This window comes from Pantherophis guttatus, chromosome 2 (genome assembly GCF_059756535.1).
Source record: "Pantherophis guttatus breed Tessera chromosome 2, ASM5975653v1, whole genome shotgun sequence".
NCBI classification, from domain to species: Eukaryota; Metazoa; Chordata; class Lepidosauria; order Squamata; family Colubridae; genus Pantherophis; species Pantherophis guttatus.
In genome coordinates, this window is record NC_142064.1 from 288800734 (window position 1) to 289269270 (window position 468537).

Sequence of the window (468537 nt, forward strand, 5' to 3'; positions counted from 1 at the left end):
TTTCATTTTCATCCTCACTATTATGGTTCAAATGTAAACCTCTCAACACAACTGAAAGAAGAGTGGTGGGAAAAAAGATAAATTTGGGACTTTTTCTTTAAGGACATTAACAAGGTTGAGGATCTCATGATAAAAAGAACAAGTTTCTGATACTTCCGGAGAAGAAAAAGATTTTACTCCATGAAGATAAGCTGGTAGGAATTACTTAACTGGAATCAGGATGCATTTTTCTCTGCTTGATATGTGCAACTGAAGGAAAAGTTTAACTCAAAATTCATGTATTTTTTAAACATATATATATAATGCTTAAATAACTCTTAAATTAGGCAAAAGCTATTGACAATATTCGAGAGTACCTTTATTAAGAGAAAGTTAAAGAAAATGATGTAACAGTTTAAAGAAAAAGATTAAAAAGGATGTTTATAAAATAATATATATATATTTATATATAATATATATATAATATATATATATATAATATATATAAAGTGTTTTCCTATCGAGACACTTGGTCTACCCCAGTATGTGGGAGGGAGCGTACTGCATCCTTTTCGCCTTTCAGCTCCAATCCAGGAGCCTTAAAGCATGTATGTTAAAGTCAAAAAATAAGATGTATTAGAAAGTTTTGGATTTTAAAAAAAGAAAAGAAAAAAGTGCTTTGTTTCTTTGTTTTTAAAAAGTTTAGTACTTTGAGGGAAATAAAATGGTGACAGTTCACAAAGACTACTAGGTGCAAATAGAAATATATACTATTTCCATAGCAAGGAAGATAAAGCAGGAATGATGAAATAGAATACTTTATTTAAAGAGGAAGATGTTGTTGTTTTTTTTGCTTTAATTTATATGCCACCCTTCTCTGGAGACTCAGGGCGGCTTACAATGCGTTAAGCAATAGCCTTCATACTTTTGTATAATTATACAAAGTCCGTTTATTGCCCCCACAATCTGGGTCCTCATTTTACCTACCTTTGAAAGGATGGAAGGCTGAGTCAACCTTGAGCCTGATGAGATTTGAACTTGCAGTAATTGCAAGCAGCAGATGTTAATAACAGCGCTTTAGTCCACTGTACTACCAGGCTCTGTACTCTGTGTTCTTATTTGGATATCACTTCTGGAATTTGTGCTTGGTGAAGAAAAAAAATAAAATTTTATTCTTGGTTTTGTTGATTAGAAAGATTTGGTGTTATAGAAATGGCTAGTTATATATTAATATGTAAAAGCAAAAGGTAGAGGTTGGAGTGGGTTATCTTGTACTGTGATAGGAAGAGTTGGAAGTCAATGCCCCCCTTTTCTTTCTTTTTCTCTTCCCCCTTCCCGTCCCCTTTCCTTCCCTTAATTTCCTATTTCCTTCTCTTTTTGTATTTTATACAATAAAAAGTATTAAATTTGATAAGTGAAGAAAGTACATCTGTCAGGGTTCCAAGTAATACACCCTTAGCAAACAGAATTCCGAGGCAAGCAGGTTCCTCAAAGAACAAGTTTATTGGATATTGGCAGAGACTGGTGAAAACCAACTCTAAAGGTCCCCAAGGTTTTCACCTAATTAAAAGTTAAAGTTTTCCCCCTTTTCCAAAACAATCAGTCACATGATCCAATCAAGATGCTATCCGGTTGCTTGGAAACTTCACTCGTCTGCTCTTCAGCCACTTATGAAAATGTCCTTGGTTCTCCGGGGAAACTATTTTGTTTTGGCTACAAAACCCCAGCTATCTCTATTCCCTTCTCCCTATCCACTGGGGCAACACTGAAGCCTCCAAGATGGTCTCAGTCCGGCCAGCTTCAGAGTTGACATCTTTTGGGGACAGATCATTTGTGCTAAGATATATAATAGCGTCAACATCACAGTCTCTTCGTTGCATTAAAAATTACTATACTAATAGACTAAATTGTTTGGATGGCCTTGTGGGGGGGAGGGGCATATTTCCTGCTGGGTTGATGCTATTTTTTAAATATGGCTTATTAAAGGTTATGTGTCAAACTGGAGGAAAAAAAAAGAAATACATTCGCTCCATTTTTTCAGTTGGATTTTAACCACTTTTCCATCATTTTAGCTTCTTTGTTTTGCTCACTGTAGCTAACGCTTTGCATGTCATTGTCAACTCAAAATGTGATTGAATCTTTTCACATCAATGGAGTCTTGAGCTCTTCTTATTTTGCTTTTTTATTTTCTTTTTTCCTTTTTATTTATGGTCTAATTATATATCCCTATCTTAAATTCTCTCAAGGGCTTCAGCTTCCTAGTCAAATTTGTTGAGGCGAATTTCCTACTCAATCCCTATGTAAAATGGTTTTTCCCTCATCATAGCTTAGCTTTATCTTCCTTTTTCACGATCTTCCGTTCCTCGTTTTGTAATTTCACCTTTTCTCCAGTCAGAGATGAAACACCATTTCCCCCTCTATTTCTCAATTAAGGAGCCTCATGAGGTAAAATTTCTGGAATATCCATGGGTTTCAGCTTTTCCTAGTATTTTGGAACTGGTTTTTCTTTTTCTTCAGAGTCTTTCCGCAGGAACAAGAGACGGGTGACCTGGGGTGTTCATCAGAAGAGGCTGGAGGGGTCTCTGCCCTTTCTGGTCCCTCCTTTGCTGTGAGGCTGAGCGAATGATTTCAAAAGGGCACCTGTATGTATTGAATTCAAGAAATAAAAAACAAATGCATTAAAATCATTTTCCTGATTGTGGCTTTCCTGCCTGTGTCCCACCTTCCTCCACTTAAGACTGGACTTCACAACAACCTCAAGACACAAGCTGTGTTTCCCAGAGACCCTCCTGGATTTGACCCTTTTGAAGCCTCCTCCAATCTGCCCAGCTTTCAGGGTGGCTGTTCTTGAGGGAAGCAAGTTCAAATCCTCCAGAGAGATTTTTCTCCATCTCCACAGATGGTTCCTTGACAGGAAAGGAGAGGAAGATGGAGGAATTGCTGCCTCTGGAAAGCACAAAACTTTTCTTGGGCAGGGAGGAATTGTAAGGGGTTTCTCCCCCTACCCATCACCCCTGCCCTCTCCGTTCTCCTCAGGCGCGCTCCTGTTTCCCGCCCTTTCTACAATCCTGGCACTTTGCGCCAAATCCACCAGGGGGCGCCCTCGGCTAGGAGAAGTTAACGTCAGGCGGTTCCACATTAGTCCCCTGGAGGACGAACGTCACAGCTGCCTTTCCAGAGGGGACGGCGACGGGAGTGACCTCACGAACACTTGCCTGTCTAGGACCTTGCGCTCCCTCTCCTTAACCCCTGGGACTCCGCCAGAGGCTGCGGGAGAGTCTGGGGGGGGGGAGGAGATCCAGACGTGCACCGGGTGAGTTGGGGGGCTCTTCCCGGGCAAAGGGAGGCGGAGGAGGGAGAGACCCACGCCCGGCCCTCCTCCGGCTTCCACCGCGGCTCCCATGCTCCCCAGCCGTCCTCTACATGTGAAGAGCCTGAATGTGGGGAGGGGAGAGTCAGCCTTGCGGAGGCCCACCAGGAAAGGAGAGAAGCCGGGCGAGGAGGAGGTAGGATTCGCACCAGGCTCCCCGAGGGCCCCATCCTGTCTCCAGAGGGGGAGAGAAGTGGGGTGGCCTCTCCAGCTGCCTCCTTCCCAGCCCTGCTCTGGGGGACCTTAGCCCTGCGTTGGGATGAGCCGCTTGGGACTCCTGGAAGGTTGGGTGAAGGTTGCTCAGTGGCTGAATTCCACTTTCTAAGTTTGGTTTTCTTCCCATCTCAGATACAGAAGCTCGAAGCCATTTGAAATCTTTGCAAGCCATAATTTTCTCTTGGGGGAAAAAAGAGCTGAATAATCGAGGATCAGTCCTGCAGCACCAGAAATGGTCCCGTGAAGGAAAAGGCATCTGGAGATCCACCAGAGTCCTTGGACCTATTTGGAGTTGCTCTGCAGGACAGAGAAAGGATGGAGACACAACCTTTTGGAAAGGAGGGAGCCGGAAAAGGCCCTTCAGCTGCTCAGCCTGAGAAGGGGGGGAAGCTCTGGACAAGGACTGGGCAGAAGATCCTGGAGGAGGAAACCATCCTCCCTTCACAAGTTCAGCCCTGGAACTTCAGGAGCCCCCAGTACCAGGAGGCTGAGGGTCCCCGAATATTTTGCAGCCAACTCCATGGCTTTTGTAGGCAATGGCTGAGACCAGAAAAACACACCAAAGCCCAGATGCTGGACCTGGTTGTTCTGGAGCAGTTCCTGGCCCTTCTGCCTCCAGAGATGGAGGGCTGGGTGCGGGAGTGTGGAGCAGAGACCAGCTCCCAGGCGGTGGCTCTGGCTGAAGGCTTCCTCCTGAGCCAGGCGGAGGAGCAGAAGGAGCAGGTCGAGTTGCAGGTGAAACACTTTAGGGAGCCCAAAAGGGAATAAAAGAATGTTTTTGAATACTTCACCCCTCTCTCCCAAACGTCTCTGAGATTCATAATATGTTGTGATGTCCCACCAATTCTTGTAGGACATTGTTCCATGTTTTTCTCACTCAGCCTCACTATTGGGGAATTTGAGGTTGTGTTCCGAATAGGAATCCATATTCATATTTATTTCATGTGATGTACATTGATTCTGCTTCTTTTTTCCTTCCTCCTATTTGAAGTGCTGCACTGTGAAGATCAGAGATCCTGAGCGAAATAAGAATCCATTAAATCAGAAGGTATTTTCTAGGAGGATCCCTTGGGAAGACCCAAGTCAGGACACCTCAGGAGGTAATCCAAGCTCCTCCGATTTCCCAGAGAGATCCCATCTGTCTTACCTTTTTTCTCTTATTTTGTTAAATATGCATTTTGAAATTATTTATTCCTTACAGAGAAACAAAGCATGAAGTTTTCTGGTTTTTACGATGGAGCTCAAACTGTGATTGAATCTCCAAATCAAGTAAGAAAGGGAAATATTATTAGATTTGTATTCTCCTTTCCTTCAGGAAGTGAAGCGGGTGTGCAGAGTGCTCTCTTCTTCTATTTCCCTCCCTTGTTTGGACTGGATTATTTTTGTGTTCTTCTGCGACATGGACACCATAATAGCAGGTTCAAGTTGCTATCAGCCAGCATAACTTCTTCTATAGACCATTACTGGGACACAATGGTTTGTCATTTCTACTCTCAGTTTCTGTTTAGGAAATGTTTTTTTAAAGACCATATAGCTGCTTCTGGTTATCTTCTTTTGCTAGGTACTCCTCCAACTATGTTTTTACAAGAAGTAATTTTTAACAAGTCCTTCAAGAAATAGGAATAAACATATCACAGTGGTGGTAACTGCTAGAGAACCATTCTTTTTCTAATTCTTTGACTTGGAATTCTGCAAGGCTAATGAAAAATAACTAAATACTCAAATTGTCACATTACCATATTAAAAAATAAAGCAGAATTTTAATATCCAAAGGGAATGGCCACATAGAGCATGTAATCACGATACTTTGGGCTATAAAATAATTTCCAATCCTCTGATTTGATCCTGGATTAGGAGATGAAACATTCCCGCTTTGCAATGGCCTTCGCAAAAGACCTTCGCAAGAATTTTCTTTTGTTTTCTCCCATTCAGCCAGCGGCTCAAACTACTAGATCAATAAATGATAGTGTGAAACACTGCCATTTAAGTTTGTGCATATAATTGCTTTGGAAATTTGGGAACAATGGAGCAGAATAACAGATTGGTAGGGATCTTGGAGGCCTTCTAGTCCAACCTCCTGCTCAGATAGGAAGCCCTGTAACATTTCAGATAAATGGGTGTCCAATTTCTTCTCAAACTCCTCCTGAGTTGAAGCATCCACAACTTCTGGAAGCAAGTCACTCCACTAATTAATTGTTTTCACTGTCAGGAAATTTCTCTTTCAGTTGTAGATTAGTTCTCTCCTTGAATAGTTTCCATACATTGCTTCTTGTCCTGCCTTCAGGTCTTTTGGAGAATAGGTTGGCTTCCTCTTTCTGGCAGCCCCTGAGATATTGGAACACTGCTATTATGTCATTTCTAGTCCTTATTTTCATTAAACTAGACATACCCGATTCCAGCAACCGTTCTTAATATGTTTTAGCCTCAAGGACCCTAATCATTTTGGTTGCTCTTCTCTGTACTCCATCTCGCAACCAAAACTGGATGCAATATTCCAAGTGTGATCTTACCAAGGCTAACACTTCATGCAATCTTGATTCTGTCTCTCTTAATGCAGCCTATGATAGGGTTGGAGGTTTTTTGGCAACTGTAGCATACTGCTGACTCATGTTTAAGTGATTGTCCACTAGGACTCCAAGATCCCAGTTGTATTTTCTACTGTTCAGTCAGGTATCACCTATTCTATGCCTGTGCATTTACTTTTACTTTCCTAAATAAAGAACCTTGCATTTCTCATAGTTGATTCCCATTTTGTTAGATGGGGCCCAATCTGTCGATCCTGTTGATCAGTCGAACAACATCTATATCTGGAGCTTTTCTTCTGGAGTGTTGTTATTCCTGCCAATTTGGTCTTGTGTGCAAATTGGATGAGTTCCCCTTCTATCCTCTTGTCTAAATGATTGATGAAGATGATCAGATCTTGCAAATCCTCCTGTTCTGTTCTTTTTTCCATGTTCAGGAGACTCTTGTGTCCTTCGAGGAGGTGGCTGTGTATTTCTCTGAGGAGGAATGGTCTCAGCTGGATCCTGACCAAAAAGCCCTGCATTCAGAAGTAATGCTTGAAAATCATAAGAACGTGGTCTCTCTGGGTAAGAGTTTTCTAGTCCCCAATCAGAGAGTTTAAGAAGACAGATTATAGTTAGTTTTTTTTATTAAAAAATCACTAATCAGATATCGTCTCCTGGGAGGGTGAAAAGAATGAGGTGTGCTTTTATGTGTCATCTGGAACCTCCTCATGTAAGGGGAATGTGTTGTCATTTATGTTCTGAAATCTCCCAAAATTGTGTGAGAACAGAACTTTCAAGTTCAGGCTATGGAAGAGCATTCTCCCAATCTAATTCAAGAACGAAGGCATCCTAGGGTATAGGTAATGCCCAAGTTACCACAGTTCACTTAGAGACCATTTGAAGTTATGATCTGCCCCCTCCAAAAACTTGAGAGCCAGTGCCGAATTACAAATGTTGCAGCACTACAGCCGTCCATACTTATGAATGACGGCTGAGGCACTGCAACATTCGCCCTACGTACTCCCCCACCCCACCCTGCTGAGACTTACCCTGCGACGATGTTACGAGCCATTGGTTCCTTTGCCTGCTTTGGTACATTTGCAGAAAATATAGGCTACAGTAGTGAGAGATCACGTGAGTTCAGTAGCATGAAATCTCATGCTACTGATCTCATATGATCTCACACTAAAGTACGTTCTCTGCTAACTGAGACCTGTACCAGATCTGGCCAAAGAGCCCTTGCAAGCTGATGAGACTTTGGGGCAGTGAAATAGCCTTTCTTGAAGCCTTCCAAACTTTTCAATCTCTGTGCGAAGAGCGTTTACAAGCCAATGGGAGGCTTCAAGCAAAGGATTTTGCCCCAAAGTCTCATCACTAGAATCGAGGAATGGGCTGAGTGGGGGGTCAGGCCCATCAGACACATGCCACAAGGAAGCTGCTTCAAGGTCCTTGGATGTTTCCCCTGAATATTTGTTAACTCAAAACTGGCTTTGAGTGACATTTGCATACATATAGATAATTGTAAAAAAAAAAAAAGAGAGATTTTCTAGATATTTTCAAAGCTTTCATGATTCATGAATATAGAAATCATCATGTCTATATCACACCGTTGTAAGCATGCAAACATACAACCGAATAGAATTTTGGAAAAATTCAGAAGAAAATTTGTTGGCTTTCTACAGTTTGATCTTTTTCTCTAACTTTGTTACCATTTTCATTTCTCTTTTCTTTTGAAGGCAATAAGAGGCAGGAGAATCTAGATTCCTATGAACTGTTCCAAGTGATCAATGCTAAGGATGGAACGGAGAACTTTGGAATTCGAATGGAATTAGAAACCAATGAGAGAAACCAGTCAAATAATTGGAATCAGGAAAGCTCATCTTCCACTGATGCTCCTATGCAAGACTTTCTTGTCCAACAAGAGAAAATAAGGAAAAAATATATTGGGGAAAGTGTGAAGCTAATCAAAGATAAATTACATGTAAACAAACACCATTTAACGCAAAACAAAGGAGAAGATGCTATAAGACACAACGGACAAAATTACAACGAGATATTCATTCTTTGTCTTGGAAATAAGTTCCTTACAACTCAAAAAGTGATTCACACAAAAAAGGATCCTTATAAACGTTTGGAATCTGGAAAACATTTTAGAACAAGTGGGCAACTTACGTCCCATGAAAGGATTCACACTGGGGGGAAACAGTGTTCAGAAGCACCTGTAGCCCATGCAACCCAGTCTCTCCAGGCAGCAGGAGAGAAACCCTATAAATGCATGGAGTGTGGGAAAACCTTTATTCATAGCAATGGACTTAGAAACCACAAAATGATCCACACAGGAGAGAAACCATATAAATGCATGGAGTGTGGGAAGACCTTTGCTCTGAGTAATAGACTTGCTGTGCACAAAAAGATCCACACAGGTGAAAAGCCATTTAAATGTATGGAGTGCGGGAAAACGTTTACTCAAAGTGGTCATCTTATTTCCCATATGATGATCCACACAGGGGAAAAGCCATTTAAATGCATGGATTGTGGAAAGACCTTTGCTCACAGAGGTAATCTTATTTCCCATCAGGTGATCCACACAGGAGAGAAACCATATGAATGCATGAGTTGTGGAAAGACTTTTGCTCGTAGCAGTGATCTTAGAAACCACGAAAAGATCCACACAGGAGAAAAGCCATTTAAATGCATGGAGTGCGGAAAGACCTTTGCTCAAAGAGATAATCTTATTTGCCATAATATTATCCACACAGGAGAGAAGCCCTGTAAATGTATGGAGTGTGGGAAAACCTTTACTCGTAGCTATGAACTTACTATCCACAAAAAGAAACACACGGGAGAGAAACCATATACATGCATGCAGTGCGGGAAAACCTTTACTCGTAGCTATGAACTTACTATCCACAAAAAGAGACACACGGGAGAGAAACCATATAAATGCATGCAGTGCGGGAAAACCTTTATTCGTAGCTATGAACTAACTATCCACAAAAAGAGACACACGGGAGAGAAACCATATAAATGCATGCAGTGCGGGAAAACCTTTACTCGTAGCAATGAACTTACTATCCACAAAAAGACCCACACAGGGGAAAAACCATTTAAATGCATGGAGTGTGGGAAAGCCTTTACTCAAAGCAATGGACTTAGAAACCACAAAACAATCCATACAGGAGAGAAACCATATAAATGCATGGAGTGTGGAAAGACCTTTGTTTACAACAGTAGTCTTACTAACCACAAAAAGATCCACACCGATGAAAAATCATTTAAATGCATGGAGTGTGGGAAAACCTTTGCTCATAGCAATGGACTTAGAAACCACAAAAAGATCCACACAGGGGGGAAACCATTTAAATGCATGGAGTGTGGGAAAGCATTTACTAAAAAAGGTCATCTTATTTCCCATAAGATGATCCACACAGGAGAGAAACCATATAAATGCATGGTGTGTGGAAAGACCTTTGTTCAACGGGGTCATCTTATTTCCCATAAGATTATCCACACAGGGGAGAAACCATATCAATGCATGCAGTGTGGTAAAAAGTTTACTCGTAGCTATGAACTTACTATCCATGAAAAGAGACACATGGGAGAGAAACCATATAAATGCATGCAGTGTGGGAAAACCTTTACTCGTAGCAATGAACTTACTATCCACAAAAAGATCCACACAGGAGAGAAACCATATAAATGCATGGAGTGTGGGAAAACATTTACTCATAGCAGTGTGCTTAGAAGCCACAAAAAGATTCATACTGGAGAGAAACCATATAAATGTATGGAATGTGGAAAGACCTTTGCTCTGAGCAGTAGACTTACTATCCACAAAATGATCCACACAGGGGAAAAGCCATTTAAATGCATGGAGTGTGGAAAGACCTTTGCTCAGAATGGTAATCTATCTTCTCATAAAAGGATCCACACACGGGAGAAAGTATATAGCAATTCCACTTCAGACTCACATACCACTCCACAAAGCTTTATAGCAGCCTTTGAGCAGTTTACAAAATCAGGATATTGTCCCCAGAAATCTGGGTCCTCCTTTTACTGACCTGAGAAACATTAAAAGATTGAATGAACCATGAGCCGGTCAGATCGAACTCAGTTTTTCCTCCATTTTGGAACTGGTTTTCTTTTTTCTTTTTTCATTCAGAGTTTTTTCGGGGGCACAAGAGACTGGTCACCTGTAGTGTTCATCAGAAGAGATTGGAGAGGTCTAAGCCCTTTCTGCTTCCCTCCTTCAATTTGAGGCTGTGAATAATTTGAATAGGGCACCCTGTATGTATTGAATTCAAGAAATAAAAAACAAATGCATAAAAATCATTTTCCAGATTGTGGCTTCCCTGCCTGTGTCCCATCTTCCCCCACTTAACACTGGAGTTCGCAACAACCGCAAGACACAAGCTTGTTTCCCAGAGAGCCTATTCCCCCATCCCACCCTGCTGGGTCTTAATGTGCGATGATGTTGCCAGCTATCAGTTCCTTTGCCTGCTTTGGTCCATTTGCAGAAAATGGAGGGCTAAAGTTGTGAGAAATACATGAGATCTCGCGCTACTGATCTCATGTGATCTCATACTATAGTACATTAGGTCTCTGTTCTCTGCTAACCAAAGCCTACATGAGATCCAGGGCAAAATGTTTTGCAAACAAAGGGAAGGCCTCTTTGTTTTCAAAGACTTTTGCCCTGTATCTTGTGCAGTCCTCAGTTCCTAAAGAACAGGCCTAAAATACTGCAGTGCGAGATCACACAAGATCAGCAGCCTGAGATCTTGCACTACTAGTCTCACATGATCTTGCACTAAACTAGTTTCGGTCTCTGTTCTCTGCAAGGAAAAAAATCTAGAATGGACAGAAACCATATAAATGCATGGAGTGTGGAAAGACCTTTGCTCTGAGCAGTAGACTTACTATTCATAAAAGTTTACTATTTTTTTGTAGTACACGCCGCAGAGAAGCTGCTCCAAGGTACACCAGGGAAGGAGCTTGTTTCAAAATAGTTTCAGGTCTCAGGTCTCTGCTCAAATTAACCTACCCCAATAAAACTTAATTTTTCTCCTAATTCCTTCTTGGAGGTTTCCCCTGATTATTCCTTAACTCAAAACTGACTGGAGATCGCTCATGAGAATGTTTTTATTATTTTGTTTAATAGAGCACAAGTTGTACAAGATGACCAAGTTTTGTTTCTCTCAACAAAATATTGCTGGAGATATTATGTCTCAAAGTTGCTGAAACCTCAGAGTCATACTGTCGAAGACTGTGGTATGGGGTCATACAAATTACTGTATCTCCACAAGTATTGCATCGGCAAACATAACACTTTACCAATGTTCATTGGGAACATGTGTGCATGTTCACACCAAATTTCATCAAAATCTGTGAGCTGGGAGCCCCAGACCCCTTAACATGGAATGACCCAGGGGCTTTAATTGGATGGAAGTCTAGAAAACAAACTACTGTTACCATTTCTACTGCGGAGGCAGAATTTATTGCTCTATTCTGAACTATCTGAACTTTGTTCAGAAGTAACTTGGTATGTACAGCTGTTAAAGGATTTAAACTTAGTCAATGAAGCTGTAACAGTGTTTGAAGATGTTCAGATTTGCTTGCTTCACTGTTCTTCAGAAGACAATTTAGCAGATGTAATGACCAAGCCATTGGATGGAATGCACCATGGGAAGAATATTATGGTTTTATGTCTATTCCAGTCATAAAGGGAGGAGTGTCAGTGTATAAAGAATTTATACAAGGGCAATGATGGCCAATGGGAACTGTTTTTTGACTGAGACACAGAATTTGCTGTGAGAGCCATGTGAGCCGGCTTTATTCTGGGTGAGGTTTAGCTATTCTGTGTTCAGAGTTTGTTCTTTCTACCATGTTGCAAGAACTGCATAGGTATTGTTTGCTTGTATCATATTTTTATATTTTTGTAGATAAAGGAGTTTTTCTATATTATGAATCCTGCTCAATTCTTTGAATGTGTGCTGGGTGAAGCAACAATTACTAACAACATGCATAAAATTCTCTTTGTTGCATTAAAAATTACTAACACACTAAAGTGTTTGGATGGCCTTGGGGGGGGTGGTATATTTCAGCTCCTGCTGGGTTGAAACTGTTTTTCTAAATACAGACTATTAAACTTTCTGTGTCACACTGCAGAAAAAAAGAAATAGATACATACAAATCAGATTACTTCCATTCTTTTAAAAGGGATTTTAACTACTTTCCCATCGTTTTAAATTCTTTGTTTTGCTCTATAACCACTTTGTCTTTTTTTTTGAAAAGTTTTTTCAGTTTTTTTTATATACCTAATATAAAATGTACATTTTCTTATAATTAATCATATATTTTCCTTAAAGAAAGCATTAAAATAAGATATTTTAATTACTTTTGGAGTTGCTCTTCTACCTTTTCTTTGTGTGTCATTGTTGACTCCAAATGTGGTTGAATATTTTCATTTTCTCTTTTCATTTATGGTCTAATGATATATCCCTCCCTTAAATTCTCCAAAGGTCTTAAGCTTCCTAGTCACATTCATTGAGGCAAATTTCCTACTCAATCCCTAAGTAAAATTGTTTTCCCCCCATCATAGTTTACATTGAAATTCCTTTTCCACCATCTTCATCTCCTGTCAGAGATGAAATGCCATTTCTCCCTCTTCCTTTCTCAATTGAAGAGCCTCGTTATGAGGTAAAATTTTCGGACTATCCAGAGATTTCAAGTTTTTCTCCATTTTGGAACTGGTTTTCTTTTTTCGTTTTGTTCAGGGTCGCCACGTCGGACAGGGAGCCACCGAGAGGGCCCTTTCCTCCTACTCCCATGCCCATCATCCTTGCCCCTCTCCCTTCCCCTCAGACGCGCTCCTCTTTCCCGCCCTTTCTAGAAACCTGGCAGTTTGCGCCAAATCCACCAGGGGGCGACTTCCACAAAGACAAGGGAAGTCCAGGCGCTTCCCCATTGGTCCACTGGAGGGCGAACGTCACAGCTGCCTTTCCAGAGGTGGCTGCGAATGACATTACAAACGCTTGCCGCTCTAGGACGCCGCACTCGCTCTCCTTAACCCCTTGGGCTCGGCAGCAGGTGGAGATGCTGCAGGAGAGTCTGGCGGGGGGAGATGCGGACATGCCCCGGGTGAGGAGATGGGCTCTTCCCGGGTCCCATGTTCCCCAGCCACCCTCTCCATGTAGGGGGAAGCGGAAAAAGCGGGGATGCCATGAAGCTGGGATCGGGGCTCCCTCCCCGCCCCCTGTCTGGGGAAGAGACCGAGTGGGGGAGGGTCGGGTCGGCCTTGTGGATGCCCAGCAGGAGAGGAGAGAAGCCTGGCGAGGAGGCAGGATTCGCACCAGGTTCCCTGTCTCCGGAGGGGGAGAGAAGCGGGGCGGCCTTTCCAGCCGCCTCCTTCCCGGCCCTGGGCTGTGATGAACCGCTTTGGAGTCCTGGCAGGTTGGGTGAAGGTTGTTCAGTGGCTGAATTCCACTTTCTAATTCTTAATATTTATTTTCCTTTCCATCTCAGATACAGAAACTGGAAGCCGTTTGAAATCTTTGCAAGCCAAAATTTTCTCCCGGAATAAAAAAAGAGCGGAATCCCTTGGAAGGATCAGTCCTGCGGCACCAGAAATGGTCCCGTGAAGGAAAAGGCATCTGGAGACCCACCAGAGTCCTTGGAGCCATTTGGAGCTGCTCTGCAGGACAGAGAAAGGATGGAGACACAACCTTTTGGAAAGGAGGGAACCGGAAAAGGCCCTTCAGCTGCTCAGCCTGGGAACTGTGGGGAGATCTGGACAAGGACTGGGCAGGAGATCCTGAAGGAGGAAACCATCCTCCCTTCAGAAGTTCAGCCCTGGAATTTCATGCAATACCAGGAGGCTGAAGGTCCCCGAGGACTTTGCAGCCGACTCCATCACCTTTGCCATCAGTGGTTGAAGCCAGAAAGACATACAAAGGCACAGATGCTAGACCTAGTTGTTCTGGAGCAACTCCTGTTCCTTCTGCCCCCAGAGATGGGGAGCTGGGTGCAGGAGTGTGGAGCAGAGACCAGCTCCCAGGCAGTGGCCCTGGCTGAAGGCTTCCTCCTGAGCCAGGTGGAGGAGCAGAAGGAGCAGGTCGAATTGCAGGTGAGACATTTTAGGGAGCCCAGAAGGGAATAAAGAATGTGTTTGAATGCTTCACCCCTCCTTCCCAAACTTCTCTGACATTCATATTATGTGATGATGTCCCACCAATTCTTGTAGGATATTGTTCCATTGTTTTCTCACTCAACATCACTGATGGATATTGGGGGCTTTGAGGTTGCATTTTGAATATAAGAATCCACTATATGTCATGTGATGTACATTAATTTTGCTTCATTTTTCCTTCCTCCTATTGGAAGTGCTTCACTGTGGAGATCAGAGATCTTGATGGAAAGAAGAATCCATCAAATCCCCCTCAGGAGCTATTTTTTAGGAGGATCCCTTGGGAAGATCCAAGTTGGAACACTTCAGGAGGTAATTGGAGATCTTCTGATTACCCATCTATCTTACCTGTGTTCCCTCTTTTCTATAGAATACCTCCTTCTATTTTGTTAATTATGCATCTTGAAATTGTTTTATCTTTACAGAGAAACAAAGAATGAAGTTTTCTAGTTTTTATGACGGAGATCAAACAGCGATTGAACCTCCAAATCAAGTAAGAAAGGGAAAAGTTATTAGATTTGTATTCTCCCTTCAGGAAGTGAAGCAGGTGTGCAGAGGGCTTTCTCCTTCTATTTTCCCCCCTTGTTTGGCCTGGGTTATTTTTGTGTTCTTCCACAACGTGGACATCACAATAGCAGATGCAAGTTGCTATCAGCCAGCATAACCAGCCAGCTCTGGTTATCTTGTTCTGCTAGGTACTCTTCCAACTATGAGTTTACAAGAAGTAATTTTTTAACAAGTCCTTCAAGAATTAGTAATAAACGTATCACAGTGGCAAGAACTGCTAGAGACCCATTCTTTTTATAACTCATTGACTTGGAATTATGCAAGGCTAATGAAAAATAAATAAATACATTGCCACATTACCATTTTTGAAAAGCCTTATTTATAACCTCTAGTTCAAAAATAAGAAAATCATATTAAAAAATAAAGCAGAGTATTAAATTCCAAAGGGAGTGGCCATGTTGAACATGTAATCATGGTACTTTAGGCTACAAGATAATTTCCAATCCTTTGATTTGAGCCTTGTTTAGGAGATCAAAGATTCCCGCTTCGAAAGACAGAAATGACTTTCGTGGGGAATTTTTTCTTCTTCGTTTTCTTCCATTCAGCCAATGGCTCAGACTACTAGATCAATCAATGATAGACAGAGTGATAGATCAGTTGATCCAGAAGTGGGACTACTTTACTGAAAGGCACTGAAGGTTTTGCAGAATCAGTAAAGAAGTTGGATGACACTTCCCCAAATATTTCTTCAGTCGAAGAAATTTCGAGAATTGTCCATTTTCTCACCTAAAAATAGGACTTGTGTGTCGCACAGCCATTTAAGTTAGTGCATATTTTTCCTTTGGGAATTTGGGAACAATAGACCAGAATATCAGAATTGGTAGGGATCTTGGAGGTCTTCTGTCCAACCCCCTGCTCAGACAGGAAGCTTTATAACATTTCAGATTTCTTCATAAACATTTCCAATGTTGGAACACCCACAATTTCTGGAGGCAAGTCATTCCACTGATTAATTGTTCTCACTGTCAGGAAATTCCTGTTTAGTTGTAGGTTGGTTCTCTCATTGAATAATTTCCATCAATTGCTTCTTGGAAGAGTGCTATCATGTCACCCCCCTGATCCTTCTTTTCATTAAACTAGACATACCCAATTCCAGCAACTATATAATGAACTGTTGCTGGAATTGGTGCTGGAGACTAAAACATATAATATTTTGGCCTCCAGTCCACTAATAATTTTTGTTGCTCTTCTCTGCACTCTTTCTAGAGTCTCAATATCTTTTTTTACATTTGGCAACCAAAACTGGATACAATATTCCAAATGTGGTCTTACCAAGGCATTATAAAGTGGTACTAATGTGGGATCTTGATTCTATCCCCCTCTTAATGCAGCCTATGATTCTGTTGGGGGTTTTTTGGCAACTGTAGTTACACTGCTGGCTCATGTTTAAGTGATTGTCCACTAGGACTCCAAGTTCCCTGTTGCACTTTTTACTGTTGAGCCTGGTATCAGCTATTCTGTGCCTGTGCATTTGGTTTTTCTTTCCTAAATGTAGAACCCTACATTTCTCACTGTTGATTTCATTTTGCTAGATGGGGCCCAATCTGTCGATCCTTCTATACCTCGAGCTTCTGGACTGTTGGTATTCCTGTCAATTTGGTCATGTCTGCAAATTCGATGAGTTCCCCTTCTATCCTCTTGTCTAAATCATTGATGAAGATGAATGGATCTTGCGAATCCTCCTATTCTGTTTTTTTTTCCCCGTGTTCAGGAGGGTTTTGTGTCCTTTGAGGAGGTGGCTGTGTCTTTCTCTGAGGAGGAATGGTCTCAGCTGGATCCTGACCAAAAAGCGCTGCATTCGGAAGTCATGCTTGAAAACCATAGGAACGTGGTCTCTCTGGGTAAGCGTTTTCTAGTCCCCAATCAGAGTTCAAAAAGACAGATTATAATTAGTTTTTTATTTAAAAAAGTTACTAATCCGATATCATCTCCTGTGAGGAAGAAGGAAAGGATCTGGCCTTCTCGTACTCCAAAGAAGGAAGAAGTCAACGTCATTTTGCTTACATGCTTTCTGTGCCATTTCCTATCTGTATTTTTCCATTTCTTATCTGAGGCTGAGAAGAATGGGGTGTGCTTTTATGTGTCCTCTGGAGGTCATGTGAGAGGAATGTGTTTTCATTTGTCCTCTGAAACCTCCCCAAATTGTGTGAGGACAGAACTTTCACGCTCAGGCCGTGGAAAAGCATTCTCCATCAGTAGTGGGATTCAAAATCTTTAACAATCGGTTCTGTGGGCGTGGCTTGGTCGTCATGTGACTGGCTGGGCCTGTCTGAGTGGTCATGTGACTGGGTGGGCATGGCCAACTTGACGTCACTCACGTCAAAGGGTGCCTTGCCTGGCCTCTCCTCGCCTCAAAACCCTAAATGAGATACATTTTCCCTGTCTATTTATTTACTACTACTGAACATCCAAAATACACTATTTAATCCTATGTATATGTGCCATATGTGTACATACATATTACATAGTATCTTGTGTGTATAGGCACACAAAAAGATACATTATCTACTATATATACTGTATGTGTATGTACAAACACACACACACAGCTCTTCTAAAACTATACACATTCAACCTCACTGCGTTTGGAAAAACACCCAGAGTCCACTTTCTGCCACACATTTAACTATAACTTGTGTACATTAGAACATTACACACGCCTTCAGATTTACTTCCCTAGCCTGCACATGCCTGTTAGATGTCATGGATTGAGTATAATGTAGCAAAACTCACTTAACAATGCTCTTGCTTAGCAACCAAAATTTTGGGTTCAATTGTGGTCATAAGTGAAGGACTATCTCTGCCTTCCTCTGCATGGCAGCCTTGTCCTAGTAAACTACTTCCCTTTTCTGGCAATTTTCCTCTCTTGTTAGGGGCACCAAAATAATCCAGATGATATAAAGTCTCCTACTGGAGCAGGGAGTTGGACTAGATGGCCTCCAAGATCCCTTCTAACCCTGCTATTCTATGATTCTGTAAGGATCTCCTGCTGGAACAGGAGGTTGGACCAGATAGAACAGTAGTGGCGAACCTTTTTCTCATTCGGTGCCGGAAGTGTGTGTGTGCGTGCGCAACCATGTGTTCCAGCACCCATAATGCAATGCAAACCCCTACCACATGCGCATGCGCACACGCCCCTCCGTGCTCCCCCTGCACATCCCCCCCCCCACACATTTGCTTTGCTACCTCTGTGCTCTGTTTTGGGCCTGGAACATCATTATTCCGAGGCAGGGCTGTTTGGCCCAACCGATTCTTGCTGTGTCTGTACGCGGTGGGCTTTCTGGTGAGCTGGCGAGACTGCGCGGTTACCTCAGTGGCTTGTAAAGCTTGGGCTGAGCCTCTGGGCTGCCAGGTCCGGAGCTGGCAGCAGCTTCTTCCTATCACTCAGCCCTTGCCTTGGGGTGACTTTTTCGGCATTCAGCCCTGAAGGGTAGTGGAGTCTTCCACTCTGCATGTGCTCAGAGGCAGTCTGCAGTCCTCTGGATCCAAGTCTTGGCGTTGGAAGAAAAGCAAATTTCCGAAAGGAGCAGATTGCGAGGAGGAGGAGGAGGAGGAGGCGAGGATGGGCAGGCCGGGCTTCCCTGTCTCCCCACCTGAGCGGGCTTCTGGCATAGCCCTAGACCTCCAGGGGGAGGGAGGGAAGCCCTGGCCTGCTGCTCCTGCTGCCGCCACCCACTTGCCCCGGCAACAGCGGTTCTCATGCTGCCCCTTCTCCGGCAGCACCAGGAGCAGCTGGTGGGGCAGAGAGGGCAGTGGCAGGCTGCGGCGTCAGGCCGTTCTCACCGGCTAAGAAACCGGCCATTACTATCGGGCTTATTCAACCCAAGACACGCACACAAACGCACACACGCTCTTCGCTTCCAATCAAACCTACACCAGCGGAGAAGGGGCCAGCATGCACATGGCAGCCAGAAAAGAAGTCGCAGCAACAGAAGCTGAGATGTTTGCAGTGGTCATAAAAACTTAATTAAGCTGCCTTAAGCAGTTCAGTGCGTTTTGCCCCATTTCCCTGGAGGCAGGTAATGGGAGCTTGGAAGCAGCTGAATTTGGAGGATCAAAAAGAAAATTCAAAAAGAAAATAAAAGAGACTGAAAAAAAAAAAAAATCCCCTCAAAAGGCTGCAAAACGGGCAGTGAGGGAGAAGACATCCAAGCAGGCTGTGACATTGGGGAGGGAAAGAATGAGAGATGGGAAAAGCTGAACTTCTTGTAGCCTTCTTCCAGCTTTATGCTGAGCTTACTTGCAGCTGGGACCGGGACGGGATCTTCCCCCGCCCCCCACAAGGTGAGCTGTGGCTGTGAGGGATGGGGAGGGGTGAGGCTTCAGTTGATTTCCCAAACTGAACATAAGGTTAACTGGCTGAATCCCACCACTGCCTACACCATTTCTAACAGATGTCTGGTTTTCTTGAAAGCTTCCAGTGATGAAGCTTCCAAAAATTCTGAAGGCAAGCTGTTTCATGGGTTGATTGGTCTCACAGTCAGAAAATGTGAAAGAAGCAGTTCAGTATTGTTGTATGTGCCCTGTGAAAGCTTGTTAGATTTCAATCTGGATTTATTCAACCTTGGAGCAGATTTTCCCATGGGCAATGCAACAGGGGTAGGAGAGGGGGTCACGCAGTCCCTGTACATGTGAGACAGAGCAACTTACCAAAATTAGGCAAGCAGCCAAGGCAGGCAACAGTGACAAACAGGGAGGGAGACAAATGGGCGACGGAGGCAAATGGGGGCAGCGGAGACAAACAAGGGTGAGGCAAATGGGGGCAGTGGAGAGAGAGAGAAACGGCAACTGAGGCAAATGGGGATGACGGAGGCAAACGAGGAGAGAGACAAATGTGGCGACAGTGGCAAACAGGGCAATAGTGGCAAGCGGGGCGACGGAGGCAAACGGGGAGGGAGACAAATGAGGGTGACTGAGGCAAACGGGGAGGGAGACAAATGTGGTGACAGTGGCAAATGGGGCAATGGTGACAAGCGGGGCGACGGAGGCAAACGGGGAGGGAGACAAATGAGGGCGACTGAGGCAAATGGGGAGGGAGACAAATGGGGCCAATAGAGGCAAATGGGGACAGCGGAGGCAAATGGGGAGGGAGGCAAACGGGGAGGGAGGCAAATGGGGGCAGCGGAGACAAACGGGTGAGACAAATGGGGGCAGTGGAGAGAGAGACAAACGGCAACTGAGGCAAATGGGGATGACGGAGGCAAACGGGGAGGGAGACAAATGTGGCGACAGTGGCAAATGGGGCAATGGTGGCAAGCGGGGCGACGGAGGCAAACGGGGAGGGAGACAAATGAGGGCGACTGAGGCAAATAGGGAGGGAGACAAATGGGGCCAATAGAGGCAAATGGGGACAGCGGAGGCAAACGGGGAGGGAGACAAATGAGGGCGACTGAGGCAAATAGGGAGGGAGACAAATGGGGCCAATAGAGGCAAATGGGGACAGCGGAGGCAAACGGGGAGGGAGGCAAATGGAGGCAGTGGAAACAAACGGGGCAACGGAGGCAAATGGGGGCAGCAGAAGTAAACGGGGAGGGAGACAAATGAGGGCGACAGGCAAGTGGGGAGGGAGACATGGGCCACTGAGGCCAAATGGGGCGACGGAGGCAAATTGGGAGGGAGACATCCCCCAAGTAGTTAAGACCCAGTTCCAAAATTATGACCACAGGCTAAATGCTTTGCAAATAGAGGGAAGGCCTCTTCGTTTTCAAAGACTTTTGCCCTGCTGTAAAGTTGGACTCTCTTGTGCAGTCCTCAATTCATAAAGAACACAAGTCTAAAGTATTGCAGTGCAAGATCACGTGAGATGAGTACCCTGAGGTCTTGCACTACTGGTCTTGTGTGATCTCGCACTAAAGTAGTTTAGGCCTCCATTCTCTTATGAACAGAAGGCTGTACCAGATCCGACCATAAAGTCCTTGCAAGCCAATGAGACTTTGGTGCAGCAAAATAACCATTCTTGAAGCCTCCCATCCTTTCCAGTCTCAGCATGAAGAGCATTTACAAGCCAATGGGAGGCTTCAAGCAAGGATTTAGCTTCAAAATCTCACCACCTGTCAGACACACATCATGGAGCAGCTGCTCCAAGGTACACCGGGGAAGAAGGAGCTTGTTTCAAAATTGTTTCGTTTCTCACAGGTCCCTGCTGTAATTTTTTGTACATCAAGAGCATATGCACCAAGACAAATTCCTTGTGTGTCCAATCACACTTGGCCAATAAAGAATTCTATTTTATTCGATTTGATTTGATTTGATTCGATTCTAATTAACCCACCCCAATAAATTTTAAGTTTTCCCCTAATTCCTCCTTGGAGGTTTTCCCTGATTATTCCTTAACTCAAAACTGACTTTGAGTGAGATTTGCATATAAATAGATTATTGTAAGGAAAGAGATGTTTTCTAGATATTTTCAAAGCTTTCATGACTCATGAATATAGAAATCATCGTGTCTATGTCACACCACTGTAAGCATGCAAACATACAACCTAATGGAATTTCAGAAAAATTCAGAAGGAAATTCACTTGACTTTCTACTGTTTGATCTTTTTCTCTAACCTTATCATTTTTATTTCTCTTTTGCTTTGAAGGTAATAATGGGCAGGAGAATCAGGATTCCTGGGAACCGTTCCAAGTGATCGATGCTAAAGATGGAATGGAGAAGTTTGGATTTCAAATGGAATTAGAAAACCATGAGTGGAACCAGTCAAATAATTGGTATCAGGAAAGCTCATCTTCCACTGATGCTTTGATGCAAGACTTTCTTGCCCAACAAGAGAAAATAAGGGAAAACTATATTGGGGAAAGTATGAAGCTAATCAAAGCTAAATTACATGTAAATGAACACTATTTAAGCCAAAACAAAGCAGAAGATGCTATAAGAAGACACAACGGACAAAATTACAATGGAACATTCTTTCTTTCTCTTGGAAATAACTTCCTTACATCTCAAAAAGTGATTGACACAAAAGAGAAGCCTTACAAATGTTTGGAATGTGGAAAATGTTTTAGAACAAATGGGCAACTTACTTCCCATGAAAGAATTCATACTGGGGAGAAGCCATACAAATGCAGAGAGTGTGGCAACAGGTTCAGAAGATGTAGTAATCTTATTTCCCATAAAAGGATCCACTCAGGAGAGAAACCCTATAAATGCATGGAGTGTGGAAAGACCTTTGCTCAGAGCATTGGACTTAGAAGCCACAAAATGATCCACACAGGAGAGAAACCATATAAATGCATGGAATGTGGAAAGACCTTTGCTCTGAACAGTAGACTTACTATCCACAAAAAGATCCACACGGGGGAAAAGCCATTTAAATGCATGGAGTGTGGAAAGACTTTTGCTCAAAGATGTCATCTTATTTCCCACAAAAGGGTCCACTCAGGAGAGAAACCATATAAATGCATGGAGTGTGGGAAAACCTTTACTCATAGCAGTGGACTTACTATCCACAAAAGGCTCCACACAGGAGAGAGACCATATAAGTGCATGGAGTGTGGAAAGACCTTTGCTCAACATAGATATCTTGCTTCCCATAAGATGATCCACACAGGAGAGAAACCATATAAATGCATGGAGTGTGGGAAAACCTTTACTCATAGCAATTCACTTGCTATCCACAAAAGGCTCCACACAGGAGAGAAACCATATAAATGTATGGAGTGTGGAAAGGCTTTTGCTCTGAACAGTACACTTACTATCCACAAAAAGATCCACACAGGAGAAAAGCCGTATCAATGCATGGAGTGTGGGAAAACCTTTACTCATAGCAGTGGACTTACTATCCACAAAAGGCTCCACACAGGAGAGAAACCATATAAATGCATGGAGTGTGGAAAGACCTTTGCTCAACGCAGTTATCTTGCTTCCCATACAATGATCCACACAGCAGATAAACCATTTAAATGCATGGAGTGTGGAAAGTCCTTTGCTCAAAGAGGTCATCTTATTTCCCATAAAATGATCCACACAGGGGAGAAGCCGTATAAATGCACACAGTGTGGAAAGACTTTTACTCGTAGAAGTGTTCTTACTATCCACAGAAAGCTCCACACAGAAGACAAACCATATAAATGCATGGAGTGTGGAAAGACCTTTGTTTTGAGTAGTAGGCTTAGTATCCACAAAAAGATCCACACAGGGGAGAAACCATATAAATGCATGAATTGTGGAAAGGCATATGCTCGGAGCTATGATCTTACTTCCCATAACAAAATCCACACAGGAGAGAAGCCATATAAATGCATGGAATGTGGAAAGAGCTTTGCTCGGAATCATAGCCTTACTTGTCATAAAAGGATCCATGCTCGGGAGAAACTATATAGCAGTAGCCATTCCACTTAAACTTATATACCACTCCAAACTGCTGTACAGCATTCTCTGAGCAGTTGTTCTGTCCCCGCCTCACACACGCACCCCCACAGACGGCCAAGAGTTAATAAGCCAACACACGAAAGATTCTTCGATGACAAAGTTGGCAGCAACCCAATGGCTGGCTGCCAATAATCTTTACTTACAAGGAAGGAGTTTCCCCTTTGTTCGGAACACCAAAACAAAATCACAATAACAAAGAGATTAGTCCGAATTCAGTCCGATAAGTCAGGCAAAGTTCCAGCAACACAGAGAGGATGAGTTATTTCCAGTTTTTGCTCGTCATAGAGCTTGAACGGCCACCACACCCCCTTTTATACCCTGTGGGATGTGGTCCAGTGACTCAGCCTAATCCCTGAAACGCCTCTTTCTCTGCTGCGCGCGCTTATCTCTGCGACGCTGTCGAGGGTCCAGCCAAGACTCATCTTCCTCATTACTGTCCGCCTGTGGCTGCGTGGACGTGCTTGGCCCCGGGCCTATCTTTTGGCCTTCGGTGTCCTCTGGAGGCATTGCCAGAGAGGAAGGTCCTGGAGAGGGAGGCCTTGCCAACTCCTCTCCTTCACTCTCGGAGTCCTCTCCTGCTGATAATCCAGGCTCAGGGAACGGAGCCACAACAGCAGTTTATAAAGTCAGCAAATGGTCAAAACCTGGCTCAAAAACAGTAGCTGTGAGTGGGACCTTGGATTTTGGTTTGGCTAGTCTAGAGAAAAGAAGGATTAGGAGTGACATGATAGCAATATTCCAGTATTTGAGAGGCTGCCACAAAAGAGGAGGGGATCAATTTTTTTTCCAAAGCACCAGAGGGCAAGACACGAAACGATGGAAACTAATAATGGAGAGAAGCAACCTGGAATTTCCTTACAGTGAGGACAATTGGGCAGAAGCTGGCAGGTGGGCACCCCCCACCTGCTCCAGGAGGGAAGGCAGGCTTCGCGCTGTCTGGCTTAGCCATCCAGGTGGAGATGGGCACCGCAGCAGGTGGGATGGAGGCAGGAGGGATGTGCGAGCGGGCTCGGTGGAGCCACTTAGCAGGGAGGGAGACTCCTGCCCATTTGGTTTGCTTCAGCATGGGGTGGGAACACAGAAGGCAGAGGAAATCCATGCCTCGGTGTTCCATCATCAAAGACTCCTTTGCATCCCAGAATTTGATCCTGCACTCTCTCTCTTTCTCTCCTCCCTCCCTCCTTCTTTCTCCTTCCGTCCTTCCTTCCTTCCTTCCTTCCTTCCTTCCTTCCTTCCTTCCTTCTCTCTGATTCTGATTCTCTAGCACCTCATTTCTTGCTGGGTTTTGCGGGTGCTTCTCCCAGCCCTTTTTGGTGTGCACAGTACCAACAAAGGCCGGAAGAAGCGCCTGCGAGATCCAGCAAGAGATAAGGCAAGTGCAGGGGTGCTTTGCTCCTGCTCTGGAATATGGAGCGAGTCTCCATCCCCTGCCGTCGACCTTACCTTCTCAGGCCAGGAGAGGAGTGACTGGGAGGGGAGGGTGAGGGGCAGAGCCAGCCAGTGGTGGGATCACCTGACAGCCACAGCAGAGGGACAAAAGAGCCGCATGCAGCTCTGGAACTGCAGGCTGCCGACACCCGAGCTAGATGAATCTCGGAAACGGAGATACTAGATGGCTTTTCCCAGCCAGTTGATTGAGAACCTGCTAGAGAGGTTGAAACAGATGAGCATTGAGAGCATAGGATAACCATGCAGATCTGAAGCACCCAGAGTGATCCTGAACTGGCCTACTTTGACATTCCCACCAGTTTCAGTTGCAGTGACTCAGTTGGCTAGCCCTCCCCCAGTGCTGTCGGCAGTCTTGCCTGGATCCACAGCAAAGCCCACTGCCCTTTCATCAGTTAGTGACCCACCTGGCCACCCACACCACCTAGCAAGGACCCCCACCATGGGCATATTACCCTGGGGCCAGCTGGGTCCTGGGGCAATGGACTTCATCTTGGGCATTGCCGCAGCCTGCTCCCCCTCCCCAATCTGCCCTTCCATCAATGAAGGCCACCTTCGAAGGGACCCAAACAAGCAGGGGTGGACCCACGTAGACGATCATGGTGCAGACTACCTCAGCGTCTAAACCATGGTCTGGGCCATAACAACAAACTTGAAGGGGAATGCAGCAGACTGGGCCACCCAACTCCATGATGAAGCCATGTCAGAAATTTCAGAGCTGCTTTCAGTTCAGAGCTACTTTCGATGGAACCCCAGGGAAGCTGGTGTACTTTCTGAACTGGATCTGGTCCCATCTCTACTGTTATAGGGCTCAATACCAATCGGATCAGGAAATAATCTTAGCGAAAACTCGCTCGGCAAGCTGTTGAGGTTCCTCCCCCACCTTCAAAAGGGAAAGAAGCTCCAGCTCTGAAACCCTCTCCAGGCACCACCAGAAAGAGCAGCAAGGCCAGTGAAGAGGATCCGATGGTAAATGAAGCCATCTGCCCCTTTGCCATAAAGTTCCGAACAGTGGTACCCAGAATGGGCCCAGGGGAACATAGAAGCTGTCATAGACATTGGGTGTACTAGGTGCCTAATTAGTCTCCCCACTGTCCAGAAGACAGGTCTAGTTTTCTGAACACTTTGCCCTTTGATAGGTGACTTAGCATGTCTTTTATTAGGGGGAGAGGGTAGGTATTCTCCACGCACATGGCGTTAATTCCATGGGAATTCACACAGACTCTAATTTCCTCCCCCCATCCTTTTTTTTGATGGGGGAGGAGGAAATTACTGCACTGGGGCCGCCACTTTAGATTTGGCGGGCTGAATGAAACCCCTTGGCAAATTGGTGTTGATGTACTTCCTCAATTTGTCCATCTCTCTAGGGATCATGGAATACGTCTTGATTTTTGGCACTTAGCTCTTGGCACAAATTCTATTGCTCAGTGGGTGGAGCGGGGAGGGGGGAAAGGGGGAAGATATTGTGCTCGCTGAATGCATCTGCCAGGAACCTGTACTCTTTGGGCACCTGGGGGAAGCCAGGTGGGCCATCCGCAGCGGCTGCTACCCTCTCTCCCCAACCAGGCCTGATTGGGGGCTGAAGTGGTTGAGCTTTGCCTTGAGGGAACAGTGATAGTGGACAGATGCCTATTTTTAGCTTCCAGTAGCCATCTTCCCACGTTATGGCTGGACCCCATTTGTCCAGCCAAGCAAGGCCTAGGATGACCAACTCTTTCATCTTTGGGGCTACCACGAAGTGTATAGGTTTCCACTGGGGTCCCATCTCCACTCTCACAAGCTCAGTGACTACAGTGGCTCGGGCTTTGACTATTAACGTCCCATCAACTTCCTCGAAGCATATTGGGCGCCCCAGTTCTAGAAGGGAGTTCCTAAACTCCATAGGATTGACTCAAGGGCTTAACTCGGCGTTTCATCTGAGTACTAACGGAGCCGTGGAACACGCAAATGCCATGGTGGAGCAGTATCTGAGATGCTATGTGGACTATCAACAAAACAACTGGGCGGACTTGCTGCCTTTCCTGGAGGTGGCTTACAATAACACAGTGCACAGTAGCACCGACTGATTCCCCTTCCAAACGGCTAGGGGTATGGACTTTGTCCCCATGCCCAGGCTGCCTCAAGAGCTGCCATCATCCATGACCCTGGCAGAGTGAATGGAATTGTTAAGGCTGGGTTGGGAGAATATAAAGTGAGCCCTGGCTGAGGTGGCAAAACACAAGCAGATAAGCACTGATCCTTCCATCCCCCCTTCCGGGTGGGAGATCATGTATACCTATCAACAAAATACATTAAGCTAAAATTGCCTAGCAAGAAACGGGGGCCTAAGTTTCTAGGGCCATTCTCAATAGTGAAAGAAAGTAACTCAGTGACAGTACAACTTAGTCTCCCACACCTGCTAGGGAAAGTGCATACAGTTTTCCATTGCAGCTTGTAAAAGCCGGTAGTTAACTCACAGCTAACACTGAGGAACAGGGGAGCTCCTTAACTGGTTATGGTACAGGATGAGACCCATTATAAGGTTAAGAAAATATTGGGCTTAAGGTTACACTGGGGTTGCTTGCAATATTTAGTCCACTGGAAGGGATATCCTTTGAGGCTACGTAAGTGAAGAGCTGGGATGTAAAAGCATAGAATAGAATAGAATTTTTTTTATTGGCCAAGTGTGATTGGACACACAAGGAATTTGTCTTGGTGCATAAGCTCTCAGTGTACATAAAAGAAAAGATACATTCATCAAGCATCATAAGGTACAAACTTAAGAATATCATAGGGTACAAATAAGCAATCAAATCATTAGGAAACAGTCAATATAAATCGTAAGTATACAAGCAACAAAGCTACAGTCATAAGTGGAAGGAGATGGGTGATGGGAATGATGAGAAGATTAATAGTAGTGCAGACTTAGTAAGTAGTTTGACTGTTGAGGGAATTATTTGTTTAGCAGTGATGGTGTTTGGGAAAAAACTTCTTGTGTCTAGTTGTTCTGGTGTGCAGTGCTTTATAGCATCGTTTTGACGTTAGGAGTTGAAACAGTTTATGTCCAGGATGCGAGGGGTCTGTAAATACTTTCACAGCCCTCTTTTTGACTCATGCAGGTCCTCAATGGAAGGCAGGTTGGTAGCAATTGTTTTTTCTGCAGTGCTAATTATCCTCTGAAGTCTGTGTGTCTTGTTGGATTGCAGAATCAAGCCAAACCATAGAAGTGCAGATGACAGAATCAATAATTCCTCGGTAGAACTGTATCAGCAACCCCTTGGGTAGTTTGAGCTTCCTGAGTTGGCGCAGAAAGAACATTCTTTGGTGTGCTTTTTTGATGTTAGGTGTCCATTTTAGGTCTTGAGATATGATAGAACCTAGAAATTTGAAGGTCTCTTCTGTTGATACTGTGTTGTCTAGTATTGTAAGAGGTGGAAGTATGGAAGGGTTTCTCCTAAAGTCTACCACCATTTCTACAGTTTTGAGTGTGTTCAGTTCCAGATTGTTCTGGTCGCACCACAAGGCTAGTTGTTCAACCCCCCCCCGTCTGTATGCGGAGTCATCATTGTCTTGAATGAGACTGATCACTGTTGTGTCATCTGCAAACTTCAGTAGTTTAACAGATGGATCATTAGGGATGCAGTCATTGGTATATAGAGAGAAGAGAAGTGGGGAGCGCTCACAGCCTCGGGGGGGGGGGGCTGTGCTATAATTGTACAGGTATCTGATGTGATTCTTTTTAGCTTGATTGCTGCTTCCTGTTCGTTAGGAAGCTTATGATCCACTTACAGGTGTGTTCAGGTACCTCTAGCTGGTTTAGCTTAGTTAGAAGCAGGATGGATAAAAATCAATGATTTTTTAAAATTTTTTATTTAAATCAGATTTTTTTGATTATCAAATTTAAATTTTAATAAAATGCTTTTGAAGTAAAAATCTATCTAAAGATACTCTTCTATTTAAGATACATTAATAATTTAGTTTATTCAGCATGAAATGGAGCTTAGTTATGTAGCATGAGGCTGTATATTCTGTAATATTGGGACTGTCGGCGAATCAACAGCAGGTCAGAGGAGGAGCCGCTGCGGGACAGAGATGACAGTTGTTCTTTAAAAATTATGATTTAAATCAAGTTGATTTAAATCAAGCCCTTTTACTAGTGATTTATGTCATGATTTAAATCGTGATTTAAACCGACTTGATTTAAATCAAATCCACCCTGGTTAGAAGAGAGTCAGGAATGATGGTTTGAATGCTGAACTAGTCTACAAAGAGGACCCTTGTGTAGGTCTTTGGAGATTCAAGTTGTTCTAGGATGTAGTGCAGAGCCATATTAACAGCATCATCTGTTGATCTATTTGCTCAGTATGCAAATTGCAAGGGGTCTAATAGCGGATCCGTGATGGTTTTCAAGTGGGACAGCACTAGCCTTTCAAAGGTTTTCATGGCTACAGATGTTAGAGCAATTGGTCTGTAGTCATTCAGTTCCTTGATGGTGGGCTTCTTCGGCACTGGGATGATAGTAGAGAGTTTGAAGCAAGAAGGAATATAGCACATGTCTAGCGATTTATTGAAGATTCGGGTGAAGATGGGGGCCAATTGGTCAGCACAGACTTTTAGCAAGAAGGAGTTATCTTGTCTGGGCCTGGAGCTTTTCCTGGCTTTTGTCTGTGAAATAGGTCTTGTACTTCCTTTTCTGCGATCACTAGGGGTTGTGAACCCAATGGGATGGGGTCATATAGGTTAGTAAAACAATTCCATGAGAAATTCCCTAGCAAGCCAAAGGAGACCCTGTGAGGGGGGGGGGAGAGGTGGTTAGGAACAGCATTATTAACTCCTATCACTTATCTCGTTTCAGGATGTCCTCATCTGCTGAGTGGGGGCAGCCTGTCATCCCTGGAGCCATCTTTAATGGGAGTCTTCAGGGCTATCATAGCGGTGGCTGGGCAAGCTTTGGGAACGGGAAGGAGGAAGTAGAGATAGTGTGGGGTGTGTAATCAGAACATTCTTTTCCTTGGGAGTCAAGGACATCTTGGCAGCACCTGGGGAGGCATTTCTGGAAGTTAACTGAAGTTGGGACAGTGACCGGATTGGGCCATGGGTGCCAATATGTGCTTGGCGGGGAAGGAACTTTGATTTTTACTTTGGGGTGGGGAAAACGCGGGGCTTTCAGATTCGGGTTTTCCCCAGATGTGCCAAAATGATCTCTAATAAATTTGTACTTTGAGGAAGATGCCTGCCTCGGAGTGTTGATTGTGTTGGGGGTGTTACTTGGAACTCTGACAGAAGGCACTTTACTAATGCATTGGGGGGGGAATAGGTATTGGGGCTGATTCATTTAACAGGATCCACTTAACAAATTCGTGTACAAATGTGATTGGCAGGCTCCATTCCATTTGTGACTCTAGGATTCTTATTCTTTCTTTCTTTCTTTCTTTCTTTCTTTCTTTCTTTCTTTCTTTCTTTCTTTCTTTCTTTCTTTCTTTCTTTATTCTTTATTCAAATTTCTATACCGCCCTTCTCCTTTCGGACTCAGGGCGGTGAACAGCCAAAAAATAAAACATTTTATATACAAAAGTTAAAATAAATTTAAAATAATTAAATAAATTTGGCCCATTAATTTAAAACATTCCAATTAAAAGCCATATCAAAATTATTAAAACCAATCATAAAATCAGGACAGCCCGGCTAACTGAAAAAAATAGGTTTTGAGAGCCCGACGAAAAGTCCGGAGGTCTGGGATCACTCGTATCTCTGGGGGTAGATTGTTCCAGAGGGTGGGTGCTACCACAGAGAAGGCTCTCCCCCTGGGGGTCGCCAGCCGACATTGCCTGGCCAACGGCACCCTGAGGAGGCCCTCTCTGTGGGAGCGAACTGGCCGGTGGGAGGCAATTGGTGGCAGGAGGCGGTCCCGTAGATACCCCGGCCCTAAGCCATGGAGCGCTTTAAAGGTGATCACCAGCACCTTGAAGCGCACCCGGAAGTCCACCGGGAGCCAATGTAGCTTGCGTAGGAGAGGAGTTACATGGGAGTGCCCTGTCACTCCCATAATCCCCTGCGCGGCCGCATTCTGCACCAGTTGGAGCCTCCGGGTGCACCCCAAGGGGAGCCCCATGTAGAGAGCATTACAATAGTCCAGACGAGATTCCCTATATATTGCAATTTCACAAAAATTGAGAAGGAAGTTCACTTGACTTTCTACACTTTGATCTTTTTCCCTAACCTGGTTATCGTTTTCATTTCCCTTTCCTTTGGAGGCTACAATGGGCGGGCAAATAAAGATTCTGAAGAGCCATTCCAAGTGACCCAGCGTGAAGACAGAATAAAGAAACGTACAGTAAAAATGGAAAAAGAAAATTATGAGAGAAAGCAGTCAAATAATTGGAGTTGGGAGAGTTCATCATCCACTGATCCTTCAGTGCAAGACCTTCTTGTCCAGCAAAGGAAAATAAGAAAGAAATATATTGGGAAAATGTAAAGCTAAATGTAAAGCTAATCAAAGCTAAATTGCTTGTAAATGAATTGTCTAACATCCCAGCCTTAGAGTCTTTCCCCTGTGCAAGTGGGTTTAGGATGAGGAGAAATTTGCCTAATTTTTACTTCAGAGTTATGATACCTTTCCAGTTTGATGATCTGTTAGCTGATAAATATGTATTAGAGGCTTTTGTAAACTTTTAATTAAGATCAGCCAAAATTATTAGTCAGGCTTTTCCCTACTTTTAGTAACATCTCTAACACCCACCCCGGATCATCCCAATGATGCCCTTGAAGTGATGTCCTGGTGCCTGGAGGCCGTGCGGATCTGGATGGGAAGAAACAGACTCAGACTCAACCCATCCAAGACCGAGTGGCTGTGGTTTCCGACATCCCAATATAGTCAGTTGGTGCCATCACTGACTATTGGGGGCGAGTCGTTGGCCCCCATGGATAGGGCTCGCAACTTGGGTGTCCTCCTGGACTCACGGCTGTCCTTAGAAGAGCATTTGACAACTGTGGCCGGGAGGACTTTTTATCAAGTCCGCCTGATTCGCCAGTTGCGTCCCTTTCTGGATTGGGACTCGTTACGTACGGTCACTCATGCCCTCGTCACCTCACGCCTGGACTACTGTAATGCTCTCTACATGGGGCTCCCCTTGAGGAGCACCCAGAGGCTCCACCTGGTCCAGAATGCGGCCGCGCGGGTGGTCATGGGAGCGATGTGGCGCTCCCATGTGACTCCCCTCCTGCGCGAGCTGCACTGGCTCCCGGTAGTCTTCCGGGTGCGCTTCAAGGTCTTGGTTACCACCTTTAAAGCGCTCCATGGCTTAGGACTAGGGTACTTATGGGACCACCTTCTGCCACCAGTAGCCTCTCACCGACCAGTACGCTCCCATAGAGAGGGGCTCCTCAGGGTGCCATCGGCCAAACAGTGTTGACTGGCAGTCCCCAGGCGGAGAGCCTTCTCTGTGGGGGCACCCGCCATCTGGAATGAGCTCCCCCCGGAGATACGGAGGATCCCAGATTTACGCACTTTCCGCTGCGCCCTCAAAACATTTTTATTTCAGCAGGCTGGTCTGGCTTGACTCTCCCTTTTTAAATTGGCTTTTAAGTTTTATATAAATTGGGTATTTTAAATTCATCTTGGGCCTAAAGTATTTAATATATTTTAAAATGGTTTTTTAATTTTTGTATGATGTATTTTATCTTGTGGCTGTTCACCCCTCTGCGTCCTTTGGGAGTAGGGTAGTATGTTGCATTTGTTTCCTGGAGGCTGGAGATGAGTGAAAGGAAAACATCCACGGATAGCAGAATCAACAGCAGAATCAACAGCAACTTTATTGAGCATCAGACATACTTTATATAGTTTCTAAGTTTCTTAGTTCTCACCTACTATGCATGTTACTTTATTATTGGTTAACAAATCTCCAAGGCACAATAATTGGTTAGTAATTACATCATTGGTTTTCATGAGAATATGGATGTATTCACACACAATGAAAGATACAATGAAAGCGGCAAATGTTGCAGGTTATACACTGTTTCACCCTGTGTCCTTGTACATGCTAGAAACACTGCTCAAAGATGAGAACTGCTGACGTTTGCAATTTCGTGTAACTGCATTTTCCAAAACCATACAGGTGAGCATTGTAATAACCCTACATTTCCTCGCTTTTTATTTTAATGAAGGAAAACGAGATTTATCAAGAGCACGCAATTGAATCACATTCAAAGTAGGTTGAGGTGACTTACGAAACATTGCAAAAAATGTAGGAATACATTGCATACAACAACAAAAAAAGTATAAGTAATGCAATTACAATTACACCATAGAAAAACAATTGTTTTAACCAAGCAATATCAGGTAACCAATTAGTTAGTCAAGCAAAAGGAGAAAATTCTTCATGTACATTATTTTGTATAGAAGCTTGTAAATTAACTAATTCATCTTCAATAGTCTTATTAAGTGAATGGAAATGTACAGCACATTGACCAACCAATGTACAAAATCCACCTTGACGAGCTAACAAATAGTCTATAGCAAAACGTTGTTGAATCAAATCTTGATTTAGTTCTTCAATTTCATTCTGCAAATCAGGAATAATTGCAGCAATAGCATTAATAGATTTCCTCAATCGACATGTTAGTCCCAGAATAGAATGTCTATTTCCTTGAGCCATTATTCCTGGATATGATCCCAAAGTAATAGTTCCAGTTATAGTTCCAGCTAAAGCACGTCCAAAAGTAGGCAATGAAGAAAGTTGAGTATCAATAATAACTTCATCAGAACATGTTGGTCCCAAGGCTGCACATCTCCTTTGAGTTGACAATCTATCAGAAACATCTATTTGTACAGGTAAAGACAAATATCCAATTGCAGCACATTGGTAGTTCTGAGGGTGTACATTTGTTGCATATTTATCAAAGAAAAACCACATAGCAGGATCTTTTAATTGCCATCCAGCACAGATTGATCCACTTGATCCTATATCAGAAACTTCAGTAGCTTGAAAAATAGGAAAATCATCAGGATACATATCAGGTATAAGATTATGACCCTGTGATGTTTCATTAAGATTACCCCATAACCAATATTTCTGAATACAATAACTATAATTCCCTACTTTGTCTAAAATACATTTAGCTTTCGAGTGATCAGACCATTTATTAAGCCAATTATGATGAGCATAACAACAAAAACATAAACCTCTAGTAAATTGATTAATATGAAGATACTTCCATTTAACTAAATTTAATTCATGTGGAGGAGTAGAAAATAACCAAGAAGAAGAAATATGTTGAAGTTGCGAAACAATAAAACATGAGATGAGTGAAAGGAAAACATCCACAGATAGCAGAAGAATTAATGAGATTAGGAATAAAAGCAACTTGACCAAGAGCCATAGGAGGTTCATAATATAAAGTTACATTACTACCATGAATCAAAAACATACATTGAGCATGACGAATCCAAAGATTAACACTAAGGGGAAAATCAAGAATTGCCTCAGAGTTAGCAGAAACTAGAGAGAGAAAACAAAAGAAAAAACAACACATAAGAAAGGACTTGTTGAATCGTTGTTGAACTTCAAATTGGTCCCAAGTCAAGAGTGGAGGATGTTGTGACTTGAGAGTTTTCATTCGTTTTTCCATGGTAAGGACGAACACAGCGGCCTGGAATCCACACAGCTTGTTTCGTTTGCAGATCTTCAATTGCAGCGTAACCATGACCCCAGGTTATAAGTTTAGTAGGTCCACGCCAGGCAGGATCAGGAAGTTGACGATAGAGTACTAAAGGTCGTGAAACAGGATCCTGAATATGAAAATGTAAATTGACTGGAATTTCTGAAAAGGAATCTAAAGATGTTAAATAATTCCATGTAAACGGTATACGGTATACCGTATACGGTATATAGTAAACGGTATACGGTATAGGTCCATGTAAACGGTATACGGTATAGGGCGGTATACAAATTAAAACAAATAAATAAATAAAATAAACAGAGCAATTGAAATCAAATTTTGAATCTTTCGCAAATTGAATGGACCAGATTCAGTTTTTATTAATTTAGTTAATGTAGCTTTGAATGTACGATGAGCTCGCTTAATGATAGCTTGCCCTTGAGAGTTGTAAGGAATTCCATGTATTAATTGAATGTTCCATTGTTGACAAAAAGAAGTAAATTCCTTACTAGTATATGGTGAACCATTGTCTGTTTTCAATTGAATTGGTCGGCCCATGACAGAAAAAGCAGAAAGACAGTGAGACATTGCATCAGAAGTGCGTTCATGTCTGGAGGCAGTGACCCATAAAAAGTGAGAATATGTGTCAATGATTGCATGTAAATAAGTGTATGGCTTAAAAGTAGCAAATTGTGTGACATCCATTTGCCAAATTTGGTTGGCTTTTGTTCCCCAAGGATTTACTCCCATAGGAAAAGGAACAGCAAATTGTTGACAAGAAGTACATCCTCGAGCAATATCACGAGCCTGGGAAATAGGAACAGAAAATTGTTTAGCCAAAGATTTAGCATTTTGATGAAAATATGAATGACTAGCAACAGGATCAGAAAAAAGAGTTGTGACATCTTTTAGAGTTTCATCAGCTTGTCGATTTCCTTCTGTCAAAGAATTTTGAAAAGGAGTGTGGCTCCTAATGTGCTCAACATATAAAGGAAAGACACGTTCTTCCAAAACATGTTTTAGAGATAAAAATAAAGACAAAAGATTGACATCAAGAGAAACAGAACAATAAGCATAAGGAAGAGATTGCATTGCAAGAAATACATATTTTGTATCAACAATCAAGTTAAGAGGCTGATCAGAAAATAATCTTAAAGCCAAAAATAACAGCTGCCAACTCAGAACGTTAGGCAGATGTCTGAGTGGAAGTGAATTTAGAAAACCATTGTTGACCATCTGTCCAAACCACAACACCACGAGTAGGTGATCCATCTGTGAATACTGTTAAAGCTTCATGAATAGGAGAATGAGTAAAAATAGAAGAAAATGAAAGATTTAATGTATTTGTAATAACTATTCTAGGATCTTTAGGTAAAGAATATTGAATATCACCAAGATATTGAGAAAAAGCAATTTGATATGAGTCAGAAACAGTCATTAAATGTTCATGTTCAAGTTTAGTACGAGTGAAAGCAATACCATCCAAATCATGACCTATTAATTGCAAAGATCTTTGTCGTGCTTTCATGATCAATTCTTCTAAAGCTTGTTGATAAGGAAAAATATTTCTAGGAGGAGAAGCAGACAAATTCAACCATTCATGAATATGAATCACTTTTTCATCTAAAAGAGAATAAAGACAACCAGTAGGTAGTGGTGAAGTAGGAAGAATTGCTAACCATAATTTAGTAGCTATAGAGACAATTCTATCAACATATCTCAGTTTAAGTTTATTTAGAATGTCCTGGAGACATTTCTTTTGCAAAGTGGTAAGAGACACCAGATCCTCAGGATGCTTAGAACCTTTTAACAAGGAAAAGAGAGGTAACATTTCTCCTGTAGAAATTTGAAAATATGGACGAGCCCAATTAATTATGCCTAAGAGTTTTTGCCATTGAACCAAGATATATGAAGATTGCACTTTAAGTTCAGGTAAGATAGGAATGGAAGAAGATTGTAAAACTTTAAACCCCAAATATGAATAAGGTTCAGTGCGTTGTATTTTTTCAGGAGCGATGTAAAGCCCTCTGCTGGCTACAACGGTAGTTAATGCTTGTAGTACTTGTTCTTCATCAAAATCTGGACCTGCTATTAAAATATCATCCATGTAGTGATAAACTAAAAAAAGAAGAAAATTGAGCACGAAAAGGTTGCAAAGCTTGATCCACAAAATATTGACGAATAGTAGGAGAATTGAGCATACCTTGTGGTAGAACAGACCAATGATATCGTTGTGTAGGTTGACTATTATTTAAAACAGGCACAGTGAAAGCAAATTTTTCTTTATCCTGCGACTGTAAAGGAATGGTGAAAAAACAATCTTTCAAATCTGCAACTAATAATTTATAAGATCGTGGGATTGAATTAGGATTAGGAAGACCACATTGTAAAGGCCCCATCGGTTGAATGCATTCATTTATTCTTCTAAGATCAGATAAAAAACGCCATTTTCCACTTTTCTTTTTTATAACAAACACAGGAGTGTTCCAGGGACTAGTGGAAGGTTCAATACGGCCAGCAGTCAATTGTTCCTGTACTAAAGAATGAAGAGCAATCAATTTTTCAGAAGATAAAAGCCATTCTCAATCCAAATAGGTGTAGAACAAAGCCATTTAAGAGGAAGTGCCATCCTCTAAAATCAAATGAGCATTAAGAAGAGAAAGAAGATCCCTGCCCCAAATATTAGTATGAATATCTAAAATGTAAAGATGTAAAGATACAGACTTACCAGCAGAAGTTGTGATGGCAATGGGATGAATGCTTTGCCAAGCAGTTGTAGACCCACCAATGCCCCACAAGGAATTAACATCACGTTTAGGCCATTGCACAGGCCACTGTAAAAGGGAGATGACAGTAACATCGGCACCTGTATCTAATAGACCTTGAAAAGATTGTTTATTAATATATAAAGTAAGAAGTGGTCTAAAAGAATTAATAGACTGAAGAAGTCCTATAGAATTAAGAGTTGAACCAAATCCAGAATTACCACGTTGTCCAGTACCTGGATTAGGTACCCTATAAGGAAGGAAAAGAAGTTGTGCAACAGAAGATCCTTTAGGAAGAAATTTTTAAAAAAAAACAAATTTATTTATATGCCGCCCTTCTCCGGAAACTCAAGGCGGCTTACAATGCGTTAAGCAATAGCCTTCATACTTTTGCATATTTATACAAAGTCAGCTTATTGCCCCCACAAACTGGGTCCTCAATTTACCTACCTTAGAAAGGATGGAAGGCTGAGTCAACCTTGAGCCTGGGGAGATTCGAACTAGCAGTAATTGCAGGCAGCTGAATGTTAATAACAGTGCTTTAGTCTGCTGCGCCACCAGGCTCAAATTGTGGAATATTTACTCAAATTTGCATAAGAATCACTCCAGTGTAATCAGAATCAAATAACTCCTGGAACTCCAAAACATCCTAATTTATGAGCAGAAAAACGTGGTAAAATAATACCAACTAATCCAGAAGGGAGAGGACCAGTGTATTGAGAAGAAACAAGTTTAACTTCTAAAGGAAATTTAAAATCCAAATCTTCTTGAGTAATTAAATCGATCCCAGCGCTACCTGTTGTGGCTAAGGATGCACAAGAGAGGGAGGAGGAGGAAGGGGGAGAAGATTTACGGGAAAGGCACGCTTTTGTTTCTGGGTGGGTGCCACACCCACTTGCAACTTTCCCGAACGAAAACGACACTGATTAGCCCAATGAAAACCTTTCTTACAAATAGGACATTTCTTTGTAGGACGATCGCCACCAGTAGATGGCGTTGAACGACAATCTTTCTGGAAATGACCTACTTTTCCACATTTGAAACAATTCCCCACAGGCCTTGTTCCTTTCTGAATTGCAGCAGCTAATAAACGCATGTTATATGATTGAGATCCAATATCCTGGCAAACACGTAACATGTCTGCTAAAGTATATTGATTTGTAGCTTTTAAAGGTCGGAGAGCACGTTTACAGTCTACATTAGCATTTTCAATAGCCAATTGACGCAGTAATTCTGCTGCTGCTTCCTGGTTATCCAATTGTCGATGTAAAGCTTTTGAAAGTCTTTCTACAAAATCAGCATAAGGCTCAGTTGCTCCCTGGTGTATGTTAGAAAAACTAATTTTAGGCTCACCAGCTTGTGGAACTTTTAAAAAAGCTCTAAAGGCACACTCAGAAACTACAGCTAATGTAGCAGGAGGAAGAACAAGCTGTGTAGGAATAGTTGCAAATTGACCTGATCCAAATAACTGTTCTACTGTGTAAGCACCACCACCCCTTAAAGCAGCTGCATGAGAATGATGCAAATATTCACTTTCCCAAACCACATATTGCATCGGAGTTAAAATCATGCGAAACAATTGCTTCCAATCTTGAGGTACCATAGTATACCCGTTCTTAATTCCCTCTAAAAGACCTCTAGTAAAATTTCCAGTAACTCCATAATCAGAAATAGCCTTCTTTAACTCCCGTAAAATTTGAAATGGCAAACCTTCTGGTCCAGCTTGTGGTCCTTGTTGATATTGCCCTGGACATACTGATAACAATTCAGCTAACTCTTCCCCAGAAATAGCAACATCCGTCTTACAATTTTCCACCATCTTTTGAAAAGAAGACTTTGGAACAATATTAGGAGGAGACTTTGGTTCAATGTCAGAAGAAGCAGAAGGAGCAGAAGGTATTAATACAGGCACAGAAGGAATTATTATAGCCTTAGAATCAGGAGACAAAACTTCCTTTTCAGACAGCGGAGGACATATCACATTAGTAGTATGTTGAAGAGAGGGAGGTGTTAAAAGAGAAGAAACCTTCTCTTCCTTCTGACCAAACATTTCTATAGCATGTCTACATAGCTGCCAAGCATGCAAAATATCTACCTCTGGACTTATCTTAGAATGCAAAACCTTGCCAACTTTTTCCCAATCTGACAATTTTAAAGAACCCCTATCAGGATAGAATGAACAAGTTAAGGCAATTTCTCGTACCAGCCGATAAAGAGCCTTCTGTGAGACAGACAATTCAGACTTCTTAAGAAGATACACCAAATCATCAACATGCTTCCGTTGCCCTTGAGAAAGCGAAGGTCCCATACTTACAGAAACCTTTAAAGAGATAAGGTTGAGAAGCCCAAAGGCTGACAACGCGTCTGTCCTTGCCGGACGAAGTATGAGTCCCTGTTCCAGGCGCCAAATGTTGCATTTGTTTCCCGGAAGCTGGAGATGAGTGAAAGGAAAACATCCACGGATAGCAGAATCAACAGCAGAATCAACAGCAACTTTATTGAGCATCAGACATACTTTATATAGTTTCTAAGTTTCTTAGTTCTCACCTACTATGCGTGTTACTTTATTATTGGTTAACAAATCTCCAAGGCACAATAATTGGTTAGTAATTACATCATTGGTTTTCATGAGAATATGCATGTATTCACACACAATGAAAGATACAACGAAAGCGGCAAATGTTGCAGGTTATACACTGTTTCACCCTGTGTCCTTGTACAGGCTAGAAACACTGCTCAAAGATGAGAATTGCTGACGTTTGCAATTTCGTGTAACTGCATTTTCCAAAACCATACAGATGAGCATTGTAATAACCCTACAGCAGTATATAAATAAAATAAAATAAAATAAAATAAAATAATAAAATAAAATAAAATAAAATAAACACTTTTCTGCACAAGTGTGAAGGGTTAACTGCAATGGCTGAGAACAGGTGTCTAAGAAACCTCGCAAAGTAGCCCTTGCAAAAATCAAGGAAAGTGACCTGATAGCTTGAGCAGCGGTTAGAGGCGTCCAGAGAAGGCCTGGAGGTAAACAAAGTTTATTATTAGAGAGCTCACCAGCTGGGAACTCTGGGACATGCACTCCAATGACTCTGGAACGCTTCTGGTGGAAAAGAGTACTCAGCCTGGATGAATGGGAAAGGGAGTGACCTTATAGTCATCTGAAGGTCATCTACCGTCTGGAATGAGCTCCCCCCAGAGATACAGAGGATTCCGGATCTGCGCACCTTCCGCCGCGCTGTGAAGACTTTTTTATTCCATCAAGCGGGCTTGGCCTAATCTCCTCCCTCTTTTAATATGTAAATTTTAATCTGTTTTTAAATTATTGGGGTGTTTTAATCTGTCTGGGCCAAAATGATTTAATTTGATTTTATCTGGTTTTAAATTTTGTGTATTTATGTATTTTATTGCTTGGCTGTTCGCCGCCCTGAGTCCTTCGGGAGTAGGGCGGTATACAAATCAAATAAACTCAAATAAACTAAACTAAGGCAGCCAAAATATTTGGTCTACAGTGGTTGTGTTTACAGGACAACATTTCCATAGTTAGCCAGAGTCATTTTAACTCACAGGCTATACAGGAGTGATAATATGGTCAGCTGGTCTGTCATTCACACAGTGTACTTAGATTGATCACTGAATCAACTAACCAAACTGTTATGGAATGAAGGGACGAAACAACATTCCTGGTCAGACAGAGACAGAATTTATTTGCAAAAGTTCAGTGCATTTTGATTCTCGCAAAACTGAACAAAGGATGTTCTGATTCCATGGTTTTTATACATTTCTAAGACAAAGGATTCAATGATCTCATACACTTTCCCTATATGGTCACATAAATTTGTTAATTACATTATACTTTACCATCCGTTTCCCCATATATGGTTAATCATTGCTTTCTAGTTTACAACTTTTCCTTAGGTGCTCTCAGTTGCTAATGGGAGAGTTACTACTGTCCTTGGGTAAATTTATTGGATTAAGTAACTCTTTGTAACATATAGGTCTTTGTGTCATTCACAGTGAGGTCACTCAGATGTTTTTCCATATGGCAGTCCTTTCTGTGACATCTAGGTCTCAGAAGATATATTACCACTTAAAGGGGTTTAACTGTTTGTTAATGTAATTTCCAACAAGCACTTTCCTCTCTTATAATAATGTGAATAGAGAGGGTCTCTCAGAGTTCATGTATCCAAGCACGTCTTCCCCTTATAATAATGTGAATAGAAAGGGTCCCCCAGAGCCCATATATCTGACTCTGTATGATTCCTGTTTTATTCACATTATTTCTTTTATGTACATTATTCTTTATTTGCTATTTACCTCAAAACAAGCTAGGTTCCCCTTGTACAACTCACTAAATCCTTCAAAAATATCAAGATTGAGACTAATCAAGTTTAAAACATGGTAAGAATGATAGGATTAAGCAAAATGCATGAACGCAGCTTCTGCCAAGGTAAATAGTAGGAAAGGTAAATAGAACCCACCCCTGCTGCAGAGTGCTCCTGGGGGCTGGGGAGGGCAAAAACGCAATGCATGGCGGATTCCGGAGGCCAAAAACGGCCCAGTTTTTTGCAAAAACGCGGGTGTTTTTGCCCTCCCCAGCCACAGGAGCACTCTGCAGGCTCCCAAAGCATCTGCACACCCTGTTGTTGTGAAAAACGGGCCCATTTTTCACAAAAACGGGACGCGGGGGCGGGGCTTTGGGAGGCCAAAAATGATTATATTCGGTGTATTCTGCTGCGCCACCAAGAGCCTTGGTGTCGCAGCAGATTAAAGTGGTGTTAAGTGATACCAGCTGCCTGCAATTACTGCAAATTCGAATCTCACCAGGCTCAAGGTTGACTCAGCCTTCCATCCTTTCGAGGTAGGTAAAACAAGGACCCAGATTGTGGGGGCAATAAGCTGACTTTGTATAAAAAAAAACACCGCTGGGGGGGGGCGAAAGCCCTACTAAGCAGGTATATACAAAAGTATGGAGGCTATTGCTTAAACGCATTGTAAGCCGCCCTGAGTCTCCGGAGAAGGGCGGCATATAAATTGAACCAATAAATATAAGATGCACCAACATTTCCACCCCCTTTGGGGGGGGAAGTGTGTCTTATACTCCGAAAAGTATGGTAGTTAATGTAGTATTACTTGGCAGCTACCAAGTAATTGGTTGCATTGTCTGAGTGTGCGACTCATGTACTTTTCTAAACAATCAGAAAATTATTTCAAAAAGTGTGGAAAGAGCTTCAGGATGAAAATTTCCTCTCTCACAAAAGCGGGCAAAATGACCCAAAGCCCCTGAAATGCAGGAGCAAAAGATTTTTCAAGCTTTAGGGCCATATTTTGCTTTCCTATGGTGAGCTAAAGACGAGGACAAAGTATACATTGGACCAGTGGTGAAATCCAATTTTTTTTACTACCAGTTCTGTGGGTGTGGCTTGGTGGGTGTGGTGTGGCTTGGTGGGCGTGGCAGGGGAAGGATACTGCAAAATCTCCATTCCCACCCCACTCTGGGGCCAGCCAGAGGTGATATTTGCCGGTTCTCTGAACCGCTCAAAATTTCCACTGCCGATTCTCTGAACTGCTCAAAATTTCCGCTACCAGTTCTCCAGAACCTGTCAGAACCTGCTGGATTTCACCCTGGTCCTAAGGCTTGATTTCACCCAGTCTATATGTGTACTTTTGGTTTTTCTTGTCCATAAAGGGGAAGGGTTTCATCTGAATTCCCCATAAAAATCCGCTCAGGATGCACTTGATTCTATTTGTCCATATCTCATCTTGAAGAACTTTCTCTGAATCTTGAATTCTCAAGACCCTGCTTTGGCTTTAGAGAGTAACTGAGGCTACTTGGAGGTATTTCTGTGTGCTCAGGGGAGGGGTGAAATGCTCCCGGTTCGGACCGGATCGCCCAATCTGATAGAAATGGAGGCGGGTGGTTCAGAGAACCGGTAGCAAAAATCCCTGCCCCTCCCCATTGTCTAGCTGAGTCACGCAATCATCAGAGGCTTTTTTAAAAAATTTTTAAAAGCTTTTTTTCTACAGCCTCTGGCTGAAAAAATGCTTTTTAAAGTAAAAAAAAATGATTGCGCGGCTTTGTTGCAGGAAAAGAAACGGGACCAGGCCAAGCTCTTCAATGCAGGAAAGAGTTTATTGTGCACGGTTCAAACAGCCCAAAGGCAAACAAAAGTTTGAACACCGAGGGATCCTTCATGACTGTCACTGCGTTCTTTTATTTACCAGCTGAGCTCATCATTTCTGGACTGTCAGACCTTCCGTAGCTTGCCAACTTCTTATCAGTAAGCTACGTGTATCCGCATTCTTTCACTTGCTTCACACTCTTTTTTTCCTTTTTGTTCTCTTGCCAGAAGGTACCGGGTGCTGAGAAAAGCAGCTGGCACGAACTATATTCAAAATGTAACAATTACTTTTTCTTAGTTAGTGAGATGTTTTATTTTCTTTTTACCAATAAAAGAGTTTTATTAGAGAATACTTCTTCGGGTTTTATTTCAGAATATTGCAACTTGGAGAAAGCCACGGTCCATCCTCTAATTAATCAGGGTGATTGTCCCAGAGCCAAAAATGGGATTAATCAAAACCCTGACAATGACAAGTATTTATACAATCCAATTGCATATGCATATCAGGGAGCATTACATTTAAGACGTAAGAACTAACCTCCATCAGTTTGCAAGGATCAAAGAGGAGAGGAAATAATAAACACCCACTAACACATTCATGTTCTCTGGTCAGTGTCTCAAGACAATACATAAGAAGATAAGGGACTGAAAGACACCTCAAGGGTAATAAAGGAAGCAGCATTTGTTATCTGGGGATATACATGACATTTAGGGTACAGTAAACAGTGAGTAACAGGATGCATTTGTTTTGGGTCATTTTACCCTTTTACAGATAAGTACCTCCGTCAAATACCTTCGTCAATCCAGCAACCTTTTATCGGCACGGAAGAGGAATTTCAGCCTTGGCCAAAGTTTTAGGACATTAATATTCGAAGTTTAGCCAATATCAGAATTTGGTCTGCCTCAGCTTAGCTGGGATCATCAGAGGCTTTTAAAAGTATTTTTTTACAAAAATGGCTTTAAAAGAAAAAAAAAGTTAGCCATGCCCACTCAGTCATATTACACCCCCCCCACCAGGCCACACCCACAGAACCTGTAGTAACAAATTTTACATTTCACCACTGGTCTCAAGAGTCACCCGAGTAGTGCAAATGTGTGTGGAGTATGTTTTCTGCCCTGTGTCCCTTCACTACTGAAGATAGGCACAGGTTTTTGGGAATGAGTCTGTGTTATCTGCATCAACATACCCCCCCCCCCAAAAAAAATTACTACAAGACGGAACCATGAGCAATAGCTGGAATTAATCAGGGAGAAAACCAATCTAGGACTAAGGAAGATTTCCTGACTGAGATGAGATGGAAATAAGGTAAATAAGAGAAGATAAAAGGTGAATAAAAGAAATAATCATTCCAAGTCAGGTATATAAAGTCAGATCAAATCCTATGAACTCTAAGCAACCTTTGAATGAACTCATCTATTCACTTAAGGATACGTGCTGGCTAAAGGCAGCTGGACTTCCTTATTAGTAAAATATATCTTCTGATGAGGCTCAACTGTCATCCAGCAGAAAAGTTAAGAGTGGAGTTTCGTGAATAGAACTAAGTAATTAGTTCATGGATGTCCCCATAATCACTTGACCTATGGCCCTGTGTCAAACCCTCTGATTCTATACATCTTCTTAACAGAATCAAATGTGAACATCTGGACGGATACAGGGGATGAAAAAGGTTATTTATTGTTTAAAAGTATAGTCATAATTTCTGCATTTAAACATTACAGCACTTAAAGAACAGTTGTAAAACATAAAGTGATGGGTTAGTTAAAGTTGTAATGGTTTAATCATGGAGTAGTGAAAATGTGTAGCCAAAATAATTGTATTAAGTAGTAGGTAATAGTTTGATAATTAGTAAAGTGTAATGTAAGTGAAATGTATTTTTAATGTAACCATATATGGAAGCCGGAAAAGGCTCATGGAACTCTTTGTCTTGAAAACATATTTAAGTAATAGAATAATGACCAGTCTTTGTTCAGGTTGCAACAATCAAACATAGCCCTGAATCTTGCGCAAATAAACAGATCTGTTTGACCCAGGAATGTGCTTCAGCTCCTTATTTCTACAACAGAGAGACTAATTAATCAATGGGATGATTGCAGAGGTGGGTTTCAGGAGGTTCTGACCAGTTCTGGAGAACCGGTAGTGAAAATTCTGACTGGCCCCGCCCCCGTCTATTCTCTGCCTCCCAAGTCCCAGCTGATCGGAAGGAAATGGAGATTTTACAGTATCCTTCCCCTGCCATGCCCACCAAGCCATGCCACGCCCACCAAGCCACACCCATCAGAACCGGTAGTAAAAAAATTTGAAACCCATCACTGGATGATTGTCTCCAGAAGTTGTGGGTGCTTCATTATTGGAGGTTTTTAATAGGAAGTTGGACAGTAGCCAGACACGCAATAGAGAATATAAGTATAGAACAAAGACAGGGTGTAATTACATATAAAGAAATTCTTAATACAGAGAGAGGTATATTGAAGTTAAAGCCCTTGAGGGTATTAAAGGAAGAAAGGGTAATTCAAACTTGGTTTCAGTATGTACTGTTGTAGAAAGAGAGGACTGAACAACATTCCTAGGTCAGCCAGAGACAGTTTATTGCGCAGTTTCAGAACCAGATTTGTATCTGCAATTCTGAACCAAGAAAAGCTCTGATACAACTGCTTTTATACATTTCCAAGACAAAGGATTTCGGTGAGCACAGCAGTTTTCCATATATGGTTAACATACATTTGTTACATGATAATTGACACTTTCTAATTATTAAATTCCTTCATCATTTTCTAGTTCATAAGATTATGTTTAGCCAAACAACACTCCTTAGTCCTGTGTCCGCTGATGCGTAGATTTATGGCTTGCCTTTGATAATGAGTAACTTTTTGTTTCTTATGGATGTCCTTGCATCCTTGACAGCTAGGCCCCTCAGAAGATATATATATTACCAAGATGGAATTTAGCTGACAGTGTAATCTCTAAACAAGCACTTTTCTTTCTTATAATAATGTGAATAGAGAGGGTCCTCCAGTGTTCATATAGCTGACCCTATACCATTCACCTCATTCACATTAGTACAATTACAAGCCAGATGGAGAAAAGACCAGAACATTGGTATTACACAAAGTGAGGAAAATTTGGTAAAACAAATTAGAGACCAGAGTCAAATGCATATAAAAAGGTTGTATAATATATTGATAGAATTAGACTCGGAAACAGAATTAGTTAAGGATTGTATGATAAAATGGGCACAAAACTTTGAACAACCAATAATGATGGAAACATGGAAAAAAATATGGGTAAGAAATGTAAAATTTACACAAGCGCAAAACCTGAGAGAAAACGTTTACAAAATATTTTACAGATGGCATTTAGATCCCCAAAAGTTAGCTTGTATGTATCTGAATTTACAATCTAAATGTTGGGGATGTGACTGTGATGATGCTACTTATTTTCATGTATGGTGGACTTATAAAAAGGTTAAAGCATTTTGGATAAAAATTTCATGGATTATTCAAAATATTTTTAAAAAGAGGATAAAGTTTACTCCACAGTTGTTTTTGTTCGGTATAATCACGGATTGTACGGTTATAGAGACTAACTTGATCCTGAACCTAATAACTGTAGCAAGATTGTTGGTGGCGCAGTATTGGAAGAAGGAAGATTTGCCTACTATTCAAGAATGGGCACTAAAAGTAGCAAACTTAGCAGAGATGGCAAAAATTTCAGCGTATTTGAAGGACTATTCAAATGAGAAATACATGAGGGAATGGAGAAGATGGATAGATTATATTCAAAGTAAATATCGGACTAAAAAATTTCAGATAGCTTATGAATAAATAGAAAGATGTTACTGTGTAATTAAATTAAGTTTGGTAAACAGAGAGTTAAAGCATTAGAGGGATGTAAGAGGCTATAGTTAATTAGACTATGTTAGATTATGATTGTTGAATGTTATACCCTGTATTTTGCTCCGGGAAGTAGGGAGGGTGGAGGGTGGAGGGTGGGAAGGGGAGAGTTGGGGAGGGGGGAGGGAAGGGGGAGATATATAGGTAAACTTTTTAAAAACTTTTCAATAAAAAAAAGAGGAAGTTGGACAACCATTTGTCAGAAAGGGGTTGGACGAGAAGACCTCTAAAGTCCCATCCAACTCTGATAATTCTGTTTTTGGTGTGTATGTGTAAAAAAACTTCAGTGATATTCCTTTGCATTTTAATTTGGATGTATCCTAAATAATGCATTTGAGGGCATTCTTGCCAAAGGAACAATCCTAGGAAATTTTACTTACATCATGTGTGTAATCTTTGGAACTCCTTGCTACTGCAGAAGAGATGATTAATTACTTTGTGCTCAATTTCTTTCCCTTGGAGCCAAGGAGGGGAAGGAGCAACTTTAAGACTTGTGGACGTCAACTCCCAGAATTCCTTAGCCAACTTTGCTGGCTGAGGAATTCTGGGAGTTTGTTAGGCATATGACTATTATCTAACTTGTTGGGTTGGCAATATATAAACCATCAACGTATGTTTGCATTGTATTGTATTGTATAGCTTTAAGACTGCTGTATTGCATCATACTGTGTCCTGATGTTGCCAATGTCCTTAAGAGGGAGCTAGAAACATGGCTTGTTCTCTTTGTTGCTGTATATTCATTTCCGGATGTATACATGACTACTATATATGGGTATGACATGCCCACTTTCTTGGTCCTGCCAGGGAAGCCCAACAAAGATGAGATGTCACGTATATAATGAGCGGGGACTTAATCCCATCAGTCCTCTCATTCAACGTAGGCATTGAGAGCAGGCTCTTAACCCCATCAGTCTGCTTTACTATAAATAATATAACCATTCAACGTTGATAGGCTATATTTCCGTGTTTTGCTACTTTTGAAAAGTATATAAGCGCTTGTTTTTCCATCAGAGGGGGTTCAGATGTGGCTACGGCTCTATTGCTCTGAACCTTTTGCGCAAATAAATAACAACTCCTTTCGATTCCGAGGTCTGAGTCTCATTATTCCTGCAACATTTTTTTTTTCATAGTTAAAAAAAACTTTTACCACTCTTCCAGGAAGAAAGGCATTCACTGCCCCGTTTCCCCACCCACCCAACCTTTTCTAACCGGCACGTGTGAGACCAAGAAGGAGGCATGAAAAGTTGAAGGTAAGAAATCAGTTATTCGTGCAAAATTTTGTTTTCAAATTTGTCTGTGCGTCTGTAATTCTTTATTTTTGCTAACTCACCCGCTCTGCATTGGTTTCTGGTCTCTTAACTACTCTTCCGATCCTCGATTTGATTCGTTTTTTTCTTCTTCTTCTTTTTTAATTTGATTTATATGCCGCCCTTCTCCGGAGACTCAGGGCGGCTTACAATGCGTTAAGCAATAGCCTTCATACTTTTGTAAATTTATACAAAGTCAGCTTATTGCCCCCACAAACTGGGTCCTCATTTCACCTACCTTAGAAAGGATGGAAGGCTGAGTCAACCTTGAGCCTTGGAGAGATTCGAACCAGCAGTAATTGCAGGCAGCTGTGTTAATAACAGGGTGCTTAGACCACTGTACTATCAAGGCTATTTCTTGACTTTTGGATTCTAATTCCTCTCTACTTTCTAATGCAAATCTCATTCTGCCTTTGAAATTGTATCTGAGTAGGAAAAGGAGGGGGGGGGTTACCGGTTTATTTATGTTCTTTTAACCATTTTTATTTATTATTTATTTATTTATTTATTTATTTATTATTGCGATTTATATGCCCCCTTTCTCCCTAGGGACTCAAGGCGGCTTACAAAATGACAAATTCCAATACAAATCACAATGAAAAAAATTAAAATCAATAACCCTATTAAAACAGTTTAAAATTATAATGGTGTATCCCCAAACGGATCAGTTGAGTTTATTCAAATTTATATTCCGCCCTTCTCCTAGTGGACTCAGGGCAGTGCACAGCCAGAACTAAAACACATATCAATACAAAATTTAAAATTATTAAAAGAATTAAATAATTTTAAATAATTTAAATAATAATTTATTATTAATTTATTAATAATTATTTTAAATAATTGAAATAATTGAAATAATTTAAATTAAATAATTTTCCCCTGCTTACAACGTTTGCCTGAGAAGGGAGGGGCACTGTGGCATCGGATCTCTTCTTTCCCTCAAAATACTTTTTTTTTTAAAAAAAGTACTACAAGATGGAACCATGAGCAATAGCTGGAATTAACCAGGGAGAAAACTAATCTAGGACTAAGGAAGATTTCCTGACCGTTGAGACTAATTAATCAATGGGATGATTGTCTCCAGAAGGCGTGGGTGCTTCATTACTGGAGGTTTTTAAGAGGATATTGGACAAACATATCTCAGAAGGTTGTTGGACGAGAAGACTGCTAAGGTCCCAGCCAACTCTGATATTCTGTTTCTGGGGTGTGTGTGTGTAAAACTTCAGTGATTTTCCTTTGCATTTTAATTTGGATTTATCCTAAACAATGCATTTGAGGGCATTCTTGTCAAAGGGACAATCCTAGGAAATTTTATTTACAGCATGTGTTTTTGGAACTCCTTGCTACTACTGCAGAAGAGATGATTAATTACTTTATACCAGTGGTGAAATCCAAATTTTTTTACTACCGGTTCTGTGGGCATGGCTTGGTGGCCATGGCTTGGTGGGCGTGACAGGGGAAGAATACTGCAAAATCTCCATTCCCTCCCCACTCTGGGGCCAGTCAGAGGTAGTATTTGCTGGTTCTCGGAACTACTCAAAATTTCCGCTACCGGTTCTCCAGAACCTATCAGAACCGGCTGGATTTTACCCCTGGAGAAAACCAATCTAGGACTAAGGAAGATTTCCTGACTGTTGAGATTAATTAATCAATGGGATAGTTGCCTCCAGAATGTATGGGTGCTTCATTATTGGAGGTTTTTAAGAGGAAATTGGACAAACATTTCTCAGAAAGGGGTCGGACGAGAAGACCTCTAATGCAGAGGTGAAATGCTCCCAGTTTGGACCGGCTTGGGCGAGTAGGTATCGGAGATTGAGGCTAGTTCGCCGAACTGGGAGCAATGGCCGGCTGGCTGTGCCCCCGAACCGGTCCATGGCCCGCAGTCCTGCCATGCTTTCCTGCCTTCCATGCTGCCTTCCTGGCGTCCCGATGGCCAGCTTGCAAAGGCAGGCAAGCAGAGGTCCACGTGGAAGGCAGGCAAGCATGGCAGGGCCGCGGGAAGGAGCTAGCAATTTACTGCCCCCCCCAAGCAGCGGCTTCACTGCTCAGCCCCGACAAGCTATGCATCCATAGCAATGATTTTGTTCGCTGCGGTGGTGCTTCGGGAGGGCAGGTGGACATATTCATTATAGTTGTCAGCTGACAGCCGCTTCCTGAGATCCACGTTGGAGGCCGTTCGTGCCGGCAAACCAGCGCTGCCTTTTTGCCTGCGCTGTTGTTTCCGCTCGAGGTTTGCCTTATTGAGGGAGGGGGGAGAAAGACGGGAATGCTCTTTGCAGAGGCGGCAGCTCCTCCTCCCCCTACCAGCCTCACTGTAAATCTCAGGGTTTGCCTTACTGGGGGTGGGGGGCGGTGGGGTGGGGGAGGTGGAGAAAGGTCCTGGTGGGAGGGATGTCTGTGGTGCCAGTGACTGCAGCCACGCTCCGGAAAAGCCCCGTTGGAGTGCCGATCAGCCATGTGCAAGGTGGTGGCCAGCGCAAGAGAAACAGGATGCCAGACGCTCAGTTCTGCAGACCCACGGAGCCGGGGCGAGGGGTTTGCCCACATACGTTTTTTTTTTTAATTTGATTTATATGCCGCCCTTCTCCGGAGACTCAGGACGGCTGACAATGCGTTAAGCAATAGCCTTCATACTTTTGTATATTTATAGAAAGTCAGCTTATTGCCTGCACAAACTAGGTCCTCATTTAACCTACCTTAGAAAGGATGGAAAGGCTGAGTCAACCTTGAGCCTGGTAAGATTCGAACCTGCAGAAATTGCAGGCAGCTGTGTTAATTACAGGGTGCATTAAACCACTGTACTACCAAGGCTCTGTCTCTGTTTGCCGGCATCACTGCCTCTTTGCTGGCAAAAATGGCCTTCCGCCACTGCCTCTTTGCCGGCAAAATTATGTAGGCAAGCCCTGCGCCCCGCTAGCGCAGACCATGCTGGAAATTGCCTGACCGGCTCCAACGGGGCTTCAGAGTGCGGCTGCAGTCACTGGCACCACGGACGTTCCCCCTCCCCGGACCTTTCTCCCCCCATAAGGCAAATCCCGAGATTTATGGTGAGGCTGGCAGGGGGAGCCGCTTCTGCAAAGAGGATTCCTCCTCAACCAGGACTTTTTCTTCCCCACTCCCCTTGTAAGGCAAACCCCAGTTTTACAGGGAGGCTGGCAGGGGTAAAGTGAATAATATAATAAGGTGAATAAGGTGAATGGGAATAATGTGAATAAAGTAGGAATCATACAGGGTCAGTTAAAGGACAGCCCTCTCTATTCACATTATTATAAGGGAGAAATGTGCTTGTCTGGAGATTATATCAGCAAAGTCCCATTATTGGTAATATATCTTCTGATGAGGCCTAGCTGTCACGGAAGGACAGTCATATGGAAAACATCTGAGGGGCATCACTGTCAAAGACACAAAGACATGTATGTTACAAAGAGTTAATTATTACCTAAGGACAGCAATAAAATCTCCCGTATTAGTAATTACAGAACTAAGGAAGGTTGTCTAGCTAAAGATAATCTTATAAATTAGAAACTAATGGTTTAGTAATTAGGAAATGTCAATTATCATATAACAAGTGTATGTTAACCATATATGGAAAATGCATGAGCTCACCAAACCCTTTGTCTTGGAAACAGGTATAAACAGGTTGTATCAGAGCTTTCAGGGGTTCAGAATTTCAGATACAAATCTGGCTCTGAACCTGCGCAATAAACTGTATCTGGCTGACTCAGGAATGTTTTTCAGTCTTTCATTCCATAACAGGGGGGAGCCACTTCTGCAAAGAGGATTCCTCCTCAACCAGGACTTTTTCTTCCCCACCCCCCTTGTAAGGCAAACCCCAAGTTTTACGGGGAGGCTGGCAGGGACTTGTTTTGCAGTTGTGTCCCTGAGTCAACGCCGGGGTGTATGTCTCCTTCGGTCGCGGAGAAGCCAGTTAGGTTTGGATCGTGGAATGCTGAAAAGTTAACCCTTGACTCTCCCTGGAGCCCCGAGGTATAGCAGCTGCCTGCTCCTTCCTCTCTACCTCTCGCCTGCCCTCAGCCCCGCACCAAAGTTTGGGAAGCATGGGGAAAGTTTGTGCACTGCGCTCCGGGCACGAAAGCAAGCTGTTGCCAGCTCCATGCTCCTCCGGCAGACGCTTCTTCCCTGGAGAAGGGATGGCAGCATACAGCAGTGAGGCAGACCAAATTCTGATAGTTGCTAACCTTCAAATATTAAAGGCCTAAAACTTTGGCCAAGGTTGACTTTCCTCTTCCATGCCAATAAAAGGTTGCTGGATTGACGAAGGTATTTGACAAAGGTACTTATCTGTAAAAACAAAACAAATGCATCCTATTATTCACTGTTTATTGCACTCCAAATGTCATGTATATCCCCAGATAACAAATGCTGCTTCCTTTATTACCCTTGAGGCATCTTTCAGTCCCTTATCTTCTTATGTTTTGTCTTGAGACACTGACCAGAGAACATGAATGTGTTAGTGGGTGTTTATTATTTCCTCTCCTCTTTGATCCTTGCAAACTGATGGAGGTTAGTTCTTACGTGTTAAATGTAATGCTCCCTGATATGCATATGCAATTGGATTGTATAAATACTTGTCATGAAGGACCCCTCGGGGTTCAAACTTTTGTTTGCCTTTGGGCTGTTTGAACCGTGCACAATAAACTCTTTCCTGCATTGAAGGGCTTGGCCTGGTCCCGTTTCTTTTCCTGCAACAGCAGAAGTGCTCTTGTTGTAGAATGATGGGACCAAACAACATTCCTTGGTCAGCCAGAGTCAGTTTATTTGCGCAGTTTCAGAACCAGATTTGTATCTGCCATTCTGAACAAGGAAAGAGTTCTGATATAACTGCTTTTATACATATCCAAGACAAAGGATTCTGCTGGCACAGCAGTTTTCCATATATGGTTAACATACATCCGTTACATGACAATTGACACTTTTTTAATTACCAAATTCCTACATTAATTTATAGTACATGAAGATAATTTTACCTAAACATCCTCCTTAGTTCTGCATCCACTGATGCATAGATTTATGGCTTCCTTTGATAATAATTAACTTTTGTTTCAAAAGGATGTCCTTGAATTCTTGCCAATCAGGCCCTTTAGAACAGTGGTTCTCAACCTTCCTAATGCCGCGACCCTTTAATATACTTCCTCATGTTGTGGTGACCCCCAACCAGGGGTGGGTTCTAAATTTTTTTACTACCGGTTCTGTGGGCGTGGTTTGGAGGTCATGTGACTGGGTGGGCGTGGCTATGTGTATAGGGACTACTCAGAGGGCTGAAAAAAGTCATTTCTGACAGGTCCTCGCACTTTTGACTGGTCCTCACACTTATGACCATCCTCACATTTATGCCCGTGCAGCATTCTTAACAACCATGTCACTCATTTCACAACTGCTTCTCTTCACCATGGTGACAACATAGGGCAAAAAACGCAAAATGTGAGGACAGTCGTAAGTTTGAGGACTGGTCAAAAGTGCGAGGACCAGTCAAAAATAACTTTTTCAGCCCTCTGAGTAGTCCATATGCACAAAAGGACTACCCAGAGGGCTGAAAAAAGTCATTTCTGACAGGTCCTCGCACTTTTGACTGGTCCTCACACTTATGACCATCCTCACATTTATGCCCGTGCAGCATTCTCAACAACCGTGTCACTCATTTCACAACTGCTTCTCTTCACCATGATGACAAGATAGGGCAAAAATGTAAAATGTGAGGACAGTCGTAAGTTCGAGGACTGGTCAAAAGTGTGAGGACCAGTCAAAAATAACTTTTTCAGCCCTCTGAGTAGTCCATATGCATAAAAGGATACAGCAATAGAGAGAGATGAAGGAAGGGAAGGGAAATTAGAGTAGGAGTGAGGGTAAGAGAGGAAGAAAGAGAGGAGGAGAAGGAGAAAGGAAGAAGTAGGAAGGAGAAGAAGAGGGTGGGGGGAAGAGAAAGTAAGAAGGAAAGAAAAGAGAGAGGTGGTAGGTTTGAGGAGAAAGATTGCTGTACAATAAAAAAGATGAAAGGGAAGAAAGCCAACCCCAAACAAATATAAAGATGTTAAGATAAAGAATGAATTGTTAAACTTTAAAGAATAAAAGAGAACAAATATGAATAAATAGCAATAATTAGAAACACACATACAAACATACAATGTATTTTCTTTGAACAGAATATTTGGCTGGTTCACAAATTTAAACAGTGTTTAGTCATTTCAATTAAATTTACAATTTCTATATTTCCTTTTTGCCATATTTATTCCTCATCTATTTTTTTAAAAAAACAATATTACCCTTCATCCTCATCTCTAATCTTAATCAAATTCAATTTTTCCCTTCTATTCTATATTATACCCCGTCCCATTGTCATCTATTTTTATATCCATCCTCACATTGGTTAATTATGTAATTATGTAATACAGTTGTTTAATACAAATTCAACATTTTAATATAAATCAATTAGTTATATAACTATCTTTTTTGTATATTAATCAATATGAACATGAATATTCCAATTATTTCCATGCAATCCAATTTCTTACAAATCAATTAATTATATTTACCAATAATAATAAACCAAATAATTTCCCCCATATATTCCTCCAAACCACAACTTAAGCATTTCTGCTTTCAACACAATATACAATTAATAGTATCTCAATTATTACAATTCCCTAGTTAAATAGAGCTTTTTTTCTTTTGTGTTTTAAAATCTTGAACTCTCCTCTTTTGCCCTAAATTTCCCATTGTTTGCAGTTTTGCACCTACCTTTTTTGGTGAGGAAAAAGAAAAAGAAAAAGAAATCTCTCTCTGCCTCATTTTGTCACGTTGCAGCAAAGACTCTGCTTTACTTTCGCTTTCGCTTTTCAGCATAGCTAGGGGAAAAAAAATCTGCTCCAGGAACTCTTTGCAGAGCCCTGCGCAAAACAGCTGAGAGCAAATCAGCTGAGAGTGGGGAAGCCGAGCTAATCAACTTGTGCTAATTAACCTATGTGGAAGCTGTAAGGGGCTGTTTTTTCTATTCTTGCACGCATCGATCTACTCATTTGTTTTCTTTTAACACTGATCACCTGTAGGGCGGCCCTTTGAAGCCCCGCGGCAAGAGTTTAAACAGTTTTTTTCCCTCTAGCCATCAGCTGGGACTCAGGAGGCAGCCGGGACTCAGGAGGCAGAATGAAAAATCGGGACTTTTTTAAAACGCCGCGGGACGCAAGACAAATTGCTAAAAATCGGGACTGTCCCGCCAAAAGCGGGACGTCTGGTCACCTTAGACTCAAACCTCAAGTTCACACTTATTCAAGCATTAAGGTACCACAAACAAACTGCTGGAAACTTAGGTACTTCCTGCAAGGCACCTGTGACCTCATCCTGTATGAAGGAGTAGCAAGATATTTAGCTTCTTTAACAGAGCAACAGGGGGCTATAAATAATATAACCAATCAAGGCTGATAGGGTATATTTCCGTGTTTTGCTACTTTTGAAAAGTATATAAGTGCTTGTTTTTCCGTAAGAGGGGGTTCAGATGTTGCTATGGCTATATTGCTCTGAACCTTTTGTGCAAATAAATACAACTCCTTTTGATACGGAGGTGAGTCTCAGTATTCCTGCAACATTAGGAAATTTTATTTACAGTATGTGTTTTGGGAACTCCTTGCTACTGCAGAAGAGATGATTAATTACTGTGTGCTCTGTGCGCTCAATTTGTTTTTCTTTTCCTGGGAGCCAAGGAGGGGAAGGGAAATCTTTTACAGTGAACCAAATTGGTCTTGTGTTTATGGCCACAGGCTACAAAGCTGGAGAACTGTGAATTCAAATCCTGCTTTGGCCATGAGGGCCAGCTGAGTGATTTTGGGCTGATTATTTTTTTCCCCTTCAGCCCTAGGAGGGGGAGGCATTGGGAAACTGAGGCAGGAGGGTAAAATTGCTATTAAAGTATTATAAATGCATAAACAGAATTAGCAGAAGTTGCTTTACTTATATGTATGTTGCAAGGTTTAGGAAAGAACAGATGTACTTGTACGCTTAATGACTTACGATTCCTGTAACGAAGATATTGCAAGGAGACTCCACTGAAAGTAACAGGTGGTGTAAGATAATGTCTTATATGGAATATGTGTCAGATAACTTCTCCTTTTTTATGTTATGCTGGGGTGTAGCTAGACAAGTGTAACAAAGTGGTAACCCAAAAAGGGAAGCTGGGGTTGCAAAATGTATAAAAGACAAACCTTGGGCATAGCCCAGGACTCAGAATCTGCCATGCTAAAGCTCTGAACCTTTGCTCAAATAAACCTGTGTTCTCCAACCTCTCTGGTCTTGTCTCCTGAATCGGTAATAAGAGTTTCCTGCAACAAAACCACATCTCTATCTGTAGGCCCCCACCTAGGCAGTTGTTTGCAACATGATTTCCCTAACATAGGTTACAAATGTCCTCTCTAGGACCTTCCACTCACTCTCCTTAACCTCTAGAGCCGTGATAGTGAACCTATGGCACATGTAGCCATATTGGTGGGCACGTGAGCTCAGCTCCAGCACACCGGCCAGCTGATTTTTGGGCCTTCTGGGCCCATCAGAAGTAGGTAAACAAGCCTGCCTCTGGAGGACCTTGGGGGGTGGTGAGGGACCTGTTTTTCTCTCTCCCCAGCCTCCAAAGCCTTTCTAGGAGTCTGGGGAGGGCAAAAACAGCCTTCCCCATCCCCCAGAGGCCCTCTGGAAGCCAGAAATGGCCCATTTGCCAATTTCTGGTCCCACGCATGCACACAAAACACCACCACCACCACCACCACCACCACCATCCCCGCTCCTGGCACATGATCACAAAAAGGTTAGCTATCACTGCCCTAGAGCTCATCGGAAAAATGTTTCATTGCATGCGGATGAGTGTTGTTTCAGTGGTTAAATCTACACCTTTTAATTCTTGGAATTGATTTTCTTTTCCATGTCAGATACACAAAGTGGAGTCATTTGAACTTCTTGGCATACAAAAATTATCTCTTGGGGGGAAAGAGCTGAAAGGCTTTCTGGCGTCTTTCCAGTGTGTACAGGATCGATCATATGAATTAAAAGGCATTTGGAGATCCACAAGATTCCTTGGATCCATTTGGAGTTGCGTTTCAGGACAGGGAAAGAATGGAAACACAACCTTTAGCCACTGAGAAAACTGGAAAAGGCCCTTCTGCTGTTCAGCCTGAGACCTGTGGGGAGATCTGGGCAAGAACTAGGCAGAAGATCCTGGAGGAGGAAACCATCATCTGTTCAGAAGTTCAGTCCTGGAACTTCAGGACCTTCCAATACCGGGAGGCTGAGGGTCCCCGAGGACTTTGCAGCCGTCTCCATGATTTTAGTAGGCGATGGTTGAGACCAGAAAAGCACACCAAAGCCCAGATGCTGGACCTGGTGGTTCTGGAGCAGTTCCTGGCTCTTCTGCCCCCAGAGATGGAGGGCTGGGTGCGGGAGTGTGGAGCAGAGACCAGTTCCCAGGCGGTGGCCCTGGCTGAAGGCTTCCTCCTGAGCCAGGTGGAGGAGCAGAAGAAGCAGGTTGAGTTGCAGGTGAGAAACCTTCATCTGGATAAGAACCCAGAAGGGAATTTTAAAAAATGTGTTTGAATTTTTCACCCCTCCTTCGCAGACTTTTCTGGCATTCATAATATGTGGAGATGTTTAGATTTTAGGTTTTATTTGATTTATATACCGCCCTACTCCTGAAGGACTCATAAATACAAAATTTAAAAACATAATAAAGCCGAATTAAACAATTTGGCCCAAGACAATTTAAAACACCCCAATGATTAAGAATAGATTTAAAATTTACATTTTAAAAGGGAAAAAGGGAAGATATTAGGTCAGGCCAGCCTGATGGAATAAAAAGGTCTTGAGAGTGCGTAGATCCGGGATCCTCTGAATCTCCAGGGGGAGCTCATTCCAGATAGTAGGTGGCCCCACAGAGAAGACTCTCCTGCTGGGGGCCTCCAGTCGACATTGTTTGGCTGATGGCAACCGGAGGAGTCCCTCTCTATGAGAGCATACTGGCTGGTGGGAGGCTACTGGTGGCAGCAGGCGGTCCCGTAGATAACCAGGTCCTAAGCCATGGAGCGCTCTACAGGTGGTAACCAAAACTTGAAGTGCACCCGGAAGACCACCGGGAGCCAGTGCAGCTCGCGCAGGAGAGGTGTTATATGGGAATGCCATGTCGCTCCCATAACCACCCGCGCGGCCACACTCTGCACCAGTTGGAGCCTCCGTGTGCTCCTCAAGGGGAGCCCCATGTAGAGAGTGTTACAGTAGTCCAGGCGGGAAGTGACAAGGGCATGAGTGACAGTGCGTAAAGAGTCCCGATCCAGAAAGGAATGCAACTGGCGAATCAGGCGAACCTGATGAAAAATCCTCCCGGTCACGGCCGTCAAATGCTCTTCTAAAGACAGCCGTGAATTCAGGAGGACTCCCAAGTTGCGAGCCCTCTCTGTGGGGGCCAGCGATTCGCCCCCAATAGTCAGAGATAGCGCCAACTGACTATATTGGGACGTTGGAAACCATAGCCACTTGGTCTTGGATGGGTTGAGCCTGAGCCTGTTTCTCCCCATCCAGATCTGCACGGTCTCCAGGCACCGGGACATCACTTCAAGGGCATCGTTGGGGTGGTCCGGGGTGGAGATGTACAGCTGAGTATCGTCAGCGTACTGGTGGTACTTCACCCTGAAACCACGGATGATCTCGACCAGCGGCTTTACATAAATGTTGAACAGAAGGGGCGAGAGGACCAACCATTGTAGCACCCCACATATGAGGTACCTCGGGGTCGACCTCTGCCCCCCTGCCAACACAGACTGCGACCAGTCAGAGAGAAAGGAGGAGAACCACTGCAACACAGTGCCCCCCACCCCTAACTCTTCCAACCGGTGTAGCATGATACCATGGTTGATGGTATCAAAAGCCACTGAGAGGTCTAATAGGACCAGGACAGAGGAGCAACCCCAGTCCCGAGTCCTCCAGAGATCATCAACTAACGCGACCAATGCCATTTCCGTGCTGTACCCAGGCCTGAAGCCCAACTGGAACGGATCCAGATATACCGTTTCATCCAGGTACTGGGGGAGCTGTCGCGCAACCACACTCTCAATAACCTTTGCCACAAAGCGAAGGTTGGAGACCGGACGATAATTAGACAACACTGCTGGGTCCAGGGAAGGCTTCTTGAGGAGAGGCCACACCACCGCCTCTTTCAAGGTGGTGGGGAAGTCACCTTCACCCAATGAAGCATTTATAATCCCCTGGAGCCAGCCTCGCGTCACCTCCCGAGAAGCCAGCACTAACCAGGAGGGGCACGGGTCCAACAAGCATGTGGTCACATTCAGTGTCCCTAGAATCCTGTCAGAATGTGCGGACATTGTACAATTCATTTTTTACTCAGCCTCACTGATGGATATTGGGGATTTTCAGATTGTGCTCAGAGAACAAGGGTCCACTTCATCTTGTGTGATGTCCAATAATTCTTCTTCTCTCTTGTTTCTTATTTCAAGTCCTTTGCTGTGGAGATCAGAGATCCTGAGGGAAGGAAGAATCCATCAAATCCCTTCCAGGAGACGTTTCTCAGGAGGATCTCTCAGGAAGATCCAAGTCAGGATACCTCAGGAGGTAACTGAAGGTCCTCCCATTCTCCAGAGAAATCCCTGCTATCTCCTGTTCTGTAGAATAGCTTGTCCTATTTTGTTAATTTTGTGTGTTAAAATTCTGTCTTCCTCACAGTGAAGAATAGAATGAAGATAACGCCTGCTTATGATGGAACTGAAACAATCGTTGAACCTACAACTCAAGTAAGAGAAGGATAATAAAAAATAAGGCTATTACAGTGTTAGCATTTGTTAAATAGAGAGTGTTCCTTTTAGTAATTCTTGATTATGTAAATCTTCTCAATAATATTTATTTATTTATTTATTTATTTATTTATTTATTTATTTATTTATTATTGCGATTTATATGCCACCATTCTCCCGAAGTTCTCAGGGCGGCTTACAAAAACAGTCAACAATACAAATCACAATGCAAATGAAAATCCCCAATTAAAACCATATTAAAATTATTACAATGTACAAACCCCAATGGATCAGGTTATTTGGTGGAAAAGCCACGTCTTCAGTTCGCGGCAAAAGGAGAGGAGGTCAGGGGCTATCCTGAGCTCGGTGGGCAGAGCATTCCAGAGGGTCGGCGCTCCAACAGAGAATGCGCTCCCCCTGGGGGCCGTCAGCCGACATTGTTTGGCCGACGGCACCCTAATAACTGAAATAATCACATTAGCACAGGGGTGCCAAACTCAATTTAATTGAGGGCTGTATCAGCATTGTGTTTGTCCTCGGGGGCTGGGGTGGGGAGTGGGAGTGTGGCCCAGCTAACAGGGATCCAGTAGAAAGTTGGGATTCCTTTTACCGAATGGCACTGAAAGTGCGTATCTGTGCTTGGGATAATTAAACAATCGGACAAATCTTGTAAATCCTCCTGGTCTTATTGTGTTGTTTTTCTTTTTTCAGGAGGGTCTTGTATCATTTGAGGAGGTGACTGTGTATTTCTCCAAGGAGGAGTGGTCACAGCTGGATCCAGACCAAAGAGCGCTGCATTGGGAAGTCATGCTGGAAAATCATAGAAACCTGGTCTCTCTAGGTAAGGGTTTGCTACGGTCCACCCACAAAATTTGGGAAGACAGTTTTAAATTAGATGAAATGAACTATTTCTTTTTTCTTTTTGTTATAAGTTTATTGAAGATATTTTGTCGGAATAAAAGCAATAAAAATTCTGAAAAAGAAATAAAGAAGACAGTGGAAGTGATGCATTAATAAGAAAAAAAAATAATGAAATTAAAAAAGGAAAGGGGGGCAAAAGACGAAGTAATAAAAAAGTTATAACCTAGCCTCTCTAAGGTTAGATCATAGTTTTCTCCTTCACATAATTTATCCTTTCTAATCTTCAAACAACTTCACTTTTTTTCTTTTTTCAGCAAAAAGTCCTTCAGGGGTTTTCCAATCACTAATCAATACAGATATTAGCCTTTCTCTAATCAAAAGAAGTCAATTTGGTCATCTTTGAGAATTCTGTCATTTTCGCCAACCATTCTACCATTATTGTAGAATGTATTGTATACCCTCCAGCTTTGGTGGTAAAAACAGTCTCACTGTGATTATCACACTCAGAAAGAATCTCATGACTGTTTTCCAGCTTCCTGTTCCTTAGTCCCAACACAAAGTGTTCTGATTTCAGTTGGATGTTGATCTTGAAAGTTCTCTGTATCATTGAATGTCTTTGAATCCAAAACGAGCCTTCTGCTTGTCCACATTTCCAGTATAAGTTTGAGTTACCTTTATATATTTTAGAGCATTTTTCTGGTATCCTATACCAATGCTATACCTATATATATAAAAGTGAAAACAACACACGCATTAATCACAAAATCTCCAGAACCATAAAGCCTACAAACTTGAAATTTGCCATGTATGTTCCTCTTGGCTTCTAGGTGCTCACTAAGAAAGGATTTTTCAAAATGACCATCTCCCCGTTTCATAAAGAAGGGGATAGGAGAGGATCTATGGGGCCAGCCTGAGGGAGAGAAGGGGAGAGGAGAGGATCTATGGGGCAAGCCTGAGGGAAAGAAGAGGATAGAGAGAAGAGGCTTCTGTGAGGCTAGCCTGAGGGAGAGAAGTGGAGAGGAGAGGCCGATCGTAACTACTCATTAATTTTCAAACTCTAAGTGTCGATTTATCAAGCCCGATCACATAGTTTAGTAGCGGAGGATGGGCATTCAGCTAGTCACTTTATAAAAGTTGCCCTTTAGATCATAACATCACGTACATTTCAGTGCTAACAATCACATTTTTTTCCGCTGTTACATCTACATATTATGATATGCATAAAATGCAACTTGGGCGTCCTCCTGGATTCACGGCTGTCTTTAGAAGAGCACTTGACGGCCGTGACCAGGAGGATTTTCTATCAGGTTCGCCTGATTCGCCAGTTGCGTCCCTTTCTGGATCGGGACTCGTTACGCTCGGTCACTCATGCCCTCGTCACCTCCCGCCTGGACTATTGTAATGCTCTCTACATGGGGCTCCCCTTGAGGAGCACCCGGAGGCTCCAACTGGCGCAGAGTGCGGCCGCGCGGGTGGTTATGGGAGCGACATGGCGCTCCCATGTGACACCTCTCCTGCGCGAGCTGCACTGGCTCCCGGTGGTCTTCCGGGTGCGCTTCAAGGTTTTGGTTACCACCTTTAAAGCGCTCCATGGCTTAGGACCTGGTTATCTACGGGACCGCCTACTACCACCAATAGCCTCCCACCGGCCAGTACGCTCTCATAGAGAGGGACTCCTCCGGGTGCCGTCAGCCAAACAATGTTGGCTGGCGACCCCTAGGGGGAGAGCCTTCTCTGTGGGGGCACCTACCGTCTGGAATGAGCTCCCCCCAGAGATACGGAGGATCCCGGATCTGCGTACCTTCCGCCGCGCTGTGAAGACTCTTTTATTCCATCAAGCAGGCTTGGCCTAATCTCCTCCCTCTTTTAATATATAAATTTTAAATTTTAAATCTGTTCTTAAATTATTGGGGTGTTTTAATTTGTCTGGGCCAAAATGATTTAATTTGATTTTAACTGTTTTTTTAAATTTTTGTACTTATGTATTTTATTGCTTGGCTGTTCACCGCCCTGAGTCCTTTGGGAGTAGGGCGGTATACAAATCAAATAAAATAAAACATAAAACAAAACAATACAATGTCTTTGCTCACTGTATCATACATTTTAAACCTATTTGTAGCTTTTAGGTATTACATGTTTATTTTTTCTGTATCATTAAGATTCAAATTCTGTTTTATGTTGTTGAATACCATAGGTCCATTTTCCCCACCTTGAATCTGTCCGATAACAACATGAAAACCATATTGTAGGACAACTATACCCTTCTGCCATCAGCTGCTCTTGATTTCATTTGGTATTTCATTTGCCTTCTGCTTCTCTTCTGTAAGATGCTCCTTGTGCCAAGAGCCAAGAAGTTATTTTGGAGCACAGTCTGGATTTATATCGGTTTCATGTTCTTAATTGGCACTTCTAACACCCTGGTTTTTAAAATATAGATTAATCCTAATTTAGAATAACAGAATTGGAAGGACCTTGGAGGTCTTCTAGTCCAACCCCCTGCTTAGACAGGATACCCTACACCATTTCAGACAAATGGTTATCCAATCTCTTGTTTAAAACTTCCAGTGTTGGCGCATTTACAACTTCTGGAGGCAAGTTGTTCCACTGATTAATTGTTCTCACTGCCAGGAAATTTCTCCTTAGTTCTAGGTTGCTTCTCTCCTTGATTAGTTTCCCCCCATTGCTTCTTGTCCTGCCCTCAGGTGCTTTGGAGAATAGCTTGACTCCCTCTTCTTTGTAGCAGCTCCTGAGATACTGGAACACTGTTATCATGTCACCCCAGTCCTTCTTTTCATCAGAGTAGACATACCCAGTTCCAGCAACTGTTCTTTATGTTTTAGCCTCCAGTCCCCTAATCATCTTGGTTGCTCCTCTCTGCACTATTTCTAGAGTTCATTGTACTACAAATTTCGATGCCATCCAAATCTTAGGTCACGCTCTTCTAAGTCCAAGTCAAATTTTCAAAGGCCATCTCTGCGTCTAAGAAGATTGCTGTAGTTTGTTTTTCATTATATTCAAACTTCCTACAGATTGCACTTTCCCCCTAATCTTGCTATTATTTTCATTTTTTTTTTCTTTTCCTGTGAAGGTAATAATGGGGAAGAAGATGAAGATTCTGGGGAACTATTCCGAACAATTACTTCTGGAGATAGTATGGAGAACCCTAAAATTCAAATGGAAGTAGAAAGCTGTGAGAGAAATCAGTCAAATAATTGGAATCAGGAAAAGTCATCGTCTCTTCATGCTCCGATGCAAGATTTTGTTGCCCAACAAGGAAAAACAAATAAAAAATCTATTGGGAATAACATGAAACTATTCAGAGACAAATTAGATGTAGATAAACACGATCAAGCCGAAACCAAAGGAGAAGATTATATATGCAGAGACAATGGAAAAAATGATAAACAGACTTTATTTTTTCCTCATGAAAATGGGTCTGGTACATCTCAAAAAAGGACCTACACAGAGGAGAAGATATATAAATGCATGGAGTGTGGGAAAACCTTTATCAAGAACAATCAACTTACAAATCATAAAAGGATCCACACAGGAGAGAAGCCCTATCAAAGCATGGAATGTGGAAAAAGTTTTATTCACAACAGACAACTTTCTTCACATAAAAAGATCCACAAAGTGGACAAGCCTTACAAATGTACGGACTGTGAAAAGAGCTTCACCGAAAAGAGAAACCTAACTATCCATAAAATGATCCACACAGGGAAAAGGCCTTATAAATGCATGGAGTGTGGGAAGACCTTTACTCGGAAGGCTCACCTTAAGTCACATAAAATGATCCACACAGGGGAGAAGCCCTTTAAATGCATGGAGTGTGGAAAGACCTTTACTCAAAGAGGTAATCTTATTTCCCATTACTGGATCCATACAGGGGAGAAGCCGTATAAGTGCACAGAGTGTGGAAAGAGCTTCTGTGACAATTCTTCTCTTACTGTTCATAAAAGGATCCACACAGGAGAGAGGCCCTATAAATGCACGGAATGTGGAAAGAGCTTCCCTAAGAGCAGTGAACTTGTTTCCCATAAAAAGATCCACACGGGGGAGAGGCCACACAAATGCATGGAGTGTGGAAAGAGCTTTACTAAGAACAGTCAACTTATTTACCATAGTAGTATCCATACAGGGGAGAAGCCCTATAAATGCATGGAGTGTGGAAAGAGTTTTACTAAGAACAGTCAACTTATTTACCATAGTAGGCTCCATACAGGAGAGAAGCCCTATAAATGCATGGAGTGTGGAAAGAGCTTTACTATGAACAGTCAACTTATTTACCATAGTAGGGTCCATACAGGAGAGAAGCCCTATAAATGTATGGAGTGTGGAAAGAGCTTCTCTCACAGTAATTCTCTTCCTTCCCATTACTTGGTCCATACAGGGGAGAAGCCATATAAGTGTACAGAATGTGGAAAGAGCTTCTCTCAAAGTTCTTCTCTTAATTTTCATAAAAGGATCCACACAGGAGAGAAGCCCTATAAATGTATGGAGTGTGGAAAGAGCTTCTCTTATAGTACTTCTCTTACTTCCCATTACTCGGTCCATACAGGGGAGAAGCCATATAAGTGTACAGAGTGTGGAAAGAGCTTCTCTCAAAGTTCTTCTCTTAATTCTCATAAAAGGATCCATACAGGAGAGAAGCCCTATAAATGCGTGGAGTGTGGAAAGAGCTTCTCTCATAGTACTTCTCTTACTTCCCATTCCCGGATCCATACAGGAGAGAAGCCCTATAAATGTATGGAGTGTGGAAAGAGCTTCTCTTATAGTAATTCTCTTACTTCCCATTCCCGGATCCATACAGGGGAGAAGCCCTATAAATGTATGGAGTGTGGAAAGAGCTTCTCTCATAGTAATTCTCTTACTTCCCATTCCCGGATCCATACAGGGGAGAAGCCCTATAAATGTATGGAGTGTGGAAAGAGCTTCTCTCATAGTAATTCTCTTACTTCCCATTACTCGGTCCATACAGGGGAGAAGCTGTAAAAGTGCACAGAGTGTGGAAAGATCTTCTCTCAAAGTTCTTCTCTTAATCTTCATAAAAGGATCCACACGGGGGAGAAGCCGCATAAATGCATGGAGTGTGGAAAGAGCTTTACTAAAAACTGTGAACTTATTTATCATAGTAGAATCCATACGGGGGGAGAAGCGTTATAAATGCATGGAATGTGGAAAGTCCTTTTCTTGGGGCTCTTGTCTTAATTCCCATAACAAGATCCACATGGGAGAAGCCATATAAATCTGTGAAATATGGGGGGGGGGACTTCAGGAGGAGTAATGATTGAATGTTCCATATATGGATCCAGTCAATAGTGGGCTTCAAATCCCATCACTACAGGTTTGCTCGTGAGCGCACACATGCTCATTCGCACATTTCTGCGCATGCGCAGAGATGTCTGGGCGGGTGGGTAGCTCCTGCTGCCGCTACCGGTTCGCCCGATCCGGGACAAACTGGTAGCAACCCACCGATAGATCCAGTTGAATATGGATCCATATAAATTGTAGATTTAGTTGTTGAAATGTAAGCATTTTCTATTTACACATATGAGCGCCTGTTACTTGTCCCAGTTTTTGCCAACCTAGCAGTTTGAAAGCACGTAAAAAATGCAAGTAGAAGAATAGGGACCACCTTTGGTGGGAAGGTAACAGCGTTCCGTGCACCTTTGGCGTTTAGTCATGCCAGCCACATGACCATGGAGACGTCTTTGGACAGCGCTGGCTCTTCGGCTTTGAAACAGAGATGAACGGGAACGACTAGCACATATGGTACCTTTACCTTTACCTTTTTATTTTTTATTTTTTTTTAATCCGATCTTCACAAGTGGCAGCCCCAGAGAGCTGAATTTACTAATTGAAACCAAATAATGGGCAAGTGTTTTAATTATGAAAAATGGATTTTTTAAAAAAATTGATTTATATGCCGCCCTTCTCCGGAGACTCAGGGCGGCTTACAATGGGTTAAGCAATAGCCTTCATATTTTTGTATATTTTGTATATAAGTCAGTTTATTGCCCCCACAGACTGGGTCCTCATTTTACCTACCGTAGAAAGGATGGAAGGCTGAGTCAACCTTGAGCCTGGTGAGATTTGAACATGTAGTAACTGCAGGCAGCTGATGTTAATAACAGTGCTTTAGTCTGCTGTGCTACCAGACTCTTTCTACTGTCATTTGAAGGTCTTCAATGCTATTTCACATGAATAGGAGAAAATATTTTTTTCTTCACATTTATCCCATTTTCCATCTGATCATGATAGAGAAGGCCCAAATCCTCCCAAAAAAGTTCTATAAATGTTTAATTTTTGAGAGCAAGAAATGTCTTAACTAACAAAATGTCATATATGGGACAAGGCATAAATCAGGAAATACTTGGAGTTTCCCTTAATTACCATAACAAGATCCACATGAGAAAAACCATATGAATACATGGAGTCCTGAAGGAGCTTTACATAAATGGATCCACACAGGAGTAGCCTTATCAATTCAGTGTGGCAGGAACCACAACAGGACTAGTAATCTAAAACCTCGTGCAAGAGTCTTGTTGGATAATAATCAGGGGTGAAATCCCGCAGGTTCTGACAGGTTCTGGAGAGCCAGTAGCGGAAATTTTGAGCAGTTCGGAGAACCGATAGCAGAAATTTTGAGTAGTTCGGAGAACTGGCAAATACCACCTCTGGCTGGCCCCAGAGTGGAGTGGGAATGGAGATTTTGCAAAATCCTTCCCCCAGGAGTGGGGAGAGAATGGGGATTTTGCAATATCCTTCCCCTTGAGTGGGGTGGGAATGGGGATTTTGCAGTATCCTTCCCCAGGAGTGGGCAGGGAATGGGGATTTTGCAGTATCCTTTCCCTAGGATTGGGCAGGGAATGGGAATTTTGCAGTATCCTTTCCCCAGGAGTGGGCAGGGAATGGGGATTTTGCAGTATCCTTCCCCTGCCATGCCCACCAAGCCATGCCCACAGAACCAGTAGTAAAAAAATTTGGATTCCACCACTGATAATAATCCTCAGAAACGCTAGACTTACTTCAATATGATCCAAATAAGACAAGGTGAAGGCTCGATCCTTTCTTATGGTTTTAGCTAAGTAGGAGGTTGTAAAGCCAAAATGAGAACCAGTGAAGATGAACCAGTGGAGATTAAGAGATTAATCATTTCAAGAAACTCCCTCTGAGAGTTGCAGGTAAAAATGCCATTGGTCCTGAATCCCCTATTTGAGTTTGAGTTTTCCTTGGCTTAATCTTGTCCCAATCCACCTTTCCACCCAGCTCTGCATTATATAATGCACGAAAGAAAACCACAAGGAGAATGAGGTAATAGTGATGCTGAATTATAAGATGCAACTAAGAGGCGCTGTGTCCTAACTCTGTAGTTTTCTCTCCTCGCCTTCTCTCATATTGGCTCTAAAATAAGAGTCAAGAGAGGACTTAAAGTGTGCTGCCGTAAGACATGCTGAATAGGGGTGGGTTCTACTTACCTTTACTACCGATTCGCAATGGAAGCGCACCCGTGCACGGAAGCTTCTGCACATGTGCAGATAGCCAAATATGACATCAGAACAGGTGGGTGGAGCCTCCCACCCAGGGGTGGGTCTACTTAACTTTACTACCGGTTCACAACGGGACCGTGCGCGCTTCTGCGCATGCTGTTCTGTCCCCATACCACGCACACACCCAACCAGCCAGCGGAGGGTTAAATAAACTCTTCAAACACTCAACGTCAGTGATAAGGAACTTGGCAGCAACTCCGTGGCTGCCTGCCAAAAACTTTTACTCCGATAACACAGACAAAAATACACACAGTTTGAATAGTCCAGTTTGTAATTAAATCCACAGCAAATAGGTGTTGTGTCCGAAGGTGCAAAGTGCCTCGCCAGAGATTAGCTTTGTCCGTCACAGAGTCCGAATGGCCACCACACTCCCTTTTATAGCCTGTGGGGTGTGGTCTAGTGACTCAGCTAATCTCTCGCATGCCTTCCCCTCTGCTGTGCACGCTTCTCCCTGCGCCTCTGGCGAGGGTCCAGCCAGCACTTATCTTCCTCGTCGCTGTCCACCTGTGGCTGCGGGGACGTGCTTGGCTCTGAGCCTATCGTTTGGCCTTCGGTGTCCGCCAGAGGCATTGCCAGAGAGGAGGGTCCTGGAGAGGGAGGCCTTGCCAACTCCTCCCTCTCACTCTCAGAGTCTGCATCTGTCGATAGCCCAGGCTCAGGCAACGGAGCCACAACACATGCACAGAAGTGTCCTGATGACGTTGGGGTCAGTGGGCGGAGCCTCCCACTGGTTGTAATACCAGTTCTATAGAACCGGTCCGAACCGGGGGCAACCCACCACTGCTCCCGCTGCTTTTACTACAGGTTCTCAAGAACCGGACAGAACCAAGAGCAACCCACCACTGATGCTGAAGTATCAGCAAAGGAAATGGACTTTGGAAACTGTGAGGCCAGAAAAATAGATAGGAGAAGCACTCCAGGGATGCGTGGGAGACGTCTGCTAGATCTGTGTGTGTTCCAAATCGCAAAACAGTTACTGCTTCTTGGAAAAGGAAAATAACTGAACTCAAGACTTGTTTCTACTGCATAAAATAGGGATATGAGATGGGCAATAGGAACAAGGAAGTATTTGTCAATCAAAAGTGTCTTTATGCCACAGAATCTCCCCCGCCCCCGAAAAAATCCATGTAAATGTATATAGCAGTGATGGCTAACCTTTTTGCCGTCGCGTGCCAAAAGCGGGGGGAGTGGGGGGGGTCGCAGGTGCGGGTGCCCACATCCATAATTCAATGCGCCCCACCCTCCTGCGCATGTGCACGTGACCCCCCCATACTTCCCTCTGCTTTTGGCACGTGATGGCCCAGTGGGCTCGGTAGGCCCGTTTTTTCCCCTCCCCAGGCTCCAGAGGCTTTCTAGGAGCCTGGGGAGGGCAAAAACAGCCTTCTCCATCCCCCTGGAGGCCTTCCAGAGGCCAGAAACAGCCAGTTTCCTGACTTCCGGTGGGACTGGAAAGCCTGAAAATCAATTGGCTGGTGCACACATCCATGCTGGAGCTGAGCTAGGGCAACACTCGTGTGCCCACCAATATGGCTCCGCGTGCCACGTGTGGCACCCGTGCCGTAGGTTCACCATCACGGGTATATAGCATGACAAGAGCTTCAGAGCCAGAGTTTCCTTTTCGCCAAAGGAGCCACAGTGGTGAGAAGGCTTATAAATTTTTGGTCCTGTGAAAAGTAACAAGGGGCTTGCAAAAACTAAAACAGATTGTATTACATTTACCTGTAACCTTAGATTAATAAAATACAATTTGTATGATTTTTTTCCTGTCATTTTAATGTGAATAAAGTAGGAATCATACAGAGTCAGCTACATGACCTCTAAAGGACCCTCTCTATTCACATTATTATAAGGGAGAAATGTGCTTGTTTGGAGATTATATTATAGTCAGCTAAACCCCCCGTCTTCTGCCACCAATAGCCTCCCACCGACCAGTCCGTTCCCACAGAGAGGGTCTCCTCAGAGTGCCATCAGCCAAGTTATGTCGGCTGGCGACACCCAGGGGGAGGCCCTTCTCTGTGGGAGCCCCAGCCCTGTGGAATGAACTGCCCCCGGAAATACATAAGATCTCCGACCTCCGGGTGTTTCGCTGCGCACTGAAGACCCTGTTGTTCCGCCAGGCAGGGCTGTCAACATAATAATTTTAAATTGGGGTATTTTAATTTTTAGGGTTTTAAATCGGCCAAATCTATTTAATTATTTTAATTTTTAATTATTGTTGTGTCCTGTGTTTTTAAATTGGTTGTACACCGCCCTGAGTCCTTCGGGAGAAGGGCGGTATAGAAATAAAATTATTATTATTATTATTAGTGGTAATGATGTGAATAAAGTAGGAATTATAGCAAATAAGAAATAATGTGAATACAATAGGAATCATACAAAGTCAGATACATAAAATCAGATCCATGAACTCTGAAGGACCCTCTCTATTCACATTATTATAAGAGAGAAACGTGCTTGTTAGAGGCAGCTGAACCCCATTATTGGTAATATATCTTCTGAGAGGGCCTAGCTGTCATCCATCAGGAAAGCTAAGAATGATGTTCTGGTGGATGACTGACTCTGATAAGGAGAAGAAGCTAAGCAATTACATCATAGATTTCCTCATAATTACTTGACCTATGACACTGTGTCAAACACACTGATTCTATATATCTTCTTAATAGAATCAAAACTACGGAAATACAGCTATATGGGGACATCTGAAAGGACATGCATAGGAAACAGAAAGTTACTTATTGCTTAAAGTATAGCCATACATTTCTGCATTTAAACATTACAGGACTTAAGGAAAGTTGTAAACTATAAAGTGATGGGTTAGTAAAGTTGTAATGGTTTAATAATTAGTAAAATGATGGGGTAGTAAAATTGTGTAGCCAAAATAATTTTATTAACTAGCATGTAATGGTTTGGTAATTAGTAAAGTGTAATGTAAGTATAATGTATTTATAATGTAACCATATATGGAAGCCGGAAGGGCTCATAGAACTCCTTGACTTGAAATCATATAAAAGCAGTGAAATCAGAGCTTCTCTTTGTTCAGATTTGCAAGAACAAAACGCTGCACTGAACCTTTGCGCAAATAAAATGCATCTGTCTGACCCAGGAATGTTTTCCAGTCTTTCATTTCTATAACAGTAATATATCTTCTGATGAGGCCTAGCTGTCACGGAAGGACAGCCATATGGAAAACATCTGAGGGGCCTCACTGTCAAAGACACAAAGACATGCATAGGAAACAAAGAGTTACTTATTACCTCTTATTACCCAAGGACAGCAATAAATCTCATTAGCAACTACAGCACTTAAGGAAAAGTTGTGTAGCTAAAATAATCTTATAAACTAAAAAGTAATGGTTTAGGAATTAGGAAGTACAAATTATCAAATGTATGTTAACCATATAAGAAAACTGCATGAGCTCACCAAATCCTAACAAATGTATGTTTTTTGTTTTTTTTTTAAATTTGATTTATATGCCGCCCTTCTCCGGAGACTCAGGGCGGCTTACAATGTGCTAAGCAATAGCCTTCATTCTTTTGTATATTTATACAAAGTCAGCTTATTGCCCCCACAACTGGGTCCTCAATTTACCTACCTTAGAAAGGATGGAAGGCTGAGTCAACCTTGAGCCTTGGCGAGATTCGAACCCTGCAGTAATTGCAGGCAGCTGGTCTTAATAACCAGCTTAATAACAGGGTGCCTTAGACCACTGTACTACCAAGACTCTTGTGCAATAAATATAAAAATATATGTTAACCATATATGGAAAACTGCATGAGCTCACCAAATCCTTTGTCTTGGAAATGTATAAAAACAGTTGGATCAGAGCTCTTCTTTGTTCAGACTTGCAAGAACCAAACTGCCTCTGAACCTTGCGCAATAAATCTGCATCTGGCTGACCCAGGAATGTTTTTCAGTCTTTCATTCTATAACAATTTAGTGAATGATGTTGGGACACATTATAAATTACAAATGTGCTTATTTTTTGCAGGGGCCATAGTTGAGGGGTTTTAGAGTCCAGTTTGAAGGCATTGACTGAAAAGTGGCTTAGTGATACTTGATAGCATTGTGGAAATATCCGTACCTTTGTGTCTGTTCTGAGCCATATTCGCACATAGAGTACATAAAGCAAGTAGGTTTCGTAAGAGAAGATGTTGGTAGGGGAAGATGGCTATTTTGCCCAGCATCCAAGAGGTCATGAGTCATCAACATGGATGTGATGGTTGTTGTGGCCCCGCCCCCTGAGCCTATCTCATCGGAGGAAGAAGGCTCCGAACATGAGGGAGAGGAGTCAACCAGGCCTCCCTCTCCAGGCCCCTCCCCTCTGGCACTGCCTCAGGTGCCGGCCAAGGAAGGGGAGATTGGCCAGGAGCTGTCGTTCCTGGATGCACGCCAACGAAGGCGTGATAAACGGTTGCAGCAGTTAAGGAGGCGTGCTAGGGATTATAGCTGAGTCACTGGACCACACCCCAGAGACTATATAAGAGAGGGTGATGGCTGGTAAAAATCTGTAACGAACAAAAACTAACTCTGGCTAGTCACTTCAACAACGTCTGAAGCTGCAGAAGGGATATTGTTTTGCTGGACTATTTGCAATGCGTATGTAATTTTATGTTATCTTTTGCAGTAAAACTCTTGGCAGACGGTGCTTATATTGTTGCCAAGTTTGAGATAACGACCTGTGTGCGTGCCAAGTACTTTCTTAACCCTCGGCTGGCTGTGTTTGTGTGTGTGTGTAGACGGGGACAGATCAATGGTATGGCATGTCATGTAGAATACATATGGAAAAGCAGGACAAAAATAATGGGATAGCCATCAAAGGACAATGCTGGCCTTATTACCCAATCTTGTTTACGGTCTACTATGTATCTACTATCATGTCAGTGTCAACGTTTTGTAAGCAGATAGACAGATTTCCTTCAGGAGGATCTGTGCCTCAACTGTTCCTTTAGCAATGCCAATAGTGCACTTGCCATCATGATAGTTACTGTGTCCCTCCAGCTTGCTGCTGGTTGTCTAACGTCCCTGTGGAAGCGGGTTTAGGATGAGGAGAAATTTGCCTAATTTTTACTTCAGAGCTATGATACTGAAAGGGAAACAATAATAAGGATATAATAAATAATACTAGAATATGATATACTGGTATACTAGATTCTGTAACCATTAGGTTCCTGTAATACATATATGCCTTTGTATTTGTATCACATATATTATGCCTTTTTATTTATTTATTTATTTATTTATTTATTTATTTATTTATTTATTAATTAAATTTTTATACCACCCCCTCTCCCGAAGGACTCGGGGCGGTGAACAGCCAAGATTAAAAAACATACAATATAAACATTAAAATACATTTAAAACAAAATTAAATCCAAAATGGCTCCCCAATTTAAAACGCCTTACCCATAACTCTATAATTAAAACAAATTTAAAATTTCCAGATTAAAAGGGGGAAGATTTAGGCCAGGCCAACTTGATGAAATAGAAGAGTCTTAAGCGCGCGGCGGAAAGTGCGCAGATCCGGGATCCTCGGTATCTCCGGGGGGAGCTCGTTCCAGATCGTAGGTGCTCCCACAGAGAAGGCTTTCCCCCTAGGGGCCGACTGCCGACATTGTTTGGCCGACGGCACCTGGAGGAGCCCCTCTCTATGGGAGCGTACTGGCCGGTGGGAGGCTATTGGTGGTAACAGGTGGTCCCGTAAGTAACCAGGTCCTAAGCCATGGAGCGCTTTAAAGGTGATAACCAGAACCTTTACAGGAGATATTTGTATCTCCTGTAACAAACATATTCTGTTATTAGGCCTCTGTAATGTATCTTGTATTTGTCAAAATATGTCCCTGCCATTTGACCTGAACCCATATCAATCTTCTTCCTGTTTTTCTTGTGCCATCTAAAAGCATGATATGTATCTCAGTTGAAACTACAGCCATCAACAAAGGGATAATTTACACCTCAGCCCTAATTTATGTTTGATCTGGATAAACTCCTATTTTCCAGAGCCAGGGGGCCAAAGTGGCCAATTGAGTAAACAAAGAAATGCTTAAGATAATACTAATTAGGGAAATTTCTATTCCCCCTTGCAGGGCAATAAGGAATACACAAACCTAAATTAGGAGGCCAGAATTGGGTACTAAGGTGACGTCTCTGAGGGTATAAAAGGACGCCATACCTTCCCCAAGGTGTGGCTATTTCCTCGCATGCATTGTATCTGTATGTTCTGGATATACTTCCACCCAGTATTTTGTTTTTGGCCATAAATAAAATCTGCTTTTTTGCAAGCCTTGTCTTGAGTCTCTCTCTTTGGCATTCTGGTGACTCAAGTGTATTTTGGGACCTTACCAGTGGTGGGATTCTGCCAGTTCTAGGGGGTTCGGCCGAACCCTTTGTTAAATTGCTGGCTCGCCCGCCCCTTGCCCCGCCTCTCCACACCACTATTTATTGCCAATAAATAGTGGTGGGCGAGGGGCGGGTGAGCCAGCAATTTAACAAACGATTCGGTGTTTTTTTGTAATTTTATTGGCCCGAATTAGCTTCAGCATAGGCTAATTAGCCCTTGCTTAGATCGGCTCCCGACTCTCAGCTGATTTGTTCTCAGCTGTTTTGCTCAGGGCTCTGCTGTTTGCTTGCAAAGAGTGCTGATTTTTTTTCTCCCTAGCTATGCTGAAAAACGAAACTGAAAGTAAAGCAGGCTGTTGGCTTTTCTGTTGCTGCAACGTTGGAAAATTAGGCAGGCAGATTTCTTTTCTTTTTCCTCACCAAAAAAGGTAGGTGCAAACAATGGGAAATTTAGGGGAAAAGAGGAGAGTTATTTATTCATATTTGTTCTCTTTTATTCTTTAAAGTTTAACAATTCATTCTTTATCTTAATATCTTTATATTTGTTTGGGGTTGGCTTTCTTCCCTTTCATCTTTTTTATTGTACAGCAATCTTTCTCCTCAAACCTGCTGTTGCAGGAAAAGAAACGGAACCAGGCCAAACTCTTCAATGCAGGAAAGAGTTTATTGTGCACGGTTCAAACAGTCCAAACACAAGCAAAAAGTCTGAACACTGATGGCTTCTTTTGGCCATGTATTTATACAGTTTAAAGGCAAAAGTATTACAGAGAGTGATGCATTTCACACGTAGAAGCTGCCCTTTCATCTATCTCTGGGAAAGGAAATAACAATCTTCTTCTCACATACTCAGGTTCTCTGCTCCGGAGCTCAAGACATAACAAAAGGAGATAAGAGGCAAGGAGACGCCTCAAGGGCAATAAGGAAGCAGCACCCCTTATCCAGGGTTATGCATGACATTTGGGATGCAATAAACAGTAAACAACAGGATGTATCTGTTTAGGGTCAGTTTGCCCTTTTACAATTCTGTGCCTACGTCAAATACCTTTTGCCATCTTAGCACCTTGGCACGGAAGAGGCACTTTTGTCTTGACCAAAGATTTGGAATTATAATATTTGAATTTTGTCCCAATATCGGATCTTAGCCTAGCTCACTACCACCTCTCTCTTTTCTTTCCTTCTTACTTTCTCTTCCTCCCCTTCTTCTTCTCCTCCCTACTTCCTCTTCCTTTCTCCTTCTCCTCCTCTCTTCCTCCCTCTCTTACCCTGACTCCTACTCTAATTTCCCTTCCCTTCCTTCATCCCTCTCTATTGCTGTATCCTTTTATGCATATGGACTACTCAGAGGGCTGAAAAAGTTATTTTTGACTGGTCCTCACAGTTTTGACCAGTCCTCGAACTTACGACTGTCCTCACATTTTACATTTTTGCCCTATCTTGTCACCATGATGAAGAGAAGCAGTTGTGAAATGAGTGACACAGTTGTTAAGAATGCCGCGACGGGCATAAATGTGAGGATGGTCATAAGTGCGAGGACTGGTCAAAAGTGCGAGGACCAGTCAGAAATGACTTTTTTCAGCTCTCTGTGGTCCCTATGCAGATAGCCACGCCCACCGGTCACATGACCAGCTAGCCATGCCCACCCGGTCACATGACCACCAAGCCACACCCCAACTAAGCCACGCCCACAGAACCGGTTGTTAAAAAAATTGAATCCCACAACTGGACCTTACAATACTAAAATAGGATGTAAAGTGAAATTTGGATATAAAGTGAAATTTGGATTTATTTTCTCTCTTTTAAAATGATGTTCAGGTTTATTCGCTTTTAACATTCCTAAACTGGTAAACAAGCTGGAGACTAGCTTCAGATAAGAAAAAGTTTGTTAGTACAAACTGGGGTCTGGTTTATCTCTTTTGGGAACTCCAAACTGAGGCAGAAGAAAAAGAAGGTTATAGAAGATTGCTTTTCAGGCAATAAAAGGTGTGAAGGAAATGGAAAATGTTAGGATATGATTTGAGCCATAACAAGTTGTCCAGGCAATATATGTGTACTGTAACTTTAATAAGAAATGTATTGTGTGACTTTAAGGTTTTCTTGCTGAGTCATTGTAATGCTGAGTCATGCTGTAATTAGGTAATGACTGGTTGTGAGAGTATTTAAGCGAGGTACTGCAACGTGTTCAGTTGATGATGTGATATTCTTCCATTGTGTGTGGAGCTGATGTGATATGCTACCAGAGTATGATATGCTGCCATAGTGAGGAGTTGCTAACATTCTGCTAATCATCGGTGGGATGGATCTGCTACCATTGTGGTTGGTGAACCAGAGTGAGTTTGTTATTCTAACCAACTACTGTTTGTTTGGTAAGAAGATATCGGTAACTACTGGACTGATTTAACTGGCAAAGACTTGGAATTGTCAAACCTCAAGTCCACAGTTATTCAAGCATTAAGCTATCCACGAACCAACTGCTGGAAACTTAGGTACTTCCTGCAAGACACCTGTGACCTCATTCTGTATGAAGAGGGGGTTCAGATGTTGCTATGGCTCTATCGCTCTGAACCTTCTGTGCAAATATTTATTTATTTATTTATTTATTTCAATTTGTATACCGCCCTTCTCCTAGTGGACTCAGGACGGTGAACAGCCAGAATTAAAACACATGCCAATACAAAATTTAAAATTATTTTAAAAAATTACATAACTGGCCCAATTTAAAACAATTCAATTAAAACCCAATGACAATTTAAAAACTAAAAAACTAAAAAAGAATAAAAAAGGGGGAAGGGGGTTCACGCCAGCCCTGCTTGATGGAAAAGAAAAGTTTTCAGGGCATGGTGAAAGACCCGGAGATCCGATATCCTTCGTATCTCCGGGGGCAAATTGTTCCAGAGGGCGGGAGCTGCCACAGAGAAGGCCCTCCCCCTGGGGGGTCGCCAGCCGACATTGCCTGGCTGACGGCACCCTGAGGAGTCCCTCTCTGTGGGCGCGTACTGGTCGGTGGGAGGCTATCGGCGGCAGAAGGCGGTCCTGCAAATAAATACAACTCCTTTTGATTCCGAGGTCTGCGTCTCATTATTCCTGCAACACTTTTGTCATAGTTAAAAAAACTTTTACCACTCTTCCAGGAAGAAATGCATTCACTGTGTTGTTGTAGGAAAAGACGGGACCAGACCAAGTTCTTCAATGCAGGAAAGGTTTATTATGCATAAGGTTCAAACAGCAGTTAACACAGCAAATTGTCTGAACCCCGAAGGGTGTACGGAGGTGTTGCTTTTATACTCTAAAATACGCATACAATCTCTAGGTTGCATTAAGACACATTTGGTCTTAGAGGAAACGAAAGATGCCTAGTCCAGACATTTGGTAATAGATAACAGTAAAAAAGGAAATCACATGAATATATTGGGGGATAATTATACATATCACATGTTATACATGACATTTAGGGTGAAATGCAGACGTAAGCAACAGGATGCATCTGTCTGGGTCAGTCTGCTCTTTTAAGATAAAAATACCCTTTGTCATCTCAGCAACTCCTTACTGGCATAAAGAGAAATATTTAACCTTGAGCGAAGTTTCAGGCCTTAGTATTAAGGCTTTGGGGTTTTGACCAAAGAATATGCATGTACCCTTAATCTAATCCTCTTCAGTGTTACAGAAAAGAGACCACACCAGCTCTTTATCGAAAGGGAAGGTTTATTGCGCAAGGTTCAGCAGTCTGAACCCCGAGGGGTTGTTACATACAGGCTTATATACTCTTTTCAGTCAGGATATACATTCAGGATGTATGCCTGATTACCATATATGGGTATGACGTGCCCACTTCCTTGGTCCTGCCCGGGTAGCCCAGCTAAGGTGAGATGTCTTGTATCACATATACAACGAGCGGGGGCTTAATCCCATTAGTCCTCTCATTCAACAATGTCACGTAGGCAGTGGTGGGATTCAATTTTTTTTTACAACTGGTTCTGTGGGCGTGGCTTATTTGGGTGGGTGTGGCTTGGTGGCCATGTGACCGAGTGGATACGGCTATGTGTATAGGGACTACTCAGAGGGCTGAAAAAAATCATTTCTGACCAGTCCTCACACTTTTGACTGGTCCTCACACTTATGACCGGTCATCATTTATGCCCATTGCAGCATTCTTAACAACCGTGTTACTCATTTCACAACTGCTTCTCTTCACCATGGTGACAAGATAGGGCGCAAAACATAAAATGTGAGGACAGTCATAAGTGCGAGGACTGGTCAAAAGTGCGAGGGCCGGTCAAAAATAACTTTTTCAACCCTCTGAGTAGTCCATATGCACAAAAGGACTACCCAGAGGGCTGAAAAAAGTGATTTCTGACAGTTCCTCGCACTTTTGACCGGTCCTCGCACTTATGACTGGTCATCATTTATGCCCATTGCAGCATTCTTAACAACTGTGTTACTCATTTCACAACTGCTTCTCTTCACCATGGTGACAAGATAGGGTGAAAAATGTAAAATGTGAGGACAGTCGTAAGTGCGGGGACTGGTCAAAAGTGCGAGGACCGGTCAAAAATAACTTTTTCAACCCTCTGAGTAGTCCATATGCACAAAAGGACTACCCAGAGGGCTGAAAAAAGTGATTTCTGACAGGTCCTCGCACTTTTGACCGGTCCTCGCACTTATGACTGGTCATCATTTATGCCCATTGCAGCATTCTTAAAAACTGGGTCACTCATTTCACAACTGCTTCTCTTCACCATGGTGACAAGATAGGGCGCAAAACGTAAAATGTGAGGACAGTCGTAAGTGCGAGGACTGGTCAAAAGTGCGAGGACCGGTCAAAAATAACTTTTTCAGCCCTCTGAGTAGTCCATATGCACAAAAGGACTACCCAGAGGGCTGAAAAAAGTGATTTCTGACAGTTCCTCGCACTTTTGACCGGTCCTCGCACTTATGACCGGTCATCATTTATGCCCATTGCAGCATTCTTAACAACTGGGTCACTCATTTCACAACTGCTTCTCTTCACCATGGTGACAAGATAGGGCAAAAACGTAAAATGTGAGGACAGTCGTAAGTTCGAGGACTGGTCAAAAGTGCAAGGACCGGTCAAAAATAACTTTTTCAGCCCTCTGAGTAGTCCATATGCACAAAAGGACTATCCAGAGGGCTGAAAAAAGTGATTTCTGACAGTTCCTCGCACTTTTGACCGGTCCTCGCACTTATGACTGGTCATCATTTATGCCCATTGCAGCATTCTTAACAACTGGGTCACTCATTTCACAACTGCTTCTCTTCACCATGGTGACAAGATAGGGCGCAAAACGTAAAATGTGAGGACAGTCGTAAGTGCGAGGACTGGTCAAAAGTGCGAGGACCGGTCAAAAATAACTTTTTCAGCCCTCTGAGTAGTCCATATGCACAAAAGGACTACCCAGAGGGCTGAAAAAAGTGATTTCTGACAGTTCCTCGCACTTTTGACTGGTCCTCGCACTTATGACCGGTCATCATTTATGCCCATTGCATCATTCTTAACAACTGTGTTACTCATTTCACAACTGCTTCTCTTCACCATGGTGACAAGATAGGGTGAAAAATGTAAAATGTGAGGACAGTCGTAAGTGCGAGGACTGGTCAAAAGTGCGAGGACTGGTCAAAAATAACTTTTTCAGCCCTCTGAGTAGTCCATATGCACAAAAGGACTACCCAGCGGGCTGAAAAAAGTGATTTCTGACAGTTCCTCGAACTTTTGACCGTTCCTCGCACTTATGACTGGTCATCATTTATGCCCATTGCAGCATTCTTAAAAACTGGGTCATTCATTTCACAACTGCTTCTCTTCACCATGGTGACAAGATAGGGTGAAAAATGTAAAATGTGAGGACAGTCGTAAGTGCGAGGACTGGTCAAAAGTGCGAGGACTGGTCAAAAATAACTTTTTCAGCCCTCTGAGTAGTCCATATGCACAAAAGGACTACCCAGCGGGCTGAAAAAAGTGATTTCTGACAGTTCCTCGAACTTTTGACCGTTCCTCGCACTTATGACTGGTCATCATTTATGCCCATAGCAGCATTCTTAACAACTGTGTTACTCATTTCACAACTGCTTCTCTTCACCATGGTGACAAGATAGGGTGAAAAATGTAAAATGTGAGGACAGTCGTAAGTGTGAGGACTGGTCAAAAGTGCGAGGACCGGTCAAAAATAACTTTTTCAGCCCTCTGAGTAGTCCATATGCACAAAAGGACTACCCAGAGGGCTGAAAAAAGTGATTTCTGACAGGTCCTCGCACTTTTGACCGGTCCTCGCACTTATGACTGGTCATCATTTATGCCCATTGCAGCATTCTTAAAAACTGGGTCATTCATTTCACAACTGCTTCTCTTCACCATGGTGACAAGATAGGGCGCAAAACGTAAAATGTGAGGACAGTCGTAAGTGCGAGGACTGGTCAAAAGTGCGAGGACCGGTCAAAAATAACTTTTTCAGCCCTCTGAGTAGTCCATATGCACAAAAGGACTACCCAGAGGGCTGAAAAAAGTGATTTCTGACAGTTCCTCGCACTTTTGACCGGTCCTCGCACTTATGACCGGTCATCATTTATGCCCATTGCAGCATTCTTAACAACTGTGTTACTCATTTCACAACTGCTTCTCTTCACCATGGTGACAAGATAGGGTGAAAAATGTAAAATGTGAGGACAGTCGTAAGTGCGAGGACTGGTCAAAAGTGCGAGGACCGGTCAAAAATAACTTTTTCAGCCCTCTGAGTAGTCCATATGCACAAAAGGACTACCCAGAGGGCTGAAAAAAGTGATTTCTGACAGGTCCTCGCACTTTTGACCGGTCCTCGCACTTATGACTGGTCATCATTTATGCCCATTGCAGCATTCTTAAAAACTGGGTCATTCATTTCACAACTGCTTCTCTTCACCATGGTGACAAGATAGGACGCAAAACGTAAAATGTGAGGACAGTCGTAAGTGCGAGGACTGGTCAAAAGTGCGAGGACCGGTCAAAAATAACTTTTTCAGCCCTCTGAGTAGTCCATATGCACAAAAGGACTACCCAGAGGGCTGAAAAAAGTGATTTCTGACAGTTCCTCGCACTTTTGACCGGTCCTCGCACTTATGACCGGTCATCATTTATGCCCATTGCAGCATTCTTAACAACTGTGTTACTCATTTCACAACTGCTTCTCTTCACCATGGTGACAAGATAGGGTGAAAAATGTAAAATGTGAGGACAGTCGTAAGTGCGAGGACTGGTCAAAAGTGCGAGGACCGGTCAAAAATAACTTTTTCAGCCCTCTGAGTAGTCCATATGCACAAAAGGACTACCCAGAGGGCTGAAAAAAGTGATTTCTGACAGTTCCTCGCACTTTTGACCGGTCCTCGCACTTATGACTGGTCATCATTTATGCCCATTGCAGCATTCTTAACAACTGTGTTACTCATTTCACAACTGTGGTGCTTCATGTGACCGGGTGGCCGTGGCCAGGTGGTCATGTGGCATCGCTTCTTTGCCCTAATAACAGTTTGCTGCAATGGTCATAAGTGTGAAAAACGGTCATAAGTCACTTTTTCCGGTGCCATTGCAACTGTTGTAAGTCAAGGATTACCTGTACAAAAATACAAAAAGCTTCTTTGCTTACAAAAAACTGCCCTAAATAGCAATCATTAGATCAGAAATACCTGCAAAGTGGAGTTACAAATCAGGGAGGGTGCCAGAGCACCTTGAGGAATTAAAATTGGTAGTACAGTGGTCTAAAGCACCCTGTTATTAAGACCAGCTGCCTGCAATTACTGCAGGTTCGAATCTCGCCAAGGCTCAAGGTTGACTCAGCTTTCCATCCTTTCTAAAGTAGGTAAATTGAGGGCCCAGTTGTGGGGGCAATAAGCTGACTTTGTATAAATATACAAAAAGGATGAAGGCTATTGCTGAGCACATTGTAAGCCACCCTGAGTCTCCGGAGAAGGGCGGCATATAAATCAAATTAAAAAAAAAAAAGCTTCTGTTTCATTATTCAATTATTTCTTCAGTGCGGATCATTGCACCCTGGCTGGGAGAACTCCAACAAGGGAGTCTTTCCTCCCCAAAAGCGGTGTAAAAAGTTTAAAACAACCCTTCCCCTCAGTGGTGGGATTCAAGTAATTTAACAACCGGTTCTCTCCCCTCATGATTTCTTCCAACAACCAGTTTGCCAAACTGTTCAGAAAGTTAACAACCGGTTCTCCCGAATTGGTGCGAACTTTATCTTTATCTTTATTCAAATTTCTATACCGCCCTTCTCCTTTCGGACTCAGGGCGGTGAACAGCCAAAAAATAAAACATTTTATATACAAAAGTTAAAATAAATTTAAAATAATTAAATAAATTTGGCCCATTAATTTAAAACATTCCAGTTAAAACCATATCAAAATTATTTAAAACCAATCATAAAATCAGGACAGCCTGGCTAACTGAAAAAAATAGGTTTTGAGAGCCCGACGAAAAGTCCGGAGGTCTGGGATCACTCGTATCTCTCGGGGTAGATTGTTCCAGAGGGTGGGTGCTACCACAGAGAAGGCTCTCCCCCTGGGGGTCGCCAGCCGACATTGCCTGGCCGACAGCACCCTGAGGAGGCCCTCTCTGTGGGAGCGAACTGGCCGGTGGGAGGCAACTGGTGGCAGGAGGCGGTCCTGTAGAACTGGCTGAATCCCACCACTGCTTCCCCTTTAAGAAAGTCAAACAAACAAACAAAAAAATCCCTCTGAGAACCTCCGGACCGGAAGCGACAGTAAATCTACGCATACTGCTGCGGGAGAGGCAGTTTCTGTAAGCAGGGCAATAAAGGTTAGTCTAGGAAACAACAACGAATGTTGTAATTCCTTACAGGAAAGTGGAAAAAAACGAAAGGAGATTTCTTTTAACAACCCGTTCACCGAACTGCTTCACTACTTAACAACCAGGTTCTACCAGTGGTAGAATCCCACCACTGCACGTAGGCATTGAGAGCGGGGACTTACTCCCCTTAGTCCTCTCATTCAACAAGGTCTGGTAGGCATTGTTCCAAGTTAACTGCCCCGTTTCCCATCCCCCTTAACCGGCATGCGTGAGACAAAGAGGGAGGAATGAAAAGTGAAGGTAAGAAATCTGTTATTCGTGCAAAATTTTGTTTTGAAATTTGTCTGTGCGTCTGTCATTCTTCGTTTTTGCTAACTCCCTGGTTACAACACAGCAGCTGAGATCTTTTCTGAAGGCATTGCTGTTTGCTGTTCTCCCTTTTCTGAAGTGAGGAAACATCTGCATTATGTTTGTGGGTGATGGCTTTGGAGATTTTCTTTTCTACACCTTGGTAAACGTCTGAGTGCGATTTCTTTCTTTCTTTCTTTCTTTCTTTCTTTCTTTCTTTCTTTCTTTCTTTCTTTCTTTCTGCCAAAAACTCCAGGGATGTCCTCATTCAAGCACATTCAAGGGAATGCAAATCTCATTCTGCCTTTGAAATTGTATCTGAATAGGAAAGGGAGGGTTTTTTTTACCAGTTTATTTATGTTCTTTTAACCATTTCTTCCCCTGCTTACAACTTTTGCCTGAGAAGGGAGGGGCACTGTGGCATCGGATCTCTTCTTTCCCTCAAAATACATTTAAAAAAAAAAGTACTACAAGACATGAGCAATAGCTGGAATTAATCAGGGAGAAAACCAATCTAGGACTAAGGAACAATCCTAGGAAATTTTATTTACAGCATGTGTTTTTGGAACTCCTTGCTACTGCAGAAGAGATGATTAATTAATTTATACCAGTGGTGAAATCCAATTTTTTTTACTACTGGTTCTGTGGACGTGGCTTGGTGGGCATGGCTTGGTGGGCGTGACAGGGGAAAGATACTGCAAAATCTCCATTCCCTCCCCACTCTGGGGCCAGCCAGAGGTGGTCTTTCTTTCTTTCTTTCTTTCTTTCTTTCTTTCTTTCTTTCTTTCTTTCTTTCTTTCTTTCTTTCTCTTCCTTCCTTCCTTCCTTCCTTCCGTCCTTCCTTCCTTCCTGCCTGCCTGCCTGCCTGTCTGCCTTCTTTCTTTCTTTCTTTCTTTCTTTCTTTCTTTCTTTCTTTCTTTCTTTCTTTCTTTTATTAGATTTATATACCGCCCTACTCCTGAAGGACTCAGGGCGATGAACAGGCACAAAATAAAATACATAGATACAAAAGTTAAAAGATATAATTAAAACCAGATTAAATAATTTAGCCCGAGACAATTAAAAAAATCCCAATAATTTAAAACAGATTAAAATTTCGATTTAAAAGGATCTTATTTGCCGGTTCTCCGAACTACTCAAAATTTCCGCTACCGGTTCTCCAGAACCTGTCAGTTTGAAAAGTATATAAGTGCTTCTTTTTCCATAAGAGGGGGTTCAGATGTGGCTACGGCTATATTGCTCTGAACCTTTTGCGCAAATAAATACAACTCCTTTTGATTCCGAGGTGAGTCTCAGTATTCCTGCAACATTAGGAAATTTTATTTACAGTATGTGTTTTGGGAACTCCTTGCTACTGCAGAAGAGATGATTAATTACTGTGTGCTCTGTGTGCTCAATTTGTTTTTCTTTTCCTGGGAGCCAAGGAGGGGAAGGGAAATCTTTTACAGTGAACCAAATTGGACTTGTGTTTATGGCCACAGGCTACAAAGCTGGAGAACTGTGAATTCAAATCCTGCTTTGGCCATGAGGGCCAGCTGAGTGATTTTGGGCTGGTTATTTTTCCCCCCTTCAGCCCTAGGAGGGGGAGGCATTGGGAAACTGAGGCAGGAGGGTAAAATTGCTACAAAAGTATTATAAATGCATAAGCAGAATTAGCAGAAGTTGCTTTGCTTATATGTATGTTGCAAGGTTTAGGAAAGAACAGATGTACTTGTACCCTTAATGACTTATTTACGGGACCGCCTTCTGCCACCAATAGCCTCCCACCGACCAGTCCGCTCCCACAGAGAGGGACTCCTCAGGGTACCGTCGGCCAAGTTATGTCGGCTGGCGATACCTAGGAGGAGAACCTTCTCTGTCGGAGCTCCTGCCCTTTGGAATGAATTGCCCCCGGATATTCGTAACATCTCTGACCTCCGGGTCTTTCGCTGTGCCCTCAAGATCCTACTGTTCCGACAGGTGGGGCTGTCTAACTGAATGATTTTAAATTGGGTTTTAATATTGGGTTTTTAAAATTTGGCCAAAACTATTTAATGATTTTAATTAATTTTAACTATGATATTGTATATTTATGTCTTTAATCTTGGCTGTACACCGCCCATTATTATTATTATTATTATTATTATTATTATTATTATTATTTAATCTTTAGTGAGATTCACAGCCTTTGAATCTGGTTAATAGCTCAGCAGCTCGAGTCCTAACCAAGGACCTAGGAACTGTTAAGGTATCGTCGGAGGATGTAAGCTGTTCCGAGTAAGGTGGTTTTTTGTAGAGTCAAAATGTTCAAGTCCGGCAAATTTAGAATTTCTAAATAGCGGGGTAGCCCTTTGGGTATTGCTCCAATTACAATCGGGACAACACACGATTTCTTTTTCCACAGTCGCTCAACTTCAATTTGCAAGTCCCTGTACTACTACTACTACTACTACTACTACTACTACTACTACTTATTATTATTATTATTATTGTTATTGTTATTATTATTATTGTTATTGTTATTGTTATTATTGTTATTATTATCATTCTTATTCTTATTCTTATTCCTGTAACGAAGATATTGCAAGGAAGGTCCACTGAAAGTAACAGATGGTGTAAGATAATACCTTATATGGAATATGTGTCAGATAACTTCTCCTTTTTTATGTTATGCTGGGGTGTAGCTAGACAAGTGTAACAAAGTGGTAACCCAAAAGGGGAAGCTGAGGTTGCAAAATGTATAAAAGACAAACCTTGGGCATAGCCCAGGGTTCAGAATCTGCCATGCTAATGCTCTGAACCTTTGCGCAAATAAACCTGTGTTCTCCAACCTCCGTGGTCTTGTCTCCTGAATCGGTAATAAGAGTTTCCTGCAACAAAACCACATCTCTATCTGTAGACCCCCACCTAGGCAGTTGTTTGCAACATGATTTCCCTAACATAGGTTACAAATGTCCTCTCTAGGACCTTCCACTCACTCTCCTTAACCTCTAGAGCCGTGATGTGAACCTATGGCACGTGTAGCCAAATTGGTCGGCACATGAGCTCAGCTCCGGCACACCAGCCAGCTGATTTTTGGGCCTTCTGGGCCCACCAGAAGTAGGGAAACAGGCTTGTTTCCTGCCTCTGGAGGACCTTGGGGGGTGGTGAGGGGCCTGTTTTTCTCTCTCCCCAGCCTCCAGAGCCTTTCTAGGAGTCTGGGGAGGGCAAAAACAGCCTTCCCAATCCCCCAGAGGCCCTCTGGAAGCCAGAAATGACCCATTTGCCAACTTCTGGTCCCATGCATGCACACGAAACACCACCACCACCACCACCACCATCCCCGCTCCTGGCACGTGATCCAAAAAGGTTAGCTATCACTGCCCTAGAGCTCATCGGAAAAATGTTTCATTGCATGCGGATGAGTGTTGTTTCAATGGTTAAATCTACACCTTCTAATTCTTGGAATTGATTTTCTTTTCAATTTCAGATACACAAAGTGGAGTCATTTGAACTTCTTGGCATACAAAAATTATCTCTTGGGAAAGAGCTGAAAGGCTTTCTGGCGTCTTTCCAGTGTGTACAGGATCGATCATATGGATTAAAAGGCATTTGGAGATCCACAATATTCCTTGGATCCATTTGGAGTTGCAGTTTCAGGACAGGGAAAGAATGGAAACACAACCTTTAGCCACTGAGAGAACTGGAAAAGGCCCTTCTGCTGTTCAGCCTGAGACCTGTGGGGAGATCTGGGCAAGAACTAGGCAGAAGATCCTGAAGGAGGAAACCATCATCTGTTCAGAAGTTCAGCCCTGGAACTTCAGGAGCTTCCAATACCGGGAGGCTGAGGGTCCCCGAGGACTTTGCAGCCGACTCCATGACTTTTGTAGGCGATGGCTGAGACCAGAAAAGCACACCAAAGCTCAGATGCTGGACCTGGTAGTTCTGGAGCGGCTCCTGTCCCTTCTGCCCCCAGAGATGAAGGGCTGGGTGCAGGAGTGTGGAGCAGAGACCAGCTCCCAGGTGGTGGCCCTGGCTGAAGGCTTCCTCCTGAGCCAGGTGGAGGAGCAGAAGGAGCAGGTTGAGTTGCAGGTGAGAAACCTTCATCTGGATAAGAACCCAGAAGGGAATTTAAAAAAATGTGTTTGAATTTTTCACCCCTCCTTCACAGACTTTTCTGGCATTCATAATATGTGGAGATGTGCGGTCTGTCAGGTTTCGAGGTCGTCTCAAATAAATTGCATTTCAACCAAAGTCTTTGATGAAAAACTCTCATTTATTAAGCACGACATTCTAACTCCGACTCCATCGTAGGCAACACTGACTTCCTGACCCAAACCCCTCCCTTTCCTTTCCCCACTCCTCTGCACTCATTGGCCATCTTCCAAGTCACTCTACCCCAATCTACTGCTCCAGCTCAAAGGAATTTCCCCCCTCCCATCCCATCTCCTAGGGGATATTATCTCCAGGGAAAAAAAGTAGGTGAAAAGTCAAACGTCCCTTTCCAGACGCCTCCGCTTCTCCTTCTTATGTCAGCACTAGAGTAAATGCAGCTTGAAGTGCTGACACGGACATTGTACAATTCATTTTTTACTCAGCCTCACTGATGGATATTGGGGATTTTCAGGTTGTGCTCAGAGAACAAGGGTCCACTTCATCTTGTGTGATGTCCATTAATTCTTCTCTCTTGTCTCTTATTTCAAGTCCTTTGCTGTGGAGATCAGAGATCCTGAGGGAAGGAAGAATCCATCAAATCCCTTCCAGGAGACATTTTTCAGGAGGATCTCTCAGGAAGATCCAAGTCAGGATACCTCAGGAGGTAACTGAAGGTCCTCCCATTCTCCAGAGAAATCCCCGCTATCTCCTGTTCTGTAGAATAATAGCTTGTCCTATTTTGTTAATTTTGCGTGTTAAAATTCTGTCTCCCTCGCAGTGAAGAATAGAATGAAGATAACGCCTGCTTATGATGGAACTGAAACAATCATTGAACCTACAACTCAAGTAAGAGAAAGATAATAAAAAATAAGGCCATTACAGTGTTAGCATCTGTTAAACAGAGAGTGTTCCTTTTAGTAATTCTTTGATATTAAATTATGTAAGTCTTCTCAATAATAACTGAAATAATCACATTAACTCAATTTCATTGAGGGCCATATCAGCATTGTGTTTGTCCTCAGGGGGCTGGGGTGGGGAGTGGGGGTGTGGCCTGGCTGACTGGCCATGGCCTGGGGGTGTGGCCAATTCAACATCACTCACAAGGGGGGGCACCTGTGGGGGCCAGGCACAGTTGGGGAGGGAATCCATGGATCTGGAATTTCTGGTTTTTCTTTTGAAGACGGTTCGCATCTCATCCAAGAAGCTTCTTCAGCTTTTCTTCTTCAGAGCTGAAAAAGCTTCTTGGATGAGAAGCAAAATGTCTTCGAAAGAAAAACCAGAAAGTCCAGTTACCTCTTGAAAAAGCACCTTTGGGACAACCATGACCTGGATGACTGAGAATCTCCATAGCCACCATATTAAAAGGTAAAGCAGACCATTAAATTTAAAAGAGGGTGGCCAGAAGGAGTATATCATCAAGGCAGTTTTTGCCTGCAAAATAATTTCTAGCACTGATATTACCTCGTCGGGGTAATGAAAGGTCTGTAAGAAAGGAACCAAGCTCAGAGAGCACCAAGGACCCATCAACGTAATTTCTAATCCTTCCATTTGTGCCTGGATCTGGGGTGCAAAGAATCCAGCTTTGCAAAGGATGACAAATGCTCTTCCCAAGCAATTTTTGCTCTTTCTGTTCTCTTGTTAAGCCATTGTTAGCAGTGGCTTCCTTGCAATCTGAGGAGAAGCAGAAATAGGGTTGCGTGTGTCTCTGGATATTGATGGCACCCGATTTAAATCCCTGGCTGCCTCTCGCAGCACTTTGATCGATAATGAAGAATGACTGTTTCTTCTGGGGACACCACAAGACTTTTACTTAAATGCTAAAAAGAATACTCCTCCCCCATTTTCTTCTTCAAACACAGGACGGGTTGAAGTCACTGATAGGTTTCTGAGGCCCATCTGCCAGTTGATTCTCTTCAGATGGTGAAAATCTGGACGGATGGATGGTTTGTAGGTAGCTGGATAGACAGACAGACAGACAGACAGGGATCCAGTAGAAAGTTGGGATTCCTTTTACCGAATGGTACTGAAAGTGTGTATCTGTGCTTGGGACAATTTAAATAATCGGACAGATCTTGATAAATCCTCCTGGTCTTATTGTGTCGTTTTTCTTTGTTCAGGAGGGTCTTGTATCATTTGAGGAGGTGACTGTGTATTTCTCCAAGGAGGAGTGGTCACAGCTGGATCCAGACCAAAGAGCGCTGCATTGGGAAGTCATGCTGGAAAATCATAGAAACCTGGTCTCTCTAGGTAAGGGTTTGCTACGGTCCACCCACAAAATTTGGGAAGACAGTTTTAAATTAGATGAAATGAACTATTTCTTTTTTCTTTTTTCTTTTTGTTATAAGTTTATTGAAGATATCTTGTCGGAATAAAAGCAATAAAAATTCTGAAAAAGAAATAAAGAAGACAGTGGAAGTGATGCATTAATAAGAAAAAAAAATAATGAAATTAAAAAAGGAAAGGGGGAGAAAAGACGAAGTAATAAAAAAGTTATAACTTATTCTCTCTAAGGTTAGATCATAGTTTTCTCCTTCACATAATTTATCCTTTCTAATCTTCAAACAACTTCATTTTTTTTTCTTTTTTCAGCAAAAAGTCCTTCAGGGGTTTTCCAATCACTAATCAATACAGATATTAGCCTTTCTCTAATCAAAAGAAGTCAATTTGGTCATCTTTGAGAATTCTGTCATTTTCGCCAACCATTCTACCTCTATTGTAGAATGTATTGTATACCCTCCATCTTTGGTGGTAAAAATAGTCTCACTGTGATTATCACACTCAGAAAGAATCTCATGACTGTTTTCCAGCTTCCTGTTCCTTAGTCCCAACACAAAGTGTTCTGGTTTCAGTTGGATGTTGATCTTGAAAGTTCTCTGTATCATTGAATGTTTTTGAATCCAAAACGAGCCTTCTGCTTGTCCACATTTCCAGTATAAGTTTGAGTTACCTTTATACATTTTAGAACATTTTTCTGGTATCCTATACCAATGCTATACCTATATATATAAAAGTGAAAACCACTCACGCATTAATCACAAAATCTCCAGAACCATAAAGCCTACAAATTTGAAATTTGCCATGTATGTTCCTCTTGGCTTCTAGGTGCTCACTAAGAAAGGATTTTTCAAAATGACCATCTCCCCGTTTCATAAAGAAGGGGATAGGAGAAGTTCAATGGGGCCAGCCTGAGGGAGAGAAGGGGAGAGGAGAGGGTCTATGGGGCCAGCCTGAGGGAAAGAAGGGAGTAGGAGAGGAGAGGATTTATGGGGCCATCCTGAGGGAGAGAAGGGGATAGAGAGGAGAGGCTTCTGTGGGGCAAGCCTGAGGGAGAAAAGGGGAGAGGAGAGGAGCGGCTTCTGTGAGGCTAGCCTGAGGGAGAGAAGTGGAGAGGAGAGGCCGATCGTAACTACTCATTAATTTTCAAACTCTAAGTGTCGATTTATCAAGCCCGATCACATAGTCTAGTAGCGGAGGATGGGCATTCAGCTAGTCACTTTATAAAAGTTGCCCTTTAGATCATAACATCACGTACATTTCAGTGCTAACAATCACATTTTTTCCCACTGTTACATCTACATATTATGATACAACGTCTTTGCTCACTGTATCATACATTTTAAACCTATTTGTAGCTTTTAGGTGTTACATGTTTATTTTTTCTGTATCATTAAGATTCAAATTCTGTTTTATGTTGTTGAATACCATAGGTCCATTTTCCCCACCTTGAATCTGTCCGATAACAATATGAAAACCATATTGTAGGACAACTATACCCTTCTGCCATCAGCTGCTCTTGATTTCATTTGGTATTTCATTTGCCTTCTGCTTCTCTTCTGTAAGATGCTCCTTGTGCCAAGAGCCATGAAGTTATTTTGGAGCACAGTCTGGATTTATATCGGTTTCATGTTCTCAATTGGCACTTCTAACACCCTGGTTTTTAAAATATAGATTAATCCAAACTTAGAATAACAGAGTTGGAAGGACCTTGGAGGTCTCCTAGTCCAACCACCTGCTTAGACAGGATACCCTACACCACTTCAGACAAATGGTTATCCAATCTCTTCTTTAAAACTTCCAGTGTTGGCGCATTTACAACTTCTGGAGGCAAGTTGTTCCACTGATTAATTGTTCTCACTGCCAGGAAATTTCTCCTTAGTTCTAGGTTGCTTCTCTCCTTGATTAGTTTCCCCCCATTGCTTCTTGTCCTGCCCTCAGGTGCTTTGGAGAATAGCTTGACTCCCTCTTCTTTGTAGCAGCTCCTGAGATACTGGAACACTGTTATCATGTCACCCCAGTCCTTCTTTTCATCAGAGTAGACATACCCAGTTCCAGCAACTGTTCTTTGTTTTAGCCTCCAGTCCCCTAATGATCTTGGTTGCTCCTCTCTGCACTATTTCTAGAGTTCATTGTACTACAAATTTCGATGCCATCCAAATCTTAGGTCACGCTCTTCTAAGTCCAAGTCAAATTTTCAAAGGCCATCTCTGCGTCTAAGGAGATTGATGTAGTTTGTTTTTCATTATATTCAAACTTCCTACAGATTGCACTTTCCCCCTAATCTTGCTATTATTTTCATTTTTTTTTCTTTTCCCGTGAAGGTAATAATGGGGAAGAAGATGAAGATTCTGGGGAACTATTCCGAACAATTACTTCTGGAGACAGTATGGAGAACCCTAAAATTCAAATGGAAGTAGAAAGCTGTGAGAGAAATCAGTCAATTAATTGGAATCAGGAAAGGTCATCGTCTCTTCATGCTCCGATGCAAGATTTTGTTGCCCAACAAGGAAAAACAAATAAAAAATCTATTGGGAATAACATGAAACTATTCAGAGACAAATTAGATGTAGATAAACACGATCAAGCCGAAACCAAAGGAGAAGATTATATATGCAGAGACAATGGAAAAAATGACAAACAGACTTTATTTTTTCCTCATGAAAATGGGTCCGGTACATCTCAAAAAAGGACCTACACGGAGGAGAAGATATATAAATGCACGGAGTGTGGGAAAACCTTTATCAAGAACAATCAACTTACAAATCATAAAAGGATCCACACAGGAGAGAAGCCCTATCAATGCACGGAATGTGGAAAGAGTTTTATTCACAACAGACAACTTAGTTCACATAAAAGGATCCACAAACGGGACAAGCCTTACAAATGTACGGACTGTGAAAAGAGCTTCACCGAAAAGAGAAAACTTACTGTCCATAAAATAGTCCACACAGGGGAAAGGCCTTATAAATGCATGGAGTGTGGGAAGACCTTTACTCGGAAGGCTCACCTTAAGTCACATGAAATGATCCACACAGGAGAGAAGCCCTATAAATGTATGGAGTGTGGAAAGAGCTTCTCTCATAGTAATTCTCTTACTTCCCATTACTGGATCCATACAGGGGAGAAGCCGTATAAGTGCACAGAGTGTGGAAAGAGCTTCTGTGAAAATTCTTCTCTTACTGTTCATAAAAGGATCCACACAGGAGAGAGGCCCTATAAATGCACGGAATGTGGAAAGAGCTTCCCTAAGAGCAGTGAACTTGTTTCCCATAAAAAGATCCACACAGGGGAGAGGCCACACAAATGCATGGAGTGTGGAAAGAGCTTTACTAAGAACAGTCAACTTATTTACCATAGTAGTATCCATACAGGGGAGAAGCCCTATAAATGCATGGAGTGTGGAAAGAGCTTTACTAAGAACAGTCAACTTATTTACCATAGTAGGGTCCATACAGGAGAGAAGCCCTATAAATGTATGGAGTGTGGAAAGAGCTTCTCTCTTAGTAGTTCTCTTACTTCCCATTACTCGATCCATACAGGGGAGAAGCCATATAAGTGCACAGAGTGTGGAAAGAGCTTCTCTCAAAGTTCTTCTCTTAATCTTCATAAAAGGATCCACACAGGAGAGAAGCCCTATAAATGTATGGAATGTGGAAAGAGCTTTATTAAGAACAGTCAACTTATTTACCATAGTAGTATCCATAGAGGGGAGAAGCCCTAGAAATGCATGGAGTGTGGAAAGAGCTTTACTACGAACACTCTACTTATTTACCATAGTAGTATCCATACAGGGGAGAAGCCACACAAATGCATGGAGTGTGGAAAGAACTTTACTAAAGCAGTCAACTTATTTACCATAGTAGGGTCCATACAGGGGAGAAGCCGTATAAATGCATGGAGTGTGGAAAGAGCTTTACTACGAACACTCTACTTATTTACCATAGTAGTATCCATACAGGGGAGAAGCCACACAAATGCATGGAATGTGGAAAGTCCTTTTCTCAGGGCTCTTGTCTTAATTCCCATAACAAGATCCACACGGGAGAAGCCATATAAATCTGTGAAACATGGGGGCAGAGCCTCCTGCCGCTACTACCAGTTTGCCTGATCCGGGGCAAACTGGTAGCAACCCACTGATAGATCCAGTTGAATATGAATCCATATAAATTGTAGTTGTTGAAATTTAAGCATTTTCTATTTACACATATGAGCGCCCGTTACTTGTCCCAGCTTCTACCAACCTAGCAGTTCGAAAGCATGTAAAAAATGCAAGTAGAAAAACAGGGACCACCTTTGGTGGGAAGGTAACAGCATTCTGTGCACCTTTGGCATTGAGTCATGCCGGCCACATGACCATGGAGACGTCTTCGGACAGTGCTGGCTCTTCGGCTTTGAAACGGAGATGAACGGGAACGACTAGCACATATGTGCAAGGGGAACTTTTACCTTTTTATTTACATAATGCTGAATTAGGAAAAGTTTTTTTTTAAATCTGATCTTCACAAGTGGCAGCTCCAGAGAACTGAATTTACCAATTGAAACCAAATAATAGGTACGCGTTTTAATTTTGAAAAGTGGATTTTTACTGTCATTTGAAGGTCTTCAATGCTATTTCACATGAATAGGAGAAAATATTTTTTTCTTCACGTTTATCCCATTTTCCATCTGATCATGATAGAGAAGGCCCAAATCCCCCCAAAAGTGCTATAAATGTTTAATTTTTGAGAACAAGACATGGCTTAGCTAACAAAATGTCATTCCAGGCATATTATGGGACAAGGCATAAATCAGGAAAGATTTGGAGAAATTATAGCTAAATATGAATTGTCGATATAAGTTTTATGCTCAGGAGGTTATCTAATGAATAGATTAATTAAAACATTTTACATTTAAACTTTTTATATATAATTCTTGGGGTGAAGGGGGACCTTTATTTGTCCATTATTTTCTGCACTTTTTTTAACTTTGAAGAAAGTATTTCCGCATTATGTAGTTGTATTAGTTTTATTTGTACACTATAACCTTCAATAAAAGTATTGGGGGAAATGCTAATAAAGTCTATACTTCAGTCTCACTCTCTCTCTCTCTCTCTCTCACACACACACACAGAGGTCCTAGCTGATCAATATATTCTAACTTACGGGACCGTCTTCTGCTACCGATAGCCTCCCACCGGCCAGTACACTCCCACAGAGAGGGACTCCTCAGGGTGCCGTCGGCCAGACAATGTCGGCTGGCGACCCCCAGGGGGAGGGCCTTCTCTGTGGCAGCACCTGCCCTCTGGAACAACCTGCCCCCGGAGATACATAGGATCCCCGATCTCCGGGCTTTTCACCGTGTCTTTAAAACTTTTTTATTTCATCAAGCCGGGCTGGCTTGACCCCCCCTTAGATATTTTTAGATATTTTTAATTGTAATTTGGTTTTAATAGGGGTGTTTTAAAATTTTATTGGGCCAATTCTTGTTTAATTTCTTTTAAATATTTTAAAATTTTGTATGTGATGTTTTTACTTGGCTGTTCACTGCCCTGAGTCCAGTAGGAGAAGGGTGGTATAAAAATTGAATTAATTAATTAATTAATTAAATAAAACACTCTCTTAACTTTAGCCTTTTCTGGCCCTTGGTACACCTATTGCTGCATTGATATTAGCTAAGACTTTGAAGAAAGTATTTTCGCATTATGTAGTTGCATTAGTTTTATTTGTACACTATAATCTTCAATAAAATTATTGTGGGAAATGCTAATAAAGTCTATATTTCAGTCTCTCTCTCTCTCTCTCTCACACACACACACACACAAACAGAGGTCCTAGCTGATCAATATATTCTAAGACACTCTCTTAACTTTAGCCTTTTCTGGCCCTTGGTACACCTATTGCTGCATTGAAATTAGCTAAGAATTTTTGCATAAAGACAAATGGAAACAATGTTGCTTGATAAATCACCTTTAATGCTCGCTAAAAATGGAACCCCAAATGAAGACATGGGACAAGGCAATTATGCGAACAGGAAACTTGGGAAACACAGATGTGTTTAAAATACATTTAGAGCTGGATGATTATACTGAAGTATAAATATTTTGGCTTGAATCCATAAAGTAATGCATGAGAAAAAGGGAACTTAGAAGGGAGGGGGGCTGCTATGTTACTGGAAATAGAGAGTAAATGTGCTGATTGTCAACATTCCAGAAACAACCTCTCTCCAATTAAAAACTCTGAAGCAAGCATTTCTCAAAGTTCTTTTTTTTTTTAATTGAAAAGTTTTATAGGAAATCTCTTTTTAATTGAGTAGGTTTACTGGCACATCTGGGAAAACCCGAATCTGAGAGTTCCGGGTTTTCCCTCAGTAAATCAAAAGCCCCAAAACCATCCCCTTAATCATCAGTCGATCACATGCTCCAATCAGTATTCGTCCCATCTCGAGACAGCATTCCAACCACTCCTTCTCCAGATGCAGGATCATCCTGACCTTGACCGAAAGGAAGAATGGTATTTTGTCTAAAACCAATCTGTCTACAAAAATTCCCCCTCCTACTTTCCCACACAGGAGAAGGTGGCAGCGTGGAAGCTTCTGGCCTAATATGGCTTCCAAAGCTGACACTGATGATTGTTAAGTATGCCAATCTATTCATAAGCAAAGAGCAAACAGAGACCCCAGATAAGCAACACAATTAGGCAAGCCAAAACTTGACAAGATTAACTGATAAACACCTAGGATTTGCAGTTCCTTTTGCCTGTAGAGCCAGCCATGACCCCTATATGACCCCATATGAATCTGGCAACATCCATTAAAATATTAAAGGACATGTTATTCCACAAGAACAGGCATCTCAATCATACCCCAAACAATGTATAAAAGCCCACCTCTCTCAACCCCATTTTGTCAGCCACCCCAGAAACATGCTTTTGTTACTAAAGTTTCTGGCATCCAAATAAACAGAGACCTTTTTTTCCTTGTGGCCAGTCTCCATTTCATTTCCAGTGTCTTTCTCCTCACTTGGAACCAGATTGGATTTTTCTTTTTTTATGTTTTAGCCTCCAGTCCCCTAATCATCTTGGTTGCTCTTCACTGCACTCTTTCTAGAGTCTCAACATCTTTTTTTACATTGTGGCAGCCAAAACTGGAGGCCTTATAAAGTGGTATTAACATGTGATCTTGATTCCATCTCTGTTTATGAAGCCTATAACTGTGTTGGTTTTTTTGGCAGTGGCAGCACACTGCTGGCTCATAAGAAACAAAACATCTTCCTTAAAAAAACAAACAATCTATTTGCCGTTGAAAAAGTATCTTTGAGTAAACTATTTGGATAAGTTGAATTTCTACCTCCATCTCTGCTATAATGGAAGAAAGACTAATCAAGCTTTGTCATGAAGAGATACACCTTCTTTTGCTTTGGGGAAACAGCACTTGTTAAATACCTGCCTGTCTACATCCCACCCCCCACCCCAAATCCAGATCAACTGAAAATTGATCTGGATTGATCTGAATATACTCTTCAGAAGGAATTTTTATTATAGAGGTACATTTTGTTGTTAGTTGTGAAGTTGTGTCCAAGCCATCGTGACCCCATGGACAATCTTCCTCCAGGCCTTCCTGTCCTCTATCATCCTCTGGAGTCCATTTAAGCTCACACCTACTGCTTCAGTGACTCCATCCAGCCACCTCATTCTCGGTTGTCCCCTTCTTCTTTTGCCCTCCATCTTTCCTAGCATTAGGCTCTTCTCCAGCTAGTCCTTCCTTCTGATTAGGTGGCCACAATATTTGAGTAGAGATGCATTAGCCTTCTTCAAATTACAGTACCTTCAAAAATCTGCTGTTCATAATCAAGTGGAAGATTTTTTTTGTTTTCATTGGTAATTTTACCTCTCTGGAGCTGCCAGTTATAAGTGTCTGACTCAAAACATTTTTCCTTTCTTAGCTCAATATATGCAATATGAAATATATAAACAAAACCACCTAGACTTTGTGTGAATTTTCAAATGTATGTTAATGGCAAAATTAGGTAATCACTCATCCTGAAGCTCTGCCCAAGCTCCTGATGATTATATGATCTCTTCTGTATGAATACTTTTATGAGACATAAGGGAACTATTATGACTGAAGCTCTTTCCACACTCCACACATTTATGTGGCTTTTCTCTTGTATGGATTCTTTTATGTGAATTAAGTTGACTGCTATTAGTAAAGCCCTTTCCGCACTCCACACATTTATATGGCTTCTCCCCTGTGTGGGTCTTTTTATGTTTAATAAATGATGAATTTTCGCGGAAGCTCTTTCCACACTCCACACATTTATAGGGTTTTTCCCCTGTATGGATCCTCCTATGGGAAGTGTGATGACTGCTATTAATAAAGCTCTTCCCACACTGCTCACATTTATATGGCCTCTCCCCTGTGTGGATCCTTTTATGGCAAGTAAGCTGATTGCTGTGAGTAAAGGTCTTTCCACATTCTTGGCATTTATATGGCCTCTCCCCCGTGTGGATTCTTTTATGAACAGTAAGAGACCCATTTTCAAAGAAGCTTCTTCCACACTCTTGGCATTTATATGGCCTCTCTCCTGTGTGGATCTTTTTATGGGAATTCAGATGACTGCGATTAGTAAAGCTTTTTCCACACTGCTCACATTTATATGGCCTCTCCCCTGTGTGGATCCTTTTATGGCATGTAAATTGATTGTTGTATATAAAGGTCTTTCCGCACTCCTCACATTTAAATTTTTAATGTATTTTAAAATTATGGGTATTTTAAATTATGGGTATTAATTCAGCCAAATTTATTTAATTCATTTTATTCGATTTTAAATTTTGTATATCTATGTGTTTTATTTTATGGCTGTGCACCGCCCTGAGTCCTTCGGGAGTAGGGCGGTATAGAAATTCAATAAAATAAAATAAATAAAATAAAATAAATTTATATGGTCTCTCTCCTGTGTGGATCCTTTTATGTTTTATAAGCGATGCATTTTCACAGAAGCCCTTTCCACACTCCATGCATTTATACAGCTTCTCTCCTGTATGGATCCTCTTATGTGAATTAAGATTACCCTTCTGGGTAAAGGTCTTTCCACACTCTGTGCATGTATATGGCTTCTTCCCTGTGTGGTTCCATTTAGGGGAAGCAACTTGACTGCTTCTTCTGAAGCTCTTTCCATATTCTAAACATTTATATGGCTTCTCTTCTGTCTGGATCATTTTATGAGATGTAAGGGACACATTTTCGGAAGAAACAGTGAAAGTTGAATTGTCTGCGTATATATAATTTTCTTTTGGGCTTTGGATTGGATAGTGTTCCTTTGCATCAAATTCGATCTGGAACAGTTTTACACAATTCTCAATATATTTTTTCTCTATTTCTTCTTTTCGGGTAAAAAAGCCTTGCTTCAGAGCCTCAATGGAAGACAAACTTTGTTTCCAATTATCTGACTGATTTCTCTCATGATTTTCAAGTTCCATGTGAATTACAAGTTTCTTCATTCTGTCTCCAGCATCGATCACTTGCAGTTCTCTGGAATATTTATTCTCCTGCCCATAATTACCTGATGAGGAAAAGAGAAATAAAATGATTGTAAGGTTAAGGAAAAAGATCAAACTATAGGAATTTTCATCAGGAACTTTTCAAATGCCAATATCTTGGAGTTGTCCCAGCTCACACTGGTAAGGTACAGAAAAGAGAATTTCTACATTTATGAGCCATACATATTTGAAAATATCTGGAACATCCTTTTTGTTCACAATTTGTCCATATTCAAATCTCACCAAGTGTCAATTCTCAATTAAGGAAAACTCAGGTGAAACATCCAAGCAGTTATTAGGAGAAAAGCTAACGTTTTTTAGAAAGGATTCTATTCCAGCAAGACCTGTGTGAACTAAATCAATTTTGAAACTCATCCTTTTCTTCCAACTCAAACTACCTTCCTTTTACTATTCATTTTTCTTTTGCAAAAATCATAGCTTCAGAGAAAAAACACCCACGTTGCAGGAAAAGAAATGGGACTAGACCAAGCTCTTCAATGCAGGAAAAAGTTTATTGTGCACGGTTCAAACAGTCCAAAGACCAGCAAAAAGTCTGAATGTCGATGGCTTCTTTTGGCCATGTATTTATACAATGTAAAGGCAGAGTCATTACAGAGAGTGATGCATTTCACACATAGAAGCTGCCCTTTCATCTATCTCTGGGAAAGGAAATAACAATCTTCTTCTCACATACTCAGGTTCTCTGCTCCAGCGCTCAAGACATAACAAAAGGAGATAAGAGGCAAGGAGACACCTCAAGGGCAATAAGGAAGCAGCACCCCTTATCCAGGGATATGCATGACATTTGGGATGCAATAAACATTAAACAACAGGATGTATCTGTTTAGGGTCAGTTTGCCCTTTTACAATTCTGTACCTACGTCAAATACCTTTTGCCAGCTTAGCACCTTGGCACGGAAGAGGCACTTCTGTCTTGACCAAAGATTTAGAATTATAATATTTGAATTTTGTCCCAATATTGGATCTTAGCCTGGCTCACCCAGGGCTCTTCTTTGAACAATAACATGTTTGTAATGGAAAAAGGCACATATCATCCTTAAACCCAAGGCTCAGGATGGATGAAATGAAAAAAATCATTAGTCCAAGAGCTGAAGAAATCACAGTCCTTCATTGCACAGATAGGGAAGTATCTGGGCTCAAAAAGCTGAAATTGGTGGAGTTGAGCATATACTCATAGCAAGGATTAATTTCTCATTGATGTGTTGAAAAACAAATGGAAATATTCAGAGGAGAAATCACACAGGATGCATTTAAGCAAAGCATCATTGACCTCTCTGAGGTCAGATTCCTTCTCTCTTCCAGGTGATGACACCTGGATGGGGATTTTTTAATAACAAACAATTGATGGGATCTTGACTACAAACTGTCTTCCTGAACACTCTGATGGCAAATTCTTACCCAAAGAGGCCACATTCTTATTATTTTCCATCATGACTTCTGAATGCAGCACTTTTTGGTCAGGATCCAAGTGAGACCATTCCACCTTGGAGAAATACACAGCCACTTCCTCGAAGGACACAGGACCTTCTTGAATAAGGAACAAAACAAAATAGGCTTGGGAGGATTTGGAAGATCTCATTGCTTAGAAATTCTCAAAACAAAAAGGGTTTTATCAACATTTATTTTTCACATTTTTGAACCACCCATAGAAGTGATAGATGCAATACTCTTTCAATGCTATCCACTGAACGTAATCCCAGGTTCCTATTATCCATGTCTGTCTGTGTAACTACCTAATGATATATGTATCGTCATCGATAAGTATCCATCCATCCATTTGCAGATGGGCCTCGGAATCCCTAGCTCTCAGTGACATTCTTTCCAGCATTTCAGCAAAGGGCTTTTGGTGTCTGTTGAAGGATCAATCCTGTCCATGCTCAACACCTCCAGGAAAGCGCTGGGAGAGGCAGCCAGAGATTTGGGTGGGTGGGGTGCCATCAATATCCAGGGACAGCACAACCTCAATCCTCAGGTTGGAAGGAAACTGTTGGTAGTCTGAGTGATTGGCTGAACAGGAGAGAAGAAAGAGGAGAAAATTTTCTGGGTTGGATATTTCTCAGCTTTCAGAAAGCTACATAGTTTGGCCTCCAAATCCAGGCAGAAATCAGAGGATTAGAAATTATTTGCAAGCCACAAGGGCTTTGATTAATTGCTATTCCGGAACAATTTTTACTTAGAGACTTTTCTATCTAGCTATCTTCATTAGATTTTAATAGTCTGCCTTGTCTTTTAATCTGATTGGCTTATTTTTCTTATTGTTGGTTGTAAACAAGGCTTTTTAAAAATGATGATGAACTCAGCATTTTCTCCTTCCATTTCCCCCTCTTGTTTGGACTGAGATATTATCGTGTTCCCAAGCAACGTACAAGATGTAGTTCAGATTCTTATTAGGAAATTGTTTTTGAAGACTAATACTTAACTCTCCTTGTGTTAATTACTCTGCCTAGTTTTCAATAATTAATTCTTCACAAAAACTTTCAAGAGATCCTTTCATAATAATTTGATTTAGAATAGGACAACACTGCTCAAACATAAGTAAGCACACTAGCACATCAACTTGATTCCTGAGCTAAAGGAAGCTTACAAGTCTAATGAATTCATTTCCTCCACTTACTTGATTTGGAGTGTCAACCACAGTTTCAGCTCCATCATAAGGAGGAGAAAACTTCATTTGACTCGTCCCTGTGAGGGATCCAGAATTTTTAAAACACAGCATTAAAAGAATAGAAAGATGTATTCTATATAATAGTTATCACAGAGAAGATGAGACAGCTGGGACCCTTCTGGATAATGGAAGGACCTTTGATTACCTCCTGAGGGGTGCTGAATTGGATTTGATGTATTACTCCTTCTCTCAGCATCTCTGATCTCCCCAGTGAAGGACTTGAAGTAGGAGGAAGGAAAATAGAATTAACAGACATCACACAACCCAAAGTGGATTCTTGTTCTCTGAATCGGTATACAAATTCAATAAAATAAAATAAAAATAAATAAACACAACCACAAAGCCCCCAACATCCATCAGTGAGGTTGAGTGAGGACCCAATGGAACAATGTCCTACAAGAATTTGTGGGACATCTCCACATATTATTAATGCAGAGAAGTCTGGTAGGAAGGGGTGAAGTATTCAAGCCCATTCTTTATTCTCCAAAACCTTCCTACAGCTCACCTGCAACTCAACCTGCTCCTTCTGCTCCTCCGCCTGGCTCAGGAGGAAGCCTTCTGCCAGGGCCACCACCTGGGAGCTGGTCTCTGCTCCACACTCCTGCACCCAGCTCTTCATCGGCAGGGGAAGAAGGGCCAAGAGTTGCTCCAGAATCACTAGGTCCAGCATCTGGGCTTTGGTGTGCTTTTCTGGTCTCAGCCATTGCCTACAAAAATTGTGGAGTTGACTGCAAAGTCCTCGGAGACCCTCAGCCTCCTGGTATTGGAGGCTCCAGAAATTGCAGGGCTGAACCTCTGAATAAATGATGGTTTCCTCTTCCAGGATCTTCTGCCCAGATCTTGCCCCCATCTCCCCACGGTAGCCAGACTGAACAGCAGAAGGGCCTTTTCCAGTTCCCTCACTTGGTAAAAGTTGTCTCTCCATTCTGTCTCTGTCCTGTGAGGCAACTCCAAACAGGCCGCAAGAAACTTGTGGATCTCCAAATGCCTTTTCATTCATTGGACCCCGACCACAGCATATTATTCTGCCCTCTTTCCCCAAGAGTTCATTTTGGCTCACGAAGGCATACAAGTGGCTTCCAGTTTGGGTATCTGAGAAGGCAAAAAGAAAATAAATCCCAACAATTAGAGAGTGGAGAATTTAACCACTGAACAACATTTATCCCCGTGGAAGGAAGAAGTACTTTACTCTGTGTATGGTACAAAACAAGGGACTGACTTCCATCAAGAATTTGGAAAAGCCAATAAATGCATTCCCTGTTTCTTCTTCATCACAAAGAAGGGTTTTATTTTTTTTAAACTTTGACCTCCAACCAGAGATGGGATGTAATTTAACAACCGGTTCTCTGCCCTAATGATTTCTTCCAACAGCCAATTTGCCAAACTGCTCAGAAAGTTAACAACCGGTTCTCCCGAAGTGGTGCGAACTGGCTGAATCCCACCACTGCCTCCAACCAGATATCACACAACCTGTCAAATCCCAAACAGGTGCACAAATCATGCAGGTTTAGGTCACATCCAATGAAATGCCAGGAAATGATCCTGGCTGAGGATGCCCCATTTCCATTCCTCAAGGTCCTCACCCAACCTGCCGGGAGCCCCAAGTGGCTCATCCCAGCGCAGGGCCCAGGTCCCCCCCACCCAGCAGGGCCGGGAAGGAGGCAGCTGGAGAGGCCGCCCTTCTTCTCTTCCCCTCCAGAGACAGATGGGGTCCTCGGGGAGCCTGGTGTGAATCCTGCCTCCTCCTCGCCCGGCTTCTCTCCTCCGCAAGGCCGACCCTCCCCTCCCCCCACTAGGGCTCTTCTCCAAATACGGGTAAGGGAAGGGAGCCCCGGAGCCCCCCGCCTTCCCGGCATCCCTGCTTCCCCTTGCATGGAGAGGGCGGCTGGGGAGCATGGGATACGGGGTTGAAGCCAGAGGAAGGCCGGACGCGGGTCTCTCCCTCCTCCGCCTCCCTTTGCCCGGGAAGAGCCCCCAACTCACCCGGAGCACCTCTGGATCTTCCCCCCCCCCCCGCAGCTTCGCTCCAGGGGTTGAGTAGAGCGAGTGAAAGGTCCTAGAGCGGCAAGCGTTTGTGACGTCACTCCTCCCCTGGAAAGCCAGCTGTGACCTTCGCCCACCAGTAGACCAATGGCAAAGCGCCTGGTCTTTCCTTCTCTTGGCAGAGGGCGCCCTCTGGAGGAGTCTGTGCACAGCGCCAAGATTCCCCAAAAGGGCGGGAAAGAGGAGCGCGTCTGAGGGGAAGGGAGAGGAGCAGGGATGATGGGCATGGGAGTAGGAGGAAAGGGCCCTCTCAATGACTCCCTGTCAGACAAAGTCTCAACGTCTCCAGAGGCGGCAGTTTCTCCATCTTCATCTCCTTCCTGCCCAGGAACTGTCTGTGGAGATGGAGAAAAATCTCTCTGGGGGGCTGTGAACTCATTTCCCTCAAGAACAGCAGCCCTGAAGGCTGGGCAGAGATTGGAGGAGGCCTCAAAAGGGTCCAAATCCTGTCAGAAACAGCCGGACAGTCAGAAGACAAGAAGCAGGAGGCTCTCTGGGAAACACAGCTTGTATCTTGTGGTTGTTGAGAACTCCGGCCTGAAGGGGAGGAAGATGGAACATAGTCAGGGAAGCCACAATCTGGAAAAATGGAGATTTCTGTCAATTTTTTAAAAATTAAATATATACAACTGCCCTTCTCAATTACTTGGTTTTAGATGCCTAAGAATAATTGGAAACACTGAGTGACAAAGGAAATAATGCTGAAGAAAAGGAAATATTTAAAATAAACAGTTACAAAATGGAGAAATAGCTGAAACTCGTGGGTGTTCTAGAAATTTTACCTCACAGTGAGGTTCCCTGGTGGAGAAATGAAGAGAGGGGAAATGGTGTCTGTTCTCTATAACTGGACAAAAAGATGGAATTACAAAATGAAAGAAGGAAAATAGTGAATCTAGAATATAAAATATAAATACTATGAAGGAAAAAATGTTCCTCATTGTATATAGGGAATTAATAAAACAGGGAATGAATCTCAGGAAATGTGACTAGGAAAATTTAAGGCAGTGGAAATATATTTAAATAATGAATAAATAGAATAGAATAACAGAGTTGGAAGGGACCTTGGAGGTCTTCTAGTGCAACCCCCTGCCCAGGCAGGAAACCTTACACCACTTCAGACAAATGGTTATCCAATATCTTCTTAAAAATTTCCAGTGTTGGAGCATTCACAACTTCTGCAGGCAAGTTGTTCCACTTATTAATTATTCTAACTGTTAGGAAATTTCTCCTTAGTTCTAAGTTGCTTCTCTCCTTGATTAGTTTCCATCCATTGCTTCATGTTCTACCCTCAGATGCTTTGGAGAATAGCTTGACTCCCTCTTCTTTGTGGCAACCCCTGAGATATTGGAATACTGCTATCATGTTTCCCCTAGTCCTTCTTTTCATTAAACTAGACATACCGAGTTCCTGCAACCGTTCTTCATACGTTTTAGCCTCCAGTCCCCTAATCATCTTTGTTGTTCTTCTCTGCACTCTTTCTAGAGTCTCAACATCTTTTTTACATTGTGGCGACCAAAACTGAATGCAAGGTTGACTCAGCCTTCCATCCTCCCGAGGTAGGAAAAATGAGGACCCGGATTGTGGGGGCAATAAGCTGACTTTGTATAAAAAAGAACACCGCTGGGGGGGGGGGGCGGCGAAAGCCCTACTAAGCAGGTATATACAAAAGTATGAAGGTGATATTAACACTTCACGTGATCTTGATTCTAAATGGAGGAGAAAAAAGTGCACCGATTTTGTTATAGCCAAAACTACACCAGTCTGAAGAGTTTCCTCTGCATTTGCTGCTGACAATGTAAGAAAAAGAAATTTGGCTGTAATTAGCAAAACACAGAATTCAACCAGTAAGAGGAAAGGGGTTAAAAAGCAACTTAAAAATGTTTTCTTCAGAACCTGCTCAGGTTCCTTTTACAGGTAGTCCTCGACTTACAACCATTTGTTTAGTGACTATTCAAAATTACAATGTAAAATGTGGCTAATGACATTTTCCACACACAACCGTTGCTGTATCCACTCAGTCACATCAAAATTTAGACACTTGGCAACTGGCTTAGGTGAGGAGCACTCGGAGGCTCCAACTGGTGCAGAATGCGGCCGCGCGGGTACTTATGGGGGCAACATGGCGCTCCCATGTGACACCTCTCCTGCGCGAGCTGCATTGGCTTCCAGTGGTCTTCCGAGTGTGCTTCAAGATGTTGGTTCTCATCTTCAAAGCGCTCCATGGCTTAGGACTCAGTTACTTACGAGACCACCTTCTGCCTCCGATAACCTCCCACCGGCCAACACGCTCCCACAGAGAGGGCCTCCTCAGGGTGCTGTCTGTCAGGCAATGTCGGCTGGCGACCCCCCGGGGAAGAGCCTTCTCTGTGGGGGCACCCGCCCTCTGGAATGAGCTACCCCCAGGGATACGACTAATCCCGGACCTCCGTACCTTCCGCCGGGCCCTGAAGACTTTTTTATTTCAGCAAGCCGGGCTGGGTTAAAAATTTTTAATTGGGTGAATTTTATGGGTAAGGGGTTTTAAATTGGAGAAGCCAAAGCTAATTTAATTTTGTTTTAATGTATTTTAATATTTGTATTGTGTGTTTTTAATTCTGGCTGTTCAGCGCCTCGAGTCCTTCGGGAGAGGGGGCGGTATAAAAATTTAATAAATACTAATACTAATACTAATACTTAACAACTGTAGTAAGAAAGGTTGTAAAATGGGACAGAATTCACTTAAGTGTCTTGCTTAGCAATGGAAATTTGGGGCTCAATTGTCATAAGTTGAAGACTACCTCTATCTGCTAATTTTGTAGGTCTTCTGTGCGGAAGAGGAGCCGGAGTTGCTGCCTGCGCTTGAGAAAAGTCTCTGTAACCAGGTAACACTGCTTTTGCCCCCACAGCCTCTGCTTTTTCTCAAAGGGCTGTGCAACTTTCCAGCCCCAGAAACTCAAGAGATGGGGTCTAGTATTGAGGTATTCATCCTCCCTCTCAGCGATTGCTCATAAGCATCCACACCGATGTTCCACCTGTCTGGCCAATTGAACCATAGCTGTCGAGGTTCAGAGGCAGCTACACCCACCCTGTTCCTTAGCCCAGACAAGTAATTACCAAAATGCTGACTGGCTGGGTGTGTAGGAGAATAGAAGATCAGAAAAAAAGCAAACAGAAGAGAACCACTGTATGGATTACAGATTAACAGAGTTGGAAGGAATCTTGTAGGTCATCTAGTCCAACCCCCTGCCCAAGCAGGAGACCCTAAACCATTTCTGACAAATAGTAGCCAATCTCTTCTTGAAAGTCTCCAGTGATGAAGCTCCCATAACTTCCAAAGGCAAGCTGTTCCTTTGCTTGATTGTTCTCATTGCCAGAAAATTTCTCCTTCTTTCTAGGTTGATCTCTCCTTGATCAGTTTCCATCCATTATTCCTTGTCTGGCCTTCAGGTGCTTTGGAAAACAACTCGACCCCTTCCTCTCTGTGGCAGCCACTCAAATATTGGAACACTGATATCATGTCACCCCTGCTCCAGGGTGGGTTCTACTTACCTTTACTACTGGTTCGCAAAAGGATCGCACGACAATGACGCTGTACTCTCATACATTAAAACATACACAGACAACGTAACAGTGAATAAGCGCATCAGAGTTTACAGTAATCATAAACCCTGGATGTCAGCAGAGGTACAATCACTTCAGAGACCCCGAAACTCCACTGTCAAGGCAGAAAACGAAGACAAATACAATGAGGCCAGGGCAAACTTGAGGAGAGGCATTAAGGCAACTAAACAGAAATACAAACAAAAGGTAGAGAAGCAGTTGGCAGATAATAACTCAAGACAGGTGTGGTAGGGGCTACAACATCTAACCAACTATAAGGGCAATACTATGAAAATAGCCAACGCTGATGCCCTGCTGGCAGAGAAGCTGAATAGCTTCTTTGCCTGCTTTGAGGTTAAAAGACCTGTCTCTGGCTATATCCCAAAGGCCCTCTAACCTCCAGCCATTCACCTTGTATGAACATCAAGTGAGAGCTGTTCTGAAGGCCGTATATCCCAACAAAGCTGCAGGTCCAGACGGGGTGCTGGGGAAAGTGGTAAAAACTTGCTCTGAACAATTAACAGGAATCCTGACAAGGATTTTTAACATCTCCCTGCAACTGGCTAGAGTTCCATCATGCTTGAAAGCAGCCACGATTATCCCAGTTCTGAAGAAAGCAGTCATAAACAGCCTGAATGATTATAGACCCATTGCACTGACATCTATAGTGATGAAGTACTTTGAGAGACTGATCCTACAACACGTCAGGTCCTGTCTTACACCAAATTTCGATCAACACCAGTTTGCTTATAGAAGCAACAGGTTGACGGGACGCCATCACCACTGTTCTACATATTGCACTGAGATACCTTGACAAATCTGGGAATTATGCCAGAATGCTTTTTATAGACTATAGCTCGGCCTTTAATACCATCTTACCAGGCATTCTCATTGAAAAGCTGACCTGAATTTCCCTCCCCTCACTTGTGACTGGATCAAAGACTTCCTGACAGATCATCCACAAACAGTATGCACTGGGTACTTTACATCTTTCACCCTGAAGCTCAGCACAGGCTCCCCTCAGGGCTGTGTGCTCAGCCCCTACCTGTACTTGCTGTATACACATGACTGCATATCCTCTGATCCATCCAACACCATAATAAAGTTTGCAGATGACACAATGGTGCTGTGCCTTAAAACTGTAAGGGACAAATCAGCATACAGGGAAGAAGTTCAGAAGCTATCCACATCATGTTCAAAAAACAACCTACATCTAAACACTAGCAAGACAAAGGAGATGGTGCTGTATTTCCAGAAGCTGTTGTGACTCCGACCCCCGAGCCTGTCTTATCGGAGGGAGAAGACTCCGAAGGTGAAGGAGAGGAGTTGGCCAGGCCTCCCTCTCCAGGACCCTCCTCTCTGGCAATGCCTCAGGTGTCTCCCGAAGGAGAAGAGATTGGCCAGGAGCCAGGTATCTCCAAACAGTCGCAGTCGGACAGTGACAGAGATAAGTCTTGGCTGGATCCACGCCAGCGTCGGAGAGACAAGCGCACGCAGCAGAAAAGAAAGTGTGCCAGAGATTAAGCTGAGTCACTGGACCACACCCCACAGGGGATAAAAGGGGGTGTGGTGGCCATTCAGGCTCTGTGACGGACAAAGCTAAACAACTAGCGAGTCGCATTGTATCTCTGAAACTACATTATCTGCTGCCTTGGATTTAATACGGACTGGATTGACAATTCTGTGGCTTTGTGTATTTGTTTTGGTTTATCTGACGGAGGAGGAACACCTCCCTCTGTGAGTAAAGTTCTTGGCAAGCAGCTACTGGGTTGCCGCCAATCCTGTTATCGAAGGAATTTATTGTCTGCAAGTTTTATTTAACCCCTGGCTGACTGTGTGCGTGTGTGAGACGGGGACAAAACAGAAGCAAAGAGAGGAACCTGCCCCACTGTATAACAAGGGGGGCCGTGTGGAGAGGGTCTCCTCTTTTAAATTCTTGGGAGTGCTCATTAGTCAAGACCTCACCTGGAAAAACAACATGTCCCTGGTGGATAGTACGGCTCAACAGAGACTTCATTTCCATAGAATCCTGTGGAAAAATCAGGTGGAACAATGGCTGTATAAAAATATGGTATACTGGTTTAACAGCTATGGACAGGAAGGCACTACAGAAAGTGATTAATTTGGCACAAGAAACCATTGGTTGCCACCTATCACCACTGGATGACATTGCCAGGTCTCGCTGTTTCAGCAGAGTAAGGAAGATACTTAGGGATGATTCACACCCTGGCCAGTGTCTCTTTTCACTTTTACCATCAGGCAGAAGACACAGAAGTATAGCCAGCTAGACAAACTGGTTTAAAAACAGCTTCTACCCATGCACTGTCAAGACTCCTAAACACAATATAGTACCACAAACAGATTAATATGATGAAGTTCACTGGTGCCAGTGTAGTATGTAATATGTATATATCATGATATAAGATCAAACATCAGAGTAATATACATGTTGCACAGAATATGATGTACATATGGAAATGTATGACTAATTTTTCCCTCTAACTACTTGTATAAGGATCATTTATATTATTCATGTTGTCTTGTATTCTTGTATGGACTGCACCTGTAGAGGCTAAACCAATTTTGTTGTATGCATGATGTACAATGACCATTAAGGCTTTGAACTTTATGAAGATATTGAAGTATACTGGTCCTAAGACTGAACCTTGTGGTACCCCACTGCTTACTTCCCTCCATGTAGACATAGACCCATTAAGGACTACTTGTTGAGTACGGTTTGTCAGCCAGTTATGAATCTATCTGGTGGTGATGCTATCTATCCCACTTTTTTCTACCTCACCAAGAAATAAGTTGTGGTTTACTTTGTCAAATGCCTTGCTGAAGTCTAAGTATATTATGTCCACAGTATTTCGCTGATCTAATTTAGTCACTATTTTGAAGAATGAAATAAGATTGGTTTGGCATGGTCTGTCTTAACAAACCCATGCTGACTGCTAGTTATTACTTTACTCGTTTCTAGATGTTGGCAGATCTGTTTTTTTATTATCTTTTCCAGTATCTTCAGGAGTATTGATGTTAGGCTGATTGGTCTGTAGTTTCCGGGGTCTCTCTTTTTTTTTTTTTTGAAGATTGGAATCACATCAGCTCTTTTCCAGTCCTCTGGTAGTTCCCCGGTGCTCAAGGATTTTTGAAAGATGTGATATAGTGATTCTGAGATGACATCTGCTAGCTCCTTTAGAACTCTGGGATGTAATCTGTCAGGTCCCAGTGATTTGTATTCATTGAGATCAGACATATATATATATATATATATATTTGCTTATTTTAATTTTTGTTTCTAGTCTGTCTTTTACAGGTTTTTTTTGGTAGGTTGGGCTATTGTTTCTTTTTGCATGAAGACCAATGCAAAGAATGAGTTAAGCAGCTCTGCTTTCCTTCTGTTGCCTGTTACTTCTTGCTGTTTTCTTTCGTTAGTGGACCGACTGCTTCCTTGATTTTTTTCTTGTTATTTATATATTGGAAGAAACTTTTTTTATTATCTTTGACTTTTGTTGCAAGTTTTTGTTCATTCTCAGCCTTTGCTTTCCTGACTTCATCTTTGCAGATTCTGGCTATCTGCTGATATTCTGCCTTAGTTGTGTCTCCCTCTTTCCATTTTTTGTACTTGTCCTTTTTCTCTTTCAATTTGTCAAAGAGATCTTTTTGCAGCCATACTAGTTTTTTCTTAGATTTCTTATTTTTCTTTGTCAGTGGTATTTTGATGGTCTGGGCTTTTTATGATCATATTTTTCAGTTTCCCAAGATTCTTGAGTTGTTTTCCCCTTTAGGATTTTCATCCAAGGAATCTTTCCCAAGTTCTCACTGAGTTTATTAAAATCAGCTCTTTTAAAATCTAAGACTCTGGTATCATTATGTTCTATTGCTTGTGTTTGTGTTATGTTGAATTCTAGTATGACATGGTCACTCTCACCCAAGGTTCCTGCAATTTCAACTCCCTCTATCACTTCTCTGTTTGTAAGAATTAAGTCTAGTATGGCTGTCCCTCTGGTTTCGTCCTTTACCGTTTGGACAACAAAGTTGTCAGCTAGGTTGGTTAGGAACTTACCGGTATTTGATTTCTCACTTGGTGCAGAATTAGTCTTCCAATTGATGTCAGGGTAATTGAAAGAAATTGAAGGAACTAACATATGTTTGTTACTTGGTTAGCAACTATTTCAGGCAGGCAAGAGAGATATCAGTCAACTGCCAGCATTGCAAGCTGCTGTGAGCAGTATATCCTGATGAAATTCTTGCCTGGAGCTGGGCCACAATTGGAAAAGCAACCACATTGAGATAACTCATCCCAACCAGTGGGAGAATTTTGGCTGAGCAAAGAATGCATGCCACTTTCAGGACTTTCAGCCTTTTCCTTGGATGGAGTATTCAAACATTGATTATTAAAGATCTATTTAGGTGGCAAAATCAACTTGCAAGGCTTAGGAAGGGGGAGCTAACTCAGAGCCATAGTCAGCTGCTGGAGAATGCATGTGCACTGCGTACATTTTCATGTTTTAGTAGTTTTTAATGCAAACAAGGGAAATAAAAATTTATACATCAAGTGAGTAATCAAACCATTGATATTTAGTTTTAAAACTAATTTAGACCTTTCCCTTTTTCCCCCTCAAAAAAGGGTTGGGAAGATCCTGGAAAAATAATCAAGCAACAGATCTGCAAACATCTAAGAGCAAGCAAGAAGATATAGCAAGAAGCCAACATGTGTTTGTCAAAACCCATGTTTTCTTAGACCATGGTCTGTATTACCTACATGAAGGGCCACTGGCAAGGAATGGATTGCACTTCACAAGAACTGGAAAGAATACATTCAGAAAACAACTGGCTCATCTTATCAAAAGGGCTTTAAACTAACATTGAGAGGGGAGGACGGCCAATCTTCATGACCTTTAGAACCTAATTCCAAACAAAAGCCACTAGATATCCAATCATATAAAGAGGTAAAGAGTAATGCGAAAGAAGAAAGAAAATAAGAAAAATTTAATGAAGTAGAGAGGATGGAAATCCCAGTTACAAAGTCGGAGACATAAGAAACATACCCAAGACCCATAAAGGCCTCAAATGCTATACAATTACACTCAAAGTTTAGGGAACAAACAAGGTGAACTTGAAGTATTAATACATGCCGGTAGATATGATATAGTTGCCATTACTGAAACTTGGTGAGATGAAACTCATGACTGGAATACACTGATGGAAGAAAACAAATTATTCAAAAGAAACAGACCTAAGAAAAGACGAGGTGGAGTTACATCCTACAATGCATTCAGAAAGTATTCTGACCCCCTTCACTTTTGTCAGTTTTGTTATGCTGCAGTCTGCTTCTACAGTTGTTGAAATTCATTTTTCCCATTAATCTACACTTAGTACCCCATAATTACAAAATGAAAACAACATTTTATAAATGTCTAGAACATGATAGCAGTATTCCAATATTTGAGGGGCTGCCACAAAGGAGAAGGGGTCAACTTATTTTCCAATGCACCAGAAGGCAAGACAAGAAACAATGGATGGAAAGTAATCAAGGAGAGAAAGAACCTGAAATTAAGAAATTTCCTAACAGTGAGAACAATTAACCAGTGGAACAGCATGCCTTCAGAAGTTGTGGATGCTTTATCACTGGAGGTTTTTAAGAAGAGACTGGACAGTCACTTGTCTGAAATGGTATAGGGCTGTGATGGCAAACCTATGGCACGTGTGCCACAGGTGGCACACAAAGCCATATCGGTAGGCACGCGAGCTTGATTTTCGGGCCTTCTGGGCCCACCAGAAGTAGGGAAACAGGTTGTTTTCTGGCTCTGGGGGTGGGGAAGGCCCGTTTTTCTCTCTGCCCGGGCTCCAGAGGCTTTCTAGGAGCCTGGGGAGGGCGAAAATGGCCTCCCTCCCCGGAGGCCGGAAACAGCCCACTTCCATGCCAAACAAATCTTATTTCATTCTTTGACAAAGTGACTAACTTAGTGGACCAGCGAAATGCCATTGGACATTGTATACTTAGATTACAGTAACACATTTGACAAAGTAGACCACAACCTACTTCTTGTCAAGCTAGAAAAGTGTGGGATAGACAGCATCACCACACATGGATTTGTAACTGGCTGACAAACCACACTCAACGTGTAGTCCTTAATGAAATTACATCTACATGGAAGTAAAACAGGGAAAAACGGGATGCTCGGAGGGTTTGGGAGGCCTGCAGAGTGCTCCTGGAGGCCAGGGAGTGCAAAAACTTTTCTTGTTTACCTCTTCGAAATCTTAGTGTGTCTTATAGTCTGAAAAATATGGTAATGAGTGGAACAACCTGCCTCCAGAAGTTGTAAATGCTCCAACACTGGAAGTTTTTAAGAAGAGATTGGATAACCATTTGTCTGAAGTGATGAAGGGTATCTTGCCTAAGCAGTGGCAAGATACCCTACATTTTTTTTTATTCTGTTCTATTTTCCAAGGCATTAGAAGGCAAGACAAGAAACACTGGATGGAAACTAATCAAGGAGAGAAGCAACTTAGAACTAAGGAGAAATTTCCTTAATAGGAATTTCCTAACAGTAAGAAAACAACCAATGGAGTGGCTTGCCTTCAGAAGTTGCATAGCATAAAAAGACAAAATAAGGCCCCAATGCCTGAAGGAAGTTTTCTGCACATGTTTGGAGGGTCTTATCATCATTCTGGCTCCTTTTGAGGGAGGAATACTTCAGTCTGCAGCTCTTTTCACGCACACTATGGTGATACGTATGTGACAATTTTCACATACTGTAATCAAAGGCCTTCGACAGAAAAAAAAGTTTTGAAGCTTCTGCTTGAGTGATACTGCTTGACTCGGGTCTCAGTTCTACACAATGGATACAAATCAGATTATTTCTTGGTATCTTCACATCCCAGAGACTGTTCCCCTTCTGATTGTGGTCAAAAGGGTGTCAGGTTTCGATGACAGGATTTAAATAGTTTCCTGAAATATTTTTCTTAAGTTCACATTATTTTATTTTAACCCCTACTGATTTCCAAAGGTCTTCCTTCTTATTTGATTATTTGCAATTATCAGCACAATCGAGTTATTTTTATTCTCATTCTCCTGAATATCCTCAACTTGGGACAAAGAGGAGGGAGGGAGGGAGGGAGGAAGGAAAATCTACAAGCAATTTAAAGCATAAATCCTCTTAGTTGTCATTTTTTAATTCAGTATCACAATCAACTGAACAATTGAATCTCTCTGCATACTTTGATGGAACTTACGTTCCCTTTTGAGTATAAGATTCTTTCAGACCTCAGAATATCTGCTGTGCTATTTCTATTTTTTTTCCCAGTGGAAAGAGAATTTAGAGCCATCTGACAAAATGAATATATTAAGAAACAAGCAAGGGAGGGGAAAACAATTGTAAGACTAGGCAAAAAGAGGGAAAAATTAAATTATGGGGAGCAATATTGGATCAATTGAATTTTTATCTCCATCTGTGCTATAGTGGAAAAAAGATGAACAAATTTGTCCTGAAGAGATACACCTTCTCCTGCCTGGGGAAGCAGCAATTGTTAAATATCTGCCTGGTCACATCCCTCACGGAATCAAGATCAATTAAAAATGGATGAAAATACACTTCAGAAAAAAAGATTTTCATTATTAAGTATAGTAGCATTTGCCATCTTCAAATTAAAGTATCTTCAAAAATCTGCTGTTTATAATTAAGTGCCTGTTGTTTTTGTTTTCATTGGTAAGTTCATCTCTCTGGAGCTGCCAAATATACGGTCTGACTCCTTTCCTAAATCAGTATACACAAAAACGAAAGGCATAGATTTAACTAACAAAGCCTATGATTTTGTCCATGTATTGTCCACCAAATTTCTCTGTTTACGGCAAAAGTAGGTCATTACTCCTGAAGCTCTTTCCAAGTTCCTCAGTTTTATATGGTTTCTCTTCTGTATGAATCCTTTTATGAGATGTAAGGGAACCGTTATGAGTGAAGGTCTTTCCACACTCCAAACATTTGTATGGCTTTTCCCCCGTGTGGATTCTTTTATGTGAATTAAGATGACTGCTATTAGTAAAGCCCTTCCCACATTCCACACATTTATACGGCTTCTCCCCTGTGTGGATCCAGTTATGGGAACTAAGTTGACTGCTATGAGTAAAGGTCTTTCCACACTCTCTACATTTATATGGCTTCTCCCCTGTATGGATCCTTTTATGTTTCATAAGGGATGAATTTTCACCAAAACTCTTTCCACATTCCGTGCATTTATATGGTTTCTCCCCTGTGTGGATCCTTTTATGTACAGTAAGAGGCCCGTTTTCGCAAAAGCTCTTTCCACATTCTTGGCATTTATATGGTCTCTCTCCTGTGTGGATCCTTTTATGGGAAGTGAGATGACTGCTGTTGGTAAAACCCTTTCCACACTGCTCACATTTATATGGCCTCTCCCCTGTGTGGATCCTTTTATGGCAAGTAAGCTGATTGCTGTGAGTAAACGTCTTTCCACACTCTTTGCATATATAGGGCCTCTCCCCTGTGTGGATCCTTTTATGTTTTATAAGCGATGCATTTTCACAGAACCCCTTCCCACAGTCCATGCATTTATACGGCTTCTCCCCTGTATGGATCCTCTTATGCGAATTAAGATTACCCTTCTGGGTAAAGGTCTTTCCACACTCTGTGCACGTATATGGTTTCTTCCCCGTGTGGATCCATTTATGGGAAGTAACTTGACTGCTTCTTCTGAAGCTCTTTCCACATTCCAAGCATTTATACGGCTTCTCTTCTGTCTGGATCATTTTATGAGATGTAAGGGACGCATTTTCAGGAGAAGCAGTGGAAGTTGAATTGTAATGTTTCCAACTGTCTCTGCATATATACTCTTCTTTTTGGCTTTCGTTTGGATAGTATTCATTTACATCTAATTTGACTTGGAACAATTTTACACCGTTTCCAATATATTTTTTCTCTATTTCTCCTTGTTGGCCAAGAAAATCTTGCATTGGAGCATCAGTGAAAGACGAGCTTTCTTGTTTCCAATCTCTTGACTGTTTTGTCTCATGATGTTCAAGTTCCATTTTAATCGCAGGTTTCTCTATTCCATTCCCAGGATTGGTTGCTTGGAATGGTTCTCTGGAATCTTTATTTTCCTGCCCATTATTACCTTCAATGGAAAAGAGAAATGAAAGCGACAGCAAGATTAGGGGAAAAAATCAAAGTGTATAAAGCCATATTAATTTCCTTCTCTGCATCATCAGGAGCAGGGCAGATTTTTTTTTCCCTTCTCCCACCCAGGACATGACATCTGGATGGGGTTTTTTTAAAAAAGAAATAGCTGATGTTATCTAATTAAACAATGTCTTCCTAAACACTGATTGGGGAGTACCTAACGCTTACCCAGAGAGACCACATTCCTATGGTTTTCCAGCATGACTTCCCAATGCAGCTCTTTTTGGTGAGGGTCCAATTGAGACCACTCCTCTTCAGAGAAATACACAGCTACCTCTTCAAAGGACACAGGACCCTCCTGAACAAGGAAAAAAAATAAAAAGAACAAAACAGACCTGGGAGGATTTGGAAGACCTCTGTTATTATTTAGAAATTGCCAAAGCAAAGATAGCAAAAGGTTTTATCAACATTCATTGATTTTTCACATTTCTGAACTGGCCATCCACATGATTCTGTGGTATTCTAAATGTCATTCAGCGAAACTAGCCTGTTTCTTTTTGGATTGAATTATCTATGTCTTTGTGGATGTCTGTCTAATTATCTACTGTATGTATATCCATCGTCAGATGTTACATCTTTTTTATCCTGCTCTACGGAGTAGAGAGTTGGTCTCTGACAAAAAACCATTTGAAGAAACTAGAAGCATTTGAAATGTGGATTTACAGATGGCTGTTACATATAAACTGGGTTAACAAAATCACAAATAAGGTGGTGATAGCAAAGGGAAAGCAAAGGGAAATCATCAAATCCATTAAAAAGCAAAAGTTAGAATATTTTGGACATGTGATGCGACACCCAGAAAAATTCAGCATCCTTCACTTAATCCCAGGGGTGAAATTAAAAAATTTCCCCTACTGATTCTGAGGGCGTGGCTTGTTGGGGGAGGTCATGTGACTGGGTGGGCATGGTCAACTCAACATCACTCACATAGAGGGGTTCCTCACCGGCCCCTCCCCTCCCAGCCCCTCCTTGTCACGAATGGCAGGAAAATGGGGAGGGGAATATTCCTGCCTACCATCCTTCTCTCAGTCTGTGCTGAGATTGAGGAATGGATGACAGGCAAGAAAATCCCTTTCCCCATTTTCCTGCCTTTCACAAAAACGGCTCCCTCCCTCCTGGGGACTACTTTAAAAGGGACAGGCTGCAGCAGCTCCATTGTGAATGGAGGGAGAAAAGTTAGCTGTATTTAACATTGAATTCTGTGGCAGAGAGAATGCTAACTTTTCTCCCACCATTCAGAATGGATGGTGTTCCCTTTATGGTTCCCTCCTGGCCCCCTCCCTCCTGGGGACTACCTTAAAGGGACAAGCTGAAGCAGCTCCGTTCTGAATGGAGGGAGAAAAGTTAGTGTTCTCTCTGCTGCATTTAACATTGAATTCTGTGGAATATCGAGCAGCCGGAAGAGATGAGCGATGACTGGCTGGGCGTGGTTGGGTGGGGCCAAGGAGAGGTAATTACTACCGGTTCGGCGAACTGATGCCCATAATCCCTAGAGGTTCGCCCAAACCGGTAGCATTTGACCCCTGCTTAATCCTCCAAGAAAAGATTGAAGGCAAACAAGGTCCAGGCAGAAGAACATCATGGCTTCAAAACATAAAGGACTGGTTTGGACAAAACTCAGCAGCACTTTTTCATGCGGCTGTTGACAAAAATAGGATCGCCAACGTCTGATGACAGACATGACACAAGAAGATGATGATGCAACCACCATCAAAGACTCAGCATGTGGACAGAATCAACTTGCAGATCTTGGTGACTCCAATCCTTCCTGTGTTTGCAGAAGGAAACGAGAGGGAAACATTCTAACATTTCAGCAAATAGCTTTTGCTGTCCTCTGAAGGACCAGTCTGAGTGATTGACTGAACAGGAGAGAACAGGAGAAAATTCTCTGGGTTGGACATTTCTCACCTTTTGAAAAGCTTTCAAATGCCTTCAAATCCAGGCAAAAATCAGAGGGTTAGAAATTAACTTTGCAAGCCACAAGGGCCTTGATAATGTGCTATTTCAGGACAATTTTTACTTAAGAGACTTTTCTATCTGTCTACTTTCTTTAGTTTGTAATAGTTTGTCTTATCTTTTAATCTGATTGGCTTATTTTTCTTGACTGGTTATAAACAAGTCTTTTTAAAAATGGTGATGTGCCAGTGTATTTATTTATGTTGGATCTGCCTTGCCCAATTCCAAATGAAAGAATTGTGAAAAGAATAGTTCTCTTGAAGGGTTTTGGGAAGAATTAATTCTTGAAAATTAGGCAAAATAATTAGCACAAGAAGAGTACTGGTCTTAAAATATGATTTCCTATTAGAAATCATAGAGCCTTGATAGTACAGTGGTCTAAGCACCCTGTTATTAACACAGCTGCCTGCAATTTACTGCTGGTTCGAATCTCTCCAAGGCTCAAGGTTGACTCAGCCTTCCATCCTTTCTAAGGTAGGTGAAATGAGGACCCAGTTTGTGGGGGCAATAAGCTGACTTTGTATAAATATACAAAAGTATGAAGGCTATTGCTTAACGCATTGTAAGCCGCCCTGAGTCTCCGGAGAAGGGCGGCATATAAATCAAATTAAAAAAAAAAAAAAGAAGAGTTACAAATAATCTTGTTTCTTGGTCACAAACACAATAACCCAGTCCAGACAAAAGGAGACTGCTGGGTATATCCGCTTGATTCCTAAGTAAAAGGAATACAAGTCTAATAAATTAATTCCCCAACTTACTTGATTTGGAGGTTCAACCATAGTTTTAGATTCACAATTAGGAGTAAACTTCATTCGATTCCTCTCTGTAAGGGATACAGAATTTTAAAATCAATAATGAAGGGAACATAATTTTTAAAATTATTTTAACATTTTCAAATTGTTTAAAATAAATAATAAAGGGAACATAAATGACTTAGATGAGGGAATAAAAGGAGAACTCATCAAATTTACACATGACACTAAGCTGGCAGGAATAGCCAACACCCCAGAAGACAACTCAGGATCCAAAAAGATCTTGACAGACTTAAACAATGGATCCTAGCCAACAAAATTTATTTATTTATTTATTTATTTATTTATTCAATTTATATACCGCCCTTCTCCTAGTGGACTCAGGGCGGTGCACAGCCAGAACTAAAATACATAACAATAAAATGAAATTTAATGTGGAGAAAAGCAAGGTTTTACACCTGGGCAGGAAAAACCAAAGGCATAAGTACAGATTAGGCAAAATATGGCTCAAAAACTGTGAGAGGGACCTTGGAAGTCTTAGTGGATGATTAAACATGAGTCAGCTGTGTGCTGCAGCAGCCAATAAAGCTAATACAATCAATCCTTGGTTGTATGAAGGGAGGCATAGAATCAAAATATTAGTACCGCTTTATAAAGTCACTACAGACGGGAGGTTGAACAACTAGCCTTGTGGTGCGACCGGAACAATCTGGAACTGAACACACCCAAAACTGTAGAAATAGTGGTAGACTTTAGGAGAAACCCTTCCATACTTCCACCTCTTACAATACTAGACAACACAGTATCAACAGAAGAGACCTTCAAATTTCTAGGTTCTATCATATCTCAAGACCTAAAATGGACACCTTACATCAAAAACGTCATCAGAAAAGCACAACAGAGAATGTTCTTTTTGTGCCAACTCAGGAAGCTCAAATTTTTCAAGGAGCTGCTGATACAGTTCCATAGAAGAACTATTGAATCTGTCATCTGCACCTCTATAACTGCCTGGTTTGGTTCTGCAACCCAACAAGATAGACACAGACTTCAGAGGATAATTAGCACTGCAGAAAAAAACAATTGCAACCAACCTGCCTTCCACTGAGGATCTGTATACTGCACAAATCAAAAAGAGGGCTGTGAAAATATTTACAGACCCCTCACATCCGGGACATAAATTGTTTCAACTCCTACCCTGAAAACGACACTATAGAGCACTGCACACCAAGATACAAGAACAGTTTTTTCCCGAATGCCATCACTCTGCTAAACAAATAATTCCCTCAACACTGAGGGAACACTCAACACTGTCAAACTATTCACATTAGGCTGCATTACTATTGCCATTGGTCTTCTCATCATTCCTGTCACCCATCTCCTTCCACTTGTGACTGCATGACTGTAACTTTGTTGCTTGTATCCTTGCGACCTATATTGATATTGATGGTTTCCTAATATGATTTGATTGCTTATTGCACTGTATGACTGTCACTGAGTGTTGTGCCTTGTGATTCTTGACGAGTGTATCTTGTCTTTTTATCTACCAAAGACAAATTCCTTGTGTGTCCAATCACACTTGGCCAATAAAGACTTCTATTCTATTCTATTCTCAAAAAAGATGTTGAGACCTTGGAAAAAGTGCAAAGTTGATTAAAGGCCTGAAGACTAAACCATATGAAGAACCATTGCAGGATTGGGGTTTGGCTAGTCTAGAGAAAAGAAGGACTAGGGTAGACATGATAGCAGTATTCCAGTATTTGAGAGGCTGCAACAAAGGGGAGAGGGTCAATTTATTTTCCAAAGCACCTGAAAGCAGGACAAGAAACAATGGATGGAAACTAATCAAGGAGAGAAGCAACCTGAAATTGAGAAGAAACTTCCTAACACTGATGACAATTAACCAGTGGAACAGCTTGCATTCAGACGTTGTGGGTGCTTCATCACTGGAGGCTTTTAAGAAGAGACGGGACAGTAATTTGTCTGAAATGGTATAGGATCTCCTGCTTGAGTAGGAGGCTGGACTAGAAGACCTCCAAAGTCCCTTCAAGCTCTATTCTGATTCTGATTCAGAATAATAAAATACACAGAAAAGATGAGACAACGGGGATCTCTCTGGAAAAGAGAAAACCTTCAATTACCTCCTGAGGTGTTCTGACTTGGATCATCCTGAGGAATCCTCCTAAAAAACAGCTCCTGAGGAGGATTTGATGGATTCCTCCTTCCCCCACGGTCTCTGATCTCCACAGCAAAGGACTTGAAATAGGAGGAAGTAAAAAAGAAGAATTAACGGACATCACACAACAGGAACTGAATTCTTGTTCTCTAAACACAACTTCCAGTGTACATCAATGAGGTTGAGTAAGAAATCCCAAATCTATCTTCTAGAATGGACAATGGGATAATATCCTACAAGATCTAATGAAACAACTCCACATATTTTGAATGCCAGAGAGATCTGGGAGGGAGGGGTGAAGAATTCAAGCACACTCTTCAATCCTGTCAAACCCCTCTGAGCTCCCAGGAGAAGAGAAGACCTCCTACCTGCAACTTGACCTGCTCCTTCTGCTCCTCTGCCTGGCTCAGGAGGAAGCCTTCCACCAGGGCCACTGCTTGGGAGCTGGTCTCTGCTCCACACTCCCGTACCCAGCTCTCCATCCGGAAGGGCAAAAGGGCCAGGAATTGCTCCAGAACAATGAGATCCAGCATCTGGGCTTTGGTGTGCCTTTCTGGTTTCAGCCATCGCCTACAAAAGTCGTGGAGTCGGCTGCAAAGCCCTCGGGGACCCTCAGCCTGCTGATATTGGATGCTCCTGAAGTTCAAGGGCTGAACTTCTGAACGGACTATGGTTTCTTCCTCCAGGATCTTCCGCCCAGTTCTTGCCCAGATCTGCGGACAGCTCGCAGAAGCACCTTTTCTCTCACCACGGGCTAAAGGTTGTCTCTCCATCCTTTTTCTGTCCCGTAAAGCAACCCCAAGGAATCCAAGGAATCTTGTGGATCTCCAAACACCTTTCATTCACGGGACCGTTTCTGTTGCCGCAGGACTGACCACAGCAGGTTATTCCAACTCTCTTTGCCCAAGAGATAATTTTGGATGTAGGGGAAGAGATTACAAGTGGCTTCCAGTTTGGGTATCTGAAATTGCGGGGTGGGAGGATTCAACAACTAGAACTGGAAGAATTTAGCCACTGAACAACCACCACACAACCTGCCCTGAGCTTAAATGGATCAGCAGGAGTCTCTTCCAGCCCCTGGCGCGAATCCTGCCTTGCCCAGCTTCTCTTCTCTCTATGCAAGGATCTGCAAGGCCAATTCTAATCACGGGGCGGGAAGGGCCACCCTAGATCCCCGCCGCCTCCTGGGAATCTCCGGTTCTTCCGGGTGACAAGGCAGCTGCTCCGGAGCTCCAGCCCCGCCTGTTGTTTCCATGGAGAGGGCGGCTGGGGAGCATAGGACCCGGGGTTGAAGCCGGAGGAGGGCCGGGCGCAGGTCTTTCCCTCCTCCGCCTCCCTTTGCACTGGAGGAGCCCCCACCTCACCCGGGGCACGTCTGGATCTCCCCCCGCCAGACTCTCCCGCAGCCTCTCCGCCTCCTGCGGAGCCCCGGGGGTTAAGGAGACCGAATGCGGAGTCCTAGAGCGGCAAGCGTTTGTGATGTCACTCTCTTCGCAGCCTCCTCTGTGATTTTCGCCCTCCAGTGGGCCAATGGGGAATCGCCTGGAGTTCCTTTCTCTTGGCAGAAAACGCCCCCTGGTGGATTTTGCATACATTTACAGGATTCCCTGCAAAGCGCGGGAAGAGAGCAGCGTAGAGATGATGAGCATGGGAGTAGGAGGAAGGTCCCTTTCAATGGTTCCGTCAGACAAAGGTTTTGTCGCCTTCGGAGGCAGCAATTTCTCCCTCTCCTTCCCTTCCGGAATCATCTGTGGAGATGGAGAAAAATTCTCTCTGGAGGATTTGATCTCGTTTCTCTCAAGAACAGCCACTCTAAAGTCTCAGCAGAGATTGGAGAAGGCCTCAAAATGGGCCAACTCCTGTCAGAAACGGACTGGCTGTCAGAAGACGAGGATCAGGAACCTCTTGGAAACCCAGCTTGTGTCTCGCAATTGAAGGGGAGTTAGATGGGATACAGGCAGGAAGGCCACAATGAGGAAAATGATTGTTTTTTTTATTGATTTGTCTTTTATTTCTTTAATTCAATACATACAGGTGCCTTTCCCAAATTATTCACTCAGCCTCCCAGCGAAGGGAGGACCAGAAAGACCAGACAACCCTCCAGCCTCTTCTGATGAAAGAAAAGAAAGATTGCCTTCCACTGAGCCAATAGGGAAGCACCTGAAGTTCCCTTTTCTTGGCGGAGAATGCCCCTTGGTGGATTTGGTGCAAAGTGCCAGGATTCTAGAAAGGACGGGAAAGAGGAGCCCGTCTGAGGGAGAGGGCAGGGATGATGGGCATGGGAGTAGGGGAAAAGTAGCCTCTCAATGGCTCCCTGTCACAGTCACCCTGCACAAAGAGAAAAAAGACCAGTTCCAAAATGAAGGAAAAGCTGAAACCCATGGATATTCCAGAAATTTTACCTCATAATCAGGTTCTTTAGTTGAGAAATGAAGAGGGGAAATGGTGTTTCATCTCTGACTGGAGAAAATGTGGAATTGCAAAATGAAGACAGGAAGATTGTAAAAAAGGAATATAAATCTAAACTATGATGGGGAATTTTTTTTTTACATAAGGATTGTGTAGGAAATTCAAGAGATGTGACTAGGAAGCCTAAGCCCTTTGGAGAATTTAAGGCAGGGATATATCAATAAACCATAAATGAAAAGAGAAAATGAAGATTCGAGCACATTTGGTATCGACACACAAAGACACATAGTAAATGAAAAAAAGAATTTAAAATGATAGAAAAAGCGGTTAAAATCAATTTAAAAAGAATGGAGGAAACCTTTGGGGTTTTTTGTATCTATTTCTTTTTTTCTGCGGTTTGACACAGAAAGTTTAATAAAGTTTAATAATCCATATTTTGAAAAATAGCTTCAACCCATCAGGAGCTGAAATATGCACACACACCCAGGGTGTCCAAACACTTTAGTGTGTTAGTAATGCAATGAAAAGAAACAGAATTTTATGCATGTTTAGCTAGTAACCACACCACCGATAAATAATTTTGTTTAAGTTAGCGTTATACCGTTTCCTAGATTCTGGCACACCGTAAAGACAAAAATATGGCACTAATGGTGGAAAAATATCTTTTGCCCCATGCAGTTTGTTCATTTTGGCCCCTTCTTTGAAAGATGAATTGTTCACCCTGAAGCTTTTTGCACACACTCTGCATTGACACCTGTCATTATTCCATCACAACAGGTCTTGGACCAAAAAAGATTCCCTACTTCTGCATTCATATTGACTGACTCAGATCTTAAATTTGACACAGCAGACAGAAGTTGGATTAGTGCCCTCTGAGATTGGCTGGTGTACGGATGTTCCCATTTCATTGAGTAATGTCTGCAACAAAACAATCAAACTCAGAGAGCACCAAGGATCCCTCATGAGCTACACGTTCTCATTTATTGGCAGTTTGGATTATTTTTGGTAACTTCACATTCCAAAGAAAACTCCCATTCGCATTTCTGCGTGTTTCATCAGAAAGGACTGAAGTTGTTTTTTGAACTAGTTCTTAATTTCACGTGACCAGTGGTGGGTTGCCTCGTTTGGACCGGTTCGCAAGAACCGGTAGTAAAACCAGTGGGAGGACCTGCCCACCGCCCCGGATGTCATCATCAGCAATCTGTGCATGTGCATGATCCTGTTGCGAACCGGTGGTAAAGGTAAGTAGAACCCACCCCTGCACGTGACTTCATTGATTTTCAAAGGTCTTCCTTTTGATTGATCATTTGCAATATTAGCACACTGGAGTGGTTTTCATTCTGATTCCCTGGAATACGCCTAATTAGGGAGGGGGGGGATTCAGAAACATCATTCGTTGACATTGTAACTTCAAATGTTTGCATAAAAATTATTGTAAATCAATGACTAACTTGATTGACCAGTAGGCTGCCTAGCTATGGGAACTTAATATGCTGCCAGATCCCTGTAAGTGATACTGTCATTCAGTTGGGAGAAGAGGGGGGTTGGATTCAATTTATTAGCATTGCCTGTATCAACAGATATTTTACAATACAACCTATATCCTGGCGCCAAAGCACCCTGAGATCCCCTTAACTTTGGGGAATATTTATGATGTCCATGTGGGTTATTTCACTTTAAAGGATAATGGAGGATAACGATGGGAATACATGCTTATCCGATTCTCAGGGCATCTGGAAAACATCTTCACACTTGTGTATTGGCTAAAATTTGCATTCTGGCTAAAGGGAGGGGTTTCTACGGCTTTGAATCCATTGCTGTCACTTCTGCTTAATAAAAGGTTCCTTTTGAAATACTCCATTTCAAGAGTTTTTACTTTCTTAAATTGGAAGGAGAGGCAGTCCTTACAAAAGCATCCACAATTCCCTACCACTGCTTTCTCTTAATAAAACTACTTGTCAGGGTTCCGCGTAATGCTGCCAACCAATTCAAGATTCTTGAGGCCTTGACTTCCTCAAAAATCCAGTTTATTGGGTACATCATATAGGCACGGTCAAAGGTCAAACCAACATTGAATAATTCCCGCATTTTTGGTATAAGTAAAGAATGGATACTGTCTACCCCCCTCGTATCACAGGTCATATTAGCTAACCGAGCCGATTTCCAGGGTAATAATTTAAGAGTTGACCAGCTGCTATGATGAGATAATGATGCAGTGATGCACTGATGTAACGAGTCAGCAAGGTTTTTGGCTGTTATCACTTTAAGAGCCTGTATAAGAAGTGGCCGAGTGTATCTGTCTCTCCCACCCCCATACTCCACCCACCCACCATGTGCATCCAACTCACCTCCATGCATGCGCACGCGACCCCCACCCCCATTTTGGGCCTAGTGGTGCGTGGTGGAGCTGAGCTGGGCAACAGCTCGCGTGCCCGCAGGGAGGGCTCTGTCTGTGAGATGTGGCACGCATGCCATAGGTTCGCTATCACGTGTATATAATCTTTTGTAGATAAAACCACTATTTCTAACAAACCTCTGTTGGCTGTTATTGCTCCTGGATTGTCTCACGTAGTAAAGCTGGGCACACTTTGACAGGTTGTGGGCCCAGTCCAGAGAAGCCCAGAGTGACTAGAAAGATCAGAGGGAAGAGAAACCCAGTTGGAGCTTGCTCCAGAATCAGAGGGGCTGTGTATCATGGCTTGTTAATGCTTTTAATGAAAACAAGCAACATGGCTTCTGTTAGTGTAATGCGAGGTTTTGTGGTGTCTTGGCTGAATGAGACAAACTACCTCTCCTGGTGTTAAAGATGGAAATGTACCTGCGAGAGGAGGAATTGCGGATGATAGTTACTGATCCACCTTCTCCCCTATTAAAGATTATCTCAAAGATTATCTCTTTGAACAAAGGTCTTTCCACACTCCATGCATTTCTATGTCTTCTCCCCTGTGTGGATCTTTTTATGGGAAGCAAGATACCTGCATTGAGCAAAAATATTTCCACACTCCATGCATTTATATGGTTTCTCTCCTGTGTGTATCATTTTATGTCTTCTGAGTCCACTGCTATGAAAAAAGGTCTTTTCACATTCCATGCATTTAAATGGCTTCTCTCGTGTGGATTTTTTTGTGGCAACTAAGATTACTGCTCTGAGCAAAGGTCTTTCCACACTCAATGCATTTATACGGATTCTCCCGTGTGGGTCTTTTTGTGGCTTCCAAGTCCACTGCTCTGAGCAAAGGTCTTTCCACAGTCCATGCATTTATATGGTTTCTCTCCTGTGTGGATCTTTTTGTGGATAGTAAGTTCAAAGCTATCAGCAAAGGTTTTCCCACACTCCATGCATTTATATGGTTTCTCCCCTGTGTGGATTCTCCTATGGCGAATAAGATGACCTCTTTGAGCAAAAGTCTTTTCACACTCCATGCATTTATATGGCTTTTCTCCTGTGTGGATCATCTTATGGGAAATAAGAGTACTTCTTTGAGCAAAGGTCTTTCCACACTCCATGCATTTATATGGTTTCTCTCCTGTGTGGATCTGTTTGTGGATAGTAAGTTCATAGCTATCAGCAAAGGTTTTCCCACACGCCATGCATTTATATGGTTTCTCCCCTGTGTGGATCCTCTTATGGCGAATAAGATGACCTCTTTGAGCAAAAGTCTTTCCACACTCCATGCATTTAAATGGCTTTTCCCCTGTGTGGATTATTTTGTGGATAGTAAGTCTACTGCGACGAGCAAAGGTCTTTCCACACTCCATGCATTTAAATGGCTTCTCCAATGTGTGGATCATCTTATGGGAAAAAAGAGCACTTCTTTGAGCAAAGGTCTTTCCACACTCCATGCATTTATATGGTTTCTCTCCTGTGTGGATTATTTTGTGGTTTCTGAGTCCACTGCTATGAGCAAAGGTCTTTCCACATTCCGTGCATTTAAATGGCTTCTCCCCTGTGTGGATCTTTTTGTGGGAAATAAGATTAGGTCTTCGAGTAAAGGTCTTTCCACACTCCATGCATTTATATGGTTTCTCCCCCGTGTGGATCCTCTTATGGCGAATAAGATGACCTCTTTGAGCAAAGGTCTTTCCACATTCCATGCATTTAAATGGCTTTTCCCCTGTGTGGATCATCTTATGGGAAGTAAGATTACCGCTCAGAGCAAAGGCCTTTCCACACTCAATACATTTATATGGTTTCTCTCCTGTATGGAGCTTTTTGTGGCAACTAAGTCCACTGCTCTGAGCAAAGGTCTTTCCACATTCCATGCATTTATATGGTTTCTCTCCCATGTGTCTCCATTTATGGATTGTAAATTCTTTGCTACAAGGAAAGGTTTTCCCACACTGCATGCATTTATACGGTTTGTCCCTTATGTGGATCCTTTCATGGGAAGTAAGATGCCCGCTTGTTCTAAAACATTTGCCACAATCCAAACATTTATAGGGCTTCTCTTTTGTGTCAATCACTTTTTGAGATGTAAGGAACTTATATGGTTTCTCTTGTTGGGCAGGAAAGTCTTGCATCGGCGCATCAGTGGAAGATGAGCTTTCCTGATTCCAATTCTTTGACTGGTTTCGCTCATGGCTTTCAAATTCCATTCTGATTACTTGGAACAGTTCCCAGGAATCTTGATTCTCCTGCCCGTTATTACCTTCAAAGCAAAAGAGAAATGAAAATGATAACAAGGTGAGAGAAAAAGATCAAACTGTAGAAAGTCAAGAGAATTTCCTTCACAGTTTCTCCAAAATTCCATTAGGTTGTATGTTTGCATGCTTACAGTGGTGTGATATAGTACATGATGATTTCTATATTCATGAGTCATGAAAGCTTTGAAAATATCTAGAAAACATCTGTTTCTTTACCATTATCTATATATATGCAAATTTCACTCAAAATCAGTTTTAAGTTAAGGAATAATCAAGGGAAACATCCAAGGAGAAATTAGCAGAAACCTCAAGATTTATTGGGGTGGGTTAATTTCAGCAGAGACCTGTGAGAACTGAAACAATTTTGAAACAAGCTCCTTCTTCCAAGTGTACCTTGGCGCAGCTGCTCCACAGTGTCTGTCTGGTGGGTGGGACCCCGGCTCAGAGCCATTTGTTGATTCCAGTGATGAGACTTTGGAGCGAAATCCCTTGTTTGAAGCGTCCCATTGGATTGTAAACACTCTTCGTGCTGAGACTGGAAAGAATGCGAGGCTTCAAGAATGGCTATTTTGCTGCCCAAAGTCTCATCGGTTGGCAAGCGCTTTTTGGCCGGATCTGGTACAGGCTTTATTTCGCAGAGAATGTAGGCCTAAACTACTTTCGTGTGAGATCAGTAGTGCAAGATATCAGTCTACTGATCTCACATGATCTCGCACTGCAGTACTTTAAGCCTGTGTTCCTTATGAACTGAGGACTGCACAAGATCCAGGGCAAAAGTCTCTGAAAATGAAGAGGCTTTCCCTCTGTTTGCAAACTATTTTGTCCAAGCCTTAGTTAGCAGAGAACAGAGGCCTAAAGTAGTATAGTGCGAGATCACGTGAGATCAGTAGCATGCGATTTTGTGCTACTGATCTCGCGTATCTTATTACTTTTGGCAACTTATTTCTGCAAATGAACCAAAGAAGGCAAAGGAACAGATGACTCGCTACATCATTGTAAGGTAAGTCCTGGCAGGACTGATGAATGATTTTTTAATTAAAAAAACCTAACTATTATCTATCTCCTTGAACTCTCTGATTGGGGACTAGAAAACTTACCAAGAGAGACCACATTCCTATGGTTTTCAAGCATGACTTCCGAATGCAGCGCTTTTTGGTCAGAATCCAGCTGAGACCATTCCTCTTCAGAGAAATACACAGCCACCTCTTTGAAGGACACAAGACTCTCCTGAACATGGAAAAAAGAACAGAACAAGAGGACTCAGTAGATCTCTTCATCTTCATCAATGATTTAGACAGGAGGATAGAAGGGGAACTCATCAAATTTGCAGACAAGACCAAATTGACGGGAATACCAACACTCCAGAAGATAAGCTTGAGATATAGAAGGATTGACAGATTGGCCCCCATCTAAGAAAATGAAAAATGTTGAGAAATGTAAGATTCAACACTAGAAACTACAACAGGGATCTTGCAGTCCTATTGGACAGTCACTTAAACATGAAACAGCAGTGGGACTTCCAGTTTGGCGTCACGGCGAGACAGTCGGGGAATTAGCGGGCTCCGATGAGCCCCACGAAAACCCCGGCTGGCAAACCGCCGCTGATGGGTCTTCGCACCAGAACTGTCCTGTAGGGACAGGGAAGAAAGAGAGGCACCTCGGACGACCAAGAGGAACAGGCAAGTTCCTCGGAGGTCGGAGGGAATTCTCTGTGCATCAGTGGTGGTGGGCGGCAGCCATGGCGGCTGCCATGAAGCTGGGACAACCGGATCAAGTAATGTGCAGGAGGAAAGTGGAACGGAACAGAGTTTCTTGAAGCCGGGTGAATGACAGCCAACCCAGGCTTGTAACAACATCAAGGGAAACATCTTTTAATGATAAGACTCCTAGCGATAAAACAGCGGCTAAGGAGCACGGGGGCAAAGAAGATTTAGAAATGCAACTTTAAAGAGACAAAGATCCGATAGAAAATTGACTTCTGAATAAAACCAATTGGAAATGTTAAATACTGAGATATGGTCAAAGGATTGAAAAGAGTTTAAATTTGGACTGGACTTTAAAAAAGATTTGACATTTTTAAAATTAAAAAGAAAAAGAGAAACTAAGTAAGATTGTTATATAACTGAAACAAAACGGATACTTCTTAACAATTGGTAATTGTGGATTGCAGAGAGACACCTTCTGGATTAAAAAGGAATATTGTAACTTGGTTTCTGTTTTGGAAAATTGTGAACTTTACAGATAACAACCGTGAGAATATGTGGAGGAAGATTTCTTTGTTTGCAGGCGGCTTGATTTTGGGGGAAAGAAAGGGAAACCATAACAGAACTCTTATAACTGGTATAACGTCAACTTAAAAAGAATAAAATGGCGCAGGAATCAGAGAAGGAACAATTTGATGCATTTGGCTTGGAGTGGAAGCAAGAAAAATAATTAAAATGATACATGCAGGACAAAATTTGAGGATATTGAAACTGAAATGAAGTATACGCAAACGGACAAGAAAATGAAGAAACAAGACACAACAGCTGGAAATGAAGATAAAAACAATGTGATTAAATATGCATAAGATCTGCGTACCTTCCTTCGCGTGCTCAAGACGTTCTTATTTCATCAAGCTGGCCTGACCTAAGTTTTTTCCCCTTTTTAAATGGAAATTTTAAATTTGGTCTTAAATTATTGGGGTTTTAAATTTTCAGCCGAATTATTTAATTCGTTTTACTTTATTTTAAATTTTGTACTCATATGTTTTATTCTATGGCTGTTCACCGCCCTGAGTCCTTCGGGAGTAGGGCGGTATACAAATTGAAATAATAAATAAATAAATAATGTACAGGTGGATAGTAATAATAAAAAGGAGATTTTTTGGGGTTTTTTTTGAGAAGACAATGTGAATAACAATATTTATAAAGATGATTACGCTGGGATTAACAGTGAAAGAATGGGGGAAGATAGAAAAGTCCAGGACTCTGATTTATAAAATAACTATATTGAGATTAATAATGGTTAATAAATATTAGAAGAATATGTTACAGATATTTAAAATTGAAATATGGATGAAAACTATAATATATGAGAAATAGACTATGTTAAAAGAAAATACATTAATGGATACAATGAATCAATTATTATTATGATGTTATATACTACTTGAGAATAATGGATGACTTTAAAAAATTGAGATGTTTAAAGAGCTATAACAATTGTAACAATTTGAATATTTTAAATAATTTTACTAAGATTTAATGAACACTATATGAAGCAATCATAAATATGGGGAAGTATTAGAGAGGGAAATAAGATCTTGAAATATAAGTATGTTTGATTTCCATTGTTAATTGTGAGGATTTAGGTTAAGAATTGTGAAATGCATTATGAGTTATTAATTAAATTGAGATTCAAAGTGGATTAATAGAAGGGTAATTGTTTTGATTAAATAAATAAGAGTAAATTTTGTTTAAATGCTAATAGGGGAGATTGATGATTTATTAAGTATAGTTGATAGTGACTAAGATTAAAGGGGGGTTAATAGAAGGGTAAATGTTCTTTTTTCTTTAAGTAAATTTGAGTAAATTTTTTAAGATGGTATTAGTTGAGATAGGCGATTTAAGATTAAGAAATAAGCATTATGGCAAAATAAAATGTATAAAATTTTGTTAAAGATAAAAAGAAAAATTGTATAAATTGATGACCGGATCAGGACTCTGTTCCAAAAAGATGTAATTTGTGTGTTGAAAAATAAAAATAAAAAACTTTTTTGGGAAAAAAAAAACATGAGACAGCAGTATGCTACAGTTGCCAAAGAAAAAACCACCCAAAAGAATCATAGGATGCATTAAGAGGGATAGAATCAAGTGTCAGACCTGGAAGCCATCTTTTACTTTTGAGCATTCAGGCCTGCCACAAATTCTACTGTGGGAAATTGGAACAGGGGATTGTATTGAAAAAAGATGATATGTAGTCAAAATAACATTTTTTCCAGAAAGTGAAGGCCACTTTGCCCTGCAGCTGTGCTGAGAAGACTGGGGAGGTATCTTCTGTTCCGGAGGGTACCTGATTGGTTTGTGTGATGGACATGTGGGTAATGGGCAAGAAGTTGAACTTTCTTTTGGGTGACGAAAACCCGGAAGCTCTCAGATTTGGGTTTTCCCAGATGTGCCAATATGACATCTCTAATAAAAATTAGCTTTGAGGGAATTGTAGCCTCGGAGTTTAATTTCGTTGAGGGTGTTATTTGGAATCCTGACATTAAGATCACATGAAGTGTTAGTACCACTTTATAATGCCTTGGTAAGACCGAACCTGGAATATTGCATTCAGTATTGGTTGCTACAATGTAGAAAAGATCTTGAGACTCTAGAAAGAGTAGAGAAGACAAAAACAAAACAATTAGGGTCCTGGAGGGTAAAACATATAAAGAACGGTTGCTGGAACTGGGTATGTCTAGTTTAATGAAAAGAAGGACTAGCAATGATATGGTAGCAGTATTCCAATATCTCAGGGGCTGCCACAAAGAAGAGGAGGCCAACCTAGTCTCCAATACACCTGAAGTTGGGACAAGAAGCAATGGATGGAAACTAATCAAGGGGAGAACTAACCTACAACTAAAGAGAAATTTTCTGTCAGTGAGAACAATTAATGAGTGGAATGACTTGGCTCCAGAAGTTGTGGATGCTCCGACACTGGAGGTGTTTAAGAAGAAATTGGACACCCATTTATCTGAAATGTTTGATCTCCTAATTCAGGCACAAATCAGAAGATTGGAAATTATTTTATAGCCCAAAGTACCTATGTTCTACGTGGCCATTCTCTTTGGAATAGTCGGCTTTATTTTTTAATATGGCTTGGTTACTTTTATTGAACTAAAGTAGAACCTCTGGTCACCACCTTAATTTGTTCCGTAACTTCGGTCGCAACCCAATTTGGTGGTGACCGGAATTCCGTGAGACTCACATTAGCCTTGCACAATTCCAAGTCAAAGAATTAGAAAAAGTATGGGTCTCTAGCAGTTGCTCCCACAGTGATATGTTTACTCCTATTTCTTTTTTTTTTCAAAATAGTTTTTACTTTTTTCCAACATAAATCATAAAATATATCTCTATTTCTTGAAGGACTTGTAAAAACATACTTCTTGTAAACTCATAGTTGGAGGAGTACCTAGCAGAACCCAGTTAAACTGTGGTCTTTAAAAAGTGATCTGGCCGATGTCATTTTGAGGCTCCAGTGCTGCCACATTAGAGGAAGGGATAGGGAGGGGGGATTAGAGTTAGCTGAGGCGTGGTAGACATAATAAAATACCTTCTCCTGGGAACCAAGGACGTTCTCACATCTGTTCGAATGAAGGAGAAGTGATGACACCAGACCAGCGGAGCTTGCAGTGATTGGGCCATGTGACTGTTTTGGGCTGAGGGCAAAACATTTCCTAACAGAACCTGAGGGTAGAAATAACAGTGTCTCAGTTATAGTCTACAGAGGAAGTTAATCTGCCTGACAGCAACTTGAACCTACTATTATGCTGTCAATGTCGCGCAGGAACACAAAAATAATCCAGTCAGATGAAGGGAGAAAAACTGAAGGAGAACACACTCCGCATACCCACTTCACTTCCTGAAGAAAAGGAGAATACAAATCTAATATTTTTTTCCTTTCTTACTTGATTTGGAAGTTCAACCACTGTTTGAACTCCGTCATAAAAACCAGAAAATGTCATTCTTTATTTCTCTGTAAGTAATAAATAATTTCAAAATTCATATTTAACAAAATAAGAGGAGGTATATTACAGAAGAGAAGGTAAGACAGATGGCATGTCTCTGAGGAGGATCTTGGATTACCTCCTGAGGTGTTTTGAGTTGGATCTTCCCAAGGGATCCCCCTGAAAAATAGCTCCTGAGTGGGATTTGATGGATTCTTCTTTCCTTCAGGATCTCTGACTTCCGCTGTGCTGCACTTCAAATAGGAGGAAGGAAAAAAGAAGCAGAATTAATGTACATCACATGACATGAAGTGCATTCTTATATTCGGAATGCAACCTCAAAGCCCCCAATATCCACCAATGAGGTTGAGTGAGAAAACAATGGAACAATGTCCTACAAGAATAGGTGGGACATTGCCACATATTATGAATGTCCCAGAAGTATGGGAAGGAGGGGGTTAAGTATTCAAACACTCTCTATTCCCTTTTGTCTCTCACCTGCAACTCGACCTGCTTCTTCTGCTCCTCAGCCTGGCTCAGGAAGAAGCCTTCAGCCAGGGACACTGCCTGGGAGCTGGTCTCTGCTCCACACTCCTGCAACCAGTTGTTCATCTCTGGGGGCAGAAGGAAGAGGAGCTGCTCCAGTACAACCAGGTCCAGCATCTGGGCTTTGGTGTGCTTTTCTGGTCTCAGCCATCGCCTACAAAAATCATGGAGTCGGCTGCAAAGTCCACGGGGACCCTCAGCCTCCTGGTATTGGATGGAGGTCCAGGGCTGAACTTCTGAAGGGAGGATGGTTTCCTCCTCCAGGATCTTCTGCCCAGTCCTTGTCCAGAGCTTTCCACCCTTCCCAGGCTGAGCAACTGAAGGGCCTTTTCCGCTTCCCTCCTTTCCAAAAGGTTGTGTCTCCATCCTTTCTCTGTCCTGCAGAGCAACTGCAAATGGCTCCAAGGACTCTGGTGGGTCTCCAGATGCCTTTTCCTTCACGGGACCATTTCTGGGGCTGCAGGACTGATCCCCCCAAGGGATTCCGCTCTTTTTTTTCTGAAGAGAAACTTTTGGCTTGGAAAGATTTCAAATGGCTTCGAGTTTCTGTATCTGAAATGGAAAGAAAAATAAATACCAAGAATTAGACAGTAGAATTTAGCCATTGAACAACCTTCACCCAACCTGCCCGGAGCCCCAAGCGGGTCATCCAGGCGCAGGGTCGAGTCCCCCCACCCGCCTCAGCAGGTCCGGGAAAGATCGGGCCCTCGGGGAGCCTGGTGCAAATCCTGCCTCCTCCTCGCCCGGCTTCTCTCCTCTCCTGCTGGGCCTCCGCAAGGCCGACCCTCCCCTCCCCAAACTCGGGCTCTTCCCCGGACAAGGGTAAGGGAAGGGAGCCCCGTATCCCCCCCCCCCGCCTTCCTGGCATCCCTGCTTCCCCCTACATGGAGAGGGTATCTGGGGAGCATGGGGTAGAAGCTGGAGGAGGGCCGGGCGAGGGTCTCTCCCACCTCCGCCTCCCTTGACCCGGGAAGAGCCCCCAACTCGCCCAAGGAACGCCTGGATGTCCCCCCGGCCGACTCTCCGTGGGGCGTCCTAGAGAGGGAAGCCTTTGTGATGTCACTTTCTCCGCCGCCTCGTCTGGAAAGTCAGCTGTGACGCTCGCCCTCCAGTGGCCCAATGAGGAAGCGGCTGGAGTTCCCTTGTCTGGCAGAGGGCGCCCCCATGTGGATTCGGCGCAAAGTGCCAGGTTTCTAGAAAGAGCGGGAAAGAGGAGCGCGTCTGAGGGGAAGGGAGAGGGCAGGGATGATGGTCATGGGAGTAGGAGGAAAGGACCCTCTCAATGGCTCCGTGTCTGACACGGCGAACCTAAAGAGAAAAAAAAAAAGAAAAGCCAGTTCCAAAATGGAGGAAAACTTGAAACATCTGGATATTCCAGAAATTTTACCTCACAACGAGGCTCCTTAATTGAAAAATGAAGAGGGGAAAAGGGCGTTTTAGCTCTGCCTGGAGAAAAGGTGGAATTACAAAACTAAGAAAGGAAGATCGTGAAAAAGGAAGATAAAGCTAAACTATGATGAGGGGAAAACCATTTTTAAGTAGGGATTGAGTAGGAAATTCACCTCAACAAATCTGATTAGGAAGTTTAAGCCCTTTGGAGAATTTAAGGCAGGGATATATCATTAGACCATGAATATAAAGAGAAAAGGAAAAGATTCGATCACATTTGGAGTTGACAAGATAAGAGGTAAGCTACTGTGAGCGAAAAAAAAGAATTTAAAATGATGGGAAAAGTGGTTAAAATCCATTTAAAAAGAAGAGCGGTAACCTTTGATTTTTTCTTTATGTATCTAGTTTTTTTTTCCTGCAGTTTGACGCAGAAAGTTGAATAATCCATATTTGGAAAAACACCTTCAACCCATTAGGAGCTGAAATATGCACACAACTCCAGGCTCTCCAAACACTCTAGTGTGTTAGTAATTTTTATTGCAATGAATAGAAAGAGAATTTTATGCATGTTTAGCTAGTAACCACACAACTGATAAGTAATTTTAAGTTACTGTTATACCTTTTCCTAGATTCTGGCACACCATAAAGACAAAAATATGGCACTAATGGTGGAAAAGTGGTGCATTTTCTCAGCTGCTGTTCATTTTGGCCCCTTCTTTGAAAGATGAATTGTTCACCCTGAAGCTTTTTGCACACACTCTACAATGACATCTGTCATTATTCCATCACATCATAAGACATCTTTGACCAAAAAACACCTTCTGCATTCATACTGGTTGACTCAGATCTTAATTTTACAGAAGACAGAAGTTGGATGGAGGCATCCTTAGTGCCCTCCGAGGTTGATTGTTGCTCTGATGATGTTTTCTAGTTTGGGTAATGAAATGTCTGCCAGAAAAAAAATCAAGCTCAGCACAGGGACCTTTCATTTCAACCATAACCTACACATTTCCTCCTATATTGGCAGGTTGATTTATTTTTGGCATCTTCACATCCGAGACAAAGTTCCTATTCATATTTCTCTGTGTTTCATCAGGAAGGACTGAAGTAATTGTTTGAGCAATTCTTAATTTCATGTTATTTTGGTCTGCACTGATTTCTAAAGACCTTCCTTCTTGATTGATTGATCATTGATTGATCATTTGCAATGTTAGTGCACTGGAATGGTTTTCATTCTGATTCTCTGGATGATGCCTAATTTGGGAGGGAAAGAGGGAGGAAGGAAGGATCTTCGAATGGTTACTTAATAAACTATATGGGTTGGCCGGTAGGCTAGCTAGCTATGGGAGCGTAATATGCATTCACATTCCCCGAACACAGTTTTCATTTAATAAAACTACTTATCATGGTTCCAAGTAATGTTTCCAACCAATTCAAGACTCTGAGGCCTTGGCTTCCTCAAAAATCCAGTTTATTGGGTACATCATATCGGCACGGTCGAAGGTGAAACCAACATTGAATAATTCCCGCATTTTTGGTATAAATAAAGAATAGATACTGTCCACCCCCCTCATGTCACAGGTCACATTAGCCAACCAAGCAGATTGTCAGGGTAATAATTTAAGAGCTGACCAGCTGTTATTATGAGGCAATGATGCAGTAATGCAGGGGTGGGCAAATGTGGCTCTTTTACAACCTGTGGACTTCAACTCCCAGAATTCCTGAGAAAGCCAAGCTGTCTCAGGAATTCTGGGAGTTGAAGTCCACAGATTGTAAAAGAGCCACATTTGCCCACCCCTGCACTAATGTAATGAATCAGCAAGTTTTTTGGCTGTTATGACTTTAAGAGCCTGTATAATAAGAAGTGGCCCTGTTAGTGTGTATCTCTGTCTGTCCCAGTGTGTTCTTCCCAGCTCAATTTTTTGAGTTCTGCTTGTAGTATGTGTATATATACTGTATATAGTATATATTTATTTTTATTTATTTTATTTTATTTATTTTATTTTGATTTATATGCCACCCTTCTCCAGAGACTCAGGGCGGCTTACAGTGCATTAAGCAATAGCCTTCATACTTTTGTATATTTTATACAAAGTCAGCTTATTGCCCCCACAAACCAGGTCCTCATTTTACCTACCTTAGAAAGGATGGAAGGCTGAGTCAACCTTGAGTGATCATATCAGTGATGGCTAACCTTTTTGTCGTGTACGGAGAGCGCACACGCCGGCACCCATAATGCAATGTGCCCTCAAGCATGCACACACGATCCCCCCATGCTCCACCTACCCACCATGTACATACGACTCACCTCTATGCATGTGCACGCGACCCCACCCCCCACCCGTTTTGGGCCTAGTAGTGTTGCGCAGTGGAGCTGAGCTGCGCGACAGCTTGAGTGCCTGCAGGGAGGGCTCTGTCTACCAGCTGTGGCACATATGCCATAGGTATATAACCTTTTGTAGATAAAACCACTATTTCTAACAAACCTCTGTTGGCTGTTATTGCTCCTGGGTTGTCTCACGTAGTAAAGCTGGGCACACTTTGACAGGTTGTGGGCCCAGTCGAGAGAGAATCCCAGAGTGACTTGACATACCAGAGAGAAGAGAAACCCAGTGGGAGCTTGCTCCAGAATCAGAGGGGCTGTGTATCATGGCTTGTTAGTGCTTTTAATGAAAACAAGCAACATGGCTTCCGTTAGCTTAATGGGAGGTTTTGTGGTGTCTTGGCTGAATGAGACAAACTACCTCTCCTGGTGTGTAAAGATGGAAATGTACCTGCGAACGGAGGAATTGTGGATGCGTAGATGATAGTTACTGATCCACCTTCTCCCCTATTAAAGATTATCTCAAAGATTATCTCTTTGAGCAAGGGTCTTTCCACACTCCATATATTTCTATATCTTCTCCCCTGTGTGTTTCTTTTTATGGGAAGCAAGATACCTGCATTGAGCAAAAGTCTTTCCACACTCCATGCATTTATATGGTTTCTCTCCCGTGTGTATCGTTTTGTGTCTTCCGAGTCCACTGCTATGAGCAAAGGTCTTTCCACATTCTGTGCATTTAAATGGCTTCTCCCCTGTGTGGATCTTTTTGTGGCAACTAAGTCCACTGCTTTGAGCAAAGGTCTTTCCACACTCCACGCATTTATATGGTTTCTCTCCTATATGGATCATTTTATGGGAAATAAGATTACCTCTTTGAGCAAAGGTCTTTCCACACTCAATGCATTTATATGGCTTCTCTCCTGTATGTATTGTTTTGTGTCTTCCGAGTGCCCTGCTATGAACAAAGGTCTTTCCACACTCCATGCATTTATATGGTTTCTCCACTGTGTGGATCTTTTTGTGGCTTCCAAGTCCACTGCTCTGAGCAAAGGTTTTTCCACACTCAATGCATTTATATGGTTTCTCTCCTGTGTGGATCTTTTTGTGGATAGTAAGTTCATAACTACGAGTAAATGTTTTCCCACACTCCATGCATTTATATGGTTTCTCCCCTGTGTGGATCATTTTATGGGAAATAAGATTACGTTTTTGAACAAAGGTCTTTCCACACTCCATGCATTTATATGGCTTCTCCCCTGTGTGGATCATCTTATGGCAAATAAGATTACCTCTTTGAGCAAAGGTCTTTCCACACTCCATGCATTTATACGGCTTCTCCCCTGTATGGATCATCTTATGGGAAATAAGATTACCTCTTTGAGCAAAGGTCTTTCCACACTCCATGCATTTATATGGTTTCTCTCCTGTGTGGATCATTTTGTGGTTTCTGAGTCCACCGCTATGGGTAAAGGTTTTCCCACACTCCATACATTTATATGGTTTCTCTACTGAGTGGATAGTTTTATGGAAAATAAGATCACTATATCTTCTGAACCTGTTTCCACACACTCTGCATTCGTATAGTTTCTCCCCAGTATAAATCCTTTCATGGGAAGTAAGTTGCCCACTTGTTCTAAAACATTCTCCACATTCCAAATATTTATAAGGCTTCTCTTTCGCATCAATCACTTTTTGAGATGTAAGAAAGTTATTTCCAAGAGAAAGAATGAATGTCCCATTGTAGTTTTGTCTCTTGTGTCTTCTTATAGCATCTTCTCCTTTGTTTTGGGTTAAATAGTGTTCAACTACATGTAATTTAGCTTTGATTAGCTTCACACTTTTTTCAGTATATTTTTTCCTTACTTTCTCTTGTTGGGCAAGAAAGTCTTGCATCGGAGCATCGGTGGAAGATGAGCTTTCCTGATTCCAATTCTTTGACTGGTTTTTCTCATGGCTTTCAATTTCCATTCGAATTCCAAACTTCTCCATTCCATCTTTAGCATTGGTCACTTGGAACAATTTACATGAATCTTGATTCTCCTGACCATTGTTACCTTCAAAGCAAAAGAGAAATGTAAATGATTAGAGGTTAGAGAAAGGTTAGAGTAAAAGATCAAATTGTAGAAAATCAAGTGAATTTCCTTCTCAGTTTCTCCGAAATTCCATTACGTTGTATGTTTGCATGCTTACAGTGATGTGATATAGACATGATGACTTCTATATTCATGGGTTATGAATGCTTTGAAAATATCTAGAAAACATCTCTTTCTTTATAAATATCTCTATATATGCAAATCTCCTAACTCAAAACTAAGTTTTGAGTTAAGGAATAATTAGGGGAAATATCCAAGGAGGAGTTAGGAGAAAACTTTAAGATTTATTGGGTTGGGCTAATTTCAGCAGAGACCTGTGAGAACTGAAACAATTTTGAAACAAGCTCCTTCTTCCCTAGTATACCTTGGAGCAGCTGCTCCACAGCGTCTGTCTGGCAGGACCCGCATTCAGCTTGTTCCTTGATCTCAGCGTGAGATTTTGGAGCGAAATCCCTTGCTTGAAGCCTCCCATTGGCTTGTAAACACTCTTCGTGCTGAGACTGGAAAGGTTCAAGAATGGCTATTTTGCTGCCCCAAAGTCTCATCAGCTTTCAAGGGCTCTTTGGCTGGATCTGGTACAGGATTCAGTTCGCAGAGAACGGAGGCCTACACCACTTTAATGCAAGACCTCATGAGACCAATAGTGCAAGATCTCACACTGCAGTACTTTAGGCCTGTGTTCTTGTAAGAACTGAGGACTGCACAAGATATAACGCCAGTCTTTGAAAATGAAGAGGCCTTCCCTGTTTGCAAAGCGTTTTGTCCTAGTTCTTGTGCAGGCCTTGTTTGGCAGAGAATAGAGGCCTAAACAACTATAGTGCGAGATCTCGTGAGATTAGAAGTGTGAGATTTCCCACTTTTGATCTTGCTTATCTCTGCAAATGCACCAAAGTAGGTAAAGGAACCAATGGCTCACCACATCGTCGCAAGGTAAGACCCGGTGGGGTGGGAGTACAGGTAGGGCGAATGTTGTTGCAGCGCCTCTGCTGTCATTCATAACTGTGAATGATAGCTGTAGTGCTGCAACATTTGTAATTTCAGGACTGAATCTTAAGTACTTAGGAGTGGGCTAGGTCGTAACTTGGAATGGCACTTAGTGAACTGTCATAACTCAGGAATTACCTGTACCCTGGGATGCTTTGAGTCACGCTGCATGAGGCCTTTGTTCTTGAATTAGATTGGGAGAATGCTCTTCCATGGCATGAGCATGAAAATTCTGTTCTCACACAATTTGGGGAAGTTTCAGAGGACAAATGACAACCCATCCTTCTCACATGACCTCCAGAGGACACATAAAAGCACACCTCATTCTTTTTAGCCTCCACAGAGGTGGTGATACAGAAATGGAAAAATACAGATAAGAAATGGCACAGAAAGCATGTAAGCAAAGAGACATTGACTCTTTTCTTCCTTGGAATACGAGAAGGCCAGTTCCTTTCCTTCTCCATCATAAGAGATGATATCGGATTGGAGACTTTTTAAAAATAAAAAACTAACTAATCTGTCTTCTTGAACTCTCTGATTGGGGACTAGAAAACGCTTACCCAGAGAGACCACATTCCTGTGGTTTTCAAGCATGACTTCCGAATGAAGGGCTTTTTGGTCAGAATCCAGCTGAGACCATTCCTCCTCAGAGAAATACACAGCCACCTCCTCGAAGGACACAAGACTCTCCTGAACACAGAAAAAAGAACAGAACAGGAGGATTCACACAATCTGTTCATCTTCATCAATGATTTAGACAAGAGGATAGAAGGGGAATTCATCAAATTTGCAGACAAGACCAAATTGACAGGAATACCAACACTCTAGAAGATAAGGTCAAGATATAGAAGGATTGACAGATTGGGCCCCATTTAACAAAATGAAAAACGGTGAGAAATGTAGGGTTCTACATTTAGGGGAAAAAAACCAAATGCATGGGCATGGAATAAGTGATACTTGGCTCAACAGTAGAAAGTGCAACAGGGATCTTGGGATCCCCTTGGGATCAAGTGGACAATCACTTAAACATGAGTCAGCAGTATGCTACAGTTGCCAAAAAAAGACCCAATACAATCATAGACTGCATTAAGAGACTGATAGAATCAAAATCACATGAAGAGTTAGTACCACTTTACAGTAGTGGCCAAAATTGTGGAAACCTTTTGGGAAAAGTATTTTCTGAAACTAGCTAATAACACCACTTTTTTGGGAGTAGTACCATAAAATTATATATCAATGGAAAGATAATTTAATCAGGAATATAATGCAACTTTTATGAAGGATTTGCTATTAGAAAAGCAGTTACAGTATAAAGAAGAAAAGTGAAACACTTAGAAAAAATGAGATATACAAAAATTATCACCATAGAAAAAACAAGATATAGAAAAATTATCATCATGTCAGTTAATACTTAATTGGGTAACCTTTAGCATGAATTGCAGCCTTACAACGTCTTCCCATGGAGTGAACCAAGTTTTTTAGTTCTGCAGCTGTTATAAAGTGAAACAAAGATTGACTGAATGATTCCTTCTATTAATAGGGTTTTATTGCTGGGTCACTTCTGACTAACAAATTTCTTTAGTTGGCTGCATAGATTTTCAATTGGGTTAAGGTCTGGACTATTCTCAGGCCATTCCAGCAGTGGAATATGATTATGGTTTATGGAATATGGTTACTGAAAAAAAAGTGGTGTTGTTAGCCATCAAACCTCAAAAATACACTTTTCCGAAAAGATTTCCACAATTTTGGCCACTACTGTATAATGCCTTGGTAAGACCATACTTAGAATATTGCATCCAGTTGTAGTTGCCACAATGTAAAAAAGATCTTGAGAATCTAGAAAGAGTACAGAGAAGAGCAACCAAAATGATTAGGATCCTGGAGGCTAAAACATATAAAGAACGGTTGTTGGAATTGGGTATGTCTAGTTTAATGAAAAGAAGGAATAGGAATAACATGGTAGCAGTGTTTCAAGATCTCAGGGGATGCCACAAAGAAGAGGAGGCCAACCTATTCTCCAAAGCACCTGAAGGTGAGACAATTGAAGCAATTGATGGAAACTAATCAAGGAGAGAACTAATCTACAATTAAAGAGAAATTTCCTGACAGCGAAAACAATTAATTAGTAGAATGAGTTGCTTCCAGAAGTGGTGGATACTCCAACACTGAAGATGTTTATGAAGAAATATTATAGGGCTTCTGTGAGAAGGGGGCTGGACTAGAAGATCTCTAAGATCCTTACCAACTCTGTTATTCTGTTCCATTGTTCCCAAATTCCCAAAGCAAGATATGCAGCGAGTTAAATGGCTGTGCGTCACACAAGTCCTCATTTTAGGTGAGAAAATGGGCAAATCTGAAAATATTTGGAGAAGTTTTATCAAGTTGATGGATTCTGCAAAACATTCAGTGCCTTTCTGGATCAACTGATTTATTGCTCTATCGATTGATCTAGTAGTCTGAGCCATTGCCTGAATGGAAGAAAACAAAAGAGAAAATTCCCTAGGAAAGTCATTTCTCAGCCTTTGCAAAGCAGGAATATTTGATCTCCTAATCCAGGCAGAAATCAGAGGATTGGAAATTATTTTGTAGCCAAAGTACCTTGATTCTATGTGGCCATTTTCTTTGGATTTTAATAGTCTGCTTTATTTTTTAATATGATTTGCTTATTTTTGAACTACAGGTTATGAACAAGGCTTTTTAAAAATGATAATACAGCCATGTGAGAATTTAGTTATTTTCTAATAACTTTTCCCTTTCTTACTTGATTTGGAGGTTCAACCGCTGTTTGATCTCTGCCAGAAAAACCAGAAAACTTCATGCTTTTTTTCTCTGTAAAGAATAAATAATTTCAAAATGCATATTTAACAAAATAGGAGGAAGTATTCTATAGAAGAGGAGAGAGCAAAAGTAAGACAGCTGGGTAATTGGACGATCTTTAATTACCTCCTGAGGTGTCCCTAGTTGGATCTTCCCAAGGGATCCTCCTGAAAAATAGGTCTTGAGGGGGATTTGATGGATTCTTCTTTCCCTCAGGATCTCTGATCTCCACAGTGCAGCACTTCAAATAGGAGGAAGGAAAAACGAAGCAGAATTAATGTACACCACACGAAATAAATGGATTCTTATATTCGGAACACAACCTCAAAGTCCCCAATATCCACTAGTGATGTCTGTTTGTTTGATTGTTTATTTGTCAAGCATATATAAAATAACAGATAAAAGTATGTAAATGTAAATAACGATCCTGCTAACAAAAGTTAATTGTGAATATTTAAAAATAAAGAGAAGAAGCGGGAGGATAAAAACTAAGAGTAAAGACAAAGTTGATGCAAAAAGTTGTAAAATTGTATATATCTGTTGTAAGTAGTGTATTTTAACGTCTGATGTGTGTGTTTTTTTGTTTTTGGTTTTTGTATCGACTTCTTTTTCTATTCTGTGTTTGGTTTTAAAAAGTAAAATACTCAATAAAAAATATTTTATTAGAGAAGTAGAAATATGAGTTGTATACATGAAAAGGATACGAATAACAAGGGACATTAGGGAAGGGACGGTAGGCACGATGGTGCGCTTATGTATGCCCCTTACAGACCTCTCAGGAATGGGTTGAGGTCAACAGAAGACAGTCAAAGGTTAAAATTTTCAGGGTTTTGGGAATAAAATGGAACAATGCCCTAAAAGAATTGGTAGGACATTGCCACATATGAATTTCAGAGAAGTTTGGGAAGGAGGGGTGAACTATTCAAACAGATTCTCTATTCTCTATTGAACTCTTACCTGCAACTCGACTTGCTCCTTCTGTTCCTCCACCTGGCTCAGAAGGAAGCCTTCCACCAGGGCCACCGCCTGGGAGCTGGTCTCTGCTCCATACTCCCGCACCCAGCTCTCCATCTCTGGGGGCAGAAGAGCCAGGAACTGCTCCAGAACCACCAGGTCCAGCATCTGAGCTTTGGTGTGCTTTTCTGGTCGCAGCCATCGCCTGCAAAAGCCATGGAGTCGGCTGCAAAGTCCTCGGGGACCCTCAGCCTCCTGGTATTGGATGAAATTCCAGGGCTGAACTTCTGAAGGGAGGATGGTTTCCTCCTCCAGGATCTCCTGCCCAGTCCTTGTCCAGAGCTTCCCCCCCTTCCCAGGCTGAGCAGCTGAAGGGCCTTTTCCGCTTCCCTCCTTTCCAAAAGGTTGTGTCTCCATCCTTTCTCTGTCCTGCAGAGCAGCTCCAAATGGCTCCAAGGACTCTGGTGGGTCTCCAGATGCCTTTTGCTTCACGGAACCATTTCTGGTGCTACAGGACTGATCCCTCCAAGGGATTCCGCTCTTTTTTTTCCCAAGAGAAAATTTTAACTTGCAAAGATTTCAAATGGCTTCGAGTTTCTGTATCTGAGATGGGAAGAAAAACAAATAGCAAGAATTAGAAAGTGGAATTCAGCCACTGAACAACCTTCACCCAACCTGCCCTGCCCGGAGCCCCAAGCGGCTCATCCAAGCGCAGGGTCCAGGTCCTCCCGAGCAGGGCCTGGAAGGAGGCAGCTGGAGAGGCCGCCCCGCTTCACTCCCCCTCCGGAGACAGGATGGAGCCCTCGGGGAGCCTGGTGCGAATCCTGCCTCCTGGCCCGGCTTCTCTCCCCTCCTGCTGAGCCTCCGCAAGGCCGACCCTCCCCTCCCCCCACTCGGGCTCTTCGCATGGAGAGGGCGGCTGGGGAGCATGGGATCTAGGGTTGAAGCCGGAAGAGGGCTGGGCTGGGTCTCTCCCTCCTCCGTTTCCCTTTGCCCAGGAAGAGCCCCCAACTCACCCGAGGAACTTCTGGATGTCCCCCCGCCAGACTCTACCGCAGGCTCTCCCCCAAGGATTAAGGAGAACGAGTGCAGCGTCCTAGAGCGGCAAGCGTTTGAGATGTCACCCCCATCGCCGCCTCCTCTGGAAAGGCAGCTGTGACGTGACGTTAACTTCTCCTAGCCGAGGGCGCCCCCTGGTGGATTTGGCGCAAAGTGCCAGGATTGTAGAAAGGGCGGGAAACAGGAGCGCGCCTGAGGAGAACGGAGAGGGCAGGGATGATGGCCATGGGAGTAGGGGGAAAGCCTCTCACAATTCCTCCCTGCCCAAGAAAAGCTTTGTGGTCTCCAGATCCAGCTATTTCTCCATCTTCTTCTCCTTACCTCTCTAGGAACCTTCTGTGGAGATGGAGAAAAATATCTCTGGAGGATTTGAACTCACTTCTCAAGAACAGTCACCCTGAAGGCTCAGCAGAGATTGTGGGAGGCCTCAAAAGGCTCCAAATCCTGTCAGAAACAGCCGGGCGATCAGAAGAGGAGGACCAGGAGGCTCTGTGGGAAAGACAGCTTGTGTCTTGGGTTGTTGGGACTCCCGCCTGAAGGGGAGGCAGATGGGACACAGGCAGGAAGGCCACAATCAGGAAAATGATTTTTTTTATTTAATTCAATACATGCAGCTGCCTTTTCCAAACTATTCGCTCAGCATCTCGGCAAAGGGAGGGGCCAGAAAGGGCAGACCCCCCCAGTCTCTTCTGAAGAGAACTTTATGCATGTGTAGCAAGTAACCATACGACTGATACATATTTAATGTTAAATTACCTTAATGTTTTTAATTTTTAAAGTTTTTATATATGGTTTTTAAATGCATTGTAAACCTCCTTGAGTCTTCGGAGAAAGGCGGCATACAAGTTGAACAAATAAATAAATAAATAATGGCAAACCATAAAAATACAAAAATATGGCCCTGACGCTTGAAAAATATATTTTGCCTATGCATTTGTTTTAGCTTCCGTTCATTCTGGCCCTTCTATGAAAAACAAATTATTCACCCGGAAGCTTTTTCCACAAACTCTATATTGACATCTGTCATTATTCCATCTCATCATAAAAGGTCTTTGATCGAAAGAGATTCCTTGTTTCTGCATTCATACTGGTTGACTCAGATCTTAATTTGACACAACGGACGCTAATTGTAGAGAGGTCCTTAGTGCCCTCTGAGATTGGCTGGTGCACTGATGATGTTCCTATTTCATTGGGTAATGAAATGTCTGCAATCAAGCTCAGAGAGCACCAAGGACCCCTCGTTTCAACCGTGAGCTACACATTTTCTCATTTATTGGCAGTTTGGATTATTTTTGGTAACCTCACATTCCAAAGAAAGTTCCCGTTCGCATTTCTGCGTGTTTCATCGGGAAGGATTGAAGTTGTTTTTTGAACTAGTTCTTAACTTCACATGACCCCATTGATTTTCAAAGGTCTTCCTTCTTGATTGATCATTTGCAAGGTTAGCGTACTGGAGTGGCTTTCATTCTGATTCCCTGGAGTATGCCTAATTTGAGAGGGAGGGAGGGAATCAGAAACATCATTTGTTGCCATGGTAACTTCGAAAGTTTGCATAAAAATTATTGTAAATCAAGGACTAACTTGATTGGCCAGTAGGCTGCCTACCTATGGGAACTTAATATTCATCCAAATTCCCTACCACTGCTCTCTCTTAATAAAACTGCTTGTCATGGTGCCAAGTAATGCTTCCAACCAGTTCAAGATTCTGAGGCCTTGGCTTCCTCAAAAATCCAGTTATTGAAAGATGAAACCAATATTCAATAATTCCTGTGTTTTTGGTAAAAATAAGGAATAGATACTGTCAACCCATCTCCTGTCAATGGTCACATTAGCCAACCAAGCAGATGATGAACTTCTCAGCACTCCGTCCTGCCATTGCTACGGCAGGCAGATTTGGTCTTGGTTCTCGGGAGACTTATCATTTTTATGCCTGGCACATGGGAGAAAACATTCTACATTCCATAAATTGCCTCCTCCCCATAAGAATGGTAACTAAGAAACAAAGCAAGAAAAATATGGCTTCAGATAGGGTTGTTTTGAGAGTTCGCACTACTTGCTTTAACCCTCCCTGTGTGGAAGAAGGTTGGAGAGGACACAAAGGCATGCATACTTCCACAACGCTAGAACTATTCTGTATTTGAATAAATGAGTTCAAACAGCATTTTTTTTTACACAACTATATGAAAGAAGTTACCATGGCAGTGAAACAATGATAACTGCAAAAGAAGTAAACAGTGTGGCCAGGCAGCTGTGAAGGCAAAAAAATTCTAGGATGCAGCACCAGATGTATCACCATCAAGAAAAAGGAGGTCCTAATCCTCTATATAAGGCTTTAGTGAGACACCATTTGGAATAATGTGAATGCTTAAAAAAAAAAGATATTGAGAAGATTGTGTGTGTCCAGATATGGGCAACATGAGGAAAGCCAAAGAAGGATCACCAGAAAATTTGGAGAAAGCCCATGAGTTGGATTTTCTAATTCAGCATCACTATAACCTCCTTATGGTTTTCTTTCTCTGTTATTACGTGCATTACATAATGTGAACCAGGGTGGAAAGGCAGACTGAGACAATATTAAGCAAAGTAAGAAATGCTGAAACAGTAGTAAGGGATTCAAGACTAATTGCATTTTTGCCTGCAACTCTGCTCTAGTGGATATACTAATCAAAGGGACTTTCTTGAAACCATTAGGACATCTGCACCCACTTAAATATTGGCATCCACACATCACATACAGGGCAAACGATAACCTTAACCTCCACTGATGCTCGTGTTTGCTTTAAAACCTCCTACTTAGAGAAAAAGCACAAGAAAGGACTGAGGATTCAGAATCAAAATCAGAACAGAGCTGGAAGGGAACTTGGAGCTCTTCTAGTCCAGCTCAAGCAGGAGATCCTATATCATTTCACACAAGTGATCGTCCAGTCTCTTCTTTAAAATGAAGCACCCACAATGTGTAAAGGCAAGCTGTTTCAGTGAACTCACTGTAAGGAAATTCCCGGTTACGTAGAGTGCCACAAAGCATTGTGGAGTGGTATATCAGTCTAGGTGAAATTGCTATTACTTATATAGTTTTTCCTGAGCGTGGATCCTTTTATGAGAAGTAAGAGTACAACTCTGAGCAAAGCTCTTTCCACGTTCCATGCATTTATACGGCTTCTCCACTGTATGGATTTTTTTATGGGAAGCAAAACAACTGTGTTGAGCAAACTTCTTTCCACACTCTATACATTCATACGGCTTCTCCCCTATGTGGGTCATTTTATGGGAAATAAGATTACGTCTTTGAGCAAAGGTCTTTCCACACTCCATGCATTCATACGGCTTCTCTTCTGTGTGGATTTTTTTATGGGAAGCAAGATACCTGCATTGAGCAAAGGTCTTTCCACACTCCATGCATTTATATGGTTTCTCTCCTGTGTGTATCGTTTTGTGTCTTCCGAGTCCACTGCTATGAGCAAAGGTCTTTCCACACTCGATGCATTTATACGGCTTTTCTCCTGTGTGGATCTTTTTGTGGATGGTGAGTCTACTGCTTAGGACAAAGGTCTTTCCACACTCCATACATTTATATGGTTTCTCTCCTGTGTGGAGCTTTTTGTGGATAGTAAGTCCTCTGCTATGAGTAAAGGTTTTCCCACACTGTATGCATTTATACGGCTTCTCCCCTGTGTGGATCATCTTATGGTAAATAAGATGATCTCTTCGAGCAAAGGTCTTTCCACATTCCATGCAGTTAAATGGCTTTTCCCCTGTGTGGATCTTTTTATGGGAAGCAAGATAACTGCGTTGGGCAAAGGTCTTTCCACACTCCATGCATTTATGTGGCTTTTCCCCTGTGTGGATCTTTTTGTGGACAGTAAGTCTACTGCTCATACCAAAGGTCTTTCCACACTCCATGCATTTATATGATCTCTCTTGTTGGGCAAGAAAGTCTTGTATCATAGCATCGGTGGAAGATGAGCTTTCCTGATTCCAATTATTTGACTGGTTTCTCTCATGGTTTTCTAATTCCATTCCAATTGCAAACTTCTCCGTTCCATCTTTAGCATTGATCACTTGGAACAGTCCACAGGAATCTTGATTCTCCTGCCCATTATCACCTTCAAAGCAAAAGAGAAATGAAAACGGTAACAAGGTCAGAGAAAAAGATCAAACCATACAATGTCAAGTGAATTTCCTTCTGAATTCTTCTGAAAGTCCATTAGGTTGTATTTTGCATGCTTACTGTGGTATGATATAGACTTGGTGATTTCTATATCCATGAGTCACGAAAGCTTTGAAAATATCTAGGAAACATCTCTTTCTTTACAATTATCTATATATATGCAAATCTCACTCAAAGTCAGTTTTCGGTTAAGGAATAATCAATGGAAACATCCAAGGAGGAATTAGGAGACAAATTAAGATTCATTGGGGTGGGTTAATTTCAGAAGAGACCTATGAGAACTGAAATCATTTTAAAATAAGTTCCTTCTTCTCCGGTATACTTTGGAGCAGCTGCTCCACGGCCTCTGTCTGACAGGACCCCTGCTCAACCTATTCTGTGATCTCAGTGATGGGATTTTGGAGCTAAATCCCTTGCTTGAAGCGTCCCTTTGGCTTGTAAACGAGACCAGTACTACAAGATCTCAGGCTACTAATCTCGCATGATGTCACACTGCAATACTTTTGGCCTTTGTTCTTCCAAGAACTGAGGACTGCACGAGATCCAGGGCAAAAGCCTTTGAAAATGAAGAGGCCTTCCCTCTGTTTGCAAAGAATTTTGCCCTGGATCTCGTGCAGGCCTTGGTTAGCAGGGAACAGAGGCCTAAAGTACTATAGTATGAGATCATGTGAAATTAGTGCAAGATTTCCCACTACTGATCTCACATATCTCTCATTACTTTAGGTCTCTTTTTTCTGCAAATGCAACAAAGCAGGCAAAGGAACTGATGGCTCGCTACATCACTGCAACATATAGGTAGGTATAGGCAAGTAAAGGGGGTATAGGTAGGGCGAATATTGTTGCAGTGCCTCTGCTGTTATTCATAAATGTGAATGACGGCTGTGGTGTCGAAACATTCGTAATTTCGGGACTGGGTACTTGGGGAAGGGCTAGGTTGTGGCTTGAAACAGTTGCTTTGTGAACTGTCGTAACTCAGGGATCACCTGTACCCTAAGATGCTTTGAGTCACACTGCATGAGGCCTTTGTTCTTGAATTGGATTGGGAGAATGCTCTTCCATGGCCTGAGCATGAAAGTTCTGTTCTCACACAATTTGGAGAAGTTTCAGAGGACAAATGACAACACATCCCTCTCACTTGACCTCCAGAGGACACATAAAATCACATCTCATTCTTTTCAGCCTCCACAGATACGTTCAAATAGAAGTGGAACATATACAGATAAGAAATGGCACAGAAACCATGGAAGCAAAGAGACATTGACTCTTTCCTTCCTTAGAGTACGAGAAGGCCAGATCCTTTTCTTCTCCTTCACAGGAGACAATATCTGATCACTGATTTTTTAATAAAAAAGCTATAATCTGTCTTCTTGAACTCTCTGATTGGGAACTAGAAAACTCTTACCCAGAGAGACCACATTCCTATGGTTTTCAAGCATGACTTCTGAATGCAGCACTTTTTGGTCCGGATCCAGCTGAGACCATTCCTCCTCAGAGAAATACACAGCCACTTGCTCGAAGGACACAAGACTCTCCTGAACACGGAGAAAAGAACAGAACAGGAGGATTTGCAAGATCTGTTCAACTTCATCAATGATTTAGACAAGGGGAACTCATCAAATTTGCAGACAAGACTAAATTGACAGGAATACCAACACTCCAGAAGTTATCTAACTTGAGATATAGGATCACAGATATGGGCCCCATTTAACAAAATGAAAAACAACGTTAAGAAATGTAAGGTTCTCCATTTAGGAAAGAAAAACCAAATGCACAAGCATAGAATAAGTGATAACTGGCTGAACAGTAGAAAATGCTACAGGGATCTTGGAGTTCTAGTGGACAATCACTTAAACATGTGTCAGCTCAGCAGTATAACCCCAACCCAATCATAGGCTGCATTAAGGGGGATAGAATCAAGATCACATGAAGTGTTAGTACCGCTTTATAATGCCTTGGTAAAACCACATTTGGAATATTGCATCCAGTTTTGGTTGCCAGATGTAAAAAAGATCTTGAGACTCTAGAAAGAGTGCAGAGAAGAGCAACCAAAATGATTAGGATCCTGGAGGCTAAAACATAAAAAGAATGGTTGCTGGTATTGGGTATGTCTATTTTAATGAAAAGAAGGACTAGGAATAACATGGTAGCAGTGTTCCAAGATCTCAGGGGATGCCACAAAGAAGAGGAGGCCAGTAAAAACAATCAGTGGAATGACTTGCCTCCAAGAAATTGTGAGTGCTCCAACACTGGACATGTTTATGAAGAAATTGTACAGCCATTTATCTGAAATGTTATAGGGCTTCCTGTCTGAGCAGGGGGTTAGACTAGAAGACCTCTAAGATACCTACCAACTTTGTTATTCTGTTCCATTGTTCCTAAATTCCCAAAGCAAGATATGCACAGAGTTAAATGGCTGTGCGTCACACAAGTCCTCATTTTAGGTGAGAAAATGGTCAAATATGAACATTTCTTTAATTGAAGAAATATTTGGAGAAGTTTTATCAGGTTGATGGATTCTGCAAAATATTCAGTGCCTTTCAGTAAAGTAATCCCACTTTTGGATCATCTGATCTACCGCTATCTTTGACTGATCTAGTAGTCTGAGCCATTGGCTGAATGGAAGAAAACAAAGAAGAGAAAATTCTCTGGGAAAGTCATTTCTCAGTCTTTGCAAAACGTGAATGTTTGATCTCCTAATTGAGGTGCAAATCAGAGGATTGGAAATTATTTGTAGTTGAAAGTACCTTGATTACATGCTCAACACAGCCACTCCCTTTGTATTGTAATACTCTGCCTTATTTTTTAATATGATTTGCTTGTTTTTGAACTACAGGTTATAAACAAGGCTTTTTAAAAATGGTAATGCGGCAATGTTTTTATTTATTTTTTATTAGCCTTGCACAATTCCGAGTCAAAGAATTACCAATAAAAAAGGGGGGGTCTCTAGCAGTTTCAGCCACTATGATACGTTTATTCCTATTTCTTGAAGGACTTTTTAAAAATTGCTTTTTGTAAACTCAAAGTTGGAGGAGTACCTAGCAGAACAAGATAACCAGAGGAAGCTATGCTGGCTGATAGGAGCTTGAACCTGCTACTCTGCTCTCCATATTGTGGAAGAACACAAAAATAATCCAGGCCAAACAAGAGGGGAAAATAGAAGGAGACAGCCCTCCGCACACCCGATTCACTTCCCGAAGGGAGAATACAAATCTAATAACTTTTCCCTTTCTTACTTGATTTGGAGATTCAACCGCTGTTTGATCTCTGCCAGAAAAACCAGAAAACTTCATGTATTTTTTCTCTGTAAAGAATAAATAATTTCAAAATGCATATTTAACAAAATAGGAGGAGATATTCTATAGAAGAGGAGAGTGAACGTAAGGCAGATGGGTAATAGGAGGATCCTCCATTACCTCCTAAGGTGTTCTGACTTGGATCTTCCCAAGGGATCCTCCTGAAAAATAGGTCTTGAGGGGGATTTGATGAATTCTTCTTTCCCTCAGGATCTCTGATCTCCCCATTGAAGCACTTCAAATAGGAGGAAGGAGAAAAGAAGAATTAATGTACATCACACGAAATAAAGCGAATTCTTATATTCGGAACGCAATCTCAAAGCCCCCAATATTCACCAGTGAGGTTGAGTGAGAAAACAATGGAAAATGTCCTACAAGAATTTGTGGGACATTGCCACATATTATGAGTATCAGAGAAGTTTGGGGAGGAGTGGTGAAGTATTCAAACACATTCTCTATTCCCTTTTGAGCTCCCTATTTTGGATGTTGGCAAACATTGGCTCTAGAGCTGCTTGTAGCTTTTTGACCCCTCTCCTGCGGCTCCCTGCCAACCTGGTCACGTGACCTGCTCTCCACTCTGAGGATGTGTGAGCCTCCCTGCAGAGCCGCGCAGCTGAAGCGCCCATAGCATTTTTCCCCACTGCCGGCAACCAGCTTTTTGCAATTCCGCATCCTTCATGGGCAGTTCAGTGCCTGCTGCGGTCCCCTTTATGTTGGCTCAGGAAAGAGGGGAACGGGGATACAGGGAGGGCAGAGTTCCAGCTCTGATGCGCTGGAGAGAACGAGAACGAGAAATGAGGAAATAATGAGGAAAAAGAGAAACAAATGAGACAGAGAGAGGGAGAGAGAAATGAGAGAGCTGGAGGGAGAGAATGAGAGGGAGAAATAAATGAGAGAGAGAAGGGGAGAGAAAGGAAGAAAGAGGGAAGGAAGGAAAGCCTATGACGAAAGTAATGGCAAGCTAGATCTCTTGCCAAGAAAACTGCAGTTTGCCAGAAGGCACAAATTTGGAGCAAGTCTGATTTTTTTTAAAAAAGGAAATAACAGAGATGGCAAAAATGCATCTAAAAATAAGATTATTTATAATTTTTGATCATGCATTATATTGTCAAACTCAAAAGAAACAAAAATATATATGCAATTGTTGTTAGTACAACCTTGCCAGCTTCTACCAAATTAAGAGTTCACTATGAAAAGATTACGGAGAAGCAATCCCCCCAATTAATAACTTTATTTTGGACTTGCTATCGTATTCAATGAGAAAGAAAGAGAGGGGAAAGAAAGGGAAGGAAAGGGTAGGAAAGGAAGAGAGAGGGAGGGAGGGAGGGGAAGAGGAAAAAGAGAGAAAAACAGAAATGAGAGGGAGGGAGGGAGGGAGAGAGAGAGAGAGAGAGGGAGAGAGAGAGAGAGCCATTTCCCACAGAAAACATGGGGGCCACTAAACCTGGGTAGGCTTGGCTGGGGGGGTTCATGTTACTCAGTGGAAATGACATTGAGTTGGCCACGCCCATCCAGGTTTTGTGGCTCCCAGTGTTTTCTTTTCTCTGGGAAATGTGTCCAAATGACTTTGAGTGTTTAAGGTTGCAGACCCCTGCCCTAGATTAAAGTCTCTCACCTGAAACTCGACCTGCTCCTTCTGGTCCTCTGCCTGGCTCAGGAGGAAGCCTTCAGCCAGGGCCACCACCTGGGAACTGGTCTCTGCTCCACATTCCCGCACCCAACCCTCCATCTCTGGGGGCAGAAGGAACAGGAGCTGCTCCAGAATAACCAGGTCCAGCATCTGGGCTTTGGTGTGCTTTTCTGGTCTCAGCCATCGTCTACAAAAGTCATGGAGTCGTCTGCAAAGTTCACGGGGACCCTCTGCCTCCTGGTATTGGATGAAGTTCCAGGGCTGAACTTCTGAAGGGAGGATGGTTTCCTCCTCCAGGATCTCCTGCCCAGTCCTTGTCCAGAGCTTCCCCCCCTTCCCAAGCTGAGCAGCTGAAGGGCCTTTTCCGCTTCCCTCCTTTCCAAAAGGTTGTGTCTCCATCCTTTCTCTGTCCTGCAGAGCAACTCCAAATGGGTCCAAGGACTCTTGTGGGTCTCCAGATGTGTTTTCCTTCACGGGACCATTTCTGGGGCTGCAGGACTGATCCCTGCAAGTGATTCCGCTCTTTTTTTTGCCCCCCAAGAAAAAATGTTTGGCTTGCAAAGATTTCAAATGGCTTCAAGTTTCTGTATCTGAGATGGAAAGAAAAATAAATACCAAGAATTAGAAAGTAGAATCTAGCCACTGAACCAGGGATGAAATTCAGCAGGTTCTGACAGGTTCTGGAAAACCGGTAGTGGAAATTTTGAGCAGTTCAGAGAACCGGCAAATACCACCTCTGGCTGGGCCCAAAGGGGGTGGGAATGGAGATTTTGCAGTATCCTTCCCCTGCCACGCCCAAACCATGCCCACCAAGTCACGCCCACAGATCCAGTAGTAAAAAAATTTGGATTTCACCACTGCACTGAGCGACCTTCACCCAACCTGCCCGGAGTCCCAAGTGGGTCATCCCAGCGCAGGGCCGGGAAGGAGGCAGCTGGAGAGGCCACCCCGCTTCTCTCCCCCTCCGGAGACAGGGAGCCTGGTGCGAATCCTGCCTCCTCCTCGCCCGGCTTTTCTCCTCTCCTGCTGGGCCTCCGCAAGGCCGACCCTCCCCTCCCCATACTCGGGCTCTTCCCCGGACACGGGGCAGCTGGGGAGCATGGGATCTGGGGTTGAAACTGGAGAATCTCTCCCTCCCCCGCCTCCCTTTGCCCGGGAAGAGCCCCCAACTCACCCTAGGCACGTCTGGATCTCCCCCGCCACACTCTCCGCCTCCTGCGGAGCCCCGAGGGTTAAGGAGAGCGAGTGCAGCCTCCTAGAGCGGCAAGCGTTTGTGACGTCACTCACGTCGCCGCCTCCTCTGGAAAGGCATCGTCCAGGGGACCAATGAGGAACCGCCTGACGTTAACTTCTCCTAGCCGATAGCGCCCCCTGGTGGATTTGGCGCAAAGTGCCAGGATTGTAGAAAGGGCGGGAAACAGGAGCGCGCCTGAGGAGAACGGAGAGGGCAGGGATGATGGGCATGGGAGTAGGAGGGAAAGGCCGTTCTCAATGCCTCCCTGCCCAAGAAAAAGCTTGGCGGTCTCCAGAGGCATCAATTTCTCCATCTTCCTCTCCTTCCTGTTTGCGAACTGTCTGTGGAGATGGAGAAAAATCTCTCTGGAGGATTTGAACTTGCTTCCCTCAGGTACAGCCGCCCTGAAGGCTGGGCAGAGATGCGAGGCAGCCTCAAAACGATCCAAATCCTGTCAGAAACAGCCGGGCTGTCAGAAGAGAAGGACCAAGAGGCTCTCTGGGAAACACAACTTGTGTTTTGTGTTGTTGAGAACTCCCACCTGAAGGGGAGGAAAATGGGACATAGGCAGGAAAGGCCACCATGAGGAAAATGATTGTTTATTGATTTAATTCAATAAATACAGCTGCCCTTCTCAAATTATTCCCTCAACCTCACAGCGAAGGGGGGACCTGAAGAGGAAGAGACCCCTCTAGCCTCTTCTGATGAAAGAAAGGGAATTGGTGAAAAAGGAATATACATAATAATCTAAATTACGATATGGCTTCATCTAGGGTTGTTTTGAGAGTTGACATTTCTTGCTTTAACACTTCCTCCTGTGTGGAGGAAGGTTGGAACAGACACAAAGGTATGCATATTTCCACAATGTTAGAACTATTCTATGTTTTAATAAATGACTACAAGCAACACTTTTTTTACAGAAATATGTGAAAGAAGTTACCATGGCACTGAAACAATGATAACTGAAAAAGAAGTAAAGAGTCTGGCCACCCAGCTGTGAAAGCAAACAAAATTCTAGGATGCATCACCGTCAACAAAAAGATGCTCCTATCTCTCTATATAAGGCTTTGGAATACTGTGAGTACTTTAAAAAAAGATATTGATAAGATTGTGGGTGTCCAGAGATGGGCAACATGAGGGAAGGCAAGGAAAGATCATCACAAAATTACGACAGAGCCCATGAGTTGGATTTTCTAATTCAGCATCACTATAACCATCCTCCTTATGGTTTTCTTTCTCAGTTATTACTTGTGTTACATAATGTGAAGCAGGGTGGAAAGGCAAACTGACAATAGTAAGCAAAGTAAGAAAAGCTGAAACAATAGTAAGGGATTCAAGACTAATTGCATTTCTGCCTGCAACTCTGCTCTAGTGGATATACACATCAGAGGGAGTTTCTTGAAATGATTGGGGAATCTACACCACTTAAATATTGGCCACCACACATCACTTTCAGGCCAAATGATAATCTTAATCTCCATTGATGCTCATGTTTGCTTTAAAACCTCCTACTTAGAGAAAAAGCACAAGAAAGGACTGAGGATTCAGAATCAAAATCAGAACAGAGCTGGAAGGGAACTTGGAGCTCTTCTAGTCCAGCTCAAGCAGGAGATCCTATATCATTTCACACAAGTGATCGTCCAGTCTCTTCTTTAAAATGTCCAATGATGAAAGCAACACAATGTCTAAAGGCAGGCTGTTTCAGTGGTTAACTGAACTCAGTGTAAGGAAATTCCAGGTTGCTTCTCTCCTTGATTAGTTTCTATCCATTGTTTCTTGTCTTGCCCTCTGGTGCTTTGGGGGGGGGGTTGCTCCCTCCTCTTTGTGGCAACCTCTGAAATACCAGAACATTGCTATCATTTCACTCCTAATCCTTCTTTTCTCTAGACTAGCCTAATTCAAATTCTGCAACCATTCTTGCTTTAGGCTTTAGGCTTTAAAACAGCATAGCTATTCTTTTCACTTCTTCCAAAAGTCTCAACATATTTTTTGTAACACGATAGCCAAAACTAGATGCAGTATTCTAGGTGAGGTCTTACTAAGGCTTTATGAAGTGGTACTAATACTTGACGTGACTTTGATTCTATAACTCTGCTTATACAACCAAGAATTGTATTAGCTTTTTTGGCTTCTGCCGCACATGGCTGACTAATACTTAAGTGATCATCCATTAGGACTCCAAGGTCCCTCTCACAGTTACTGTTTTTCTGCCAGGTTTCACCTAATCTGTTTTTCCTGCCCAGGTGTAAAATGTTCCTTTTCTCCACATTACATTTCATTTTGTTGGATTCACCTAGTCTCATTTGGATCAGAAAGGCAAAATATGCATATGCATAAAAATATGTAGAGACATGGTGGGGCAGAGGTTAGGATGCAGTACTACAGGCTAATAGCGCACAGCCTAGGAGATCGATCCTGACCGGCTCAAGGTTGATTCAGCATTTCATCTTTTTGAGGTCAGTAAAATGAGGGCCCAGATTGCTGGGGACAATATGCTGACTTTGTAAATCTCTTAGAGTCCCGCAAAGCACTGTGGAGTGGTGAAATTGCTATTACTATGTAGTTCCTCCTGAGTATGGATCCTTTTATGAGAAGTAAGACTACGATTCCGAGCAAAGCTTTTTCCACATTCCATGCATTTATATGGCTTCTCCACTGTGTGGATTTTTTTATGGGAAGCAAGATAACTGCGTTGAGCAAAGGTCTTTCCACAATTCATACATTTATATGGTTTCTCAGCTGTGTGGATTCTTTTATGGGAAGCAAGATAACTGCGTTGAGCAAATTTCTTTCCGCACTCTATACATTCATACGGCTTCTCCCCTATGTGGGTCATTTTATGGGAAATAAGATTACCTCTTTGAGCAAAGGTCTTTCCACACTCCATGCATTCATACGGCTTCTCCCCTGTGTGGATCTTTTTGTGGATAGCGAGTCTACTGTTCAGAGCAAAGGTCTTTCCACACTCCATGCATTTATACGGCTTTTCTCCTGTGTGGATCTTTTTGTGGATAGTGAGTCTCCTGCTCAGAGCAAAGGTCTTTCCACACTCAATGCATTCATACGGCTTTTCTCCTGTATGGATCTTTTTGTGGATAGTGAGCCTACTGCTCAGAACAAAGGTCTTTCCACACTCCATACATTTATATGGTTTCTCTCCTGTGTGGAGCTTTTTGTGGATAGTAAGTCCTCTGCTATGAGTAAAGGTTTTCCCGCACTGCATGCATTTATGTGGCTTCTCCCCTGTGTGGATCATCTTATGGGAAATAAGATGATCTCTTCGAGTAAAGGTCTTTCCACACTCCATGCATTTAAATGGCTTTTCCCCAGTGTGGATCTTTTTGTGGATAGTAAGTCTACTGCTCAGAGGAAAGGTCTTTCCACACTCCATGCATTTATACGGCTTTTCTCCTGTGTGGATCTTTTTATGGGAAGCAAGATAACTGCGTTGAGCAAAGGTCTTTCCACACTCCATGCATGTATATGGTTTCTCTCCTGTGTGGATCATCTTATGGGAAATAAGATTACCTCTTTGAGTAAAAGTCTTTCCACATTCCATGCATTTATGTGGCTTTTCCCCTGTGTGGATCTTTTTGTGGACAGTAAGTCTACTGCTCAGAGCAAAGGTCTTTCCACACTCCATGCATTTATATGATCTCTCTTGTTGGGCAAGAAAGTCTTGTATCATAGCATCAGTGGAAGATGAAGTATCCAAATTCCAATTATTTGACTGGTTTCTCTCATGGCTTTCAAATTCCATTTGAATTCCAAACTTCTCTGTTCCATCTTTAGCATTGATCACTTGGAACAGTTCCCAGGAATCTTGATTCTCCTGCCCATTATTACCTTCAAAGCAAAAGGGAAATGAAAATGATAAAAAGCTTAGAGAAAAACATCAAACTCTAGAAAGTCAAGTGAATTTCCTTCTGAATTTTTCTGAAAGTCCATTAGGTTGTATGTTTGCATGTTTACAGTGGTGTGATATAGATTTGATATTCATATTTGATATATTTGATATGATATATTCATGAGTCATGGAAGCTTTGAAAATATCTAGAAAACATCTTTCTTTCCAATTATCAATATATATGGAAATCTCACTCAGTCAGTTTTGAGTTAAGAAATAATCAGGGGAAACATCCAAGGAGGAATTAGAAGACAACTTAAGATTTATTTTGGTGCTTAATTTCAGCAGAGACATGTGAAAACTGAAATAATTTTAAAATAAGCCTCCTTCTTCCCCGGTATACTTTGGAGCAGCTGCTCCACGACGTCTGTTTGACGGGACCTCCGCTCAATTTATTCCTTGATCTCAGCGATGGGATTTTGGAGCTAAATCCCTTGCTTGAAGGCTTGTAAACGAGACCAGTACTGCAAGATCTCAGGCTACTAATCTCGCATGATGTCGTACTGCAATACTTTTGGCCTGTGTTCAACTGAGGACTGCACGAGATCCAGGGCAAAAGCCTTTGAAAATGAAGAGGCCTTCCCTCTGTTTACAAAGAATTTTGCCCTGGATCTTGTGCAGGCCTTGGTTAGCAGAGAACAGAGGCCTAAAGTACTATAGTGTGAGATCATGTGAGATTAGTAGTGCAAGATTTCCCACTATTGATCTCACATATCTCTCACTACTTTAGGCCGCTTTTTTCTGCAAATGTAGCGAAGCAGGGAAAGGAACCGACAGCTCGCTGCATCACCACAACGTAAGTCCCAGCGTGATGGAATGGAGTCATAGGCAGGGCGAATGTTGTTCCAGCGCCTCTACTGTCATTCATAAGTGTGAGTACTTGGGGAAGGGCTAGGTTGTAACTTGGAATGGTCGCTCAATGAACTGTCGTAACTCGTTGATTAACTATAGTCTAAGATGCTCTGAGTCACATTGCATGAGGCTTTCATTCTTGAATTGGATTGGGAGAATGCTCTTCCATGGCCTGAGCGTGACAATTCTGTTCTCACAAAATTTGGGGAGGTTTCAGAGGACAGATGACAACACATTCCTCTCACATGACCTCCAGAGGACACATAAAAGCACATCTTCTTTTCAGCCTCCACAGATAAATTCAAATAGAAATGGAAAAATCCAGACAAGAAATGGCACAGAAACAGGGGTGGGTTCTAAATTTTTTTACTACCGGTTATGTGGGCATGGTTTATATTGTGGGCGTGGCTTGATGGTCATGTTACAATTTTTTAGGATTTAGCAGAGGTACTTGTCTACCAGGCTTTTAACTGCTTGCAGAGCTGTACCGATCTATCCATTTCTTTTTGCAGGCACTGGTCTACTCATGTATTTTTGCAGGCACCGGTCTACTCATTTGTTTTCTTTTAACACTGATCAGCTGTAGAGCGGCCCTTTGAAGCCCCGCAGCAAAAGTTTAAAGAGTTTTTTTCCCTCTAGCCATCAGCTGGAACTCAGGAGGCAGCAATAGATTGGGGGTGGGGCCAAATAAAAGGTAAGAATAACGCAGGGGTGGGGGTGGGGCAGAACCAGTTCAGTGACATATCGTCACCGCTACCGGCTCGGCGGAACCGGGAGGAACCCACCACTGCACAGAAAGCATGTAAGCGAAGAGACATTGCCTCTTTCTTCCTTGGAGTATGAAAAGGCAAAATCTTTTTCTTCTCCCTCACAGGAGACAATATCTGATTAGTGATTTTTCAATAAAAAAACCTAACTATAATCTGTCTTCCTGAACTCTCTGATTGGGAACTAGATAACTCTTACCCAGAGAGACCACGTTCCTATGGTTTTCAAGCATGACTTCCAAATGCAGGGCTTTTTGGTCAGAATCCAGCTGAGACCATTCCTCCTCAGACAAATACACAGCCACCTCCTCGAAGGACACAACACTCTCCTGAACACAGAAGAAAGAACAGAACAGGAGGATTTGCAAGATCTGTTCAACTTCATCAATGATTTAGACAAGGGGATAGAAGGGGAACTCATCAAATTTGCAGACAAGACCAAATTGACAGGAATACCAACACTCCACAAGATAGGCCTGAGATATAGGATTGACAGATTGGCACCTTTTAACAAAATGAAATTCAATGGTGAGAAATGTAATGTGCTACATTTAGGAAAGAAAAACCAAATGCACTGGCATAGAATAGGTGATACCTGGCTCAAAAGTAGAAAGTGCAACAGGGATCTTGGAGTCCTAGTGGACAATCACTTAAACATGAGTCAGCTCAGCAGTATAACCCCAACCCAATCATAGGCTACATTAAGAGGGGGATGGAATCAAGATCACACGGCACAGGACCCAGGTACCTTCGAGACCTACTTCTGCCACCAATAGCCTCCCACCGACCAGTTCGCTCCCACAGAGAGGGTCTCCTCAGGGTTCCATCAGCCAAGTTATGTTGGCTGGCGACACCCAGGGGGAGGGCCTTCTCTGTGGGAGCCCCAGCCCTGTGGAATGAATTGCCCCCGGAAATACGTAAGATCTCCAACCTCCGGGTGTTTCGCTGCGCACTGAAGACCCTGTTGTTCCGCCAGGCCGGGCTATCAACACAATAATTTTAAATTGGGGTATTTTAAATTTTTGGGGTTTTAAATCGGGCCAAATTTATTTAATTATTTTAATTTTTAATCATTGTTTTGTCTTGTGTTTTTAAATTGGCTATACACCACCCTGAGTCCTTCAGGAGAAGGGCGGTATAGAAATAAAATTATTATTATTATTATTATTATTATTATTATTATTATTATTATTATTATGAACGGTTGCTGGAATTGGGTACGTCTAGTTTAATGAAAAGAAGGACTAGGGGTGACATGATAGCAGTGTTGCAATATCTCAGGGGCTTCCACAAAGAAGAGGAGGTCAGTGAGAACAATTAATCAGTGGAATGACTTGCCTCCAGAAAATGGGTGCTGATTGATTCTGCAAAACCTTCAGTTCCTTTCAGTAAAGTAATCCCACTTCTGGATCAACTGATCTATCGTTCTGTCTATCATTGATTGATCTAGTAGTCTGAGCCATTGACTGAATGGAAGAAAACAAAGAAGAGAAAATTCCCTATGAAAGTCATTTCTCAGCCTTTGCAAAGCGGAAATATTTGATCTCCTAATCCAGGCACAAATCAGAGGATTGGAAATTATTTTGTAGTTGAAAGTACCTTGATTGCTCTATGTGGCCATTCTATTTGGATTTTAATAGTCTGCCTTATTTTTTAATATGATTTGCTTGTTTTGAAGTACAGGTTATGAACAAGGCTTTTTAAAAATGGTAATGTGGCCATGTGAGAATTTAGTTATTTTTCATTAGCTTTGCACAATTCGAAGTCAAATAATTACAAACAGAATGGGTCTCTAGCAGTTCCTGCCACTGTGATACGTTTATTCCTAATTCTTGAAGGACTTTTAAAAAATTGCTTCTTGTAAACTCAAATTTGGAGGAGTACGTAGCAGAACAAGATAACCAGAGGAAGTTATGCTGGCTGACAGCAACTTGAACCTGCTATTGTGATGTCCATGTTGTGGAAGAACACAAAGATAACCCAGTCCAAACGGGGGTGGGGGGGTGGGGGGAATAGAAGGAGAGACCAGTCTGCACATCCACTTCACTTCCTGAAGGGAGAATACAAATCTAATAACTTTTCCCTTTCTTACTTGATTTGGAGGTTCAACCGCTGTTTGATCTCCATCATAAAAAACAGAAAAGTTCATGCTTTGTTTCTCTGTAAGGAATAAAAAATTTCAAAATGCGTAATTAATAAAATAGGAGGAGATATTCTATAGAAGAGAAGAGACAGTGAAGGTAAGACAGATGGGTAATCGGAGGATCTTTGATTACCTCCTGAGGTGTCCTGACTTGGATCTTCCCAAGGGATCCCCCTGAAAAATAGCTCCTGAGTGGGATTTGATGGGTTCTTCTTTCCCTCAGGATCTCTGATCTCCACAGTGCAGCACTTCAAATAGGAGGAAAGAAAAATGAAGCAGAATAAATGTACATCACATGAAATAAATGGATTCTTATATTCGGAACACAACCTCAAAGTTCCCAATATCCATCAGTGACGTTTGTTTGTTTGATAGATTCTGTATTTGTCAAGCATATATAAAATAACAGATAAAAGTATAAAGATGATTTGAATACATGAAAAGGATACGAGTAAAAAGGGACATTAGGACAGGGACGGTAGGCACAATGGTGCGCTTATGCACGCCCCTTACAGACTTCTTAAGAATGGGGTGAGGTCAACAGTAGACAGTCTAAGGTTAAAGTTTTGAGGGAAGACCAAGAAATAAAAGGTCTAAGAATAAAGAAAGAAGAATATAAGGTACAGGCTTTTGCTGATGATTTGGTGTTTATACTGGAGGAACCATTAGAACCAGGACCAAAATTGATACAACAAATAGAAGAATTTGGTGAAGTAGCGGGACTCAAGATTAATAAAAATAAATCCAAATTAATAACTAAAAATCTTAGAAAAAATCAAGAAAAAGAATTGGAACGTGGTATAAAAATATAAACAACCAAGAAAATAAAATATTTAGTGATTTGGTTTATAGCAAAATGTTCCTCAATTAAAGAAGACAATTATGATAAAATTCTACAGCAAATTAAAAAAAAGACTTAGAAAACTGGAAAAACTTACAGATCTCATTATTGGGGAGGATTGCTACGATTAAAATGAACATATTGCCAAAAATACTATTTTTATTCCAGGTTATTCCAATAAAATGAGAGGATTTTTTTTTGAAGCTTTAAATAAAATAGTTACCGTATTTTCCGGTGTATAAGACGACTTTTTAACACAGGAAAATCTTCTCAAAAGTCGGGGGTCGTTTTATACGCCGGGTATAAGCCTACGATATCTACCTTGACAGACTGACGGAAGTGGTAAGAGCAGCTACTACCATCTCTAGTCATTGCTAGAGATTTCTAACCCGAATCTGAGTTGCTGGCGCTGACCAATGACGCTACGGGAGCGCCAACAACATTGAGGGGAAGCTGTGCCGATCTCGTCAAGGCTGCATGCCGCTGAATGCTGGACCCAGCTGGTTGCTGCGCGGAGCTTCCCCCACCATCCCAGGCATCCAGGTGTATATTACCGATGCTCCGACTTCCCCAGACAGCTGGGGCTCGCCATCACTGGGGGTCTGGGGAAGTCAGAGTGTCAGTAATATCCACCTGGATGCCTGGGACGGTGGGGGAAGCTCCGCGCAGCAACCTGCTGGGTCCAGCATTGAGCGGCATGCAGCCTTGACGAGATCGGCACAGCTTCCCGAATCTGAGTTGCCGATGCTGACCAATGACGCTACGGGAATGCCGACAACATTGAGGGGAAGCTGCGCCGATCTCGTCAAGGCTGCATGGGTGACAGGACATGGGTGACAGGAAAAAAACCTGATACGAAATAGCCCTCTTGCCGCTACACGTGGCCCGTTACCTTGACAGATGGGCAGCCTGGCTCGTAGGTATCTGTATTGGTTCTGTTAAGTCCTCAGGGTTACATCCTACCCACAGTCGTCACTGTTGCCGCCCTACTCTAATTGGCTAAGACACTTTGTTCTCCAAATAGAACAGGTTCATACAGTACAGCATCAGTACATACAGTACAGTATACAAATGGCTAACAGTCAATACCCCATCATGGCTCCACCAGCAAGAAGAAAGAAATATGAAGCCAGTTTTAAACTTAAAGTTGTAAACTTTGCCATGGAATATAATAACTGTGCTGCTGCAAGGCAATATGGAGTAACAGAAAAGATGGTTCAGGACTGGAAAGCAAATGTAAAAGCATTAAAGAGTATGCCAAGGGATAAGTGTGCATTAAGAAGAGGCACCCCACATTGGCCAGAACTCGAAAAACATGTAGCAGACATGGTGAATGAGCATCGCCAAAACGGTTATGTAGTGACACAAAATAAAATACGTTTGTTTGCACTTCAGTGGGCCAAATCTAACCCAGATCACAGCAACAGATTTAAGGCCACTGTATCCTGGTGTACTAGATTCTTGGAAAGGCATAATATGGTACTGAGGCAAAAGACGAAAATTGCACAAAAACTGCCTGCAGATCTTGATGCCAAAGTAAATAGTTTCCATCGATACATAATATAACAGCGCAATAAACATGGCTATGCGTTAAGTAGTATTGGAAATATGGATGAAACTCCAATGAATTTTGATATGATTGGAAATAAAACTGTCCATCCAAAAGGTGAAAAAACAATTTTAATTAAAACAACAGGATATGAGAAGTCCAGTTTTACAGTGGTACTAGCATGCACAGCTGATGGCTCCAAACTGAGACCAATGATTATTTTTAAAAGAAAAACAATGCCAAAACTCAAGTTCCCTGTTGGTTGTTTTGTACATGTGAATGAAAAAGGCTGGATGGATGAAGAAGGGGTAAAGCTATGGCTTGATAATGTATGGAGCAGGCGAGGTGGACTTATTCAAAAACGTAGTCTACTGGTGTGGGATATGTTCAGGGCTCATTTAACTCCCAACACTAAGCAAAGGCTTGCAAGAATAAACACAGATGCGGCAGTTATTCCTGCAGGATTGACATCGTTGGTACAGCCACTGGATGTGTGCCTAAACAAGCCATTTAAAGATCGCATTCGAGAACAGTGGAATGAGTGAATGGTTAGCGGCGAAAAGTCATTCACAAAAGGAGGAAACATGCGTGCTCCACAGTTGGATGTTTTGTGCAAGTTTGTCATAAAAGCCTGGAATGATATTGATGCAGAAACAGTAATCAAGTCTTTCAAGAAGTGTGGCATATCAAATTCATTAGATGGTATGGAGGACAACTACTTGTGGCAAGATGAAGAGGAAGCCGAAGCTGAGACCACACCATCTGATATGGAATTAGATCCATACGATGACTGCCTTACAAATGTATCACAAGATGTCATTGATGTATTTATGATATCAGATGATGAACAGGAGGATTTTGAAGGCTTTTAAAGGGAAACTGTCATGCCAGCAAAACCTGTAAAAATAGCTTGCAGTTATGATGGGCGTTGCTGACTCGCCAGGGACTTGCCCGGCACTTGCTCTCTATTGTTTGTTATCTTCCTCCTATCATCATCAGTTCCAATTTGGTTGACAGCTTAGAAAACAAACAGCATGGCAGCTCCCATGGGTTTATTGTCTTATCCTTCCTTTCAGCTTCAGAGTGAATTAGGAAAAGTTTAATCCAATTGCACTGTTTTATGCTTACATGTTTGATGACAAACAGCCTTATGTTTATAAGTGACAGTTTTCCTGCTAAGTACCTACATGTCATAAGCATTTGAATTAAAATTACCATATTGAAATCAAATCTGATGTTTTTTAATTTTTATTTGGTGTACGTTGGAAGAGGGGTAGTCTTATACGGCGAGTATAGCCCAAACCCTATATTTTAACAGGAAAAGTAGGGGGTCGTTTTATACGCCCAGTTGTCTTATAAGCCGGAAAATACGGTACTAAATTCATATGGCAGGGGAAAAGACCAAGAATTAGACTCAAACTTTTACAAGATACAAAAGATAAAGGGGGATTAGCACTTCCAGAATGGGAATTATATTATCTTTTATCCTAACCTGGCTAAAAGAGTGGATAGAATTAAGAGATAAATGAATCTTAGCAATAGAGGGACACGATTTACAAGTAGGATGGCATGCATTCCTTTGGGATGAAAAACACAAAACACATAGTTATTTCAGAAGACACATATTAAGGAATGCAGCGCTACAAATCTGGATAAAAATAAAAAAAACATCATTATTTTATTTATTTATTTATTTATTTATTTATTTCAATTTGTATACCGCCCTACTCCCGAAGGACTCAGGGCGGTGAACAGCCATAGAATAAAACATATGAGTACAAAATTTAAAATAAAGTAAAATGAATTAAATAATTTGGCTGAAAATTTAAAACCCCAATAATTTAAGACCAAATTTAAAATTTCCATTTAAAAAGGGGGGGGGGGAAATACCAGGTTTTGTATAAAAAATTATTCAAAAATACCAGTCTGGATTTCACCAATGGAAGCATTAAAACACCTAAATTTAATTGAGATGGATAAGATTATAAGATATAGGGATGTGCTAAAAAAACAAGGAAATTTGAAATCGAAACAAGAATTAGAACAGCATTTAAATAGGGAAATTGATTGGTGGACATATACACAAATTCAATCTAAACATAGAGAAGATACAAAATTATATGAAATACAAAATGAGCAACATGAACTAGGCAAAATTATACAAGGGATAGAGGAGAAATTAATTAGTAGGATTTATAAATTTTTACTGTAGTACAAGATGGAAGACAAGGTAGTTAAAGAAACAATGATTAAATGGGCCAAAAAAATTAATTATAATATAGAACAGGAGAGATGAGAGAAAATGTGGCAAATAAATACAAAATTAACTATGTCTGCAGCATTCAAGGAGAACCAGTTGAAAATGTTCTACAGATGGCACCTCCCACTGGCAAGGCTTGCTAAAATGTTCCTGAACAGCTCGCCAATATGTTGGAAATGCAATAAAATCTATGGAAACATATTATCATCTTTGGTGGACTTTCCTGGCCACAAAAAATTTTTGGGCTAAAATCAAGAAATGGCTAGAAAAAATAACAGATCAACCGATTGATAGAAAACCAGAGACATTTTTATTAGGAATATTTACTAGAAAATATACTAAAGAAATAAAATACTTGATTTTACATATTATAATGGCCGCACGAATATCATTTGCACAAAATTGGAAAAATAAAATACACCAACAGAGGAAGAAGTGATAAAAAAAATCTTAGTGTTTGCCGAGATAGACAAATTAACAAAAGAACTTAAAGATACGTAATACTATGTAATATGGAACAAATGTACAGCTGGCTGGAGATTAGAAATAGTGAACAATAATGAAAGGGGAGAAATCATAAATGTAAAAAGTTTATAGGACAATGTATAAAGTATACAAAATATCATGATTGTTAAGAATTATAATGTAAAAAAGAGAAAAAGGGACAAGAAGGAAAAGTACAGTATAAGGGAAAATGGGAGAAGATGTAAATACTAGAAGATGACTGTTACAAAAAAGTTGTAAAAAAGGAATTTATATATAAAAAAAAAGTTTTGAGGGTTTTGGGAATAAAATGGAACAATGTCCTACTAGAATTGGTGAGACATTGCCATATATTATGAATGTCAGAGAAGTTTGGGAAGGAGGGGTGAATTATTCAAAGACATTCTCTATTCCCTTCTGGGCTCCCTAGATTAAAGTGTCTCACCTGCAACTCGACCTGCTCCTTCTGCTCCTCCACCTGGCTCAGGAGGAAGCCTTCAGCCAGGGCCACCACCTGGGAACTGGTCTCTGCTCCACACTCTCGCACCCAGCTCTCCATCTCTGGGGGCAGAAGGAACAGGAGCTGCTCCAGAACCACCAGGTCCAGCACCTGGGCTTTGGTGTGCTTTTCGGGTCTCAACCATCGCCTACAAAAGTCATGGAGTCGCCTGCAAAGTCCTCGGGGACCTTCAGCCTCCTGGTATTGGATGAAGTTCCAGGGCTGAACTTCTGAAGGGAGGATGGTTTCCTCCTCCAGGATCTTCTGCCCAGTCCTTGTCCAGAGCTTTCCCCCCTTCCAAGGCTGAGCAGCTGAAGGGCCTTTTCCGCTTCCCTCCTTTCCAAAAGGTTGTGTCTCCATCCTTTCTCTGTCCTGCAGAGCAACTGCAAATGGCTCCAAGGACTCTGGTGGGTCTCCAGATGCCTTTTCCTTCACGGGACCATTTCTGGTGCTGCAGGAATGATCCCTGCAAGGGATTCCGCTCTTTTTTTTCCCAGCAAGAGAAACTTTTGCCTTGCAAAGATTTCAAATGGCTTCAAGTTTCTGTATCTGAGATGGAAGGAAAAATAAATACCAAGAATTAAGACAATAGAATTTAGCCATTGAACAACCTTCACCCAACCTGCCCGGAGCCCCAAGCGGCTCATCCCAGCGCAGAGCCGAGGTCCCCCCGAGCAGGGAGGCAGCTGGAGAGGCCGCCCCGCTTCTCTCCCACTCCGGAGACAGGATCGGGCGATCGGGGAGCCTGGTGCAAATCCTGCCTCCTCCTCGCCCGGCTTCTCTCCACTCCTGCTGGGCCTCCGCAAGGCCGACCCTCCCCTTCCCCACTCGGGCTCTTCGAATGGAGAGGGCGGCTGGGGAGCATGGGAGCCGCGGTTGAAGCCGGAGAAGGGCGGGGCGTGGGTCTCTCCCTCCTCCGCCTCCCTTTGCACAGAAAGAGCTTCCACCTCACCTGAGGCACGTCTAGAGCTCCCCCCACCCTTTCTCCCGCAGCGCCTCCGCCTCCTGCGGAGCACCAGTGGTTAAGGCGAGTATATGCGGGCTCCTAGAGCGGCGTTTCTGATGTCACTTCCTTCACAGCCTCCTCGGGAAGGCAATTGTGACCTTCGCCCTCCAGTGGACCAATGGGGAAGCGGCTGGTGTTCCCTCATCTTGGCAAAATGCGCCCCCTGGTGGATTTGGCGCAAAGTGCCAGGATTGTAGAAAGGGCGGGAAAGAGGAGCGCGTCTGAAGAGAAAGGAGAGGGCACGGATGATAGGCATGAGAGTAGGGTTAAAGGACCCTCTCAATGGCTCCCTGCCCAAGAAAAGCTTTGTGGTCTCCAGAGGAAGCAATTTCTCCATCTTCTCCTCCTTCCTGTACAAGAACCGTTTGTGGAGATGGAGAAAAATATCTGGATAATTTGAATTCGCTTCCCTGAGGAACAGCCATGCTGAAGGCTGGGCAGAGATTGGAGGAGGCCTCCAAACGGTCCAAATCCTGTCAGAAACGACTAGGCGGTGAGGACCCGGAGGCTCTCTGGGATCACAGCTTGTGTCTTGCAGATGTTGTGAAGTCCGGCATGAAGGGGAGGAAGATGGGAGACAATGAGGAAAATGATTTTGTGAAATAAGTTATCATGGTACTGAAACAATAACTGCAAAAGAAGTAAAGAGTCTGGCCACGCAGCTGTGAAGGCAAACAAAATTCTAGGGTGCATCACCAGATGTATCACCGTCAAGAAAAAGGTGCTCCTGTCCCTCTACACAGGGCTTTAGTGAGACTCCATTTGGAATACTGTGTCCAGTTCTGGAGACTCTTTATCTAAAAAAAAAGATATTGATAAGAATGTGGGTGTCCAGAGATGGGCAACTTGAGGGAAGGCAAGGAAAGATCACCACAAAATTAGGACAAAGAACCTATGAGTTCAATTCTTTAATTCACCATCACTATAACCCCGTTCTCCTTAGGGTATTCTTTTTCAGTTATTACTGGCATTACATAATGTGAAGTAGTGTGGAAAGGCAGATTTCGACAATATTAAAGTAAGAAAAACTGAAACAATAGTAAGGAATTTAAGACTAACTGCATTTCTGCTTGCAACTCTGCTCTAGTGGATATATACATCAGAGGGAGTTTCTTGAAATGATTGGGGAATCTACACCACTTAAATATTGGCCACCACACATCACTTTCAGGCCAAATGATAATCTTTTTAAATGGATTTTAACCTCTTTTCCATCCTTTTAAATTCTTTCGCTCACTGTAGCTAACCGCTTTGTGTGTCATTGTCAACATCAAATGCGGTCGAATCTTTTCATTTTCATTTTCTCTTTATATTCATGATCTAATGCTATATCCCTGCCTTAAATTCTCCAGAGGGCTTAAGCTTCCTAGTCATGTTTGTTGAGGTGAATTTCCTATGCAATCCCTATGTAAAATGGTTTTTTCTTCATCGTTGTTTATGTTTATATTCTGATCTTCCTTTCTTAATTTTGTAATTCCACCTTTTCTCCAGTCACTTAATTTCTCAATTAAGGAGCCTTGTTATGAGGTAAAATTTCTGGAAAATCCAAAGGTTTCAAGTTTTCCCCCATTTTGGAACTGGTTTTTCTTTTTCCTTTCTGTTCAGGGTCGCCATGACGGTAAGGGAGCCTTTGCTCCTACTCTCATCCTCCCTGCCCTCACCCTTCTGACACACCATAAAGACAAAAATATGGCACTAATCCTTGAAAAACTATCCTTTTCCCATGCATTTTCTCAGCTGCTGTTCATTCTGGCCCCTTCTGTGAAAAACAAATTGATCACCTGGAAGCTTTTTCCACATACTCTACATTGACATCTGTCATTATTCCATCTCATCATGAGGGCTTTGACCGAAAAAGGTTCCCTGCTTCTACATTCATACTGGTTGACTCAGATCTTAATTTGACACAGCAGACACAAGTTGGATTGAGGGGTCCTTGATACCCTCTGAGGTTGGTTGGTGCACTGATGATGTTTCCTAGTTTGGGTAATGAAACGTCTGCAACAACACAATCAAGTCAGAAAGCACCAAGGATCCCTCATTTCAACCGTGAGCTACACATTTTTGTTGTGACCCAGCCCCAAGTAGTGATTACCAAACACAATTCAGTCCTGAACAAACTTATTTTAATAAAACAGCTCATTCTCAGCTTAGTCCAAAACAAATTCTTCATAACCAGCCCTTCGGCCTTATCACCAACCTGTGATGTTTTTGATGTCACCAACCTGCCAAAGGCTTTTCTTGGCAAAAACCCCACAAAATTCAAGAGACGCTGACAAGAAGCATTGGAATCAACGTTGCTTTTCTACAAAGAACACAACGGCTCGTTGCTGCTCTTTTAAGCCTTATAGGAGGGGCCAATCATCTTCTGGCCTTACTCCTGAGTCATCCTTTTTGCTTCAGCTGCTCTTGCCTTCTGGCAGCTCTTCACATGCGTGCACTAGAAACAGGCTCCTCCTGTTCCTCTGCCTCTCTGCTGTCCACCTCTGGATCGCTCACAGATGGTCCTGGCCCCATTTCTGCCTCCAACGCAGAGCCCTCGTCCGGGCCTTCCCTCGACTCCAGGACTGGCCCATTGTCCTCCCCAGCCTCCTCCCTGTCTGACTCCACTGCCAGGTCAACAGGCTGCTGGTGGACCACAATAATTTTCTTCTTTTTGGGCAGATTGGATTATTTTTGTTATCTTGATGTTCCAGAGAAAGTTCCCATTTGCATTTCTGCGTGTTTCATCAGGAAGGACTGAAGTAATTTTTTAAAAGTAGTTCTTCTTAATTTCATGTTATTTTGGTCCCCATCGCTTTCCAAAGATCTTCCTTCTTGATTGATTATTTGCAATGTTAGCTTGTAACTTTGAATGGTTACTTAATAAATTATTGTAAATCAGGGACTGCCTGGGTTGGCCAGTAGGCTACCTAGCTATGAGAACTTAATATGCATCCACATTTCCCTACCACCGCTATTCCTTAATAAAACTACTTGTCATGATTCTGAGTATTGCTGTCAGAGTTCCAAGTAACATCCCCAACGAAATCAAACTCCAAGGCTTGAAGCTCCTCAAAGCTAACTTTTATTAGAGATGTCATATTGACACATTTGGGAAAACTTGAATGAACGCTTCCGGGTTTTCCTCACCAAGAAAGTTCAAGACCTTGCCCACATTTCCCACATGTCCACACAGCTCCAATCAGTTCTTTCCCGAACAGAAGACATCCTCCAATTTTTTCTTTGCACAGCTGCCAGACACCATGGCCTTGAACTTCTCTTAGAGAAGTTTGTTATGGCTATCTCTAGTCCACTCATGCAATCCCCCCTCCCAACCTCCCACGGTATGATTGTGACAGGCCTGGATCCTCAAGGCACACAGGTAATATGGCTTCCATGCATAACAATTGCTCCCAACCAATTCAAGACTCTGAGGCCTTGGCTTCCTCAAAAATCCGGTTTATTGGTACATCATATCTGCACGGTCAAATGTGAAAGCAAAATTTAATAATTGTCACATTTTGGGTATAAGTAAAGAATATATATTGTCCACCCACCTCATGTCACAGGTCATGTTCGCCAAAGAAGATGATGAACTTCTCAGCACTCCCTCTTGCCATTATTGGGCACACTGATTTGGCCTTGGTTCTCAGGAACCTTATCGTTCTTATATCCGGCACGTTGGAGGAAGACATTCTACATTCCATACATTTCCCCTCCCCCCCACTTAAGTATGGCAACTAAGAAACGAAGCAAGATAAATATGGCCTCAGCTAGAGTCGTTTTGAGAGTTGACACTACTTGCTTTAACCAGTGGTGGGTTTCGCTTACCTTTGCTACCAGTTCGCTCACACGTGCAGAGCATTTTTGATGACGTCTGGGCGGGTGGGCAGAGCCTCCATCCGCCGTTACCACCAGTTTGCCCAAACTGGGGTGAACCAGTAGCAATCCACCACTGGCTTTCACGCTCCCTGTGTGGAGGAAGGTTGGAACAGATATAAAGGTGTCTAGAATTATTCTGTGTTTTAACAAATGAGTTCAAGCAGCACTTTTTTTACACAACTCTGTGAAAAAACTTACACTGGCACTGAAAAAATGATAATTCCAAAAAAAGTAAACAGTGTGGTCAAGCAGCTGTGACGGCAAATAACATTCTGGGATGCATCACCAGATGTACCACCATCAGCAAAAAGGAGGTCCTATCCCTCTACATAGGGCTTTAGTAAGACTCCATTTGGAATACTGTGTCCAGTTCTGGAGACCTCACTTAAAACAAGATATTGATAAGATTGTGTGAGTCCAGAGATGGGCAACACGAGGGAAGGCAAGGAAAGATCACTACAAAATTAGAACAAGGAGCCTATGAGTTGCATTTTCTAATTCAGCATTACTATAACCCTGTTCTCCTTATGGTTTTCTTTCTCAGTTATTACTTGGGTTACATAATGTGAAGCAGGATGGAAAGGCAGACTGTGATAATAGTAAGCAAAGTAAGAAAAGCTGAAACAATAGTAAGGGATTCAGGACTAATGCATTTCTGCCTAATGGATATACTCATCAGAAGGTTCTTGAAACGCTTAGGGAATCTGCTCCACTTAAATATTGACATCCAGACATCACTTTCAGGGCAAATGATAACCTTAAAACCTTCCGTGCCTTCTCTAATTTTGTAAATAACAAACTTAAAGACTAAAGATCTATCCCACCCTAACGGTAAAGACTGTAATGATGAAGCCATTAAAGCCAACCTCTTTAACACATTCTTCAGCTCAATCTTTGTAAACAGCAATGGCTTATGCCCAACATTTCCTAGTTGTACCACAAATAATTAACAATGATCTAATACATATCGATTTTACAGAAGACAACGTTGAAAATGCACTATGCAGTCTAAAACCATCTCTGTCTATTGGACCTGATGGACTATGTGCCCACTTCTTAAAAAAGCTTTCCACTGCCATAGCAGAACCTCTAAGCATAATCTTTGAAAAATCTTTCATGACCAACTCCTTGCCCAACCTATGGGCACTAGCCACAGTCATCCCTATCTTCAAAAAGGGAGACCGCAGCCTAGTTGAAAATTACAGACCAATCTCTTTATGTTGCGTCACCTGCAAAGTCATGGAATCAATCATAAACCAATCCATTATCCTCCACTTAGAGACAAACAACCTACTCTCTAACAAACAATTTGGTTTCAGGAAAAAATTATCCTGTAATCTGTAACTCCTACACTGCAAAAACATATGGACTACACAACTAGATCAGGGCAAAGCAATAGACACAATTTACATAGACTTCTGTAAAGCCTTTGATTCAGTGGTACATGATAAACTATTTCTAAAACTAAAATCTTATGGCATTTCTGGACCCCTGCATAATTGGATAGCTGCATTCCTGTCAAAAAGGCAACAAGTGGTCCAAATAGGGAGCGCCCTTCCAAATCCAGCACCTTGGGTGACAGCTGTGTCCCCCAAGGCAGCGTTTTAGGACCAACACACTTTATACTTTATATAAATGACTTTTGCGATCATATTATAAGCAACTGCGTTCTTCACTGATGATGTAAAACTATTCAATACCACCGACAATGCTGCTACCCTTCAAAAAGACCTTGACTATCTATCAGAATGGTCAAACAATTGGCAACTTCAAATCTCAACCACAAATGCTCTGTCTCTTGCACATTGGCAAAAAAAATCAGAACACAAAATACAAACTAGGTGGACACGACCTTGTAGATGACCCTCACTCTGTCAAGGACATTGTATTAATCTCTAATGATCTAAGTCACAGAGCCCACTGTAACAACATTGCCAAAAAGGCATTAAGAGTTGTTAACCTAATCTTGCGTAGCTTTTTCTCAGGTAATATTGTACTGCTAACTAGAGCATCCAAAACCTCCTTCTCAGCAGACTCACCTTCTCTTTCTTCCTGCAATGTGCATCGGGAACCAGAGAGGAAAGCATTTTCAGGTCGCAGCGCCGGCTGTACGCCTCATTTTGGATTCAGGGAGAGGATCGCAGCACTGCCGCCAGAAAATGCTTATCGCCATCAAGAAAAAGAAGGTCCCAACCTGCTACATAGGGCTTTAGTGAGACACCATTTGGAATACTGTGTCCAGTTCTAGAGACCTCACTTTTAAAAAAAGATATTGATATGATTGCATCCAGAGAGAGGCAACATGAGGGAAGGCAAGGAAAGATCACCACAAAGTTAGGACAAAGAGCCTATGAGTTCCATTCTTTAATTCAGCATCACTACAACTCCCTTCTCCTTATGGTTTTCTTTCTCAGTTATTACTTGCATTACACAATGTGAAGCAGGGTGGAAAGGCAGGGTGGAAAGGCAGATTTCAACAATAGTAAGCTCATCAGAGGGAGTTACATCAGAGGGAGTTTCTTGCAATGATTGATGAATCTCCACCATTTAAATATTGGCAGCCGCACATCACTTTCAGGCCAAATGATAACCTTAATCTCCACTGATGCTCATGTTTCCTTTAAAATTTCCTACTTAGCAAAACAGCACAAAAAAAGATTGAGGATTCAGAATCAAAATCAGAATAGAGCTGGAAGGGAACCTGGAGTTCTTCTAATCTAGCACAAGCAGATCCTATATCATTTAAAACAAGTAAGTGTCCAGTCTCTTCTTAAACATGTCCACTGATGATGCACCCAAGCTATCTGAAGGCAAGCTGTTCCAGTGGTTAACTGTCCTTTCTATAAGGAAATTCCAGGCTGCTTCTCTCTTTGATTGGTTTCCATCCATTGTTTCTTGTCTTGTACTCTGGTGCTTCGGGGGGAAAAAATTGACCCCCTACTCTTTAAGGCAGCCTCTCAAATACTGGAATACTGCTATCATGTCACTCCTAATCCTGTTCTCTCGACTAGCCAAACTCAAATCCTGCAACCATCCTTGTTTTAGTCCTCAGGCCTTTAGAAGAGCTTAGCTGCTCTTCTTTGCATTTTTCCAAAGTCTCAACATCTTTTTTGTAATGTGATGACCAAAACTGGATGTGGTATTCACGATGTGGTCTTACTAAGGCTTTATAAAGCGATAGTAATGCTTCATATGATTTTGATGCTATGCCTCTGTTTATACAACCAAGCATTGTATTCGCTTTTTTGGCTGCTGCGACACCCAGGTGACTCATGTTTAAGTGATCATGCATTCGGACTCCAAGGTCCCTCTGACAGTTAATGTTTTTGAGCCATGTTTCATGTAATCTGTTTTTCCTGCCCAGGTACAAAATCTTACTTTTCTCCAAATTAAATTTCATTTCGTTGGATTCCATCTTGTCACATTTGAATCAGAAAGGCACAATATGCTTACACATAAAATATATAGAGAGATATGGTGAGTCAGAGGTTAGAATGCAGTACTACAGGCTAATTGCCAGAGCCAGCAGTTTGATCCTGACTGCCTCATGGTTGATTCAGCCTTTCATCCTTCTAAAGTCGCTAAAATGAGAACCCAGATTGCTGGGGACCATATGCTGACTTTGTAAACTGCTCAGAGAGTACTGTAAAGCATTGTAGAGTGGCATATAAGTCTAAGTAGAATTGCTATTGCTATATATTTTCTCCTGAGCATGGATACTTTTATGAGAAATAAGATTACCATTCTGAGCAAAACTCTTTCCACATTCCACGCATTTATATGGCTTCTCCCCTGTGTGGATCTTTTTGTGCATACTAAGCCTACTCCTCAGAACAAAGGTCTTTACACACGCCATGCAGTTATATGGTTTCTCTTCTGTGTGGATCTTTTTGTGGATACTAAGTCTATTGCTCAGAGCAAAGGTCTTTCCACACTCTATGCAATTATCTGATTTTTCTCCTGTATGGAGCAATTTGTGAATGGTAAGTTCACTGTTATGAGTAAAGGTTTTCCCACACTGCATGCATTTATACGGCTTCTCCGCTGCATGAATCATCTTATGTGAAATAAGATGACCTCTTCGAGCAAAGGTCTTTCCACACTCCAAGCATTTAAATGGCTTCTCCCCTGTGTGGATCTTTTTGTGGACAGTAAGTCCACTGCTCAGAACAAAGGTCTTTCCACACTCCATGCATTTATAGGGCTTTTCTCCTGTGTGGATCTTTTTATGGGAAGCAAGATAACTGCGTTGAGCAAAGGTCTTTCCACACTCAATGCATTTATATGGTTTCTCTCCTGTGTGGATCATCTTATGGGAAGCAAGATAACTGCGTTGTGCAAAGGTCTTTTCACACTCCATGCATTTATATGGTTTCTCTCCTGTGTGTATCGTTTTGTGTCTTCTGAGTCCACTGCTCTGAGCAAAGGTCTTTCCACATTCCATGCATTTAAATAGCTTTTCCCCTGTGTGGATCTTTTTGTGGATAGTAAGTCTACTGCTCAGAGCAAAGGTCTTTCCACACTCTATGCATTTATATGGTTTCTCCCCTGTGTGTATCGTTTTGTGTCTTATGAGTCCACTGCTATGAGCAAAGCTGTTTCCACACTCCATGCCTTTATACGGTTTCTCTCCTGTGTGGAGTTTTTTGTGGATAGTAAGTCCACTGCTATGAGTAAAGGTCTTTCCACACTCCATGCATTTATATGGTTTCTCTCCTGTGTGGATCATCTTATGGGAAATAAGATTACCACTTTGAGCAAAGCTCTTTCCACACTCCATGCACTTATATGGTTTCTCTCCTGTGTGGAGCTTTTTGTGGACAGTAAGTCCACTGCTATGAGTAAAGGTCTTTCCACACTCCTTACATTTATATGGTTTCTCTCCTGTGTGGATCATCTTATGGGAGATAAGATGATCTCTTCGAGCAAAGGTCCTTCCACATTCCATGCATTTATATGGCTTCTCCCCTGTGTGGATCATCTTATGGGAAATAAGATGATCTCTTCGAGCAAAGGTCTTTCCACACTCCATGCAATTAAATGACTTTTCCCCTGTGTGGATGTTTTTATGGGAAATGAGATTACTTCTTTGAGCAAAGGTCTTTTCACACTCCGTGCATTTATACGGCTTGTCTCCTGTGTGGATCTTTTTATGGGAAGCAAGATAACTGCTGTTTGCAAAGGTCTTTTCACACTCCATGCATTTATATGGTTTCTCTCCTGTGTGGAGCTTTTTGTGAATAGCAAGTCCACTGCTATGAGCAAAGGTCTTTTCACACTCCTTACATTTATATGGTTTCTCTCCTGTGTGGATGATCTCATGGGAAATAAGATTACCTCTTTGAGCAAAGGTCTTTCCACATTCCATGCATTTATATGGTTTCTCTCCTGAGTGGACCCTTTTATGGGAAATGAGATTACTACATGTTCTGAACCTGTTACCACATTCTCTGCATTTGTATAGCTTCACCCCAGTGTGAATCCTTTCATGGGAAGTAAGTTGCCTGCTTGTTCGAAAACATTTTCCACATTCCAAACATTCATAGGGCTTCTCTTTTGTGTCAATCACTTTTGGAGATGTAAGGAAGTTATATGGTTTCTCTTGTTGGGCAAGAAAGTCTTGCATCAGCGCATCAGTGGAAGATGAGCTTTCCTGATTCCAATTCTTTGACTGGTTTTGCTCATGGCTTTCAAATTCCATTCGAATTCCAAACTTCTCCATTCCATCTTTAGCATTGGTCACTTGTAACAATTTACATGAATCTTGACTCTCCTGACCATTGTTACCTTCAAAGCAAAAGAGAAATGAAAATGATAACCAGGTTAGAGAAAAAGATCAAACTGTAGAAAAGCAAACAAATTTTTTTCTGAATTCTTCTGAAATTCCATTAGGTTGTTTGCATGCTTACAGGGGTGTGATATAGACATGAGGACTTCTATATTCATGAGTCATGAAAGCTTTGAAAATATCTAGAAGACATTTTATTGTTTACAATTATCTATATCTAACTATATCTATATCTAAATCTAACTCAAAGTGCAAGATCACGTGAGATGAACTAGTGTTAGATTTCACAGTACTGATCTCACATATCTCTCACTACTTTAGGCCTCTGTTTTCTGCAAATGCACTGAAGCAGGCAAAGGAACCGAGGGCTCACTACATATTCACAACATAAGTCCTGGTGGTGTGGGATGGCGATATAGGTAGGGTGAATGCTGTTCCAGTGCCTCTGCTGTCCTTCCTGTTAATGATGGCCATGGTTCTGCAACATTCGTACTTGGGGGAGGGCTAGATCTTAACTTGGAACGGTCGCTTAGTGAACTGTCGGAACCTGGGGATTATCTGTATCCTAGGATGCTCTGAGTCACACTGCATGAGGCCTTTGTTCTTGAATTGGATTGGGAGAATGCTCTTTCATGGCCTGAGCGTGAAAGTTCTGTTCTCACACAATTTGGGATGGTTTCAGAGGACAAGTGACAACACGTTCCTCTCACATGACCTCCAGAGGACACTTAAAAGCACACTTCATTTTTTTCTGCCTCCACAGATAACTTCAAATAGAAATATACAGATAGGAAATGGCACAGAAAGCATGTAAGCAAAGAGACATTGACTCTTTCCTTCCTTGGAGTACGAGAAGGCCAAATCCTTTCCTTCTCCCTCCCAAGAGATAATATCTGTTCACCGATTTTTTAATAAAATAACTAACTATAATCTGTCTTCTTGAACTCTCTAATGGGGGACTAGAAAACTTACCCAGAGAGACCACGTTCCTATGGTTTTCAAGCATGACTTCCGAATGCAGCGCTTTTTGGTCAGAATCAAGCTGAGACCATTCCTCCTCAGAGAAATACACAGCCACCTCCTCGAAGGACACAAGACTCTCCTGAACACGGAAAAAACAGAACAGAACAGGAGGATTCACAAGATCTGTTCAGCAATGATTTAGACAGGAGGATAGAAGGGGAACACATCAAATTTGCAGACAAGACCAAATTGACAGGAATACCAATGCTCCAAAAGATAAACTCCAGATATAGACGGATCGGCAGGCTGGGCTCCATATAACAAAATGAAAAACAACTGTGAGAAATGTAGGGTTCTACATTTAGGAAAGAAAAACCAAATGCACAGGCATAAAATAGGTGATACCTGGCTCAACAGTAGAAAGTGCAAGAGGGATCTTGGAGTCCTAGTGGACAATCACTTAAATGTGAGCCAGCAGCGTGCTACAGTTGCCAAAAAAACCCCAACAGGATCATAGGCTGCATTAAGAGGGAGATAGAATCAAGATCACACGAAGTGTTAATACCACTTCATAATGCCTTGGTAAGACCACACTTGGAATATTGCATCCAGTTTTGGTCACCACCTATAAAAAAGATGTTGAGAACCTGTTTATGTTAAATGTAAATAAAATATTTAGATTAACAGAATATATTATAACGGTGTATATATGATATACTAGAAATATATGTATAAAAGATATATTAAGATAAGAAAGAGAAAATGTATAAATATGGATTACTGATGCGAAGATGTTGAAAAGAAGAAGATGTAAACATCTGTTTTTGGTTTTTTTTAAAAAAACTGCTTAATAATTTTTTTAAAAAAAGATGTTGAGACAACAAGAATTATTAGTGGACTGGGGGCTAAAACATATAAAGAACGGTTGCAGGAACTGGGTATGTCTAGGTTAAAGAAAAGAAGGACTTGGCGGACATGATAGCAGTGTTGCAATATCTAAGAGGCTGCCACAAAGAAGAGGAAGACAACCTATTTTCCAAAGCACCTGAAGGTGGCACAAGAAGCAATGGATGGAAACTAATCAAGGAAATAACCAACCTAAAACTTATGAGAAATTTCCTGAGAGTGGGAACAATTAATCAGTGGAATGACTTCCCTCCAGAAGTTGTAGATGCTCCAACACAGGAGGTGTTTAAGAAGAAATTGAACAGCCATATATCTGAAATGTTATAGGGCTTCCAGTCTGAGCAGGGGGTTGGACTAGAAGACCTCTAAGATCCCTACCAACTCTGTTATTCTTTTCCATTGTTCCCAAATTTCCAAAGGAAAGATATGCACTAAGTTAAATGGCTGTGCATCACACATGTCCTAATTTTAGGTGAGAAAATGGACAATTCTGAAAATTTCTTTGATTGGAAAAGTATTTGGGGAAAGTTTTATCAAGTTCATTTATTCTGCAAAACCTTCAGTGCCTTTCAGTAAAGTAATCCCACTCTGGATCAACTGATCTATCGCTCTGTCTAACATTGATTGATCTAGTAGTCTGAGCCATCGGCTGAATGGAAGAAAACAAAGAAAAGAAAATTCCCTGGGAATGTCATTTCTCATTCTTTGCAAGGCAGGAATGTTTAATGTTTAATCTCTTAATCGAGATGCAAAACAGAAGATTGGATATTATTTTGTACAATTTCAAGTCAAAGAATTACAACAAGAATGGGTCTCTAGCAGTTAATACCACAGTGAAACGTTTATTCCAAATTCTTGAAGGACTTTAAAAATTGCTTCTTGTAAACTCAAAGTTGGATGAATACCTAGCAGAACAAGATAACCAGAGGAAGCTATGCTGGCTGACAGTAATTTGAACCTGCTATTGTGATGTCCATGTTGTGGAAGAACACAAAAATAACCCAGTCCAAACGGGGGGGGGGGGATAGAAGGAGAGAGCATTCTGCACACTCACTTCACTTCCTGAAGGGAGAATACAAATCTAATAACTTTTCCCTTTCTTACTTGATTTGAAGGTTCAGCCACTGTTTGATCTCCGTCATAAAAACCAGAAAACTTCATTCTTTGTTTCTCTGTAAGGAATAAAAAATTTCAAAATGCATAACAAAATAGGAGGAGGTATTCTATAGAAGAGAAGAGAGAATGAAGGTAAGACAGATGGGTAATCAGAGGATCCTCGATTACCTCCTGAGGTGTTCCGACTTAGATATTCCCAAGGAATCCTCCTGAAAAATAGCTCCTGAAAGGGATTTGATGGATTCTTTTTTCCCTCAGGATCTCTGATCTCCACAGAGCAGCACTTCCAATAGGAGGAAGGAAAAAAGAAGCAGAATTAATGTACATCACACAACATAAAGTGCATTCTTATATTCGGAATACAACTACAAAGCCCCCAATATCCGTCTCTGTAGTTGAGTGAGAAAACAATGGAACAACGTCCTACAAGAATTGGTGGGACATTGCCACCAATGAATGTCAGAGAGGTTTGGGAAGGAGGGGTGAAGTATTCAAACACATTCTCTATTCCCTAAAGTTTCTCACCTGCAACTCAACCTGCTCCCTCAGCTCCTCCACCTGGCTCAAGAGGAAGCCTTCGGCCAGGGCCACAGCCTGGGAGCTGGTCTCTGCTCCACACTCCCGCAACCAGCACTCCATATCTGGGGGCAGGAGAGCCAGGAGATGCTCCAGAACCACCAGGTCCAGCATCTGGGCTTTGGTGTGCTTCTCTGGTCCCAGCCATTGCCTACAAAAGTTATGGATTCGGCTGCAAAGTCCTCGGGGACCTTCAGTATCCCAGTATTGGATTAAGTTCCAGAGCTGAACTTCTGAAGGGAGGATGGTTTCCTCCTCCAGGATCTCCTGCCCAGTCCTTGTCCAGAGCTTCCGTCCCTTCCCAGGCTGAGCAGCTGAAGGGCTTTTTCCCTTTCCCTCCTTTCCAAAAGGTTGTGTCTCCATCCTTTCTCTGTCCTGCAGAGCAGCTCCAAATGGCTCCAAGGACTCTGGTGGGTCTCCAGATGCCTTTTCCTTCACGGGACCATTTCTGGGGCTGCAGGACTGATTCCTCCAAGGGATTCCGCTCTTTTTATTTTCCCCCAAGAGAACATTTTTTTTAGTTTTTGAAGATTTCAAATGGTTTGAGTTTCCATATCTGAGATGGAAGGAAAAACAAACGCCAAAAATTAGAAAGTGGAATTCAGCCACTGAATAACCTTCACACAAACTGCCAGGAGCCCCAAGCGACTCATCTCAGCGCAGGGCCGGGAAGGAGGCAGCTGGAGAGGCCGCCCCGCTTCTCTCCCCTCCGGAGACAGGGAGCCTGGTGCGAATCCTGCCTCCTCCTCGCCCGGCTTCTCTCCTCTCCTGCTGGGCCTCCGCAACGCCGACCCTCCCCTCCCCTCCCCCCACTCGAGTTCTTCGCATGGAGAGGGCGGCCGGGGAGCATGGAACCAGGGAAGAGACACCCCCGCTCACCCGGGACATGTCTGGATCACCCTCCACCAGCAGCCTCTCCGCCTCCTGTGGAGCCCCAGGGGTTAAGGAGAACGAGTGCGACTTCCTAGAGCGGCAAGCGTTTGCGATATCACTCCCGTCGCCGCCTCCTCTGGAAAGGCAGCTGTGACGTCGTCCTCCAGGGGACCAATGGGGAACCACCTGACATTACCTTCTCCAAGCCGAGGGCGCCACCTGGTGGATTTGGCGCAAAGTGCCAGGATTGTAGAAAGGGCGGGAAACAGGAGCGCGCCTGAGGAGAACCGAGAGGGCAGGGATGATGGTCTCCAGAGGCAGCAATTTCTCAATCTTCCTCTTCTTTCCTCTCTAAAAATCGTCTGTGGAGACGGAGAAAAATCTCTCTGGAGGATTTGAACTCGCTTCCCTCAAGAACAGCCGCCCTGAAGGCTTCGCAGAGATTGTGGGAGACCTCAAAGGGTCCAAATCCTGTCAGAAACAGCCGGGCGGTCAGAAGAGAAGGACCAGGAGGCTCTCTGGGAAAGACAGCTGGTGTCTTGCGGTTGTTGGGAACTCCCGCCTGAAGGGGAGGCAGATGGGACAATGGCAGGAAGGCCACAATCAGGAAAATGATTTTAATTTATTTCTTTTTTATTTCTTTAATTCAATACATGCAGCTGCCCTTCTCAATCTATTCGCTCAGCCTCTCAGCAAAGGATGGAGGAGAAAGGGTAGAGACTCCTCCGGTCTCTTCTGATGAAAGAAAAGGAAGATCCTGAAAAAGGAATAGAAAGGTAAACTATGATGAGGAAAAACCATTTTTAAATAGGGACTGAGTAGGGAATTCACCTCAAGAAATGTGACCAGGAAGCTTAAGCCCCTTCGAGCATTGAATGCAGGATTATATCATTAGACCATAAATGAAAAGAAAAAAAGGAAAGGAAAAGGGAAAACAAGAAAAGATGAAGGCTCCATTGCTATGAAAACATTCAACCAGATTTGGAGTCAACAGTGACACACAGAGTTTAGCTACAGTGAGGAAAACGAAATTTAATAGGATGGAAAAGTGGTTAAAAATCCATTTTAAAAAATTGAGGTAACGTCTGATTTTTCTTTCTGTGTCTATTTTTTTTCTCCAGTTTGACACAAAATATTTAATAAGGATATTTGAAAAAACAGCTTCAACCAAGCAGCAGCTGAAATATGCCCCCCCCCCAAGGTCATCCAAACACTTTAGTGGGTTCGAAATTTTTAATTCAACAAAGAGAATTTTATGCATGTTTAGCAAGTAACAACACAACTGATAGTTACTTAATTTTAGTTACCTTAATGTTATGACACACCATAAAAAGACAAGAACATGGCCCTAATGCTTGAAAAATATCTTTTGCTCATGCATTTGTTTCATTCTGTTCATTCTGGCCCCTTGTTTCAAAGACAAATTGTTCAACCTGAAGCTTTTTGCACACCCTCTACATTGACACCTGTCATTATTCCATCAAAAAGGTCTTAAACCAAAAAAGGTTCCCTGCTTCTACATTCATACTGGTTGACTCAGATCTTAATTTGACACAGCGGACGCAAGTTGGATTGAGGGGTCCTTGGTGTCCTCTGAGGTTAGTTGGTACACTGATGATGTTCCCTAGTTTGGGTAACGAAACATCTGCAACAAAACAAGTCAGAAAGCACCAAAGGCCCCTCATTTCAACCATGAGCTGCACATTTTCTTCTTTATAGGCAGATTGGATTATTTTTGGTATCTTGATATTCCAGAGAAAGGTTTCATTTGCATTTCTGCCTGTTTCATCCGGAAGGACTGAAGTATTTTTTTTAAAGTAGTTCTTAATTTCATGTTATTTTGGTACCCAGTGCTTTCCAAAGATCTTCCTTTTTGATTGATCATTCGCAATGTTAGCTTGTAACTTCAAATGGTTACTTAATAAATTATTGTAAATTATTGCCTGGGTTGGCCATAGGCTGCCTAGCTATGAGAACTTAATATGCACTCACATTTCCCTACCACCACTTTCCCTTAATAAAACTACTTGTCATAGTTCCCAGTAATACTCCCAACCAATTCAAGACTTTGAGCCCTTGGCTTCTTCAAAAATCTGGTTTATTGGGTACATCATATCTGCATGGTCAAAGTTGAAAGCAAAATTGAAAATTCCCACATTTTCGGCATAAGTAAAGAATAGATACTGTCCACCCCCCTCGTCCCACAGGTCACATTAGCCAAGAAAGCAGATAATGAACTTTTCACCATTCCCTTCTGCCATTGTTGGGCACACTGATTTGGCCTTGGTTCTCAGGAGTCTTATCGTTCTTATATCCGTCACGTTGGGGGAAAACATTCTACGTTCCATAAATTCCCCTTCCCCCCCCCAAGTATGGCAACTAAGAATCCAATATGGCTTCAGCTATAGTCGTTTTGAGAGTTGACACTACTTGTTTTAACGCTCTCTGTGTGGAGGAAGGTTGGAACAGACACAAAGGTATTTCCACAATGCTAGAACTATTTTAATAAATGAGTTCAAGCTGCACTTTTTTTACACAACTATGTGAAAAAAGTAAACTGTGGCCAGGCAGCTATGAAGGCAGAAAACATTCTGGGATGCACCACCAGAGGTATCACCATCAGCAAAAAGGAGGTCCTATCCTTTTACATAGGGCTTTAGTGAGACACCATTTGGAATACTATGTCCAGTTCTGGGGACCTCACTTTAAAAAAGGTATTGATAAGATTGTGTGAGTCCAGAGATGGGCAACACAAGGGAAGGCAAGGAAAAATCACCACAAAATTAGGATAAAGATCCCATGAATTGGATTTTCTAATTCTGCATCACTTGTTTTCATTATGGTTTTCTTTCTTAGTTGTTACTTGTGTTATATAATGTGAAGCAGCAGGAAAGGCAGACTGACAATAGTAAGCAAAGGAAGAAAAGTTGTGACAATAATAAGGAATTCAGAATTAATACATTTCTGCCTGAAATTCTGCTCTCTCCTTGATTAATTTCCATCCATTGTTTCTTATCTTGCCCTCTGGTGGTTTGGGAAAAAAATTAGATATTAGATTAATAGAGTTGGAAGAGATCTTGTAGTTCATCTAGTCCAACTCCCTGCCCAAGCACGAGACCCTACACCATTTCTGACAAATGACAGTCTGATCCCTTCTTGAAAGCCTCCAGTAATAAAGTTCCTACAACTTCCAAAAGCAAGCTGTTCAATTGGTTGATTGTTCTGTCAGAAAATTTCTCCTTATTTCTAGGTTGAATGTCTCCTTGATCAGTTTCCATTCATTATTCCTTTTCTGGCCTTCAGGTATCTTGGAAAATAGCTTGACCCTCTCCTGTCTGTGGAAGCCCCTCAAATATTGGAACATTGCTATCCTGTCTCCCTTGGTACTTCTCTTCACTAGACTAGCCATGCCCAGTTTCTATAATCATCATTGCTTTAGTCTTCAAGTCTTTAATCAGCTAGGTGCTCTTCTTTGTACTTTTTTCAAAGTTTCAACATCTTTTTTGTAATGTGATGACCCAAACAGGATGCAGTATTCCAGGTGTGGTCTTACTAAGGCTTTATGAAGCAGTACTAATACTTCATGTGATTTTATTTATTTATTTATTTATTTATTTATTTATTTATTTATTTATTTATTTATTATATTTCTATACCGCCTTTTTCCCGTAGGACTCAAGGCGGTATACAGTCAAGAAAAATATAGACACACAAACGTCATAAAATTTTGATTCTATGCCTCCGTTTATACAATCAAGGATTGCATTAGCAACACAGCCGCTCCTCCGATCCATCCATCCATCCCCCTCGCCTGCAACCTCCTGTCCCGCACACACCTCTCTGCCGGGAAATCCCCGGCAGCCCCCGATGCCCAAAGCCTGCACCCACCCGGCTTCCTTTTCCACAGCACCTGCCTCTTTATTGAGGGGGGCGGCATGTGGGGCGGGGGAGAAGCAAGATGCATATTGCCGTCTCTTCTCCCCCCCCCCGCCAGGGGCTGGGGAGACGGAAGATGCACATCTTACCTGCCTTGCAGCTGTGTCGCATGTCTCACTGTTGTCTGCAGGCAAACACGTAGGGTAAAACCAAACTTCTTGCGAGTTCCAGAAGTTTGATTGAACTTGCGAGGTTTTTTTTACCCTATGTGTTTGCCTGCAGACAACGGCAAGACACGCGACGGAGCTGCAAGGCAGGTAAGATGCCTACACGCACCCCAATGGTAACAGCGCAACACAGCAGAAGCCATGAGGTGGCCACGCTTGCTGTCTCCTGCACCCCCCAAATAAGACCCCCCCAATAAGGCCAAGCCCTTATTTTGGGGTTCAAAAAAATATAAGACAGGATCTTATTTTGGGGGAAACACGGTAAGTCTAAGTGGAATTGCTATTGCTATATAGTTTGTCCTGAGCATGGATCCTTTCATGAGAAGTAAGACTACCTTTCTGAACAAAGCTTTTTCCACATTCCATGCATTTATATGGTTTCTCTCCTGTGTGGATTTTATTATGGCAAGTAAGACCATACTTCCGAGCAAATGTCTTTCCACAATTCATGCATTTATACGGTTTCTCCCCTGTGTGGCTCATCTTATGGCAATTAAGATGATATCTTCGAGCAAAGGTCTTTCCACATTCCATGCATTTATATGGCTTCTCCCCTGTATGGATCATCTTATGTAAAATAAGATGACCTCTTTGAGCAAAGGTCTTTCCACATTCCATGCATTTATATGGTTTCTCTCCTGTGTGGATCTTTTTGTGGATAGTAAGTCCACTGCTCTGAGCAAAGGTCTTTCCACACTCCATGCATTTATATGCTTTCTCTCCTGTGTGGATCTTTTTGTGGATAGTAAGTCGACTACTATAAGCAAAGGTCTTTCCACATTCCATGCATTTAAATGGCTTCTCCTCTGTGTGGATCTTTTTGTGTATTCTTAAGTCATTGGTATGAGCAAATGTCTTTCCACATTCCATACATTTAAATGAATTCTCTCCTGTGTGGATCTTTTGGTGTATTCTTAGGTAACTGCAATGAGCAAAAGTCTTTCCACATTCTATGCATTTATACGGCTTCTCCCCTGTGTGGATCTTCGTATGGGAAATAAGATGAACACTTTGAGCAAAGGTCTTCCCACACTCCATGCATTTATACGGCTTCTCACCTGTGTGGATCATTTTATGGCGAATAAGATTACCTCTTTGAGCAAAGGTCTTTCCACACTCCATGCATTTAAATGGCTTTTCTCCTGTGTGGATCATTTTGTGGATAGTAAGTCCACTGCTCTGAGCAAAGGTCTTTCCACACTCCATGCATTTATATGGTTTCTCCCCTGTGTGGATCTTTTTGTGGATAGTAAGCCCATTGCTCTGAGTAAACGTCTTTCCACATTCCATGCATTTATATGGCTTCTTCCCTGTGTGGATCACCTTATGGGAAATAAGAGTACTTTTTTGAGCAAAGGCCTTTCCACATTCCATGCATTTAAATGGCTTCTCCCCTGTGTGGATCTTTTTGTGGGTAGTAAGTGTACTATGCAGAGCAAAAGTCTTTCCACATTCCATGCATTTATACGGTTTATCACCTGAGTGGATCCTTTTATGGAAAATAAGATTACTATATCTTCTGAACCTGTTACCCGACTCTCTGCATTTTATAGCATCTTCTCCTTTGTTTTCGCTTAAATAATGTTCTTTTACTTGTAATTTCGCTTTGATTGGCTTCACACTTTTCCCAATATATTTTTTCCTTCTTTTCTCGTCTTGGGCAAGAAAGTCTTGTATCGGAGCATCAGTGAAAGATGAGCTTTCCTGATTCCAATCATTTGACTGTTTTCTATTATGAGTTTCTAGTTCCATTTGAATTCCAAACTTCTCCGTTCCATCTTTAGCATTGATCACTTTGAACAGTTCACAGGAATCTTGATTCTCCTGCCCATTATTACCTTCAAAGCAAAAGACAAATGAAAATGATAACAAGGTTAGAGAAAAAAAATCAAACGTACAAAGTCAAGTGAATTTCCTTCTGAATTTTTCCAAAATTCAATTATGTTTTATGTTTGCATGCTTACAGTGGCGTGATATACACAGGATGATTTCTATCTTCATGAGTCCTGAAAGCTTTGAAAATATCCAGAAAACATCTCTTTCTTTACAATTATCTAAATATCTGCAAATCTCAATCAAAGTCTGTTTTGAGTCAAGGAATAATGAGGGGAAACATCCAAGGAAGAATAAGGAGAAAACGAGATTCATTCGGCTGGGTTAATTTCGGCAGAGACCTGTGAGAACTGAAACCATTTTGAAAAACGCTCATTCTTACGCTGTGTACCTTGGTGCAACTACTCCACGGTGTCTGTCTGTCAGGCAGGACTACCACTCGGCCCATTCCTTGATCCCAACGATGAAACTTTGGAACAAAGTCCCTTGCTTGAAGCCTCCCATTGGTTTGTAAATGCTCATCGCGCTGAAACTGCAAAGGTTGGGAGGCTTCAAGAATGACTATTTCGCTGCCCCAAAGTCTCATCGGTTGGGAAGGACTTTTTGGTTGGATCTGAAGCAGGCTTCCGATTGCTGAGAACAGAGGCCTAAATTACTTTAGTGCGAGATCACACAAAACCAGAAGTGCAAGATCTCACACTAGTGATCTTGCGTGATCTCACACTGCAGTACTTTAGGCATCTGTTCCATTCCATTCCATTCCATTATGGCACAAAAGCATCTCAGCAAAGAGACATTGACTCTTTCCTTCCTTGGAGTACCAGAAGGCCAGATCCTTTCTTTTTCTCTCCCAGGAGACAATATCTGATTAGTGATTTTTTAATAAAAAGTAACTATAATCTGTCTTCTTGAACTCTCTGATTTGGGACAAGAAAACTCTTACCCAGAGAGACCACATTCCTATAGTTTTCAAGCATGACTTCCGAATACAGGGCTTTTTGGTCAGGATCCAGCTGAGACCATTCCTCCTCAGAGAAATACACAGCCACCTCCTCGAAGGACACAAAACTCTCCTGAACACGGAGAAAAGAACAGAACAGGAGGATTCACAAGATCTGTTCATCATCATCAATGATTTAGACAAGAGGATAGAAGGGGAACTCATCAAATTTGCAGACAAGACCAAATTGACAGGAATACCAACACTCCAGAAGATAGGCTCAAGATATAGAATGATTGACAGATTGGCACCTTCTAACAAAATGAACCTCAATGGTGAGAAATGTAATGTGCTACATTTAGGAAAGAAAAACCAAATGCACTGGCATAGAATAGATGATACCTGGCTCTACAGTAGAAAGTGCAACAGGGATCTTGGAGCCCTAGTGGACAATCACTTAAATGTGAGTCAGCAGTGTGCTACACTTGCCTAAAAAAAACCCAACAGAATCATAGGCTGCATTAAGAGAGGGATAGAATCAAGATCACATGAAATGTTAATTCTTCTTTATAATGCCTTGTTAAGACCACACTTAGGAACTTTGCATCCAGTATTGGTTGCCATGATATAAAAAAGATCTTGAGACTCTAGAAAGACTGCAAAGAAGAGCAACCAAGATGATGAGGGGACTGGAAGCTAAAACATACAATGAACAGTTGCAGAAACTGGGCATGGCTAATCTAGTGAAGAGAAGGAACAGGGGAGACACGATAACAGTGTTCCAATATTTGAGGGGCTGCCACAGGGAGGAAGGGGGTCAGGCTATTTTCCAAAGCACCTGAAGGCCAGTCAAGTAATAATGGATGGAAACTGAACAAGGAGTGATTCAACCTGGAAATAAGGAGACATTTTCTGACAGTGAAAGCAATCAACCCATGGAACAGCAGTTGCCTTCAGAAGTGGGAGCTTCATCACTGGGAGCTTTCTCAGACTGCCAGCTGTCAGAAATGGTGTAGGGAGGTTGGACTAGATGACCTACAAGGTCCCTTCCAGCTCTGTTAATCTGTACTTTAGGAGGTCAATAAATTAAAAAAGAAAGATGGTCCAGCAGTTCCTGCCACTGTGATACGTTTATTCCTAATCCTTGAAGGACTTTAAAAGAAGTGCTTCTTGTAAAGGCAAATTTGGAGGAGCACCTAGCAGAACAAGACAACCAGAGGAAGCTATGCTGGCTGACAGCAACTTCAACCTGCTATTCTGCTCTCCATGTTGTGGAAGAACACAAAAATAACTCAGTCCAAACAAGGGGGGGAATAGAAGGAGAGAGAACTCTGTACACCCACTTAATTTCCTGAAGGGAGAATACAAATCTAATAATTTTTCCCTTTCTTACTTGATTTAGAGGTTCAACCGCTGTTTGATCGTCATCATAAAAACCAGAATGTTTCATTCTTTGTTTCTCTGTAAGGAATAAACAATTTCAAAATAAATAACAAAATATTTATTTTATTTATTTATTGTAGACAATTTATATGCTGCCTATTCACACATGGCAACTCAAAGCAGCTTCCAAAATATTAAACCCATATTAAAATAATAAAACTAATGAAAGGAGAATTATATAATACATTAATATAATAAAATCAACCCACCCCCTGCCCCGGCAAAAGCACCTCACAGGAGTCGTTTAATGGGCTCCAGCCCGCTCTGGGTTTCCCAGGCCCACTGGCAGAACCATGTCTTCAATGCCTTCTGGAAGAGTGCTACTGTGGGGGGCCATTCTAATCTCTGGGGGGATGATGGTCCAGAGAGAGGGAGCCACCACAGAGAAGGCCCTTCTTCTGGGTCTCACCAGGTGTGTCTTCCTAGGGGATGGCACCCGCAACATTCCCTGCCTCCGCACTCTGGTGGGTTGGGCAGATGTAACGAGTAAGAGATGGCAGTAAGAAATAGGAGGAAGTATTTTATAGAAGAGAAGAGGGAGCGAAGTTAAGACAGATGGGTAATTGGAGGATCTTCAATTACCTCCTGAGGTGTCCTGAGTTTGATCTTCCCAAGGGATCCTCCTGAAAAATAGCTCCTGAGAGGGATTTGATGGATTCTTCTTTCTCTCAGGATCCCTGATCTCCACAGTGCAGCACTTCCAATAGGAGGAAGGATGGAAGAAGCAGAATTAATGTACATCACATGATGTAAAGTGGATTCCTATATTCGGAACACCTCAAAGCCCCGATATCCATCAGTGTGGCTGAGTGAGAAAACAATGGAACAAGGTCCTACAAGAATTGATGGGACACTGCCACATATTATGAATGTCAGAAACGTTTGGGAAGAAGGGGTGAAGTATTCAAACACATTCTCTATTTTCTTTTGAACTCTTACCTGCAAGTCGACCTGCTCCTTCTGCTCCTCTGCCTGGCTCAGGAGGAAGCCTTCCACCAGGGCCACTGCCTGGGAGGTGGTCTCTGCTCCATATTCCCGCACCCAGCTCTCCATCTCTGGGGACAGAAGAGCCAGGAACTGCTCCAGAACCACCAGGTCCAGTATCTGGGCTTTGGTGCACTTTTCTGATCTCAGCCATCGATTACTAAAGTCATGGAGGTGGCTGCAAAATCTTCGGGGACCCTCAGCTACCTGGCATTGGATGAAATCCCAGGGCTGAATTTTTGAAGGGAGGATGGTTTCCTCCTCCAGGATCTCCTGCCCAGTCCTTGTCCAGAGCTTCCCCACCATCCCAGGCTGAACAGCTGAACGGCCTTTTCCGCTTCCCTCCTTTCCAAAAGGTTGTGTCTCCATCCTTTCTCTGTCCTGCAGAGCAACTCCAAATGGCTCCAAGGACTCTGATGGATCTCCAGATGCCTTTTCCTTCATGGGTCCATTTCTGGTGCCAAGTGATTCTGCTCTTTTTTTTTTTTTTTCCAAAAGAAAATTTTTGGCTTGGAAAGATTTCAAATAATTTCGGGTTTCTGTATCTGAGATGGAAAGAAAAATAAATACCAAGAATTAGAAAGTGGAATTCAGTCACTGAGCTACCTTCACCCAACCTGTCCGGAGCCCCAAGCAGCTCATCCCAGCGCAGCCCGGGCAGGGTCAGGAAGGAGGCAGCTGGAGAGGCCCCGCCCCGCTTCTCTCCCCCCTCCGGAGACAGGATCGGGCCCTCGGGGAACCTGGTGAGAATCATGCCTCCACCTCGCCCGGCTTCTCTCCTCTCCTCCTGGCCCTCCACAAGGCCGACCCTCCCCTCCCCCCACTCGGGCACTTCGCATGGAGAGGGCGGCTCAGGAGCATGGGACTAGGGAAGAGTACCCCCTCCCCACCCGGGGCACGTCTGAATCTCCCTCCACCAGACTCTCCCGCAGCCTCTCCACCTCCTACGGAGCCCCAGGGGTTAAGGAGAACGAGTTCGGCGTCCTAGAGCGGCAAGCGTTTGCGATGTCACTCCCGTCGCCGCCTCTTCTGGAAAGGCAGCTGTGACGTCGTCCTCCAGGGAACCGCCTGACGTTAACTTCTACCCGATGGCGCCCCCTGATGGATTTGGCGCAAAGTGCCAGGATTGTAGAAAGGGCGGGAAACAGGAGCGCGCCTGAGGAGAACGGACAGTACAGGGATGATGGACATGGGAGTAGTGTGGAAAGCCCCTCACAATTCCTTCCTGCCCAAAAAAAGCTCCGTGGTCTCCAGAGGCAGCAATTTCTCCATCTTCCTCTCCTTTCCTGTCCAGGAATCATCGATGGAGATGAAAAAAATTATCTCTGGGGGATTTTAACTCGCTTCTTTCAAGAACAGCTGCCCTGAAGGCTCTGCAGAGATTGTGGGAGGCCTCCAAAGGGTCCAAATCCTGTCAGAAACAGCCGGGCGGTCAGAAGAGGAGGACCAGGAGCCTCTCTGGGAAAGACAACTTGTGTCTTGCAGTTGTTGGAAACTCCTGCCTGAGGGGAGGCAGAATCAGGAAAATGATTTTATTTCTTTTTTATTTCTTTAATTCAATGCACGCATCTGCCCTTCTCAAACTATTCACTCAGTCTCTCAGCAAGGGGGGGGCAGAAAGGGCATAGACCCCTCCGGTCTCTTCTGATGAAAGAAAAGGAAGATCCTGAAAAAATAGAAATCTAAAGTATGATGTGGAAAAACCATTTTTAAATAGGGATTGAGTAGAAAATTCACCTCAAGAAATGTGACCAGGAAGCTTAGGCCCCTTGGAGAATTGAATGCAGGATTATATCATTAGACCATAAATGAAAAGAGAAAATGAAAATAAAAAAGCAAAACAAGAAAAGCTGAGGGCTCCATTGCTATGAAAACATTCGACCGCATTTGGAGTCAACACTGACACACGGAGCTTAGCTACAGTGAGGAAAACAAAATTTAATAGGATGGAAAAGTGGTTAAAAATCCATTTTAAAAAATTGAGGTAACATCTGATTTTTCTTTCTGCATCTTTTTTTTTTCTCCAGTTTGACCCAAAATATTTAATAAGAATATTTGAAAAAACAGCTTCAACCAAGCAGCAGCTGAAATATGCCCCCCCCCAGGTCATTCAAACACTTTAGTGGGTTAGTAATTTTTAATGCAACAAAGAGAATTTTATGCATGTTTAACAAGTAACAACACGACCAATAGTTACTTAATTTTAAGTTACCTTAACTTTATGACACACCATAAAAAGACAAGAACATGGCCCTAATGTATTTGTTTTAGCTTCTGTTCATTCTGGCTCTTCTATGAAAAACAAAGTTTTTACCCGGAAGCTTTTTCCACACACTCTACATTGACATCTGTCATTATTCCATCTCATCATAAGAGGGCTTTGACCGAAAAAGGTTCCCTGCTTCTACATTCATACTGGTGGACTCAGATCTTAATTTGACACAGCAGATACAAGTTGGATTGAAGTGTCCTTGGTGCCCTCTGAGGTTGGTTGGTGCACTGATGATGTTCCCTAGTTTGGTTAATGAAATGTCTGCAACAAAACAATGAAGCTCAGAGAGCACCAAGGACCCCACGTTTCAACCGTGAGCTACACATTTTCTCCTTTATTGGCAGATTAGATTATTTTTGGTATGAAAACTTAATATGCAACCACATTTCCCTACCACCACTTTCCCTTAAAAAACTACTTGTCAGGGTTCCGAGTAATGCTCCCAACTAATTCAAGACTCTGAGTTGACTTGGCTTCCTCAAAAATCCAGTTTATTGGGTACATCATAACGGCACGATCAAAGGTGAAAGCAAAATAGAATAATTCCTGCATTTTGGGTATAAGTAAAGAATAGATACTGTTCCCCACCCTCATGTCACAGGTCACATTAGCTAAGAAAGAAGAAGATGAAGTTCTCAGCACTCCCTCCTGTCATTGTTGGACACGTTAATTTGGCCTTGGTTCTCAGCAGCCTTATCGTTGTTATGTCTGGCAGATTGAACGAAAACATTCTACATTCCATAAATTCCGCCTCCCCAGCCCCTCTTAACTATGTTAAACAGATACAATTCTGATTTTTACAATTCAGCAGCCCTATGCTTCTCTAAAAACTTGTTAAATGAATCAGTTGAAGATAGCAGCCTGCCCATCTCAGGGTTTCAGATTCAACAATCAGACAGAATTGCAGAAACATCTGGTAAAAAGAAGGGAGAAGGCTTATGCTTATATATCAACAACAGCTGGTCTCAGGATATAACTATAATATATAAATTCTGTGACAAAAACCTAGAGACATTAATTATGAACTGCAAATCAAACTATTCGCCTCGTGAATTTTCCTCATTTGCTCTAATTGCTGTTTATGTCCTACCACAAGCCTGTGAAAACAAGGCATTGTGAACTCTAGATGACCAAATTATGAAGGCTGAAGCCAAATACCCCAATTCACTGGCCGTTAATTTGGGAGATCTAAACAAGGCCAACTTAAGGAAAGAGCTACCAAAATACTTTCAGCATGTCAATTGTCCCACTAGAGGCAATAATGTTTTAGACCATTGCTACACAACACTAACAGATGCTTATCGGTCTTTACCACGAGCAGCTATAGGACACTGATCATTGCATGATTCACCTTGTACCAGCTTACAGGCAAAGACTTAAAACCACAAAACTAACAATTAAGTCAGTGAAGATTTCGACTGAGGAGGAAAAGTTAAAGCTATAGGCTTGTTTTGACTGCACTGATTGGAATATGATTGAACACACAGATACTGCAACATCATATGTCAGCTTCTATGAAGACCTATGTGTATCGACCAGGAACTTGCCAATATACAGTAAGAACAAACCGTGGTTCACAGCTAAATTTAAACAGCTACGTCGTTCCAAAGAGGAAGCCTTCAGAAAAGGTGATAAAATGCTGTACAATCAGGCCAGAAATGTATTAACAAGGGAGATCAGAGCAGCAAAAAGAGGCTACTTTGAAAAGCTAAACTATCAGTTCTCAACAAATGAACCAGCAAACATGTGGAAAACTCTTAAGAATATCACCAGCTACGGCAAACCTCCTTCCCAGGCTGAAGAAAATCAACAACTGACAGATGACCTGAATGAGTTTTACTGCATGTTTCAAAGGAAACTACAGCCACCTATCTCCATAACCCCCATCTCAGACACACCAACAACAGCCAAGCCTACTACAACGGATCCCATCCCATTGGGTTCACAACCCCTAGTGATCCCAGAAAAGGAAGTGCAAGACCTATTTCACAGACAAATGCCAGGAAAAACTCCAGGCCCAGACAAGATAACTTCTTGCTTAAAAGTCTGTGCTGACCAATTGGCCCCCATCTTTACCCGTATCTTCAATAAATCGCTAGAGATGTGCAATGTTCCTTCTTGCTTCAAATGCTCTACTATCATCCCAGTGCTGAAGAAGCCCACCATCAAGGAACTGAATGACTACAGCCAGTTGCTCTAACATCTGTAGCCATGAAAACCTTTGAAAGGCTAGTGCTGTCCCACTTGAAAACCATCACGGATCCACTGTTAGACCCTTTGCAATTTGCATACCAAGCAAATAGATCAACAATTGAAGCTGTTAATATGGCCATGCACTACATCCTACAACATCTTGAATATCCAAAGACTTACGCAATGGTCCTCTTAGAAATAGAATAACAGAATTGGAAGAGACCTTGGAGGTCTTCTAGTCCCACCATCTGTCCAGCCAGGAAATCCTACACCACTTCAGACAAATTATTATCCAACATCTTCTTAAAAATTTCCAGTGTTGGAGCATTTAAAACTTCTGGAGGCAAGTTGTTCCACTGATTAATTGTTCTGTCAGGAAACTTCCCCTTAGTTCTAAGTTGCGTCTCTCCTTAATTAGTTTCCACCCATTGTTTCTTTTTACCAAATCATTTTTTTATTTTAAAACAAAAAAAGAAAAATAACATACAAACATCATTCATTCCATCAAGTACAGACAGTACAGTCTCCACCCATTGCTTCTTGTTCTACCCTCAGGCGCTTTAAAGAATAATTTGACTCCCTTTTCTTTGTGGCAACCCTTGAGATATTGGAACACTGCTATCATGTCTGCCCTAGTCCTTCTTTTCATTAAACTAGACATACCCAGTTCCTGCAACCATTCTTCATGTTTTAGCCTCCAGTCCCCTAATCATCTTTGTTGCTCTTCTCTGCACTCTTTTTAGAGACTCAACGTCTTTTTTAAATCGTGGTGACCAAAACTGAATGCAATATTCGAAGTGTGGCCTTACCAAGGCATTATAAAGTGGTATTAACACTTCATGTGATCTTGATTCTATCCCCGTTTATGCAGCCCAGAACTGTGTTGGCTTTTTTGGCAGCTGCTGCACACTGCTGGCTCATATCTAAATGGTTGTCCACTAGGACCCCAAGATCCCTCTCACAGTTCCTATTATTGAGCAATGTACCACATATACAGTACCTGTGCATTTTGTTTTTCTTCCCTAAATGTAGAACCTTACTTTTTTCACTGTTGAATTTCATTTTGTTAGTTAGCACCCAATGTTCAAGTCTGTCAAGATCCTTCTGTATCTTGAGCCTATCTTCTGGAGTGTTGGCTATTCCTGCCAGCTCGGTGTCATCTGCAAATTTGATGAGTTCCCCATCTATCCCCTCGTCCAAGTCATTGATGAAGATGTTGAAGAGCACTGGGCCTAAAACAGAGCCCTGGGGTACTCCACTGCATACTTCCTTCCATGTAGAAGCAGTTCCATTGAGGACTACACATTGAGTGCGGATGGTCAGCCACTTACAAATCCATCTGGTGGTGATGCTGTCTATCCCACATTTTTCTACTTTATCTAATAGTAGGTTATGGTCTTTATAAAATGCTTTACTGAAGTCCAAGTAAATTATATCGACAGCATTCCTCTTTGTAGAGTTTAGTTCAGCATTCAATACCATCATTCCAGACACTCTTCTAATTAAGCTAAACCAGCTACAGGTACCTGAACGCACTTGTAAGTGGACCGTAAACTTCCTAACAAGCAGGAAGCAGCAGGTGAAGCTAAGCAGAATCACATCAGATACCTGTATAATTAGCACAGCACCTCCCCCAAGGCTGTTTGCTCTCCCCACTTCTCTCTGTAAAGCAATGAATGCATCTCTAACGATCCATCTGTTAAACTACTGAAGTTCGCAGATGACACAACAGTGATCCGTCTCATTCAAGACAATGATGAATCCACATACAAGCGGGAGGTTGAACAACTAGCTTCATGGTGCGACGGGAATAATGTGGAATTGAACACACTCAAAACTGTAGAAATGGTGATAGACTTTAGGAGAAACCCTTTCATATTTCCACCTCTCACAATACTGGACAATACTGTATCAACAGTAGAGACCTTGAAATTTCTAGGTTCTACCATATTGCAAGATCTAAAATTAAAATTAATGGACAGTAAACATCAAAAACGTCAACAAAAAAGCACAACAAAGACTGTTCTTTCTGCGCCAACTCAGAAAGCTCAAACTGCCCAAGGAGCTGCTGACCCAGTTCTACAGAGGGATTATTGAGTCTGTCATCTGCACCTCTATAACTGTCTAGTTTGGTTCTGCAACAAGACAGACAGAGACTTCAGAGGATAATTAGAACTGCAGAAAAAAAAATTGTACCAACCTGCCTTCCATTGAGGACCTGTATACTGCACGAGTCAAAAAGAGGGCTGTGAAAATATTTACAGATTCCCTCACATCCTGGACATAAATTGTTTTAACTCCTATGCTCAAAACAACGCTATAGAGCATTGCACACCAGAATAACTAGACAAAGAACAGGTTTTTCCTGAATGCCGTCACTCTGCTAAACAAATAATTTCCTCAACACTGTCTAAACTATTTACTAAGTCTGCACTACTATTAATCTTCTCATCGTTCCCACCACCCATCTCCTTCCACTTAAGACTGTATGACTGCAACTTTGTTGCTTGTATCCTTACAATTTATATTGATATTGTTTCCTGATTGCTTATTTGTACCCTATGACTATCATTAAGTGTTGTACCTTATGATTCTTGATGAATGTATTTTATGTACACTGAGAGCATGTGCACCAAGACAAATTCCTTGTGTGTCCAATCACACTTGGCCAAAAAAAAAATTCTATTCTATTCTATTCTATTCTATTCTATTCTATTCTATTCTATTCTATTCTATTCTAAGAAACGAAGCAAGAAAAATATAGTTTCAGCTAGGGGGATGCAGTGGCTCAGTGGCTAAAATGCTGTGCCTGTCGATAGAAACGTCAGCAGTTTAACGGTTCGAATCCTTAATGCCACATAACGGGGTGAGCTCCCGTTACTTGTCCCAGCTTCTGCCAACCTAGCAGTTCAAAAGTAAAAATGCAAGTAGAAAAATAGGGACCATCTTTGGTAAGAAGGTAACAGCATTCCATGCGCCTTTGACGTTTAGTCATGACAGCCACATGACCATGGAGACATCTTCGGACAGCACTGGCTCTTCAGCTTTGAAAAGGAAATGAGCACCGCCCCCTAAAGAATTGACTAGCACATATATGTGAGGGGAACCTTGACCTTAAGAGTTGTTTTCAGAGTTGACACTACTTGATACAGTACCCAAACTGGATACAGTATGCCAGGTGTGGTCTTACTAAGGCTTTATGAAGCTGTACTAATACTTCATGTGATTTTGATTCTATGCCTCTCTTTATACAACCAAGGATTGTATTCACTTTTTTTAATCTGCTGCCACACACAGGTGACTCATGCTTAAGTGATCACCCATTCAGACTCCAAGGACCCTGTCATAATTTTTGAGCCAAATTTCATGTAATCTCTTTTTCCTGCCCAGGTGTAAAATGTTCCTTTTCTCTACATTAAATTTCATTTTCTTGGATTCAACCTTGTCCCATTTGGATCAGAAAGGTACAATATACATACAGATAACAATCTAGAGACATGGTGCGTCAGTGGTTAGCATGCTATACTAATTGCCCACAGCCAGTAGTTTGATTTTGACAGGGTCATGGTTGATTCAGCTTTCATCCTTCTGAGGTGGGTAAAATGAGGACCCAGATTGCTGGGAAGCATATGCTGACTTTCTAAACTGCTGAGAGAGTGTTGTAAAGCATTGTGGAGTGGTATATAAGTCTAAGTGGAATTGCTATTGCTATATATTTTCTCCTGAGCATGGATCCTTTTATGAGAAGTAAGACTATCATTCTGAGCAAAGCTATTTTCACATTCCATGCATTTATATGGTCTCCCCTGTGTGGGTCATCTTATGGCAATTAAGGTGATATTTTCGAGCAAAGGTCTTTCCACACTCCATGCATTTAAATGGCTTCTCCCCTGTGTGGATTTTGTTATGGCAAGTAAGAGCATCTTTCCGAGCAAATGTCTTTCCACAATTCATGCATTTATATGGTTTCTCCCCCGTGTGGATCACCTTATGGGAAATAAGATGACTTCTTCGAGCAAAGGTCTTTCCACATTCTATGCATTTAAATGGCTTCTCCCCTGTGTGCATCATCTTATGACGAATAAGATAACCTCTTTGAGTAAAAGTCTTTCCACATTCCAAGCACTTATATGGCTTCTCCCCTGTGTGGATCATCTCATGTAAAATAAGATGACTTCTTCGAGCAAAGGTCTTTCCACATTCCATGCATTTAAATGGCTTTTCCCCTGTGTGGATCTTTTTATGAGAAGCAAGATAACTGCGTTGAGCAAAGGTCTTTCCACACTCCATGCATTTATATGATTTATCTCCCATGTGTCTCCTTTTATGGATTGTAAGTTCGTTGCTACAAGGAAAGGTTTTCCCACACTGCATGCATATATATGGATTCTCCCCTGTGTGGAACCTTTTGTGTATGCTTAGGTCACTGATATGAGCAAAGGTCTTTTCACCCTCCATGCATTTATAAGTTTTCTCCCCTTTGTGGATCATCTTATGGGAAATAAGATGACTTCTTCGAGCAAAGGTTTTTCCACACTCCATGCATTTAAATGGCTTTTCTCCTGTGTGGATCTTTCTATGTATTCTTAGGACATTGCTATGAGCAAAGCTCTTTCCGCACTCCATGCATTTATATGGTTTCTCTCCTGTGTGGATTTTGTTATGGCAAGTGAGACCATACTTCCGAGCAAATGTCTTTCCACAGTTCATGCATTTATACGGTTTCTCCCCTGTGTGGCTCATCTTATGGCAATTAAGATGATATCTTCGAGCAAAGGTCTTTCCACACTCCATGCATTTAAATGGCTTCTCCCCTGTGTGGATCACCTTATGTAAAATAAGGTGACTTTTTTGAGCAAAGGTATTTCCACATTCCGTGCATTTAAATGGCTTCTCCCCTGTGTGGCACCTTTTGTGTATAGTAAGTCCACTACTATAAGCAAATGTCTTTCCACACTCCATGCATTTATGTGGCTTATCCCCTGTGTGGATCTTCGTATGGGAAAAAAGATTACTTCTTCGAGCAAAGGTCTTTCCACACTCCATGCATTTATAGAGTTTCTCCCCTATGTGGAGACTTTCGTGTACTCTTAGGACACTACTCTGAGGGAAGGTCTTTCCACACTCCATGCATTTATACGGTTTCTCTCCTGACTGAATCCTTTTATGGGAAATAAGATTACTACGTCTTTTGAACCTGTTACCAGACTGTCTGCATTTGTATAGCTTCTCCCCAGTGTGAATCTTTTCATGGGAAGTAAGTTGCCTGCTTTTTCCAAAACATGTTCCACATTCCAAACATTTGTAAGGCTTCTCTTTTGCGTCAATCACTTTTTGAGATATAAGGAACTTATTTCCAAGAGAAGGAATGAATGTCCTATTGTAACTTTGTCCGTTGTACTTTCTTATAGCATCTTCTGCTTTGTTTTGGCTTAAATAGTGTTCTTTTACTTGTAATATAGCTTTGATTGGCTTCATATTTTTCCCAATATATTTTTTCCTTATTTTCTCCTGTTGGGCGAGAACATCTTGCATCGGAGCATCAGTGGAAGATGAGCTTTCCTGATTCCAATCATTTGATTGGTTTCTATCATGGGTTTCTAATTCCATTCGAATTCCCAACTTCTCCGTTCCATCTTTAGCATTGATCACCTGGAACAGTTCACAGGAATCTTGATTCTCCTGCCCATTATCACCTTCAAAGCAAAAGAGAAATGAAAACAATAACAAGGTTAGAGAAAAAGATCAAACCGTACAAAGTCAAGTGAATTTCCTTCTGAATTTTTCCAAAATTCAATTATGTTTTATGTTTGCATGCTTACAGTGGTGTGATATACACAGGATGATTTCTATCTTCATGAGTCCTGAAAGCTTTGAAAATATCTAGAAAACATCTTTCTTTACAATTATCTAAATACCTGCAAATCTCAATCAAAGTCTGTTTTGAGTCAAGGAATAATGAGGGGAAACATCCAAGGACGAATAAGGAGAGAACTTAAGATTTATTGGGCTGGGTTAATTTCAGCAGACACCTGTGAGAACTGAAACCATTTTGAAAGAAGCTCGCTGGAAAGACTGGAAAGGTTGGGAGGCTTCAAGAATGGCTATTTCGCTGCCCCAAAGTCTCATCAATTTGCAAGAGCTTTTTGGCCGGATCTGGTACAGGCTTCCGATTGCAGAAATCAGAGGCCTAAACTATTTTAGTGCGAGATCACACTAGACCAGAAGTGCAAGATCTCACACTAATGATCTTGCGGGATCTCAGGCTGCAGTACTTTAGGCCTGTGTTCCCTACAAACTGAGTACTGCACGAGATTCAGGGCAAAAGTCTTTGAAAACAAAGAGGCCTCCCCTTTGTTGCCAAAGGATTTTGGCCTGGATCTCGTGCAGGCCTTGGTTAGCAGAAAACAGAGGCCTAAAGTACTGTAGTGTGAGATCATGTGAGATCAATACTGCCAGATTTCCCACTATTGATCTTGCGTATCTCCCACTACTTTAGGCCTCTTTTTTCTGCAAATGCATCCAAGCAGTCAAAGGAATTGACGGCTTGCTATATCCTCGTAAAGTCCCAGCAGGGTGCGGTGGGGGTGCAGGTAGGGTGATTGTTGATGCAACATAATTTCAGGACTGAATCTTAAGTACTTGGGGGGAGGGCTAGGTCGTAATGTGGAACGGTTGCTTAGTGAACTGTCATAACTCGGAGATCACCTGTATCCTAGGATGCTCTGAGTCACACTGCATGAGGTCTTTGTTCTTGAATTGGATTGGGAGAATGCTCTTCCATGGCCCAAACATGAAAGTTCTGTTCTCACAAAATTTTGGGAGGTTTGACAACACATACCTCTCACATGACTTCCAGAGGACACATAAAAGCACACCTCATTCTTTTCAGCCACCACAGATAAATTCAAATACAAATGGAAAAATAAAGACCTAAAATAGAGATCTAACTTCAAAATCGTCATCAAAAAAGCACAACAAAGAATGTTCTTTCTGCGCCAACTCAGAAAGCTCAAACTGCCCAAGGAGCTGCTGATCCAGTTCTACAGAGGAATTATTGAGTCTGTCATCTCCACCCTCTATAACTGTCTGGTTTGGTTCTGCAACCCAGCAAGACAGACACAGACTTCAGAGGATCATTGGAACTGCAGAAAAAACAATGACTACCAACCTGCCTTCCATTGAGGACCTGTATACTGCATGAGTCAAAAAGAGGGCTGTGAAAATATTTACAGACCCCTCGCATCCTGGACATAAACTGTTTCAACTCCTACCCTCAAAACGATGCTATAGAGCACTGCATGCCAGAACAACTAGGCACAAGAACAGTTTTTTCCTGAACGCTATCACTCTGCTAAACAAATAATTCCCTCAATCCTTGATTGATTTACTAAGTCTGCACTACTATTAATCTTCTCATTGTTCCCACCACCCATCTCCTCCCACTTATGACTGTATGACTGTAACCTAGTTGCTGATATCCTTAAGATTTATATTGACTGTTTCCTGATATGATATGATTTGATTGCTTACTTGTTCCCTCTGACTATCATTAGTGTTGTACCTTATGATTCTTGACGAATGTATCTTTTCTTTTATGTACACCAAGAGCATATGGACCAAGACAAATTCCTTGTGTCCAATTACACTTGGCCTATTCTATTCTATTCTATTCTATTCTATTCTATTCTATTCTATTCTATTCTATTCTATTCTATTCTATTCAGAAATGGCCCAAAAGCATCTCAGCAAAGATACACCGACTCTTTCCTTCCTTGGAGTACCAGAAGGCCAGATCCTTTCCTTCTCCCTCCCAGGAGACAGTATCTGATTAGTGATTTTTTAAATAAAAAACTAACTTTAATCTGTCTTCTTGAACTCTCTGATATGGGATAAGAAAACTTACCAAGAGAAACCACGTTCCTATAGTTTTCAAGCATGACTTCCGAATACAGGGCTTTTTGGTCAGGATCCAGCTGAGACCATTCCTCCTTAGAGAAATACACAGCCACCTCCTTGAAGGACACAAGACTCTCCTGAACACGGGAAAAAGAACCGAACAGATTCACAACATCTGATCAACTTCATCAATGATTTAGACAAGGGGATAGAAGGGGAACTCATCAAATTTGCAGACAAGACCAAATTGACAGGAATATCAACACTGCACAAGATAGGCTCGAGATATAGAAGGATTGATATATTGGCACCTTCTAACAAAATGAATTTCAATGGTGAGAAATGTAATGTACTACATTTAGGAAAGAAAAACCAAATGCACTGGCATAGAATAGGTGATACCTGGCTCTACAGTAGAAAGTGCAACAGGGATCTTGGAGTCCTAGTGGACAATCGCTTAAACGTGAGCCAGCAGTGTGTACACTTGCCAAAAAAACCCCAACAGAATCATAGGCTGCATTAAGAGAGGGATAGAATCAGGATCACATGAAATGTTAGTTCTTTATAATGCCTTGTTAAGACACTTGGGAACTTTGCATCCAGTATTGGTTGCGATGATATAAAAAAGATCTTGAGACTCTAGAAAGACTGCAAAGAAGAGCAACCAAGATGATGAGGGGACTGGAGGCTAAAACATACGATGAACAGTTGCAGAAACTGGGCATGGCTAGTCTAGTGAAGAGAAGGAAAAGGGGAGACACGATAACAGTGTTCCAATATTTGAGGGCTGCCACAGAGAGGAGGAGGGGTCAAGCTATTTTCCACAGCACCTGAAGGCCAGTCAAGTAATAATGGATGGAAACTGAACAAGGAGTGATTCAACCTGGAAATAAGGAGACATTTTCTGACAGTGAAAGCAATCAACCCATGGAACAGAAGTTGCCTTCAGTGGGAGCTTCATCACTGGGAGCTTTCAAGAAGAGACTAGACTGCCAGCTGTCAGAAATGGTGTAGGGAGGTTGGACTAGGTGACCTACAAGGTCCCTTCCAACTCTGTTAATCTGTACTTTAGGAGGTCAATAAATTAAAAAAGAAAGATGGTCCAGCAGTTCCTGCCACTGTGATACGTTTATTCCTAATTCTTGAAGAACTTTAAAAGAAGTGCTTCTTGTAAAGGCAAATTTGGAGGAGTAACTAGCAGAACAAGACAACCAGAGGAAGCTATGCTGGCTGACAGCAACTTCAACCTGCTATTCTGCTGTCCATGTTCTGGAAGAACACAAAAATAACCCAGTCCAAACAAGGGGGGGAATAGAAGGAGAGAGAACTCTGTACACCCACTTCATTTCCTGAAGGTGAGAATACAAGTCTAATAACTTTTCCTTTTCTTACTTGATTTAGAGGTTCAACCGCTGTTTGATCGCCATCATAAAAACCAGAAAATTTCATTGTTTCTTTCTCTGTAAGAAATAAGTAATTTCAAAATAATAATTATTTAATAATAATAATGCAGGAGAGGTGATACATGTGCACACTGGGATCTGCAGAAAACCATGTGGACTGCTGTGTTTTGCACCAAGTGGAGCCCACATGCTCTTCAAGGGGAGCCCCATGTAGAGCCCGGGAATTGATTAGGGCATGAGTGACTGTTTGAGTAGCGATTGTCCATCCAGGTAGGGGGGTACTGGCGCACAACCTGTAGTTGTGCAAAGGCCCTCCTGGCCACGACTGCCACCTTCTCTTCGAGCAAGAATTGTGATTCCAGAAGAACCCACAGATTATGCACAGGGTCTGTTTTGGGTAGTGCCACCCCATCCAAGACCAGAGGTGGCAATTCTCCCTTGGCCAACGAACCCCAAACCCAGAGCCACTCTGTCTTGCCAAGGTTTAGTTTCCACCCGTTGCTCCCCATCCAGCCCCTACAGCCTCCAGGCACTGCGCATAGCAGTGGACATAGCATTGCTTAACCTACCACAGGCCGAGACATACAGCTAAGTATCATCAGCATATTGGTAATATTTCAGTCCGTGCTGGCAGATGATCTCACCCAGCGGCTCCATATAAATCTTGAACAGGAGCGGAGAACTGAGCCCTGTGGAACCCCACAAAGCAGTGCATGAGGGCTGGATCTCTCCCCTCCTATCAACACTGACTGAGAGCAGCTGCAGAGGAAGGAAGTGAGCCAGGATAGCACAAGGCCTCCCACTTTCATCCCCCAAAGCTACCCCAGGAGAATACCATGGGTGATGGTATTGAAAGCCGCCGAGAGGTCAAGTAGAGCAAGCATGGATGCATACCCCTATCCCGCTCTCACCAGAGATCATCCAAAAGTGCGACCAATGCCATTTCTGTCCCAAATCCAGGCCTGAATCTTGACTGGTAGGGGTCTAGATAATCCATTTCATCCCTAAACCTCTGGAATTGCCGTGTAACCACCTTTTGAACAACCTTCCCGAAAAAAGGGAAGACTGGAGACAGGTCGGAAATTATCCAACAGGGTGGGATCCAACGATGGCTTCTTAAGAAGAGGGTGGACCACAGCCTCCTTAAAGTGCTGGGGCACTACCCCTTCCTGTAGGGAAGCATTAATCAGTGCCAGAGTCCACTGTTACCTCCTGGGAAGCTTTCCCAAGCCAAGAGGGACATCGGTTTAAAACACAGGTGCACCCATACTCTCTAGGATCCTGTCCCCTTCCTCAGGAGCAACAGGGTCAAACCGTTCCCAGAGCAAGAACCTGCCTCAGGGGCTTCCATCAGACCAGCAACCACACCGGCATCCAACTGGGAACCAAGTCGAGCTATTTTGTCTTCCAGAAAAACCACCAATTCCCCAGCAGTCCCCTTCAGGTGGACCTCAATCTCCTCCTTCTCCAGGAGGAGGAGGCTCACCTAAAGAGAGTCGCTGGGCGATTATCTGCAGATGAAATTAGTGCAGAGAAGTATAAATAGGAGGAGGTATTGTATAGAAGAGAGAACGATGTTAAGACATATGGGTAATTGGAGGATCTTAAATTACCTCCTGAGGTGTCCTGAGTTTGATCTTCCCAAGGGATCCTCCTGAAAAATAGCTCCTGAGAGGGATTTGATGGATTCTTCTTTCTCTCAGGATCTCTGATCTCCATAGTGCAGCACTTCCAATAGGAGGAAGGATGGAAGAAGCAGAATTAATGTACATCACAACATAAAGTACATTCCTATATTCGGAACACAACCTCAAAGCCCCCAATATCCATCAGTGTGGTTGAGTGAGAAAACAATGGAACAACGTCCTACAAGAATTGGTGGGACATCGCCACATATTATGAATGTCAGAGATGTTTGGGAAGGAGGGGTGAAGTATTCAAACACATTCTCTATTCTCTTTTGAGCTTCCTAAAGTATCTCACCTGCAACTCGACCTGCTCCTTCTGCTCCTCCGCCTGGCTCAGGAGGAAGCCTTCCACCAGGGCCACTGCCTGGGAGCTGGTCTCTGCTCCATACTCCCGCACCCAGCTCTCCATCTCTGGGGGCAGAAGAGCCAGGAACTGCTCCAGAACCACCAGGTCCAGCATCTGGGCTTTGGTGTACTTTTCTGATCGCAACCATCGCCTACTAAAGTGATGGAGGTGGCTGCAAAATCTTCGAGGACCTTCAGCCTCCTGGCATTGGATGAAATTCCAGGGCTGAACTTCTGAAGGGAGGATAGTTTCCTCCAGGATCTCCTGCCCAGTCCTTGTCCAGAGCTTCCCCGCTTTCCCAGGCTGAACAGCTGAAGGATCTTTTCCACTTCCCTCCTTTCCAAAAGGTTGTGTCTCCATCCTTTCTCTGTCCTGCAGAACAACTCCAAATGGCTCCAAGGACTCTGGTGGGTCTCCAGATGCCTTTTCCTTCACAGAACCATTTCTGGTGCTGCAGGACTGATCGCTGCAAGTTATTCTGCTCTTTTCCCCCCCAAGAAAAATCCTTGGAAGGACTTCAAATGGCTTCCAGCTTCTGTATCTGAGATGGAAAGAAAAATCAACACCAAGAATTAGAAAGTAGAATTTAGAAAGTAGAACTGAACAACCTTCCCCCAACCTGCCTGGAGCCCCAGCGCAGGATTGAGGTCCTCATAGCAGGGCTCGGAAGCAGGCAGCTGGAGAGGCTATCCCGCTTCTCTCCCCCTGCGAGACAGGCCGGGCTGTGGAGGATCGGACTCTCAGGGAACCGGGTGTGATTCCTGCCTACTCACCCGGCTTCTCTTCTCTCCTGCTGGGCCTCTGCAAAGCCGACCCTCCTCTTCCCCCACTTGGTCACTTCCCTGGACATGGGGCGGGAAGGGATCTCTGGATCCCCACCGGCATCCCCCATGTTCCCTGCATGGGGAGGGCAGCAGGGGACCATGGGACTCAGTAACAGAGTTGGAAGGGACTTTGGAGGTCATGTAGTCCAATCCCCTACTCACACAGGAGACCTATACTAGGGATTCCAACTCCCGAACTGCCGTCCTTTCTGATCTAGAAACTCAATGTCTTAGCCACTGAGCCACCTAACCAAGCTTCCAGAGAAGTCGGTCTCTTCCTTCTCCGCCTCCCTCTGTCTGTGAACATCCTCCTTCTCACCTGGGGCACATCTGGATCTCCCCCTGCCAGACCCTCCTGCAGCCTCTGCGCCTCCTGCAGAGCTCCAGGGGTTAAGGAGACATCCTAGAGCGGCAAGTGTTTGCGATGTCACTTCCTTTGCAGCCTCCTCTGGAAAGGCAGCTGTGATCTTCGCCCTCCAGTGGGCCAATGGGGAAGCCCGATGTTCTCTTCTCTTGGCAGAAAATGCCCCCTGGTGGATTTTGGATAAATTTACAGGATTCCCTGCAAAGTGGGGGAAAGAGGAGCGCATCTGAGGAAAGGGCAGGGATGATGGGCATGGGAATAGGAGGAAAGGTCCCTCTCAATGCCGCCCTGCCCAAGAAAAGCTTTGTGGTTTGCAGAGGCAGCAATTTATCCATCTTCCTCTCCTTCCTGTCCAGGAACCGTCTGTGGAGATGGAGAAAAATCTCTCTGGAGAATTTGAACTCGCTTCCTTCAAGAACAGCTGCCCTGAAGGCTGGGCAGAGATTGGGGGAGGTCTCAAAAGGGGCCAAATCCTGTCAGAAACAGCTGGGCAGTCAGAAGAGGACCAGGAGGCTCTCTGGGAAACCCAGTTTGTGTCTTGCGGTTCTTGCAAACTCCGGCCTGAAGAGAGGAAGATGGGACACCAGCAGGAAGGCCACAATGAAGAAAATGATTTTTATTTATTGATTTTTTAAAAATTTTGGTTTCCACGTTGTAAAAAAGTTGTTGAGACTCTAAAGAGTGCAGAGAAGAGCAGCAAAGATGATTAGGGGACTCGAGGGATGAGTCAGCAGGTTCTGACAGGTTCTGGAGAACGGGTAGCAGAAATTTTGAGTAGTTCTGAGAACCGGCAAATACCACCTCTGGCAGGCCCCAGAGTGGGGTGGGAATGGAGATTTTGCAATATCATTCCCTTGCCATGCCCACCAAGCCACACCATGCCCACCAAACCATGCCCACAGAACCGGTAGTAAAAAAAATTGGATTTCACCACTGAAGGAATTTTTTAAAATTAGTTCTTAATTTCATGTTATTTTGGTCCCCATTATTTTCCAAAGATCTTCCTTCTTGATTGATCATTTGTAATGTTAGCTTGTAACTTTGAATGGTTACTTAATAAATTATTGTAAATCAGGGACTGCCTGTGTTGGCTACCTAGCTATGAGAACTTAATATTCATCCACATTTCCCTACCACCGCTTTCCCTTAATAAAACTACTTGTCATAGTTCCCAGTAACACTCCCAACCAAATCAAGTCTCACAGGTCACATTAGCCAAGAAAGAAGAAGATGAAGTTCTCAGCACTCCCTCCTGCCAGGGAGGAGGCTTTTGCTTATATATCAACAACAGCTGGTCTCAGGATATAACTATAATATATAAATTCTGTGACAAAAACCTAGAGACATTAATTATCAACTGCAAACCATACTATTCGCCTTGTGAATTTTCCTCATTTCTTCTACTTGTGCTGTTTATGTCCCACCACAAGCCTGTGTAAAGAAGGCATTACGAATTCTAGCTGACCAACTTATGGAGGCTGAAGCCAAATACTCGATTCACTGGCCATTAATTTGGGAGAGCTAAACAAGGCCAACTTAAGGAAAGAGCTACCAAAATACTTTCAGCATGTCAATTGTCCCACTAGAGGCAATAACTTTAGACCATTGCTACACAGCACCAAAAGATGCTTATCAGTCTTTACCATGAGCAGCTGTAGGACACTCTGATCATTGCATGATTCACCTTGTACCTGCTTACAGGCAAAGACTTAAAACCACAAAACTAACAATTAAATCAGTGAAGACTTGGACTGAGGAGGGAAAGTTAAAGCTACAGGCTTGCTTTGACTGCACTGATTGGAATATTTTTGAAGATACCTCTGCAGACCTGTATGAACACACAGATACTGTAACATCATATGTCAGCTTCTGTGAAGACATATGTGTACCGACCAGGAACTTGCCAATATTCACTAAGAATAAACCTTGGTTCACAGCTAAGCAGCTACGTCATTCCAAAGAGGAAGCCTACAGAAAAGGTGATAAAATGCTGTACAATCAGGCCAGAAATGTATTAACAAGGGAGATCAGAGCAGCAAAAAGAAACTACTGTGAAAAGCTAAAGAATCAGTTCTCAACAAATGAATCAGCAAATATGTGGAAAACTACGGCAAACCTCCTTCCCAGGCTGAAAGAAATCAACAACTGGCAGATGACCTGAACGTGTTTTACTGCAGGTTTGAAAGGAAACTACAGACACCTATCTCCACAACCCCCATCTCAGACACACCAACAACAGCCAAGCCTCCTACAACGGATCCCATCCCATTGGGTTCATCACCCCTAGTGATCACAGAAAAGGAAGTACAAGACCTATTTCACAGACAAAAGCCAGGAAAAGCTCCAGGCCCAGACAAGATAACTCCTTCTTCCTAAAAGTCTGTGCTGACCAATTGGCCCCCATCTTCACCCGAATCTTCAATAAATCGCTAGAGATGTGCTATGTTCCTTCTTGCTTCAAACTCTCTACTATCATCCCAGTGCCGAAGAAGCCCACCTTCAAGGAACTGAATGACTACAGACCAGTTGCTCTAACATCTGTAGTCAAGAAAATATTTGAAAGGCTAGAGCTGTCCCACTTGAAAACCATCACGGATCTGCTGTTAAACCCCTTGCAATTTGCATACCGAGCAAATAGATCAACAGATGATGCTGTTAATATGGCTCTGCACTATATCCTACAACATCTTGAATCTCCAAAGACCTACGTAAGGGTCCTCTTTGTAAACTTTAGTTCAGCATTCAATACCATCATTCCAGACATTCTTCTAACTAAGCTAAACCAGCTACAGGTACCTGAACACACTTGTAAGTGGATCATAAGCTTCCTAACAAGCAGGAAGCAGCAGGTGAAGCTAAGCAGAATCACATCAGATACCTGTACAATTAGCACAGGGCCCCCCAAGGGTGTTTTCGCTCCCCACTTCTCTTCTCTCTGTAAAGCAATGAATGCATCTCTAACGATCCATCTGTTAAACTACTGAACTTCGCAGATGACACAACAGTGATCGGTCTATAACAGTGATCTATAGAGCACTGCACACCAGAACAACTAGACAAACAACAGGTTTTTCCTGAATGCCATCACTCTGCTAAACAAATAATTCCCTCAACACTGTCAAACTATTTACTAAGTCTGCACTACTATTAATCTTCTCATTGTTCCCACCACCTATCTTCTTCCACTTATGACTGTATGACTACAACTTTGTTGTTTGTATCCTTACAATTTATATTGATATTGTTTCCTGATTGCTTATTTGCACCCTATGACTATCATTAAGTGTTGTACCTTATGATTCTTGATGAATGTATCTTCTTTTATGTACAGAGAGCATATGCACCAAGACAAATTCCTTGTGTGTCCAATCACACTTGGCCAAAAAAAAATTCTATTCTATTCCATTCCATTCCATTCCATTCCATTCCATTCCATTCCATTCCATTCCATTCCATTCCATTCCATTCCATTCCATTCCATTCTATTCTATTCTATGAAATGAAATGAAATGAAGCAAAAAAAAATGGCTTCAGCTAGAGTCATTTTGGATGGACGCAGTGGCTCAGTGGCTAAGACACTGAGCTTGTCAATAGAAACGTCAGCAGTTCAACGGTTCGAATCCCAGTGCCGCATAACAGGGTGTACTCCCATTACTTGTCCCAGCTTCTGCCAACCTAGCAGTTCGAAAGCACATAAAAAATGCAAATAGAAAAATAGGGACCACCTTTGGTGGGAAGATAACAGCATTCTGTGCGCCTTTGACATTTAGCTGGGCACATGACCATGGAGACATCTTCGGACAGCGCTGGCTCTTCGGCTTTGAAACAGAGATGAACACCGCCCCCTACAGTCGGGAACGACTAGCACATATGTGTGAGGGGAACCTTTACCTTAGAGTTGTTTTCAGAGTTGACACTATTTACTTTAATGCTCCCTGTGTGGCAGAATGTTGGACCAGACACAAAGGTATTTCCACAACGCTATTCTGTGTTTTAATAAATGAATTCAAGCATCACTTTTTTTACACAACTATGTGAAAAAAGTTACACTGGCACTGAAAAAAATGATAACTCCAAAAAAGTAAACAGTGTGGCCAGGCAGCTTTGAAGACAGAAAACATTCTGGGATGCATCACCAGAAGTATCAACATCAGCAAAACGGAGGTCCTATCCATCTACATAGGGCTTTAGTGAGAGACCATTTGGAATACTGGATACAGTTCTGGAGACCTCACTTTAAAAAAGGTATTGATAAGATTGTGTGAGTCCAAAGATGGGCAACATGAGGGAAGGCAAGGAAAGACCACCACAAAATTACGACAAAGATCCTATGAGTTGCATTTTCTAATTCAGCATCACTATAACCCCGTTTTCCTTATGATTTTCTTTCTCAGTTATTACTTGCATTACATAATGTGAAGCAGGATGGAAAGGCAGACTGAGACAATAGTAAGCAAAGGAAGAAAAACTGAAACAATAGTAAGGGATTCAGGACTAATTGCATTTCTGACTGCAACTCTGCTCTAGTGGAAATACTCATCAGAGGGAGTTTCTTGAAATGATTGAGGAATCTCCACCACTTAAATATTGGCCACCACACAGAATAGAATAGAATAGAATAGAATAGAATAGAATAGAATAGAATAGAATAGAATAGAATAGAATAGAATAGAATAGAATTTTTTATTGGCGAAGTGTGATTGGACACACAAGGAATTTGTCTTGGTGCATATGCTCTCAGTGTACATAAAAGAAAACATCACTTTCGGGCCAAATGCTAACCTTAGTCTCCACTGATACTCATCTTTGTTTTAAAACCTCCAATGTAGCAAAAAAGCACAAACAAAGATTGAGGATTCAGAATCAGAATCAGAATAGAGCTGGAAGGGAACTTGGAGTTTTTCTAGTCCAGCTCAGGGTACAACCTGTATCGTTTCAAACAAGTGACTGTCCAGTCTCTTCTTAAAATGTCCAGTGATGAAGCACCCACAATGTCTAAAAGCAAACTGTTCCACTAGTCAATTGTCCTCACTGTAAGAAAGTTCCAGGTTGCTTCTCTCCTTGATTAGTTTCCATCCATTTGTTTCTTATCTTGCCCTCTGGTGGTTTGGGGAAAAAATTAGATATTAGATTAACAGAGTTGGAACGGACCTTGTAGTTCATCTAGGTCAACCCCCTACCCAAGCAGGAAACCCTACACCATTTCTGACAAATGACAGTACAATCTCTTCTTGAAAGCTTCCAGTGATGAACCTCCCACAACTTCTGAAGGCAAGCTCTTTCATTGGTTGATTGTTCTGTCAGAAAATTTCTCCTTATTTCTAGGTTGAATATCTCCTTGATCAGTTTCCATCCATTATTCCGTATCTGACCTTCAGATGCCTTGGAAAATAGCTTGACCCACTCCTCTCTGTGGAGGCCCCTCAAATATTGGAACACTGCTATCCTGTCTCCCCTGGTCCTTCTCTTCACTAGACTAGCCATGCCCAGTTCCTATAACTGTTCTTGTTTTAGTCTTCAGGCTTTTAATCAGCTTAGCTGCTCTTCTTTGCATTTTCTCCAAAGTTTCAACATCTTTTTTGTAATGTGATGACCCAAACAGGATGCAGTATTCCAGGTGTGGTCTTACTAAGACTTTATGAAGTGGTACTAATACTTCATGTGATTTTGATTCTATGCCTCTCTTTATACAACCAAGGATTGTATTCACTTTTTTATATTTTTTTTATTTTATTTTTTAAAACATAAACATAAAATACATCTTTTCAAAACGAAGCATTGATGTAGGAGTTTGCATACGTGCAGGAATTTTCCTATCTTGGAAGGCAACCTCAGATAAGGAAGGTTACATGCACGTAAGCGCCAGGAAATGGCATCAGAAAATAAGATCTGTAAACAAGAAGAGCAAGAGAGGAGGAAATGAGATATGTTATACTTTAACTATAGCTAAACATTATAAGTGCTTAAGCAAGCAGCAATGGTTAACCAAAGATTTAAGTTACTTGGATGATTCTGTGAGCCAATGATGTGCTGCCAAATACGCTGTAACTTGTAGTAACAAACTATATGTCACTCTGTAAAGCAATAAATTACCACATATTTCCTCAACCTCTCTGTGTGTGGTCATTACAAGTGGTGCCCGAACAGGGACCCTGCTTCGTCCGGCAAGGATTTGGTGCACTGACAGCCCTTGTGGTTTCTTCAACCTTTTAAAGGTTTCTGTAAGTAATGGGGTCTACACTTTCTGAGGAACAAAGGAAGCATGCTGAAGATTAAGCTATTTACTTAAGAAAAATCACACTGATGTATCACAATGCAGTCTCTTACGGCTGGTCCAGGAGATTGCGAATCAGTGATTATGGTATCCTGAAAAGGGGTCTTTAAAATTATCTGACTGGGAAAAAATTGGGAAAGTATTACATACTGAGCCAAGAGCTAAGGTAGAGATTTTGCAGGTATGGCATTTATGCAGTGGTGGGATTCAATTTTTTAAAAAACAGGTTCTGTGGGCGTGGCTTAGTTGGGGCTGTGGCTTGGTGGTCATGTGACCGGTGGGTGTGGCTATCTGCATAGGGACTACAGAGGGCTGAAAAAAGTCATTTCTGACTGGTCCTCGCACTTTTGACCAGTCCTCGCACTTATGACCATCCTCACATTTATGCCCGTTGCGGCATTCTTAACAACCGTGTCACTCATTTCACAACTGCTTCTCTTCATCATGGTGACAAGATAGGGCAAAAACGTAAATGTGAGGACAGTCGTAAATTCGAGGACTGGTCAAAAGTGTGAGGACCGGTCAAAAATATCTTTTTCAGCCCTCTGAGTAGTCCATATGCATAAAAGGATACAGCAATAGAGAGGGATGAAGGAAGGGAAGGGAAATTAGAGTAGGAGTGAGGGTAAGAGAGGGAGGAAGAGAGGAGGAGAAGGAGAAAGGAAGAGGAAGTAGGGAGGAGAAGAAGAGGGGGAGGAAGAGAAAGTAAGAAGGAAAGAAAAGAGAGAGGTGGTAGGTTTGAGGAGAAAGATTGCTGTACAGTAAAAAAGATGAAAGGGAAGAAAGCCAACCCCAAACAAATATAAAGATATTAAGATAAAGAATGAATTGTTAAACTTTAAAGAATAAAAGAGAACAAATATGAATAAATAACAATAATTAGAAACACACATACAAACATACAATGTATTTTCTTTGAACAGAGTATTTGGCCGGTTCACAAATTTAAACAGTGTTTAGTCATTTCAATTAAATTTACAATTTCTATATTTCCTTTTTGCCATATTTATTCCTCATCTATTTTTGTAAAAAACCAATATTACCCTTCATCCTCATCTCTAATCTTAATCAAATTCAATTTTTCCCTTCTATTCTATATTATATCCCTTCCCATTGTCATCTATTTTTATATCCATCCTCACATTGGTTAATTATGTAATATTACAATTGTTTAATATAAATTCAACATTTTAATATAAACCAATTAGTTATATAACTATCTTTTTGTATATTAATCAATATGAACATGAATATTCCAATTATTTCCATGCAATCCAATTTCTTACAAATCAATTAATTATATTTACCAATAATAATAAACCAAATAATTTCCCCCATATATTCCTTCAAACCACAACTTAACCATTTCTGCTTTCAACACAATATACAATTAATAGTATCTCAATTATTACAATTCCCTAGTTAAATAGAACTTTTTTTCTTTTGTGTTTTAAAATCTTGAACTCTCCTCTTTTTCCCTAAATTTCCCATTGTTTGCACCTAACTTTTTTGGTGAGGAAAAAGAAAAGAAATCTGCCTGCCTAATTTTCCAACGTTGCAGCAACAGCAAAGCCAACAGCCTGCTTTACTTTCAGTTTCGTTTTTCAGCATAGCTAGGGCGAAAAAAACTGCTCCAGCAAGCAAACAAGCAGCAGAGCCCTGCGCAAAACAGCTGAGAGCAAATCAGCTGAGAGTCAGGAGCCGATCTAATCAAGGGCTAAATAGCCTATGCTGAAGCTCCGCGGGCCAATAAAATTACAAAAAAACACCGAACCGTTTGTTAAATTGCTGGCTCGCCTGCCCCTCGCCCACCATTATTTATTGGCAATAAATAGTAGTGTGGAGGGGCAGGGCGAGCCAGCAATTTAACAAACGGTTCGGCCGAACCCCCTAGAACAGGCAGAATCCCACCACTGCATTTATGTCGCTATGCAGTGGAAAAATTTGGAAATACTGAACTGTCTCTTTTAACTTCTCCACCTCCACATTACTCCAATGCTATTGTCTGCCCTCCTTCCTCCCCGGACTATCTGACTCTACCTCCTTCAGCTCCTACTGACACAGGTCAGATTACTAAACCTTCTGACTCTGCTGTTCAGTCCTCTTTTCAAAAAATGGTGGAATCCTGCAAACGGGATTCCTCCATGCCTGGGGCAGAACTTGCTGAATTATTGTCTGTATGTCCTGTACAATATCATCAGGGCCAGGGCCAATTGGCAGGACAGGAGATAGCGGAATGGGAAGGGTTACCTTATCAAATTTTGAGGGAACTAAAAAAGGCTGTTAGAGAGTATGGCATCAGTGGTAATTTTACTAGAGGTCTGGTTGAAGGGATAAAAACTGGATATACTATGATTCCTGAGGATTGGAAGCAAGTTTTCCGAATGATTTGACTTCAATGCAATATGTTGCTTGGGAAAGTGAATTTATGAGACATGCTCAAGCCGCTGCTCTGGGAAGTGGGGGAGCATACACGGTGGAACAAGTCTTTGGCTCAGGTCAATTTGCCTCAATTCCTGCCCAAATTGTGCTTCCCCCGGCCACCTTAACTATTATTTCTGAATGTGCTTTTTGTGCTTTTTTAAAGGTTCCGCAGGCTGGGGAACCACGAGCAATTTTTTCCAATATTAGACAGGGGGCTAGTGAGCCCTATGCTGATTTTGTAGAAAGATTGTCTAAAGCTATCCATCAACAATTTGATCATCAGGAAGCGGCAGGAGAACTTCTTCGGCAGTTGGCTAGTGAAAATGCCAATGCTGATTGTAAGCATTGTGAGCTTTGCAGCTGTTAAAGGCTACGTCTCAATACACTTTGGCTGATATGTTGCGGGTTTGCCAGGATATTGGTTCTCAAACTTATAAGATGCACCTTTTAGCTGCTGCTATACAAAAAGGGCAACGTCCTCCTGGCAATTGCTTTAAATGTGGTAAACCTGGACATTTTCAAAAGGACTGTCGCTCGACTCCTGCAGCCTCTCAAAATCGCCCTTCTAAAAAAAATGCCCAATTTGAAAAAAAAGGATTTCATTGGGCTAATCAGTGCCGTTTTCGGTCGGAAAACTTGCCAATGGGTGTGGCACCCACCCAGAGCCAAAAGAGTGCCTTTCCCATAGTCATGTCTCCCCCTCCAGCCTCTCTTCCGCAGCCCCAGCCACAGCAGGTAGCGCTGGGCTCAATTTAATAACTCAGGAATCTGTGGAATTTAAATTTCCCTTGGAGGTTAAATTGATTCCTTCTCAATTTAAAGGCCCTCTTCCCTCTGGTTTAGTGGGTCTTATCTTGCCTCGATCTTCCGCTCATAAAAAGGGCTGCTTTGTGGTCCCTGGTGTTATTGATTATGATTACACTGGAACTCTTTTTATTCAGGTGTGGGTGAACCTTCCCCAAACTCTTCCTGCTCAATTGTCTATTGCTCAGTTACTTTTGCTCCCCTATCAAGTCCCATGTCCTGGCACAGGGGCACGTGGGGATGCTGGTTTTGGTTCTACCTCTCCTTCTGTGGCTTTACTTCACTCTGTTACTTCCTTTCATCCTGTGTTAACTCTCTATTTGAATAAACAACCTTTTCAAGGGTTGCTTGATACTGGAGCCGATGTTACTGTTATTTCATCTTTACAGTGGCCTGTGCAATGGCCTAAGAAAGCAGTTTCTTCTTTATGGGATATAGGTGGTTCCATTGCAGCTTGGCAAAGCGTACAAGACATTCAATTCTCTACCACGGCTGGTAAGTCCTTTGCCCTGCAACCTTATATTTTGGATATTCATACTAATATTTGGGGTCGTGATTTACTTTCTTTTTTAAATGCTCAATTGATTTTGGATGATGGCTCTTCCCCTTAAGTGGCTCTCTACCGCCCCCGTGTGGGTGGAGCAGTGGCCCCTTTCAATGGAAAAATTATCTGCTTTACAGCAACTTGTTCAGGAACAATTAGCTGCTGGTCATATTGAACCCTCTACTAGCCCCTGGAATACTCCTGTTTTTGTTATTAAAAAGAAAAGTGGGAAATGGAGATAATTCTCAAGGACAAGCTATTGTAGAACGTGCCCATCGAACCTTTAAGTCCTTTTTGCAGAGACAGCTGCAGCATGAGTCTGGTCCATACCATTTGCGAAAGATTCAACATTTACTATCTGTTGCTTTGTTTACCTGGAATTATTTAACTCTTGTAGAATCTTTTTCAGATATTCCTGTTAATGTTCATTTTCGTGCAATAGAACCACTGACAAGACCGCTAGTGAAGTATTGTCTTGCTCCTGACCCTCAGTGGCAAGGACCTGCCCTCCAATCACGTGGGGGCAAGTGAAAGCCACAACATACCAAGCTCAACAGCAATTGGCTCAAGCCGACCTACCTCAAACTCCTGAAAATCTAGTTGCTGCTGTTTTTGCTATTATTACAGCTAATTCTGTCGCAATTCTTTTTTGTATTCTCTTGTCTTCTTTTGGTTCTGTTACTGCTTTAAATGACACTCAGCCTATACAACTTAACCCTAATCTCTGGGTTCGTCATACTCAATATATGTTTTTGGTTCATGGTACTAATGTCACCTGTACTATGAACCTCTTATGGCTTTTGGTCAAGTTGCTTTCATACCTGATTTAATGCCTTCTTCTTCCTTTATTGTTTCACAGCTGCAAAACATTCACCATTCCTGGTTGTTTTCCAAGCCCCCAGTGCAACATAACTTGGTTCGCTGGCGTTATCTTCGTACTAATCAATTTACTAAAGGTTTATGTTTTTGTTGTTATGCTCACCATACTTGGCTTAACAATTGGAATGATTATGCTAAAGCTTGACGCATTTTATCGAAAGTAGGGAATTATAGCTATTGTACTGGTTATTATTGGTTATGGGGAACCTTTAATTCTTTATTGTATGGACCTAATTTAGTTCCAGAAATGTATCCTGATAATTTTCCTATTTTTAACGCTTCTGAATATCAGTGTGCTGCTATTGGCTACTTTTCCCTATCTGTGCAGATTGGTGCTGTTTTCTTCTTCATGATGACGCCATGCTCCATTAGGTCCTACATGTAATGATGAAGTCATCATTGATACACAACTTTCTTCTTTAAATACCTTTGGCCGTGCTGTGGCTGGAGCTATTACTGGGGTGATCACCTTAAGGGCTTACCCTGGAATAATAGCTCAAGAAAATAGATGTTCTATCCTGGGTTAAAGATGTCGCCTGGAGAAATCAATTAATGCCACTGCTGCTATTGTTTGTGATCTCCAACATGAAATTGAGGACATGAATCAGGATGTTCTCCAGCAACGTTTTGCTGTTGACTATTTGTTAGCATGACAAGGGGTTTTTTGTAAATTTGTTGGCCGTCATGGATGTGCTGTTCATTTTCATTTCCTGAATAAGACTATTGAAGATGAACTTAATGAACTTCAATCATATTTTCAGAATAACGTTCATGCTATTTCTTCTCCTTTTGACTGATTGACTAATTGGCTTCCTGATTGGTCCTGGCTCAGACAGCTATTTCTTTATGTGGTGATTATCCTTGTCATATTGCTTGCTTGTTGTTGTTTCATTCAATGTATTCCCTCATTAATTGCTATGTTTCATCCTGCCTCTCTCTCTCTGCCTCCTCCTCAAATGCGTTATATTCAAAAATCTTTGTTCCCTCAAAATTAAATAAAAAGAGAGGACATGTAGGAGTTTGCATACGTGCAGGAATTTTCCTATCTCGGAAGGCAAACCTCAGATAAGGAAGGTTACATGCACGTAAGCGCCAGGAAATGGCATCAGAAAATAAGACCCTAAATCTGTAAATAAGAAGAGCAAGAGAGGAGGAAATGGGATATGTTATACTTTAACTATAGCTAAACATTATAAGTGCTTAAGCAAGCAGTAATGGTTAACCAAAGATTTAAGTTACTTGGATGATTCTGTGAGCCAATGATATGCTGCCAAATACACTGTAACTTATAGTGACAAACTATATAATGTCACTCTGTAAATCAATAAATTACCACATATTTCCTCAACCTCTCTGTGTGTGGTCATTACAACACATTGATCCAGTCATAAATTGATACAAAACACTAAGAAATCTTAATTTTCAATTAACACAACTTAATATTTTACTCAATTATTTCCCTAAATTCTGTCTATTTAACCATGCCATTATCCCAAAAACCCGTTACTTAAATCTTTAAATCCTAACCAAATATCACTTCATTTTTTTTTCTTTTTGCTTAGATGAATGTATTTTAAATATATAAATCATTACAATTATTATAAGCATTTAAACAATATTTTAACTGTTGCTACCAATATAATCATCTTCATTGCTGTTTATCCCAACATAATCATCCTAATTTTAATTATTAATCCCAACATAATCATTTTATTTTTAATCATCTTTTACTGTTAATCCCAGCATAATCATCTTTATTTTTACTGTTAAACCCAGCACAATCATTTCATTTTTACTGTTAATCCCAGCATAATCCTCCTTGTTTTGCTGTCATACCCAGCATAATCATTTTTGTTTTTTTGCTGTTAAACCCAGCATAAGCATTTTTATTTTTGCTCTTAATCCCAGCATAATCATCTTAATTTTACTATTAATCCCAGCATAATCTTCTTTTTTTTGTTACCATCCATCTATACATTACTTATTCCCAGTTAATCATATTATCATTATCTTTTTATGACAATTTAACATTGAGACATAGTTCTTACTTCAAACACATCTTTGTATGTATTTATGAATCTCTTTTAACATAATTTATTTCTCTTATATTCTAATTTCCATCAATATTTCAATTTTATATACTGTATCTATAACATGTTCTCATATTCCTACTCATTCATATTTATCTATAAGAACCTCCTTTTTATTATTACTATCCACCTATACATAGTTTTTCCATTTTTAATCACATTGTTTTAATCTTCTTTTTCTTTTTCCAGCCGTGTATACTTTATTTCTTCATATTCTCGCCTGCTAGCATATATTTCATTTCATTTTCAAAGTCTTCAAATGTTGTCTTCCATGTATCATTTTAGTTCTTTTTCTTACTTTTATTCCGGATAAAATGCATCAAGTTCTTCCTTCTCTTGTTCCTGTGCCAGATCCTTCTCTTATTCCTGCGCCAGTTTTTTAAATTGTTATTATTCCAATTATAAGAGTTCCGTTATATTTTATTTATTTTTACTTTTATTTATTTTATTAGATTTATATGCCACCCTACTCCCGCAGGACTCAGGGCAGTGAACAGCCAGATAAAACACATAAATTACAAAATTTAAAAACAATATAAAATCTGATTAAATAATTTGGCCTATGACAATTTAAACAACCCCAATGTTTTTAAGTCAAATTTAAAATTCATCATTAGAATTAAAAAGGAAAAGAAAAAGTTAGGCCAGGTTGGCCTGTTGAAATAGGAAAGTCTTAAGAGCGCGGCGAAAGGTGTGTAGATCCGGGAAAGTTTCCCTTTCTTTTCACCAAAGTCAAGCTGCCTGCAGACAAGAAGAAAAACCTCCTCCACACAATCCCATGGCTATTATCTGTAGAGTTCACAATTTTCCATAACAAAAAACAAGTTACAATGTTCCTTTTTGAACCAGAAGGTGTCTCTATACAATCCACAATTTCCATTAGTCATGCAAGTATCCATTTTGTTTCAATTATATAACAGTCCAACTTGATTACTCTTCTTCTTTAAATTTTAAAAATATCAAATCTTCTTTTTAAAGGTCCTGCTCAAATTTTAAAACTCTGTCCAGTCTTTTCACCACGTCTCAATATTTAATTTTTTCAATTGGTTCTGTTCAAAAATTAGTTGTTTGTTGGGTCTTTGTCTCTTTAAAGTTACATTTTAAACTTTCCATTGCCCCTTTGTTGTAGAGCCACTGTTTTATGGCTAGGGGTCTTATGGTTAATAATATTGCTCTAAGCATTGTTACAAGCCTGAGTTGGTTGTCACTCACCCAGCTTTAAAGAGCTCCGTTTCAATCCACTTTCCTCCTGCACATCTCTTAGCCCAGTTGTCCCAGCTTTGTGGCAGCCGCCATGGCTGCTACCCCCCGCCGCCGACTCACAGAGGGTTCCCTCTGACCTCCGAGGAACTTGCCTGTTCCCCTTGGTCATCCGAGGTGCCCCTCTTTCTTCCCCGTCCCTGCAGGATGGTTCCGGTCCGAAGACCCATCGGCAGTGGTTCGGCAGCCGGGGTTTTCGCAGCGCTCATCAGAGCCCATTATTTCCCCGACTATCTCGCCGCAACGCCAAACCAGAAGTCCTGTATTCACTTTTTAAAAATCAGCTGCCACACACAGGTGACTCATGCTTAAGTGATCACCCATTCAGACTCCAAGGACCCTTCACAGTTACTATTTTTGAGCCAGGTTTCAGGTAATCTGTTTTTCCTGCCCAGGTGTAAAAGCTTACTTTTCTCCACATTAAATTTCCTTTTCTTGGATTCAACCTTGTCTCCTTTGGATCAGAAAGGTACAATATGCAGACAGATAAAAATCTATAGGGACATGGTGGGTCAGTGCTTAGAATGCAGTACTATAGACTAATTGCCCACAGCCAGTAGTTTGATTCTGACAGGGTCATAGTTGATTCAGTTTTCATCCTTCTGTGGTGTGTAAAATGAGGACCCAAATTGCTGGGGAGCATATACTGACTTTTTAAACTGCTGAGAGAATGTTGTAAAGCATTGTGAAGTGGTATATAAGTCTAAGTGGAATTGCTATTGCTATATATTTTCTCCTGAGCATGGATCCTTTTATGAGAAGTAAGAATACCATTCTGAGCAAAGCTATTTTCACATTCCATGCATTTATATGGTCTCCCCTGTGTGGATTTTGTTATGGCAAGTAAGACCATACTTCCGAGCAAATGTCTTTCCACAATTCATGCATTTATATGGTTTCTCCCCTGTGTGGCTCATCCTATGGCAGTTAAGATGATATCTTCGAGCAAAGGTATTGCCACACTCCAAGCATTTAAACGGCTTCTCCCCTGTATGGATCACCTTATGTAAAATAAGATGACCTATTTGAGCAAAGGTATTTCCACATTCTATGCATTTAAATGGCTTCTCCCCTGTGTGGCACCTTTTGTGTATAGTAAGTCCACTTCTGTAAGCAAAGGTCTTTCCACACTCCATGCATTTATATGGCTTCTCCCCTGTGTGAATCATCTTATGGGAAATAAGCTGACCACTTTGAGCGAAGGTCTTTCCACACTCCATGCATTTATACGGCTTTTCTCCTGTGTGGATCATCTTATGGGAAATAAGCTGACCACTTTGAGCAAAGGTCTTTCCACACTCCATGCATCTATATGGCTTCTCCCCTGTGTGGATCATCTTATGGGAAATAAGATGACCACTTTGAGCGAAGGTCTTTCCACACTCCATGCATTTAAATGGCTTCTCCCCTGTGTGGATCATCTTATGGGAAATAAGATGACCACTTTGAGCAAAGGTCTTTCCACACTCCATGCATTTATACGGCTTTTCTCCTGTGTGGATCTTTTTGTGCATAGTAAGTCCACTGCTTTGCGTAAAGATTTTCCCACACTGCGTGTATTTATATGGCTTCTCCCCTGTGTGGATCACCTTATGGGAAATAAGAGTCTTTCTTTGAGCAAAGGTCTTTCCACACTTCATGCATTTGTACGGTTTCTCTCCTGACTGAATCCTTTTATGGGAAATAAGATTACTACGTCTTTTGAACCTGTTACCAGACTCTCTGCATTTGTATAGCTTCTCCCCAGTGTGAATCCTTTCATGGGAAGTAAGTTGCCTGCTTTTTCCAAAACTTGTTCCACATTCCAAACATTTGTAAGGTTTCTCTTTTGTGTCACTCACTTTTTGAGATATAAGGAACTTATTTCCAAGAGAAGGAATGAATGTCCTATTATAACTTTGTCCGTTGTACTTTCTTATAGCATCTTCTGCTTTGTTTTGCCTTAAATAGTGTTCTTTTACTTGTAATTTAGCTTTGATTGGCTTCATACTTTTCCCAATATATTTTTTCCTTATTTTTTCCTGTTGGGCGAGAAAGTCTTGCATCGGAGCATCATTGGAAGATGAGCTTTCCTTATTCCAATCATTTGACTGGTTTCTATCATGGGTTTCTGGTTCCATTTGAATTCCAAACTTCTCAGTTCCATATTTAGCATTGATCACTTGGAACAGTTCATAGAAATGTTGATTCTCCTGCCCATTATTACCTTCAAAGCAAGAGAAATGAAAACGATAACAAGGTTAGAGAAAAAGATCAAACCGTACAAAGTCAAGTGAATTTCCTTCTGAATTTTTCCAAAATTGCATTATTCCATTCCATGTTTGCATGCTTACAGTGGTGTGATATACATAGGATGATTTTTATATTAATGAGTTCTGAAAGCTTTGAAAATATCTAGAAAACATCTCTTTCTTTACAATTATCTAAATATCTGCAAATCTCAATCAAAGTCTGTTTTGAGTCAAGGAATAATCAGGGGAAACACCGAAGGAGGAATAAGGAGAAAATTTAAGATTTATTGGGCTGGGTTAATTTCAGCAGAGATCTGTGAGAACTGAAACCATTTTGAAAAAAGCTCTTTCTTCCCTGATGTTCCTCGGAGCAGCTACTCCACCACGTCTGTCTGGCAGGCAGGACTCCCGCTCGGCCTGTTCCTTGATCCCAACAATAAGACTTTGGAGCGAAGTCCCTTCCCTGAAGCCTCCCATTGGCTTGTAAATGCTCTTTGCACTGAGACGGGAAAGGTTGGGAGGCTTCAAGAATGGCTATTTTGCTGCCCCAAAGTCTCAGCAGCTTGCAAGGGCTTTTTGGCTGGATCTGGTATAGGCTTCCAATTGCAGAGAACAGAGGCCTAAACTACTTTAGTGTGAGATCACACAAGACGAGAAATGCAAGATCTCATACTAATGATCTCTCGTGATCTTGCACTGCAGTATTTTAGGCCTGTATTCCCTACAAACTGAGGACTGCACGAGATCCAGGGCAAAAGTCTTTGAAAACAAAGAGGCCTCCCCTTTGTTTCCAAAGCATTTTGCCCTGGATCTTGTGCAGGCCTTGGAGAGCAGAGAACAGAGGCCTAAAGTACTCTAATGCGAGTTCATGTGAGATCAGTAGTCCCAGATTTCCCACTATTGATCTTGTGTATCTCTCACTACTTAAGGCCTCTTTTTTCTGCAAATGCACCCAAGCAGGCAAAGGAATTGATAGTTGCTATATTTTCATAAAATCCCAGCAGGGTGCGGTGGGGGTGCAGGTAGGCTGATTGTTGATGTAATGCTTCTGCTGTTATTTGTAAGTGTGAATGATGGCTGTGGTGCTATAACATTCACAATTTCAGGACTGAGTCCTAAGTACTTGGCAGAGGGCTAGGTCGTAACTTGGAACGGTTGCTTAGTGAACTGTCATAACTCAGGGATCCTAGGATGCTCTGAGTCACAATGCATGAGGTCTTTCTTCTTGAATGGGATTGGGAGAATGCTCTTTCATGGCCTGAGCATGAAAGTTCTGGTCTCGCAAACTTTTGGGAGGTTTCGGAGGACAAATGAGAACACATTCCTCTCACATGACCTCCAGAGGACACATAAAAGCACACCTCATTCTTTTCAGCCTGCACAGATAAGTTCAAATACAAATGGAAAAATAAAGACCTAAAATAGACATCTAACTTCAAAATCGTCATCAAAAAAGCACAACAAAGAATATTCTTTCTGCGCCAACTCAGAAACCTCAAATTGCCCAAGAAGCTGCTGTTACAGTTCTACAGAGGAATTATTGAGTCTGTCATCTGCACCTCTATGATTTGGCTTGGTTCTGCAATCCAACAAGACAGACACAGACTTCAGAGGATAATTAGAACTGCAGAAAAAACAATTACTACCAACCTGCCTTCCATTGAGGACCTGTATACTGCACGAGTCAAAAAGAGGGCTGTGAAAATATTTATAGACCCCTCGCATCCTGGACATAAACTGTTTCAACACCTACCCTCAAAACGACGCTATAGAGCACTGCACGCCAGAAAAACTAGACACAAAACAGTTTTTTCCCGAACGCTGTCACTCTGCTAAACAAATAATTCCCTCAACACTGTCAAACTAGTTATTAAGTCTGCATTACTATTAATCTTCTCATTGTTCCCACCACCCATCTCCTCCCACTTATGACTGTATGACTGTAACCTTATTGCTAGTATTCTTAAGTATTCTTAAGATTTATATTGATTGTTTCCTGTTATGATATGATTTGATTGCTTAATTGTTCCCTATGACTACCATTAAGTGTTGTACCTTATCATTCTTGATGAATGTATCTTTTCTTTTACGTACACCAAGAGCGTATGCACCAAGACAAATTCCTTGTGTCCAATCACACTTGGCCAATACAGAATAGAATTCCATTCCATTCCATAAGAAATGGCCCCAAAGCATCTCAGCAAAGAGACACTGACTCTTTCCTTCCTTGGAGTACCAGAAAGCCAGATCCTTTCCTTCTCCGTCCCAGGAAACAGTATCTGATTAGTGATTTTTTAAATAAAAAAAATAATGATAATCTGTCTTCCTGAACTCTCTGATTTGGGACAAGAAAATTTACCGAGAGAGACCACGTTCCTATAGTTTTCAAGCATGACTTCCGAATGCAGCACTTTTTGGTCAGGATCCAGGTGAGACCATTCCTCCTCAGAGAAATACACAGCCACCTCCTCGAAGGACACAAGACTCTCCTGAACACGGGAAAAAGAACAGAACAGATTCACAAGGTCTGATCAACTTCATCAATGATTTAGACAAGGGGATAGAAGGGGAACTCATCAAATTTGCAGACAGAACCAAATTGACAGGAATACCAACACTCCACAAGATAGGCTCGAGATATAGAAGGATTGACATTTTGGCACCTTCTAACAAAATGAAATTCAATGGTGAGAAATGTAATGTGCTACATTTAGGAAAGAAAAACCAAATGCACTGGCATAGAATAGGTGATACCTGGCTCTACAGTAGAAAGTAGGGATCTTGGAGTCCTAGTGGACAATCGCTTAAACATGAGCCAGCAGTGTGCTACAGTTGCCAAAAAAAACCCAACAGAATAATAGGTTGCATTAAGAGAGAGATAGAATCAAGATCACATGAAGTATTAGTACCACATTATAATGACTTGGTAAGACCACACTTAGGAACTTTGAATCAAGTATTGGTTGCCATGATGTAAAAAAGATCTTGAGACTCTAGAAAGAGTGCAAGGAAGAGCAACCAAGATGATGAGGGGACTGGAGGCTAAAATATACGATGAACGGGTGCAGGAACTGGGCATGGCTAGTCTAATGAAGAGAAGGGGAGACAGGGTAGCAGTGTTCCAATGTTTGAGGGGCTGCCACAGAGAGGAGGGGGGTCAAGCTATTTTCCAAAGCACCTGAAGGCCAGACAAGGAGTAATGGATGTAAATTCAACAAGGAGAAATTCAACCTGGAAATAAGGAGACATTTTCTGACAGTGAAAGCAATCAACTGGTGGAACAGAAGTTGCCTTCAGAAGTTGTGGGAGCTTCATCACTGGGAACTTTCAAGAAGAGATTAGACTGCCAACTATCAGATATGGTGTAGGGATGTTGGACAGATGACCTACAAGGTCCCTCCCAACTCTGTTAATCTGTACCTTAGGAGGTTGATAAATTACAAAAAGAAAGGTGGTCCAGCAGTTCCTGCCACTGTGATACATTTATTCCTAATTCTCGAAGGACTTTAAAAGAAGTGCTTCTTGTAAAGGCAAATTTGGAGGAGCACCTAGCAGAACAAGACAACCAGAGGAAGCTATGCTGGCTGACAGCAACTTCAACCTGCTATTCTGCTGTCCATATTGTGGAAGAACACAAAAATAACCCAGTCCAAACAACTGGGGGGGCGCGAAATAGAAGGAGAGAGCACTCTGTATACCCGCTTCACTTCCAGAAGGGAGAATACAAGTCTAATAACTTTTCCCTTTCTTACTTGATTTGAAGGTTCAACCACTGTTTGATCTCCGTCATAAAAACCAGAAAATTTCATTCTTTGTTTCTCTGTAAGGAATAAAAAATTTCAAAATGCATAATTAACAAAATAGGAGGTATTCTATAGAAGAAAAGAGAGTGAAGGCAAGACAGATGGGTAATCAGAGGATCTTCTATTACCTCTTGAGGTGTTCTGACTTGGATCTTCCCAAGGGATCCTCCTGAAAAATAGCTCCTGAGGGGGATTTGATGGGTCTTTCTTTCCCTCAAAATCTCTGATCTCCACAGTGCAGGACTTCCAATAGGAGGAAGGAAAAAAGTAGTAGAATTAATGTACATCTCACGAAATAAAGTGGATTTGTATATTCGAAACACAACCTCAAAGCCCCAAATATCCATCAGTGTGCCTGAGTGAAAAAACAATGGAACAATGTCCTACAAGAATTGGTGGGACATCGCCATATATTATGAATGTCAGAGAGGTTTGGGAAGGAGGGGTGAAGTATTCAAACACATTCTCTATTCCCTAAAGTCTCTCACCTGCAATTCAACCTGCTCCCTCAGCTCCTCCACCTGGCTCAAGAGGAAGCCTTCGGCCAGGGCCACCGCCTGGGAGCTGGTCTCTGCTCCACACTCCTGCACCCAGCACTCCATCTCTGGGGGCAGGAGAGCCAGGAGCTGCTCCAGAACAACCAGGTCCAGCATCTGGGCTTTGGTGTGCTTTTCTGGTCCCAGCCATCGCCTACAAAAGTTATGGAGTCGGCTGCAAAGTCCTCGGGGACCTTCAGTATCCCAGTATTGGATGAACTTCCAGGGCTGAACTTCTGAAGGGAGGAGGGTTTCCTCCTCCGGGACCTCCTGCCCAGTCCTTCTCCAGAGCTTCTGTTCCTTCCCAGGCTGAACAACTGAAGACATTTTTCCCTTTCCCTCCTTTCCAAAAGGTTGTGTCTCCATCCTTTCTCTGTCCTGCAGAGCAACTCCAAATGGCTCCAAGGACTCTGGTGGGTCTCCAGATGCCTTTTCCTTCACGGGACCATTTCTGGGGCTGCAGGACTGATCCCTCCAAGGGATTCCGCTCTTTTTCTTCTTCCCCCAGGAGAAAATTTTGTCTTGCAAAGACCACAAATGGCTTCCAGTTTCCGTATCTGAGATGGGAAGAAAAAATGAATATTAAGAATTAGAAAGTGGAATTCAGCCACTGAATAACTTCACACAAACTGCCTGGAGCCCCAAGAGGCTCATCCCAGCGCAGAGCCGAGGTCCCCCCCCTCCGAGCAGGGCCGGGAAGGAGGTAGCTGGAGAGGCCGCCCCGCTTCTCTCCCCTTCCGAAGCCTGGGAGCCTGGTGCGAATCCTGCCTCTTCCTCGCCCGGCTTCTCTCCACTCCTGCAGGGCCTCCCCTCCCCCCACTCGGGCTCTTTGCATGGAGAGGGCGGCTGGGGAGCATGGGATCTGGGGTTGGAGCCGGAGGAGGGCCGGGCGCGGGTCTCTCCCTCCTCCGCCTCCCTTTGCCCGGGAAGAGCCCCCAACTCACCCGGGGCACCTCTGGATCTTCCCCCACCCCCCACCAGACTCTCCCGTAGCCTCTCCGCCTCCTGCGGAGCCCCAGGGGTTAAGGAGAGCGAGTGCGAAGTCCTAGAGCGGCAAATATTTGTGATGTCATTTCCTTCCCAGCCTCCTCAGGAAAGGCAGCTGTGACGTTCGCCCTCCGGCGGACCAATGGGGAAGCGCATGACGCTACCTTCTTTTAGCAGAGGACGCCCCCTGGTGGATTGCGCGCAAAGTGCCAGGATTGTAGAAAGGGCGGGAAAGAGGAGCGTGTCTGAGGGGAAGGGAGAGGGCAGGGATGATGGGCTTGAGAGTAGGAGAAAGGCCCCTCTCCCTTGCTCCCTGGCAGACAAAGGCTTCAACGTCTCCAGAGGGGGCACTTTCTCCATCTTCCTCTCCTTCCTGTCCAGGAACCATCTGTGGTGATGGAGAAAAATCTCTCTGGAGGATTTGAACTCGTTTCCCTCAGGAACAGCTGCCCTGAAGGCTGAGCACAGATTGGAGGAGGCCTCAAAAGGGTCCAAATCCAGTCAGAAGGACCAGGATGTTCTCTGGGAAACACAGCTTGTGTGTTGAGAACTTCGGTCTTAAGTGGAGGAAGATGGGACACAGACACAATCAGAAAAATGGAGATTTCTATCGGTTTTCATTTCTTTAATTCAATATATGGAGCTGCCCTTCTCATGTTCATGGCTCTGGGTGCCTAAGAATTAATTCTCAGCTATTTTAATAAAATAATTAATTAAAGTAATTGGAAACACCGAGCGGTTGCTTGTGACCAAGGAAATAATGCTGAAGAACAAAAAATCTCAAAGGTAAACCAATTCCAAAATGGAAAAAAAGCTCAAACTAGTGAATGTTCCAGAAATTTTACCTCAGAACAAGGCCGTTTGGTGGAGAAATCAAGAGGGGGGAAATGGCATCTAATCTGTGACTGGAGAAAGGATGGAATTGCAAAATGTTGACAGGAAGAGTGAAAAGTGATTTTTGTTTTAATTATTCCTTTCACCAAACATAATCGAGGAACTGCATTTACATATATCCAAGATATATATAAAAGGGAAAAAACCAGGAAGAAAATGTGAAACATACCAAGAGATCTACTCAGCGTGAATAAATAGATCTATTTCTGTGTTGTGGGTATTATGTATGTACATACACACACATACACTTTGCATGTCTAATCACACTTGGCCAAATAAAGTATTCAATTCAATTCAATTCAATTCAATATACATATAATAAATATACCATATTATAACATTGTTATTAAGATGGACCATAAAATCCATCAAAGTTTATTAAAATTGTCGTTCCTGTCTATGACATTTCATGATTTCAATTTTGTAATTTTCTGTAAGGTAGTAATTATGAATTCCCAATTCAAAGGTTATTGTAGAAAAGGTCCTTCTGATTCTCTTTTAGATAACATCTCTGCAATACAGTAATTAAGCAATATGCACCCATTATCTACTTCAGGAGTCTCCAACCTCAGCAACTTTAAGATTTAAAGACTTCAACTCCCACAGACAATTTAGGAATTCTGGGAGTTCTGCAGCTCCAATCTCAGAGTCCCACCTCATGGGATCAGGTGTGGGCTCTGAAATTGAAAGGATGGGGCAGGACTCCAGCACTGGACTGAATGAGATGATCTCAAAGATCCCCTCACCATATCCTTCTGTTCCTTTATTTTATGGAAGGCTGCCTTACACGAAGGGTTGGACTAGATGCATCCACAGTTCTTCTGACCCTTCCATTGTAGGATTTTACATTCGAGTGCAAATGTAAGCATACACCCCATTGAAATGTTTGACAATTTCACCATATTTCACCACACATATATCTGATTTTCATTTGAACAATACGTAAGGGGATATAATAAAATACATATTGTGACCTTTATATTTGGTAGTCAACCTGGTGTTAACCGGTTCTGATGTCTGCATCCTTGTCTCTGATGTCTCCCCATTTTTTCCTACTGGCTTTATTTTGAAGTGGGGAGGAGAGGACCTCCTTCTTCTGTTCCCTCTCCACTGTCTCAGGGTCTTTTCCTCCTGGATGTAGATTTTTCCATCTCTTCTCGGCTAGGTCCTCCTCAAGCAGCATGGTACCTGGATAATCATGAATGACTTTCCCCTCAACTTCTCCCCACTGAATGGGTAGCTAGACTAGAGTTGTGGTTACCTTCCAGGGGTGGGTTCTACTTACCTTTACTACTGGTTTGCGCGTGTGCGCGCGCACTCTTCTGCACATGCGCAGAAGCTTCTACGCATGTGCAGTGGGCGGGGCCTCCCACCAGTTTTACTACCGGTTCTATAGAACCAGTGCAAACCAGGGGCAACCTACCACTGTTATCTTCCCTTGAAGACCCAGCATCTCCACTGCTTCTGATGGGCCAACTGATGCCTTTTGACCAAGAACGATGAACTGTGGAAATGGTGGCCCCAGGATCTCTGGACAGCTAGTTTCTTGGCCTTATTATAGAAATTCTTTAAATTGTTTGCTGCCCATCTCGCTCTAAGGCAGCCCCTTTGAAATGTCCCACCATCCTTGAAGCATCCAGGTGCTGAACTTTTGACGAGCAACTTTGCTCGTTGCAGAGCAACTTTGACTGGAGCTTTGGGCCGGCCTATCAGTTGGTTCTTGGTTGGGGCCCCCATGGGTTATTTTGGGACTTTTCCACCTGCTCCATAGTGCAGTTGGCTTAGCCAGAGGGAAGGGCCACCAACGTGGGAGGAAAGAGGGCTTTCAGTGGTGCCGGAATCTAGAGTCTTGGAGGAAGAGAGACGAATTTGGCTCCCCATTTCCTTCTTCTGTTCCCTTCCCCCCTCCTGCGGGGAAGGTTTGGTGAGTGGGAAAAGGGTCAAGTCCTGCCGCTTCCCTCTCTCAGAGCTGCAATAAGGAGCAGCTGGCGTTGCACGTCCCCCCCCCCTGCAGAGCTGGGATCCCAGAGCTCCCTCCCTCCACAGCACCAGTTGCTGCCCCTCCTGCCCAGCTGTGAGGCGCAGCCCCTTCTGCACCCCGGCCCCTCCCTGCAAGCCAGGGGGCGGAGTAGCCAGGAGAGGGCCGCTAGGCACTGGGGTGAGTTGTCCGTGGAGCTCTGCAGGGGCCACTGGGGAAACTTGTAGGCAGGGGACCGGAGACTCCCGCCTCTCTTGCAGTGTTTCATTTTCTCCTGCTCCTTCTTCCCCTTATCTTCTCGTTTCTTTGTGGGCATGGCTTGGTGGGCGTGGCAGGGGAAGAATAGTGCAAAATCCCCATTCCCACCCCACTCCAGAGCCAGCCAGAGGTGGTATTTGCCAGTTCTCCAAACTACTGAAAATTTCTGCTACTGGTTCTCCGAACTGCTCAAAATTCCCACTACCGGTTCTCCAGAACCTGCTGGATTTCACTCCTGCTTTGCTTCCTTCCTTTTTATTCCCATCTCCTTCCTTCCTTCCATCTTTCCCTTATCTTCTCGTTCCCTCACCCCCTTCCTTTTATTCCCATCTCCTTCCTTCCTTCCTTTTCTTCCTCCCGCTTTTTTGTTTTCTTTTAACTTTTCCTTTCCTTCTCTTTTTCTTTTCCCATACTGTTTCCCTCCCTCCCTTTCCCTTTCCTTCTTTCTTGCTACATTTTTCTTTCACTTCCTTTCCATCTTTTTTCCTTCCTTTTCTCTCCTTTTCCATTTTTTCTCTCCCTTTACTTTTTCTTTCCTTTTTTCTCTTCCCTTCTCCTGCACTATATTTTTTTCCTTTTCCCTTTCTCCATTTTTCTCTTCCTTTCCTTCTCCTATTTCTGTGTCTTTCCTTTTTTCTCATTTTCCTTTTCTTCCTTTCCCTCTTTTCTCCCTTTCTTCCTCTTTCTTGCACTTGCTTTCTCTCTTTCCCTTTCTCAGTCACCATTTATTTCTCTTTCCTTCCTTCCTTTTTCTCTCCTCTTCCTTTTGGTCTACTTCCCCTAATCTTACTCTTCGTTTTTTTCCCAGTAGTTTTTTAATTTGAACTTATTCTAACCCATTTCTGAAGAATGACGTACCCCATCACAAGGCAAGAATAAAGACAAAGGAGATTCAGATTTTTTTCCCCCAGCCTCAAAGAATTCCATGAGTTTGTTTTCCAAAATATTAAATTTATACTGAAAGAACAGAGGAATAAAATTCTCTTGGTGTCTTTTTTTTCCAGATGTGTTAGGAATAATTCTGGAGTTGCTTTTTATGTGCTTTTTCTGTTTATTTGTTTGAAGCTTTCAGGAAGCATCAAAAATGAAAATTGAGCAGAGAAGCTACAGAAGCTTAAAAAAAAAAAAGGATATTCAGATAATCCTAGACTTACAACAGTTCATTCAGTGATGTTCGAAGTTACAACGGAATTGAAAATAGTGACTTATGACTGTTTTTCACACTTGCAACCATTGCAGTATCCTCATAGTCACGTGATCAAAATTCAGACAACTGAATCGCTTAGCAACTGACTCGTATTTAATGACGGTCGCAGTGTCACGCGTCACGTGATCCCCTTTTGCAACCTTCTGACAAGCAAAATCAATGGGGGAACCAGATTCACTTAACAACCGTGTTACCAATTTAACAACCTCAGTGATTCACTTAACAACCGTGGGAAGAAAAGTCGTAAAATGGGGCAAAACTCAACAACAGAAATGTTGAGCTCAATTGCGGTTGCAAGTCCAGGACTACATGTATGTAGTAGGGCGTGTAGCAATTTCTTGTTCATGGGGGTTTTATATTTCTTTCAATTCTATTTCTCTTTACTGCATAGAATAGAACAGAACAGAATGTCAGGGTTCCAAGTAACACCCCCAACGAAAGAAAACTCCAAGGCTTGGATTTCCACAAAGTCACATTTTATTAGTGATGTCGTATTGGCACATCTGGGGAAGCCCAAATCTGAGAGCTTCCAGGGTTTCCCCGCCCAAAGGAAGTTCAAGTCCCTGCCCAACACCCCCAAGTCCATTACATGGTCCAATTACAGCACGGTCCCAACTGGACAGGCCTCCCAGTTCCAGCCTCCCAGGTGCAGGGCAAGATGGCCTTGACTTTCTGTGAAAGGAATATTGTTATGACTATGTATCACCAATGCTCCATACAATCCTCCCCTCCCAGTTTCCCACACTAGGAAACTCGGCAGGCCTGAAGGCACAACAGAAATGGATTCCAGGTATGACAGGCGGCCCTCCCCCACTCCCCCGGACAGAAAAGCGTATCCTGGAAAGAGAGTAACATAGTGGTTAAAATTCAACATACTAACCACCTCTCCCTCCTCCAGGGGGCCCTTTGCCTTATCAGGAAATTTATCATGGAACTGCTTTATCAGTCCATCTGCCTTAACATTCCAACTTTAACCCAAGTCGCTTCGGACAAAGGGTACCCTTTCCAATGTGCTAAGTATTGCAATCTACCTCTATACCAGTGGTTCTCAACCTTCTTAATGCTGTGACCCTTTAATACAGTTCCTCATGTTGTGGTGACCCCCAACCATAAAATTATTCCTAAAACCATTGAAAATATGTGTTTTCCGATGGTCTTAGGCGACCCCTGTGAAAGGGTCATTTGACCCTCAAAGGGGTCCCGACCCACAGGTTGAGAACCACTGCTCTATACAGTCTAGACCATTTCAGGATCTATTGATAGTCCTATAGGATCTATTTCAGACAAGTGACTATCCCATCTCTTCTTAAAAACGTCCAGGATGAAGGAACCACAATGTCTGAAGGAAAGCTGTTCCACTGGTTAAATGTCTTTACTGTAAGGAAGATTCTTGTTAATTCAAGATGGCTTTTCTCCTTGATTATTTTGAATGCATTGTTTCTTGTCCTGCCCACTGTTCTGTCCCCGTACCACACACGCACCCCACAGACGGCCCGGAGTTAATAAGCCACACGACAAAACTCTTTGAAGATAAAGCTGGCAGCAACCCAGTGGCTAGCTCCCAATTCAGACTTTACTCACACAAAACAAAGATTAAACTGCAAGCATTCCGATAAAACAGGCAGAGTTTCAACAATACAAGGATTAATCCAAATGCAGTCCAATAAAGCAGGCAAAGTCCAGTAACGCAGAGATCATGGATTATTTCCAGTTTTTGCTCATCACAAACTGAACCGGCCACCACACCCACATTTATACCCTGTGGGGTGTGGTCCAGTGACTCAGCTAATCTCTGGCACGCCTTCCCCTCTGCTGCGCACGCTTCTCCCTGCGCCTCTGCCGAGGGTCCAGCCAGCACTTATCTTCTTCATCGCTGTCCACCTGTGGCTGCGGGGATGTGCTTGGCTCTGAGCCTATCTTTTGGCCTTCGGTGTCCTCTGGAGGCATTGCCAGAGAGGAGGATCCTGGAGAGGGAGGCCTTGCCAACTCCTCTCCCTCACTCTCAGAGTCTGCATCTGTCGATAGCCCAGGCTCAGGCAACGGAACAACAACACCCAAGCTTATTATTGCCCACAGCCAGGAATTCGATCCTGAAAGGCTCATGGTTGATTCAGCCTTTCATCCTTCTGAGGTGGGTAAAATGAGGAGCCAGATTGCTGGAGAACATATGCTTACTTTGTAAACTGCTCAGAGGGTGTTGTAAAGCATTGTGCAGTGTTATATAAGTCTAAGTGGAATTACCATTGCTATATAGTTTCTCACAAGCGTGGATCCATTTATGAGAAGAAAGACTACCTTTCTGAGCAAAGCTCTTTCCACATTCCATGCATTTATACGGTTTCTCCCCTGTGTGGCTCATCTTATGGCAATTAAGGTGATATCTTTGAGCAAAGGCCTTTCCACACTCCATACATTTATATGGCTTTTCTCCTGTGTGGCTCTTTTTATGGTTACCAAGTCCACTGCTATGCGTAAACGCTTTCCCACACTGCATGCATTTATATGGCTTCTCCCCTGTATGGATCATCTTATGGGAAATAAGATGACCTCTGTGAGCAAAAGTATTTCCACATTCCATGCATTTATATGGTTTCTCTCCTGTGTGGATTTTGTTATGGCAAGTAAGACCATACTTTCGAGCAAATGTCTTTCCACAATTCATGCATTTATATGGTTTCTCCCCTGTGTGGATCATCTTATGAGAAATAAGATGACCTCTTTGAGCAAAGGTCTTTCCACACTCCATGCATTTAAATGGCTTTTCCCCTGTGTGGATCTTTTTGTGCATAGTAAGTCCACTGCTACGAGTAAAGGTTTTCCCACACTGCATGCATTTATATGGTTTCTCCCCTGTGTGGATCATCTTATGGGAAATAAGCTGACCTCTTTGAGCAAAGGTCTTTCCACACTCCATGCATTTAAAAGGCTTTTCCCCTGTGTGGAGCTTTTTGTGTATAGTAAGTCCACTGCTACGAGAAAAGGTTTTCCCACACTGCGTGCATTTATACTGCTTTTCTCCTGTGTGGATCTTTTTGTGGTTACTGAGTACACTGCTATGAGTAAAGGTTTTCTCACACACCATGCATTTATATGGTTTCTCTCCTGTGTGGATCTTTTTGTGGTTAGTAAGTCGACTGTTATGAGTAAAGGTTTTCCCACACTGTGTGCATTTATACGGCTTCTTCCCTGTGTGGATCATATTATGGGAAATAAGTGGACCTCTTCGAGTGAAGGTCTTTCCACATTCCATGCATTTAAATGGCTTCTCCCCTGTGTGGATCTTTTTGTGTATTCTGAGATTACTGATCTGAGTAAAGGTCTTTCCACACTCCATGCATTTAAATGGCTTTTTTCCTGTATGGAGCTTTTTGTGGATAGTAAGTCCACTACTATAAGCAAAAGTTTTCCCACACTCCATGCATTTATATGGTTTCTCTCCTGAGTGGACATTTTTATGGGAAGTAAGATTACTTCTTTGAGCAAAGGTCTTTCCGCACTCCATGCATTTATATGGTTTCTCTCCTGAGTGGATCCTTTTATGGGAAGTAAGGTTACTTTTTTGAGCAAAAGTCTTTCCACACTCCAGACATTTATATGGTTTCTCTCCTGAATGGATCCTTTTATGAGAAATAAGATTACCTCTTTCAGTAAAGGTCTTTCCGCACTCCATGCATTTATATGGTTTCTCTCCTGAATGGATCCTTTTATGGGAAATAAGACTACTACATCTTGTGAACCTGTTACCACATTCTCTGCATTTGTATAGCTTCACCCCAGTGTGGATCCTTTCGTGGGAGGTAAGTTGCCTGCTTGTTCTGAAACATGTTCCACATTCCAAACATTTATAAGGCTTCTCTCTTGTGTCAATCACTTTTTGAGATGTAAGGGACTTATTTCCAAGAGAAGGAATGAACGTCCCATTGTAACTTTGTCTTTTTATAGCATCTTCTCCTTTGTTTTGGGTTAAAATGTGTTCTTTTACTTGTAATTTAGCGTTGATTAGCTTCACACTTTTTCCAGTATATTTTTCCCTTATTTTTTCTTGTTGGGCAAGAAAGTCTTGCATCAGAGCATCAGTGAAAGATGAGCTTTCCTCATCCCAATTATTTGACTGGTTTTTCTCATGGCTTTTGAATTCCATTTGAATTCCAAACTTCTCTGTTCCATCTTTAGCATTGATCACTTGGAACAGTTCACAGGAATCTTGATTCTCCTGCTCATTATTACCTTCAAAGAGAAAGAGAAATGAAAATGGTAACAAGGTTAGAGAAAAAGATCAAAATGTAGAAAATAAAACAAATTTCCTTCTAAATTTTTCCGAAATTCCATTAGGTTGTTTGCATGCTAAAAGGGGTTTGATATAGACATGATTATTTCTATGTTCATGAGTCATGAAAGCTTTGAAAACATCTAAAAAACATCTCTTTCTTTACAATTATCTATATATATGCACATCTCACTCAAAGTCATTTTTAGATAAGGAATAATGAGGGGAAACATCCAAGCAGGAATAAGGAGAAAACATAAGAATTATTTGGGTTGGGTTAATTTCAGCAGAGACCTATGAGAACTGAAACAATTTTGAAACAAACTCCTTCATCCCCAGCATACCTTGGAGCAGCTGCTCCATGGTGTCTATCTGGCAGGACCCCCACTCGGCCTGTTCCTTGATCCCAGCGCTGAGATTTTGGAATGAAATCCCTTGCTTGAAGCCTCCCATTGGCTTGTAAACGCTCTTTGCACTGAGACTGGAAAGGTTGGGAGGCTTCAGGATTTCGCTGCTCCAATGTCTTATCAGCTGGATCTGGTACAGGCTTCAGGCTTCAGTTTGCAGAGAATAGAGGCCTAAACTACTTTAGTGCGAGATCACATGACACCAGTAGTGCAAGATCTCAGGCTAGTAATCTCGCATGAACCCGCACTGCAGTACTTTAGGCCTGTGTTCTTTTAAGAACTGAGGACTACATGAGATCCAGGACAAAAGTCTTTGAAAAAAAGGAGCCTTCCTTCTGTACCCTAGGATGCTCTGAGTCACACTGCATGAGGCCTTTGCTCTTAGATTGGATTGGGAGAATGCTCTTCCACAGTCTAAGTGTGAAAGTTCTGTTCCCACCAAATTTGGGAAGGTTTCAGAAGACCAATGACAACATATTCTTGTCACATGATCTCCAGAGGACACATAAAAGCACACCCCATTCTTCTCAGCCTCCACAGAGAAGTTCAAATAGAAATGGAAAAATACAGATAAGAAATGCCCCAAAAGCATCTCAGCAAAGAGACACTGACTCTTTCCTTCCTTGGGGTACGAGAAGGCCAGATCCTTCCCTTCTCCCTCCCAGGAGACGATATCTGATTAGTGATTTTTAAAATAAAAAATAACTATAATCTGTCTCTTACCCAGAGAGACTACATTCCTATGGTTTTCAAGCATGACTTCCGAATGCAGCGCTTTTTGGTCAGGATCCAGCTGAGACCATTCCTCCTCAGAGAAATACACAGCCACCTCCTCGAAGGACACAAGACTCTCCTGAACACAGAAGAAAGAACAGAACAGGAGAATTCGCAAGAGCTGTTCATCATCCTCAATGATTTAGACAAGCGATAGAAGGGGAACTCATCAAATTGGCAGACAAGACCAAATTGACAGGAATACCAACACTCCAGAAGACAGGCTCAGGATATAGAAGGATCAACAGATTGGACCCCATTAACAAAATGAAAAACAACATTGAGAAATGTAAGGTTCTACATTTAAGAATGAAAAACCAAATGCACAGGCATAGAATTGGTGATATCTGGCTCTACAATAGTAAGTGTAACAGGGGAGACCGTGCTGACATCGGAGCAAGATGGTTGTGGCAAGTGGAGGTCCATTGAGGTCAACTGCTTTCTGCCTGCCTGGAGGATCTTCGGAGCCAAAGTTACCCCACTTTGGCAGTCCATTTTGTTGGAGCTGGAAAATCTTCCTGACAGGCGGAGAAGAAGCCAGCCATCAATGGCTGACCGGAGCTGTGACAGCCGGTATGAAGAAAGCAAAGAAAGAAGCGTAAAGTGAAGCAGTGTGCTGGTTCTGGGTAAGGATTGTCTAATTTCTACCTAGTAAGTTTAATTCCCCAAATATGTTTAAGAAAAGAGGGACTCCAGAGAGAAAGAGGGAGGGCCCAGGTTTCCTCCCTCCAAGGAAAAGTGGCGAGTGGAAGTTTAGAGCTGATTACAAATCCATTGAAGTAGAGAGAGAAGCGACTGGAAAATTAATTTTAAAACAGAAGAGAAAGCCTGGACTGGGTATTTTAAAAAGATAAATATAACTCAAAGCATGCATATGGATAAAAGTATTTTTAATGAGTTATTTCGCCTTAGTAGTGGCTACAAGTGAAAGTTTTCCTTTTTTTTTCATTGATTTACCAACTCATTGTAGAAAAGTAAAAAAGAGTAAGGGTGACATCTACTGGCCAAAGACAATATAGAACAGATTGGATAACGATTTGCTTGAAGTGGTGTAAGGTTTCCTGCCTAAACAGGGAGTTGGACTAGAACAGTGGTTCTCAACCTTCCTAATGCCGCGATCCTTTAATACAGTTCCTCATGTTGTGGTGACCCCCAACCATAAAATTATTTTTGTTGCTACTTCATAACTGTAATTTTGCTACTGTTATGAATCGTAATGTAAATATCTAATATGCAGAATGTATTTTCATTGTTACAAATTGAACATAATTAAAGTATAGTGATTAATCACAAAAACAATATATAATAAATGAGGAAGGTCAGCATGCATTGGTAGGAGTGAGTTGCTCATAATTTTTCTTCTTACCTTATTTATATTGTCCCCCATTATTATCTGAAAGAACCTGTTACTCAGCATGTTATTAATTAGTCAATAGAAATTTTTGCAGGGGATAATATGGCACAGTTTGTATAACAACCCATCCTCCTTGTGTCATCTAAGAACACAGCTCTGGTTTTGAGGCCTTGCAAGGAATATAAATCCTTCCATTCCCCAACATCTCTAGTCGGAGCTGAAGAAGCCTCTTGGTGGATGAGAAGCCAAAACGTCTTCAAAGAAAAAACAAGAAACTCCAGTGGGGAAAAAAAGCAACTTTGGGATATGACTTAGCAGCTGCTAGGAAAGGGGGGTAACATTTTTCCGAAGAGGAAGGAAAACACGCATACAAGGCTGCGAGACAGGAGCCACGAGGCTCCAGCCCTTAAAATGTTCAGCAGCGAGAAAACAAGCACTGAGCCAAAGGGCGCCACGAGAGAGGCGTGTTTGCACAGCAGCCACGTTGCCTTGAAGGAGGAGTCGGCTAAATTGACTGATTCTGGTTTCATCCTGCAGACAGTTATCTTCTGCCTCTCTTCCACGCTTCGTTTCCCAGCAGGGAGTTTTCGGGGCCATGCAAAACCTCGGGTCCATCCCACCCCAACCTGCTTTCCATGGCTAAGTTAGCCCCCAAGCTGCGGGCCACCAACCCCCCCCGACAAATTTCGCTCTTCGCTGGCCGCCAGGCTCAGCCACCCTTGGTCACCTCCGTCTTTTAAGGATGTACCTGCCCTTGGGCTGCCTGCAGCCCTGCACTGGTTTCCCCCACCCGGTACTAACAGGCCTGCTGGGCCCGCAGGTCAGTCGAAAAAAGAAGAAGGCACGACAGATTCCGCGCAAGCAGGCCTGAGCCGCCCAGGCCTGGAGCCGCCATGATGCAAATGAAGCTGGGAAGAAATGAGCTGACAGATCCAGTCCACCTACCGCGAAGGCGTGGGTTTAGAGCTGCCCAGCAGGGGGCGCCATAGCCTCTAAAGCAGTGGTTCTCAACCTGTGGGTCGGGACCCCTTTGGGGGTCGAATGACCCTTTCATGACCTTTGACCTAGTAGTCTGAGCCATTGGGTGAAAGAAAGAAAACAAAGAAGAGAAAATTCCCTGGGAAGGTCATTTCTCACCCTTTGGAAAGCGGGAATGTTTGATCTCCTAATCGAGGCGCAAATTAGAGGATTGGAAATTATTTTGTAGCCCAAAGTACCATGATTACATGCTCTACGTAGCCATTCTCTTTGGATTTTGAACTACAGGTTATAAACAAGACTTTTTCAAAATGGTACTTTGGCACTGTGAGCATTTAGTTATTTTTCGTTAGCCTTGCACAATTCCAAGTCAATGAACAACCCTAGATGATAGGCTCAAGATCCAGATGGATCTTGACAGACATGAACACTGGGCCCAATCTAACAAAATTAAATTCAATGTAGAGAAAAGTAAAGTTTTACACTTTGGCAAGAAAAAACAAAAGTCCACATATAAACTGGGTGAAACCAAGCTTATTAGCAGTAACTGTGAGAGGGACCTTGGACTCTTAGTGGACAACCAATTAAATTTGTTTTTCCAGTTTTGGTCACACTATAAAAAAGATGTTGAGACTCTAGAAAAAGTGCAGAGAAGAGGAACCAGGATGATTAGGGAACTGGAGACTAAAACATATGAAGAACGGTTACAGGATCTGGGCATGGCTAGTCTAGAGAAGAGAAGGACCAGGGGAGATATGATAGCAATATTCCAATATTTGAGGGGCTGCCACAGAGAGGAGGGGGGGTCAAACTATTTTCCAAAGCACCCAAAGGCCAGGCAAGGAATAATGGATGGAAACTGAATAAGGATAGATTCAACCTGGAAATAAGGAGACATTATCTGACAGTGGGAGCAATCAACCAATGGAAGAGAAGTTGCCTTCAGAAGTTGTGGGACCTTCATCACTGGGAGCTTTCAAGAAGAAACTGGACTGCTATCTGTCAGAAATGGTATAGGGTTTGCTTGGGCAAGGGATTGGATTTGATGACCTATAAGGTTCCTTCCAATTCTGTTAATCTATATCTTCCGAGGTCGATAAATTACAAAAAGAACGGAGGTCTAGCAGGTCCTGCCACTGTGATATGTTTATTCCTAATTCTTGGAAGGATTTTAAAAAATTGCTTCTTGTAAACTCTAAGTTGGAGGAGTACCTAGCAGAACAAGATAACCAGAGGAAGCTATGCTGGCTGACAGTAATTTGAACCTGCTATTGTGATGTCCATGTTGTGGAAGAACACAAAAATAACCCAGTCCAAACAAGCGGGGGGCGGGGGGGAAATAGAAGGAGAGAGCATTCTGCACACTCACTTCACTTCCTGAAGGGAGAATACAAATCTAATAACTTTTCCCTTTCTTACTTGATTTGAAGGTTCAGCCACTGTTTGATCTCTGTCATAAAAACCAGAAAATTCCATTCTTTGTTTCTCTGTAAGAAATAAAAAATTTCAACATGCATAATTAACAAAATAGGAAGAGGTATTCTATAGAAGAGAAGAGAGTGAAGGCAAGACAGATGGGTAATCGGAGGATCTTCTATTACCTCCTGAGCTGCCCTGAGTTTGATCTTCCATAGGGCTCCTCCTGAAAAATAGCTCCTGTGGGGGATTTGATGGATTCTTCTTTCCCTCAGGATCCCTGATCTCCACAGTGCAGCACTTCCAATAGGAGGAAGGAAGGAAGAAGCAGAATTAATGTACATCACACAACGTAAAGTGGATTCCTATATTCAGAACACAACCTCAAAGCCCCCAATATCCATCAGTGTGGTTGAGTGAGAAAACAATGGAACAATGTCCTACAAGAATAGGTGAGACATCGCCACATATTATGAATGTCAGAAGTTTGGAAAGGAGTGGTGAAGTATTCAAATACATTCTCTATTCTCTTTTGAACTCTTACCTGCAACTCGACCTGCTCCTTCTGCTCCTCCACCTGGCTCAGGAGGAAGCCTTCCACCAGGGCCACCGCCTGGGAGCTGGTCTCTGCTCCATATTCCCGCACCCAGCTCTCCATCTCTGGGGGCAGAAGAGCCAGGAACTGCTCCAGAACCATCAGGTCCAGCATCTGCTCTTTGGTGTGCTTTTCTGATTTCAGCCATCGCCTGCAAAAGTCATGGAGATGGCTGCAAAATCTTCGGGGACCCTCAGCTTCCTGCCATTGGATGAACTGCCAGGGCTGAACGTCTGAAGGGAGGATGGTTTCCTCCTCCAGGATCTCCTGCCCAGTCCTTGTCCAGAGCTTCCCCGCCTTCCCAGGCTGAGCAGCTGAAGGGCCTTTTCCGCTTCCCTCCTTTCCAAAAGGTTGTGTCTCCATCCTTTCTTTGTCCTGCGGAGCAGCTCCAAATGGCTCCAAGGACTCTGGTGGGTCTCCAGATGCCTTTTCCTTCACGGGACCATTTCTGGGGCTGCAGGACTGATCCGTCCAAGGGATTCCGCTCTTTTTTTCGCCACAAGAGAAAAGTTTGCCTTGCAAAGACCACCAATGGCTTCCAGTTTCTGTATCTGAGATGGAAGGAAAAATAAACGCCAAAGAATTAGAAAGTGGAATTCAGCCACTGAACAACCTTCACCCAACCTGCCTGGAGCCCCAAGAGGCTCATCCCAGCGCAGGACTGAGGTGCCCCCGAGCAGGGCCGGGAAGGAGGCAGCTGGAGAGGTGGCCCCACTTCGCTCCCCTCCGGAGACAGGGAGCCTGGTGCGAATCCTCCCTCCTCCTCACCCGGCTTCTCTCCCCTCCTGCTGGGCCTCCGCAAGGCCGACCCTCCCCTCCCCCCCCCTACTCGGGCTCTTCCCCGGACAAAGGGAAGGGAAGGGAGCCCCGGAGCCCCTCCGCCTTCCTGGCATCCCCGGTTCTTCTGCTGCTGCTCCTTTGGAGGTCCGCTACCTCCTTCATGGAGAGGGCGGCTGGGGAGCATGGGACCAGGGAAGAGCCCCTCCCCTCACCCAGAGCACGTCTGGATCTCCCCCCGCCAGACTCTCCCGCAGCCTCTCCGCCTCCTGCGGAGCCTCAAGGGTTAAGGAGAACGAGTGCGGCTTCCTAGAGCGGCAAGCGTTTGCGATGTCACTCCCGTCGCCGCCTCCTCTGGAAAGGCAGGTGTGACGTTCGTCCTCCAGGGGACCAATGGGGAACCGTCTGACGTTAACTTCTCCTACCCGATGGTGCCCCCTGGTGGGTTTGGCGCAAAGTGCCAGGATTGTAGAAAGGGCGGGAAACAGGAGCGCGCCTGAGGAGAACGGACAGTACAGGGATGATGGACATGGGAGTAGTGTGGAAAGCCCCTAACAGTTCCTCCCTGCCCAAGAAAAGCATCGTGGTCTCCAGAGGCAGCAATTTCTCCATCTTCCTCTCCTTTCCTGTCCAGGAATTGTCGGTGGAGATGGAGAAAATTCTCTGGAGGATTTGAACTCGCTTCTTTCAAGAACATCCACCCTGAAGGCTTTGTATAGATTGTGGGAGGCCTCAAAAGGGTCCAAATCTTGTCAGAACCAGCCGGGTGGTCAGAAGAGGATGACCAGGAGCCTCTGTGGGGAAGACAGCTTGTGTCTTGCGGTTGTTGGGACTCTCGCCTGAAGGGGAGGCAGGAAGGCCACAATCAGGAAAATTATTATTTTTTATTTCTTTAATTCAATGCATGCAGCTGCCCTTCTCACACTGTTCACTCAGCCTCTTGGCAAAGGGAGGAGGCAGAAAGGGCAGAGACCCCTCTGGTCTCTTCTGAAGAGAACTTTATGCATGTTTCGCAAGTAACTACACGGCTGATACATATTTAATTTTAAGTTACCTTAACGTTATGACACACCACCAAAAGACAAAAATATGGCCCTGATGCTTGAAAAATATATTTTGCCCGTGCATTTGTTTTAGCTTCTGTTCATTCTGGTCCTTCTATGAAAAACAAATTGTTCACCCAGAAGATTTTTCCACACACTCTACATTGACATCTGTCATTATTCCATCTCATCATAAGAGGGCTGTTAAATTTCTAGGATCTAGCCCAATAACTCTCAGTACTTCATCAATAACAGAAATAACTTACTTATTTATTTTTGAGAATATAACTTAACCTATTCATATACATCTATAACCTTGCTTCTGAATCTCATAGATATTCATCTAAATCTGAGGGAAGTTTTACAGACAAGGACTTATATACCCGGAGGGAGGAGTCAAAGGTAAGGCGGAGTTGGGAATGGGATGGGTTTAAGGGATTTAACCCATGCTAAACCATAGAGTACAGAATAAATACAAGAGTTAGACATTTTATCCGACAAGGACTTTGACCGAAAAAGGTTCCCTGCTTCTACATTCATACTGGTGGACTCAGATCTTAATTTGACACAGCGGATGCAAGTTGGATTGAAGGATCCTTGGTGCCCTCTGAGGTTGATTGGTGCACTGATGATGTTCCCTAGTTTGGGTAATGAAATGTCTGCAACAAAACAATCAAGCTCAGAGAGCACCAAGGATCCCTCGTTTCAACCGTGAGTTATACATTTTCTCTTTTATTGGCAGATTGGATTATTTTTGGTGTGAGAACTTAATATGCATCCACATTTCCCTACCACCTCTTTCCCTTAATAAAACTACTTGTCAGGGTTCTGAGTAATGCTCCCAACCAATTCAGAACTCTGAGTTGGCTTGGCTTCCTCAAAAATCCAGTTTATTGGATACATTATATCTGCATGATCAAAGGTGAAAGCAAAATTGAATAATTCCCGTATTTTGGGTATAGGTAAAGAATTGATACTATTCCCCACCCTCATGTCACAGGTCACATTAGCTAAGAAAGAAGAAGATGAAGTTTTCAGCACTCCCTCCTGCCATTGTTGGGCACGCTAATTTGGCCTTGGTCCTCAGCAGTCTTATTGTTATGTCTGGCACATTGGGAGAAAACATTCTACATTCCATAAATTCCATCTCCCCACCCCCTCTTAAGTATGTGGGAAGGGAGGAGGCTTATTCAAACTATATATAGAGACGAAGCGGCAAAGGTGATGGTAAATGGTGAAATGACAGAGAAAATACATATTAGAAAAGGAACAAGAAAAGGAAGCCCTTTATCTCCATTATTATTTATATTAACATTAGAGATTTTAAATAGAAAAGTGAGGCAGGAAAAGGAAATAAAAGGAATGAGAATTTAAAAAGAAGAATACAAACTTCAAGCATTTGCGGATGATTTGGTGTTTATCATGGAAGACCCAATAGACAGCGCCAAAACTATTAGAACAAATAGAAGAATATGGGAAAGAAGCAGGTCTGAAAATCAATAAAGATAAGACAAAAATATTAGTTAAAAATATAAGAGAAAAGAAAAAGAAAGAGATGATGGAGAAACTGGACATTCAAATTGTGAAGAAAGTAAAATATTTGGGCATCTATCTGACATCAAGATGTGCAACGCTCAAGGAAGGCAATTATCACAAACTGAAAAAACAAATTGAAATAGACCTGGAGAAATGGAGAAACTTGCAATTATCACTAATGGGAAGAATAGCATTAATAAAAATGAATGTATTACCAAAAATATTATTTTTATTTCAAACTATACCAATAAAACTGGAGAAAAAATATTTTGAAAAGTTGAAGAAAATAAAGTGGAAATATGTGTGGCAAGGAAAGAGAGCAAGGATTAACATAAAAATGCTACAAGAGGCAAGAATTAGAGGTGGGTTTGACCTTCCGAATATTATCAAGCGGCAGCATTAACATGGATTAAAGAATGGATTTTATTAAGGAATACAAGACTATTGACATTGGAGGGTCATGATTTACAACTGGGCTGGCATGCCTTTTTATGGTACGGGAAACAAAGGATACTTGGATATTTCCAAAGACATTATGTAAGAAATGGTTTGCTATCAGTGTGGGAAAGAGTGAAAGAAAAACATCATTTGAATATTCCAATGTGGCTTTCTACAATAGAAGCGGTGACATACCCAAATATTGTGAACATGGGGAATATTGTTAGATATAAAGACATTTTGACAAATCAGGGAGAAGTGAAACAAAAACAAGAATTAGAGAGTCAGATGATGTCAAGTAAAAGGAGAAAGGGGAGGGGGTAAAAGGGAAAAAAGTGAGATATTATAAAAATGTATGCAAATGATGAAATAAAAATAAATAATAATTGAATAAGAAATTGAAATGAGAATAAAGATAATTAGGAAATAGGGGCTGCTCGAATACCACTTTAGATTGAACTGAAAAGGGAAACAACAGGAGAGAGGGGAAGGAGTAGAGAGAGAGAGGAAGGGAAAAGAGGAGAGGAGAGGAAAAAGAAGAAAGGGAAAAGGAGAGGAAGAAGAGGGAGGGGAAAGAGGAGTAGAGGAAAAGGTAGAAGGGGGGACGAAGAGAGGAGTGGGGAAGAGAAGGGAAGTAGGAAAGAGAAGGAGAGGAAGAACGAAGGAAGTAGGAGGAGAAACAGGAAGGAAGAGAAGGGGAGGAGAAGAAGAAAGGTTGGAGTAAAGGTAAAGGGTAAAAGAGCAGCCCTGAAAAAGTAAGAATTAAAAATGAATTTTAAAAGAAAAGATGAATGAAAAATGATGGAAATGACTGTACATGTAAATGTATTTATGAAAAATTAAAAAAAAAACTTTATTTAAAAAAGGTGATAAAATGCTGTACAATCAGACCAGAAATGTATTAACAAGGGAGATCAGAACAGCAAAAAGAAGCCACTCTGAAAAGCTAAAGAATCAGTTCTCAACAAATGAACCGGCAAACATGTGGAAAACTCTTAAGAATATCACCAGCTATGGCAAACCTCCTTCCCAGGCTGAAGGAAATCAACAACTGGCAGATGACCTGAACGTGTTTTACTGCATGTTTCAAAGGAAACTACAGCCACCTATCTCCATAACCCCCATCTCAGACACACCAACAACAGCCAAGCCTCCTACAACGGATCCCATCCCATTGGGTTCACAACCCCTAGTGATCCCAGAAAAGGAAGTGCAAGACCTATTTCACAGACAAATGCCAGGAAAAACTCCAGGCCCAGACAAGATAACTTCTTGCTTAAAAGTCTGCTGACCATTTGGCCCCCATCTTCACCTGTATCTTCAATAAATCGCTAGAGATGTGCAATGTTCCTTCTTGCTTCAAACGCTCTACTATCATCCCAGTGCTGAAGAAGCCCACCATCAAGGAACTGAATGACTACAGACCAGTTGCTCTAAAATCTGTAGTCATGAAAACCTTTGAAAGGCTAGTGCTGTCCCACTTGAAAACCATCACGGATCCGCTGTTAGACCCCTTGCAATTTGCATACCGAGCAAATAGATCAACAGAAGATGCTGTTAATATGACTCTGCACTACATCCTACAACATCTTGAATCTCCAAAGACCTACACAAGGGTCCTCTTAGAAATAGAATTACAGAGTTAGAAGGGACCTTGGAGGTCTTCTAGTCCAACCCCCTGCCCAGGCAGGAAATCCTACACCACTTCAGACAAATGGTTATCCAACATCTTCTTAAAAATTTCCAGTGTTGGAGCATTCACAACTTCTGCAGGCAAGTTGTTCCACTTATTAATTGTTCTAACTGTCAGGAAATGTCTCCTTAGTTGTAAGTTGCTTCCCTCCTTAATTAATTCCCACCAATGCTTCTTGTTCTACCCTCAGGTGCTTTGAAGAATAGTTTGACTCCCTCTTCTTTGTGGCAATCCCTGAGATATTGGAACACTGCTATCATGTCTCCCCTAGTCCTTCTTTTCATTAAATTAGACATATCCAGTTCCTGCAACTGTTCTTCACATGTTTTAGTCTCCAGTCCCCTAATCATCTTTGTTGCTCTTCTCTGTACTCTTTCTAGAGACTCAACATCTTTTTTACATCGTGGTGACCAAAACTGAATGCAATATTCCAAGTGTGGCCTTACCAAGACATTATAAAGTGGTATTAGCACTTCACGTGATCTTGATTCTATCCCCGTTTATGCAGCCCAGAACTGTGTTGGCTTTTTTGGCAGCTGTTGTACACTGCTGGCTCATATCTAAATGGTTGTCCACTAGGACTCCAAGATCCCTCTCACAGTTACTACTATGGAGCAAGGTACCATATATACGGTACCTGTGCATTTTGTTTTTCTTACTTAAATGTAGAAGCTTACTTTTTTCATTGTTGAATTTCATTTTTTTTTTATTTGATTTATATGCCGCCCTTCTCCGAAGACTCAGGGCGGCTTACAATGTGCTCAGCAATTTTGTTAGATAGCGCCCAATATTCAAGTCTGTCAAGATCCTTCTGTATCTTGAGCCTATCTGTTGTGACCCAGGCCCAAATAAGTAATAGGAAAATCAGTCAGTGAAAAAACAAACTTTATTTGAACAGCTGAGAATTATTTCATTTCCAGCGTCGTTAAACTAAATTAAAGCAAATTCCTCCCAACATAAATTCCTCAGTCCTATTGCAAATCTTGGTCCAATTAGGCAAACTGCCAAAGCCTTTCTTGGCAAACATTCAGAAGTCACAGATACAAAAATAAATACAAGACGTAGACGAAGAAGAAAACAAAGCTACCAACGTTGTTTTCTGGCAAAGCCCAAACACCGTTGCTGATCTGTTTTAAGCCTTATGGGAGGGGCCAATGGCTCTTGCCTTCTGGCAGCTCTTCTCATGTGTGCATTAGGCTCCTCCTCTTCCTCTGCCTCACTCCTACCAGACTCTGGAGTCCGCAACTCCCTCCCCGATGGCCGTGGCCCCATCTCTGCCTCTGACGCAGAGCCCTCATCCAGGCCTTCCCCAGACTCCAGGACTGGCTCATGTTCTTCCTCAGCCTCATCGCTGTCTGACTCCGCTGCCAGCTCAGCAAGCTGCTGGTGGACCACAACACTATTTTCTGGAGTGTTGGCTATTCCTGCCAGCTTGGTGTCATCTGCAAATTTGATGAGTTCCCCATCTATCCCTCGTCCAAGTCATTGATGAAGATGTTGAAGAGCACTGGGCCTAAAACAGAGCCCTGGGGTACTCCACTGCATACCTCCCTCCATGTAGATGCAGTTCCATTGAGGACTACAGATTGAGTGCGGTTAGTCAGCCACTTACGAATGCATCTGGTAGTGATGCTGTCTAACCCACATTTTTCTACTTTATCTAGTAGTAGGTTATGGTCTACTTTATCAAATGCTTTACTGAAGTCCAAGTAAATTATATCGACAGCATTCCTCTTTGTAGAGTTTAGTTCAGCATTCAATACCATCATTCCAGACACTCTTCTAACTAAGCTAAACCAGCTATAGGTACCTGAACACACTTGTAAGTGGACCGTAAACTTCCTAACAAGCAGGAAGCAGCAGGTGAAGCTAAGCAGAATCACATCAAATACCTGTATAATTAGCACAACCCCCCCCCAAAGGCTGTTTGCTCTCCCCACTTCTCTTCTCTCTGTAAAGCAATGACTGCATGTCTAACAATCCACCTGTTAAACTACTGAACTTTGCAGATGACACAACAGTGATCCGTCTCATTTGAGACAATGATGAATCCGCATACAAATGGGAGGTTGAACAAGTAGCCTCGTGGAGCAACCGGAACAATGTGGAACTGAACACACTCAAAACTGTAGAAATGGTAGTAGACATTAGGAGAAACCTTTTCATACTTCCACCTCTCACAATACTGGACAGCACAGTACCAACAATACGGACCTTGAAATTTCTAGGTTCTACTATATCGCAAGATTTAAAATGGACAGCAATCATCAAAAATGTCATCAAAAAAGAACAACAAAGAATATTCTTTCTGCGCCAACTCAGAAAGCTCAAACTGCCCAAGGAGCTGTTGATATAGGATTATTGAGTCTGTCGTCTGCACCTCTATAACTGTCTGGTTTGCTGCAACAAGACAGACACAGACTTCAGAAGATAATTAGAACTGCAGAAAAAACAATTGCTACCAACCTGCCTTCCATTGAGGATCTGTATACTGCACAAGTCAAAAAGAGGGCTGTGAAAATATTTACAGATTCCCTCACATCCTGGACATAAACTGTTTCAACTCCTATGCTCAAAACGACGCTATAGAGCACTGCACACCAGAACAACTAGACAAAGAACAGTGATGGCATTATTCCTGAATGCCATCACTCTGCTAAACAAATAATTCCCTCAACACTGTCAAACTATTTCCTAAGTCTGCACTATTAATCTTCTCATCGTTCCCACCACCCATCTCCTTCCACTTATGACTGTATGACTTTGTTGCTTTTATCTTTACAATTTATATTGATATTGTTTCCTGATTGCTTATTTCTACCCTGACTATCATTAAGTGTTGTATCTTATGATTCTTGATGAACGTATCTTTTATGTATGCTGAGAACATATGCAATAAGACAAATTCCTTGTGTGTCCAATCACACTTGGCAAAAAAAAATCTATTCTATTCTATTCTATTCAACAAAGCAAGAAAAATATGGCTTCAGCTAGGGGGACGCAGTGGCTCAGTGGCTAAGACGCTGAGCTTGTCGATAGAAACATCAGGAGTTCAGCGGTTCGAATCCCAGATTCTGTCAACCTAGCAGCTCAAAAGCACATAAAAAATGCAAGTAGAAAAATAGGGACCATTTTTGGTAGGAAGATAACAGCATTCTGTGCGCCTTTGACATTTAGTCATGCCAGCCACATGATCACTTACTTTAATGCTCCGTGTGTGGCAGAACGTTGGTACAGACACAAAGGTATTCCCACAACACTTTTCTGTGTTTTAATAAATGAATTGAAGCAGCACTTTTTTTACACAATTATGTGAAAAAAGTTACACTGGCACCAGGGGTGAAATGCTCCTGGTTCGGACCGGATCACCCGATCCATTAGCAATGGCGGTGGGTGGTTTGAAGAACCGGTAGCAAAAATCCCTGCCCCCCCCATGCCCAGCTGAGTTGTGTGATGATCAGAGGCTTTTTAAAAAAAACTTTTAAATGCAACCTCTTCGGCTGAAAAAATGCTTTTAAAAGTAAAAAAACAGCCTCTGATGATCCCGTGGCTCAGCTGGGATCGTCAGAGGCTTTTAAAAGCATTTTTTCTGCAACCTCTTCAAGCAAAGAGGCTGTAGGAAAAAATGCTTTTAAAAGCCTCTGACGACCCCAGCTGAGTTGCCTGATTGTCACAGGCAACAATAGTAAGCAAAGGAAGAAAAGCTGAAACTATAGCAAGGGATTCAGGACTAATTGCATTTCTGACTGCAACTCTGCTCTAGTGGCAATACTCATCAGAGGGAGTTACTTGAAATGATTGAGGAATCTCCACCACTTAAATATTGGCCACCACAAATGGAATGGAATGGAATGGAATAGAATAGAATAGAATTTTTTATTTGCCAAGTGTGATTGGACACACAAGGAATTTGTCTTGATGCATACACTCTCAGTGTACAGAAAAGAAAATATCACTTTCAGGTCAAATGTCCAGTGATGAAGCACCCTCAATGTCCCAAATTGTTAATTGTCCTCACTGTAAAGAAATTCCAGATTCCTTCTTTCCTTGATTAGTTTCCATCCATTTGTTTCTTATCTTGCCCTCTGGTGGTTTGGAGGAAAAATTAGATATTAGATTAACAGTCGGAACGGACCTTGTAATTCATCTATTCTAGTCCAACCCCCCGCCCAAGCAGGAGACCCTACACCATTTCTGACAAATGACAGTCCAATCTCTTCTTGAAAGCTTCCAGTGATGAAGCTCCCACAACTTCTGAAGGCAAGCTCTTTCATTGGTCGATGTTTCTGTCAGAAAAATTCTCCTTATTTCTAGGTAGAATCGCTTCTTGATAAGTTTCCATCCATTATTCCTTGTCTGACCTTCAGATGCCTTGGAAAATAGCTTGACTCCCTCGTCTCTGTGGAAGCCCCTCAAATATTGGAACACTGCTATCCTGTCTCCCCTGGTCCTTCTCTTCACTAGACTGGCCATGCCCAGTTCCTATAACCATTCTTATTTTTGTCTTTTGGCCTTTAATCAGTTTAGCTGTTCTTCTTTGCACTTTTTCCAAAGTTTCAACATCTTTTTTGTAATGTGATGACCCAAACAGGATGCAGTATTCCAGGTGTGGTCTTCCTAAGGCTTTATGGAGCGGTACTAATACTTCATGTGATTTTGATTCTATGCCTCTGTTTATACAACCAAGGATTGTATGCACTTTTTTTATCTGCTGCCACACACAGGTGACTCATGCTGCTTAATTGATCATCCATTCCGACTCCAAGGACCCTTTCACAGTTATTATTTTTGAGCAGGGTGGATAAAAATCAATGATTTTTTTTAAAAATCAAAAAAATCAGATTTTTAAAATTTAAATCGGATTTTTTAAATTTAAATCAGATTTTTTTAAATAAAATGCTTTTTGAGGAAAATATATTACCATCCAAAGGTTATTCCATCATGAAATAAAGATTAGTTTTTTAATTATGTAGAATAAGGCTGTATATGCTTAATTTTTTTGGTAAATAAATTCCATTAATCCATTCACAATGTCATGCTCTTCCAGAGGTTTTTGTAAGATTATTGGGCAGTTTCTCTGCCTACAAGATATTATCACAGATGCTTGGTTTACTTTTGCAGTTCTCAAAACTGAATTTGACTCAGCAGAGATCACATGCCTCTTCTTCACAGGAAAAATGTTATAACATGAACAGAGTTGAGAAAAAGACCTTAATCCTATTGTTCTACAAACCTATTAATACAGAATCAACCCCTTCAGTGCTAAGTTTCAAGAAGTTTATTTATTTATTTATTTATTTATTGTGATTTATATGCCGCCTTTCTCCCTAGGGACTCAAGGCGGCTTACAAAAAGACAACTTCAATACAAATCACAATACAATACCAAATTAAAATCAGTAACCCAATTAAAAACGATTTAAAATTATATCAGTGTACCCCCAAACGGATCAGTTTAATTGGCGGAAGAGCCACGTCTTCAGCTCGCGACGGAAGGAAAGAAGGTCGGGGGCTGTCCTGAGCTCAGTGGGCAATCCATTCCAGAGGGTCGGGGCTCCCACAGAGAACGCCCTCTCCCTGGGGGTCGTCAGCCGACATTGTTTGGCCGACGGCACCCTGAGGAGGCCGACTCTGTGAGAGCGCACAGGACGATGGGAGAACGGCTGGAGATGGTCCTGCAAGTACCCCGGGCCTAAGCCATAAAGGGCTTTATAGGTGAGCACCAGCACCTTGAAACGTATCCGGAGTGCCACCGGTAGCCAGTGCAGCTCACGCAGGAGAGGTGTTACACGGGAGTATCTAGACGCCCCCGTAACTACCCGCGCGGCTGCATTTTGGACTAACTGAAGCCTCTGGACACATCCCAAGGGCAGCCCCATGTAGAGGGTGTTACAGTAGTCCAACCTAGAGGTAACAAGGGCGTGAGTGACTGTGGCGAGGGCATCCCGGTCTAGGAACGGGCGCAACTGGCGCACAAGACGGACCTGTGCGAAGGCCCCCCTGGTTACGGCCGTCAGATGATCATCTAAAGACAGCCGAGAATCCAGGACACCCAAGTTGCGGACCCTGTCGGAGGGAGCAAGGGTTTCACCTCCGATCATTAAGGATGGAACCTCCAGATCCCGGGATGCCGGCATCCACAGCCACTCAGTCTTGGAAGGGTTGAGTCTGAGCCTGTTCCTCCCCATCCAAACCCGCACCGCTTCCAGGCAGTGGGACATCACGGAAAGGGCATCCCTAGGGTGGTCAGGGGTGGAGATGTAAAGCTGGGTATCATCAGCATATTGATGATACCTCACCCCAAAACCACGGATGATCTCACCCAGCGGTTTCATATAGATATTAAAGAGCAGAGGAGAGAGAACCGAGCCCTGAGGCACCCCACAAGTGAGAGGCCTCTGGGAGGATCCCTGACCCCCCGCCCAAACAGACTGCAGACGGCCCGAGAGATAGGAGGAGAACCACTGTAAAACAGTGCCTCCTAACCCTATCCCCCTGAGCCGCTGCAGCAGGATACCATGGTCGATGGTATCGAATGCCGCTGAGAGGTCAAGAAGGACCAGGATGGAGGAGCAACCCCCATCCCTGGCCCGCCAGAGATCATTTACTAGGGCGACCAATGCCGTTTCCGTGCTGTGGCCACGCCTGAAACCAGATTGGTAAGGATCCAGGTAGTCAGTTTCCTCCAGGAATTGAGGGAATTGCTGTGCCACCACGGACTCAACAACCTTCGCTAAAAAGCGAAGGTTGGAGACTGGACGGTAGTTGTTAAGTACGTCTGGATCCAGGTTAGGCTTCTTAAGGAGGGGTCGAACCACCGCCTCTTTAAGCGCAGCGGGAAAGACCGCTTCCTTTAGTGAAGCGTTGACAATAGCCTGGATCCAGTCTCCAGTCACCTCCCTGGCTGCCGAAACAAGCCAGGAGGGACAAGGGTCCAGTAAACATGTGGAAGACCCCAGCCTACCCATAATCCTGTCCACGTCATCCAATGAAACAGGCTCAAACTCAACCCAGATGTCTCCACCGAGACTAGGCCCTGTCACCTCAACGGACTCTGTCCAGTCGGAGTCCAACCCGGTCCGAATCTGAGTGATTTTATCTTGCAGAAACTGTGCAAAGTCCTCAGCACGGCCCTGTAAGTTCAGTGAATAGAATAGAAACAATATTTTTCTGATTGTTTGGAGTGGAATAGATCTGCACAAGAAGAAAGTGAAACTAAGTGTGAGGAGGAAGGGGCAAGCAGACAAGCAGTACAAAATGAAAGTGAAACTTTCTGAGCACAATACTGCACAGCCACAGACAGACAAGTCTTTGGATCTTTTTGTTGTATGACCTGAGGTTTATCACATTCTTTCCTTGGAGGAAAAAACCTATGACAGCAGGCCATAAAAGAGACCCAGTTTGGCAATATTTTAATGAAGTTCCTTTACCTATTGCTAAGGCAGGCATGCGTGCACAATGCAAACACTGCAACAAAGAAACGCAAGGCCTGGTGGCCCGAATGAGGCAACATTATGAGAAGTGCTGTGATGAAGATGACCAAAGAAACACATTTGAACAGGCAGGATCTTCAGGTTGGTAAACATTTTTATTGAATCATATTTCTAAAGACTGCCTTGAACTGTCATGTTTGAGCAAAATTATATTTCTTATTACTGCATGTTACTGTCATTTGGTACAGTTATGAAGAAAAGCAAATATTCCTTTTGGGGCAGTGCTGTGTACAATAAGCAGAAATTGTATAAACAATAAAATAACAGCATTGACTTTTTTGTTTAGGGGAATTCATGGATTCTGGAAACTATCCACCTTCAAGATCACCATCCTCCTGTTCTACAGTTTCAGAGTTATCCATCCAGGATAGTGCTTCATTAGCATCATCATCATCAGACACCCACAGCCACATATCACTATCACCTAAAAGAAAGAAAAAACCCTTCCCTCCTGGAACCACCATAGATAAGTTTGTGATAAAAACTAGCAGATTAGAAAAGAGTTAATTGATGAAAAAATTGCCCAGTTTGTTTATGCAACGAACTCTTCTTTCGGTCTGACTGAGAACCCACATTTCATTAATATGGTTCAGTCACTGAGACCAGGATACAATCCACCCAGCAGAGCAGATGTTGCAGGGAAACTGCTGGATAAAGTGTATGACAGAGAAATGGAGCAATGTGCAACAGCTCTGGAGGGTAGAATTGTTAACCTAAGTACTGATGGGTGGAGTAATGTCCACAATGATCCTATTGTATGTGCTTGTATAACAACAGAAGAAGGGAAAGTCTTCCCTGCCCAAACAATTGATACGTCAGGAAATGCACACACAGCAGAATACTTACAAGAAGTGGCAGTAAAAGCTATAACAACATGTGAACAAAAATTCAAATGTCTAGTACACAGTTTGGTCACAGACAATGCTGCAAATGTATCCAAGATGAGAAGAAATTTAGAAGAGCAGGAAGGGAATACAAAGCTAATAACATATGGTTGCAGTGCTCATTTGCTGCACCTCTTAGCCAAAGACTTAAGTGTTCCAGAAATAAAGACTAATGTTGTTGAAATTGCTAAATACTTCCGTAACAATCATTTTGCTGCAGCAGCTCTGAAAAGGATGGGTGGAACCAAGCTAACGCTCCCACAAGATGTTAGATGGAACTCTGTGGTGGACTGTTTTGAGCAGTATATCAAGAACTGGCCTATTCTGATGACAGTTTGTGAAGAAAATCGAGATAAATAGATGGCACTGTTACGGCCAAAATCCTCAAGATTGGGCTTAAGAGAAATGTTGAACATATGCTGAGCATCCTGAAACCCATCTCTGAAGCTTTAAACAAAATACAGAAAAATAGCTCTTTTATTGCTGCTGCTGTTGACATTTGGAAGGAACTGAGTGAACACTTAAAAACAGAACTACACATGGACAGAATTAAATTACAAGCATTAAAAAAGCGAATGGGACAAGTACTGTCTCCAGCTCATTTTTTGGCAAATATTGACAATATCCAGTATCAGGGTCAAAACTTAAGTGCTGAGGAAGAGGAGTTAGCTATGACATGAGTATCCAGCAATCATACCTCTGTAATGCCAACTATAATAAACTTCAAAGCTAAGGGGGAACCATTCAAGAAATATATGTTTGCTGAAGATATTTTAAAGAAAGTCACACCAGTGAACTGGTGGAAGTCACTTAAGCACTTGGATTTAGAGACTGTTCAAGTAATGATTTCACTTTTAACAGCAGTAGCTTCTTCTGCAGGCATTGAAAGAATATTCTCTTCCTTTGGACTCATTCATTCTAAATTGAGAAATCATTTGGGACCCGATAAAGCAGGAAAGCTTGTTTTTCTTTTCCAGATTATTAACAAAGAAGATGAAGATGACGAGTGAGCTACAGAGGACAGTATTTAAGTTTTTCATGTGTAGGCTGGGCTGACAATCTAAGTTTCTTAAAATATATATATTTTGTTTAGTCAAATTACTTAACAATCATGGATGTTTGTTTAAGCAAATAAGATTTGCTGTAATGTTATTGTTTCAGTTGAATAAATCTATTTAAATTGTTATTATTAAGGTAAAGATTATTTTTCTCCTTCCTAAGTACAACAGAAAAGTTGTCCAAATATGAATGATTAACCTATTAAGCTGAGGATAAAAAAACTAATATGAAAAGTTATTCTAAAAATCTTCATTTACTTGCATATTAAAGTTATACCAGTAAGAATTAGTCTTTATGTAGAAAACTATGATTTAAATCAAGCTTTACTGACTAGTGATTTAAATCGTGATTTAAATCAGTTTGATTTAAATCAAATCCACCCTGTTTTTGAGCCAGGTTTATGTAATCTGTTTCCTGCCCAGGTGTAAAATGTTCCTTTTCTCCACATTAAATTGCTATTGCTATATGTTTTCTCCTGAGCATGGATCCTTTTATGAGAAGTTTACCTTTCTGAGCAAAGCTCTTTTCACATTCCATGCATTTATATGGTCTCCCTTGTGTGGATCTTCATATGGGAAATAAGATAACTTTTTTGAGCAAAGGTCTTTCCACATTCCATGCATTTAAATGGCTTCTCCCCTGTATGGATCCTCTTATGGCAAATAAGATGACCTCTTTGAGCAAAGGTCTTTCCACACTCCAAGCATTTAAATGGCTTCTCCCCTGTGTGGATCTTTTTGTGGGTAGTAAGTACATTTCTATAAGCAAAGGTTTTTCCACATTCCATGCATTTATACGGCTTCTCCCCTGTGTGGATCCTTTTGTGTATTCTTAGGTAACTGCACTGAGCAAAAGTCTTTCCACATTCCATGCATTTATACGGCTTCTCCCCTGTGTGGATCTTTTTGTGCGTTTTTAGCTCATTGCTATGAGCAAAAGCCTTTCCACATTCCATGCATTTAAATGGCTTCTCCCCTGTGTGGATCACCTCATGGCGATTAAGATGGCGTCTCCAAGCAAAGGTCCTTCCACACTCTCTGCATTTAAAAGGCTTCTCCCCTGTGTGGATCACCTCATGGCAATTAAGATGGTGTTTCCGAGCAAAGGTCTTTCCACACTCCATGCATTTATATGGCTTCTCCCCTGTGTGGATCACCTTATGTAAAATAAGATGATTTTTTTGAGCAAAGGTTTTTCCACATTCCATGCATTTAAATGGCTTCTCCCCTGTGTGGATCCTCTTATGGCAAATAAGATTACTTCCTTGAGCAAAGGTCTTTCCGCACTCCAAGCATTTAAATGGCTTCTCCCCTGTGTGGATCTTTTTGTGGGTAGTAAGTCCATTTCTTTGAGCAAAGGTTTTTCCACATTCCATACATTTAAATGGCTTCTCCCCTGTGTGAATCATATTATGGGAAATAAGGTGACCACTTTGAGCAAATGTCTTTCCACACTCCATGCATTTATACGGCTTCTCCCCTGTGTGGATTTTCATATGGGAAATAAGATTACATCTTTGAGCAAAGGTCTTTCCGCACTCCATGCATTTATACAGCTTCTCCCCTGTGTGGAACTTTTTGTGTATAGTAAGTTCACTGCTACGAGTAAAGGTCTTTCCACACTCCATGCATTTATACGGCTTCTCCCCCGTGTGGATCATCTTATGGCGAATAAGATTACTTCTTTGAGCAAAGGTCTTTCCACACTCCTTGCATTTGAATGCCTTCTCTCCTGTGTGGATCACCTTATGTAAAATAAGATGACTTTTTTGAGCAAAGGTCTTTCCACATTCCATGCATTTAAATGGCTTCTCCCCTGTATGGATCCTCTTATGTAAAATAAGATGACTTTTTTGACCAAACATCCTTCCACACTCCATGCATTTATATGGCTTCTCCCCTGTGTGGATCTTTTTGTGGGTAGTAAGTCCATTTCTATAAGCAAAGGTTTTTCCACATTCCATACATTTAAATGGCTTCTCCCCTGTGTGAATCATATTATGGGAAAGAAGCTGACCACTTTGAGCAAATGTCTTTCCACACTCCATGCATTTATACGGCTTCTCCCCTGTGTGGATCTTTTTGTGGGTGGTAAGTCCATTTCTATAAGCAAAGGTTTTTCCACATTCCATACATTTAAATGGCTTCTCCCCAGTGTGAATCCTTTCATGGGAAGTAAGTTGCCTGCTTTTTCCAAAACATGTTCCACATTCCAAACATTTGTAAGGCTTCTCTTTTGTGTCAATCACTTTTTGAGATGTAAGGAACTTATTTCCAAGAGAAGGAATGAATGTCCCATTGTAACTTTGTCCGTTGTGTCTTCTTATAGCATCTTCTCCTTTGTTTTGGCTTAAATAGTGTTCTTTTACTTGTAATTTAGCTTTGATTGGCTTCATACTTTTCCCAATATATTTTTTCCTTATTTTCTCCTGTTGGGCGAGAAAGTCTTGCATCGCAGCATCAGTGGAAGATGAGTTTTCCTTATTCCAATCATTTGACTGGTTTCTATCATGGGTTTCTAATTCCATTCGAATTCCAAACTTCTCCGTTCCATCTTTAGCATTGATCACTTGATTCTCCTGCCCATTATTACCTTCAAAGCAGAAGAGAAATGAAAACGATAACAAGGTTAGAAAAAAAGATCAAACCGTACAAAGTCAAGTGAATTTCCTTCTGAATTTTTCCAAAATTCCATTATGTTTTATGTTTGCATGCTTACAACGGTGCTTACATCCTGATATAGACAGGATGATTTCTATCTTCATGAGTCCTGAAAGATTTGAAAATATCTAGAAAACATCTCTTTCTTTACAATTATCTAAATATCTGCAAATCTCAAACAAAGTCTGTTTTGAGTCAAGGAATAATCAGGGGAAACATCCAAGGAAGAATAAGGAGATACGTCCATAAGATTTACTGGAGTGGATTATTTTTTTAAAAAAATTTGATTTATATGCTGCCCTTCTCCGGAGACTCAGGGCGGCTTACAATGCACTAAGCAATAGCCTTCATACTTTTGTATATTTATACAAAGTCAGCTTATTGCCCCCACAACTGGGTCCTCAATTTACCTACCTTAGAAAGGATGGCTGAGTCAACCTTGAGCCTGGTGAGATTCGCACCTGCAGTAATTGCAGGCAGCTGGTGTTAATAACAGGGTGCTTTAGACCACTGTACTAAATTTTAGCAGACATGTGAGAAGTGAAACAATTTTGAAAAAAGCTCTTCCCCGGTGTAACTTGGAGCAGCTACTTCACGGCCTCTGTCTGGCAGGCAGGACTCCCGCTCGGCCCGTCCCTTGATCCTAACTATGAGACTTTGGAGCGAAGTCCCTTGATTGAAGCCTCCCATTGGCTTGTAAACCCTCATCGCGCTGAGACTGGAAAGGTTGGGAGGCTTCAAGAATGGCTATTTTGCTGCCCCAAAGTCTCATCGGCTTGCAAGGGCTTTTTTGCCAGATCTGGTACAGGCTTCTGATTGCAGAGAACAGAGGCCTAAACTACTTTAGTGCGAGATCACACAAAATGAGAAGTGCAAGATCTCACACTAATGATCTCGCGTGATCTTGCACTGCAGTACTTTAGGCCTGTGTTCCCTACAAACTGAAGACTGCACAAGATCCAGGGCAAAAGTCTTTGAAAACAAAGAGGCCTTCCCTTTGTTTGCAAAGCATTTTGCCCTGGATGTCATGCAGCCCTTGGTTAGCTGGGAACAGAGGCCTAAAGTACTATAGTGCAGTGGTGAAATGTAAAATTTGTTACTACTGGTTCTGTGGGCCTGACTTGGTGGGGAAATGTGACAGGGTGGGCGTGGTCAACTTTTTTTTTTAACTTTTAAAACCGTTTTTTCTACAACCTCTTCAGCGAACTCAGGCCTCTGAGTTTTCTGCCGATCAGACAACTCAGCTAGGATCGTCAGAGGCTTTTAAAAGCATTTTATCTCCAACCTCTTTCGCCGATTTGTCTGATTGACAGAGGCTTTTTTCTTTTAAAAGCCTCTGATGATTCCAGCTGAGTTCCCTGATTGTCAGAGGCTTTTAAAAGAATTTTTTCCTGTAACCTCTTTGGCCGAAGAGGTGGTAGAAAAAATGCTTTTATAGGCCTCTGATGATCCCAGCTGAGCCGCGCAATCATCAGAGGCTTTTTAAAAAATTTTTAAAAGCAGTCTTTTGGCTGAAGTGGTTGTAGAAAAAATGCATTTAATAATAAAATAAAAGCCTCTGATGATTACGTGGCTCAACTGGGCATGGGGGGGGGGGAGGGTGGCGGCAGGGATTTCTGCTACCGGTTCTCCGAACAACCTGCAGCCCTCGCTACCAGATCAGATTGGTCCGAACTGGGAGCATTTCACCCCTGCTGTGGTGCGAGATTCTGTGAGATCAATAGTGCCAGATTTCCCACTATTGACCTTGCGTATCTCTCACTACTTAAGGCCTCTTTTTTCTGCAAATGCATCCAAGCAGCTAAAGGAATCAACGTCTTGCTATATCCTCGTAAAGGCTAAGTCACCCTGCACGAGGTCTTTGTTCTTGAATTGGATTGGGAGAATGCTCTTCCAGGGCCTGAGCATGAAAGTTCTGTTCTCACAAAATTTTGGGAGGTTTCAGAGGACAAATGACAACACATTCCTCTCACATGACCTCATAAAAGCAAACCTCATTCTTTTCAGCCTCCACAGATAAGTTCAAATAGAAATGGAAAAATATAGACTTAAAATAGACACCTAATTTCAAAATCGTCATCAAAAAACCACAACAAATAATGTTCTTTCTGCGCCAACTCAGAAAGCTCAAACTGTGCAAGGAGCTGCTGATCCAGTTCTACAGAGGAATTATTGAGTCTGTCATCTGCATCTCTATAACTGCCTGGTTTGGTTCTGCAACCCAACAAGACAGACACAGACTTCAGAGGATAATTAGAATTGCAGAAAGACAATTACTACCAACCTGCCTTCCATTGAGGACTTGTATACTGCACGAGTCAAAAAGTGGGCTGTGAAAATATTTACAGACCCCTCGCATCCTGGACATAAACTGTTTCAACTCCTGCCCTCAAAAGGACGCTATAGAGCACTGCATGCCAGAACAACTAGACACAAGAACAGTTTTTTCCTGAATGTCATCACTCTGCTAAACAAATAATTCCATCAACACTGTCAAACTAGTTACTAAATCTGCATTACTATTAATCTTCTCATTGTTCTCACCACCCATCTCCTCCCACTTATGACTGTATGACTGTAACTTTGTTGCTGGTATTCTTAAGACTTATATTGACTGTTTGCTGATATGATATGATTTGATTCCTTACTTGTTCCCTATGACTATCATTAGGTGTTGCACCTTATCATTCATTCTTTTATATACACCAAATGCGTATGGACCAAGACAAATTCCTTGTGTCCAATCACACTTGGCCAAAAAAGTATTGTGTTGTGTTGTATTCTATTCTATTTTATTCTAAAGAAATGGCCCAAAAGCATCTCAGCAAAGAGACATTGACTCTTTCCTTCCTTGAAGTACCAGAAGGCCAGATCCTTTCCTTCTCCCTCCCAGGAGATAGTATCTGATTAGTGATTTATTTAATAAAAAATTAACTATAATCTGGCTTCTTGAACTCTCTGATTTGGGACAAAAAAACTTACTGAGGGAGACCACGTTCCTATAGTTTTCAAGCATGACTTCCGAATGCAGGGCTTTTTGATCAGAATCCAGCAGAGACCATTCCTCCTCAGAGAAATACACAGCCACCTCCTCGAATGACACAAGATTCTCCTGAACATGGAAAAAAGAACAGAACAGGAGGATTCGCAAGAGCTGTTCATCTTCATCAATGATTTAGACAAGCTGATAGAAGGGGAACTCATCAAATCTGCAGACAAGACCAAATTGACAGCAATACCAATACTCCACAAGATAGGCTCAAGATATAGAAGGATCGGCACCTTCTAACCAAATGAACTTCAATGGTGAGAAATGTAATGTGCTACATTTAGGAAAGAAAAACCAAATGCACTGCCATAGAATAGGTGATGCCTGGTTCTACAGTAGAAAGTGCAACAGGGATCTTGGAGTCCTAGTGGACAATCGGTTAAACGTGAGCCAGCAGTGTGCTACAGTTGCCAAAAAACACCCAACAGAATCATAGGTTGCATTAAGAGAGGGATAGAATCAAGATCACATGAAGTAGTAGTATCACTTTATAATGCCTTGGTAAGACCACACATAGGAACATTGCATCCAGTATTGATTGCCATGATGTAAAAAAGATTTTGAGACTCTAGAAAGAGTGCAAGGAAGAGCAACCAAGATGATGAAGGGTCTGGAGGCTAAAACATACGATGAACGTTTGTGGGAACTGGGCATGGCTAGTCTAATGAAGAGAAGGATCAGGGGAGACAGGGTAGCAGTGTTCCAATATTTGAGGGGCTGCCACAGAGAGGAGGGGGGTCAAGCTATTTTCCAAAGCACCTGAAGGCCAGTCAAGGAATAATGGATGGAAACTGAATAAGGAGTGATTCTACCTGGAAATAAGGAGACATTTTCTGACAGTGAAAGCAATCAACCCATGGAACAGAAGTTTCCTTCAGAAGACTGCCAACTGCAGAAATGGTGTTAGCGGGTTGGACTAGATGACCTACAAGGTCCCTTCCAACTCTGTTAATCTGTACCTTAGGAGGTTGATAAATTACAAAAAGAAAAGTGGTCCAGCAGTTCCTGCCACTGTCATACGTTTATTCCTAATTTTTCAAGGACGTTAAAAAAAATGCTTCCTGTAAAGACAAATTTGGAGGAGCACCTAGCAGAACAAGCCAACCAGAGGAAGCTATGCTGGCTGACAGCAACTTCAACCTGCTATTCTGCTGTCCATGTTGTGGAAGGACACAAAAATAATCCAGTCCAAACAAGGGAATAGAAGCAGAGAGCATTCTGCACACCCAGTTCATTTCCTGAAGGGAGAATACAGATCTAATAACTTTTCCTTTTCTTACTTGATTTAGAGGTTCAGCCGGTGTTTGATCGCTGTCATGAAAACCAGAAAATTTCATTCTTTGTTTCTCTGTAAGAAATAAATAATTTCAAAATAATAATTAACAAAATATTTATTTATTTCCTCAGATAACCTGGTCCAAAGCCATGAAGGGCTTTAAAGGCGACAACCAGAACCTTGAATTGCACCCGGAAGCAAATTGGCAGCCAATACAGCTCCTGCAGGAGAGTTGATAAATGTGCACACTGGGATCTGCAGAAAACCATGTGGACCACTATGTTTTCCACCAAGTGGAACCCACATACTCTTCAAGGGCAGCCCCATGTAGAGCCCGTGGCAATAGTTAACCCGACAGTGTTGGCTAATTACCATCCAGTCTTCAACCTTCGCTTTGTTGCGAAGGTTGTTGAGTGTGGTAGCACGACAGTTCCCTCGGTACCTGGCTGAATCGGCTTATCTGGATCCGTTCCAGTCGGGCTTCAGGCCTGAGTACAGCACGGAAATGGCATTGGCCACATTGGTAGATGATATCTGGAGAGCTCAGGACAGGGATTGCTCCTCTGTCCTGGTCCTATTAGACCTCTCAGCGGCTTTTGATACCATCGACCATGGTATCATGCTGCACCGGCTGGAAGAGTTAGGGGTGGGGGGCATCGTGTTGCGGTGGTTCTCCTTTCTCTCCGATCGGTCGCAGTCTGTGTTGGCAGGGGGGCAGGGGTCAACCCCGAGGCCCCTTGTATGTGGGGTGCCACAAGGGTCGGTCCTGTCACCCCTTCTGTTCAACATTTATGTGAAGCCGCTGGGTGAGATCATCCGTGGTTTTGGGGTGAAGTACCACCAATACGCTGATGACAATCAGCTGTACATCTCCACCCCGGACCACCCCAACGATGCCCTTGAAGTGATGTCCCAGTGCCTGGAGGCTGTAAGGATCTGGATGGGGAGAAACAGGCTCAGGCTCAACCCATCCAAGACCGAGTGGCTGTGGTTTCCGACATCCCGATATAGTCAGTTGGTGCCATCACTAACTATTGGGGGCGAGTCGTTGGCCCCCACGGAGAGGGCTCGCAACTTGGGTGTCCTCCTGGACTCACAGCTGTCTTTAGAAGAGCATTTGACAGCTGTGGCCGGGAGGGCATTTTATCAGGTTCGCCTGATTTGCCAGTTGTGTCCCTTTCTGGATCGGGACTCGTTAAATACGGTCACTCATGCCCTCGTCACTTCCCGCCTGGACTACTGCAATGCTCTCTACATGGGGCTCTCCTTGAGGAGTACCCGGAGGCTACAGCTGTTCCAGAATGCAGCCGCGCGGGTGTTTATGGGAGCGACGTGATGCTCCCATGTGACCCCCCCTCCTGCGCGAGCTGCACTGGCTCCCGGTGGTCTTCCGGGTGCGCTTCAAGGTTTTGGTTACCACCTTTACACCGCTCCATGGCTTAGGACCGGGGTATCTACGAGACCGTCTTCTGCCACCAGTAGCCTCTCACCGACCAGTACGCTCCCATAGAGAGGGGCTTCTTAGGGTGCCGTCGGTCAAACAGTGTTGACTGGCGCCCCCCAGGGGGAGAGCCTTCTCTGTGGGGGCACCTGCCATCTGGAACGAGCTCCCCCTGGAGATATGGAGGATCCCGGATCTACGTGTTTTCCGCCGTGCCCTCAAAACATTCCTATTCCAGCAGGCCGGCCTGGCCTAGCCTATTTTTTAAACTGTTTTTTAAATTTTCTAAATTTTAAATTTGTCTTATTAATTTGGGGTGTTTTTGTTTTCCAGGCCAAATTATTTAATTGTATTTTAACATTTGTATTGTATGTATTTTATCCTTTGGCGGTATACAAATTCAATTAGTAATAATAATAATAATAACAACAACAACAACAACTGATTAGGGCATGAGTGACTGTGAGTAGGGATTGTCCATCCAGGAAGGGGTGTAACTGGCGCACAACCCGTAGTTGTGCAAAGGCCCTCCAGGCCACAACCGCCACCTTCTCTTCGAGCAGGAGTTGTGAGTCCAGGAGAACCCACAGATCACGCACAGTGTCTGCTTGGGGTAGTGCCACCCCATCCAAGACCAGAGGTGGCAATTCTCCCTTGGCCAACGAACCCCAAACCCAGAGCTACTCCGTCTTGCCAAGGTTTAGTTTCCACCCATTGCTCCCCATCCAGCCCCTAACAGCCTCCAGGCACTGCAACAGGGAGGACACGGCATCATTTAACCCACCATGGGCCGAGACATACAGCTGAGTATCGTCAGCATATTGGTGATATCTCAGTCCGTGCTGCCAGATGATCTCACCCAGCAGCTCCATATAAATCTGAACAGGAGCGGAGAAAATACCGAGGCCTGCGGAAACCCACAAAGCAGTGGATGAGATCTGGATCTCTCCCCTCCTATCATCACTGACTGAGAGCGGCTGCAGAGGAAGGAAGTGAGCCAGGACAGCACAAGGCCTCCCACTCTCATCCCCTGAGAGGCCAAGTAGAGCAAGCATGGATGCACTACCCCCATCCCGCTCTTGCCAGAGATCATCCAAAAGTGCGACCAATGCCGTTTCTGTCCCAAATCCAAGCCTGAATCTTGACTGGTAGGAGTCTAGATAATCCATTTCATCCCGAAACCTCTGGAGTTGCTGTGCAACCACCTTCTGAACAACCTTCCCCAAAAAAGGGAAGATTGGAGACAGGTCGGAAACTATCCAACAGGGTGGGATCCAGCGATGGCTTCTTAAGATGAGGGTGGACTACAACCTCCTTAAAGTGCTGGGGCACTGCACCCTCCTGTAGGGAAGCATTAATCGGTGCCAGAGTCCACCCACCTGTCACCTCCCAGGAAGCTTTCCCAAGCCAGGAGGGACATGGGTTTAAAACACAGGTGCTTGTAGCCATACTCCCTAGGATCCTGTCCACTTCCTTAGGAGCAACAGGGTCTATATCTTGTAGTAAAATATTGACTAAGAATTTAAACAACAGACAGAGTGAACAACTGGGAGGAGCAAAAGGATCAAACCGTTCCCAGATAACAGAGCAAGAACCTGCCTCAGGGGCTTCCATTGGACCAGCAACCATGCCGGCATCCCAGAGCCTTGGTGGCACAGCAGCTAAAGTGCTGTTAAACTAGCACTTAGCTGCCAGCTGCCTGCAATTACTGCAAGTTCAAATCTCACCAGGCTGAAGGTTGACTCAGCCTTCCATCCTTTCGAGGTAGGTAAAATGAGGACCCGGATTGTGGGGGCAATAAGATGACTTTGTGTAAAAAGAACACTGCTTAGGGGCCCCCGAAAGCCCTACTAAGCAGGTATATACAAAATTATGAAGGCGGCATATAAATCGAACCAATAAATAAATAATTGGAAACCAAGTCAAGTAATTTTGTCTTCAGAAAAATCGCCCAATTCCTCTGCACACCCTTTCAGGTGGACCTCAATCTCCTCCTTTCCCCAAGAGCAGGAGGCTCACCTAAAGAGGGTTGCTGGGCAATTATCTGCAGATGCAATTAATGCAAAGAAGTATAAATAGGAGAAAGTATTGTATAGAAGAGAAGAGAGCATGAAGTTAAGACAGATGGGTAATTGGAGGATCTTCAATTACCTCCTGAGGTGTCCTGAGTTTGATCTTCCCAAGGGATCCTCCTGAAAAATAACCCCTGAAGGGGAGTTGATGGATTCTTCTTTCTCTCAGGATCTCTGATCTCCACAATGCAGCACTTCCAATAGGAGGAAGGATGGAAGAAGCAGAATTAATGCACATCACATGACATAAAGTGGATTCCTATATTCAGAATGCCACCTCAAAGCCCCCAATATCCATCAGGGTGGCTGAATGAAAAAACAATGGAACAATGTCCTACAAGAATTGGTGGGACATTGCCACATATTATGAATGTCAGAGAGGTTTGGGAAGGAGGGGTGAAGTATTCAAACAGATTTTCTATTTCTCTATTGAACTCTTACCTGCAACTCAGCCTGTTCCTTCTGCTCCTCCGCCTGGCTCAGGAGGAAGCCTTCAGCCAGGGCCACCGCCTGGGAGCTGGTCTCTGCTCCATATTCCTGCAACCAGCTCTCCATCTCTGGGGCAGAAGAGCCAGGAATTGCTGGTGGGTCTCCAGATGCCTTTTCCTTCATGGGACCCTTTCTGGTGCTGCAGGACTGATCCCCCCAAGGGATTCCGCTCTTTTTCTTCTTCCCCCAAGAGGAAAGTTTGCCTTGCAAAGACCACCAATGGCTTCCAGTTGCTGTATCTGAGATGGGAAGAAAAACAAATAGCAAGAATTAGAAAGTGGAATTCAGCCACTGAGCGACCTTCCCCCAACCTCCCCGGAGCCCCAAGAGGCTCATCCCAGCGCAGGACTGAGGTGCCCCCGAGCAGGGCCGGGAAGGAGGCAGCTGGAGAGGTCGCCCCGCTTCTCTCCCCCTCCGGAGACAGGGAGCCTGGTGCGAATCCTGCCTCCTCCGCTCCTGCTGGGCCTCCGCAAGGCCGACCCTCCCCTCCCCCCACTCGGGCTCTTCGCATGGAGAGGGTGGCTGGGGAGCATGGGACCCGGGATCGAAGCCGGAGGAAGGCCGGCCTAGAGTTTATCCCTCCTGCGCCTCCCTTTGCCCGGGAAGAGCCCCCAACTCACCCGGGGAACGTCTGGATCGCCCCCCGCCAGACTCTCCCGCAGCCTCTCCGCCTCCTGTGGAGACCCGGGGGGTTAAGGAGAGCGAGTGCGGCGTCCTAGAGCGGCAAGCCTTCGTGATGTCATTTCCTTCCCAGCCTCCTCAGGAAAGGCAGCTGTGACGTTCGGCCTCCAGTGGACCAATGGGGAAGCGCATGACGCTACCTTCTCTTAGCAGGAGGCTCCCCCTAGTGGATTGCGCGCAAAGGGCCAGGATTGTAGAAAAGGCGGGAAACAGAGCGCGTCTGAGGGGAAGGGAGAGGGCAGGGATAATGGGCTTCAGAGTAGGAGAAAGGCCCTTCTCCATTGCTCCCTGGCAGACAAAGGCTTCAACGTCTCCAGAGGGGGCACTTTCTCCATCTTCCTCTACTTCCTGTCCAGGAATCGTCTGTGGAGATGGAGAAAAATCTCTCTGGAGGATTTGAACTCGCTTCCCTCAGGAACAGCCGCCCTGAAGGCTGGGCAGAGATTGGAGGAGGCCTCAAAAGGGTCCAAATCCAGTCAGAAACAGCCAGGTGGTCAGAAGAGAAGGACCACGAGGCTCTCTGGGAAACACAGCTTGTGTCTTGCAGTTGTTGAGAACTTTGGTCTTAAGTGGGGGAAGATGGGACACAGCCACAATCAGAAAAATTGAGATTTCTATCGGTTTTCATTTCTTTAATTCAATATATGAAGCTGCCCTTCTCACGTTCATGGCTCTGGGTGTGTAAGAATTAATTCTCAGCTATTTTAATAAAATAATTAATTCAATTAATTAAAGCAATTGGAAAGGTCGAGCGGCTGCTCGTGACCAAGGATATAATGCTGAAGAACAAGAAATCTCAAAGGTAAACCAATTCCAAAATGGAGAAAGAGCTCAAAGTAGTGAATGTTCCAGAACTTTTACCTCAGAATGAGACCATTTGGTGAAGAAATCAAGAGGGGGGGGGGAAATGGCGTCTCATCTGTGACTGGAGAAAGGATGGAATTGCAAAATGGTGACAGGAAAAGAGTGAAAAATGATTTTATGTTTCACCAAACATAATCGAGGAACTATATTTACATATATCCAAGATACATATAAAAGGGAAACAAGCAGGAAGAAAATGTGAAACATCCCAAGAGATCCACTCAGCGTGAATAAATAGATCTATTTCTGTGTTGTATTTGTTTATGTGTACGTAAATACACACATACACTTTGCATGTCTAATTGCACTTGACCAAATAAAGTATTCAATTCAATTCAATATACATATAAGTATACCATATTATAAGTTATTAAAATGGACCAGTTTATTACAATTGTCGTTCCTGTCTATGACATTTCATGATTTTAATTTTGTAATTTTCTGTAAGGTAGTCATTATGAATCCCCAATTGAAAGGTTATTGTATAAAGGGAAGGACCCAGGTCCTTCCGATTCTCTTTTAGATAACATCTCTGCAATACAGTAATTAAGCAATATGCACCCATTGTCTACTTCAGGAACCTCAGCAACTTTCAGACTTTAAGACTTCAACTCCCACAGACAACTTAGGAATTCTGGGAGTTGAAGTCCGTAAGTCTTAAAGTTACCACGTTTAGAGACCTTGGTCTAGTTCAGGGGTGTCAAACTCGTGGTATCACATTATGATCACGTGACATATCACAACTTCCCTTTGCCTAAACCAGGGGTGGGCGTGGCCAGCACATGGCACTGCGAGTTTGACACCCCTGGTCTAGTTAAGCCTGGAGCTCTGATGTAGCCACCAAGTTTCTTGAAGTCACTTCTTGGTCACTTTGAGTTCTGGAGCTCCAATCTCATGGGATCAGGTGTGGGCTCTGAAATTGAATGAGATGATCTCAAAGATCCCCTCACGGTATCCTTCCGTTCCGTGATTTTATGGAAGATTTTATGTTTTAGTCTCCGGGCCTTTATTCAGCCTATGCTAATCTCTGCACTTTTTCCAAAGTCTCAACATCTTTTTTGTAATTTGATAACCAAAATTGGATGCAGTATTCCAGATGTGTTCTTACTAAGGCTTTATAGAGCAGGACCAGGGTGGATAAAAATCAATGATTTTTTTTTAAAAATCAAAAAAATCAGATTTTTTTGATTTAAATCGATTTTTTTGGATCAAATTCATTTTAATAAAATGCTTTGGGAGTAAAAAATCTATCTAAAGATAGTTTCTATTTAAGATACATTAATAATTTAGTTTATTCAGCATGAAATGGAGTTTAGTTATATAGGACGAGGTTGTATATTCTGCAATATTGGGACTCTCGGCGAGTCAATAGCAGATCACAGGAGGAGCCGCTGAGGGACAGAGATGGCAGTTGCTCTTTAAAAATTATGGTTTAAATCAAGCCTTTTTACTAGTGATTTAAATCATATTTAAATAGTGATTTATATCAACTTGATTTAAATCAAATCCACCCTAAGCAGGACTAATACTTCATGTGATTTTGATTCTATGCCTCTGTCCAGTGATGAAGCACCCACAATGTCTAAAGGTGAACTGTTCCACTGGTTAATTGTCCTCACTGTAAAGAAATTCCAGATTGCTTCTTTCCTTGATTAGTTTCCATCCATTTGTTTCTTATCTTGCCCTCTGGTGGTTTGGGGGGAAAATTAGATATTAGATTAACAGAGTTGGAATGGACCTTGTAATTCATCTATTCTAGTCCAACCCCCCACCCAAGCAGGAGACCCTACACCATTTCTGACAAATGAAGTGATGAAGCTCCCACAACTTCTGAAGTCAAGCTCTTTCATTAGTCGATTGTTCTGTCAGAAAAATTCTTGATCAGTTTCCATCCATTATTCCTTGTCTGATCCCTTGGAAAATAGCTAGACTCCCTCGTCTCTGTGGAAGCCCCTCAAATATTGGAACACTGCTATCCTGTCTTCCCTGGTCCCTCTCTTCACTAGACTAGCCATGCCCGGTTCCTATAACCATTCTTATTTTAGTCTTCCGGCCTTTAATCAGTTTAGCTGTTCTTTGCACTTTGCCCAAAGTTTCAACATCTTTTTTGTAATGTGATGACCCAAACAGGATGCAGTATTCCAGGTGTGGTCTTACTAAGGCTTTATGGAGCGGTACTAATACTTCATGTGATTTTGATTCTATGCCTCTGTTTATACAACCAAGGATTGTATGCACTTTTTTTTAACTGCTGCCACACACAGGTGATTCATGCTTAAGTGATCATCCATTCCAACTCCAAGGACCCTTCACAGTTACTATTTTTGAGCCATGTAATCTGTTTTTCCTGCCCAGGTGTAAAATGTTCCTTTTTTCCACATTAAATTTCATTTTCTTGGATTCAACCTTGTCTCCTTTGGATAAGAATGGTACAATATGCAGACATATAAAAATCTATAGAGACATGGTGCGTCAGTGCTTAAAATGCTATACTATAGGCTAATTGCCCACAGCCAGTAATTTGATTTTGACAGGGTCATGGTTCATTCAGCTTCCATCCTTCTGTGGTGGGTAAAATGAGGACCCAGATTGCTGGCGAGCATATGCTGACTTTCTAAACTGCTGAGAGAAAGTTGTAAAGCATTGTGGAGTGGTATATAAGTCTATGTGAATTGCTATTGCTATATAGTTTGTCCTGAGCATGGATCCTTTTATGAGAAGACTACCATTCTGAGCAAAATTCTTTCCACATTTCATGCATTTATATGGTCTCTCCTGTGTGGCTCATTTTATGGCAATTAAGGTGATATTTTTGAGCAAAGGTCTTTCCACACTCCATGCATTTTAAATGGCTTCTCCCGTGTGGATCACCTTATGGCAATTAAGATGGTGTCTCCGACCAAAGGTCTTTCCACACTCCATGCATTTAAATGGCTTCTCCCGTGTGTGGATCACCTCATGTACAGTAAGATGACATTTTTGAGCAAAGGTCTTTCCACACTCCATGCATTTAAATGGCTTCTTCCGTGTGTGGATCACCTCATGTACAGTAAGATGACATTTTTGAGCAAAGGTCTTTCCACATTCCATGCATTTGAATGGCTTCTCCCCTGTGTGGATCCTCTTATGGCAATTAAGATGGTATCTCCGAGCAAAGGTCTTTCCACACTCCATGCATTTAAATGGCTTCTCCCCCGTGTGGATCCTTTTGTGGGTAGTAAGTGCATTTCTATAAGCAAAGGTTTTTCCACATTCCATACATTTAAATGGCTTCTCCCCTGTGTGAATCATATTATGGGAAATAAGATTACCACATTGAGCAAATGTCTTTCCACATTCCATACATTTAAATGGCTTCTCCCCTGTGTGAATCATATTATGGGAAATAAGATTACCACGTTGAGCAAATGTCTTTCCACACTCCAAGCATTTAAATGGCTTCTCCCCTGTGTGGATCCTTTTGTGGGTAGTAAGTGCATTTCTGTAAGCAAAGGTTTTTCCACATTCCATACATTTAAATGGCTTCTCCCCTGTGTGGATCTTATTATGGGAACTAAGATGACCTCTTCGAGCAAAGGTCTTTCCATATTCCATGCATTTATACAGCTTTTCCCCTGTATGGAATTTTTTGTGCATAGTAAGTTCACTGCTACGAGTAAAGGCCTTTCCACACTCCATGCATTTATACAGCTTCTCCCCTGTGTGGATCATCTTATGGCGAATAAAATTACTTCTGTGAGCAAAAGTCTTTCCACATTCCATGCATTTAAATGGCTTCTCCCCTGTGTGGATCACCTGATGTAAAATAAGATGATTTTTTTCAGCAAAGGTTTTTCCACATTCCATACATTTAAATGGCTTCTCCCCTGTGTGGATCCTCTTATGGCGAATAAGATTACTTCTGTGAGCAAAAGTCTTTCCACATTCCATGCATTTAAATGGCTTCTCCCCTGTGTGGATCACCTGATGTAAAATAAGATGATGTTTTTGAGCAAAGGTTTTTCCACATTCCATACATTTAAATGGCTTCTCCCCTGTGTGGATCCTCTTATGGTGAATAAGATTACTTCTTTGAGCAAAGGTCTTGCCACACTCCATGCATTTATACAGCTTCTCCCCTGTGTGAATCATATTATGGGAATTAAGATTAGCACTTCGAGCAAATGTCTTTCCACACTCCATGCATTTATACGGCTTCTCCCCGGTGTGGGTCTTCATATGGGAAATAAGATTACATCTTTGAGCAAAGGTCTTTCCGCAATCCATGCATTTATACAGCTTCTCCCCTGTGTGGAACTTTTTGTGCATCGTAAGAACACTGCTACGAGTAAAGGACTTTCCACACTCCATGCATTTATATGGCTTCTCTTCTGTGTGGATCATCTTATGGCGAATAAGATTACTTCTTTGAGCAAAGGTCTTTCCACACTCCAGGCATTTAAATGGCTTCTCCCCTGTGTGGATCACTTTATGTAAAATAAGATGACTTTTTTGAGCAAAGGTCTTTCCACATTCCATGCATTTAAATGGCTTCTCCCCTGTGTGGATCCTCTTATGGGAAGTAAGATGACCTCTTTGACTAAACATCTTGCCACACTCCATGCATTTAAATGGCTTCTTCCCGGTGTGGATTATTTTATGGCGAATAAGATTACTTCTGTGAGTAAAAGTCTTTCCACATTCCATACATTTAAATGGCTTCTCCCCTGTGTGAATCATATTATGGGAAATAAGATGACCTCTTCGAGCAAAGGTCTTTCCACATACCATGCATTTATATGGTTTCTCTCCTGAGTGGATCCTTTTAGGGGAAATAAGATTACTACGTCTTCTGAACCTGTTACCAGACTCTCTGCATTTGTATACCTTCCCCCCAGTGTGAATCCTTTCATGGGAAGTAAGTTGCCTGCTTTTTCCAAAACATGTTCCACATTCCAAACATTTGTAAGGCTTCTCTTTTGTGTCTATCACTTTTTGAGATGTAAGGAACTTATTTCCAAGAGAAGGAATGAATGTCCCATTGTAACTTTGTCCGGTGTGTCTTCTTATAGCATCTTCTCCTTTGTTTTGGCTTAAATAGTGTTCTTTTACTTGTAATTCAGCTTTGATTGGCTTCATACTATTCCCAATATATTTTTTCCTTATTTTCTCCTGTTGGGCAAGAAAGTCTTGCATCGCAGCATCAGTGGAAGCTGAGCTTTCCTGATTCCAATCATTTGACTGGTTTCTATCATGGGTTTCTAATTCCATTCGAATTCCAAACTTCTCCGTTCCATCTTTAGCATTGATCACTTGGAACAGTTCACAGAAATGTTGATTCTCCTGCCCATTATTACCTTCAAAGCAGAAGAGAAATGAAAATGATAACAAGGTTAGAGAAAAAAAATCAAACGTACAAAGTCAAGTGAATTTCCTTCTGAATTTTTCCAAAATTCCATTATGTTTTATGTTTGCATGCTTACAACGGTGTGATATAGACAGGATGATTTCTATCTTCATGAGTCCTGAAAGCTTTGAAAATATGTAGAAAACATCTCTTTCTTTACAATTATCTAAAGATCTGCAAATCTCAATCAAAGTCTGTTTTGAGTCAAGGAATAATCAGGGGAAACATCCAAGGACGTATAAGGAGAAAACTTAAGATTTACTGGGATGGATTAATTTTAGCAGAGACCTGTGAGAACTAAAACAAATTTGAAAAAAGCTCTTTCTTCCCCGGTGTACCTTGGAGCAGCTACTCCACGGCCTCTGGCAGGCAGGCAGGACTCCCGCTCGGCCAGTTCCTTGATCCCAACGATGAGACTTTGGAGCAAAGTCCCTTGATTGAAGCCTCCTATTGGCTTGTAAACACTCATTGTGCTGAGACTGGAAAGGTTGGGAGGCTTCAAAAATGGCTATTTTGCTGCCCCAAAGTCTCCTCGGCTTGAAAGGGTTTTTTGGCTGGATCTCGTACAGGTTTCCAATTGCAGAGAACCGTGGCCTAAACTACTTTAGTGCGAGATCACACAAGATGATTAGTGCAAGATCTCAAACTAATGATCTTGCGTGATCTTGCACTGCAGTACTTTAGGCCTCTGTTCCCTACAAACTGAGGACTGCACGAGATCCAGGGCAAAAGTCTTTGAAAACAAAGAGGCCTTCCCTTTGTTTGCAAAGCATTTTGCCCTGGATGTATTGCAGCCCTTGGTTAGCTAGGAACAGAGGCCTAAAGTACTGTAGTGCAGTGGTGGAATGTAAAATTTGTTGCTACCGGTTCTGTGGGCGTGACTTGGTGGGGGGAATGTGACTGGGTGGGCGTGGCCAACTTTTTTTTTACTTTTAAAACCGTTTTTTCTACCACCTCTTCAGCTGCAGAGGTTGTAAAAAAATACTTTAAAAGCCTCTGCCGATCAGGCAACTCTGCTGGGATCCTTAGAGGCTTTTAAAAGCATCTTTTCTACAATCTCTTTGGCCGATTTGTCTGATTGACAGAGGCTTTTTTCTTTTAAAAGCCTCTGATGATCTCAGCTGAGTTGCCTGATTGTCAGAGGTTTTTAAAAGAATTTTTTCCTGCAATCTCTTTGGCAGAAGAGGTGGTAGAAAAAATGCTTTTATAGGCCTCTGATAATCCCAGCTGAGCCGTGCGATCATCAGAGGCTTTTTTTTTACTTTTAAAAGCAGTCTTTCGGCTGAAGTGGTTGTAGAAAAAATGCATTTAATAATTTAAAAAAAGCCTCTGATGATTACGCGGCTCATCTAGGCATGGGGGGGGCGGGGGGCAGGGATTTTTGGTACCGGTTCTCCTAACCACCTGCCCTCCTCGCTACCACGTCAGGCGATCCGGTCCGAACCGGGAGCATTTCACCCCTGCTGTAGTGCTAGATTCTGTGAGATCAATAGTGCCAGATTTCCCACTATTGACCTTGCGTATCTCTCACTACTTAAGGCCTCTTTTTTCTGCAAATGCATCCAAGCAGGTAAAGGAATCAACGTCTTGCTATATCCTCGTAAAGTCTAAGTCACACTGCATAAGGTCTTTGTTCTTGAATTGGATTGGGAGAATGCTCTTCCAGGGCCTGAGCATGAAAGTTCTGTTCTCACAAAATTTTGGGAGGTTTCAGAGGACAAATGACAACACATTCCTCTCACATGACCTCATAAAAGCAAACCTCATTCTTTTCAGCCTCCACAGATAAGTTCAAATAGAAATGGAAAAATATAGACTTAAAATAGACACCTAATTTCAAAATCGTCATCAAAAAACCACAACAAATAATGTTCTTTCTGCGCCAACTCAGAAAGCTCAAACTGTGCAAGGAGCTGCTGATCCAGTTCTACAGAGGAATTATTGAGTCTGTCATCTGCATCTCTATAACTGCCTGGTTTGGTTCTGCAACCCAACAAGACAGACACAGACTTCAGAGGATAATTAGAATTGCAGAAAAACAATTACTACCAACCTGCCTTCCATTGAGGACTTGTATACTGCACGAGTCAAAAAGTGGGCTGTGAAAATATTTACAGACCCCTCGCATCCTGGACATAAACTGTTTCAACTCCTGCCCTCAAAAGGACGCTATAGAGCACTGCATGCCAGAACAACTAGACACAAGAACAGTTTTTTCCTGAATGTCATCACTCTGCTAAACAAATAATTCCATCAACACTGTCAAACTAGTTACTAAATCTGCATTACTATTAATCTTCTCATTGTTCTCACCACCCATCTCCTCCCACTTACAACTGTATGACTGTAACCTTGTTGCTGGTATCCTTAAGACTTATATTGACTGTTTGCTGATATATGATTTGATTGCTTACTTGTTCCCTATGACTATCATTAAGTGTTGTAATTTATGACTCTTGACGAATGTATCTTTTCTTTTATGTGCACCAAGAGCGTATGGACCAAGACAAATTCCTTGTGTCCAATCACACTTGGCCAAATAAGTATTGTGTTGTGTTGTGTTCTATTTTATTCTAAAGAAATGGCCCAAAAGCATCTCAACAAAGAGACATTGACTCTTTCCTTCTTTGGAGTACCAGAAGGCCAGATCCTTTCCTTCTCCCTCCCAGGAGACAGTATCTGATTAGTGATTTATTTAATAAAAAACTAACTATAATCTGGCTTCTTGAACTCTCTGATTTGGGACAAAAAAACTTACCGAGGGAGACCACGTTCCTATAGTTTTCAAGCATGACTTCCGAATGCAGGGCTTTTTGATCAGAATCCAGCAGAGACCATTCCTCCTCAGAGAAATACACAGCCACCTCCTCGAATGACACAAGATTCTCCTGAACACGGGAAAAAGAACAGAACAGGAGGATTAGCAAGAGCTGTTCATCTTCATCAATGATTTAGACAAGCTGATAGAAGGGGAACTCATCAAATTTGCCGACAAGACCAAATTGACAGCAATACTAACACTCCACAAGATAAGCTTGAGATATAGAAGGATTGAGAGATTGGCACTTCTAACCAAATGAACTTCAATGGTGAGAAATGTAATGTGCTACATTTAGGAAAGAAAAACCAAATGCACTGCCATAGAATAGGTGATGCCTGGTTCTACAGTAGAAAGTGCAACAGGGATCTTGGAGTCCTAGTGGACAATCGGTTAAACGTGAGCCAGTAGTGTGCTACAGTTGCCAAAAAACACCCAACAGAATCATAGGTTGCATTAAGAGAGAGATAGAATCAAGATCACATGAAGTTGTAGTATCACTTTATAATGCCTTGGTAAGACCACACATAGGAACTTTGCAACCAGTATTGATTGCCATGATGTAAAAAAGATTTTGAGACTCTAGAAAGAGTGCACGGAAGAGCAACCAAGATGATGAAGGGTCTGGAGGCTAAAACATACGATGAACGTTTGCAGGAACTGGGCATGGCTAGTCTAATGAAGAGAAGGATCAGGGGAGACAGGGTAGCAGTGTTCCAATATTTGAGGGGCTGCCACAGAGAGGAGGGGGGTCAAGCTATTTTCCAAAGCACCTGAAGGCCAGTCAAGGAATAATGGATGGAAATTGAACAAGGAGTGATTCTACCTGGAAATAAGGAGACATTTTCTGACAGTGAAAGCAATCAACCCATGGAACAGAAGTTTCCTTCAGAAGACTGCCAACTGCAGAAATGGTGTTAGGGGGTTGGACTAGATGACCTACAAGGTCCCTTCCAACTCTGTTAATCTGTACCTTAGGAGGTTGATAAATTACAAAAAGAAAAGTGGTCCAGCAGTTCCTGCCACTGTCATACGTTTATTCCTAATTCTTCAAGGACGTTAAAAGAAATGCTTCCTGTAAAGGCAAATTTGGAGGAGCACCTAGCAGAACAAGCCAACCAGAGGAAGCTATGCTGGCTGACAGCAACTTCAACCTGCTATTCTGCTGTCCATGTTGTGGAAGGACACAAAAATAATCCAATCCAAACAAGGGAATAGAAGCAGAGAGCATTCTGCACACCCACTTCACTTCCTGAAGGGAGAATACAGATCTAATAATTTTTCCTTTTCTTACTTGATTTAGAGGTTCAGCCAGTGTTTGATCGCTGTCATGAAAACCAGAAAATTTCATTCTTTGTTTCTCTGTAAGAAATAAATAATTTCAAAATAATAATTAACAAAATATTTATTTCCTCAGATAAGCTGGTCCGAAGCCATGAAGGGCTTTAAAGGCGACAACCAGAACCTTGAATCGCACCCGGAAGCAAATTGGCAGCCAATACAGCTCCTGCAGGAGAGTTGATAAACGTGCACACTGGGATCTGCAGAAAACCATTTGGACCACTATGTTTTGCACCAAGTGGAGCCCACATACTCTTCAAGGGCAGCCCCATGTAGAGCCCGTTGCAATAGTTAAAACGGGAACTCCTTCAGGAAGCGCGGGAGAACCCCTTGGAGGGTAGAGCCGAGGATTTTGTACAGTATCTGTATGATAAAATCGCTCAGATTCGGGAACACCTGGACTCTGACGGGGTAGATTCAAGGGGGAGGATGGAGGCAGGTCATGAGAATATTATCTGGGAAGAGTTTTATTCTGTGACTCCTGAAGACGTGGACAGGATACTGAGTAGACTGAATGCTGCCACATGTTTATTGGACCCGTGTCCCTCCTGGCTGGTGCTGGCCTCTCGGGAGGTTACACGAGGCTGGCTCCAGGGGATTATAAATGTTTCCTTGAGTGAGGGTGTCTTCCCTGCCGCCTTGAAAGAGGCGGTGGTGAGACCTCTTCTCAAGAAGCCTTCCCTGGACCCGACAGTGTTGCCTAATTACCATCCAGTCTTCAACCTTCGCTTTGTTGCGAAGGTTGTTGAGAGTGTGGTAGCACGACAGCTCCCTCGGTACCTGGCTGAATCGGCTTATCTGGATCCGTTCCAGTCGGGCTTCAGGCCTGGGTACAGCACGGAAATGGCATTGGCCGCATTGGTAGATGATCTCTGGAGAGCTCGGGACAGGGGTTGCTCCTCTGTCCTGGTCCTATTAGACCTCTCAGAGGCTTTTGATACCATCGACCATGGTATCATGCTGCACCGGCTGGAAGAGTTAGGGGTGGGGGGCATCGTGTTGCGGTGGTTCTCCTCCTTTCTCTCCGATCGGTCGCAGTCTGTGTTGGCACGGGGGCAGAGGTCGACCCCGAGGCCCCTTGTATGTGGGGTGCCACAAGGGTCGGTCCTGTCACCCCTTCTGTTCAACATTTATGTGAAGCCGCTGGGTGAGATCATCCGTGGTTTTGGGGTGAAGTACCACCAATACGCTGATGACAATCAGCTGTACATCTCCACCCCGGACCACCCCAACGATGCCCTTGAAGTGATGTCCCAGTGCCTGGAGGCTGTAAGGATCTGGATGGGGAGAAACAGGCTCAGGCTCAACCCATCCAAGACTGAGTGGCTGTGGTTTCCGACATCCCGATATAGTCAGTTGGTGCCATCACTGACTATTGGGGGCGAGTCGTTGGCCCCCACTGAGAGGGCTCGCAACTTGGGTGTCCTCCTGGACTCACAGCTGTCTTTAGAAGAGCATTTGACGGCTGTGGCCGGGAAGGCATTTCATCAGGTTCGCCTGATTTGCCAGTTGTGTCCCTTTCTGGATCGGGACTCGTTAAATACGGTCACTCATGCCCTCGTCACTTCCCACCTGGACTACTGCAATGCTCTCTACATGGGGCTCTCCTTGAGGAGTACCTGGAGGCTACAGCTGTTCCAGAATGCGGCTGCGCGGGTGGTTATGGGAGCGACGTGGTGCTCCCATGTGACCCCCCCTCCTGCGCGAGCTGCACTGGCTCCCGGTGGTCTTCCGGGTGCACTTCAAGGTTTGGTTACCACCTTTACACCGCTCCATGGCTTGGGACCGGGGTATCTACGAGACCGCCTTCTGCCACCAGTAGCCTCTCACCGACCAGTACGCTCCCATAGAGAGAGGCTTCTTAGGGTGCCGTCGGTCAAACAGTGTCGACTGGCGGCCCCCAGGGGGAGAGCCTTCTCTGTGGGGGCACCTGCCATCTGGAACGACCTCCCCCTGGAGATATGGAAACTGGAAATAACTGGAAACCAAGTCGAGTAATTTTGTCTTCCAGAAAAATCGCCCAATTCCTCTGCACACCCTTTCAGGTGGACCTCAATCTCCTCCTTCCCCCAAGAGCAGGAGGCTCACCTAAAGAGGCCCGCTGGGCAATTATCTGCAGATGCAATTAGTGCAAAGAAGTATAAATAGGAGAAAGTATTGTATAGAAGAGAAGAGAGCGTGAAGTTAAGACAGATGAGTAATTGGAGGATCTTCAATTACCTCCTGAGGTGTCCTGAGTTTGATCTTCCCAAGGGATCCTCCTGAAAAATAACCCCTGAAGGGGAGTTGATGGATTCTTCTTTCTCTCAGGATCTCTGATCTCCACAGTGCAGCACTTCCAATAGGAAGAAGGATGGAAGAAGCAGAATTAATGCACATCACATGACATAAAGTGGATTCCTATATTCAGAACGCCACCTCAAAGCCCCCAATATCCATCAGGGTGGCTGAATGAGAAAACAATGGAACAATGTCCTACAAGAATTGGTGGGACATTGCCACATATTATGAATGTCAGAGAGGTTTGGGAAGGAGGGGTGAAGTATTAAAGCAGATTCTCTATTCTCTTTTGAATTCTTACCTGCAACTCATCCTGCTCCTTCTCGTCCTCTGCCTGGCTCAGGAGGAAGCCTTCAGCCAGGGCCACCGCCTGAGAGCTGGTCTCTGCTCCATATTCCTGCACCCAGTTCTCCATCTCTGGGGCAGAAGAGCCAGGAATTGCTGTTGGGTCTCCAGGTGCCTTTTCCTTCACGGGACCATTTCTGGGGCTGCAGGACTGATCCCTCCAAGGGATTCCGCTCTTTTTCTTCTTCCCCCAAGAGAAAAGTTTGCCTTGCAAAGACCACAAATGGCTTCCAGTTTCTGTATCTGAGATGGGAAGAAAAAATAAATATTAAGAATTAGAAAGTGGAATTCAGCCACTGAGCGACCTTCCCCCAACCTCCCCGGAGCCCCAAGAGGCTCATCCCAGCGCAGGACTGAGGTGCCCCCGAGCAGGGCCGGGAAGGAGGCAGCTGGAGAGGTCGCCCCGCTTCTCTCCCGTCCGGAGACAGGGAGCCTGGTGCGAATCCTGCCTCCTCCTCGCCCGGCTTCTCTCCCCTCCTGCTGGGCCTCCGAAGGCCGACCCTCCCCTCCCCCCACTCGGGCTCTTCGCATGGGACCCGGGGTTGAAGCCGAAGGAGGGCCGGGCTAGAGTCTCTCCCTCCTGCGCCTCCCTTTGCCCGGGAAGAGCCCCCAACTCACCGGGGGAACGTCTGGATCTCCCCCCGCCAGATTCTCCCGCAGCCTCTCCGCCTCCTGTGGAGACCCGGGGGTTAAAGAGAGCGAGTGCGGCGTCCTAGAGCGGCAAGCCTTCGTGATGTCATTTCCTTCCCAGCCTCCTCAGGAAAGGCAGCTGTGACGTTTGCCCTCCAGTGGACCAATGGGGAAGCGCATGACGCTACCTTCTCTTAGCAGAAGGAGGCTCCCTCTGGTAGATTACGCGGAAAGGGCCAGGATTGTAGAAAAGGCGGGAAACAGGAGCGCGTCTGAGGGGAAGGGAGAGGGCAGGGATGATGGGCTTGAGAGTAGGAGAAAGGCCCCTCTCCATTGCTCCCTGGCAGACAAAGGCTTCAACGTCTACAGAAGGGGCACTTTCTCCATCTTCCTGTCCAGGAATCGTCTGTGGAGATGGAGAAAAATCTCTCTGGAGGATTTGAACTCGCTTCCCTCAGGAACAGCCGCCCTGAAGGCTGGGCAGAGATTGGAGGAGGCCTCAAAAGGGTCCAAATCCAGTCAGAAGCAGCCAGGTGGTCAGAAGAGAAGGACCAGGAGGCTCTCTGGGAAGCACAGCTTGTGTCTTGCGGTTGTTGAGCACTTTGGTCTTAAGTTGAGGAAGATGGGACACAGCCACAATCCTGACCAAGGAAATAATGCTGAAGAACAAGAAATCTCAAAAGTAAACCAAATTCCAAAAAGGAGAAAAAGCTCAAACTAGTGAATGTTCCAGAACTTTTACCTCAGAATGAGACCATTTGGTGAAGAAATCAAGATGGGGGGGAATGGCGTCTCATCTGTGACTGGAGAAAGGATGGAATTGCAAAACGGTGACAGGAAAAGAGTGAAAAATGATTTTATGTTTCACCAAACATAATCGAGGAACTATATTTACATATATCCAAGATACATATAAAAGGGAAACAAGCAGGAAGAAAATGTGAAACATCCCAAGAGATCCACTCAGTGTGAATAAATAGATCTATTTCTGTGTTGTGGGTATTTGTTTATGTGTATGTACATACACACACATACACTTTGCATGTCTAATTGCACTTGTCCAAATAAAGTATTTAATTCAATATACATATAATAAGTATACCATATTATAACATTGATATTAAGATGGACCAGTTTATTAAAATTGTCGTTCCTTTCTATGACATTTCATGATTTTAATTTTGTAATTTTCTGTAAGGTAGTCATTATGAATCCCCAATTGAAAGGTTATTGTATAAAGGGAAGGACCCAGGTCCTTCCGATTCTCTTTTAGATAACATCTCTGCAATACAGTAATTACGCAATATGCACCCATTGTCTACTTCAGGAACCTCAGCAACTTTCAGACTTTTAAGACTTCAACTCCCACAGACAACTTAGGAATTCTGGGAGTTGAAGTCCGTAAGTCTTAGTTACCACGTTTAGAGACCTTGGTCTAGTTCAGGGGTGTCAAACTCGTGGTATCACATTATGATCACGTGACATATCACAACTTCCCTTTGGCTAAACCAGGGGTGAGCGTGGCCAGCACATGGCACTGCGAGTTTGACACCCCTGGTCTAGTTAAGCCTGGAGCTCTGATGTAGCCACCAAGTTTCTTGAAGTCACTTCTTGGTCACTTTGAGTTCTGGAGCTCCAATCGCATGGAGTCAGGTGTGGGCTCTGAAATTGAATGAGATGATCTCAAAGATCCCCTCACGGTATCCTTCCGTTCCGTGATTTTATGGAAGATTTTATGTTTTAGTCTCCAGGCCTTTATTCAGCCTACTGCTAATCTCTGCACTTTTTTCCAAAGTCTCAACATCTGGATGAAGTATTCCAGGTGTGTTCTTACTAAGGCTTTATAGAGCAGGACTAATACTTCATGTGATTTTGATTCTATGCCTCTGTTTATACAACCAAGGATTGTATGCACTCTTTTTATCTGCTGCCACACACAGGTGATTCATGCTTAAGTGATCATCCATTCCGACTCCAAGGACCCTTCACAGTTACTGGTTTTGAGCCAGGTTTTAGGTACTGTTTTTCCTGCCCAGGTGTAAAACCATTTTTTCCCTCCACATTAAATTTAATTTTGTTGGATTTAATCTTGTCTCATTTGGATCACAAAGGCACAATATGCATATACATAAAGAGCTATAGACATGGTGAGGCAGTGGCTAGAATGCAGTACTATAGGCTAATTGCCCACAGTCAGGAATTCGATCCTGACCGGCTCATGGTTGATTTAGCCTTTCATCCTTCTGAGGTCAGTAAAATGAGGACCCAGATTGCTGGGGATCGTATGCTGACTTTGTAAACTGCTCAGGGTGTCGTTAATCATTGTGCAGAGGTATATAAGTCTAAGTGGAATTACTATTGTTATATAGTTTCTCACGAGCATGAATCCATTTATGAGAAGACAGACATCCATTCTGAGCAAAGGTCTTTCCACATTCCATGCATTTATACGGCTTCTCCCCTGTGTGGATCCTTTTGTGTATGCTTAGGCCACTGTTACGAGCAAAGGTCTTTCCACACTCTATGCATTTATACGGCTTCTCCCCTGTGTGGATCCTTTTGTGTATGCTTAGGCCACTGTTACGAGCAAAGGTCTTTCCACACTCTATGCATTTATACGGCTTCTCCCCTGTGTGGATCCTTTTGTGTATGCTTAGGTCACTGTTACGAGCAAAGGTCTTTCCACACTCCATGCATTTATACGGCTTTTCCCCTGTGTGGATCTTTTTGTGCATAGCAAGTTCACAGCTACGAGTAAAGGTTTTCCCACACTCCATGCATTTATATGGCTTCTCCCCTGTGTGGATCTTTTTGTGCATATTAAGTCCACTGCTACGAGTAAAGGTTTTCCCACATTGCGTGCATTTATATGGTTTCTCCCCTGTGTGGATCATCTTATGGGAAATAAGATGACCTCTTTGAGCAAAGGTCTTTCCACATTCCATGCATTTAAATGGCTTCTCCCCTGTGTGGATCCTTTTGTGTATTCTTAGGCCACTGTTATGAGCAAAAGTCTTTCCACACACCATGCATTTATACAGCCTTTGTCCTGTGTGGATCTTTTTGTGCATAGTAAGTCCACTGCTTTGTGTAAAGATTTTCCCACACTGCGTGCATTTATACGGCTTCTCCCCTGTGTGGATCATTTTATGGGAAATAAGATTATCTCTTCGAGCAAAGCTCTTTCCACACTCCATGCATTTATACGGCTTCTCTCCTGTGTGGATCATGTTATGGGTAATAAGATTATCTCTTCGAGCAAAGGTCTTTCCACATTCCATGCATTTATATGGTTTCTCTCCTGAGTGGATCCTTTTATGAGAAATAAGATTACCTCTTTCAGCAAATGTCTTTCCGCACTCCATGCATTTATATGGTTTCTCTCCTGAATGGATCCTTTTATGGGAAATAAGACTACTACGTCTTGTGAACCTGTTACTACATTTTCTGCATTTGTATAGCTTCTCCCCAGTGTGGATCCTTTCATGGGAAGTAAGTTGCCTACTCTTTCTGAAACATGTTCCACATTCCAAACATTTATAAGGCTTCTCTTTTGTGTCAATCACTTTTTGAGATGTAAGGGACTCATTTCCAAAAGAAGGAAGAAATCTCCCATTGCAATTTTGTCTTTTTATAGGATTTTCTCCTTTGTTTTGGGTTAAATAGTGTTCTTTTACTTGTAATTTAGTTTTGATTAGCTTCACACTTTTTCCAGTATATTTTCCCCTTATTTTTCCTTGTTGGACAATAAAGTCTTGCATCGGAGCATCAGTGAAAGATGAGCTTTCTTCATTCCAATTTTTTGACTGGTTTTTCTCATGGCTTTTGAATTCCATTTGAATTCCAAACTTCTCCCTTCCATCTTTAGCATTGATCACTTGGAACAGTTCACAGGAATCTTGATTCTCCTGCCCATTATTACCTTCAAAGAAAAAGAGAAATGAAAATGATAACCTGGTTAGAGAAAAAGATCAAATTGTAGAAAATCAAACAAATTTCCGGTTGTTTGCATGCTTACAGGGGTGTGATATATACATGATGATTTCTAAATGCGTGAGTCATGAAAGCTTTGAAAACATCTAAAAAACATATCTTTCTTTACAATTATCTATATATATATGCAAATCTCACTCAGTCAGTTTTGAGTTAAGGAATATTGAAGGGAAACATCCAAGGAGGATTAAGGAGAAAACGAGAATTATTCAGGTGGGTTAATTTCAGGCTTGTGAGAACCGAAACAATTTTGAAACAAGCTCCTTCATACCCGGTGTACCTTGGAGCAGCTGCTCCACAGAAACTGGCAGGCTGGACCCCCATTCGGCCTATTCCTTGATCCCGGCGATGAAATTTTGGAACGAAATCCTTGCTTGAAGCCTCCTATTGGCTTATAAACGCTCTTTGCACTGAGACTGCATAGGTTGGGAGGCTTCAAGAATGGCTATTTCGCTGCTCTAATTTCTTATCGTCTTTAGATCTCTGGCTGGATCTGGTACAGGCTTCAGTTTGCAGAGAATAGAGGCCTAAACTACTTTAGTGCAAGATCACACGAAACCAGTAATGGAAGATCTCAGGCTAATAATCTCGCAGTACTTTAGGGGTGTGTTCTTTTAAGAACTGAGGACTGCATGAGATCTAGGGCCAAAGTCTTTGAAAACAAAGAGGCCTTCCTTCTGTTTGCAAACCATTTTGCCCTGGATCTCGTGCAGGCCTTGGTTAGCAGAGGCCTAACGTACTGTAGTGCAAGATCACGTGAAAACAGTAGTGCGAGATTTCCCACTACTGGCCTCACAACTTTAGGCCTCCTTTTTTTTCAAATGCAACAAAGCAGGCAAAGGAACCACCAGCTTGCTACATCATCACAACCTAAGTCCCGGCTGGGTGGGATGGGGGTATAAGTAGGGCAAATGTTGTTGCAGTGACTCTGCTGTCATTCAGAAGTGTGAATGACAGTTGTGGTGCAACAACATTTGTAATTTCAGGACTGAGTCTTAAGTACTTGGGAGTGGGCTAGGTCATAAATTGGAATGGTTTCCTTCCATGGAGTACAAGAAGGCCAGATCCTTTCCTTCTCCCTCCCAGGAGATGATATCTGATCAATGATTTTTTAATTAAAAAAAAAAAAACTAGCTATAATCTGTCTTCTTGAACTCTCTGATTGGGGACTAGAAAATGCTTACCCAGAGAGACCACGTTCCTATGGTTTTCAAGCATGACTTCCGAATGCAGAGCTTTCTGGTCAGGATCCAGCTGAGACCATTCCTCCTCAGAGAAATACACAGCCACCTCCTTGAAGGACACAAGATTCTCCTGAACACGGAAAAAAGAACCAAACAGAAGGATTCGCAAGATCTGTTCATCTTCATCAATGATTTAGACTAGGGGCAGAAGGGGAACTTATCAAATTTGCAGACAAGACCAAATTGACAGGAATACCAACACTCCAGAAGATAGGCTCAAGATATAGAAGGATCCACAGATTGGACCCCATCAACCAAAATGAAAAACAACATTGATAAATGTTCTACATTTAGGAAAGAAAACCCAAATGCACAGACATAGAATTGGTGATACCTGGCTCTACAGCAGTAAGTGTAACAGGGAGACCATGCTGACGTCAGAGCAAGACGGTTGTGGTGAGCGGAGGTCCGTGGAGCCCAACTACTTTCTGCCTGCCTGGAGGATCTTCGGAGCCAATGTTACCCCGTCGAGATAACTAAGAAAGGAAGTACTTTCTGTCAATCACAAGTAGACAGGTGTCCACTTTGTTGGATCTGGAAAATCTTCCTGACAGGCGGAGAAGAAGCCGGCCATTAATGGCTAAACTGGAGCTGTGACAGACGGGACAAAGCAAGCACAGAATGAAGCGTAAAGTGAAGCAATGGGCTGGATCTGGGTAAGAATTGTCTAATTTCTACCCAGAAGTTAAATTTAATTCTCCAAATACGTTTAAGAAATGAGGGACTCCAGAGAGGAGGAGGGAAGGCACAGGTTTTCCCCCTCCAAGGAATGCAGCGAGTGAAAGTTTTCAGCTGATTACAAATCCATTGAAGTAGACCAGTGATGGCTAACCTTTTTGTCGTCGCGTGCCAAAAGCGGGGGAAGTGCAGGGTGGGTTGTGTGTGCCCACACTCATAATTCAATGCCCCCCATGCAGGCATGTGCACACACACACACACACCGGTCCTCCCGCTTTTGGCACGCAACGGCAAAAGGTTACCGGTGGGCCTGTTTTCCGCCCTCCCCAGGCTCTAGAGGCTTTCTTCGAGCCTGGGGAGGGCTAAAACAGCCTTCTCCACCCCACCCAGAGGCCCTCCGGAGGCCAGAAACGGCCCATTTCCCCACTTCTGATGATCCGGAAGATCCAAAAATTAGCTAGCCAGCACGCGCATGAGCGCTGGAGTTGAGCTAGGGCAACGCTCACATGCCCACAGATTTGGCTCCGCGTGCCACCTGTAGCACGCGTGCCATAGGTTCGCCATCATGGAAGTAGAGAGAGAAGCAACTGGAAAATTAATTTTAAAATGGAAGAGAAAGCCTGGACTGGGTATTTTAAAAAGATAAATATAATTCAAAGCATGCATATGGATAAAAGTATTTTTAATGAGTTATTTCCCCTTAGTAGTGGGCTACAAGTGAAAGTTTTCTTTTTTTTTCACTGACTTACCAACTCATTCTGGAAAAGTAAAAGACAGTAGGATGACATCTACTGACCAAAGATGATATAGAAGAGATTGGATAATAATTTGTTTGAAGTGGTGTAGGGTTTCCTGCTCAAGCAGAGAGTTGGACTAGAAGACCTCCAAGGTCTTATCCTATCCTATCCTATCCTATCCTATCCTATCCTATCCTATCCTATCCTATCCTATCCTATCAACAAGGAACATTTTGGAAGGGACCAGACTGAATGTATACACTTTGTTTTCAGAACTGTTGCACCTGGTGTTTAGAGACAGATTGAAGATAGAGTTGTGTTTTTCTATTTAACTATCGTGGGAAAACCGAGATAGGTGGTAGCTGCAGAAAAGGATTCCCCTCGAATTTTTGTGGATTATAAATACATTTGAATGCTCCAAGGGAAAAATGGAAGATAAAAATTGGTTTTGAGAACATGGGAGGAAGACGACTTTGCGTATAGCCTGACATCTTGGAACACCAGAGAATTAGACAGGGGACTCAGCAGGCCTTGTGGATTATAAATACTTTCCTTCACTCTTTGAACTTTTATATAAAGGAAGGCCTGGGTGGATTGACCTTGTGGATTATTGGGATTAGCTTCGATAATGTGAAACTTTGGAGTAGTAAAGATTGGGGATTCAGCGGGCTTTATGGATTACAAATACTAATTGTCCGAAGATAAATATCCAATCCCAAGAGATGTACATGTGAGATTTGTTAAAAAATCGATAACAGATGAAATTCTTAACAATACAAGAGATGTGTCACCCCTAAAGGAATTTTTTTTGGGGGGGGGGGAAATTCTCTTCTTTATTCTCTATTACAATACAAGGGTAGTTACAACAATTGGTAGTTTTGAAACAGATACTAGGAGAGTAAGGGACCTACGGAAACAATATCAATTCTTAACTACAGTGCTGATTAAATATAATGTAAACTTCAGATGGCTGATACCCAAGGAAATCCTAGTTACTTGGCAGGAAAAAAGACACAGACATGAACATTGGATAAGGCAATGGAATTCTATGATCAGTATCTAAAAATGGAAGAGGGGATGGGAGAAATACTATATTTCTCGTCGATCTCGCCTGGCTCCTTGGTTCACCGAGGAGCTGAGGGAGATGAAGCGCCGGAAAAGACGCCTGGAGAGTGGTTGGAGGGCCAGCCATTCTGAATCTGACCGAACACTGGTAAGGTCTCATATTAAGACCTACCTGGTGGCGATAAAAGTGGCGAAGTATAACTATTTTGCCACTCTTATTGCGTCATCAGATAATCGCCCGGCCGCCCTGTTTAGGGTGACCCGCTCCCTGCTCCACCAGGAAGCGCGGGAGGACCCCTTGGAGGGTAGAGCCGAGGATTTTGTACAGTATCTGTATGACAAAATCGCTCAGATTCGGGAACATCTGGACTCTGACTGGGTAGATTCAGCGGGGAGGACAGAGGCAGGTCTTGTGAGTATTATCTGGGAAGAGTTTGATTCTGTGACGCCCGAAGACGTGGACAGGATACTGGGCAGACTGAGCGCAGCCACATGTTTACTGGACCCGTGTCCCTCCTGGTTGGTGCTGGCCTCTCGGGAGGTTACACGAGGCTGGCTCCAGGGGATTATAAATGCTTCCTTGAGTGAGGGTGTCTTCCCTGCCGCCTTGAAAGAGGCGGTGGTGAGGCCTCTCCTCAAGAAACCTTCCCTGGACCCGGCAGTGTTGGCAAATTATCGTCCAGTCTCCAACCTTCGCTTCGTTGCGAAGGTTGTTGAGAGTGTGGTAGCGCGACAGCTCCCCCAGTACCTGGATGAATCATCGTATCTGGATCCGTTCCAGTCGGGCTTCAGGCCTGGGTACAGCACGGAAACGGCATTGGTCGCGTTGGTTGATGATCTCTGGAGGGCTCGGGACAGGGGTTGTTCCTCTGTCCTGGTCCTATTAGACCTCTCAGCGGCTTTTGATACCATCGACCATGGTATCATGCTGCACCGGCTAGAGGAGTTAGGGGTGGGGGGCACCGTCCTACGGTGGTTCTCCTCCTTTCTCTCTGACCGGTCGCAGTCTGTGTTGACAGGGGGGCAGAGGTCGACCCCGAGGCCCCTTGTATGTGGGGTGCCACAAGGGTCGGTCCTCTCGCCCCTTCTGTTCAACATTTATGTGAAGCCGCTGGGTGAGATCATCCGTGGTTTCGGGGTGAAGTACCACCAGTATGCTGATGATACTCAGCTGTACATCTCCACCCCGGACCACCCCAATGATGCCCTTGAAGTGATGTCCCGGTGCCTGGAGGCCGTGCGGATCTGGATGGGGAGAAACAGACTCAGGCTCAACCCATCCAAGACCGAGTGGCTGTGGTTTCCGACATCCCGATATAGTCAGTTGGTGCCATCACTGACTATTGGGGGCGAGTCACTGGCCCCCACGGAGAGGGTTCGCAACTTGGGTGTCCTCCTGGACTCACGGCTGTCTTTAGAAGAGCACATGACGGCCGTGGCCAGGGGGACTTTTCATCAGGTTCCCCTGATTCGCCAGTTGCGTCCCTTTCTGGATCGGGACTCGTTAAATACGGTCACTCATGCTCTCGTTACTTCCCGCTTGGACTACTGCAATGCTCTCTACATGGGGCTCCCCTTGAGGAGCACCCGGAGGCTCCAGCTGTTCCAGAATGCGGCCGCGCAGGTGGTTATGGGAGCGACGTGGCGCTCCCATGTGACCCCCCTCCTGCGCGAGCTGCACTGGCTCCCGGTGGTCTTCCGGGTGCGCTTCAAGGTTTTGGTTACCACCTTTAGAGCGCTCCATGGCATCGGACCGGGGTACCTACGAGACCGCCTTCTGCTACCAATAGCCTCTCACCGACCAGTACGCTCCCATAGAGAGGGGCTCCTCAGGGTGCTGTCAGCCAAACAGTGTCGACTGGCGGCCCCCAGGGGGAGAGCCTTCTCTGTGGGGGCACCTACCATCTGGAACGAGCTCCCCCCAGAGATACGGAAGATGCCGGACCTGCGCACGTTTCGCCGTGCTCTCAAAACTTTTCTATTTCAGCAAGCTGGCCTGGCCTAACTCCCATCTTTTAAATTTCTAAATTTTTTAATTCATGATTTTACAAATTGGGTGTTTTAATCTGTGTTTCGGCCGAAATATTTAATAATTTTAAGGGATTTTTTAATATTTGTATTATTTGTATTTTATCTTGGCTGTTCACCGCCCTGAGTCCTTCGGGAGTAGGGCGGTATAGAAATTTGATTAATAAATAATAATAATAATAAATAAATATATGGAGGTCGAGAAGTCTCAACTGTAGAAGAAAAGGGTACACAAGATGAAAGCAAAGCCTAGAAAAAAGAGTGAGCAGAGCAAGAAGGAGCGAGAGTGAAAGATCAGAGAGAAATGAGAACAACTAGGAGCATAAAACCTAAATATAAGTGAAACAATGCAAGAAGAAACAAAGATACTCTCACTCAACATAAATGGACTGAATTCCCATATAAAAAGAAAAACAATATTTATGAAATTGCAAAGATTAACATTAGATATAATATCATTAGAAGTACATATTAAAACACCACAATAAGCTATCGGAATATCCTAAATTGGGGAAGTTAGTCTTTTCGCTATTGCACCGAGAGAGAAGAGGGATGCCCCTATATATTAAAGAAACAATATACGCTAAACAAATTTTCAAAGATGAAGAAGGGAGAATTTTGATGGTGGAAGTGACACTAAACCAAAAGCTGTTCTGCCCCAGCTCCAGATTCCCAAGGATATTGACACACACCAACAGTCCTTATCAAATTTATTAAATAGCAAGAATAAACCAAAGTCCGGCAAAGGTTGGCAACCAGCCCAAAAAACAAGATACGACAAACCAAAATACTCTGATAATAAATACGAGTTGTTTCCAGCAAGAAAGCACTAGTTGCGTGCAACTTAAATAGGCTAAGGGAGTGGCCAATTATCCTCAAGCCCTACTCTCAAGTAGACCTCCTCCTCCTGAGTAGCCACTCCTGCCTTTTGGCAGCCCTGCGTACTCAAGCATTAAGGAGAGGCTCCTCCACTTTGGTCTCTCCACTGGAAGGAGCCTCTGGAGGTTCTGAAGGCCCTGGCTGAGTCTCTGCCTCTGGCACCACATCCTCTTCAGCCTCCTCGCTGTCCGACGCAAGTGCCGGCTGCGCAGTCTGCTCGTGCGACACCACACCAACCTCCTTGTCGGGATCAGCCATGATTCGTGCAGGCCGCTGGCGGGCCACAACAAAAGCAGATACTTTTAGTTGCTATCTTTGCACCTAATCATAGAAATAGAATAACAGAGTTGGAAGAGACCTTGGAGGTCTTCTAGTCCCACCCCCTGCCCAGGCAGGAAACCCTACACCACTTCAGACAAATGGTTATCCAACATCTTCTTAAAAATTTCCAGTGTTGGAGCATTCACAACTTCTGCAGGCAAGTTGTTCCACTTATTAATTGTTCTAACTGCCAGGAAATTCCTCCTTAGTTCTAAGTTGCTTCTCTCCTTGATTAGTTTCCACCCAATGCTTCTTGTACTACCCTCAGGTGCTTTGAAGAATAGTTTGACTCCTTCTTCTTTGTGGCAACCCCTGAGATATTGGAACACTGCTATCATGTCTCCCCTTGTCCTTCTTTTCATTAAACTAGACATACCCAGTTCCTGCAACCGTTCTTCATATGTTTAGCCTTCAGTCCCCTAATCATCTTTGTTGCTCTTCTCTGCACTCTTTCTAGAGACTCAACATCTTTTTTACATTGTGGTGACCAAAACTGAATACAATATTCCAAGTGAGACCTTAGCAAGGCATTATAAAGTAGTATTACCACTTCATGCGATCTTGATTCTATCCCTCTGTTTATGCAGCCCAGAACTGTGTTGGCTTTTTTGGCAGCTGCTGCACACGGCTGGCTCATATCTAAATGGTTGACCACTAGGACTCAAAGATCCCTCTCAGTTACTACTATTGAGCAAGGTACCACATATACGGTACCTGTGCATTTTGTTTTTCTTGCCTAAATGTAAAACCTTGCTTTTTTCAATGTTGAATTTAATTTTGTTAGACAGCGCCCAATGTTCAAGTCTGTCAAGATCCTTCTGTATCTTAAGCTTATCTTCTGCAGTGTTGGCTATTCCTGCTAGTTTGGTGTCGTCTGCAAATTTGATGAATCCCCTATCTATCCCCTCGTCCAAATCATTGATGAAGATGTTGAAGAGTACTGGGCCTAAAACAGAGCCTTGGGCTACCCCACTGCATACTTCCCTCCATGTAGATGCAGACAAACCAAAAAAAAGGAACATACCAGAAGACTCTAGGAAAAGAATATAAAAGACTTGAAGCGGAGTTACAAAAAGAACCACAAAAGGCAAATCTAAAGAATCAAATGGAAATAATTAAACATACGTTAAATATAATGGAAAAAGAAGAACTGGCACAACAAATTAAAAGAGCAAAACATATTTTTTTTTGGAAAATGCTAATAAACCAGGAAGATGGCTAGCCTATAAATTGAAGAAGGAGAAAGAGAAAAAATGGATAAGTAAATTGCAGGATGAGGAAGGTGTCAGGGTTCCAAGTAACACCCCCAACGAAAGAAGACTCTGAGGTACATTGCCCAATGGAAAACAAAAAGAATATAATCCAGGAGTTTTATAAGAAGCTATATGATTATGAAAAAAATCCAGAGGAAAATATAATACAATATTTGGAAAAAGCCAACATCAAAAGTGCAGGAAACAATGAAGATGTTGAATGAAAGAATAACAATGGTAGAATGAGTAGAGGCAATTAAAAGACAGAAAAATAACAAAACACCAGGCTCTGATGGCCTTCCAATAGAAATCTACAAAGACTTACAAAATACATTGAGTGTGTCAATGTTAGAGGTATATAATGAAGTGTTTCTAGAAGCTAAGATACCAGATACATGGACGGATGCTAATATCACCTTAATTCCAAAAGAAGATTCAGATTTAACACAAATATAAAATTATAGGCATATATCCTTATTAAATGCAGACTATAAAATATTTGCTTCAATAATATCCGAAAGACGTAAGAGATTTCTGAATGAGTTTATACATTCTGACCAAAATGGGTTTTTACCTAAAAGGCAAATTAGAAACAAAGTAGTGGATTGGAGGCGAAAACATATAAAGTATAACCTTGATTACATGCTCTACATCGCCATTCTCTTTGGATTTAGTAGTCTGCTTTATTTTTTAATATGATTTGCTTATTTTTTAACTACAGGTTATAAACGAGACTTTTTCAAAATGGTAATGTGGCAATGTGAGCATTTAGTTATTTTTCATTAGCCTTGCACAATTCCAAGTCAAAGAACAACCCTAGATGATAGGCTCAAGATCCAGATGGATCTTGATAGACTTGAACACTGGGCCCGATCTAACGCAATGAAATTCAATGTAGAGAAAAGTAAAGTTTTACACTTAGGCAAGAAAAACCAAAAGTACACATATGGACTGGGTGAAACCAGGCTTATTAGCAGTAACTGTGAGAGGAACTTTGGACTCTTAGCAGGGTGGATTTGATTTAAATCGAGTTGATTTAAATCACAATTTAAATCATGATTTAAATCACTAGTAAAAAGGCTTGATTTAAATCAACTCGATTTAAATCATAATTTTTAAAGAGCAACTGTCATCTCTGCTACTCCTTTGACCCACTGTTGACTCACCGATAGTCCCTATGTTGCAGAATATACAGCCTCATGCTACATAACTAAGCTCCATTTCATGCTGAATAAACTAAATTATTTATGTATTTTAAATAGAAAACTATCTTACGATAGATTTTTACCCCAAAAGTTTTTTATTAAAATAAATTCGATTTAAATCAAAAAAATCCGATTTAAATCAAAAAAATCCGATTTAAATAAAAAAAATCTGATTTTTTTGATTTTAAAAAAAAAATCATTGATTTTTATCCACCCTGACTCTTAGCAATTCCTGCCACTGTGATATGTTTATTCCTAACTCTTGGAAGGATTTTAAAAAATTGCTTCTGGCAAACTCAAAGTTGGAGGAGTACCTACCAGAACAAGCTAACCAGATGCTATGCTGGCTGACAATAACTTGAACCTGCTATTGTGATGTCCACATTGTGGAAGAACACAAAAATAACCCACTCCAAACAAGGGGTGGAAATAGAAGGAGAGCGCACTCTGCACACCCACTTCACTTCCTGAAGGAAGAATACAAATCTAATAACTTTTCCCTTTCTTACTTGATTTGAAGGTTCAACCACTGTTTGATCTCCGTCATAAAACCCAGAAAATTTCATTCTTTGTTTTTCTGTAAGGAATAAAAAATTTCAAAATAAATAATTTTGAAATGAGCCTTGGTGGCGCAGCAGACTAAAGCACTGTTAAGTAACACCAGCTGCCTGCAATTACTGCAAGTTCAAATCTCACCAGGCTCAAAGTTGACTCAGCCTTCCATCCTTTCGAGGTAGGTAAAATGAGGACTCGGATTGCGGCGGCAATAAGCTGACTTTGTATAAAAAAGAACACCGCTTAGGGGGGGCCGAAAGCCCTACTAAGCAGGTATATACAAAAGTATGAAGGCTACTGCTTAACACATTGTAAGCCGCCCTGAGTCTCCGGAGAAGGGCGGCATATAAATCGAACTAATAAATAATAAATAAATAAATAAATAATAATTAACAAAATAGGAGGAAGTATTCTATAGAAGAGAAGAGAGTGAAGGTAGGACAGATGGGTAATCAGAGGATCTTCAATTACCTCCTGAGGTGTTTCGATTTGGATCTTCCCAAAGGATCCTCCTCAAAAATAGCTCCTGAAGGGGATTTGATGGATTCTTCTTTCCCTCAGGATCTCTGATCTCCACAGTGCAGCACTTCAAATAGGAGGAAGGAAAAAAGAAGCAGAATTAATGTACATCACGGGACATAAAGTGGATTCCTATATTCGGAATGCCACCTCAAAGCCCCCAATATCCATCAGTGTGGTTGAGTGAGAAAACAATGGAACAATGTCCTAGAAGAATAGGTGGGACATCGCCATATATTATGAATGTCAGAGAGGTTTGGGAAGGAGGGGTGAAGTATTCAAACAGATTCTCTATTCTCTTTTGAACTCTTACCTGCAACTCCTCCTGCTCCTTCTGCTCCTCCACCTGGCTCAGGAGGAAGCCTTCCACCAGGGCCACCGCCTGGGAGCTGGTCTCTGCTCCATATTCCCGCACCCAGCTCTCCATCTCTGGGGGCAGAAGAGCCAGGAACTGCTCCAGAACAACTAGGTCCAGCATCTGCTCTTTGGTGTGATTTTCTGATCTCAGCCATCGCCTACTAAAGTCATGGAGTTGGCTGCAAAATCCTCGGGGACCCTCAGCCTCCTGGTATTGGATGAAGTTCCAGGGCTGAACTGAAGGGAGGATGGTTTCCTCCTCCAGGATCTCCTGCCCAGTCCTTCTCCAGAGCTTTCCCCCCTTCCCAGGCTGAGCAGCTGAAGGGCCTTTTCCGCTTCCCTCCTTTCCAAAAGGTTGTGTCTCCATCCTTTCTCTGTCCTGCAGAGCAACTGCAAATGGCTCCAAGGACTCTGGTGGGTCTCCAGATGCCTTTTCCTTCACGGGACCATTTCTGGTGCTCCACAACTGAGCCCTCCAAGGGATTCCGCTCTTTTTTTTTCCCAGCAAGAGAAAATTTTGGTTTGCAAGGATTTCAAATGGTTTCGACTTTGTGTATCTGAGATGGAAGGAAAAATAAATATTAAGAATTAGAAAGTGGAATTGAGCCACTGAATAACCATCTGAGCCTCTGCAAGGCTGACCCTCCCCTCCCCACACTCGGGCTCTTTGCATGGAGAGGGCGGCAGGGGAGCATGGGACCCGGGGTGGAAGCCGGAGGAAGGCCGGGCGTGGGTCTCTCCCTCCTCCGCCTCCCTTTGCCCGGGAAGAGCCCCCAACTCACCCGGGGAGCGTCTGGATCTTCCCCCGCCAGACTCTCCCGCAGCCTCTCCGCCTCTTGCGGAGCCCCAGGGGTTAAGGAGAGCGAGTGTGGCGTCCTAGAGCGGCAAGCGTTTGTGATGTCATTTCCTTCCCAGCCTCCTCAGGAAAGGCAGCTGTGACGTTCGCCTTCCAGTGGACCAATGGGGAAGCGCATGACGTTACCTTCTCTTAGCAGAAGGCTCCCCCTCGTGGATTGCACGCAAAGGGCCAGGATTGTAGAAAAGGCGGGAAACAGGAGCGCGTCTGAGGGGAAGGGAGAGGGCAGGGATGATGGGCTTGAGAGTAGGAGAAAGGCCCCTCTCCATTGCTCCCTGGCAGACAAAGGCTTCAAGGTCTCCAGAGGGGGCACTTTCTCCATCTTCCTCTCCTTCCTGTCCAGGAATCGTCTGTGGAGATGGAGAAAAATCTCTCTCGAGTTTTTGAACTTGCTTCCCTCAGAAACAGCCGCCCTGAAGGCTGAGCAGAGATTGGAGGAGGCCTCAAAAGGGTCCAAATCCTGTCAGAAACAGCCAGGTGGCCAGAAGAGAAGGACCAGGAGGCTCTCTGGGAAACACAACTTGTGTCTTGCGGTTGTTGAGAACTTTGGTCTTAAGTGGAGGAAGATGGGACACAACCACAATCAGAAAAATGGAGATTTCTATCGGTTTTCATTTCTTTAATTCAATATATGGAGCTGCCCTTCTCACTTTCATGGCTCTGGGTGCCTAAGAATTAATTCTCAGCTATTTTAATAAAATAAGTTTGTTCAGGACTGAATTGAGTTTGGTAATCATTACTTGGGCCTTGGTCACAACAGTTGGACTAGATGCATGTATGTTTCTTCTGACCCTTCCATTGTAGGATTTTACACTCGTGTGCAAATCAAAGCGTACACCCTGTTGAAATGTTTGACAATTTCACCATATTTCACCACAAATATCTGATCTTCATTTAAACGATACATAAGGGGATATAATAAAATACATATTGTGACATTTTCATTTGGTAGGCAACCTGGTGTTTACCGGTTCTGATGTCTGTATCCTTGTCTCTGAAGTCTCCTCATTTTTTCCTACTGGCTTTATTTTGAAGTGGGGAGGAGAGGACCTCCTTCTTCTGTTCCCTCTCCACTGTCTCAGGGTCTTTTCCTCCTGGATGTAGATTTTTCCATCTCTTCTCGGCTAGGTCCTCCTCAAGCAACATGGTACCTAGACAATCATGTATGACTTTCCCCTCACCTTCTCCCCACTGAATGGGTAGCTAGACTAGGGTTGTGGTTACCTTCCGGGGTGGGTTCTACTTACCTTTACTACTGGTTCGCTCATGCTTGTGTGCGCTCTTCTGCGCCTGCGCAGAAGCTTCTACGCATGCACAGAAGTATTTTGATGACGTCAGGGGCAGTGGGCGGGGCCTCCTGCCGGTTTTACTATCGGTTCTATAGAACCGGTGCGAACCGGGGGCAACCCACCACTGTTACCTTTCCTTGAAGACCCAGCATCTCCACTGCTTCTGATGGGCCAACTGATACCTTTTGACCAAGAATGATGAACTGTGGAAATGGTGGCCCCAGCATCTCTCTGGACAACTAGTCTCTTGGCCTTATTACAGAAATTCGTTAAACTTGTTTGCTGCCCAACTCGCTCTAAGGCCTTCCCCTTCCCCATCCTCTTAAGGAGGTCTCACCCTCTCACCAAACTCAGTCAACCCTCTATTATGCCGACGATTCATTCCACTGACATGACTTGGTTTTTAAAGTTGGGGCAGCCCCTTTGAAATGTCCCACCATCCTTGAAGCATCCAGGTGCAGAACTTTTGACGAGGAGTTTGGGCACTTCTGGCAGGGCAACTTTGACTGGAGCTTTGGGCTGCCCTATCAGTTGGTTCTTGGTTGGGTTATTTTGGGACTTTTCCACCTGCTCCGTGGTGCAGTTGGCTTAGCCACTTTCTATATTTCTGCCTCGATAGAATCAGGAATAGTAGACATATTCTGTTCCAGAAGGAAAAGATCAATGATTTACTCTCTTTAGTCATCACTTTCATCTGTCAAAAACTCTATTATGCTGCTCAAATTAAACTCTTGGCGACCATAACAACCATGTTTTGAGTCTTGGGATGCTGTAAACTCAGAAAGTATCTTTAAAGTTAGTTAGGGAAGGACTCGGCATTCTCTCCTCCCCAGAGTTTGCCAACCAAATTGTCTGCAATGCAGCTTAACTGCTCCCTAGGGGCCCCTCCCCATAGATTGGACTTCAACTCCCAGAATTCCAACTGGCTCGGCATTCTGGGAGTTGAAGTCCATCCATTCTCGGAGTTGAAATCCATCCTATCTGGAGGAGCCCCCAGGGTGGGAGGAAAGAGGGCTTTCAGCGGTGCCTGAATCTAGAGCAGGGATCTCCAAACTTGGTGACTTTAAGACTTGTGGACTTCAACTCCCAGAATTCCCCAGCCAGCCATGTGAGGAAGTTACCAGCTCAGAGAAGCCACAGTTGGCGTTTTAGAAACATCTGTTACCTGAAAGCCAAGGGTCCCCGAAGGATTTGCGACCAACTTCATGAATTTTGTCAGGATTGGCTAAAGCCAGAAAGACACACAAAAGCCGAAATGTTGAACTTGATGGTCGTGGAGCATTTCCTGGCTATCTTGCCTCCGGAGATGGATAGTTGGTCCAACAACGTACACCAGGGACCACTTCTCGCGCCGTAGTTCTGGCAGAAAGTTTCCTCCTGAGCCAGACCAAAGTCATCAAGAAGGAAGAACAGGTGAGACTATATTTCATCTTCTGAGAGCATTTAGAGAGACCATGTTCTTTGTAGTCCTATTAACATTCCTGGGAATTTCTCTAGAAAGAAACAGGTATTTTTTTTTAAACCTTTTTTAAAGGTTGTTATTTTTCTTGAAAACCTCCAGCAATGAAGCACCCACAATAGGCAATCTGTTCCATATTAGATTATTTACTCCTGAACTGGGCAGCTGGCAAGTCTCTTCCCTTCTCCAGTCAATTATTTGAGAGGTGGTCATCCCCAAGTGCCATGTTCACAGAGTTGGGAGAACTACAATAAAACCCATCCTTCTCTCGTAATCTTCTAACTACTCTCCCTGCGTGGGATCCTGGCTATTCCAATTGCAGAATCCATTGATAGCGATCGGAGCTGATTTCCCCAAATTGGAAATGGATCTCCCCAATGCCTGTCAGACGCTGCTCTCAATGAGTATCAGACAGGAGGAGCCAACATTGGACAATATCCAAGGTATGAGGTTTCCTTGGATTGAGTTTCTGAGAACGTGTTGATGATCCCCAGAGAAATCCCAGCTTTGCTGCTGTTTCCAGTGCCTAAAACTCCTGGCTGAGTCAAACAGCCCTACTTGTTTAGACCCAGATCCATCCTAGTCCAACATTTTGTTTCTTGTTGTGTCCAGCCATGTCAGGGTAGTGATTTAAGAGCTGACCAGCTGATGCAATGATGTAATGATGGGAATGAGTCAGCAAGCTTTTTTGGCTATTATCCCTTTAAGAGCCTGTTAGGGCGCCTCTCTCTCACTGTGTGTTTTTCCCTGTGTAATTGCTGCTTGTTTGACCTCTGCCTGTAGTATGTGTATGTATTGTATATATTCTTTTGTAGATAAAACCACTATTTATTACAAACATCTGTTTGTTGTTGTTACTCCTGAGTTGTCTCACATAGTAAACCTGTGTGCACTCTGATGCCTTTAGGTACTCCTAAAAAGGAGGTTGACATCTGATTCCCTCTGCAGACACAACCCAGAGGTTACCTTGCTCCACGGCCTCTGAAACAATTGTCCTCCATGAAAATTATCCACTCTCCTTTTAAAAGTCCCCTTCCAGACTTTGTGGCTTTGAATTCTGCGTGTTAAGGATGAATTGTGGGAAGAAGAGCTTCCTTTGCTGAATTCTGAGTCTCCTTCAACTCAACGTCAATGAGGGAAGAGAACATCTCCCTGTCTGTTTCAATGATTCGTCCATGGTATAAGGTTTTCATCTCCTTTTGCTCCTTCATAGGGGTTGGAATGCCTCCAGATCAAGGGCCTCTTTCAGGAGGCGAAGAAGCCACTCCTGGCCTACCAGCTCAGGTAAGGGAAGGAATCTGGATGGTTTCTTTGTACGGATTCCTCTCCTTTCCCTCCTCAAAGGGATAAGGATCTGATTCAGGTGGGGATTAATTACAATTAAGAAGAGAAGGGAAGGGAAGGGAAGGGAAGGGAAGGGAAGGGAAGGGAAGGGAAGGGAAGGGGAAGGAAGGAAGGAAGGAAGGAAGGAAGGAAGGAAGGAAGGAAGGAAGGAAGGAAGGAAGGGAAGGAAGGAAGGGAAGGAAAGAAGGGGGAGGAAAGGGAAGGGGAAGGAAGGAAGAAAAGGAAGGGAAGGGGAAGGAAGGAAGGAAGGGGAAGGGGAAGGAAGAAAGGGAAGGGGAAGGATGGAATGGAAGAGGAAGGAAGGTAAGGGGAAGGAAAGAAGGAGGGAGGGAAGGGAAAAGGAAGAAAGGGAAGGGAAGGGGAAGGAAGAAAGGGAAGGGGAAGGGGAAGGAAGGAACGGAAGAGAAAGGAAGGAAGGAGGGGAAGGGGAAGGAAAGAAGGAGGGAGGGAAGGGAAAAGGAAGGAAGGGAAAAGAAGGGGAAGGAAGAAAGGGGAGGGAAAGGAAGGAAGGAAAAAGGAAAAAGGGAAGGGCAAGGAAGAAAGGAAAGGAGACTTCCTTCTTTGCAGTCATTCACAGCTTTTTAAAAATAAGGAAAGCGGGGGGTTGGACTAGATGACCTATAACAGTGATGGCTAACCTTTTTGCTGTCGCGTGCCAAAAGCGGGGGGAGCACGGGGTGTGTGCCCCGCCCCCCGCGCATGCACGCACGACCCCTGTGCTCCCCCTGCTTTTAGTGTGCGATGGCATGGTGGGCCAGGTAGGCCTGTTTTTCACCCTCCCTAGGCTCCAGCGGCTTTCTAGGAGCCCGGGGAGGGCAAAAACGGCCTTCCCCAACCCCCCGGAGGACCTCCGGAGGCCAGAAATGGCCCGTTTCCCGATTTCTGGTGGGCCCGGATGGCCCAAAAATCAGCTGCCTGGCACACGCATGCATGCTGGAACTGAGCTAGGACAATGCACGTCTGCCCACAGATATGTCTCCACGTGCCACAGGTGGCACGCGTGCCATAGGTTCGCCATCACGGACTTATAAGGTCCCTTCCAACTCTATTAAGCTGTTAAATCTGGAAAGCACTTTTCCCCGACAGAGGAATTCTGAAAACAGGCACATTTATTCCATAAATAGAGGTGTTGTAGGCATCATATTATCACCAGCATTTCTTTATTTTTATTTTTTTGCAAAAATTAGTGATTGTGGGTTGAGCCTTACAAAGACTGAAGCAGGAGTTTGGGCGACACACCTGAGTTGTGGACAATGAAAAGTCAGGCATAAGTAATGCCGACAGAGAAAAAAATAAAGCTAGGTTTTTAAAAAACAGAAACCAAAAACCGCTACAGCTGTTGTCTTTGCAATCTAGGCTACACTGGTAGCATTTCCTGTTCAACTGTTGTGGTGTTCTGTCAGTTTTTTTAAAAAAAATTCCCTTTTAGCATGCTTTCTCTTCATTGTTCTGAGTTTTCCCCCATGTATCAGGTTTTGCAACCGGTTTGCAACCAGTTTTTCCAGTTTTGAGTATATTTCCTACTAATTTCCTTACCAGTGTTAGTGTCAGGACAGCCTCCTTCCATTACCCAAGAAAGAAAAACCCGGACTCCATTTTCATAGAGAAAGGTATCTTTTACTGAGTATGGACTGAATGGAGTCAAAGAAAAGCAAGGTCTGAAGCAAAGGCGCGAAAATTACATACAGAAAGCATCCCCCCCCAACTGTCCAGCGTCCATCATCCAATCCACAATCCCCCCCCAGGGGTCATGTAGGTGCCACGTCTGATGGTGCCATCCTCCTGCTATATCACGACCGTTGACCTTGAGTCGTTATCAACTTCAAAAATGACGCTGAAGCAAAGTTTCTTCCCTTCTTCTCCTCCAGCACTCTTCCCCCCCTCCCAAGAATTCCAATAGCTCCCCCCTCTCCCCGTTTCATAGCAGCCGAGCAGTTAAGCAATGAAAAAGTGGAGGCTGACAGTCAGCAAAAATCAGGGGCAGGCGGTCCTTGATTTACGACCACAATTGAGTCCAACATTTCCGTTGCTAAGCGAGACAGTTGTGAAATGAATTTTGCCCCATGTTACCTTTCTTGCCCCAGTTGTTAAGTGAATTGCTGCAATAGTTGAGTTAGCCACTCAGTTGTTAAATGAATCTGGCTTCCCCAATGACTTTGTTGGTCAGAAGTTCACAAAAGGGGATCATATGACCCCAGGACATTGCAACTGTCATAAATATGAATCGGTGGCCAAGCGTCTGAATTGTGATCATGTGACCATGGGGATGCTGCAACGGTCGTTAAGTGTGAAAAATGGTCATGAGTCCTTTTTTTCAGTGCCATTGTAACTTTAAACGGTCACTAAATAAATGGTTGTCGGTCGAGGAGTACCTGTGTTTTGGGAGGGTCGGTTTTTGCAACCTACAGTTTTGAGTTTGCATTTTTCCTCGCTAATTTCCTCACCATTGTCAGTAAAAATCAAGTATTTCTTTCATTATTAAAGTGTAACCAAGGAAGAGGATATTAGATCCGGGTACAAGAATAGCATTAGATCAGGGATGTCAAACTCAAGGCCCGTGGGTCAGATCTGGCCTGCAGGGTGCTTAAATCTGGCCCACAGGGCCAACCTGCAAATATCAAAGGACCAGCGCATGGTGCCTCTGCCGGCTAAAATGAGCTGCCAGGGGTGGTGGTGCATGGCCCATTTTCGGCCTCCCCAGCCTCCAGCAGCACACTGCTGGCCAAGAATGGGCCATTTGGAGGCCCCAGGAGGTCCCCGCATGGCTGGTTTTCAGCCTCCCCAGCCTCCAGCAGCACACTGCCGGCCAAGAACGGGCCATTTGGAGGCCCCAGGAGGTCCCCGCATGGCTGGTTTTCAGCCTCCCCAGCCTCCAACAGCACACTGCCGGCCAAGAACGGGCCATTTGGAGGCCCCAGGAGGTCCCCGCGTGGCTGGTTTTCAGCCTCCCCAGCCTCCAGCAGCACACTGCCGGCCAAGAACGGGCCATGCGGAGGCCCCAGGAGGTCCCCGCGTGGCTGGTTTTCAGCCTCCCCAGCCTCCAGCAGCACACTGCCGGCCAAGAACGGGCCATGCGGAGGCCCCAGGAGGTCCCCGCGTGGCTGGTTTTCAGCCTCCCCAGCCTCCAGCAGCACACTGCCGGCCAAGAACGGGCCATGCGGAGGCCCCAGGAGGTCCCCGCGTGGCTGGTTTTCAGCCTCCCCAGCCTCCAGCAGCACACTGCCGGCCAAGAACGGGCCATGCGGAGGCCCCAGGAGGTCCCCGCGTGGCTGGTTTTCAGCCTCCCCAGCCTCCAGCAGCACACTGCCGGCCAAGAACGGGCCATGCGGAGGCCCCAGGAGGTCCCCGCGTGGCTGGTTTTCAGCCTCCCCAGCCTCCAGCAGCACACTGCCGGCCAAGAACGGGCCATGCGGAGGCCCCAGGAGGTCCCCGCGTGGCTGGTTTTCAGCCTCCCCAGCCTCCAGCAGCACACTGCCGGCCAAGAACGGGCCATGCGGAGGCCCCAGGAGGTCCCCGCGTGGCTGGTTTTCAGGCTCCCCAGCTTTCAGTAGCACACTGCCAGCCAAGAATGGGCTTTTTAAAAAGCCTCTGCCAATCAGGCAACTCAGCTTGGATCGTCAGAGGCATTTAAAAGAAAAAAAGCCCCTGCTGATCAGGCAACTCAGCTTGGATCATCAGAGGCATTTAAAAGAAAAAAAAAGCCTCTGCTGATCAGGCAACTCAGCTTGGATTGTCAGAGGCATTTAAAAGAAAAAAAGCCTCTGCTGATCAGGCAACTCAGCTGGGATCGTCAGAGCCTTTTGAAAGCATTTTTTTACAACCTCTTCCCCCGAAGAGGTTGTAGAAAAAATGGTTTTAAAAGTAAAAAAAAAAATTGGCCATGCCCACCCAGTCACATTACCTCCTCCCCAAGCCATGCCCACAGAACCGGTAGTAACAAATTTTAGATTTCACCACTGCCTGCCTCACATGTACTACCATCAGCCATTTCCACCCACCCTCCTCTATTTGTGCCACAGAACAGGGTAAGCACCGCAGCAAAAGGGATTAAAGGAGAGCATCTTTTAAAGGAGACTCCAGCTGATCCAGAATGCAGCTGCACAGGTTGTTACGGGAGCCCCTCGTTACTCCCATATAACACCCCTCCTGCGTGAGCTGCACTGGTTACCAGTGGTTCTCCGGGTCCACTTCAAGGTGCTAGTCCTCACCTATAAGGCCCTTCATGACTTAGGTCTGGGATATTTGCATGACCTTCTCCTGCCTGCCTCTCACCGTCCTGTTCGCTCACATAGGGCCGCTCTCCTCAAGGTTCTGATGGCTAGCCAATGTCACCTTGCTGTGCCCAGGGGTAGGGCGTTCTCTGTGGGTGCTCCCACCCTCTGGAATGAATTACCTACTGAGCTCCGGACGGCTACTGATCTCCGCTCCTTCCATCAGGACTTGAAGACTTGGCTTTTCAAACAAATAGGCTGAGACTGATTCCGGGCTTTATTATTTACTACTAATTAATTATTTGGATTAAATTATGATTTTATTGTACTTGTTTCTTAACTTGTGTTCAACGCCCTGAGTCCTTCGGGAGAATGGCGGCATATAAATACATGTAATAAAATAAGTAAATAATAAATAAATCTTTTTTTCGAGAATAAAAACCTTGGTTAAAAAAAAAAATACCTGGCCTTCAACTTTGCAACTATAACCTCACTTATCCTAAGGGGGTGGCAAAGGGGGAAATTCAGCCCATGCAACCTACCCGAGCCACATTCTTGCCTAATGAAGTGACAACAAAAGCAACCATGCCCAGGTGCCAATCACACCAAGCCCTGGAGAAGCTGAAAAGAGGGATCTGGAATGCTGTGGCCCATGGATTCAAATTTCAAATACTTACGGGACCACCTGTTACCACCAATAGCCTCCCACCGGCCAGTACGCTCCCATAGAGAGGGGCTCCTCCAGGTGCCGTCGGCCAAACAATGTCGACTGGCGGCCCTTAGGGGGAGAGCCTTCTCTGTGGGGGCACCTATGATCTGGAATGAGCTCCCTCCGGAGATACGGAGGATCCCGGATCTGCGCACCTTCCGCCGCGCGCTTAAGACTCTTCTATTTGTTGTTATTGTTTTTAACTTTTGTATTTCTGTATTTTATCTTGTGCCTGTTCACCGCCCTGAGTCCTTCGGGAGTAGGGCGGTATACAAATTTAATAAAACTAAAAACTAAACTAAACTATTTCATCAAGCTGGCCTGGCCTAAATCTTCCCCCTTTTAATGTGGAAATTTTAAATTTGTTTTAATTATAGGGTTATGGGTAAGGCGTTTTAAATTGGGGAGCCATTTTGGATTTAATTTTGTTTTAAACGTATTTTAATGTTTATATTGTATGTTTTTTTTTTTTTAATCTTGGCTGTTCACCGCCCCGAGTCCTTCGGGAGAGGGGGGCGGTATAAAAATTTAATAAATATATAAAATATAAAATATAAATATATAAATATAAATAAGGGATCTACTGCAGGAAACTGGGATGGACTCCAGATTGTGAGCGACTATTTGAAGAGGGGGTTCTCTATCTGAAGACGGGGAACTTTCTCTCGCCCTCCCACCCCCGGGGCGGAGACTCCTCCGAGACCCGCCCAGCATCTTCCCCGCAGGGGCAGGAGGTGCCTCAAGAGCTGCTGGTGACAGTTCCTGGCAGCTGCTCGCTCTTCCGCCTCGGCTGATAGTAGGGCTCGCCCGGGGCACTGCAAGGCGTGGCTGGCTTTGGGGTTCCGCATGATCTCCCGATCCCTCTTCGTGTTGCTGGGGGCAGCCGTCCTGCTGCTGGGTGCGGGCACCGCAAGTGAGTGGCGGGGCGAGAGACCCCCATTACTTGAGAACTCCCCCCCCCCACTTTCTAAGTCCGTTGGCAGAGCAGCTGCGGATCTGGATCAAAGAGCCTCTCCTGCTATCCCGACCCTGGGAATACCGGACAGTCATTGATTGGAACTCAACCTACAGGGAGAAGCCGGAGGAAGCTGTCTAAAGCGGGAAGGGGCATGAGATCCCAGCAAGGACGCGGGGCGGAGGGGAGCTTCTCCAGGAGCTTCTTTGTACTGGGTGGGGAGGTCCCTGCCTAACAATAGTATTTAGTATTTCTCTCCCCTCTCGCTACTGTGCAGCTTTCGCTTTGCGTTGCAGCTGGAATTTCCCAAGCCCTGCGGGCGGGGCTTTCCTCCCTCTCACGTGATTGGATGGGTCCCTCATGTATTCTCTGTTAGATCACAGAAGATAGAATCCTAGAGCTGGAAGAGACCTCCAGAGGTTTTTATTTTATGTTATTTATTTTATTTTATTAAATTTCTATACCGCCCTTCTCCTGAAGGACTCGGGGCGGTGTACAGCCAGCAATAAAACCATGACAGTATAAAAATTAAAAGCAATTGAAAACAATTAAATAAATTGGCCGAAAACTCTAATAAAACAATCCATTAAAATAGTAAAATATTATTATTATTATTTAGGCCAAATAATGCTTGTTGGAATAATAATGTTTTTAGGGCGCGACGAAAGGTACGCAGGTCGGGAATCCTGCAAATCTCCGGGGGCAGCTCATTCCAGAGGGTAGGGACCCTCACAGAGAATGTTCTCCCCCGGGGGTCGTCAGCCGACATTGCCTAGCTGACGGCACCCGGAGGAGCCCCTCTCTGTGGGAGCGTACCGGTCGATGGGAGGCTATCAGTGGCAGAAGGCGGTCTCGAACAGATTCACAGAGTTGGAAGGGACCTTGTAAGTCATCTAGTCCAGGGGTCTCCAACCTTGGCAACTTGAAGACTTGTGGCTGAGGAACTCTGGGAGTTGAAGTCCACAAGTCTTCAAGTTGCCAAAGTTGGAGACCCCTGATCTAGTCCAATCCCCAGCCCAAGCAGGAGACCCTGCCGACACCATTTCTGACAGATGTCAGTCAAGTCCCTTCTTGAATAGATAGAATTCAATTCTTTATTGGCCAAGTGTGATTGGACACACAAGGAATTTGTCTTGGTGCATACGCTCTTGGAGTACATAAAAGAAAAGATACATTCATCAAAAATCATAAGATACAACACTTTTTTTAAAATTTGATTTATATGCCGCCCTTCTCTGGAGACTCAGGGCGGCTTACAATGTGTTAAGCAATAGCCTTAATGACTTAATGATAGGGTACAAATGCCTCCAAGTGATGAAACTCCCACAACTGAAGGCAGCTTCTGTCCCATGGGTTGATTGCTCTCACTGTCAGAAAATTTCTCCTCATTTCTAGGTTGAATCTCTCCTTGATCAGTTTCCATCCATTATTTCTTGTCTGGCCTTCGGGTGCTTTGGAAAATAGCTTGACCCCCTCCTCTCTGTGCCAAATATTGGAACACTGTTATCGTGTCTCCCCTGGTCCTTCTCTTCACTAGACTAGCCATGCCCAGTTCCTGTAACCGTTCTTCATATGTTTTAGCCTCCGGTTCCCTAATCATCTTGGTTGCTCTTCCTTGCACTCTTTCTAGAGTCTCAACATCTTTATTATAGTGTGGTGACCAAAACTGGATGAGGTGTGGTCTTACTAAGGTTTTTTTAAGGTCCCACTTTTACTCGGATACAAGGGAACATTTTGAAATAGCAAGCAAGCATTTGGATTTGGTGAAATTCTGCTGGTGGTTTATTTGCTGATGTGGAGTGAGATGCTTAAAAAGGGGCAGGGCTTTAACTATTTCACTTTAATTTAATTTAATTTAATATTTAAATTTATATACGCCCGACAGTTAAAATCCCCCATTTAAAATTAAAATTAAAATTACACAATTAGAGTTAGGCCAGCCCAGCTTGATGAAATAAAAAAGTTTTGAGGGCCCGACGGAAAGTACGTAAATCCGGGATCCTCCGTATCTCTGGGGGGAGCTCGTTCCAGAGGGCAGGAGCTCCCACAGAGAAGGCTCTCCCCCTGGGGGCCGCCAGTCGGCATTGTTTGGCCGATGGCACCCAGAGGAGCCCCTCTCTGTGGGAGCGTACTGGCCGGTGGGAGGCTCTCGGTGGCAGAAGGCAGTCTCATAAATATCCAGGTCCTAAGCCATGGAGCGCTCTAAAGGTGGTCACCAACACCTTGAATCGCGCCCAGAGGACCACCAGGAGCCAGTGCAGCTCACGCAGGAGAGGTGTTACATGGGAGCACCATGACGTTCCCATAATCACCCGCGCAGCTGCGTTCTGGACCAGCTGGAGCCTCCGGGTGCTCTTCCAGGGGAGCCCAATGTAGAGAGCATTACAGTAGTCCAGGCGGGAAGTGACGAGGGCTGCCATCTTGATTTTTTTTTTAATTTCCAGGTGGTTTTTTCCCCCAACATATTTTTGGATAGTCTTTCTAGAGCTGTGATGGCGAACCTATGGCATGCATGCCACAGGTGGCACGTGGAGCCATATCTGTGGGCACACAAGTGTTGCTCTAGCTCAGCTCCAGCACCAGCTGATTTTTGGGCCTTCCTGGAAGTTGGGAAAAGTGCTCTTTCTGGCCTCTGGAGGGCCTCTGGATGGGGGGGGAGGCTGTTTTCACCCTTCCCAGGCTCCTAGAAAGCCTCTCGAGCCTGGGGAGGGTGAAAAATGGGCCTACCGGGCCCACCATGCCATCGCGTGCTAAAAGCAGGGGGAGCATGGGGGTTGTGCATGCATGCGCGGGGGGCGGGGGGCATTGAATTATGGGTGTGGGCACATGCGTGATTGACACCCCCCCATGTTCCTCCCACTTTTGGCATGCGACAGCAAAAAGATTAACCATCATTGTTCTAGAGTCTCAACATCTTTTTTAAGGCAGGAGACTTTATGTCATCCCCAGTGAAATGATTGTCTAGCCTATATTTGAAATCCTCCAATCAATCAGAATAGAGCTGGAAGGAAGGTCCTTGGAGGTCTTCTAGTCCAACCCCCTGCTCAAGCAGGAAGGAACCCCTAAACTCTAGTGATGGAGCACCCACAACTCCGGGAGGCAAGCTATTCCATCGATTAATTGTTCTCGTTGTCGGGAAATTTCTCCTTACTCCTAAATTACCGTATTTTTCGGACCATAAGACATACCGGAGTATAAGATGCACCTTAGTTTTTGGGGAGGAAAATAAGAAAAAAAGCTGATTGGGGGTGGATCTGCCTCCCGGAATACCCCCAATCAGCTGTTCCCAGAGGTGAACTTTAGCAACAGGTTCATTGGTTGTGAGCTCTACGCCTTGCCTTTTTTTCAGCCTCCGAAACCCCTGTTTAGGAGGCTTTTTTTCAGCTTCTCAAATTGAGGTTTCAGAGGCTTTTTTCAGCCTCTGAAACCTCCATTTCAGAGGCTGGGTGGGGCTACATTCGGTGTATAAGACGCACCCAAATTTTCACCCTCTTTTAGGGGGAGGAATGTGCGTCTTATACTCTGAAAAATATGGTAGGTCTCTCTTTTACAAGCTTCCATCCATTGCTTCTGAGTGCTTTGGAGAATCAGTCAGTACTAGTACTAGATCCTCAAGTACTAGCATGTCCTCCTTCTCTTCTCATAGGTTAGTCATACCTAGTTCCCTCAACCTTTCACCAAGGCTTTGCAGTTTGACAGTAGTCCTTTGAGGTTTTTAGTTCCGTTCAACGGCAAATGATGCTCACCGAATGCCTGCTTCTTTTCTTCCGGTAGCCGCCACTTCCCACGTCCTGCGCTATTTCTTCACCGGCGTGTCAGAACTGGGCCACGGCCTGCCCCGCTTTATCATTGTGGGCTACTTGGATGATCAGCAGTTTGTCCAGTACGATAGCGATTCCCGGAGGGACTTGCCACGGGGGTCCTGGATTCAGAAGGTGGAGGAAGACGATGCCCAGTATTGGGACTGGCAAACTCAGCTTTCTCACAGCTGGGAACTCTACTTCCAACTGAGCCTCTGGAACCGCTTCAACCACACCCCAGGTAAGTTGCCAGGAAGATGGCTGCCTTGCTGCATGCCCGCCAAGCAGGGTATTAGCCTGAATGATCTTTAAGATCCCTTCCAGCTTTTCCATTCAAGGATTCTACACAATGGATTCTTGGATTGGACTGGTTTTAGAGCTGATTTTGGAGCAGGAAGGATTGAGAAGAAGCTTAGGCAAGAGATTTTGCGGTCCGGAGAGTGAAACACTTGTGAGAAAGAAACTCAAATAACCACATCTTGATTTTGTTTAGTATAAGGTGGAACAAAGAGAGACTTGGACAGGACTCTATTAGAATAATTAATAAAATAATTAGCTTATTCTAGATTATTCTACTAGAATGATTCCTGCAATCCTTGCAGTGACCTTTTCATTGACCAGCCTACCATGAAGGGCTGAATTAGTTGGGGTTTGAATACAGGTAGTCCTAGATTTACAACAGTTCATTTAATGACGGTTCAAAGTTACGAGGTCACTGAAAAAAGTGACATGGCAGGTTTTCACATTTACGACGATATCCCTTTCCCGACAGTCAGACGATCAAAATTCAGACACTTGGCAACTGACTCATATTTAGGACAGTTGCAGTGTCCTGGGGTCATGTGATCTCCTTTTGTGACCTTCTGACAATTAGTCAATGGGGAAGCCAGATTCACTTTACAACTGTGTTACAAATTTAGCAATTGCAGTGATTCACTTAACAACCAGAGCAAGAAAGATCGTAAAATGAACCAAGCAAAATTCACTTAACCACTATTTTGCCTTGCAACAAAAATATTGGACTTCATTCAGTGGTGAAATCCAAATTTTTTACTATCGGTTCTGTGGGCTTGGTGGCTTGGTGGGCATGGCAGGCAAAGCATACTGCAAAATCCCCACTCCTGAGGGAAGGATATTGCAAAATCTCCATTCCCACCCCACTCTTGGGCCAGCCAGAGGTGGCATTTGCCGGTTCTCCGAACTACTTAAAATTTCCACTACCGGTTCTCCAGAACCTGTCAGAACCTGCTGGATTTCTGGCTCCATTGTGGTTGTAAGCTGAAGATTACCTGTAGATCATCTCTATAGTGTATTCCGAGCCTTTCATTATACCTCTGATACTGAGCGACCTATGAAAGCGTCACCAAGGTTTGTTTTGCAGGGTTTCACACCTGGCAATGGATGCATGGTTGTGAGTTACGACAAGACGGACGTAAAGAAGGCAGTTCTCAGTTTGGCTATGATGGGACAGATTTCCTCAGCCTGGATAAACAGACCCTCACGTGGACAGCAGCCGACTGGCGGGCCCAGGTCACCAAGCGGAGGTGGGAGGCCGATCAGGTCTGGACCCAAGGCCGGAAGAATTTCCTGGAAGGAGACTGCATTGAGTGGCTGCACAAATACCTGAATTACGGCAAGGAGTCCCTTCTCAGAAAAGGTGATGGGTTGTGGGTTTGTTGGTTTATCTCAGGGGTCGGCAACCTTAAACACCCAAAGAGCCCCTTGGACCCGTTTCCTACAGAAAAAAAAAGCACCAGGAGCCACAAAACTTGGGTGGACGTGGCCAACTCAATGTCACTCACTCCCACCCAGTCACATGACCACCTATCCACACCTACCAGCCACAAAACTATTCTCTATATCTCTCTCCCTCTCTCCCTCTCTCCTCCTCTCTCCCCCCTCTGTATCTCTCTCCCTCTGTATCTCTCCCTCTACCTCTCTTCCCCTCTCTCACCCCCTCTCTGAGTATCGCTCTGTGTCTCTCTATGTCTCTCTCTCTCTCTGTGTATATGTCTCTCTCTCTCTCTCCCCCCTCCCTTCAGGTGACCATCCTCCTCCCCCCTCCACCTTTTGTAACTCCCTGGCCAGCTGTGGCTGAGCCGGGAGCATTCACATGCACAGGGAGACTCCAGCCTGAAGTGGCAGGAAGCAAAAGCTGCTTTATGTGCAAATGTGGCGCGAAGGCAGGTACAGGGCAGCTTCGCTCCTGCACTCTCCGGCGACCCTCGTCCCTCTCCTCCTCTCAGGACGCCAGGGACAGCTGTGGCTGAGCCAGCAGCTGCGCATGTGCAGGGAGACCCTTCTCAAACGAGCGCCAAAGCTCAGGAAAGATGCGCTCGGGGCAGGCAGTGGCTCGCTTAAGGAGGGTCTCTCCATGCGTGCGCACACTCCCAGCTCAGCCACAGCCGGCCAGGGGGTTACGAGAGGAGGAGGGGGGAGGAGAGTACAGGAGCGAAGCTGCCCTGTACCTGCCTTCACACCACATTTGCGCGTAAGACAGCCTTCACTTCCTGCCTCTTCAGGCTGGAGTCCAAAAAAGAAATAAGAGGGGCAGGGCGAACCTGATGGAACAGGGAGCCGTGGCCAAGGGCCCAAAGAGCCACTTGTGGCTCCAGAGCTCTGGGTTGCCGACCCCTGGTTTATCTTATATAACAGATCATCTGAAGTATTAATATCACTTTGTAATGCCTTGCTAAGGCCGTGTTCTGTCCCCGTACCACGCACACACCCAACCAGCCAGCCGAGGGTTAAATAAACTCTTCAAACACTCAACGTCAGTGATAAGGAACTTGGCAGCAACTCCATGGCTGCCTGCCAAGAACTTTTACTCCGATAACACAGACAAAAATACACACAGTTTGAATAGTCCAGTTTGTAATTAAATCCACAGCAAATAGGCGTTGTGTCCAAAAGTGCAAAGTGACTCGCCAGAGGTTAGCTTTGTCCGTCACAGAGTCTGAATGGCCACCACACTCCCTTTTATAGCCTGTGGGGTGTGGTCCAGTGACTCAGCTTAATCTCTGGCACTCCTCCTTTTCTGCTGTGCATGCTTGTCTCTCCGACACTGGCGTGGGTCCAACCACAATGTTTCTTCGTCACTATCCGACGGCTCGGAAACATCTGGCTCCTGGCCAATCTCTTCTCCTTCGGGAGACACCTGAGGCATTGTCAGAGAGGAGGGTCCTGGAGAGGGAGGCCTGGCCGTCTCCTTCATGTTCGGAGCCTTCTTCCTCTGATAAGATAGGCTCGGAGGACGGAGCCACAACAGGCCACACTTGGATATTCTGCATCCATTTTTGGTCACCATGATGTAAAAAAGCTCTTGAGACTCTAGAAAGAGTGCAGAGAAGAGCAACAAAGATGGTTAAGGGATTGGAGACTAAAACATAGAGAGAACGGTTGCTGGAATTGGGTCTTCCTAGTTTGATGAAAAGAAAGACTAGGGGTGACACGATGGCAGTCTTCCAATATCTCAGCGGCTGCCACAAAGAAGAAAGCCAACCTATTCTCCAAAGCACTTGAAGGCAGGACAAAAAGCAATGGGTAGAAACTAATCGAGGAGAGAAGCAACCTAGAACTAAGGCAAAATTTTCTAACAATTAATCAGTGGAACTACTTGCCTCCAGAAGTTGTGAAGGCTCCAACATTGGGAGATTTTAAGAAGAGATTGGACAATCATTTGTCTGCAATGGTATAAGGTTTCTTGCCTGAACAGGGATTGGACTAGAAGTCCTCCAAGGTCCCTTCCAATTCTGCTATTCTATTCTATTCTATTCTATTCTATTCTATTCTATTCTATTCTATTCTATTCTATTCTATTCTATTCTATTATGACAGTAGCTTTTGCTAGACGGTGGGGAGGACTGGATGACCTCTGTGTCTTCTTACACTTCAAGGTTTCTATCAGTTCGCTGAAAAGCAATTCTTCTCAATCACCTTTCATGGATTCCTGGACTGGTCCAGAATTTGGGCAGATGATGGTGTGAATGTAGAGCCCAATCCTTTGCAGAAAGTTCTTTTCTGTAAATTCCTTTCGCTCAGAAATAATCCTGTTTGCCACAGTATGATGGGCAGGGGAGACACCGACCTTCCTTACAGGGAGGACGAGAAGACTGAGAAAATGGAATCCAATGCACAGGTCTAGAAGGGGATTACTGCATTTTTCAGAATAGAAGACGCACCTTTTCCCCCCTAAAAGTGGGTGAAAATTTAGGTGCGTCTTATAGACCGAATACGAGCGTTTTTGTCCTCCGTGCATTGCGTTTTCACCCTCCGCGGCCCCAGAAGCAGTCTGCAATGCTCTGCACGGCCCATTTTGGCCAAAAACGGGCCTGTTTTTGGGTTCCCAAGCCCTCCGCATGTCGCGTTTTCACCCTCCCCAGTCCCCAGAAGCACTCTAATGGCCAAAAACAGGTGAATTTTTGGTGAAAACGGGTGCATTGTTGGCAAAAACAGGCCCTGTGGAGCACTGAAGAGTGCTTCTGGGGGCCAGGGAGGGCAAAAATGCGACACACCGAGGGCTTGGGAGCCCCAAAACAGGTGCGTTTTTGCCAAAAATGGGTGTGTTTTTGGCAAAAGTGGGCTGTGCGGGGGGATACAGAGTGCTTCTGGGTGTCGGGGAGGGCAAAAATCTGATACGCGGAGGCCAAAAACTATTTTTTTCTTGTTTTCCTCCTGTAAATTTAGGTGCGTCTTATAGTCAAAAAAATACGGTATTTACTTTTGGAACAACTCGTGGGAGAAAGTAAGGCTTAAGCACCATGATGGTATGGTTTTAAATTCTAGAACTTAAGAATTTGGGCTTCCTGCCCAGGGCATATCAAAACAGAGGACCAGGAATGGTCCAATCCTGCTTCTGATATTCAACAATAGCAGGCAAAGGTATTGGCCTGCATTGCTCATCATCCTTCACTGTTGACTATGCTGCTTGGGCTAGATGGGATCTAGAGTCCTGTTGCATCTCCAGATTCTGTCTCTTGAGTCTCAAGCCGTCATTCGGCCGACGATTAAGAATGTTTCAATTTTTGCAGAACCTCCCGTGGTGACAGTCACCCGGAAAGGGAGCTACGAAGGACTGGAGATCCTCATCTGTCGTCTGCACGGCTTCTACCCCAAAGAGGTTGATGTCACTTGGAGGAAAGGTGGGGAAATCTTGGAGCAGGAGACGCTCCGGGGTGGGATCACTCCCAATTCAGACAGGACCTACCACACCTGGCTCAGCATTGAGATCGACCCCAAGGAGAGGGAGCACTACAAATGTCACGTGGAGCATGATGGTCTTCTGAACCCCCAGGATTTCTCCTGGGAGAAGCCAGGTGAGTGGTGGCAGTGGAAGGACGGGGTGCGTGGATGCTGAGGAGTGCATGTTAAGACTTATTTATGGGGTACTGTTCTTGGTACTTCCCGTATTGCAATATCTAGGTTCAGCCTAGAAACTAGAGCACCTAAGATGATCAAAATTATGCATATACCCACATACATTATATGACCCACAGAAACAACACAGTATAGTTCGGATTTATGCATGTACATGGTGAGAAAAACGAATCTTGCAAGTTTACCAGATGGATGGCACAGGGAACAAAGCTGCTCCAGAATGGGGTAATCCTGCTAGAAATACTTTGAAACTTCCTTCCAGGGGGGAGCAGCGGAAACAGAGCATAAAGTGGGCATGTGGGATCTCTAAGAATGCTTCGAGCTCTAAGCCAGAGGCGTCAATCTCAAGGCCCTTGGGCCAAGGGCTTAAATCTGGCCCGTGGGGCCAGCCTGAAAATATCAAAGGGCCAGCCCACAGTGCCTCTGCTGCAGTGGTGGGTTCCTCCCGGTTCAGCCCGGTTTGGCCGAGCCAATAGTGGTGACGATATGATGTCACCGAACCGGTTCTCTTTGTTTGGGAGCTGCCTGGTCCTCCCACGTAATTCTTACGTTTTATTTGGCCCTGCCCCCAATCTATTCGCTGCCTCCCGAGTCCCAGCTGATTGGCTAGAAGGAAAAAAACTATTTAAACTCTTGCCGTGGGGCTTCAAAGGGCTGCCCTACACCTGATCAGTGTTAAAAGGCAGTGTGACGGTAGACCAGTGCGCTCAAAAAACAAATGGGTAGACTGGTACAGCTCTGCAAGCAGTTAAAAGCCTGGTAGACTAGTACCTCTGCTAAATCCTACAGAATTGTCACATGACCATCAAACCATACCCACAAAATAAGCCACACCCACAGAACTGGTGGTAAAAAAATTTAGAACCCAGCCCTGCTCTGCTGGCCAAAACGGGCTGTGTGCACCCCACAGCCCCACTCCTGGCAGCCCATTTTTGGCCTCCCCGGCCTCCAGCAACACTCTGCTGGCCGAAAATGGGCCACACAGAGGCCCCGCATGCTCCCCTCGTGGCCCGTTTTAGGCTGGTAGAGTGCTGCAGGAGTGGAATGGACTGGATCACAATTATGTGGCCTCAAGTAACTGCCTGATCCGGATAGAAAACAGGCAACATCCTATGTTAATACTACAGATTTTAATGCCAGATTTTACATACTGTAGGTCCATTTAATCTACAATCAACAATCTGTAATTGACAGCCATTTCTATTTACTATCCTGGAAATTTACCTCTGCTGTAGGTCTTGTATTATCATGGTATTTATGCTATTGTATTTTTATTATTAGTTGAATAATAAAAATACAATAGTATAAATAGCTTTTCTGCCTGGAAAAGCAATTTACTGTTAAACAATGTGTTATAAATTTAGAAATAAAAAGTTTAGTGGAGTATGAAGAATAAGTAATAAATGTTTGTCAGTAATATGTGGTAGAAGAGAGGAAAATGGTTATAGTAAAGAACTGTGGAAAGGAAGCAGAGAAGGGAAAAAGATATTGAGCCTGTGTCAAACGCCCACCAGGGCCACGTCCACCCTGCCCACACACGACACACACAGAGACACACACCGGCCCTCCGAGGTCAAACACAACCTGATGCGGCCCTCAATGAAATCGAGTTTGACATCCCTGCTCTAAGCATATAGTGTTTATAAGCAGTAGCCTGAATAACAGGACGTGAGCTTCCTATAATCTTCTCGGCTGTCCTTACCACTCTCTGTATGGACTTTCTATCTGAGGCCAACTTTTTGTTCTTTTCTTAGTTTCATCTGCAACAGGGATCCTCGTGGGCAGTATCCTAGGTGCTCTGGCTGCTTCTGTCTTGCTGGTAATTGGGATCCTGTTCTACACCAGTAAGTAAACTGAGACTACTTCTTGTTGGTAGAAGCCTCTTGGTGGCAGTTTCAGCCTCCCTCCTATTCTCTGAGAAAAACACTTCTTTTATAATGGGCAGTGCCCAAAACTAATAACATCCAACACTTTCTAAACATGGATCAATGAGCAGAGCAATCCCCACCCATCACGAGAATAGCACCTGCCCATGGATTAGGCCTGGAAGTCTCTAAATAGAAAGAGCCAAGCAAGCGGTAACTCAATTTTATATCTTTCAGACTTTCCTACACAAGTGGTCTCCAATCTTTCTGGCTTTGTGGACTTGCCCGGGCATGGGGGGGGTGGGGAGAGGAAATGGTTCCATGCAAGCGGAAGGTGCATACATTCACCTGCTGTTTGCATGTCCCAATTCCGAACAGGCCATGGCCCATTACCTAGCCACCGCCTGGGGATTGGAGACTCCTGTCCTACATTGCTCAATGGTAGCAGCTCTTCTGCCACCAGTTCGTTTTTACATCTAAAACAGGGCAGCGGTGAAATCCCCCCCCTTTCTATCCGACGTGCTGAACTGGTAGCGCCGGTGGTGGGAGGCTCCGCCCACCCACCTGGACGTCATTACGTCCCTTTTTTACATGAACAGAAGAGGCGTGCATGCGCATATCACACATACACTCCCACACCCGAACCAGTAGTGCAGGTAAATGGATTTCACTGCTGGAACAGGGGTGTCAAACTGGCAACCCGTGGCCCCGATGCATCACATGTGGGCCATACCCACCCCAGCTCCACGAAAAGAAAAAAAAATCACGAAACGTCCCGTGATGGCAACATGACACACGTTTGATAACTGCAATCTATGTGACACCTCCTGCGCGAGCTGCACTGGCTCCCGGTGGTCTTCCGGGTGCGCTTCAAGGTGTTGGTGACCACCTTTAAGGCGTTCCATGGCTTAGGGCCGGGGTATTTACGAGACCACCTTCTGCTACCAATAGCCTCCCACCGGCCAGTACACTCGCACAGAGAGGGCCTCCTCAGGGTGCCATCCGCCAGACAGTGTCGGCTGGTGACCCCCAGGGGGAGATCCTTCTCCGTGGCAGCGCCCGCCCTCTGGAACAACCTCCCCCCAGAGATACGTACAATACCAGACCTCCGGACTTTTCGTCGGGCCCTGAAAACTTATTTATTTCACCTAGCCGGGCTGGCTTGATCCCACAGTTTTGGTTAAATTTAATTGATTTTAATTGGGTTTGTTTTTAAATTGCGGCCAAAAATATTTAATTATTTTAAACTGTTTTTAAATTTTGTATGTTCTGTTTTATTCTGGCTGTTCACCGCCCTGAGTCCTGCTGGAGAAGGACGGTATACAAATTAAAACAAATAAATAAATAAATGTAGAAGAACAGGGCAGTTGTCAGAACTTCTTCTGGATCCAAAAGGCATCCAGGTACCTCCAGAACTCTCTCTCTCCTATTCAGACATGGCCCACCCAGTCCAAAATTGAAGAGCTGCTCCAGTTGTTGACTTGCTGACAGCCCCTATCCTACAAGCTGTAAGCAAGGCTCACCTTCTTAGTGACTGTCTTGTATCCTATGGGCCTCCTGGCCTCTCCAAGTGAAAGAATGCTCTCAACTTCTTGGCCTTCTGAGCTTCTGGTTCTGCTAAGAATTGGGTTGATGGTTCTTAGTCTGCTGAGTGCGTAACTAAGTAATTAGTTACTGTGTTTAGTTACTGTAATTAGTTTACTGTGTGGATTTTTACTGATTGTCAGATACAATGACTTATAACACTGTGGGAAGAAGTATCCATCTGGTCCAGTTCCAAGCCAGGAGAAAGGCACTGGAGACAAAATGGGGGCTGGAGGCCGATTGAAAAGAGGGTCCATTTATTGATGAAGCAGAACCCCATGGGTTCTAGTGCAGCGGACCACACGGAGTTGAGAGTGAGAGGTTTTTAGACCTTCTCTTGGGCTTTGCACTTGAGCTTCCTGTTCTGTGCAAGGACATTTGTTCTATTGGCTGTTGTCAGACTCCCATGGAGCCATGTAGGGGTTATGTAGAGGTCTTAGCTGGCTCTATAGGTTGTCTGAGCTCCCGGGTTTTGTTGAAGTTTGCTGGGGGTGATGCAATGAAGGGGCTTGTGTTCTGAAAGGGTCTTGGGAAATTCCTATTACGACTTAATAGCTTTTTCCTGTGTTGGATCTTGGGTGATAATAAATAAATAAATAAATAAATAAATAAATAAATAAATAAATAAATAAATAAATAAATAAATAAATAAATAAATAAATAAATAAATAAATAAATAAATAAATAAATAAATAAATAAATAAATTTATATCTATACCGCCCTTCTCCCGAAGGACTCAGGGCGGTGTACAGCCAATTTAAAAACACAAGACACAACAATGATTAAAAATTAAAATAATTAAATAAATTTGGCCGGATTAAAACCCCAAAAATTTAAAATACCCCAATTAAAATTATTATGTTGATAGCCCGGCCTGATGGCTATTTGCTTATGAATAGAGCTATCTACTTCTCAATAAGCTCTTTATCTCTTAAGTGTTGACATCTGCTAAGGGCTATTAAGAAGGGTGGGGGCTGCTTTCTCCTTTAAAAAAAACATGTTTCTCCCTTTCTCATCCAGGGAAATATAATATTTTGCCTTTTTAATATTTCTCAAAATATTTCATCCTTCTAGGAGAGGGGTGGGTGCTAACTTTCTACAATATGGTGCCTCTGGTACGGGATACTCTGCAACCATTTCATCCTTATAAGCCTAAAGTTAAAATTAAACTTTGGGGAATGGGGTGTGCCTTCAAATCAGCATGGACTCCTGGTAATTTCCTGGACAATCCCTGTGGTTTTCCTGGCAAGGTTTTTCCTACGTGTTTCGTCATGGCTTGTTTCCTATGGTTGACCGAGAATGACTGGCCAAAGCCACCAGCCACCTACCCTGCCTAAGGTGGGACTAGAAAAGCATGGTCTATATAAGGTTTATAACCTTAACCTATATCCTAAAGTTAAACTAGGACTATTATAGTTTGCGAGCTAGACTAGGTGCTGCTAAATTAAAAGGCTATGTTGTGGCCCATCAGCGGCCTGTGCAGCTAGTAGCTGATTCCGACAGCGAGGAGGCTGGTGTGGTGCTGCGCCAGCAGCCTGTGCAGCTGGCACTTGAGTCAGACAATGAGGAGGCTGGAGAAGATGTGGTGTCAGAGGATTCAGCCAGGGCCTTCAGAAGCTCCCATAAGTGAAGAGGAAGAAGAGGAGGAGCCTCTTCTCGATGCATGGGTGTGCAGAGCTGCCAAAAGGCAGGAGTGGCTCCTCAGGAGGAGGTCTCCTCAAGAGTAAGGCTTGGGGCTAATTGGCCACTCCCTTAGCCTAAGGAAGGAGGACGACTGAGGCAATTTGCAGGGAACAACTTCGTTCACTCTCCTTCGTGTCCTTAGTTCTCTTATCAGTTTCCTGCAAATTGCTTCTGGGCCTTCTGCCAACCATAGTAAGGTTACGATTATTTATTCTTTGGATTCTTGTAGGCTGTTAAGAAAGTTAATTAACAGCCTTTGTTTGAAAAAGACTGATTTAATTTAGTAAAATAAGGTTCGTACAGACTTTGTGTGTGCTGCGTTCTTTGGGGTCCGTAGCTGGGGCAGAACAGGCTAAATCCCTGAAGCTACACTCTTAAGGCTTGGATAAAATATTAACTTACACAGCCCTTTGTAAAGGGTTAAAAAGATTTGGGTCTAACTTTTTGTTTGCCTTTTCAGAAAAATGGCGGAAGGGGTACGAAGCTGCATCAAGTAAGCAAACACAGCCACTCTGAAATGGAATGCGTATTCGTGGCACTCAAGGGTTGGGAAATGAAAGTGAAAATACTCAGGAAGTCCCTTGGCTCCAAATTGGCCAAGATGGCGGACAAAGCATCACAATGCATACTGCTGTATCGGCATCAAATTGGGCACACATTCAAAAATTGGGAGTGGGGTGAAAGGTTACATTGCAACACTCACTCTGCCATATTTTCAAATTTTACCCCTACACACACACACACACACACACACACACACACACACACACACACAGAGTACCCTGAGTGGCATTGGATGTAGCCCACGCCCCCCATGCACACCTCAAAGCAGCGATCAGAAGAAATATTAACAAATTGGTCCACGTTTTGAGAAGGACGTAAGGATGACGAACGTCTGGAAATGAGGAGGAATCGTTAAAGTTATCTGGAGATGTTTGGCCTCCAGAAAAGATGACCAAGGAGAAATGGGATACCAGTGTACAAATCTTTGAAGGGACATCACCTAGAAGAAGGAATGGGTTTATTTCCTGTTGCCCCAAACGGGCAGGACCAGAAACAGTAGATTAAAACTACCGGGAAGTAGGATCTGGATAAAAATCATAGGAAATTCCTGATTATAAAAGCTGTCACTCAGTGGAACAGGCTGCCACATGTTGTCATAAATCCTCCTTTGCCAGAGGTCTTTGAAGAGAGGTTGGATGACCACCTTTAGAGCGCTCCATGGCTCAGGACCAGGGTACTTACGAGACCGCCTTCTGCCACCAGTAGCCTCTCACCGACCAGTTCGCTCCCACAGAGAGGGGCTCCTCAGGGTGCCGTCGGCCAAACAATGTCGACTGGCGGCCCCCAGGGGGAGAGCCTTCTCTGTGGGGGCACCTGCCATCTGGAATGAGCTCTCCCCGGAGATACGGAGGATCCAAGACTTACGCACCTTCCGCCGCGTCCTAAAAACGTTTTTATTCCAACAGGCTGGTCTGGCCTAACTCTCCCTTTTAAATTGGGTTTTAAATGTTTTATATAAATTGGATGTTTTAAATTTGTTTCTTGAGCCCAAATTATTTAATCTATTTTTAATAGCTTTTAACTTTTGTATGTTTTTTGTGTTTTTATCTTGACTGTTCACCACCCTGAGTCCTCCGGGAGTAGGGCGGTATACAAATATGATAAAATAAAAAAATAAATAAAAATATTTAGTGGATTCTATACTGGACAGGAAGTTTGGCCAGATGACCTGATCTTTCTACCTTCTGCGGAATGAGAGCACGCTATATATCCAAAGAGAACAATGACTAACTCTTGTGGGAAAGAATCATAAGCTTCCTGGCCAATGAAGGAGCTCTTGTCCCATTGAAGGCTACCTCATTTCTAGACCGATGTGATCGTCAGAGGCCTTTTTTTTAACCTTTTAAAAGCATTTTTTTTACAACCTCTTCGGCCTAGAAAAAATGCTTTTAAAAGAAAAGAACCCAATGCTGCATTCAACCCTCATACACAGGTAATGCTCAATTTCCAACCACTCTTCGGCCTAAGAGTTGTAAAAAAAAAATGCTTTTAAAAGGGTTTGATGATCCCAGCTGAGTTGCCTGATTGTCAGTCTTTTTTTTTTCTTTTAAAAGCATTTTTTCTAGGCCGAAGAGGTTGTAAAAAAAATGCTTTTAAAAGGGTCTGAGGATCCCAGCTGAGTTGCCTGATTGCCAGAGGTGTTTTTTTTTTCCTTCTACCTCTGGTCCTTGAAAGAATGTAAAATAAATTTGTTTCCCTGTCTGTGTGTGTGTGTGTGTGAGAGAGAATTGGCCTATTCTTATACCTCAGTATTTAGGAAAAAGATGAAAGAATTTTATGTCTCTCCTTTGGGTTCCTTTCTTACTTCAAGATATGGTTTAGATAGAACTGATCTATTTATTTCTTAATAAATCCATTTTTTTACTGCAAAAACAAGATGTGTCCGTTTCCATTTATGTGAGTGAATTCTGTTTGCATGATGATCTGGCTATGTAACACCTCTCCTGCGCGAGCTGCACTGGCTCCCAGTGGTCTTCCGAGTGCAATTCAAGGTGTTGGTTACCACCTTTAAAGCGCTCCATGGCATAGGACCAGGGTATCTACGGGACCGCCTTCTGCCACCAACAGCCTCCCACCGACCAGTCCGCTCCCACAGAGAGGGACTCCTCAGGGTACCGTCGGCCAAGTTATGTCGGCTGGCGACGCCCAGGAGGAGAGCCTTTTCTGTCGGAGCTCCTGCCCTTTGGAATGAATTGCCCCCGGACATTCGTAACATCTCTGATCTCTGGGTCTTCCGCTGTGCCCTCAAGACCCTACTGTTCCAACAGGCGGGGCTGTCTAACTGAATGATTTTAAATTGGGTTTTAATTTTGGGTTTTAAAATTCGGCCAAAACTATTTAATGATTTTAATTAATTTTAACCATGATATCTGTATATTTATGTTTTAATTCTGGCTGTACACCACCCCGAGTCCTTTGGGAGAAGGGCGGTATATAAATAAAATAATAATAATAATAATAATAATAATAATAATAATAATAATAATAATAATAATAAACAAATATATGTTTCTGTACTGGATACGTAACAAATTTGTACATAAATAAAACATATTCACTGAATTTGTCTGACCAAGAAGTCTAGAGCTTGTGCAACATTTTCTAGGATTGGACTTGTTGGACCTGAAGGCCAAACCACAGGAAATCCCTGTGATCAGGACAAAATCTGCCTGTGCCCTTTCCTCCTCTGTGTCCTGCTTGAGCAGGGGGTTGGACTAGAAGACCTCCAAGGTCCCTTCCAGCTCTATTGTGATTTGATTGAGTTTCTGAAAGGGGCCTCTGAGTTCTCTCCAGCTCATTTGGGGGAGGGAAAGGATACCTGAAAGGGAGACTGGCAAGGGGTGAGGGGGTGGGAGGAATCACCCTGGAGCTACTCTGGAAGGAGGGCCTCTTGGGTGATGGGAGGGGAAGGCCAGGATCCCTCAGAGGCAGAGGCTGGGAGGGCAAGGGGCTGCAGCTGAAAGAGGCCAAATCCAGGAATGGTTCTTTTCAAAGATTCCTAAGGGGAAAATCTAGTTTTTCAAAGTATCCTAAGGATTGTGGATGAATGGATGGATGGATGGATGGTGAAGGAAGTAAAAGGAAAGGAAAGAAAGGGAAGAAAGGGAAGGTGGGAAGGAAAGGAAGGAGGGACGAAGGAAGGAAGGAAAGAAAAGGAAAGGAAGGGAGGAAGGGAGGGAAAGGAAGGTGGGAAGGAAAGGAGGGAGGGAGGGAGGAAGGAAAGGAGAGTAGGAAGGAAAGGAAAGGAAAAGGAAAGGAAGGTGGGAAGGAAAGGAAAGGAGAAAGGAAGGAAGGAAGGAAGGAAAGAAAGAAAGAAAGAAAGAAAGAGGAAAGGAAGGGAGGAAGGGAGGAAGGAAAGGAGGGTAGGAAGGGAAGGAAAGGAAAAGGAAAGGAAGGTGGGAAGGAAAGGAAAGGAGAAAGGAAGGAAGGAAAGGAAAAGAAGGAAAGGAAGGGAAGGGAGGAAGGGAGGGAAAGGAAGGTGGTAAGGAAAGGAGGGAGGGAGGAAGGAAAGGAGGGTAGGAAAGGAAGGAAAGGAAAGGAAAGGAAAAGGAAAGGAAGGTGGGAAGGAAAGGAAAGGAGAAAGGAAGGAAGGAAGGAAAGGAAAAGAAGGAAAGGAGGGAGGGAGGGAGGAAGGAAAGGAGGGTAGGAAGGGAAGGGAAGGAAAGGAGAAAGGAAAGGAAGGTGGGAAGGAAAGGAAAGGAGAAAGGAAGGAAGGAAAGGAAGGGAAGGGAGGAAGGGAGGGAAAGGAAGGTGGTAAGGAAAGGAGGGAGGGAGGAAGGAAAGGAGGGTAGGAAAGGAAGGGAAGGAAAGGAAAGGAAAAGAAAAGGAAGGTGGCAAGGAAAGGAAAGGAGAAAGGAAGGAAGGAAGGAAAGGAAAAGAAGGAAAGGAAAAGAAGGACAGGAAAGGAAGTGTAAGGTTCAGAGAAGCGCTTAAATCCACTCCGGGTGGACCATCCCACAACCTACAAGCAAAGAGCAAGCAAAGACCCTACTCCAGGTAGGATCCAGCGGGGGCAGAAAGAAGCCCCCCCTCCCCTCCCCTCCCCCTCTCTCCCCTCCCCTCCCTCTTAAACCCAACTCGCCTCCGGCGGGGGAAGACAAGGGAGACTCTGCCCACAAACCGATGACGCGGCGGAAGGGAGAATCCTCATTGGTCCTCCTTGCTTTTTTTTTTCCCTGGGCCCCTCCCACTTCCGAGGTTCTAAGAAAACTCCTCCCACCCACCCACCCACCCCCCAATCCAGACCCGCCGTTTCCGTCTCTGGGGCTGGAAGCACCTGCGTCTTTCTCCCTCTCTCTTCGGGGCCGCTTGTGGGGCAGGATCATCCACCGGTTCTGCTGGGCGAGGATCTCTTGGAGCCTCTTGGTAAGGGAGGGGGAGGAGAGGGGCTGGGGAGGGGGCCATCAGCTCTCCTTGGGGAAGTGGGGTGGAGGGGGGGGGAGAAAAAAAGGGGCTGTGGGTTCCCAGGCGTGGGAAGTGGGGTGGCTCCCTAGGATGGCCCTCCCTGTCCCCGGATAAAGCCAGGAGCGCCACTGGAGGCTGCGAGCGCTTCCAGCTCCCAGAAAGCGAAAGGGATTTAGGAGAGTAAAAGAAAGTGAAAAGTAGAAGAGACAAGAGAGCACCGCCCGCCCGCGTCTCTTTTTTTTGCCGGCCGCCAACAGTTGCGCGTCTCCTTAAAAAGGCCTCCGGTTTGACGCGGCCGCCCGCTCTGTTTCTTTCCGAGGCGCCCCTCCCATTCCCGGGCTTGTTTGCCGGGAACTGCGCAGGCGCGAGTGGTGGGGGGGGAGGCTGCCTTTCATTGGGGACGCTTGGAGGGAGACGGTGCTCCTCTTGCCATCTCTTCACCTCCTCTTCTCCCCCTCCGCGGGCCATGGCTTCCTGCCCCTCACTATAGAAAATAGACTAGACTAGAGTAGACTAGACTAGACTAGACTACTAGAGTAGAGTAGACTTGACTTGACTTGACTTGACTTGACTTGACTTGAATTCTTTATTGGCCAAGTGTGATTGGACACGCAAGGAATTTGTCTTGGTGCATAGGCTCTCGGTGTACGTAAAAAGACAAGATACGTTGGTCAGGAATCATAAGGTACCACACTTAATGATAGTCATAGGGAACAAATAAGCAATCAAATCATCAATACAATCAGTATAAATCTTAAGGATACCAGCAACAAGGTTACAGTCATACAGTCATAAGTGGGAGGAGATGGGTGATGGGAACGATGAGAAGGTTAATAGTAGTGCAGACTTAGTAACTAGTTTGACAGTGTTGAGGGAATTGTTTAGCAGAGTGATGACGTTCGGGGAAAAATTGTCCTTGTGTCTAATTGTTCTGGTGTGCAGTGCTTTATACCACAGGTCTTCAAAGTTGACAGCCTTAAGACTTGTGGACTTCAACTCCAATTCTGGGAGTTGAAGTCCACAAGTCTTAAAGCTGCCAAGTTTGAAGACCTCTGCTCTATAGCGTTGTTTTGAGGGTAGGAGTTGAAACAATTTATGTCCAGGATGTGAGGGGTCTGTAAACATTTTCACAGCCCTCTTTTCGACTGTTTGAGTTAAGTAAACCCTCCCTCGCGGTCCCCTTTTACCGGTGCAATTTGGGGGGTGACAGATGGGGAGAGGAGGCAGGGTTGGGGAGGAAGGTTATTCAGCCGGTACCATGAAGTCCAGGAAAAAGTTTAGTTACTGCTGCTCCCGAACCGGTTAGAACTGGCTGAATCCCACCACCGCTCCCATCATCCTGAGCTCTTCCATCATCCTGAGGCCCTCCTGCAAAAAAGTCTTCTTCCTCCCATTCCTTTTGCAAGGGGGTTCTGCTCTCTGCGTGGCACACAGAAGCCACTAGGGGGCGCGATCTGGGGGGGGAGAAGAGAAGGGGAAAGATTAAAAAGCCAAAAGCGGGATTGGTGGCGTAAAGAAGTTTCAGGAAGAAACCGAGCATGCGCAGTAACGTCTGACCTGTTCCGGTGTGCGGGGTTTCAAACTTTGGGTGGACCTTGGGATTTTCAGAGGGGTGATGATGTCACTGAAAAGTTGGCCTCTCTAGGACTTTGCCACTCCCTCCCCTCTTGGGCTCTTCCGCTGCAAAGCCTTGCAGGTAATGGGCGCTGCCTAGTGTGTGTGTGTGTGGGGGGGGGAACCGTGCTGGGACTTGCAAGGGGGTCTTGCAAAGTCCTCATCCAGTCTTTGGAATCCTAGCAAGGGGCGGTGGAAGACCCTGGCCCCATGTTTCCCTGCCGTCCCTTTGCATGCATGTGCCAGCAGGGTGATGGTGGGGGGAACAGAGTTTCAGATCAGCTGTGTTGCTTTCCCCCTCCCTGGAAGAAACACAGCATCATCCCCAGGAAGAAGGAGAGGATCTGGGGGAGCCTTCTATCTCCCCCCCTCCCCATTTCCTGAGAAAGCCTCTGAATGGGAGTGCGGGGGAGGGAAGGCTTGCGTTACAAAAGGCAAGCAGACTGCCCCCAAACTGCTGGAGTCCACTTTAAGGGGAAGGGATGAACCACAAAGTTATTTTTGCTATTTGTGATGTCAGAAAACCCCACAGCTTTGGGGTAAAACCTGCCCTCCAGCTGCCCCTTTGCCAGGAAAAGCTCAAAAGGCAGAAGCTTTCCAGAAGGGCGGAACCCACATGATTGTGGGAGGGGCACTCTCACCGTGGAAGTGTGTGTGTGTGTGTGTGTGTGTGTAGAAGCACTGAAGGTCTTACCAGTGTTGGAAGGAAATTCTCCCCTTGGGTTTCTTCCAGCTGGGATTAATGATCAACACTTTGAAGAATAAACTGAATAACGAAGCAGAGCTGCCGGAAAAAAGGAACCAAGCTGAGCGACATTCAGCAAGGCTTCTTGGCTAGCCAGAAAGATTGACATTCAGACACAGACATTCAGTGTGATTTTATATACCCTTTCTGAGTTTTGGTCTGAAATTGGTTTTTGGTGACGCTTAATTCTATGTTTATTGATGGGATAATTTCCCTATTCAGCTTTGTTTGGAAGGAAGAAGGTTAATCTCTGGCCTTTCTAGAACTTTTGCCCCGCTGCCTGGTGAGTGGGGAGGGGGCTCTTTGGGGGGGATCCTCATGTTTGCAAGGGGGGGGTCTCATCCAATCCTTGGATTCCCAGCGAGAGGCAGGGGAAGGCCTTGGCCCCATGTTCCCCTGCCACCCCTTTCCTTGCATATGCAAAGGGGTGGGGAAGGGTTTTGGATCAGCTGTGTTCCTTCCTCCCCTCCCTGGAAGAAACAGCATCATCCCAGGAAGGAGGATGGGATCTGGGAGAGCCCTCCTCCTCCCCATTTCCTGGGGGGAGCCCCTGAATGGGAGGAGCCAGGGCGAAGGCTTGAATCACCTTCTCTGTGGGAGAGCCTTCTCTGTGGGGGCACCTACTATCTGGAACGAGCTCCCCCCAGAGATACGGAGGATCCCGGATCTGCGCACCTTCTGCCGCGCTTTAAAGACCTTGTTATTTCACCAGGCGGGCCTGGCCTGATTTTCTCCCTCTTTTATAAAAGATTTTTAATTTTTAAATATTTTTTAGTATTTTATATATTCAATTTTTAAATTGGTCTTAAATAGTTTGGGGTTTTAATTTGTCCGGGCCAAAATTATTTAATTTGATTTTAATTCTATTTTTAAATTTTGTATGTATGTGTTTTATTGTTTGGCTGTGCACCGCCCTGAGTCCTTATTTATAAATAAATAAATAAATTACAAAATACAAGCAGGACTAGGTGGGGAACTATCTCCCCCCTCCCCATTTCCTGAGAAAGCCCCTGAGTGGGAGTGGGAGGAGAGGGAAGGACTCCCCACTTTCCCCCAAAATGCTGGATTCCACTCCAAGGGCTCAGCTGGGGTGAGGGGAACCACACAGGTATTTCTGGAGAAGGTGTGGACCAGAGAATCCCCATTAGCATTGTTGATGTTATCTAGTTGTGTAATGGGCAATCAGAAAGAAAGCAGCCAAGCTCAGAGGACATCAAGGACTCCACATCCCATTAAGCTGGCAGTGTGGTTGGCGCATTTAATGTGAGCACAGACGTCGGTGTCCATTCATCTGGTTTGGACGTGTTGTGTGAACCCATGCCCTTGTTGGGTCTCTTGAAAGGGGCGTTTCCGTCAGAAGGACTCAACCAGCCAGGGATTTCCAAATTTGAGGATGCAAGAAAGCCATCCTACCCCACCCCACCCATCCCTGGGAAGAAGAAAGATCTGGGAGGATGGATATCAGACACTTAAAGGGGAGAACTGAAAGTGCCTACAAATGTTTAGTCTGAGATTCAGAGTTTGCTTCAGCCATTGTTGAACTCAAGCGATCAATTGATGTGTGTTGCTTACTAGTTTCCAGAATGAAGAGTTCGTTGCTTGGAGAGAGCCATGAATAAGATCCGTTCCCTGAAGAAGTAAAGAGGGTGGGCTGTGAGGGAGAAGAAATTCAAAGTCCTGTTAAATTTCTATATTCCGGGTTATTTTCCTTCTACCTCTCCTATTCAGAGAGACCCACATGCTTTCTCTGCTCTGGCTTAGGCCCACCCGGAAACAAAAAAGAGGTGTAAAACAGCTGAAAATGCAACATTGATTCTGAAATCTTGTTTTCTTTTCAAATTTGCAGGTAGAAGTTGTTTGTGGACCAAACTATCTCATACGTAAGGAAGGCTAGCTGGTGTACTGAGATTTGTCCAGGGCAATATAAGTCCGGTGGAGATCCATTAGCCCGTTGCATATTCTTGGTCTTGGAGATCCAAGCAATTGTCAGCATCTTTTGCACCTGGATTAGAGAATAGAGAAAAAATGGAGGGACAACAGCCATTAGATGCAGAAGCTGGACAAAACTCTCCTGCTGCTCAGTTTGAGAGCTATGTGGAGGTCAAGATAAAAACTGAACCGGACTCAGACGAAGGAGAGGAAGAGTCTATCAGCTCGGAGGTCCAGCGTGAAAACTTCAGGAAGGCGTATTATCAGGAGGCTGAGGGTCCCCAAGGACTTTGCAGCCGACTCCATCACTTTTGCCATCAGTGGTTGAAGCCAGAAAAACATACAAAGGCACAGATGCTGGACCTGATTGTTCTGGAGCAGCTCCTGTTCCTTCTGCCCCCAGAGATGCAGAGCTGGGTGCGGGAGCGTGGAGCAGAGACCAGCTCTCAGGCGGTGGCCCTGGCTGAAAGTTTCCTCCTGAGCCAGGTGGAGGTGAAGAAAGAGGAGGTCGAGCTGCCGGTGAGAGACCTTCATCTTCAGAGCTCAAAGGGGGTCTTAATATACATCTTAATATATGTCATCTATGGAGATTCTCAATCATCCAGGTCAACCTTTTGTTTCTCATCCAAGAAGCTTCTTCAGTTCTGAAGAACTGAAGAAGCTTCTTAGATGACAAGCGAGACATTTTCAAAGGAAAAAACCAAGGAAGTCTTGTTCTCTTTTGGAAAAAGCATATTTGGGACATTGATATATGATCTTAATTTGGGATTATTAATACGAGGGCTTTTCTTCTGAAGATGTCCAGTTGTGGCTTCCAGGGGACATATTTGAAACAATTGATATTTTCCACCCCACAAACTAAGAGCAAAGAATAATAATTCATTTCTTTGAGTGGTCTCTTTATTTTCCCTTCTGTGTTTCTTATCAGGTCCAAACTCCTCTCTCGGGGGCCATTCCTCAACATCCGAATGGAAAGAGCAACCCCTTAAATCTTTCCCAGGAACTGCTTATTTGGAAGATCCCCCAGGAAAGTCCAAGTTTGAGCATCTCACCAGGTAAGGGAAGGTGCTCCTAAACTGCATGAAGTTCTTTCAAGAAAGTCCAGCTCCCTTTTGCGCAGTGGTTAGAATGCAGTATTGCAGGCTAATTCAGCTCACTGCCAGGAGTTCGATCCTCACCGGCTTAAGGTTGACTCTGCCTTCCATCCTTCCAAGGTCAGTAGAATGAGGACCCAGATTGTTGAGGGCAATATGCAGACCCTGGAAACTGCTTAGAGAGGGCAGTAAAGCACTATGAAGTGGTATATAAGTCTCAGTGCTATTGCTATTTCAACCCTGAGCTACAAGTATTCTCATTTATTGAAATGCTGCCATTTGTGATTTAGAATGAAGGGGATCAGTGATTTTAGGCTTTTTATAACTATGTGGTTGTGGTCAGTGGTGGGATTCAGCCGGTTCATTCCGCTACTTTTTTGTGCAGTTTGGCGAACCGGTTGATCCCACCACTGGCTGGCCCTGCCCCACCCTTCCCAGCCACTTCTTTTCTCGCCTCATCTGCCTTGGCCGCTTGCCTAGTTTTTGGTAAGTTGCTCTGTCTCACATGTATAGGGACTACAATTGAGTCCAAACTAAAACATTGTTTAATTTTTTTGCAGTTGCCCTTAACAGGATGAAAAGGCAACAGAATTTTTCAGTAAGAATCAGTAAGAAACCAAGATGGGAATCCGTTGTATCAGAATTGGCCTTGGATAACATAAAACAGTCACAAGCACAACAAGCCCAACAACTCCAACCACTCCAACTTGGAGAAAGCAGTCCGTCAGTTATTGAAATGAACAACGATACCTCCAAAATTGAAAACAGTCTTCCTGAATGCTGGACAGTGCAACAATATAACAATTTCAAAGAAAAATATGAGGGTTTGGAAGTTGTTAACAAAAAGCTAGGTTGCACGTATTGCGAAAGACACGGCGTCCTAAAAATGAAAAGTGTTCATGTGTCAAAAGAATGGAAACATTTTCAGATTGAGGCATCAGGGAGAAACAGAGAGGTAAAGCAAGCTTCTCTAAGGAAAAAAATGAAAGAACATTTTTCATCAAGAGCTCATAATATTTGTAAAGAGAACATAAAACAATGTGAGGAGGTTTCAATACCAAACTATATTATGAATGAAAAATTTGAACAAACTACTTGTAGGGTATTTAATACAGTTTACAGCCTGGCACAAAGAAGTAAACCATTTTCAGACATAAAAGAGGAGATGGATTAGATACGGGAATGGGTTTACTTTCAAGTAAAACTGCAGTAAAAATAGTAGATTTCATTGCAGAAGAAATTAAAAAACAATTATTTAGTAAAATTATTGAAAATAATCCAAAAATGTGCTTGATTATTGATGAAGCCTCAACAATATTTTGCAAACCAGTTGTGATACTTTTCTTAAAAGTTGAGGATTCAGATACATCACCAACGATTTTCCTTGAGTTAATTGAATTGGAAAAACAAGATGCAGAGACAATATATTCTTCAATTATGCAAAGTTTAAATAATGTTGGGCTTACTAAGAACTACCTAAAAAAAAATTTGATAGGATTTTGCTCCGATGGCGCCAGCGTTATGCTTGGGAGAAAATCTGGAGTGAGCACTAGGATAGCAAAAGAGTTTCCAAACATAGTAATCTGGCACTGTTTAAACCACCGCCTCCAACTTGTTTTAGATGATTCGATAAAGGAAATAAAGCAAGTAAATCATTTTAAAATATTTATTGATAAGATATATACTATTTTTCATCAATCCAATAAGAACCAAATTGAACTTACCAAAATATCTGAACAACTTGGAATTGAAATTATAAAAATTGGTAGTATTTTGGGACCACGATGGGCTGCCTGTAGTTTAAGGTCAACCCTACCTGTGTGGCACGCTTATCCGGCGCTACATCACTGTTTTCATTCAAATGAAAAGTACTTAGGTATGGCTGCCCGTCTTGAAAATATCTATTTTATAACTGATTTGGCATTGATGATTGACATTCTAGATGAAATTTCTCTTCTTTCAAATGCACTGCAAGCAAAACATGTAAACATAATAAAGGCTGAAGAACTTGTGATAAGATCTATTAAAGCATTTCAAATGCTTCGAAAGGAAAAGGGTCCATACGAAAAAAAAGTTGATGGATTAATTACTTCATAATCCTTCAAAAATATAAAATTTGTAAAAAATCATCGATTTGTTAGGCTTCCTCGGGAAAGACTTTTAGAAAACATCGTAACGAATTTGAAGAAAAGGCTAATGGATTGTGAACATTTAAAAACAGATTGTAGCCAATTTCAAGACAAATAAATTACAATTTCTCAAATTTTTGGAACCAGATTATTAGAATATTGAAGAAGTAGTAGTTCCATGGAAAGCAGGTGAAGAACAATTGCTTGTATGTAATGACATTTTCAATTACCAAATTGATATTAATGATTATCGAGATTTTGTGAGAGAAACATTTTTTAAAATTCCCAGAACTATGCAATTCCTAAAAGTGTTCAAAGAGCTAAAAATATTGTCAGAACAATTGCTGTAAATTCAGCAGAAGCGGAAACGGGTTTTTCAAACATGAACATTATATGTTCAGAGAAGAGAAGTCACCTAAGTGTTTCTAATATATCAAACATAATGACTATTAGTCTAATCGGCCTACGGCTAAAGGAATGGGATCCTACTCCTACAGTGGAAAAATGGCTAAGGATAAATCACACGACCGATGATGCTCAATTGAAAATGAAAAAAATTGCAAGTGAGGACGCCAATCGAAAAGCAATACGGAAATATCTTACGTAACAGTTCTATTAGTTTTTGTCAGGTATTATGTAATAGTTTTTCAGCAATATTTTAAAACTCTTATAACAAAATCTAGTTTTCTGTACTTCTTTTATTCTTATTTAAGTGTCAACCCTGAAGTGAACATAGCTGAGGCCATTTTGGAGGCTTTAGTGTTGACACACAACAGAGGGCGGGGGGAAATAGTTAGATGGGATTTTGTAGGCAAAACAATAAAGGTTTCTGGTGGGAACCCAAGGACATCCTCACAGTGGCTGGTCAGGAGGAGGAAAGTAATCAAGCAACTGGCCAGCTCTAGGATTGGACAATGTGACTGGTGACTTGGGGAAAAGGGGAAACGTTTAATTAGTGAAAGCTGCAGAAACTTGTAGAGTCGGCTTCCACCAGTTGTGCCAATATTATGTATCCAATTGTTTTTTGAGGAACTTTCCTGCCTCGGAGTTCTAATTTCTATGGATGCATTACTTGGAACGCTGACATTAAGTATTAAATGCATGAAATAAGGCGAGGTAAGGAGGGGCTGTCCGGGGAGGCGAGACTCGGTGGGTGTGGCCAGGGGGCATGATAGCAACTCAGCGTCCTGCAGCACTCTGCCAATCAAAACTGTGGGGGAGGTAATTACAAAATGTGGGCTTGGCTTTGTGACATCCAGATCCAGCGAGCAAGGGGGTGTGATTGGTACAGAAAATTGGTTTATTTGGTTATGAAGAAATATCATATTTTTCGGACTATTAAGACACAGTTCCCCCCACCCCCAAAAGTGAGTGGAAATCTCTGTGTGTCTTATAGGCCGAATATTGAGGCAGGAGTGAGGGAACACTGAGCAGCTGATTGGCAGTTGGATTGGCCTCCCGGAATGCTGCCGATCAGCTGTTCTAGGTGCCAAATGTTGGCAGAGGTGATCAGCAACAACGAACAGGCAGTAGCGAACGGATGGCCGTGATCCTCACCGCCTAGAACATCTGATCAGCTGTATCCTTGGAGCCCACTCCAACCGGCAATCAGCAGCTGGCGAGCCACAAACTGGGGCTGCGATAATGTACTGAAGCTAACGTTGCTGTTTGGTACAAGGACCGCAAGCCAGATGAATACGGATGGATGCTGGGAGGCAGAGGCAGATTTTTTTTTCTTGTTTTCCACCTCTAAAGCTAATATGCATCTTATACTCCGGAGCATCTTATAGTCTGAAATATACTTTATCCCAAAGTCAGATGTACACTAAATATAGACTGACTTTTAGCTACACATCTTCCTAGCAAACAGCAAATTTTGAAGCTCCAGGTAAAGAGGATTCATTTTAGGACAAGTAACCAGAGACTGCATGTTGGAGGTTCCTAAAGGAATGCTGGGAAACTGTATTTTAAAGAACATTTGAGGGAGGGGTTCAGAATAGCTCTTCTCTGCCTGAAGCTGTAGAAACCTGGCACTAAACAAAACACTGTTTGTGAAGCAACTGATCCACACTGACAGGGTAAGCCACTAGTATATGCAAATAAGAGCAAACTCCACTCCCTTCTAGTACTGATGATGTTACCTAGTTTGGTAATGAAACATCTGCAAAAAAAAACCCCATCGAGCTCAGAGAGCACCAAGGACCCCACAGTTCAACTCTGAGCTACAAATATTATCTTCTCGATAAACATTTTTTGGTTAGAGGGCTCCCAGCGGATTTCATTCTAAATTTTGGTATGATTTCTGTAAATAAGGAATTTAGAATTACAATGGCTGAATATTTGATCCTTCATACATCAAAAAATACAAAGCTAAGGAATAAACAAAAAACATTTGAAAAAAAAAAGGCTCAGGAAAGAAAGAGTGAAAGTGAAAGAAAGAAAGAGGAAAAGAAGGAAAACCGGAAAAAAAAAGACTTCCAACTTTCTTTGGTACAGATATAAGTAAAAAATATATCAAACTCTTACTCTAAAATTAACATTTGTCTACATTATTTCCATAATCCCATATCTAATCATCAAAGCCCAGATCAACTTTTGATTTCAGTTTCTCACAAAAAATCCAGTAATGGTTTATTTATGTATGTATTTATTTATTTATTTATTATTGAATTTGTATACCGCCCTACTCCTGAAGGACTGAGGGCGGTGAACAGCCAAATAAAATACATATATTACAAATGTTAAAAAAAACTATTAAAATACAATTAAATAATTGGCCCCAAAAACGAATTTAAAACATCCCAAATAAGACAAATTTAAAATTTAAAAATTTTAGAATTTAAAAAAGTTTAGAAGAGAGGTTAGGCCAGGCTGGCCTGCTGGAAAAGAAATGTTTTGATGGCACGGCGGAAAGCGCGCAGGTCCGGGATCCTCCGTATCTCCGGGGGGAGCTCGTTCCAGATGGTGGGTGCCCCCACAGAGAAGGCTCACCTTCATATCGCTTTAATCACTATTTGTTAAGGAAACCACAACTGATTTATTTAATTGCACCAAACTCTAAATAAAACAGGAATGGAAAATCCTAAGCTATAGTGTAGACCCATGTGTCTCAACTTTGGCAACTTTAAGGTGCATGGACTTCAGTTCCTAGAATTCCCAAGGCAGAATTATTTTTTTATTATTATTTATTATTTATTTAATTTCTATACTGCCCTACTCCCGAAGGACTCAGGGCGGTGCACAGCCATGAAGTAAAACACATAGATATACAAAATTTAAAATCGAATAAAATGAATTAAATAAATTTGGCTGAATTAATACCCATAATTTAAAACCCATAATTTTAAAATACATTAAAAATTTAAAATTTACACTTAAAAGGGAGAAGATTTAGGCGAGGCCAGCTTGATGAAATAAAAGCGTCGGAAGGTGCGCAGACCCGGAATCCTCCGTATCTCTGGGGGGAGCTCATTCCAGATCGTCGGTGCCCCCACAGAGAAGGCTCTCCCCCTAGGGGCCGACAGCCGACATTGTTTGGCCGACGGCACCTGGAGGAGCCCCTCTCTGTGGGAGCGTACTGGTCGATGGGAGGCTCTTGATGGTAGTAGGCGGGGTAGTAGAATGAAGTTCACCCATCTTAAACTTGCCAACACTGAAAAATGTTGATCTGCAGATAGGGATTTTTCCATTCCTCTTACTGGTTCTTATTTATGAGCGACCGTAATGCAAAATCCTCACTTCCACCCCACCCAAGCAATGATATTGCAAAATCCCCACTTCCACCCCATTCCAGAGTAACCACAATTCCCTCACTAACCTGCTTTCCAGCTCAGTTCTCTGTGCAGGGCCACAAAAGAAGACCATGTGACTACTAGTCGTAAAAAAGTTCAGTCAGACCTTCCCACTCCTGAGGTGGGGGTGGGGGGAATATCTCCCGACGTTGGAAGGTCCGACTTAACTTTTTTTAAACTGGGAGTCACATGGTTTTCTTTTGTGGCCCTGCATGCCAGAGAATGGAGCTGGAAAGCAGGTTAGTGAGGGAATTGTGGTTGCTGCAGGATTTTGCAGGAGGCTCTCCAGGTTAAATACGGGTCTCTGGGGAGGGCTGCTTCCAAGCCGCTGGGCACGGCTGGTCCATTTGCTGACTCCCGGCTGATCAGCATGGCTCCCAGTCACACCCCTGCAGCCTCCCCACCCTCAATGGCATTGGCAACCCTAAAAGGTGGGACGGGGCAGGGCCAGCCAGTGGTGGATCAACCGGTTTGCCAAACTATGCAAAAAAATAAACCAGTTCAGTTGAACCGGTGCGAACTGGCTGAATCCCACCACTGGAGAGGGATTTCTTTTCCTTTGGGGAAGTTGTGACTTTTCTTACACAGTCAAGGAGAATTCTTCCATTCTGTGCCAGCTCCATCTTCATGCTTTGCAATTGTCTTTTTGGTGACAAGAGAAATCAAACTTCAAACTTTTCATTTCCTCCGGGGGAGGTGGGGAAAAGCATCAGGTCCCCAAACTCTGTGATTAGCATTTTCACTCCGGGATCAGGCAGTCAGGTTAAAAGGGAGGTGGATTCCCAATGCTCAATGAAAGATTATGCGAATCCTGCAGGAATGGCTAATCAGTTGTGTGAGCAGAATCTAGTCGATCACTAAATTCGCTTCTGTTGGAATGTGTGTTCCGCGTACAACGCCACACTTGTCCAGAGAGTCAGCAGAACATCACAGCAGCTCCTGATCCTTGGAAACCTGGAGGGTGATTAGCTGAAGGCTGCTTCTATACCTCTTCCTCCTCCATAATTCCTATGTAGACATGAGGCGGGGGAGAGAAAAAAAGCACCGGTAGGCAAGGCGAAATAAAACAGCCAAAGCAGCAACAGCAGCTGTTAGACAGGGGATTATTGGGAGGTGGGGGGGGCTGGGAGAAGGATCCTTCTGGATTAGAAGGGATCCCTGGGATCCTCTCCGCCTGTTCCTGGTTTGGCTTAGGGTTTTCCTGTCTTCCCTTCAGATTGAGAAGGTGTCTGTGACCCCCAAGTCCTCGCTGGCTGAGGAGCTGCCTCTCCCCCCTTGTCATCCAGGCAGAAACTCTTCCTACTATGCCAATAGTCCTAAGTCTGGTACAAGTCCTCGGTGGCTGGCGCCCCTGTCCAGACTTTCGGCTGGGTCACCGCCTGGAGGGCGGCCTGTAGTTTTGCTGCTGCTTGTAGGATCTCAATGGGAGTCGCTCCACCACTAACCTTGGCCCCCGTGATCTTTTCCCTTTGCTTCTCCATCTCCATGGTTTCCCCTGAGTTTTTTCTGTTCCCTTAAAAATTGGGTGAGCGGCCAGGACTGACTCAGTACCCCGGAGCGCAGGGTGGACATTTGGAGTGGACATTTAGGTGAGTTGATTTAATGTCAGGGTTCTGAATAACCATTGTGGTATAATGAAAATAATCTCAAATTTAACACCACAAAAACTAAAGAACTTATAATTGACTTCAGGAGGAAGAGAGATGTACATTTACCATTGTACATAAATGGTGAGGAGGTGGAGAGCGTGGGTAGTTTTAAATTTCTGGGCATTTATATCTCGGAGGACCTCTCATGGACTATGAATGCTAACATGCTTGTGAAGAAGGCACAGAAGAGGCTGTACTTCCTGAGAATGCTCAGGAAGATAAATCTATTCCAGCATTGTTCTGCCCAAGTTCTGGATTCCCAAGGATTGTGACACACACCAACAGTCCTTATCAAAGTTATAACGTACCAAGAATAAACAAAGTCCAGCAAAGGTTGGCAACCAGCCCAGAAAACAAGATACAATAAGACACTCACTCTCCAAAATGCTCTGTAATAATTACACGTTGTTTCCAGCAAGAAATTACTAACGGCATGCGACTTAAATAGGCTAAGGGAGTGGCCAATTATTCTCAAACCTTACTCTCGAGGAGACCTCCTCCTCCTGAGTAGCCACTCCTGCCTTTTAGCAGCCCTGCGTGCTCAAGCATTGAAGAGAGGCTCCTCCACTTCGCTCTCTCCACTTGAAGGAGCCTCTGGAGGTTCTGAAGGCCCTGGCTGAGTCTCTGCCTCTGGCACCACATCCTCTTCAGCCTCCTCGCTGTCTGACGCGAGTGCCAGCTGCGCAGGCTGCTGGTGTGACACACCAGCCTCCTTGTCGTCAGGATCAGCCACGATCCGTGCAGGCCGCTGGCGGGCCACAACAAGCATCTACTTCTGTCCTACTATCGCAGCACCATTGAGAATGTCCCGACATACGGCATTCTTGCATGGTATGGGAGCAGCTCTGTAGCAGTCAAAAAAGCTCCACAGAGAATCATTAAAACTGCCCAGAATATCATCAGACTCCAGCTATCCGGCCCTGGACATCTTCAAATCTTGCTGTTTGAGAAAGTTGCATAACATTCTCAGAGACTCTTCCCATCCTGCTTGCAATTTTTTTGGACTGTTGCCTTCTGGCAGAAGATATAGAACAATTAAAACTCAGACCACACGTTTTCTGAATAGGTTTTATCCCAGAGCTATCATTGCACTCAACAATGAACTAAAGGGCCACCATCAGTGAGCTGTTGGACAGTATTACTTGGACTGTTGTGTGGATGTTTGGGTGGTTTAGGGGTGGAGAATTGTGGTGGGTGGGAGTGTGTTTGGGTTGTTATGTCTATTGGATCTGGTCTTTGGGTGTTATGTGAATTTCGTTGTATGGGTATACTGTGTATACAGGTACAATGACAATAAAGTTATTTATTTATTTATTATAATGTATCCATTGAAACTAGAACTCAGAAGCAGGTTGATTCCTCAAAGAACATGTTTATTGGATACCCCATATGGGCATAACTAGCAAAATCCAACTCTAAAAGTTCCTGTGGTTTTCCCTTAATTAAAGGAGCAAATGTTTCTTCCCCAGGTGTCATCGATCATTGTCTAATGAAGGTAGCTGGGAGGCTGCTGGGCCAATCATCTAGAGCAGTGTTTCTCAACCTTGGCAACTTGAAGATGAATGGACTTCAACTCCCAGAAGCTGCATAGCTGGCTGGGGAATTCTGGGAGTTGAAGTCCCAAACTCCCAAAACGACGCTGGGAGGGGAATCTCCGGAGATCTGGGAAGGCACAGGCAGCAGAAAGTGAGGAGAAAGGTAGGCCTCCCCACGCATGCCGCTTGCAGGGCAGACCTGAAAATCAGCTGGCTGGCGGGAAGCGGTCGCGCATGTGCAGTGGAGCTGAGCTGGCCGACAGCTCCCGTGCCTGCAGAGAGGGCTCTGCATGCCACTTGTGGCACGCGTGCTATAGGTTCTCCATCACGGACCTATAGTGTCACTTCCAACTCTGTTAATCTGTTAAATCTGTCAGGATGACCTTAGTTCCTACAGGAAAACTTTTGTTTTGAATATTAGCTATTTTGGCTGCTGCTGCACACGTCACTCATGCATTCGGACTCCAAGGTCCCTCTCACAGTTACTGTTTTTGAGCCAGGTTTCAGGTACTGTTTTTCCTCCCCAGGTGTAAAACCTTTTTTTCCCCCCACATTAAATTTCATTTTGTTGGATTCAACCTTGTCTCATTTGGATCAGAAAGGCACAATATGCATATACATAAAGAGCTATAGACATGGTGAGGCAGTGGCTAGAATGCAGTACTATAGGCTAATTGCCCACAGCCAGGAGTTCGATCCTGACCGGCTCATGGTTGATTCAGCCTTTCATCCTTCTGAGGTGGGTAAAATGAGGACCCAGTTTGCTAGGGACCATATGCTGACTTTGTAAACTGCTGAGAGAGTGTTGTAAAGCATTTTACAGTGGTATATAAGTCTAAGTGGAATTACTATCGCTATCTAGTTTCTCACGAGCTTGCATCCATTTGTGAGAAGTAAGATGTCAGGCGTGCCTCCATTCCAAACTCAAGAAAGGAAAAACCCAACTCCGTGTTTGTAGAGAAAGGTACTTTCACTGAATTTGAACTGATAGCAACGAAAGAAAAGCAAGATCTGAAGCAAAAGGCACGAGAGTTACATATTGAAAGTATCCCCAATTCCCTCCTCCAAAGACCCAGGGTTAATGTCCAATCCCCATCCCAATTGGTGTCATGTGGGATGCATCTTCAGGTGTTTTCATCCATCTGGAATTCTGGGATGGTTGACCTTGACTGGGCATAAACAAGTCCATCAAGCTGCGCAGTAGATCATAGGAGCAGTCCTCCCTATTTCTTCACATAGGGCCATCTCTCTCCAGTTCACATCCCCCACCCAAATGCCAACCTTCCCTCCCTCTCCCCCCATTACTATGGCAGCCGATAGCAAGCAAGCATCATAGAGGCTGACATAAGATTTCCATTCTGAGCAAAGCTCTTTCCACATTCTATGCATTTATATGGCTTCTCCCGTGTGGATTTTCTTATGGGAAGTAAGAGCATAGCTCCAAGCAAAGGTCTTTCCACACTCCATGCATTTATACGGCTTCTCCCCTGTGTGGATCATCTTATGGGAAATAAGATTACCTCTTTGAGTAAAGCTCTTTCCACACTCCATGCATTTAAATGGCTTTTCCCCTGTGTGGATCTTTTTGTGCATAGTAAGTCCACTACTCCGAGTAAAGGTTTTCCCACACAGCGTGCATTTATACGGCCTCTCCTCTGTGTGGATCGTCTTATGGGAAATAAGATGACCTCTTTGAGTAAAGGTCTTTCCACACTCCATGCATTTATATGGCTTCTCTCCTGTGTGGATCTTTTTGTGGTTAATGAGTCCACTGCTTTGAGTAAAGGTTTTCCCACACTCCATGCATTTATACAACTTTTCTCCTGTGTGGATCTTTTTGTGGTTAATGAGTCCACTCCTATAAGTGAAGGTTTTCCCACACACCGTGCATTTATATGGTTTCTCTCCTGTGTGGATCTTACTGTGGACCCTAAGTCGACTGCTATAAATAAAGGTTTTCCCACACTGCGTGCATTTATATGGCTTCTCCCCTGTGTGGATCATCTTATGGGAAATAAGTGGACCTCTTCGAGTAAAGGTCTTTCCACACTCCATGTGTTTAAATGGCTTCTCTTCTGTGTCAATCACTTTTCGAGATGTAAGGAACTTATTTTCAAGAGAAAGAACAAATGTTCCATTGTAATTTTGTCCGTTGTGTCTTTTTATAGCATCTTCTCCTTTGTTTTGGGTTAAATAGTTTTCATTTAAATGTAATTTAGCTTTGATTAGCTTCACACTTTTTCCAGTATATTTTCCCCTTATTTTTTCTTGTTGGGCAATAAAGTCCTGCATCGCAGCATCAGAGGAAGATGAGCTCTCCTGATTCCAATTTTTTGACTGTTTTTTCTCATGGCTTTCAAATTCCATTTCAATTTCAAACTTCTCCCTTCCATCTTTAGCATTGATCACTTGGAACAGTTCACAGGAATCTTGATTCTTCTGACCATTGTTACCTTCAAAGCAAAAGAGAAATTAAAACGATAACCTGGTTAGAGAAAAAGATCAAAGTGTAGAAAGTCAACTGAATTTCCTTCTGAGTTTCTCTGAAATTCCATTAGATTGTTTGCATGCTTACAGTGGTGTGATATAGACATGACGATTTCTATATTCACAAGTCATTCGAAAACATCTAGAAAACATCTCTTTCTTAACAATTATCTATATATCTGCAAATCTCACTCAAAGTCAGTTTTGAGTTAAGGAACAATGAGAGAAAACCTCCAAGGAGGAATAAGGAGAAAACTTAAGATTTATTGAGGTGGGTTAATTTCAGCTGAGACCTGTGAGAACTGAAACAAGTTTGAAACAAGCGCCTTCTTCCCCGGTGTACCTTGGAGCAGCTGCTCCATGGTGTCTGTCTGGCAGGCAGGAACCCCACTTGACCCATTCCCTGATCCCAACGATGAGACTGGAGCAAAATCCCTTGCTTGAAGCCTCCCATTGGCTTGTAAACGTTCTTCGCACTGAGACTAGAAAGGTTGGGAGGCTTCAAGAATGGCTAAGTCTCAACAGCTTTAGACCTTTGGCTAGATCTGGTACAGGCTTCAGTTCGCAGAGAATAGAAGTCTAAACTACTTTAGTGTGAGATCACGAGATCAGCAGTGCAAGATCTCAGGCTAGTAATCTCACATGATTTCGCACATTACTTTAGGGGTGTGCTCTTTTAAGAACTGAGGACTGAACGAGATCCAGGGCAAAAGACTTTGAAAACAAAGAGGCCTTCCTTCTGTTTGCAAACCATTTTGCCGTGGATCATGTGCAGGCCTTGGTTAACAGAGGCCTAACGTACTGTAGTGCAAGATCAAGTGAAAACAGTAGTGCGAGATTTTCCACTACTGGCCTCACAACTTTAGGCCTCCTTTTTTTTCAAATGCAACAAATCAGGCAAAGGAACCACCAGCTTGATACATCATCGCAACCTAAGTCCCAGTGGGGTGGGGTGTGGGTATAAGTAGGGCAAATGTTGTTGCAGTGACTCCGCTGTCGTTCGTAAGTGTGAATGACAGCCGTAGCGCTGCAACATTCGTAATTTCAGGACTAAGTCTTAAGTACTTGGGAGTGGATTAGGTCATAAATTGGAATGGTCACTTAGCGAACAGTTGTCACTCGGGGATTACCTGTAACCTAGGATGCTCTGAGTCACACTGCATGAGGCCTTTGCTCTTAGACTGGACACAGCCTAAGTGTGAAAGTTCTGTTCTCACACAATTTAGGGATGTTTCAGAGGACCAATGACAACACATTTCTCTCACGACCTCCAGAGGACAGATAAAAGGACACCCCATTCTTCTCAGCCTCCACAGATAAGTTCAAATAGAAATGGAAAATTACAGATACAAAATGGCACAGAAAGAATCTAAACAAAGAGACATTGACTCTTTCCTTCCTTGGAGTATGAGGAGGCCAGATCCTTTCCTTTTCTCTCCCAGGAGACGATATCTGATCAATTATTTTTTAATTAAAAAAAACTAACTATCATCTGTCTTCTTGAACTCTCTGATTGGGGACTAGAGAACTCTTACCGAGAGAGACCACATTCCTATGGTTTTCAAGCATGACTTCCGAATGCAGCGCTTTCTGGTCAGGATCCAACTGAGACCATTCCTCCTCAGAGAAATACACAGCCACCTCCTCGAAGGACACAAGACTCTCCTGAACAGGGAGAAAAGAACAGAACAGGAGGATTCGCAAGATCTGATCAACTTCATCAATGATTTAGACAAGAGGATAGAAGGGGAACTCATCAAATTTGCAGACAAGATCAAATTGACAGGAATACCAACACTCCACAAGATAGGCTCAGGATATAGAAGGATCAACAGATTGGACCCCATTAACAAAATGAAAAACAACATTGAGAAATGTAAGGTTCTACATTTAGGAACGAAAAACCAAATGCACAGGCTTAGAATTGGTGATATCTGGCTCTACAATAGTAAGTGTAACAGGGGAGACCGTGCTGACATCGGAGCACGACGGAGCAAAAGCAGAGCTCTGCGGAGCCCAGCCGCTTTCTGCCTGCCTGGAGGCTCTTCAGAGCCAAAGTGAAGAAAGGAATTAAGAAAGAAGGGCTTTCCGTCGATCACAAGCATGGCTAGTCTAGTCAAGAGAAGAACCAGGGGAGACATGGTAGCGGTGTTCCAATATTTGAGGGGCTGCCACAGACAAGCTGTTTTCCAAGGCACCTGAAGGCCAGACAAGGAATAATGGATGGAAACTGATCAAGGAGAGATTCAACCTAGAAATGAGAGATTTTCTGACAGTGAGAACAATCAACCAATGGAAGAGCTTGCCTTCAGAACTTCATCACTGGAGGCTTTCAAGAAGAGATTGGACTGCCATTTGTCAGAAGTAGTGTAGGGGTCTCCTGCTTGGGCAAGAGGTTTGACTAGATGACCCACAAAGTACCTTCTAACTCTATTCTGATTGATTGATTGATTGATTGACTGACTGACTGACTGACTGAACAAATATGAGACAATAGTGTGCAGTGACAGCCCAAAAAGCCAATGCAATCCTAAATTGCATTAACAGAGAGATACAATCAAGATCAAGTGAGGTACTAATACCTCTCTATAAAGCGTTAGTAAGACCACACCTAGAATACTGTATCCAGTTTTGGTCACTACACTACAAAAAAGATGTTGAGACTCTAGAAAGAGTGCAGAGAACAGCAACCAAGATGATGAGGGGACTGGAGGCTAAAACATACGATGAACGGGTGCAGGAACTGGACATGGCTAGTCTAGTGAAGAGAAGGACCAGGGGAGACATGGTAGCAGTGTTCCAATATTTGAGGGGATTCCACAGACAAGCTATTTTCCAAAGCACCCGAAGGCCAGGCACAGAATAATGGATGGAAACTGAACAAGGAGAGATTCAACCTGGAAATAAGGAGACATTTTCTGACAGTGGGAGCAATCAACCCATGGAAGAGAAGTTTCCTTCAGAAGTTGTGGGACCTTCATCACTGGAAGCTTTCAAGAAGAGATTGGACTGCCATCTGTCAGAAATGGTATAGGGTAGTGATGGCTAACCCTTTTGCTGTCACGTGCCAAAAGTGGGGGGAGTGCGGGGGGTTGTGTGTGCGTGTGCCCACACCCATAATTCACCCCCTTACGCTCCCCTCACTTTTGGCACGTGATGGTATGGTGGGCGTAGGAGGCATGTTTTTTGCCCTCCCCAGGCTCTAGAGGCTTTCTTGGAGCCTGGGGAGGACAAAAACAGCTTTCCCCACTCCCTCCGGAGGCCAGAAATGGCCCATTTCCTGACTTCCGATGGGCCTGGAAGGCCCGAAAATCACCTGGCCAATGTGTGCTGGAGCTTAGCTAGGGCAATGCTCAAGTGCCCACAGATATGGCTTCATGTGCCACCTGTGGCACGCGTGCCATAGGTTCGCCATCATGGGTATATGGTCTGCTTGGGTGGGGGGATTGGATTAGATGACCTACAAGGTCCCTCCCAATCTGTTAATCTTTACCTTCCGAAGCTGATAAATTACAAAAAGAACAGAGGTCTAGCAGTTCCTACCACTTTTATTCCTAATTCTTGAAGGATTTTAAAAAATTGCTTCTTGTAAACTGAAAGTTGGAGAAGTACCTAGCAGAACAAGATAACCAGAAGCTTTGCTGGCTGACAGCAACTTGAACCTGCTATTGTGATGTCCATGTTGTGGAAGGACACAAATATAACCCAGTCCAAACAAGGTGGAAAAATAGAAGCACACCCGCTTCACTTCCTGAAGGGAGAATACAAATCTAATAACTTTTCCCTTTCTTACTTGATTTAGAGGTTCAACCGCTCTTTGATTGCCATCATAAAAACCAGAAAACTTCATGCTTTTTTTCTCTGAAAAGAATAAATAATTTCAAAATGCATATTTAACAAAATAGAAGGAGGTATTGTATAGAAGAGAAGAAAGAGCAAAAGCAAGACAGATGGGTAATCGTAGGATCTTTGATTACCTCCTGAGATGTCCTGACTTTGATCCTCCCAAGGGATCCTCCTGAAAAATAGCTCCTGAAGAGGATTTGATGGGTTCTTCTTTCCCTCAGGATCTCTAATCTCCACAGTGCAGCACTTGAAATAGGAGGAAGGAAGGAAGAAGCAGAATTAATGTACATCACACGACATAAAGTGGATTCCTATATTCGGAACATCACCTCAAAGCCCCCAATATCCATCAGTGTGATTGAGTGACAAAACAATGGAACAATGTCCTACAAGAATAGGTGGGATATCTCCACATATTATGAATGTCAGAGAAGTTTGGGAAGGAGCGGTGAAGTATTCAAACAGATTCTCTATTCTCTTTTGAACTCATGCCTGCAACTCGACCTGCTCCTTCTGCTCCTCCGCTTGGCTTAGGAGGAAGCCTTCCACCAGGGCCACCGCCTGGGAGCTTGTCTCTGCTCCATATTCCCGCACCCAGTCCTCCATCTCTGGGGGCAGAAGAGCCAGGAACTGCTCCAGAACCACCAGGTCCAGCATCTGAGCTTTGGTGTGCTTTTCTGATCTCAGCCATCGCCTACAAAAGTCATGGAGGTGGCTGCAAAATTCTCGGGGACCCTCAAGCTCCTGCCATTGGGTGAACTTTGAGGGCTGAACTTCTGAAGGGAGGAGGGTTTCCTCCTCCAGGATCTCCTGCCCAGTCCTTGTCCAGAGCTTCCCCCACTTCCCAGGCTGAGCAGCTGAAGGGCCTTTTCCGCTTCCCTCCTTTCCAAAAGGTTGTGTCTCCATCCTTTCTCTGTCCTGCAGAGCAACTGTAAATGGCTCCAAGGACTCTGGTGGGTCTCCAGATGCCTTTTCCTTCATGGGACCATTTCTGGGGCTGCAGGACTGATCCCTCCAAGGGATTCCGCTCTTTTTCTTCTTCCCCCAAGAGAAAAAATGTGGTTTGCAAAGATTTCAAATGGTTTCGACTTTGTGTATCTGCGATGGAAGGAAAAATAAATACCAAGAATTAGAAAGTGGAATTGAGCCAATGAACAACCTTCTGGGCTTCCGCAAGGCTGACCCTCCCCTCCCCCCACTCGGGCTCTTCGCATAGAGAGGGCGTCTGGGGAGCATGGGATCTGGGGTTGAAGCCGGAGGAGGCCAGGTGAAGGTCTTTCCCTCCTCTGCCTCCCTCTGCACAAGAAGAGCCCTCGACTCACCCGGGGCATGTCTGGATCTCCCCCCCCCCAGACTCTCCTGCAGCCTCTTTGATTCCTGCGGCGCCCCAGGGGTTAAGGAGAGCGAGTGCACCATCCTAGAGCGGCAAGCTTTCATGATGTCACTTTCTTCCCGGCCACCCCTACAAAGCCGGTCATGACTTCCCCCTCCAGTGGACCAATGGGGAAGCGCCGGGAGTTTCCTTCTCTTGGCGGAGGGCGCCCCCTGGTGGATTAGGGGCAAAGTGCCAGGATTGTACAAAGGGCGGGAAAGAGGAGCGCATCTGAGGGGATGACATCCCAGAGAAAGTTCCCATTCGCATTTCTGCATGTTTCATCAGGAAGGACTGAAGTAATTTTTTGAAGTAGTTCTTAATTTCATCTTATTTTGGTCCCCATTGATTTCCAAAGATCTTCCTTCTTGATTGATCCTTTGCAATGTTAGCACACCAGACTGGTTTTCATTCTCATATCCTGGAGTATGCCTAATTTGGGAGGGAGGGAGGGAGGGAAGGAGGAGGTCAGAGCCATCATTTATTGCCATTGTAACTTCAAATGGTTACTTAATAAATTATTGTAAATCAGGGACTGCCTGGGTGGGCCAGCAGGCTGCCTACCTATGGGAACTTAATATGCAACCACATATCCCTACCACTGCTTTCTCTTCCCTTCTTTTACACAACTCTGTGAAAGTAGTTGCCATGGCACTGAAACAAGGATAACTGCAACATAAGTAAGCAGTGTGGCCAGGCAGCTGGGAAGGCAAACAAAATTCTGAGATGCATCACCAGAGGTATCACCATCAGCAAAAAGGAGCTCCTATCCCTCTACATAGGGCTTTAGTGAGACTCCATTTGGAATACTATGTCCAGTTCTGGAGACCTCACTTTAAAAAAGGTATTGATAAGATTGTGTGAGTCCAGAGATGGGCAACACCAGGGAAGGCAAGGAAAGACCACCACAAAATTAGGACACACAGCCTATGAGTTGCATTTTCTAATTCAGCATCACTACAACCCCGTTTTCCTTATGGTTTTCTTCCTCAATTATTACTTGCGTTACATAATGTGAAGCAGGTGGAAAGGCAGACTGAGACAATAGTAAGCAAAGGAAGAAAATGTGAGAGCTCTCACAAGGTTGATGGTTTGTTAAGGCGCTTCCAAGAAAGAGGCAGCAGTTGAAGCTTTATTTAAGGATAAAGCAGAGAAAAGATGCACCTGAGATACGCATGATGTCAGACCTCCGGACTTTTCGTCGGGCCCTGAAAACACATCTATTTCATCTAGCCGGGCTGGCTTGATCCCATCCCCTCAGTTTTTAATTGAATTTTGGTTTTAATTGGGTTGTTTTTAATATCTTGGGCCGAAATTATTTAATTGCTTTTTAAATTGTTTTTAAATTTTATGTGCAATGTTTTATCTTGGCTGTACACCGCCCTGAGTCCCGCAGGAGAAGGGTGGTATAGAAATAAAATAAAATAAAATAAATAAATAAATAAAATGAGGTATCCAAGGCTTGACTGAGCCCATGGATTAGTCCCGAAGGGACCTAGAACAAAAGCTAGAGGGCAGCCCCTGTGCAGGGGTTCTTATTGGGGCCCCTGACCCCTCCCTTACCAATGGGTGTGAGGGGGCCGGAGGGCCATTAACTCTCCCCAATGGGGCTGCAGGGGCCGGAGCCCTCTGACCCACCAGTGGGATCAAAGGTGCCTCTTTGCTCCCATCTGGTGGCCTTTTAAGAAACTGCCATGGCTGGCACAAAAACATCTAACAATTCCCCTTCTTGCTAACCAATGACAGGTACCAGTGAGTATGTATGAGGGGGCGAGCAGGTGTCATAGACATGCAGATGCATTGTATGCGTTTACAAGACCAAACACAAAAGCTTGCACAGAAGGTTGTGTCAGTCAATAGGCACAGGTTTGGTGAACAGGTCAGCTATCTGGTCGGTTGTACTACAATGTTTGACATGTACGAAACCCATTCTGGCAAGTTGCCTGACATTTTTGTAGCAGATGTCTATGCGGTGGGACCTAGAGCCCACCGCATATGCCCCCGAGATTTCAATTGCAACCGTATTGTCTTCTTGAATTTGGATGGGCAGAGGAGGGGGTGCCCAAATGCTTGTTACCAGAGCGTCGAACCAAATCAACTCATTGACTGTGTCTGACAGACGCATATTCCGCCTTGGCCGTGGAGCAAGAAACAAATTTTGCTGCCTAACATGCCAATGGATGGGGCAGCCATTTAGGAATATGAGGAAACCAGAGGTGCTCCGTCTACTCTTGGTGTCACCAGCCCAGTCTGCGTCTGAGTAAGCGGAGAGCTGGGCCGGCTTCCCCTTCTCTGGCTCCAGCACAAGGAGAGCATCGGCCATGCCCCTGAGATACCTGAGTACCCTCTTGACAGCATCCTAGTGGAATTATTTTGGGTTTTCCACATGCCTGGACAATAGATTCACAGCTAAAGCTATGTCAGGCCTGCTCCAATTGCTAATGTATAGCAAGGAGCCAATCACAGATCTGGATAACTTATTATCTGTGAACTCAGGGCTGTCCTTGTGAGTGTGACCATAGAAGCCACTTTGTATGGGGCTATGTGTTGGGTTAGACTTCGCCATTTTGCATCTGGCCAACAACTCAATCTTTTCTTTCTGAGATAGGGCGAACGCCTTTTCAGTGGCCAAGATGTGCACACCCAGGTACCTGTCAACCCACCCCAAGGACTTCAGGGTAAGCCTTTCTCCCAGGGCCTTGGCAAATTCATCACACCTTTCCTTGCCAGGGCCTACATATAGGCGGTCGTCTACATAAACTGGTTCTGTAGCACCTTTGGAGTCACGTGTGAAAATGCATTCATCTGCATGAGATGCCCTTGTTAAGGATATTGTTGTTGTGTTACCAACCAGCAGAGTGTAGAGCACAGAGAAACGTTGCTGAGAGCAATGAATAAGAGATGTGCAAACTGGTTTATCAAAAGTTTACTTTATAGTGAAAAAACAATCTCATAGTCTTTAAATCAATCCAAGTCTCTGCCAGTTAAATCAGTCCAGTGATACAAAATCTTCTTACCACACAAACAGTAGTTGATTAGAATAACAAACTCACTCTGGTAACAAACCACGATGGTAGCAGATCCATCCAACCGATGATAGCACAATGATTGCAACTCCACACCCAATGGTAGCTTATCATCAACTGAATACTTACAGTACCTTTCTTAAATACGTTCACAACTAATTACAGCATGACTCAGCATTACAATGAATCAGCAGGAAAACTTTGAAGTCACACAATACATATTCATATTAAAGTCACAGAACACATATATTGCCTGGACAACTTGTTAGGCTCAAACCATATCCTAACAGCCCTGAAGCCAATTCGTTCTAAACTTTTTCTGAGACAGTCGAACCAGAGTTTCCCTGACTGCTTGAGGCCATATAACCCCTTTTGGAGCAACCATGTGTTTCCTCCCTTCTGCTGGTAACCAGGAGGGGCCCTCACGTAGATCTGCCAGTCCAAGTTGGCGTGGAGGTAGGCCGTCTGGATGTCGAATTGATAGACTTCCTTTCCCAGAGCAGCTGCAGTTACGAGGGCGGCCTTGACACTTTGCCCAGACGATCGGAGAGTAGGTCTCCCTGTAGTCTTCCATGTAGCGCTGGGCGAACCCCTGTGCTACCAAGCATGCCTTGTAGCAGCCATTGGCAAGTGGTTTGGCCTTGAAATCCCACCTTGTGCCAATGACCTCCTTCTCCTTTGGTGGTTGTTACGGGGTGAAAACCTTGAGCTTTCTCAGGCTCTCCATCTCCTGCTCCATCGCGAGCTGCCACTTCTCCTGTTCTTTGATGGGCAGCTCCTGGATGTCAGAGAAAGTCTTTGGGGTGACCACAACGCTGTTGACAGACGCAACGTGCCCAATGTCGATTCTCTTTGGTGGGACCCCCTTGTTGGACCGCTTTGACCTCCTGCTACCACCCTTTTCTTCTGCAGGTTCCTTGTCGACTGGCTGTTCACAACCGGGATGTGGAGGCCCTCAGTCCCAGGCGTTGGGCATCATGAGCCTCTGAGGCATCGCTGGAGGCGAAGAGTCGGGTGAAGATGGCGTGTCTTCCCCCTCAGGACTGGACAGCTCATCCTCCCAATCTGGACCAGGTAGGCTGACCTCTTCGTCCTGTTCCTCGCTCTCGTCGGTGGCAGGGTCTGTGACTGTCTCAGGTGGTGTCGTGGTCGGTGCGGTTTTGCTGGGTTGGTTGACGTATGGGCCCAGATCATGAGTGGATTTGGGTCCAATTGGAGTCCTCTTCGAAGGAGGCAGATTGGGAGGTCACAGTCCTGCCCCCTTCTCCCAGGAACCGGTAGGCCTTGGAGCCAGGGAACCTGTCTCTGGGAGACGGAACTCCCCTTTTTCTGCAGCTGCTTGGGGATGTGCACCCAAGCGTAGGAACCAAATACACGCAAGTGTCCCAAACTTGGCTTCCTACCGTGGACCAGAAAATATGGAGTCTGGTCCACAACGCTGCTCTAGATGTGGTTTAAGGTATAATTGGCATAATGTAGCGCCTCCGCCCAGTATGATTCCGCAACCCCAGCATCCGCAATCAGACTACGCACCATAGTCTGCAGGTTACCATTTCGTTTTTCCACCACGCTGTTCTGTGCAGGACTAAAGGACACTGTACGAAAATGGTTTATGCCCTTATGCCTTATCCAGTCTTGGAACTTTTGGGACATGAACTCAGCCCCACGGTCGCTCTGCAGCTGCACGATCTTTGTCTTGTGCTGGGTTTCCAGAGTTGTATAGCGATTTTATGGCATCTAAAGCTTCAGATTTTTCTGTGAGGGTATATACATGGCCGTACCACAAGAAATCGTCGATGGCAGTGAGGAAATACTACCTTTTCACTAGGGACGGTGTAAATGGCCCAACCAAATCAACATGGACTAATTGATATGGGTATTGAGTTTTACGCAGAGACACTTTAGGTTTTGGGGCGGCCTCCCTCTTTGCCCTCTTACAGATGGCACAGTCCAGAAACATCTCACAATCCCAGAGATGAATCCCCTCAGCAAATTCCCCCATCTTTTTGACCACAGGGAAGCTCGCATGGCCTAATCTCCGATGTAAAAGATGGGCACATTTGATTTGAAGCGGCTTCCCCACTGACACGCCCTTGGCTCTGGTTGCCTTGGGTGGTGCCGGCTCCTTAGGCCCTTTTTTGGGATTATCTGCCTTAGGTGCCTGCTGGGGCTCGAGTTTCTTGCCCGCTTTGGCGTTGAAAGGCCATGGGGCTGGCTGAGGCGGCATGGGCGCAACTGCTTTGGCCTTGCGCCCCTTTGACAGCCTGGGAGCTGGCTGTGGTCCCTTGGGAGTGGCCGTCTCTGTCTTATGCACCTTAGATGCCCTTGGGGCTGGCTGTGGGGCCTTTCTCTCTCTTTGCACGCAGGCCCCTTCTGAGGTGGCACCCTGTGGGCTGTCCTCTGTAGCTGGGCCCTCGGGGGAGAAATATGGCAAACCATTTATAATAGTAACACTCCCAATAACCTTTTGGTCCCGAGTGACATGACCTCCCCCTTTATGAAACAATACTTCCACCCTGCCATCATCACATAATTTGATTATGCTCAACAAATTATTGGCAATAGAGGGAGCATGTAATACACCTTCAACATTGCCCATCCCTGGTATAGAGACAGCGCTCTCCCCAACAACCAAAGCATTATCACCATTGGCAACCTTGACGGAGGAGTTAATTCTCCTTAACCTTTTAAAACCTTGCTTCATGTTGGCAATGTGGGATGAAGCCCCAGAGTCCAGTAACCAGAGGCCAGTGGGGCCATCAGCCTTTGTGGCGGGGTTGAGATAACAAGTACATACAAAATTGCCATTAACGCCACCTTTGCCCCCGCCACGCCCTTTTCTGCCCCCTGCCCCCTTCCTTGATTGGAATCATGCTTGGGCCCTTGCTGGTAATGGGGGAAGTCCTTCTTCAGATGCTCCTCAGAGCCACAAATAAAACACTTGAGTAGAGCGTTAGCCTCCTCTGAACTCTGGTGCCTCCTGTTGATGCGCTGAGTTGTGGCCCTGGCATATTCTCCTGCATCTCTATGCCTCCTGTCCTCCTCATTGAGCCTCCCTGTGAGGTAGGACAGAGTCATGGCTTCCTTCCTGGTTCCCTCTAGTGAGACAATAAAATTGCCCCAACTTTTGTCCAGGAATGCCAGAATAACTGCAGTCATGTTGGCCTCAGTCACAGGGTAGTCCCTGAGCACCAGTTCTGCCCTGAGTGCCTTCAACTTTCCCAGGTGCTCAGCCATGCTAGCCCCAAATCTCAGCTTGGTATTGTAGAACTCTGATGTAAGCCTTGTGGTGGAGCCCAAGCTATCACTGTTAAACAAGCTATACAATAACGCCCAAATCTCACCAGCTGTGAGCCCATCTGGAATGCTAGGGTACAATTTAGCATCCAGTGAGCTCAGTAGAGTGGTATAGTTTTTCCTGTACCACTCTTCTTGAGGCCCCCAAGGGAAAGGTGGGGGGGTCTAAAACCATTTCTAGGGTCCCTTCCTTTAAGAGGCATACTTGTATTTCCTTATTCTAGATGTTGAAATTCTCTCCCCCCAGATGCAATTTTTCAAAATTATTTGGGAGGGCAGAAGCAGAAGAATAAACAGGAGCAGAAAATACAGATCCAGCTGGCTGTCCAAGGTATCTCTGAGAAGATTCCGTTGAAGTAAATGGGAGAGGGATCCCTCTGCTGGTAAGTGTTGGTATTTTTCTTTGATTATTTTCTTCTTTTTTAGATGGCGCCGACTGAGCATGCTCGGGCAACTGGGCATGCTCAGAGCTCATTTCAGCCCAGGAGCCGAAGGGAGCGGACGTCTCTCTCAGTGCTCCAGAGGGGCTGAAGGCCGCGGAAGCCCTGAAGACTCTTCTGGAAGCCCCCCCCCGTACTGGAGCATTTACCTGGGGGCGAAGAATGCAGGATGGGGCTGGGAAGGCCCAAAGACGCCAAGGATCGCTTGGAGGGGCCCACCACTGGTCCTGAAGACTCTGGAGGAGGTTGCCATCGTCGGAGGTGGGGGGCTCGGCTGGAGGCCCCCCCAAGAGGTGAGTTCTCCATTGTCACAGTGGGGGTGTCGGTAGGCTGGAGCCTCCAGGGATTCTCCTGAAGGCCCCCGGAGGTACGAGGCGCAGTTGGGAGGCTCCAGGCCAGACGCGTCCTGGATTGGAGGCCTCGGGGCTCCTTTGGAGACCCTCCGGAGGCAACGGGACGTGGCTGGGGGGCTCCAGGCTGGATGCCCCGCCCCTGTTGTCAGTCTCCGGGGGTTAATGAGGGAGGCTGGCTACCCCTGACATTGAGGTCACGGTCGTCGTGGCCTCCAGGGCTATGACCAGAACTTGGATCGTGGCCTTGATGCCTGCTGCAGCAAGTGCAGCTGGGCAGGCTTCAAGGCTTGTGTAGGCTTTGAGGCTTTCCGGTGGGGGGGGGGGAACAGTTTGCATGCCGCTTCGGCTGGCCGCCACTGGTTGCTGGGCCTTGAGGCCTAGCTGAGGTCTACTGAGCCTCGCTGGGGTAGATGGCCTGGGGGGCGCCATGTTGCTTCTGGTTGGCCCCGGAAGCTGCAGGTCGCAGTTTGGCAGGAATTTTCCCGCCAAAAGCTCCGGGGCCCCGGGATCCCCCAGGGTGCTGGGCGCCATGTTAGGGGGCCTCCTGGGTGCTGGGGAACGACTTAACCGGTGTCCAGAGGCCCCCTGCGCTGGTGTCCCACACGACTTGGCTTGTGGCTTCCCTTGGGCTGCTAGGAGCGTTCGGAGCAGCTCTCTGCATTCCTCGCCAGTCAGCTGGTCTACGCTGGATGTGGCTTGGTCCCAGGCCGCCTCCCCGGTGTCCTGGCAATTCTGGGTGGACTGCTGGCCTTCCATGCTTCCCTCTGTGGCTTGCAGCTGCAGAGAAATGTGCGAAGGGGTTCCCGGCGTTCCGCTAGGTTCTCTGGGGGCATAGAGATCATCTGAGCCCTCGGCTGGATCGAAACTTGCATCAGGGACTGGATGCATGGATGCCATCCTTGGTTGGAGACTCGGGGATCTCCTGCCATCCATCTGAGGGGTTCTTGTTGGAACCTCCAGGCATTTTGTTTCTGCTGGTTTGGAAGCGTTGCCTCGAACCATCCTCTGCTACCACTTTGGAAGAGCCCTCACAAGGTTGATGGTTCGTTGAGGCACTTCCAAGAAAGAGGCAGCACGCAGGGATGCAATCAGGTGAAGCTTTATTTAAGGATAAAGCAGAGAAAATGAGTTCCCTGGCATGGAGGCATCCATGCCTGGACTGAGTCCATGGATTAGTCCCGAAGGGAGCAAGAACAAAAGCTAGAGGGCAACCCCTGCGCAGGGGTTCTTATGGGGGCCCTCTGACCCCTCCCTTACCAATGGGTGTGACGGGGCCGTAGGGCCATTAACTCTCCCCAATGCGGCTGCAGGGGCCGGAGCCCTCTGACCCACCAATGGGATCAAAGGTGCCTCTATCCTCCCATCTGGTGGCCTTTTAGGAAACTGCCATGGCTGGCACAAAAACATCTAACAGAAAAGCTGAAACAATAGTAAGGGATTCAGGACTAATTGCATTTCTGCCTGCAACTCTGCTCTAGTGGATAGACTCATCAGAGGGAGTTACTTGAAACAATTAGGAAATCTGCACTACTTAAATATTGGCATCCACACATCACTTTCAGGGCAAACGGTAACTTTAATCTCCACTGATACTCATCTTTCTTTTAAAACCTCCTACTTAGCAAAAAAGCACCAGAATGGATTGAGGATTCAAAATCAAAATCAGAATAGAGCTGGAAGGGAAATTGGAGGTCTTCTAGTCCAGTCCCCTGATCAAGCAGGAGATCCTATATCATTTCAGAAAGTGATTGTCCAGTCTCTTCTTAAAAATGTCCAGTGAAGAAGCACCCATGCTATCTGAAGGAAAGCTGTTCCATGGGTGAATTGTCCTCACAGTAAGAAAGTTCCAAGTTGCTTCTCTCTTTGATTAGTTTCCACCCATTGTTTGTTATCTAGCCCTCTGGTGGTTTGGGGAGAAAATTAGATATTAGATTAACAGAGTTGGAACGGACCTTGTCACTCATCTAGTCCAACCCTCCGCCGAAGCAGGAGACCCTACACTATTTCTGACAAATGGTAGTCCAATCTCTTCTTCAAAGCCATCAGCGATGAAGCGCCCACAACTTCCGAAGGCAAGCTCTTCCATTGGTTGATTGTTCTTTCAGAAAAGTTCTCCTTATTTCTAGGTAGAATTGCTCCTTGATAAGTTTCCATCCATCATTCCTTGTCTGGCCTTCAGGTGCCTTGGAAAACAGCTTGACCCTCTTCTCTCTATGGCAGCCTCTCAAATATTGCAACACTGCTATCCTGTCTCCCCTGGTCCTTCTCTTCACTAGACTAGCCATGCCCAGTTCCTATAACTGTTCTTGTTTTAGTCTTCTGGCCTTTAATCAGCTTAGCTGCTCTTCTTTGCACTTTTTCCAAAGTTTCAACATCTTTTTTGTAACGTGATGACCCAAACAGGATGCGGTATTCCAGGCGTGGTATTACTAAGTCTTTATGAAGCGGTACTAATACTTCATGTGATTTTGATTCTATGCCTCTATTTATTCAACCAAGGATTGTATTCACTTTTTTTGGCTGCTGCCGCACACAGGTGATTCATGCTTAATTGATCATCCATTCTGACTCCAAGGACTCTTCACAGTTACTATTTTCGAGCCAGGTTTCAGGTAATCTGTTTTTCCTGCCCAGGTGTAAAAGTTTGCTTTTCTTCACATTAAATTTCATTTTGTTGGATTCCACCTTGTCTCCTTTGGATCAGAAAGGCACAATATGCGTACAGATCAAAATCTATAGAGACGTGGTGGATCACTGATTAGAATGCAGTACTATAGGCTAATTGCCCACAGCCAGAAGTTTGATTCTGACAGGGTCATGGTTGATTCAGCTTTCATCCTTCTGAGGTCGGTAAAATGAGGACCCAGATTGCTGGAGACCATATGCTGACTTTGTAAACTGCTCAGAGTGCTGTAAAGCATTGTGGAGTGGTATATAAGTCTAAGTGGAATTATTATTGCTATACAGTTTATCCTGAGCGTGGATCCTTTTATGAGAAGTAAGACTAACTTTCTGAGCAAAGGCCTTTCCACACTCCATTCATTTATATGGTTTCTCACCTGTGTGGAATCTTTCATGGACTCTTAGGTAACAGCTGTGAGCAAAGGCCTTTCCACACTCCATGCATTTAAATGGCTTTTCCCCTGTGTGGATCCTCTTATGGGAAATAAGAGGATCTCTTTGAGCAAAGCTCTTTCCACATTCCATGCATTTATACGGTTTCTCCCCTGTGTGGAGCCTTTCATGTGCTCTTAGGACACATCTGTAAGCAAAGCTCTTTCCACACTCCATGCATTTAAATGGCTTTTCCCCTGTGTGGATCCTCTTATGGGAAATAAGAATATCCCTTCGAGCAAATGTTTTCCCACACTCCATGCATTTAAATGGCTTTTCCCCTGTGTGGATCCTCTTATGGGAAATAAGACTACTCCTATGAGCAAAAGTCTTTCCACATTCCGTGCATTTATATGGCTTTTCGCCTGTGTGGGTCCTCTTATGGGACATAAGACTACCCCTTTGAGCAAAGGTTTTTCCACACTCCATGCATTTATATGGCTTCTCCCCTGTGTGGATCCTCTTATGGGATATAAAACTACTTCTTCGAGCAAAGTTTTTTTGGCACTCCATGCATTTAAATGGCTTTTCCCCTGTGTGGATCATTTTGTGGACAGTAAGTCCATTTCTATGAGCAAAGGTCTTTCCACACTCCATGCATTTAAATGGCTTTTCCCCTGCGTGGATCCTTTTAGGGGAAATAAGATTACTACGTTTTCTGAACCTGTTACCAGACTCTCTGCATTTGTATAGCTTCTCCCCAGTGTGAATCCCTTCATGGGAAGTAAGTTGCCTGCTTGTTCTAAAACATTTTCCACATTCCAAACATTTGTAAGGCTTTTCCCCTGTGTGGATCCTCTTATGGGAAATAAGAATATCCCTTCGAGCAAATGTTTTCCCACACTCCATGCATTTAAATGGCTTTTCCCCTGTGTGGATCCTCTCATGGGAAATAAGACTACTCCTATGAGCAAAAGTCTTTCCACACTCCGTGCATTTATATGGCTTTTCGCCTGTGTGGATCCTCTTATGGGAAATAAGACTACCCCTTTGAGCAAAGGTTTTTCCACACTCCATGCATTTATATGGCTTCTCCCCTGTGTGGATCCTCTTATGGGATATAAAACTACTTCTTCTAGCAAAGTTTTTTTGGCACTCCATGCATTTAAATGGCTTTTCCCCTGTGTGGATCATTTTGTGGAGAGTAAGTCCATTTCTATGAGCAAAGGTCTTTCCACACTCCATGCATTTAAATGGCTTTTCCCCTGCGTGGATCCTTTTAGGGGAAATAAGATTACTACGTTTTCTGAACGTGTTACCAGACTCTCTGCATTTGTATAGCTTCTCCCGAGTGTGAATCTCTTCGTGGGAAGTAAGTTGCCTGCTTGTTCTAAAATATTTTCCACATTCCAAACATTTGTAAGGCTTCTCTTTTGTGTCTATCACTTTTTGAGATGTAAGGAACTTATTTCCAAGAGAAGGAATGAATGTCCCATTGTAACATTGTCTGTTGTGTCTCCTTAAAGCATCTTCTCCTTTGTTTTGGCTTAAATAGTGTTCTTTTACTTGTAATTTAGCTTTGATTGGCTTCACACTTTCCCCAATATATTTTTTCCTTATTTTCTCCTGTTGGGCAAGAAAGTCTTGCATCGGAGCCTCGGTGGGAGATGAGCTTTCCTGATTCCAATCATTTGATTCTTTTCTATCATGGGTTTCTAATTGCATTCGAATTCCAAACTTCTCCGTTCCATCTTTAGCATTGATCACTTGGAACAATTCACAAAAATCTTGATTCTCTTGACCATTATTGCCTTCAAAGTAAAAGAGAAATGAAAATAATAGCAAGGTTAGAGAAAAAGATCAAACCATACAAAGTCAAGTGAATTTCCTTCTGAATTTTTCCAGAATTCCTTTAAGTTTTATGTTTGCATGCTTACAGTGGTGTGATATAGACAGGATGATTTCTATATTCATGAGTCCTGAAAGCTTTGAAAATATCTAGAAAACATCTCTTTCTTTACAATTATCTATATATGTGGAAATCTCAATCAAAGTCTGTTTTGAGTCAAGGAATAATCAGGGGAAACACCCAAGGAGGAATAAGGAGAAAACTTAAGATTTATTGAGGTGGATTAATTTCATCAGAGATCTGTGAGACCTGAAACCATTTTGAAAAAAGCTCTTTCTTCCCCGGTGTACCTTGGAGCAGCTACTGCACGGCGTCTGTCTGGCAGGCAGGACTCCCGCTCGCCTCGTTCCTTGATCCCAGTGATGAGACTTTGGAGTGAAGTCCCTTCCCTGAAGCCTCCCATTGGCTTGTAAACGCTCATCGCGCTGAGAGTGGAAAGGTTGGGAGGCTTCAACAATGGCTATTTTGCTGCCCCAAAGTCTCATTAGCTTGAAAGGATTTTTTGGCCAGATCTGGTACAGGCTTCCGATTGCAGAGAACAGAGGCCTAAACTACTTTACTGTGAGATCACACAAGACGAGAAGTGCAAGATCTCACACTAATGATCTTGCGGGATCTCACACTGCAATACTTTAGGCCTGTGTTCCCAGAAACTGAGGACTGCACGAGATCCAGGGCAAAAGTCTTTGAAAAGAAAGAGGCCTCCGGAGGCGGGGCTGGCATCGCGACCGGACGACGGGAAGTTTCGGGGCTCTGAAACCACCGCTGATATCTCCACCGCTGGATGGTCCAATTTGGACCTCACTGTCCCGTAGAGACAGTGATAGAGGAGGGCACATCCTGCTGATCCCAGAGACACCGCAAAGTCCGTGGTTGATCCAGGAGAAGCTCTTTTTTCCGGCGCTGAAGAGGCAGCCATTAAGCTGCTGAGGTTGGGACAATGAGTGAGTGAGCTGCTGAGAATGAGTGAAAGTGTTACGATCTGGTGAGAGGCTTTTTAAACTTGGATTTTAAGAACACCCTGAAGTGCAAATGCAACCAGAATTCAATTTAGAAGTAATTTAGCAGCGGAATTGAGGTTGAATTTAAGTCAATTTTCCTAAAATATAAACTATTTTTATGTGTGGATGCCAGTGGAAAGTTTCATTTTAATTTGGACTGGACTGGATTGGAAAGGAGATTCACTGTTTTTATCTGTCAATACTAAACTTTTGATGCATTTTGAATTTATAAATCTTGGAATTAGCTTTGTCATTTTTGTTTTTGGTTGATTTTTACTTTTTAACTTTTTTTTTGATATATTGGTTTCATTGTTAATTGGAAACAGAACAAAGAGAAGTGGAAGAAATAAGAGACATTGCCATCTAGTGGACTGAAACATTGTATTCTCTCCTTGTTTCCTTTTTTTAACTGAGGGGAAAGGAAAAAAAGTAGCAACTGTTATTTTTCAAGGTCAATGTGCCAGCTCATAGATAAAACTTAAAAGAGCATCAAAGAGTGTCTACAAGATTGTTTATACAGGTGTACTGCTGGAAAAAACATTGCTGAAAGGTGGTTAAAAGTGAAAAGAAGATAATAGCGACTCTGGAAAAGAAAGCTGTTAAACCAAGTGTGGCACAAGAAAGAGATTTTGAATGCTACACAGTTGTGGACTTTTAAATTAGATGGAAAGCCTTCCCCTTTCTATTTCCACCTCTCCACTTCTCCTATATTTTTATTTTTAAATTGTTGGAACACACACACACACACACACACACACACACACACACACACATTCTTTTCTTTTCTCTCCCTTTTCTTTTTCTTCTTTTATTCCTCCACAATATTCAATTGTGTTTATTCAGTGTTTAAACAATATTCAGTGTTTATTCAATTGGATTAAGGCATACAAGAATCTGAAGAAACTTTTTTTTGCCTTTTTTTACTTACTGATTGGAGATTGTTATTTGAATTTATTTTTGGCTATTTCATGTGACTGGATTAGGGCACACAAGAGCCTGAAGAGTGTTTTTGTTTGTTTGTTTTTTTGGTCTTTCCTTGTTTTGTTTTTGTTTTTAACTTCCTGCCATTTATAAAAACGGATTAGGGTTGAGAAGAACTTGAAGACATTTTGATTTGGATTACCTATAGAAATGACCAAAAAAGCAGCAGTTGTTAGCTCTGCTGGATTGACCCCTTCCTCATCACCAGCAGGAGGACAACGATCAATACAGGCAATGATGCAGCAGGAAAAAGAGAAAGAACGTGAGAAAGAAAAAGATGGGACAATGCAGATGATTTTGCAAGGAATACAAGATATAAAATGTGGGGATGGTGTTATCTCAGTTGCCGGCAAACCGCACTGGGTAAACAACATTACCATATGTTCTAATCTTCTCAGAAACGTAAAACAGGATGTCTGGCAGAGACCTTATCTCAGACATACCAGGCATGGGGGCCCAACACGTAGGCAATTGTCTGTCACAGGAAATAACATGAGGGAAGCACAAGGGATCCATGTGGAGTTCACGAGCTTTCTGTAGCCCATCAGGATCAGTAAACGTTGATTGATGTTTTGCCATGATAGTTGTAAAATGACAATAAAAGGAAGCCTTCTGGATGGAGTCAGAGTGCCTTCCCCAAGGTACCTCACACCGAGGTGCCTTGATCAAGGTGCCTTCCACCTGAGGGGCCTTCCCGTGAACCATCATCCTGCCTACGCGTCTTTCTTCATCGAAACAACATAAAATTAAAAATAGAGAAAACAGATGAAAAAGTGGAGAATATACAACAGATGATGAAGAAATATGAAGACAGACTTGAAAAAATTGAAGAAAAAGAGAAACAAAGAGATAAAAAAATCAGAGACATGGATAATAGATTAGAAGAAGTTGAACATGATAGAGGTGGCTTAGGATGGGAGATGGATAAATCAGAATTTTACTTAAGATTTCAAAATGTGGAGGAAGAAAAAGGAGAAAATTTGGTGGAAAAAATGATAGAAATTCTTGCAGGAGCTCTAGAAATTCCTAAAGAAAAAATGTTGGATGGCATTGATGAGATGTACCAAGTATATACTAGGTATGCAATGAGAAATAAACTACCAAGAGAAGTCCATATCAGATTTACCAAAAAATCAATTAAAACACAAATATTGCAGATTGCAAAAGAGAAAGCATTGCAATACAAGGGTAAGGAAATTATGGTGCTGAAGCAAATACCGAGAAGAATAAGAGAGTTGAGAAGAGAGTATCAATTTTTGACAAAAATATTGCTCCAGAAAGGTGTGAATTACAGATGGCTGATACCAGAAGGATTGGTGTTTACATGGCAAACACAAAGATTTAAAATAGATTCAATCAATAAAGCCAAAGAATTTTTTGTGGAATATTTAAGAGAAAAAGACATTGAGCCAAGAAGGGAAGAGACACTGCTCCAACTACAAGAAGAGAATCTAGTGATGATGAAAAAGGAGGAGGGTGCACTAGAGGGTGCAGTAGAAGGTGCCATAGAATATAAAGAACAGCGTGAACTGAGATCCACTAGATCAGCAAAACCTATATATAAAAGTATAAACATGGAGGAGAAAAAATTAATTACAATGAATATAAATGGACTTAATATAGCAACTAAAAGGAAAGTATTCTACAAATTGGAGAAATTAAAAATGGATATAATTTGTTTACAAGAAGTTCATATCAAAAAACAGCATGAATTACTTTTGGTACAGCCTAAACTAGGGAAATTATTTGCTTTATTGCCACAATGTAAGAAAAGAGGAGTGGTTTTGTATATTAAAGACACAATACCAGCGGAAAAAAATTATGAAGATGGAGAAGGACGAATTCTGATGGTGGAAATGACAGATAATAATAGGAAAATATTGTTAACAGCAATATATGCTCCTAGCGACAACCAAGAAAATTTTTACAGAAAATTACATATGAAATTAATAGAGCTGGATTATGATAACATCTGTATGATGGGAGGCTTCAATGAAATAGTAAATGAGAAAATGGACTATAATACACAAAAGACAATAAAACAAAGTAGAAAAACTTTGCCGAAATCCTTTTTCAAGATGATAGAGGAAATATATTTAAAAGATATATGGAGAGAAAGAAATGCAAAAAACAGACAATACACTTTTTATTCTAATAGACATTTATCATGGTCCAGAATAGATATGATATGGTTGACAATAGACTTGACCTCAAACATAGAAGAAATAGCCATAGAGGCTAATACCTGGGCAGACCATAATCCAATGACGGTGAGAAGGAAAGGACAAAGGAGAAGGTCTAGATGGATGTTAAATACTACAATATTAAAAGAAAAGGATTTTCTACAGAAAATGGAGAAAGAATTAGCCTTTTTTTTCAAAGAAAATAGAAAAGAGGATACATCAATGCAGAATCTGTGGGACACTATGAAAGCCTATGCCAGAGGCCTGATTATTGACTATACAAGAAAAAGAAATATTAAGAAAAGACAAGCTTATAAAACGTTAGAGGATGATTACAAGAAATTTGAAAAAGAACTGCAGAAGTTCCCACAAAAAAAAGACATTAAAATGAAAATGGACACAATTAAACATAAAATGGGATTAATAGAGAAAGAAGACTTAGCACAAAAAATCAGGAATGCTAAACAGAAATATTTTGAAGATGCTAATAAACCAGGCAGATGGCTAGCATATAAACTGAAAAAAGAAAGGGACTCAAGGAAAATATCACAGCTAATAGATGAGCAAGGATAAATTAGATTTGGAAATGAGAAGAAAAACATTGTAGCAGACTACTATAAAAAACTATATGAAAAAAAAAAGATAGAAGAGGAAAGTATTAAACAATATTTACATAAGGCAAATTTACCCCCGATTCCAAAATCGAGATGATGCTAGAAAGAAATATAACCATGATGGAATTGACCAAAGCAATCAAAAAACAAAAGTGGGAAGGCACCAGGCCCAGATGGGCTACTGGCGGAATATTATAAGTCTTTACAGGACTCACTGAGTCTCCCATTATTAGAAGTTATGAATGAAGTAATGTTAAAGAAGGAAATACCCAACTCATGGTTAGAAGCATATATTACACTTATTCCAAAAGAGGATACTGACCTACAACAAGTCAAAAACTATAGGCCTATATCTCTGCTAAATTCAGATTATAAAATCTTCGCTACAATATTAGCAGAAAGACTTAAAAGATACTTAAATAATTTTATACACTCGGATCAAAATGGATTTCTGCCGAAAAGGCAGATTAGGGACAATTTGAGGATAATTCTGGATACTTTGGAATATTATGAGACACACCCAGAAAAGCAAATGACCTTGATGTTTTCAGATGCACAGAAAACCTTCGACAATGTGAACTAGCGATTTATGATATTACAATTGAAACAGATGGGCTTTGGAGAGAAATTTGTTCAAGCCATAGAAGCTATATACAGTATTACAAGCAAATAGCAAAAGTAAGGATAAATGGACAACTGCCCATTGTCACCACTGTTGTTTGTGTTAACATTAGAAGAACTAAACAGAAACATTAGAGAAGAAAAAGGAATAAAAGGAATGGAAATTCAAAACCAGGAATATAAATTGCAAGCATTTGCGGATGACCTGGTGTTTATCTTGGAAGATCCACTTCAATCTATAAATAAACTGATAAATAAAATAAGAGATTTTGGGAAGGTGGCAGGCTTGAAAATAAATAAAGATAAAATGAAGATTTTGCAAAAAAATATGCTAAAAAAACAGAAAGAAGAGTAGGCGGAAGATTCAAGGATGCAGGTCACGAACCTGTATTTGGGGATACATTTATTTATTTATTTATTTATTGTTTAAATTTATATACTGCCCTACTCCCGAAGGATTCAGGGAGCAAGATGTGGTACTCTGACAGCAAGATGTGGTACTCTTAAGAGAATAACTATGATAACCTTAAACAACAGATAGCGACAGATCTGGCAAAATGGGAGAATTTGCAATTATCATTGATAGGGAGAATATCAATTATTAAAATGAATATATTGCCCAGACTCTTATATTTATTCCAGACAATTCCAATTAAGTTGGGAAAAGAATATTTTGAAGATTTAAATAAAATTGTGTTAAAATATATATGGCAGGGTAAAAAGGCAAGGATAAAATTAAAACTATTGCAAGATGTTAGACTAAGAGGAGGTTTTGGTTTGCCGGATTGGGAATTATATTATCAAGCTTGTAATTTGATGTGGATTAAAGAATGGATAATGTTAAGGAATATTAGATTGTTGACTTTAGAAGGACATGATCTGTTGTTGGGCTGGCACGCTTTTATATGATATAAAAGTACAAAAATACAGGGTTATTTTAGAAGGCATATAATACGAGAATCTTTGTTATTAAATTGGGAGAAGATCAAAAAATGTCATTATTTAAAAATTCCAGTCTGGTTATCTCCTATTGAAGCAGTCTCACAATAACATTTAGAAAGGAACAAATTGTCAGATATGGTGAATTATTAAATGAAAAGGGTGAACTTAAATCGAAGCAAGAATTAGAAGAACAAGAGATTGAAATGGATTGGTTTTCGTATATGCAAATACAGTCTAGATATGATGAACATTCTAAAATTGAGGGTTTTTATAGTAATTTGATGAATTTAAATAAAATTTTAACAGGTTCTGATGACTATGTAATTAAAAAACTGTATGGTTACTTATTAGAAGTAAAATTGACAGAAGAACAAGTTAAGGAAACAATGATTGCATGGGGGAAAAATGTTGGTCATGGGATTGATTTAGAGAAATGGGAAAAACTGTGGTCGCAGAATTATAAAATGACAATGTCAACAGCAGATAAAGAGAACTTGTATAAGATGTTTTACAGGTGGCATTTACCCCTTGCGAGAAGAGCCAGAATGTACAAGAACAAATCGGAGAAATGTTGGACGTGTCATCAGATTCCGGGTTCATACTACCATATATGGTGGACATGTGCAGAAGCCAAAAGATATTGGACAAAAATCCACACATGGCTGGAAAAAATGATAAAGAAACACATTGACTTTAAACCAGAGATATTTATATTAGGGATCTTACCAGAAACATATAACAGAGAATTGAGATATTTAATTGTGAATGTTTTAACTGCAGCTAGAATTGTGTTTGCTAAAAACTGGAAAGGAGAGAAGATACCTACTGATGACGATGTTATTAAGAAAATTTTGGAGTGTGCTGAAATGAGTAAATTTATTTTATTTTAATTTTATTTATTTATTTTATTTTCAATTTATATACCGCACTTCTCCCTGAGGACACAGGGCGGTGCACAGCCAGAATTAAACACATGAAATACAAATATTAAAAACAATTAAAATCTATATAAATTTGGCCCAAAATTTAAAAAACCACAAACCAATTAAACATTTAAAAATTTTGAAAAATTTCTTCCTAAGCCAGCCCGGCTTGCTGGAAAAAGTGGGTTTTAAGGGCACGGCGGAAGGCACTGAGGTCTTGGATTCTCCTTATCTCTGGGGGCAGCTGATTCCAGAGGGTAGGTGCCCCCACAGAGAAGGCTCTCTCCCTGAGGGTCACCAGCCTACATTGTTTGGCTGATGGCACCCTGAGGAGGCCCTCTCTGTGGGAGCGCACGGGTTGCTGGGAGGTCGTCGGTAGCAGCAGGCGGTCTCGAAGATAGCTAGGCCCTATACCCGTGGAGAGCTTTAAAGGTGATAACCAACACCTTGAAGCGCACCCGGAAGACCACCGGGAGCCAGTGCAGCTCGCGCAGGAGCGGTGTTACATGGGAGCGCCATGTAACACCGCTCCCATCACTACCCGCGCTGCTGCGTTCTGGACCAGCTGGAACCTCCGGGTGCCCCTCAAGGGGAGCCCCATGTAGAAAGCATTGCAGTAGTCAAGGCGAGAGGTGACGAGGGTGTGAGTGACTGTGCACAGGGAATCCCGATCAAGAAAGGGCCGCAACTGGCGAATCAGGCAAACCTGATAAAAGGTCCCCCTGGTTACAGCCGTCAGATGTTCCTCCAAGGACAGCTGCATATCCAGGAGGACTCCCAGATTGCGAGCCCTTTCTGTGGGGGCCAAGGACTCGCCCGCAATAGTCAGTGATGGAGTCAACTGACTATATCGGGATGCCGGGAGCCACAGCCACTCAGTCTTGGAAGGGTTGAGCTTGAGCCTGTTCCTCCCTATCCAGATCCGCACAGCCTCCAGGCACTGAGACATCACTTCAAGGGCATCGTTGGGGTGGCCTGGGGTGGAGATGTACAGCTGGGTGTCATCAGCGTACTGATGGTATCTCACCCCGAAGCCACGGATGATCTCGCCCAGCGGCTTCACATAAATGTTGAACAGAAGGGGCGAGAGGACCGATCCCTGCGGCACTCCACAGACGAGAGGCCTCGAGGTCGACTTCTGCCCCCCTGCCAACACAAACTGCGACCGGTCGGAGAGAAAGGAGGAGAACCACCGCAATACGGTGCCTCCCACCCCCAACTCTTCCAGCCAGTGCAGCATACCATGGTTGATGGTATCAAAAGCCACTGAGAGGTCTAACAGGACCAGAACAGAGGAGCAACCCCTGTCCCAAGCCCTCCAGAGATCAACAAACACGACCAATGCCGTTTCCGTGCTGTGCCCAGACCTGAAACCCGACTGGAACGGATCTAGATAAGATGTTTCCTCCAAGAATTGTGGAAACTGTCGCGCGACCACACTCTCAACAACCTTCGCCATAAAGCGAAGGTTGGAGACAGGACGATAGTTGGCCAATATTGCCAGATCCAGGGACGGCTTCTTGAGGAGAGGCCTCACCACCGCCTCTTTCAAGGCAGCGGGGAAGTAACCCTCACTCAACGAAGCGTTGATAACACCCTGGAGCCAGCCTCGTGTAACCTCCCGGGAAGTCAGTACCAACCAGGAGGGACACGGGTCCAGTAAACATGTGGCCGTACTAAGTCTCCCCAAAATCCTGTCCACATCATCGGGAGTCAAGCATCAAACTCCTCCCAGATAACATTCTCAAGACTATTCCTCATCACCCTGCCCTGATCTACCCAGTCAGAGTCCAAATCCCCCCGGATCTGAGCGATTTTGTCATACAGGTATTGTCCGAAATCCTCCGCCCTGCCTTCCAGGGGATCCTCCCGCACTCCCGGATGGAGCAGGGAGCGGGTCACCCTAAACAGGGCGGCCGGACGATTCCCTGATGATGCAATAGAGGTGGAAAAGTAATTAAACTTTGCCGTCTTTATCGCCACTAGGTAGGCCTTAATATGTGACCTTACCAGTGTTCGATCAGATTCAGCGAGACTGGCCCTCCAACCGCTCTCCAGGCGTCTTTTCCGGCGCTTCATTTCCCTCAGCTCCTCAGTAAACCAAGGAGCTGCGCGGGATCGGCACTGGGTCAGAGGCCACAAAGGCACGACTCGGTCCAAGGCCCCACCAGCCGCCCGATCCCAGGCGGCTACCAGTTCCTCAGCTGAGTCATGTGCTAGATCCTCAGGAAATGGCCCAAGCTCCATCTGGAACCTATCAGGATCCATCAGGCGCCTGGGGCGGACCCATCTTATTGGCTTAATTGACATTTAAAATTAGGGAAGAGGAAGACAAACAATACTATTTGATATGGGATTTATTTTATGAATGGTTAGACAAGAAAGCATGGAAATGAAATATGAAATATGAAATGGATAAAATAATAAAACATATAGAGGGTTCATTTTCCTTATGGAGGATAAGCTACTGTCAAATAATTGGTAAATGAGAATAATAATGTAATAAACTGTTAAATAAGAAAATGTTGGATAGAGGATTAGACACAAAAGATTTGTAACCGATCAATACACTTTCTGTAATTGTAATGAATGATAATTGTTTTATGTTTTATGTTTTATGTTTTGTTTTGTTTAAAAATAAAAAGCTTTTTTCAAAAACAAAACAAAACAAAACAAAGAGGCCTCCCCTTTGTTTCCAAAGCATTTTGCCCTGGATCTCCTGCAGGCCTTGGTTACCAGAGAACAGAGGCCTAAAGCAGTGTAGTGCGAGTTCATGTGAGATCAGTAGTGCCAGATTTCCGACTATTGATCTTGTGTATCTCTCACTACTTTAGGCCTCTTTTTTCTGCAAACGCACCCAAGCAGGCAAAGGAACCGATGGCTCACTACGTCCTCGTAACATAAATCCAAGCAGGGTGGGGTGGCGGTACAGGTAGGATGATTGTTGTTGCAATGCCTCTGCTGTCATTTCCCTAATTGTGAATGATGGCCCTGGTGCTGTAACATTTGTAATTTCAGGACTGAGCCTTAAGTACTTGGGAGGCGGCTAGGTCGTAACCTGAAACAGTTGCTTAGTGAACTGTCGTAACTCGGGATAAACTGTATCCTAGGATGCTCTGAGTCACACTGCATGAGGCCTTTATTCTTGAATTGGATTGGGAGAATGCTCTTCCATGGCCTGAGCGTGAAAGTTCTGTTCTCACACAATTTGGGGAGGATTCAGAGGACAAATGACAACACATTCTTATCACATGATCTCCAGAGGACACATAAAAGCACATCCCATTCTTCTCAGCCTCCACAGATAAGTTCAAATAGAAATGGAAAAATACAGATAAGGAATGTCCAAAAGCATCTCAGCAAAGAGACACTGATTCTTTCCTTCCTTGGGGTACGAGAATGCCAGATACTTTCCTTTTCTCTCCCGGGAGACAATATCTGATTAGTGATTTTTTAATAAAAAACTAACTATAATCTGTCTTCTTGATCTCTCTGATTTGGGACAAGAAAACTCTTACCCAGAGAGACCACGTTCCTATGGTTTTCAAGCATGACTTCCGAATGCAGCGCTTTTTGGTCAGGATCCAGCTGAGACCATTCCTCCTCAGAGAAATACACAGCCACCTCCTCAAAGGACACAAGACACTCCTGAACATGGAAAAAAGAACAGAACAGGACAATTTGCAAGATCTGTTCATCATCATCAATGATTTAGACAAGGCGGTTGAAGGGAAACTCATCAAATATGCAGAAAATATCAAATTGGCAGGAATACCAACACTGCACAAAATAGGCTCGAGATATAGAAGGATTGACAGATTGGTACTTCTAACAAAAGAAAATTCAATGGTGAGAAATGTGATGTGCTACATTTAGGAAAGAAAAACCAAATACACTGCCACAGAATAGGTGATGCTTGGCTCAAAATTAGTAAGTGGAACAGGGATCTTGGAGTCCTAGCAGACAATCGCTTAACGTGAGCCAGAAGTGTGCTACAGTTGCCAAAAAACTAGCAACAGAAACATAGGCTGCATTAAGAGAGGCATAGAATCAAGATCACATGAAGTTGCCATGATGTAAAAAAGATCTTGAGACTCTAGAAAGAGTGCAAAGAAGAGCAACCAAGATGATTAGGGGACTGAACAGTTGCAAGAACTGGGCATGGCTAATCTAGTGAAGAGATGGACTAGGGGAGACACAATAGCAGTGTCCTTATATTTGAGGGGCTGCCACAGAGAGGAGGGGGTCAAGCTATTTTCCAAATCACCTGAAGGCCAGAGATGGAATAATGGATGGAAACTGAACAAGGAGATATTCAATCTGGAAATAAGGAGACATTTTCTGACAGTGAAAGCAATCTACCAAGAGGGCGTGGCCAGCATTGTGGCGGTAGTGTGTATTCCGGGACTCCAGGAAAACGCTGATATCCCAGCCACTTTTGGGGATCCCCAGGGATCATAGCTGTCCTGTAGAGACAACAAAGGACTGAGACACAGGCTGGTATGGACTGGGAAATCGCAAGTTCCTAAAGTGCCGGCAATCAACCTCCAACCCAGCAGTGAGGGAAGGCAGCCATAGGAGCTGTCAAAAGCCGGGGCAGCCACAAGCAAAAAAAGGAAGAATGAGGTGATCATCTGGGTGAGAGAGTGAGGTCTTGGAAACAAGATTCCTTTTACATATTTTTCTCCTGAACTTTTAGAAACTATTTATCTTTAGAAAACTGGCAAAGAGGAGAGGGGAGTGAGTGGAATAAAGCTACCTTCCCACTTCTGGAATAGCGGCAAAGAAGCGGAAGCCATTAATAAAGACTAATTAATGAAAGCTGAAAAAGTAACTAAATGTATTGAAAGTAGATTGGGAAAAGAGGCTTCTCTGGTTAATGAATTGTATTTTGAAAATTTGAGTTTTGTAGCTGGGAGCTCAAAGCTGAAAGAAGAAAAGTATATTGATATTTTTAAAGACTATTTTGAGTGAATTGCAGTACCATCTAGTGGTACAGAGAAAATTAAAGATATATATTTTATAAAGGAGAAGATGAGAGTGGAATGACCTTGGACAATGTTTTGGAAACTGGCAAGAAGATTCCCATAAGAAGCGGTCTTGTGATTTTGTAACAGAAGGGGAAAGATATAGAGGAAAAGGAAAAAGAAAAGAACGAAAACTGTCTGTTTTTTCCTTTCGCTTGATGGATCTATAAATTTTGGAAGATTTTGGAATAGTGGTATTTTGGAATATTATTTTTTTTTCTGTGTTTTCTTTTTGTTCTTTTTTCTCCTTTTTTGTAGAAGTTTCTTCTTCCTGGATTTAAAATGTTTAGGATTGGCATGGTTTTTTTATTTTTTAATTCTTTCTGGGAGATTATAATATATACTTTTTTATCTTTTTATTGCTTGGTTGGATTTTTTGAGTAAACACTTTGGCTTTAAATTTTTTATCAGTGAACTTTTATTTTTGTTCTAATCTTGTTTGTTCTTTTGTCTTTTTTTCCATTTTTGTTTTTTTGGGGCGTCGGTTGTTTTTGAGTTGTTTTGTTTTTGTTTTTTTTGACACAGCCTTTCTACCTTTTTCTTTTTCTTTTTTATGGATTAGGATTAAACCTATGTGGATTAGGGTATCAAGAACCTGAAGAGTCTGATTGGGAAATTTGAATTTGAAGAAGTCGATTACTTGGATTATAAATTGGCCAGTAAGACTTGAAAAAACAAGATGAAGAAAATAACATAACATCTATCATCACCATCAATATCATCAGTGCCTGGTACCACAGGGCAAAAGACAAAAGAACCTGCAGCACAGCAAGAGAAAATCAATACAAAATTAAAAAATATGCTATGAATACCTGAAGACAAGATTTAGACAAAGTAGATGGGAGAACGGAAAAAATAGAAGGAGAACTGAAAGAAGTTAAAGAGATGATAGGGAAAAATGAACAACGATTACAGCAAGTGGAAGGAAAAACAGAAGGAACGGAGAAAAAAGTGGAAGAAATGGATTATAGACTTACAATTACTCATAAAAATCAGGAAAAAAATTATAATTCTGGAAATGGATAAAGCTGATTATTATTTAAGATTCCAAAATATTGAAGAAGAAAAGGGAGGAAATTTAGCAGAGAAAATTGCAGAAATATTAGCAGAAGCAATGGAAGAAAGCAAGGAAAGGATATTAAATGGGATCAACAAGATATATAGAGTGCACACAAGATACGCGATGAAAAATAATCTGCCTAGAGAAATTCACGTCAGATTTACCAGGAAAAGACTGAGAACAGAGATATTGCAATTGATGAGTAACATGACGATAAAGCACAAAGGGAGAGAAGTAGTGGCACTGAAACAAATTCCAAGAAGAATGACAGACTTGAGAAAAGAATATCAATTTCTCACGAAATGTTTGATAAAGAGAGGAATAAATTTTAGATGGTTGATTCCAGAAGGAATATTGGTGAATTGGCAAGAAAAAGATACAGATTAGACTCAACAGAGAAAGCAGAGTTATTTTATAAACAGTACATAGATTTTCAACAGGAAGAAAGATTGAGAGATGAAAAAGGGGATGGACGACAGGAGAAGAAAGAACAGCCAAGAAAGATAATGAGAGAACAAGAAGAGAGAGTGATAAGAGAAGGAGCAAGAGCGAAAGAAGTTAAAGAACAAAGGGAGATAAGAATGACTAGATCGACAAAACAAGTAAATAAATAAGAAATGGAAGAAAAAATTAAAACAATATCTTTGAATATAAATGGACTAAATTTACATGAATACTTCCAGAGACATTGTTTAAGGAATGTATAATTACTTGTTGCAAATTAGACTAGAAGATGAAGAAATAAAAGAGACAATGATAACATAGGCGAAAAACTTTGGTTATGCAATAGAATTAGAGAAATGGCAACAAATACAGGAAAGGAATTATAAATTGACAATGGCAACTGCATATAAAGAAAATTTATATAAAATGTTTAATAGGTGGCATACGCCACCAGAAATATTAGCAAAAAAGAAAAGAAATATGAATAAAAGATGACAGATAAATGATTTAGATAATAGAAAGTTAAATGAGGGAGAGGACAAAAAAGAAATAGAAACCCAGATGACACCAGAGTAAATGGAAAAGGGGGATGGGAGGGGGGGAAAGAATGAAGATTATAAATATAAATGTACAATTTTGAAGATAAAAGTGACAGATTAGGTAAAATTGAAAAGAAATTTAAAAAAGTATATATTATTAGAATATTGGAGTTGCTTGGATACCAAACAGGGAATATATTCCACAACAAAGCAGAAAGAAAGGAGAGAGGAGGAGAGAGTAAGAAGAGGAGACGGAGAGAGAGGGATGGAAGAAAGGGGAAAGGAGAGGAAGAAAGGACAGGGGACAGGAGTAGAAGGTGAGAAAAGGGCAAAAGAGGGAAGGAGTGGGGGAAAGGAAGGGGAGAGGAAAGAGAAATAGGAGGGAGAAAGTAGAAGAGGAAAGGAGGGAGGGAAGGGAAAGAAAGGAGAAGAAGGTATGTTGTGAAATGAGGGAAAACAAGGGGTAGAATAATAATTCCGAATGTATGCTTTAAGAAAAATATGTATATGTATGACCAATTATGTATAAGAGAATGTACATTTACATTATGTGTATAAGAAATAAAAATAAAAAACTTTTCAAAAAAAGCAATCAATAAATGGAACAGAAGTTTCATGGGAGCTTCATCACTGGGAACTTTCAAGAAGAGACTAGGCTGCCAACTGTCTGAAATGGTGTAGGGGGTTGGACTAGATGACCTACAAGGTCCCTTCCAACTCTGTTAATCTGTGCCTAAGGGGATTGATAAATTACAAAAAGTGGTCTAGTAATTCCTGCCACTGTGATACATTTATTCCTAATTCTTGAAGGACTTTAAAACAACTGCTTCTTGTAAAGGCAAAGTTGGAGGAGCACCTAGCAGAACAAGATAACCAGAGGAAGCTATGCTGGCTGACAGCAATTTCATTTCATTTCATTTATTTCATTTATTAGATTTCTATACCGCCCTACTCCCGAAGGACTCAGGGCGGTGCACAGCCAAACAATAAAAACACATACAATACAAAATTTAAAAAATAGAATAAAATCAAATTAAATAATTTTGGCCCCGACAAATTTAAAACCCCAGACTTTTAAAACCAATTTAAAATTGAATATATAAATACTAAAAGATGTTTAAAATTTTAAAAATCTTTTATAAAAGAGGGGGAAAATTAGGCCAGGCCGGCCTGGTGAAATAGTAAGGTCTTTAAGGCGCGGCGGAAGGTGCGCAGATCCGGGATCCTCCGTATCTCTGGGGGGAGCTCGTTCCAGATAGTAGGTGCCCCCACAGAGAAGGCTCTCCCCCTGGGGGCCGCCAGTCGGCATTGTTTGGCTGACGGCACCCGGAGGAGCCCCTCTCTATGGGAGCGTACCGGCCGGTGGGAGGCTATTGGTGGTAGTAGGCGGTCCCGCAAGTACCCGGGTCCTAAGCCATGGAGCGCTTTAAAGGTGGTAACCAAAACCTTGAAGCGCACCCGGAAGACCACCGGGAGCCAGTGCAGCTCGCGCAGGAGAGGTGTTACATGGGAACGCCATGTCGCTCCCATTACCACCCGCGCGGCCACACTCTGTGCCAGTTGGAGCCTCCAGGTGCTCCTCAAGGGGAGCCCCATGTAGACAGCGTTGCAATAGTCCAGGCGGGAGGTGACAAGGGCATGAGTGACCGTGCATAAAGAGTCCCGATCCAGAAAGGGACGCGAGGAAGCTATGCTGGCTGACAGCAACTTCAACCTGCTATTCTGCTCTCCATGTTGTGGAAGGACACAAAAATAACCCAGTCCAAAAAAGGGGAGGAATAGAAGGGGAGAGCATTCTGCACACCCACTTCACTTCCTGAAAGGAGAATACAAATCTTTATAACTTTTCCTTTTCTTACTTGATTTAAAGGTTCAACCGCTGTTTGATCGCCGTCATGAAAACCAGAAAATTTCATTCTTTGTTTCTCTGTAAGGAATAAATAATTTCAAAATAAATAATTAACAAAATATTTGATGTATTTATTTTACATGCCAGCTATTTGCACATGGCGACTAAAGGCAGCTTCCAAAGTATTAAACCCATATTAAAATAATAAAACTAATAAAAGGAGAATTATATAACACATTAAAATAATAAAACCACCCCCTGCCCCAGCAAAAGCACCTCACAGGAGCCGTTTAATGGGCTCTATCCCACTCTAGGTTGCCCAGTCCGCCTGGCAGAACCATGTCTTCCGGAAGGCCCTTCTTCTGGGTCTCACCGAGTGTGTCTTCCTAGGGCAGGGGTCTGTAACCTTTATCATTCAAAGAGCCATTTGGACCCGTTTCCCACAGAAAACACTGGGAGCCACAAAAACCCTTCCTGTGCCTGACTATTTCTTGAGCCGCCACAAAACTAGCATATGTAGTTGAATTAAATGTTCTGTTTTCTTCTGAAACTTTTCTTTTCTTGGATTTATCCATAGTTGGCCTACTGGAGGTTGAAAAGCTCAATAAATCGTGCGTTGGCGGGTATCGCAAATTGGCAGTTGCAACGCATATTTTGAGTGACAGGGAGCCGCAGCAGAGGGGTGAAAAGCCACATGAGGCTCCAGAGCCGCAGGTTGCTGACCCCTGTCCTAGGGGATGAGACCCGCAACATTCCCTGCCTCCGCACTCTGGTGGCTCGGGCAGATGTAACCAGTAAGAGACGGTCCCCTCAGATAACCTGGTCCCAAGTCATGGAGGGCTTTAAAGGTGACAACCAGCACCTTGAATTGAACTGGGAAGGAAATTGGCAGCCAATGAAGCTTCTGCAGGAGAGGTGATACTTGTGCATACCGGGGTCCGCAGAAAACCATGCGGACCGCTGCGTTTTGCATCAACTGGAGTTTCCACATGCTCGTCAAGGACAGCCCTATATAGAGTGCATTGCAATAGTCAAGTCGGGAAGTGATTAGGGTATGAATGACCATAGTTGCCCTCCTGCACACGACCGCCACCTGCTTTTCAAGCAGGGGTTGAAGTAGCAATTCTCCCCTGGCCAACAAACCCCAAACCCAGAGCCACTCCGTCTTGCCAGGCTTTAGTTTCAACCCATTGCTCCCCATCCAGCCCCTAACAGCCTCCAGGCACTGCGATAGGGAGGACATGGCATTGCTTAACCCACCACAGGCCAACACATACAGCTCAGTATCATCATCATATTGGTGATATCTCAGTCCATGCTAGCAGATGATCTCACAAAACGGTTTCATATAAATGTTGAACAGGAGCAGAGAGTACCGAGCTCTGCGGAACCCCGCAAAGCAGTGGACGAGGACTGGATTTCTCCCCTCCTATCAAGAATGAGAGTGGGCGCAGAGGAATGAAGTGAGCCAGAATAGCACAAGGCCTCCCACTCCCAACCCATGGTCAATGGTATCGAAAGCACCAAGAGGTCAAATAGAGCAAGGATGGATGCACCACTCACATCACGCTCTCGCCAGATATCATACAAAAGCAGGGCCAATGACAATTCTGTCCCAAATCCAGGCCTGAATCTTGACTGGCAGGAGTCCTACCTGTCAATGACTCCTTCAGTTTCAACCACAACAATACACGAGCACACAATAGATGGAAAGTTATGGTAAACTGCGCTAAACTTGATTGCAGAAAATATGACTTCAGTAACAGAGTCACTAATGCCTGAAATGCACTACCAGACTCTGTGGTTTCTTTCCATAACCCCCAAACTTTAACCTTAGACCGTCTACTGTCGACCTCACCCCATTCCTAAGAGGTCTCTAAGGCAAGTGCATAAGCACACCAGCATGCCTACCATCCCTGTTGTAATGTTCCCTTTTATATGTATCCATTTCATGTATTTGATTGGAGACAGGTTGGAAATTATTCAACATGGTGGAATCCAGGGATAGCTTCTTAAGAAGAGGATGGACCACAGACTCCTTCAAATGCTGGGGCACTGCCCCCTTCTATAGGGAAGCATTAATGACCGCCAGCGTCCACCCACCTGTCATCTCCCAGGAAGCTTTCCAAAGCCAGGCGGGGCATGGGTCTAAAACACAGGTGCTTGCACCCACCCTCTATGCTCTAGGATCCTGTCCACTTCCTCAGGAGCAACAGGGCCAAACCGTTCCCAGATATCGGAGCAAGAACCTGCCTCAGAGGCTTCCACCGGACTAGCAACCACGCCGGCATCCAACTGGGAACAAAGTCGAGCGATTTTGTCTTCCAGAAAAACTACAAATACCTCAGCATGCCCCTTCAGGTGGACCTCAATCTCCTCCTTCCCCAGGAGGAGGCTCACCTAAAGAGGGTCGCTGGGCAATTATCTGTAGATGCAATTAGTGTGGAGAAGTATAAATAGGAAGAGGTATTGTATAGAAAAGAAGACAGAGCGAAGGTAAGACAGATGGGTAATCGGAGGATCTTCAGTTACCTCCTGAGGTGTCCTGACTTTGATCCTTCCAAGGGATCCTCCTGAAAAATAGCTCCTGAGGGGGATTTGATGGGTTCTTCTTTCCCTCAGGATTTCTGATCTCCACAGTGCAGCACTTCAAATAGGAGGAAGGAAGGAAGAAACAGAATTAATGTACATCACACGACATAAAGTGGATTCCTATATTCGGAACACAACCTCAAAGACCCCAATATCCATACATGTGGTTGAGTGAGAAAACAATGAAACAATGTCTTACTAGAATAGGTGGGACATTGCCACATATTATGAATGTCAGAGAGGTTTGGGAAGGAGGGGTGAAGTATTCAAACAGATTCTCTATTCTCTATTGAACTCTTACCTGCAACTCGACTTGCTCCTTCTGCTCCTCCACCTGGTTCAGGAGGAAGCCTTCCACCAGGGCCACTGCCTGGGAGCTGGTCTGAGCTCCATATTCCCGCACCCAGCTCTCCATCTCTGGGGGCAGAAGAGCCAGGAACTGCTCCAGAACCACCAGGTCCAGCATCTGGGCTTTGGTGTGCTTTTCTAATCTCAGCCATCGCCTACTAAAGTCATGGAGGTGGCTGCAAAATCCTCGGGGACCCTCAGCCTCCTGACATTGGATGAACTTCCAGGGCTGAACTTCTGAAGGGAGGATGGTTTCCTCCTCCAGGATCTTCTGCCCAGTCCTTGTCCAGAGATTCCCCCCCTTCCCAGGCTGAGCAGCTGAAGGGCCTTTTCCACTTCCCTCCTTTCCAAAAGGTTGTGTCTCCATCCTTTCTCTGTCCTGCAGAGCAACTGCAAATGGCTCCAAGGACTCTGGTGGGTCTCCAGGTGCCTTTTCCTTCACGGGACCATTTCTGGGGCTGCAGGACTGAGCCCTCCAAGGGATTCCGCTCTTTTTCTTCTTCCCCCAAGAGGAAAGTTTGCCTTGCAAAGACCACAAATGGCTTCCAGTTTCTGTATCTGAGATGGGAAGAAAAACAAATAGCAAGAATTAGAAAGTGGAATTCAGCCACTGAGCGACCTTCCCCCAACCTCCCCGGAGCCCCAAGAGGCTCATCCCAGCGCAGGACTGAGGTGCCCCCGAGCAGGGCCGGGAAGGAGGCAGCTGGAGAGGCCGCCCCGCTTCTCTCCCCTCCGGAGACAGGGAGCCTGGTGCGAATCCTGCCTCCTCCTCGCCCGGCTTCTCTCCGCTCCTGCTGGGCCTCCGCAAGGCCGACCCTCCCCTCCCCCACTCGGCTCTTCCACAGACAGGGGGCGGGAAGGGAGCCCCGGATCCCCCTGCATAGAGAGGGCGGCTGGGGAGCATGGGTTGAAGCCGGAGGAGGGCCAGGGGCGGGTCTCTCCCTCCTCCGCCTCCCTTTGCCCGGGAAGAGCCCCCAACTCACCCAGGGAACGTCTGGATCTCCCCCCGCCAGACTCTCCCGCAGCCTCTCCACCTCCTGTGGAGCCCCAGGGGTTAAGGAGAGCGAGTGCGGCGTCCTAGAGCGGCAAGCATTTGTGATGTCATTTCCTTCCCAGCCTCCTATGGAAAGGCAGCTGTGACGTTTGCCATCCGGCGGACCAATGGGGAAGCGCATGACGGTACCTTCTTTTAGCAGAGGGCTCCCCCTGGTGGATTAGGAGCAAAGTGCCAGGATTGTAGAAAGGGCGGGAAAGAGGACCGCGTCTGAGGGGAAGGGAGAGGGCAGGGATGATGGCCTTGGGAATTGGAGAAAGGCCCCTCTCAATTTCTTTCTCCATTTTCCTCTCTTTCCTGTCCAGGAACCCTCTGTGGAGATGGAAAAAATCTCTCTGGAGGATTTAAAGTCGCTTCCCTCAAGAACAGCCGCCCTGAAGGCTCCGCAGAGATTGTGGGAGGCCTTAAAAGGGTCCAAATCCTGTCAGAAACAGCCGGGCGGTCAGAAGAGGAGGACCAGGAGCCTCTGTGGGAAAGACAGCTGGTGTCTTGCGGTTGCTGGGATCTCCCGCCTGAAGGGGAGGCAGATGGGACACAGGCAGGAAAGCCACAATCAGGAAAATGATTTTAATTTATTTCTTTTTTTATTTCTTTAATTCAATGCATGCAGCTGCCCTTCTCAAACTATTCGCTCAGCCTCACAGCAAAGGGGGAAGGAGAAAGGGAGGGACCCCTCCGGTCTCTTCTGATGAAAGAAAAGGAAGATCCTGAAAAAGGAATAAACTATGAGGAGGAAAAACCATTTTTACATAGGGATTGAGTAGGAAATTCACCTCAAGAAATGTGACTAGGAAGCTTAAGGCCCTTGGAGAATTGAATGCAGGGATATATTATTAGACCATTAATGAAAAGAGAAAATGAAAATAAAAAAGCAAGACAAGGAAAGCTGAAGGCTCCATTGAGAATTTGATGCATCTTTAGCAAGTAACTACATGACTAGTTACTTAATTTTAAGTTACTTAATGTTCCGACATACCATAAAAAAACAAAAACGTGGCCCTAATGCTTGAAAAGTATCTTTTGCTCATGCATGTTTCAGCTTCTCTTCATTCTGGCTCCTTGCTTGAAAGACAAATTGTCATTATTCCATCACATCCTAAGGGATCTTTGACCTAAAACGGTTCCTTGCTTTTGCATTCATCTGGTTGACACAGTGATTAATTTGACACAGTGGACGCTAGTTGGATTGAGGGGTCCTTGGTGCCCTCTGAGGTTGGTTGGTGCAGTGATGATCGTCCCTCGTTTGGCTAATGAAAGGTCTGCAACAACACAATCAAGCTCAGAGACCACCAAGGACCCCTCATTTCAACCGTGAGCTACACATTTTCTCCTTTGTTGGCAGGCTGGATTATTTTTGGTATCTGGACATCCCAGAGAAAGTTCCCATTCGCATTTCTGCATGTTTCATCAGGAAGGACTGAAGTAATTTTTTGAAGTAGTTCTTAATTTCATCTTATTTTGGTCCCCATTGATTTCCAAAGATCTTCCTTCTTGATTGATCCTTTGCAATGTTAGCACACCAGAGTGGTTTTCATTCTCATATCCTGGAGTATGCCTAATTTGGGAGGGAGGAGGAGGTCAGAGCCATCATTTATTGCCACTGGAACTTCAAATGGTTACTTAATAAATTATTGTAAATCAGGGACTGCCTGGATTGGCCACCAGCTGCCTACCTATGGGAACTTAATATGCATCCACATATCCCTACCACTGCTTTCTCTTTCCTTCTTTTCCACAACTATGTGAAAGTAGTTGCCATGGCACTGAAACAAGGATAACTGCAACATAAGTAAGCAGTGTGGCCAGTTAGCTGGGAAGGCAGACAAAATTCTGAGATGCATCACCAGATATATCACCATCAGCAAAAAGGAGCTCCTATCCCTCTACAGAGGGCTTTAGTGAGACTCCATTTGGAATACTGTGTCTAGTTCTGGAGACTTCACTTTAAAAAAGGTATTGATAAGATTGTGTGAGTCCAGAGATGGGCAACACGAGGAAAGGCAAGGAAAGACCAACACAAAATGAGAAAGAGCCTATGAATTGCATTTTCTAATTCAGCATTACTATAACCCCCTTTTCCTTATGGTTTTCTTTCTCAGTTGTTACTGGTGTTACATAATGTGAAGCAGGGTGGAAAGGCAGACTGAGACAATAGTAAACACAGGAAGAAAAGCTGAAACAATAGTAAGGGATTCAGGACTGATTGCATTTCTGCCTGCAACTCTGCTCTAGTGGCAATACTCATCAGAGGGAGTTACTTGAAAAGATTAGGAAATCTGCACCACTTAAATATTGGCATCCACACATCACTTTGAGGGCAAACTATAACTTTAATCTCCATTGATACTCATCTTTCTTTTAAAACCTCCTACTTAGCAAAAAAGGACCAGAATGGACAGGATTCAAAATCAAAATCAGAATAGAGCTGGAAGGGAAGTTGGAGCTCTTCTAGTCCAATCCCCCGCCCAAGCCGGGGGCTCTGAGAAATGGCAGTCCAATCTCTTCTTGAAAGCCACCAGTGATGAAGCGCCCACAACTTCCGAAGGCAAGCTCTTCCATTGGTTGATTGTTCTGTCAGAAAATTTCTCCTTATTTCTGGGTAGAATCGCTCCTTGATAAGTTTCCATTCATTATTCCTTGTCTGGCCTTCAGGTGCCTTGGACCCTCTCCTCTCTGTGGCGGCCCCTTAAATATTGGAACACTGCTATCCTGTCACCCCTGGTCCTTCTCTTCACTAGATTAGCCATGTCCAGTTCTTATAACCATTCTCGTTTTAGTCTTCCGGCCTTTAGCTGTTGTTGTTCTCATTTTTTCCAAAGTTTCAACAACTTTTTTGTAACATGATGACCCAAAGAGGATGCGGTATTCCGGGTGTGGTCTTACTAAGGCTTTATAGAGCGGTACTAATACTTAATGTAATTTTGATTCTATGCTTCTGTTTATACAACCAAGGATTGTATTCGCTTTTTTGGCTGCTGCCGCACACAGGTGATTCATGCTTAATTGATCATCCATTCTGACTCCAAGGACCCTTCACAGTTACTATTTTCGAGCCAGGTTTCAGGAAATCTGTTTTTCCTGCCCACGTGTAAAAACTTACTTTTCTCCACATTAAATTTCATTTTCTTGGATTCTACCTTGTCTCATTTGGATCAGAAAGGCACAATATGCATACAGATCAAAATCTATAGAGACGTGGTGGATCAGTGGTTAGAATGCAGTACTGTAGGCTTATTGACCACACCCAGAAGTTTGATTCTGACAGGGTCATGGTTGATTCAGCTTTCATCCTTCTGAGGTGGGTAAAATGAGGACCCAGATTGCTGGAGACCATATGCTGACTTTGTAAACTGCTCAAAGAGTGCTGTAAAGCATTGTGGAATGGTATATAAGTCTAAGTGGAATTACTATTGCTATGCAGTTTTCCCTGAGTGTGGATCCTTTTATGAGAAGTAAAACTACCTTTCTGAGCAAAGCCCATTCCACATTCCATGCATTTATACGACTTCTCCCCTGTGTGGATCGTCTTATGGCGAATAAGATGACCTCTTTGAGCAAAGGCCTTTCCACACTCCATGCATTTATAGGGCTTCTCCCCTGTGTGGATCCTTTTGTGTATTCTTAGATAACTGCACTGAGCAAAAGTCTTTCCACACTCCATGCATTTATACGGCTTCTCCCCTGTGTGTATCTTCTCATGGCAAATAAGACTACGTCTTTGAGCAAAGATTTTTCCACATTCCATGCATTTATACGGCTTCTCCCCCGTGTGGATCGTTTTGTGGATAGTAAGTCCATCACTATAAGCAAAGCTCTTTCCACATTCCATGCATTTATATGGCTTCTCCCCTGTGTGTATCATTTTGTGGATAGTAAGTCTATTTCTATAAGCAAAGATCTTTCCACATTCCATGCATTTATACGGCTTCTCCCCTGTGTGGATCCTCTTATGGCGAATAAGACTACCTCTTTGAGCAAAGATTTTTCCACATTCCATGCATTTATACGGCTTCTCCCCTGTGTGGATGATTTTGTGGATAGTAAGTCCATCACTATAAGCAAAGCTCTTATCACATTCCATGCATTTATACGGCTTCTCCCCTGTGTGGATCTTCTTATGGCGAATAAGATTACCTCTTTCACCAAACGTCTTTCCACACTCTGAGCATTTATACGGCTTCTCTCCTGTGTGGATCCTCTTATGGCGAATAAGATTACCTCTTTGAGCAAAGATTTTTCCACACTCCAAGCATTTATACGGCTTCTCCCCTGTGTGGATAATTTTGTGGATAGTAAGTCCATTTCTATAAGCAAAGGTCTTTCCACACTCCATGCATTTATACAGTTTCTCCCCTGTGTGGAACCTTTCATGTGCTCTTAGGTCACAGCTCTGAGCAAAGATCTTTCCACACTCCATGCATTTAAATGGCTTCTCCCCTGTGTGGATCCTCTCATGGCAAATAAGATGAGCTCTTTCAGAAAACATCTTTCCACATTCCATGCATTTATACAGCTTCTCCCCTGTGTGGATCCTCTCATGGCAAATAAGATGAGCTCTTTCAGAAAACATCTTTCCACATTCCATGCATTTATACGGCTTCTCCCCTGTGTGGATCCTCTCATGGCGAATAAGACTACCTCTTTGAGCAAAGATTTTTCCACACTCCAAGCATTTAAATGGCTTCTCCCCTGTGTGGATCCTCTCATGGCAAATAAGATGAGCTTTTTCAGAAAACATCTTTCCACATTCCATGCATTTATACGGCTTCTCCCCTGTGTGGATCCTCTCATGGCGAATAAGATTACTTCTTTGAGCAAAGATTTTTCCACACTCCAAGCATTCATACGGCTTCTCCCCTGTGTGGATCCTCTTATGGGAAATAAGACTATTTCTTCGAGCAAAGGTTTTTTTGCACTCCATGCATTTAAATGGTTTTTCCCCTGCCTGGATCCTTTTTGGGGAAATAAGATTACTACGTCTTCTGAACCTGTTACCAGACTCTCTGCATGTGTATACCTTCTCCCCAGTGTGAATCCCTTCATGGGAAGTAAGTTGCCTGCTTGTTCCAAAACATGTTCCACGTTCCAAACATTTGTAAGGCTTCTGTTTTGTGTCCATCACTTTTTGAGATGTAAGGAACTTATTTCCAAGAGAAGGAATGAATTTCCCGTTGTAACTTTGTCTGTTGTGTCTCCTTAAAGCATCTTCTCCTTTGTTTTGGCTTGAATAGTGTTCATTTACTTGTAATTTAGCTTTGATTAAGTTCACACTTTCCCCAATATATTTTTTCCTAATTTTCTCCTGTTGGGCAAGAAAGTCTTGCATCGGGGCCTCGGGGGAAGATGAGCTTTCCTGATTCCAATCATTTGACTGGTTTCTATCATGGGTTTCTAGTTCCATTCGAATTCCAAACTTGTCCGTTCCATCTTTAGCATTGATCACTTGGAACAGTTCACAGAAATCTTGATTCTCTTGACCATTATTACCTTCAAAGCAAAAGAGAAATGAAAATAATAACGAGGTTAGAGAAAAGGATCAAACATTACAAAGTCAAATGAATTTCCTTCTGAATTTTTCCAAAATTCCATTAGGTTGTATGTTTGCATGCTTACAGTGGTGTGATATAGACGGGATGATTTCTATATTCATGAGTCCTGAAAGCTTTGAAAATTTCTAGAAAACATCTCTTTCTTTACAATTATCTATATATGTGCAAATCTCAATCAAAGTCTGTTTTGAGTCAAGGAATAATCAGGGGAAACACCCAAGGAGGAATAAGGAGAAAACTTAAGATTTATTGAGGTGGATTAATTTCATCAGAGATCTGTGAGAACTGAAACCATTTTGAAAAAAGCTCTTTCTTCCCCGGTGTACCTTGGAGCAGCTACTGCACGGCGTCTGTCTGGCAGGCAGGACTCCCACTCGGCCCATTCCTTGATCCCAACGATGAGACTTTGGAGTGAAGTCCCTTCCCTGAAGCCTCCCATTGGCTTGTAAATGCTCTTTGCACTGAGACGGGAAAGGTTGGGAGGCTTCAAGAATGGCTATTTTGCTGCCCCAAAATGTCATTGGCTATCAAGGGCTTTTTGGACAGATCTGGTACAGGCTTTAGTTCGCAGAGAACATAGCCCTAAAACTACTTTAGTGTGAGATCACACAAGACGAGAAGTGCTATGGTTGCTTAGTGAACTGTTGTAACTCGGGGAATACCTGTATCGTAGGATGCTCTCAGTCACACTGCATGAGGCCTTTGTTCCTGAATTGGATTGGGAGAATGCTCTTCCATGGCCTGAGCGTGAAAGTTCTGTTCTCACACGATTTGGGGAGGTTTCAGAGAACAAATGACAACACATTCTTGTCATATGATCTTCAGTGGACACATAAAAGCACACCCCGTTCTTCTCAGCCTCCACAGATAAATTCAAATAGAAATGGAAAAATACAGATAAGGAATGCCCCAAAAGGACCTCAGCAAAGAGACACTGACTCTTTCCTTCCTTGGGATACAAAAAGGCCAGATACTTTCCTTTTCTCTCCCAGGAGACGATATCTGATTAGTGATTTTTTAATAAAAATTAACTATAATCTGTCTTCTTGAACTCTCTGATTTGGGAAAAGAAAACTCTTACCAAGAGAGACCACGTTCCTATAGTTTTCAAGCATGACTTCCAAATGCAGGGCTTTCTGGTCAGGATCCAGCTGAGACCATTCCTCCTCAGAGAAATACACAGCCACCTCCTCGAAGGACACAAGACTCTCCTGAACACGGAGAAAAGAACAGAACAGGAGGATTCATAAGATCTGTTCATCATCATCAATGATTTAGACAAGGGGCTTAAAGGGGAACTCATCAAATTTGCAGACAAGACCAAATTGACAGGAATACCAACACTGCACGAGGCTCGAGATATAGAAGGATTGACAGATTGGCACTTCTAACAAAATGAACTTCAATGGTGAGAAATGTGATGTGCTACATTTAGGAAAGAAAAACCAAATGCACTGCCATAGGATAGGTGATGCCTGGCTCAAAATTAGTAAGTGGAACAGGGATCTTGGAGTTCTAGTGGACAATCACTTAAACGTGAGCCAGCAGTGTGCTACAGTTGCCAAAAAACACCCAATAGAATCATAGGTTGCATTAAGAAAGAGATAGAATCATGATCACATGAAGTATTAGTGCCACTTTAGAATGCCTTGGTAAGACCACACCTAGGAACTTTGCATCCAGTATTAGTTGCCATGATGTAACAAAGATCTTGTGACTCTAGAAAGAGTGCAAGGAAGAGCAACTGATGATGAGGGGACTGGAGGCTAAAACATACAATGAACAAGTGCAGGAACTGGGCATGGTTGGCTAGTGAAGAAAAGGACCATGGGAGACAGGGTAGCAGTGCTCCAATATATGAGGGGCAGAGAGGAGGGGGTCAAGTTATTTTCCAAAGCACCTGAAGGCCAGACAAGGAATAATGGATGGAAACTCAATAAGGACAAATTTAACCAGAAAATAGGGAAACATTTTCTTACAGTGAAAGCAATCAACCAATGGAACAGAAGTTTCACAGGAGCTTCATCACTGGGAGCTTTCAAGAAGAGACTACACTGCCAACTGTCAGAAATGGTGTAGGAGGTTGGACTAGATGACCTCTCTTAATCCGTACCTTAGGAGGTTGATAAATTACAAAAAGAAAGGTGGTCCAGCAGTTCCTGCCACTGTGATACGTTTATTCCTAATTCTTGAAGGACGTTAAAAGAACTGCTTCTTGTAAAGGCAAAGTTGGAGGAGCACCTAGCAGAACAAGACAACCAGAGGAAGCTATGCTGGCTGACAGCAACTTCAACCTGCTAATCTGCTCTCCATGTTGTGGAAGAACACAAAAATAATCCAGTCCAAACAAGGGGAGGAATAGAAGGAGAGAGCATTCTGCACACCCACTTCACTTCCTGAAGGCGAGAATACAAATCTTTATAACTTTTCCTTTTCTTACCTGATTTAGAGGTTCAATCGCTGTTTTATCACCGTCATGAAAACCAGAACATTTCATTCTTTCTTTCTCTGTAAGGAATAAATAATTTCAAAATAAATAACAAAATATTTTATTTATTTATTTATTTTAGGCAATTTATATGCCGCCTATTCACACATGGCGACTCAAGGCAGGTTGCAAAATATTAAACCCATATTAAAATAATCAAACTAATAAAAGGAGAATTATATAATACATTAAAATAATAAAATACCCCACACCCTTTTCCCCGGCAAAAGCACCTCACAGGAGCCGTTTAATGGGCCTCATCCCGCTCTAGGTTCCCCAGGTCCCTTGGCAGAACCACATCTTCAAGGCCTTCCGTGAGGCCCTTCTTCTGGGTCTCACCGGGTGTGTCTTCCTGGGGCAGGGGTCTGCAACCTTAAATATTCAAAGAGCCATTTGGACCCGTTTCCCACAGAAAACACCGGGAGCCACAAAAACCCTTCCCGTGCCTGACTATTTCTTTAGCGGCCACCAAACTAGCATATGTAGTTGAATTGAATGTTGTTTTCTTCTGAAACTTTTCTTTTCTTGGATTTATCCATGGTTGGCCTACTAAAGGTTGAAAAGCTCAATAAATCGTGTGCTGGCAGGTGTCGCAAATTGGCAGTTCCAACGCATATTTTGAGTGGCAGGGAGCCGCAGCAGAGGGGCGAAAGAGCCACATATGTCTCCAGAGCCGCAGGTTGCTGACCCCTCTCCTAGGGGATGAGACCCGCAACATTCCCTGCCTCCGCACTCTGGTAGCTCGGGCAGATGTAACCAGTAAGAGACGGTCCCTCAGATAACCTGGTCCCAAGCCATGAAGGGCTTTAAAGCTGATAACCAGCACCTTCAATTGTACCAGGAAGCAAATTGGCAGCCAATTTGCAGTTCCTGCAAGAGATACTTGTGCACAACGGGGTCTGCACAAAACTATGCGGGCCGCTGCATTTTGCATCAACTGGAGCGTGTTGCAATAGTCAAGACGGGAAGTGACTAGGGCATAACTGACTGTGAGTAGGGATTGTCAATCCAGAAAGGGACGTAACTGGCACACAACCCGTAGTAGTTGCACAAAGGCCCTCCTGCACACGACCGCCACCTGCTCTTTGAATAGATACAATAGATACAAAGTTACTGTAAACTGGGCTAACCTTGATTGCAGAAAATATGATTTCAGTAACAGAGTCACTAATGCCTAGAACGCACTACCATACTCTATGGTTTCTTCCCCTAAACCCCAAAACTTTAACCTTAGACCATCTACTGTCGACCTCACCCCATTCCTAAGAGGTCTCTAAGGCGAGTGCATATACACAGCAGCGTGCCTACTGCCCCTGTCCTAATGTTCCCTTTTATATATATCTATTTCATGTATTCATAATTATGTTTATACCTATATCTGTTAACTATTACATGCTTGACAATATATGTATTGTCAAGCACTCCTGTTCTGTCCCCGTCTCCACACACAGTCCACACCTTCCCACCAGTATTTATAGAGAGGCGGCAGCTCCGATTACGCTTTGCTCGCACAAGCACGAAACCATAGATAGATAGATAGAGATAGATAGGTATAGGTATAGGTATAGGTATAGATATAGGTATATAAAAACAACCTCTGGAGCTGCTGCACAACCACCTTCTCAACCACCTTCCCCAAGAAGGGAAGACTGGAGTCAGGTTGGAAATTCTTCAACAGGGTGGAATCCAGGGATGGCTTCTTAAGAAGAGGGTGGACCACAGCGTCCTTCAAGTGCTGGGGCACTGCCCCCTCCTGTAGGGAAGCATTAATGACCACCAGCGTCCACCCCCCTGTCATCTCCCAGGAAGCTTTCCCAAGCCAGGCAGGGCATGGGTCTAAAACACAGGTGCTTGCACCCACCCATACTCCCTAGGATCCTGTCCACTTCCCCACGAGCAACAGGGTCAAACCGTTCCCAGATATCAGAGCAAGAACCTGCCTGAGGCTTCCACCAGACTAGCAACCACACCGGCATCCAACTGGGAACAAAGTCAAGCGATTTTGTCTTCCAGAAAAACCACAGCATGCCTGTCAGGTAGACCTTAATCTCCTCCTTCCCCAGGCGGAGGAGGCTCACCTAAAGAGGGTCGCTGTCAGGCCTCCTTTCATTATCCAGGAAAGAAAACCCCTGACTCCATTTTCATAGAGAAAGGTAACTTTTACTGGATAAGAACTGAATGCAGTCAAAGAAAAGCAAGGTCTGAAGCAAAGGCACGAAAATCACATATAGAAAACATCTCCCCCCAACTGTCCATCATAAATCATCCAATCCACAGGTTCTCCAGGGGTCATATGGGAGCAAACTTCTGGCAGTGTCATCCTCTTGCTATGCCACGACCGTTGACCTGGAGACATCAGCCAGCTTCAAAGAAAACCGCTGCAAAGTTTTACTTTCTTTTCTCCTGAAGCTCGCTTCCCCCCACCCAAGAATTCCAATAGCTCCCCCCTCCCCCCGTTTCATGGCAGCCGAGCAAGTAAGCAATGTGCAAGAAAGCGGAGGCTGACAGTCGCTGGGCAATTATCTGCAGATGCAATTAGTGTGGAGAAGTATAAATAGGAGGAGGAATCGTACAGAAGACAGAGCGAAGGTAAGACAGATGGGTAATCAGGGGATCTTCAATTACCTCCTGAGGTGTCCTGACTTTGATCCTCCCAAGGGATCCTCCTGAAAAATAGCTGCGGAGGGGGATTTGGTGGGTTCTTCTTTCCCTCAGGATCTCTGATCTCCACAGTGCAGCACTTCCAATAGAAGGAAGGAAGTAGCAGAATTAATGTACATCACATGACGTAAAGTGGATTTGTATATTCTGAATACAACCTCAAAGCCCCCAATATCGGATAGGAGCTGAGGTAGCGCAGTGGTTAGAGTGCAGTACTGCAGCTACTTCAGCTTTAAAGAGCCTGTAGTACAGTGGACTAAAGCACTGTTATTAACATCTGTTGCTTGCAATTACTGCAAGTTCAAATCTCATCAGGCTCAAAGTTGACTCAGCCTTCCATCCTTTCAAAGGTAGGTGAAATGAGGACCCAGATTATGGGGGCAATAAGCTGACTTTGTATAAATATACAAAAGTATGAAGGCTATTGCTTAACGCATTGTAAGCCGCCCTGAGTCTCCAGAGAAGGGCAGCATATAAATTAAAGCAAAAAAAAAAAAAAGCTGACTGCAGTTCAGCAGATCAAATCTCACCGGCTCGGGGTTCACTCAGCCTTCCATCCTTCCGAGGTGGGTAAAATGAGGACCCAGATTGTTGGGGGCTATATGATAACAATATGCAATATGCTAACTTTGTAAACCGCTTAGAGAGGGCTATAAAGCACTATGAAGCAGTATAGAAGTCTACATACATACATACATAAAATATCCATCCATGTGGTTGAATGAGAAAACAATGGAACAATGTCCTACAAGAATAGGTGGGACATCAGCACATATTATGAATGTCAGAGAAATTTGGGAAGGAGGGGTGAAGTATTCAAACAGATTCTCTATTCTCTTTTGAACTCTTACCTGCAACTCGACCTGCTCCTTCTGCTCCTCCACCTGGCTCAGGAGGAAGCCTTCCACCAGAGCCACTGCCTGGGAACTGGTCTCTGCTCCACACTCCCGCACCCAGCCCTCCATCTCTGGGGGCAGAAGAGCCAGGAACTGCTCCAGAACAACCAGGTCCAGCATCTGGGCTTTGGTGTGCTTTTCTGGTCTCAGACATCGCCTACTAAAGTCATGGAGTCGGCTGCAAAGTCCTCGGGGACCTTCAGCCTCCTGGTATTGGATGAAGTTCCAGGGCTGAACTTCTGAAGGGAGGATGGTTTCCTCCTTCAGGAACTTCTGCCCAGTCCTTGTCCAGAGCTTCCCCCCCTTCCCAGGCTGAGCAGCTGAAGGGCCTTTTCCGCTTCCCTCCTTTCCAAAAGGTTGTGCCTCCATCCTTTCTCTCTCCTGCAGAACAACTGCAAATGGCTCCAAGGACTCTGGTGGGTCTCCAGATGCCTTTTCCTTCATGGGACCATTTCTGGGGCTGCAGGACTGATCCCTGCAAGTTATTCCGCTCTTTTTTTTCCCCCAAGAGAAAATTTTGCCTTGCAAAGATTTCAAATGCTTTCGACTTTGTGTATCTGAGATGGAAAGAAAAACAAATGCCAAGAATTAGAAAGTGGAATTGAGCCAATGAACAACCTTCTGGGCTTCCGCAAGGCTGACCCTCCCCTCCCCCCACTCGGGCTCTTTCAATGGAAAGGGTGGCTGGGGAGCATGGGAGCTGGGGTTGAAGCCAGACGAGGGCCAGGCGAAGGTCTTTCCCTCCTCTGCCTCCCTTTGCCCGGGAAGAGCCCCCAACTCACCAGGGGAACGTCTGGATTCCCCCCCCAGACTCTCCGCCTTCTGCGGGGTTAAGGAGAGAGAGTGCACCGTCCTAGAGCGGCATGCTTTCGTGATGTCACTTCCTTCCCGGCCACCCCCTACAAAGACGGCTGTGACGTTCGCCCTCCTGTGGACCAATGGGGAAGCACCGGGAGTTCCCTTCCCTTGGCGGAGGGCGCCCCCTGGTGGATTAGGGGCAAAGTGCCAGGATTGCAGAAAGGGCGGGAAAGAGGAGCGCGTCTGAGGGGAAAGGAGAGGGCACGGATGATGGGCTTGGGAGTAGGAGGAAAGGCCCCTCAATGCCTGCCAGCCCAAGAAAAGCTTTGTGGTTTTCAGAGGCGGCACTTTCTCCATCTTCCTCTCTTTCCTATCCAGGAACCGTCTGTGGAGATGAAGAAAAATCTCTATGGAGGATTTGAACTCGCTTCCCTCAAGAACAGCCGCCCTGAAGGTTCCGCAGAGATTGTGGGAGGCCTTCAAACGGTCCAAATCCTGTCAGAAACAGCCGGGCGGTCAGAAGAGGAGGACCAGGAGCCTCTGTGGGAAAGACAGCTGGTGTCTTGGGTTGTTGGGAACTCCCGCCTGAAGAGGAGGCAGATGGGACACAGGCAGGAAGGCCACAATCAGGAAAATGATTTTAATTCATTTTTTTTATTTCTCTAATTCAATACATGCAGCTGCCCTTCTCAATCTATTCGCTCAGCCTCTCCGCAAAGGGGGGGAGGAGAAAGGGCAGGGACCCCTCCGGTCTCTTCTGATGAAAGAAAAGGAAGATCCTGAAAAATGAATAGAAAGCTAAACTATGATGTGGAAAAGCCATTTTTACATAGGGATTGAGTAGGAAATTCACCTCAAGAAATGTGACTAGGAAGCTTAAGGCCCTTGGGGAATTGATTGCAGGAATATATCATTAGACCATAAATGAAAAGAGAAAAAGGAAAGGAAAAAGCAAAACACGAAAAGCTGAAGGCTCCATTGAGAATTTTATGCATCTTTTAGCAAGTAACTAGTAAATGATCTCTGGCGGGCCAGGGATGGGGGTTGTTCCTCCAACTTGGTCCTTCTTGACCTCTCCTGCGTGAGCTGCACTGGCTGCCGGTGGCGTTCCTGATTTGTTTCAAGGTACCGGTGCTTACCTATAAAGCCCTTCATGGCTTAGGCCCGGGGGACTTGCAGGACCACCTCCTGCTGCTCTCCCACCGTCCCGTGCACTACTATTAATACACGTGTACTTTAAAACATATTCTTTCATTATGTAATCATCCATTTAATTCTAATATAATTCTACTGTTAATACACGTTTACTTTAAAATGTATTATTTCATTATCTAATCACTTGTTATTTAGTTCTAGCATTTCACTGCCAATATTTTTATGCATCTTTAATAATACCATCATTAAATTCTAATTTTCACTTGTTAATTCTTATTCATAATTTTTCTTATTTCCCCTATTCCATTCTTCATATCTATTTATATTAAGATATTATCCTAATGTCTATCACACTACTTATAAAATAATTAACCAAACTATTTAATTCTAATATTAATACATATTATTAAAATAGATTTATAAAGGATTCCTTTACTCTTTTTTTTCTCCCTTATCCATCATCTCTTGCCCGCATCCAAACCTTTAATCTTACTTTCTTTTTGGCTTGCCTCCCATATTCATCCCTTAAGTCTCTTACTCCATCTACTTCTAGATCTATCTTCTGACTATGCAATCTAACTTTTTCTTCCTTCTCTACCCTTTCCTACTGTCTAATTCCAAAACTATCTGTTCTAGGCCCCATCTCTTTTCCCGTTCTCTTCCTGTTTCTCCTGTTCCCTTTTTAAGTCTTTCACAGCATTTTCCTCCTTTTTTAGTTCCTTAATTGCTATTATTTTTAGGAATATCTTCTCCTTGTTGTCTTCTTGCTGGTTTCTCAGTTCTGCTTTCCCCTCCGTTCCTTCTGATGAGTTCATTCTTTCCTCGTTGTTCTGGTCTTTGCCTATTATCCCTTGTAATATAATTTCCAGTTTTTGGTCAATACAATCAAATATTTCCTTAATGCTTTGAAATAGCTCCATTCCGTTTTACTTCCCACACGTCTGTCTTTATTTATTGGTTCGATTTATATGCCGCCCTTCTCCAGAGACTCAGGGCGGCTTACAATGCGTTAAGCAATAGCTTTCCTACTTTTGTATATACCTGCTTAGTAGGGCTTTTGACCCCCCCAAGCTGTGTTCTTTTTATACAAAGTCAGCTTATTGCCCCCACAATCCGGGTCCTCATTTTACCTACCTCGGAAGGATGGTGAGCCTGGTGAGAATTGAACTCGCGGTAATTGCAGGCAGATGGCAGCTAAGTGCTAACTTTTTAACAGCACTTTAGTCCGCTGCGTAAACATAGTGGGTCTTTTTGACCAATTGTCCAGGAATCATTAATTCAATAGAAAACTTCTGGATCACAGTTTTAAATGTCTCATCAATAATCAATCCAATCAATTTAAATACACCAGGGAGTTATCCAAGTCACTTTAATGTGTTCAGTAGTATTCAGGGGTCTTTTAACTGGAGTTCTTATATAATTTTCAAATCTCTACTGGTCTTAGAGTAGATGCATGTTCAGCAAATATTTTCAGTCTCTTGGAACGATTACAGTTGCCCTTTCATCAGCAGATGTCACTCTCGCTTCAGTCTGTTCAGCCTCTCTACAATGTTATTAGCAAGTATGATTTAACTGTTTTAAATTGTAAATCCAGTAAATGAGCAGTATTAGAAAAAGAGTTTGGGATTATAATTGCAGCATTTTACAAATGCCTCTTCAATACCACATCTTTAACTTTGAGAATCCAAATTTCTATTTATTTTAAAAAGTAATTGTTTTTCCTCTTAAATTCTCCGGTATTGTTTCCAAGTGTCTGTTCGCTGCTTCGACAAATACCGTATTTTTCGGAGTATAAGACTCACCGGAATATAAGACGCACCTACCTTTTTTGCTTTGTTTTTTTGATAAAAAGTTTATTTTTTAGACAAACACACATCAAGAAAGGGAACTGTGGAGAGACTAAGAGAAAAGGGTTAAGAGTCAGTGAAAACATTAATTTGTTAATAAAGAGAAGGATGCCAGTTGTAGAAATTATATGTGAAAATGCTGCTAAATGGAAAATAGAACAATGTAATGTGAAAGACAATGATATTGGAAGAAGCACGAAGAGGAGAAAATAAATTATAAAAATTAATTGAATAAGATGGAATATGGAAATTAAATGTAAAACAATGAAATTGAAATGCAAAAAATGATTCAAACGATATACTTGTAAGAAGTAAAGTAAAAATATATTGTTAAAAGTAAAAAGTCTAAGGATTGGAAGATTGAGTAAAGATTTAAAAAAAATGGAGTAAGATGAAATATACTGCTAATAATTTAAAAGATGAGGGGAAATTTTGAGAAATATACTTTTAATTTAATTTTAATTATTAAATTATTAAATTTTAATAATTAAATTAAAAAAATTAAAATTAAATTAAAAAGATGAGGGGAAGTTTTGAGAGATATACTTGATAAATAAAAGACAGAGCGGGGTTGCCTGGACTCCATAGTGGAAAATACAAAATTGAAAATGAATACAGCAATAGAGAGGGATGAAGGAAGGAGTAGAGAGATGGAAGAAGGAAGGAGAGAGAGGGAAGGAGGAGAAGGGAGGAAGGAAGGGAAGGGAAATTAGAGTAAGAGTGAGGGTAAGAGAGGGATGAAGGAAGGAGTAGAGAGATGGAAGAAGGAAGGAGAGAGAGGGAAGGTGGAGAAGGGAGGAAGGAAGGGAAGGGAAATTAGAGTAAGAGTGAGGGTAAGAGAGGGAGGAAGAGAGGAGAAGGAGAAAGGAAGGGGAAGTAGGGAGGAGAAGAAGGGGGGGAGAGAAAGTAAGATGGAAAGAAAAGAGAGAGGTGGTAGGTTTGAGGAGAAAGATTGCTGTACAATAAAAAAGATGAAAGGGAAGAAAACCAACCCCAAACAAATATGAAGATATTAAGATAAAGAATGGATTGTTAAACTTTAAAGAATAAAGGAGAACAAATATGAATAAATAGCAATAATTAGAAACACACATACAAACATGCAATGTATTTTCTTTGAACAGAGTATTTGGCCGGTTCACAAATTTAAACAGTGTTTAGTCATTTTAATTAAATTTACAATTTCTATATTTCCTTTTTGCCATATTTATTCCTCATCCATTTTTAAAAAAAACCAATATTACCCTTCATCCTCATCTCTAATCTTAATCAAATTCAACTTTTCCCTTCTATTCTATATTATACCCTTTTCCATTGTCATCTATTTTTATATTCATCCTCACATTGGTTAATTATGTAATATTACAGTTGTTTAATAGAAATTCAACATTTTAATATAAATCAATTAGTTATATAACTATTTTTTTGTATATTAATCAATATGAACATGAATATTCCAATTTTTTCCATGTAATTCAATTTCTTACAAATCAATTAATTATATTTACCAATAATAATAAACCAAATAATTTGCCCCATATATTCCTCCAAACCACAACTTAACAATTTCTGCTTTCAACACAATATACAATTAATCTCAATCTCGATTATCACAATTTCCTAGTTAAATAGAGCTTTCCCCTTATGTTACTCATTTTCACACCTTAAACTCTCCCAACAACCCAAATATTTTTGTCCATAAGGTCATCCCACCCACCCCCGGGGGTGGTACCGCCCACTTTGGGAACCACTGATCTAGTCCACCACCCCCACCCAAGCAGAAGACCCTACAGTGTTTCTGACAAATGGCAGTCCAATCTCTTCTTGAAAGCCACCAGCGATGAAGTGCCCACAAATTCCGAAGGCAAGCTCTTCCATTGGTTGATGGTTCTGTCAGAAAATTTCTCCTTATTTCTGGGTAGAATCGCTCCTTGATAAGTTTCCATCCATTATTCCTTGTCTGGCCTTCAGGTGCCTTGGATCCCATTCTCTCTGTGGCAGCCCCTCAAATATTGGAACACTGCTATCCTGTCCCCCCTGGTCCTTCTCTTCACTAGACTAGCCATGCCCAGTTCTTATAACTGTTCTTGTTTTAGTCTTCCAGATTTTAATCAGCTTAGATGCTCTTCTCACTTTTTCCAAACTTTCAACAACTTTTTTGTAACATGATGACCCAAAGAGGATGCGGTATTCCGGGTGTGGTCTTACTAAGGCTTTATAGAGCGGTACTAATACTTCATGTGATTTTTATTCTATGCCTCTGTTTATACAACCAAGGATTGTATTCGCTTTTTTGGCTGCTGCCGCACACAGGTGATTCATGCTTAATTGATCATCCATTCTGACTCCAAGGACCCTTCACAGTTACTATTTTCGAGCCAGGTTTCAGGAAATCTGTTTTTCCTGCCCAGGTGTAAAAGTTTGCTTTTCTCCACATTAAATTTCATTTTCTTGGATTCTACCTTGTCTCGTTTGGATCCGAAAGGCACAATATGCATACAGATCAAAATCTATAGAGACGTGGTGGATCAGTGGTTAGAATGCAGTACTATAGGTAATTGCCCACAGCCAGAAATTTGATTCTGACAGGGTCATGGTTGATTCAGCTTTCATCCTTCTGAGGTGGGTAAAATGAGGACCCAGATTGCTGGACACCATATGCTGACTTTGTAAACTGCTCAAAGAGTGCTGTAAAGCATTGTGGAGCGGTATATAAGTCTAAGTGGAATTACTAATGCTATAGAGTTTCTTCTGAGCGTGGATCCTTTTATGAGAATTAAGACTACCTTTCTGAGCAAAGGCCTTTCCACACTCCATGCATTTATACGGTTTTTCCCCTGTGTGTATCATTGTGGATAGTAAGTCTATTACTATAAGCAAAGCTCTTTCCACATTCCATGCATTTATACGGCTTCTCCCCTGTGTGGATCCTTTCATGTTTTCTTAGGTCACTGCTCTGAGCAAAGGTCTTTCCACACTCCATGCATTTAAATGGCTTCTCTCCTGTGTGGATCCTCTCATGGCGAATAAGAGTACTTCTTTGAGCAAAGATTTTTCCACACTCCAAGCATTTATACAGCTTCTCCCCTGTGTGGATCGTTTTGTGGATAGTAAGTCCACTTCTAGAAGCAAAGGTCTTTCCACATTCCATGCATTTATACGACTTCTCCCCTGTGTGAATCTTCATATGGGAAATAAGATTACCTCTTTGAGCACAGGTCTTTCCACACTCCATGCATTTATACGGCTTCTCCCCTGTGTGGATCTTCATATGGGAAATAAGATTACTTCTTTGAGCAAAGGTCTTTCCACACTCCATGCATTTGTACGGCTTCTCCCCTGTGTGGATCCTCTCATGGTGAATAAGATTACTTCTTTGAACAAAGATTTTTCCACACTCCAAGCATTTATACAGCTTCTCCCCTGTGTGGATCTTCATATGGGAAATAAGATAACTTCTTTGAGCAAAGGTCTTTCCACACTCCATGCATTTATACGGCTTCTCCCCTGTGTGGATCGTTTTGTGGATAGTAAGTACATTTCTATAAGCAAAGGTCTTTCCACATTCCATGCATTTATATGGCTTCTTCCTTGTGTGGATCATTTTGTGGGAAATAAGATGACCACTTTGACCAAACGTCTTTCCACACTCCATGCATTTATACGGCTTCTCCCCTGTGTGGATCGTTTTGTGGATAGTAAGTCCATTTCTAGAAGCAAAGCTCTTTCCACATTCTATGCATTTAAATGGCTTTTCCCCTGTGTGGATCCTTTCATGTTTTCTTAGGTCACAGCTTTGAGCAAAGGTCTTTCCACACTCCATGCATTTAAATGGCTTCTCTCCTGTGTGGATCCTCTCATGGCGAATAAGATTACTTCTTTGAGCAAAGATTTTTCCACACTCCAAGCATTTATACAGCTTCTCCCCTGTGTGGATCGTTTTGTGGATAGTAAGTCCACTTCTAGAAGCAAAGGTCTTTCCACATTCCATGCATTTATACGGCTTCTCCCCTGTGTGGATCCTCTTATGGGAAATAAAATGACTTCTTAGAACAAAGGCCTTTCCACACTCCATGCATTTATACGGCTTCTCCCCTGTGTGAATCTTCATATGGGAAATAAGATTACCTCTTTGAGCACAGGTCTTTCCACACTCCATGCATTTATACGGCTTCTCCCCTGTGTGAATCTTCATATGGGAAATAAGATTACCTCTTTGAGCACAGGTCTTTCCACACTCCATGCATTTATACGGCTTCTCCCCTGTGTGGATCCTCTCATGGTGAATAAGATTACTTCTTTGAGCAAAGTTTTTTCCACACTCCAAGCATTTATACGGCTTCTCCCCTGTGTGGATCTTCATATGGGAAATAAGATTACTTCTTTGAGCAAAGGTCTTTCCACACTCCATGCATTTATACGGCTTCTCCCCTGTGTGGATCCTCTCATGGTGAATAAGATTATTTCTTTGAGCAAAGATTTTTCCACACTCCAAGCATTTATACGGCTTCTCCCCTGTGTGGATCTTCATATGGGAAATAAGATAACTTTTTTGAGCACAGGTCTTTCCACACTCCATGCATTTATACGGCTTCTCCCCTGTGTGAATCTTCATATGGGAAATAAGATGACCTCTTTGAGCAAAGGTCTTTCCACACTGCAAGCATTTATACGGCTTCTCCCCTGTGTGGATCGTTTTGTGGATAGTAAGTACATTTCTATAAGCAAAGGTCTTTCCACATTTCATGCATTTATACGGCTTCTTCCCTGTGTGGATCATTTTGTGGGAAATAAGATGACCTTTTCGACCAAACGTCTTTCCACACTCCATGCATTTATATGGTTTCTCTCCTGAGTGGATCCTTTTAGGGGAAATAAGATTACTACGTCTTCTTAACCTGTTACCAGACTCTCTGCATTTGTATAGCTTCTCCCCAGTGTGAATCCCTTCATGGGAAGTAAGTTGCCTGCTTGTTCCAAAACATGTTCCACATTCCAAACATTTGTAAGGCTTCTGTTTTGTGTCCATCACTTTTTCAGATGTAAGGAACTTATTTCCAAGAGAAGGAATGAATTTCCCGTTGTAACTTTGTCTGTTGTGTCTCCTTAAAGCATCTTCTCCTTTGTTTTGGCTTGAATAGTGTTCATTTACTTGTAATTTAGCTTTGATTGGCTTCACACTTTCCCCAATATATTTTTTCCTTATTTTCTCCTGTTGGGCAAGAAAGTCTTGCATTGGAGCATCGGTGGAAGATGAGCTTTCCTGATTCCAATCATTTGACTCGTTTCTATCATGGGTTTCTGGTTCCATTCGAATTCCAAACTTCTCCGTTCCATCTTTAGCATTAATCACTTGGAACAGTTCACAGAAATGTTGATTCTCCTGTCCATTATTACCTTCAAAGCAAAAGAGAAATGAAAATAATAACGAGGTTAGAGAAAAAGATCAAACCGTACAAAGTCAAATGAATTTCCTTCTGAATTTTTCCAAAATTCCATTAGGTTGTATGTTTGCATGCTTACAGTGGTGTGATATAGACGGGATGATTTCTATATTCATGAGTCCTGAAAGCTTTGAAAATTTCTAGAAAACATCTCTTTCTTTACAATTATCTACTATTATAAACTACTTTAGTGCGAGATCACACAAGACGAGAAGTGCAAGATCTCACACTAATGATCTTGCGTGATCTTGAACTGTAGTACTTTACTCCTGTGTTCCTTACAAACTGTGGACTGCACGAGATCCAGGGCAAAAGTCTTTGAAAACAAAGAGGCCTCCCCTTTGTTTCTAAAGCATTTTGCCCTGGATCTCGTGCAGCCCTTGGTGAGCAGAGAACAGAGGCCTAAAGTTATCTAGTGTGAGATCATGTGAGATCAGTAGTGCCAGATTTCCCACTATTGATCTTGTGTATCTCTCACTACTTTAGGCCTCTTTTTTCTGCAAATGAACCCAAGCAGGCAAAGGAACCGACGGCTCGCTACGTCCTCGTAACGTAAGTCCGAAAAGGGTGGGGTGGAGGTGCAGGTAGGATGATTGTTGTTGCAACACTTCTGCTGCCATTTGTAAGTGTGAATGATGGTTGTGGTTCTGTAACATTTATTATTTCAGGACTGGGAGAGGGCTAGATCGTAACTTGGTATGGTTGCTTAGTGAACTGTTGTAACTCGGGGAATATCTGTATCCTAGGATGCTCTGAGTCACATTTCATGACGCCTTTGACCTTGAATTGGATTGGGAGAATGCTCTTCCATGGCCTGAGTGTGAAAGTTCTGTTCTCACACAATTTGGGGAGGTTTCAGAGAACAAATGACAACACATTCTTCTCACATGATCTCCAGAGGGCACATAAAAGCACACCCCGTTCTTCTCAGCCTCCACAGATAAGTTCAAATAGAAATGGAAAAATACAGATAAGGAATGCCCCAAAAGTATCTCAGCAAAGAGACACTGACTCTTTCCTTCCTTCCTTGGGGTACGAGAAGACCAGATACTTTCCTTCTTCCTCCCAGGAGACGATATTTGATTAGTGATTTTTTAATAAAAATTAACTATAATTTGTCTTCTTGAACTCTCTGATTTGGGAAAAGAAAACTCTTACCGAGAGAGGCCACGTTCCTATAGTTTTCAAGCATGACTTCCAAATGCAGGGCTTTCTGGTCAGGATCCAGCTGAGACCATTCCTCCTCAGAGAAATACACAGCCACCTCCTCAAAGGACACAAGACTTTCCTGAACAGGGAGAAAAGAACAGAACAGGAGGATTCGCAAGATCTGTTCCTCATCATCAATGATTTAGACAAGGGGATAGAAGGGGAACTCATCAAATTCGCAGACGACCAAATTGACAGGAATACCAACACTGCACGAGGCTTGAGATATAGAAGGATTGACAGATTGGCACTTCTAACAAAATGAACCTCAATGGTGAGAAATGTAATGTGCTACATTTAGGAAAGAAAAACCAAATGCACTGCCATAGGATAGGTGATGCCTGGCTCTACAGTAGTAAGTGGAACAGGGATCTTGGAGTCCTAGTGGACAATCACTTAAACATGAGCCAGCAGTGTGCTACAGTTGTCAAAAAACACCCAACAGAATCATAGGTTGCATTAAGAGAGGGATAGAATCAAGATCACATGAAGTATTAGTGCCACTTTAGAATGCCTTGGTAAGACCACACTTAGGAACTTTGCATCCGGTATTAGTTGCCATGATGTAACAAAGATATTGTGACTCTAGAAAGAGTGCAAGGAAAAGCAACTGATGATGAGGGGACTGGAGGCTAAAACATACAATGAACAAGTGCAGGAACTGGGCATGGTTGGCTAGTGAAGAGAAGGACCAGGGGAGACAGGGTAGCAGTGCTCCAATATTTGAGGGGTAGAGAGGAGGGGATCAAGCTATTTTCCAAAGCACCTGAAGGCCAGACAAGGAGTAATGGATCGAAACTCAATAAGGACAAATTTAACCAGAAAATAAGGAAACGTTTTCTTACAGTGAAAGCAATCAACCAATGGAACTGAAGTTTCATAGGAGCTTCATCACTGGGAGCTTTAAAGAAGAGACTACACTGCCAACTGTCAGAAATGGTGTAGGAGGTTGGACTAGATGACCTACAAGGTCCTTCCAATTCTCTTAATCCGTACCTTAGGAGCTTGATAAATTACAAAAAGAAAGGTGGTCCAGCAGTTCCTACCACTGTGATACGTTTATTCCTAATTCTTCAAGGACGTTAAAAGAAGTGCTTCTTGTAAAGGCAAAGTTGGAGGAGCACCTAGCAGAACAAGACAACCAGAGGAAGCTATACTGGCTGACAGCAACTTCAACCTGCTATTCTACATTCCATGTTGTGGAAGGACACAAAAATAACCCAGTCCAAACAAGGGGAGGAACAGAAGGAGAGAGCATTCTGCACACCCACTTCACTTCCTGAAGGCGAGAATACAAATCTTTATAACTTTTCCTTTTCTTACCTGATTTAGAGGTTCAACCGCTGTTTTATCACCGTCATGAAAACCAGAACATTTCATTCTTTCTTTCTCTGTAAGGAATAAATAATTTCAAAATAAATAACAAAATATTTTATTTATTGATTGATTTTAGACAATTTATATTCCGCCTATTCGCACATGGCGACTCAAGGCAGCTTTATCCATGGTTGGCCTACTAAAGTTTGAAAAGCTCAATAAATCGTGTGCTGGCAGGTATCGCAAATTGGCAGTTGCAACGCATATTTTGAGTGACAGGGAGCCGCAGCAGAGGAGTGAAAGAGCCACATGCGGCTCCAGAACCGCAGGTTGCTGACCCCTGTCCTAGGGGATGAGACCCGCAACATTCCCTGTCTCCGCACTGTGGTGGCTCGGGCAGATGTAACCAGTAAGAGATGGTCCCTCAGATAACCTGGTCCCAAGCCATGAAGGGCTTTAAAGGTGACAACCAGCACCTTGAATTGTACCAGGAAGCAAATTGGCAGCCAATGCAGTTCCTGCAGGAGATACTTGTGCACAACGGGGTCTGCACAAAACTATGTGGGCCGCTGCATTTTGCATCAACTGGAGCTTCCGTAGAGCGTGTTGCAACAGTCAAGAAGGGAAGTGACTAGGGCATGACTGACTGTGAGTAGGGATTGTCAATCCAGAAAGGGACGTAACTGGCGCACAACCCATAGTAGTTGCACAAATGTCCTCCTGCACATGACCGCCACCTGCTCTTTGAGCAGGAGTCGTGAGTCTAGGACACAGGTCTGCAACCTTAAATACTCAAAGAGCCATTTGGGCCCGTTTCCCACAGAAAACACCAAACAGTAAACACCCACAGAAAACACCAGAAGCCACAAAATCTGGGTGGGCGTGGCCAACTCAACGTCACTCACTTCCAGCAGTCACATGACACCCCCCCACATCTTTCCAGCCACTCACTAGGGCAGATTACCAGTTGTTAAAGAACACCGGAAACCACAAAATTCTTTTGACATCTGTCTCTCTCCTCTGCCTCCTTCCCTCCCCTCTCTCTCTGTATCTCTCTCTGTCTCTGTCTCTCTCCCCCTCTGTCCCAATATTTCTGGACCTGACTGTATGTATTGTCAAGCACTCCACACCTTCCCGCCAGTATTTATAGAGAGACGGCAGTTCCGATTACGCTTTGCTCGCACAAGCACGAAACCATAGATAGATAGATAGATAGATAGGTATAGGTATAGGTATAGGTATAGATATAGATATATAAAAACAACCTCTGGAGCTGCTGCACAATCACCTTCTCAACCACCTTCCCCAAGAAGGGAAGACTGGAGTCAGGTTGGAAATTCTTCAACAGGGTGGAATCCAGGGATAGTTTCTTAAGAAGAGGGTGGACCACAGCGTCCTTCAAGTGCTGGGGCACTGCCCCCTCCTGTAGGGAAGCATTAATGACCACCAGCGTCCACCCACCTGTCATCTCCCAGGAAGCTTTCCCAAGCCAGGCAGGGCATGGGTCTAAAACACAGGTGCTTGCACCCACCCATACTCCCTAGGATCCTGTCCACTTCCCCAGGAGCAACAGGGTCAAACCGTTCCCAGATATCAGAGCAAGAACCTGCCTCAGAGGCTTCCACCAGACTAGCAACCACACCGACATCCAACTGGGAACAAAGTCAAGCGATTTTGTCTTCCAGAAAAACCACAGCATGCCTGTTAGGTAGACCTCAATCTCCTCCTTCCCCAGGTGGAGGAGGCTCACCTAAAGAGGGTCGCTGTCAGGATGGCCTCCTTTCATTATCCAAGAAAGAAAACCCCTGACTCCATTTTCATAGAGAAAGGTAACTTTTACTGGATAAGAACTGAATGCAGTCAAAGAAAAGCAAGGTCTGAAGCAAAGGCACGAAAATCACATATAGAAAACATCTCCCCCCAACTGTCCATCGTAAATCATCCAATCCACAGGTTCTCCAGGGGTCATATGGGAGCAAACGTCTGGCAGTGTCATCCTCTTGCTATGCCACAGCCGTTGACCTGGAGACATCAGCCAGCTTCAAAGAAAACCGCTGCAAAGTTTTACTTTCTTTTCTCCTGAAGCTCGCTTCCCCCCTCCCAAGAATTCCAATAGCTCCCCCCTCCCCCCGTTTCATGGCAGCCGAGCAAGTAAGCAAAGAGCAAGAAAGCGGAGGGTGTCAGTCGCTGGGCAATTATCTGCAGATGTAATTAGTGTGGAGAAGTATAAATAGGAGGAGGTATTGTATAGAAAAGAAGAGAGAGCAAACGTAAGACAGATGGGTAATCGGAAGATCTTCAGTTACCTCCTGAGGTGTCCTGACTTTGATCCTCCCAAGGGATCCTCCTGAAAAATAGCTGCGGAGGGGGATTTGGTGTGTTCTTCTTTCCCTCAGGATCTCTGATCTCCACAGTGCAGCACTTCCAATAGAAGGAAGGAATTAGCAGAATTAATGTACATCACATGACGTAAAGTGGATTTGTATATTGTGAATACAAACTCAAAGCCCCCAATATCGGATAGGAGCTGAGGTAGCGCAGTGGTTAGAGTGCAGTACTGCAGCTACTTCAGCTTTAAAGAGCCTGTAGTACAGTGGACTAAAGCGCTGTTATTAACATCTGTTGCTTGCAATTACTGCAAGTTCAAATCTCATCAGGCTCAAGGTTGACTCAGCCTTCCATCCTTTCAAAGGTAGGTGAAATGAGGACCCAGATTATGGGGGCAATAAACTGACTTTGTATAAATATACAAAAGTATGAAGGCTATTGCTTAACGCATTGTAAGCCGCCCTGAGTCTCCGGAGAAGGGCAGCATATAAATTAAAGCAAAAAAAAAAAAAAAGCTGACTGCAGTTCAGCAGATCAAATCTCACCGGCTCGGGGTTCACTCAGCCTTCCATCCTTCCGAGGTGGGTAAAATGAGGACCCAGATTGTTGGGGGCTATATGATAACAATATGCAATATGCTAACTTTGTAAACCGCTTAGAGAGGGCTATAAAGCACTATGAAGCAGTATAGAAGTCTACATACATACATACATAAATACATACATACAATATCCATCCATGTGGTTGAATGAGAAAACAATGGAACAATGTCCTACAAGAATAGGTGGGACATCACCACATATTATGAATGTCAGAGAAGTTTGGGAAGGAGGGGTGAAGTATTCAAACAGATTCTCTATTCTCTTTTGAACTCTTACCTGCAACTCGACCTGCTCCTTGTGCTCCTCCACCTGGCACAGGAGGAGGCCTTCCACCAGAGCCACCACCTGGGAGCTGGTCTCTGCTCCACACTCCCGCACCCAGCTCTCCATCTCTGGGGGCAGAAGAGCCAGGAACTGCTCCAGAACCACCAGGTCCAACATCTGGGCTTTGGTGTGCTTTTCTGGTCTCAGCCATCGCCTACTAAAGTCATGGAGTCGGCTGCAAAGTCCTCGGGGACCTTCAGCCTCCTGGTATTGGATGAAGTTCCAGGGCTGAACTTCTGAAGGGAGGATGGTTTCCTCCTTCAGGAACTTCTGCCCAGTCCTTGTCCAGAGCTTCCCCCAATTCCCAGGCTGAGCAGCTGAAGGGCCTTTTCCGCTTCCCTCCTTTCCAAAAGGTTGTGTCTCCATCCTTTCTCTCTCCTGCAGAACAACTGCAAATGGCTCCAAGGACTCTGGTGGGTCTCCAGATGCCTTTTCCTTCACGGGACCATTTCTGGTGCTGCAGGACTGATCCCTGCAAGTTATTCCGCTCTTTTTTTCCCCCCAAGAGAAAATTTTGCCTTGCAAAGATTACAAATGCTTTCGACTTTGTGTATCTGAGATGGAAAGAAAAATAAATGCCAAGAATTAGAAAGTGGAATTGAGCCAATGAACAACCTTCTGGGCTTCCGCAAGGCTGACCCTCTCCTCCCCCCACTCGGGCTCTTTCAATGGAAAGGGTGGCTGGGGAGCATGGGAGCTGGGGTTGAAGCCGGAGGAGGGCCAGGCGAAGGTCTTTCCCTCCTCTGCCTCCCTTTGCCCGGGAAGAGCCCCCAACTCACCAGGGGAACGTCTGGATTCCCCCCCCAGACTCTCCGCCTTCTGCGGGGTTAAGGAGAGAGAGTGCACCGTCCTAGAGCGGCATGCTTTCATGATGTTACTTCCTTCCCGGCCACCCCCTACAAAGACGGCTGTGACGTTCGCCCTCCTGTGGACCAATGGGGAAGCACCGGGAGTTCCCTTCCCTTGGCGGAGAGCGCCCCCTGGTGGATAGGGGCAAAGTGCCAGGATTGCAGAAAGGGCGGGAAAGAGGAGCGCGTCTGAGGGGAAAGGAGAGGGCAGGGATGATGGGCTTGGGAGTAGGAGGAAAGGCCCCTCAATGCCTGCCAGCCAAAGAAAACCTTTGTGGTTTTCAGAGGCGCCACTTTCTCCATCTTCCTCTCTTTCCTGTCCAGGAACCGTCTGTGGAGATGAAGAAAAATCTCTCTGGAGGATTTGAACTCGCTTCCCTCAAGAACAGCCGCCCTGAAGGCTCCGCAGAGATTGTGGGAGGCCTCCAAAGGGTCCAAATCCTGTCAGAAACAGCCGGGCGGTCAGAAGAGGAGGACCAGGAGCTTCTGTGGGAAAGACAGCTTGTGTCTTGCGGTTGTTGGGAATTTCCGCCTGAAGAGGAGGCAGATGGGCCACAGGCAGGAAGGCCACAATTCAGGAAAATGATTTTAATTCATTTCTTTTTTTATTTCTCTAATTCAATACATGCAGCTGCCCTTCTCAAACTATTCGCTCAGCCTCTCCGCAAAGGGGGAAGGAGAAAGGGCAGGGACCCCTCCGGTCTCTTCTGATGAAAGAAAAGGAAGATCCTGAAAAAGGAATAGAAAGCTAAACTATGATGTGGAAAAGCCATTTTTATATAGGGATTGAGTAGGAAATTCACCTCAAGAAATGTGACTAGGAAGCTTAAGGCCCTTGGGGAATTGATTGCAGGAATATATCATTAGACTATAAATGAAAAGAGAAAAAGGAAAGGAAAAAGCAAAACACGAAAAGCTGAAGGCTCCATTGAGAATTTTATGCATCTTTTAGCAAGTAACTAGTAAATGATCTCTGGCGGGCCAGGGATGGGGGTTGTTCCTCCAACTTGGTCCTTCTTGACCTCTCCTGCGTGAGCTGCACTGGCTGCCGGTGGCGTTCCTGATTTGTTTCAAGGTACCGGTGCTTACCTATAAAGCCCTTCATGGCTTAGGCCCGGGGGACTTGCAGGACCACCTCCTGCTGCTCTCCCACCGTCCCTAATACACGTGTACTTTAAAACATATTCTTTCATTATCTAATCACCCATTTAATTCTAATATAATTCTACTGTTAATACACGTTTACTTTAAAATGTATTATTTCATTATCTAATCACTTGTTATTTAGTTCTAGCATTTCACTGCCAATATTTTTATGCATCTTTAATAATACCATCATTAAATTCTAATTTTCACTTGTTAATTCTTATTCATAATTTTTCTTATTTCCCCTATTCCATTCTTCATATCTATTTATATTAAGATATTATCCTAATGTCTATCACACTACTTATAAAATAATTAACCAAACTATATAATTCTAATATTAATACATATTATTAAAATAGATTTATAAAGGATTCCTTTACTCTTTTTTTTCTCCCTTATCCATCATCTCTTGCCCGCATCCAAACCTTTAATCTTACTTTCTTTTTGGCTTGCCTCCCATATTCATCCCTTAAGTCTCTTACTCCATCTACTTCTAGATCTATCTTCTGACTACGCAATCTAACTTTTTCTTCCTTCTCTACCCTTTCCTACTGTCTAATTCCAAAACTATCTGTTCTAGGCCCCATCTCTTTTCCCCAGTTCTCTTCCTGTTTCTCCTGTTCCCTTTTTAAGTCTTTCACAGCATTTTCCTCCTTTTTTAGTTCCTTAATTGCTATTATTTTTAGGAATATCTTCTCCTTGTTGTCTTCTTGCTGGTTTCTCAGTTCTGCTTTCCCCTCCGTTCCTTCTGATGAGTTCATTCTTTCCTTGTTGTTCTGGTCTTTGCCTATTATCCCTTCTAATATAATTTCCAGTTTTTGGTCAATACAATCAAATATTTCCTTAATGCTTTGAAATAGCTCCATTCCGTTTTACTTCCCACACGTCTGTTTTTATTTATTTATTTATTAGTTCGATTTACCGCCTTGAATTTTGAATTCGTATCATCGTTAAGAACACTTGTTAATTTTACCATTTCTGCACATTCTAGAATTTTGTTTATTATTGCCACCTCTGGAAGGGTTTGTTTGTCTTTCCAGTATTTTGCAAAGATTAACCTGGCTGCTGTAACGACATGTATTGTAAGATGTTATCTTATCTTTGGGGAGTCCATCTCTGATCATTCCTAATAGAAAGATTTCAGGGGAAAGTTTTATATCTTCTTCCATTATTTCTCGTAGCCAATTTTGTATTTTTATCCAAAACTTTTTTGTCTCAGGGCAGGACCACCACATATGAAAGGAGGTGCCAACCTCCTTTCCACATTTCCAGCATGTTGTTGAAGCATTGGGAAGGAAGGAAGGAGTAGAGAGATGGAAGAAGGAAGGAGAGAGAGGGAAGGAAGAGAAGGGAGGAAGGAAGGGAAGGGAAATTAGAGTAAGAGTGAGGGTAAGAGAGGGAGGAAGAGAGGAGGAGAAGGAGAAAGAAAGAGGAAGTAGGGAGGAGAAAAAGAGGGTGGGGGGAAGAGAAAGTAAGAAGGAAAGAAAAGAGAGGTGGTAGGTTTGAGGAGAAAGATTGCTGTACAATAAAAAAGATGAAATGGAAGAAAGGCAACCCCAAACAAATATGAAGCTATTAAGATAAAGAATGGATTGTTAAACTTTAAAGAATAAAAGAGAACAAATATGAATAAATAGCAATAATTAGAAACACACATACAAACATATAATGTATTTTCTTTGAACAGAGTATTTGGCCGGTTCACAAATTTAAACAGTGTTTAGTCATTTTAATTAAATTTACAATTTCTATATTTCCTTTTTGCCATATTTATTCCTCATCTATTTTTTTTATTGAAAAAGTTTTTCAAATACAGATTTTCCCCCCTTTTTTCTCCCCCCTCCTCCCTAACCCCCCTCTCCACCCCTCCCCCTGTGACTTCTTCAAAGTAAAATCCAAATTCATAACAGATTATATAATACTTTACTATCCCCTTACTCCATCCCCCAAATACTGACCCTTTCTTTCTAATAATATTATTATGTCCCCCTTTACTATACATTTCAAAAAAACATTCTACTATAACATTATATAATAATTTCTGGTTTAGCATAGTAATATTATTATAACTCCCAATTTAACAATAATCTGCCCTTTTTCTCCTCCCCATACATATATCTCTTAAATCAAACCTTGTATGTATATTAATATAACATTTCAAAACAACCTTCCACTTTAAGACTATATAATAAATCCTAATTTAACATTTAATCTTTTGTGTATATTAATATAACATTTCAAAGCAGCCTTCCACTATAAAACTATATAATAAATCCTAATTTAACATTTAACATTTATTCAACTCATAATCTGTCCATTTCCTCTACCCCCATAAATATATCTCTTAAACATCCCTTTTCTTAAACTAAACAATCAGTAAACTAGCCTGTCTTCACCCACTTCCCTACAAAATTTCCATACTTAACAATTCTTAATATCTTTATTCTTCTGCCCACCCTGCTAAAAAAAAATATACCCTTATATAGATAAAATCAATGACTTTAAACTTGTAATCCATATAATATCTTCTTTGATGTCTTTCCACTGGATTGTTAAATCCATCACCCATATTAGGGTAACATAACATCCCAATTCCAACAGAATGTTCAGAATCCTCAGTTATCATCTGCCCCCATCAATAATAAGTATCTTCATGTATATATAAAAAAAAGAAAACAACCACCCAAGTGACATTATAATTGTATTCCATATAGTATCTGTAGTAGTGGCTTTCTTCAAGATTATTAATTCCAACCATCATAATGGGGTAACAACCAGATCTTCTGCATGCCCCAACGTAACTCTCTTGCCATATAACTCAGCATAAACGTAATACATTTATCAAAGAATCCAAAATAGATAATTCCAATCCAACAATTTAAGGCCCTTTTCACATCCCAAAATTACGGCATTACAGAGGTCTGTCACTCTCCTCAGGATAATATTAACCAATACTTCGCCTCAACTGTCTTTTCATGTATTCAATCATCTTTTAGATAACTGGCTTCACTGTTGCCTAGTTTAAAAATTTTTGTTTTTGTGAGACCTATTTCTTTTTTTCTTGACTTTTTGTGGGTTTGACTTCCATCCTAATTCCCTTTCTACGAGTTGTATATCAACTGTTTGGTTTTCGTTCTGATCTATAACTTAATCTTGTTGGTTTTGCTTTTGTGGCTTAGATCGCCATTCAGGTTTCTTTTCTATAAGTTGTATATCAACTGATTGATTTCCATGCTTGTCTGTGACTTGATGAGTCATCACATTAGAATCCGATGCCACTTCTTTCTTATTTATGGGTAATCCAACTGAGACATCTAAAGGATCCAAAGGCGATTCATCTACAAAAACCTCTGTAGCTCGATGTTTTTCCATTATTTCCAACTCCTTCTGCTTATCTTGTGTTGTGCATGAGAATGTTGAGCTCATTTTCAAAATCTTATGATAAAATTCTTCCGCTTTTTCGACAGTATTTAATTGGTATCTTTCTCCTTGATATCTCAATATTATACCAACTGGAACATCCCACCTAAATAAAATATTTTGTTTTTTAAGCTCAGTCACCAGGAATCCAAATTTCTTTCTATCCAATAACATCTTAGGCGGTAACTCTTTATATATCCAAATTTTTCTTCCATACAGTTGTAAAGTAGAGTTAAAAGATTTTTGCACAATATTATTTCTTATTTCTTTATCTGTAAAGTAAATCACCACATCTCTAGGCAGTTGCCTTTGCTTTGCAATCCAAGAATTTACTCTGTAGACTCTGTCAATCCTGCAAAATACTTCCTCAGGATGAACCTTTAAAATCCCAGCCAGAATTTCAGCAGATATTTTCCTTAAATCATCTCTGTTATTTTCCTGCAGTCCTCTCAATCTAATCGCAAATTCTGTAAAGCTGTGTTGCATCATTAAAACTTCTTTTTCAATCCGTTGTTTTATATTTTGTACATTGCAAATCTTATGATCTGCTTCCATTTTAGATTTTTCTTCCAAGCTATTGTCTTGAGTATTTATCAAATCATTTTCAATTCTTTGTATTTTATTGTCCAAATTATAAATCTTATCATCAATTTCCTCCATTTTAGACTCTAATAAATTAATATTTGTATCCAACTTTATATCAATTTCTGTAAAACCATTAGTCATTCTTACAATCTTTCGTTGCAAATTATCATACTTTAATTGTACCAATTCTTTAATTTCCTGCTTGAATTTTTCAAGATTCTGGTTCACAATCTCATCCCTTCTTACAATCTCCTCCAAAAGAAATTCAATTAAATTAAAATCAGTTTTCTGAGTCTGTAGGTTTAAAACTTGTTCATATAGTTTGTAGATGGGGGAATCCCCCCCGCACTGCTTGTTTGTCTGGCTTTGTTAGTTTAAACGCCATATTTCCACACAGACAAACTCTCTTTTAAAAACAGAAAAGAAAACTTCTTTCCAAACAAGATCAGTATCAGATCTCCAGGAAAAAGAAAACATAAAAAAGAGAACTTTTTCTTGAATTATAGCCAGCAGTATTTATTCCGCTACTTTGTGGCTTATTAAGAAACGGAAGGACTTTCCCTTTCAGCTTTCCCTTCTCAGGTCTCGGCAGTCACGATTTTAAAATTCTTTTTTCCTTTCTTCAGTATCTTTTATAAAGTAAATGAAAATACTTGCGATTTAGGGTCACAGGTCCAGATCTCATCCTCTTTAATTAATCTGTTAATTTTCTTTAAAAAGCTTGTTCTCGTCGCCTGGCTCTGCAAAAAAGCAGAGGTCTCCCAAAGCCTGAAGCAGCGGCGAGGGAAATAGGGAGCTTCATCTGCTTCGCCCCCAAGAGTAAAAAAAAACTCTCGGGGCTTCGCAGAGAACTCTACCTGCCCTCCCCTGCTCTGTCTCACATTTCCTTATGGAAATGGAGTTTTTCGAGCCGCCTTTCAGATGGAAAGGCGGCTCTTTACAGGCGACGGGGCTGGCAGTCCCGAGGGACTGTCTGGCAGCGACAGAGAGCAAACAGGAAGTCCCTATTTTTTAAAAAAACCAATATTACCCTTCATCCTCATCTCTAATCTTAATCAAATTCAACTTTTCCCTTCTATTCTATATTATACCCCTTCCCATTGTCATCTATTTTTATATTCATCCTCACATTGGTTAATTATGTAATATTACAGTTGTTTAATAGAAATTCAACATTTTAATATAAATCAATTAGTTATATAACTATCTTTTTTGTATATTAATCAATATGAACATGAATATTCCAATTATTTCCATGTAATCCAATTTCTTACCAATCAATTAATTATATTTACCAATAATAATAAACCAAATAATTTGCCCCATATATTCCTCCAAACCACAATTTAACAATTTCTGCTTTCAACACAATATACAATTAATCTCAATCTCAATTATCACAATTTCCTAGTTAAATAGAGCTTTCCCCTTATGTTACTCATTTTCACACCTTAAACTCTCCCAACAACCCAAATATTTTTGCCCATACGGTCATCCCACCCACCCCCGGGGGCGGTACCGCCCACTTTGGGAACCACTGATCTAGTCCACTCCCCACCCACCCAAGCAGAAGACCCTACACTGTTTCTGACAAATGGCAGTCCAATCTCCTCTTGAAAGCCACCAGCGATGAAGTGCCCACAAATTCCGAAGGCAAGCTCTTCCATTGGTTGATGGTTCTGTCAGAAAATTTCTCCTTATTTCTGGGTAGAATCGCTCCTTGATAAGTTTCCATCCATTATTCCTTGTCTGGCCTTCAGGTGCCTTGGACCCCATCGTCTCTGTGGCAGCCCCTCAAATATTGGAACACTGCTATCCTGTCCCCCCTGGTCCTTCACTTCACTAGACTAGCCATGCCCAGTTCTTATAACTGTTCTTGTTTTAGTCTTCCAGATTTTAATCAGCTTAGCTGCTCTTCTTCTCACTTTTTCCAAACTTTAAAACTACTTTTTTGTAACATGATGACCCAAAGAGGATGCGGTATTCCGGGTGTGGTCTTACTAAGGCTTTATAGAGCGGTACTAATACTTCATGTGATTTTTATTCTACACCTCTGTTTATACAACCAAGGATTGTATTCGCTTTTTTGGCTGCTGCCGCACACAGGTGATTCATGCTTCATTGATCATCCATTCTGACTCCAAGGACCCTTCACAGTTACTATTTTCGAGCCAGGTTTCAGGAAATCTGTTTTTCCTGCCCAGGTGTAAAAGTTTGCTTTTCTTCACATTAAATTTCATTTTCTTGGATTCTACCTTGTCACGTTTGGATCCGAAAGGCACAATATGCATACAGATTAAAACCTATAGAGACGTGGTAGATCAGTGGTTAGAATGCAGTACTATAGGTAATTGCCGACAGCCAGAAATTTGATTCTGACAGGGTCATGGTTGATTCAGCTTTCATCCTTCTGAGGGGGGTAAAATGAGGACCCAGATTGCTGGACACCATATGCTGACTTTGTAAACTGCTCAAAGAGTGCTGTAAAGCATTGTGGAGCGGTATATAAGTCTAAGTGGAATTACTATTGCTATACAGTTTCTTCTGAGCGTGGATCCTTTTATGAGAATTAAGACTACCTTTCTGAGCAAAGGCCTTTCCACACTCCATGCATTTATATGGTTTTTCCCCTGTGTGGATCCTTTCGTGGACTCTTAGGTAACTGCACTGAGCAAAAGTCTTTCCACACTCCATGCATTTATACGGCTTCTCCCCTGTGTGGATCCTCTCATGGGAAATAAGATTACTTCTTTGAGAAAACATCTTTCCACATTCCAAGCATTTATACGGCTTCTCCCCTGTGTGTATCATTTTGTGAATAGTAAGTCCATTTCTAGAAGCAAAGCTCTTTCCACATTCCATGCATTTATACGGCTTCTCCCCTGTGTGTATCATTTTGTGGATAGTAAGTCCATTACCATAAGCAAAGCTCTTTCCACATTCCATGCACTTATACAGCTTCTCCCCTGTGTGGATCCTCTTATGGCGAATAAGACTACCTCTTTGAGCAAAGATTTTTCCACATTCCATGCATTTATACGGCTGCTCCCCTGTGTGGATCATTTTGTGGATAGTAAGTCCATTTCTAGAAGCAAAGGTCTTTCCACATTCCATGCATTTATATGGCTTCTCCCCTGTGTGGATCCTCTTATGGGAAATAAGATGACCTCTTTGACCAAATGTCTTTCCACACTCCAAGCATTTATACGGCTTCTCTCCTGTGTGGATCCTCTTATGGCAAATAAGATAACTTCTTTTAGCAAAGGTCTTTCCACACTCCAAGCATTTATACGGCTTCTCCCCTGTGTGGATCATTTTGTGGATTGTAAGTACATTTCTATAAGCAAAGGTCTTTCCACATTCCATGCATTTATACGGCTTCTCCCCTGTGTGTATCATTTTGTGCATAGTAAGTCCATTACTATAAGCGAAGCTCTTTCCACATTCCATGCATTTATAAGGCTTCTCCCCTGTGTGGATCCTCTTATGGGAAATAAGATGACCTCTTAGAACAAAGGCCTTTCCACATTCTATGCATTTAAATGGTTTCTCCCCTGTGTGGAACCTTTCATGTTTTTTTAAGTCACAGCTCTGAGCAAAGGTCTTTCCACACTCCATGCATTTAAATGGCTTCTCTCCTGTGTGGATCCTCTCATGGCGAATAAGATTACTTCTTTGAGCAAAGATTTTTCCACACTCCAAGCATTTATACAGCTTCTCCCCTGTGTGGATCGTTTTGTGGATAGTAAGTCCATTTCTATAAGCAAAGATCTTTCCACATTCCATGCATTTATACGGCTTCTCCCCTGTGTGGATTCTCTTATGGGAAATAAGATGATCTCTTCGACCAAAAGTCTTTCCACACTCCATGCATTTATATGGCTTCTCCCCTGTGTGGATCGTTTTGTGGATAGTAAGTCCATTTCTATAAGCAAAGGTCATTCCACATTCCATGCATTTATACGGCTTCTCCCCTGTGTGGATCATTTTGTGGGAAATAAGATGACCTCTTTGACCAAACGTCTTTCCACACTCCATGCATTTATATGGTTTCTCTCCTGAGTGGATCCTTTTAGGGGAAATAAGATTACTACGTCTTCTGAACCTGTTACCAGATTCTTTGCATTTATACGGCTTCTCCCCTGTGTGGACCCTCTTATGGGAAGTAAGTTGCCTGCTTGTTCTAAAACATGTTCCACATTCCAAACATTTGTAAGGCTTCTCTTTTGTGTCTATCACTTTTTGAGATGTAAGGAACTTATTTCCAAGAGAAGGAATGAATGTCCCATTGTAACTTTGTCCATTGTGTCTTGTTATAGCATCTTCTCCTTTCTTTTGGCTTAAATAGTGTTCTTTTACTTGTAATTTAGCTTTGATTGGCTTCACACTTTCCCCAATATATTTTTTCCTTATTTTCTCCTGTTGGGCAAGAAAGTCTTGCATCGGAGGATCGGTGGAAGATGAGCTTTCCTGATTCCAATCATTTGACTCGTTTCTATCATGGGTTTCTAGTTCAATTCGAATTCCAAACTTCTCCGTTCCATCTTTAGCATTGATCACTTGGAACAGTTCACAGAAATGTTGATTCTCCTGTCCATTATTACCTTCAAAGCAAAAGAGAAATGAAAATAATAACGAGGTAAGAGAAAAAGATCAAACCGTACAAAGTCAAATGAATTTCCTTCTGAATTTTTCCAAAATTCCATAAGGTTGTATGTTTGCATGCTTACAGTGGTGTGATATAGACGGGATGATTTCTATATTCATGAGTCCTGAAAGCTTTGAAAATTTCTAGAAAACATCTCTTTCTTTACAATTATCTATATATGTGCAAATCTCAATCAAAGTCTGTTTTGAGTCAAGGAATAATCAGGGGAAACATCCAAGGAGGAATAAGGAGAAAACTTAAGATTTATTGAGGTGGATTAATTTCATCAGAGATCTGTGAGAACTGAAACCATTTTGAAAAAAGCTCTTTCTTCCCCGGTGTACCTTGGAGCAGCTACTGCACGGCGTCTGTCTGGCAGGCAGGACTCCCCCTCGGCCCATTCCTTGATCCCAATGATGAGACTTTGGAGTGAAGTCCCTTCCCTGAAGACTCCCATTGGCTTGTTAATGCTCTTTGCACTGAGATTGGAAAGGTTGGGAGGCTTCAAGAATGGCTATTTTGCTGCCCCAAAGTGTCATTGGCTGTCAAGGGCTTTTCGGACAGATCTGTACAGGCTTTAGTTCACAGAGAACATAGCCCTAAAACTACTTTAGTGCGAGATCACACAAGACGAGAAGTGCAAGATCTCACACTAATGATCTTGCGTGATCTTGAACTGTAGTACTTTACTCCTGTGTTCCTTACAAACTGTGGACTGCACGAGATCCAGGGCAAAAGTCTTTGAAAACAAAGAGGCCTCCCCTTTGTTTCTAAAGCATTTTGCCCTGGATCTCCTGCAGTCCTTGGTGAGCAGAGAACAGAGGCCTAAAATACTGTAGTGTGAGATCATGTGAGATCAGTAGTGCCAGATTTCCCACTATTGATCTTGTGTATCTCTCACTACTTTAGGCCTCTTTTTTCTGCAAATGCACCCAAGCAGGCAAAGGAACCGACGGCTCGCTACGTCCTCGTAACGTAAGTCCGAACAGGGTGGGGTAGAGGAGCAGGTAGGATGATTGTTGTTGCAACGCCTCTGCTGCCATTTATAAGTGTGAATGATGGCCGTGGTGTTGTAACATTTGTTATTTCAGGACTGGAAGAGGGCTAGATTGTAACTTGGTATGGTTGCTTATTGAACTGTCGTAACTCGGAGATCACCTGTATCCTAGGATGCTCTGAGTCACATTTCATGAGGCCTTTGTTTTTGAATTGGACTGGGAGAATGCTCTCCCATGGCCTGAGCGTGAAAGTTCTGTCTTCACACAATTTGGGGAGGTTTCAGAGAACAAATGACAAACGCATTCTTGTCACATGATCTCCAGAGGGCACATAAAAGCACACCCCGTTCTTCTCAGCCTCCACAGATAAGTTCAAATAGAAATGGAAAAATACAGATAAGGAATGCCCCAAAAGCATCTCAGCAAAGAGACACTGACTCTCTCCTTCCTTGCGGTACGAGAAGACCAGATACTTTCCTTTTCCCTCCCAGGAGACGATATCTGATTAGTGATTTTTTTTAATAAAAAGTAACAATAATTTGTCTTCTTGAACTGTCCGATTTGGGAGAAGAAAACTCTTACCGAGAGAGACCACGTTCCAATAGTTTTCAAGCATGACTTCCGAATGCAACGCTTTCTGGTCAGGATTCAGCTGACACCATTCCTCCTCAGAGAAATACACAGCCACCTCCTCGAAGGACACAAGACTCTCCTGAACAGAAAAAAGAACAGAACAGGAGGATTCATAAGATCTGTTCATCATCATCAATGATTTAGACAAGGGGATAGAAGGGGAACTCATCAAATTTGCAGACAAGACCAAATTGGCAGGAATACCAACACTGCACAAAACAGGCTCGAGATATAGAAGGATTGACAGATTGGCACCTTCTAACAAAATGAACTTCAATGTTGAGAAATGTAATGTGCTACATTTAGGAAAGAAAAACCAAATGCACTGCCATAGAATAGGTGATGCCTGGCTCAAAAGTAGTAAGTGGAACAGGGATCTTGGAGTCCTAGTGGACAATCACTTAAACGTGAGCCAGCAGTGTGCTACAGTTGCCAAAAAACACCCAATAGAATCATAGGTTGCATTAAGAGAGGATAGAATCAAGATCACATGAAGTGTTAGTGCCACTTTAGAATGCCTTGTTAAGACCACACTTAGGAACTTTGCATCAGGTATTAGTTGCCATGATGTAACAAAGATATTGTGACTCTAGAAAGAGTACAAGGAAGAGCAACCAAGATGATGAAGGGACTGGAGGCTAAAACATACGATGAACGGGTGCAGGAACTGGGCATGGCTAGTCTAGTGAAGAGAAGGACCAGGGGAGACAAGATAGCAGTGCTCCAATATATGAGGGGCAGAGAGGAGGGGGTCAAGTTATTTTCCAAAGCACCTGAAGGCCAGACAAGGAATAAAGGATGGAAACTGAACAAGGAGAAATTCAACCTGAAAATAAGGAGACATTTTCTTACAGTGAAAGCAATCAATCAATGGAACAGAAGTTTCATGGGAGCTTCATCACTGGGAGCTTTCAAGAAGAGACTAGACTGCCAACTGTCAGAAATGGTGTTAGGGGGTTGGATTAGGTGACCTACAAGATCCCTTCCAACTCTGTTAATCTGTACCTTAGGAGGTTGATAAATTACAAAAAGAAAGGTGGTCCAGCAGTTCCTTCCACTGTGATACGTTTATTCCTAATTCTTGAAGGACATTAAAAGAAGTGCTTCTTCTAAAGGCAAATTTGGAGGAGCACCTAGCAGAACAAGATAACCAGAGGAAGCTATGCTTCAACAGCAACTTCAACCTGCTATTCTGCTCTCCATGTTGTGGAAGGACACAAATATAATCCAGTCCAAACAAGGGGGGGAATAGAAGGAGAGAGAACTCTGTACACCCACTTCACTTCCTGAAGGGAGAATACAGATCTAATAATTTTTCCTTTTCTTACTTGATTTAGAGGTTCAGCCTCTGTTTCACCGTCATAAAAACCAGAAAATTTCATTGTTTGTTTCTCTGTAAGAAATAAATAATTTCAAAATAAATAATTAACAAAATATTTTTTATTGATTTATTTTAGGCAATTTATATGCCGCCTATACGCACATGGTGACTCAAAGCGGCAAAAAAAATAAATCCATATTAAAATAAAACTAATAAAAGGAGAATTATATAATACATTAACCTCTTTTTTAAACTTTTTTTAAAACTTTTTAAAATTTTAAATTTGTCGTATAAAATTGGGTTTTTTAAATTTTGTTTTCTGGGCCAAATTATTTAATTGTATTTTAATGGTTTTTAAACATTTGTATTACATGTATTTTATCTTTTGGCTGTTCACCGCCCTGAGTCCTTCGGGAGTAGGGCGGTATATAAATTTTAATAATAATAATAATAATAATAATAATAATAATAATAATAATAATAATAATAATATGAAATCACCACACCTCTTGCCCCAGCGAAAGCACCTCACAGGAGCCATTTAATGGGCTCCATCCCGCTCTGGGTTTCCCAGGCCCCCTGGCAGAACCAGGTCTTCAATGGTACTGTGGGGGGCCATTCTAATCTCTAGGGGGATGATGTTCCAGAGAGAGGGAGCTGCCACAGAGAAGCCCTTCTTCTGGGTCTCACCAGGGGTGTCTTCCTAGGGGATGAGACCCGCAACATTCCCTGCCTCCGCACTCTGGTGGCTCGGGCAGATGTAACCGGTAAGAGATGGTCCCTCAGATAACCTGGTCCCAACCCATGAAGGGCTTTAAAGCTGATAACCAGCACCTTGAATTGCACCCGGAAGCAAATTGGCAGCCAATGAAGCTTCTGCAGGAGAAGTGATACTTGTGCACACCGGGGTCCACAGAAAACCATGGGGGCCGCTGCATTTCGCACCAACTGGAGCTTCTACATGCTCGTCAAGGACAGCCCCATGTAGAGCATGTTGCAATAGTCAAGACGGGAAGTGATTAGGGCATGAGTGACTGAGTAGGGATTGTTGGTCGAGGAAAGGCTGTTTCTGGTGCACAACCCATAGTTGCGCAAAGGCCCTCCTGCACACAACCGCCACCTGCTTGGTTGCAAGTGCAGGACCCACAGATTACGCACAGGGTCTGTTTGGGGTAGTGCCATCCCATCCAAGACCAAAAGTGGCAATTCTCCCCTGGCCAATGAACCCCAAACCCAGAGCCACTCCGTCTTGGCAGGCTTTAGTTTCAACCCATTGCTCCCCAACCAGCCCCTAACAGCCTTCAGGCACTGCGATAGGGAGGACACGGCATTGCTTAACCCACCACGGACCAAGAAATACAGCTCAGTATCATCATCATATTGGTGATATCTCAGTTCATGCTAGCAGATGATCTCACAAAGAGGTTTCATATAAATGTTGAACAGGAGCGGAGAGTACCGAGCCCTGCGGAACCCCACAAAGCAGTGGACGAGGACTGGATCTCTCCCCTCCTATCAACACTGAGAGTGGCTGCAGAGGAATGAAGTGAGCCAGAATAGCACAAGGCCTCCCATCCCCCAAAGCGGCCCCAAGAGAATACCATGATCAATGGTATCAAAAGCCACTGAGAGGTCAAGAAGAGCAAGGGTGGATGCGCCACTCATATCACGGTCTCACCAGAGATCATACAGAAGTGCAACCAATGACGATTCTGTCCCAAATCCAGGCCTTCAACAGGGTGGAATCCAGGGATGGCTTCCTTTTTTATTATTATTATTTTTATTTATTTATAAAATAATCTTTATTTGCATTTATAGTTAAAAGGAAGACAAAAAACAGAAAAAAGAATAAGACAGAACAAGACAAAGAAAAAAGAAAAAATGAAAAGCAAAAAACCCACAAAAACATAGAATATAAAAAATACATTGGTAAACCAATATTTAACGTAAATCTATACAATAATAAATTCATAATACAGTCCAGGGGAGACAGGACAACCTATTTTGTACTTATAAACCAATCAAATCTATCCAACCTCACTCTACATATGCAATACAATATTTTCAATATATACAACACCTGCTTGCATTAATCAGACTGCTGTCTTCTTTTCGATAACCAAAGATACCATTTTTCCCAAGGAAGACATGTTGAGGTTTCATCTCTGTCTTTCAATTTTTTCGTCAGTCTATCTCAGGAATGGCTTCCTAAGAAGAGGGTGGACCACAGACTCTTTCAAATGCTGGGGCACTGCCCCCTCTTGTAGGGAAGCATTAATGACCGCCAGCGCCCACCCACCTGTCGTTCCCAAGTCAGGCCGGGCATGGGTCTAAAACACAGGTGCTTGCACCCATACTTCCTAGGATCCTGTCTACTTCCTCAGGAGCAACAGGGTCAAACCATTCCCAGATAAGATAGCAAGAAGCTTCCTCAAGAGCTTCTAGCAGACCAGCAACCACGCTGGCATCCAACTGGGAACCAAGTCGAGCGATTTTGTCTTCCAGAAAAACCAAAAATACCTCAGCACGCCCCTTCAGATGGACCTCAATCTCCTCCTTCCCCAGGAGGAGGAGGCTCACCTGAAGAGGGTCGCTGGGCAATTATCTGTAGATGCAATTAGTGTGGAGAAGTATAAATAGGAGGAGGTATTGTATAGAAAAGAAGAGAGAGCAAACGTAAGACAGATGGGTAATCGGAAGATCTTCAGTTACCTCCTGAGGTGTCCTGACTTTGATCCTTCCAAGGGATCCTCCTGAAAAATAGCTCCTGAGGGGGATTTGATGGGTTCATCTTTCCCTCAGGACCTCTGATCGCCACAGTGCAGCACTTCCAATAGGAGGAAGGAAGGAAGAAACAGAATTAATGTATATCACACAACGTAAAGTGGATTCCGATATTCGGAACACAACCTCAAAGCCCCCAATATCCATCAATGTGGTTATGTCAGAAATGTGAGAAAAAAATGGAACAATGTCTTACTAGAATAGATAGGACATCGCCACATATTATGAATGTAACAGAAGTTTGGAAAGGAGGGGTGAAGTATTCAAACAGATTCTCTATTCTCTATTGAACTCTTACCTGCAACTCGACCTGCTCCTTCTGTTCCTCCACCTGGCTCAGGAGCAAGCCTTCCACCAGAGCCACCGCCTGGGAGCTGGTCTCTGCTCCACACTCCCGCACCCAGCTCTCCATCTCTGGGGGCAGAAGAGCCAGGAACTGCTCCAGAACCACCAGGTCCAGCATCTGAGCTTTGGTGTGCTTTTCTGGTCGCAGCCATCGCCTGCAAAAGCCATGGAGTCGGCTGCAAAGTCCTCGGGGACCCTCAGCCTCCTGGTATTGGATGGAGGTCCAGGGATGAACTTCTGAAGGGAGGACGGTTTCCTCCTCCAGGATCTCCTGCCCAGTCCTTGTCCAGAGCTTCCCCCCCTTCCCAGGCTGAGCAGTTGAAGGGCCTTTTCCGGCTCCCTCCTTTGCAAAAGGTTGTGCCTCCATCCTTTCTCTGTCCTGCAGAGCAACTGCAAATGGCTCCAAGGACTCTGGTGGGTCTCCAGATGCCTTTTCCTTCACGGGACCATTTCTGGGGCTGCAGGACTGATCCCTGCAAGGGATTCCGCTCTTTTTCTTCTTCCCCCAAGAGGAAAGTTTGCCTTGCAAAGACCACAAATGGCTTCCAGTTTCTGTATCTGAGATGGGAAGAAAAAACAAATATTAAGAATTAGAAAGTGGAATTCAGCCACTGAGCGACCTTCCCCCAACCTCCCCGGAGCCACAAGAGGCTCATCCCAGCGCAGGACTGAGGTGCCCCCGAGCAGGGCCGGGAAGGAGGCAGCTGGAGAGGCCGCCCCGCTTCTCTCCCCTCCGGAGACAGGGAGCCTGGTGCGAATCCTGCCTCCTCCTCGCCCGGCTTCTCTCCCCTCCTGCTGGGCCTCCGCAAGGCCGACCCTCCCCTCCCCCCACTCGGCTCTTCCTCAGACAGGGGGCGGGAAGGATCCCCCTGCATGGAGAGGGCGGCTGGGGAGCATGGGATCTGGGGTTGAAGCCGGAGGAAGGCCGGGCATGGGTCTCTCCTTCCTCCGCCTCCCTTTGCCCGGGAAGAGCCCCCAACTCACCCAGGGAACGTCTGGATCTGCCCCCGCCAGACTCTCTAGTAGCCTCTCCGCTTCCTGTGGAGCCCCAGGGGTTAAGGAGAGCGAGTGTGGAGTCCTAGAGCGGCAAGTGTTTGTGATGTCATTTCCTTCCCACCCTCCTATGGAAAGGCAGCTGTGATGTTCGCCCTCCACTGGACCAATGGGGAAGCGCATGACGTTACCTTCTTTTAGCAGAGGGCTCCCCCTGGTGGATTAGGGGCAAAGTGCCAGGATTGTAGAAAGGACGGGAAAGAGGAGCGCGTCTGAGGGGAAGGGAGAGGGCAGGGATGATGGGCTTCAGAGTAGGAGAAAGGCCCCTGTCAATTGCTTTCTCCATCTTCCTGTCCAGGAACCGTCTGTGGAGATGGAGAAAAATCTCTCTGGAGGATTTAAAATCGCTTCCCTCAAGAACAGCCGCCCTGAAGGCTCAGCAGAGATTGTGGGAGGCCTTAAAAGGGTCCAAATCCTGTCAGAAACAGCCGGACGGTCAGAAGAGGAGGCCCAGGAGCCTCTCTGGGAAAGACAGCTTGTGTCTTGCGGGAAAATGATTTTAATTTCTTTCTTTTTTTATTTCTTTAATTCAATACATGCTCTGGTGGCTCAGGAGACTACAGCAGTGTTATTAACTGTTATTATCATCAGCTGCCTGCAATTACTGCAAGTTCAAATCCCACCATCCTAAAGATTGGCTCAGACTTCCATCGTTCCAAGGTAGGTAAAATGAGGACCCGGATTGTGGGGGCAATAAGCTGACTTTGTATAAAAATATACAAAAGTATGAAGGCTGTTGCTTAATGCATTGTAAGCCGCCCTGAGTCTCCGGAAAAGGGCGGCATATAAATCAAATTAAAAATAAAAAGAAATTAAAAAAAATACATGCAGCTGCCCTTCCCAAACTATTCGTTCAGGCTCTCAGCAAAGGGGGGAGGAGTGCATAAATCCATTTCTAAAATACCAATTTATAACAGAAACTTACATCTTTTATACAGTGGTGTGATTCAATTTTTTAAACAACCGGTTCTGTGGGCGTGGCTTAGTTGGGGGTGTGGCTTGGCAGTCATGTGACTGGGTAGGCATGGCTAGCTGATCATGTGACCGGGTGGCCGTGCCTATGTGTATAGGGACTACTCAAAGGGTGAAAAAAGTCATTTCTGACTGATCCTCACACTTTTGACCGGTCCTCGCACTTATGACCATCCTCACATTTATGCCCGTTGCGGCATTTTTAACAACCGTGCCAAGGTTGGAGATCTCTGGACTAGAAAACCTCCAAAGGTCCCTTCCAACTCTGTAATTCTGGTATTGGCAAGCAAGCACAGTTAAGCTACTTAAATCCTCCAGAGCAGGGGTCCCCAACCTTTTGGACCTCAGGGACCACCAAGTTCATAATTTTAAATTTCGCGGACCACTAATACGAATCCAGTGTGCCGCTTGCTGAAGCACCTGGACTCCCAGTGACGGGATAGGGTCCTTCAGGCACTCTCCCCCTTTTCTCTCTCCCCCCCTTCTTTCATTCTCTCTCTCCCCCCTTTCTCTCTCTCCCCCCTCTCTCATTCTCTTTCTCTCCCCCCTCTTTCTCTCACCCCCTTTCTCTCATTCTTTCTCTCCCCCCTCTCATTCTTTCTTTCCCTCTCATTCTCTTTCTCCCTTTCTCTCTCTCTCCCACTCTTTCCCTCATTCTCTTTCTCTCTCCCCCACTTTCTCTCATTCTCTTGCAGGGGGCTGATCTGGTGTCTGCAATGGAGACCAAAATCCAGCTTCTTCTCTCTGCTGTAAGTGCAGCATCAGGATTCTGCCTTGGTATATTTGCGGCGCAAGGCAGCCCTCGTTTCCTGCCGACTCAGAGCAGTAAACAGTGTCTGGTTCGGGGAGCAGCCGGATTTTGCTCTCCATTGCTCTCTTGGCCCCCTGCAAGTTCTCATCCCTCGAGAAGCCCAACCAAAGTTTCCTGCACCACTTCAGAAAGTGCTCCTCGAGAGACGAGAGCTTACAGGGGGCCGAGAGAGCAATGAAGAGCAAAATCTGGCTGCTCCCCGAACCAAACACTGTTAACCGCTCCGAGTCCCAAGCGGCAGGAGATGAGGCCTGCCTTGTGCCACAAATATACAAAGGTGGAATCCTAATGCCGCACTTACAGTGGAGAGAAGAAGCCGGATTTTGCTGTCCATTGCAGACACCAGATCGTATTGCACCACCTGCAAAAATGCAAAAATTTTCAAATGTAGCCCTGCCCTCTAACGGCCCTCCTGATGTTCAAGTGTTGTCTCTCAAGGAGGATACTTGGCCATCTTCATGCTTGAAAGGATTCTACAATGTAACAGCAGATGTCTCCCACTTTGGCAGGTTTAAGACTTGTGGACTTCGGACTTCCGGTTTGCTTGCCGCCGATGATAGACGGTCCCGTTTTTGGACCACCAGCCCCGCTGCCTGTAGAGCCGCTTCGATTCAAAGAAGTGGCTTGAAAATTCCCAATTCTGAAGGATTTGAGGAAGAGAGTGGGCGAGGAGCAGGTTGAGCCCCTGTGAGCCCCCAGAAAGTCATTACTGGGGAGGAAACAGGCGCGGCTCCCTTTCAACTCGCTGAGACTCTGGACGGCGTGGGACGACTCTGCCCAGCGCATAGCAAGTCGACTGCAGCAATCTTTCAAGCTAAACAAAATTAACTCCAATAACTAGTGGGAGATAACAACTTGAACCTCCAAACCTCGAAACAGCAAGTATTATTATTTCTGTGATTTTGTGATTCAAAGCACAAGCGTGAGTGAGTGAAAGCGGCTTGGAAAATGGCACCCGGCTTCAGTGTTAACAAGCTGAAAGTGAGAGTGGATTTCTAAAGTTATTTCAACTAGCTACAAAGTTGCGCTGTCTGTAACAAAGAGGAAAAAGAAAAGAGGAAAAATTCTTTTAAAATAAGTCTGAGCTTGCTTCAATTTAAATCTTATCCCCAATTTGTTTAAACCTGGGGGATTTTTTTAGAGGACTTTGTGGTGGTGGAAAAGGAAAAAGGATCTCCTTTTTCAGAAAAGCTAGCCTACGTGGCAGAATGGCTTCCAAGCCTAAACAGGAAGGAAAGGCAGCAGGGGGGGGATTCCCCCACACGTAAACCTGAGCAGCAGCAGCCTCCCAGCCAGCAGAGCCAGAAAAAAGATTTTGATTTTGAAAGTTTAAAAGACTTTATTACTCAGGCTCTGGATGATAAATTTCAAAAGTCACAACAGGAAATTAAGCAGGAGATTAATGAAATTAAAAAGGTGGTTCAAGAGAAATATGACAAGGTGACTAATAAATTAATGACTGTGGTGTCTGGTCTGTCAGAAGCAATTATCAGAACGGATTCCAAGCTGGAAGAATTTAAATCAGAAATGAATGTTAATAGAGAGTTGAAAATGAAATTACAATGATACAGTTCAGGTCCATGGAATTCGCCATAAGGCTTAGAGGTATTAAAGAGAATGATAGACAAGATTTGAGACAGATTTGTGCTGATGCTCTGGCTGTGCTGTTAAAAATTAACCCTGAAGAGATTTTTTACAAAATAGACAAAATTTACAGAGTGAATTCGTGGGTGGCCAGACAAAGACAACTGCCTAGAGATGTGGTGATATATTTCACAGATAGAAGAATGAGAAATGATATTCTGCAAAAGTCTTTTGTCTCTGCTGTGCAAGTGGAGGGAGCTCAGATTGGAGTCTATAAAGAACTACCACCCAAGATGTTAAAAGATAGAAAAGATTTTGGATTTTTAGTGAATGAATTAAAAAAACAACAAATTCCATTTCGGTGGGATGCTCCAACTGGCATAATTTTGAGGTACAATGGAGAAAGATATCGATTAAACACTGTTGAGAAGGCAGAACAATTCTATTCTACTGTTCTTAAAGAGCGCTCACCATCCCCACGTACATCCACTGTGTTGGAGATAAAGGAGAGTGACAAGGAGAAGCAACTTCAGCAAGAGATGGAAGAGCAGCTTAAGCATGTGGAACCAGAGGCAGCGGAAATGCAGGGTGCTACAGGAGGTTTTCTGGAGGAGCCCGTTAGAGCCCTCTCTGATTCTGACTACAAGAGATGTGGCTTTGGACCTAGTCCGGATGGCTGAAGCTAAAGACCAGCGCGTAACTCGAGCAATTTCTAAGCAACTTAAAGAAAAGCAACAACAGGAAAGATCTAAGGCACAACAATATAAGAAGGGAGTTAAGAGTACTACACAAGAATGTGAAGCCATGGGGGGAGCAAAGTCGAAGACTTCGGAAGATATTCGGCAATTCTGCTCGTTGCTTCAAAAAAGTCTACATGACGATTAAGTTTCTATCTTGGAATGTGAATGGACTAAATTTACCACAGAAAAGGAAGAAATTATTCACATATTTGAGACAATTTAATAATGATATAATTTGCCTACATGAAACTCATGTCAGAACACAAGATCAAAAATACTTGATAAATTCAAAACTAGGAACACACTTTATAGCCTCAAATTTGGAAAAAAAGAATGGTCTGGTTATTTATATAAATAAAAGACTGTCAGCTAAAATTATAGAAGCAGATGAAGGTGGCAGGTTCATAGCAATTGAACTGAACACAGTAAGTGGCCAAATTCTAGTGATCGGAATTTATGCTCCTAATCAACAACAGGATCATTTTTACAAAACTTTGCATACCAAAATATTGCAATGGGACTATAGATCTATTTTAATCATGGGAGATTGGAATGGAGTAATTGACTCTAAAATAGATAAAAAGAGTTTGGCGAAGTCAAGGATTAGACTACCACAGACTTTTTTTGACATGAAAGAAGATTTAGAATTAAAAGACATTTGGAGAATACATAATCCAAAAGAATTGGACTTTACTTTTTTTTTCAGACAGACATAGATCTTTTTCTAGGATTGACTTTATTTTATTATCAGATGATTTACTTGTAAAGACAAAAAGAACAAAGATTTTTCCAAGAATTCTAACCGACCACAGCCCAATATGGATAGAAATTGAGATCGGAAAGATTGAGAGAAGATCATGGAGATTAAATGAAAATTTGTTTAGATACGAAAAAAATATAACAGAACTTAAAAAGCAGATGAAAGAATTTTTTGAAATGAATTTGAATAAGGGTACCCCTATTGAAATCGTGTGGGATGCGAGTAAAGCGTATATGAGAGGGGTACTCATTCATATGAACTCTAAACACAAACTGAATCGACAAAAGAAAAGATCTGAAATGGAAGGAGAAATAAAGAACAAAGAATAGCTACTTATTAAAAATCCAACAGATGAAAGAATACGTGGTGCTATAAAACTTCTGAAAGATCAATTTCAAATGCTTATGGCGGAACAAACTGCAACAAATTTACAATATGCGAAGCATAATACATTTTGTAATGCTAACAAACCGGGCAGATGGTTGGCTTATACACTAAGGAAGAAGAAGAGTATACGGACTATTGATAGTATCGATATTGGAGGGAAGGAAATCTTTCAACAAAAATTAATTAAAGAAGTCTTTGTAGATTATTACACTAAATTATATGCTAAAGATGATATGCAGAATGGACTTATAGAAAAATATTTAGAAAATAAAAGAGTTACAAAAATTACCAACCAACAAAAGGAGAGAATGAATTATCCTATAACAGCTGAGGAGATTATTGTAGCAATTAAACAACTGAAAACAGCTAAAGCTCCTGGAACGGATGGTTTAACTGTGGTGTATTACAAAACTTTGCAAGCAGAAATGGTTGAACATCTTAGAGATTTATTTTGTAACATACAACAAGGGGGTAAAATACCCCCATCATGGAATACAGCTTACATTTCCTTGATACCAAAAGAGCAATCAGGTCCTAAAAAACCTGAGAATTTTAGACCAATATCTCTTCTGAATAATGACTATAAAATATATGCAAAAGTATTAGCCAACAGGTTGATGCCAGTTATCCAAGAGGTGATTCATGATGATCAAGCGGGATTATAGAAGGCAGATATATGAAGGACAATGTAAGGCAAGTTATAGATTTATTGGAATATCTTGAGAAGAACAAACAGATCCTTGCAGTGCTGGTTTTCTTGGATGCGGAGAAGGCCTTTGATAGAGTGGATTGGAATTTTCTATTAAAGACTTTAAAAAAGATGGACTTTGGGGATCAATTTATACAGGTGGTTTCAGCAATTTATCAAGAACAAAAGGCACAGATTATTATTAATGGAAGTTTGACAACAGATTTTAATATTGAGAAAGGAACAAGACAAGGTTGTCCGTTATCCCCATTGTTATTTATTTTAACATTAGAGGTCTTGTTGAATACAATACGGGACTCGAGTACCTTGAAAGGTATAGTGATAAGGCAAGAGGACTACAGAATAAGGGCATTTGCAGATGATCTGGTTGTTACCCTAACACAGCCGATGGAAACAATAATCCAGATGAAAGACATTATAAAAGATTATGGTACAGTATCAGGATTTAGACTGAACCAGAAAAAAACTAAGATGATAGTTAAAAATATGACACAAGATCGAAAATACGAACTTGAAAGGAGGGCAGGTTTTGAGATTGTACCAAAGGTTAAATATCTAGGAGTTCAGGTTGCAGAATCAAATATGAAATTGTTTCAAAATAATTATGAGGTGTTGTGGCATGATGTACAGAAAGATATAGAGACTTGGAAAAAACTGCAGCTGTCTTTACTTGGAAGAATAGCAGCAGTTAAGATGAACATTTTGCCAAGATTTCTTTTTTTGTTTCAAATGATTCCGGTGCTTAAAAGTGATAAACAATTGAAAGAATGGCAAAGTGGATTGAATAAGTTTGTCTGGAACGAGAAAAAGCCGAGAGTGAAATTGAAAATTATGCAAGATGTTCCAGAAAGGGGAGGTCTCAAACTTCCAAACCTACAATTATATTATGAAGCAGCAGCCTTGACTCAAGCGAGCGAGTGGTTTGGAAGGAAAAAGACTGGAATATTGAATATAGAAAGCTTTGATCTTGAATTTGGTTGGCATGCTTACTTATTCTATGAAAACAAAGTGGATAAAGTATTTAAAAGCCATATACTTAGAGACTCCTTGATGAGAGTTTGGAAGAAGCACCGATTCAAATGGGAATACAAAATACCGCTATGGCTGGATCTTGGTCATATTATGTGGAATACAAATATAATGTCACTCGGGGGGGAGGTTATATAAAGAAGTTCTTTTTACAGATGCGGGCAGATGGCAACTGAAGACATTAGAGATACTGTTGGATGAAGGGATTAATCTAACTTGGTTACAATATAATCAACTTCAACTGAGATGGAAAGAGGACCAAAAAACCGGTATTATGTTGCATGAGGAAGAATTGGTTAGACATATAAAAGAGAAAGGTCCAATGCATATTAAAAGGCTTTATAATGTTTTGTTAGAAAGGGATTCAGAAACTGAACTGGTTAAAGATTGCATGATTAAGTGGGCACAAAATTTTGCAGAACCAGTGATGTTGGAAACATGGGAAAAAATTTGGGTTCAGAAGGTTAAATTCACACAGTCGCAGAATTTGAGGGAAAATTTTTACAAAATGTTTTATAGATGGCATTTAGATCCTAAGAAATTGTCGTGCATGTACCCTAATGTTCAACCAAAGTGTTGGAGATGTGACTGCTTAGATGCTACATATTATCATATTTGGTGGACTTGTAAGAAAGTGAAGGCTTTTTGGATAAAAATTTGGTGGGTTATGCAGAATGTTTTGAAGAAAAAAATTCAGTTTTCTCCACAATTGTTTTTATTGGGTATAGTTAAGGGTTTTACACTGGGTGAAACAAAGTTGATATTGTATATGATAATAGCAGCGAGATTACTGATAGGTCAATATTGGAAAAATGAAGCTGTGCCCACTATCGAGGAATGGACTTTGAAGATGGCCAGTTTTGCAGAGATGGCGAAGATTTCAGCATATCTAAAAGATCACTCACAAGAAACTTATGAATGGGAGTGGAAAAAGTGGATAGATTATGTGCAGAACAAATATCAAACTAGGAAGTATCAGATAGCTTTTAACTGAAAGTGTTATATAAAGATAGAAATATTTGAATTTTGTGAAGATGAAAAATATATTGGGGATGGAGGGGTTCAAGTTTTATAAAAAGGGGATTTTGATTTGGCTTATATTCTGTGGAAGTCCGGGGGGGAGGGGTGGGTTAGGGGGGGTTGGGGAGGGTTACAGGGGGGTTGGGGGGGGAAATGGGGAGAAAATGTAATTGTAAAACTTTTCCAATTAAAAAAAAAAAAAAGACTTGTGGACTTCAACTCCCAGAATTCTCCACAATTCCCCAGAATGGGCTAGGCGGGAGTTGAAGTCCACAGGTTGTAAAAGAGCCTCAATTGCCCAGCCCTGGGCTAGGGTAGGCTGACGCCGCGCAGGTGGGAGGTGGGGCAGGACTCCCTACCTATACAAAGGTGGTGTATACACCTATACAAAGCTTTTATACAAAGCTGACTTCGTATAAAAATATACAAAACTTTGAAGGCTATTGCTTAATGCATTGTAAGCCGCCCTGAGTCTCCGGGGAAGGGCGGTATATAAATGAAATTAAAAATAAATAAATAAAAATAATAATTAAAAAAAGCTGCAAATTTTCCCCTTTCGCCAGGTCTGTCCCCATCTGTTGCTTAAGTTTATTAGAGTTACTCCTTGGAGAATTGAATGCAGGCATATATCATTAGACCATAAATGAAAAGAGAAAAAGAAAAGCAAATGCAAAACAAGAAAAGCTGATGGCTCCATTGAGAATTTTATGTATCTTTAGCAAGTATTTATATGACTACAGTTACTTAATTCTAAGTTACTTAATGTTACGATATACCATTAAAAAAATATGGCCCTAATGCTTGAAAAGTATCTTTTGCTCACGCATGTTTCAGCTTCTCTTCATTCTGGCCTCTTGCTAGAAAGGTAAATTGTTCACCCTAAAGCTTTCTGCATGCAGTCTACCTTGACATCTGTCATTATTCCATCACATCCTAAGAGATTTTGACGGAAAAAGGTTCCTTGCTTCTGCGTTCATCCTGGTTGACACAGTGATTAATTTGACACAGTGGATGGAGGTTGGATTGAGGGGTCCTTGGTGCCCTCTGAGGTTGGTTGGTGCACTGAGGATCTTCCCTCGTTTGGCTAATGAAAGGTCTGCAACAACACAATCAAGCTCAGAGACCACCAAGGACCCCTCATTTCAACCGTGACCTACACATTTTCTCCTTTGTTGGCAGGCTGGATTATTTTTGGTATCTGGACATCCCAGAGAAAGTTCCCATTCACATTTCTGTGTGTTTCATCAGGAAGGACTGAAGTAATTTTTTGTAGTTCTTATTTTCATGATATTTTGGACCTCGTTGCTTTCCAAAGATCTTCCTTCTTGATTGATCCTTTGCAATGTTAGCACACCAGAGTGGTTTTCATTCTGATATCCTGGAGTATGTCTAATTTGGGAGGGAGGGAGTAGGTCAGAGCCATCATTTATTGCCATTGGAACTTCAAATGGTTACTTAATAAATTATTGTAAATCAGGGACTGCCTGGGTTGGCCAGCAGGCTGCCTACCTATGGCAACTTAATATGCGTCCACATATCCCTACCACTGCTTTCTCTTCTCTTCTTTTACACAACTATGTGAAAGTAGTTGCCATGGCACTGAAACAAGGATAACTGCAACATAAGTAAACAGTGTAGCCAGGCAGCTGGGAAGGCAGACAAAATTCTGAGATGCATCACCAGATGTATCACCATCAGCAAAAAGGAGCTCCTATCCCTCTACATAGGGCTTTAGTGAGACTCCATTTGGAATACTGTGTCCAGTTCTGGAGACCTCACTTTAAAAAAGTTATTGATAAGATTGTGTGAGTCCAGAGATGGGCAACACGAGGAAAGGCAAGGAAAGATCACCACAAAATAAGGAGAAAGAGCCTATGAATTGCATTTTCTAATTCAGCATCACTATAACCCCCTTTTCCTTATGGTTTTCTTTCTCAGTTGTTACTTGTGTTACATAATGTGAAGCAGGGTGGAAAGGCAGATTGACAATAGTAAGCAAAGGAAGAAAAGCTGAAACAATAGTAAGGGATTCAGGACTAATTGCATTTCTGCCTGCAACTCTGCTCTAGTGGCAATACTCATCAGAGGGAGTTACTTGAAATGTACCACTTAAATATTGGCATCCACACATCACTTTGAAGGCAAACGATAACCTTAATCTCCACTGATATTCATCTTTCTTTTAAAACCTCCTACTTAGCAAAAAAGCACCAGGATGGATTGAGGATTCAAAATCAAAATCAGAAGAGCTGGAAGGGAACTTGGAGCTCTTCTAGTCCAACCCCCCACCCAAGCAGGGGGCTCTGACAAATGGCAGTCCAATCTCTTCTTCAAACCTACCAGCGACGAAGCGCCCTCAGCTTCTGAAGGCAAGCTCTTCCATTGGTTGATTGTTCTGTCAGAAAATTTCTCCTTATTTCTGGGTAGAATCGCTCCTTGATAAGTTTCCATCCATTATTCCTTGACCCCATCCTCTCTGTGGCAGCCCCTCAAATATTGGAACACTGCTATCCTGTCCCCCAAGGTCCTTCTCTTCACTAGCCTACCCATCCCCAATTCCTATAACAGTTCTTGTTTTAGTTTTCCGGCCTTTAATCAGCTTAGCTGCTCCTTTGCTCTTTTTCCAAAGTTTCAACATCTTTTTTGTAATGTGATGACCCAAAGGGGATGCGGTATTCCGGGTGTGGTCTTACTAAGGCTTTATGAAGTGGTAGTAATACTTCATGTGATTTTGATTCTATGCCTCTGTTTATACAACCAAGGATTGTATTCGCTTTTTTTGGCTGCTGCCGTACACAGGTGATTCATGCTTCATTGATCATCCATTCCGACTCCAAGGACCCTTCACAGTTACTATTTTCCAGCCAGGTTTCAGGTAATCTGTTTTTCCTGCCCAGGTGTAAAAGCTTACTTTTCTCCACATTAAATTTCATTTTGCTGGATTCTACCTTGTCTCCTTTGGATCAGGAAAGCACAATATGCATACAGATCAAAATCTATAGAGACGTGGTGGATCAGTGGATAGAATACAGTACTATAGGCTAATTGCCCACAGCCAGAAGTTTGACTCTGACAGGGTCATGGTTGATTCAGCTTTCATCCTTCTGAAGTGGGTAAAATGAGGACCCAGATTGCTGGAGACCATATGCTGACTTTGTAAACTGCTCAAAGAGTGCTGTAAAGCATTGTGGACTGGTATATAAATCTAAGTGGAATTACTATTGCTATACAGTTTCTTCTGAGCGTGGATCCTTTTATGAGAATTAAGACTACCTTTCTGAGCAAAGCCCTTTCCACATTCCATGCATTTATGGGGCTTCTCCCTTGTGTGGATCCTCATATGGCGAATAAGAGTACCCCTTTCAGCAAAGGTTTTTCCACATTCCATGCATTTATATGGCTTCTCTCCTGTATGCATCCTCTTATGGGAAATAAGATGACCTTTTTGACCAAACGTCTTTTCACACTCCATGCATTTATACGGCTTCTCCCCTGTATGGATCCTCTCATGGCAAATAAGATAAGCTCTTCGAGCAAAGGCCTTTCCACACTCCATGCATTTATATGGCTTCTCCCTTGTGTGGATCCTCGTATGGCGAATAAGAGTACCCCTTTCAGCAAAGGTTTTTCCACACTCCATGCATTTATACGGCTTCTCCCCTGTGTGGATCCTCTTATGGGAAATAAGATGACCTTTTTGACCAAACGTCTTTCCACACTCCATGCATATATACGGCTTCTCCCCTGTGTGGATCCTCTTATGGGAAATAAGATTACTTCTTTGAGCAAAGGTTTTTTTGCACTCCATGCATTTAAATGGCTTTTCTCCTGGCTGGATCCTTTTTGGGGAAATAAGATTACTACGTCTTCTGAACCTGTTACCAGACTCTCTGCATTTGTATAACTTCTCCCCAGTGTGAATCCCTTCATGGGAAGTAAGTTGCCTGCTTGTTCCAAAACATGTTCCGCATTCCAAACATTTGTAAGGCTTCTCTTTTGTGTCTATCACTTTTTGAGATGTAAGGGACTTATTTCCAAGAGAAGGAATGAATGTCCCATTGTAACTTTGTCCATTGTGTCTTCTTATAGCATCTTCTCCTTTGTTTTGGCTTAAATAGTGTTCTTTTACTTGTAATTTAGCTTTGATTGCCTTCACACTTTCCCCAATATATTTTTTCCTAATTTTCTCCTGTTGGGCAAGAAAGTCTTGCATCGGAGCCTCGGTGGAAGATGAGCTTTCCTTATTCCAATCATTTGACTGATTTTTACCATGGGTTTCTGGTTCTATTCGAATTCCAAACTTCTCCGTTCCATCTTTAGCATTGATCACTTGGAATAGTTCACAGGAATCTTGATTCTCCTGCCCATTATTACCTTCAAAGCAAAAGAGAAATGAAAATGATTTCCTTCTGAATTTTTCCAAAATTCCTTTTTTTTTATTGCAAAAGTTTTACAATTACATTTTCACCCCTTTCCCCCCCCACCACCCACCCCAAACTTCCCAACCTCCCTAACCCTCCCTAACCCTCCCCTCCCCCCAGACTTCCCTATATTATACTCATATCTGATAAAGAAAGATAAAAAAAACAAACAAAAAAAACCACACACCCCTTAATATAAAACTTATGTAAAAACTTGAACCCCTCCCTCCCCTTTATAGTTTTTCTTTTTACCCTCATTACATTAAAATATTTCTAATACGTTATTTTCAAATAAAAGCTATTTGATACTTTCTAGTTTGATATTTGTTCTGAACATATTCTATCCACCTTTTCCATTCCCATTCATAAGTCTCTTGTGAACAATCTTTTAAGTATGCTGAAATCTTCGCCATCTCTGCAAAACTGGCCATCTTCAAAGTCCATTCCTCAATAGTGGGCAAAGCTTCATTTTTCCAATATTTACCTATCAACAATCTTGCTGCTGTTATCATATACAATATCAGTTTTATTTCACCCGATGTAAAACCCTTAACTATACCCAATAAAAACAATTGTGGAGAGAATTGAATTTTTTTCTTCAAAACATTCTGCATGACCCACCAAATTTTTATCCAAAAAGCCTTAACTTTCCTACAGGTCCACCAAACATGATAATATGTAGCATCCAAACATTCACATCTCCAACATTTTGGCTGAACATTAGGGTACATACATGACAATTTTTTGGGATCTAAATGCCATCTATAAAACATTTTATAAAAATTTTCCCTCAGGTTCTGCGACTGTGTGAATTTAACATTCTGAACCCAATTTTTTTCCTATGTTTCCAACATCACTGGTTCTTCAAAATTTTGTGCCCACTTAATCATACAATCTTTAACTAATTCAGTTTCTGAATCCCTTTCTAGCAAAACATAAAGCCTTTTGATATGCATTGGACCTTTCTCTTTTATATGTCTAACCAATTCTTCCTCATGCAACATAATACCGGTTTTTTGGTCCTCTTTCCATCTCAATTGTAATTGATTATATTGTAACCAAGTTAAATTAATCCCTTCGTCCAACAGTGTCTGCAATGTCTTCAGCTGCCATCTGCCCGCATCTGTAAAAAGAACCTCTTTGTATAAAAACCCCCCGAGTGACATTATATTTGTATTCCACAAAATATGACCAAGATCCAGCCATAGCGGTATTTTATAATCCCATTTGAATCGGTGCTTCTTCCAAACTCTCATCAAAGAGTCTCTGAGTATATGACTTTTAAATACTTTATCAACTTTGTCATCATAAAATAAGTAAGCATGCCATCCAAATTCAAGATCAAAACTTTCTGCATTCAATATTCCAGTCTTTTTCCTTCCAAACCAATCACTTGCTAAGGTTAAAGCTGCTGCATCATAATATAACTGTAGGTTTGGAAGTTTAAGACCTCCTCTTTCTGGAACATCTTGCATAATTTTCAATTTCACTCTCGGCTTTTTCTCGTTCCAGACAAACTTATTCACTCCAGTTTGCCAGACTTTCAATTGTTTATCACTTTTGAGCACCGGAATCATTTGAAACAAAAAAAGAAATCTTGGCAAAATGTTCATCTTAACTGCTGCTATTCTTCCAAGTAGAGACAGCTGCAGTTTTTTCCAAGTCTCCATATCTTTCTGCACCTCTCGCCACAACACCTCATAATTATTTTGAAACAATTTCATGTTTGATTCTGCAACCTGAACTCCTAGATATTTTACCTTAGGTACAATCTCAAAACCTGCCCTCCTTTCAAGCTCATGTTTACGATCTTGTGTCATGTTTTTAGCTATCATTTTAGTCTTTTTTGGATTCAGTCTAAAACCTGAAACTTTACCATAGTCTTGTATAATGTCCTTCATCAGGATTATTGATTCCATTGGTTGTGATAGGGTAACAACCAGATCGTCTGCAAATGCCTTTATTCTGTAATCCTCTTGCCTAATCATTATACCTTTCGAGATATTAGAGTCCCGTATTGTATTTAACAAGACTTCTAGTGTTAAAATAAATAAAAGTAGGGACAACGGACATCCCTGTCTTGTTCCTTTTTCGATTTTGAACTCTGTTGTCAAACTTCCATTAATAATAATCTGTGCCTTTCGCTCTTGGTAAATTGCTGAAATCGCCTGTATAAATTGATCCCCAAAATCCATCTTTTTTAAAGTCTTTAGTAGAAAATTCCAATCCACTCTATCAAAGGCCTTCTCTGCATCCAAAAAGACCAGCACTGCAGGAATCTGTTTATTCTTCTCAAGATATTCCAATAAATCTATTACTTGCCTTACATTATCCTTCATGTGTCTGCCCTCGATAAATCCCGCTTGATCATCATGAATCACCTTTTGGATTACTGGCATCAACCTGTTGGCTAATACTTTCGCATAGATTTTATTATCTGTATTCAAAAGAGATATTGGTCTGTAATTCTCTGGTTTTTTAGGACCGACTTGTTCTTTTGGTATCAAAGATATGTAAGCTGTTGTCCATGATGGGGGTATTTTACCCCCTAGTTGAATATTGCAAAATAAATCTCTGAGTTGTTCCACCATTTCAGCTTGCAAAGTTTTGTAATACACTGCGGTCAAACCATCCGTACCAGGAGCTTTGGCTGTTTTTAACTGTTTAATTGCTACTATTATCTCCTCCTCTGTTATAGGATAATTCATTCTTTCCTTTTGTTGATCAGTAATTTTTGTAACTCTTTTATCGTTTAAATATTTTTCTATAAGTCCATTCTGCACCTCCTCTTTGGCATATAGTTTGGTATAATAATCCACAAAAGCTTCTTTAATTAATTTTTGTTGAAAAATTTCTTTCCCTCCAATATCAATACTGTCAATAGTCCGTATACTTTGTTTTTTCCTCAATGTGTAAGCCAACCATCTGCCCGGTTTATTAGCGTTACAAAATGTATTGTGCTTCGCATATTGTAAGTTTGTTGCAACTTGTTCCGCCATAAGCATTTGGAATTGATCTTTCAAGAGTTTTATAGCACCACATATTCTTTCATCTGTTGGATTTTTAATAAGTAACTGTTCTTTATTCTTTATTTCTATTTCCAATTCAGATCTTTTCTTTTGTCGAAACAGTCTATGTTTAGAGTTCATATGGATAAGCACCCCTCTCATATAGGCTTTGCTTGCATCCCACACAATTTCTATTGGGGTACCTTTATTCAAGTTTATTTCGAAAAATTCTTTCAAATGCTTTTTAAGTTCTGTTGTGTTTTTTTCATATCTGAACAAGTTCTCATTTAATCTCCAAGAACGTCTCTCAATCTTATCCATCTCAATTTCTATCCATACTGGGCTATGGTCAGTCAAAGCTCTTGGAAAAATCTTTGTTCTTTTTGTCTTGACAAGTAGATCATCTGACAACAAAATAAAATCAATCCTAGAGAAGGATCTATGTCTATCTAAATAAAAAGTATAATCCAGTTCTTTTGGGTTATATATTCTCCAAATATCTTTTAGTTCCAAATCTTCTTTCATATCAAAAAAGGTCTGAGGTAACCTAATCCTAGATTTCGCTGAACTCCTTTTGTCCAATTTAGAATCTATTACTCCATTCCAGTCTCCCATTATTAAAATAGATCTATAGTCCCATTGTAGTATTTTAGTATGTAACGTCTTATAGAAATGATCCTGTTGTTGGTTGGGAGCATAAATTCCTATAAAAATATGGAATGCTTCACGAATTTGCGTGTCATCCTTGCGCAGGGGCCATGCTAATCTTCTCTGTATCGTTCCAATTTTAGTATATGTGCTGCCGAAGCGAGCAGCCAAAATTCCTTTATGTTTTATGTTTGCATGTTTACAGTAGTGTGATATAGACAGTATTTCTATATTCATGAGTCCTGAAAGCTTTGAAAATATCTAGAAAACATCTCTTTCTTTACAATTATCTATATATGTGCAAATCTTAATCAAAGTCTGTTTTGAGTCATAGAATAATCAGGGGAAACACCCAAGGAGGAATAAGGAGAAAACTTAAGATTTATGGGGTTGGGTTAATTTCAGCAGACACTTGTGAGAACTGAAACCATTTTGAAAAAAGCTCCTTCTTCCACGGTGTACCTTGGAGCAGGTATTCCACCGCGTCTGTCTGGCAGGCAGGACTCCCGCTCGGCCCGTTCCTTGATCCCAATGATGAGACTTTGGAGCGAAGTCCCTTCCCTGAAGCCTCCCATTGGCTTGTAAATGCTCTTTGCACTGAGATTGGAAAGGTTGGGAGGCTTCAAGAATGGCTATTTTGCTGCCTCAAAGTCTCATCAGCTTCTAAGGGCTTTTTGGCCGGATCTGGTACAGGCTTCCGATTGCAGAGAACAGAGGCCTAAACAGAGCCCTCTCCACATTCCATGCATTTATACGGCTTCTCCCGTGTGTGGATCCTCTTATGGCGAATAAGACTATCTCTTTGAGCAAAGGCCTTTCCACAGTCCAAGCATTTATACGGGTTCTCCCCTGTGTGGATCCTTTTGTGTATTCTTAGGTAACTGCACTGAGCAAAACTTTCCACACTCCATGCATTTATAATCATGGAATTGAAGTATGAAATAGGGGGTTGATGTAAAGACAAAATAGCTGAAGCTTTTTTTTTCTATAAAAGCAGTGGTGGAATTCTGCTGGTTCTAGGCGGCCTGGCCAAACAGTTTGTTAAATTGCTGGCTCACCCCGCCCCTTGCCAATAAATAGTGGGGGCGGGGCGGGCGAGCTAGTAATTTAACAAATGGTTTGGTGTTTTTTTGCAATTTATTGGCCTTGCAACACACCGAACCGTTGGTTAAATTGCTGGCTCGCCCACCCCTCGCCCTGTCCCGCCTCCCACCTGCGTGGCGTCAGCCTACCCTAGCCCAGGGCTGGGCAATTGTAGCTCTTTTACAACCTGTGGACCAACTCCCGCCTAGCCCATTCTGGGGAATTGTGTAGAATTCTGGAAGTTGAAGTCCACAACTCTTAAAGCTGCCAAGGTGGGAGACATCTGCTGTTACACTGTAGAATCCTTTAAAGCATGAAGATGGCCAAGTATCCTCCTTGAGAGACAACAGTTGAACATCAGGAAGGCTGTTAGAGGGCAGGGCTACATTTGGAAATTTTTGCATTTTTGCAGGTGGTGCAATACGATCTGGTGTCTGCAATGGACAGCAAAATCCGGCTTCTTCTCTCCGCTCTAAGTGCGGCATCAGGATTCCACCTTGGTATATTTGCAGCACAAGGCAGCCCTCCTCTCCTGCCGCTTGGGACTCGGAGCGGTAAACAGCATCTGGTTCAGGGAGCAGCCGGATTTTGCTCTCCATTGCTCTCTCGGCCCCCTGTAAGCTCTCGTCTCTCGAGGAGCGCTCCCTGAAGTGGTGTGGGAAACTTTGGTTGGGTTTCTCGAGAGATGAGACCTTGCAGGGGGCCGAGAGAGCAATGGAGAGCAAAATCTGGCTGCTCCCCGAACCAGACGCTGTTTATTGCTCCGAGTTGGCAGGAAACGAGGGCTGCCTTGCGCTGCAAATATACCAAGGTGGAATCCTGATGCTGCACTTATAGCAGAGAGAAGAAGCTGGATTTTGCTCTCCATTGCAGACACCAGATTGGCCCCCTGCAAGAGAATGAGAGAGAGAGAGTGGGGGAGAGAGAGAGAAAGAGGGGGGGAGAGAGAATGAGAGAAAGAGGGGGAGAGAGAGAGAAAGAGAGGGAGAGAGAAAGAGGGAGAAAGAGTGGGGGAGAGAGAAGGGGGGAGAGAATGAGAGAGGGAGAGAAGGGCGGAGAGAAAGAATGAGAGAGTGTGGGGGAAAGAGAAAGGGGAGAGAAAGAATGAGAGAGAGTGGGGGAGAGGGAGAGAGAAAGAGGGGGGAGAGAAAGAGAGAGTGGGGGAGAGAAAGAGAGGAAAAGAATGGGAGAGAGAAAGAGGGGGAGAGAAAAGAATGAGGGAGCGGGGGAAAGAGAATGAGAGAAAGAATGAGAGGGGGGAGAGAGAAAGAGGGGGAGAGAGAGGAGAGAGAGAGAAAGAGGGGGGGACCCTATCCCGTCACTGGGAGTCCAGGTGCTTCAGCAAGCAGCACGCTGGATTCGTATTAGTGGTCCGTGAAATTTAAAATTATGAACTTAGTGGTCCCTGAGGTCCAAAAGGTTGGGGACCCCTGCTTTGGAGGATTTAAGTAGCTTAACTGTGCTTGCTTGCCAATACCAGAATTACAGAGTTGGAAGGGACCTTTGGAGGTCTTCTAGTCCAGAGATCTCCAATCTTGGCAACTTTCTCTGCCTGGGCCTGATGCTTCCTGAGAGGCAGGGGTCTCTCCGAATGGGACCCCCTCCCCAAAAGGCTGGCCCCAAAGCCGTAGCTCAGAGGTCTTCAAACTTGGCAGCTTTAAGACTTGTGGACTTCAATTCCCAGAATTCTCTAGCCAGCATTGGGGAGTTCTGGGAGTTGAAGTCTGCCAGACTTAAAGTTGCCAAGGTTGGAGATCGCTGGACTAGAAGATAAATGATGGCATAAATGATGACAAAAGTGCGAGGAGCTGTCAGAAATGACTTTTTTCAGCCCTCTGAGTAGTCCCTATGCACATAGGCACGGCCACCCGGTCACATGATCAGCTAGCCACGCCCATCCAGTCACATGACCACCAAGCCACACACCCCCACTAAGCCACGCCCACAGAACCGGTTGTTAAAAAAATTTTAATTTCACCACTGGAATTAAGACAACCTCTTCGAGCAAACGTCTTTCCACACTCCAAGCAGTTACTGTATATACTCGAGTATAAGCTGACCCGAATATAAACCTAGGCACCTAATTTTACCACAAAAACCTGGGAAAACTTACTGACTCGAGTATAAGCCGAGGGTGGGAAATGCAGCGGCTACTGGTAAATTTCAAAATAAAAATAAGATACCAATAAAATTACATTAATTGAGGCATCAGTAGGTTAAATGTTTTTGAATATTTATTTCAAAGAAAAACAATAAACTAGCTCTGTAAGTGGAAACAAAAACAATATGGTATCAACAATAACTTTAAAAGTACTGTATATGAGTTGGGTAGCTCTATAAATTTGTTTAATAAATACAGTGGGAAAGGTTTTTGGGGATTCCAGAATTTACATGGCACTAATTGGATTTTTGTTCTCCCTTTTATTTTGAGACATAATAGACTAGTTTTACACTATAACTAAATTACACAAGAGAATGTAGTATATATACCAAAAAATAATTCAATAACAATTTAATCTGATACATTGAGTTAAGTGATGTAGGGCTTGATCTAATTTCAGGCAAGTTCAAGCCTCTGTTAAGAGATAGCTGCATTCTCTCTCTCTCTTTCTTTCTCCCTCCCTTTCTCCTTCTCATCTGGCATTCTTAGAGCTCCACTATTGATTAGCTTAGCCCAGGGGTGGGCAAATGTGGCCCTTTTACAACCTGTGGACTTCAACTCCCAGAACTCCTGCGACAGCCAAGCTGGAAGAATTCTGGGAGTTGAAGTCCACAGGTTGCAAAAGGGCCACATTTGCCCACCCCTGGCTTAGCCTGAGCAAGGATAGCTAGCAGCCAATTACAATAAGCTTTCAATTACAATAAGCTCTCAACTCAAGCTCAGTGCACATGGGGATCTCCCTAAATAGTGAGGATTTCTTTCTTTCTCCCTTGAAGCCCCCCCCAACCCGTTTTTGCTTCCAGGGGCTGCAGGGAGTCTTGCTAGGCACACACACATCCCCATGCCCCGTTTTGCCCTTAGCAAGCCTGCCTGCAGCCCCCTGGAAGCAAAAACGGTTACAGAAAAAAAGGCATTTTTTTCCTCACTCGAGTATAAGCCGAGGGGGGGGGGCTTTTTTTCAGCATAAAAAATGCGCTGAAAAACTCAGCTTATACTCGAGTATATACGGTATACGGTTTCTCCCTTGTGTGGATCCCCTTATGGCGAATAAGATTACCTCTTCCAGCAAAGATTTTTCCACACTCCAAGCATTTATATGGCTTCTCCCCTGTGTGGATCATCTTATGGCGAATAAGACTACCTCTTCGAGCAAAGGTCTTTCCACATTCCATGCATTTATTTGGCTTCTCCCCTGTGTGGATCCTCTTATGGCGAATAAGACTACCACTTTGAGCAAAGATTTTTCCACACTCCAAGCATTTATATGGCTTCTCCCCTGTGTGCATCCTCTTATGGGAAATAAGATGACTACTTTGACCAAACGTCTTTCCACACTCCAAGCATTTATATGGCTTCTCCCCTGTGTGGAACCTTTCATGTGCTCTTAGGTCACAGCTCTGAGCAAAGGTCTTTCCACACTCCATGCATTTATACGGCTTCTCCCCTGTGTGGATCCTCTTATGGGAAATAAGATGACCTCTTTGAGCAAAGGTTTTTCCACACTCCATGCATTTATACGGCTTCTCCCCTGTGTGGATCCTCGTGTGGGAAATAAGACTACTTCTTTGAGCAAAGGTTTTTTCGCACTCCATGCATTTATATGGCTTCTCCCCTGTGTGGATCATTTTGTGGGAAATAAGATGACCTCTTTGACCAAACATCTTTCCACACTCCAAGCATTTATACGGCTTCTCCCCTGTGTGGATCCTCTCATGGGAAGTAAGTTGCCTGCTTGTTCTAAAACATGTTCCACATTCCAAACATTTGTAAGGCTTCTCTTTTGTGTCTATCACTTTTTGAGATGTAAGGAACTTATTTCCAAGAGAAGGAATGAATGTCCCATTGTAACTTTGTCCGTTGTGTCTTCTTATAGCATCTTCTCCTTTGTTTTGGCTTATATAGTGTTCTTTTACTTGTAATTTAGCTTTGATTGGCTTCACACTTTCCCCAATATATTTTTTCCTTATTTTCTCCTGTTGGGCAAGAAAGTCTTGCATTGGACCATCAGTGGAAGATGAGCTTTCCTGATTGCAATCATTTGACTGGTTTCTATCATGGGTTTCTAATTCCATTCGAATTCCAAACTTCTCCGTTCCATCTTTAGCATTGATCACTTGGAACAGTTCACAGGAATCTTGATTCTCCTGCCCATTATTACCTTCAAAGCAAAAGAGAAATGAAAATGGTAACAAGGTTAGAGAAAAAGATCAAACCGTACAAAGTCAAGTGAATTTCCTTCTGAATTTTTCCAAAATTTTTATGTTTTATGTTTGCATATTCATGAGTCCTGAAAGCTTTGAAAATATCTACAAAACATCTCTTTCTTTACAATTATCTATATATGTGCAAATCTCAAAGTCTGTTTTGAATCATGGAATAATCAGGGGAAACACCCAAGGAGAAATAAGGAGAAAACTTAAGATTTATTGGACTAGGTTAATTTCAGCAGATACCTGTGAGAACTGAAACAATTTTGAAAAAAGCTCCTTCTTCTCCGGTGTATCTTGGGGCAGCTACTACAGGGCGTCTGTCTGGCAGGCACGACTCCCGCTCGGCCTGTTCCTTGAACCCAGTGATGAGACTTTGGAGCGAAGTCCCTTCCCTGAAGCCTCCCATTGGCTTGTAAATGCTCTTTGCACTGAGACTGGAAAAGTTGGGAGGCTTCAAGAATGGCTATTATCCAAAGTCTCATCAGCTTGCAAGGGCTTTTTGGCCAGATCTGGTACAGGCTTCCGATTGCAGAGAACAGAGGCCTAAATTACTTTAGTGTGAGATCACACAAGACAAGAAGTGCAAGATCTCACACTAATGATCTTGCAGGATCTCACACTGCAGTACTTTACTCCTGTGTTCCTTACAAACTGTGGACTGCACGAGATCCAGGGCAAAAGTCTTTGAAAACAAAGAGGCCTCCCCTTTGTTCCAAAGCATTTTGCCCTGGATCTCGTGCAGCCCTTGGTAAGCAGAGAAGAGGCCTAAAGTTCTCTAGTGTGAGATCATGTGAGATCAGTAGTGCCAGATTTCCCACTATTGATCTTGTGTATCTCTCATTACTTTAGGCCTCTTTTTTTGCAAATGCACCCAACCAAGCAAAGGAACCGATGGCTCGCTACGTGCTCCTAACATAAGTCCGAGCAGGGTGGGGTGGGGGTACAGATAGGATGATTGTTGTTGCACGCCTCCGCTGTCATTTGTAAGTGTGAATGATGGCTGTGGTGTTGTAACATTCGTTATTTCAGGACTAGGAGAGAGCTAGATCGTAACTTGGTATGGTTGCTTAGTGAACTGTCGTAACTTGGAGATCACCTGTATCCTAGGATGCTCTGAGTCACATTTCATGAGGCCTTTGACCTTGAATTGGATTGGGAGAATGCTCTTCCATGGCCCGAGCGTGAAAGTTCTGTTCCCACGCAATTTGGGGAGGTTTCAGAGAACAAATGACAAACACATTCTTCTCACATGATCTCCAGAGGGCACATAAAAGCACACCCCATTCGTCTTATCTTCCACAGATAAGTTCCAATAGAAATGGAAAAATACAGATAAGGAATGCCCCAAAAGCATCTCAGCAAAGAGACACTGACTTTTTCCTTCTTTTGAGTACAAGAAGGCCAGATACTTTCCTTCTCCCTCCCAGGAGACGATATCTGATTAGTGATTATTTAATAAAAAACTAACTATAATCTGTCTTCTTGAACTCTCTGATATGGGACAAGAAAACTCTTACCGAGAGAGACCACATTCCTATAGTTTTCAAGCATGACTTCCGAATGCAGCGCTTTCTGGTCAGGATCCAGCTGAGACCATTCCTCCTCAGAGAAATACACAGCCACCTCCTCGAAGGACACAAATCTCTCCTGAACACAGGAAAAAGAACAGAACAGGAGGATTAGCAAGAGCTGTTCATCTTCATCAATGATTTAGACAAGGGGATAGAAGGGGAACTCATCAAATTTGCAGACAAGACCAAATTGGCAGGAATATCAACACTGCACAAAATAGGCTCAAGATATAGAAGGATTGACAGATTGGCATTTCTAACAAAATGAACTTCAATGGTGAGAAATGTAATGTGCTACATTTAGGAAAGAAAAACCAAATGCACTGCCATAGAATAGGTGATGCCTGGCTCAAAAGTAGTAAGTGGAACAGGGATCTTGGAGTCCTAGTGGACAATCACTTAAATGTGAGCCAGCAGTGTGCTACAGTTGCCAAAAAACACCCAACAGAATCATAGGCTGCATTAAGAGAGGGATAGAATCAAGATCACCTGAAGTGTTAGTGCCACTTTAGAATGCCTTGGTAAGACCACACCTAGGAACTTTGCATCCAGTATTAGTTGCCATGATGTAACAAAGATCTTGTGACTCTAGAAAGAGTGCAAGGAAGAGCAACTGAGACGATGAGGGGACTGGAGGCTAAAACATATGATGAACGGGTGCAGGAACTGGGCATGGCTAGTCTAGTGAAGAGAAGGACCAGGGGAGACAAGATAGCAGTGCTCCAATATATGAGGGGTCAAGTTATTTTCCAAAGCACCTGAAGGCCAGACAAGGAGTAATGGATGGAAACTGAACAAGGACAAAATTCAACCTGAAAGTAAGGAGACGTTTTCTTACAGTGAAAGCAATGAACCAATGGAACAGAACTTTCATGGGAGCTTCATCACTGGGAGCTTTCAAGGAGAGACTAGACTGCCAAAATGTCAGAAATGGTGTAGTGAGGTTGGACTAGATGACTTACAAGGTCCCTTCCAACTCTGTTAATCCGTACTTTAGGAGGTTGATAAATTACAAAAAGAAAAGTGGTCTAGCAATTCCTGCCACTGTGATACGTTTATTCCTAATTCTCGAAGGACTTTAAAAGAAGTGCTTCTTGTAAAGGCAAATTTGGAGGAGCACCTAGCAGAACAAGACAACCAGAGGAAGCTATGCTGGCTGACAGCAACTTCAACCTGCTATTCTGCTCTCCATGTTGTGGAAGGACACAAAAATAACCCAGTCCAACCAAGGGAATAGAAGGAGAGAGAACTCTGTATACCTTCTTCACTTCCTGAAAGGAGAATACAGATCTAATAACTTTTCCTTTTCTTACTTGATTTAGAGGTTCAGCCTCTGTTTGATCACCATCATAGAAACCAGAAAATTTCATTCTTTGTTTCTCTGTAAGGAATAAATAATTTCAAAATAAATAATTAACAAAATATTTGTTTTATTGATTTTTTTAGACAATTTATATGCCGCCTATTTGCACATGACGACTCAAGGCAGCTTACAAAATATTAAACCCATATTAATATAATAAACTAATAAAAGGAAAATTATATAATACATTAAAATAATAAAATCACCCCACCCCCGGCAAAAGCACCTCACAGGAGCCATTTAATGGGCTCCATCCCGCTCTGGGTTTCCCAGGCCCCCTGGCAGAACCAGGCCTTCAGCGCCTTCTGGAAGAGTGCTACTGTGGGAGGCCATTCTAATCTCTGGAGGGATGATGTTCCAGAGAGAGGGAGCTGCCACAGAGAAGGCCCTTCTTCTGGGTCTTACCAGGTGTGTCTTCCTAGGGGATGGCACCCGCAACATTCCCTGCCTCCGCACTCTGGTGGGTCAGTCAGATGTAACTAGTAAGAGACGGTCCCTCAGATAACCTGGTCCCAAGCCATGAAGGGCCTTAAAGGTGAAAACCAGCACCTTGAATTGCACCAGGAAGGAAATTGGCAGCCAATGCAGCTCCTTCAGGAGAGGTGACACTTGTGCACACCAGGGTCTGCAGAAAACCATGCGGGCTGCTGCATTTTGCACCAACTGGAGCTTCCACATGCTTGTCAAGGACAGCCCCATGTAGAGTGTGTTGCAATAGTCAAGACGGGAAGTGAATAGGGCATCAGTGACTGTTACCGATTCAGGAAGGGCTGTTTCTGGCGCACAACCCATAGTTGCGCAAAGGTCCTCCTGCACACAACCGCGGTCAAGTAGAGCAAGGATGGATGCGCCACTCATATCCTGCTCTCGCCAGAGATCATACAAAAACGTGGCCAATGATGATTCTGTCCCAAATCCAGGCCTGAATCTTGACTGGCAGGGTTCCTACCTGTCAATGAGTCCTTCAGCTTCAACCACTACAATACTCGAGCACACAATAGATACAAAGTTATGGTAAACTGCGCTAAACTTGATTGCAAAAAATATGATTTCAGTAACAGAGCCACTAATGCCTGTAATGCACTACCGGACTCTGTGGTTTCTTTCTCTAACCCCCAAACGTTAACCTTAGACTGTCTACTGTCGACCTCACCCCATTCCTAAGAGGTCTCTAAGGCAAGTGCATAAGCACACCAGCTCCCCAAAAAGAGAATATTGGAGACAGGTTTTAAATTATATATATATACACATACACATACATGCAAGTTTTGGTGCACCAGCCTGAAGATGACGAGTGGGACCTCGTCGAAACGTCACCAAGATATGCTCAAACAACCTCTGGAGCTGCTGCATAACCACCTTCTCACCCACCTTCCCCAAAAAGGGAAGATTGGAGACAAGTTGGAAATTATTCAACAGAGTGGATTCCAGGGATGGCTTCTTAAGTAGAGAGTGGACCACAGACTCCTTCAAATGCTGGGGCACTGCCCCCTCCTGTAGGGAAGCATTAATGACTGCCAGCGTCCACCCACCTGTCATCTCCCAGGAAGCTTTCCCAAGCCAGGCAGGGCTGGGTCTAAAACACAGGTGCTTGCACCCACCTATACGATCTAGGATCCTGTCCACTTCCTCAGGAGCAACAGGGTCAAACCGTTCCCAGATATCGGAGCAAGAACCTGTCTCAGAGGCTTCCACCGGACCAGCAACCACGCCGGCATCCAACTGGGAACCAAGTCAAGCGATTTTGTCTTCCAGAAAAACCACAAATACCTCAGCATGCCCCTTCAGGTGGACCTCAATCTCCTCCTTCCCCAGGAGGAGGAGGCTCACCTGAAGAGGGTCGCTGGGCAATTATCTGTAGATGCAATTAGTGTGGAGAAGTATAAATAGGAGGAGGTATTGTATAGAAAAGAAGAGACAGCGAAGGTAAGACACATGGATAATCGGAGAATCTTCAGTTACCTCCTGAAGTGTCCTGACTTTGATCCTTCCAAAGAATCCTCCTGAAAAATAGCTCCTGGGGAGGATTTGATGGGTTCTTCTTTCCCTCAGGATCTCTGATTTTCACAGTGCAGCACTTCCGATAGGAGGAAGGAAGAAACAGAATTAATGTACATCACACGACGTAAAGTGGATTCCTATATTCGGAACACAACCTCAAAGCCCCCAATATCCAACAATGTGGTTATGTCAGAAATGTGAGAAAGAAATGGAACAATGTCTTACTGGAATAGGTGGGACATTGCCACATATTATGAATGTCAGAGAGATTTCGGAAGGAGGGGTGAAGTATTCAAACAGATTCTCTATTCTCTATTGAACTCTTACCTGCAACTCGACTTGCTCCTTCTGTTCCTCCACCTGGCTCAGATGGAAGCCTTCCACCAGAGCCACCGCCTGGGAGCTGGTCTCTGCTCCATACTCCCGCACCCAGCTCTCCATCTCTGGGGGCAGAAGAGCCAGGAACTGCTCCAGAACTACCAGGTCCAGCATCTGGGCTTTGGTGTGCTTTTCTGGTCTCAGCCATCGCCTGCAAAAACCATGGATTTGGCTGCAAAGTCCTCGGGGACCCTTAGCCTCCCGGTATTGGATGGAGGTCCAGGGATGAACTTCTGAAGGGAGGAGGGTTTTCTCCTCCAGGATTTTCTGCCTGGTTCTTGTCCAGAGCTTCCCCCACTTCCCAGGCTGAGCAGCTGAAGGGCCTTTTCCGGCTCCCTCCTTTCCAAAAGGTTGTGCCTCCATCCTTTCTCTGTCCTGCAGAGCAACTGCAAATGGCTACAAGGACTCTGGTGGGTCTCCAGATGCCTTTTCCTTCACAGGACCATTTCTGGGGCTGCAGGACTGATCCCTGCAAGGGATTCCGCTCTTTTTTTTCCCAGCAAGAGAAAATTTTGCCTTGCAAAGACCACAAATGGCTTCCAGTTTCTGTATCTGAGATGGGAAGAAAAAACAAATATTAAGAATTAGAAAGTGGAATTCAGCCACTGAGCGACCTTCCCCCAACCTCCCCGGAGCCCCAAGAGGCTCATCCCAGCGCAGGACTGAGGTGCCCCCGAGCAGGGCTGGGAAGGAGGCAGCTGGAGAGGCCGCTCGCTTCTCTCCCCCTCCGGAGACAGGGAGCCTGGTGCGAATCCTGCCTCCTCCTCGCCCGGCTTCTCTCCCCTCCTGCTGGGCCTCCGCAAGGCCGACCCTCCCCTCCCCCCACTCGGCTCTTCCACAGACAGGGGGCGGGAAGGATCCCCCTGCATAGAGAGGGCGGCTGGGGAGCATGGGACCCGGGGTGGAAGCCTGAAGGGGGCCGGGCGTGGGTCTCTCCCTCCTCCGCCTCCCTTTGCCCGGGAAGAGCCCCCAACTCACCCGGGGAACGTCTGGATCTTCCCCCGCCAGACTCTCCCGCAGCCTCTCCGCCTCCTGTGGAGCCCCGGGGGTTAAGGAGAGCGAGTGCGGCGTCCTAGAGGGGCAAGCGTTTGTGATGTCATTTCCTTCCCAGCCTCCTATGGAAAGGCAGCTGTGACGTTCGCCCTCCGCTGGACCAATGGGGAAGCGCATGACGCTACCTTCTTTTAGCAGAGGGCTCCCCCTGGTGGATTAGGGGCAAAGTGCCAGGATTGTAGAAAGGGCGGGAAAGAGGAGCGCGTCTGAGGGGAAGGGACAGGGCAGGGATGATGGGCTTGGGAGTAGGAGAAAGGCCCCTGTCAATTGCTTTCTCCATCTTCCTGTCCAGGAACCGTCTGTGGAGATGGAGAAAAATCTCTCTGGAGGATTTAAAATCGCTTCCCTCAAGAACAGCTGCCCTGAAGGCTCCGCAGAATTGTGGGAGGCCTCCAAAAGGTCCAAATCCTGTCAGAAACAGCTGGGCGGTCAGAAGAGGAGGACCAGGAGCCTCTGTGGGAAACACAGCTTGTGTCTTGCGGTTGCTGGGAACTCCCGCCTGAAGGGGAGGCAGATGGGACACAGGCAGGAAGGCCACAATCAGGAAAATGATTTTAATTTATTTCTTTTTTTATTTCTCTAATTCAATACATGCAGCTGCCCTTCTCCAACTATTCGCTCAGCCTCTCAGCAAAAGGGGGAGGAGAAAGAAAAGGGATCCCTCCGGTCTCTTCTGATGAAAGAAAAGGAAGATCCTGAAAAAGGAATAGAAAGCTAAACTATGAGGAAGAAAAACCATTTTTTACATAGGGATTGAGTAGGAAGTTCATCTCAAGAAATGTGACTAGGAAGCTTAAGCCCCTTGGAGAATTTAGTTTTTTTTTTTTATTATTTGATTTATATGCCACCCTTCTCCAGACACTCAGGGCGGCTTCCAATGCATTAAGCAATAGCCTTCATACTTTTGTATATTTATACAAAGTCAGTTTATTGGCCCCACAAACTGGGTCCTCATTTAACCTACCTTAGAAAGGATGGAAGGCTGAGTCAACCTTGAGCCTGGTAAGATTCGAACCTGCAGAAATTGCAGGCAGCTGTGTTAATAACAGGGTGCATTAAACCACTGTACTACCAAGGCTCCTTTTTTGAATTTTTTTTTAATTTTAAACAAAAACAAAACATAAAACCATCATTCCAAACAATTACAGACAGTGAGTCGAACGGTTAATATTCTCTTGTGCATAAATCCATTTCTAAAATACCAATTTATAACAGAAACTTACATCTTTTGTACAGTGGTGGGATTCAATTTTTTTAACAACCGGTTCTGTGGGCGTGGCTTAGTTGGGGGTGTGGCTTGGTCATGTGACTGGGTGGGTGTGGCTAGCTGGTCATGTGACTGGGTGGGTGTGGCTAGCTGGTCATGTGACCGGGTGGGCGTGCCTATGTGCATAGGACTACTCAGAGGGCTGAAAAAAGTCATTTCTGACTGATCCTCGCACTTATGACCATCCTCACATTTATGCCCATTGCGGCATTCTTAGCAACCGTGTCAATCATTTCACCACTACTTCTCTTCACCACGGTGACAAGATAGGGTGCAAAACGTAAAATGTGGGGACAGTCGTAAGTTCAAGGACTGGTCAAAAGTGCGAGGACCGGTCAGAAATAACTTTTTCAGCCCTCTGAGTAGTCCATATGCACATAGGGATTACCCAGAGGGCTGAAAAAAGTGATTTCTGACCGGTCCTCGCACTTTTGACCGGTCATCATTTATGCCATTTATCTTCTAGTCCAGAGATCTCCAACTTTGGCAACTTTAAGCCTGGCCGACTTCAACTCCCAGAATTCCCCAGCCAGAAAGTTGCCAAGGTTGGAGATCTCTGGACTAGAAGACCTCCAACGGTCCCTTCCAACTCTGTAATTCTGGTATTGGCAAGCAAGCAGAGTTAAGCTACTTAAATCCTCCTAAGCAGTGGTCCCCAACCTTTTGGACCTCAGGGACTACCAAGTTCATAATTTTAAATTTCGCGGACCACTAATACGAATCCAGCGTGCCGCTTGCTGAAGCACCTGGACTCCCAGTGACGGGATAGGGTCCTTCAGGCACTCTCCCACCCTCTTTCTCTCCCCCCCTCATTCTCTCTCTCCCCGTTTCTCTCTCTCCCCCCACTCTCATTCTCTTTCTCTCCCTCCTCTCTCCCCCTTTCTCTCTCCCCCCCTCATTCTTTCTCTCTCCCCCCCCACTTTCCCACTCAATCCCTTTCTCTCTCCCACTCTTTCCCTCTCATTCTCTTTCTCTCTCCCCCACTCACTCACTCCTCTTTCTCTCTCCCACACTCCCCCCCACTTTCTCTCTCTCATTATCTTGCAGGGGGCCAATCTGGTGTCTGCAATGGAGAGCAAAATCTTGTAACAACTTTAATTTTATCCTCGCCTTCTTTTCCTGCTAAATATATTTTAACACCATTTTATTCAAATCTTTGAAAAAATCATTCCCCAATCTAATTGGAATTGTCTGGAACAGATATAAAATTCTAGGCAAAATATTCATCTTAATAGTTGATATCCTATCAATCAAGGAGCTCTGGTGGTTCAGCAGACTAAAGCAGTGTTAACTTATTAACATCAGCTGCCTGCAATTACTGCAAATTCAAATCCCACCAGGCTCAAGGTTGACTCAGCCTTCCATCCTTTCTAAGGTAGGTAAAATGACCCAGTTTGTGGGAGCAATAAACTGACTTTGTATAAAAGTATACAAAACTTTGAAGGCTATTGCTTAATGCATTGTAAGCCGCCCTGAGTCTCCGGAGAAGGGTGGTATATAAATCAAATTAAAAATAAATAATAATAATATAATCATCATCATCATCACCTGCAAATTTTCCCCTTTCGCCAGGTCTGTCTCCATCTGTTGCTTAAGTTTATTATAGTTACTCCAAACCCCTTGGAGAATTGAATGCAGGCATATATCATTAGACCATAAATGAAAAGAGAAAAAGAAAAAGAAAAGCAAATGCAAAACAAGAAAAGCTGATGGCTCCATTGAGAATTTTATGTATCTTTAGCAAGTAATTACATGACTACAGTTACTTAATTTTAAGTTACTTAATGTTACAACATACCATAAAAAAACAAAAATATGGCCCTAATGCTTGAAAAATATCTTTTGCTCATGGATGTTTCAGCTTCTCTTCATTCTGGCCTCTTGCTTGAAAGGCAAATGGTTCACCCTAAAGCTTTCTGCATGCAGTCTACCTTGACATCTGTCATTATTCCATCACATCCTAAGAGATTTTGACGGAAAAAGGTTCCTTGCTTCTGCGTTCATCCTGGTTGAGACAGTGATTAATTTGACACAGTGGATGGAGGTTGGATTGAGGGGTCCTTGGTGCCCTCTGAGGTTGGTTGGTGCAGTGATGATCGTCCCTCGTTTGGCTAATGAAAGGTCTGCAACAACACAATCAAGCTCAGAGACCACCAAGGACCCCTCATTTCAACCGAGAGTGAAACATTTTCTCCTTTGATGGCAGGCTGGATTATTTTTGGTATCTGGACATCCCAGAGAAAGTTCCTGTTGCAATATTTTCAGGATCAGACTCAATAAATATAGTAAGAGTTAAAGGTTTAAATATTTCTCCTTTTATTTACATTAGGCATTCTATGTTCACTGAATATTCACAGATAGAAGCAAGGAATGGGTGCGTGCAGCTCCTTATATATACAATGGGTGGAGCTAGATGCGGGAGTGGTAAATTATGAATACATTAAGAAGTAAAGAATAAATTAACCCCTGATACCCCGTTCATATACTATTTACATATTAGAGAATAAGGCATTTACATGTGACAAATCCCCCTCTAAATGCCGATTCGTTATGCTACACCAATTACATTCAGATTCAGGACAATACAAAACATATAACTTGGAAGTCAAGTATTTATGCTGCTTAGAAGGTAAAGGCTTTGTCAATATGTCAGCTAATTGTTCTGATGTCTCACAATGCACTGCTTTAATAAATCCATCCTGAGATAATTGTCTCACATGTTTAAATTTTATGTCTATATGTCTGGACCTTTGTCCAATGTCAGATCTGGATATTTTGATAGCCGCTTTATTGTCTTCATGCATGACAAAAGGTAAAGCAGGTTTTTTCCAAACATCAGAAATTAAATCATTAAACCATACAAGGTTATTTGCAGCTTTAGATAAACAAACATATTCTGCTTCTGTCGTTGAAGTGGCCACTAATTCTTGTTTACCAGTGTACCAGTAAACTGGAAAATCATTTAGGAGGAACACATAACCGGATGTACTTTTTCTGCATGAAGTGTCTCCAGCCCAATCCGCATCTGCGTAACATGTGAGGTTTGGTTCTTTAACATTACTAGGTTCTAACATCAAACAAAAATCTAAGGTATTTTTTAAATATCTTAATATCCTCTTAACAGCTTCCCAATGGTACATTGTTGGTTTGCTGACATGTCTGGATAATAAATTGAGGGGTAAAGCGATATCAGGTCTTGTCCAATTAGAAATGTAAAGAAGTGAACCTATGACTGATCTATAGAACGTGTTATCTTTGAATTCAGGGGATGATTCATCAGCATTTCTTAGGAAGTCCGTCTGCATGGGAGTGTCACAGGGTTTGGCATCACTTAGATTGCATTTATTTAAGAGCTCTATGATCTTATCTCTCTGATTAAGTTTGAATCCTCTTTTAGTCTTATTAATTTGAACACCAAGATACTTATTTACTTTACCTAAAGATTTCAATGAGAAATGTTCATTTAGCTTAGTTACAAATGTTTCTCTTCTTTATGTTTACCTATATACAAAATGTCATCCACATAGATCAATACAAATTCTATGTAATCATCACCTTTTTAAACAAAGAAACAGTTATCAGCAGTAGTAGCATTGAAATCCATAGTTTTAAGTACTTTTACTAAACAATCATACCATCGTTTACCAGATTGTTTTAACCCGTATAAACTTTTGTTTAACAACCAAGTCTCATTCTTGTTTGTGTATTGACTGAGGTGCTCTTACATATATTTCCTTATCTAGTTTTGCGTGTAGATACGCAGTCTGTATGTCATATTGGAATACATCGAGATTGAGTGCTGATGCTACTACTAGAGCTGTTTTGACACTCTCAGTTCTTACTGTGGGGGAATATGTGTCAGTATAGTCCTCCGGATATTTCTGTGGATAACCTTGTGCGACTAGTCTAGCTTTGTATAGAGTATTGCCTCCCTCTAAATTTTTAATTTTGTATATCCACCTAGTACCAATAATGGTTTTGTCTTTTGGTGCAATTGCAGGTGTAAATACATTTAATCCTTGTAAACTTTCCATCTCTTTTTTCATTGCTAATTCCCATTTTTCTTTTTCTTTACGAGGAAGTTTTAACACTTCCTCATATGTATTAGGTGTCGTTGATTCTTCATCCATATGCATTATGTAATCCTTGTATTTATTTGGCATTTGATTTCTAGTGTTCCTAATTGGCTTCTCGGGTTTACTATTATTGTCATGCAAATATCTTGCTTCCTTTTTTGTTAATGTATCTGTCTTTATTTTGTGTTGACTGTTTGTCCATGTTTTGCTTTTGTTTTTATATTTGTTGTCATTTTGTTTTTCTATAGTTCTTTTCTCTTGGGATTTTGTATCTGTGTTACTGTTTGGGAATATTTCATTAAGATGTATTCTAGACCAGTTGGCCTGTTCGTGAAACACAGCTGTTCTGGAAACTATAAATCTGTTATTATTATCAATGAATCTGTATCCTTTCGTACCTGTCTCATATCCCATAAATCTAAGTCTTCTAGACACATTTTCTCCCTTTCTCCTTAATTGTTTAGGTATGTGTACGTCTGCAGTGACTCCAAATATGTGCATGTGTGCTAATTTTGGTTTCCTATTATACATCACTTCATATGGTGTCTTATTTACAATGCTGGACCAGGTTCTATTCTGTGTGTAATTGGAATAATGTAGGGCTTCTGACCAGAATTGTTTGCTTAAGCCAGCATCTTCCAATGTGCATCTAATCATGGTTTGTAATGTTGAGTTCTTCCTCTCTGCAATTCCATTCTGAAACGCAGAAAATGGGCTAGATGTGTAATGTAACATTCCTTTGTCCTTCAGCCATTGGGAGAATTCCTTAGACATGAATTCACATCCCCTATCTGTCATGATTTGTTTTATTTTGATATTGTGTTGTGTTTCTATGCGTTTATAAAATTCTTTAAATTTCTGAAAAGTTTCATCTTTGTGTTTTAATGTATAAACAAATCCATAGCGACTATAATCTTCCACTATGGTTAAGAAGTAACGCTTTCTATAAGTGATTGATGGAGTTAGTGGACCAACTAAATCCATGTGTACTAAATCAAAAATTTTGTTGGTTGACCTAGTTGATTTCCTAGGCCTGGGGATAGTTTTTAGTTTTGTAGATTTACATACTGAGCATTCCAAATAGTTTTCACAATTTTTTATTTTAACACCTTCTGCGTGTTCAGTCATTTTTTGTACTACAGGAAAACTGGCATGTCCTAACTTCCTATGCAAAATATGAGCACACTCATCATGAATTGGCTTACCTATTTTTGGTTTTTTTTCATTATGTGCATCCTTGTGATCATGAGCTACTTTACATTCATCATTGTCACTATTGCTAATGCTTTCATCATCTGGTTCAATACAATCTTCCATATTTGAATCAATGTTGTGTAACCATTTTTCTTTTGTTATTAAGTAAGGTAGGCCCCCTTTAATCATTACAGTGCCTATATCTATTTTATTTTTCTCCAAGGTCGCTTTTCCTTTAGAAAAGACAATATTAATATCGGAATCTCTGCTTAGTTTTATGGCACTTAGTATGTTATGAGGTATTTCGGGTATTAGTAATACCCCCTCTATTTTTCCTAGGCCAGGTAAGGTTACATTCCCTCTACCTAATACTTGAACCTTTTCTTGGTTAGCTACCTTTATTACAAATTTATCTTCTACAAATGAAGATAATATATTTTTGTTATTAGTGGTGTGATTAGTTGCTCCAGAATCAATAAGCCAATTATTGTTCTCAGTTTGCTGTATGTTAGTGTTGTCTTGTTTATTTAGTCCATTCAGTGAACGAGATTTTTTATCCTTTGAATTATCTCTGCCCCCTCTATGTTCTTTGTAATTTGGTGGGCTTCTATGTCTATGAATGGAAGACTGTCTATAATTGTATTTGTTTCTGTGTTCTGACCTATGTCTTTCTTTTGAAATTCTGGGGCAATCTCTTCTATTGTGTTCCCTGGATCCACAGTTGTGGCATCTAAATGTTTCATTATATCTTTCTTGAAAAGCCACTTTTCTATATGGTTTGTGTTCTATGTGATTGTTAGAGCGATTCCTCCTTGAATTGTCTTCAGCTATTAACTTATTGGATAGACTTTCTATGGATAAGTATCCTAGATTGATTGTGTCTAAATGTGACATATAATTATCCCATGATGGGTCAAGTGAGTTGATGATAACACTTTTCATTGTTTGATCTGAAATCACTTCCCCCCTTAAATGCAGTTCAGCTCTTATTTTGTTTAAAGATATTAAGTGTTCACTTATGGAAACCCCTGGTTTTATCCTAGATGAAAAGAAATCTTTAGACATTCTTGTGGTAGTAGCTACACTGTCACTGTGGAATAAATTGAACATGCATTGAATAATTTCTGAAACAGTCAGATTTTGCTTAATGCTGTGGTACATAGCAGGAGATACACTAGAAATTAATAAGAAAAATGCTCTATGGTGTAAACAGTCTAATTTTAGAGTCCAAGGTCTTTTTGGGGGACTAGTTATAAAAAACAGTAAGTTTTCTTTCATAAAGACAACCTGAAGCTGTTGATACCATTCTTGTAAATTAATGCCATCTATCCTCAGCTTTGGGAAGTCACTGGGCAAATTTCCGACATTATTGGGTCCATTACTTACAACCTGAGGTAGTCCGTGGTCTCGTAAATGCTGGAAATTACAAAATGGCGTGGGAATGCTCGCAACGAGCCTGCACGGTCTTCTCAGCAACTCATGTCTTCCTGGATCGTCTGCGTAGTCTTGCGCATGCGCGTTGTCCATTTCGTCCCTGTAGTCGTCGTGAGAGGTTCTCGTCGTTGCGGCTCGCTCGTTCTGTTTCTCCTCAGACGAATCGGTCTCTGGCTCGATCTTGGGGGTCCTGACGATGGCGGCTGTTCTTTTTCTTCTTTTGAGAGCGTTGGTGCTTGCATCGGTCTGTGGCGTGGGGCGGTATCTGCAGGGCTCTCTGGGTTCGGGCGTAGGCTCTCTCGTAGTCAGGATGGGAGCGGGTAGATTTTGAGGCATTGGCTTGCTCGCTTGCTTTCTAGTTGACTTCTTGGTAATTTTTAGTTTCGGCCCAAA

At 43.0% G+C, this 468537-nt stretch overlaps 21 protein-coding genes, 1 long non-coding RNA gene, 1 other non-coding gene and 1 pseudogene across 48 annotated transcripts; 6 read left to right on the forward strand and 18 right to left on the reverse strand.

The window, feature by feature from the left end:
* Positions 1–1463: 1463 nt before the first annotated feature.
* LOC117657932 (uncharacterized) lies at positions 1464–3044 on the reverse strand. The gene is made up of 2 exons (XR_015731853.1): positions 2735–3044; positions 1464–2619 (listed from the first exon to the last, which is right to left on the reverse strand). It is a non-coding gene; the product is annotated as an uncharacterized LOC117657932 (long non-coding RNA).
* Positions 3045–3070: 26 nt separating this feature from the next.
* LOC117659393 (uncharacterized) lies at positions 3071–29847 on the forward strand. Of its 6 annotated transcripts, XM_060687646.2 has the most exons (7): positions 3072–3485; positions 3698–4300; positions 4557–4665; positions 4767–4834; positions 6525–6654; positions 7809–10015; positions 21792–23181. In XM_060687646.2, the coding sequence occupies exons 2-7, from the start codon at positions 3881–3883 to the stop codon at positions 23160–23162; spliced, it is 4305 nt and encodes a 1434-aa protein (XP_060543629.2). In that variant the 5' UTR covers positions 3072–3485; positions 3698–3880; the 3' UTR covers positions 23163–23181. The 6 variants fall into 6 exon arrangements, with proteins under 6 accessions (XP_087740923.1, XP_087740925.1, XP_060543629.2 ...); XM_087884797.1 differs by lacking the exon at positions 21792–23181 and having other exon boundaries at positions 3071–3292; positions 7809–10404; XM_087884799.1 differs by lacking the exon at positions 21792–23181 and having other exon boundaries at positions 3071–3292; positions 3698–4288; positions 7809–10404.
* A 3029-nt stretch (positions 29848–32876) lies between these two features.
* Positions 32877–34461, reverse strand: LOC148116086 (uncharacterized). Its single transcript, XM_087884944.1, has 2 exons — positions 33956–34461; positions 32877–33921 (listed from the first exon to the last, which is right to left on the reverse strand). The coding sequence occupies exons 1-2, from the start codon at positions 34317–34319 to the stop codon at positions 32972–32974; spliced, it is 1314 nt and encodes a 437-aa protein (XP_087741070.1). The 5' UTR covers positions 34320–34461; the 3' UTR covers positions 32877–32971.
* A 13326-nt stretch (positions 34462–47787) lies between these two features.
* LOC132710759 (uncharacterized) lies at positions 47788–67169 on the forward strand. The gene is made up of 6 exons (XM_087884842.1): positions 47788–48305; positions 57293–57896; positions 59864–59978; positions 60090–60157; positions 60869–60998; positions 64107–67169. The coding sequence occupies exons 2-6, from the start codon at positions 57477–57479 to the stop codon at positions 66008–66010; spliced, it is 2637 nt and encodes an 878-aa protein (XP_087740968.1). The 5' UTR covers positions 47788–48305; positions 57293–57476; the 3' UTR covers positions 66011–67169.
* Positions 67170–83530: 16361 nt separating this feature from the next.
* LOC117659263 (uncharacterized) lies at positions 83531–94311 on the forward strand. Its single transcript, XM_087884870.1, has 6 exons — positions 83531–84004; positions 87501–88102; positions 88715–88829; positions 88944–89011; positions 90283–90412; positions 92764–94311. The coding sequence occupies exons 2-6, from the start codon at positions 87683–87685 to the stop codon at positions 94161–94163; spliced, it is 2133 nt and encodes a 710-aa protein (XP_087740996.1). The 5' UTR covers positions 83531–84004; positions 87501–87682; the 3' UTR covers positions 94164–94311.
* Positions 94312–96377: 2066 nt separating this feature from the next.
* Positions 96378–123769, reverse strand: LOC117662537 (uncharacterized). The gene is made up of 7 exons (XM_087884936.1): positions 122715–123769; positions 122312–122426; positions 120180–120244; positions 117634–117763; positions 116167–117400; positions 99359–99523; positions 96378–99157 (listed from the first exon to the last, which is right to left on the reverse strand). Exons 1-7 carry the CDS (start codon positions 123186–123188, stop codon positions 98485–98487), a joined length of 2856 nt encoding a protein of 951 aa, XP_087741062.1. The 5' UTR covers positions 123189–123769; the 3' UTR covers positions 96378–98484.
* On the reverse strand, positions 101170–104765 carry LOC148116087 (zinc finger protein 215-like). Of its 4 annotated transcripts, none has more exons than XM_087884916.1 (5): positions 104627–104765; positions 103149–103735; positions 102789–102861; positions 102593–102660; positions 101259–101505 (listed from the first exon to the last, which is right to left on the reverse strand). In XM_087884916.1, the coding sequence occupies exons 2-5, from the start codon at positions 103641–103643 to the stop codon at positions 101407–101409; spliced, it is 735 nt and encodes a 244-aa protein (XP_087741042.1). In that variant the 5' UTR covers positions 103644–103735; positions 104627–104765; the 3' UTR covers positions 101259–101406. The 4 variants fall into 4 exon arrangements, with proteins under 4 accessions (XP_087741041.1, XP_087741042.1, XP_087741043.1 ...); XM_087884918.1 differs by lacking the exon at positions 101259–101505 and adding an exon at positions 101709–101985; XM_087884915.1 differs by lacking the exon at positions 102593–102660 and having other exon boundaries at positions 101170–101505.
* A 3767-nt stretch (positions 123770–127536) lies between the features above and the next one.
* On the reverse strand, positions 127537–147351 carry LOC117662547 (uncharacterized). Its single transcript, XM_087885389.1, is given in 14 exon segments — positions 127537–127865; positions 127867–127941; positions 127943–129404; positions 130497–130626; positions 134698–134831; positions 135231–135345; positions 135590–136161; positions 136743–136830; positions 139923–141403; positions 142987–143116; positions 145188–145255; positions 145370–145484; positions 146201–146800; positions 147214–147351. Coding segments are annotated over 13 exon segments (4965 nt in total). The 5' UTR covers positions 146615–146800; positions 147214–147351; the 3' UTR covers positions 127537–127684.
* A 2014-nt stretch (positions 147352–149365) lies between these two features.
* LOC132710686 (uncharacterized) lies at positions 149366–171922 on the reverse strand. The gene is made up of 8 exons (XM_087884935.1): positions 171835–171922; positions 170829–171431; positions 165384–165498; positions 165200–165267; positions 163307–163436; positions 160138–161427; positions 155166–155170; positions 149366–151252 (listed from the first exon to the last, which is right to left on the reverse strand). The coding sequence occupies exons 2-8, from the start codon at positions 171240–171242 to the stop codon at positions 150317–150319; spliced, it is 2958 nt and encodes a 985-aa protein (XP_087741061.1). The 5' UTR covers positions 171243–171431; positions 171835–171922; the 3' UTR covers positions 149366–150316.
* Positions 171923–178103: 6181 nt separating this feature from the next.
* LOC117660029 (uncharacterized) lies at positions 178104–212270 on the reverse strand. Its single transcript, XM_087885390.1, has 11 exons — positions 211852–212270; positions 211028–211619; positions 210658–210772; positions 194244–194311; positions 192854–192983; positions 190347–191915; positions 185051–185754; positions 184694–184808; positions 184514–184581; positions 182513–182642; positions 178104–181539 (listed from the first exon to the last, which is right to left on the reverse strand). The coding sequence occupies exons 1-11, from the start codon at positions 212001–212003 to the stop codon at positions 179426–179428; spliced, it is 5757 nt and encodes a 1918-aa protein (XP_087741516.1). The 5' UTR covers positions 212004–212270; the 3' UTR covers positions 178104–179425.
* On the reverse strand, positions 194961–195854 carry LOC148116088 (zinc finger protein with KRAB and SCAN domains 5-like). Of its 2 annotated transcripts, none has more exons than XM_087884925.1 (2): positions 195233–195854; positions 194961–195098 (listed from the first exon to the last, which is right to left on the reverse strand). In XM_087884925.1, exons 1-2 carry the CDS (start codon positions 195719–195721, stop codon positions 195090–195092), a joined length of 498 nt encoding a protein of 165 aa, XP_087741051.1. In that variant the 5' UTR covers positions 195722–195854; the 3' UTR covers positions 194961–195089. The 2 variants fall into 2 exon arrangements, with proteins under 2 accessions (XP_087741051.1, XP_087741050.1); XM_087884924.1 differs by having other exon boundaries at positions 195008–195126.
* A 12623-nt stretch (positions 212271–224893) lies between the features above and the next one.
* LOC132708955 (uncharacterized) lies at positions 224894–233740 on the reverse strand. Its single transcript, XM_087884871.1, has 5 exons — positions 233064–233740; positions 232704–232818; positions 232525–232592; positions 231132–231261; positions 224894–228747 (listed from the first exon to the last, which is right to left on the reverse strand). The coding sequence occupies exons 1-5, from the start codon at positions 233475–233477 to the stop codon at positions 227348–227350; spliced, it is 2127 nt and encodes a 708-aa protein (XP_087740997.1). The 5' UTR covers positions 233478–233740; the 3' UTR covers positions 224894–227347.
* Positions 233741–238894: 5154 nt separating this feature from the next.
* Positions 238895–378601, reverse strand: LOC132710762 (uncharacterized). 10 transcript variants are annotated; one of them, XM_087884791.1, is made up of 7 exons: positions 274756–277467; positions 274088–274374; positions 273726–273840; positions 270138–270205; positions 268791–268920; positions 263754–265740; positions 240528–242259 (listed from the first exon to the last, which is right to left on the reverse strand). In XM_087884791.1, exons 2-7 carry the CDS (start codon positions 274256–274258, stop codon positions 240663–240665), a joined length of 4068 nt encoding a protein of 1355 aa, XP_087740917.1. In that variant the 5' UTR covers positions 274259–274374; positions 274756–277467; the 3' UTR covers positions 240528–240662. The 10 variants fall into 10 exon arrangements, with proteins under 10 accessions (XP_087740912.1, XP_087740910.1, XP_087740911.1 ...); XM_087884786.1 differs by lacking the exons at positions 263754–265740; positions 268791–268920; positions 270138–270205; ... (1 more) ...; positions 274088–274374; positions 274756–277467 and adding exons at positions 243833–243962; positions 354181–354248; positions 354365–354479; positions 354738–355331; positions 378468–378601 and having other exon boundaries at positions 238895–242662; XM_087884784.1 differs by lacking the exons at positions 263754–265740; positions 268791–268920; positions 270138–270205; ... (1 more) ...; positions 274088–274374; positions 274756–277467 and adding exons at positions 243833–243962; positions 354181–354248; positions 354365–354479; positions 354726–355331; positions 378468–378601 and having other exon boundaries at positions 238895–242662.
* On the reverse strand, positions 275928–289274 carry LOC117658308 (uncharacterized). Of its 3 annotated transcripts, XM_087884814.1 has the most exons (6): positions 288469–289274; positions 287807–288093; positions 287446–287560; positions 285179–285246; positions 283825–283954; positions 275928–281016 (listed from the first exon to the last, which is right to left on the reverse strand). In XM_087884814.1, exons 2-6 carry the CDS (start codon positions 287918–287920, stop codon positions 278525–278527), a joined length of 2919 nt encoding a protein of 972 aa, XP_087740940.1. In that variant the 5' UTR covers positions 287921–288093; positions 288469–289274; the 3' UTR covers positions 275928–278524. The 3 variants fall into 3 exon arrangements, with proteins under 3 accessions (XP_087740940.1, XP_087740942.1, XP_087740941.1); XM_087884816.1 differs by lacking the exon at positions 285179–285246 and having other exon boundaries at positions 288469–288583; XM_087884815.1 differs by lacking the exon at positions 288469–289274 and having other exon boundaries at positions 287807–288466.
* On the reverse strand, positions 289312–304211 carry LOC117662530 (uncharacterized). Of its 2 annotated transcripts, XM_034411955.3 has the most exons (6): positions 304097–304211; positions 303271–303871; positions 302910–303024; positions 302393–302460; positions 293658–293787; positions 289312–292402 (listed from the first exon to the last, which is right to left on the reverse strand). In XM_034411955.3, exons 2-6 carry the CDS (start codon positions 303679–303681, stop codon positions 290823–290825), a joined length of 2304 nt encoding a protein of 767 aa, XP_034267846.3. In that variant the 5' UTR covers positions 303682–303871; positions 304097–304211; the 3' UTR covers positions 289312–290822. The 2 variants fall into 2 exon arrangements, with proteins under 2 accessions (XP_034267846.3, XP_087740981.1); XM_087884855.1 differs by lacking the exons at positions 302393–302460; positions 302910–303024; positions 303271–303871; positions 304097–304211 and adding an exon at positions 294052–294167.
* On the forward strand, positions 313877–330882 carry LOC117662544 (major histocompatibility complex class I-related protein 1-like). 2 transcript variants are annotated; one of them, XM_034411989.3, is made up of 6 exons: positions 313877–314095; positions 317912–318178; positions 319319–319594; positions 322968–323252; positions 325068–325157; positions 328907–330882. In XM_034411989.3, exons 1-6 carry the CDS (start codon positions 314029–314031, stop codon positions 328960–328962), a joined length of 1041 nt encoding a protein of 346 aa, XP_034267880.2. In that variant the 5' UTR covers positions 313877–314028; the 3' UTR covers positions 328963–330882. The 2 variants fall into 2 exon arrangements, with proteins under 2 accessions (XP_034267880.2, XP_087741029.1); XM_087884903.1 differs by lacking the exon at positions 328907–330882 and having other exon boundaries at positions 313911–314095; positions 325068–325165.
* Positions 333198–341603, forward strand: LOC117662543 (zinc finger and SCAN domain-containing protein 31-like). 3 transcript variants are annotated; one of them, XM_034411986.2, is made up of 4 exons: positions 333198–333375; positions 337620–338221; positions 338631–338757; positions 339357–341603. In XM_034411986.2, the coding sequence occupies exons 2-4, from the start codon at positions 337799–337801 to the stop codon at positions 339968–339970; spliced, it is 1164 nt and encodes a 387-aa protein (XP_034267877.1). In that variant the 5' UTR covers positions 333198–333375; positions 337620–337798; the 3' UTR covers positions 339971–341603. The 3 variants fall into 3 exon arrangements, with proteins under 3 accessions (XP_034267877.1, XP_087741028.1, XP_034267878.1); XM_087884902.1 differs by having other exon boundaries at positions 333243–333375; positions 339182–341603; XM_034411987.3 differs by lacking the exon at positions 333198–333375 and adding an exon at positions 334959–335110.
* Positions 339979–341603, forward strand: LOC148116089 (E3 SUMO-protein ligase KIAA1586 pseudogene; annotated as a pseudogene). The gene has a single exon (XR_015731844.1). The product of XR_015731844.1 is annotated as an E3 SUMO-protein ligase KIAA1586 pseudogene (transcript).
* LOC117659645 (uncharacterized) lies at positions 365526–401702 on the reverse strand. Its single transcript, XM_087885391.1, is given in 12 exon segments — positions 365526–367586; positions 378468–378597; positions 383879–383946; positions 386401–386515; positions 386762–387366; positions 387792–387885; positions 391260–393349; positions 394493–394622; positions 395852–395919; positions 398525–398639; positions 399412–400013; positions 400239–401702. Coding segments are annotated over 12 exon segments (6315 nt in total). The 5' UTR covers positions 400612–401702; the 3' UTR covers positions 365526–365661.
* Positions 401703–405844: 4142 nt separating this feature from the next.
* On the reverse strand, positions 405845–460091 carry LOC148116090 (uncharacterized). Its single transcript, XM_087884940.1, is given in 10 exon segments — positions 405845–406107; positions 406109–407888; positions 423062–424133; positions 424248–424489; positions 443634–444650; positions 452655–453755; positions 455325–455454; positions 456692–456759; positions 458704–458818; positions 459070–460091. Coding segments are annotated over 10 exon segments (6072 nt in total). The 5' UTR covers positions 459484–460091; the 3' UTR covers positions 405845–405974.
* On the reverse strand, positions 413143–415380 carry LOC148116091 (zinc finger protein with KRAB and SCAN domains 3-like). Its single transcript, XM_087884926.1, has 4 exons — positions 415260–415380; positions 414433–415034; positions 413533–413647; positions 413143–413265 (listed from the first exon to the last, which is right to left on the reverse strand). Exons 2-4 carry the CDS (start codon positions 414844–414846, stop codon positions 413258–413260), a joined length of 537 nt encoding a protein of 178 aa, XP_087741052.1. The 5' UTR covers positions 414847–415034; positions 415260–415380; the 3' UTR covers positions 413143–413257.
* Positions 427869–432642, reverse strand: LOC148116092 (uncharacterized). Its single transcript, XM_087884920.1, has 4 exons — positions 432196–432642; positions 431165–431769; positions 430795–430909; positions 427869–428154 (listed from the first exon to the last, which is right to left on the reverse strand). Exons 2-4 carry the CDS (start codon positions 431576–431578, stop codon positions 427949–427951), a joined length of 735 nt encoding a protein of 244 aa, XP_087741046.1. The 5' UTR covers positions 431579–431769; positions 432196–432642; the 3' UTR covers positions 427869–427948.
* Positions 448414–448520, reverse strand: LOC117659246 (U6 spliceosomal RNA). The gene has a single exon (XR_004589416.1). It is a non-coding gene; the product is annotated as a U6 spliceosomal RNA (small nuclear RNA).
* Positions 459517–460419, reverse strand: LOC148116093 (uncharacterized). Its single transcript, XM_087884931.1, has 2 exons — positions 460099–460419; positions 459517–459672 (listed from the first exon to the last, which is right to left on the reverse strand). The coding sequence occupies exons 1-2, from the start codon at positions 460288–460290 to the stop codon at positions 459517–459519; spliced, it is 348 nt and encodes a 115-aa protein (XP_087741057.1). The 5' UTR covers positions 460291–460419.
* Between the last annotated feature and the right edge of the window lie 8118 nt (positions 460420–468537).

What these genes read in the sequence shown, in the direction of transcription:
- LOC117659263 (XM_087884870.1), top strand. Translation starts at nt 87,683, where the DNA reads ATGGAAACACAACCTTTAGCCACTGAGAGAACTGGAAAAGGCCCTTCT. An exon ending in AGGAGCAGGTTGAGTTGCAG is followed by an intron (nt 88,103 to 88,714) that starts GTGAGAAACCTT and finishes TCTTATTTCAAG; the next exon opens with TCCTTTGCTGTGGAGATCAG. An exon ending in TCATTGAACCTACAACTCAA is followed by an intron (nt 89,012 to 90,282) that starts GTAAGAGAAAGA and finishes TTCTTTGTTCAG; the next exon opens with GAGGGTCTTGTATCATTTGA.
- LOC148116091 (XM_087884926.1), bottom strand. Translation starts at nt 414,846, where the DNA reads ATGGAGACACAACCTTTTGGAAAGGAGGGAAGCGGAAAAGGCCCTTCA. An exon ending in AGGAGCAGGTCGAGTTGCAG is followed by an intron (nt 413,648 to 414,432) that starts GTAAGAGTTCAA and finishes TTCTATTGGAAG; the next exon opens with TGCTGCACTGTGGAGATCAG.
- LOC132710759 (XM_087884842.1), top strand. Translation starts at nt 57,477, where the DNA reads ATGGAAACACAACCTTTAGCCACTGAGAAAACTGGAAAAGGCCCTTCT. An exon ending in AAGTCAGGATACCTCAGGAG is followed by an intron (nt 59,979 to 60,089) that starts GTAACTGAAGGT and finishes TCTTCCTCACAG; the next exon opens with TGAAGAATAGAATGAAGATA. An exon ending in TCGTTGAACCTACAACTCAA is followed by an intron (nt 60,158 to 60,868) that starts GTAAGAGAAGGA and finishes TTCTTTTTTCAG; the next exon opens with GAGGGTCTTGTATCATTTGA.
- LOC148116093 (XM_087884931.1), bottom strand. Translation starts at nt 460,290, where the DNA reads ATGCGCTTCCCCATTGGTCCAGCGGAGGGCGAACGTCACAGCTGCCTT. An exon ending in AAGATCCAGACGTTCCCCGG is followed by an intron (nt 459,673 to 460,098) that starts GTGAGTTGGGGG and finishes TTCCCATCTCAG; the next exon opens with ATACAGAAACTGGAAGCCAT.
- LOC148116087 (XM_087884915.1), bottom strand. Translation starts at nt 103,643, where the DNA reads ATGAATGAAAAGGCATTTGGAGATCCACAAGTTTCTTGCGGCCTGTTT. An exon ending in AGGAGCAGGTTGAGTTGCAG is followed by an intron (nt 102,862 to 103,148) that starts GTGAGCTGTAGG and finishes TCCTACTTCAAG; the next exon opens with TCCTTCACTGGGGAGATCAG. An exon ending in AATTCAGCACCCCTCAGGAG is followed by an intron (nt 101,506 to 102,788) that starts GTAATCAAAGGT and finishes TCCTTATTCAAG; the next exon opens with AAGGTCCTGTGTCCTTCGAG.
- LOC117662543 (XM_034411986.2), top strand. Translation starts at nt 337,799, where the DNA reads ATGGAGGGACAACAGCCATTAGATGCAGAAGCTGGACAAAACTCTCCT. An exon ending in AAGAGGAGGTCGAGCTGCCG is followed by an intron (nt 338,222 to 338,630) that starts GTGAGAGACCTT and finishes GTTTCTTATCAG; the next exon opens with GTCCAAACTCCTCTCTCGGG. An exon ending in AAGTTTGAGCATCTCACCAG is followed by an intron (nt 338,758 to 339,356) that starts GTAAGGGAAGGT and finishes ATTTTTTTGCAG; the next exon opens with TTGCCCTTAACAGGATGAAA.
- LOC148116092 (XM_087884920.1), bottom strand. Translation starts at nt 431,578, where the DNA reads ATGGAGGCACAACCTTTTGCAAAGGAGGGAGCCGGAAAAGGCCCTTCA. An exon ending in AGGAGCAGGTCGAGTTGCAG is followed by an intron (nt 430,910 to 431,164) that starts GTAAGAGTTCAA and finishes TCCTATTGGAAG; the next exon opens with TGCTGCACTGTGGCGATCAG. An exon ending in AAGTCAGGACACCTCAGGAG is followed by an intron (nt 428,155 to 430,794) that starts GTAACTGAAGAT and finishes TATTTCTTACAG; the next exon opens with AGAAACAAACAATGAAATTT.
- LOC132710762 (XM_087884791.1), bottom strand. Translation starts at nt 274,258, where the DNA reads ATGAAGGAAAAGGCATCTGGAGACCCACCAGCAATTCCTGGCTCTTCT. An exon ending in AGGAACAGGCTGAGTTGCAG is followed by an intron (nt 273,841 to 274,087) that starts GTAAGAGTTCAA and finishes TCCTATTGGAAG; the next exon opens with TGCTGCATTGTGGAGATCAG. An exon ending in TAGGAACGTGGTCTCCCTCA is followed by an intron (nt 265,741 to 268,790) that starts GTAAGTTTTTTT and finishes TCTGCTTTGAAG; the next exon opens with GTAATAATGGGCAGGAGAAT.
- LOC117659393 (XM_060687646.2), top strand. Translation starts at nt 3,881, where the DNA reads ATGGAGACACAACCTTTTGGAAAGGAGGGAGCCGGAAAAGGCCCTTCA. An exon ending in AGGAGCAGGTCGAGTTGCAG is followed by an intron (nt 4,301 to 4,556) that starts GTGAAACACTTT and finishes TCCTATTTGAAG; the next exon opens with TGCTGCACTGTGAAGATCAG. An exon ending in TGATTGAATCTCCAAATCAA is followed by an intron (nt 4,835 to 6,524) that starts GTAAGAAAGGGA and finishes TTCCATGTTCAG; the next exon opens with GAGACTCTTGTGTCCTTCGA.
- LOC132710686 (XM_087884935.1), bottom strand. Translation starts at nt 171,242, where the DNA reads ATGGAGACACAACCTTTTGGAAAGGAGGGAAGCGGAAAAGGCCCTTCA. An exon ending in CGGTTGAACCTCCAAATCAA is followed by an intron (nt 163,437 to 165,199) that starts GTAAGAAAGGGA and finishes TTCTGTGTTCAG; the next exon opens with GAGAGTGTTGTGTCCTTCGA. An exon ending in TAGGAACGTGGTCTCTCTGG is followed by an intron (nt 161,428 to 163,306) that starts GTAAGAGTTATC and finishes TTTGCTTTGAAG; the next exon opens with GTAATAATGGGCAGGAGAAT.
- LOC148116086 (XM_087884944.1), bottom strand. Translation starts at nt 34,319, where the DNA reads ATGGTTACGCTGCAATTGAAGATCTGCAAACGAAACAAGCTGTGTGGA. An exon ending in TTTTATTCCTAATCTCATTA is followed by an intron (nt 33,922 to 33,955) that starts ATTCTTCTGCTA and finishes TTTTCCTTTCAC; the next exon opens with TCATCTCATGTTTTATTGTT.
- LOC117660029 (XM_087885390.1), bottom strand. Translation starts at nt 212,003, where the DNA reads ATGGTCCCCTGCTGCCCTCCCCATGCAGGGAACATGGGGGATGCCGGT. An exon ending in CAGGAGAGAAGAGAAGCCGG is followed by an intron (nt 211,620 to 211,851) that starts GTGAGTAGGCAG and finishes TTTCCATCTCAG; the next exon opens with ATACAGAAGCTGGAAGCCAT. An exon ending in GGGAGCAGGTTGAGTTGCAG is followed by an intron (nt 184,809 to 185,050) that starts GTGAGAAACTTT and finishes TCCTATTGGAAG; the next exon opens with TGCTGCTCTGTGGAGATCAG.
- LOC117658308 (XM_087884814.1), bottom strand. Translation starts at nt 287,920, where the DNA reads ATGGAGAACTGGGTGCAGGAATATGGAGCAGAGACCAGCTCTCAGGCG. An exon ending in AGGAGCAGGATGAGTTGCAG is followed by an intron (nt 287,561 to 287,806) that starts GTAAGAATTCAA and finishes TCCTATTGGAAG; the next exon opens with TGCTGCACTGTGGAGATCAG. An exon ending in TGGCTGAACCTCTAAATCAA is followed by an intron (nt 283,955 to 285,178) that starts GTAAGAAAAGGA and finishes TCCCGTGTTCAG; the next exon opens with GAGAATCTTGTGTCATTCGA.
- LOC117662530 (XM_034411955.3), bottom strand. Translation starts at nt 303,681, where the DNA reads ATGGAGACACAACCTTTTGGAAAGGAGGGAAGCGGAAAAGGCCCTTCA. An exon ending in AGGAGCAGGAGGAGTTGCAG is followed by an intron (nt 303,025 to 303,270) that starts GTAAGAGTTCAA and finishes TCCTATTTGAAG; the next exon opens with TGCTGCACTGTGGAGATCAG. An exon ending in AAATCGAAACACCTCAGGAG is followed by an intron (nt 302,461 to 302,909) that starts GTAATTGAAGAT and finishes TATTCCTTACAG; the next exon opens with AAAAACAAAGAATGAAATTT.
- LOC148116088 (XM_087884924.1), bottom strand. Translation starts at nt 195,721, where the DNA reads ATGAAGGAAAAGGCATCTGGAGATCCATCAGAGTCCTTGGAGCCATTT. An exon ending in AGGAGCAGGTCGACTTGCAG is followed by an intron (nt 195,127 to 195,232) that starts GTAAGAGTTCAA and finishes CAATTCTTGTAG; the next exon opens with GACCTTGTTCCATTGTTTTC.
- LOC132708955 (XM_087884871.1), bottom strand. Translation starts at nt 233,477, where the DNA reads ATGGAGACACAACCTTTTGGAAAGGAGGGAAAGGGAAAAATGTCTTCA. An exon ending in AAGTCAGAACACCTCAAGAG is followed by an intron (nt 232,593 to 232,703) that starts GTAATAGAAGAT and finishes TATTCCTTACAG; the next exon opens with AGAAACAAAGAATGAAATTT. An exon ending in TAGGAACGTGGTCTCTCTCG is followed by an intron (nt 228,748 to 231,131) that starts GTAAATTTTCTT and finishes CTTGCTTTGAAG; the next exon opens with GTAATAATGGGCAGGAGAAT.
- LOC117662544 (XM_034411989.3), top strand. Translation starts at nt 314,029, where the DNA reads ATGATCTCCCGATCCCTCTTCGTGTTGCTGGGGGCAGCCGTCCTGCTG. An exon ending in GGAGTCCCTTCTCAGAAAAG is followed by an intron (nt 319,595 to 322,967) that starts GTGATGGGTTGT and finishes CAATTTTTGCAG; the next exon opens with AACCTCCCGTGGTGACAGTC. An exon ending in TGGGATCCTGTTCTACACCA is followed by an intron (nt 325,158 to 328,906) that starts GTAAGTAAACTG and finishes TTGCCTTTTCAG; the next exon opens with AAAAATGGCGGAAGGGGTAC.
- LOC117662537 (XM_087884936.1), bottom strand. Translation starts at nt 123,188, where the DNA reads ATGAAAGGTGTTTGGAGATCCACAAGATTCCTTGGATTCCTTGGGGTT. An exon ending in TGGTTGAACCTCCAAATCAA is followed by an intron (nt 117,764 to 120,179) that starts GTAAGTTGGGGA and finishes TTCCTTGTTCAG; the next exon opens with GAGGGTCCTGTGTCCTTTGA. An exon ending in ACAGAAGAGAAACCATATAA is followed by an intron (nt 99,524 to 116,166) that starts AACTGAGGAACT and finishes GAAGCCATATAC; the next exon opens with ATGCACAGAGTGTGGAAAGA.